The sequence below is a fragment of the Podarcis vaucheri genome (genome assembly GCF_965113315.1).
Source record: "Podarcis vaucheri genome assembly, chromosome: 1".
In the NCBI taxonomy this organism is placed as follows: Eukaryota; Metazoa; Chordata; class Lepidosauria; order Squamata; family Lacertidae; genus Podarcis; species Podarcis vaucheri.
The window spans coordinates 109,463,105-109,992,407 of NC_138759.1; the positions used below are offsets into that span (position 1 = coordinate 109,463,105).

The window sequence follows — 529,303 nt, forward strand, 5'->3', positions numbered from 1 at the left end:
TTGGGATGTCTTGGACCATAGTTTGAAACCATCTGAGTATAGTTCACTAGAGTCAGGAACGCAGCTACCAAATATTATGAGGCCTAAGGTGCACGCCCTATGAAATCAAGCACATTTTCTATGTATACCGTTACATTTATTCATGTGAGCAATTACGTGGCTGCAATGGAGGTGAGGGAGCTGGCCACATCATATCATCTATGAATCAGCTATCAGAATTCATCTTACGTACACAGCAAAAGCTACCCTCACTCCCACAAGGACTATGCGTCTAGTAAAAGATGGAAGCCGTTAGCATGAAGTACATGCTATTAATAAAAAAGAAAGAAGAAGCATTGAAGTTGATTTATTAAAAAGCTAAATATTTCATTCAATTATGGTGTGCAATCTATGCTTTAAAACATTATGCTTAAAAGTGATACCTCAGTGGAAAGCTGTTAAAAGCATAACCTTCGTGCTCAGAAAATTTACTCTGGGTTTAAGAGGTTTATTCTTATCGCAGATACTTGTTGGCACAGAAGAGCTTATGCTATCATTCTCTGAGGGCTATTTATACAGTTTAACATGTCTAAGTACTCCTGCTGCCTTTATGCTGTTACACACCCTGTTTTATGATGTCACCCTAGAGTAGTCAAATGAATGAGAAGCTACTTCATTTAAGCATAATCAAAGAGTACAGGAGGACAGAAAGCTGGTGAATACTTAAAAACAAAATGCACTTTAAATAACCGCATATAACACAACTTTAATAGCTTTGCAGCTAGATTGATCTGTCGTTGATCACTGTGACTTGCCTGCTCTGAAGAATTCTAATTACTCTGCTAGAAATCATCCTGAAAGAAATCCTACTGGAAAGAGTTAGTTCTCATAAATGGTTTTCCATATTTGCGGGGAGACTAAGAGGTTTGTAGGGGTACTGTTGCATGAATTGGATCCACCTCTGATTCACTCCAATGCTAGTTTCTTCCCTGCCCCATCCTCAGTTGTCTACACTGCTCTCATCGTCAGCCAGTGCATTGCAAACTGAGGCAATGCTTGTGCTAATATGGAGAAGGAACCCAGTACACAGTGGAGAAAGTGTGAAGGTAAGGTTTATACATTCTTGCTCCTGCATAAACCAGATTGTATTACTAGTGATGATACAGACACTAACCCATAGGTGCCCTTGATCATCACATAACCGTGTACACACAGCAGTCTCAGTAGAAACAGAGGGGCTCGCTTGGGGTGTGAGAGCATCACTGAAATGTGGTTTAAATACTGAGTTTGTTACAACAGAGATTTAACTTGGTAAGAAGACTGTTGTATTGATATACAACATTTCAAGTGTACCATCATATCTCCCAAAAAGTAGCATATGTACAAGCTCCTGTTGTAATTTTGGTCAAATTACCCGCATTTTGCCAAGAGGATACTGTTGAATCCTTACCAGATTCAAATTCCAAACAGCCACCAAGAATGGTCAACATATCACAGTTTCCAGCCATGAAGGTACACAAACATGTGCAATTATTGCAGGGGCACATAAGACAGGAAGGGCTGCAGCCTTCTTAATCACTGGAATTGGTGGAAACATTTCCAGGTCACTCCAGTTACTTGGCGATCCAAGTACAGTTGAGCTTCCTGAGATACAAACACAGGTGAGCAGGACAATCTAACTTAAACCCCCAAGTCATACGTTTAAAACAACAACAACACATGTACGAGTAGTCCAGTTGATACAGTTGTTTGGGAGAAGTAATGGGTGTTCTGATCTCAGAGATTGTGTGCCTGTGATTTCTCCCCCCACTTTTTGAGGATCAGGATGGACACCCATCTTATATATGATACTTCTCTCATCTCTATCAGACACACCACAGTGACGTTTTTAACATAAGAGCAGAGCCTGGTGGAGGCAATGGATTATGAGAAACCCTATGTCTTTTCCCATACTGCCCAGCTCAGTCAGATTCAATTTCAATCAATTCGTCCTCATCCAATCTCGGTAATCGTAATACTTGGAGTAAGAACTGAGATTAGAGGAGCCAATGGGAAACAAAAGAGGGTAAATAGGGAGGTGAAGGTTGAAATGGTGCGTTAATATCCAGAGGTCTGGCAACATCATATAGCTGTGTTGTCAAAGATGGGGATGAGACAGAATCATATGGGACCTACATGGAAATATTGCGAAGACTACAAGGAATCGCACATCAGAAGCTCCTTGGACCACATGGCTGTTACACCACCAATACCTTTCAATCAACAGCCTTAGAAGGCACTGAAAACTCAAATGGTATCAAGGGAGTGAACTTTTCTCTATCTGTATTATTGTTAGTGCACACAGTCGTTTAGGATTGGAAGTGAAAACAATACTGTATACAGTTAAAACTACTGGGGGATTAGATTAGACAAATACAATTAAGCTAGCAGAAGTTTAGCTGGGTCACTGGGATTAATAACTGTGTTCTTGGAGGAAATCCCACAGACTTTTTTTAATTACTACATAGTAGGGCTAAAAGCATAAATTAATTAACTGATGTGATTGACCAATTAATGGTTTGATTTCAGATTTAAAATGGAGCTTTTACTAATCAGGGCAAGCAATCTGTTCTCTCCCATTCATCCTGCCTGAACCCATGACTCCTCTGTTGTCGGCTTCCTACTGCTGCAGCATAACTCCTCACTGATAAGAAGCCCCTATAGACTTATTTTGCCAATACTGTATGGTAGACACGCAAGTCAGCAAAGAGGGATATGAGGAGGCGAATAGGAGCAGTATCCCCCCCCCCCTCAGTTGAATTGATCAGATTGGTGGAAGAGTAAATAATGGAAGATTTTGAGCCCATCTAGGGATTGTACGCTTTCTGTTCCCCTGTGGTGGCTAACCATAGTTTGTAATTTCATCTAACTATGGCAAGCTTTCATCTAACTTTCTGCAAACCATAGTTCACCACATTTGGATAAAACAGCAAAATGACAGCTTGCCACAAACTAGATCTCTAATCTCCTTTTCTCATATACAAGGGAAGAGTAGAAGGGAGCGTGTGAGCCTACAGTTCACTATGTCTGCTCATCCTTAGAATTACGTCCAAGCTGAGTGTTTTAGTTTTTGGTTACATTGTGAAAGATTCTATATAACATATGCAAAATTGTACCTTTTATTTGTATAATTATCTTCTCTATAGCAATTGCAGCAAGCTTTTGAAGACGCTCAGCAAGAAAACACCTCTCCCCACAAGTGAGAATGTATTACTTAGTTGGTATTAGGCTCCACTGAACTCAATGCAACTGAGTACAGTGGTACCTCGGGTTACACAAGCTTCAGGTTACATACGCTTCAGGTTACACACTCCATTAACCCAGAAATAGTGCTTCAGGTTAAGAACTTTGCTTCAGGATGAGAACAGAAATCTTGCTCTGGCGGCGCGGCAGCAGCAGGAGGCCCCATTAGCTAAAGTGGTGCTTCAGGTTAAGAACAGTTTCAGGTTAAGAACGGCCCTCCAGAACGAATTAAGTACTTAACCCGAGGTACCACTGTAGACATGTAGGACTGTGCGCTTGTTCACATTCATATTTCTTAAGCATGCAGTCCATTGAACATTTATTTGCAGATAATTTTAATTAAACACAGTTGGAATTACTTCTTAATAAACCTGTGTAGGTTTGCACTATTATCTTGATACAATGGCCTCCAAAGTGTCCAGGGTACAATGGCTTAGGGAGAGTATTGGAAAAGAAGTGATGCAAGCAGCATTCCTTCCCTGGGAAATGGGCATACTCTCTGATGTTCTTTTTACCTGCAACATTATCTTAAATATGCAATGTAGAAAATGTGTCTGTGCTCAAAGCTGTGAAGAATGGGACTTCAAGGTGTGGAAAGAGAGAGGTAGTATACAGTTGCCGACACCTTTATCTTATCAGTCAAAATCCTCCACGACCTATCTTAATTCAAACCATAATATGAAAGGGGGGAAGAAACTTCCCACATTTAAAAAATCCATTTAATGAATATGAAAATTAGGTGGATAGGAATTTTAAAAATAAAAAAAGAAAATAGTAAGCGGGGTCTACACAAAAACTATTAAAATTCACCCCTCAATATCTATGTAGAAAGAAATCACTTAAAATTAAATTTAAAAGTTCCATTTAATTTAAAAGAAAATATATTTAGATAGGAGGCAGGATCTGGTCCATATCTCATGTCTTACACTCTTGAGTACAGCATAGAATTGCTTTTTGTGTGTAATAATTACATTCTGAGGGACATTTTTGAATAAAGAGATAAAATTATAGAGCAGCACTTGTTATTTATAACTGCATAATTGTTTTACACACAGTAAGACTTTTATAATCAATTTATCCACCTCTCTGTGCAATAGGTAATTATTATTAGTTCACCTTTGTAGAAGTAGGCAAACTAATTAAGCTCCGGTTTGCTCCAAACTCAGTATCATTTCTAAAGTGAGGGTGATGAAAAGTCCAATTTTTGGAGAAAATGGATAGGGCGGCAAGATCAAGAAGAGGAAAGTAGATCATGGGGGAAAATTAGGACAAAAATGACAAAGGTTGCATTAAGGGTGCATTTGCTAAGTTTTATGTATAGATGCACCTCTATAAATAATTACTATAACTTAAATAGAAAAATACAATAATGCATCTCACTGTCACCAGGTGACCTGTGTCCCTGCACATTCTGCCTCACCTGTTCTCTCTCCATGTGTTCTTTATTCTTAAACCAGACATGAACACTCTGACATAGGCCAGGCATAGGCAAACTCCTGCCCTCCAGATGTTTGGAACTACAATTCCCATCATCCCTAGCTAACAGGACCAGTGGTCAGGGATGATGGGAGTTGTAGTCCCAAACATTTGGAGGGCCGGAGTTTGCCTATGCTTGCTCTGGGCAGTGGGATGCATGGCCACCCTGCACAAGGGAGACATGAGTGATGGTGAAATGAATGGTTGGCTCCTTCTAGATCTTCACCTCAGGCACTTTTCCCTCAGTATCTTTCCAGTATCAAAAGGTAGTATTGGGAGAGAGGCTATGTAAAGATGAAGGCATGGACTTGCTCTGCTTGCTCTAAAAATCAGAACTTGCCTGAAAATGTTGTATATAAATGGCGTTTTGGGGGGGGAAATGAGCCTGCTATCAGCATATGTGTATTTTGAGACTGAGAGTAAGGCCAAATCTTCTCAAAATAACAGATTAGAAACCCAAAGAGGATAATATTGGAAGCAAGTCCTAGACTCTAATCATAGCACTAAAACTCCCTCTCTACAGGGAAGAAGGAATTAAGCTCAACTTTCCACAACCACTGAAAAATGTTTACTATCCATTGCAAAAGTTGGTTTTCCCAGGGATTGAATGTACTTCAATACAATAAGTGTAAGAAGTTCAAAAGTTTTTTTTTTTTTAATCTACCAAGCACATTCACTGCACATTGCAAAGTGTTTTTAACAAAAATGGTTTGTCCTATATCCACGCCTTCAGGAACTGCTGCCAATCGGCTGTTTCTTAATCTGAGCACATTTTCCACTCCATCAGTTTGATTTCTCAGCTTTTGATACTTGTTCGGCATCCTGGGTTAGGATGGCGTCATACAAAATGAGTGGTCTTCACCTCCTTCTCATGTCTCTCTCCCCCCTCCCCCGCCATACTCAGGACTCTTTAAATCTTATACTAAAGCCTGGGGGAGGGGAGGAACTTAACCTGTTGCAATGTTTATTTCAATACTTTTCAATTGGACGCTGCTAATATGTTCATTCCAATAAAAACTTCAAAGTATTAAATTTGTTTCTATTGCTGATATGAAAGCACATGCTTGGCAGGCTATGTTCCCTGCTCGCGGGAGTGTAGATGTTTTGGAAGCTTGCAACATACTCAGTTTAGTTTTGAGTATTATGTAACCTCACCAAAAGCTAGTTTTTGTAGAAGCCCCTTCAAATAACAAGGAAAACAGACATTCTGTGTTGTCTGCAGACATCTATTTTCTTCCCCCTCCCTATAACTTCTTTTAATTAACTCCCTTTGTTTCAAGTTGTATTTGAGCCACAGAAATTCATTGCAATCCCCTACAGAGAATTTTTGGCAAGACATGGTGAGAGGGGAAAACTTGTCCAAAGCACTTTCTGGCACGGAGTGACATGGAGCAATTTGTGGTTCAGTGAAGTGATAGAAATTCTCACAAGTGGGAGAATTTATGTCATGCTTGGGCATTCTTGTAACTATAATGTTTGTTGTCTTCTTGACAGTGAACTGTTCCAACCCAAATCTTGGCTGCTAAAAATAAAATAAAAATTAACCTTTCATATCACCCTCAGACTGAAATGGAAAAATAAAGGCCAGCCGGTTGGATTTGTGGGATTTCTATGATGTAATTATTTGATGAAATGAATTGGGGAATTTATCAAAGAGGAAGTAAAAGGGCAAGCAACAAGTCCAAACATGAGCACAGCTATTAAATATTTAAATTTCATATACACTCCCCACGCCTTCTATTCCCATAATCCTAGTAGAGGTGGGTTCTCTACCATGTCAGCCATGTTCTTATTGTCTACATCAGGTTTCCCACCAACTCTTGCATGTTCCTGAGTGACTGGAACCCCACTTCAGACAATGGGAAGGGAAAAAAAGGTGACAGTACTCTGTACTGATGAGTACCATCACAAAAAAAGCACTGGGGATATTAATGATAAAATTAGAAGACAGTCCCCATGTTTCAAGCAGAGGTTAAAGGTGGGTCCCAGGTCTTAAAAAAAAAAGTTGAAGATGGCTGTCCTACATAATTACACATAATTATATAGCCATATTTGTTTATGTGGACAAAAGTTCTGTGTTTTTGTCTCAGGGATCTATGATAGCATGAGACAGGAGAGAGGAGTAAGAAAAACCAGCTCTGCAAGGTGCAGCTGCAACAATACGAACTGTGGGAATGGTGAGCAGACAAGCAGAACTGTACTAGAAAAGCAACCTCATTGTGTCACAATTGTTAAACAATTTGGTGAGGAGCAGTCCCACTGTACACAACATGGAAATTCAAGTGCAAGTAGTTTGGGAGCTGAAAGCCCAGCTTAAGCATTAATTGTACGCAATTATATCCAAGTGGGGAAGAACAATCTTACTGAAGTATCTGGTTGTAATAGGATTTGCACCATGTAAGAAACTCGTAAGAGAAGAGCAAGTACACTGCTGCAGATGATCAACTTGGGGTGGATAACAGGGACAGAGACCCAGAGTGGGGGGAAGTTAGAGTACCTGTCCTTCCACTCGCATGTTGATTTAACCCAGAAGATGAATAGCTGAATAGGGCTATAGACTCTTCTATACTCATTTGAGAATAACAGCAAAACCGCAACCAAGATACACACCATGAGAAAATTAAGTAGTATGAAATAAGTATTTGGAATGAGGGCTAAAACCTTTTAAAAGTGTGCTGCATCGAGACATAATCCAGTGGCACAGTTTTCACTTGATGGATCCCATGAACTGAACTCGGTAATGTATGGATTGTTCCTCGGATAGGAGGGCATGGTTCTCCTCACTTTGGTATTTTGACACTTAGATGATATAGAGTAGTTCAGTGCAATTACATTAACGTTCAATTAATTTATGTAAGAGCAGAACCATGCCAACTGAGTGGGAAATTTACACAATTGCCATTTCATTATATTATATTACCAGTTAGGTAATAGGCAAGGTAACATTTGAGTATGAGCATATGTCAGTTGCCAGAACTACCAGGCATGTGTCCAACCGAGTGACTGGGTAATATGTATCACCTTCATAGATGGTTTAGGGAGTGTCCCTGATAGACAACTTTATCAAGACTATAAAGGTGTTTAGGACTATGTGATTAGGTGACTTCTGCTGAGATGGCATCAGATCACCTTTGCATCTGATTCTTCACTCCTTCCAAGACCCTTCCAAATTCTGTAGCTGTGATTGAACCTGCCAGGTGATATCAACTTCAGTGCTCCCAGTGCAGGGGATTGCTTTTAACCATCTGTGAACCCTTTGGCTGTAGTTTCTGGAAATCAGATACTCCTAATCTCAGCTATCAGTATTTTTGGCACTTTTTCCAAGGTAGGAGGTGGGAGTATGTTGAACCCTCCTGCTTCTATCCCTCAATCCTAAGAAGCAGGGGAGTTTCAATAGATCAGGGTTGTCTTTTCCTGGGTCCCCCTAATGCTGTCATTGGAGGCAGGGGGCTTCTACAACACAAAGCTCATGCTCAAGGCAGCATGTTCCTTCTTCCAACAGGATGTTTTGTGATGAGGCATCTGTTGGTTTCTATGACAGCTGGAACTGGAAATTTTAAGTAGATGTCCTGGAGGCAAGAGCTGGGCCAGAGCTGGAAATATAGAACCAGGGATGACAAGGATTTTGTTTTTATTTTAATTAAAAGGGGAATCAAAATAGCCACCAGTGCAGAGTACCTCAAATTTCCCAAATATGGCTGATTTCGTTTTGACTGTTGACGATATATTTTTGCAGTGTCCATTAATCACAGAAAGATATGTCCTAAATTACTCAACCATCTGACATAATATAGTCTCTTCTTGCACCTTGGGTAAGGAATCAATGAGAGATTGACTTTCTTAATTTAGTCAAATAGATTTTTAAAATCAATTTATAATTGGATATAACTTTGCAGAAACAAAAGAAATAATAAACATTGGGAATAGCAAGTTGTTAAGCATCCCTTCCACAGTGGAGGAACCTCTCTCTTCTTTGGTCTTCCAGCTTCCGTTTCCTCCTTTTGACTAGGGCTGGGTATTCCTTGACTCTGTAACAGGATATGAGCTCTCCTTGCTTCATCTTTCCCTTGGCTCTGGCCAGCTGCTAGGTCAGCCTGTGAATGTCTATGAACATACTTATTTACTTATTCTTAGTATGCCACCTTTTAGGGCAAAGCCCTCCTACGGCGGTTTACAAAAGATGGTTAGTTTCAAACAAATGCAGCATAATTTAGTTTCATAAGCATAACTAATGAACTAATCCAGATCAGTGCCTGGATGAGAAATATTGTTAGTGGGGAGGCGGCTACGAAAAGCACTCTGAGCTTTCTGGAGAAATTAACAACAGTAGGACAATGCCTTCTTTACTAGACCCGGTTAAAATGTCACACAGAATAGCAAACAAGCCTTCAAGTGCCCTAGAACTCTTCTTGCTGGACATTAAAAGGTGGGTGAGAGTGAATCAAAAAGTAGGAGGCAGGGGAAAAGCACGACAATATACAGGTGGCCCAATCTTAAGATGGAAAGCAGGAGGCACAGGACAAAAGTGACCAAGTGTTGACCAAGTGGACAAGGCTCCTGTACCTTGAATAGTTTGGTAGAATAGGGCATTTCAGTAACTGTAGTTTGTCACTGACAATTCCCTGAAACGCCTTCTCCCACAGAACCACTAAATATGCAGAAGCCCTGTCCTCTCCCACACCTAACTAGTCTAGGTCTAAGGCGGCAAGTGTACAGGAGAGGATCTATCCACAAGAAAAATTGACCATTACCCTTTGGGGAATTTCCATCCACATTTGGGAATGGACTGTTGGAGTGCTCTTCCATATTTGGAAGGAGTCTTCCATTCATGAGTGGGCCGCTTTGCACGTCACACTAGAATGTGGTGCAAAAAAAGTGAAACTAAAGCCAAGAATATTATTTTGTTTGCACAAGGGTTTGCTTACACAAGCTCTTGCATGAGTGGGAGCATGAGAATTGCTATAAAATCTATCTGTAATAGCACTGCATGAATTCGCCATGAATTGTGTGCGAGTCTTTTCCGAAAGAGTGGTATGAGTTATTTTCTTTCCCAGGGTCTTTAGATCCAGCCCATGGGATGCTGACAGAACAATATTCTGCACTCTTTCAAATTCAGAAGGAAATCCAGTGGTGGAACCTTTAATAGCACTCATTAGCACAAGAGGACACGGGTTGTGTGTTACCAACCACACGATGTCTTCTAACACACTTAATCCAAATGTAGCTTTGGCATCTTTTGTAGTAATGCCTAATATAAGCAGAACATGGAGACCATGTGGTGGTTACACTGTACATTGAAGGAGTATTGGTAGAGCAGTTTTTGTTACAAGTGGGTTTGAACAGATCAGAAGCTCGCTGGAAGTGATGAGTCCTAATTAGTGGAGGTTGGTCCATTAGGGCAAAGTGCACTGCCAACCTCAGCCTGCTCCCACCCACCTGCCTTCCTCCTTACATTCAGTCCAGGAAGTGTCACTGCCTATCAACTTCCTCTTTCTCCTAATGGGGTGTCACCCTAATAGAACACAGTAGAGAGGAAGATGGGGACCAAGCTAGAATTCGTTTCAATTTGCTGGAGGTGGCCCAGCAACCCAGTCAGATGGGTGGCATAATGATATTGATATTGATATTGATGTTGTTATTGATATTGATATTGTTAATAGCCTCTGGCTCCACCTACTGTTTTGGTTCCTTGCTTTCTGCCTTCCCAGTCACCAGCCACAACTGGCCCAAATTTAACAGCACAGTATAAACTAATTTGAACTTTCCAATTTCTGTTTCACAACTTGCTTCCTCTCTTCCCCCATCCATGTAAACTTTCTGTGGCTTACATAGGCAACCTAACATAAATCCTCTTTTCCCAAGCTTCATGTGGCCTTTCAGATACAGTGGTACCTCGGGTTACATACGCTTCAGATTACATACGCTTCAGGTTACACACTCCACTAACCCAGAAATAGTGCTTCAGGTTAAGAACTTTGCTTCAGGATGAGAACAGAAATTGTGCTCTGGCGGCGCAGTGGCAGCAGGAGGCCCCATTAGCTGAAGTGGTGCTTCAGGTTAAGAACAGTTTCAGGTTAAGTACGGACCTCCGGAACAAATTAAGTACTTAACCCGAGGTACCACTGTATACTATATATCTAATGAAAAACGGCGGTTCCCAATGCAAAACCATTAAATAGGGATTCAAATGTATGGAAAAACTAAATGAAATATTTTCCATTTGTTTTGTCCAATATTTTTTGTTCCATTTGCTTTCAATATAAAACACATTAAAATGAACGTGGCACCTTCAGTTGTTTTTCTTCATTTTAAAAACAAATCCCCGTCCCTGTTTTAGATGCCCCTGGACACAGGTTCTGCTAAAATAAAAAATAAAGAGCTTCAAGTCCCAGTTTCCCTAGACGGGCCACTGGTCTGCTCTAGCAGAGCTCTTTTTATGTTCTTAAGTTCTTGTGTTCACAGCATAGTATAAACGACGCTTTTTCTATGAATTACTTCAGATTCAAAAGACAGTTCCTTCCTTCCTTATAGCAGAAAACTTTGACTTGTTCTTCTGCATGTCGAACACTTCTGACGTTTGTTTATGCTTTTCATTAATTTGCCCAGAGAAGAAGTTAAGCGAATGGGCCTCTAATGTTCTAAATTCTCCTGAATCCTTTTGCACATATTTATCTTATCTTGGCTACTTTTCAGCTCTCCAGTGAGAAGGCTGATTTTAGTGTCAAGTTGCATATTTGTGTTTGGTTCCATAAGTTCCCTTAGTCACCACAAGTGACTTTTTAATTTGCCAGTTTGCCCTGGAATGTAATTTCTTGTTAATTGCTTTTCAACTTTGTTTTGCAGAAGCCCTCCTGGTTCAGATATGGGTATCTGTCCAATGTCTTCCACAGAAAGGACCAACACAAATAATTAATTCAGCCTCTCTGAAATCTCCATCCCCCTTCAGTAATCCTTTAACACCTTTGTCATCTAACAGTTCAACCTTCGTGTACTGTGGCAATGTCTAAACTCAGACATTTATCTGCTGTCAGCAAAAGATGTCAGCAACAGCAGAAACAATGCTGAATTCTGTTGAAATGAAAGCACAGACAAGGGCAAACTGTCAGCAATTAGTAGATTTCACACCATTTTAGAACCATGTTCAAAGGACTAGATTCAGCAGATGTGTCTCTTGCTCAGCAGGGAAGACATTAGTAATCTGGAGCCAGGTACTGGAAGATCAAGAGAAGCCAGAGACAGGAGGAAAGAGGCTAACAGTTGCTAACCACCTGTAGGGTTGCTCTTGGAAAGCTGGAATTAGCAGCAGGGAAAGCTACTAGCATGGAGTTCCTGTTGTTAGAGTTGTACAAGTTGTACAACCTTGTCAGTCAACAAGACCTTTGTGTCAATCTCCTCAGTCTCTTTCTTTCCATAACACTTTTCGGAAATGTGTTGATTGAGAAAAACAGCACTTTCTTCTTCATTGTTGACAATAAGCTTTCCACCCACTTGTCTAAGACGAGGGTTTATTTTCAAATCTAAGACCTTGAATTTTTCCTTCATTTTCCAAATATTTTGGTCAGATACAAAGTGTATCTTGCCTCTGAAGTTCTGATTATTATAGTGCCATTGTTAAGAATTTGCAGTTGGAAGGCGACATAGTCTTTTATCAAGTGTATATTAGTTTTATATTGTCTTGTGTTGCTGCTGTTCTAGCTATAATAAATAATTTGATGTTACATTGTTTTAATAATTGATTATGATGTTTTGTATGTAACTGACATGGTTTTTGCTTTGTTTTTAATATATATATATATATATATATATATATATATATATATATATATATATATATAACTTGCCTGAATATAATTGAAGGGTTAGCATATATATTCATTCAATCAATCAATGAATCCATTGAGCCTGGGATAGCTCAGTTGGTAGAGCATGAGACTCCTAATTTAGAGACACGGGTTCAAGCCCCATGTTGGGCAAAAGATTTCTGCATTGCAGCAGTTGAACTAGAAAACCCTCATGATCCCTTCCAATTCTACTATTCTATGATTACGCGTTAAAGTAAATGCCACTGAATTCCATGGCACTTAGTCTGGCTAAGACATGCATAGGATTTCACAATAAGAGACACAGATAATGGGACTAAATAGCTAAACAAAATAGAAAACAGAGAATGGAGAAGCAAGAGAAACTTAAGCTTTTTAGAGCTTCTGAATAATTAAGGTTGCCAACTTATGAGATATATATTTAAATCTCTGCATTGGGCTGCCATACGTCCAGATTTTCCCAGACATTACTGGGATTTCAAAGGCGGAATTGATGTCCGAGGGCAATTTCCAAAAGGCAGTCCTTTGTCCTGGATCTTAGGCAAGTCAATAGAAAAAGTGTGGGGTGTTTTTGTGCTGTTGTTTTTTGGTGTTTTTGTAAAAAAACAACAACTTTGGGGTTTGTCTTTAAAAAACTCAACCATTTGGGGTTTTTCCTAAAAGAAAGCTCAACCAGGAATGTCCTGGTTTTTACTTTTTGGAAAATGACAACCCTATCTCTGCAGCATCTCTGGGATCCAGCATAAACATGTGCCAAAGCTTTGCACACCGTTAATGTGTGTGTATAACTCCTTTGCTCCACCTCTGTAAAGTGAGCCTCATATTTTGGCATTCATTCAATGAAGAGAAAAATCTGGCGATGAAGAGGGAGATCTGTGAGGGGAGGAGGAACAGCTTGTTGAGAACCATATGAATAATGTTGAATATACAATGTAATATTATTTCTAAGTTGGATATAATTATATTTAATAATAGCTTACTTGACCTCTATCTGCTGTTTAAGAACACTGCTGAGCACTTAAAGTATTTCCTAGAAAACTTAAAACGTTTACTTGTGAAAATTATAACACTGCAGTCACAAATTAAGACTTTCACACACATTTGCACATCTGAATTATGGAAAGCAAAACATAGGAATATGGTCAGGTGGAACAACAGAAACAATCTCCCTTCAACTGGTATATTGCTTCTTGCTCCTAAGTTCATGTTTAAGGGCTTTTCTACACTTACCACTTATAGTGGAATAGTTTCTGGGCTTTTTTGGATTTTTTTTGGCACATTGCCACAAAATGTCGACATTATTCATTTTGCAATCTGGAAAAGTGTCCTAAAAAACCCGCTTCTTCTTATCCTGCAAAAAATAAATTGAAAAAATCCAACTTTTGTTAGAGATCTTGAAAATGGATCCTCCTGGTTTTCAGTTGTACGGCATATGCACAAGCATCATCCCAGACTCTGTGTGGAGGGATGTGGATTAGTGGGCATGGTGTGGGAGACGTCGGTTTCACGCTACCTCCACCTGAGAAGTCCAAGCTGTCAGTTTACGAGCTCCGTCCAGAGGAGAAGAAGAAGACGAGTTTGGATTTGATACCCCGCCTTTCACTCCCCTTCAGGTGTCTCTAAGCGGCTAACATTCTCCTTTCCCTTCCTCCCCCACAACAAACACTCTGTGAGGTGAGTGGGGCTGAGAGACTTCAGAGAAGTGTGACTGGCCCAAGGTCACCCAGCAGCTGTATGTGGAGGAGCGGAGACGCGAACCCTGTTCCCCAGATTACGAGACTACTGCTCTTAACCACTACACCACACTGGCTCTCTTGTGAGAACATAAGAAGAGCCTGTTGGATCAGACCAATGGCCCATCGCAGCACCTTGTTCTCACAGGCTAACCAGATGCCTGTGGGACAGTTCAATATGCTGGTGCTTTCCTTTAAAGCCCTAAATACCACGGGTCCTGTATATCTCCTATATGTGCCTCCTTGTTTGCTGCAACAGACTGGAGGGGCCTCCATGTTCTCTTATTCACCACGTTGTATTATTCAAGCGTGTGGGGCAGAGCCTTATCAGTTGTAGCACTCACACTTTAAATTGCCCTTCCAAGAGACAAAGGCCTATCCTGCTACGTTTCATCACCAAATCACAGATTTATTAGGAAGGGAGGCATCTCTCATTCATTAGAATATTGACGCCAATGTAGAAGTCTTCCTCATTTGCTAGATTTTGGCTTGTCATCTAATTACTATGTGTACAATTCTTATATTTCATGTGACTGTTGGTTTGCTTTTTGTTGTTTGACTTGGGGATGATGCCATGATTTTTAGCCTTGGCTGTATGTTGCTTCAGGTACTTTCAAAGCTGAAAATGTGACTGATTAGCTTTCTGAATTAACTGAAACAGTGCATGTATGCGTGCATGAATAAATACTATTACCACCTTGAGCTTACTATTACCACAAACATACAAAGAATTTTCTTCTTCTTCGCTGTGTATAACACATTATTTAAATTCAGTCCAAATATTCCTTGTTCAGCAATATGCTAAGTTCTTTTATTACAACCTGAGCTGAGGAAGAGTGATGATCTTGAGGAGGAATCAGTGGACAACTGAAAAGCCTATGACGGATTTCAAAGCTAGCTAGGGCCTAATTGGTTGAGACCCAGAAGGTTGGGGGGGGGGATGTCAAACGTTATGATTCTTGCTCGATAGAAAGTCTTTTCTGAGTTACAACAGACAATCTTTAACATTGATAATGACATACAAACAATGAAACTGGTGTTTCTGCCAGCAGCGACAGAGCTACATGTTTTATATGTGCAAGGCAGTGGAAAGAAGTGTTATGTGAGGGGGGGGGGAGAGAGGACAATCTAGATTTATTAAAAGACAGAAGCCTGGACATTCAAGAAAGAAAGAGAGTATCTTAACCTCAGAATATACACTCAATCATTCAAGTGATGTAAAAAGTGACCTTGTCCTCCTCGCATTACACTGGGAGAGAATGCATAAATTACACTACACAGCAGTATGATTTTATTTTGTTTTTTTTGCAACAAAGCAATTTTCTGGAAGGTATTTAAAGTCAGATTCAAATTACTGGGGAATATCTCAGTGCGCTTTGTTTGTCCGTGGCATTGTCAGCTCTTTATGTCAATGCTACATAAAATTAAAATATACACTGTTGTGTGTCTAGGTGTGTGTGGCTTAGGATCCTTCAGAGGAATGCTTTCTCCCAGACTGAATAAAATGTAACAGAAGGAGGCTCCAAATGAAATTTTATAGCTGCCTGAAGTTCCTGATTTCCCTATTCTTTACTATGTCAACTTGGAGCTGATATGTCTGTATAACGAAGAGGGAAACAGGCAACAACAATGAGAAAAACAGACATGGGGGAGACGAAAAAGAGAAAGCCCTAAATGGTATTGTATGGCTCATAATGGGTTCACTGAGCAGAGGTTACTTTCTTTCAAACTATGAATAATTTTATTATCTCAATTTGTTTTAAAAGAATTTTGTAGCAAGGAGATGTTTTTGTGGTTGCCACAAAAAAACATATTTCTGTATTATGGATTTACCATTGTTTGCCTTACAATTTTTGCAAGATGTAGCTTCAGCAAAGCATAAAATTGCAATAAAAATTTTCTATATTGTTTACAACCCCACCTAGTGGTCTTCTGTTTCAAATTTTAACAGTAATTATGCATTGTGTATTATAGGCATTCCTCAGGACTCTAAAGCTTTCTAGATTTTTTTATTTTTAACATTCTGTAAACATTTTAGAACTAAAAAAAAAGGATTTTAGCAAAAATGTTCTGGTAAAAATACCTTGATCACACACTATATCTGTTTAATACTGTCGTATTTTCCTTTTCATCAGGGCTATTTTCGCAACAGTACAAGTTCATTGAGATTCAAACATCATAAAGAAATAAAAGAAATATATATAACTTAGGTGAGATAACAACCACCTATTGCAACTTTTAAAACTGTCATTTGTCTGTCTCAACCTGTTGCTTTCATGCTGAGAGCTCACAAGGGACTTTTCTTGGCTAAAGCGAAAGGTGATGGGCTCAAGATAGGAGGAGAAGGAAGTCAAAGCATCAAAAGTGTATTGTAGTATAGTAACTACCAGGTTGCAACTGACAGGTCAGCTGGAAGTCGATACCAGGAAAGCTCCTAGAACAGACTATTAAATAGTTGGTCTTTGAGCACTTAGAAAAGGATGCTGCGATTGCTAAGACCCAGCATGGGTTTCTCAAAAACAGGTCATGCCAAATAAATATCACTTCCTTTTCTCTTTTCTTTTTCTTTTCATTTTTTGCTAGAGTTACAAGCTTGGTGGATCAGAGGAATGCTCTAGACGTAGTGTTTCTTCATTTCAGTAAGGCTTTGGACATCATCCCCCATGGTATTATTGTGGATAAGCTGGTAAAATGTGAGCTGAAGTTAGGTGGACTTGTGGCTGGTTGACTTACCCAACCCAAAGAGTGCTAACTAATGATGGTTCATCATCCTGGGAAAAAGGACTAAATGGGGTGCCGCAGAGTACTGCCCTGGGCCCGTTGTTGTTTAACGTCTTTATAAATGATTTCAATTAAGGAACTGAGGGGATGCTCATAAAATTTGCAGATGACACCAAACTGGGAGGTGTAGCTAATGCCGCAGAAGACAGAATTGGAATTCAGATCACCTGAACAGATTGGAGAACTGGGCCAAAACTGAAAAAAATAAATTTAAATAGGGACAAATGTAAGAATCTACACTTAAGCAGGAATAATCAACTGCACAAAGGTAAGTGTCATGAACTGGCAGGACAGCGGGGAGGAGGAAGAGGATCCCAGTGAGGGGTGTAGCTGGGACTGGGACACACCAGGACAAGCTGGTAATGGGGAAGGAAGTACTCACAGGGTGACAAAGGTTAATCCACAGGAACCAGGGCAGCAGGACCCATTGCCAGAGCCAGAGCGGCCCCTGTCCACATGAACATAGCAGCTAAGGCGTAGGGAGCAGCGAGAGTGGTGCTCTAGGAGCCTGAGGCAGGCAAGGACCCCCAGGCCAGCTCCCTAGTTGGCCAGGTGGGGCTCACTAGCTCTGGGAGGAGGGGTGTGATTCCTCAGCTTGAGTAGGCTTGGAACAGGTGAAGGTCACCTGCCTCTTCAAGTCCAGATGCTGCAATCAGCAAGCAAAGTACAAAAGGGAAGCAGAACTGAGGTGCTGTGTTTGCTCAACTGCTCATGTTGATAGGCCTTGGCCTGGATGCTCCTAGATCTCTATGGGGCTGTACTTTGGGTTTGACTCTGAACTGTATCCTGACTGCAGGACTTCAGACTTAACTACTTGGATTGACCCTGGACTATATGGCTTGACCGTTGGACTTGGCTTGTGTCGCTTGACACACACACCCCAGACTTTGGACTTGACATGTTGAATTGCTGCCAGGTAGGCCAGGCGTTCAGGACAATAAGATAGGAGACGTGGCTTCCCAGTAGTGCATGTGAAAAGGATCTAGGAGTCTTAGTAGACCACAAGTTTAACATGAGTCAACAATGTGGTACAGCAGCAAAAAAGACAGCTATTTCTATTCTAGGCTGCATCAACAGAAGTATTGTATCCAGTTTAAGGGAACTAATAGTACCACTCTATTCTGCTTTGGCCAGACCACACCTGGAGTACTATTTCCTTTTCTTTTTTAAATAATTTTTATTAACCGGCCAATCAAATCAAATTAAATCACATCACATAAATTCCGAATTACAAAGCCGAATTTTAAATTTTGTTGGGGGGACCCATATTTCAAGATCCAAAGGGGGATTCTGATCATCTTCTTGCTACTGCGTTAATGTCCAAATCAGACCAAATCAGTCCAAACAGAGTTCATAATTCTATCCAGTCTTATCTTGCTGTTTCCACATCATCTTGTTCATATATTTTCTCTTTTTTCTTTATGATCTCTTCTGATAGTCTCCTTAAGCCGATAAACACCAATATTAATCCTGTGTGAATTTTTCCGTTCTTCCAATCCTCAAATCGAGATGGTTTCCATATGTCATCACCTTCATAGATAACATCGCTCTTTCCATCATTAATCTTGCAAAACTGTCGCTCTTAAGTCCCTCTGAAGAGTTTCACCCACAATATAAAAGCAGCTCTATTTCTCTATTTCTCCTCCCAGACTCAAGACCTCTGACAGAACTTCCCAATATGGCGACGGCATTTTTAACTGCGTCATTCCAGAGCTCTTATACATTCCACGCTCTTCTTAAAACATGCTTTGGTTCGAAAGTTTATCTCCACACAGTCTTAAATCCACAGCTTAAGTCCTTAAAACGACATTTCTGATTCGGGGGGGAGGGGATTCTTGTTTAATCACATAAGGAAAGAAAGGAAAGTTTTTTCCCCTCCCCCATCAGTCATTTGCCATACCGTATCTTGGCGTATCTTCTCATGATTTATTATTGTCTTGTTTTATCAGAGATCTCTTCTGTTAGCAGTCTTTACTCCCCCTCCTTCCTTGAAATATGTGCATTCCTTCATCCAAATTGTTTCTTTTGAAGTTCTTGCAGCTAGTGGCGTGGATCAGGGACGGCGTCCAGGAGTGCCGGAATCCCACAGGAGGGCCTTGTGCCTAGTGCCCCCATCCCCACAAATTTGGGGGTGGTATAGGGCATAGCAGGCAAGGGCAGTCCCCCCCCCACCATCCGGGGTGGGTGGGTAGGGAGGCTAATTACTCCCATCATAGCCTCCAAATTACCTCGTGTGGGTCAGAGAGATGTTATTGTCAGCCATCTTCCGATGCGCCGCCTAGTGGCCCCCCATCCTGGAGTACTATTTCCAGTCCTGGGTGCCACGATTTAAGAAGGATATTGATAAGCTGGAATGTGTGCAAAGGCGAGGAACCAAGATAAAGTTTCTGATATGTTTAGCTTGGAAAAGAGGAGTCTGAGAGGAGATATGATGGCCATCTTCAAATAGCTCAAGGGCTGTAACATGGAGCAAGCTTGTTTTCTTCTGCTCTGGAGGACCCAAACCAATGGCTTCAGGATACAAAAAAGGAGATACAATTCCAGTACAGACGCAGAATGGGGAAGATATCCACTTAAAAGGCTTGCAGAAAGAGGAAAGTATTCAGTAGGTGTTGAAAAGTCAACAGGGACAGTGTCTAATTTTAAAATGCAGGGAACTCCAAAAGGCAGGCAATACCCAGAGATGTCCGGGTCCGTTTCATCACCTGAGGTGGTTTCCAGCATGGTATTGAGATCTCTTGGAGATCTTGCTGGGAGCCACCGGCACCACTTCTCCTCGCTTCTCTGGCCATGGGCAGGGGCACTGCCCCTAGAGATTTTGCTGTCTGAGGCGGCTGCCTCAGTCTGCCTTATGGGTGGGCTGCCCCTGGTGCTACCACACTGGAGACCAAATTCCTATTGTACAGAATGGACCTCCTGATATATAAGGAATGATATGATCTTTCCGGTATCCTGGTCCCGAGGGCTATATAAATGATACTGAACAGGAGTAGGGGTTGTCAACCCAGTTGCACCACGTCCCCTTCAAACTACTATCACTTTGCAACGGTTTTCAAAGGCAGTAGGGAAAATATCTTAAAGAGCCCATTTTACAGGGAGCAAATACATTTGCAAAACACACCCCAAGAAAAATTGCCCAAAGGGTATGTTTGACATTTGCAAATGTATCTACACCCCTTCAACACATTTCCCAATTGGAAATCAATATCTAATGGGGCAAAAGTGGGAACATGAATGGAAGTGTAAGCAATCTAATGGAATTTACATTCTTATATCATCCCGTTCCATGAAAACAGAGCTTGGACTTTCTGCCAAGATAACACTATTTTTACACCCAAGAGCAGCTTGATTTTATAACCTGGATGAATTACTTCTTTTGCATGTTTGATTCTGTTTCTGTCAGTCAGAGAGAACAACAAGGAACACTGAAGCTTTACCTCTTGATCACTAAGTGGCCACTTAATACATTGCCCCCCCCCCGGAAATTGTTCAGCAAAACCAGACAGTAAGAGGAGACACAAGTTTGCATAATGTTGGCATTTGCTAATTCAATGTATAGATATAATTTTTAAATTGACTGATTTAAAGGGAAATATGTCTTACCATAATGAGCAAGGCTATGTGGCCAAGTGACCTGTGGGCTTGCTTAATCTGCAGGCCAGGGTTTGTTAACGGGAAGCTTCAAGACCTTCTCTTCTTCATACCTGCCTTGGGAGAGATGCCTAGCCTCTCCTGACATGACCTTAAGTTAAAAAAATAAAAATAAACATAATTCAGGCAAGCCATGTCTTGTAGAGTTGGCTCGCTGTTTCTTACTGTTTGATTTAACTGGGTGTGGTGAAAGTTTGATTTTATTTTTTTTAATTAGTAGGCTGCTTTTAATCTGCTTTGTTTGAGTGGCTAGTTTTGTAATTTATGGGGTTTGCTTCTTATTGATTTTAATGATTAATGTAAGCCACATTTAATATTATGGTAGAAAGGTGGGGTTACAAGTAGATTAAATCAATCATGTAAGCTTATCTTTGGCTGCTGTTTCTTGCTAAATGCGTTGCATTAGAACCTTCTTGTTCATTACTTGAATATCTCTGCTTTCTTAAGAACTCTGGCTTCTCTACAAATAAGACTTTTCAACCTTCCATTAATTCTTTTCTACATTCAAATTTAATTGCTTTTTTAAATACATTCTTCCACTGCCTATCAATTGATCAATGTATGGTGTTATTCTCTACCTCCTCAACTTTCTTTACTATTCCAAACTTCTTTGTTAGCTTTATCTAGTCCACTTATACTCTTCATTGCATTACTTTTAGTCCCATATTCAAAGCTTTGCCTCCACTTCCACACTTTTCTCCACGCTTTCCAGGCATGATCCCTGCTTGCAAGCTCCTTATCCGAACCTTTCTTTTTCTTGCTCCAGAGCTTTCCTCGCAAAACCTGCTCTTTACCACTGAATGGGGAAATGCCAAATTGCTGTTTGATTTAAAGAGAAGGCTTCTGCAGGGAAAACTCTGGGGTGAAAAAAGGAGCGCTTGGACACAGCTTTAAAGCTCAGGTCTGTACATGGAAAGTGTGCAGCAAAAAGTGTGGCTAAGCCCCAAGTCTCCCCTGAAATTATGCTGTTATTAAATATGAAGCACAACAAATACAAAGCCCAAAGTATAAAGCCACTGTCAGAAGGCCTACTGCATCTCTCCATTCGTTGGTGGGCTTTCCAAGTCTTTACTAGACAGTCCTGTTGTATTTTCCCACATGGATCTGAACACCCCCACCCACGCACCCCCTGGTATCCAGACACAAACCTTTACTTGAAGTTTGACTCGCTTTTTTCAAAGAAGGATAATAAAACTAGGACTATAGTCACCAAGATGATGTACTTTATCTTAAGAGCTCACAGCATTCCTTGTGGAATAACTCTTCAAATAGCCACTCAGTATTTGCGTTCTCAAACACAGCTATCTGCCAATTGGCAAAAAGACCTTGATGATCCCCCACTGATCCCTGGATCCCAAGCACGTTTTGCTTAGAAAGGAGTCCGGTAGGGTTGCTACACCAGTGCACACAACTTCCAAGAGAAAATAAAAAAGGCTGCCTAGAAAATGGAAATATGAGTAGGGAATGTGGGTAGGGCGCATTGCTATCCCTTTCTCCATTGACCATACATGCACCAGCCTCCATCTGCTAGTGCTATTCCAGCCCTAGATGAATTGCTAAACAATTCTGTATCCAGCAACCCGCACAGGACTCCATGCCCCCCCCCCATTTTCAACCCACATACAGCAAGCCCTCCTTGGGAGCTATGAGACTTGATATTCCACAGCTCCCGGGGGGCGGGGGGCAGGGCAGCCTATAGGATGGATTCTTCCTCCATCCCTATTTTTCATTCAGCATTGACACAAACGTAATCCAAAATATGAAAACAGACCCCGAAATATAAAGCAGAAAGCATTTCCCACCATCCTCACGAATGAATGAAGCAAATAGTTCTTCTGGTACAGTGCTATGTAGTTCTGTGATGCAAGACCAGCTCCATTAGGCCTTCTCTCGATCATATGGGTACTTGCCACTGCTAGTAGCTGCCCTAGCAGGTTGCTGCAATGGGAAAGATGGGAAGCAGGATCATTTCACCAGCTCTGCTGAAAGTTCAGTTCCATTGGGCACCTCCTGTCCTTGAACTGTTGTAATTCCAGTTGGTCATTCATTAAAAGTCTTTGTGGGATGGTCTAAAGCAGGCATAGGCAACCTCAGTCCTCCATATGTTTTGGAACTACAATTCCCATCTTCCCTGACCTCTGGTCCTGTTAGCTAGGGATCATGGGAGTTGTAGTCCCAAAACATCTGGAGGGCCGAGGTTGCCTATGCCTGGTCTAAGGCTAAGCAGTTTCTCCAAGCCAACTTCTCCATCACTTTCTTCCATCACACAAATATACTTAATTCTGTTCTTTACAGACTACATTTTGCTAATAAATAATTGCTGTTCAGTCACCTTGAAATCCTGTTATTCTGTGAGGCTCTACTTGGAAACATTTTAATCTATTGATTATGATGATATATTTACTATATGTATATCCCACCCTTATTCTAAGAAGCTTCCCTCCACCCCCATATATTTTATTACATAATGAATGGATTTAACAAACTTTGCAAATAATAAGTCCATGACCTATAGAATATACAATAATAACAATGTATCTAATGTGATTATGATGGCTTGGTTATTATCGCATATTCTATACCCCATCCTTTCATAATATGTTATAAAAATGCATAATGTTCATTTAGTAGCTTGAGTTTATTCTTTTGCATCTATTGCTTGGTCTGGAAATATAGGTTTGTTTCCCCCTCGCCCCGCCATTCTCCATTCTATCCCCCACAAGCCTGTGAGGGAGGCAAGGCTTGATATCTTGATATCTTGATTGGCTAAAGGTCATTGAGTGATCTTCATGGCTGAGTGGGAATTTGAACCTGGGCCTGACCAGTCCAACATCCTGACTACTACACTGCATTGGCAATAAGTATACTTACATGGAAAGACAAAACACTTTGTACTGTCCCTGCTCCTTTCCATGTGCAGTTGATAAAATAAATTGCAAACAGGTTACCCGCTCCCATTCCCCCTTGGTTTGACTTTGCCCAATTATCTGTTTTAACTGATGCAAAGTTCAATTTCTTATATACTCAGTTTTGGAAATAGGATTGAAAGAAAGCCCTGGTAAAGAAAGATTTTTATTTTATTTTTTGCAATTTGTTAGAATTAGTGTGAGATGGATGTATCGCTTATGAAACTTACCAAACTGAAATAGTACAAAAATGCTAGATAAAAAAAAACTTCAGCACTTTATATTAAGGTTACAAAGAGAGCTTCAGTTTCACATCAGAGTTGAAGTAGACAGTTTCTTATTCTTGTGTCTGTAAGGTAAAGGTTGAGGAAATTATAGTGGAACTCCCAATGTGTTAAGCTCAAATCTCTGCAGACACTCATCTCAGTGGGAATGACTACTGCCATAAATCCATTATTTTAAGTGACCTCCATTTTTGTAAGGGAATGTGCCTTATTTTACAAGATCAGCTCTATATGACATAACGAAAGTTCCTTATTCCAGAAAACCCCTGTTTCCCAGCACTTGGTAGAATTTAACTTTATTAGAGAGTCCCTTACTAATTTTTCAAAGAAAGTTTAATCTCTCACAACTGTATTGCATTGGGATCCGGTGTAACAAATCGGAATTCTAGTGCTAAATCGAAATGGTTTAGTAATCACAAGCACATTAGTACTAGGTAAAAGGATCAGTATTGCATACGTGTGAGTTCTCCAGCTTATCTTTATATTGCACTAGAATCCAAAATTAACACATTCTAATCTTCTAAACAGAAATGGCTTAGCAAACTACACACACAGTTGTGATTGAGCAGAAGGATAAATGTAGCATATTTGTGTGTATGTGTGTCTGTGCAGAGTGTCTGAATTCTTTTTATGTATCTTTATCTTTAAAATAATTGATTCAAATTACCATCACAATTGCACGTTAATCCTATGCAGTATGCCTTTCTGTGAGTAAAATGCTAGCGTAAAAAGCCTTGCAAGAGAGTGCAGTATCATTAGCTACATTTTCCTTCCTTTGTATCATGCATATGTTAAAATGTATGCTAATAAGATCTAAGAAGCTTTGGAAGTTTTATGCATGAACTTTGAAAAGGCTGTTTTCCCAGTTCACCACAGACAAAAGAACAACACACAAGCTATTTAGTATTTAATATTTTCCAAGTAGAAAAACACTCCAGTTAATTATTAAAAGTAATAATTCCACTGTCACTTTGTGTTTTAATTCATGCATTTAAAAACTGTTGAGCACCCTAAAGCACTCTAGTAGTTAATGTGAGAAGAAAGCGGCTATAAAAGATCTTAGCATTTCGCAATCCCCAATCTGTTTCAAGTATCTAGAAATATATTTACAATGAGACACACAACCAAATACCATATCGAATCTGATAAATAATTGGAATTTGCTTCTCTGGTTTTAAAGGTTTCTAAATCTACGGTACCCAATGAAATGTATTAAACTGTGCAATTGTCATGGGTGTATTAATACTTGGAGAACAATCCAGTTCCCTGCCACATCCTTCCCACACACTCATGTGTGTTCTCACTGCCCTCTCTGTTGCCTCTCTTTTATGCATGGAGCTGTACAATTCTGTGAGTGCTATATGCTCTCAGTGGTGTATGTAAGGAACTGACTGGATCATCCCCAAAGTATTTTTTAAGCACTGCACTTTGCTTTTCATTAACATTCCTTACAACCCTGTAAAGCTGGCCGACAAGGAAGGGGAAACTGAAGTTCCATCGGTGTTTATAGATGAACTGAGATTTGAACTACAGTGGTACCTCGGGTTACATACGCTTCAGGTTACATATGCTTCAGGTTACAGACTCCGCTAACCCAGAAATAGTGCTTCAGGTTAAGAACTTTGCTTCTGGATGAGAACAGAAATCGTGCTCCGGCGGCGCAGCAGCAGCAGGAAGCCCCATTAGCTAAAGTGGTGCTTCAGGTTAAGAACAGTTTCAGGTTAAGTACGGACCTCCGGAATGAATTAAGTACTTAACCCGAGGTACCACTGTACCAATGTTCAGCTCTTTGAGCTCTGTCATGCTTATACCAACCATCTGGCATTGGTTTCCCCAGTGCTAGTCTTGTGTTCAGTGGATTTAGATGATTCTGAATTCTTTTTAGGCAGGTTCCTAGAGACAAAACACTTGCTAGGTTGTGTAGATCAAACATGTTGGCCACAATTCAAGCCCTATTGATTTCAGCGGTTCTTGTGGCTACAACTGCACTGGATTGTGACCACTAGCGGTAAATTCACATAATGTTATACACCATCTCTGATATCAAAGGTGAGGTTGGTAAAGTACGATGTATACATATTTTATTGGCCATATCAACATCCATCACATGGAGCTGGTATTGAATTACTAAGCAAAATAGGATATAGTTTTGGCTGAAAGTAATCATAGCTTTGCAACCACTTTCCACCTCTTCCACTTCTACTTCTACTTTTGAAAGGCAAGATTAATACTGAAGGAATGGCCCACTTGTAAATTTATATAGATTCAGGAATGGACAGAAAAATGCTAAATACAGGTTGAAATCTGACTTCAGAAATCCAATAAGCTAATCCATTAGGTATGGTTTACTAACCTGAGAAAACCTTTCAAGAACAGTTCCACTATCTTGGCAACCAGCAATATATCAAGAGTAGATTTTGCCACTAAGGGTTAGTGGCTAGGATATTAGTAGCTGTACTTGGGGGGGGGGGGGAAAGCAAGACGGTGGGGGAGAGGAATCTGTAATTCCTGCTAAGCTTTCCCTAGGTCTGAATAAAATTATTGGAAAATATTTATATTTCAATATAAATGTAATCAAATAGGTTCACTTTTCATATAATTTCATAAATATGAATGTTGAGGTAACTGTAAGCAATGAAGGAGAACTAAGCATACTTCATTTGTGCAAAGATTTAACAATGAAATGTATTAATTGATTTTGAGACCTGAAACTTGTTCGGTTAACATGCACAAGGCATAGCAGAGTTTATACTAATATTAGTAACTTCCAAATGGTATTAAGTTAACAGAGAAAGAAAGAAAATAAAAACCTGTCCATTGATACAGTGTCAGCAACCAAGTACATTTCTAAATAAAAGTGTGATATCATTCTATCCAAGAGCAAGTGGACAAAAAGTGAATACGTCCTGGAACTCTTTCCCAACAGTTGTCTGTGTCTGAGATTCAAATGCATTTACATGCTGGTCTTTGTTAACAGCAGTAAATACCTCATGGTTGCCAGGAATACCTTATTTTGCAATAGCCTTGCCTAGCTTTGGCACTGTGGATCCCTTCGGTGCATAAAAGAAGTTTTAAAAATATTGCAAATGATGGTTTGTGGAGATCCTGCTCTCTGACCTTTATCTGCATTTAACAACAGCTTAAATTCCACATTTTCTCAGCATAGCAATCACACAAAAGTCTACTAAATAGGCCCCCAGAAGCTGCTATTCAGACTCTGAGCGTTGCTCCCATTGTAAGCTTTTTCTCCCACATTTGGTTGTTTTAGGAGTAAAGTGTTACAGCATCTCTCGCTTTATTCCATTGAAGCCCTTTTTCTCTTTCAACTCTTTTAATGGGGGAGTACAAATGCTAGTAGTCTTTGTATATTTTCCTTCTGTTGTCTTTCTTCCTAGTAAAAGTAAGTCAGCAGTTAGAATACCAGCAATATTTATGTTTTGTTTGGAGCAACTGGGATAATTTCAAAGTACTTTAAAAAAACCAACAACAACATATATACACTGTTTATCTATAGTTGGAATAAAAATCTTTTCCCATCCGCCCAGATATTTAAAGAATGACTGGCTTTTTTATTTTTTTATTTTAAAAACCGCACAGCTTGTGTCCAAGCCTATACCTTATTATGCCTGAGGATAATATTGAATTTTTAAAATAATGCTAAGCAACAACATGTATTTTAATGACAAGAGGAAAAAATTGGCTATGGACCGAGTTAGTGTTGTTGTTTTAAAAAAGATATAAACTGGAAGCATGTGTAGCTTATATTTTCTTTATGTTGCAGAGAAAGCTATGCAAATACTGTGTTCAGTACATGCTTTTCTAGTCTAGAAATGTTTTCCCCAAAACAGGGAAAGAGCAAAAAAGTAGCAAAACAGGAATATGTTACCTTTTGCCACTAAGCGAGTTTCAGAAATTTGGTGAATGTTGATTTTTGCTGGTAATTCATAAGATTTAAAGACAGCAAGAGGAATAATTCATTTATATGTAAATAAAAAAGACAATGGGGCCTTCAAAGAGTTAGCCTTGTTTCCACCAGTTCTCTGGAGAGCTGTGCACCATATATCTATAGACCTTCTCCTACTTACTTGGCACAGTAATTTAATGATGGAAATGTCTGTGTTAGAGAAGATCTGACAACTCCTCTGTTTATTAAAATAAAGTGCTACCTTATTCCCACCACAGATAAATCCTTGGTGAGTCTTGTTCTACATGGAGCAGCAGCACACAAGGCTAAGGATTCTCTGGTACCTGTTGTGGGAAAACATAGATTCACGGGGCCATTCCTGAATGTAACCAAGAGCAAAGAAGCTTGGGTTCAGAAGGGTCTTGTTGGGATGGTAGGGGAAGAGCCGCTTTGTGGCAGGTAGGTCACTGTTGCTTTCCTAGAGGAGTCCTGTGGTGCATAGGTGCAGCCAATGTGCCTGCACTGTGCTGACCTCCTCATCGCCTTGTCCTTTCCTGTAAGCAACAGTGACTCACCTGCTGGGAGGCCAGCATAGCGGCACTGCCCTACCTGGTGAGCTACTTCTGAGTGTACTTTCATAGCATTTCCTCTACAGCCAAAATGTGGAGACGAATCCTTGCCCCACTGCCAGTGATTGACCATTTTCTTGCTCTCACGGGAGGTTATCGCCACAAAAGAGATGGGGAAGAAACAGGAAGCAATCACTGGCTGGGGTGGAAGTAGGTTGTGTATTGGTTGTAGGGAAGTCAGACCAAAGACAGTTACTTCAGAGTTCAGCTAGGTGTTTGGAAGCAGGTAGGGGAAAGCTGGGTGCTGTTCAACTCCTGTTTTGTGCATGTAGTACTCCTTTGTAGACTTTGGTAGATCCAGTGGGAGTGATTGAGGCCCAAGTAGCAACCTTGGGTAAAGAATCCTCTATTCCCTCTTGAATCCTGAGTGTTCATTCTCCACCACCCCAGTATTTTATGAAAATTTGTTCATACCTGATAAGTCTATAACACAATTAGCAAAGCAGGTCAGCCATCCTTTTTAAGCAAATGGACCAGGTAGAGGCTCATTTAATTGGTTATAATAATAGTTGCTGTGTGCAGAACCAGAGAGTTTGCCAGGAATACCAGATGCTCCTGAGGAGGAATCGCATATGATCTGAAGCTCAGGAGAGAGCAACAGTCCCCTTTGCTGATCCTAAACATCAGTGTTATATGCTACCACTTGTGAATTGTGCCAGATACCTCATTAAAACTTTTAGTAATATCTACTATCATACAGTATTATGGATATGCAATGCTGTCAGGACGTCCTTGGCAGCGTGTGTGGATATGCGTTTCAGAGATCATCGATGTGCTGGCTTTAGGGGGGCAAACAGGGCAGACTTGGGGCCCCTGCAAGTCTTGTACAAAACCCTGCCTGCCTTCTTTATAGTGTCAGGCTGCCTTGTCTTTTAACTCAGCAGCATTGAAGGCAATGCTTTGAAAACACAGGCAGCAGGCCTTTCCCAGCCAAATTCAGGCCCATCCACATCAATAGTTCTTTAGCAGGGAGCTGGCTTATGCCCCTTTTTCTGCACATGCCCAATTGCCGAGTTCCCTGATGACATCAGGAGGGAGTAGCCATTTTGTTTTAGTAAGAGGAAAAAGGAAATACTGCAAGTGTCCTCTCCACTTAGGCACCTCCTTGTGCATGCTTTGAACATAAAGAATTAAAGGAGTGCCAAGTAGAATTTCCATGGGTAATGCATGTAGACACGTATGAGCCATCAAGCCACTCAAGCTAGCCACTATGTATTTCAGCTTCATGCAGGTCTTACTAAGCTCCTTGTTGGCTGCCATAAATGGGTGGTTGCCTACATTCAGCTGGTTGAGTCACAAGTTGTGCAAGACTAGGCTAATGGCTGAAAGACTTCTTTGCTGGTACTGAGCCAATCTGTAGGACTCAGGGTGGTTCACAGGATAAACTAAAATATATATAACCACAAAATACACAATCAAAATAAAAACAACAACTCAGCAACCCCTCCACATTTTAAAAGAGCATAGGATGTCAATCAAATAAACCAAAGGCCTGGTTAAAAAGGAACATTTTTGCCTGGCGCCTAAAGGTGTATAATGAAGGCGCCAGGCGAACTTTCCTGGAGAGAGCATTCCACAGACAGGGAGCCGCTGCAGAGAAGGCCCGTTCTCGCGTTGCCACCCTGTCATGTTGCATAATGATTATTTCATATTTTTCATGTGTAATTAGTCCATTTTTAACAACAAACATCAATTTATTTATTCATTTAACAGAATTCGTAGACTGTCTTTCCTCACATCGTGATGACTCCAGGGTGGTTAACATCTTGCAAAATAGACCACCACATAAAATATAACTTGATTAAAATAAATTACGGCATTGTAAAAAGAAACAAAAAACAAAACAAAATACAGTAGCAGATGAAATACCAAGCAGTGGATTGTTTGCACATGGAAGTCAACCTATCCAACCCATCTGCACCAAATTACATGATAGGAATGCTTATGTAACACCATTCCTCTTTACAGAGAGAGGTATATTTATTTAAACTGACAGCCTCTCCTGCCCACATACAGTGGAGAAGCAGCACTGGGAGATGCAGGCGAGCCCTTAGGAATCTAAGGAGACTCGCTGTAAATCACAACATTTGACACATAGCAGGGTTTAGTTTCTTGTAAGGAGGAATACAGCAACACATGACCAATAGTTTCCTCCAGAACTAGGCATGGGTAATATTTGAAATATTGGAGCTTTTGAGTACTGGCAGGAAGAGGCCTGTTTTCATTAGTCAGGGAGCATTCAGGCCAAAGGGTTAGGAGCACAAAGATCAAACAGAACCAGGCACCGTCAAACAGACAGAAAAGAAAGGCTTGGTGCAAGTCAAATAGTCGGCTGGGAATTCTAGAATGATTCAGGAAGGCAGCACAAGAGACAATTCCCATAAAGTTGATGGAGGAATGAAGAAGAGCATATCAAGGGGTACACTCCAAATCTAAAAGGAGGTTGTGTAGGGCTTCACCTAAGGAAAAGGAAACTAAAAAATGTACAGATATAATATCCCTTGCAAAGTTTCTGTTTTGTTGCTGCCTGGACCATGGGGATCTGTAGTGCAGCACAGTGGCTGCTGTGTGTCCGGGGATGGGATTCTGGGCGGCAGGGGGGCTTGAGGGTGGCATGGCGTTTTGGGCGCTGCGGGGGGTGGGCAGCTGTCCTAAAAAAACACTCCACAACTTTGGTCCACCCCATGCTCCTCAGATGAGTTCAGAACCCTTTTGAGATCTGTTTAAGCAACCTTGCTTCCCCATTAATCCCTCTGTCATCAGGTGTGTAAGGAGCCTCTTCCTCCTTCAGTGAATCCTTTTTCTCTTTGACTTGCCACATGGGTAAACCCCAGAAATGCTGCCTTTTCCTTTGTTCTACGCTGTGTCCTAAGTCACTGTGGCAAGACTCTTTGCTCTTTCCTATTTGTGTCAAGCTCTTCCGTGTCCTTGCTCCATCTGTGCTTGGAGCCCCTTCTAAATGTGCTGCCCACCACACCTTTATCCACCAGGTGGTCTAACACCTTTCCTTCTCTAGTGGGGCCACCTGCCCAGCCTCTTCTTGTCTCTTTGACTCACCTCTGCAGCTGACAGCATGGAGCAGCTGTGCCAGTCGCTGCTGACACTCTTATACCACTTTAGCAGTCATAAAAAAGGTAAAGGTAAAGGACTCCTGACAGTTAAGTCCAGTTGCAAATGACTCTGGGGTTGCGGTGCTCATCTCGCCGAGGGAGCCAACATTTGTCGGCAGACAGTTTTTCCGGGTCATGTGGCCAGCATGACTAAGCCGCGTCTGGCGAAACCAGAGCAGCACACGGAAGCACTGTTTACCTTCCTGCCGGAGTGGTACCTATTTATTTACTTGCACTTTGATGTGCTTTCAAACTGCTAGGTTGGCAGGAGCAGGGACCGAGCAATGGTAGCTCACACCGTCGCGGGGATTTAAACCGCCAACCTTCCGAACGGCAAGCCCTAGGCTCAGTGGTTTAGACCACAGCACCACCCGCGTCCCTTTTTAGGAGTCATGGTCTTCCCCAAAGAATCCACTAAGTTCCCAGAATTCTCCATGACTGTAGAAGTGGTATGAAAGTATTTTAAATGTGTTGTGTAGATGTGATCTAAGAAGCAATAACCATCACTGTGTCGAGACTGGGCTGTAGGCAACACACAGCAGGGAGCTTAGGAGCTAAGCCAAAGAGTCAGAGACAAGGAAGACCGTTGCTGCTCAGGCAACATTCAGTCCAAGTAGGAAAACTCTTGTAGGCCTTTCTATCTAAGTCCAGTGGCCAGTATGGGAATTCTTTTATTGGTAAGAGAGAGGATCTAACCCTCGGTTCAATGGCTCAACACACATGAATCATAAAACTGTAGAGCTGGAAGGGTAATCTAGTCCAGCTCCCTGCAACTCAGAAATCTTTTGCCCAACTTGGGCATCGAACCCATGACTGTGAGATTAAGAGTCTCATGCTGTGCTGACTGAGCTACAGAACAGAGGGTTTCCAGTTCTAGCTCAAGTGGTTCCTCCCCCCCCCCCACAAAAATTAGCTGATAGTGTACACTATCTTTTCGACCAGGACAGAAGTCAAATTGTTGCTTTACTATTAAATTGTAACTGAAGAATAAAAGACCCTGAGTAAAAGGCAAGGTAATAATCACTAACCATGCAAAAGTGTCTGGAGAACCGAAGACGTAACGAACCAAATCTACATATAACTTGGAAAGAAAGGAGGTGGAAAATACATGTTATGACAAAAGGTTTTATCTATAGGATAATGGAGTCACACATATGAGCAGAATATTAATGAGGACAAAAATAGAATTGATGCTTTTCATTTTCTGAAGATGTAAAATGCTTGACTAGTTCATGCTTTTCTGCCAAAGTCCTCCTTTCTGGAATTTGCAAATATGTATAAACTGATATACATTAAGATTGTATATTTTCCATCAAACTGAAATAGGGGAAAAAATGGTTTCAGTTCACTGCTCAACCAAAGGTTAATGGGCTATTCTACATTTCAAGCTGAATACAGTACAGTGGTACTTCGGTTTAAGAACAGCCCTGTTTAAGAACAATTCGGTTTATGAACTCTGCAAAACTGGAAGTAGTGTTCCGGTTAGCAAACTTTGCCTTGGTCTACGAACAGAAGCCGAACGGTGGAAGGGCACCGGCGGCGGGAGGGCTCATTAGGGAAAGCGTGCCTCGGTTTAAGAACGGTTTCGGTTTAAGAACGGACTTCCGGAACGGATTAAGTTCGTAAACCAAGGTACCACTGTATATGGATATGAGCTTGTGAAGGTGCTACCAGATATCAAGAAATGGATTTGGTGGTTAGGAGTTCAGATTCCTCTGTGCTGAACTTCACATTATGTTAAAGACATCATAAGAAGCAACTGGTTTATGATAAGACCAATATAAAAATAACAGCGTATATCCAGATTGTGAACAGAACACATGGTAAAGAATTTAAGATATATTGTGTAAATATATGTTCCAAGAGAAAACATTGAATTGAACATATTGACACTCCCAGGGTGTAATATTCTGACAGCCATATCTTTGTATCATTGTAAAGAAGAAAAACATACATATATTTGGTAAGAAGTTTGTATAAAGTTTTTGTTTGACTTGTGCGCTAAAATGCTAAAGGCAGTTGTAAAAGGTTCCTTTCTAGGCCCACAATTTTGTTTTTTCAGATGTTAACAAAGAGAAAGAGGTGTCAGGTTTAAGATAATAATTTGAGAAACTGATACAAAAAATACAGTATTTCATCCCACTGGAGTATTGAAAACGCATCTTTTTGAAACTTTTAAGCAAGGTTAAACTAAGTACGTTGCTGGTAAATTTGTAAGATAACAAAAGGGTTTAAAGCTTTCATAATAAAACTTGGTTTAGAACTAACAGAGCAATACTGTACATCAAATCCTTCAGCTGAGGGATATGGTAGAAACCCCGTCTCACTGACAGAATTTGAGATAACACTGCTGCCATGATAAACAGCATGGCAGAACATCTGTAGAATGCTCCGCTGGTACACTCTACCAAAGATATGCCAGGACAGTTACAACAGGGGAGTAATAGGGAACGAAGCATTACTGGAGATAACAACCAATGCTACATGCTATACTCTCCCAGATCATGACTATGTCCCCATTGGGTAGTTGACGTCAATTGGGACTGGTAGGGCCAGGGAGCCCAACAGTAAGTGAAGAAAACTAACAAGAGCCAGACTTGTATGGATAGAGATGATTCTTAAGATTCTGTAGTCCTGGGCCATTTAGGACTTTAGAGGTCAGAATCAGTACTTTGAATTGAGACCATAAACAAACTAGTGGCTAGTGTAGATCACTGAGCATTAGCAGGGCCTTAAAAAAAAAAAAAAGACAGTACAGGTACTCACTGGAACCTGCCAGTTGGCACTCTGAATGTCCATCTGCTTGTGTATGTCATCCCACCAGGGTGTGCAAGGCAGTTTAGGTCCCAAAACTAGATTTGAATCAGAACAACCAGTTTCATCAAAGAAAACCTGGAGATTGTTTGCCACCATGTGCTTGAACATCTTGCCTAAGGAATTTAACACAGGGGTGCCTTTTACTAAGCGTATCGAGTTTCAGCTTTCGATTTCTTACGGAAGCACTTGTAACCCTTTTTGCTCTGCTATTTTGCACCGTATTTTTTAATGCTTGTGTACCTTGAACAACAATCTGACGCGCAGAAATCTACCACGTCAAGCTGCTCCTTGGTTGGAGATGTGTCTGCTAAATTTCTGTGTGCAAATTGGATGTTAGCAAAACAGGACTGGGGCCAGTAATTAATGAGTCAGACATTTGAAGTCATCTTTATAAATATGATAAAAAACCCCAAGGACTATGAGTCAAGGGAGTGACCTTGAGCTAGCAACTAGCTACTTATAAACATCATATCATTTCCCTCTCCTCTGATTGTATTTAGGACAAACATAGTATTTATTGAATGGAATTTAGAGATTGTTTGCAAATTTGAATTTTAAATCCTAACCAATGAAATAAATAGCATGCTGAAATGTTAATGCATGGAGCTTTACAGTTTTTATGCTTGTTTATAATCTTGGTGCTTAATATTAGGCTACATTGTTGTTGTGCGAAAAAGTAGGTGGTTGATGATCTAATGGGGTGGATTTTGAATCATGGGACAAACTTACCCAACCAGTTTCCTAAAGAGATGAAGGCTGAGCTTCAAACAAAAACTGGTATCTAGCTTGTGATAGAATTCTTTTCATCCTGCATGTAATGTTGTCCTTATTATGAACTTTGACCTTAATTTGCATTGATTCAGAATTGTCAGAATGTCTCTTCCTTCAGGACTTTGGTTCTGGAAAAACAGGTTCAGTGGGACTATAGTTAAGGAAGGAGAGTGTCAGATTAGCTGGGAAATATTCTGTGTTCATTTTCTTGTTATTTGTGAAACAGCTTTTCAAAAGTGAGAAAGGCATTGACTTTAGCTTCCCTAATTCTGATGACTGTAATATATTCATTATAACTGTGATTAATGAACAAGTCCAGGTCATAATCCATGGCTTGATCCTGGCTTGTTTAAACTAACCACCGTTCCCCTGAGTTTGGATATAATGGGAAGCTGTGGTTAATTTAAAAGCAGAAGTAAAAGCTTCTGATTTTCTATTTGTGGCTGCACCAGAGCTGGTAAAGGGAAATGTGTGACTCTGAGGCTTATTCAGGTTTACTCAAAGAGGTCTAACTCTAAACTATAGCTTAGAAGTGCATCTGAAAAAATCCTACATGTGCAGTACTTGAGCAGTATATTTAGGATATAGCAGCAATGCTTCTCCTTCCAGCTCTGATGTGTTTCTGTCTGACCACATAAGGTAAACTATTCCTACTTATCAGAAAGGAAATTTGGGATCCTAGAGCAGTGCCTTTCAGTCTTTTTACGCTGAGGAATCTTTTCTATTTTGACTTATTTGTTGAAAAATGTATGGACATCTGCTGTAAACCTCTAAGCATAGTAGAAGATTCTGAGCTTGTTCTAAAGTAAACAGCCAGATGAATTGAAACTGCATCCTAAAATTGCCAATATAATGATGCTGTTAGCAAAATCTATAGTTAATACAGACTACAGATCTATCTCATTTTTTAAATAGACTTCTGTGGTACATAAACTGGAAGCAGGCGCAAAAGAGTATTTTAGAGAGGCAGGCATACACTTATTAGGAATAAGTGCTTCTGAGCCCCCAGGAATGTTCTTACTACTGGAACTGAGCTTAACAGTCATTTCCTATGAGAATCCATGCCTAGCTTTTATCCAAGCTTTCTTCATTTCAGCTGACTAATTAAGGAGGGAGAAAGGTGTAGATTAGAAGTTTGGCCAGGTGTGGAAGATCGGGGAAGAGAAGTGAATTTGGTGTTGCGCAATCTTCCCTAGTGCCAATCTTCTCTGCATAACACTGTGCTTTGCTTATAACCTGCCAAAAAACAACAACCTCACACTGTTGGCCTTTCTCCACACGTAAGAACTTCTCTAGTTCAGTAGGGCTGCAGTCCTGTAAAGTCAGCTGTATTGAACTCCACGCAGCTTGCTTCTGAGATGTGCACAGGACTGCACTGTTGGGTTGCAATCCTACAAGATAGAGGATCCAACAAACTTTAACATCATCTACATGAGATTTAGGGACGTGGGTGGCACTGTGGGTTAAACCACAGAGCCCAGGACTTGCCAATCAGAAGGTTGGTGGTTCAAATCCCCACGACGGGGTGAGCTCCTGTTGCTCGGTCCCTGCTCCTGCCAACCTAGCAGTTCAAAAGCACGTCAAAGTGCAAGTAGATAAATAGGTACCACTCCGGCGGGAAGGTAAACGGCGTTTCAACCCGGAAGCTGTATGCCGGCTCCCTTGGCCAATAAAGTGAGATGAGCGCCGCAACCCCAGAGTCGGCCACGACTGGACCTAACGGTCCGGGGTCCCTTTCCCTTTTACATGAGATTTAATTCCAGGCGGGGACTTAATTTGCGAACGGGTCACCGAGGTATTTAAACTGGGATAAATACAAATTAAAACTCGTGTGTGTGTGTGTGTTTGTGTTTTGTAGGGTGGGGTGGGAGATGCAGTGTAGTAGTATTCTGACACCTCTAAAACCGCCGCGTGGACCTTGCACCATTTAATTCAACGAGTCTCAGCGACCTGTACAGATAGAACCGCGCGCACCCCGGGCGTCATTCCAGCAAGTGACGTGCGTAATACGTCACACGCCCCAAGGGTAAGTGTGGCCCCACCCACAAAACCACAAAAGCACCAGCTCTTCCGCTTTCCCGGCAGCCTCCGGGCGCCTCCTCGGCACACATCGACCTCACCGGAGATAGTCACGAGATAAGGGTGGGGGGAGGGTGTTGTATGTGCGTCGACGCCGGTTGCGGCTCCTGCTCTCGCGAGAGTAGTTTGGGGAGAAGCTCGCGGTGAGTCGGGGCCGTTGGCTCGGTGGTGATTGGCAGGCGGCGCTGGGTGGCTCCCTCCCCTCGCTCGACTCGGCGTTGAAGCGGCCGCCATTGTCGGATCAGCCAGCAGCTGGAGGAGGAGGAAGCAGAGTCGGAGAGCGGCAAGCGGCGGTGAGCAGCTTGTGTCTCGTGTTCCGTATCTCATCTGGTGGGGTGGGGGGCACATGGGGCGAAGTGGGGTCGGTGCTCCGTGTCGGGGCTGGAGGCGAGGGCCACCGTTTTGAAGCTGGAGGCTCCATCTTGTGTGAGAGTGAGTCGGCAGGAGCCCTTGGCCCAGTTCTCGTTTTCCCTTGTAAGGCTCTGAGGGACTGGCCTGACCCCCCTTATCCAGCAGTCTTGATGGCTACGTGAGCAGAAAATAAAAATAATTCCTCTCAGGCAGGCGTACCTTTTTTCCTTTTCAAATGCTTCCCAGCCATGCAGTCGAGGAGGTGGAACTGGAAATTCTCACTGGCTTTCGCCCCATAAGCGTGCCAAGAAAAGAAAAAAAAGGGAAGGGACTCGTATTACTGGTTTTCAACTGTAGCACTGTAAACATAACATAACAACAACACACGGAGTACATATTAATTTGCATTGCCTGTTTCAAAAAGTAACAGTAGGGACAGATATGCAACTAGGTTCGTTGATTTAATTAGTCCTCTCCATAGAGATACATGTGTTATGGGGTTGGCAATAACTATGCAGCCTCTAATACCTCCCCCCCCCCAACCCTTACCCTGTTGTTACGACATGCTGTACTCTTTCCATTTGTCGTCTTCATCAGGTTTATGTCTTGCCCTTCCTCCCAAGGTGTGTACCTGGTGTTATTCCCTATGTTATCTACATGTCAACTCTGTGACATAGGTAAGGCTGAGAGCAATGGGCGTTGGAATTGAGGCCAAAGTCTCCCTAGCCCATTTCCAGTTCTGCATCCAGAGCATCCCTTAGTTTCTCAGCAGCATTTACATGTCTTTGATTATTTATGTCGAATAAATGCTCTGGAACAAGCTTTGACTCATCTAGCCTTTACGGCATTGCCTTTCTCTTCCTCAGCTACGTCCCATGGGGCAGCTTGACACAGATTCTGGGGCCGCTCTGATTATCTCCCCCCCCCCAAGAAGCTAATGGAAAGATCCTTGTTCTAGTTTTTCCATTTCCCTTTTCTCATGTCCCATTGTGTGACACTTTGCTCCTTACAGACTTGTTTCCTCTTCTGCAAGGGGGTTACAGAGACCATTGGCATAAAATTGTCAGCAGCCTCACAGGGCTGCAATTTTTGCATGCCTCTGCATCACTTGGTGAAGTTGCCCACAGATGAGTACTGTGTCACCATTGAAAAAGTATTGTGTTTAAGGTGGCATAAGCTGATAAACCTTGGGTTGTGGTCTTTACTCAGAAGTGGCTTTTAATACAGTGGTACCTTTGGTTAAGAACTTAATTTGTTCCAGAGGTCCATTCTTAACCTGAAACTGTTCTTAACCAGAGGTACCACTTTAGCTAATGGGGCCGTCGCGCCACCATTGTGCAATTTCTGTTCTCATCCTGTTCTTAACCCGAGGTACTATTTCTGGTTTAGCGGAGTCTGTAACCTGAAACGTCTGTAACCCGAGGTACCGCTGTATATGAAAATCTTGATGTTACAGTGATGAACATGAATGTATAATTTGTTCTGCATTTACTACAGTTATGTAATGTAACACTACTCCCTTGTTTAGGACATCCAGCTCACACTTTAAAAGTGGCCTGAGAGAACAGTAAGTTTTGTTTCCTGCAGCCCATCCTGAATTAGTGCTAAAATTTGGAGTAGTGCTATCTTACCGGTAAACAGCTAGTTTAATCTGCAGGGAACTAGATCTGTTTTCAGTAACTGCTTTGACTAAGTTTGCTCAAGTAATGATGTTTATCCTATGTGGGTATGTTAGAATTTGCCATGAGGATGAGAAGAATCCTTACATTGCCCCAAGATGGCTGCAGTGACTTAATGGAAGTATTGTTATATTAGTTTAGCTAAATTAGTGCCCTAGCTTTATGTTCAGACTCCTGTTGGAGAAACATTGAACATGAAGTAGTTCATGATATTTGCTCCCTAATAATTTATACTCTGTGATGTTTTCCCCAAGATGGCCTTCTTTGTCTCAGGATGAGATAATTGCGAAACTGCATTAGAAGGGAGAATGCAGATGTAAAAATTTGCCCCTCAAGAGAAACGTTGCTTAATTAGATGTGTTCTGTATGGAACAATGTGTGTTGCAAGTAGGTCTAAATCATCACTGTCAGTGTTGCAAGAGGTTTTTTTGGAAGCAATATTGCAGGGAGGAAGTTAGGGAAGTTCTTAGAGCCAGCATCAATAGCAGAGTTTTGTTGGTAAGCTGCAACTTTCTTTGCTGCAACTTCACTTTACCATCTTCAGAATCTGTTTGCCATGTTCTTTTCCTGCCATTGTAAACAGGGAAGGAGGATGGCTTCTTTAGCTGGATATAGTCTTGCTTAGTTAGAGACAGTTTTGTTTCCTTCTTCCTCCAGTTTTTACTTGTCTGGGGCCAAGTTAAACATTATGGCAGCATGAGTGTGGGTGGGGTGGGAAAGAAAAGCAATACAGTAGTCTTCTTCAGAACTCTTTTTACCTAGATATTTTTATCTCAGTTGGGGTTACATTCTGTTTTGGAGACAACTGGGATGAAAATATAAGGACGAAGCAGTTTGGTGAAGCGCAGTGGTGTGTCCACTATGTGTCCACTGTCAGCAAGGGTAATTTTCAGCTGACATTTGATAACTTTTACTATATATTGCACTGAGCATCTCTGTTTTCTCCTAAGAACTTCAGCCAAACCCATTACCTAAAACAATCTCTTTCTTGGATACAGAAAAAAGACAAGTGATAAACAGTTTGTATTGTTTTCAACATTGTGTACTCATGACTTTTACATTGCTACTTCATTAAAACCTACTTTTAGCTTCAGGCACCATTCAAAAGACTTTTTTGTACAGTTATTCAGTCAAATTTATAAGCTGTTCCTTGAACTATTTGAATGGCATTAGCAAAGTATCTGTACTTAATCAAACAAATGTGTAATTGGATCGATCTGGTAGATTTGAACTCTCAAATGCCTCCTTTTAAGGCCTCTCATCAAAAGTGCCTTCGAAAACTTTAGCAGCTGATGGGTAATGTGAGAGATAAGATAATGGTTAAAGAAGAGGCAGTGATAAAAATACAGCAACAGACTTAATCAGGGAGAGAAAGAAATAGTGGAGTCTCTTAGGGAACTATGTTGGGAATCACGGCTGCTTAGCTGATTTCTAACAGTAATTGGTCAAACTTCATTGAAGGTAGATACCAGTGAGCCATGCTGAGATGCAGTGCATTTCAAAGTACAGTGGTACCTCGGGTTAAGAACTTAATTCGTTCTGGAGGTCCATTCTTAACCTGAAACTGTTCTTAACCTGAAGCACCACTTTAGCTAATGGGGCCTTCTGCTGCTGCCGATGCGCGATTTCTGTTCTCATCCTGAAGCAAAGTTCTTAACCCGAGGTACTGTTTCTCGGTTAGCGGTGTCTGTAACCTGAAGCATCTGTAACCCAAGGTACCACTGTACAGATGCAGGGAAAAGGAGATTCACTGCTGTGACTGCCCTGCTGGTGATGGGGAAAAGGGGTAATTCTAGAAGCATATAGTGACACTTTAGATCCATTGAATCCAAATCCTCTTGTACTCCAGAACTGGGAGAAAGCTATGTCAATTTTAGAGAATGTGTAATTCCCCTCTCCATTGGAACCAGTGGGTAGGGGTGGTACCTTTTTCAAGGACCCTCCCCCTTCATAAGATTGCTCTGCCCATAAACTTGGAAAAAGTAATGCAGTCCCAAAACTACATGACTATTAACTTCAGTCAAATGGGTAGATGATGCAGTAAATATTCTTTAAGTGACTCAGTTCTGAAGTGTACAGGATATTATTGGCAGGACATGAGCAAAACTTCCAAAGACATCATAACTTTTAAATGGCAGCAATAAAATAGCAGTTCAGGAGAGGAAAAATATTTAAATGTAGTCATTGCAGAAGCAAACATAAGGTAAAATACAATATGCAGAAAAAAATCATAAACGTATAGACTGAACTCCAGTTTTGAGCACACTGCATCTTTTTGAATTTCTGCCCATCTAGTCCTCATCTAGTCTGGATGGGCGTATGGAAGCAGTCTTGGGATAACTGAGTACCTGATCTGGCTTGAGTCCTAAACAAAACATTATTCACAAAACTTTATCGTGTGAATACAGCATGAGGCTTCATTACTTCAGACAAACATGCATGTTATGCCTTAAACTTTAGAGTGGAAGGTTATATGTGTATTCTTAACATAACCAAAAAAGAAGAATGAGGAAGGTACTGAGGCCAGAAAAAGGAAGGAACTGGTTAGATGCAACTGAATGTGCTCAAACCAGAAGGTACTGCTTGATGAAACTTACACTTTTTGCGTCTGCACACAAAACCATCAGTTGTGACTTCTCAGAAGTTGAGGGAAGAGTAATAGGAAGGGAGGAAGGGGCAGTCATCTTTTTTAAAAAAATACAAAATACATCGCTATTTTTTGTCAACTGTTACCTGTTGTAAATTCTTTTTGCTCATTCAACATATTTACGTTTACAGTATAGCACACACTTGGCTTCTGATTGACTTTGGTATGTACAAATGTTATCATACTGTGTGTCTATGGCCTGAGCAGGTGCTGTGTTGGCGTACTAATGTTCCATTAAACAATACTTTATGCTCTACTCCAATTTTTTGCGGCTGACGGAGCCTCCCACATCCCCTCTGCATTGAAGGTATACCACGCAAAAGTGGTTTCCACCCTCTGCTATGCTGCCCCGCTCTGGGCCCCTGGGTCCAATTTAACATCGCTGGAGACATTGCAGAATCAGTTTCTCCGTCGCCTCCTGAAACTCCCCATGTGTGTGAGCAACGCAGCCATACGTCTGGAGTTAAGGATTGCAACATTGGAGACTGTCATCTGGAAGCGAGTCTTTGGCTATTGGCTGTCCAGCTGGCATAGGCTTCCCGACCATTACCTTTTTCAGTGCCTCTGGCGGGACGAATTTGTTAATCCTTGGGTAGGAAAAATCCATGCCAAACTTCTGAGCATCGGAATTTCCCCAGCGGACTCCCTAAAGATGAACTTACGCTCAGCTAAAAGCCTCATTGAGCAAAGATTAGCAGACATTGAAAATCAACACAACCTTGCCAGAGGTGGGGGTGTCTGCTCCCCCAGGTATCACGGAATAACCCCACCACTTGACCTTCCATCATACATGTCATCTCTTTCATCAGTACCACACCGACTTGCATTTATTCGTGCAAGGTTCAATGTCCTTCCATCGAACCTGCTGAGCCACAGATTTTCCAAGGGTTTGGTGTCTCCGCTATGCGTGTGTGATGGGAAAACTGTTGAATCTCTTCCACATATAATGTTCAACTGTCCCCTACATAGCATAGCCAGGACTAAATTCCTGGGCCCTGCTTTACTGCGTTTGGTTAGCAGGCCTGTTGAGTCACACGCCGCACTGCTTTTGCAGGATACAGATCCTTCTGTTACTCTGCAGGTGGCGAGATTCCTGAATGCGGTTATCTCACACGCAAAAACCACCAAAAAATAACAACAACATCAAAATCTAATCGGACAGTTATGATGAGAGTGCATGTCGGATCTCGTCTTCAGTTTTCCTTTTTCTGTGTACCGTCCCTTGGAGCTCTCCGGGCCACATCCTGTTATTTGGCTTTGCCCAATGTCCCACCCTTGCATCGCAGTGTTCACCTTCTGTTGTCAGATATTTCGGTTTTTAAGCCTTTGTGCTTTTTTATGTTTGTACATATTTCATGGGCTAATAGCCGTAAATGAATGAATGAATGAATGAATGAATGAATGTTCCATGTATAGTGGCCATGGGTTGCATTTAAGCAAGACACTAAGCATGTGCAATGATACCCAGGAAGTTCTTACAGTCTGAATGTACAGTAATAACTGTACGTGACTTAGAAAATCACAAAAAGCTCATTCCCCCAAAGCCAGGTGAACTTGTCTGTGCACATTTGTGAGTTGATGGAGTGCTGAAACAGCTCTGTGTGCTTGCTTTTTCTTGTTTTTTTATTATGAAGTAAGTTACATTTCCACTAGGTTACACACAGGGTATTTACTTTCAGGGCTGTATATCTTGTGAACAGCTTTTGAAATAGTTTATTTATTACCAAGGTTATATGAGCTTCTTCTAGATAACCAGGTTAATAACTTTATTAGAAGGTAGCAGGTGCTCAGTGTTGACCTTCCTGAAACTTTATTATGATACCTCAAGTATGACTTTTCTACTCTTGCATATCACACATTTCAGAAATGCCAGCTTCTTTAGGTTTAGTTCTAGTAAGTGCTTCCTTGTAGTTTTTAGCTGTGACTTGTCAAGCTTTGACTAGGTATGTATTTGTTACTCCAGTTCTATGAATAATGTCATCAGAGGGGAATGGTTGTCATTTTTCTGATCAGCAGGTAAAACTCTATAATAAACTGGAACCTCTTTGCCCCAAACTGAAACCACTGTTGTGACATTAATTGGATAGCCACTTGTGCAATTTGGGGTGTTGTTCTTAAAGCCCCCAAAACTTCTACTTGTGTTGTGTCTCTTCAAAAAAGTTCAGCAAGTGTTATAGCATTGTCCAGACTTTGATTTTGTTGCTGTTTAGTGACTGTAAGAAGGCATTATCCATTACAGTAGACCAAATGATTAAAAGGCTGCAGTTTATTTCCAAGTTTCTGAAATGTATATATTTGCTTTGTACTTAGATTTAACCTTAATTTGTTGATCCTCAGGTTAGTGTATAAACATTTGTGCAAAGCTTAATGTTACAAGCCATATGAATGCTAAATTTATAACTTGTATTGTTGTATTACTACAAAGAATATGCTTCATTATCTAATTGGAAATATAAATATTTTTTTCATATTGCATAGAATATGGAATCAAAGCCACCAAGAATTCCAAGGAGGGTATCCACTCAGCCATCCAGTTCTCAAAGTGCTAGGACAGGAGCAGGAAATGGAGGAACCAGTTTAACTGACTCATATCTTACAAGAGAATCTTCACTTAGATTGGAACCTGGATGCCAAGTAAGTAGTATTTGATGGTGATACATCCTTCATTCAGCTTCCGCTTCTGAGTTTCTGCTCAGGAACAAATGAGTGGACTTAAGTTGCATGGAAAAAGAACTTTAATTAATCTGTTTAACATGTTAAGATATGATCATGATAAGATGTCCAAAACATCTTCTGAAGCCTTGATAGATTTATTTAATACCAGAAATTCTGTCACTTGGCAGTTTGTGAATGACACAGATCTCTTCATACTGATTAAACCTTAGGTGTATGTATTAGTTTTTATACAGATATTAATGGTAACTTTTATATATTAGAACAGTGTTTCTCAAATGTGGATTCCCTAGCTACTGTTGGACTACAAATCCTATCATCCCATACCACTGGCCCTGCTTAGCTAGGGATGATGGGAGTTGTAGTCCAACAACAGCTGGGAACCCAACTAAAAGTGCAGTTCTCAAATGCACAAATCCTTTGTCTTGGACTAAGGAGCCTGAGTGACATAAAGTGTAAAAGAAGAAAAGAAAAAGGGGAATGAAGTTTACACCTATTAAGCCTATAAAAAGTATGCTTATTGGTTTTGGGTATTACGCATATCTCAAGGAAATAAATAAAAAGTGGAATCTGTTTTGGTACTGACAATTTGTTAGCTTGATTGTCACATCAGAGTTCTGAATTTAAGGTTTTGTGGAAAACAAGCACAAATCCTGCACACATTCTTTAGAACGGTAAATTTGGTTAAACTAGTCTAATCTCCCTGAGTATGGTAACTGCAGTGGAAGGACTGGCTATGCATTTTCTGAATATATATTTTTAAAATCTGAACAAAGCATAAGGGCTACATTCTACTCTTTAGTGGCTACTTTATAGGGATAAGCTTAATTTTTGTATAGCATTAACTGTGGTAGGCATGCAAACCATGTATATCTTCTCCCTCACAGGATGGGTGCATTAATACCAAGGGGTATTAGGGCAGAGATAAAACTTCTTTGCCAACTCAAAAACTGAGATGACCTGTGCTTTGTGGCAGACTTAACCTAGCACCATCATAATGATGTACAAATAACACCTTTTATTTTTTTCCATATTAGTGCATGCCATTTAGTCTTAAACAATATAATGCTGTCCCTGTCCCTGTTATTGGGTGGTCCATTGACAGACCACATGACCATCTCTGAGTGCAAAGCTCACTGAATTCATTCTATGACCTGCACTTTCCAGTTCAACATATAAACATTCTTTCTGCCACTTATATTCCTTCCCCACCTGATGGATGGACTTCCTACAGGGCAAATGCAACACTAGTAGTGCATGCTAGGTATTTGGTGATAAGTTCTTAGTAAAGAAGATTGGCTTGTTTCCATAACTTCACAGTACAAGCAAGCAACTGCTGTACTGCTTTAAAAAAAACTTCTTTTTTCCTCAACTGCCAACATACTGTCTATATTGTCAATATACTGTCCATAATTAGAATATATATATGTGGCCTTGGAATTTCTCTTCCAAGTTTACTTTTTTGTATTCTGCATGTGTAGAACGCTAGACTACATAGTGCAGTATTGCTATTTTAAAGCATTATCCTAAAACAGGGTTTGGCTTCAACTGAAAAGTGGTTTGGGGAAATAGTATATTTTGTAGGTGCTTTTAGCTATCTTTTTTTGAATAATTAGCAGAATTAAGCCTCTAAATATGGAAATGCTTGTGGCTATTTTAAGCTTTAGCATTTCTCTGTTAAGAGTAACTTACAAAACAAGGACTTGGGCAGGGATTATAGCTCTTTCTCAGTTTGTTTCCAGTAGATTATATAAGCAGGAATTCTCCTGTGGGAATGTTCTTAAGACTGTCTTACAGGTATGACTACTTGTAAAAAAATGAGTTGCATTCCTGCGACACTTTAGAAACTTAGTTGATGCTTCCTGTAAGTAGGCGATTTAACTACCATCCTTCAGTTAAAAGGAGGCTTTATTGAATTCAGTGTTATTTGATTTTAAGTAAACATGGGTAGGAAGGGGCTCATAGTCATATTTTCTTAGCCCCAAATAGAACATTTAAAATGCTTTAAGGCCATTTTCTCAAAGCATTTTAAGCTGCTTATGTAAAATAAAAAATAATCAGAGAAATCAGCCAATAGAAAACATATGCAGTCCTCACAGAGGGTGGGCAAAAAAAACAAAACACAATTTCCTCACTGTGGTAGGCAGAGCATTCCAGAGCTACAAAGGTAATATCTAGATAGCTGTGTGCCTTGAGTCACATTCAAACAGTACAAGCCTGTGGGTCGTACTGGTATATGCACTGATATTGAAAGAAATGGCCATTTGGGTATATTGGTCCCAGACACTAAAGTCAAAAGCAGCATTTTGAATTTGGTCTGATAGTCTATAGGCAGTTACTGCTGCTGCAACAGCGCAGGGTTTAAATAAGTGTTCCTTGTAATACCTGTCAAAAGATGGTTCTGGTTATTGTAGCAGATGAAGTTTTGAAGTCATTTTCATGGACAGCCTATTTAAAGTTCATTGCAGAAGTAAAGCCTAGAAATGATAAAAGCCTGTATCAGGGTAGCAAGTTCAGCTGCATGTCTTGTAATATTCTACAAGACATTCTACAAGTAATATTCTATTGGAATTTTTTGAGAGAGTTGATCCATCAACGATAGTGATTATTAGGCCTTCAATGAAACACCTAATGGGTGTTTGGATAATTTCAATGGGATAATTGAAAATGAATATTCAGAGTATCAGAAATGTCAAAATGTGGCCCAAATGAAATGTAAGATGAGCAAACTTTGCCTGGCTTAAACCATCTTCCACTTAAGGGCTTCTGGAAAGGCAAACGTGAGGAAGGAAGTGAATAAATGCTGTCATTCTAGATAGCTCTTCCTCACAAGGGAATTTTCCTGGACTGTTCCTTACCCAATGTACTGTAACACATTTCAAATATTGTGTTGGGAATGTTGACCTTATATGTACAGGTACCATGTTCCTGGTGTGGCATATAAATTTTATTTATTTATGTTACTATTTATTCTTTTATCCCACCCATCCTTCTGAAGGAGCTTGCTATACAAATACAATCAACACAGAACAATAATAAAACCAGTGTGAAATAAATATTTTTAAAAATGCAGTACAGCAGGATGCCATTGACTGTACTGTAAAACTCTGCTCCAAATAAGGTCTTGGTTGCCAGTATATCAGTGTTAAGCACACCAGCACTGCTGTACTCCCAGCCACAGGTCCCTGGCAGGCTAATCTTGCAGTTAATTGCAATTCCATTTATTTGTGATGATAGATATGCTTTGCATATTTTCTTTTATCCTGCCTGGTGCAATGTTCAAACCAGCCTCAGGCAGTAGTCACCATGGTGATACACTGTTAGCAAGATATTCATTTCTCTTAGTCTAACAGAATCTAGTAGAGTAACAGTACTTAACTGTCTGGTAAGTAAGTACGCCGAAGTGACACCCAACATTTGCAGCTTTTAAATTGATAGCTTGAGTTCATTTTTAAAGATTTCCATTCATGGACTAAAGTACAAATCCTACTGGGACACATTCATTTGTGTGGTATATCACAAATCTATAAAAGTAATCGTCCTTCCTCCAAAAAAGTACAGGAGTTGCTTCACATTATCCAAAGTGTAATACTCTGGATACAAACATAGCTTTTATGTACTTATTAAAATCATAAGGATGGTAGCCATAGATGGAACTCAACTTGATGTCTTGAGCAGAAATGTGACCATATTACTTTGTAGGATTCTAGTCGGTTGCATAGTTCCAGTAGAGACTGGGCAATTGGAGAAAGAGAAGCATATGAAAGCCCGTGGAAGCTTCCAGCTTCATCTCCAACTCGCTACTCAGGAACACTTGATCGTCCATGGTCTGGAAGATTGTTGGGAAGCAGAAACAGACTGGTAAGAGCTGTTTGTATCCTAAATATTTATTTTAAATGTTTTCCAAGTTTACAGTCACATTAATCTAATTTATTGTAAGTAAGTTTCAAAGAAACATGCAAATGTTATCAGTTGTCTAGTTTTGTGTTAGACTGCAGTTGGATTGCAGAAATGTAGCTTTGTCTTAGGAAACTGAGATGCCTAGAATTGCATTAGAAAAATCCAAGCATCTGTAAGTATCTGTGCTTAGCCATTATGGACTTTGTACAATCCTGTTTTGCAACCATTCCCCACAAATTATTTAGTTTTTGCCTAACAACTCTTTCCCTGTAATATTTTGCCCATACCCATTGGGTACGGAAGCTCCGCTTGTGTTCTTATCTGAAGAAGCAGTTAGATTGGCAGACATGAGAGAAGGCATTCTTGGGGTGGCCTCCAAATATGGAGATTAACTACAGCATTTTATATGTTATTTCCTGCAGTGGAAAGGTGATTTGTTTAAAAAAAACAAACCACCAACAACACTTTTTACATTGTAACAAACAGTGCAAACTTTACTTTTTCAGTATCTGCATTCAGTCTAGAAGTTTCTAGCTTTTCTCTGTGAGTTACATTTCTGTGTAAGTGCTAGAGAACATGTTGTAAGCAGAAAGCAGGGAATGGGGTGGAAGAGATGAAGGGGATGGAGACATGTGTCTGCAGCCGCCTTGAGTCCTTGTCAGGGAAAAAGGTGGGATATAACAACAACAACAACAACAACAATTCTAACATAGAGAAATGTAATAAAAAATAAGGACACAAGTATAAATTCACCAGCAACAACAACAATTCTAACATAGAGAAATGTAATAAAAAATAAGCACACAAGTATAAATTCACCAGCATATTTATATATGATATAAATAGTGCTAAATTTATTTTAAAGAGTTGGCATTATTTCCCACACTAAGACTCCAAATTAACTATTAATTTAGATTTAGATGTATATCCTGCTTTAACCATCACAAAGTGGCTTCCAAAAGATAAAATATGAAACCACATAGCTATTACAACAAAATAGAATACATGGAAAAATGCTTAACCACCAGCACAGAGGCATCCTAAAAGCTCTGCACAGCTTTGACAAAACAATGCTACTGCTGCAAATGCTTTGTTGCTAGTAGATGAAAACCTTTCCCTTGGTGATGGTAGCTTATAATTCTTCAGATCATTTTAAAATGGGAAGTGGATGAAGGTGGTAACCTGGGGAAAGGCACTCCTACTATATTCAGGGTCTAGGTTGCAGTCATTGAGGTTGCAGTCCTGTACACCAAGGGTGGGGATCATATGGCCCTTCTGATCTTGCACTATTAACTTCCATCATTCCTAACCATTGGGGTTGAAGAAAGCTGGAGTCTAACAACATTTGAATTTCCAGTTTCTTCACCCCCTGCTGCTGTACATACTTGCCAGGAGAAGCCTCACTGAACTCTGTGAGACTTTTACATGAGTAGACATGCTTAGGATAGTACTATTAAAACTTGAAAATTTGACGCAGATTCAGCCTAGAATCAAACCAGCAGCTAATGCCGATAAAAAGAGCAGGTGTTAACAAATGTCACATCTGGTTCCAACCAGGAGCTGCACTATGGCTTTCTGTGTCTGATGACATTTTAAGGGGCAGCCACATGAATGCATAAATTAAAATCCGAGAAGATTTCAGAGCATGTAAGACATTAGCTTCTGAATGTGAAAATGAATGATAGGTTAAAAACAGTTTTAAGAGAAACTGTGCTAATTGAACTGTTTTCTTTAAAACCTGTTGAACTGTGCTAAAGGGATTGTGTATATCCTTGAGAATGGATCTAACCATGTTGTATAAATAGTAAGAAAAAACCTTTTAACTAGTATTACTTAACAGTGAATACAGTCATACCTCGGGTTGAATGCGCTTTGGGTTGAGCGTGTTCGAGTTGTGCTCCTCGGCAACCCGGAAGTAATGGAGCGTGTTACTTCCGGGTTTCTCCACATGTGCAGACGCTCAAAATGACATCACGTGCATGCGCAGAAGCGGCGAAAAGCGACGCATGTGTGCGCAGACATGCCACCGCTACTTACGTTTACTTCTAGATGCGAACGGGGCTCCGGAACGGATCCCGTTCGTATCTAGAGGTACCACTGTAGAAATATCAAATCCTGTGTTTCTGGTTGTTGGACTTGGAGCCCTTTGCACCATCTCTGATTCTGAAGCTTGCTCCCAAGTCTTTAAAAAGAGGGAGGGAAGATCACCAATAGATATTAGACTTATTTTTAATACTTTTAAGGGTAAGCCTGCTCTTTTTCAATCTCATTCATACAAGCCCTTTTCATTATATAACCCAAGCATTTTCACTTTGATTTGATTTAATATTCTGCTAGCTTATTTTTTTAAGGCCCAGTATTTTGCAGAAAAGTAGTAACCTTTCAAAACATTGTTTGTAGTCTACATCTTCATCTTCACCTCTTACATCTTCTTGGTTTGGCGAATCTGAAAGAACTCAGGGATCATATTCTTCAAGACTGCATAGCCAGCAACAGGATACTGATTCTAAGAGACCTAAACTTTCTTATACATCTACCTCTAGTGTGAGAAATAATGGTTTAAACACAGTTTCAGGTAAGTGATGTGCTAAAAGGTATAAAATGATGTGTATTTATTTTGTTTTATACTGAAGCTAGCTTCTTGCTATCCATGCTCTTACACAAGCACAGTTGTCTTGTGGAAACTTAAAAATTAACAAATGTTATGGCTTTTTGTGGGGTTGAGTCTATTTCATCAGATGCATATAGCATCAGATATTATTATTATGCTCCTAAAATATCTATTTGGGGCAATGAAATACATATAAAGCATTCCACAACCAGTTTCTAGTATAGAGTGGCTTTGACCGATCGACAGGTAATGGCAATATTGCCATTACAATAACTATATTGTTGTTCATAATTTTCAGAAGAGAGAAGTGTATTTCAATCAGGCCTAAAAACACAGCAGTAAATATTGTGTGTTTAAGACTTTTATCAAGGAAGCAAGAATACATATGTTTTTCACTTTTTGATTTTAGATTCCCCATGGAGATACAGCGATGTACCCAGATCTTCATCCATGGTACTTGGATCATTAGGAACTGAACTTGCAAGAGAGAGGAGAGAGCTGGAAAGAACAGAACCATCTATTAGCGGTCTTGTGGACTGTAGTCACAGAAATGGTGACTTTTCATCTTCATGTATGTATTGTTTCATTCTATTTATGAGGTTCAGTCTATTATCAGTTTTTGTTTAGATGAAGACACTGTTCTTGGCTCACATAGCAGGATAGAAATTTCAGGGGGTTTAGAATGTTGCTAATTGTGAACGGCAAAGTTTTACTTAAAGAATCCTTACGGGTTGAATGTATTGGGCCAGTTTTTTTAAAAAAAACTTAACTTCTGGTCCCATAACTAGTTTAAGCTAATAAAATAGCATTATTGAACAGTACTAAGGATATGGCTTCCTAATTGTGCACTGTATCCAGGGATGCATTTGTGGGAGGAAGGTATGCTCATCCTAGGTTTGGGGGCACATTTGGAATTTTGAGAAAGTGCTGAGGGTGCCAGTCCTAAAATGGCTGCTGCTAAGGGTGTGGCCTATTTAACACAAAATAGCTGTCACATCCAAAAAAGTAGAATAAGAAAAGAGATGGGGGGGTGGGAATGGTTCAAATTTGGTCAAAACAATTTCAAAAACTTAGAAATGTTAATTCTTGTTGCTTCTCTTGTCTTCTGCTGGTGTGTCGCTATAGAGAAAATAAAATATAACTGAACCCAGGAGAAATTTTGAATTGCTACAGCCAGCCATACATGTGTATAGTCACAAATAAAAAAGACGTAGTTAATGCTGGCTGGCTGGCTGGCAGTTGTTGTTGTTGTTGTTGTTGTTGTTGTTGTTGTTGTTGTTGTTGTAGTAATAATAATAATATTATCTTCATGGAATAGAAAAGAATAGAAATACACAGAAAATAAATAAACTTACCAGAGTAGTAGGGCCAGTTGCTACTGCACACTGTCTCATTTCTCAAATGTTGGTTGTGAGAATAAAATGGGGAGGGGGAAGGCTGAACCAAGTATGCTGTCGTGAATTTCTTGGAAGAAGGGCATGCTAAAAATGCAATATATCAATATAATCAATCATGTTCTAAGCAAGACCAAGGGTTGTAGCTCTAGCATACTTACATGCCAATAAGCCCCACTGAATTCAGTGGACTTATTTCTGAGCAAAGATGCATATAATTGGGGCCTAGTTAAAAATGCACTTCTTGGGCTCCAGTTAATCATATTTGGTTAGTCTTATCTGCACAGCAGTATTTTACAGTTGACTTTTTGTGATTCTTATTATTGTAGATCTTCAGGAAAGATCTTCTGCTTCGTATGCACAGGGAGCAAGACCAAAAGAGAACTCACTGAGCTCTTTGAGGCTGAACACATCCATGAACCGCCAGTTGCCTTCTGAACATCAGTCATCATTACTCTCTCGAGAGCATAGCTGGAATTCAAGATCTAACTATGTCCCAAGAGAAGTAGAATCTTCTGAAAGGAATATACAACCAGAGTTTACCCTTGGTGCCATGAGAAGTGAAAGCGGTTCCTCAAACAGTTCCGAAAGAGTTATGCCATCCCAAAGGTCACTGAGTGAGCCTCCTGCAGATACTGAAGGAAGGCGTACAACAAGACAACTGTTGTCTCGTTTAGCTTCTAGTATGTCATCAACATTTTTCTCAAGAAGGTCTAGCCAGGACTCATTGACTTCAAGACCATTAGGTTCTGAAGATTCAACTGTTCCAAGAGCTCATTCTTCTACCCAAGCTAGTGCTACTAACACAGCTACAACTTCTGAAGGCACAGAAGGGCAGACTCCTGATGTTTCTCAGGGATTTAGCTTTCTTAGAAGACGATGGGGCCTGTCGGGTGTTTCATCAAATCCTAGTTCTGATTCGGAAGCTGAAAGTTACAGACCCGATTCTGAAAGTAGAAATTCAGGTTCTTGGCTATCATCTTCCCTGAGGAACAGGTGCACACCTTTGTTTTCCAGAAGACGAAGAGAAGGAAGAGATGAAACTGCAAGAACCTCTACCTCTGAAACACCAGCTAGATCACTGCATCTTTTCAGAAGAAGAGAACCTGGTGGGGAGGTATCTCTTGAAGCACAAAGTGAATCCCTCAGGCCTGCTGCCAGGCCACTAACACCTGCAGTACCTAATGGTGTTACATCTGTTGCCTCTGGGCCAGATTCAGCACATGGTAGAAGAAATTCAGGAATATCAGGAATGTTTCCTGGTTCTCTCTTCCGGTTTGCAGTGCCCCCAACCCTGGGGAGTAATTTGTCTGACAATGTTATGATAACTGTCGATATTATTCCTTCAAGCTGGAATCAGCCTGATGGACAAGATAATGACAAGTCAAAAATACCATCCTCAAGAGACCCTGAAAGGCTTCAAAAAATTAAAGAGAGGTAAAAGCACTATATCTGAAGCTTTTAAAACGGAGTTTTAAATTAATTATAAAACTGATACCATGTACCAAGAGATCTTCAACTTTTTTTTTTAAAAAAATGTTGGTTTTGATCCTAAATTGCTTCTCCGTTTTAACTGAGCTGGGGGTGGGGTTTTCTGCCAACTTGCCTTCATCTGCAGCCCTGCACACCATTCTTAATGCTCCCCAACCCGGAGGAGCAGACTTAGGGGATGTGCATGGGGCTGTAGATAGAAGAGAGGGCAGCAAGTTTCATTTGGTGAATATCACCTCTTTTGTTCATGCAAGGAATGTTAGGATCCAAGGCAATGTTCCTGGAGATGGTATACGCCCCCTAGTTAATGGTCTCTCTTCAGTGCCATTAATAACTTGGGTTGGGGAAAACTTCGTGATTGTCTTGCATGTGAATGTGATTCAGATTAATGTGTTAACATGTGAAACGTGTATTCCAAGTTTTTTCTGCATAATAACTGTTTCCTCTTACTTAGCCTCCTTTCCGAGGACTCTGAAGAGGAGGAGGGAGACTTATGTAGAATTTGTCAGATGTCGTCTACATCTGCTACTAACCTCTTAATAGAGCCATGTAAATGCACTGGAAGTCTGCGCTATGTTCACCAGGAGTGTATGAAAAAGTGGCTACAATCCAAGATTAACTCAGGTAAGGCAGCTCCTTTTTAGGACAAGATTTTTTCTTAGCTCCTGAGTTGCTCTTCCATGGACTGAAGGCTTGATGCAAAGGGGGCTTCAAATACCTACTTATGTTCCTGTTTCTGTTTCTGTGTGTATATATGACGATAGAGAGACATACCACACTCTTTATGCTAGGGCATTGGCAACCTTTTTGGATAAAAGGGCATATTTCAAATTTTGAGAGTTGTGGGTACCAGTAACAAAATGGCCTCCATGGGGGCGGGGCATAACACAAGATGGCTGCCATTGGGACATGGCTTAGCATAATATTAGTTAATAGTCATATTGAAGCTTTTCACATAGTTGTATTTTCAGACTATAAAATGCTTAACCTGTTTAATTTGTTACTGCTATACAACTTTTAAAGGCACAAGAACCCTGCCCCCCCTTGCTGACCTATCAAAGTCTAGGCTGCCATCCTGTACCCACTTACCTGGAAGTAAGCCCCATTAAAGAGAAATGCTTGCTTCGGAGTAGATGATTTATACAGTTGTCCTGCATTGAACTATACAATGAATTCTTCATGAATGCCTATTCCTTAGTTCCTCCACAGCAGGAGACATGCCTAAATCTCTTTGAAGAGTTTTCACATTTGTCTTTAGCGGGGAGAGGAATTTTGTAGAAAATAATTTACAGGGTTAAATTATTTAATCTCAGATTAACCCCTCACAGGAAAGATGGATCCTAGTTGCTAGAGGAAAAAGAAAGGGCAATTTATGGCGATTCGAAGGACTAGAAATTAATACAGAAGCGGGGAAATTGCATTAAAGGGGAGGGGAAGATTTGCAATTATTTAGGATCTGAAGGATTTCTATTCATTTACCAATCACAACTCTGACTTCATTCATTGGCTAAAACTACTGTCAGGTGGGAGCAGTCAGGCTGAATCATTTCACAGAAATTGGCTTGGAAGAGTGCCTGTGCACTGTTTTGTAACATTTTCCTGGAAGGGCTAGAGATGCACTTTTTAAAAAAGAGAAAGCTCAAAGAGTCTGGGGCTCTTTGACCAGTGAAGGACTTTGCTAGCACTGCGTTAGCAACCTGCCCCCTCCCCCTTATATGAATCTATACATAAATTTATACGCTTCAATGAAGGAGAAATACAATGATGCTAGTAAGTGAACTGCAAAACATAAGTAATGCAGCTGAAACTTATGGCTGTTTGATCACTGGCACCAGTGTATTCTGCCTTGCATGTTTATTTTGTATTAATGGCTCAGTTATATAAACAAAGATAAACCTATCTTTCTGTTTGTTAGTGTGCTTTCATATGCCTTCACTCTGAAACAAAAAGTGTAACTCCCTTGTTCCCTCAGGTTCTTCACTGGTAGCAGTAACTACTTGTGAGCTGTGCAAAGAGAAGCTGCATCTCAATCTTGACAATTTTGATATCCATGAGCTTCATAGAGCACATGCAAATGAACAAGTTAGTATATTTTGGCTAATTTGGTAAGTGTCAGTTTTGTGCTGTGATTCGGGACACTTTTTTCCCCTAGAAGAAAATATCAGTTCAGGTCAAATTTGATACTGAATTTTTAATTTTCCTAAATAAATCATAAACTACATTTGATATCTACAATGCCCATTTAGAAGAACATTCTGACATATGTGTGTATATCTTGGGCTTTGTGTCTGTGTGTTTCTGTTCTAGTTTTTTAATTTTGGGGGGCGGTAACTCAGTGAGCATCTGCCTTGCATGCAGGCAGTTCTGACTTCAATCCCCAGCATCTCTAGGTAGGAATGGAAGGGACCCCTGCCTGAAACCCTGGGAGTGTTGTTGCCCGGCCCATGTAGACAGTGCTGAGCTAGATGGATCCTGTGGTCTGATACAGTATGAGGCAGCATCCTATGTTCCTAAGACACAATGCAAAACAAAATAAATGGGAAGCCAGAATGAACATCATTGATAAAGTGACCTCACTTGCTGAGTGGTTCAAGATAAAAGTTGGGATTATGGAATAGCAGAAACAAACTGTCTTCTGACAGTGACAGTGCAATTTTGTCTCAAAAGATGTCTGTAGGATGAACTCCTAATAATACATCTGTGGAAGCGTCCTCCTTCCTCTACACTGACCTTCCCTCATGGAGTCTGAAGGGAGAGTGTAGTTCCCCTGAATGCTGTCACAATCCTCCCTGCTCAGTGAGAGATTGTGTAGCTTTCTAATAACGGGGAGGATTTTCAGTCTGAAGCAAAAAGTGTTACGTACTTGCAGTTCCATTTCCCATGCACTATGCGGAAGGTCAAGGGAGGAGGTGATAGGACCAGGCACCATTAATGAATATCTGAGTAGGCTTTAGACGCACTTGGAGGGCAGTGCTAGGTTTCCATTGATAAGTAAGGAGACATCAATGGGGCATTAGTCATAAGCAGTGTGTGTGCTGATGCTAAATATATTTCCCTTCCACAGTTTTACAAAATAGGCTTAGCAAGAGGTGCTAGGAGAATTTTTTAAGACAAGGGGTAGATCTGAGAACTTTGGGGGGGTGTTGAAAGGCATACATGTGCAAACCTACCTGCCAACAAATGAAATTACTAGTGTCTTTGACAGAATCCTCCCTGTTAAACAGGTATAATATACTTGTGCATCCTTCTAAACAATATGCGGATGAAACCTTTTTGTGTCTCATACACCAAGTTGTATTAAGCTTCAATATAAGTTTTATAAATGTATATTGTATTTTCCTTCTGTTTTTTAATACTTTATGCTTATTTGAATCATTACATTTAATTTAGATTATAGTTTGAGTTTTGGATATTTATCAAGGGCACCCTTTGTTTTGCAGAAAGGAGCCCAAAAGACTTCCCATTGTTTAGTGTGGCTCTCAGTTTTCAATTTTCTCAAGATGTCTACTTAAATATATAATTAGTCATTTTAGTGAAGTGTTGATTTACTTGGAAGAACGGTCTTTACAAAGCAGTTTCTTTAAAAGTGCAATCATGTTAAGATAGGAATCTTTGATGGATATTAAGCAATAATGCTCCTGCATGTGCTGGGATAATATAATCAGTGTAAAACAGCACTCATTGTGCATTTAAGACAACTTAAATGTTTGACTTGATGATACCCTCTCTCTCCAGGCAGACTATGAATTTATCAGTTCTGGGCTTTACCTTGTAGTATTGTTGCACTTGTGTGAACAGCGCTTTTCAGATATGCTGGGAACTACAAGTGAGGCCAACACACGTGTCCGGGTAAGTAAGTGGTGCAAACAGCTTCTGTGGCAGAAGCAGATTGTGACACCTGTTAAAGCATGTTTTGATATTTTCTCAAATTTCGTACTGGTCAGAATCAAAAGCCACACTCCCAGCTGGGGCTTTCTGCTCATTCCTGCTGCAGTCTCTCATACCCCAAAGCTGCTCACTAAGGTCTGAAGACCCTCTGGAGATGTTATATAGGAAATGCAGCCATGTACACATGTTCTATTGGCACAAGTCCTTCCTGCTTGCATATGGGGTTCTAGTTATTTCCTAAAGTACTGCTTAACAAACAAAGCCATGATTCAAATTGGGGAGATTAAATAGGCATTGGGTGCTATCTGAATGTAATTTTAAAGTTTATTAAGAGTACATTAAGGCAGCATTTCCCAGCTTTGGATCCTCAACTGGACTCCGTTCTTCTCCAGCCAGCACTACCACTTGTTCGGGATGATGCAAGTTGCTCCATGCAGCCTCTGCTTGTAGATAAATTGACCCACTGCCCACGAAGCTCCATGCAGCCTCTGCTTGTAAATAAATTGACCCACTGCCTTTTCTATCTACTTTCCAGTCCTTGATACCTTTTTTGAGCAGACTTTGTTAAATTTTTTCTTGATTGACCAATAAAAATCCCTAGAACTGTGCCTGTTTGGGAAAGGATTTTATTTTACCTTCTAGCAAAGTCCCTTGGGTGGCTGGTGCCATCAGGATTGACTAAATATGCAGGAGTTGATGACAACTATGCAAGTTTTTCTCAACACCCACACCTTCCTGAACAAGGAGTTTCATCTAATGATAGATTTCATCCTGTTACAATTATAGTACTTAAGCAAGATTTTCTTACACTCTTGCTCACTCAAAGGGTGTCCTTGACAAATATGCAAAAAACCCCAAATCCAGTCATTCTAAATAACTGTTTTAGTTTTGGATCTGAAGATCTGCATGTATTTCCATGAACTAAAGGTGTTGCTCATCTTGTCTATATAGTAAACTAGACTGAAACTTGTAAGTAGGTTCACAGTCAACATATGTCCGTTTCTAAGGCCTAGCTCATACAGTACTCTTCTACATGCAGTTAATAACTTCTGCATTAAGAAACTTAACATGTGAATGTTAGTTGTTGGGTCAGTTTCAGCCATGCACATTCCCACATTTTTGTGGAGAAACTTACATGTGTGAATTTCTGGCTCACAGATACAGATGGTGTTTCCTAGGCCTTTTAAAGCTTCTGCGATTATCAATATAAGTTAACAGTGTCTGATCTCCCTTCACCCCCTTGGCCCAGCTCACGTGTTTTTCTATAGGTGTGCATTCATGGGGATAATTGGGACTCTTCATTAGCAGGATAGACAAAAAAAGTATTATACACAACACATAGTCGTTCTGTGGAATCTGCTTCCACAACAGGTAGGGATGGCCAACAACTTGGATGGACAAGGCTGTGTTCTACCTCCACTATTGGAGGCTGCATGCCTCCTACTACCAGTTGCTGGAAATCCCATGGGTATCTGGTTGGCTACTGTGAGAACAGAGTGCTGAACTACATAAGCTAGTGGCCTGATGTAGCAGACTGTTCTTATTGGGAAAACTTAAATTCTTCAATGGCATATATATGCTTTGGGGTTTATGAATTGTTTTACAGGCCTGCGGTGATTTACAACTTTTAAAACTACCTTATTTCTGTATTATTTCTAGTTTATTAATCTTGCAAGGACTCTTCAGGCACACATGGATGATATTGAAAGTAGGTGGCTTCTGCTTGTTTTAGTTTGATTTAAAAGTAAAAGATGAAGTTTATTCTTGTTTTGTATCTTGAGATGTATAATGCTGAGTACTTGGCTGATGTGCAATTTTCACGCAGCTGTGACTGGTATACGTAATAAAACTGAAAGGGAAAAGAGTCCATTAAAAGCACTCATTCTTGACTGGATTGTTCCTTTTAGCAAGACCATTCTGAAGATAAACCTCTCACAGTCTCAATCTGACTTTCAGATGGACATTAGGAATTTGTCTAGATCAGGGGTCTGCAACCCGCGGCTCCGGAGCCGCATGTGGCTCTTTTACACCTTTGCCGCGGCTCCGGGACGGATACTAGCGAGGGGAGGAGGCGCATTGTGCGCCCCGACACTCCCCACTGTGGCGGGCGCTGTACTGGCTGTGACGTCGCATGGGGGCGGTGCGTGCATTAGTCATGCACCGTCCCGACGTCACCTTCCCACCCGCCTGCTACATTGTAAGGGGTATGTACGCTGGTCACTGTTTTGAAGGGGAGTGAAGAACACACACACAAAAAAAGGTAGCTTGTTAATTTAACGTTTATTTCTATGAGGAGGAGTAATTCTGAGGGGTCAAACAAAGAAATAATAATAAAAGTGACAAAAAAGTTATTTTTATAATGACGAGTTTTGTGGCTCCCAGTTTTTTTTTCTTCGGAAATGGGTCCAAGTGGCTCTTTTTGTCTTAAAGGTTGCAGACCCCTGGTCTAGATGACTGTCTCCTAAGAACAATGTCTGCCTCTGAATAATGTAATCAGGTTCTCAGGAGTGTGTACTTCTATAATGAAATCTTAAGTAACTTGTAGAGAGGTGTCCTTTAGAGGTAATTATGTTTTTGGGAAGGGCTGCTGCTTTGTAGGTGATGACTAACTTGGTCATGTCTAGTATAAACCACCTGACTTTCTGCTTGCATTTTGGACAGAATATGCATTAGCCAATTATAGCACCAGTAGAATAGCTGTAACTTACATTGCATGTTCCTAGTAATCAGTCTCTAATATGTATCTATGCTGAAGTGTTAGTGAGGAGGGCCTGAGATCTATAGTTGCTTTGCCATACAGTCTGTGGTGAACCCGTTAGTGGATCAGCAAGAGGAAAAAGAGGTGAGCATTTACAGTTGTTAAACTTGAAGTTATATGTAGTTTCTTGTTCCCTGTAAACCCTACAGCTGTACATTCCCATGCTCCCTTTTCTCTTCCCAACGAGTAGGAATCTCAATAGTCTTTGATACCAACTGAAGTTGAATTAGTCCAAGCTGTGTGCTTCTTTTGGTTCTGCTTGAGGTGATGAAACCCTGATTACAGCAGAAGCCAGGAATTTGTGAGCTGGCTCGTAGAGCAGAATGTCTTCTTCAGTGTTTGTGCAGAAACACTTGTATTTGTAGAGAGGAGAAATATAGTATTGCCAGGAACCAGCTGCCTTTATTTTTCTCTTCCTTGAAGCTCTCTCATATGTTCTTATTTCAGCCGTGCTGCTCTTATGGAGCAACACTATCTACCCTCCTTTAATCAGTTTCCAATAGTTGCAAATAATTTTGCTGCCCTCTTTAAATACCATTTTCTAGTTTGCTGCTCCTACAACTATAGCTGTTTAGTATAATTTATTCTACTTAATGGATTTTTTGCTTTCTTTTCAATGAATTTTGGGAATCTGTGGGCCACTGACACACTTTGGGTGGGAGCAACTGGTTTGGTAGCTATTTAGAAAATGTATTATACTTTAAACACAAGTGATTCAGTCAGACTCTTCCCATATGAACTGCCCTGGACCCTGCAATCGTAATCAGAGGCCCTTCTGCTGCGTGTGCCACCTCCACGAGAGGTCTGGAGGGTGAAACACGAGAACAGGCCTTTTCTGCAGTGGCTCCACACTTGTGGAATGCTCTCCCCAGGGAAGCTCACCTGGCTCCTTCGTTACATATCTGTAGGCGCCAGGTAAAAACATTCTTCTTCTCCCAGGCCTTTGGCTAATTAAACGATCTATGGCCTTTTAAACTGGGGGGGGGGTATTGTTTTTGTGTGTTACTATGGTATGTATTTTTGTGGTTTTTTATATTTTAAACTACCCTGTAATCTTTGAAGGACAGTATAGAAATTTAATGAAGAATAATAATTGTTTAGCAACTTTTCCTTTCTGAGGGACGTGGAGTTAACCTTTGCTTGTGCTAAAGGTGTTTCAAAATGTCATTTATTGTTAATATAGTGCCTTCCATGTACATGTATTTGTACATCAAATGAAAGCAAAATCACAAAGTGCATCGTACAAAGAGTTATATCCAGCATAAGCATACTTTGAATAAATCCACAGTAATAATTGAATTAAATTAGGGTGTATTGATCTTAGTGAGTCTGCTCTGAGTATGACTTAGTTGGATAGAACTCATAGACTTCCCAGAAAACTTTGGACTGAAATGGTTAAAATAGAAACTAGGCTATTGTGGTGATTTGGAATTTCCTCTTAAATGTTGTTTAAAGGATACAATTAATGGGTACAATAAAGTACGATGGTCTTATTTTAACAATTAAAAAAATAGGTTACCTTAGGACATTTCAGAAATATCTGACTTCTCTTATCATTTTCAATTTTTTCATCAATAAAATGGAATGCTTTACCCACACATTGGGTTTAAAACACATTTGCTTCCATTTACTTCATGGTGCTCATTAAATATTTATTTCATTTTAGCATAAGCATGTGTAGGTGTTTTTCCATTTTCAGTTCAAGAGAAAAGATTTGTGTGTGTGTTATGAAGCATGACTGTGGTTTTCAATTTAGGAAGCATTCTATTTGGAAACACTTAATTAAAATTACATATATGCTATGTTAAACATGTTCGTGTTCAAATTAAAAATTGCTTCCTGTACCTTAGAGTTGTAGAAAGGTTTTTGATTGGGTTGTGTACCTTCAGCAGCTTCTGATGATGATGATTCTGAAGATGGTGAACTCGACAGAACACTTGATGCTGCATAAATGTGAATGGAAGGACCGGGTGGATACTCAACTGGCACAAGTACCATAAGTATGCATATGTTTTGTAAAACACACTGAATGCTATTAGATTTCTGATGCATTGCTGAATTCAAAAAATTGCTGTTGCACATTGGTATCGAGAGACCTGCAAGTGTGTTGTTTCTCCTTTGAGATTATGACATGTATGCCTTCTTCTAAAATAACAGATTTTTACATGTAAGGCAAATGATCTCCTTTTGTATAAACTTCTTACAAGTAATCAGTTAAACTTCTGGAAAATGTTTCTCAACTTTTGCTCTTCTACTGGCTCTAAGTGGTAACATTAAAGTGTGTTTTGCAAGTCACGGGGAGGAGATAGTTCTGTGTTCGCTTTCCATTTTAAAACACCTTTGGGAAGTCTCTTTTATTTTGCTTCCAGTGTTAACCAAGGTTGAGTGAGGGAATGAATGGGTTCTGTGAAGTTAGTGTTAAATTTCTAAGTTTTTCTTGAGGAATGTTTAACTCAAAGCAATAAATTTGCAAGGGGCTACTAATAAGCATTAATTATGGCTTTTATAAGTATTGATTTTGAAACTGCTGATTATATTTGATAATATTGTGTAGAAGTTCCGGTAAGGAATTGCAGCTGTAAACACTTGCATTTCAGCATTCCTGGAAGGAATAAAACTTATGGTTTAGAATCTTAACCAAGCTATTTATCTTAATGAGCCTTTTTTAGAACCCACATTCACTGCTGAAGCACTGGTTATCAATGTGTTTTCTAGTGTTGTCACTTGTTTGTTAAATAAAAATTACAATGCATACGAATTGCCTGCCTTCTTAAAATACGGTAGATAATAGTGTACAACTTGTCTTCTAAATTGCAGTCTGCATTTAAGTTCTTTAAAATTCTGGGGAGAATTCAGCCTTGTGTTCTTCTGATAGTTGATAGTTCTGTCTACACAGGTCTTTCAGCTTGTCAAGACAGAACATCTTCCGCGCCTTCAGGGAAAAAGGATTGGGAGTAGTGACATTGTAGGATGCTGCTCATTATGTCACACACCATGGCCACTGGTGTGAATGAAATTTAGCATAATATGCAGGCCAAAAAGCCACAGTTCCATAATGCAGCAGGTATTGCAGTATGAAAGGAACATTTAGAAGACAAGATTGAAGTGCCAGAATTAAAATCAAGAAAACTAATGTATTCCCCATATCTGAATACAGACCTAAGATCACCTTCTGAAACCTTTCAGCAAGGAAGGAGAGGCTGCTATTTCTAATCCTTTGCAGATGTTCTATAATGATAGTATAGTTGAAGTTTTGAAAGCTATTGAATGATCTAAGAACTGTAACCATAATCTCCCCCTCCCCCAACCTTGGCAATTGCTGTAGCTGTTCTGCCTCCAGATAGAATCTCTGTAGTAGCATAGAGAGCAGTTGGCAGCGAAGAGAAATCTAGATGGCCCTACTGTGAACACAGAAGGTTAGTAAACCCAGTTTGAAAAACTTAAGTCACCAGGATAAAACTTGAAATGATTTTACACTGATGTTGATGAGCTATATAAAACTTCCCTTATGACATGTTCATAATTAAATTCATTTTTAAGTAATATGTATTTAGTGCCACCTTTCTAACCAAAATTGCATTGCTTTTTCTGGTGACTGGCATGCAGTTATTTGAAGACTTACTAGTGTTAGATCAGTTAGGATGTGATGTCTGTGGTAAAGTATTTAAATGATTAATAGCTTAAGTGTAATTGTGCACTTAAACCCACAGAGACGTACAATCTGTTTAAGTGCTAGTTCAGTTGAGCTACTAGTTGCAATTTAACATATTGTAAACTTCCTGCATAATATTGTCCCCTGCTCAATCATTTCAGGAATTGATGGTGCTTACTCTCTCAAACACACATCTTTCAGTACTTTGTTATTGTTTTACAATAAACTGCTTTATTGAACTACTTAATGTGTATAATGCTAGGAAGGCCTAATCACCTTTAGTGCTCCCCCCCCCCCCCCGTTTGATTGCTGTGGACCCCAGCAGGTATTTGAAAACTGGTTTTTGCAGATTAGGAATATTTCATGAGCCATATACTTCTGAATGATAATGGGTTCAGTTGTCCTGCAGTATGTTATTCCTCTCCCTCCATTTCCTTTTTTTAAGTTACATTTACTAGCCACAGATGATACCATATGCCTCTATTCAAATGAATGAGAAATGGTGTCTCAGACTCCTAAGCCACTTAGGGTTATCCTCACCAACATCTCAAAATAGGGTCGAGAGGAATAACAGCATTTTGCCTGTATAATTTTGTTTATATGGGTATACACTTTAACACTAGAATGCATTGTTTGATTTTTGCAAAAGAAAGCATGGCCATATTTCTCTAGGTACCCTCTCTCCAAAAATAACCGTTACAGAATGCAGTGGAGCATGTTGGACCCCATAGATTTCCCCTTCTAGGGATTAATGCTTCTCCATGGTGGTTTTACTTTAGCACCTGAATTAAGATGCTTATAGTGCTCAAACCTGCAATACTGATTTATTATTTGCAATGCTCTTTTGAAAAAACAAATTCTCTTTTATTTACTATAAGCACCATATTCCTCCTAGGCATCTTTGTTTTGTTTTTCCAGGGCTTCCTGATAGCACAGTGAAGTTTTTCTAATTGTCAGGTTTTGTTTAACACTTTAAGAAAAACAACAACAACCCCAATAACACTTTTTGGAATATGGCACCAAGAAAATACATGTTTATTTCATACTGGAGTAATTTAAAATCAATTTTTTGTTTGGGTTTATTCCTTTGGGACCAATGGCAAATTGATAGTGTTAAAACAAATGGTGTAAGAGGGCTCTGCCTTCCATCTGTCATTCTCAAAAAGAATTCATATAACAAGGTATTTTTATTTATTTATATCAGAATTATACACATAAAAATATAGAGACATGTACACATGCATGATTTTCCCCACCACTGTGTTAATATAGGAGGAGTTGGCATTCGGGTATGGAGTTTTATCAGATAGCTATAGTATGCAACATTTCAGCTTGGAAGACCAATTTTTTTAAAAAAACATTTGGCATGGCCTCATGATTAAAGGTATGAAGGATGGAGTTACTACATGCTCCAAGAAACATTTGTGGAGGCTTTGTGAAATAACATCTTAGACTTGACAACAGGACCACCCCTAGCGATATGGTGAAACTTATAATAACGAAACCTACCTTTTTTTGCAGATGGTTCCACTCTACAACTGGAATTCTGATTTCAGAAACAATTGAAAAGTGTATATTTGTAGTTTGTCATTTGTTTCTCGATGCCATTTGTTAATGTAAATAAGGCTTCAGGTGTGGGCTTTTAAAAGTTCTTCAGGCACAACATAATCTTCAAAGTTTAGCACAATAGCTTAAGGTGAGAGTGATATAAGGTGAGAGTGATAGAGGTGAATCTTTGGATATAGGAGACCACTTACTTCTGGACGAACAGCAGGTTTCTATGTACAGCTGCCCTTTCCTCCAATATATTACCTAGCCAAAGCTAAACACTGTGAAGGCCGACAGTTGCAGTTGCAGATATTAAGCAATTGTGGAAGTGCTTAACTTTGGCTGGACTGTATCTGCTGCTGTTTCTCTAGCCAGCCTTAACCTCTCCCGAAACCAAACTGGTAGTTCAATTTGTGCCAAGGCCTTTTTGCATAGTGAAAAACACAATAGAATGAAAGTTCAGTTTGTGAAAATGGTACAACAGTTGCATGGATGGAAATTTACTTCCTGTGCGTAAGAGCAATTTAATTTACCATTGACGGTCGTTCATCTTCATGTGGAATAATGTCAGACTGTCTTTTCCTTGAGGTATATTTCTTGGGAGCCACTGTTCTTTCTGTAATTATGTTATAAATAAATACCGTTTAGGCAGTATATTCATTTTCTTCTTCTACAAGAACCACTTCATCACTGCTTGGCACTTGAGTGGTGGAACTGTATGCTGTACATCCTGTTCCAGAAGAAACCCTCCTTTGATATAGGTACCAGAGAAATGCTGCAGACACTGCCACAATTACTGTTGAAGTTATGACTAAGGTAGTTGTCCAGGCGGTTTCATCTGAAACAATACAGGGATTCCGTCAATGGGATGTAGTCAAATTATGTACATTCTTTCTACACTACAGCTAATGTTTATCTGCTATCACACTTGGCACATTAATAGTAGTGATTGCCTCTTTGCTTGGATCTAATTACCAGTTTGCAACTATTTAGAAAATAGTTCCTTTTCTACAAGTTACCATGGAACACAAAGGTAGCTCGGTGGACAACATTCTCACATTTTTCATTATACACAACATCAGATAGTATATGAATGTTAATTTATCATAGCATACCAACGAGACAAACTTCGTCACCTCTTTACTTTCATGTTATCTTGTTCTATATGGCACTTTATTCCCAAAGCTGCTGGTGTTCTACAGAGTAGTATCCACTAGTGACAAGCATGTCTATACACAATCTCCTTTCTAAAAAAGCTTATGTGACACCAAATCAGGGTAAAACTACTGGGTAACAACACAGAACTCTGGGTGTCTCTGCTACTTGCTTGTAACCAAATTAAATGGGACTGAAATACTGATGATATAATAATAACAAATAACAACCATGACATTAACTTTAACAACTTGAATATGTACACAGATCACAGGGTAAGTGTGAATGCTGCAGTTTCCTTATTCAATTACAAAGCGCAATAGTTCTGAATAAACAAGAGAAAATGCTCTCTTTTCAAAGCTCAACTGATTTTTTTGGGGGGAGGGGGGAAGGAACCAAAAGATAACTCACCCGGTAAATACTTCTTTTCATAAGGAACTGCAAGCATACATGCAAAAGAAAATGAAAGGCGTTAATATGTGTTTTATCTTAAAAGCATTTGCTTTCACTGTAATAACTGACAATCCTAACATCCTGAATCTTGAACACAGCATTCTATGCTCTTCAGGCCCCAATCCCAGTAACCTTTCCTATTCACTTGCATTGAAGAATGTTGTGCACTGTATGCATATGAGAAGTTCATTTCTGAAACACCTGATCTTCATGTTCATGTGGAAGGGACAGAAAATGAGCAGAATCCTTTATTGTGCAGAAATGACTGCTCCAGTTAATTAAGACCTCTGCGATGTTAAGAAATGAAGTCTTGTCCTTCGGTTCCAATGTGATAAAAGCAGGAAGCAGGAACCAAACCAACACCATTGCCTTTCCAAGAATCTTTCATAACTAGTCAAAAGCAATGCTAGTACTGGTATGCTTTTTATAGGGGTATTCACAAAAACAGTTTCCCAAAAGTTAACCCTCCTTGAGTAATCTTGCAAAATTTTGTGTAGCTGATCTCTTAAGACTAAGGGGAAGATGTTTAGAAGATGCTCTTAAAGTAAAATTCTTACCCGTAGCAGTGCTAATTGCTCCCAAGACAATTCCCTGCAAACCTCTGAACTCTGAAATCTAGCACTAAGAAGAAACCATTTATAGTATAACAGTGTGGGTATTACATACTGGAGGTTTCACAAAGGACTTCAGTCAGTGGGAGGTGCTCACAGGCTGCTTTTTTCCATCGGCCTGATGATGTCTGCATAACAGCACAGGTGTTTATTAGCTCCTCATTGCTTTCCTCCTCTATCCAGTTTGTAAAATTCACTTTGGATTGATCATACCATTTGAAAACGTTCTCTGCAACAAAATGAAATGGCAAAACCATGGATACTACTGTAGTAGTTGTTCACAAGGGATGATATTTAAATATGCTTTAAATCCCAGCATTCAAGTTTTAAAGTCCTATAACATTAAGGCTGGTTTGTGTGTGTGTAGGAAGAAGTCTCTGCCTTGTGTGGGTGGGAGTTTAATTTCACTTTCCAGAAGCAAAGATCCTGGTTTAAAACAAACTCCAGTCAGCTTCTAAAGTTAGCTTCAAAAGCAGGAGTTATGAAGATAACTTTTATAATTAACCAGAGTTTGTTTTATGCCATGATCTTAATTTCATGGGTAACAAACAAGCCAGGCCTTCTGGAAAGTGAAATGAAAATCTGCTACAGTCCTTGTCCTGCAGGAGGAGGGGGAAGAGCAAGCCTCACATCGACTTTGTACTGCTAAAGGTAATACGTGGTTGACTGGTAACATCAGAACATAGTAACAACATCTTGCAATAAAACAAACACAAGCACAAACCCTCCACCACCACAAAGTGTCCTCTGCCACCTCAAAGGGAAGCTCTATTGAGATCACTGGAACTTACTTAGGATTGTTCTTTAGCTGCTTGATTAGGGGTCAGCAAGCTAAGGCCCACGGAGGTTGTTTGACCGGCCCATGAGCTGCCCCCGAACTGAGCCGCCTGCGTGCTGCGCTAAACCGATGCAGCGCGGCACAGGGACTCACTTCCGCAGCGGCAGAAATTGTGTCTGTGCAGACGCTGGAAATCACAGGCACGTACACCAATCCGGCCCAGGCAAGATAAACCTTGCCGACCCCTGTGCTTGATTATACCATCAAAATTAAACCAAGGTCAGACTCTATGTTTCTTTTGAGATTTCTGTTCACTTACCATCTGTATCAAAAAACATGCCCAATGATATGTATTCCGGACCATGCCAGTGGGTGCAGAATGTACTCCGAATAAAGCTATTCTCCTCTTTGTTATTTATGCTTATAATGTCGGCTCCAGATGCTGCATTTGAAGGGGGTGGGTGGGAAACAAACAAACACCAAAAATCAAATCCCAGCGCTTTGTCAGATCTTCTTTAAAAAGACTGGGCTAACAATGAAATAGCAAACTACTCCCCTCCTTTCCCCCCGGATATGGTCAAGAGCACAATTAAAAGCCTGTTGAAGTAAATTTGCGGGAATCTGGACCTGGTAGATTAGTAGAAACTCCGGAATGGGCAAATTAAATCAGAGCAGCCACTGAAGCATCAAACAGGATGAAATACTGATAACACTGTACTGCAAGAAAAGCTGCTGCTCTGATCAGAATAACATTCTATCTCCGATGGCCGACTAACTATGGGCCTCTAGAGGTTGCTGCACTATAACCCCAAGCATCCCTGACTACTGGTTATACTGCTGGGCCACAGGTTTCCCATCCCTGCCTTATTTATTGAATTTGTGTGCCGCCCTATACCTTCAGACCTCAGGGTGGTTCACAGAATAAAATCAAAATATAAAACCACAAAATACATAATCAAAACTAAAGCAACAGCCCAATAACCCTTTGCACAGCTGTTGGGAGGATAAATTTGTGAAATGCTTTGAACACTCCCAATAGCATCTGAAGGGCCTTAGGCTAGTCTCCCTTGATCTATAATTACCCTTATTGTCACAGCTATAATAATTACAAAAAATAATGTACCCAAAACAACGCAGCCCTCAAGCATAGCCACAGCCTACATATCTCATTAGCAACTCAAAAAGGGAATAGAGAGGGATTAGTTGTATTACCATTTCCCTTGCAGACTTCCCTGGTATCATCAAGAGTTTCCAACGTTCCTTCAAGTAAAGCATAGCAGCTCCTTCCAAAAGAGAGCCAAGCAGCAGAGGGACATGCAACTAGGGAAGACAATGGTCACAATTAGTTTCCTGTATATTTGCGTCCTGCCTTTTGATAAAAAAATTCACAAGGCACCTGATAAATATACTTAAAACTGTAACAAAATTGTTTAGACAAACTCGGTCATCAAAAGACGCTTCAGAGCAGGAAAACGATCCATGGCAGTAAAAAGACAAGACGCCAGAAGATCCCAGAGGCCCTCTCAGAAAATACCACCTTTGCAAAACACCTGATAGTTAACCAGGAAGGGACAAGGGGAATCTCCCCAGAGAGGAAGTTCAAGGGTTTGGGTGCTAGTGTGGATCTCTAGTGACCACCCACCATTCAGATGATGAGAGCACATGGAACAGGAGTTCCAAGGAAGATCTTAATGTGTACCATGATTCATAATTGGAGAAGGCTTCTCGGGGACAACTCAAGCAGTTTAGAAAACTACTGAGTGCAACAATGCAGGAAGGATGACACCTGGGCTATAGATGGCAGAAAACTCATCTTAGAGCCTTATCTTCCAGCCTACACTTCGAGCCTACACCCCATTTCAGCTGTGCTGTGCCATACAGTAGAACTGCTACTACACACTGCCATTTCTGCTATAACAGTTCTATTTCTGAAGCTACTCCAAACCACATGGTGTCCTGGGCACTTCACTAAACTTTTTTTTTAAAAAAAATAATACAAGTAGTGCTCCAGATGTTTATAGAAAAATAACACCATGCAATGGTTGTAACCCAGCATATGTGAGCCACAACTAAATCCAGTGCAAAGTCAGTGGGATTTGGGATCAGACCTGTGCACTTTTTATGATTGAGGGCCAAACTAGATCACTTGTTAACTTTAAAAGTTAGCGAACAACAACTGGAAGGGGCCCTGAGTTGGATCTGGACATTTCCATCATTTTTCCCAGCACCTTTTTCTAAGGAAAAATCAACCCTCGCTGGCTATTTGCTCCTTTAGAGGAAACTTGCAATGGGGGGAATTGCAGCTCATGGAAGCAAAGAGTTTTTCATAGGCAAAATGGTACTGGGGAAATTTTAACCTACCCTCTCTTAGCACCATAGTTCCTATCCAAATCCCCCACTTCTGGTTCTTATTTAGTCGTGTCCGACTCTTCATGACCTCATGGACCAGAGCACGCCAGGCACTCCCGTCTTCCACTGCCTCCTGCAGTTTGGTCAAACTCATGCTGGTAGCTTCGAGAACACTGTCCAACCATCTCGTCCTCTGTCGCCCCTCCTCCTTGTGCCCTCAATCTTTCCCAACATCAGGGTCTTTTCCAGGGAGTCTTCTCTTCTCATGAGGTGGCCAAAGTATTGGAGCCTCAGCTTCACGATCTGTCCTTCCAGTGAGCACTCAGGGCTGATTTCCTTCAGAATAGATAGGTTTGATCTTCTTGCAATCCATGGGACTCTCAAGAGTCTCCTTCAGCACCATAATTCAAAAGCATCAATTCTTCGGCGATCAGCCTTCTTGATGGTCCAGCTCTCACTTCCATACATCACTACTGGGAAAGCCATAGCTTTAACTATATGGACCTTTCTTGGCAAGGTGATGTCTCTGCTTTTTAAGATGCTGTCTAGGTTTGTCATTGCTTTTCTCTCAAGAAGCAGGCGTCTTTTAATTTCATGACTGCTGCTGTCACCATCTGCAGTGATCATGCAGTGATCACTTCTGGTAGAAGCGTCTATTTGCTAAGAAGCAAGATATCCAGCTGTGGATCTCCACCATCATCTTTAGTTAGGCTCTAGATTACTTGGAACAGCCTTCTTATAAATTCAAGGCTCTCTCCTCTAAGTCTTGTCTCATCCAAAGTGTTTTCCTGGACAGCTATAGCACTACCTGCATTGCAAAGGCCACTGCTAATTAACCGGCATTAAAAAATCGCAATAAGTTGTTCAGAGCTAAACTCCTCCTTGTACTAGAAGTATAAGGAAAGACAGGAAAAGTCAAGCAGCATTTGATGAATTTCCTCTATATCTCATGCTATGACTGTGAAAGCCTTTGCATATGCAGCTACAACAGGGACATCTTTGAACAAGGCAGAAGTATCAGCAGGGTTGGGGAAAACTTCAGGTTTGCCCAAGTACGAAAACATTTAGGTGAAAACACCAAAGAAGAAGAAGAAGAAGAAGAAGAAGAAGAAGAAGAGTTTGGATTTGATATCCCGCCTTTCACTCCCCTTCAGGAGTCTCAAAGCGGCTAACATTCTCCTTTCCCTTCCTCCCCCACAACAAAAGTGGGTGAGAACCCTAAAAACAGCTCAATAAGGACTGAGGTCCCATAGTGGCAGTGGCATCTTCCCCAACTGTTTTTTTTTTTTTGGGGGGGGCGGAGAGATGGAAAGTATATGCTGATTTAATCAACCCACTAAAATCCATGATAAAACAACTTTTTATATATATATATATATATATATATATATATATATATATATATATGAAAATAGCAACAGCTCTAATTATTTTACTACCGCGCTGAGTGTTTGTGAAATAGGGTGGAATATTTTAAAGCCAGGTATGAAAAACCCATGGCTTTCCAGATGTTGTTGGCTCAGAGTCCCCTCTGGCCAATGGTCAGGGATAATGAAATAAAAATGACTCAATATATGTGCTTTTCTTAAGAAAGAAAGAAAAGAAAAGAAAAAGAAAAAAGAAAAGAAAGCCAATCAGCAGTAAAGGTTTTTCTTCTTTGCTTTAGTTATTATAACTACTTGCTTGGTGTGAAGTCAGATATGCCTGCTGGAAACAGAACTTGTGATTTTTACATCATGGCACAATGAATATATCAGATTTTATCTGTCTGACATTAACCTGGAAGTAACTGCAAGGGTGGCTGAGTTTTTGTTTCTCTTAAGAGTGGTGAATGGCACTATTTAGCGGGAAGAAACTCCAATGAAAATCCTTATTATTACATGTTTTACATGGCTGTATATTTGTATATCTATGGGACGCGGGTGGCGCTGTGGGTAAAAAGCCTCAGTGCCTAGGGCTTGCCACTCAAAAGGTCAGCGTTTCGAATCCCCGCGGCGGGGTGCGCTCCCGCTGCTCGGTCCCAGCGCCTGCCAACCTAGCAGTTCGAAAGCAGCCCCGGGTGCAAGTAGATAAATAGGGACCGCTTACTAGCAGGAAGGTAAACGGCGTTTCCGTGTGCTGCGCTGGCTCGCCAGAGTAGCTTTGTCACGCTGGCCACATGTCCCAGAAGTGTCTTCGGACAGCGCTGACCCCCGGCCTCTTAAGTGAGATGGGCGCACAACCCTAGAGTCTGTCAAGACTGGCCCGTACGGGCAGGGGTACCTTTACCTTTATATTTGTATATATTTTAAAATTTTATATATGGATGCTTTGTGATGGCGTATATTTCTAATGCCTAAAAAGGTTTGGCGCAGAAGAAGATTTACAGAAACTGTTGCCTTGCAAAAAACATTAGTGGGTTTGTACTGCAGAGGCACTTTCAGCTCTGTTTAAGATGAAAAATTGCTTGTCCGTGTTCAAAACCACAAAGAACAGTTTAAAAGGAACTACGTAAGTACATTTTGTGTTTGTGTGTTTTTCTTTCTCTTCCAAGGGCACAAATAAAATTTGCTTTTGGAACATTTTGCAAGGGGAAAGAAGTACAAAAAAGGAGGGGATCCTAAAATCAGTTCAGCTCTGCAAGAGAACAATTAGTGTCAATTAGTATTGATCTGAACAACTTTTTCTATACAACAGACTAGCATCGAATAGACCCATAACTATATGCATTGTTCACCTTATTTCTGTTTTATAGATGGCAAAGCAAGTAAGAATGCAACAGATCCACTGTAACATTTATAACTATCATTCCTAACTACTGGCAGCCTGCACATCTCATATATGTGGGTTACCACTGGCTTGCTGAAACCCAAACACCGTGTGTGGAAGAAATCTTTCACAACTTTATGGATATAAGCTGTGGTCGCTGTGTCACCTTAGGCTGGATTTTCCAGTGATTTCCATAGGTTGAGAAGAGTACAAAACCCATGGTTGAATCAAGTTTCCATTAATCTCCACTAAAAACCTCTGTCTATAACTTTTATATGTGGGTGATATACAACTAAGTCATATTTAGACTAGACTCATAGAAATCAATAGACTTAAACCTATTGATTATAATGGGCCTACCTGTATGGAGAAATTGGATAAAACGGCCAAAAAAAAAGAGTTAATACTGTAAGCACTACAGAGCTCTCTCTCTATCAAAATAATTGAAGACAGAAGCAGCAGTTTAAAATCTTTGTGTTTTGCCTACAATCAAGAAAACAGACAGCCATCTAGCAGAAGTTATAACAGATATTCATTTAAAGTGTAGGCTAACACCAAAGCCCTGTTTTCAACTATAAAACATTGTTTATTTATAGTTACAGAAATACTCACTGACCAAAGAATCTACTTCACCCCTTCCGGGGGGAAAAACAAATATGGGTACCATATGTCTAGGGCAACAAACAGATGGCATACTTTATATACTTTCATTTTGAAAAGAAAGAACTGGAAATACCACAATGATTTTAAAAATAACATGTCCAGTTACATATGGCAAGATGCAGCCAAACCGCCAACACTCCTTTGATTTCATGTAACCATGTTAAAATGTTAAAAATGCAGTATGTATTCTGGAAATAAAACTTTGTAGCTTTTGTCTTGGGCTTGTTTTTTCTTAAACGTTCCTTGCCACGACAAGAAATGCTTCCTTTATGTCAGCGCTCATCCTGCTTCCTAAAGACTGCGGAGGCTGGCTTTCTGCAATGTGCTAAAATATAAGTGATAAACTTTCCCTTCCATTGGATGCGTAGTAATGTGTGAAGTTAGGTGGGCTGAGACTGGGTTATTTGGTCCCTGTACAAGACCCTAGGAGGATGGATGGAGTAACAAACATTAGATAAGGGAAACTACCCAAGGGTCAGAAAAACAATAGCTGTTGTTTGAACGTTTTGATGGTACAAAAGTCTCTGGTTCATAATGTTTCAGAGAAACACAGGAAGACTACTGGCAGCAGCTCTCCAAGGCTTTAGACAAGACTCTTGACCAGCTGCTTCTCAAGATGCCAAGACCTGAATCTGGGACTTTTCAGCTCTTCCCTATACATTTAAGCTCAATTTCATAAAGGTCTTCCAAGCAGAGAAAGTCCAGAATGTGCATGGAATATGTAAGCCTGCTGCTTCTCCTGCAAAACTTGAGGGAGTCAGCATAATGCAAGAGATCTACGTTCTCCAGCCCTATGCTCCAGCTGTTTTTTGTTAATCCCTAAAGGATGCCGAAAAAGACAAAACAAATGAAAGGTATACATTACAGTGCTGGGGAGTGAGAAATCAATTAAGTTTGAAAAAATTAACTATTATTTCAAATAGCTGTCCACATATAATAGTACGCACTTGTATTCGACACACTTTTTTATCAAATTAGAGTGACTTTCCACTGCTTAGCAAGGCTACATATATATTAGATGGGTGCAGCTGCCAGTGGATGCATTGTTCTCCTTTTAGCCATGGTCTTCTCACTTCAAAAAGCTAAACAAAAAATAAAATAAAAATGCCCTAATTCAGGGATGAAGATCTTGCACAATCAGCTAGCTTTATTCCCCTTTTTACTGGAACATTTATTTATTTTTGCTGGAATAGAGTGGTGCAGAGCCAGGAACAAAGTGTTGTCTTCTCAGAAGGTGGAGTCAATTACCCTTTGCAGTATTTGAGCAACAGACTTCAGAGTTTAATCCCAACCATGTGTACTCAGAAGCCAAGTCCTATCAAATCGCTTCCTGGGTAAGTACGGCTAGCAGCCTTAGCTGACCAATCTGCATCCCAGTTGCTACAAGCCAAGGAGTCTTAACACCTCACTTCAGAAAATAACAGTTGAAAACACTGACAGATCTACTGCATCTCATCCTGTGGCCTACCTTTTTTTTTCTTTTTTGGCCCACCCTTGTGGTCAATGAATTCTCCCTTGTTGCTAAGCATTTCAACAATTAAGCTCTGATCCTGAAAAGAGTCACAGTATATCTACGCATATAGATGGCCTCACAACGTAACCAGGATCACACACACCCTCGCACCTATACATACAAATTATTTTAGCAGTGGATATAGGAATTAACGTGTATATGATTCATGAAATAGATCTCAATAACCAAAATAGGGAGAAACAGAAAAAAGAAAGTGTTTCATTTCAGGCCATGAGACTGGAGGTTTTGTTTACTTTGACTCATGTTTTCTCAACATCTGTGCACTAGCCAAATGGACTTCAAACAAACAACTACCCAGAGTAATGCAAGTCTGTTTAATCTCCTTATGGAGAAAACAGGAAATTAATTTGCCCATTGTCCGATTTGTTTCCTGTGATGATGAAGCCTTAAAAGCTTGTGGGTCACATGATATATCTTGGTATGTATTATCTCATCCTAGCAAAACCGCTTCCCTCTTCCACCACCCCCTTCATTCAGCTCTGGACAGATGAACCAAATACAATCCCTCCCGCATCCTGACCAACGAACAATACAGAGTTGTTGGGGGATCTGTCCTAAAGATAACAGATCTCTAAAATAGGTTTTGAAACAGTTTTCTGAATTAAAACGTATTATATTAAATTACAGGTTCTCCAGTTCATGCTCAAACTAAAATGTAAAGCAAAACTTAAAACTAGAACACACTTATAAACCAGGGGTTGGCAACCTAAGGCCCATAGGCCACAAGCGGAAACTCCTGCAGCCAATGGGAAGCTGCGCACGCCTCTGTGCTGGAAGGAGCGCTGGAAACAGCGTTTGTGCATGCGTGCGCACTCCAGCCCACCGTGGCGTCTGCGGGACCGTGAGCTGGCCCAAGCCACAAAACTTTGCCGACCCCTGGCCTAAACTGTGGGACCTTTGGTCCAGTTTACATCCTTCAGGGTCCAGTAGAAATCATGCTGCCAAGGGCAGAGATTGCGTCGTGTATGTGAGATTTTGATCCAACAACTTCATCTCTTGTATTATAACTTGATATTTTATATGCTATACATACTTTATACGTTTTTTTTTTTTTTTTAATGAGAGAGAAACACTAGTTCCCAAGCCTTCAGGAAAGTAATGGTTCTCCATTGGGAAATCCCTTTATACCTAAATAAAATATGAGCCAAATTCTGGCTGCAGCTCCTGGTAAGTGAGATGAGCTAGGAGCCCAGGTTTGGAAGACATGCTAAGTCCAACCTAGACATAGCTCAGTGCTGTGCAGGTGGAAAAAAAGAAGGGGGGGGGCAGAGAGGAGTTCCTCTCTAGAAGCTTTCAATTTTGCACAGTCACAATAAGCCATAGTTTAAGCCAGTAAACTGCCAGGTCATTGGTCCCTCTAGCTCAGTATTATACCATAGGTCTAATCCAGTGTTTCCCAACCTTTTTTGGGCAAAGGCACACTTGTTTGATGAAAAAAATCTCGAGGCACACCACCATTACAGCCCCGTGACGTCAGCGCGCAGCGTCACGCCGGGAGGGATGCACGAAAGTGTAAGTTTCAATTTTTTTCCCCTCCCCCTTGCTGGGGAACCTCCAAGCTTTGGGGGTGGGGGGGGGAGGAGGCAGCAAAGCGAGGGACTGAGGGACTCCTCCAACGACAAGGGTTGGGGAAGAAGAGAAAGGGCTATTCCGCTCCAGTCCTTTCTGAAGGAGCTGAGGGTGGGGGTCCTCCGGCGCCTTCGGCGAAACGGCGCCGGCCCAGAGCGCTTCTAGGAGGCTGCCTTTGTGCACTACGTAAAGCCCTCTTTCCCTCCCTCCAGCCCCGTGTCACCTGTGGAAAAGGGGGCTGGATCCAGTGACGCAACTCGGAAAACTGTTAGGGAAGCCAGAGCAGGAAAGTGAGTGGGGGGCGGTGGCGCCGCTTTAACCCACGTTTCCTTTTTGAAAGAGAAACTTAAGACTAGATGACCCTTGGGACCCCTGCCAACTCTACAGTTCTATGGCCCTTTGTAGAGGGGGGGCAGCACCTGGAAAGACGGGCTAGGGGATAATTGGGGCGGCCGCCTTAGGCACACCAGAAGCGAAGCACGTCCTGAGCTACAAAAACAAACCCAATTCCTGCCTCGTTTTTTGCAGTTTCTGCAAAGCGAGGGAGTCTCCCCTGCCTCCATTCCTCGGTGCCTCCTCCTCCCCCTGCTCCCCACTACGGGTCTCCCCTGCACTTGGCCAGGCCGCCTCGCCCTCCTTCCTTTCCCAGAGCAGTGGCTCAGAGCGCCTCCTTGCACCGCAGGTACACTCCGTGGGGAGGGGAGGGAGCGGAAGCCCAGACCAGCCCCCAACCCGCTTAGTCCGACCCCTCAAACCTTCCCAAAATAAGAACTCTGCGTTCTACAACGTCACCCCCCAGCGGGGCCCCCTTTATTCCCGGTGAGAGGGGGGCGGCGGAGGGAAAAAGCTGCTTCCCACACTTACCCGCCGCCATCTTGACTTCCCGCAATGAGCCGAATGCGGCACCTAAGCTCCCTGCCGTCGCTTCTCCGCCTCATCTACTTTGCACAAGGCTTCAGGGTCGCCGGCCGATTCATCCATCGGCCGCTCTTTCAAGCCCACTCGGAGGAGGAATGAGTCGAAAGAGCGAGAGACGCAGCCGCAGTGGAAGGCCCGCCCCTCCCTTCCAGTCTCGGGGCGGGGCAGAGGCCACCAGGCTGGCAAGCAGAGCGCCGAGAGCGAGGAAGCTGATGCAACGCAGAGGCAGACCCCGGCTGGCGTGTGTTATGCAGTGTTTCCCAACCTTTTTTGGACTCGCCCGCCTCCCTCCAGGCAACATCTCGCGGCACACCAGGCAACATCTCGCGGCACACTAGTGTGCCGCGGAACACCGGTTGGGAAACACTGGTCTAATCCCATGGGTCGGGACCCACACCAGGTGGGCTGCAGCAAAGCAGTTGCTACTATGTTGGACTCCAGCTGAGACTGGTAGGAAGGCTAACTAAGGTAACCCTAGGCAAATTGCTCTGTAAATTGCCATTTGTAATATGCAGTACCAGCACGAAGTAAAAACCAAATGTGAGTGAGTCACGTTGCACTGCCTCAGATTCAGGCGACAGCCCTACAAATGTTCACTTGAGAGAGCAAAGCCGCATTTGAATGCACAATTGGGAATAAGCATTGTATTTATTCAAATTCCTCGAACTAAACAGCGTTTGTTGACCTTATTTATTTGTAGCCCCGATGAACTTAGGGGCACCATACTGGTCTCCCAATAACTCCCCCCCCCCCACCGAAGCTAAATGATATGGAAAAAGTGCTTCAGGGAAACCTAAGAAAGTCTATGGGCGAGTTCCGAATCTGAAGCCAGGTTTCCCCACCAAGTCCTTGCCGCTTTACCCACTGCGCAACACTCTCCCAGCGAGGTCGCGCTGCAAGCCCTGCGCGAGAGGGACATCCACGTTTCTCGCCACGAGCCCGTGCGGGGAGAGCTTCCCTGGGCGACGGCGCTACAGGCAGGAGAGGAGGGCGCGCGGGCGAGCCGGGGAAGCGCAACCCGGAGGCCGCGAAGAGGAGGAACCCCCTCGCCCTGCTGCCAGCCCCGCATTCATTTGGCGCGCCCGGCCGGGACTAGCGGGAAGAAAAGAGGGAGGAGGAGCCCGCTGCCTTACCGTCTGCTGCTGCTCCTTGGAAAGGCAGCGCGGCGGCCAGGAGGAGGCCGCTCAGGAGGCAGGAGCGCGCGCTCGAGGGGGCGCCCATGGCGCAGCGAAGCAAGCTCCGTCCGAGCCCGGCCCACTCGGGGCTCGACGGCGACGACGCCACCCACTCCCTGCCGCTCGCGGGGTAGCCGGGGGTGGGGTGGGCGTGGGCGAGCTCTGGCTCGTGCTCCGGCTTCGGAAGCGAGAGGGAGGAGAGCAGCAGGTCCAGCAAACTTCTGCAAGGGGAACTGGGTGGCGGGACTTCTCTCTCACCCCCTCCTCAGTTGGCGGAAGGGGCTGGTCACGAAGAAAAGCTACAAAGCACTCCCATGCACAGCTGAATTTATCCAATGCTGCCTCTGGGGGCTTGTGATCCCGACAGAGCTTTTGCGTCTTTAAGTGTAGGCAGAAATTCAACTGGCACAGGTTTCCGTCATCAAAGGGACGCTCCTGTCGAACGCCTCGCGCCCCACCCAGCTGGGAAAAGGCGGTCGGAAGCAATTGGAACCTCCCTGCTTAGGTTTCCGTGTGTAAAGTTAAAACGGCGCTTAATGGAAATACTTAAACTACTTGGCTCTTTTCCTCTCGAGGAATCTTTTAGCTATCACCTGGCTCTTTTCCTCTCGAGGAATCTTTTAGCTATTGGTGCTTCTGTCAGATGCAAAATCTCCTTTTTGTTCGCTGTGCTAATTATTTCAGCATAACTTCTTTTTTCCCGTGCTTGCAATCAGTACTAATCCACTACTGACTGATCAATTGAATTTTGCACAGGGATGCAAAATATAGGAACATTAAATGTTGCAGTACTAGTTATAATGAGGTCTTGTTTGTGTGTGATAATATTGGTAATGCCAATCACCTTTCTACGCAAGACATAATAACAATTGCAAGTTAGGTTAGTTATCTGTTCTTTTTAACCTAAAATTTAAATTACCTTAAAAGTATTTTCCCTGGATGGTAGAGACTTGGCTTGAGTTAGTGTTTGGAAAAGTGGGAACTACAAAATGCTTCTTCAGTTAAGTTATGTGCAAACTGACCAGTAGAGGGTATCAGTGTTGTTTCCTTAGCACACCAGCAATATGGGAATGCTATGCATTTTTAATAACAATATACAGAAAACTATCAAAGTAAACTGCTTTGCATTATCATTAATTTCAGTGATAGTAACTATACCTTTGAAATTGATGGAACTTGTTTAATATTGACAGGATTAGGATTTCCCATTGGCCCTGTTCCAGTTCTAATAAATGTTTCAACAACACGTTTTTCTTACTGGTTCCGCATCTAACCCAGTGTCAAATTTCATTTTGTGCAAAACTCTCTGTAAAGCTGCAAAGACCTCACCACCGTCACCTGTTGAAATTTGGCATGGTGGTACTTTTTAACAGCTGCAATCCCTTAGGAACCTTAGAGCAGAACTATGCGATGGCAGCACACCCAGGTCTTAAAATGTGGGTTCCTGCCAAACACCCTGTATAGCAAAGTATGGAATGAGTTCAAGTGGGAAAGTCCTTGTGAGTGGTGCAGAACCCTTCAATTCCCTCCCTCCAGTCAGTTTTTTTTCTCAGCTGTTGTTCGAGACAAGGAAAAAGTTCAGCTGGATGAAAAAAATATTAAATGGTGTGTGTGTGCATGAGAGAATGAGAGAGAAAGGACAGAATAAATAAAATAGGAAGCTGCCTTACACTGATTCAGGCCACTAGTTCAGCTTTTACACTGCCTGGCAGCAGTTCTCCAGGGTTTCAGACTGGAGACTTTTCTAGCCCTATCTTGGAGATGGCAGGAATTAGCAAAGCGGACGCTCTACTTATGTGCTGCCGCCAGTATCAAGTGTCATTGTGCCCTTTTGAGGAAGCTGCAGCGAACACAGTTATTTACAAGTAAGCATGCTTATGGTTAGGTTGACAACATGGAAGTTACCGTTTTGCAGCGACGTAGTCTGTTTCGTTTACAATAAATGTGTGTGTGTGTGTGTGTGTGGGAAACAACAGATCTCCAAAATTTTAACCTCAGCTTCTACAGTGTTGCCCTTGACACCTCAAAGAGCGTTAACTTTTCAGGGTATGAGTTCTTTGCACAGCAGTTTTTAAAACCAGCTATGGAGAAACAGAATAGGAAATTCAAAAATTCAGATTGATTATTATTTTCAGATAAAATCTTAAACTCAATGCCTTGCCAACTCCTATGTTGTTGTTATTAGAATTTGTATACCACCCTTCATCCACAGATCTCATCCTACCCACATTTATCAGGAACTCCCATTGGTTTTCAGTTTTTAAAGTGTGTGTTACATTGTAGCCTAACTGCATATCAGAGAGGCAACATGTCTCTGATCTGTTGTGTTTTTTGCAATTAGTTTGAATATGCAACTAAAACTGGATTAAGTGCAATGTACTGTAATGTAATGTGGTATGTGCATTGCACATGTTGTTCCTTCAAGGGCATAATCCAGATCATAGAATCATAGAATCATAGAGTTGGAAGAGACCACAAGGGCCATCGAGTCCAACCCCCTGCCAAGCAGGAAACACCATCAGAGCACTCCTGACATATGGTTGTCAAGCCTCTGCTTAAAGACCTCCAAAGTAGGAGACTCCACCACACTCCTTGGCAGCAAATTCCACTGTCGAACAGCTCTTACTGTCAGGAAGTTCTTCCTAATGTTTAGGTGGAATCTTCTTTCTTGTAGTTTGGATCCATTGCTCCGTGTCCGCTTCTCTGGAGCAGTAGAAAACAACCTTTCTCCCTCCTCTATGTGACATCCTTTTATATATTTGAACATGGCTATCATATCACCCCTTAACCTCCTCTTCTCCAGGCTAAACATGCCCAGCTCCCTTAGCCGTTCCTCATAAGGCATTGTTTCCAGGCCTTTGACCATTTTGGTTGCCCTCTTCTGGACACGTTCCAGTTTGTCAGTGTCCTTCTTGAATTGTGGTGCCCAGAACTGGACACAGTACTCCAGGTGTGGTCTGACCAGAGCAGAATACAGTGGCACTATTACTTCCCTTGATCTAGATGCTATACTCCTATTGATGCAGCCCAGAATTGCATTGGCTTTTTTAGCTGCCGCGTCACACTGTTGGCTCATGTCAAGTTTGTGGTCAACCAAGACTCCTAGATCCTTTTCACATGTACTGCTCTCAAGCCAGGTGTCACCCATCTTGTATTTGTGCCTCTCATTTTTTTTGCCCAAGTGCAATACTTTACATTTCTCCCTGTTAAAATTCATCTTGTTTGTTTTTGCCCAGTTCTCTAATCTGTCAAGGTCGTTTTGAAGTGTGATCCTGTCCTCTGGGGTGTTAGCCACCCCTCCCAGTTTGGTGTCATCTGCAAATTTGATCAGGATGCCCTTGAGTCCATCATCCAAGTCGTTGATAAAGATGTTGAATAAGACCGGGCCCAAGACAGAACCCTGTGGCACCCCACTAGTCACTCTTCTCCAGGATGAAGAGGAACCATTGATGAGCACCCTTTGGGTTCGGTCAGTCAGCCAGTTACAAATCCACTGAGTGGTAGCATAGTCAAGACCGCATTTTACCAGCTTCTTTACAAGAATATCATGGGGCACCTTGTCAAATGCTTTGCTGAAATCAAGGTAGGCTACATCCACTGCGTTCCCTTCATCTACCAGGCTTGTAATTCTGTCAAAAAACGAGATCAGGTTAGTCTGACATGACTTTGCAAAAAAAAAAAAAAAGTCCAGGAAGCAAAGCAGGTCTAGATCCAGTTTAATGCCTAGATGGTAGGCTACTAAGTTCTGTGATGGAAGAAAGCCAGGATATAAATGAAACTAGTGGTTTTTTTAAGTCTCCCAGTGGCAAATATTCCCCTTTGGGGCAAGGTGCTCATGAGGAATGGCAGTGGTCAAGCTTCAGATTTAAGTCTGGCTTCAACTAAAACTGCCTTGGTTGCCCTGGTAAATGACATTGGCCTGGAGAGCAGTAGTGTAATCTTGCTTGTCCTTGATCTCTCATGACTTTTGGTACCATTGACCACAGTATCCTGGAGGACAGCTTTAATACTCACAAACTTCTAACTTGCATCCATTCACAGACAGGGTATCATCCTCCTGTTGTTTTCTATGTCTGCAAAGGAATCAATTTCCTCAACATAGTAAGCTAAACATAGAATCTCTCTCTCTCTCTTGAGCTCCCCAATGCATGCGCTGATGACATGCTGGAAGGCTAGCATCATGAACCAGGGGAGGCAGTGTGCAGGATGGTCTAGCTGATGACTGAAGATACGAGAACGACACAGCTTTAGACCAAGTCAGTCCATTGTGGTCCATTTAGCTCAGTGTTGACTACAGTATAAGCTGGTAGCTGCTCCTTGGAGTTTCAGGCAGCAGACATTCCTAGCCCTACCTGGAAGAGTTCAAAGCAGGTGCTCTACCCCTGAGTGAAAGCATTTCCCATAGCACCATTAGCTCTGACTGCATCATAGAACTGGAAGGGACTGCAAGGGTCACCTAGTCCAATCTCCTTGTGCTCCCTTCCAATTCTACAGTTCTATGAAACAGTTTATTTATTAAGCAGAAGAGGAGGGAGCAAGTCCTGGGCTCTGTCCAGGTGTCTCATCTCACTTGGCAATTATTATTAAGTACAGTTGTACCTTGGGTTTTTGAACAGCTTAGTCCTCAAACATTTTGGCTCCCAAACGCTGCAAACCTGGAAGTGACTCTTCCGGTCTGCGAACTATTTTTGGAAGCTGAATGTCTGGACAGGGCTTCCGATTGGCTGCAGGAGCTTACTGCAGCCAATGAGAAGCCGCACTTTGGTTTTCCAACGTTTTGGAAGTCAAATGGATTCCGTTCGACTTCCAAGGTACGACTGTATGGGAGAAGTGGAAGACTAAAAGGCACACAACTTCCTTGCAAGTCAAGTAATTGTTGTGACTGTATTCACCTGCTAATGCCATTTTACCTTCTTGGGAAAAAAAGGACAGAGGATACCTCAGAACAAGATTACTTTTTAAAGCTTTATTAACTTTGATGTTTGTGGGTGTTTTTTTTAAATACTGAAGAGTACAAAAACATTTTTAATCAGGTGAAAAGCACTGAAATCAGCTTAAATTATCTCACAAGTACAAATCTAATCACCATTGAAGCTTTCTGCTAAATCTACTACAGTATTTCTAAGGCCATGACCCACAGGAAGGTTTTGTTGTGAACTCTCAATACAGATATATTAAGGCATTTGCATTAATTCACATCATGACATTTCCCACAATATCGCAGAATAGATATTCCAGAAAAAAACCCCAGCACACAAAATTAAAAACATAATTTAAAAAATTTCTATCAGAATATTATACAAATAAACACTTTGTAGAAACACTGGAATCTTTTGTGCATATTTATCTACATCTTGCATCACTGAATAGCCCTGATAATATATTTAAAATAAACTTTCCATTTTTAGATTCACATCAATAAAGAAGCCCACAAGTGCAAATAGTCATAAATTCAGTAATGCTGAGCACACTTATTTAGTGGAAATTGCCCCAAACCCTGGTTACTACTGCACATGCAAAAGAGTACTTAATGGAGTATGCCCTGCGCTGGGAGATACATACGTCTCAATCTTTGCAATATAAAATCTTTTAACACACGGTCGTCCGTTTGCCTTTCCAGTTTCAGTTCCCTGGTGAGTGGTGTGTATGTTGAATGTAGCCCCCAGTTCTTTTCTCTGCCACCTAGCAGGTGACTGGCACTGTCAAAGATAACCACACCAGTCATCTGTTTGGCACAAGTACCTGTGTGTCAGGGTGTACATTAGAAACAGGTTGTGATGCAAATTTTATTAAATAGTGAACAAGCTTCTTCACCATTACTAATTTAGGACTTGGTTATGGGCATTTTATTTATCTAAATATTCTAAATCATGCTTAAAAAAGAAAAGAGACGACAAAGTGCATTTTTTCTCGTGTGCGTGTGTACATGCACACACACACACACACGCATCACTATCATTCACCAGTCCCTCATGGGCTGTTATAGGCACTATATTAAAGACCTTTCTGCACAAACGTTTTGTGTGCAACAAATGTCCAATTTTTTGCCCGTTCGTTGTACAACAGCAGCAGTTGTGTTATCACAATTTCCAGATATTAAAAGAGGAGCATTTTGTATCTTGGAGATCATAGTCTACCCAAGCTAGCACATTCATTGCTATTGGGACTAGCACATTCATTGCTATTGGGACCTCTGTATTGTTGAGGGCACTTGTTGGGAGATTGTCTGAGACAGTGTGTGTCCAGTTAAATATCTCCTCTCCAAAATGCTTATTTTTTTTAAAAAAAGGTGTGCAGAGCCGCATATGTGGCCCTCATACATCACACTATCACCCTCCCCTGTTATGTACGGATAAGATTATTATACTGCTGTCACCGAAAAGACACTTGTGGGCAGAAATGCATGAGTAGCACAGTTTAAATGATGCTGCAGAAATACCCCAGCTGAAGAGATCTATAGCAGGAAGAGACTAGTAGCAGTTCACAAGAGCTAACTGTGAAGTTGGACAAAGGCCTACTCATATCTATCTGCCATCTATCTATCTATCTATCTATCTATCTATCTATCTATCTATCTATCACCATAGGTGATGTTACACAATCTTGAAAAAAGGGACTCACATGCACACACACACGCTTCCAAAGGAAAGCTAATAGGGTGGCTTTCATTTTGCTAATTAGAACAAGATTGAGTAGCTACATGCTCCTATCTCTATGCATAGTATGTAGACCAATGGATGTTGGGCCAAGGAAAAACAGCCCAGAGCCCTAGGCATCCAATGATTTCCTGCTCTCGTACATGAAGATTTTCTTCATGTATCTGTTAAGGCACCTCTTTTCTATTTGCATATGGAGTGCTTTTGTCTCGTTTATTAAATGGGAATCCTCTACCTATGTGGGATTCTTGGGGGGCTTTTTTGGCCAAAAAAACCCCTAGCATAAAAATAAATTGAGTAGTAAGCCAATTATTTTTTAGTATTATCTTTGACAGCATTCCTTAAGTCAGTAGTATTATCAGAACAATTAGTTAAATATTTCCATGGTACATTTTTATTAAATTAATGGAGTTACACTAATAGAAGCTGTCCCTTTATTTTGGCCAAGAGACAAATATTATGCTACATTTTAAATGATATTTCTTCTAAAGCTCAGTTAGCGGTTGGCCGCTGTGTTGAGGCCACTTTGATTTGCTCTATGCGACAACTGTCACCACATGGTGAGCCAGTTGTGTGCAGAAGCTTATCACATGAAGCCAGGTGTTCCTACCGTGTCATAACATAGAACCAAGAAAAAGACTCTTTGGTGACATGAGGGGAGGAAACACTACCTAGAAGTAGGAGCTATACAGTAGGAGCTATAGTCAGAAGAAGAAAATGTGGACGACCCCATTTAACCATGGTAGTGCTTTGACTCCTCATGCCTGCCTGTCTTTTAGATGCTAATCAATGGGTTGCATTCAACGAAGACCAACTTAGAGGACACCCACAGAAATTAACGGACCTAAGTAGGGCTAACAATACATACAGCTCAATGTGTTTTCTGTATTAGTACAGAACAAAATGAGTACCCCTTTAGAAGTACCAAAATATGGCAGAGGTAATAAAGACAAATGTCACAACATTATCAACAGGAACCAATCTTTCTCCAGGTTCCATTCTTTATAGGCTAGTTAGTACATACTAGGGGTCTGAATCTTTCATTTAGCCCTTGGTTTCCATTTGGCCTCTTGCATTTGTATGTGTGGGGACGGTATGGCTTATTAAAGTTAAAAATGTTTTCAAAATGCAGGCTGACAAATTGTTGTTACTCTTTTAACTGTTGTAACTAAAAAGCTAACTAAAGAACTGAACCAAAGATGGGAGGGATCTTTGGAACTTTTATTGAAAAAGGTCAACATTTCAAGTTTGTATTAAAAACATTTCAAGTTTCTTTCTTTCTTTAAAACAACCCTTCTGTACCCCAATAGGTTTTAAGTACAGTGGTACCTCGGGTTAAGTACTTAATTCGCTCCGGAGGTCCGTTCTTAACCTGAAACTGTTCTTAACCTGAAGCACCACTTTAGCTAATGGGGCCTCCTGCTGCTGCCGTGCCACCAGAGCACGATTTCTGTTCTTATCCTGAAGCAAAGTTCTTAACCTGGAGCACTATTTCTGCGTTAGCGGAGTCTGTAACCTGAAGAGTATGTAACTTGAGGTACCACTGTAAAAGAGTATGGTTGATACAAGTTATTACATTATGTATTTTGCATCGAGTTGATTCCAAAAGATTCTCTAGGCATCAGTCATACTTCATATAGGAGAGCATGTCCAAAAATCAAAGCATGTCCAAAAATCAGTTTCAGGGTCGTATCTCAATGCATGTGCAAATCTTAAAGACGATGGAAAGTGCAAAGTCTGATTGGAGTTTAAATCAGTTGGTGAAACACAGTTGACTTTCCCTCCTTTCAAATGTGGGGGGAAAGGTTGCTGTCACACCCTGAACAAAAAATAGGTACTGAACCCAGAGGTCAGCATTTACCTGCTACTGAATACATTTGGTATAGGTTTGCCAAACCAAAACCTATAAAATTATGCCTAAACAGCCCAATCCAGCACGAACTGTTCCTCAGTCACCATCTCTGGAAAACATAGTGTCCGTTTCATCTTCGTACAACCCCCGTTCATAGCGTACCGAAGAGAATCCGCCCCAATTCAGTCGTTTCTTCTTATACAGGAAGCATATCAATCCAGCAACAAGTGCGACAATAATTAGAATAGCAACAGCTATTGCCCCTCCTACATGATTAGAGACTGTAAGGGGAAAAAAAAAAACCAACGTCATCCATCTGTAACTATTAATTAAGAAGCAACTTATATATATTATACAGGAGTTGCGCGAGGCTACTTCATGCCAGCAAGAAGATCAAACTGATCCATTCTTTAGGAAATCAGCCCTGAGTGCTCACTGGTAGGACAGATCCTGAAGCTGAGGCTCCAATACTTTGGCCACCTCACGAGAAGAGAAGACTCCCTGGAAAAGACTCTGAAGTTGGGAAAGATTGAGGCCACAAGGAGAAGGGGACGACAGAGGACGAGATGGTTGGACAGTGTTCTTGAAACTACCAGCATGAGTTTGACCAAACTGTGGGAGGCAGTAGAAGACAGAAGTGCCTGGCGTGCTTTGGTCCATGGGGTCACGAAGAGTTGGACACGACTAAATGACTAAACAACAACAACTTCATGCCAGCTAGCATGCAAAACATTTCCCTGCCCTTGCTCCTCTCATTTTCAGCAAGAAAAGCCCTTTATTGATTTGACGTGCTCTTTGCATTGAGCAAATATGGGCATTCTTTATTACCTCTGTCCATGTTCGCAGAAGCACAGGGAGCCCCTACACATTTGCAGGAAAGGAAGGTTTTTGTAGGGAGATCTCTGTATTTATTATGTGTAGTATTACCTATAGTATTATTATTAGTGTCATGATGATGATGATCTGCATCTTACTGATATAGCAACATCCTGATGAGAGATGGACCCCCCTTACTGACACAATCACAGGTCAGTTTAAAAAGCTACATTATTTTTAAATCAAAATCATACATACCTTGAGGAGCTTTGCAAACGACTCTGCTTTGGAGATTTTTGCAGTCAGTTTTGGACCATGTACCATTTGTTGAAAACACAACGCTACATTTACCATTGGCTTTTTCTTTTCCTTTTTCCCAGTTGACATATTTAATTTCTGAGCCATCAAGCCACTTCATGGATTCAGCTGTATATTAGGGGAAACCCCCCCCCCCAAAAAAGTTATTCCTTAACAGCAAAAATGTGCTGCAATTATTACAGTGTGTGCAAGCAGCAATTTAATTATATAATGTTCAGAGCCAGAAAAGTCTACTAAACACCAATAGTCAAGAGTCTATTCAGCTTCTAAAAGCTTTAGTGCTGGCAGAAGGATGCAGAGAACTGAGAAGCAAGGAAGCCTAGGAAAGAAGGTCTATGGTAGGTATAGAGGAATAGATAGAAAACCATTAGGCCAGAAGAAAAACCGGTAAAACGAACAATCTCTCTATGCCTGCGAGCTGCAGAGCTAGGCATGGATGAAATGATTTGAAATAACCAGGTACATACATCCTTGGCTAATGCCCTCTAGCCTGGCTAATTCTCTTTCTCTGTGCTTTTATTTACAGCATGGAAAATATGCCAAGTTGCAATGCATGTTCTTTATTTAATTTCTATCCATTAAAATTTTAATAATGCACTTGTAGTGCACAGTAAATTTCAGGAGCATAATCCAAATAAAACTTCAGTTTCGCTAAAATCAATGGAAATACGAAATGCAGCTAACTCTCCTTGAAGGACTAACAGATGCCTGACTTCACCTGCCTTGCTTATTATGCCTTGTACAGTACAGTGGTACCTCGGGTTACAGGCACTTCAGGTTACAGACGCTTCAGTTTACAGACTCCGCTAACCCAGAAATAGTACCTCGGATTAAAAACTTTGCTTCAGAATGAGAACAGAAATTGCGCGGCAGCAGCAGGAGGCCCCATTAGCTAAAGTGGTACCTCAGGTTAAGAACAGTTTCAGGTCAAGAACAGACCTCCAGAACGAATGAAGTTCTTTACCTGAAGTACCACTGTATTAGGTTGCAATCCTAATCCCACTCCCTAGGAGCAAGTCCCACTGAATTCAATGGAGCTTACTTCTGAACAGGCACGGTTAGGATTCCAGCCTTAACAATTATAAGTCACAATGGCTTCATAGTTATTCACTGCTTACCATTTTCTTGCATTCCAAGCCATACTCTTCCAGTGATGAAATAATGTTCTCGTAAGTGTGTGCTCACAAACTTATTTTCTTCCTCATTTTCTATAGTCAAAAGTGTTGCAGAAGGATCTAAGCAGATAATGTTAGTGGTCAAAAGTGAAAATAGCTTCTTGAAAGTTCTCTTTATTAACATTTAGTGAAATAATTTATGGCAACATTTGTAGTAATAACAAAAAAAATCAACTCTCTATCCAAAATATTCTTAATTATATTATTGTCTCTTTTTAATAATAATAATAATAATAATAATAATAATAATAATAATAATAAATTTATTTATATCCCGCCCTCCCCAGCCGAAGCCAGGCTCAGGGCGGCCAACAACAATCAAAATAGTTCAACATTCCAATACATTCATTATAAAATTAATTAAATCAAATTAAAATCAAAATAATGGCAACTATCAAGCAAAATTTTGTGCAGATTTTAGACATAACATGATACATAATATGGACATACCAAGCTTCTTGCAGACTTCTTTAGCCTCTTTCCAATTGTATATAGAGAAATTGTAAAATGCCAAATCAAATGCATAGCAATGCTGTTTATACTGTATCCACTGTGAAGCACTATCAGTAGTTTGGGGGCAGTATGTGGGATTTTCTGCTTGCTTGGACTGTACTTCTGTGAAAATATAAACATCATCATCATCATCATCCAAACATCTTGGTGCACTCCTATCATCCATTCAGGTGGTTCAATGGAGCCTCGATAAGCCATTGCCACATAAACACAAACTGACTGTTGGCACACACGCATATATATCTGCCGCTGTGTTGAAGCAATTTAATTTACTGTAAAGGTACAGGACTATGATCCATCGGAGGGCATCCCAGGGAATACAGACCTTTGCCTCTGATGCCTGAGAAGGAATTCCAGTTTCTGGGAGAATACTGTCGCACTCAGATCCTGCTTCGATGTTTCCCATAGGTATCTGGTTGGCCACTGTGAGCATGGGATGGTGGACCAGATGAGCCACTGGCCTAATTCAGCACGACTATTCTTATATTCTTAAGGTTTTGGTGGCCAACAATCCTCAGCATGGTACTTAGAAGGTCTCAAAACCAGTAGGAGTTGCTTTTAGGGACATGCTTTTAAGTATAGGGCCAGGGGTTGGGGTGGGATCTGCCCTCATCATTCTCTTTGGTCTTAGCACCACACTGGACACATGAATGCAGACTTACTGTTTGAAGGGTAGTAGCAAATAGCACCATCAGCGCCACGCGAGCAATCCAAGCGGTTCCAAAATCCTTTAGTGTCCAGTAAGAAACAATTTCCAGGAGAATGTGAATGCTCATATTCCCAGGGCTTGTAATCAAATGTGCTTCCATCAGACCACTCAAAATCAGAATCACTTTCCTAGAAAGAGAGCAATTCGATTCCAGTTGAACAAGTGCAGATGTCACTTTTTGTTTTAGCAAACACCGGGAAAAACAGGCACCACGGCTAATTATTGGACCACAGCACCACCCACATCCCTACAATGTGTTTAATGTATGAGACAAGTTAAAATATTGTTAACAGAAACGAAAAGCTGGCTCAAAACCTTTAAAGATAACAGCATGGGGATATGGTTGCAAAAGCACATGAAACAGTTCAAACTCACGTTATGATTGGATAAACCAATCCAAAGTGGATATCCATCTCCTTTTACAATATTTTCCAGAAACACTTGCTGCGATTCGCTGTGTACGCTGGCTAAATCACTGCCATTTCGCTTGCATTCTCTCCATGCATCATACCAACTGAGCTGTTTTTGAAGGATCCAGTATGTATTATTTCCATGGGGCAGTTTCTCGGGCAGTGGTGGTTTGTATTCTTTGGGTCCTATTTCAATATTACAACAAGGACAGAAGTTTAGTTTTTTTTAGTTTTAGGCATATGTAAAAGAAATTAATAATAATACCATAGGTATTTGGAAATTCAATCCAAATTGCAGACATTGCTTACCCATTTCTATTTTACAGACAAGGATGCTGTGTAGGCTAAATTGCAGAGGTAACCAGTTGCCACTGTAATTGTACATATCCCAGACACCATCAAGACCAATACCAGCAACAAAATTGTTATTCTTTACATAAGGTCTCCCCAGTCTCCAGTTATTGTATGAGAGGTATGTGTTGTCATCCCACTTCAGATTACCATCTGCAGAAAACAAACGAAAGAAGTTTCCATAATGAGTGCTACAGATTTTATTCAGGAGTGTGCTGAAATTATCCCACAATGGCTAACGTTAACCTTACTGGAAGGTCAGTAATAACCAACACTTGGCTTAGAAATAAAAGGAGGCACCTTTTGCATATGGTCAGGGGTCCCTTTACCTTTTGCATATGCTATTTGGATGTGGCCTGGTTTGTTGACGGTATCAACAATTTTTTTAAAAAAATGTTTTCCCACTTTAGAATTGTTTCATATAATCAAAATTAAATCCAGAAAAACTATATTAATACACCCACACACCCCAATGCATCTAAATACTCACATAAGTATTCATAACAAACATGAGTTATCCCTTTAAATGGTGCACTGTGAATGCACCAACTGTTGGGATATAGTAGTTCATCTTCCTATAACACCTTTGCTGGCAGAGATATCCAGTATGGAAGACTTTTTTTTTATTAAAGAAAAATGTTCTCGCTGGAATTGGGCAACAGTATTAATGCTAACATCCGGATTTTCTCTCTGCATATGGTGAAATGCCCAATTCTACACTTTTATCCCTATACCTAACCTGAGGTATCTAGTTTCTGTTACTATTCCATGTTAACTCTTACATGTTTTATGTTAGCATTGTACTAGTTTTATTAGAACTGTTAACTATGCCAAGAGGTAAAAATAAAATAAATCAGTATTTTAAAATCTACCTTCAGCTGAAAAAAATACATTTGGGGGTGAATTTTCTTAAAGGTATTTCCTCACAAAATCTGCTGTTTAGTGTTGAATCAAAGCAAATGTCAATCCATGGAAAATCCAGTTGACGTTTGCTCCGATTCAGCGCTAAAGATCAGATTTTCTTGGGGGAAAGCAGTGGGGACAAGTGGAAGTCTAGAAGAGCCCAAAGTTTGTTCCATCTAAATTATTCCTTCTTATCAGGGGAATCTTTGAAGATACTGTGAAACATGGCAAAATAAAATCTATAAAACAGGTGAATATCACTTTGCCCCAACAGCTACAGTATTCCCACTGCATTAATTCATTAGAAACATTTTTTGTTTACATGAAAGCAGTACAGAAACTCCCTTCTGCAGAACCAGAGTTGCAAGTGAAATGAGTGGGCTGAAGTTGTGCAATGAAGGGCCCGAGGAAGGAAACTACCTGTAGGGTTGCCATATTTTGAAGAGTGAAAAAGAGGACACACTCTCTGGCTGGCGCTTGGGGTGTGGGAGCGGGCACATTCTACAATGTCCTTTCAAAATATACAAAAACAAGGGCCTGGTCCTTTCCTGCACCATGCAAAACTCACACAGTATGTATATGTTTTGCACTTGGTTGTCTAGTACTGCATATACAATGTAAAAAGTAGCCCATGCACCCCCATACAGAAATGTTACCCCTGAAAAAGATTGTCCTGGAAAATGAGGACGTATGGCAACCCTAACTGCCATATTTCAGCAATAATCAAATAACGCTCAAAAGCAGACGCACCAGGAACATTAGGCATTTAGTATTTCTTATCAGATTAAAAATTACAGGCATGATTAATGACTTCTGAGCCCCCAAATCTGCATCCAGCACGCATCTTCTTTAGGTTGTCATTAAATACTACAATAAAAATAAGCTTGAATAAGGAACAAATTATCCAAAGTGCTCTTGAGTAAGCTTAAAGACTCTCACTCATCAACCTGCATTTGACAATTTGAACTCTAATCAAATATAACTTTTTTGTTTTGTTTTTTAAATCCTCATCAATGGCTGTAGACAATGTTATAAGCTTTGGTCTCTTTGTGTGTTTAAAAAAGGCATTCATCCTAGTAAGAGGGGCTTTACAGAACTTACAACTTACCATCAGCGTCATAAATCAGACCCAACCACAGCCAGCGAGCAAGGCCACTGAAAGAATGGAGCTGCTCAACAACAAAACTATTTTCATCTTCATCCCTGATAGTCAAGAGGGAGGCATTCGTATCTGTTGAAGCAATTTTAAAAAGTCAATTCACTTAATGGATTTGGCAGGATTTTATAGACAGTTTATGAAATGAATTCAAGGAAGGGGCTCACCAAGGTTTAGCTGTTTACCTTAGTTTTTAAACCAAAACAAAAAAATAATAATCTTGAATGATTAGTGACAGAAGTCAGCTGCTCTTTTTTAGGTCTGGATGTACAGAGGTCATGGTACATAAATTATGGAAAAGCATAGAGAGGGGTGAGGAACCTTTGGCCTACTAGGTGCTGTTGGGCTCAAGGGAGACAAGCCTGGTGGCTATAGTAGAGCAGCAGCAATAGCCTCTCTGCAGTAGGGTTGTCACTGCTTCCTGGGAAGGGTGAAGTGGTAGTGAAGCAGGGTTGTGTGGATGCATGGCAGAACCAACTCAGTGCTCTCTTCAGTACACCCAGAAAGTAGTCAATGTCTCACTCTTCCTGGTAAGCAGCAATGACCCTGTTTGCAGGTGGTTGCTGCTATGGTTCCACCCCACTGATGAACTGCTCCTGGTTGGACCACAGCTCCCATCATCTCCATCCATTGGCCATGGCTGGTTAGGTCTAATAGGAATTGTAGTCCAACATCTGGAGGGCACCACAATGGCTATCTCTCGTGAAGGCTCTGCAGAGTGTGAAATGGGAACTCCATAATGGGCATCATTAATACTGTAATACTCTTTCCTGTAAATGAGAGATTGTCTAGTGACCTGGTTGACACATTACACACACACCACACAGAGCAGAACACTTTCCATATACAGTGAAGGTAAAGCATTTGGAACTTTTCAGTAAAGGGGGGAAAAGATGAGTGAGGGGAAATGTGACAGAGGTTTATAAAATTATACATGATGTGCAGTGGAGATAATTTTTCTTCCTCTCCCATACTTTTAGGGTCATCCAATGAAACTAAACTGGTAGTAGATTCAGGACAAACTAAGAGAAAGCAAATCTTCACACAATTAACATATGGCATCGACGGCCATAAGATGTAGTATAATGGCTGCTTGATTATATGGCTTTAAAACAGCATTAGACAAATTAATGTAAGATGGCAGTAGCAGCTGAGAGATACTTATCTACAGCAGGTAAACAAAACATCTAAGCTCAGAAGGTGGTATAGCTTTCAATACCAATTGCTAATGGCAACAGCAGGGAATGTTCATGGTCCAGCAGAACTCAAAATGATTTTTTTTTTTAACTATACAAAACTGCATTCACTTTTTAAATGCTTTTTTTGTAAGAAGCCTACACACTGGAATCTTTTTTTCCTGGATGCCATTCTAGCAGGTCAAGAGACGCTTCTTTTAAAAGGCATCATTTCTCTTAAACTTAATCTAGATACGAAAGAGGTCCAACACAGTTCACATTAACACATTGTAAATCTAGATAGCCAACAGATGTTTTTATTGCAATGTTTTTCTAAGTCTGTGGTGAGCAGAGTGCAAGCAAGGCCAGAGAGAACCACATATATAATACAAGTCTCCAGTGACATACAATCCTTACCTTGGAGTAAGCCCAATGAACTCAATGAGGCTTCTTTCTGAGCAAACATACACGACTGCATTGTAAAATCTGCACACCTATGTAGATAATTCTGTGCCTGTTCACAGATATGATCCCTGCTTATTTCCTTTGACTAATAAAGTACAGTGGTACCTCGGGTTACATACGCTTCAGGTTACAGACTCCGTTAACCCAGAAATAGTACCTCGGGTTAAGAACTTTGCTTCAGGATGAGAACAGAAATTGTGCTCCGGTGGCACAGCAGCAGCAGGAGGCCCCATTAGCTAAAGTGGTGCTTCAGGTTAAGAACAGTTTCAGGTTAAGAACAGACCTCCGGAATGAATTAAGTACTTAACCCGAGGTACCACTGTACAACTATGTGAAGAAACAGTGGTAACATGGAAGCAACTGCAGCGTTCCCAAGACTGCAGTTCTAAGGGGGTGAGGGGAGAAGAGGCTGTTTTAGTGGAAATTATTACTCATGTACTCTTATGGAGGAAACAAGCAGAGTCCTCTCAGATCTGAAAAAAATGATTCAAAAGTTATGAACACAGAAATACAAAACAAACTTTAAACAGAAACTTCTTACTCATCATCCTGCATAAATGGTGGGCCTCATCTGACTTCAATCCTTTCCATCTGTCTTTTGCTATCATGAATGAATAACAACTGTTTCGAAATGGCATCCATGGTGTATTCTTAATCTTGTGTGGACATTTAATAAAGTCAAATACCTCAGGTTTTTCAGTTTCATCTAAAAAAGAAAGAAAAAGATGGTACATTTTTAAAAGGCACTTCATATTTACTCAAAATTAGTTGGCCTAGAAAGCAACTTCAAGGAGGAAAATATAGACAATCCATTTACTAGATCAGTACTGATAGTGTGGAGAACATGGAGCAAAACTCTGGCCCCTCACCATTCACCACTGGTCCTGTTCTTGGATCACGACAGCTTTCAGACGCAAATATAAATAGCAACAGTTCAAGGATTGGGGGAACGTAGGCATTTACACAACCCGTGACCTGCTTCCCAGAGGGAAAGCAATTTCCAAAGAGGACCTGCAAGGTAAATTAAAAAGCACTAATACCTGGTTTCAGGTAGCTCGGGCTCATTCTTTTGCACTTCCATTTGGTGCACAGGGGAGACAGCCTACATACACTTACCTTGTTTGAATCATTATGCGGCAGCCCAAGCATATGACTTGAAGGATGCTGCTTCCCAAATATACAGCAATCTATTAGATCATGAGGCAGGGGTTGCCATAGGCCTTCAGAATGTATGGGAATCAGATTTAGGCCACCCAACTGAAGATCACAAATGGGAGGGTATGTGGGCCACACCCTGCTCAAAACAATTTCTGCTTGCTTACAGGAGGCCTCGTTCAAGACCATCTTCCGATGGCACTGGACGCCAGTCAGGCTGGCAAGGGCTGTGAAAAACCCGGTTCATGTTTGGTGGGAATGTCCCAACGTAAAAACTTTTGGAGTAGAGTGTTCTCCATTATACCCTCAATTACAGGCCAATCCCTTTCTCCAAATCCTGCCTTCTTTGGACATAGACTTAGACTCCACCCTGTGCCACAGAGAACTAGTAGGCTTCTTACTGACCGCAGCACGATTAGTGATGGCTCAGCAATGGAAGAACCAGACTGAAATACCCCATAACATATGGGAAAATAATATCTGGGATGTAGCAATGTTTGAGCGTCTCACCAGACAAAGGAGGGCAAGTAAAGGCATAATGAATAGAGACACTTTCCAAGGCACATGGAGCCCCTTTCTTTAATAATAATAATAATAATAAATTTTATTTATATCCCGCCCTCCCCAGCCGAAGCCGGGCTCAGGGCGGCTAACAACAATAAAACAGTACAAAAGTACAACATAAACAACATTCTAAAATCATTCATTATAAAAATTAATTAATTCAAGCCACTAGCAACCATTGGGCCAGAGCTCTGCGAAGATTGCCGAGGGAGGGAGTTAGGCTGTGCCCTGGCCAAAGGCCTGGTGGAACAGCTCTGTCTTGCAGGCCCTGCGGAAGGATGTCAAGTCCCGCAGGGCCCTGGTCTCTTGTGACAGAGTGTTCCACCAGATCGGAGCCACAGCCGAAAAAGCCCTGGCTCTAGTTGAGGCCAGCCTAACTTCTCTGTGGCCTGGGACCTTCAAGATGTTTTTATTTGAAGACCGTAGGTTTCTCTGTGGGGCATACCAGGAGAGGCGGTCCCGTAGGTACGAGGGTCCTAGGCCATATAGGGCTTTAAAGGTTAAAACCAGCACCTTAAACCTGATCCTGTACTCCACCGGGAGCCAGTGCAGCTGGTATAGCACCGGGTGAATGTGATCTCGCAGCGAAGACCTCGTAAGGAGTCTCGCTGCAGCATTCTGCACCCGCTGGAGTTTCTGGGTCAGTCTCAAGGGCAGCCCCACGTAGAGCGAGTTACAATAATCCAGTCTGGAGGTGACCGTCGCGTGGATCACAGTGGCTAGGTCAGGGCGAGAGAGGTAAGGAGCCAACTGCTTAGCTTGGCGGAGATGGAAAAATGCCGCCTTTGTTATAGCTGCAATCTGCGCCTCCATGGAAAGGGAGGTGTCGAAGATTACACCCAAACTCTTAACGGACGGTGCTGGCACTAATTGCGCCCCCGCAAGAGATGGGAGTTGCCCCCCCAATCCCATATCGCCCCGTCCCAGCCACAGGACCTCTGTCTTCGAAGGATTTAGCTTCAACCGGCTCCCACGTAACCATCCAGCCACAGCTTCCAAACATCTGGTCAGTGTGTCTGGGGCCGAGTCAGGATGGCCATCCATCAACAGATAGAGTTGGGTGTCATCGGCATACTGATGACAACCCAGCCCAAAACTCCGAACAAGCTGGGCGAGGGGGCGCATAAAGATGTTGAAAAGCATCGGGGAGAGTATCGCGCCCTGAGGTACTCCACACACCAAGGAGTGGCGCGATGACAATTCCCCCCCAAGCGCCACCCTCTGTCCCCGACCAGAGAGAAACGAGCGCAGCCATTGAAGGACTGTGCCCTGGATCCCCACGTCGGTAAGGCGGTGGTCCAAAAGTTCGTGATCGACCATGTCGAAAGCTGCTGATAGATCTAGAAGAATCAGCAGCCCCGACCCGCCTCGATCCAGCTGTCTACGAAGGTCATCTGTTAGGGCGACCAGAGCCGTCTCGGTCCCATGACCAGCGCGGAAGCCGGACTGGAATGGATCCAGAGCCAATGTTTCATCCAGAAACCCACCAAGCTGTTCAGCAACCGCTCTCTCAATCACCTTACCCAGGAACGGAAGATTCGAAACCGGGCGGTAATTGGATAGATCTAAAGGATCTAATGATGTTTTCTTTAAGAGCGGGCGCACCACTGCCTCCTTCAGTTCCCCTGGGAATGTCCCCGTGCCAAGGGACAAATTGATGATATCCCCCAGGAGGGCCCGCACCTCGTCTGGACACGCTCTAATCAGCCAAGACGGGCACGGGTCGAGAGGACAAGTGGTGGGCTTTCCAGCTCGGAGGAGTCTGTCCACATCGGCTGGGGATATCTGGTCGAAGTGGTCCAATACTGGACCCGAGGACAGTCGAGGGGCCTCCAGTTCCTTTATTGTATCCAAATTGGCAGGGAGGTCATGGCGGAGCGACAAGACCTTCTCCGCAAAAAAGCTCGCAAATGCCTCACAGCCGTGTGTCAATTTGTTATTTAAATTTGGCTGTCCCTCAAGGGACGTTAAAGACCTGATTATGCTAAATAATTGCGCTGGGCGAGAGCTAGCGGATGCAATGGAGGCCGAGAAGTATGACTTCTTAGCAGCCTTCACCGCCATCTCGTAGGTTTTCATAAAAGCCCTATAAGATGTTCTTGAGGCTCCGTCACGGGCACCCCGCCATACTCGCTCTAGCCGTCTGAGGTCCCGCTTCATTTTCCGAAGCTCCTCGGTAAACCAGGGAGCCCGGTTTCTGCGGGGTCGCAGAGGGCGCTTAGGTGCGATCTCATCGATGGCTGCCAGGAGCTGGGCATTCCAGCCCTCAACAAGCTCAGTCAATGAGTCGCCAGGGGGAGCAAGGTCCCGCAAGGCTTGGCGGAATCTCTCGGGGTCCATCAGCCTCTGCGGGCGAGCCCAAATTGGCTCGCCACCTAAGCAGGGTGGGGGTGGAAAGTCAATCCTGGCTTTCAGAGCGTAGTGATCAGACCATGGCACCTTCGTCGAAGGAGACATGATCACATCTATACCGACGCCAAAGATCAAATCCAGCGTGTGGCCTGCTTGATGTGTGGGGCCCGAAACAAACTGGGAGAGCCCTAGTGTCGCCATGGAAGACACCAGGTCCAGAGCCTGTGAGGAGGGAGTGGCATCGGCATGGATGTTGAAGTCCCCCAATACCAATAGGTTAGGGAACTCCAAGGCCCAGCCGGCCACCGCCTCCAGCAGGCCTGACAGGGTGGCTGCTGGTGCGCTAGGTGGCCGGTACACCAGCCAGACAGCCAAGCTCTCCTCGGAGCCCCACACTAGGCCAACACATTCGATGCCGGAGATCGATGGCGATGGTAGAGCCCTGAAAGGACAATCTTCCCGGATTAATAATGCCACCCCTCCCCCCCGGCCCACAGTCCGCGACTGGTGGAGGACAGAGAAACCCGGGGGCGCCATCTCTCGTAAGGTAACTGTTGCCCCTTCGCGCACCCAGGTCTCCGTCACACAAGCCAGGTCGACCCCCTGCGAGATAAAGAAATCTCGCAGGGTGGCGGTTTTATTGCCTATAGACCTGGCATTGCACAGCACCAGTGACGGAGGTGAGTAATCCTTGCTCACCCTACCCTCGTCCCTCGGGATGGGGCGCAGATTGGAAAGGGTACGAGCGTATCCATATCTCGATCCCCTTCGCCTGTAACATCTGCCCCCACCGCCATACCTCCCTCGCCCCTCCACGGTAGCAATCCCAGGCCTCATAGTGGCCTCCATTGATGGCAATTAATATTATTCTTTCGCAGCCTAGAACAATAAAACCTTAAAACAGTAAAAACAAAAAACAAAAACAACCCAGAAAACAATAAAACAATACAAACAAAAACTGCAAAAATTACAAATTCATCAAAATCTAACAAATTCCCCAGCCCACCCAAACATCCATCCCACCCCATATATAGAGTCGAAAGGGAAAGGAAATATTAAAAAACAAAAACAAAACAAAACATGTTAAAAAGGGCTCTGCACTCCTCCGGGTCCTCCTGGGCAGTAGCAGCATCAATGGCAACAACCATCCTTGTGAGGCCCCACCCTGGGCCAGATAGTAAGTGGCAGGAGCAGTCCTTGTGAGGCCTGTCAGGCCCTCCCTAGGCCAGGTGGTAAGTGGCAAGAAGGAGCAGGGCCCTCAGGCACTCACGCAGGAGAGTCTTCCTGGGCAGCAGAGCAGTCCTTGTGAGGCCCCAGGCCCCGCCCCAAGCCAGATGGAAGCGGCAGATTTCTCCAAGGGTACTGGGAGGGAATGCTCAGAGGTTAATGACCAAAATCAAGATCTTCTTATACCAACCACTCAATATTGTCAGTGGAGGAGTTGAAAGTAAAAGTCAAGGGACCCCTGACCATTCGGTCCAGTTGTGACCAACTCTGGGGTTGCGGCGCTCATCTCGCTTTATTGGCCGAGGGAGCCGGCGTTTGTCCGCAGACAGCTTCCGGGTCATGTGGCCAGCATGACTAAGCCGCTTCTGGCAAACCAGAGAAGCACACGGAAACGCTGTTTACCTTCCCGATGGAGAGGTACCTATTTATCTACTTGCACTTTGACGTGCTTTTGAACTGCCCACCTTCTGATCGGCAAGTCCTAGGCTCTGTGGTTATTCTGCATGTTGAACATAGAATCATAGAATCATAGAATCATGTAATTATATGTCTAGAGACAATGGATATAACAAACACCATTAGATGTACTGCTGGATTTTAATGGTTATTAAAAAACTTTTTTTAAAAAAAAGAATATAAAAAAATGTTTTCATTGGTTTATTTCAATGTATCTAAAAGCATTCTCAAAGCAGTAGCATATATTTTACATAGTAACTGTAAAAGCAGGTGACAGCAAAGGTTGTAGGGTTTTTAGCTGGGGCAATCAAAGTAAGATCCACTATTTGACTATTGATTCAAAACCCTAAAATGTATTTTATATAACTGACTTTTTATTTCTATTCTTTGTATATAGTATTCTTGTTTTATTGCTGACACAAATAAAAGATTTATTCATTCAAACCTACTTGCTGGAAGGTAGCAAATTGCTCCTGGCTTTTGCGTATAGCAGTCAGATGTTTTCCAAAGTCCATCTCTGTCCAAATATACGCATTCGTCAAGTAAATCTTCGTCTTCTTTGGACCACTGACTAAAGCTAATGTGCTTTCTGTCAGCCCAGTGATAATGAATTCCATCCTGGTGGCATAACCGTAAGGAAAAAAGGCTTGCATTATGAAGATCAAAGACAAGTAAAAGCAATTCCTTGATGGCAAAACATCTGCTTGGCATTCAGAAGGTCTAAGGTCCAAACCCCAGCATCCTCCTGTAAGGGTGGGAGAGACCCCTGCCTAAAGCCCTGGAGTGCCACTGCCCGTCAGTGTGAACAGTACAGTGTGAGATGGGCCAGTGGTCTGACTCAATATAATGTAGCTTCTTGTATTCAATATGATTCAATGGGTACTGCTAATCTTCAATACAAGAACTCCAAGTTCAAATCCTAAATGCATTTCATGTACAGTGGTACCTTGGGTTACATACGCTTCAGGTTACAGACTCCGCTAACCCAGAAATAGTGCTTCAGGTTAAGAACTTTGCTTCAGGATGAGAACAGAAATTGTGCTCTGGCGGCATGGCAGCAGCAGGAGGCCCTATTAGCTAAAGTGGTGCTTCAGGTTAAGAACAGTTTCAGGTTAAGTACGGACCTCCGGAACAAATAAAGAACTTAACCCGAGGTACCACTGTACCAGTTTTGTTTAAGGTCTGCTTAAAGCAGAACAAAGCAATACCAGAATCTGAGTATATTTGTTGACCCACCCAGGGAGATATATCTGCTTGTAATTTGTGTGTGTTGTTACTTTTGCAGGTTAACTCTAGCGATTCTCAAGAAAGTTGGGCATGCTTTGCCAACCCTCCCCCCCACCACAATAATTTCAGTGGGACTGAATGGATTTTACTTTCTCATTAATGTGCTGTGCTCATTCTATATAACACAGCTATTTATTTGTATATTAGGCTTTTTAAACATATATTCACAAGACACGTTGCTGCCACAGACAAAAGCGGCAGCAAAGGTCTGTCACTTTACCCCATCGTTTAATATAGCTCAGTAGGTTTTCCCCAAACCCTCTTATTCGAATGACATATTTTGAATTGGTTCAGAAACAAGCCTTACATCTTCGCTGGAGAGTCCAATCCACAGTGGGTAATTATAACGGGCAGCCTGCATAGCAAGAAAAGCCTGATGGTATTGTCCTGTGATGCTAACCAGCTGCATATTATTCTGCAGGCACTCCTGTTGTGCATCATACCATGTCAAGTTCTTCAGAATTATGGTGTATGTGACATTTAGATAGTTCACGGTGACATTAAGCACTTGCTGTGTCTGGTTTTCTGCCTCATCTAATGAAAGAACAAAATAGTTGAGCAAGAGAAATGGTATCATTCGTCTAACTGTCTGATTTTTAGAAGAAGAAAAAACACATCACCTAGGTCTTGGGCAGATTTTGTTTTAAACTGTTAAAAGGTATTATACCCATGGTCTAAACCACTGAGCCTTGGGCTTGGCCATCAAAAGGTCGGTGGTTCGAATCCACAAGATGGGGTGAGCTCCTACTGCTCACTCCCAGCTCCTGCCAACCTCGCAGTTTGAAAGCACGCCAAAAAGTGCAAGTAGATAAATAGGTACCACTCCAGCGGGAAGGTAAATGGCGTTTCTGTGCGCTACTCTGGTTTCGCCGGAAGCGGCTTAGTCATGCTGGCCCCATGACCCAGAAAAACTGTCTGTGGACAAAAGCCGGCTCCCTCGACCTGTAAAGCGAGATGAGTGCCGCAACCCCAGAGTCGTCTGCAACTGGACTTAACTGTCAGGGGTACTTTACCGTTTTTTTAACCCATGTTGTTCATAATATTCTCAAGTGAGGTGGTAAGATTAGAACTGCAACAATTAGTTGAGCAATCACTTAAGAGGTCAAACAATCAATGCCTTTGATTGATCAATATTTTGTTTTATTAAAAAAAGTGAATATTATAAAAACTGCAGCTGACACAGACACCATTTTAAGTAGCATTCCTTACTGTGTGTGAGAGAAAGTAAAATGACCTCTCCTAAAATGAAACCTCCTGTGACACATTTCATGCATCATTTAATAATGAAACTACTGTGCATTACGTTTTAATAATATTTTGTCTCATATGCAAATTTACTATTCTCAGACTTACCTGACTTCATCTGACATATGGCCAGAGTTTGAATACTGGCACAGGAAGTGAAATTCCAAGTTCCAGCATACGGTGATTTTGGATTGTTGAGCAAAACACCACACTGGTTATTCACCTCATCATCAAAAAACTGAAAAGCAAACAAACCAAGAAGGCTGAGTAATAGTAGATTAGCATACAGTGGTACCTCGGGTTACAGACACTTCAGGTTACAGATTCCGCTAACCTGGAAGTAGTACCTCAGATTGAGAACTTTACGTCAGGATGAGAATGGAAATTGCGGGGCGGCGGCAGCAGCGGGATGCCCTATTAGTTAAAGTGGTACCTCAGGTTAAGAACGGACCTCCGGAACGAATTAAGTTCTTAACCTGAGGTACCACTGTATTTCATTAAACAGGGGTGGGGAACCTCTGATCCATGGGCCAAATTTAGCCCAACAGGGGTTCCAATTTGACCCACCTGGGTTGGATGTGAGGTCAGATGTGGGGAAGGAAACAACATGGTTACAAAGGAACAACTGGGAGCTTACCAGCTAGAGCTAATTGGCAGTGGCAGAATGCCTACAGTAGCATGAAACAGTTTATATTGAAACTGCTGTTGAAAATGGGAGTCTTCCCCATTTTAGCAGTGCTTAATTCACTTATAATGAAAAGCCTACAATGGAGAAAAACCCCTCCAATGACTCACATCATGCTCAATTTTCCTTAGTCTTCCATGCAGCAATGGATGGAAGTTGGAATATGCCAACTCACTGCCATCTGTCCACCTGTTTTCACGTGTACGGATCTCAAAGTGCAAACCAATCCAAATATTTGGGGGCTTACCAGGAAGCAAGGACGTTATGAAATCTGTTGGCATAAAAAAATAAGTATTTGCACATTGGATTGGGTAGACAGGGTAAATATCCCAAACTTGACTGCATAAGGTAATGCAACTTCTACTTCTGTTAAATTTGCAGCATTTTGTGGGCTGTAAATAATATTTAGACAATATACCCCAAAGGCTAATTGGCGCAATATCGGCAATTTGGCAGCTATAAATGGAAGCAATCTTTAGTTTGCTTTGATGGCTTTCCTCCTCCACTTCCATCCCTTAAGATAATTTTGGGCAATACATGATCTGCATTTATATGAGACTCAAGTTCCTTCTGAAGTTCAGAAGTTGCATCCAAAGAACATCTCCAACATTTTGGGGTCTGATTTTGCAAATTTGTTGTAATAGGTAAGGGCAAACTAGATCACTCTCATTTTCTTCTTCCTCGGATAACATTCACCTCTTCTCTTCGCCATGCTTCTAAGTCATGGAGAGCTGCCGTATCATGCCACTGATACATAATTCCCAAGGGTGGTGTGGTCTTCCTTTGCCAATTTTATGAAAAATGGATGCTGAGTGAACGTGATTGGCTCAAGAACACACAGTAAAGTAACATAGCTGAGTAGATACACAGCTAAATCCACATTGTCCAGAATTCCTCTCTCTCTCTCTCTCTCTCTCTCTCACACACACACACACACACACACACACAGAGAGAGAATGGACAAATCTGTCAATTTTAACTTCCCTCAGTTTTTTATTTTCTAGTATTCTGTTCAACTTGCCACATTTCTGCATTAGTTAGCTTTAAAAAGAAATATGCATCCACACACAACCCCCCCCAGCATTTTAATGTGCACTTCTCCTAATATACAGATTTTTACAAGCAGTTCTCCCTATCGCAACCTATTTTTGCATGTTACACAAAAGTTGTGCGTAATTTCCCCTAATATATGCATTTAGTTTAGTTTGAGAAATAAATTGTAACATTCAGCTAAGTGCTAAGCGTATCTGCGTTTTGGTTTTAGGAAGTGTGAATTAGGCACGATCACATTAAAATGCGAGCTGAATGGATTTCTGCCCACCTCCCTAATATATTATGCAGATAGGTAGCAGATTCAAGGAGTGGGAAGTATTCACTTGCATTTCCACAACAGTTTTTAGCAAATCTGTAAGAAAACTGGTGCCTACCATATCCGCAGAAAGAAAAAAATTATCAATGTTATCAATGCACAGTGTTTTATAGAAGAGAACCACACATTATAAGAAGTATCAAATGTTATCACTTTACCTTGTTCAGTTTGGCTTGTGATTGATGGAAGAGAACCTCCCAAACTTTGACAATGTTCGTCTGCCTCCTGAAACTTAAAATCCTTAGGGGGTACCATGCGGTAACACTGTAAGAAGATTTTATTATAAACACTCTGTCTAAAGTACCTGGATTTCACATTAGCTTTTATGATTAAGGGGAAATTTGCCGAGCAGAACAAAATCAAAGGGGGAAAACACCTTACAAAAATATTTTAATTGAAGGTGAAGGTCACTATTATTTATTTATTTACTTTTTATTTATTAGTTTTATATACCACCCTTCATCAAAAGATCTCCGGGTGGTTCACAAGAAAACTACAGTTTTGCAAATACTCATCACGTTTTGGAGATTCTTACAAGGCACTTTCTAATAAATATTACCTTATCCATAAAAACAAGCCAATTTTCGCGACACTTCCTGCGAGCTGGTTTATAACCAGGGTCGTGCTTCTCCAATAGCGATGCATTGTATTTCTCACAGATGAAGGGGAGTTTCGTACTGCAGCTTATCGTGCTGTCTGCAGGAATCACAAACACATATATGTATGTATTAATATTTATCTATGCTTATATTCTTACTGCATTTACTGTGTATTATTTCCACAAATTCTGAAAGGCAAAGGACTGGACATCAAAGTAGGGTCCGGATACAACTATAAACTCTGAATGCCATACTGTAGGGTGGTCATCAAGAGGAAAGGATTTCTTCAGTTTTAATAGCTGTGCAGATGGGAGACTGTCGTGCAAGCTGAACTGCTGAAATTCCCTCTTCTACACAGCTATTAGGAGCCGTGCTCTCTTTTGCAGCTGGCCACCCCCAAGACATCCACAAACAGGCACCGCCAGCTGAATATTTTGTTGCCTTTAACATCCAGAACAGCTCTCCAACTCCATAAAACTACTTTATTAGAAGTAGTGCAGCTTCTAATAAAAAGTCTAAAGGAGAACTTTTTCTCTTAGACTGAAAGTATGGGGGGAGAAGAGTATCTTAGCATTGCTTAAATTAAAAAATTAAGCAGCTTACCTCTGTACCAACTTTGATAAGAAATATGCCAACAATTCCTGTAGTATCGTTCATGATAGTGTGAAAATACTGAAAACCTAGGCACAATGAAGAACTGAATTATTTCAGATTTGCCCTCTTGGTGCATGTAAATATTTATCATCATTGATTAGCTTGCTCGTTTCTTTTTCATGTGTCCTACTGCACAAGAGATTTGTTGACTCACAGGAGAAAGGACCAAAATGGAGTGGGCATCTTAATTTTTGCAGCTACAGAGCACAGCTGCCAAATTCTGAGGTTTCTTACGTGTTTATCATATGTAAGAAATCCTGAGCCTCAAAGCTCAAGTATCTTGACCTATGACCATAATACGTTCATCATTACTAGATCATATTCATTAAGTGAATGGCGAAAGTATTTCAGACATATATAGACTCTGATAGTTCTACGTACAGTGAATGGTAGCGACTTGCAGGAGCTGTGTATTTCAGCCACCAACTTTGTCTTTCGTCCGATAACTGCAAAAACAAAAAGGAGATGCATTAGCATCAAATGCCATGCTACATCTCAACCGAAGTATCAGAAAAGTGTAGAATCTGGCATAAATTCTATATAAAGTCTATGTACCCTAAATACACTAAAAAGTGTTACCATGCAAACTAATGGCAGATAATTTTTAAGCCTTCTCCGTCAGGTATTTAGTAAATCCTAGTTTTTAATAAAACAGTCCCAAGAGCATTTCCAATGCCATAGTAATAAAAGCAAGTGTGAGACTTACAAGCAGGTTTCTTAGTGCAGTTTTTTTTTAAATAGAGCTTCCTCCTGCATTTCAGAAACTAATGTTTTCAAGTCAAGCTCTGTTTTGCCTGCAGTATGGGGAGAAGGATTGCTCCCACTTTTTACTCTGAAATTTCATATCATCAATGAGAATTAGGCATGCTCTGGATTACCCTTTACTCTGTACCCTCCCTAGTACTAGAGGAAAAGCTGGGGAAGAAGGATTAGAGAAGAACATTTTTTCATTGGATGCAGGAAAAACACTTTTGCTTTATATGCTGTCAGACAAAGGTATCCTACTTCTCACAGACTTTTCCTGAACAGCTTATAGCAACAAGAGAAGGTGGGTTTTTTTCTTCAAAAAAACCCTATTTTGGCACGGACATTTTCACAACAAAATATATCCAAGAGACAAAGAAATAAATTACATTTGCAATCCTGTTTAGAATTCCCGTTAGTGCAGTGAAAGAGGCCACAGACGCTAAATCACTTCCATTATTAGAACAGTACAGAGCAGCTTCTTGAAAGCTCAAGTGCTTATTTGGCACAAACCAAAATTCAGACCCATCAATATTCAGTACTGGTCCCTGAAGTCCATCTCCATCTACAAAAGAAAGAAAGAAAAAGAATGCCATACACCTAAGTTTAAACTAAATGAAACATTGCATGCACACACAACCCCACCTCCAATTTCACCATGTTATCTAGTAGTGGTAGATGAACTATTGTAACAAGGAAGTGAATTAACAGTTATCTAAAAAATACTGTGCATTAATGCAGGAAACTCTGCAACATCATTATTATTATTATATTTCCAGATCACTCTTCATCTGGCAATTATAGGGCAGCAAGCAACCATAGATAAAAGCCAACATAAAACCCCCAACCCATAAGAAATATGAGCATATGCTTCCCCATGGGCAATGCTCCAAGACATTCACTGCAGCAAAGCTGAGTCATTGCTGACCCAACACAAAACTAAGCAAAGTAACAAATGAGTCCCTCTAAAAGTTTCTCCAGTTTCTGATGTTGTGCTATGAGACACATTGTCCCCAAAAGTAAGTATGATATGAGGACAGCATTGTCTGTGGAGGCCTCAATAGCTGCAAGGGAAACAGAAGGAGCACATTCATCTTGTGGGGAGGAATAGACCAAAGGAATATGTATGATCTCCACGAAAGTCAATTGAAGATACCTTTAAATCAGGGATGGGGAACCTTTCAAGATGATGTTGGGAGTCACAATTCTCTTCTTTCCTGACCATGCTGATGGAAGCAGGAATCCTATAACATGTGGAAGGCTGTAGGTTCCCTATCCCTGCCTTAAGTTGATGAGCAAATGATCAAGGACAGCAATTTTATGAGCGATACATTTTGGAGATTGTATGTCAATGGCTAATAAGATAGTTGTGGCCTACAGAACAGCCTCAGTTCAACGTATTTGAGACAGCACTATGCTTTTATGTTCCATTATGGTGTTTAAGGGCTCTCTTAAATTAACCATCCATGGATTAATGAAGACAGAGAGACACCCTCTCACTTATTTTTCTTCAACGCCACTTGCTATTTTCCCTGAAGATTTGCCAAATTTAAGTTTCTATATAAAGTATTGTAAGATTATTTCAGGTTTCAGTCAGCTTTTGGATTCAACAGGGAACAAGCAAGGTATCAGTCTAAGAGCTGCTCTGCTTGTGTTTGAGTAAGTTGTTCAGAGTGCGAAGCCAAGCCAGAATCAGCAGTTATGTAAGATGAGATGAAATTCATTGGATTCTTTCCGTCATCTGACCACTGCTGGGGCTGGGGGCCACAGTACACCCTCAGGCCAACTGAAGCAGTGGTACTGCAGAATAGCAGAGAGCAGGCTAACAACACCCTCTGCTTGCAGGCTGCATTAAAGGTAATGAAAATAAGATAGCTGGGGGTCCAAGTTGCTACAGGCTGTGTTTGAGATCACTGGCACTTTGGGAGACCTATATGTGGCTAGCACCTTTATCAATGATGTGTAGGAAGCCTAAGTTGTTCGCTTACCTGGTTTGTACCACTCTGGTGTCTTTGGAGTACGACCTGTTGATGAGATTAAGGAAAATTAGGGCATGCCAATTTCCCTTTTATCAGAAGAAAAGGAGAGCTGGAATCTTCAGGAGAACCATTAAACAAAGAGTGAAATTGTGTTGTTTTTCCTTTTTACCCGAAAGGTGCAAGCAGTAAAGTTTTATTACAGCTTACAAACTTGAACACAACTGCAATTTGGAAAAACCAACCAACCAACCAACCAACCAACCAACCATGTAGCTTGCTGATTATGTTTGTTTGGGAGGGGCTCAGGTGAGTTGTGAGGGAAGGGGAGGTTTGGAAAAGCTGTGGGGCGTGACAGGCAAAGGTGGGTGAAGTATAGAAGGTGGGGCAGGGCAGGATGGGGGGGATGAGGGTTTGTGGTGAGGCAAGCAGAATGAGCAGGGGAAGTAGTCCTTTGTATATAATGCATACTGATTTTACTTTTGAGTAAAGAAGCATTGTTCTCTAAAGTACGAATAGAAGAGGCATGGGGATTTTTGTGTGGCAGCAGTGGGAGACCCCATTAGCTAAAGTGGTGTCTCAGGTTAAGAACAGTTTCAGGTTAAGAACGGACCTCTGGAACGAATTAAGTACGTAACCAGAGGTACCACTGTAACAAGAACCTGTGAAAGACAGACATTCCTTCTATGCTTGGGCATCATCAGAAAATTTTAAAATGGCATTCAATTATTGGAAGCAGAACAAGTCATGCTCAATAATTGTGGAGTGCAAGGCCTGCTTGATTATGTGGAATAAAAGCATGAGAGTAATTTTAAATGTAGATTCTTTATAGTCAATGTATACTAGACACAGAAAATCAAATGTTGATTCAAGGATCACCTTTCTTTTTTAAAGCCTCACATGCAGCTTGAGGGTTCCCAAGGACATATTGATGACCACTGAGAACAGGATGCTTAATTTGTTAGGCCTGCGGCCTAATCCAACAAGCTCTTATTGTTCTTGTAAAAAACACACACCATATGAAATAAAACTTTTTTCAGTGCTCTTTGCCTCAAATTCACAGGAATTTGGGCAAACATGCTGACAAATGTGAATAAAATGAAAGTAAAGACATTTCTAAGCCTAATGCTGCCTTCCTATGCACACTGACCTGGGAGGCAGCCATATTGAATATGGTGGCACTCACTTCTAAGTAAACATGCATACGACTGAGCTGTGAATGAAGTTTACCTTTAGCGATCTGGCACACCCATTCAAGTTGTGAGCCACAGTAGAAAGGCTTTAAGTAGAAATCTTCTTGTCTGTCTTCAGAATAGTAAAGAGTCCACATTGTTCGCCGTGTTAGTCTTAGAAACTGCACACATTATTAAGATAAAAAAAACCAATGAAACTGATTCCTGCATGTGCAGTGTAATATTTACATGCAACTAAGTTCCACTGTTTTAAGTGGGACTTACTATCAGGTAAGTGTAATGCAGCCTAAGTGAACTGTTAATAGACATAAATTATATTTCATTCTTTTAAAAAAATCAGGCTTTTTTATGGATAAAAAAGCACAGATACTTGCTTTTGTGCAGCCATATCTAAGGCAATCTCACACAGAAGTATGTCTGTCTAATCAAATTTCCTTCCAAGTATGCTTACAGAGGATTGTAGCTCAAAAACTAAACCACAAGGACACATGCACTTAAGCCAAGGTTGGCCAGGTGAAATAGTTATGGATCCTACTGCACTTGTAATTATTGCATAGATATGAAAGCCTGCTCAGGGTTAACTCTGTTACAGTGCAAGCCTACTGTATTCAATGTTATCTACTCCTAGGAAAAAGGTGAATGCAGCCTTATTTAATTTGCTGTAACAGATACACACACACACACACACACACACACACAGTTTATCACCAGTACTGGTTATCAAAAAGTGCATTATTTTATTATATATTTTTGAAACTAATTAAAGAGGAACTGTTTTTCAACTACAAAAAGAAGAATTTAGACAACATTTGTTACCACATTTCTCAGAGAAGACAGCAAGGGACACAAAATTATAAACTAATTTTTGTTATCGGTTCAATGCAATATTTCTATTTCATTCTTAAGTTATGTCACAGTAAGCGTGCTGTAGCATTTTCGTTGTATTAACTCAATGACAACTTCACATTGGCAAAGTTGCAGCAATTCATTCTAAATTTAATCTATCAATTGAACTAATTTATAAAAAAACCCCAAAGTATTCCCATTTAGTTATCAAGTGTATTACACCGCACCTTCACAGCTGCGCAGTCTCTAGTATCGTATTCATCTTTAAACTCAGGGTGCATAACAACAGTAGATACCTACAGAAAGAGAAGATACAGAATTGAATTGAATTGGCAATGACCACATTGTAGTTTTTCACCACAGGCACTCCTCCATTTGTGTCATTGGAGGAAACAGGGCTACACACACATTCCGTTCTGCTGAGTGAAGTAAACAGAGAGCCCAGACTTAGGGCTCATGGTTGGTGAATGTATGTAAGAATGTGGTCTTTTGCACAGAATTACAGCTGTATTGCAGCATTCATTTCCCTCATGTGCGAAATTAGCGTTCCAAAATCCTAGAGAGTGTCTCCACAAGCAGAGGTGGCTCCCTGCTTAAGAAGAATGCCTTTCAACCCGTGCAGGGCTGTAAATAAACAGATGGGACTCTGATGCACTGGAAGAAGCAGAGCACTCCCTCATGCGAAGGCTTTAATCACGTAAGATAAAGGAATGCCTGAATAGGGGCTGAAGTGCAAGATCACAATCCGATGCATAGTTCAAAAACGTCACCAAACATGACTTAGAGTTTCATGTGCGCTTCTATGATCACACAAGGCTCCTACATATGGGCTGTCAATTTATTTCAGTGAGCCCAAAAGAATCTGCATGAAAACCTGATTCTTCCAATGAAATGGATGGAACACAGTGCCTGTGATGGGAAACATCCCTATGCTTCTCAGAGCCCCTGCACATGTTAAGAAATAGCTAGTTCTTTTTTGTTGTATATGTGCATACTTCTAATACAAAGCAACAGTAAAAATGGCTAGAACTTTAAAAGTCTTTAAAAAATTCTTAAAAAGTCTTCCACTGACAAAATATGTCTGAAATAGTTGGTTTTTTTTAAAAAAGATGCCTAATTTCTTTCAGACCCACCTACATTCTCCCAACTAAGGTACAATGATATGCTATTGCCATCAGTTTAACTTACAGGCTTATTGTCACTCCACTGCCAGGATCCTAGAGAGTCAGGATTCCTCTTATTTAGCCCAATCCAGACCCAACGGCTATCGCTGTAAATGAAATACCATTTCAGTCCAAGTGCAGCTTTAAGCACAAATTATTCATCACTATAATCACGCAAAACAAGAGCCCTGTACAGACTTCCAAACTGAAAGCACAGTGTGTGTGTGTGTGTGTGTGTGTGTGTGTGTGAGAGAGAGAGAGAGAGAGAGAGAGAGAGAATGAATCATTTTACCAGTTTGCCAAAATTCCGATTATGCCTGCCATTTGTACATTCCGATTTACATGTAGATTTCACAATGCATGTATGTTAATTAAGAAATACGGTACTTAGCTACAGTGGTACCTTGGAAGTCAAACAGAATCCGTTCCGAAAGTCCATTCGACTTCCAAAACGTTTGAAAACCAAGGCACGGCTTCCGATTGGCTGCAGGAAGCCTTCCTGCAGAATCCTAAAAACACACACCACAATCTGTACTAGAGATCTTGAAATGTATGTATGTATGTATGTATGTATGTATGTATGTATGTATGTATGCAACAGTATACTGCTTAATCATTTAACTAATGTGTCCATTAGGAAACAATACTCAAAGCAAGGAGGAAGAGGAGGAAACAGACTTGTCACCACATGCTACTGAAAATAATGTTTAAAACAAAATAATTGAAAGAACAAATTTGCCGATTGTTCTTTGCATGTCAACAATAGCGGTTTCAGTTCATGTTCCAGAAGAGCTTCTTTTTAAAGGACATGACTATCAAATGCCACATTACCAACTGAGTTTGACCAGAAAACTAGCTTTCCAAGAAAGTTACCTTATGGTCTCTCTCAGGATGTCATGGAGCTCCTTGATTTCTGTTAAGTGGCTAAAACTAGGGAGGTGTCCTCCAAGAGCCTCACAGAATCTCTCCGCTTCTTCCCAGGTCCTGGTTCTCAGCACTCTTTCCTTATGAAATAACTTTGCAAAGAAAAAAAGAAAATCTGATTCAACCCTTTATCAATAAAAAGAAAGGGGCCAAAGATATAGCTAATACTTCAAAGCTACCTGGCTGCCGTATAAACCTACCCAATCTGGTTTCATACACACACACATTGCATTCTATTCTCCCTGTCTTGTTAACAAAAACTGCCCTAAGAAAGGATCACAAATTTATCTTTTTTGTCCTGTCCATATTCTGGAATTCTGGAAATTGTGGTTTTACCCCCAGCACAAAGCTACAACTCCCAGCACCTTTAAAGGGCAACTCAGGATCCAAGTGGTGCTCTTGTTCTGATGCATAGAGGCTGATCAGCCAGGGAAACAAAACCAAACGAAGATAATCTAATCAGCTAATACAAAGAAATGTAATGCAAAGAAATAGTTGACCGTGGGAAAGGAAGGATTATGCAAGGGTGTTCTGTGAGTTTTAGATACAAGTCCAAAGTAATTCAAGAATATGAATAGTGTGTATGTGTGTGTCTATGTGTGCACACACTCAAGTCACTGAACTAGATTAGCCTTAGCCAACCTGCTACCCTCAAGATGCTTTGGACTACAATTTCCATCAGTTCCAGCTGGTTGGAGCTGATGGGAGCTGTAGTCGACTATTCAATTATTTCATTTCTATACCACTTAGTATATTAAATATCATTTAACATATTACAGATATCTTAAGCAGTGTACAAAAAACTGAATAATCAACAGACACTTAAAATATTACAAAGATAGAGTTACATATAAAATGTTACATTAATACAAAGTTACACACACACACAGAGAGAGAGAGAGAATCTTCCTTCTGACACACCCTCCCTCTCAGCTTCTGGGTTCTCATCCCGTGTCCAAACAAAATTTCACAGGCTATAGACTAGATTAAAATCAACAACGCGCTAAAAACTAGATTAAAACGTATGGCAACATTCTACGTATCTGGCTAGGCTTTCCGAAACAAGCATGCCTACAATGGCATTTGTGCGCTTGTTTTTGTAAGGTGTGTTCGGAATGAACATCAGAAAAGATCTCTTTCCATATGGTGGAAATATCTAGTTCAACATTTTGTAGTGCTTTTGTTTTTTCTTCATTAAGATACTTTTTTTTTTCTTAAGTGTTAGCTCGGTTCCTTCAAGTTCTTAATATCTAGAGGGCATCAGGATAGTGAAGGCAATTCTACATTGCAGAGTTCATTCTCCTTTAGGTGATTTAATTGGAAGGATATACACTACCTTATAACAAGCAAGACCTGATCCGCTGTGCCAGCCTGGAGGGCAAGGGTCAGTAACTTTAGGAAGTACTTCCGGTTCTACTTTTGGTCCAATGTACTTCTTGCAAATAGAGTAAGCTTTCGTTGTTTTGCAATTCTTGACCTCCCACTTTCCAAGGTATTTTCCTGCTGACATAGCCACACATCCTCCACGCAATGCTAGAATGTAGATTAAAATCAAATCAAAATTGTAACCAAGAAATTTAGTATTGTTCAAGATTTAACACAGAACAAATAGTAGCACTTCACTGATCTCGAGAAGGTACTGCACCTGGTTGGAAATGACCCCAGTTTGTGTATGTGAGCATTTCATTCTTCCCATCTACGGTTCCCCAGCTATACTCTCCTGAAGAGCTGATATCGTGCAAGCCAGTCCAGAAGTACTTTTCTTCAACTCTGCTATGCTTTCTAATCAAATTGTTTATGAATTCTTGTTCGAATCTGTAAGAGTCAAGTTTCAAAAACTAAGGATGTAACTATCATGATCAAATACATGAATAAATCTACTAATCATAAATGTAAACACTTTACTAGCATATTGCAGAGTTCATTCTACATTCATGTTTCAACAGTACTGCATACTCATCTCTTGTTGCACAACACACATTTGTTTTATCTAGACAAAGACAAACACTAAAGAATACCTGTTTGTTATAGTGAGGTTGCACAGTTTCCCAAACAATTCTTCACTTTTCTGAACCTTGTAACAGAAGTCTCCATGCCTCCATTCCTATTTTAGAGAATAATACTCTTTTACTCAAAAGTATGCATTAATTATGTTCCAGGTTACATTTTTGCAAAGGCAGAATGGTGAAACTTAAGAATTGCTACTACTTTGAAATTGGGGATACACTAGAACACTAGATAAATGACAGATGCTTAATATTTATTTAATATGTAAGAATTCTAAATATTCCACTCCATTCTATTATTAATAATGAATCTGAAATTCAAAATGTCAGGCAAACAGTAAGCAAAATACTTTTAATACAGCCTCCAAGATTGGTTTAAAATGTAATTACTGATATAGCCTTACCTCACCAGTACAATTTTTATCAGCTTTTGAGTCATTCAAAATCTTTCCGTTTTTCATGCAGACGTATTTAAGTTTATTGTCACAAGGCAGGACATTCCATCGACCCAGCTATCAGCAAGAAGAGGGGGGAGATTTTTTTAGAACATTCCCAATATTATTCTCTCCATTGTTTATTGATTTTCAATGAAAGCAAACAGCCAGAGTAAACATACAAGTGAAAAAATGGGGAGGCACAAGCAAAGCAAAATGTCCACTGTATCTATGCATAAACTCCTAAGAAAGTAGTTGGATAAATATAATAACAAATGCATGAGTGCTAATTAGTCTTTCCAAAAGGGTCCCTAATAACATTTTTTTTAAAGTACAGTGGTACCTCTAATTATGAACATAATTTGTTCCGGAGTTCCGTTCTTAACCTGAAACTGTTCTTAACTAGAGGCGTGCTTTCGCTAATGGGGCCTCTTGCTGCTGCTGTGCCGCTGGCACACGATTTCCGTTCTCATCCTGGTACAAAGTTCTCAAATCAAGGTACAGTGGTGCCTCGCAAGACGAAAATAATTTGTTCCGCGAGTCTTTTCGTCTTGCGAAGCACGGTCCGTCGCAACTGCGCCTCTTCAAGCGGCTTTAAGAAAAAAGCGCAAGAGGTTTTCGTCTTGCGAAGCAAGCCCATAGGGAAATTCGTCTAGCGAAGCAACGCAAAACCAAAAAACCCTTTCATCTAGCGAGTTTTTCGTCTTGCGAGGCATTCGTCTTGTGGGGCACCACTGTAACTACTTAGCGGAGTTTGTAACTACTTAGCGGAGCTTAGCGGAGTTTGTAACCTGAAGTGTTTGTAACTCGAGGTACCACTGTCATTGAAGTCTCATTTAAAACCACGTTGTCTATATTACAATGCAGACAGGAACAGATTTCGAGAGTGCTTAGCTTCCCTGCTACTCTCTCCCTCTCTCTCCCTATTTTTTCCTGGATGGGAGTCTAAAAATGTAACAAGCCTGCCCTGTATCCCAACCTGAATGAGGATTTTAAGAACTTAAAAAGCACCCTGCTAAATCATTCCAACATTCTGTTCTCACGGTGGCCAACTCTTGGGAAACAAAAGAGAACACAGGCAGCAGCAAAAGAGAGACTGGAGGAGCAGAGGAGCCCGATTCTTTGCTCTGGCGCATTCACATAGTGCTACACTATTGCTTAAGAGTCACTGGCGGAGGAAGAGGAGTGTGGGGAGAGCGCCCTGCCTCCAGCCGCGTGCCATCGCGGCTGCCCCCCCCCGCCCATGCTGGGCTGCCCATGCCCCCAGGACGCGTGCCAGACCCGCCCTCACCTGCTCTCTGCCACCGTTAAAGAGTTATGTGTTAACGGGGCAATGGTTGCTCATGCACCTCTGCTGTATATCATAGGCTACAAATATCATATACCGAAAAACTATTAACCCACCAACACTGACAAGCAGCTGCTTTGAGATTTTTCTCATAGAATGAAACAGGGAGAGCTCACAATAGGCTCTGTGTTCCTGTTCTAAGGCTTAAGGTTTTCTCTGTTAGCACAGTGAATTGCCTTCTATTCCTCTGTTGTGACTGGACCCAGGAATAGAGAGGAGAGGCACAAGTGATGGGTTGAACTAGGGCCACATTTTATCATCAACAACTGCAAGGGGAAATGAGAATTGCAGCAAGCTAACGTTCACTTCAACTCTGCATGAACCAAACCCTACCCTTTCCAAAGGGCATGACAAAGCACAGTCCCAAGGTTGGGGCTCCACATTATGATGAGTAGGACAGCCTTCTTGCCTCCATTCCCTCCCAGGGCCCCACAGGTGTGGCAGGTGAGCCTCAAGAACATTCCCCATCCAGGCTAAGAGCCCCATAGCCTGAAGAAGCTGGCATCCAGAAATGCCCTTCACCTTCAAAGGTACATAAGGGTGCTTAACAGAGCAGGTAGAAAAAACCCTGCCTAGCTTGGCCAGTTTGCAGGCAGACAAAATATTCCGACTGTGCCCCCAAATGACTGGAAATCCCATTCTGGAACTGAGTGTGGGCTTGGTGGGTATGGGGTGAAATGACCAGAGGCCACATAGAGGCACAGCCAAGGACCATATAGTCTATAGATACATCACCAGACACAGACTCTTCCAAGGCAAATCTAAACATCGACAACTGGGAAACACTGGCCTGCGAGTGCTCCAATTACAGAAAAGCCTTTACCAAAGGTGTCATGGGTTTCGAATACGCTCGAACTCAGGACAAAAGGGAGAAATGTGCTAAGAGGAAGGCACGCTTGGCAAACCTTCACCATGATCAACTCCTGCCCAGAAACCTATGTCTCCACTGTGGAAAGATGTGTGGACCCAAAACTGGCCTCCACAGTCACTTGCGGACTTTTAAAACTGTGTTTAGGGAAGACAATCTTACTCGACTACGAGTGATCGCTAACATTTTTAGCGACTTCGAGGAGCTGAAGGCCGCTTACCCGAATGTCACAATTATTTGGGCCTCGCTGATGGAGAGGCGGGTTTGGAGAGATTGCAGGTGCCCGACAGCTATGAATAGGGCTAGGAAAGCCTTGGATCGGGCGGTGGTGCGTAGAGTGGCAGCCCTGGGTGGGTGGGTCATTGGCCACTCGGGCATTCGTTTCAACCTTGAGGCCCTCTATCGGTATGATGGCGTGCATCTTTCGGATGCTGGTAACGATGTTTGGCTGATGGATATTGCAAAGGGGATAAGGGAGTGGATTCAGGCATGAGAGTATTGGCGGCGAGCGACTGCTCGGTGGCGGTAGGCATTGGTAAGAAGGGGTTAAGAGGATGTGTGTGGGGGGAGGAACGCCATCACCTCCCCCCAGTGAACGAAGGGTGGTCCGTTAAAGGACTCCGGGGGGGCGTGGCCCTGTCCGAAGCCTATGGAGGTGTGGGCGAAAGGCAAGCCCCAGAGCGGTGACCCGGGGGAGCTCCTAGTCGACGTGCCTCGGCGGGAGACTCCCCCGATTAATGTTAACCCTTCCCCGTGTCTCCAGCAAATGGGCTGGAGCCGGATAGTCGATAGGACCAATGCCTAAGCCAATGCCTCTCATTCCTGAATTCAATAAAGTTGTGGCCTAATTCACCCAATTAACCTTAATTATGGTGTCTCGTGTGTTTATTTATCTTGGTGGGGGGCGGGAACTCGCCACGCAAACCTTCACCATGATCAACTCCTGCCCAGAAACCTATGTCTCCACTGTGGAAGGATGTGTGGACCCAAAATTGGCCTCCACAGTCACTTGTGGACTTTTAAAACTGTGTTTAGGGAAGACAATCTTACTCGACTACGAGTGATCGCTAAAGAAGAAGAAGAAGAGTCTATAGATACATCGCCAGACACATGTGCTGGTGTCTGTAGGCACACAAAGCAGCATTGCCTCACCTGCCTCCCTAGCCAGCTGCAACAATGCTCCCAGATGCAGCTGGCAGGAGCGGACTTCTGGGCTGGAAGTTTGCTAGAATTCAAGGGTATAATCCTAAGCATGTGAGTTCCACTGAAATACCAGGACATTAATTCTGTGGAAGTCTGTTAAAGGTTGCACTGCTAAGGTATCATCTTTTCCACTTCCATAGGAGGGAACTGGCTATGTACATAAATCCACATGCTTTTTTCCTTTATTTCCCAGAAACTTAAGAGGCACTTGGATCAGAGTAAGACATAAGCGACTTACCTTTCCTGAGTAAGCTACACAGTTGGGAGTGTTGTTGGAGAGAAGTTTCGGCTCATCCTGATCCCAGTAAGTAAACACTACTTTGGAACCGTCAGACCATTTAAACAAGGCTGGAACATCCTTGTTTATGAAGCCAATCCACACTCTGTCTGCGGTGTCTATATTCAATAGCAAAAAATAAGCAATTCAAAAAGCAATATAGCTAATCAAACAAGACACCAGGAGAACAGCCATATAACTCAAACAAGCTCACTTTTTTCAGAATGCATGGAATTATACAACAGATGCCCTATGACTAAGGCAAGACATATAGAGATAGGGCCAGCAAAGTGCATTTTATCCAAGTTGAAAAAAATATGTATTTATTTTTATTGAGTCTGTGATCTAGAATGACAAAAATTCTGGCCACAGATGAAGCAGTACCAGTAGTAGTAGTAGTAGTAGTAGTAGCAGCAGCTGTTGTTGTTGTTGATTAAATTTCTATACCATCCTTCATTTGAAGATCACAGGGAGGCTTACAATATAAGAACCCATATAAGACCATAAGAGCAAACACACCCACACTCACATAGTTTAAAAGGTCATAGATTGTTTAAATAGTCAAAGGCCTGGAAGAAGAGGAATGTTTTTGCCTGGCACCTAAAGATATATAAGGCTGATGCCAGGCAAGCAACCTTCTAAACCAAATTTCTAGTCATTTCAGCCTTAAGTTGAGATGGGGTGATTAGCATGAAAAAAGGCAGAAAAAAATCATGCCTATGCTTAGCCAAACTTACCATTATGAAGTTTTGTAACCACTATCTCAACATCTGCTATGGAGTGTATGCTGATAAGGTTGCTACTGCTTGCATTGCAAAGTTGATGTGCGTCATCCCAGGAAGCAGTGCCGCTCATTAGCATATAGCAAAATCCATTGTGGGAATGCCAATTAGGTTCACACTGGGTCTCCACATACTGCTCAACTGCTGAGAATAAATAAAACATGTGAACCATTCAGCAGGAAATATACACCGGGTGATGCGCAGAAAAAAACACACAATTTTTTTTTAAAAAAAGGAAAGGCAACTATAGCATGACACTATAGCATTTTTACAATTGTAAAAACTCCCAAACGTTTCCCCTGATTTTGTAACTATTAACTATTTCTGAAAAACAAAACAGCCACACTTGGCTGAAACTCTCCTCTCCCCTTTGCACCTCTTTATTGTCTACTCTGAAGGTTTGAGACCAATAGGCATTGCAAAGAATATACTTTTTGGTATGCTGTTTTTCTTGCAAGCAGGCTTCCATAACTAAGTTCTTCTTGAAGAAAAAAGTAGTTACGGAGCAGTGTGCGACAGATGCTGCAGCAGCTGTAAATATGAGTCAATTTAACTACGTAACTGCCTAACAAAAACCGAATCTACAATTTAATTCAAATTTACCTGCAAACTCTGACTGGGTATTGTTGAATGGCTTCTTGCAAACATAAGGAAGTTTATTCTCACAAGGATAACTCATCCAGGTACCTTCGTTGGCTTCCATAGCTACACAGCCAGATCCATCTAGTGGAGATGAATTCTGAATCTCTACAGGAAAAACAACAAGTATTTAGAAATTTAAAGTTATAGTATCACATAATTATAGGGCTGGAAAGGAAGAGTTCCAAACATTTAGCACCAGAAATCATTTTTTAAAAAATAAGGCTGCAATCCTGTTCACACCTTCCTGAGAGTAATCCACTGAACACCATGAGACTTTTTCTGAGTAGACATGCACAGAATTTGACTGGGCAACTGATCAGTGAAATGTGCTCACCTTGACTCCAGCTGACGAAATTCAACGGTGTATGATCTGACCACTGCCAGCCTCCAGAAATATCCAGCTGGTTTAATCCAATCCAGAATCTCTCTGCAATGCCTTCTTTTGCTAAAGAGTTAAAAATATTATGAGAGGAATAATACTGATTGGTTTCCACGCTGTAAATTCATAGTTACCATTTAGCTGTACTGAACCTAAGTATCGTCTTTCCAGGTAGCTTTCGGTTGCTAAAATAATATACATATTTAAGGTCAAACAGAAATATTTGGGCACCAGCTTATGGAGCACAGTATGTGATGTGGTTGCACAAGCATTATATGAATTTATTAGACAGTGGCTTAGTTTGTACGTCATGCTCAGCAAATCAATGGCTTAAGAAGGAGCCCAAGTATCAGAGGGAGTGGAAGGAAGATGAAAAAGGAGGAGAAAGCAAAAGGAAGGGGGAGAAAAAACCAAGGGCACATTTTGGGTCCAAAATTTCTTGTGGTAGTAGGAAGTAAGTTTGTGTAGAATGGAATTTTGATAATTCTAGAGAATTGTGCAGAGGCAACTCCTTCAAGAGACAGGAGGTGGTAGCTAAGAATCTACCTTGACACTAATCCTCTTGCTAAGGTTCCATCCCCACTCCTCAATTTGGTAGTGCCAGGTTTCCCCAGAAATTCACTATATACAATTGTACGTACCTTGAATACGGCTTAACTCGGATGCACTGGCGATGCTCAGCAAATCTCCACCTTGACTCTGGCATGAGACATATGCTTCTTTCCAAGTAAGGGCAGCCTGTGTGTTTAACTGGTAGCAATTTCCAGAATCTGCATCATGTTCCCATGCATTCTGACAACCATCCTCTGATGCAAGAGAAATAAATAATTAAAAAGCAACCACCTGGGTCCCATACAGGCACAGTAACCATGTGCTGAGAATTCCAGAAGGGGGCAATATAGATGTTTTCCCCACCCTTCACACGAAGAGCATGGTCACGCATAGTTAGAATGAGGCATTGCGATGAACACGAAGTCTGCCTGCACCTCCCATATCTATGTGAAAAATGTCATTATACATTTCAGTCCGGTGGTTCTCAAAGGGTGTGCTGCACTACATTGGTGTTGCAGGAGGGGATAGCAACTGCAGCAGAAAGATTCAAGGACAATCAAAGAAACATTTAAACATTTCAGTGTAGTATAGTATATAGTATTTTAGCAATGCTACTTGCCTGGCTTTAAGCAGACACCCCATTCTTTATCTTGATCAAAACTGTAGGTTGTAGAACACCATTCACCATCTGTAAACATTGCATTGTGGGTACAATCATGATGCCATGTTCCGTTAAATAGGAAAGGGAATTCACAAGGCTTTCCATAGGAATTTCCGTCCTTCGTATAAACCTCTGTAGGGGAGAAAATGGTTTTGACATTTGAGGGGGGGGGGGAATGGATATGAACGCATGGTAAGGTAAAGGTAAAGGGACCCCTGACCATTAGGTCCAGTCGTGGCCGACTCTGGGGTTGCGGCGCTCATCTCGCTTTATTGGCCGAGGGAGCCGGTGTACAGCTTCCGGGTCATGTGGCCAGCATGATGAAGCCGCTTCTGGCGAACCAGAGCAGCGCACAGAAACACCGTTTACCTTCCCACCGGAGCAGTACCTATTTATCTACTTGCACTTTGACGTGCTTTCGAACTGCTAGGTTGGCAGGAGCAGGGACAGAGCAACGGGAGCTCACCCCGTTGCGGGGATTCGAACCACCAACCTTCTGATCGGCAAGTCCTAGTCTGTGGTTTAACCCACAGTGCCACCTGCGTCCCTTGAACGCATGGTAAACTGAACCAATATTAAGACACTGTTGGAGTCATTCAGAAGTAAAGATTATTGGCACATGCAAGCTATTATTTACAGGTATATATGTGACACAGTTGCAGCATATCTTAATATAATGGTGTAGGAAAATGCTTAGCATTTCAGCCATATGCACTTCATGCAATAATAATTCATTATTACAGTGGTGCCTCGCAAGACGAAATTAATTCGTTCCGCAAGTTTTTTCTTCTTGCGAGTTTTTCGTCTTGCGATGCACGGTTTCCCATAGGAATGCATTGAAAATCAATTAATGCGTTCCTAGGGAAACCGCCTTCAGACCAGGTCTGGGGACAGTCTGTCCCCCAACCTCTTCTGAAGGCTGGGGGGGGGGGGACAAGGGCTTTTCTTCCCACCCTCAGCATTTTAAAAAACCCCGGGACAGCGGAGGACTTCTCCGCTGTCCGGGGCGATCTTAAAATGCTGGTGGGCGGCATTTTAAAATCGCCGGGGACAGCGGAGAACTTCTCCGCTGTCCGGGGCGATGTAAAAGCCCCTGGGAAGGCAGGCAGGGGGGCCAAAGACTTTTGCCCCCCGCCCGCCTTCAGAAGAGGTCCTGGACCTCTTCTGAAGGCGGGTGGGAGGCGAACGTCTTTGCCCCCCCCCCCGCCTGCCTTCAAAAGCCGTCCGGGAAGGCAGGCGGGGGGCGAAAGTCTTTGCCCCCCCGCCTGCCTTCAAAAGCCGTCCGGGAAGGCAGGCAGGGGTGAGCAAAGACTTTCGCCCCCCGCCCGCCTTCAGAAGAGGTCCTGGACCTCTTCTGAAGGCGGGCGGGGGGCGAAAGTCTTTTGCCCCCCCGCCTGCCTTCAAAAGCTCTCCCAGGAAGGCAGGCAGGGGGGAGCAAAGACTTTCGCCCCCCCGCCCGCCTTCAGAAGAGGTCCAGGACCTCTTCTGAAGGCGGGCGGGGGGCGAAAGTCTTTGCCCCCCCGCCTGCCTTCAAAAGCCGTCCGGGACAGCAGAGAAAGGCGCTGCCTTTCTCCGCTCTCCCGGGAAGGCAGGCAGGGGGGGGAGCAAAGACTTTCGCCCCCCGCCCGCCTGCCTTCAAAAGCCGTCCGCGATAGCGGGAAGCTCTTCCCTGCTATCCCGGACTGCTTTTAAAATGCTGGCGGTGGGGAGCAAAGCCTTTCGGCCCCCGCCGGCCTTCTGAAGGCCGGAGGGGGGGGAAGGCTTTGCTCCCCACCACCAGCATTTAAAAGAGGTCCCCGGAGATTTCCCTATGGGCTTTCGTCTTGCGAAACGCCTCCAAAACAGAAAACCCTTTCGTCTTGCGGGTTTTCCGTCTTGCGAGGCATTCGTCTTGCGGGGTACCACTGTATTATTATTTTCTCAATTAAACAAAATGGTTTTTTGTGTTGTTTTCACCGTACTTTATGTGAGGGCATAAATATGGATATATAGGACAAATTAATATGATAAGATCCGTAGAAGCCAAAAATCACTCAACAGTGAACTCTTGAAATTAAAAATGTCTCATGGCCCAAACCTATGGTCCCATACTGAGCAGCTTTCGGGGCATGGGTGTAGTCCAGGAGGTGGTGGTGGGGCAATTGCCCCCTCTAAATCAAGTAAATAAAAATATTTAACTAACTGACCAATTGCATTGGAGATAACTCGGTTCTCCCCCACCTCAACATAAAGCCTGCCTCCCGTAAAATAAATCCTGGGTATGCCCATGTTCTGGGTTCAGTGCTTTGGGAAAGGCATAACTAGTGCATCTCAAACAGCAAAGTTATTCCTGGGATATGTCAGTTCAGCACCAGCTACACTGATACACCTCGCTCCTGATGGTGTGGCTGCACTATGCAGCCTCCCAACCAACATTTGGGGTTGCTAGCATTAATGGAATGTTGCCACAATCCCACAGAAGACACTTATAACAGCAAATACTCATGAGCGCCTCCTTAGTAAGGATCTGCCCTGCTTGCTGGGAAAAAGGAGTAGATTTAACTGTGTTGGTAGTGCAAGTCACTCTCAAAACACTTTTTTTTAAAAAAGTGAGAATAAGCCTCAAGGCAGAGACCAATACTGTTTCTAGGGCTTCACAATTCACACAACCTTCTTCCCTGTAGCAGTTTCATCTACTTATTGACATATCAAGCTTTCAACCTCATCAAGGTAATAACTAATGCATTCTTTCGCAACTACTGGAAATTCTGAGAGATGGCTGGCAACAGAGCTGCAGTTCTTGCATGCCATTCATGCATGTCTCAATTTTTAAAATTTGCCTTAGGGCAGAACAATCCTGTCCCTGCCCAGGGAGTCATTAAAGAACTATTGCATCTCTGCCAGCTTCTGCAGATCAGGGAAGAAGGAGGGGGCGGTGTTAGGAGTTATTTTGTGCTCCCCTCACCACTGTACCAGAGTCCAGGCCCCTCTCTGGGAGCTGGCCTGACATAGGATCCAATGGATCCTGTAGCCCCTGCCCCCAAATGGTCCATTTTCATGCCTCCACTGGCTACCACCTGCTCAGGTGAGGGCTGGGCCTACATCACAGCAAAACCCTCAACAGCAGGACTCCACTGGCAGAAAGGGGTTCATCCTCTATCCTAACCCACCTATTGAGCTATCAATATTGAGGAGGATAGGGAAGGATTTCAATCTTAGTTTCTTCTCAGGTTTTTTTTGGTAAAATACTCACGGCAATATTGGTGGTAGGAAGCATTCAAACAAACAAACAAACAAACAAACAAACAAACAAACAATGTATGAATTTGAAAAGTGAAACAGAAAATATGTCTTGCCAGGAGTAGGAAAGTAATAACTGAAAAAGCATGGACACCTGCAGGAATCCCCCCCACCCTAGATTCTGGCAAAGTATACATACAAAATACATAAACATAAATCTAAAGACAGAAAACAAGCATTTTGTATTCAGGAGAAAGACATTTTCTTGACTTTTGAACTGCTTTGCTGCTCTGGAAGGGAGCAACTGAAATAGTCTTTAGCTTTGTTGTGATCCAAGAGGGAGGGAGTATGTACATGTTTGACTGAAAACCCAAACCAGTCAATGACAAAATAATCAGATGAGTAAGAGGTGCTAGTAACTTCTCAGGTTTGTTTGAGGATTATTATTTTTTGAAATGTGTACAGGGGGCTGTGGAGTTGACCACAGCAGTGGCACGTAGGAATGTATGGGTGATTAACCTTCCCTTCAAGTTGCTTTTTGCAGCAAAATCCACCAGTCTCAAGGGTCCTTTTTTCTCCCATGGGTGAGAAAAATAATAATACAGTGGTACCTCAGGTTACATACGCTTCAGGTTACAGACTCCACTAACCCAGAAATATTACCTCGGGTTAAGAACTTTGCTTCAGGATGATAACAGAAATCGTGCTCCGGTTGCGCAGTGGCAGCAGGAGGCCCCATTAGCTAAAGTGGTGCTTCAGGGTAAGAACAGTTTCAGGTTAAGAATGGACCTCCGGAACGAATTAAGTACTTAACCCGAGGTACCACTGTAATCACACCCTCTCCTCATAATGGCTGCTAGTATGAACTTCAGTCCCAGTTTCCCTTTCAAAAAACCAACACCTCAGGAGACTAGACTGCAGGGTTGTTGCCTCCCTATCCCACTCAAACACTTCTGGGATACTTTATGGGTCCGTCATAAATTCTTTCAACAGGTCAACACTCTCTCAGCAAAATAGCCCCACACCTAGCAATGTGAATACAATAACGATGGGGCTTTATCTGCGCTTGCATCATGGAGCAACTTTTAAATGTTTACAAAGCGGGTGTGCTTACGTCACATTTTTCAATAATAAAGTAAGACCTGAACTATCAACTCTTGCCTTTACTGCTACCTGTTGTGTTTTGATAGGCACACTACTGCCTAACCAGGGCCTAAGCACTAAACTCCTGGATTTCTGAACTGTTTTCCATGGGCAGCAACCTCAACTCAACCAGGAGAACTAAAAACTAGCTTTAAAAATGAAACTGAAAACTCTGTCTCCAGGCAGTGACCATGTCACTCTATATGGCTAGCTCTGCTTTCCTAAATGTCAACTGCACCTATGACTTCATTTATTGGCTAAAGACCCTGAAAGGCAGTATAAGGGTCATTTCTCACAAAACCAGCAGGCAGAATAATGCCTGCACATTTTGCCTCATATCTTGAGATCTACAAGACCTAGAGACTTGCTTTTATTTTTTATTAATGACCGTAGGGGTTCTACAGCTCAAATAGGGGACTTTGCCCCCACTTCAGAAACCAATGCCTCAAAGTCAGTGGAGCCGATAAGGAAAAACAGTCAAGTGGACTGGAAGTGATAGGCAACTCAGAAGGAGTGCAAAACTAGCCAGCCTACCTATGTTACCCGCTTCAACTGGCAAAGCTGGTCTTGACTGCTTTGTAGAAAAAAAAGGCTACTATTGTACGACAACTATGCATTTCTACTCCGGTTTAACCTAACAAATTTGCAGATTCTTACTCACTGCAATCAAAGTGGATCTTTAAGGTCTGCCTGAAATTGGCACCTGTTTCGCTGCAATTAGTGTGGCTCAAACTATGGTAGATGCAAACACCCCAAAATTGTTTGGTGGCTGCAGCCTCTGCCAACTCTATAGATGCGGTAGCCCTTTCAAACTCAGTAGGAATTATTATATACAGTAATATATAAAGCACCTATGGTTTTTTCCTATGCACTGTACTGAGGGATTGAACACCACAGTATGCATCGATGGCCTTATAAGCTATTTGACAAAACCAAAAATGAAAAAAGAATGGGAAGGGGAGGGGGAGGGGGGAGAAAGCAGATCCAAGCATTAATGCTTCATAGTTACATAAACACAGAAAGAAAATTATGCCTAGAAATTGCAGTGCGGCACACTGTAAAGCACATTTGAAGCAGATTTCACATTCCCACCACCCCTCAAAGTATTCTGGGCACTGTCGTTTACCCCTCACAACATTATAATTCCCAACACCTTTAATAAACTACAGTACCCAGAAATCTTTGAGTGGGAAAATGTGATTTGAATGTGCTTTAAAGGTATAGTGTGTATCCAAACCATGTTTCTCCCCAGCAACAGGGAAAGACAAAATTACCTGCCTTGAGGTAAATTTTCACTTGCTTGGGCACGTCAGAAGATTTTCCTCAGCGAGAACCACAAATTCACAAAGAGTTTGGGTTTGTAAACTAGGGGTGCGTACTATGCAGCCAATTAGAAAACACAGGTTGAAATATACTGACAATCCTCACAACACACACACAAACACAGACACACACAGTTTCCTGGGCACTTAAGTGGGGGGTGAGGCAGCAACCGTGTGTCCAGGGCATAAAGCCTAATCATTATGGCACCATTTGCAAGTTCTCCCACTTCTCACTGTTACACTTTATACTGCATACATTGTTCATGTTTCTCTAGTGTTTGAGCTGTATTCAGCACACACTGGTCTTCTCATCATGTTAGTGTGTGACCGCCCCTGCTTAAATTCTCTTCATAATAATAATGTTACTGTTAGCGGTAAATCCAGCCATGGACTTATGTCACTCAGAGTCTTGAGGGCCAAACTGCTCAGCGCAGCACTTAAATTTCATTTAAATCATGCATATTGTTATGATTTTAACTGTAGGCCATATTGAGGATTTTTATAGTGGAAACACATAGGAATTTGTTTTAAAGCAAACAGAATAAAATTAAATATGGGCTATCTTTATAGCTTACAACTTGAAAATATGTTTTTTTATTCCTTATGAGTAAAACTTGATATATTTTTTAAACAACAACTCGATTAAACTTGGGAGGACTACAAGGGTCTAGGTAAAACGGTCCTGGGAGCCAGATCGGGCCTACCGGCAAAGCAGCTGGCTGCAAAACGAGATTATTCACATTATTATTTGTAGATCATCTTCATTAACTAGGCTAAACCACATGTGTTCTCACTACTCGTCATTCTAGTTTTACAGCATAGTGTTTCACATTTTGTTTGAACTAAACATGGTCCATAATAATAATAATAATAATAATAATAATAATAAACAGCTAGTAGTTGAAAAATGAAGGTATGCCTGTTGTTTTAGTTTTCTTTCTCCCATGCCATTTCTGGCATGCTTGAGGATCTGTTAACTTTGGGCAGGATTTACCTAACCACCCCTGTCTGCACAAACCTTGCACAAGGATTTCTGCTTGCTCAACAGGACTCTTCACTCACACACACCCACTCCTAGAAATTGGCCTTGGGGGTGCAGGAACCATCAGAAAAGCACGAGGGCGGAGGAAAGGAGGTATAGCTGGCAAGCTGCAATGCTTGCACATAAGAATAGATTGTAATAGCATGATTAAATATTTTCAGTCTGCATTTTTTACAGCATCTGTAGGTGTCTACACAGAAGTAAAGCCTGCCGAGTTCAGTGAGACTTTCTCCCAGGTAAAGGAATATATGGTTACAGCCTTCATTAGATTCTTATTTAAAAGGGCTATTATCCCTGGGACCTTCTACCAAAAGCAAGTCCCATAATAGTAGTGCAGAGCAGTGTGTTACATTTAGACCTGGGAAACTTGAGTTGAAAACCCAGCTCAGCCATGCACAATGTTGTGTAAGTCATTATTACTAAATCTGCTATTTCCTAATCTGTAAAACTGATACTACCTACGATTAGGGTTCAGAGTTTGATAGGTACAACAAGATTTGGCCAATTGGTTAAATAATCTATTATTTTTAAAGCATTCATGTTCTGATATCATAATAACTATAAACATCCACAAATACAACACTCAGGCCAGCTTTTTTTTTTAAAAAAATGTTAGATAACCCTTACTGTAAAACAAAGGGACAAGGGTGACGCTGTAGGTTAAACGACAGAGCCTAGGACTTGCCGATCAGAAGGTTGGCAGTTTGAATCCCCGCGACTGGGTGAGCTCCCGTTGCTCGGTCCCTGCTACTGCCAACCTAGCAGTTCGACAGCACGTCAAAGTGCAAGTAGATAAACGGCGTTTCCGTGCGCTGCTCTGGTTTGCCAGAAGCAGCTTGGTCATGCTGGCCACATGACCCAGAAGCTGTACGCTGGCTCCCTCAGCCAATAAAGCGAGATACCGTATTTTTCGCCCTATAGGACGCACCGTACCATAAGGGACACCTAGTTTTTTGGGGGGAAATAAAGGGGGAAAATTATTTCTCCCGCATGCGCGGGGATGGGGAAGCCCGAGCTTCCCCCGACCCCAGCCCCCAAACAGGCAGCTCTCCGCAAGCCGTCGGAGCCCAGCGCTGGCTCCCGCTGCTTGCTGAGAGGTCGGTGAAGCCTGAACGCGCTGAGCTCAGCGCGGGCAGGCTTCAGCATGCAGGCAACTCTCCGCAAGCAGCGGGAGCCCAGCGCAGGGCTCCCGCTGCTTGCGGAGAGGTGTGCGAAGCCTGGAGAGCGAGAGGGGCCGGTATGCACCGACCCCTCTCGCTCTCCAGGCTTCAGCGAAAGCCTGCATTCGCCCCATAGGATGCACACACATTTCCCCTTCATTTTTGGAGGGGAAAAAGTGCGTCCTATATGGCGGAAAATACGGTAAGCGCCGCAACCCCAGAGTCGGCCACGACTGGACCTAATGGTCAGGGCTCCCTTTACCTTTACTGTAAAACAATACTGAGTTTGAGCCGGATTAAGTTTTCTTTAATCTCATTAAAATCAATGAAATTTACATTAGTCATGCCTATCCTAAACTCACTTAACGGGGAGTAAGTCCCAACTGAACTCAAAGGGGCTTACTTCTCAATATACAAGTACAGGATTGCACTGCCAGTCAGAACTTAAACTGGACCTGATCCATTAACTTTAGAAAAGACTGCAATTAATCACTTTATCACACTTTTATTCTGCCATTCCAAGGAGCTCAGGGAGGTGTACTAGTCATTAGTACCTAATGAGCTTCCATGGGTTTGTGAAGATTTGGATCCGAGATTTCCTAAGTCTGTAAACATTATAGACAGAACCACTGTTGACTGTCTACTCTTTAACTCTTTTCAAAATCAGCATTTACCTACGTATTTACTTAACTGAAACTCGTGTGCAAACCTCTCCTTTCTGCAGATAAAAACAAATGAGAAGGAAAATACATACTGCGATAAGGGAGTTTGCAAATAGTATCACTGGAATTGCTTCTTCTCCAGGTATCAGAAGAGTTTATGCTTGCTGTCACAATTCCATTCTGTAAAGTCAGCTTGTTCTCAGATGCAGATGATATTGAGGCATCGTCACAGCGCCACCACAGTGAAAGATCTGAGTCACAATCCACCACTTTCAAGGGATTCTGGGATTTGGCAGTTTCTAATCCAAGGCACTTTTGGGACCCCAAGTTAAAAAGGCGATGCTGGGAGACCCATGTCCATAAGGTCTCTTCTGCTCCTTGGCAGTCTCCTGTTGTTATCTGCTGGTTTTTAACTTGGATGCACTTGTTGGTTTTTTCATGGCGGATGGTGAAGACATTGTTATCTGCGTTAGAAAAGAGGCATATGCTTTGGTGAGTTTTTTTCCTGTGATTTGCAGTGGGGAAACAATACTATACTGGAGGTACATTAAGAAAATGCTTCCTAGAAAGTACTACCACCAACTAAATGTGTGATTCTAAACATGTACAGTAATTCCCAATACAGAAAGTTGCTGCTCTGTAAATTTACTGCTATGTAAAATGTACTCCAACTATAAATTTGTTAAGCCTGATCAAGGCTGAGCTGATCAGGGTAACTCATCAAATAAATGGGCAAAGGGAATTGATAAGGTTTGTTTGTTGGCTGGTTTGGTGTGTGTGTAATTCTAGGTTTATTAGAATCAAATGTATTGTTTAGAAACAATAGGAATGTGTTCATTAGAACTTTTTTTTTAAAAAAAGTCTTATCTATAACTTATAAAAGTGGAAAACTTTTTAATTTAGCATGAAGTGGTAAGTTACCCAAGTTGTGTAAACCAGGGGTCCTAGAGCTTAAATCATTTATCACACCTTAGGGACAATAGAACACAGCTCACTTTTACCTGGAACAAGGAACCCGTGGCATCCAGATATTGCTGGAATACAGCTCCCATTAGGCCCAAGTGGCATAAGCAATGGACTAGGATGGTGGAAGTTGGAGTCCAATATCATCTTGATGGCCACAGGTTCCTCTTTTCTGACCTTGACTTTTATTAGTCTCTAGATACGACGTTTCCCAAACCTGGGTCTCCAGCTGTTTTTGGACTACAATTCCCATTATCCCTGACCACTGGCCCTGCTAGCTAGGGATGATGGGAAACCCTGCTTTAACTTTTTTGAATTCCAAAGTAGTTGCAACTCATTGTGAAATTTATCCCAGATAGCCCTAGGCACCTTGACTGAAATGGAAGTAAATTCTGTGATGAGCAAATCTTATATAAAAGCACAAGCTAAATTGTGTGGTTTTTGTCTAATTTACACTAGAGCAAACAATCCCAGGGGACAGCCATGTATGGAGATGGTTAAACCTCCTTTGTCCTGTAGGAAAATGTGTGTTTGTTACATCCTGTATGTGTGTGTGTGTCTATTAAATTACTGGTACTTTTTTTTAATAAAAAAAAAAGATCATAGTGTCGAAGTAGTAATTGCTCTGTTAAATAAAGCTATGGAAAACAGCAAGTTAACTGGGACATAAAATATTTATTCAGAATTCATTAACATGAATGCTGGAATTTTATATACAAAAGCTTCTAGCTGGAGAGAAGTATGTTTGTGCACTCACAGCCCACTCAGGGCCTATTCCTTGGAGTCATGCCTCCAGCAATTTGCTGGAAGAAAACAATTGTGCTGTGTTTTATGCCTTCAGCTGAAATGCGCTATGCAAGTTCTATTTCATTTCTAAAATGTCACCCAGTGCTGGAGCAGGCTGCTGAATACTCAAGAAAATAAACAAACAATACCCCACCCAACCCCTCATGGATAATTCTGTGGAGAGGGGGGGGGGGCAGCATAAGAACAGTCAGTATTCAATCTCTTAACTTGGCATTAAGACATGAGCACAGGAATAATAAATCGGCCTGGTGTTCAGTCTTATTGGGAGTGCAATATTCTCTTTATTTGATTTGATTTATAGTTTGCAGCCTTTGGAGTGTGTGTGTTTTCTGTAGTTAGACAATATAACAATAAAGTCTTAGTACTGTAGTTCCTAATTTGCAACTGATTATGGCATTGATTTTTAATAAACTTTCCATAACTTTTGTTTTTTAAACAGCCAGAAATTAACTAAAACCTTATCGCTGACATGGTGTATAGTATAATAGCTTGCTTCATTAAATGAAGGGGTAGGCAGACTTAAGAGCTCCATCTTATGGCTGGCAACACATTCTAAAATGTCACTTATGAAAAACAAAATAATAGCACCAGAAAATATATTTTATGTAGTACACTATTTCCTCTGGCACACAATAATCTCTTTACTCTTCATGTTTCCTGAAACTGCTGAGACTCAAGCTTACTTGATCATCAGAAATCTGAGTCATGTGATTTGAATCTCAAGAGGAATCCACTCCTAGCTATAATCACCCCTCATCCAGCATTAGAAGTGAGCACATCGATCCCATGAGGTTCAATCCTGTCACATAAGTATTTATTGTTTATCATCTCCGCAAGCTCAGCAAGCTAATCCACACCTCAACACCATTTTAAACCACACACCACTCACAAAATGTAAATGCTAAACAACCAAGTTTCTAAATAGATAAAGAAGAGGATCAAGAAAGCAGTATTTCTCCTGCAGCTGAAGAAAACCCAGTAACCAGAGAGGAACTAATTCAGAGTGTGATGCTGATGACGCCAAGGTTGCAGGTTCGATTCCTGTGTATTTTCTGGCATTGCAGTGGGTTGGACTGGATCAGGCTTCCTCAAACTCGGCCCTCCAGATGTTTTGAGACTACAATTCCCATCATCCCTGACCACTGCTCCTGCTAGCTAGGGATCATCGGGCCGAGTTTGAGGAAGCCTGGACTAGATGATCCTCAGGGTCTCTTCCAACGCTACAATTCTATGATTCTCCTACACGTCCAACCACAAGGGGTTTCCTATGATTAACAATGTCAGCTAAGGTAGCTGGAAAGTGCCTCCATCTTAAAATGTTTTGAAGTTCTCAAGATTTTCTGCAGACAGATATAGGACAGCCTGAGTTGTTTATGTGACAGCAGTTAAAACTAACCCCACTTAACAGAGTTGCAAGGAAAATGTTAAGACACACAAAGGATTTTTTTTAAAGAGTAAACTACATATGGTAGCAAACATCACATCTTGGAATATAAATGATGGAGCATTATGAGAGTCCTTCCAATGGTGCAAGCAATGATAAGAAAATAATTATTGTAAAAGGTAAGGAGAATTGTAGGCATGGGATACTGAATCGGACCATTGGTCCATTGAGCTCTGTACTCTCTGCACTGACTGGCAGTGGATCTCCAGTGTTTCAGACAAGGGGGCATTACCATTGCTACCTGGAGATGCAGACTGATGCATTTAACGAAGCTAAAGCAAATGTTACAGATACAATGCCTAAATTCACAGAAAAGTTAAACCCAGAAAGGCAACAAGTCACTTGGAAATGGGACTGCAACACCTTGAGAGGCAGAAGCAGAATAAACTATTCAACATAAGATAAATTATTATGCATGTATAATTTGTACAAGTTGATGTATAAACATGGACTCCTCTTTTGTGTGCAGAATTTATGTTACCTTGGAAAAGCTAGCGAACACACAAGCACAAGGACAGCAACAGCAGTTAAGTCATGCCAACAAAGAATAGACTGCCTATAATCAGAGACAGCATGTTTCTGATCACTGGCTGTGCGGAGAAAACATCATGGGGTGTCTCTTTCTGTCACGTCCCACTTGCAAGCTTTTCTAGTTACTGAAGAACTGTGAGGTTTCAGCCTGAAGTTTCAGCCACGAACATTAGGTTATGTCATCCTCACTCAGCCTTCTGCAATATGGATATAATAGAAGACGGGTCTATTCTACAGGGCTGTTGCAGCTGTGCTAATGAATCAGAGGAGATACTATGTAATTCTAATGTATCAGCATCACCTGGCTGGCCACTGAGTAGAACTCTGGGGTGCTGCAAATGCTATATACAGTGGTACCTTGGGTTACAGACGCTTCAGGTTACAAATGCTTCAGGTTACAAAAGCTTCAGGTTACAGACTCCGCTAACCCAGAAATAGTACCTCTGGTTAAGAACTTTGCTTCAGGATGAGAACAGAAATTGTGCGGCGCCTGTGCACCAGCAGCGGGAGGCCCCCATTAGCTAAAGTGGTACCTCACGTTAAGAACACTTTTTGGTTAAGAACGGACCTCCAGAACAAATTAAGTTCTTAACCCGAGGTACCACTGTATATGCGCCAGTCTCTCACACTTGTTTCCCTCCTTTTCAAGGTCAGAGAAGAGTCTCACCCACAGCTGCCCCGCACTGTGCTGTGTAATGCACCTGGCTGCTATAGCAGCCTTGTTGCCAGCCTTGAGCCAGGAAAGTCACCTGAGGACTGTATTTCCAGCAGCAGTGGGACTGGTCGGTGCTCTGACAGCACCATCAGCACAGGGTAGATGAGAACGAGAACAAAGCAAGCATGTTATTATCCACACACACACACCCTGCCCTTCATCTGCACCTGAGTGCCACTTCCCTTAATTCCATGGGGAAATGCCTGTCATAGATACAGGTTCTTCAAACATGAGAATTGTAAGATATGTATCTTAAGATGGGCAAACTCCTCTGCAAAAGCGGAAATCAGCTCCAGCAATCACAAATATTGTCTATAGGCAATATTTATTTAGTTATAACTTAGAGCCTTACGTTCCTAAGACCTAAGTATACAGAGACATCACATCACCTCTTTGTAGTGCAATAGCTGTCAACATTGCAGCTTTACTCCCTTTGTTCTCTTCTTTCTCTTACATCTCTTCCTTTACTACTAGTTCCTTTACTTCCTTCCTGTTCTATCAGACAAAACCAGTAACTTCTGTCTAGAAGAAAAAACAGCCAAAAGTCTTGTCATATCAGGATGCAAGCTAAAAGGAGTTATAGAAAGGAAGCACACTGAAAAAAACTGAGGCAGTAAGTTCTTATTTACCCAGAGCGGTCATTGAAAAACAGCCTCAACAAGTATTTATCACCCCTTAAGGGGTGAGGTGCCTGAAAATTGCTAAAGATCCCCAGACCTCAATGTGTTGGAACCTATGGTAAATTGAAGAAACAATCCCTGCTATTATGCTATATTAAGGCCTCTCGCATTGTAGCGTGAGCCAATTTAATGACTAGCTTGGCAAGTTTCTCCAAGTACTTTTGTACTTTACTTTTGCAGGCTTTTATTTAGTTATTTCATTAATTAGGGAAATGTATATTCTTCCCTTTTCACAGTGTGGTCTCAAGTTGGGTTCTAACCATCATGCCTTGAATTATTTGCAAGTATTCCATTAAAAAAATAAGTTTGACTGAAAGCTTTTGAGTGTATTGGAATATAACATTCAAACGCCATTAAGGCTGCAATCCTATACACACAGACCAGGAAGTCAATGGGGCTTACTTCTGAGTAGACATGCATAGGATTGCACTATAAGGAAGCTTTCCGTCTTCTTCAAACATTTACTTTAGCCATTGGGAGAAAAACTGGGATGTTTATGCCGTATTGGCCTGAATACAAGCCTCACTTTCCCCCCAAATTCCAACTGTGAAAATCAAGATGCCTAAACAACTACCACTGCATAACAGGTAAAGATTAAACAGGTGCAGGTGCTATTTTTGCACCATGGAAATGCAGTGAAATGAAAAATTGTGCCCGCTAAACTTTTGCAACCTTCTTTTAAAGCAGACATTGCCAGAGGTGGAGGAAGTGCCTCATCTCCCTTAGGAGAATTTGCTCTGTTGCCTGGAGGGGAAAGAAACAATCAACCTTCCTCCTGACTGTAGCCACTGAGCTCCTCAAGGTAGTTCCAACCGGTTTGTGGAATTCCCCTTCACCCACCCACGAACTGTCCTTTCTTTACTGTGAACTGGGTGGCAATTGGAGTCAGGCCAACCTTTGAGCCCCTGAGTCATGCTGCGGAAGGATTCTATTACAGAGGCTCCCCGGAGCATATAAACAACTCCTGGAGAAAGAGCAAAAAGGGTGTGTGGGAAAGCCGTTGGAAAACGGAGGTGAAAAATGCACTTGGCAATCGGGACAACAGAAGAGGAAAAACGAAAGTCTTTCTTGCCCCGCCCACTCCAGCTTGCAGGATTAAAGCACCTTCTACCGCAGTAGCTGCTAGAGGAAATCGCCTCCACCCTATTGGTGGAAAGTAGGGCTCGAACTCCTACTGACTCGGATCTCGAGAAGCTACGCTTCTTAGTTGACAGGATAAAGGTGCTCTGCAAACGCGCTCGCGTTTTATATCCGTACTTCCCGGGGTTCCAGGCCGGAGCCCTTGGACGAAATGTGCAGGTTGCCCAGCTAAAAATAAAACACGGATTTCTGTCTAGTCACGGTTCCTTTCAAACGTAGCTCCTTCTGTCCAACGCAGGAGAAAAGAAGACATCCGTCCTACGCATCTGGGAAGACAAATGTGCTTTCCCACCCCCACCCCCGGGTACTTCAGCAGGGGAAACCCACCCACCCACCACAGGGGAAAACCCCACTCGGGGCATTTCGGTTACTTCAGAAAATGCGGAACAAGCGAGGCACACTTTCAGTTTCGCAAGGCTTCGCTTCGGCGGTGCTGTCAGGGCTGACGTCCAGGGCCCCCGCTCGGCGCAAGGAGCGGGAAGGGGGCGTCCCAATGCGGTGCAGAGCTGGCGGCCCCCCCCCCCATTTTGAAGTAACCGAAATAACACGCGCGCGCACATTAGCAGCTAAGGGGCCGCCCGCCCCCCTTTAGCAAAAAGCATCTGTTAAGTCTATGGAATCTAACTGCGCCAAGGTGTGTCTCTTCCAAAAAAAACCCCCACCCCTCTAAGAAACTTGCACCGCGCCACAAGGAGGGGCTTCTCCCCAACAACCCTCGAGAACTTTGCGCGGGTTTTTTTTATTTTTTCCCGCCTTGCGGGGTTGCGCCAACGTTGGCTGGCACCAGGTTCCTCGGTCCCCAGACCGGGCGTAAAAGTGCGCGGCCAAGTTACCCGCCAGGCTGCGGTTCTTTACCTGGGGAGCAGCGCGCGCCGCAGCACAGCAAGGTGGCGAGCAGCAGGGGCGGCAGCAGCAACAGCTGCAGCCCAGCTTCCCGGCAGGTGGTCGGCAGGAAATGCCGGCGCGCCCCCCTCCTCATCCTCCCCGCAGCGGACGGCAAAGTTGCAGCGGCAAGTGCGTAGACGGGCGGGCGCGACCGCCGCTTTCCCAGAGAAATGCTGCTCCTCTTCTCCTCCTCCTCCTCTGGGCGCTTCCCAGGCGCTCGGTCCCCGTCGCCGCCGCCGCGCCAATGACAACGGAGTGCAACCTATTGGCGGACGTCCAGGCCAATCAGGGTTTTTTTTCGCCTTGCCCTGGTGTTAAGGCGCAAGTTGTTGCCAGGAGAAGACAGGCCGAGCAGTGCGCGCCGACGGCGAGGAGTTGCTATATAAGCGCTTGTATCTCTCTCTCACACCCACGCCTTCGCCTTAAAGGGGCCTACGGCTGTAGATAAGGCGACGTCCCGCGAGGAGAAGTTAAGATATCGAAAGTAAACAAGCTGCAACAGAAGAGTATTGCTCTGCAAGAGAGATGAACCCCAATACGTAGGAGTTTTAACGGTTTAGCAGCGAGGTAATAGGGCTGACAGAATATAGGTGCTGGGGTGCTTGATGAAGGTGGTATATACTGTATAGAATCATAGAGTTGGAAGAGACCACAAGGGCCATCGAGTCCAACCCTCTGCCAAGCAGGAAACACCATCAGAGCACTCCTGACATATGGTTGTCAAGCCTCTGCTTAAAGACCTCCAAAGTAGGAGACTCCACCACACTCCTTGGCAGCAAATTCCACTGTCGAACAGCTCTTACTGTCAGGAAGTTCTTCCTAATGTTTAGGTGGAATCTTCTTTCTTGTAGTTTGGATCCATTGCTCCGTGTCCGTATATAAACAGTGGTTTTTTTTCTGGAGGGACGCAGGGATATGCACCCTAAACATTTTGTGAATCTTTGTACTTTTGTCCATTTACTGTATTTATTTCCCCCGATTTCAACTATAAAATGGTGATTTTCTTGAGTCAAAATGAGAGTACCCCTAAACATTTTTAAAGAAAAAAAGCACCGTGTGTGTATTTGCAAGGTTGAGGCTCCTAGGCTATCCTCCCGCAGAGCTGCAGTAACAGACCTGTTTCTTTATAATGGCAGTCACAGTCCCATTTTAAATAGTTATAGGGAGGAGAACCCCCCCCCCATCCCATTCCTTTATTCTGTAGGGTCACTTTTGTATTCTGGTTTAATTGCTCAAGCCTAACTGTATAATCAGAGGTAAGTGCTACTGCATTCAGTGGGGCTTGCTTCCAAGGAAGTGGAACCTAACTAGGATAATTTCCAAAATTAATTACAGAATTGCAGCGTGCACAGTTCAAGCTTGCCACCCTTTCCCCTATTTCAAGGGCAAGTTCAGTATTCAGCAGATAACTAAACTTAAAAACCTAACAGCAGGGAGGAAACCTAGTGCAGCTTTTGTCTAATTTTCAGGACAAGGTATGGGTTTCTTATGAAAGTACCATTACAGAGGGAGAATTCCTTCTTTGATTATTCCTCCACATCAGATTCTTCCCATGCATAGCCAGGTAGCATGGTCAAGAGTGAAGCATAAGGGTTGTCACTTGTTGTTTGGATAGTCAGAAGCCACAGGCCACATGGGAGGGACCCAACCAATAGTTCATCCTCACATTTGTAACACACCTTCCGGAAACTGAAATTCCTCACACACCCTCAGTGGTAATGTCAAAGTGGGCTATTATGGCTGACCTACCAATAGCGGTGACAGCATTCTGGTCTTTTTACTGTTTTAATGACCCCTAGCATACGGTTTGCCTTTTCCATAGCTGCCACAAACTGACTCCACACTGGGTCAATATATTCAGTGAGCTATCCACTACAACCACAAAGCCTCGTTCCTGGTCAGTCACCACCAGTTTATATCCCATGAATCACTTTACACTTGCTTACACTGAGTTTCATTTGCCATTTTATGGCACATTCACTCAGTTTGGAGAGTAAAGGCATTACCTGGGGGTACACCTCCTTGAGCACACCACTGTGGGACCTTCTGAGTAAACATGCATAGGATTGCATTAAAATAGTATGGCTGCAACTGATTAACTTGTTCGATCAAAGATTAACCTTTCGAGCAATTTATAAAGATGCTCCTGATTATTTGGGTAACTTGCATATGTGTGTGGGTGTGTACTTTTTTTGGGGGGGGGGAATAATATAAGTATATACAGTACTTAGATAAATGCCAGGTGACATGTGTTATTTTGGGGGGAAAGACTCTTTTACAGAGAAGGGTTTTGCTCTTCCAAGATGTAGCACATTCATTAATCATCTAAAAACAAAAAAGTGCAATATTTTACATGTCCACTCAGAAGTAAGGCTATATAACATTTACCAGCTTAAAATACAGCTAGGCCGTTCAATTTGGATCAAAGCTGGTTTTGGGGGAGTGCATCAAAACACAGTATTTCATAAGAAATTACAGGGTAGATACAGTCTATATATGGATTGTGGCTAATGCCATGTGTACAACTGCTACCCAAAACAGTGGTGGGAGTACACTGGATGTATAGTAAACAGGACTGTGTACGCAGCTGCTATGTGTACACACTACTGCTTCTCAAACTCATGGATGGAGCGCACTGGATGCAAAGCCAAAAAGGGTGTGTACAAAGCCCTTGAACAGTGGAGCTTACTCCCAGGTAAATGGACATTGTACTGTACAGTGGTACCTCGAGTTACATACGCTTCAGGTTACAGCTCCACTAACCCAGAAATATTACCTCGGGTTAAGAACTTTGCTTCAGGATGAGAACAGATATTGTGCAGCGGTGGCGCAGCGGCAGCAGGAGGCCCCATTAGCTAAAGTGGTGCTTCAGGTTAAGAACAGACCTCCAGAACGAATTAAGTTCTTAACCTGAGGTACCACTGCATTGCCATTTTAAGTTTCTTTACCCACTTATCCGAGAGTAAACCTCATTGAACTCAGTGGGACTTCTGAATAGACATGTATATCATAGCACTTTAAAGCTATTGGTTTTTTCATGTTCATATTTGTATAGTACAGTGGTACTTCTGGATGCGAATGGGATCCATTCTGGAGCCCCGTTTGCATCCAGAAGCGAATGCAACATGCATCTGCGGGTCATGATTCGCCACTTCTGCGCATGACGTCATTTTGACTGTCTGTGCATGTGTGAGTGGCGAAACCTGGAAGTAAAGCGCTCCGTTACTTCCGGGTTGCCACGGAGCGCAACTTGAAAATACTTATCCTGAAGCATATTTATCCCGAGGTATGACTGTATTAGTTGATTAATTTATTAAATGGATTGATTAATCATTTAATTGTTTTATCGATCAAACAATTAAATCAACCAAGATTTCTGTAACGGGTTGAAGCCCTAACTGGAAGCCGTGCACCTTAAGAGGCAAATCTAAACGTGCCAGGACTTTAGAATATGTTGGGTAATAATATTTTGGATAAAATGTCCCTTTTATGTCTCATGATTAGGGGTTGATAGCGAGACGGAAAAGAAGAACCCAGTCATTATATCTTTGTATCTAATAGGGCAAACATTCTCCTCTGTGTGGAGCTCATAATAAGATAAAGCCCTGGAAACAGCTAGTTGCAGTGCTGTAAAATTGAATTAGGAGGGACTGTGGAGCAGGCTTGTTTACAGCATGCAAGGGATAATATTAAATATCTCTGCGAGGAACTAGATGACCATTTCCTAGGAAAACAGAGCTGTAATGAACAACTGTTGTTGAACAGCAGGGCAAACAATCAAACTGAATGTAATTAGCAACTCACATATGTGATATATAGAGCGATACGCAACATCATTCCAGCAGATGCAACAGGGCTTTCTATTACTTACCTCCTGCAGCCCCCTAGAACTTTTCCTGTGGATTCTTGGAATATACAGCTGACTGCAACATACTAGATCTTCTGGTTTGACTGTGGCTTCTTAAATGCACTTTGGAGTAAAACATACCATTCTGAACAGGTTCAATTTCCCTATATATACTATTGCAAAAGCCTGTCATTAGGGCTTAATTAGCAAACTTGGAAGTACTGGTGCTAAAGCTGGTCATTTTCTCTTAAACGGAAGCCCTGCTGCATAATCCAATATATGCAAAACCTGGTTGTGGTTACGCAGTGGGGGGACTGGGTCCCCTTTACATGCTCAGGGTAACTCTTTTTGTTTTTACTTTTCAAGCTCTAAAGTTGATGCTTGGCACCGAAAATTAGGTTGCTTGGGTGAGCCCTGGCTCACATTAAGCCTTGTCTTTTACCTCTGTGTTCTGCTTGGCCTCATTTAACCTCAGTTCATCAGTGCCAGAGGTATTATTAAAGCTCACTGTGGTATTGGTATGGTTTACAGTATGTCTCATCAAATCAAAGAAGGAAAGAGAACCATTTTTGTATTACTGAGATGACTTAGATGTAATTGCTCTAGTCCATCATCCCTAATTGCTGTTGTCAGACGCTACAGAGGAGCACAACAGGGGTAAGGAGGGAGAACTTATGCCTGAAGAAAGGAAAGGATGAAAATGAGATGACATTCAAAATATCAAGCATGAGCGTGCAAGGAACTCAGGAATAAAGGAGACACTCTCTCTTTGGGAGTGATTGTGGGGAGTTTCTGCAACATTTTCCAGCAAGTCTTAACCTTACTAAGATATATACACACACAGAGGGAGACTTTTTTTCTTATGACATTCAGTTCAGTTTTATTTATTTGCGCTATTGGACGTGAGCAAAAATAAAATAAGATATGGAATTTAATCTACTAAATTCATAAAAACAAACTGGGCAAAATGCCATTATTCATTTTACAAGCAATCAACTCCTATTTGGATACTGTGCAAAAAAATAAATTATGTGATTTCCTAGAGACCATTAAATTACAGATCACAAAAACCAATCTCAAATTTATTCATTTGCTTAAAACATTGTGTTTATTTAAATTACTGCTGCTATGTGGTTCGCATGAACAGATATCTCTCTTTTGCAGCTAATGACACAGTTGGTAGAAAATAAATAAATAAATAAGCAAATTCCAGTAATAATTTAATTTAAAATGCATTCTTGATTTTCCATGGAATTCTATTTTGATTTTTTAATAATAATAATAATTTATTTATTTATACCCCACCCATCTGACTGGGGTATAAAACCTACAGATAAGAAAATACATGTCCACCAATACAACAAGATACATAGTCATCTCTCTTTTCTTGTTTTAACGTTCATTTTAATCCCTGGGAAACATATCAAGAAAATTAGGCTTTCCAGATTATCTGTAATTTGCATATAATTTTGAACATAAGTGATATGTGAAGTTTTGAAAGGGCAATTCAAAATTTTATTTCCGCAAAAGTAAAACAATAAAACTTCACAGCTGAAGGACAGGACTACGTTTTTCCTATTCCCTCTGTTTTAAACGAGGCAGACAGTGCTGAAAAGAACTCAACCATTTATTGTAGCTTATTATTATACCTGTTTCACAATTACATTCTCCCACACCCACACCCACACCCACACCCACCCCATAGACTCACAGACACACAGAGCTAAACAAATCAGAGCCTGCATCTTTAGAGACTAAATGTCCTCACCCTCTTGAATTTCATCAAGGCTTTCTGAAACAAAGGCTTTAAACAAATGATTTCATCTGCAGGGAGGCTCTTGAGAAGAGGCACCCTTGTGTATGCAATGCTACAACCAGGCTTTGCTATTTGCCCTTGGAGATGCATTTTGTTGCTGCTGCAGTGAAGAGTTTTTATGGGAATGGTCAGGACCTTTGCACAAACACACAGAAAACCTTTTAATAAGAATTAATAGAAGCTAATTGTATAATCCTGATTTGCTTGCACAAAGTTTACAGTGATGTTAGATTATATCCGGTCTTTATTGAGCATACATGTTCTTCTTAATCATTCATTCCAACCCATACTTTTCAATTAATTTCCATGGCATCTTCCAAAATGCAAAAGATCTGGCCTATTAAAGGTGCCTGGTTTATGTGTTTTACTGGTTTTTATGTTATGCCCAGTGTGGCAGAAATAGTCACACTGTCCTAAATCCATCACTGTTGCCGAGTGGAGCAAGCAGGGGAAGGAACCCCTGTCCCCAGTGTAAATATATCTATATTCATATCTATACTTTTAGTACCAAGTACTCCCATTCTCCCATTTGAGGTTTCTGGCAATGGCATCTTAACATTTCATTTATCTGCCTTGGTCGTGCTGGTTGATGATATCTCAGCGGCCTTTGATACAATCGACCATAACATCCTTCTGGACGGTCTAGGGGAGCTGGGGGCACTGTCATACAGTGGTTCTGCTTCTTCCTCCTGGGCTGTGTCCAGAAAGTGGTGGTGGGGGATGAGTGTTCAGACCCCTGGGCCCTCACTTGTGGGGTGCCTCAGGGTTCCGTCCTCGCCCCATGCTTTTTAACATCTATATGAAGCCCTGGGAGAGATCATCATGGGGTTTGGACTGGGTGTCCATCAATATGCAGATGATACCCAGCTCTACCTCTTTTAAATCAGAACCAATGAAGGCGGTGAAGGTCCTGTGCGAGTGCCTGGAGGCAGTTGGAGGATAGATGGTGGCTAATGGATTGTGGTTGAATCCTGACAAGACAGAAGTACTGTTTTTGGGGGACAGGAGGCGGGCAGGTGTGGAGGACTCCCTGGTCCTGAATGGGGTAATTGTGCTCCTGAAGGACGAGGTGTGCAGCCTGGGAGTCATTTTGGACTCACAGCTGTCCATGGAGGCACAGATCAATTCTGTATCCAGGACAGCTGTCTACCAGCTCCATCGGGTATGCAGGCTGAGACCCTACCTGCCCGCAGACTGTCTTGCCAGAGTAGTGCATGCTCTAGTTATCTCCCACTTGGACTACTGCAATGTGCTCTACGTGGGCTACCTTTGAAGGTGACCTTGAAACTACAACAAATCCAGATTACGACAGCTAGACTGGTGACTGGGGGCAGCCACCGAGAACAAATAACACCAATCTCGAAAGACCTACATTGGCTCCCAGTACGTTTCTGAGCACAATTCAAAGTTTTGGTGTTGACCTTTAAAGCCCTAAACGGCCTCAGCCCAGTATACCTGAAGGAACGTCTCCACCCCCATCATTCTGCCCGGACGCTGAGGTCCAGCGCAGAGGGCCTTCTGGCGGTTCCCTCACTGCGAGAAGCAAAGCTACAGGGATCCAGGCAGAGGGCTTTCTTGGTAGTGGCGCCCGCCCTGTGGAACACCCTCTCATCAGATGTCAAAGAGATAAACAACTACCTGACATTTCGAAGACATCTGAAGGCAGCCTGTTCAGGGAAGTTTTTAATGTGTGATATTTTAGAGTATTTTTAATCTTTGTTGGAAGCTACCCAGAGTGGCTGGGGAACAAAATAATAATAATAATAATAAATAATAATAATAAATTATTATCTTTAATTGTTCTTTTAGTATGCAGTTTTTCCTATGAACATTTGTTTCTATATACTCAGTCGCATGTTTAACTCAACCATGATTATGAAGACCTGAAGCTTTGCCATCAACGCTGCACAAGGGTGGGATGCAATGCCTTCCGTGTATTGAAACTGCTATGGAAATTATGACTAATTATTACTATTGAACAAACCTGTGATGTGACTGTGGAAATAGGCAGGCATTTCTAACCTATGTGTTTAAGAAATTCATGTTCCATCACATGTCAGTGTTGTGGAGGCTTCAGCTTGGTAGTGTGTTTGATGCTCAGTCAAGCATGACAGCATCAAGCCATTCGAAATGAAGAGCAGAAAAAAACATTGAAATCTATATGTGAAGCGACGCTGATTACAGAATGCATCTTTTCTTTAGTTCATGAAGTCAGCATTTGTGGGGGACTCTCATCGCATCTGAAGCTCAGCGAAGTACCATAACATTCTAGTTTTCTGAATCTCAGTTCTGTTAGAATCTCCCAGCTTTAACCTATGAAGAATTATCAGGTTCCCAGCTAGGAGAATAAAAGGAAGAAAACGTGTTGACTTTTGCCTTGGGGTACTGGTTGTGTGTGTACCAATTGACAACTGCTGGGCACTTAAACTTCTGTTCTACAAATCAAAGCATCCCGTAACTAGAATTTTAATAACCATAGTCTTCTGGACTAAATATGAAGAAAAATAAAATTACACTTAGCCTTTCATCATCATCATCAAAACCAGTTCTATATTATGAAAATCATGGGTCCCGTACAAGACAGCAGAGAGGGCCCTCATTAACTGGTAAATTTTCAGGGGGCCAATAGTACACTGCTCCAGTGCTATATTATAAAAACCAAGGGCTCCAGGAGAGTGGTTTATTTTTTTTAGTCTATTTGGTCTGCAAACAATAAGTAGACAACTATTTCATTTTCGGCCAACTGTTAAGCACATATTTAGACCAGTCAAAGTAGCCTCCGATGTAGTCTGTTGTCATTACCCAATAAAACATTTGCATTTCTATTCTGTCTTTAATAGAAATTAAGCTTTACTGAAAGCCTGAGACTCCACTTTTAATAAAAGTACATGAAGTTTTGAAGGTTTCATTCCCTAATAAGTCTTCTGCCTCTGTTCAACCACCCAGTTGAACACAGTGCCAGTAACTGCACTTTTTGCAACACAACATGTGAGCAAAATATCAACAGGTTAGTACACTGAAGGGCTGAATATAATCCAAGCAGTTTGCCCCACCACTTTGGGGTGGAAAATACTCCAAACCTGCCCACCAAAAGTCAATGCAAAAAGGAGATAACATGGGCTGAAAATGCGTAACACATAACTCCTTATACCTTGCAGCATAAAGTGCCCCAAACTGGCAAAACATATAATAAAAGTAAAATATTCAAAGAAGCCTGAAAGAGAGATGATGAAATCTTGTAAAGTGTAGTATAGTGTAGCAGCCGTTATTTTTCAAATTAAACAACTTGCATACAAATACATCATTGGTACAAGTTTGACATAAAAATGGTTTTGGCAGGCATCTCAGTAAAAAGAGAAGATGCTACTGTGCAATTCGGGTGAGAGCAAGGGGAAGAGAAGATTTGTTGTCGTTCAAGAGGAAATGCTTAGCTTTACAATGCTTTCTAAAACCCTCAGTTTTGCACGTAGACAAAAAGCATTAAAAGAGCTCTGCTAGATCAGGCTAAAGTCCCATCTAGTCCAGCATCCTGTTCTCACAGTCGCCAGAAGCCCATAAATTGGATGAGTGACATAAAAGGTAAAGGTAAAGGGACCCCTGACCATTAGGTCCAGTCATGACTAACTGTGGGGCTGCGGCGCTCATCTCGCTTTACTGGCCGAGGGAGCCGGCGTACAGCTTCATGTGGCCAGCATGACTAAGATGCTTCTGGCGAACCAGAGCAGCACACGGAAACGTCGTTTACCTTCCCGCCGGAGTGGTACCTATTTATCTACTTGCACTTTGACGTGCTTTCGAACTGCTAGGTTGGCAGGAGCAGGGACCGAGCAACAGGAGCTCACCCCGTTGCGGGGATTCGAACTGCCGACCTTCCGATCGGCAAGCCCTAGGCTCTGTGGTTTAGACCACAGCGCCACCCATGTCCCATGTGTGACATAATTAATACTTATTATACAGAGGCATACTGCCTCTAGCAGTGGAAGCAGCATCCTCCTTGAATTTGTCTAATCTGCATTTGAAGCCATCTACATGGATAGCCTTCAGTACATCTTGGAGAGAATTCCATAGTTAAAGTACTTCTTCACATAACTCATAGTTATCTTCTCTGCCCTTAAACTTCCAACGGCCTTTGCGATTTGAGTACAATACAAACATGTATAAACAACTAAGCAGGTGAGATCACCAACCTCAATTAAAATTTAAGAACTATACAATTTAAAACTCAATGCATTGTTGTGGCCCTTATTTTAGTTGGGGTTTCTAAAGAATTTTGCAGTTTTTGCTGTCGGGCTTGTTTTGATTTCCAGTGAGAAAAGTCACATAATAATCAGCTGGACACTCTGACTGGGACAATAATAATGGAATGACGAGCAAGACAAAAGCACATCAACCAGTTTCAGCTCTGCTGCCTCCGCATGAAGACTTCTTTAGCTTCATTAGATGGTCCCAAGTTCTAGTATTATGAGAAAGGCTTGTCCACTTTTCCCATACCACTCAAAGTTATATATGTCTATCATGAGCCCCGCCTTACTCACTTTCTTCCTCCAAAGAGCCCCAAAAGACCACTTAGTACATGCTAAAGAAATCTTTGCCAACGTGGTGCTCTACAGATATTTTAGACTTCAACTCCCATCAGCCCTAGCCAAGGTTTGTAGTCTCAACCATCTGTATTTATAGTCCAAAACATATGGAAGGCTGTGCGAACAGAGATTGAAGATCTGGGCATGCATGTAACACTCTTGTGAGCTTTAATTAATACTTTTTAAATGAAGTCATCCAGCTGTGAATACACACTTTATAACAACATCTGCTTCCTTGTGAAAAGACTGAATGACACGTATCTGTGGGTCCTATTTGATGTCACTGTGTCCTGAGATTTTAGCATTTGTGAAACTGACTTATGTGTAATCAATGTGGTCTTGAAATGATTCCTTCTCCTGCCAAACACATTAGTCAGTCTCTCCACAAAGGAAGTGGTAGTCAAGCAACATGCTTTAGAAGCAGCTTATCCAATATTTACCATACTTCTTATCTGATGAAATAGCCACACTTAAGTTGACCAGAAGAACAGCTTGGTCTGTAGTGGTTTATTTCTTTTTCTTTTCCCCTCTTCCCTCTTGATGCAAACTTTTCTGCCTGGAGGACCACTTCATTAGTACTTTACCACTAAAGCACAGGACATTAATTTCATGCGACATGCTGCTTAAGTGTTCTCATTTCCCATCTGGCTAGAACAATTATTATTCTGACATGGACGGCTATGCCTGTGACACATCTTCCTTAACTTGGGAATGTATAGTTCTCTGAGGAGAGTAAATAAGAATGGAGGCCTTTAACCCCAGCGGTGTTATTTTTCGGGGTGGGAATCAGGAACTGTATTATATGAGCACAAGCTTTAGCAAGCCAACTCTCTTGTTACAGTAGTCGCTTTGCAGTTTCAGAACTAATCAGTTTTTACAATTTCTGTTGAAATGGGCTAACCTCCTCCTCTTTCTTTCCTTGGAAGAAAGTGCCTCACTTCCCTAAAACCAAAAAGATAACTTGCTTTTGTATTGGTTTCTTTAGCTCAGACATGTTTTCACACACATTATTATTATTAGAAGCTTTATGAAAGAAGGCACATGAAGGGTATGTAGAAACCATAGCTGATGAGCACTGAGGAGAAACAAACTCAGCCCACACCAAACCACAACAGTGGAGAGTTGTTATGATGTACCTTTCACAGACCCTTTCACACAATGAAATAAGAGAATTCTAGTCCATGGAAGAGGAGAATAATAAGGCATGGGGTGCTGGTATTTTGAATGCTTCTAAGGATTTTGATTCCAGCAGCATCACAGAAGGTCATGTTCTTCTAGATATCATCTTTAGACATCCCTCAATGGCTGCTTACTAAAGAGTCTTGCGCTGGAGAACCTTGTGCTTGATCTCGACTCTTCCAGTGGGTTTACTGGATGATAAATATCAATAGCATCGTATCTCCTTCAAGTCTGTGCACTACTTCCAGAGTTTTCAGCCCATATATAGCAATGAACATATAACATGGTGTAGGCTGAAGCAGGTCTCTTCCATTCTTGATCAGTCAAAAGCTGATTACAAAAGGGTATAGGCACACAATGTTCTGATCTTACACTGCGATAAGAACACGAAATTGATTTTAATTGTACAGGCTGAATATATTTATTTTTGTATTAATAATTTTGTATTAAATGAATGTGTTCTTGGTCCTTATTGCTGTATCATTGAATTTCATCGTTCTTCTCAAGATTGCAAATGAGGATGCTTTCTTCAATGGCTGGAGTATCAGAGTTCGCTTCTTCTGGACAAGCACTTCTCAGCTGCAGCATCCTTCTAAAGAGATGGGTGGGTTTGTTCAAGCACCACCAACATGCAAATATAGCACTGGCAGCTATCACAAATGTCAATAATACCACCAAGACCACAATTCTACGGTACGGTACTGGGAAAGGTGAAGAAGGAAAGAGGAGAAAACATCAAGTGAAATAACACTACGTTTTGTTTTAGCTTCAATTTCTCTGACTCAGATATAGCAAAGTTATTACAAAACATACCTTTAACGGGCTGTACTGAAATTTCATGATAAGCTGAAAAATAATAACCCAGAATTGAACAATGTACAAGAGTGGGCTTGCACAATTAACTGCTTAAATATACACAAAAGATATTAGTCTGTAGTCATCAAGTCAAGTCTCACATTTAATAAATTCATCTACATGAAAAAAGAATTTGAGAACCAAGGAACAAATCTGGCCAGGCAATAACATCAATACCTTAACTAAAAATGGTCCAGCTAAAGAACATTTTATCAACAATTAACCATTCATTCTTCTAGCAACAAAAATGCTTTTGATTTTTATTCACCTGTACATATAGGGTTTAACCAACTAGCAGTGCAGTCCTAATAGAAGTAATCACAACTGATTCAGTGGAAGTAATTGAAAGGGAATCCCACAGGAAAGTGATGAAGTAGTACAGTGGTGCCCTGCAAGACGAATGCCTCGCAAGACGGAAAACTCGCTAGACGAAAGCGTTTTCTGTTTTGGAGGTGCTTCGCAAAACGAATCTCCTATGGGCTTGCTTTGCAAGACGAAAATGTATTGCGAGTTCCTGCAGGTTTTTTTCCCCTCCCCCCCTTTTTCTAAGCCGCTAAGCCGCTTATCAGCTGATCCGATAAGCTGATAAGCCGCTAAAAGCCGCTAATAGCGCTAATCCTCTAATCTGTCAATGGGCTTGCTTCGCAAGACAAAAAAACCGCTAGACAAAGAGAATCACAGAACGGATTCTTTTCGTCTTGCGAGGCACCACTGTACATTTCTTGCTCACTAACGGGAATCAATTTTCAGTATCCAACCAAGTGACAGAAAACGCCCCCTACTCAAGGTATGTGATGGGAGCAACAAAAGTGATGCTGTGGGAAGCTGGGCTGCTGATGTGGCAGCGGCTCTGCCACTCCATAGAGCCCTGCTGACAGGAGGTGGGATTTTTACTGACGCCAATAATCTGATTACTGACAAAGCGTAAATTGGAAGGCTAGAATTTGAAGAGGAAACGACAGTGCCCTCAAACATCTCCTTTGGCAACCCCGCCTCCAGCTCTCTCAATTTTGTATTTTGAATTTTTTGTTCAGATCAGGGGTTGTCAACCTGGTTCCCTACCGCCCACTAGTGGGCGTTTCAGGATTCTAGGTGGGCAGCAGGGGGTTCTACGGCACAACCTGAATCCTCTTTCCATCAATCACTGGTGGGTGGTAAGGAAATTTTACCATCAAGTAAGATGCATTAGTGGGTGGTAGGTATATAAAGGTTGACTACCCCAGGTTTAGATAGATGTGTTACTTGATTTGTTTGCTTTTTTTTGTATGTGTGTACAGTTGGCTTGGCTTGCGGGGATGGGGGGGGAATGGTCTGAGCATCAGCTGTTTTTCTTCTGCAAAATGGGCCTTGACAGCTTTGCAGATTTCAGGTGTGTTCCCCCAGGCCCAAAAAGATTGGGGACCCGCATATGTTGTTTTCAATGTGGATTCATACCTGTGCTTCTTTTGCATACAAATCCTTTTTTATCCTGGCAGGTTGATGATTGCCAGACTCCATCTGTGGTCCTTAAGGCAACACAAACTTTTCCTGTCAGCTGACCTAGATCAGGTTCTTGGATGCCCCAGTTTGAATATTGAATGGGGGAACCATTAAACCACGTTATTGTATTGTCTATGGGCAAAAAAATGTGGAAATCATTATACAGCTGTGCAGAGCAGAATGGAGTTCTGGTTGTCACCTTCCTTCCCAAATATTTGCTTACATCAGAACTGAAATTTTTCTTGGGTTTTCTAAGAGCATTTATGAGCAGAATACCATATTTCTATTGCTTCCTGTATAAAAACTAAGCAGTTTTTTGGGGTCTGCAGAGGTGAGGGTAAGTTCCATCTAGCTTAAGCCGCCTCCAAGCAAGAATAAGAAGGTGCCCTCCTTGCCATAGAAGTTAAGCTATTTTGGAGGTGTTCATGGAATATTTATGAAAATTCAATTTCTTTGGGGATCTACCCTCATTTTAAAAAAATGCAATGTTGTTTATTTTTTTAAAATATATATATATATATTGGTTTTTAAGTGTCTGCTGCTCACAGCCTTTGGGATGGAGTGGCTTACAACCCAAAAAATTAAAGTTATTTATTTATTTCATAAACTTCATACATCACTTGAAAAAAACAAAAAAACTCAAAGCACTTTACAAACAATCAAACAGTAAAACCCAAAAAAGTTCACAACTGTCCTTGAAATAATAAACAAAATGAAGTGTTTCCTCTAAGTCCAAATGCATGTTTAATTCAGCTGCAGTGCCATTACTGTGTGTTCTTCCAAAACTATTTTGGAATCATCCCACAAACCTGTAACAAGCCTATAAGAGAAGTTCAGCAGAAAGAAATCTCTAAATAAGATTTGTCAGTGTGCAAAACAGAAATGTTTCTGGGCTCTCTGGTAATGGTACCTATAAGAATTCCAATTTATGTTAGGAACATTTAAGAACTTCGGCATAGGAACACTGACCCCGCAAGACCCTTAAAATTGTATGTACTGATTATTACTCTTTCAAATTTGTAAATTTTATGACATGGCAACTTGCTCCCAGATTGGTCACGATGGAGTGTCGATTTTAAATAAATAAATATATACACAATATGCCTTGACTTGTATTTCCTTCCCTTTTTGGTATTAAGAAGAAGGGTTGATCAAAATAGCTTATAGCAGGATGTGCTTCCTAGTCACTTCTGGATAAGATGTAGTAATAATAACAACTCTGGGCGGCTTCCAACACATATAAAAACATAATAAAACATCAAAGACCTCCCGATACAGAGCTACCTTCTGATGTCTTCTAAAAGACATCTCCTTGACATCTGATGGGAGGGCGTTCCACAGGGAGAGCGCTACTGCCGAGAAGGCCCTTGGGGCTAGACCTCAGTGCCCGGGCTCAACAATGTGGGTGGAGATGCTCCTTCAGATATGGCAAGAAAAAGCCCAAGATGGAAGGAACAGTATTGACTAAGAGGTGTGGCAGGGTGTGTGTGGGGAAAACCCCTGGAGGAAACAACAACTGGCTTTCCTGCCAGACCATCCGTATTTCAAACACAGACATATTTATTAGTAGGTATTCAGACTGAGGAATTAGCTCATTACATAAGAAGAAATGCAACAGAAGCAAAGTGATCATGTATCCAGAATGTGGCAGAGTGTTTTACCGACTACATCGTATATGTTAACTAATGAACCAAACAACTTGCCCTGTAAAGACAGTTATACAGAAACGGATGGATGTATCTGATCGATTCCCTTTACTTACTCTCAGTAGCAAACTGGATATTCAGCCAAATCGTTTCAACCGAAGGCCCAGAAGAATGCAATTCTTCCAGAAGAAAAGCATTTTCATGTTCATTTTTAATAGTTAGAAGATTAGAACCTGAGGATGAAAGCCGAGAGAAAGAGAGAGATTCAGATTTACGCATGATTTGCTTAAAAACCAACACTCTCTCACAATGCTATCTGAACTCTATGCATTGCTATCAAATGCAATGAGCAGACCATACCAGTACATTGCCAATTGCAATAGTTTCTAGTTTGTTTCCAGGCTCAGTTCTTTGAAGTGCTAGTTTTTACTTTTAAAGTTAAGGTCTGAGTGCCTAAAGGAATGCTTGCCCTCACATGTGCCTCCTTGGAACCTAAGATCTTAACCAGAGACCTTCTCCGATTGTCCCCACCAAGTGAAGTACAATGGGAGGTTACTAGTAAGCAGCCCTTCGTCCACTGATGACACACTCCCTGTATGATGCTCACCTTATGGCCTATCTTAATGTCAGTCCAGCAGCAGGCAAAAACTTACTTTTAAAACTTTCCACGTTTTAACTTCAAATCTATGTTTTGTTTCTGTACGCGCGCAAGCAAGTTAACACATATTTCTGTTTTATTGTTTTGTTTTTGTATTTCTTGACTACGTAAACTGCCCTGATAAGTCACTGAATGGTAGGGCATTAATACTCAAATATGAACGGCAGTACAAAAATACCCGCCCCCCAATAAATCAGCTATCTTCCATGATACTCGGAATCATTACTCAACATCATGGGTGCATCCTTAGATGAAGAAACAATGTCATATTAATTCAAGATATATATTTGCAGAGTTGAGATGAGCAAGGCTGCACAATAATCCAACGAGAAAGTTGCATGGGTCTGTTTCATTGCAATTTTCTCTTGCAGGTATGTGAAATTGTCAGGAATTTCCCCCTCCTTAGTAGCTTTGGGACCAGCGCACCAACAAAAAACCCTAGCAAAAAAAATTCCAGGCTAGGCCTTCTGATGATGTACTCTGGTACGAAGAAAAACAAAATTACATGCACAGCAAGATTACATACTTCCTCATTCCAAAGCAGCACCAATAACCTTTCCATAGCTGTTTCCACAAATACAATGGTTCAGGTGTGCCCAGCTAGGCCAAACTGGAACTGGGGAGGTATAGCAGTAGACTATCCCCCCAAATCTCAGAAACAAACCACCTCCAGAAACGGAATAGTTCTGCTTTTGGAGTTTTTGTGTCTATACTAGTCATAACAATACTAACCAGATTTTCCCCCCAGTAAGGGGAAATCTGCAGTAACAAGCAGGGGGTCGGGTGCAGAATTTTGGATGCATTCAACTCAAACATGATGCTGTGGATGGCTCCCCCCCACCTCAAAAAAAGAGTAATGAGACACTGCAAAACCCCATAAATTTGCTGGTACGGTATGGAAGTGCCCAATGTGCTGTTGCATGTAAATTGCCTAGTTAATTTTTATTTTAAAAATATTCATGAGTACAATGAATTAATAACATACAGTAATATGTGAAGTGGCCATGGACTCACTGCTTTGGTAGTACCAGAGATTTATCTAGCTTTCTCCTGATTGCATCCGCTACGCTGAACAACATCAAAACAGATCAATAGTCTTTGAAATAACTTCTCTGAAACTTTGAGAAGAACACTGACGATTAGGTGATGCAAGGCCATAAATCCTCTGCCAATTTTTCCACCAAGAGATTACCTTGCTTTTTGCAGAATTCAAATGCTTCATCAAAGTCTGAGTTCTCTAGAACTGTGGAAAAGCTGTAGCAGCTCCTTTCAAATTTTATCCAAGGGACAGGTTTTTCATCACACAGTCCCTTAGATTCAGTTGGCTTCTCCTCTGTGACAGAAGGAATAGTTTAGCCACAACAGAAAGACAGAATTTGCTCTCCAGAGGTCTAACAAATTCTGCATTAGCCTATTGAGACAAGTATATTACATTAGCACCAGTCCTATGTCTGTAGAAGAGTACTTGTGTACCTTATGCCTAGGGGTATGTACATTACCAAAAACTGGAAGGAAACGGGGCAACTCTCTGCTTTTAAGTAATCTTTTGCTTTTTTTAAAGAAACTTCCCTCAAGAACCATGAAGCATGCTGTGGGCTCATGACATAATATTTTCTACTCCTTCACTGTACTCTCTTATTTTTTTTATCAGCTTAGCCCCAGGCAGCTGAATCATCCCCATCACAAAGAACCAGCTCAACTGAGCAAACTGGTTGCACTTCTCGTCGTATTTGGGGAAAGCTGTCTTCTTTCCTTCGGCAGGCATGTTATTACAAAGTCTGACTATTTACAACACAGGAGAAATACATCTCAACATGGAACATTTTTAAAAAAGGCCCTTTCCTCATTTTAACTTCCTTAAGACACTGCCCAGAGGCCAGAATGGGCTCTTTGCTAAGAGGGTTTCAGTGTTTAACGTGAGAGAGAACCAGCTTACGGGGTGGAATATGGCAAACTGCCCCATTCAGAAGTCTCTCACAGCCAGTGCTCCTCCAGCGTCCGTCAATATCAATGTAGACACAGCTTCCAGAGGTCTGTGATTCCTCATCTCTCCAGAAAGTATGCGGAGGCTTGGTACCATCCGACCATTCAAAATTAAGGCCATTCTGTCAAAAGAAATGTTTGATTACCTCTGGCAGTTCACAAACTGATTTTTATTTTTTTAACTCTTTCTCACAAAATTGCAGCCCATCCTCTCTCAGACAGATGTCTCTCCCAGTCCCAACTAGAGATGCCAGGGATGGAAGAAGAAGAAGAGTTTGGATTTGATATCCCGCTTTATCCAAAGGAGTCTCAAAGCGGCTAACATTCTCCTTCCCTTCCTCCCCCACAACAAACACTCTGTGAGGCGAGTGGGGCTGAGAGACTTCAGAGAAGTGTGACTAGCCCAAGGTCACCCAGCAGCTGCATGTGGAGGAGCGGAGACACGAACCCGGTTCCCCAGATTACGCGTCTATCACTCTTAACCACTACACCACACTGACTCTCAGTCCGAGAATGGACTCTTGGACCCTCATGCAATGCAGGTATTCTACCACTGAACTGCAGCCTCTCCTAGTATTTTAAAAAAAGGTACTTATAGAGGCAAATGGTAATAAAGACACACAGAGTTTTATTTACAAACTCACTTAACATGTTCAGCCACTGAAAGGGTAAATTTGAACGTACTTGCTAAATCACAGCAAATGGGCAAATATTTTAAATACCTACATCTGAAGTGAATAATCCAATCCAATGGGCAAAGCCCAGTCGATTTACAATTACAGTGAGGAAGGCTTGGTGATAGTGGTCTGAAATGCTGACCAATTCAGCCCCATTTTCCTTGCAGGTTTTTAAAGCCATGTACCAAGTCATATTCCCACGGATTAATGTATATGTCTTGTTTGCATACTCTAAAGTATCTGGTACTGGGTACATCACGGAAGAGTGTATGACATTTCTAGACGTATCTGTGACAAGAATAAAATGAAAGATCAAGAGTCACCCGCAAAGCTGTAGAAAACCTTTTCAGTTTAATGTATGCTATTAATAAATTTACATTTTCAAACAGGATATAGCTATGTCTGAAAGTAATATAAGTAACAACTAAATTATTCTATTAAAAGCAGCAAGTTAAACCCCCAAACAAAATAGATATTAGAGGATATTATGGTACATAATACTATTACCAGAACTTGTTTAAAATTCAGCCAAAGGAGGAGTAAATAATAAAATCACATTTTTCGTTGGCTCAGCATTTGAAAACTTTGAAAGCACCAATCACTGCACAGACTTGGACCAGAACTAAATAGAAGAATAAAGGAACCAGTTGTGCCTTTTCACTGACACTAGCACTGAGTGCTCACTGGAAGGACAGATCCTGAAGCTTAGGCTCCAATACTTTGGCCACCTCATGAGAAGAGAAGACTCCCTGGAAAAGACCCTGGTGTTGGGAAAGACTGAGGGCACAAGGAGAAGGGGACAACAGAGGACGAGATGGTCAGACAGTGTTCTTGAAGCTACCGACATGAATTTGACCAAACTGTGGGAGGAAGTGGAAGACAGGAGTGCCTGGTGTGCTCTGGTCCATGGGGGTCACGAAGAGTCGGACACGACTAAACTACTAAACAACAACAACAACAAGCACTTTTAAGCATAGTTAAAAGGCATAAGCCCTATAATAGTACATCACAGCTCAAGCTGTAAGTAATTTGAGAATTTAAGTTTATGCTGAATTTTAAAGTACATTACCATAACAAAGAGAGTGAATATGACAATTCTCCAAGCAGTTTCAACTAAGTTGTTGCATGCACAGATTGGGGTCTGCACACACAATGGGACTTCCCCTCTCTTCCCTCTTTGCCCCCTAAATTTGCTCTGGAAGGTTGGGGAGAACAGGTGTGGGGGGAGCGTAGTAGGAAGGAGAGGGGGGTAAGGTCCCATTGCATGAGTGGACCGCATTCCCATGTGCATAAGCCCCACCATGTTGAATCCTATCCAATGGAAATAGATTCTGAGCAGGACTTAGTTGAATGGAACATTATGAATCACTCTTGCTTATGGGGTGCTGCTACTAGTAACCAAATACAGTGGTACCTTGGTTTTCAAATGTCTCCGTTGACGAATGTTTCGGTTTTTGAAAGCCGCAAACTTGGAAGTAAATGCTTTGGTTTTCGAACACGCCTTGGAAGTCGAACATGCCACGCAGCTTCCGTATTGAGTTTTCGGTTTTCAAACGTTTTGGAACTCGAACAGTCTTCCGGAATGGATTATGTTCGAAAACCAAGGTACCACTGTAAGGACAAGAGTTTTCCTTTGGTCTAGGGTGACATCTGCTACTAGTAAAAAATAAAACAAAATCATATGATGAAGCTTGAAGCAGTCTTGGGAAATGGGAAGAGTGAAAAGCTCAACCACTAATCTTAGCCAGTAGGACTGTAACATGCCCAAACATTCACTAGAGAGAAAACATTTCATGTTTCATTTCCAAAGAAGAGATCAGAGATACAAATGTACCATTGCAGCTGGATGATCATAGGCCATTTTTGTCTCATAATACTGTTGTGTCTACTATTTCTTAAATTGCTTACTAAAATTAACTCAGAGCAATTTATGACTCATATGGTATCTTAAAATATCATTTCCTTGTATTTTCTTTAAGATAACTCACTAGGGATTGACAGAACTAGGAGAAAAAAGGCACAGAAAGGAAAAAGAAGAGGTTCTATTTTTTGGCAGACCTTTAAAACCCCACTATGCCATTTGTTTAAAACCAAACCCTGTACATTATCTCTTGATTGTAAGATAAAGCACTGGCGGAGGAAGAGGCATGGGGGGGGGAGTGCACCGCCCCCAGCAGCGCGATCCCAGCGGGGTGCCATCGTGGCTGCCCCCCCCACACGCTGGGTACCACGCCCCTATGGGCAGCACACCATGTCCCAGCATGAAACTCCGCCACTGAGATAAAGATAAGTCCCATGCCAAAAACTGCACCCCCTGAAAAGTAGCTCTACTCCAGGAGCCAACAGAGCCAAGAGAGTTATGTGGAAAGAGCAGCACCAACTACCAGTTTATACTTTGCAGAATGGGGAGGGTGCTGGCCCATTCTCTTCCCGCTTCTCATCCTTCTAAAATCCAATTACTAACTGTAGCAGTAAGCACTGATGGGAGGGGAAATGCTTTCTGTGTTCTGCACAATGCCAGGAACACTGTTGGAGCAAAATAATGTTTAATGTTAAATAGTAAGCTAAATCCCATACTATGACTATTATACCTCCTGAAGCGCTAATATGTCTTGGAAATTTTCTTACACAGAAAACGAACAGAACATACATGCTTACAAAAACAAATGTTACTCGATTTATGGTACTTTTTTTTTTGCCTCTGAGGGCCACATGTGAAGCAATGGGTGTGTGCTCAGGACCAGCCCACCTCCACAAACACACCCTCACTGAACAGATGTGCATAATACTCATTCAACACACACAATAGTTTTTCAATCCTTTATCTACTTATCTGGGAGTAACCCCTGTAAATTCAGTAAGACTTAATTCGGAGTAGACATATATAAGTGCCTTTTTAGGGGTGGGTAAATAGGAAAAAAATATTTTTTTACCTTGAGCCTTTTGGCAGATAAACCCATTACTTTTTCCACAGTTTTCTAGGTGCCATTTCCCCATTAAACTGAAGCTAGGTTTATTTAATATGGAAGCACATAGCGGAGATTTTTCTTGGATTTTAGTACTGTGATCATGGTGATTCTGTAATCAATATGTTATAATGGAAATCACTGTGAGAACAATACACACACTACATATACATATACATATGCATATGCATATACATATATATATACACATACACACACATATATACGTATACACACACATATATGTGCCATATTAACAAAATGATCATCAGAAAAAATAGAGAAGATTACTCAGTATACAGTAATTAAAGACCCTGAACCTTTTATGAAAGAGCAATAGATTTCCCAGTACTTAAAAAATAAAAAGTTTGACCAACAAACTTTTGCAAAGTTGGTTGCATCATAGGCAGCTAAAAGATAACTTCAAAGAGGACAATAAGAAAGGCTTTCTAGACACGGTTTTTAAATTCCAAAAGGAAGTAATTGATGAGAACTCAAAATTACTAAAAAAGATGTACAATATCCTCTTGGAATGGGAAACAAAAGATGAGGAAGTAAAGTCAGTTATGATCAAATGGGCGCAAGATATAGGCCACAATATACAATTCGAAGATTGGATAAAACTTTGGAAAGTAAAATTGAAGTTTACAGACTGTATATTGTTAAAAGAAAATTATATGAAGATGATGTATAGATGGTATATCTCACTGGTGAAATTTTCAAAATATATAAAAATGAACAGAGGGAGTATTGGAGGTATAAAGAGGTTGAAGGGACCTTTTACCATATGTGGTGGGATTATAAAAGTGTTAAGGTATATTGGGAAATGATATATAATGAATTTTTAAAAATGTTTAAAATAACATTTGTTAAGCAGCCAGAAGCCTTCCTGTTGGGTATTTTAGGACAAGTTCTGCCGAAAGAGAAAAGGACTCTATTTATGTATGCTACGACAGCGGCAAGAATATAGCTAGCACAGAACTGGAAGACTGGAGAAATTCCCACAAAAGAACAATAGCAAGAAAAACTGATGAATTATGTGGAGTTTGGACAAGTGGCAGGTTTTAAACTAAGTAAGAGGAAAACTAAAATAATTGTGAAAAATATGGATCAAGAAATAACTGAAAGAATACAGCAACAGATACAGATAGAAGTGGTTAAGAAAGTGAGATATTTAGGGATTACGTTAACTCCCAGAGGTATTGACTTATTTCAGGATAATTATGTACCAGTTTGGAATAAGATTAAAAAAGATCTGGATGTGTGGGGAAGAATGAAATTATCATTTTGGGGAAGGATTGCAACGATAAAAATGAATGTGCTACCAAAAATGTTGTTCTTATTTCAATCAATCCCAATAATTAAAGGAGTGGCAATATTTAAAGAATGGCAAAGAACAATATCAAGATATATCTGGCAGGGCAAGAAGCCGAGGATTAAATTTAAAATCTTAACGGATGCAAGAGAAAGAGGAGGCTTCGCCCTGCCAGATTTGAGATTATATTATGAAGCGTCATGTCTTTGCTAGATGAAAGATGTGAAATTAGTTTTGTATGCAGTTACAGCAGCTAGAATTTTGCTGGCGTAGAAGTGGAAACAGGAAGAAATGCCCACAAGAGAAGAATGGAGAATGAAATTGATGGAATACACAGAAATGGACAGACTAACGGGGAGAATCAGAAATCAAAGAGACCAGAGATTCACCGAGGACTGGAAGAAATTTACAGAGTATATCAAAAATGTTTGTGATGAACAATTGCTAATTGTTGGTTTTCAAGAAGCTCTGTGAAAAACATTGATAGAAATATTGTTTAAAAAATATGATATGATTAAGATTGGTAAAGTGCAATATAAAATTGAGAAATGTGAGATAAAGAGATAATATGGAGAATTGTCAGACATGCTGATGGAAGTCTAAAAGAATAATTAAGTGAGAATTGGATGGTTAATTTGGTATAAATTTATGTTGGAAAATTAATAAAAATATTAACAAAACAAAAAAAAGAATTATGCGGAGTTGACAAAGCTGACAGACAGACTTCGGGAAAAGGACAATAGGGATTTTGAAAAAGAGTGGGAACCTTTTATATTATATTTGCAGAAACAAACTTGATGGTAGGATTTAAATAAACATTCACAACTTTATGGATAGGAAACAAATAATGTAATAAAAGGAAAAATATCATATTTGTAGAAAATAGCAGAATATAATAATGAGGATAAATAAGTCAGAAATGGAAGTTGAGGGAAGTCCAAAGGGAGGGAGGGAGAGATGCTACCTAAATTGTATGTTATAAGCATATTTGTAAAGAGAAAAAAGAAAATCAATTTAATTTTTTTTTAAAAAAAAGTTTAATGAAAATGCAGACTAAAGGTGAATATATGAAAGCCATGAAAGGCAACTTATTCTATCATTAGCCCATGGGAAGCCAGCAAGCAGTATCCAAGGGCAACAGCACTCTTCTCACTTGTGATTCCCAGCAATGGGCATTCAGAGGCAGGCTGACTTTGATAGTGTAGGTAGAGCATAACCACCATGGCTAGTAGCCATTAATAGCCTTAATCCCCCTGTGCAATCCTGTCTACCAGCTGTCTACCAGCTCCATCTGGTACGCAGGCTGAGAGCCTACCTGCCCGCAGACTGTCTCGCCAGAGTGGTGCATGCTCTAGTTATCTCCCGCTTGGACTACTACAATGCACTTTACATGGGGCTACCTCTGAAGGTAACCTGGAAACTTCAACTAATCTAGAATGCAGCAGTCAGACTGGTGAGTGGGAGTGGCCCCCGAGACCATATAACACGGGTCCTGAAAGACCAACATTGGCTCCCAGTACATTTCCAAGCACAATTCAAAGTGTTGGTGCTGCCCTTTAAACAGCCTCGGCCCAGTATACCTGAAGGAGCGTTTCCATCCTCACCATTCAGCCCAGACACTGAGGTCCAGCTCCAAGGGCCTTCTGGCAGTTCGCTCACTATGAGAAGTGAGGTTACAGGGAACCAGGCAGAGGGCCTTCTCGGTAGTGGTGCCCGCCTTGTGGAACGCCCTCCCATCAGATGTCAAGGAAATAAACAACGATCTGACTTTTAGAAGACATCTGAAAGCAGCCCAGCCCTGTTTAGGGAAGTTTCATGGTTTATTGTGCTTTTAATATTCTGTTGGGAGCCTCCCAGAGTGACTGGGGAAACCCAGCCAGATGGGCAAGGTATAAGTAATAAATTATTATTATCATTATGACAATGTTAATTAGAAAGGACTGAAAAGGAGGATACAAGAAAAAGCCAATGTCAAAAAATGCACAAACAAAAACTCCACACAAAGCTACTTTTAACACTTGCCTGCACTGCTTCTACTGGATACCAGTTGGAATATTCCACCTCTTTCCCATTGGCCCATCTTTCGTAATCAGTACTCTGCAGACCAATCCAGACATTTGATTTATGCCCAAACAGATTCATTGTTATGAAAGCTAGACAAGGAAATCACAGTTAGAAATGAATCACCTGTAGGTATAAATCAAGCAATTGAAGATGACAGACTTTTTTAAACTCATTAAGAACAGAAGCAAAACAACTACGTTAGTCTCTACTCAGTGGCACTTTACAGAGGCTGAAGTCATATGGAAGTGAGAAACGAAAAAACTACTGATTAAGCCAGTGGGAAATGACCTGATGTAATGCTGTTTTCTTTCCCCACCTACTCTGTGGTGTATTTTGCCTCTTGTGCGTGCTACAACAGAGGCTAACACAGACTGATCTATGCCTATTTACTCGAAAATAAGTCCTGGTGAATTAATTGAGCCTTAATTCTAGGTAACTGTTCCCACAAGTGTGACCACCCACTTGAAGCTTTCTTTGGAAGGGAAATGAAGAAGTAGCTGCAGCATTCTTTACCGCAGTCTAGTGCTAAGTTGTTCCACTATCTTTGCAAAAAGGTCATTTGCTCTGGCGGAAGCCAGAACAATAAATGCAGTCAAAACAATAGAACAAGAAATGAGGGCCCAATACGCGACAGACACAGACAACAGCAGCTTCTTTTCCTTTTTCCTCCCAGAGAAAGTCTGAAATGGCAAAAAGGTTGCCATGCCAGGTACAGTTACATGGGAGTAACTCAGGCTTACTTTCAAGTAACCTCCCTATATAGCTCTCTGTACCTCTGTCTCCTTCGTACTGTCAATTTCCAAGTTTATTTGCAAAGGCTGAATGCAGTGGAATACTTTAGCAATGCAAACACAATACAAGACTGGGTGATGGTGATAGTGTTTAGATCTGGCACCTTACCCTAGCAAGCACTGGCACTGGTTAGTTATCACTATTTTGAAATGGGAATTTTTTACCCGGTGCTATTTTTGCTCTTTTCAATATCAGGTTAGAACCCACCTCCTGTGAACAGAAGGCAGGTCTAAGGCCATTTCCTGCGTGAGGCAGGAATCCTTGATCCTCAAGTAATCAACCTTTAATTCTGGAGGAGGTTATGAGGGCAGCAACAAGTGACATCCTCTTAAGGCCATGTTTTAGGCATCTGAAGATGTCTGAGATGGAGGACAGCCCATTTGCCCACATGGATGAAGTGCACAAGGCCATACAAAATCTAGGCAGTGGCCTGTTTCACCTCTTTTAGTGTGAGATGTGGCAGCAAGTCATCAGAACCCATGGAAAGGATAACTTTAGCTACAGGACATGTTTTTAGGGAAGTCATCCGGTCTTTGGAAAATATACTGTATAGGACAGATTTCAATCAGATCAGAAGAAGCTGGCATGCTTTCCTCCAAAACACTTATGAGAGCTACGTATATCTATTTCTTAATGACGCATTTATTCTCTTGGCCCCTGGCTGATCCCAGGTGGAGAGAGTGAAGCGTCTGCCAGTCTGTGCAGTGTTAGGTAAGTACATTTTCAGGTACTACCCTAAGCCACATACTGCCAAACCTTCCCTTCCTATCTGGCTTAAAGGGAGGAAGTGCTGAAGCCGTTGGGTGTCTGCAGATCGTCTTTAACATTGTCTTTTGATTTTTGCAGTTCTTAAAGAGCTCAGCAGAAATCTTGTTTTGCTGTCTGAGGCAGGAAGACAAATAGACATCGTGTGTGTGTGTGTGTGTGTGTGTGTGTGTGTCCGTCCCAAATGCCAGAAAACAGTTTTAGCCCTGCTTTATTTTCCCAAGAGATGGGACCTTTCCCAGAATAGAATGACTTCCAATGTATGAAATGAGAATATACATCTCTTTTGACATCATTACTCGCCCCCCCCAAATACATTTCTCCTCTTTTAACTACAGACTTCAAAGTACAGCTGGAAGAGAAGATCTGCAGTGGTAACTAAATGATGTGCAGTAGTATTTTACAGCCATAGTAGAAAACAACAAATATTTGAATCTAGCACAGAAAACTCACTCAGGTCATATTATTTTTAGTGTTGAAGGAATCGTATTTGGATCCTCTCAGTACTAATACTTAAGAATAGCTACTGAAGCTGTTACAACTCACTTGTGGTTTTATTTAAGGTGCACAGGTTATCTGTTGGTTAGGCCAACATAAAACAAACATAAAACATAAAACAAACAAACAAAATCTTTATAGTGCCGTTATGAAATGGTTCACTATTATACCTTGTTCAACTTCATTTTCAATTGAAGCAAGTGATCCATCATAGTGACTGCAGAATGCTTGTGCAGAATTCCAGCTCTTCAGGAGGCCTGGGTCCTTTGGAATCTGCACCAGAAAGCACTGCTCAAAAAAGGAAATAGTTATTTAAATGGAGCAGTAACTCTTAATGGAGGGGAAGGGTATATTTTGACCTACTTTCTCACCTAGACCTTACTCTCTAGGGCAACCCATACATAATAATAGCCAACAACTCAGTGCTGTGGAAATAGAGGGTAGAAAGAGGGATCACACAGCTCCCAATACAGAACAGCACATTTTAAACCTTGGCTACATTCCAGAAGGCGTTTAAGGTCCCCCCTGCCCTTGGTAGGAACTTGGCAATTTCCGCAACACAGTAGAAAGGGGAAATTTGGATCAGATGCACTAAGTGCAGGGATACACCAGACCTATTACTCATGGCACGTTCCTTGGCACTCGGCAGAAAACTTAACAAATGCTTCTGTTCCTTAGTATGTAATGCACTAAGCCCAGTCGTGAACTCAACCAGACAAAACTGGAACACATAACTGGAGACTTGCCTAGCAACAGCACAATGGACAAAAAGCTTTGTGCAGCGTTAAGGCAGCCACCTGCAATGTTAGACTGAGACTAATTCAACAACAACCACAACAAAAACACTGCATCGAGCCTACTGGACACCAGCACGCTTTCAACGCCTGGGCATTTTGCCCACAGACAAATGCTTCTCTGGCAGCCAAACGAAAAATTCATCATCACTGGAAATCCTGAGTCACACCAGTTAGGGATGGTTGGATGCAGGATATTTTTTTTTACAATTAGCGGCTCATGAGAAAATCTTGTTTTGCAAACAACATAAAAACCCATTCTTTCAAGAGATTTGGAGTGACTTTCTGCAGCTCTTCACCAAGTAGCTCACATCTTGCCACGAAAAGCGGGAGGCTTAGCGTAGAAACGGCAGCCTTACCAATCTGCCATCTGCTTCACTGATGACGCAACAAAAGGTTGTTGTGTATTGATTTTGATCTTTATTTAATTCACTGCCCAGAACACATTTAACCACAACATGATTGAAGAGATTAGGGAGTCAAATGGAGGGTGGGGAGGGAAAGACCAAACTACGCTATTGGAAAAGCGGGGGAACCCTAATAAACTGTCCATTAACCCCCATCCCCAAAAGAAAACTTGCACCATTAAAGACAAAGACAGATCACATGTGTTTTGGCTCTGAATAACCCATATAGGATTTGAGTTGCATGGCCTAGACAAGAGGAAGTTTGGAAAGAATGAAAAAGTAAGTTGAAGAAAGGAAAATGAACAGGAGTGGCTGGTGTGTGTGTGTGTGTGTGTGTGTGTGTGCGTGTGTGTGTGTGCGCGCAGAGACCACCCTTCCAAATGTGGTGCTGTTCCACTTACCAGGATGGGGCAAGATTTAGGGCTAAGCAGGCACACTGGCAGGAGCCCCACAATGCTGGCCACTTCTGAAAACAAGTACATACTCTTGAGCATGTTAAAGGTGGGGGACGAAATACAAAAGAAACCCCAGATTAGGAAAATAGATGAATAAGGAAGAATTAAGTGTACTTGGAAACAGAAAGCCACAAGGGAGAGAAATTTGACAGGGGGAAAAAAGTGAAGTGATGAGCAACATTGGCTAGCGAGGCAGCTTGCCAAGGGAAACTGCTGACGGTGACTGTGTGAAGATTAGGTCAAGACAAAGGAGAATTAAAGTGTGTGTCTGTGTGGAAATTCCCACTACTACTTTTGGGTGCTGGGAGGAAGTGTTAGAGGCAGGAGAAATCTCAGCCAAAAAAACCCCAGCCAAGTGCATAGTTGCAGGCTGAATGGTTGCTCCAGGTATGAGCTGCTGGTTTTCCATAGTTCTACCTGAGGTAATGCACCAAGGGCACATAAGAACAGCCTTTCTGGATCAGACCAAAGGCCAATCTAGTCTAGCATTCTGTTCTCACAATGGCCAGTCAGATGTTCTATGGGCAGCCCATATGCAGAACCTGAGTTTAACAGTGATTCTATAGTTGGGTTTACAGCACCCTTCCATTTTGGAAATGCATGTCTTTTTGCTATGGAGGCTGCCCAGATTCACAAGCACAGTGTAAATCCAATTTCCAGGTTCTGCTGAATTAACTAGTTAGTTTCGCACTACTATGTTGACAGGGGTGCCTGCCACCTTCAGGAAGGTGGTCATTATTAGCTATAGCTGTAACGTATGATATCAAGGCCTCCCAGTTGTTTCATGTGCTCTCAACATTTGTCTTCCTTCTGACGGAATCGTCAGATTTTCCAATAAATCAGTAGTCACCAATCTTTAGGGACAAACTGTAGAAACTGTACTTCTATTGGCTGCAAAAGAATGCTTATTTCAAGCCTAATTTCAATGGGAAAGGGGAGGGAGAACCGGTGGGTATCAGGCAAAGCACGTATGCTTCTGTGGCTGACAAGTTGGTGAATTCTGCTATAAATCAGCGGGAACAAATTATATATGAAAAACTTTCCTCTTAAACACTAGCAGCATCCAAATGTGCATTTATTTTTAAAAGTGTATGTTAATATGCTCTGGTGTTTGTTTGTTCAAACAAGCAAGAAAGTACCTTGAATGCAAAATAAAGCCATCCTTTGGGGCAGACTCCTTGATTAGGCTGCTCTTTTGGTATTTCTCTCTCAATAGTCCATATCTTTTTACGTTTGCAGATACAAGGTAGAGAATTGGTACAGCTTGCAAATCCCCACAACCCTAAGATAAAAAAAAAATCAGAATACTTATTAATACTAAACTTACTATGTAAATACTATGTAAATATTTACTATGTAAATACACTGGCTATAAATTTGTTTTTCATGCATACTTATATTCATTATGATTTATGGGCAATGGTTATTGAGACTTATGCCCCTTCCAGAAGAACACTTATTTAATCCCAATTTATTTAATCAAACTATATTGCCATAAACAGCTGCTGATGCAACACTATAAACACATGAATAGTATTTATGTACTTCTGTTTTTTGTTGAAAACTCAGTGTAAGAAACACAACAGGCTTGACTTTGTTCCAGAATCCTCTTTCTTGCATCTAGTAATTACAAGGACAAAAAATGTAACATCTCCATGTGTGAAGCCTCGATTTTCACAAATGAAGCAACTTTGCTCTAAGCTCAATAATGTGGGAGCAAAAACTGAAAAAGGCCGTTTCACAGTGCTCAAAACTTTCTCCAATATTAGGGCTTGTGGTTCTTTTTCAAGGTATAGTGTGGACCTACAACAATCATTGCTGGGGTGAAAGAAGCTGCCATATGGTTTGTGGGGATGTTTCCTGAGCTCCCCAAGATTAGACTGTAAACTTTCTATTGTAGAAATAGTGTGATGCCATAGGTAAAACTGTAGAAGGGCAATTTGGTGGCCATGGCAGAAGGAAGCACTTGGATCACATCATTTGGGTTGTACTTTTAAGGTTGTGATCCTATGTGCATTTTCTTGAGCCTTAGGGCTCATCCACACTTCTGCTTGTACTGTGCCTAGACAGCATGAGTCCGAGTGGTTTTCTCCTTGCCCTACTCCTTTCCAAGGGAAAGGAACAAATAGATAGGAACAAATGGCAATCCAGGGAAAACCCAAATTGCTGTTTGTTCTGACTAAGCAGTAAAGAGCAGCTTCCACCAGGGAAACGAAGTGATACAAGAGCAAGTGTGGATAAGTCTTATTGAGCACAGAAAGAGGCACTGTGGCAGCACTTACTATTTTTCACATAAGTACCATGCTAAGTAACTTTTGCTAACAGGGTGTTTCATCTGTTAGCAAAATGCCAATGTTTTGCTTGCTTGCTCACTTAAATTGGGCTGCAGAGCAACTGATTCCATACAGGAAAAGATTAAAAGAACAGGTATACAAAGAGAAAAGGGAGAAACAAAACAAAAGCATATGGCTCCTCAAGGATTTGCAGTCTGGATGACAAACACAGCACCTGTGGCCAGAAACATATCCTCAACACAGCTCTGGCCAGAAAAACAGATTTTTATATATTTTTTGTTATGAAATGCATATGCATAATTTATCACAGAGGAAAAACCTGGCAGAAATGATATAAATATCTACTGTGTTATCTGAGAATATATCCAACCTAAATTAGACTGCATTCCTATTCCCCTGCAATAAGTTATGTAACAGAAATAGCTTCCTAAATATTTCATTTGCAGGAAACAGGAGGCAAGTCTTAGTGTTTTCAACGAGACTTGCTTCAAAATAATGTGTTTTAGGATTTGTTTTGGGATACCAGTGATAAAAAGATAATACACACCCCATTTTTCTTTGCAAGTTACTTGGAAATGTGTATTGTATAAAAGAGGAAGAACACCTTAGTTCTTTTTTCTCTAACCACATATGACTCAGTTTGGTTTTGTATGCTATTCAGTAGCTTAGCCTTGAACTTCCAACCCAGCTTAAGTCATGTGCAGTTGCACATGACTGGTTGCACTAAAAAGTAGATGAGAATTCACAACTAGTATAAAGTAATACACAACATCAGAATTTGCATATGCACCGAATTTATGCATTATTGAACAAACAGTTGATATGCATACAGAAGCCTGCTTCCATGAGCAAATCTCCTTCAGTGCAATCCCATTTCAATGACTCACTAATGACTAGAAGCCCAAAACTTAAGTCATGCTGTCATCATTTAAAGGCCAAGCATGGGGCATACCAATCCCTATGCCTGGGACATGAGAAACAGCAATACGTTGTTCAAATTATCATCACCAGCTTTAACAGGAACAGATATTTTGGAACAGAATAAAAGCTACTTCAAAGAAAAGTTTCATTAAATATTTGAAATACACGAAATACAATCAGTCCATCTCCTTTATTGACATAGGGTAAAGTGCATCGTATACGTGGATCAGAACACAACACAGTGAACGAAACATAGTAGGAGATACTTTAGGATAAAACTGTCCAGACATTGTGATGTATGAAAATGGCTCCTAGGACTTATGGTGATGTAATTTCATAGCGTCACTCGAAAATCTTGCCACATTCTCCACAATGTCATTACTACAATTGTTAAGCAGATAAGACACCCTGGGAGAGTCTGTGCAATAAATCGCCTCCTTCAATAAGGAGGTCAAATACTTGTCATATATTTTTGTATAAAATGGGCAATAAAATAAAATGTGTGTGATGGATTCAACCTGTTTTGTGCCACAAGCGCAGTATCTTTCAGAGTATGGGATTTTTGAGAATCTACCTTGCAAAACTGCAGATGGTAAGACGTTAAAATTTGCGAGGGAAAGAGCTCTGCATAGTTGGGGATTGTAAAGCTGGTATAAATATAGAGTGTCCTGGCCAAATGAGGATGGAATTCCCAACCTCAATGGGGAACAGATTTTGTTGGCTGCACTGCAAAGGGTTTGGAATTCAATCTCTAGGATTCTGCACTTGATTGTCTGGAGTGCTATCAACTGTGGGAGCATAAGCAGTAACTCAAGTGATAGGCCACAGGTTCTGATTTTGCTCTAAATGCAAGCTAGCCATTTGGAGTGGTGGGATTCTGCCAGCATGAGGAAAGTTAAAGAAGACAGATTGGACATGAAATGTAGGCGAAGCCAGAATTTTATAGTAGTGAGCCACTATATAGATATACTGTACCCGTTTGGGAAGAAATAAAACCACATTTCTCTCCTTCTGCATTCATAGGTCTTTCTTCACCTCCTTCCCAGTTTTGGTATAATAATGGTGAGCCGTCTGCCCATCTGTGTAGACATTTTAAGTATTTAGTTCTTTCACTGCAAATGACTGTCAAAAAACCCTTTATTCTAAACCTAGGGCATGGGCAGTCTGAAGGCAAGTTGAATCAATCTTGAGAAGCTAAGCATATCTGCATCTTGCCAGTACTGGTTGGGAAACCACCCTGGAATTCCATTGAAGAAAGGGGAGAAACGACTGGAAAATATAATGCATTTTCTAGAAGAATGACTTTGAATTCATTGATTTGCTTATCATTTAGTGGATTACGATGAAATTAAATATATCATTTTTTAAAAATAATAATAATCCATGACTGATTATTCAATACAAGTGTAAAAATGAGGGACAGGACCAGAGGAATCCAACTCTGTAACAGTCAAAGAAGCTGCAACGCTTGAAGATAATAGTTTACCAGCATATTCTACAGTACCAATATTCCCCCCCCCCGAATCTGTAACAAAGATCTAATCTAAAACAGGAGTTCTGTAAATTCAAAATAGAACAGATGACAGAAAAAGATGGCGGCAGCTGGAGGCCCCATTAGCTAAAGTGGTGCTTCAGGTTAAGAACAGTTTCAGGTTAAGAACGGACCTCCGGAACGAATTAAGTACTTAACCTGAGGTACCACTGTATAAGAAGACAGAAATAATTTGTTTAAGGTTTTTTGCGGCAGGGGGGAGTCCTCCCACCTCCCTCAAGAAGTCATACGAAAAAACCGTATTACACTTATATTTATAATCCAGAAGATATTATTGTAAGGGAAATGTCTTGAAGTCCAAATCTCTCTCCCTTGGTGTCAAATCTAAACGTATTTTGCAGGATTGGACATAATAATTCAGTCTTACCGAAATCCTTCAGTAGCTATTTCTGAATGCAATGCAATCCACCAATCATTATTCATTTTTGATACCTGTAAAAATAATTTTTTTTTACAATTTTTAAAAAAACAAATGTTAGAGGAATTTATTGCATTCTGGTATACAGATTTATTCAACTCTACCTTGCGTTATTTATGTTATACCAGTCCATTAAAATGAAAATATGGGAAACATTAAAATGAACAGGAGAAATCATGTATCAGCTCCAACTACCACACAATTGCACTCATTTCACACGCTAGCAAGGTTATGCTTAAAATTCTACAAGGCAGGCTTAAGCAGTATGTGGACCGAGAACTCCCAGAAGTGCAAGCTGGATTTCGACGGGGCAGAGGAACCAGAGACCAAATTGCAAACATGCGCTGGATTCATTATGCAAAAGGCTGGGTTGAATGAATCCCAAGCTGGAATTAAGATTGCCGGAAGAAATATCAACAACCTCAGATATGCAGATGACACAACCTTGATGGAAGAAAGTGAGGAGGAATTAAAGAACCTTTTAATGAGGGTGAAAGAGGATAGTGCAAAATATGGTCTGAAGCTCAACATCAAAAAAACGAAGATCATGGCCACTGGGCCCATTACCTCCTGGCAAATAGAAGGGAAGGAAATGGAGGCAGTGAGAGATTTTACTTTCTTGGGCTCCATGATCACTGCAGATGGTGACAGCAGTCACGAAATTAAAAGACGCCTGCTTCTTGGGAGAAAAGCAATGACAAACCTAGACAGCATCTTAAAAAGCAGAGACATCACCTTGCAAACAAAGGTCCGTATAGTTAAAGCTATGGTTTTCCCAGTAGTGATGTATGGAAGTGAAAGCTGGACCATCAAGAAGTCTGGTTGCTGAAGAATTGATGCTTTTGAATTATGGTGCTGGAGGAGACTCTTGAGAGTCCCATGGACTGCAAGAAGATCAAACCTATCCATTCTAAAGGAAATCAGCCCTGAGTGCTCACTGGAAGGACAGATCCTGATGTTGAGGCTCCAATACTTTGGCCACCTCATGAGAAGAGAAGACTCCCTGGAAAAGACCCTGATGTTGGGAAAGATTGAGGGCACAAGGAGAAGGGGACGACAGGGGACAAGATGGTTGGACAGTGTTCTTCAAGCTACGAACATGAGTTTGACCAAACTGCGGGAGGCAGTAGAAGACAGGAGTGCCTGGTGTGCTCTGGTCCATGGGGTCATGAAGAGTCGGACGCGACTAAACAACAACAGCAGCACCTCACAGTCGCCTCTGGCTGGACTGAACCGTCCAGGACCCTTTACCTTTTCATAGCTGTAGTTAGACCCTTTGGCCTGTGGGCCAAGTTAGGCTTGTCAGTCTTCCCATTTGATGCAGCCCAGCCACACCACCTACCCAGCCATTTGTCAAGAGAAGATACACAACAACAGCATTACAGCTGACTTTTTCAGAGAGCACCTACACCATGAACTTGCCTCAGTCTCTGAAGAAAAAAGAAACTGCATTTCACTAATTTGGAGTTAGTATATATTTACATTTGTCACAATTATGTAGAGATGGCTACTATAAGAGTTGAACTATAAATGTCTTTCAAATATTTTAAAGTGTCTAATCCCCAGGTTGTTTTTTCTTGGTAAGACGGAGGAGGCCGGGATAAATGCTGTTCCCTGAAAATGTAGAAAAATAACTGGTTATGTTACCTTTTTTATTCTGTTGTGGATAAATTCCTGTTCGTTGGAAGAATGTATTGTTGCTATATTACCACGGAGCCAGCCACAAACAAACTGGAAAGTGGACCAGTCTGAGGCGCTGTCATAAAAAAGGTACTCTGCTCCTTGATAATAAAACCATGATGGCTCTAAAAAATTAAGTTAAATATTATCTATTTGAATATGTTCGTGAGGTAATTTTATAGTTAATTCAGTTTTATTTCTGTGGAGCTGACGTTCCACAAAAGGAGCAAAATCCTTCTAGATCAGAACTTGCAGCATGTTTGGATAAAGATGCACCCCTAGTGGTAAGATGTTGCTAAAACTGTTTAATTTGGGAGATGCTGCTGCAAGTACATTTTCAGATACATACAATACTTGTTTTTGTTTTGTTTTTTGAAGACATTTTAGTAATCCAAGTAAAATTTAAGTTATTACAACTGACTGATTTTATTCATGTATTTAAGGAAACACAGAGAAACCTTTTTAAAATTATGTTCATTAATATGTATACAGTATTTCATAAAATGATACTGTTACAGCATGTGTGAAATAAAACAAATAAACAAACCCTGCCCTGCCCACCTCATACCATGTATATACCACTGCGGAATCCTTGGTTTCACACCTGTAACAGAAACAATGAACAATTTGTGCCACTCATGCAATGGGCTTTCACAGAAATTATTTAACTATAACCCTCCCTTTCTTAAGTATCTTTTGCTAGGATTTCATTACCAAATTCTCATCAACAAAGAAAACTTGCTTCAGGCCAAGGGAGCCGGCGTTTGTCCACAGACAGCTTTCCGGGTCATGTCACCAGGAGGACTAAACCGCTTTTGGCGCAACGGAACACCGTGAACCAGAGTGCACAGAAACACCATTTACTTTCCCGCTGCAGTGGTACCTATTTATCTACTCAAACTGGTATGCTTTCAAACTGCTAGGTTGGCAGAAGCTGGGACACAGCAATGGGAGCTCACCCCATCACGTGGATTCGAACTGCTGACCTTCTGATTGGCAAGCCCAAGAGGCTCAGCGCCACCCGCATCCCTTAGCTCATCTAGCCCAGTATTCTATACTCTGACAAGCAGTGTCTTTCCAGGATCTCAGGCATGTCTTTTCTTATACCTTGCTATCTCACCCTTTTGTATCTAGAGATTCTGGGGACTGAACCCAGGTCCTTCTGCCGGTAGGAACTGGCAAGGCAGGTCTGTTCACCTGCGTTCCTGGTGTCACACTCTGGACTGGATCCCCACTGACTTGCCGCCCATAGTGAATGACACTGGGAAGCCAGGGGAGCAGCTCAAATGTATTCTGCATGCAAGGTATGTATACTGAGCCATCACCCCTCTTCTTTATAAAATAGTCATAGCCACATATAGTGAAACCTCTTAAGCTAGGTTTTTTACCTTTCGGTATTTTGCATATCCATTCACGCTCAGAATTGCAGTGTAGCGGCAAGACTGTTCCATTAACTGTATACGCAGCACAGCTCCTCACATTATCTTCAATGTCATTGTTTTCTAAAAAAGCAGATGCAACCTGCCACAGAACAGTGCATTAAACTGAGTTATGGTACACAGACAAAGATGAATACAATTAGTAAGGGAAAGACTTTTGGACAGGTTATGCTCCTTCTTTTTTAATGTATGGACCATATTTGTTTATGGTCACCCTAAAGGACACTTCTCAAAGTGCACTGTACACTTGGCCACAGACACATGGATTGTGTCAGATAAGATGAGCATGTGTGTATAATAGCACTATCTTTAAACTACATGGAAGCAGCAAGCAGGTAGAGATGTGTTTCCCACCTGTGTGATCCCTGAATATGAACAGCAACAAAAGCTTGGTTGTTTGTAATTCATCATTGGTATATAGAGCAAGGGGTCCACAACTTTTTTGGGCCCAGGGAAACATTTGGACAAGGTATGTACCCAAGATGGTGAAGCATTTATGTCCCCAGTGATACACCATGACCCTTATGTTTATTATTTTATAGTAGTCCAGTCATCTTAGTGGCCCTACGATAGTTTCCCGCTATCACTTTCATTCTGACTCTGCCGTTTTAATTTCCCTTTGATTACATTATTTAAAATCTCTTTCCTTAAGATATGATGTATCAAGGCAAGGGCTTGTCAATGTTTAAAGTGTACTAAAAGATATAGGCTGCATTTGCGTGCAACACTAAGTTCAAATGCATGAACATGCTGGCTCTCCTGGAAGAGAACAGTTGCTTTGCTTTCTGCCAATCCTTTAAGCTCAGCAGGGCATGGCAGTTAGCCAAGGTTTGCCCTACCATTACTGTTTGTGGTGAGGAGGCAGCTTAACCACACTCTCATATTCGGATGACACAATAAGCTAAACCTTGGCTTAGCTGCCATTCTGAGCTAAAAGGACCAGGGAGGGGCAAAGTGAGTGTGAGCTCCTCTCTGGGAATCAGCAAATTTGTATGGACCATGTAAACTATGGCTTGACTTACTGTGATGTGTGACCCAGACCACAGACTGAATCTTGCTTTGAATGGTCAGGAAGTTTATCAATTGGTGAAGCAGGCAGGTGTGCAGGAAACACAAGTTGTATCTAATGGTAATTTTGACTTAGTGGAAAACTTTTCCTCTCATGCAACTCAGGCCATCCAATTTTCACTGACCCCACCTACCTTCTATAGCTTTTCTCCGATTCTGTTCCATTGGATACTAGAACCTTTAGAACAGGGTTTTTTAGAGGTTGAATTGGTAGGATGGGTTAATGAAAATTGGTTTCCTTGCCTTGCATGAGCAGGAATGCTTCTTCATACAACAAAGCCATCACTGGAAACAATCTAATTTGTTTTCTACTATTTAAAGCCCATTTCAATGTAATGAGGGGGAAAAATATTTACAGGCGTTCCATCAGACCATTCCCAGGATCCTCCAGCTAATGGGTTCCTTTTGTTGAGTCCAATCCAGAACTGTCTTTCTTCATCACTATGATTAAAAAACAAACAAACCCCAGAAGACAGATTGTTAGCCACTATTGTACCTTTGCACACATCAGAATAGGATGTGTGCATGGAGCTGAGGAAAATTGACTGAATTGTTTGATTCACTCCTGAGTTTTCTGAAAGGGTGACCCAATTCCTGACCTTTTGAAAACAGGAAGCAAACAGCATGCTACAAGTACATAGAGAAGCCTTAATTGGTTTTAAGGAAAAGAAGTTGCAATTTTTAATAGAGGAGCTGTGAGTAGAGAAAGGCGGTGCTTAACACATTCGCTTCCTGATATTTTTACTATAAATCAGGAGTGGGAAATTTTGGCCCTCCAAATGTTGTTGGACTACAGTTTCCATCAGCCTTAGGCCATGCTAGCTGAGGCTGATAGGGGTTGTAGTTCAGTAACATCTATCTGGAGGGCCAAAGGTTTTCCCATCTTTGCTCTACATATTACACCCAATCAGCCTTTCATGGCATTATTTGTGGGCTGAGGTCCATTTTCTCAGATGCATGTGGTGTCATCCTCACTCAGTGTGGCCAAAAGACCACAAAATGCAGAAGGTAAAGTCTTCCAGGTGAACATTATTTTCTACAACTTACACGCACTGTATGATTACAGCAGAAATATTCTAGTCTATTCTTAGATTAAATTCCAAGTTCAAAAGATCAGTATCTGAAAAGAAATCGAGGGAACAAACACTCATCTGATTTCCCCTCTCTTCTGCAGAAGTCTCTTTGATAGTAAACGGAAGACTTACACATGAAACATGGTGTTCAAAAGTTTGCTCAAGAAATCCTCTTCAAAGGCATGTGTAAAACTAGCAAGATGTGCTCCAAAATCTTGACACAACGCTTCGGCTTCATCCCAAGCCCTTTTCATCAGTACTTTTTCACTGTGAAATACCTGTGCAATAAAACAAATACCCCCACCCCCCCAAATAGTTTAATTTGCACATTGTCAAAATACTATGGAGGGAAGAGAATATACAACATATACTAAAAAAAAACTACAAACCTGTTCTAGAATAAATAAATTTCTCTCCTTTTGTTATCTACAAACATATCACTCCATGCCTTCCAACATTCCACAACTGAAAAAAGAGACGTGTGTATAAAATCTCCTGTCACTGCCTGAGCTTGCCCTAACTATTATATGTGGCTAAAGGGTCTACTTTGCTTGCTGCATGTTGTATTCATTTACCCACTCTGCAATAGTTTTGTTTAAAAGCTTAGGTGTTATTTGTTCTTTTTGGTAAAAGATACAATATTAAAAAACCCAAACTGCCTGGCAATATTCTATCCAACTTCAAATATATATCTCAGCTTCTGCAGCATATGTAACAGCAGGATCTCCACTGCCTGGTGCTTTAGCATTTATACCTATGTATTTAAATGCACATGAGACAAGCTGCATGCTTCCCAACTGAAGCCCTGGAGGGGTAGTTTGTTCCTGGAAAATGGCAACTTGTCCATTTCAAACTTACAGCAGTTTAATAAGGCATCTCAGAAGTAAAAAATAGGAACAATGTGGGGATATTGGTTTCCCAGGAAAACCAGAACTGTCCATACTAAATAGGGCCACTTGAACTTTGTGTCTGGCATATGTTATACTATTTATTACCCCATCGTGGATTCCTAAGTCCATTTCATTTGAGTTTTCAGTGAGAAATTTGCCCCCCTTTTCACCTTATAACAGCTGAGCAGATTGTGGTCCGATTCCCATCCAAACATGCAAGAATTAAAAGTCTTCTCAGAATGTGATTCTTCATTAGGGTCATTTTCTCTTTGGTATTTAGCTTTTTGCTTACACAGTGACATAGCCTTGAAGCTTGTACAGTTTTTCACTTCCCAAACACCAAGAGGTCCCTTCTGTCGCTGCATAACAACACACCCTCCAGAATGCCCTATAGTGGGGAGGGAAAGACATTTTAGTGTTGAGTATCATTTTTTCTTTCCAAATGTGGAATTTTTTTTGTTGGATGGTAGGTTTTTCCCTTCCAAAAGACAGAGGCAGAAGGAAGCCATTTTCTAATGCCATACTTTTACTGTTACCAAATGTGATGTTTACATAGTATGACCACTTTTAATTTTAATAGCCATAAAATAAATAAATAAACTTTGCTTTTTGTTACACCGGTTCTGAGTGATACCTAAGGCTTATTTCATTACATCAAACATGCAGTGCTACCTAAATAAATTATTACATTTACTAAAACAAAAATACTGTTCAAAACATTGCAGGCATTCTTCATGCTGTTATTGCTCTACGTTTATAATGTCCAATTTTGGAATTTTGAGTTTTGTTACCTATTAAGTAAAAACAAAAACTGTGGTGGGCAGGGAAAGAAAATTATTACTAATCCCTAATTGTAGCCATTAACTTATGATTCCCAAAATAATATCTAAATACCATAGTTTTACAAAAGGGAATAAAAATTATTTTAGGAGTCCTAGAGGATAAGGATCAATACTTTCCTTCCTTATGCTTGGGGAAGTATTTAACCTTGTTATGCTTTGAGGGTGTGTCTGCATAACTACTATAATTTAAGGCTGCAGTCCTGTGCATGCGTAATATGAGAGACAGACAGAGAATTACTTTATCCAATGGAACTCTTTTTAGATAAACTTACAGAATTACATTGAATGTTGGCAGTAAACTAATTTACAACACAATCTTCACAATGCCTATGCAGAAGTAAGTCCTGTTGCATTAAATGTGGCTTCCTCCCAGAGTAATAGTCACAATTGCAACCTTATTCAACAGTTTCATCTATAGTACATACACCGAAAACATCTGGGAACTGAAGTAGGCACCACTAGAACCAGATGGTTTAAGTTCTTATGCTACAAAAATATGCCAACTCATCCAAATAACTCAGTACCTGGCCGTGTGCCTTTCTGTCCTCCCCTGCCTTTCCCTCTGCTATCTCCATCTGTCTGCTACAGACCTAATCCTGTTTTCCACTGGATTCAAGACTGATGTCTGAAACAGTGTTTTAGATATATTGTTTGGAGGTTCTCTGCAAGGTGCACATGAAACTCAGACATAACAACTTGCCCCCAAAGCAATTCCCTCTTGAGAAACCATAATACAGACAGCAGCTTTAGTTATCTGGGGAAAGGATATAAAGGTACCCCTGCCCGTACGGGCCAGTCGTGTCCGACTCTAGGGTTGTGCGCTCATCTCACTTAAGAGGCCGGGAGCCAGCGCTGTCCGCAGACACTTCCGGGTCACGTGGCCAGTGTGATGAAGCTGTTCTGGCGAACCGGCACTAGCGCAGCACACAGAAACGCCGTTTACCTTCCCGCTATAAAGCAGTACCTATTTATCTACTTGCACTTAGGGGTGCTTTCGAACTGCTAGGTGGACAGGAGCTGGGATCGAGCAACAGGAGCTCACACCGCCGCGGGAATTCGAAAGGAAAGGATATAAGAAATACCAAATAACTAGGCTTTTTAAGTCTGTGAATATATTTCCCTATAGTCAACCAGTAGAGGTCACTGTTGAAGGACAAGAAGAATCCTCCTCCATAAAAAACCAGGCAATGCTTGTCCTTCCGGCTATAAGAAATGAGTAAGTAAATGAAACTACAGAATGATGCAACTTTAAATCACTGTGCATTACTAAATGGGGACAGAATAAAGAGAGAGAGATGTTTGAAGGGCTGTCTCAAGTGGATAAATAGCAGCTTGGCAGATAACTTCAAAAGCCTACCAGCACAAAATATAGTTTTCAAGCCTTTTAGTTCTGCAAGTACTTACAAGGCAATTTTAATGGTGAAGCTGCTAGCAGACTATTTGCCCACAAGAGATTGCTAATCAGGTTAAGTGTAAGAGCAGCTAACTGTAAGAATGGAATCTGGAAATTAAGGCTGCAATTCTAAACACACTTTCGAGCCATGTGTTTTAAACGTTGGCTAGGACATTGTCTTCCAGACGCCGTCCTCCATTATGGGGACTGTAGTACAGCAGCTGGAAGATACCATGAAGGCCATCCTTGGTATCTAGCAGGCTATCAAATACTTAATTTGTTGTACTTGCAGGTTCCATTATCCTGAGGTAAATTTTAATGTTATAGGTAAAGGTAAAGGGACCCCAGTCGTGGCCGACTCTGGGGTTGTGGCGCTCATCTTGCTTTATTGGCCGAGGGATCTGGCGTACATGACTAAGCCGTTTCTGGTGAACCAGAGCAGCGCACGGAAACGCCGTTTACCTTCCCGCCAGAAGGTATCTACTTGCACTCTGATGTGCTTTCAAACTGCTAGGTTGGCAGGAGCAGGGACCAAGCAACAGGAGCTCACTCTGTCGTGGGGATTCGAACTGCCAACCTTCTGATTGGAAAGTCCTAGGCTCTGTGATTTAACCCACAGCGCCACCCATGTCCCATTTTAATGTTATACTTTGGCCCAAATTAAGACAGCCTGGTAATAAGCGGAAAGCAGAAAGTGAGGAAAAGTGGCACGTTTGCTTCAATAATCAAATATTAACAAGAGCTATAAAGGTTATAACTCACTAGGTTGATATTTTCCCCAGTTTGTATAGGTTAGACGATGAAGCTTCCCATCTGTATTTAGCCAAGTGTATTCTCCTGTATTGTTGAGGTCTTGCAGCGCTATCCAAAAATAAAGGTTATCTGTTTTCTCCATGTTGTGAATCATACTGTTGAGAAAGCCCTGTTCAAACCTTGAAAAAATATGAAATAAAAACAAGGTATTAGATTCCTTACATCGCAGTTCAAGAGGCAGCCCCTATTCATCCTTTTGAGCAATATAGAAAGAAGTATAGAATCCTGTTGAAATTGAACAAATTACAGTGGTACCTCGGGTTAAGAACTTAATTCGTTCTGGAGGTCCGTTCTTAACCTGAAACTGTTCTTAACCTGAAGCACCACTTTAGCTAATGGGGGGTCTCCCGCTGCTGCCACTCCGCTGGCGTGCGATTTCTGTTCTCATCCTGAGGTAAAGTTCTTAACCCGAGGTACTAATTCTGAGTTAGCGGAGTCTGTAACCTGAAGCGTCTGTAACCTGAGGTACCACTGTACATAAGAACAGCAGATGAAGCGCATTAAGTGTCTGGTTTTTAATACTTCACTAGGGGCAAATGGTGGGCTGTGATGCAGAGGCAAGCCCCGCTAGAGGAAACTTGTAAGTTACTTCAAGGAAAACAATATGCCAGATCTCACTGGCTTAGATCTCTTGGAATGCAAGTTTAAATGGCCGCTTGCTCAGGACATGCCTCTTCTAACTGGCATCCTGCTCATGCCATGAGCATGCCGGCTTTCAGCTCTACAGTTCCACATGGAATCACAGAATCACAGAATTGTGGAGTTGGAAGGGATCCCAAGGATCATCTAGTCCAACCCCCTGCAGTGCAGGAATAGGCAGCAGTCCCATATGGGGAAAGAATCTGCAGCCTTGGTGTCATCAGCATCATGCTGTAACCAACTGAGCTATCCATGACTTGGGCAACACACTTTAAGAGGGCATCTCTTTCCCCAACTACAGTGGTACCTCTGGTTAAGAACTTAATTCGTTCTGGAGGTCTGTTCTTAATCTGAAACTGTTCTTAACCTGAGGTACCACTTTAGCTAATGGGGTCTCCTGCTGCTGCTGCTGCGCCACTGCACAATTTCTGTTCTCATCCTGAAGCCAAGTTCTTAACCTGAGTTACTATTTCTGGGTTAGCAGAGTCTGTAACCTGAAGCGTATGTAACCCGAGGTACCACTGTACAGTTATTCTTTTAAAGGTACAGAAGAGGCTGCTTTCAGTTGGCATGATTGGTGCATCATTCAAATAAGACTATGCAGAAAGCCATCCCTGGTGGTTGTTCTACATCTCTGTAACATGCTTCCTACATAGGTCTGTAAACCCCCATGTGTGGAACATCTACCAGAAACAGTGCGAGACTATTTTTAAAAAAGTGATCTTGTCCTGCAACCTTGTGAGGTATGGAAAACAGAAATGTAAGATCGGCCCTTCTCCATAGTACTGCCTAAATTACTACCATGGAATTCACCACCCGGGGAGGTCAGGAAAGCCTCTGTACTTTGTGTACTTAGGTAGCAAGTTGAGGCCTGAACTAGACACAATGTTAAATGCATCCTTACATTTGCACCTGTTGTGGGAGCTGATAATTATTGGGATCTCAGCAGACAGGGGCAGGGAGGGGGAAAGGATGGAACTCTTTCTTCCCCTGGCTGCATTCCTGATGAAAAGCATTCCTGCAAAGCTGGTATTTGTGCTGGGAAGAAATTCTCAGTTGAGACCAATAGGGGAAGGAGGTTTCTTCCAGTGCAAATAATAGCTTCAAAGTAGAGTTGTTGTTTTTTTATTAAAAAAAAAAAATCAGGACGGCAGCGGGGAAGGGAGGGTTAAACTCTCCCTCCCCACCTGCTATGAATTACAGTGGTACCTTGGGTTACATACGCTTCAGGTTACATACGCTTCAGGTTACAGACTCCGCTAACCCAGAAATAGTACTTTGCTTCAGGATGAGAACAGAAATCATGTGGTGGCAGCGCGGCAGCAGTGGGAGACCCCATTAGCTAAAGTGATGTCTCATGTTAAGAACAGTTTCCGGTTAAGAACGGACCTCCGGAACGAATTCAGTATGTAAGCAGAGGTACCACTGTAAACCTATGCACATTAAAAGCACAGAGTTTATAATGAATAAAAATGAGTTTTCATAATCAACATAATGTTGATTCAGATGGACAAACAATGACCAGCCAGATGCCTCCAGAAAAGTTGCAACTGTTGGAGAAATTTTAAAGACTGGAGGCACTGGTGGAGGAAGAGGGGGGCAGGGGGAGTGCACTGCCCCTGACACCACGATCCTGGTGGGGGGGGCATCGTGGCTGCTCCCCCATGCTGGGTGCCATGCCCCCAGGATGCGTGCCAGCCACGCCCCCATCTGCTCTCCACCCCCGGTGCCAGAGCATGAAGCTCTGCCACTGACTGGAGGTATCCCTCCCAGAGACCCAAAAGGAAAAGCTGCAGACTGCAAGTGAAAATATAGGGTTTTAATTGAATACAAACGTACGTACGGTCAGCCTCCTGGAAAATCTGAGAGAAGCTGCAAAGAACCACACCCAAAGCAATGTTTCTTATATTGTTTCCATTCCTTTCCCATAGAGATTCCAACCCATAATCTTCATTCTAAACCAAACAGAGATCCTTATGCTCTTTTGACTAGCCCACTCCAACCTTGTCATTATAATAATATGTAATCACACACGACCATCCTTCAATGTTTGATTTAATTAATTACTGATTAATTATGCTATTCTTTACCTGTCTACAAAAGCCTATTCTTAATAACCCATGATTAATACGTCCATTCTCTACATTAACCTAAATTCAATTAGACAGTCCCGCCTAGCCGATCACCTTTCACGTATTCTCAACTTTTCATTCTTTTATGTTGGAATACAATATGTTTTCACATCAGAATGCATGATATGCTTGAAATATACTGGGGTGCGTGCGTTTCTACTAGGAGAGGTTGTTGAGAATTCATACATGGATTGCTAAGCAGCACTGCTAATGTCAAATACGGAGTTTTAACAAGCAAGATGGAATCCTAACAGAGAGATAAAGGGAGTTGGGGCATTATCCTTCACAAGGAGGGCATGAAGCCAGACTCCCTCCCCTGATGTTTTGCACTCCAGCCCTCCCCCAACTGGTATTCAAATGAACACCTCTGTTCCTAGAGGCTCAATTTAGCTACAATGGAGAACATTCACTGAAAATATACTTCATAAATTTGTCAAAGCCACAAATATAACTAAGGCTGCAATCCTATACACACTTTACAGGGAGTAAGCCCAAATGAACTTCATAGGACTCACTTCTGAGAAGACAGATTAAATTGAGTTGCCTTCAATGTGGTACTAAGGCAAACACTAAGTCTGTGCAAGGATTTCTCGTTGCACACCAGTACATTTCCCCCCCTCTGTTCCACCCATGTACCCTCTAGATCTGTTCTGGAGCAGATTTCAGGACAGTACAGGGCATGTGTGGGAGGAGAAAGGGGGGAAATCCCACTGCGCCACTGCTAAACCCTGCAATAGTGTAAGTATTTAATTGAATACCTCTCATTGTCTGGGGTTTACTTCAATTTGAGAATAAAGAGTAATGAAGAAGAGTAAATCACATCATCTAAGTAACCAGAGAAAACCTGTTACTGGTGTTATACATTTAATTTTTTTCTTATTGTTTCCATATGGCGAAACTGGGTTATTAAAATGAAATCGAACAATGTGAATAGCTTGCATCAAATAGCTGCATGTGAGCAAATGAGTATATATTTGTCAGGATTGTTAGGAAACACTCCCCGGCTTCCTGTAATGAAGACAATGTAAATCAACCCTGAAGGAATTAAAATGTCAGAATTCTTGCATGCATGAATGATTGCATGTCACTGAACATTTCAATCTAGCAAGTAACTGATTAATTCTATCCGGTTTTCATTTTGACTCGAGCAATAACAATCAGAACATTTTATTTCCGTCAGTTTTAGCTATTGATCCAGTATGGTTCTTCCATTTTCTTCTCCAGTGTCATAAGAGAGTTAAAATACTGTTGTTGTTTTAAATTGTATGGTAGAATTAGGTACCTGTTCATTATTGTTGCAAGTGAAGGACAGTAATAGCCACTGGAGGAGTATTCAAAGCTTCGAGGGGTTTTGTCCACATGGTAGCAATATCCACCGTGCCTTTCCCATCCCTTCAAAAACAAACGTTGGTTATTATAACATATGGTATATTATATACATGAACTTATCTATACATAATTCTTGGATGCCACCCAAGTAGGTACCAGAGAGACTACGGAGGAAGGGAAGGAATACTGGAGAACCAATGACAGTCAGAGTAGGCAAGAATAGTCAACACCATGCCCTCCTGATGTCATCGGAAAATACCTCAGCTGGTACAGCATGAGACTCTTAATCTCAAGGTCATGGGTTCGAGCCTCATGTTCGAGAAAAGATTCCTTCATTGCAGAGGTTGGACTAGATGACACTCATGGTCCCTTCCAAATCTACAATTCTATGATTCTGTGACTACAACTCTAACTATCCTTGACTATTAGACATGCTGTAGTAGGACTGATAAGGGACGCGGCTGGCGCTGTGGGTTAAACCACAGAGACTAGGACTTGCCGATCAGAAGGTCGGCGGTTTGAATCCCCGCTACGGGGTGAGCTCCCGTTGCTTGGTCCCTGCTCCTGCCAACCTAGCAGTTCAAAAGCACGTCAAAGTGCAAGTAGATAAATAGGTACTGCTCCAGCGGGAAGGTAAACGGCGTTTCCGTGTGCTGCTCTGGTTCACCAGAAGTAGCTTAGTCATGCTGGCCACATGACCCTGTACGCCGGCTCCCTTGGCCAATAAAGCGAGATGAGCGCCGCAACCCCAGAGTCGGTCATGACTGGATCTAACGGTCAGGGTTCCCTTTACCTTAACCTTACTAGGACCGATAGGGAGTTGGAGTTTACAACATCTGAAGTGCACCATATTGGCGATCCCTAGAGTAGGTGATGCTGGCCTAGATGGGTAAAAAGTTTGAGCTGGCAAAATCTGCTTCTTTTGTTCCCTTTCTATACCTGCAATTTACCCACTCATCATGCAAATATAATTCACACACACACACACACACACAGAGAGAGAGAGAGAGAGAGAGAGAACAGAATCCATGAATAGTGAAATCTATTCAGGACACAGTAATTTCAAGGGGAGAGTTAAGCCTAGTGGAGAAATGAGACTGACAGTTCAATGCGGAATGCTCTCGGGAAAATGTACATAGGATTGCACTGAAATGTTTAACATTGACTGGATGGTGACCACACTGCACCTTGAGAAGAAAGTGTCAAGATTCAATGCAAATATAAGGATGATAAAGATGGGTATAAAGAGTGTGTAAGAAAGGTAGAAAACTGAGAGTTATTTTGTTAAATATTTAAAGAAGTTTGACTGCTTAAACCATCGAGAGCTGCTGATGAATGTCAGGTCAGGGGGTAAGTGTTTCATTATTTTATTTAATCATTCATTTAAACAATTTATATACCACTTAACTACAATAGTTTCTAAATGGTGAATAACAACAACAGCAGCAGCAGCAGCTGCAACAACAAAATATGCTGCAACAACAAAATATGCTACCCACCTGACTATGTTGCCCCAGTCACTCTGGGCAGCTTCTAACAAATTAAAACATTAAGCGCAGTAAAACATCAAACATTAAAATCTTCTCTATACAGAAATATATTGAACCAGCTTACTGAACATCATGCTGGCTCAGTCTGTTATTACCGAAACCTATCCCAATCAAAGGTTGGTGTGAACCTATCCCAAATGAGCACTCCAGGTTTTCAGGTTCAGCATCAGGCTCAACTAAAGGAGCAAAGAGGGTGGAGTCAGTGGACCACCTCTCTGATTAGCAACACAGCCAATGGCTGTGCTTCCAAGACAGAATAAGGATTTAGTTTGGTGAAGAGCTGTGGCTCAATGTTGCAGCATCTGCTTTGCACACAGAAAGTCTGAGTCCACAGCATCTCCTAAATCCCCGGACAGCCTCTGACAGTTAGTGTAAATAATACTGAGATAATAGACCGGTGGACCAGCAGATTCCTATATTCCTATGATGTAAGTGTACTGACTAACTCATTGCCTAATAGTCTCCCTACCTGAGCTGATGGGAGTGGTTTTCAGTGTGGTGTTGAAGGCCCCAAGTCCTGCGTTTTAGTTCTCAGCTGGACATGGAATTATTGCTGGATTTATTAATGCTGTGGATATATGGAATGTTTTGTATTTTTAAAAATATTATCGCTGTTTAAAGTTTTTATTTGTGTGTAGGCCAGCTGGAGAGCGTTCTTGCTCATAAAGATAAGCCTCTAAATTAGTTTTAAAAAATAAATAAGCATCCCGGGAAGAGTGCCATCCCAGCCTACCCTGTCAATGTCATGACCTCATTCACTAACAAGCCCTATAATTTGAAACAGCCTACAGCCAAACACTTAAGCATTATTAATTGTATCAAATGCATACTGAAATGCTATAGAAACTCGGTGAATTAGGGTAGACTTTACATGGGAACTCTGTTCAGTGCAGTAGGCTGTCAACCTCACACTGAAATAACAAGAAAACTATTATTGAATTAAATACTAGCCTTTGTATATTTTGAGAGAGAAAGATGGAGAGGCCATTTTAAATTAAGGAAGGTAGAATTTACATCTGGCTGAACTATTTCTCTGAGTATTTTAAACTGAAACAGCTAGAATTGCCAATGTAATATTATACCGTAATTTCCCAATAATTCTGGTACCTCTGTCTAATTAGAGATAAACTTGCAGATAAAGGTCATTTTTTATGTGAATTGTAATACCCTCAAACTCTTGTTATTCATTGCACAAATTTACCTTAACTCATCAAAGAGTAGTTCCATATTAACTTAATTTAATGTTACTAAACCTCCTTCTCCAATCCTTAAATTAAATCATGTTTTGAATACTTACCTGCCTTTGATTATTTGTATGGTTGAGGTCCTAGAAGGCTTTTATCCATGCTATTCTTTTACATTTCTTACCAAACTTCAAACTAGGTATCCCATTTCTTCAATGACTCTGGCTGGAAATTGTTAGTTTATGTGTTGCCTAGAAGGCTCTTCAATACTAAGAATCAGGACCCCAGTCTCTTATAGAAGTTGAAAGGACTAAATCATTGCTTCCCAGTGAGTGCAGTGAATGCTTCCCTGTTATGAAAGAGAATGATAAAGCAATGCCCAAGTGGTAGTCCACATGTCTGGAGCCACTGAACTGTTCTGTTAAGTCACTGGAGCTTACTTCCAGTAATATGTTCGGTATAGTAATATTAAAGCAGTTTAACTAAACTTGGCTGAGGAATCACATAAGAAGGGACTGCTATTTTATTTAAGTTCTGTTAAGCCAAAGCTGTCTATCAATTATTTATTTCAGCTTACTTCTTTTAGATGAACTTCAAGGGTCATTCCAATTTTTGTTTGCAAATAATATCAATATTTTCTGACTTAAGGAAAGAATCTTTCTTTAACTAAGTATGGGGCTATATCTACTGTTGTCTTTGCGCTGGTAACCTCTAGGTTAGATTACTGCACTGTGTTATATGTAGGGCTGCCTCTGAAGAAGTTTCAGAAACTTCAGCTGGTGCAGAATTTGGCGGCCAGGTTGCTCACCGGGGCAAGATAGTTTGAGCATACTACACCAATCCTGGCCCAACTACACTGGCTGCCAATTAGTTTCCAGGCCCAATTCAAAGTGCTGGTTTTGACCTACAGCCTTAAATGGCTCAGGACTGCAATATCTCAAGGACCACCTCTCTCCATAGGAACCTATCCGGACCCTGCCCTGAGTTAATCATCTGAGGCCCTTCTTTGTGTACTTCCTTTATGAGAGCTCCGGACGATGGCAACATGAGAATGGGCCTTTTCTTCAGTGGCTCCCCTCTTTGTGGAATGGTCTCCCCAGGAGGTCCATCTGGAGCCTTCATTATACACCTTTAGGTGCCAGGCGAAAATGTTCCTCGTCAACCAGGGCTTGGGCTGATTAACATCCTATACCCCTTTTAAATGTGTTTGTGGGAGAAGGTGTGGGGAGGGGATTTATTGGTTTGTGGTTTTCTTGTTCTTGTTTTTATTATATATTTTGTGTTTTTTATATTGTGATTTTATGTTGTGAACTGCCCTGAGATCTATGGATGAAGGGTGGTATATAAATTTTAACAACAACAACATATGTATTGGGGATTATGTAGAACCTTTATCTCAGTCATATTATTATCATGAAACCACATCTAAAAGCTTTGTGCCTGTGAGTCCTACATTTTTCACAAAATATTTGATCCACAAAAGATAAAAGCATATACCGGTATCTGTTATTACATGAATTTATGATTCTTTATTTGCAGGTGCAGGTTACTTTCCAGCCACACCTGCAAATGAATATTTTTCTCTTCCAGCCTAGCTTGACTTCCAGCCAGGAATGCAAAGGAAAAATTTGGAGTGCAAATTTGAGTGTGCTCTCAATTCTTCTTATATTTAGCAGCAGCATGAAGTTCCAAGCCACAGCTTGATCTTTCCTGCGCCTGACATTATATATGTCAGACCAGGGAAAGTTGGGTGTGGTTTGCCCCAAACAGACCAGTAAACCAACCTCCAAGGTCTGGTGGGCCTAATTACACCTGCTAGCTGACGATTACCCACCAGTGAAGTACTGGTGGACCTTATAAGAAACTGCTCTGTTTAAGAGCCATTTACGATTCTGAATATTCCAAGTCACAGAACAGAGACACATGATGGTTGTACAACAACTAATTGTGTGAATCATCACCAAGTTATAAGTTTATCAGCTCAGTTCAATCAACTAATTCCTTTCCCTGGAATTCAATGGACCAAACTGGATTAATTGGTTACAGCATTGGCTACTTAAAATGTCATAAAATTCTGACATTTCAAATTGTAAGTATTGTGACCCTAGTTTAACCCAAATGTTGTCAGCTTCAAAAAGCAACATTTCTTCCTTTCTTCCTTGTCAAGCATCTGACAGCTCCATGATGCCATTCCAAAAGCTGGCTTAGGGAAAGTGCCTAGATAATCACTGCTTTAGTGTTTAGACAGCTAGCTTAAGGAATTTGACCTCAGTAACAAAACATTTGCCCTCTGTTAGCAGTTTATAGATTAGGAGAAGGGGGGAACAGTTTGTTGAATTAGTAATAAAATCACATGGCATATGGCCAACTGAGCAATGAGCACTTTGCTGCTGTGTCTAAGAAAGATATAGAATCATCAATTTGTCAGAAATATCAAAATGATTTTTAAAAAACCCAATCAAATCAAAGCAAATAAGCAGGATAGTCTTCCAAGCACATATGCCTGAAGCCAAGAACAAATGACGGCACCGATGGGTTACGAACTTAGAGATACTGACATGTATCTCATAGTCACAAATGAAAACAAAATGGATCTGCATCTGGATCCTCTGTCAACTAAATTCCTGGCTAGCTGTGCATTGACATTAGAATTGAAGAAGTAGTTTCAGATTGGAGTGGCGACATTCAGTATTATGAATGACAAATGGAGGCAGAGTTTTCAATAAGACATTCAGCCCAAAGGCTGCTTGTGAATGCAAGAGTTCTGGTGCTCAAATAGGAGTTCATGCCAATGGGCTTCTCCCATTCAATGAAGTGTCAGGGAAAGGCCCACATCCTCATTATGCACACAGAGCTGTCCAAATATTGCAGCAAATTAGAAAGCACGTGCATGCTGGCAGACATGTGTGCATGGCAGACCACCCACAAGCAGGAAAATGAATGGGGTGCTGCTCCAAACGGTCTCACAAAGTTAGCAGCTGACTTCCAGAATGTTAAACTTTATCACCCCATTCAAAAATATACGTGACCCTTTACATTAACTTTATATTCAAAGACTAGGCAGAGGGCATATCAGCATATATATAAACACGAAGGTGAGAAATCAACTATTTATACCACTATGAAGGCTACCTGTGTTTCACTGGGTACTTCTAAGAGCCTCAGTTGTCTTTAATTTCAATATTTCAATATATTAAATGGTCACTGAATAACAACACTGATATATTTATAGACAACTTTCACATACACACCCCAAAGTAGAGAAAGCAAATGATATAAATTAATAATTTTCGAAAGAGGAAATTTAATCCTAGTGCCCATGTATGGATAGAAGGTTAACACAACCTATGTTAAAGAAACAGTTGTTTTCAATCCTGTCATTCCTCTAGAAACAGTATAAAAGCCACAGGCAAGATGAAACATCATAGAGCAGTTGTTGTTTGTACAGATGGTCGACCAAAGTGCTGTGCCTTTTGATGTAGAAAGTTAGAAGAACTGCATTCAAAATCGCTGACAGAGCAAGTGACCCACAAAAGGAAAACTTCATGACCTCAATCCATAAGCGCTCCAACATGCTTACAGAGATTCTGCTTCAAAGTGCATGGCAAAGCCTGCCAATCAGGTGATCAGTGGTGCCTGCAAACCTGTTTTTGACTCAGACATGAGTTTACCTGCCCTACCACCTGACGTCATATAGGATGATGTCATATATGACAATTTAGGGCAGGTGGCTATGGCTTGGCCAAATGGGGAGGCAAACCAGAGGCTGCCCACCCATGATCTATAGCAACACAACTTATTTTGGAAACTGGAATTTTGTTAATGAAGCAGTGCTATGCATATTTACCTGAAAGTAAATCCCATTGGTCTCAGTAGGATTTATTTCTGAACAAACATACATAAGATTAGACTGCAAATTGGGAAAAGGTGTGAAATTCTAAATATGCTTGAATTCCTATCCAGATATATTCAAACACTTCCAATGTTTACTATTTTAAATGAGGCATAATTGTTTGGTTTAGACTTACTTCTGGGCAGCCTGATTCTTCCTCTGAAATGAGATTTCCAACAGTTCCTGCTCTTTTACAAATATAAAAATATATGTCTTTACAACTTTTAACTTTCCAGCGTCCCTCCTAGTTAAAAACAAACAGGAAGAATTAATGAAACTTAATATGTCATTATTTCAGGGGGAGTATTAGCTCAATGGGCTTATTCATAACATGGGAAGGAAAACTGGTGGTGGTGGGTTTTGTTTTTTTAGAATATTAAAATACTTTGATTACAAGTAGAAGTTGTGTATTCTGCTAGCATTTTTAGATCCCCCATAGTTCCATACTGTTAAGTGCATGAGTAGTCTCTACTTGACTAAGCAAATGTTTGTTAGATGTGACCTTAATCTGTGTGTGTGTGTGTGTGTGTGTACGCACACACATATTAATAATAAATTTATTAAATAAAATACGATAAATTCATGTCAACGCATTCGTATTTTAGCTTCCACTGCTTGTTTATTCTACCTATTTGCCTCTGGAATTGTCTCAAGAGCTTGATGAGCTATTCTGAAGTGTCAGAGTATTTCCCGATATTGTAACGGGTCAAAGCCAAACAGTGAAGAATTGTGTTTTTGCAAAAAGTTTATCTCAGAGGACATCTCATCTATAGCCTGAGGATAGGGAAAAACTGAGTGGCCAAGTGGAAAGTTATGAGACTAGGAGAGGAAAGTAGAAACCTAAAGGACAGGAAACGTGAAATAGGAATAATGATTCTGAAAAAAAGGAAGCCCTGAGATAGTGCAGGAGGGGGAAAGAATGGAACTGAAAAACCAGTGGGCCTACAGGGGAAGGTTTATCAAACAGCCTAAGGAGAGGAGAGCTGTGCCTTAGTAACACACATTTGGACTGGATAGACAAGGTAATTGTGGACGAATATTGTTCCATTATGATTTGCTGTGTGCATGAGAGCAATCATTATATTACTTGAGAATCATCAAGCAAATAGAGCTCTCAGAATATTCTACTTCTGAGGCATTGCACACATAATGCAGCAAAACAAAACACACACAAACAAAAACCACTACTTCTAGGACAGAAACATTTACAAAATATTATTATTTTTATATAAAAAGAGAAAATAAATAAAACATACATGTTGCTCAGCTGAAACACAAAGTTGATTTCCCCCCTGGTGGACATTTGGCTCTTGTTTGTGCCAGTAAGTGAAGGTTACCGGAGATCCATCAGACCATTCAAACTCAACTGGGGTCTTATGACTGCTCAGTCCAAGCCAAGTTTCTGTCACATTTTCTGTAGTATACAATTAAGTGCATTTTAAGATGATTTGGACATACCAGGTCATTTTCGACAGCACAATAAAAACACACACACAAAGTTGTCTCCATATTTTAGTCAGACTACTCTTTTGCAACCTAGACAGGCCCCTAATTTGATGGCCTGTCCTAACATGCAGGTGAACTACTGTTTCGAGGGATGCTGTACGTCCAGAATTTCCCAGACATAGCTGGAATATGGCAGCTGGAAACAGTGTCTAGGCAGAAATCGCTGATCAGGCCAATCTAGCGTAGCATCCTGTTTGCCACAGAGGTCAATGGGGATGGCCTTTGGGAATATGAGGGAAATGCCATTCTGCCATTATTGCTCCCCAACAACTGGTGTTCAAAGGCACTGGAAACTGCATTAAGGGCAGGATGCAAATGCGATACTTAAATAAGGAAACAAACATCAGGGGCTGTAATCATTTCTGCATACAGAAGCTTTAAATAGATGAGGAGCACTTTTGACATGGGCAGCCATGTGGGTCTTGTACATTTTCAGTGACAACTCCTCCTGCTGCTTTGAACTAAGCACATCAGCCTGGAACAAGGGCAGGAAAACTTCCCAGCCTGAGGGCCACATTCACACCTGAGTAACCTTCCAAGGCTCACCTGCTAGCAGTGGGTGTGGGCAGAGGCAAAAGGAGGCGGGACCAAATCACATACATATGCCAATCACACACCTCCCTCTGCGCATATATACCAGGATTTCCCTGAGGGGTATTTCAGTTTTGTTGATGTATTGATCTGTGATTTATTTTGTGCTTGTTTTGTGAATGTACCGTAATTTAAATGGATTATATTATGCAATTTATTGATATAATATTTTTAAATATATCTAGAGAGAGCACAAATAAAAATAAATGTCCCTTCCCTTTCTCTTTGTCTCTCTGCTTCTTCTTTTCAATTTTTATTTGCATTTTCAAAAACATGCAAACAGAGAGCATATTTAACCCTCCTCCCCTTCCCCTGTGCCACTAACAACTTCATACCAAATACAGCATGCATACATATGCTGTATATCCATATGATTTCCCTCTCACACTTTTCCTGGTTCCTTTGCTTTTCTACTACTCCACGTAATCCACATCATTTTAACCATCCAATTTGTTATCTATTAAATACCCTATCTATTTCAACTCTGTTGGAAGACCTGCTAAGCTATGTATTCGTCTATACTGGTCATTAAAATATTCAATAAACATTGTCCATTCTTCCTTATATTCCTTATCTCCGTTTTCTCTTATCCTGTTCGTCAGACCAGCCAGTTTATCATATTTGAACATTTTACGCTGCTATTCTTCCTTACACTGCTATTGCTCCTGAGCTGCAGGTTAGGGGTAAGTGTAGGTACGCCCTCTTGGGGCCCCAAGCCTTTAGCAACTTCCTGATGATGCCAACTTCTGACACTGGCCTCCAATGGGTTTTTTCTATCGACTTTGGGTTGGATTGTCACACTTGACAGAAAGGAATTCAGTGTGGCTGCCTTTAAAAGGAAAATTGTCTGTACCTTAAACCAATGTTTAGTGCACATTAACTATGAGAACTCACCATATTCAAGAAGATTAATGAGCATCTCTGTATCAGCCAAAGAGGTTATGCTAATGAGTGTGCTATTATCATCCTGGCAGGAAAGCAAAGCTTCATTCCAGTTTTTTCCTTCTTTATAAAGTTTATAGCAGTAACGATTATATGGATACCAATTATAGTCACAGTCGGTAGGATAAAATTTCCACGAATCTTTTCAATTAAAATGTACAGAAACAAAGCTATGTTAACCAAATGAATTCTTTCCTAGTCCTCATAAATCTATTTATGCAATATACATGCACATATATAATAGCTCTTTTCAGTATTTTTTTTAAGAAAAGAGAACACATTTGCCTACCAAGAACTAGCTACAGTGCAAAAATGTGTTATATGAATATGTTTATGCATGCATAAGCACCCCCCCCACAAAGTAAGAAAATAAAATTGCCCTAAGAATGTTCGAGAAGTTCAGTCTTTGTGAATTCTGACATAATCTGACCTAAACCACACCTTCCAGCCAAATACGCAGATTGGAACATACGCTACAATCCTAACTCCATTTATTTCCAAGTAGACATAGTAAAGACTTTTTTTGCAAACCACTTTGAGGTTCTTTTAGTCAAGTGGCATCTAAATTTTATGAATACATAAATAGATAAAGACTGCCACCACAGTTACCCATCAACCTTTGAGCTTCCTGAACATTCCAATGCAGTTCTCACTCAGTAAAAGTATCAAACTGATTTAAAAATTCATGAGTTAAAAAATAAATAAATTGGATTTTCATACAGATTTTTTAAAAACTTCAGGTTAATGTAGACTTAGGGGTCAAACAGAACAGAAGCAGACTGATTTACCTATACTGATACCTTTCACTGAATGTACAGTGGTACCTCGGGTTACATACACTTCAGGTTACATACGCTTCAGGTTACAGACTCCACTAACCCAGAAATAGTGCTTCAGGTTAAGAACTTTGCTTCAGGATGAGAACAGAAATTGTGCTCCGGTGGCGTGGCAGCAGCAGGAGGCCCCATTAGCTAAAGTGGTGCTTCAGGTTAAGAACAGTTTCAGGTTAAGAACGGACCTCCGGAACAAATTAAGTACTTAACCCGAGGTACCACTGTAATAGGGCATACTTCTGAGTACTTTGTGTAACTAGTGTTCATTAACTAACAACATTCAAGTCTCAGCTGTATTTGTCTATATTCTGGAGCAAGACCCTAACAGAAGGGTGGGGGACGTTTGGACCTCCAAATGCTGCTGACTCCAACTCCCGCCAGCCCCAGCCAAAATGTCAAAATGTCCAGTGGTCAGGGGTGATGTGAGTTCTAATTCAGCCACATTTGGAGGGCCACAGGTTGCCCACCTCTGCCCTAACAGAATAAAGAAAATGTTACGGCTGAAATTAACATCTATTCTAAAACTATGCATGCTTCCATGTTTTGGGCTCCATTAAAACTCCAGGGAAAGCTTTGTTAGTTTTAGAAAGCTTAAACCATTGTAAAGGCTCACAAATTCTTTCAGAAAGGGAGAAAAAAAATCTGATTGCTTGTTTGCATACAAAAGCAATTTTCTCTGGAATCTGCACCAATAAGACATAGAGTGGTACCTCGGGTTAAGAACTTAATTCGTTCTGGAGGTCTGTTCTTAACCTGAAACTGTTCTTAACCTGAGGTAAGGTAAAGGTAAAGGGACCCCTGACCATTAGGTCCAGTTGCGACCGACTCTGGGGTTGCGGCGCTCATCTCGCTTTAGTGGCTGAGGGAGCCGGCGTACAGCTTCCGGGTCATGTGGCCAGCATGACTAAGTCACTTCTGGCGAACCAGAGCAGCGCACGGAAACGCCGTTTACCTTCCCACTGGAGCGGTACCTATTTATCTACCTCCACTTTGACGTGCTTTCGAAGTGCTAGGTTGGCAGGAGCAGGGACCAGACAAAGGGAGCCCACCCCGTCGCGGGAATTCGAACCGCCGACCTTCCGATTGACAAGTCCTAGGCTCTGTGGTTTAACCCACAGTGCCACCCGCACTTTAGCTAATGGAGCCTCCAGCTGCCGCCGCACAATTTCTGTTCTCATCCTGAGGTAAAGTTCTTAACCTGAGGTGGTACTACTTCCAGGTTAGAGGAGTCTGTAACCTGAAGCGTCTGTAACCCGAGGTACCACTGTAGTTGGCTTCTATTAGGGCTGGGCAGGAAAGAGAAACTGCAATGAGTATATCCCCTCTAATTTTGTGTTCTGCCATGTTCCCCACTGCAGCCATTTGGTGACTGGTGGTGGCTGCAGTACTCTCTCAAAAGTCTAACTGTACCTACGAGTCCAAAAAGCCTGGCGATCCTTGGACTATAATTTATATCACCACCTTGACAGGGCTGGGGAACTGCATCTGGCCAAGTGGCCGCATCCTTATTGCCAAATCTTCCCCTGCAGACCAAATCTGACAGGTAGGCAAAACTGCCCCCCTGTCAATCATGTGACATCACAATGCTGTTGCAATGTGACCCGATTCAGCCTGTACAGTTCGAAGTCAAACTGTGAGCAAAACAGTCTTCAAAGCACAGAAGAGCAATTGGTTCATCAACACTTGTGAAGCCCAACATTGGCACAATGTGCTTCCCAAGTGCCACTCAGCTGATTGTCGGTGCTTGAGAAGCCCAGTGCAGGGACCTTTGCCGACATTGCTGATCAGTTGTATTATGTATTATTTTATCAGGTGTAGGTGAAAGGAGAAGGCCGGGGGACGTCGACTAACTTAGGCCTGCAGACTGGAGGTTTCCCACTCCTGCACAATGAAATGATAAAAAATGAATAAATGGGATTCTATTCTCCACTACATGCAGAAAATGTTCTTCTGAAGAGCTAATTTCTCCTCTTTAAAATCTAATGAAATAGGTACGCTTTTTGCCCTCAGAATGGTAAAAGTGGGATTGTTAAGTGTTCGATTGCCTTCAAAGCTTATATGCCAATTTACAAACAAAGGGACCCTGAACAATGATTTATACTTGAAACTACCTTTCTCCTGAATTCAATTGGCATACTTAGCACATCTTGTAATTCCCAAACACTCAAACTGCCTGAAGCCCAAGATGTGGAATGTACATATGTCCCCCTTATTAAAAGTAGAAAGAGATATAAAAAGCCTCACAGATCAAATTACATTGCTGGTTAGAGACTCACCAAATGCTTCGTGTTCAGTAGCATTTAAATATTTTTTGCATACATATGGTAATCCAGATTCACATGGGTAACTCTGCCAGTCCTGCTGTATTTTTGAGTTAAACACTTTGCAGTGATGTTGCCCAAGAGAGCTGTCAGAAGGATCTGCAAACAGAATATTATTTTAGCACCATGTGTACAGTACAATACAATATGCAGGGGGTATTTTATATATATATCTCTGTATCTAAAAGCCTGACATTCTGCCCCAATCAGCAAGATTCTCCAAGTCCAGAATGGTGACCAAGGAACAGAACCACATCTGGGCAGGCATGATTCTCAATGGCTTTCGTTTAGAAGCTATCAGGCAAGTTTAGCCTTCCATCCAAATGCTGTCCTGAAGTGCGCCACTTGCTTTATCCCATATTTTATTTTTAATTGTATTGTTTTATTTTTTTTAAAATAGGAATTTACATCCAACTGTTTTCCTCCAAGAAGCTCAAGGTGGTTCTTCTCCATCTTATTTAATCCCCACAACAACCCTGCGAGGCTTCATGGCCAAGTGTAGATTTGAACCCTGGTCTCTCCCAGGTCCTAGTCTGACACTGGCTCTTTTTAGTTTGGTGGCTGAAAAATTCTATTCTTGGCAACTCTGAGGTCAGTGGATTAAATAACATTTTTAACTGTAACTGTTTTAAAAAGCTTTTTTAAAAAAATGTGGATGTGTTTGCCACTCTGGGCTCCTTCGAGAGAAAGGACAGGATATAAATTCAATCCATCGATTCATCCATCTATCCTGTAGTTTGTCCATTGCCAAACTACTGGATAGATGGGTGAATAGATGGATAGAATTTAAGCATTCTCAAACAGTTACAGTTAAAAATGTTATGTGCTTGCCATTCTGTTATGGTATATAAAATGACAAATATTTCAGCATGAAATTTGTCTGTGCACTTCAAGGAAATCTAGCAAACACATTAAGCTTTGAGTTGTTGGATAGTAATTTATTGCATCTGTATTAACTTCTCGCATCTACCAGTAATCAGAAGAAGAAGAAGAAGAAGAAGAAGAAGAAGAAGAAGAGGAGGAGGAGGAGTTTGGATTTGATATCCCACCTTTCACTCCCCTTCAGGAGTCTCAAAGCGGCTAACAATCTCCTTTCCCTTCCTCCCCCACAACAAACACTCTGTGAGGTGAGTGGGGCTGAGAGACTTCACAGAAGTGTGACTGGCCCAAGGTCACCCAGCAGCTGCATGTGGAGGAGCGGAGACGTGAACCCGGTTACCCAGATTACGTGACTACCACTCTTAACCACTACACCACACTGGCTCCATTAAACTCAGAACCTGGTCTTTCTAATGTTTATATTGGAACATACTATTGCCAGCTCGTATTTTGATTTCAATAGCAATAGCCATAGAATCCTGGTGTTATAATAGAGCCAAGGATGAGGATCTGCGTACCTGATCGCCAGTTCACAAATGCCAAGGGTGCTCCATCTGACCATTGCCAGCCAGCGGCTCCATCCAGTTGATTTAAACCTGTCCACAGTAGAACTTCCTTTGTGCCCACCTGTTCTGCAGTGTAACAAGAGATCTAGCTTGACATTCAGGTAAGGTAAAGGTAAAGGTACCCCTGCCCGAACGGGCCAGTCTTGACAGACTGTGGGGTTTGTGCGCCCATCTCACATTTATTGGCCGGGGGCCAGCGCTGTCCGGGGACACTTCCGGGTCACGTGGCCAGCGTGACATCGCTGCTCTGGCGAGCCAGAGCCGCACACGGAACACCGTTTACCTTCCCGCTGGTAAGCGGTACCTATTTATCTACTTGCACCCGGAGGTGCTTTCGAACTGCTAGGTGGGCAGGCGCTGGGACCGAACAGCGGGAGCGCACCCCGCCGCGGGGATTCGAACCGCCGACCTTTCGATTGGCAAGCCCTAGGCGTTGAGGCTTTAGCCCACAGCGCCACCCGCGTCCCGATGACATTCAGGTACCAGTTCAGTATTGCCCAATTTATACAGGAATTGCATCTCCAAGCTGGTCGGTTACTTTCTCCACCTTCCACTAGGGGGAATGAGACATCAGCAGGAGGTACAAGTAACAGCATTCTGCATTCATTACTGCCAGAGGAAACAAGAATCACTTTCAACTCCACTGGACATGCCCAGGTACCCCCCAAGATGCCAAGCAGTGTAACAGGGATGAGCCCCCTGATTTCAAACACTTGGGTGGAAAGCCTCCTTGCAGTGCCTGCTTGAAGTTGAAATCTCTAGCCCCCCCCCCCCCCGCAAATTATCTCCTATTATGTTTTTGCCATTTTCTTTAAGATCAAATCAATATTATTTCGATTCATTGTCCTGGGGCTCCTAAATAGGCCCATGCCTGCTCTGCCTTTTTGATAATATGGCACTGCCTCCTTGCCTACGTGGGACAAGTGTAGTCCCTTCTTCCTCTCACCACTCCAGCTGAACAGGTACTGCTAACCTCTCTCTTGGTATTAGCAAGTTTAGCTGCTGTCAGCCTTTCCCCCTTAGCCTCTCCCAACCAAGGAAAGGAAAAGAGTGTGCAGGGTGAGGGTGGAGAGATTAACAGTGGAAGGGGAAGTAGGAGCAGTCATATTGAAACTTTTAATATTATTTCATCACAAACTATAGATCCTCTTGCACACTAATGAATGTCTTCCGCCAAGTGCACGGGCTCATTCCTATTACCATGCCCCCAACATATAGGAAGACCAGGACACATCCAACGCAGTAGACAAGGAGCAAGATGATCCCTATGTCCTATGATAGCCACCCACATGGATGAGGACAAAGTTCCCCGTGAGTTTACCTGCTGAACAAGGTTGTAGGAAAGGGGAATCTGGAAGGTAGGTGCAGTTTAGGGTGTTTGGGGAGGCGGTAGGAGGGTTGAAAAAGTTTGAGAAGCACAGCTATGCCTCTTTGTGAATCACCTGTCATTCAGGATCACAATGACACGTTGCACACATAATGCTAAACCATAGTTTAGTGCTATGTAAATGAACAACAGTGATCTTCAAGCTTGTGTACTCCTTCATCCCCTAACAGGAGATTGAAAGCATCTGTTTTCTGTCACAAGCTAATTGTGGTTTTTCTTTATGGCTGAAAAGGATAAACTGTGGCTACTTTAAACTATGCACTGTTGAAACAAAACAGGATCAAGTTGTGATTTATGACGCTGGCTTGATTCAATAAACCATGTTAAATTAATCAGAATTCTCCGTTAAGACATAACAGAAACTCCAGTTACATGAAAACAGGAAGAGGAAGGGTTGTGCAATGGCTGAACATGGAAGAGACGGGAAGGAGTATGTGAGCCCAAGGTTTGTTGCTGCTCTTTCACATAGTGTTAAACTATGGCTTCACATTACACGTGAACTGGACCAATGAATTTTGCACAAATGGGGCTAGAGCATCTAGGATGAAATCTGAAATGGACAGCTCTCCTATTCTAGCCGCTGACAGATTCAAATGAAAGGTTTCACTCACAAACAAGGTTGCAAACCTACCACGTGGACCACTAATATACTTCTGTTCAGCCATATCTGTGATGCTTAGCAAATCCGCTCCTTGTCCCTGACATGCAACACGTGCCTCATTCCAAGAGAGAACAGAAAGAAGATTGAATTGGTAACAGATCTGAGTGTCTGCGTTCATCTCCCAAAAAATGTCACAGCCAGTCTCTGTGTGAAAAAAGAGAAAGAAATCAAGTTAAAAACAGCATGATATTACAAAGCAATTAAGAAAGATAACACTCTGAGATAACAATCTAGCTTAATTAACACCAAATGAACAAATGGAACTGCTAGGATGTTATTATTACAAATTCGCTTTCAACGTTCTGGTGTCAAAACTATATCAGGAAGTAGGATGCACTCTGAAATTTAAAAGGAGAAGGAAAATCAACTTCACACATAGGACTGAATTCCTCCTGTCTTGATAATGTCAGTGAGTAATACAAGTTTAAACAATTAAGGAAACAGCGACTTGAATTGGTGAGCAGCATCTAATGAAACATTTACTTCCCCATCTTTACTTTCTCACTGTCCATTTATTGGTCTGATCTCCACTGACCAATAGACACATAAATAGAGTTAGTAGACAGAGGTGCATATTAAGTAACATTTCTTTTGTTTAGAAGTGAATTGCTACATCATGTGGCAACTGCAGCTCTGGACAATTAAACCCGCAGATTAGTAAGAACTGCAACAATAAATACATTGATAAAAATTGCAAGTACTGTAGCAGGGGACACTGTTGAAAGGCAACATTTGTTTTCCTAGGGCATTTATATCCGAAGTGCACTTCAAAGCTTCTTCACTTCTTAAAAATCCTCCCCTTTCTTCTATCTTCTAGATTAAGACAGGAAAGAGACAGAATTCCTGCTGTGTTTGCACATAAGGAAAACATGCTTGGTTCTTTAAAAACAACAAGTGGGAATTCCTTTTCAAAAGTTGTATCTTTCTTGCTAGGTGGTTATGGGGCTGCTAAATACTTGAACCTAAGATGTAAGGAATCGCTCTTATGATTGCATATTGATGGAACTGGCTGAGGAAATAACAAATCTCATACAAAGATAACAACAACTTCTCTCCATGATGTCAGGAAGACTTTAATGAATTATTGGGGGGAGGAAGAGGAATAGAATCTGATCTGATGGAGTCAAAAGTTTATATTTTCATGTAGAATTATGGAAAACGTTTAATGAAATGAGCATGTAGTGTTGCATCGGAAGTCCATCTCCCTTGCTATGATAACAACTGAAATTATTGTATCAGCAAAAGGAAAAAGTACACATTGACACTTGAAAATCTTACTGATTTCAGTGGGGGAAGTGTGCACTTTTATTTTCTTCCAGTGAAATCAATGGGATGTGCAAGTGTTTAACTTTGGCTGGATCATGTGTGAATGTTGTTCTTGCAAGCATAGTGTACTCCAATACTTTCTTTGAAAGTGGCCAACTAGAGAGGGGGAGAGAAAGAAAGAAAGCAGATGAATGCTGGCGAAATTTCTCACTTGGTTTTATGATAGTACAAGGCAGCTTTTACTAACCTGGTGCCCTTCAGTTGTTCATCCTAGCCAACAAAGCCATTGGTCATGAATAATAGGAACTGGAGTCCAAAAAGATCTGGGAGGCACCAAGTTGGCAATCCCTGCTATAAGGTATGGGACATACTGAATGTAGCATGTAAGATGTGACTATCTTGTTATTCATTAACTGTTGAAGAACACAAGCACATACCAGAATTTGGGCAAAGTCCCCATTTTTCATCTTGCTCATACTGACTTGTTGTGGCACACCAGGGATAGTCATCTTCTCTGGAATCTCTGATGCACTCATAGTGCCATTGATTGTTGTATTTAAATGGAAAAACACAAGGCGAGCCATGGGAATTTCCCAACAGGGTATATGTCTCTGCATGAAATAAAATACTGAGGATAAATCACTTAGAAAAAAAATATATAGAAAGCAATAGGAAACCCTCTAATTTGTACTCCCCCAAATCTGGTATCACAACGGTCCTTTGATTTGGAATAGTAATCACACTTACATGAAAGGAAGTTCCTTTGAAATCAGTAGTACTTCAGAATAAATGCATTTGGGATTAGGATCGAATGTCAATAATGCAAGATTTTCAACACCAAGGTTGTGAGTTACTGTAACTATATTTGTTTTTCCATTCTTCTTGATATTATAATTTAGTAGAATAGCAGAAGTGACAATGAACTGCTTCAAAAATGCATCCATTTACAATCAACAAAGATTTTCAACTGCTGTCATTATTTTAGTTTCATGGTTTTTAATTTTTAACAGTAGCAAGACAAAATTGCAGAACAATTATTATGTACATGTCATGGACAAAGAATTCCGGAGTTAGCTTACTAAACCAGGACATCCACTCATATTTTTATTTGGTAGCAGTAGACTTGGCCTTTTAAAACGCATTACTACAACCATCATAGGATAATTAAGGATTAGAAATTACTCCACAAGCCATCAAATCCAAATGATGCCCTTGTGTCAGGATGTCAAATACAGTACTTATACCAGTGTAAATTCATACAGCCTCCAAATTTAATGTATTTTAACATTAAAAAATAAGGGCCATATATTTGCATTGTTTCCCTATCAAATTTATACTTCTCCCCTCCGCCCTCAAACTTTTGGTATGGATTATGTCTTGATAGTAACAACTTGATTTGCAACAGAACATAGTAGGCAGCCTTACACAGACTCAGACCATAAGTACTGTCTACACTGATCAGCAGTACCTCTCTAAGGTTTCAGACAGCGGTCTAACCCAAGCCCTACCTGGAGAACTGAAGAACTTATGGACACAAACCAAATGCTCCACCACCAAGCCATGATATTACAGTATTTTTATGTGGCCATTCATCTAGTTATAATGCATTGCAAATAGCTAATGGCTGCACCCCAAGACAAACAGTATATATTTATTGTATATATTCACAGGTGGTCTTTCTGCAACATCAGAACACGTGGTGTATATCGAGCACAAATCTGTGCAGATCATTGATTCATAAATAGGTTTGTAATTGTGAATGCAGAATTGCAGGCTTCACACAGGAGCACGACTGGAACAAGTATCACGTAAGCCCAGTAATTGTTGGGCTTAGCCATGTGAAATAGATTGAGAATTAGGAGCATAAGCACATAGAAACTGGTGACTGTGGGAGTGCTTTGAAATTAGCAAGCTAAACAATATTTTTTAGAGCACAGCCACTTTTTTGAACTGAATTAATATTTGAGAAAGGTATCACACTGATAGCCTAGAGAGAGATCGAAGCCCTTTGTGGCAAATCAAACTCATGGCATGCATAACACACAAGGAACAGTCTTTGGAGTGCCACTCCACATAATGTGAGAATAGTTGGCTCAAGGTGTGTTTGCTTGCCAGCCACACACAACAAATGGCTTTCCTTAACCCATGTGATTGGATCCTGTTTCTGTTTGTTTTAGTCACTTGTAAAATGCTGTTTTTTTTGGGGGGGGGGAAACCTATTACCAGTAATATTAATGGAAGCATGGAAAGAAAGCAAATATTTATTTTACCTTTGAATGCATGTTCACAAAGATCCCCATCAAGAGACAGGAATTGTTTCCATCCATATGCTGAATTTCTTTTTGCCACAACAAATTTGCCACTCTCAAGTGCTAATTTGTACTGTGATGCACCAATCAACCCTTTTCCAAGGCAGCTCCACCACAGTGAGTGCTGAGCTGAATTGCATTCAGCCATGAGCAATGGCTGCTCTTGGTTGCTGATATTGAGTCCTAGACAAGTGCTTCGGCCGATGTTGAAAAGATGCTGTTTAGAACCCCATTTCCATAACATGTATTTCGAAAGCTGAGTGCAGTCTTCAAGGATGAGCTTCGATGTCTCAGCTTTAACACATGTGTTGAGGGAATCACTTTGGATAATAAATATCCCTTTTTCTAGAACAAAAAAACCCCTCCATTTCAGTTCATTACAATGACTGGATTATTATCAGTAACAGTGATAAGACATTCACAATGCAATCCAATGAATCTTTACTCAGTAGTAAGCAGCACAGGAGTGCAATGGGTCTTACTCCCAGTTAATTATATATAGATTGAATGAATGCATGAAAATCCTTTACTCATTCAAACTTACAACCAAACTTGCACAGGAATGGCTTTTCCAAGCCTACTGAGTTTTCAGATACCCTTGGGTTTGAATGTGGTTACCTATTCATTTGAAAATAAAATTAATTAATTTTCCTACAAATTGATAGTCATGGTTATTAATGAATTTATTATTAAGTACTGCAAAGTAAACTATGTCATACATTTATTACCTCAATATTCCAGGAGGAATGTCCCAACCTCCGAGACTATGTTTTCCCCTGGTTCCCAAGTAATAATCAGGCTTGTCAATATTTGTACGTTTTGTAGCATTTAAAAACATCTAGGCAAGTGCTCCTGCCAGAGAAGTGCCCTCAGAACTATAACTTTAAAATTTAAAACTTTAAAAAAGGTGTTCCAGTTGTTAAAGATGTGTTGGGGAAGTACGCAAGTCCTTACCACTACAATGACACAGGTGCTAGCCAATAGGCACCTATGATTCTTGTGCAACGAGAGCGCACGTATTTGTCAGAACTTGGATGCCCACTAAAGTGAAAGTGTGGCATGTCTCGGCTACGCTGTCCTCCTCTGTCTCAGAACAAGACAAGGAAAATGCTATTTCCTCACAACAGACATTTACCTGAGGGGGAAATATTAGGATTACTAGCTCTCCGTAAGCTAAAAACAGTGCATAAACCACATAATGAAAAGACTGATTAGTGAGGCCCTCTAGTGAATGGCTAAGGGTGCTTCCAGTTGACCTGTTTATTGAACATTCATCCTGTTTTGTTTGCAGGGAGGTTAGGTGACAGAGCATCAAAGCAAGTGCTATCCCACACGTTCCACTGCACTTTTCCTGTCACTTTCCTTATTGCAAAAAGTCTCACCTTTTAAGGAAGCAGGTTTGAAGCACAAGGCCTCCCAATCAATTTTATCAGCACAACCTAACTTTGATAGTATACAACTGGATCCCACCTGAAAACAACATCCGTCTGGAATCACCCATACTATGCATTCCTAAGCTTGCTTATTCTGAAATCAGTTCTATAGAGGATTTCTTATTATTATTATCCTAACACTTAATGCAAAAATAATATTCTAAGCAATTTACAAAGGCTAAGAACCTTTTACACAAGTGTAAAAATCTAAAAGGTAAAGGTAAAGGACCCCTGACAGTTAAGTTGCGAACGACTCTGGGGTTGCGGTGCTCATCTCGCTTTACAGGCTGAGGGAGCTGGCGTTTGTTTGCAGACAGTTTTTCCGGGTCATGTGGCCAGCATGACTAAGCTGCTTCTAGCAAAACCAGAGCAGTGCACAGAAAGTAAAAATCTAAACAGCCATAATTAAAATACACAACGTAACAAAACAATTACAACTATACAGCTAATTAAATAGGAGATTCAATGGGCCTTCCTGTCTAGTTAGTAATGCCTCCAGGCTATCACTATTTTGCAGGAGGAATTCAAACACATATCAGAACTTTGGATTTTTGCGATTAAAGTCAATTAAACACAGCTAATGTGGTGCTGTGGTCTAAACCACTGAGCCTAGGGCTTGCTAATTGGAAGGTTGGTGGTTGGTGGTTCAAATCCCTGCGATGGGGTGAGCTCCCGTTGCTCGGTCCCAGCTCCTGCCAACCTAGCAGTTCGAAGGCACTTCAAAAATGGCGTTTCCACATGCTGCTCTGGTTTCGCCAGAAGCGGCTTAGTCATGCTGGCCACATGACACGTAAAAACTGTCTGCAGACAAACGTCGTTTCCCTCGGCCGGTAAAGCGAGATGAGCACCACTGTCAGGGGTCCTTTACCTTTTTTAAACACAGCAAACCCACTTAAAAAGACAGAGAACTTTTTGCGTTTAGGGAAGTGATGTGGGGAAATGCATTGAGAAGTGTGGGTTTAACGAATGATTAGCGGGGCAGGTGCTTCAGTCACCCCACAAACAAATCGGACTTAATGCTCACTGGAAACTAGATATACTCTAATCATCAGTGCACAAACAAGTCAGGATGAATGAATGTTGCTTGGAGGAGCCCTAAGCCTGTTTAGGACTGCAGGCCAACAGCGCAACCCTAGCCGTCCCTACTCAGAAGTAAGCCCTGTCGAATTCAGTGGGTTTACTCCTAGACGGGGCTGCAGTGCAACCCAAGTTATTTGGAGTGACAGTGCCACTTAAGCACGATGCCAAGCGTGCAGCGCCCCCCCCCCCCGGACTGGAAGATTAACGCCGGGGGAACTTGACGGCTGACTCACTGTGATAATAGCTGGAAGGGAATCAAAGGGGAGAGAGAGAGAGAGAGAAAGAGAGAGAGAGAGGAGACGCGCAGAAAAGAGCCGCCGCTTTCCATTCAGCGCCGTCCAAGGCAACTGCACTTTCCCAACAAAACCCCGGCCGCTCGGTCCAGCTGACTTACTCCAAAAGTAGGGCACTTGGTCGCGCGTCAAAGCGCCGAGCTCCTCTTCAGCCAAGCTGGAGCGAACTATCAGCATGGAGCAAGCCCAGACGAGCTGCAGCAGCAGGGACTTGGCACGGGACATTTCCGCCGCGTTTTAAGAGAGGGGAAAACGTTCCCGCGGAGTTGGCAGGAGGAGGACCGCCCCCGTCCGGGAGAGCATGAATGGGGAGCGAGGGGAGGGAGAGCAGCTGCTTCTGTGGGGCTGAGCTGAGCAAGGCGGGAGGCGCTTCCCGCCCTTTCCGCCGGAGGGAGAAGAAACGCCGCAATTTCTTCTCTCTCGTTGCTGCAAGTTGCTCCCTCCCCTCCTGAGGGGAGGCGGATGTCAAGGAACCAGGCCGTGACCACGGCAGAAAGAAACAGGCAGGCCCTGCGGGGCGCTAAATAAATAAGCCACCTTTATGTTGGCAGCAGTAGCTAGTAAACTGGGGGGCAGGCCACTTTGGTTGGCGGTGTTTTCCAGACGACGTGCTCCTCCTGGTTGGGTTGTGCGGAGGTTGCGCTCGGACGCTTCCGCGCCGCAGTTCATTGCGGCTTTGGCGCCGCTGGCGCGCGCAAGAGTTTGGCATGCGAGTAGCAACGGGAGTTTGCTGAACCCACCACGGGCTGGTGACGTGATGGAACGTAGGCTCCGCAGCTTGCCATTTGCAAAGCTAGCCCAGGGAGCAAGAGACAAGCATCTGAGCAAGAATCCTGCCCCACAACCATCTCCGGCGAAATTCCAGCTCCATAGACGGAGATTGCTGCGTAAACAAAGGGCAATTTGCTTTGGCCCTTCTTATACAGCTTTAGTCACTGGCGCCAACTAGTGGCATTAACTAGGAACCCGCTCCTACTTTAAAAGCTACCAGATCACATGTATTCCTGGTGCCACATTCAGGGGCCGTTTTATTTATTTATTTGGCAGATTTATAGATTCCTCATTTCAAGGCGGATAATTATGTTTCCTAGAAACGTGGGAAGCTGCCGTATAACTGGCCCATGCCATGGCTCTTCCTATCCAAGTCTCTGGCTAGTAGCATTTTGTATAGTTTGTAGCAGAATCGTAACAAAATTAAATCCTATTGAATTGTATGGGGCTTACTGTCAAGACAAGCCTCTAGGATTGCAGCCAGGTAAATTGCTAGGTGACACTGGACTTAGTAACTAGGTGGAATCAGGAGTTTCCATCTACTCTTCTTGAATACTGATGTGCATTCTATGGGCACTTCCAGATTTGTATTTTTGGCTGGGATTCAACCACATCCGTGAACATTGGTCATTTTTAAAATAAAATAAAAAATTATTAAAGATTTTCATTAAATACAAAAGAACGTGCAATCTCACTTTTTCTGTTCAGATTGTATAGTCTTTTGGTTACATTCAGTGTAGGCCATGTTGACTGATGGGAGTTGGAGTCCTATAAACCTGGAGGTCTCTTGTCATGGGTGGCTTTTACTTATTATTATTTATAAATTTATATACTAATGGCATTATAAGCAAGTTTCTGCAAATAACTTTTCCAAATATATTAATGTTTATATATACACCTCAGTATTAATAAATTAAAACTGCAGCACTAATAAACATGTATAGGTTTGGGCTATAAAGTGGTAAAGGTAAAGGGACCCCTGACCATTAGGTCCAGTCACGGATGACTCTGGGGTTGCAGCGCTCATCTTGCTTTACTGGCTGAGCGGTGTTTGTCCGCAGACAGCTTCCGGGTCATGTGACTAAGCCGCTTCTGGCAAACCAGAGCAGTGTGGTAGCCTTGTGCAAATACATATAGATGAAGCTCTTGGTTTTTTATGGGTCTTTCAGGCAAGAAGGACTGCAATTAACCCCTTGCTCCTGTCATATGCTCCTTCCATTCTCTCTCTCACCTACTCACACAGACAGATAACTGAGACTGACCTTAACTGTTGACTTATGGTTGACTGATGGTTGGAAGGTGGGGCACGCATAAGGTTATAGAACTTGTAGCAAGTGGACTGCCATGCTAGTCTGGTTCCCCTACAGATGCCAGATTTACAGAACAACCCAGACCATGTCATTGAATTCAGTGAAGCTTTCTCACAGATAAGTGGGGTTAGACTTGCAGCGTGGAACAACCACTGACAATGGGGTTTGAGACACATTTACACTGACTTTAACAGGGCTTACTGTACATGGATGAATGGGCAGCAAGGTGTAAGTGTATTATTCAACTGTTAGGGAAATTACAGGGGAAAACTGCTTCTATGTTTACTCCAAATGATATTTGAGAGCTACCCAAAATTGATTCTTGGAAAGCAAAAATTATAAAAGATGTGTATTAGCATTTCTCACAGGTATGCCAGGAAGCCCCCAATGTTTTGTACCGCAACAGTTAAAGCACATTCATTACTTGGCAAGTTGTGTAGGGATAGATTTCATTTGATTCACATACCAGACCCATCTGCTTCCACTGATCATTGCACCTAAGAAAAGAAGGGTATTTCACCCTCACCCCAGCAAAATGGACCACATTGTTGGAAAAGAAACTGCATATATTTGCTGACCACAAGCCACCATGAAGAACTAGTTCTAGTCCACATATATCATTAAAAAAAATATGGCAAAATTCTGAAAAGTAGTGTTCTAAATAATAGAACAAATAATAATAATAATAATAATAATAATAATAATAATAATAATAATAATTTTATTTATATCCCTCCCTCCCCAGCCAATTGCTGGGCTCAGAGCTCCAGATACAGCTTGCATAGCATAGCAGGAGCTTTCTGTGTTCATAATAATTGATTACTATCAATTTCATTTGACCAGTGGGGTCTCATAAAAAGAAAGATATAATAAACACAATACACAGAAGTGCTTGGAATTCTAACAAGGAAAACCACAAAACTAAAAATATGTCAGGAGTGCTCTGATGGTGTTTCCTGCTTGGCAGGGGGTTGGACTCGATGGCCCTTGTGGTCTCTTCCAACTCTATGATTCTATGATTCTATGACTTTTGCCTAAGGGAGCTTGCTACAATTTAGTGGAGACAGAAGCAACCAAATCCCCACTTTGTGACATCTAAAATGCCAGGTTTTAGAGGCCCATCCAGAACCTTCTGAACTTTCCATAAAGCTTTGTGAGAGATGCATCCAGCAACCAGAGGTGAATTTAAGACAATGTGAGTGTTGCACTGGGCATGCAATGCCTAATAAGCACTTGCCCAGCTTCTGGAAGGTGGTGTGGGGGTTCGGATAGAGTCCTCCTGCCTCCTTTTCAAAGCTGGCCAAGTGCTTACCTGTGTAACTCTTGCAGTAAAATATTTTAAAGTGATTTTTTTTAAAAAAAAAGAGGGGGGGGGAGAGAAGATTGTTGTGGGGGGAAATAAGAGAGCCAGCCAAAGTTGGAACTTTTAAAACCAGCAACTTTGAGCCTCTGAAAAACTTTCTTGACAATCTTCTCTAATGGGAAAAGCCTTTGATTTGCTTGTCAACCTTAAGGGTTCAGCTCTTACAAAAAAAGCTCTTACATTCTTCAGTGCTAAAGGATTGCCATAGTTAACCCTTGCTGCTAGGCTTGCAGCTCAATGGAACGTGCTAAAAGAAGGACCAGGGATTCCCACGACAAGTGGTTGAACAGAACATGTAAGCCAGTAGTGAGGCTGTGTGGTCACTGTGTGGGCTTGGGCAATGGAACTTCCCCTCCCCCTCTTTCCTCCCCAATGCACCTCCCCCAAATCTGCAGCAGAGATTGGGGGGGACTCCCAGAGCAGGGTTTTTTTGTGGGGGAGGGGGGAGAGGTTGAGGAAAGAGAGAGAGAGGAAAGAGTTGTTCCACTTGTGCATTGACTCCGTGGAAAACAACCCAGTGACGATATCCAATGTTAGGCATTCTCAAAGTAGAGCTTTTGAATGTGGATTTAATTCTATCAGTTTCAATTGGTTTACTCTAAGTATGATAAACATTGGCTACCACCCTATGTGAGTGACCCAAAATGATGCACATTTTTTCTGACTATCCTTGATCCATGTGGGTTATGTTCCATCCTTGCAGATAAAAAAATTGTATCTGAGTATGCTTCATAGCTTAGAAGCACACTCCGATACAATTTTTTAAAAAATCTGTAAGGGTGAAACAAACCCACACAGATCAAGGATTCTTCCCTTACCGTTCAGTATAGTCATAGTTAGAAAAAAAACCCAAATTTGTGAAAGTCTTTGGCAAGCTTTTGCTTTTTTATTATGCCTGGCGTGTATAATCATGGTTCTTTTAAAGATATCTATCCATCTTTGCCAATTGGTGACAAAATGTTAAGACAGTGGAAAGATTTCAAAGTATGGACCATTTTCTGGAAATATAGAAAATGAAGATTTAGAGAGAGGTTGATTGTAGGTAGGTTCTGCTATAAATTACAGACCACGGATAGCCACTATAGAGCTAAATCAATTCCAGCTTTCATACCCCACTGTGAAATATAAGCAGACATTCCCATGGTGTGCTTGAGAAGTATGATAGAGTGGCAATATAGCTCCTGTCAAAGACAGAGAAGGAATGTGCTCTTCATCACAGCAGGATATTAGCAAGAAGGATAAATATATATATGAATTTATATTAGGGAAGAAAAATGAGAACCAACAGAGAAAAACCCTGCAATTTCTCCAATATTTTACAACAGTGTAGATGAAAAATAATTATAATGCATATGTCTTCTCTATCCAACAATTACACATAACAGTGTAATAACCTGGAAAAGCAAGTTGACTACAAAAGACTACATTTGTATGAAAGTTCTTCATAAAGCAGATGAAAAAATGAGCAGCAATGCTTGAGTTAGAGCAATGTTTTAGGAAGTTGCAACAGCAAGATCTATGTCCAGAATTTGACCTAGGGTTATATAGGTATCACTACTGATATTGCCCAAAGTAATCAATAATGTAAGCTCTTGGACAAAATAGGTTGGGGGAAGAAAAGAAAAGCAAAAACACTATAGGAAAGCAAATGGAGGTCTACGGGGATTGCTGGGGATAATTGAACTCTTTAAAGCAATTTGAGAACTTCCACAGTTGGCAGTATTTGTAGAAAATCTAAGCATTGTAAAACAATGCAATCTTCCCTCTTCACAAAATGTTTAAGAAACTTGCATCTGCAAATAAGATGGAGTGACTTTACTTGAAAGGGAGTAGAGGGGTAATTAGTATCTCATATAAACTTTTTAATATTATGCTTATGTGGCAAAAATATCTGGTCTGAACCAGATAGCCTGAGCTGTGATATTCTCTGTGTGATGGGATACCAGAATGTGCATCCAGAATGGTCATGTGATATGACTGTCCCTTGTAGAGAACTATATGCCTGAAATCCGGATTTGCGCAATCTTTTTATCCACGTTTGAGGGAAAAGAATAATGCAGACCTGTTTGCCCCATGTACAAGGCTCAGCATTGGGCACCTTCAGCATTTGCATTGAAGAGTGTATGGGTACATGCCCACTCTTCTGTAGAGGTGATACAAGTCATTTTGATTTATATCTGATTAAGTCAGAGGTTCCAAAACTGTGGTCCATGGACTAGCTTAATTCAGGTGTTCTGTGTTGTGGGAATTATGATATGCTTTTCCACGCTTCAGGAAAATCCAGGTGGGCATGTGAATTCAAGTGACGGTGGCAATACACACATGTAATTAAATATATATGTTAGATACTGAATAGGGATCCAAAGCTCTTTCTTGAAAGTCAGTGTGATGTGTGGTGGCCCTGAGATAAACATTGTGAAATTGTGACACCCACCCACCTGAGTTACTTACAAAACAGCAGGAATCAGTACCAAATGTTGTGACACATGATGCCCACAAATTATAAGCTTTATGGTTCAAAACCATGCCCAGGATATTTGATTTGATATAGAATCTGGAAATCTGTGCAAAAGTGCTTGATTAGAACAATTCTGCTTACATATCAACATTTTAAAAAGAAAAGAAAAACTACTTAAAATGTCAGGTTTTAATTTTTAATTTTATTTAATGCATGCCATTCACACAATATTTACATATAAAAAAACTCGTAACAAAATGCCCAAGGGAATCCAATTAGTAAAATGTAGTTTTGGCCTCCTTTAAGGTCCAGCCTTGGGTCAAAACTATTTCAGGAAACATAACTGTTTAGACATTTCCAGTGTCTTCACCAAGTACATTCATACTATGAATAACATAGTGAAAGTTTGCTCTAGGAGGAAAAAAAAATCAAATACCACTTCATGGTAGAAAAAAAAGCCAGCTAAACCCTCCATCTTTTCTCTCACCTTCTTAAATGCAAGAGGCACTCTGCAAAAAGACTTCTTTTTTGTATAACTACATATACAAAACAACATTTTAAAGCAAATGTAAGTTCTATTTTGTGCAATAGGATTTACATCCAAGTGGCAGGGCAATCCTATACATATTTATATGCAGTAAGTGAGGCTTCCTTCTGAGTAGAGATATATAGGATTGCACTGTAAGTCTATTTAAAATTGCAGCCTTAGTTGTGGGGAATTTTATTAGCCAAACACAGAAACCTTTCCTAAGTCTGATTACTTTTAGTACTGGAATCTTTCACCATGTCAGGGCTTTAACTTCCACATCAGAGAAAGAAATTCAACAGGTTTTGAAAGCAGTAGTGTTAAAATATTGAGTTTATGCCATGTGGCTATTAACAGCATAGGAATCATGCCTCAAAAAAGTGGCAACTAACATCTTCCATCACTTACTGCTTATGAGTAAAGCTACATTCTCTTTTGTCATTTGGACACAAATGCAATGATTAATGAACATGCAGCATTTTATTGAGATGGCTCACGTGTATTTTTTATAATGATCTGCTTTCTGAGGTGATTTGCAAAGGAATGCACATAGCTGCCACCTTTGTTGAGGTGAGTAGGGAAGTTTCTATATGCACAATCTCTGTGTGTACACCTCAGAACATAGAGCATCCTAAGAGAGGTTTGGCTTCAGGCAGTGACACCCGTTTACTCTTGACAGGTCTCTCCAGCGTCTGGCTATGATGTTTCTGGCTGCTGAGAGTAGATGGGTTTATAGTGTGCATGGGCATTATTAACTTGGAAGATGTTTAGTAGGGCCAGTTCTGGGATGACCTCTAATAGCTGTTTAGTTACTTTGCTTATTTCTTGTAGGACTGTTGTCCAGAAGGGTTGGATTTTGGGACATTCCCACCACATGTGGAAGTATGTGCCTGTGGAACTGCAGCCTCTCCAGCATTTTGGTTACTTCACATCCAGTTCTGAATTCTGACACAGAAAATGAGTTCTCATAGATCAAATTAAGCTATGACTACGGGTCTTCCAACCATGAAAAGCACATATTCTGTCATCCTAAACTATTGTACCACTATAGCATATTAATAATAAATTTTGAACAAATTTAGTAAATGTAACATTTTTTCAAACTATTCCCTTCCCACCCCCAAAATCATTCAGGGTGCTAAAATATATCCGCAGCAGATCCGGGTTGTCTTTCCTTTTGCCTGTATGTTACATTTTTAAATGTTGTTGTTGAGCCTCTGTACAATGGGTTGATTCCCTAGAAAAGAGCGGGAAAATTGTATTCAATAAACTACTACATATTTGATTCTGTGGCATTTTGGTTTTTTAATAAAAACAGTTAATAAACAGATCTGTACTTAAATCTGATGTTAAATGAAAAATGCAAACAACTGAAGTAAAATATTTTGTATATTTCCCAAGAAATAACTTAGGCCATCGAAGGGTCATGATGATCCTATTTATTTTCTATTTCTGCAGAAGTATAACAGAAACAAGTTAGTCTATTTCACATAGAATTAGTAGTATACCATATTAGTTGTCCTGTGTTAAAAAATGCAATCTCTAACTAAATTTGTGCTTGTATATAACAAAGTAACTCCACTGAATGGGATTGTGGTGTCAAGCAATTCATTCCTCCTGCTCTTAATTGCTTGTTCATGGAGCATCAATGATAAAACAAATTACAAGCTCTTCCTATTAATGGCAATTTAATTTGGTATTGCTACAAGCATTGTTCTTCCTGGTGGAAAAGGCTTTTCACATGTCATACTTCACTATGTTCTATACGTCCATTGTTCCTTTTAACTCAGAAAGCCTATCTAGCTTCTAGCATCACAAGACATAGCCTCTCTTATAGATTGTAGGGCTTAGGTAGAGAAAAGCACAGCATAGGTTGTTGGCTATCCAGTGTGATACTGGGCTTTAAAATTTAATTGTTACCTCAAAGCCAATTAGTAAGATGCACACACTGGAATTCCTTGCATGAGGAGGAGGCCACTAAGCCGGGATTGGGAACCTCCACCAACCCCTGTCAGCATGGCCAATGGTCAGGGATGGTGAGAGTGCAACAACATCTGGAGAAGTGGAGAAGTGGAGGCAGAGGGGTGGAACACAGATTCTCCATATGAAGCTGCTGGGGTTTGGGGAGAGGGCTGAATCTCCTCAGCCATAATGCCATTGCCACTTGCCCTTAGCAGTTTGGCCAGGGAGAGCCTGCCTCTACACACTCAAGAAATGGGCAGGGAAGTTTGCCAGTAAGCTGAAACACAGAGCTAGAGAAACTGTACGTGCTTCTCTCCCTCTCAGATATGGTGGTACACTTCCACTGGGAAGTAAACCCAGGGGGTGACATTTCATGAAGAGTCAGACATCTACTGGGTTGAAAGCCGCACATGCCTTTGTTGCATGCTGCCTTCTATATAGATGTTAATAAGTTCTGCCTGGGCCAAATTGATCTTCAGATGTGAATATATTTACTCCTTACTTTAGACACTTTCAGGAAAGAACTATGATGTTTCCTTGCGTATTCTAAAATATCCTTATTTTACACATTTCAACAATTTTAATGCCACTATGTTCAGGTATGTCTTAGTGAGTCAGTGGAGTACACTGCAGAACATTCAGTTTTTCTTGAAACACAAAATCTACCGAAAATATGTAGCAGCTGCCATTTCGCAACTGAATAAAATAAAGAACTATGAAATTTTACGTACTGTTTGCCATTTGGCCTTCGATCTCTCTGCTTCAAAATTAGCGACTTCTTTGCGGTCATGAAATGAAACAAACAGTTTCCATATGCAAAGCAAGACAACCCCAGTGAGGGAGATAGCAATCGAAAGACCCAACACAATCATTGTAATATTTGGAGGTTGTGGACAGGCTGTAAAAAGAAAGGAAAACCCACATATATGGTTACAAATTAGGCTACACATTTGAAAGATGCTCTGAGTGGTTTAGTTCTGTATGCTTTTCATGTAAAGATTGGCATCCTAACCCAGATCCCAGAGAAACAACAAGGGATGTTATGTATGCTGGCTGCCTCATTCACTTCATTTCATGAGGAAATTCTGCATGCATGAAGGAATGCACATGTGGAGCTCCACCCATCATTCAAATGAATAGGACAAACTTTGGGAGCATCCACAGTAAATCAGATGATACATAGCTGAAAATAAACTTAGCATTGCCAGCCAGGCTGATTTCTTTTCCATATTGCTTCTTATCAATGGTTGTGTAAGAAACAAATATCTTAGGTGCACTTTCTTAGCTCATTGAAGAACAGTCTCTCTATAACTTATTGGCTTCGAGACTGAAAACTGAACCTCCTCTTCAGCTCCCTGTACCCCTGAAAAGCTTCTCTGGTTCGGGGTCAGTGGATTCTCAGTGGATTCTCTGCGGAAATTTCAGAGGCGGTTTTAGGGCACTGCGACTGGTGTGGTAACACTACTACAACAGAACATGAGAGGTGGGGTGCACCGATTTTTTTGCGTTGCACAAGGTGCCACTGAAATTTGAGAGCCCAAAGTCTTCCACTGGTGGAATGGAGCATTTCCAGGGAGTGTTACCCAAAATATGGTTGAGCTCCACTTGCACATGATCCAACTTGGCCAGTTTGCTCTCCACTGCCCCCAACCTCAGCATAGGAAAGTGTGTGTGTGTGTGTGTGTGTGTGTGTGTGTGTGTGCTATTCAAGAGTGCCCCTAGATGCTCTGGAGAGGATTTTCAGGCAGATAGTAGAAAGGATAGGAATGGAAAATGGTAAAAACCCCTTCTGAGAGCGTCCTCCTCCTTGCAGTTCTCAGGATCCAATTCAAATTTCCAGACCAACTTTTAAAAATATATATACTTGTTAGTAGTGTATGTAAGAAATTATTTACCAAACCCAAGTTGCCTACCTTTTTGATTTATGCTACGAATGGTTGTTTTTCCCTGTTCATCAGCTGCCATTTGAAATGTGATAGCACATTCATTTTCTCCAAGTAACAAACAAGGAACAAATTTATCTTCCATGATATCTGTGGGGGGGAACACTTTTTTCAGGTCAAAAACCATTCATCATGCAGTAACCATGCAGATTAAAGGATTTATATCACAAGGCTATTTTCAACAGGCACTAAGGAAGGAAGCTAAAATACTTAAAAGAATTTCACACAATACTTCTACCACTAAAAGCGTTCGCCCCCCCTTGTTTTTGTTACACTTTGCACTTAGGTTTCAGTTGAGAAGGTCCAGGTGTTGTCAATCTGCATTGACCATCAAGAGCACCCACCAAGTCTGCTGTAATTTGAAATTCAATGAATTGGAAATACTTCCAAGAAAGATGTCACAGCTATTTAGGGAATATAATAGCCCTGATTATAGTACAAAGTAAATAATATGTTCTCTTTGTTTTTTTTTTTTGCTACTGGTAGTATGTCTAGACTGTGTTTCAATGCATAGCATGTTCACTTCTCAGAAAAAGAAAGGAAGGATACTGATCCTTTTCAAAGGAGCTGCCACATATTGCTTCCAGAATGTTGTTATAAAGATTAAGGTAAAGTGCATTTCAATAGTAATTAAATTAAAGTCTTATGAAAAGAACTGAAGCTTTTGGAGAATTCTAATGTTGCTCACTGAAAAATAGATAAAAATGAATCTAATATTAACCTAAGATTTTACTATTTTTATTTGCCTCTGTGCATTTAATATGATTCTGCAAAAAAATGTTTTCACCTAGAGCCTAGAAGGGATGGGTTTTGTGTGAAGAACTGTGGCTGGCTACAAAAAGGAAGAACAATGGAATCTGAATCAGTTCACTTTAATGTACCTACAGATGCTAAACGTCAAGTCTACAATCCACAAACTATTTTCAAAAAAACCAGCAATAATGGTCCTCATGGAAGTTCCTCTGAAATCTATAGCCACACCATGTAAAGTACCGTATTGGTGTAATTGGCAGAAACAAACAGTTTGCTGAAAGATTCCGCTTGCCCTCCAAACAACCTTATTTATATGTACTTATTTGGTAGTAACTTCCATTGAACTTCAATGGGTTTCCTTCCAAGCAAAATGCATATAATTGATGTGCATATCTTGACAGTGGGGCAGAGGACAGAAGGAGGGAAGGACAAGGCAAAGATAACAAGGTGGGGAATAATTGTAACTGAAAACACTACAACTTTGAAAAAGTTGAATGCCCATGTATGACCATTCTCTGGGCCTAAATGAGGCCTAGGTGAAGACAGGCTCTTCCCATACCAATGCAGAAAAATGGCAGGAGAATGCTTCTCCCCACAAGCGTCATGAGTTAGGATGCGCATATGCACTTCCTTCATCATATCACTGGAATAGCATGTTAGCTATTGGTCTTGCTGAAATTGTGGTGGATTCATGGAAAGTAAGCAGAGTTTGTGTTCCACTAAGGTTGCATACTCAGCACACACTGAAAGCACATGGCTTCCCCTAAAGAATCTTTGAACTGTAGTGTAAGGGTGTACACTTAAGCTACAGTTTTCAGGATTCTTTAGAGGAAGCCATGTGCCTTCCATGTATGTAAAAGAAATCCTTTGCACAAATTCTCACATGCATAGGGGGTCCTTTTACAGTGCTTTGCTTCCCTTCACCCAATTCTCTGCTACCAAGAAATATACTGTTGCATATATATATATATATATATATATATATATATATATATATATATATATGATGTTGGTACAGAATGTAAACATCAGTTTATTGTCTCTATCTGAAAAGCCTTTCATTTGTTCCTAGCAATTTGGGGCAACCATCCTCAAGATGCTGATCTACTAAAAACACCTCATTTAGGTATTTGACCTAATTATTATATCTGTGAGGTCATGTCTGTGAAGTGTTTACAGCACCCCAGATGATCTTACTTGATCTCAAGAACTACAGTTTTGTCTGTTATTCATATTTGTTGTGGATGGGAATAGAGTTGACAAATGACTTCATGTAATAGATAAAAAGAATGAGTCTCATCCCCCCCCCCTTTTAGAGAAGCTCTACTTCTTGATCAGCTATTTGACATCAGTAGTAGGCAGATGAGGTCACCACCTTCTGCTGCTAAACAGTTCTGGATAAGGGGCAGTGCCTGCCTCAGAGCAAAATAGATTTTAAAAGCTTCATATGGTTCATTTCCCTGCATCAAGTTGCAGTTAAAAGAAAGGCACAGGAGTACCTGCTAAAACATTGCCAGCCCTGAACCTGAAATTGTTGTAGCACTTTTCTGATTGACTAGTGCTAGTGTCAGGGAGCTCATCTATTCTCAGCATTTCTTTATTTTGCAAACAAAGCCCATAAACATCTACTCTTTTCATCTTCCTTCACATTGGATCACATTGCTGTAAACTGAGATAATCAGTTCTGTTGTCAGCATAATGAATCTGTTGCATACATTTAGTTACGTAAACATTTGACCTTGAACACCAGGATTTACTCTCTGCACACTAAATCAGGTAGACATATAAGTCATATGCCTGATGTATTTATCCTATGTATAAATCTAAAATATTATATATTTAATGCTAAGATTTCTGACATGAATTCTTAGAGCAAGATGCAGTAGAATAAAATAACCAATTACACATTAACAGTTAAAAACATACAGTCCAATCTACACTTTATATTGAATAAGCTACCCCCACTTCCTGAAGGAAGACCTTAGATCAGGGATGAGCAACCGGAGGCCCTCCAGATGTTGTTGGACTATAACTCCCATCACCCCTGCCCACTGGCCTTGCTGGCTAAGGCTGATGGAAGCTGAAGTCCCACAACATGTGGAGGGTCACAGAGATTCTTCATTTCAATAATGAAATAACAGAATGACTTGAAAAATACAAGCAGCAGCATGTAATAAATACTACTGGGGAGAAATAGGCCTACAACCAACGGTGCCTAAGCAATACATTTAAATAAATAAATGCACTACATACCTTCTCCACTACTGACAGTCGCATCAACCAATTTACATTTCTCAGCGCACTCTTCCTGAGACTGATCATTAGAAGCTAAATAGCATTCTACGCAGCTCCTGAGAAAAAATGATTCAACAGCTCATCAATCTCTGTCAGTTACAAGGCACCAGGAACAAAAGGGAATACATATGTAGTGTTCATTTTCAAAAGTAACTTACAAAAGATCTACATGGGTCAATAAGTAGTACTTAGCAGTGTTATGTGTACTGCATTTAAAAACTCTGAAGAAATATCCTGCAGTTAAGTCTTTTCCTGCACTTCCCCCTTCCTTCTTCAAGCTCTCATTGGATATAAAACACAAGAGGGCAACATTATCCATGTACAGCAGCTTTCAAACTGTGTGTTGCGACACATTAGTGTGTTGGCTGCAGTGTGTAGATGTGTCACGCAAACCCTCCCCACACTCCTCCCAGGGCTGGAAAAGGGTTAGCGTAACCTCCGATTTGCTAGTAAAACTGAATTACTGTGTTGCAAAATGATGCAAAACTGAATTACTGTGTCATGAAATGATGCACCTCTAAAAAAGTGTGTCACCAACATGAAGAGTCTGGAAAGCTCTGATGTACAGCATCAATGAAACCCTGAGTAAACCTGAGGCTTGATTAGCATTATGTGCTCTCTACAGGGCTTTCCTTAGGCTTATTCCAGAGGCTGCAGCTGAATGTGGTGGCAAGATGGCTAACTGGAGTAATTGATTGCCAGCACGTAACAGTTGTGTTACAGGATCTGCACTGGCCGCTATGAGGCCAGTTGTAGCTATTGGTCTATAAAGCCCAGGGCATACCCAGGCTGTCATGGGCACAGACTCAGGGGTTGCAAAGATCACGCCTCTCTACTCCGACCTGGAGTGACTAGGAGCCCACCTGCCCATCCACATGCTTCCTCGCTGCTCTTCTGCTGCTCTGGGTGGAAGGGTGAGGCATGTAGTCTCTTCTGGGCACTTCCACAGCAGGGCTCCAAGGGTACAAGTGGTGGGTGCAAGGGAGCTTAGGTATGCCTCTGATAAAGCCCTTAACAACTTGAGACCAGGGCACCCAAGAAATAAATAGTTACTAAAAAATGCCTTGGTTTTTATTATGGTTTTTTTTTATTTGCTTGTTTACACAGACTATTGTTGTAGAACAGAACTTTGCTCTAGAATGGGATATATAATTTCCAAAGTCGACTTGACATATAGATAAAGGCTGCAGGTGCAATGTATAATTTTAACTACTTAAACCTCATTAAAATCCAAGGGACTAAAGTGTGCCTGACTTTGGGTCGGGTATGGCCTATGACTTTAGCCTTTAGTCATAATCAAAACTGGGTTCCTAATAGACCTTCCCCAAGTCTAGCATCATGATAAAAGGGAAGAAAGAAAAAGAAACCCTGTTTCTTCTCTTAACGGAAGTCGCTAGCATATTAGTCACATTTCTTAAAAGGTACAAATGAAAATATTAGTTAAAATTAAATGTGTTTGTTGATTTAACTGATGGCTAGAAATGACATAATTAAATTCATTGAAGAATTATGCAGAAAGAAAAAACGTATCTGAATTGATCTAACACCCACACAAGTTAGTGGAAAGGTTGTTAATTATTCATCTGCAACTGAAGCCAGGTCTGAGCTTCCTAGTTAAAGAACGTAATGAATGACATTCATGAAAGAAATTTACATGTATTTTCATACAACCTACCAGAAAAATGACTAATTTAACGATAACTTGAACTGGAGTTCAAGGAGTGCAACTTGATCCTATGAGTAATTCTGCCAGCAAATACGTGTTTCATACAGGTCACAATGACCACTCTGCTTGCAAAAGCCATGATATGGGGCATTGCCTTGATGTTGCAATCCAAACCATGGCACAGCAACAGTAGTGACTAATTTTTATTTTAATAGTTGTTTTCCCCACTTTGGTGTTTGCCACCCTGGGCTCCTTTGGGAGGACTGGTGGGATAGAAATTGAATAATAATAACCAGTGCTTTTTTTTGGGGGGGGGGGAGAGTAAAAAGAGAGAAGTGCTGGTACTCTTTACCAATGAATACCAGCATAAAAAGCAGCGGCGGCAGCAGCAGCAGCAGCAGCAGCAACAACAACAACAGGACATTGAAAGTAAGAAAAATATATCAGGAAATAAAAGATAACAGATAAAGGTAAAGGACCCCAAACAGTTAAGTCCAGTCAAAGACGACTATGGGGTGAGGTGCGGCTCTCATCTCGCTTCAGGCCGAGGGAGCCGTCATTTGTCCACAGACAGGTTTCCGGGTCATGTGGCCAGCATAACTAAACCACTTCTGGCATGATGGAACACTGTGGCAGAAGCCAGAGTGCAGGAAAATGCTGTTTTCCTTCCCGCCACAGTGGTACCTATTTATCTACTTGCACAGGTGTGCTTTCGAACTGCTAGGTTGGCAGGAGCTGGGACAAAGCAACGGGAGCTCACCCCATCGTGCTGATTCGAACTGCCAACCCTCCGATCAGCAAGCCCAAGAGGCTTAGTGGTTTAGACCACAGCGCCACCTGCACCCTTTGTATCAGGAAATACAGTAAATACACAAGACACAGCTGGAATGGTGAACAAAACTCAACACCCTTGAAATATTGCTATACTTTTGGACATGCGACAGAAACAGACATTTCCAGACATTTAAAGGTGTATAATTTACCGTTTAGAAGTGCAAGGGTCGGCATAGGGTGAGTATTTTTCACACGTGCTTCCTGAAACCCCAGGATTTGTGCACACACATTTTCCACACATGCATTCACCTCTCCCACTGCAGATTGTGCCGTCAGCAGAAGCACAGCTATTGGTGTCAGTGGTGCAGTTACAGTATTCACCTGTCCATCCACTGTGGCATCTACACTGACCACAGTCACAGTAGCCGTTACCTAAGGAAAGTCATGGAGGTTAGTTCTTGTTTTGATTTCTGTTCTCCCCCAAGCCAAAGTCTCAAAGCCCAGAATAATTCGATCAATCATTATGCCCCTCAAATAACTCTGTCATTTGCATCCTTTCCCTCTTAATCCCCACAAAGCTGCCTCAGATGTTGACCATGGAGTTTGGGGATAATAAATCCAAGAATTAATATAATTTGAAGAAATTCAGATAGCTGCTACAGTATTGTAGCACTTTCATTGAAACCAGCTAAAATGGCAAAGTACTGAGCTAGATTTTTAGGTTCGAAGGGTTGATGTTTCACAGACAAACTACCTGACAATGCCAATCCTATGCATGTTTATTCAGAAGTATGTCACATGGGGCTTACATCTTAGTAAATGTGTTTAGGTCATAGGGTTGCGATATTTTGAAGAGAAAAAGGGGGTGCTATGATGACTCTCATTTTAAATACCCCTACTATAGGGAGGCTATAGAAGCTGTGATATATTGCTGAGGGGGGCAGGAGAAGAGAAGAGGAAAGCAAGTCTTCAACCAGCAGTTATGTCTATGTCTCAACCAGAAAGTATAGTCAGAGACATTTTGGCAATTTTAAAAAAAACCCGACCCAGACAGAAATGTTACCCCTGAAAAAGAGGGCGTGTCCTGGAAAAAGAGGACACATGACAACCCTAGTTTAGGACTGCAGCAGTAGTCTGCAAGAGCTCCTTGAAACACCATGTTAAGAACAATCAATATGAATTTTTAAATGGATACTGTTTTAAACTTGAATACTGCTTATACTTGAATACTGTTTTTGAAATAGAGCATATATTCAATTGCCAACTTCTATTCTATTTTATTATTTATAATTTTTAAAAATGCCAGTTTGCAGTGGACTTACCTGCACATAGCAGTCCTCTAAATCTCCCACAAGAGAAATTGTCACATTCACAAAATGACCCATAAATATGTCCATATGCCGATGGGTGGCAAATGCACTGTCCACAAAAGCAGTCACCTCTTCCACTACAAGAGGTCTCCTCTGGAGAACTTTTGCAGGAACCTGTACTCAGTGAGTCTTTTTCACCACATTCACAGTGAGGACCCATGTAGCCTGGGTTGCAGGTGCACACCCCACATTCAAAATAACCATGTCCGCCATTGCACTTGAAGCTGTTCATTTCAGCTTCCTTCTGACAATTGCAGCTGCATTCTGACTGGATCTCAATTTCCAGAGCTTCATTCAAGCCCACCGGCTTTATTATGACGTTCTTTGGACTTTCCCCACAAGCAGATAGGCTTAAAGTCACATTGAAACTGACCTAGGAAAGGAGGAGGGGCATCTGCATTTAACCATTCATTGCTGCAGTGTACAAAAACGCAAAAGAACAAATATTAAAAATATAAGCTAACAAAATCAGCAAAGTATTCAAGAGAGTAGTTCCATTAGTGCAAGGATTTCTGTTCATGTAACAGAACTTCCCTTCCCTCTCCTTTCCCTATGTGTTCCCACGCCCTACCTAAATCTGCTTTGGAGGGTTTTGGGGAATTCCAGAATGGATTTAGGGGATGGGGGCAGTATGTGGAGAGAGGAGAGGGGAAGTTGTATTGTGCAGTCAAACATCTTTGAACTAACGGAACTATTTTATTGGATATCACCCTAACATTTTATTAGAGCATGAGTTAACACACATTAGAATCCATCCCCCACCCCAACGCAGCTGATGGGAAGCAGAAGGAGAAAGAAATCCCTGACTAAAGATGTTTTGCCATGTGATGCTGTCTTTGGCTTGAGGAAGATTCATTGTTTGATTGCATTGTAACGTAGTTTCTTTGGTTTTATTGTTTGTTATTATATACATGTTGTATTTGTTATTTTGTAAATTGCTTAGAGACTGGCTTAAGTATTAAGCAGTATATAAATTTTAATAATAACAACAGCAGTACAAACTTTGGCATGCCTACTTTGAAGTAAGCCCCATACAACACAATCACAAGAACATTTTTTTGCAGGGTATAAGCAATTGCTTGGGGACTTACATCTGAGCAAACATGCATAAACATTGCACGGCACACAATGGAAAACACAAGAAGGAAGCATTCGCTTTTATGCAATTTTAAAATCAATTTAACATAGTATCCAGTAGGAGAATTCTTTTTTCTTTTTCTTTTTTAAAAAGAAGAAAACTATAATTGGAGGCAAAGAAAAGAAAATTCTGTTACAGCATTAAGTCAATTCCAGCTCAGTCCAATGTCGGAATTCTCTGACACTGAGCTCCGAGGACTGTGCAAAACATTCTGCATGCAGGAACTTCGCAGGGAACTCTGTGAATTGCAGCCCTGTGAGGGGAATAGGGGCTTCATAACAACTCTCAGCTGATATGAGTTGTAGCCCACAACATCTGGAAGGCACCAGCTTGGGGAAGGCTGCTACACACCTTGACTGTTCCTTAGAATCAGGTTATAATCAGATTTACAATGAGAAACATGATTTATGAAATCAGAACCTACTTACCACCTCTCCCACTTGAATGTGAGAGCATTTCTTTTGGTGTGGAAAAGCAGTGTTGTTGTTACAAATGGCAGTGAAAGCAAGGTTTACCCCATCTGTGTCTCCCAACACCTCCAGCTCGATTTCTGACCGGAGTGCCTTAAGGACATAATGATTGGAACAATGTCATTTCATTTGGGAAACTAACATCTTGGGAGGCCCTTTTCCAAGTTGCCCTGCCAGGTGACGTTCAGCAGGTGGTTGTGGAAGAGAGGGTCTTCTCAGTATGCGGAATGCCTTCCACAGAGAGGGGCTCACATGGAACTTCATTTGACATCATTTCAGTACCCACTGAATACCTTTTTTTTATTTTCCCAGGACTTTAAAAACCCATTTAAGTTTTTCGTAAGCAGGATTTGAAGGGGGTGAAGATTACTACTATAGTAGTTACTACTATAGTAGTTTTGTTAAGGTTTAAGAGATAGAAGATAGTGTGCAGCAGAGGGAGAGAAACAGAAACACAATGAAAAAAGGGGTGGGAAGTAAAAAAAAAAGTTTTTGTTATTTATTGAAATTTATGTGTGAAATTTTGGAAAACTTAATTAAAAAACCTTCAGAAACGAATTAAAACCCATTTAAGTTTTAAGATCGTTTTAATCTCTCTCACTCACGTTTTTATGCTGTTTTTAATTATTTATGTACCATTTTTTTCCTAGACTGCCTTTTGTCCCAAAGGATCTCAGGGCAGTGTACAACAAGTCTAAAAAACATCAAAATTCAAAATGCCAATAAAAACAACTTTGCCACTAAGATATTTCAGCTGCAATTTAAAATAAACTCAAGCAGCCTGCGGTGCTCACCTAAATGCCTGTAAAAAGATGTTTTCAGTTGCCTTGTAAAAATCATTAGTGAATGGGGTAGGCATGAAGTTTTATTTTTCTAAATGGGGTTCAAATTTGGGCCTGTACCAAATTGGGCAGCCTCAAAGTGCTTGGGACTGGGCTATTTTCAGAAGTACAAAATCAAAGTCTGAACCAAATTTTCTGATTGGTACCCTCATCCCCTTACAGACATTTGCAGGAAAATGGGTAGGTTGCGGGTGATGAATTGCTTCTGTTGCTTCTATTGCTTCTGTATGAATGAATGACTGAAAAGAGCTTAGGGTCCCTTCCAACTCAGCAATTCTATGAAATAAAGATTGATAATACTTTTTTTTTCAGTGTCTGAAATCTGGGTGATTCTAATCGCAGGCTGATCTGTTATGCCTTTATCTTTATAAAGAATTTTCTTCTAGCCCTGGTCACATTGCAAACATTCAGAGTGGGCAAAGTTAACTTCCAAATGTAATTTATTTGGTGAGAAAAGACAATGGATGAACACTAGGTTGAATTTAAATGAATTATGCCTGAATGATCTTAGTGATCCTCAGGTGAAAGCCTTGAAGGTTTCTAAGATACATGAGCAAGCATGCAGTAGGAAAATGTTGCTCAGCGAGTCTTGCAACATTTCATTTTATAGCTGAAATATGCAAAACCTGTGTTTGCAGTTTAACTTACTTCTCTTCAGTCTTATATACATTAACTGCTAAAGAGAGTCAACTGCTGGTAAAGGGGTCTCCGTGTGGTCTTATTTAATAACTTTGTGTTCCCGCGCCAGTCTGTGCTTCACATAGACTTTGACTGAAATGTCTGCTTTGAAGAAACAAAACATCACTTCAGATTTTTTTTGCAGTTTTTAACCTCTCAAGGCACGTACTGACATGCTCGCTGGAGGCTGTGACTTACGTTGGAAGGGAATAGGAGAACGTCTTACAACAAATATTTTGACAGCTCTCTCATATGCTCACTTCCTCTGAAGAATTTAAAAGCCAACACATCTGTGAATAATAATAACTTAGAGCTTTCCACTTTAAAATTGTGGCAGAAATCCAAGGACTCAAGAAACTTCAGCATGATTATCCTTCTGAGGGCAAATGACAATTATGATTCCTCCCCCTCCCCCTTACGAACGCACTGAGGCGGAATGGTGAAGTTATTTTTCTTGGGACAAATACATTACTGAATTACATAGTACTGCTGGTGACATGGGGTGGCAGAATGGAGGCATGGGGGAAAGCGCCAATATTTTTGTAGTAGGAATTACATTTGGAAGTGAAGTGAAATTAAATATATTATCCTGTTGTGATGGAAGCACCGCATCATCTGTTTACCACAGTCAGGCAATCAAGAGCAAGCACCCCATGGGTTCACACAGTATCATCCTCCTTCCTAGGGACCAAGTTCCCTCTGGCCACCCCAAACTGTGTGCATGTGATCAGTTATGTGGGTGGGGCTTACCTGCCCCTCAACATTTAATTCAGGTTGGCATCCCTGATGTTTGGTATTACATCAGCATCAGCATTTTCACTAACCATAGTTAAACCAAACTACAGTTGGCAAACTCACTTCTAACCACAGTTGCAAATTTTCTACTTTATTTTAGTTTTATAAAACAGATCTGGTATAGAAATCATTGTTTATATACCTTTGTGAAAAGAATCCTATGTAAGTATTTTCTCACAGCAGAGTTGGTGTGACCTGGTCATTCAAAGTAGTGATTCCTAAAGTCACATTTACATACTCTAGGCTTCTAAAAATTGTTACACTCTTCTGTCAGGGATGGAGAAAAGATAAAAATACTTGTTTCTTATTTTAATGGTTTTTTGGTTGGAGGTACATGGGTTTATTACTTGGTAGGAATTGAGTTTTAAGGCTGTATTTTAGGGGAAGGAATGAAGCTCATAATTTGCATTAGGTCCATTTCCTGGCATCTGCAGGTAGGTCAGGGCTAGGAGAGACTCTTGCCTGAACCCTTCAAGGGCCACTGACAGTAAGTGTCAACAATACTGAGCTAGATGAAACAATGGTTTGACTTGGTATAAGGCGGATTCCTACATTCCTGTCACGCATATCGGTTGCCATGCGCACCTCTACTTGTTTTGGTATACATCTGTACATAATGGGTATTACGAAAAACACCACAAGTACTTTCTGCTCCAAAGGAAAGTGATCTCATAAGTTGCCTGGAACTTTCCATTTCCCAGGAAAGTATGGAATATGAAATGAAATAAGATTATTCAAAGTTGCAAGCAGCCGAATAAATAATAGTAAGCGAAAGCACATGCTTATAGATGGAGCTGTGAACTGTGCCTATAATCTAAGCAAATGACTCTGACTGTTTGCAATATATGTTTTTCCAGTTTTATCTTTCTCACCGGCTAAATGTGGGCAGAAACACAGGGAAAGCTACACAATTAAAACACACACCCTAAAAACACTATTACTGTGTTTTAATTGCTTTATTGTACACTGCTTTGAGAACATTGGGGGCATCAGTCAAATAGGAGCTTATATATTTGACAAATATTGTCAAAACCATAATTTACTGACTGCATTCTACTTCTTAAGAAGTCTTGGGTGGCAGTGGGGGGGGGGCATAATAATCACATAGCTATAGCAAGGCAAACTGTTCATCAATAATATAATTCTTGCATTTTTCTATTACATCTTTTTTGATTCTGGAACTTTTCTCTGTGTGGTTTCTTTGTTTGACATCTGTGCATAACAAATGTTTCACACACCAAAAAAAGAGTGTGACCAAATTTTTATTTGCACCAAATCACTAAGTTTCCACAGGCATTCAGAACTACGACTACTACTACTACCATTATTATTATTCAGATATGCATTCATACCTTATATGCATCAATGATCAACTGGAGAACATTTCCAGAATCCATCTGGAGTTTTCCAACAGTAGCTCCAGGAATAAGATTAGCATAGTTCTGCAAAACACAATTATGGTCACAAAAATTATAATAAGGTAATCTATAATTGGTGAAAACAAACATGTTTCTTGAATGCTTTTCTTGAAACCCCTTTTGACTTCCCCTTTCCTCCCTCCAGCTTCCTGTAAAACCCCAGAATCTGCTCCAAACCTTCTGGAGCAGATTGGTGTGAGTGTGTGTGTGTGCGCGTGCGTGTGTGTGTGCAGAAAACTGGATAGGGAGGAGCGGAAGCTGTGTTGTGTGAGCATAAGTGGGATATTGTCTTATATGTTTCAATAGGATTATCAATTTACAGGTTAAAGCAAAAGGCAAGTATAATGTAGGATTCTCCATCCATGGATTACCACCCTGCAGTATTTTCTCTCCACCCCACCGCCACCATCCTTTTCTCCTTAGTTGGGTGCTGATGCTGGAGAAAGTGCTTGGCATTACAAGGAAGTGAGACAAAATAAGGAGAAGAGTGTTTTCTTTTTAAAGTCCAGAGTGTATGTTGGTCATTATAGGATTTACCATATATCTGCACATTACAGATACAGTGGTACCTCGGGTTAAGTACTTAATTCGTTACGGAGGTCCGTTCTTAACCTGAAACTGTTCTTAACCTGAAGCACCACTTTGGTTAATGGGGCCTCCCACTGCTGCCACTGCGCTCCCAAAGCACGATTTCTATTCTCATCCTGAAGCAAAGTTCTTAACCCAAGGTACTATTTCTGGGTTAGCGGAGTCTGTAACCTGAAGTGTATGTAACCTGAAGCGTATGTAACTTGTGGTACCACTGGACAGGAAATGCAGAAAGCATCTGTGTAGTGTCATGTGTAAAGCTGCGCTAAATGTATCTATAAACTCTGACCATTTGATTTCTTCATACTTTTCTTGTGCTCTGTACTGCTGACAGCATTATGATCCTGCTGACATACCATAACATTTTAGCAATGTAACAAAAATATTTCATGCCTTACGTTTACAGTGCAAAGTCAGCAGGATTAAATATATTTCACATTCTAGCATGCAGTTGCACTTGACAAATACTTGTGCCCAGGTACTCTGGAAGATGATTATTAGAGTATATTGGCATTACATTTCAGGAAAAAAAATACAGTTCATAGATTGTAAGTGAGAAATTGTGAAGTCTGACTCTGAAATAGTGCAGTCTTTTCCTGGCACATTGCCAAACTACAGCATGACATAACTCATTAGGGATCACTTTATTTCCATCAGTGCAATCTCACTGAACAGAAATCCATTACTGGAAGAAATAATATTGGAATATAGTCAAAGCTATTTAAGAAAATGGGACAAGTGGAAAAAGAATCATTTTGTAATAGGCCTGTTTTTAATATTTTGTGTTGCTACATCCTGGTTCACCCATAAGACAAAACCATGATTTGTTTAGCCAAAGTGTGGCTTGTTTGCATGTCCAAACTGAACCCAGCTGATTAAATGTGGTTTGCTTTATGGCAACTAATCACCATATGAATCATGTCTCTTAAAGACAATCTTTTGCTATTGTATCCAAACTCAATAAACTTGTTTAACCATGGTTTGGCCACCCCACCCTGGACACTTGCCAAACTACAGAGGCATGAATAAGGCAGCAGCACTAAGAGCACAAACCAAGCTTTGGAGAAACAAATACAGTCGTACCACGGAAGTCGAATGCCTTGCAAGTCAAACATTTTGGCTCCGAATGCCGCAAACCTGGAAGTGAGTGTTCCAGTTTGCGAACATTCTTTAGAACCCGAAAGTCTGACACAGCTTCCCTGGCTTCCAATTGGATGCAGGAGCTTCCTGCAGCCAATTGGAAGCCGTGCCTTGGTTTCCAAATGTTTTGAAAGTTGAACGGACTTCTGGAATAGATTCTGTTTGACTTCTGAGGTATGACTGTAATGGCTTATTTGCTTTTCTGTGAGACCACCTGTGATTAATAGAACAAACCAAGTTTTAAAGAAGCCATGGCTTGGCCTTATGTTCAAACACAGCTATTATGTGTGACTCTAGTGTCCAGGATCCAAAGAAATGCACAACTAATTTCACCTGCCTAGGAGATGGTAAATTTGTTTATTTGAACAGGTGTCCCACTGGTTGCATCTGGAAATTCACTTTTGAAATTGAGGGGAACTTCAAAAGCAGAGCATGATATATTAGACAGACCCAGGGTTTAAGGAGTAAAACACAAAGTGTCTTTTGGAACATGCATCCCCTTGGACATATCTAAAACTGCAATCTCAGCTCTAAATGAAATTATTTCTGAATAAGCATACATAGGATCAGGCTGTATCTCTTTACATCTTGGGCAATAAAGGTATATGTCACTCCAGATAATTACCAGTCTCAGAATATACCGCTGGTATTTGTTATTTCTCTTTAAAACAGAGTACACATTGTTGCTGAATGACATTTTCAACTAAAACCCAACAAAGAACATAATGTCTAAAAGCAACTAAGTAACAGTAAGAGGATACAGTACAACTTGAATAACCAACCTACATAGAGCAGAAAGAAAGGGGGGGGGGAGGAATCATGCCACTCACACAACTGAAGCAATGAGCAGGTAAATAATTAGAGTGTGAGCAAGCCCAGTGAATTCAGGAAGCTGTAATTACCAGTAGATTTTTAAACTAGCACACCCCAATACACAATTGGAGAACAGTGAAACAGGATAACTGAATCTAAGTGTATAAATAAATAGAGCTGATTTGAACAAGTTTGTAACATGCCTGGAATGCAATGCTTTTGATTTAAATGACAGAACAGAACTTCCAGGATGAATTAATGATAGATTCAAGCCCTGCTTTGTTGGATAAGTGGAAGTTGTAATAATTATATGTGGACTACTGCAATATGGGTTAGATGGGACTGCTTTTGAGGGTGGTCCAGAAACTTAATTTCATTCAGAACATAGCTACAAGATTGCTAATTGGGCTTGGGGAGGGAAGGGGGATATGAGCATATTAATCGCTGTTTGCCAGCTCACTGGCTCACTGTGTTTCCAAATCAATTCAGGCTCAGGGTTTTGACCTTTAAGGCTACGGTGGTACCTCTGGATATGAACGGGATCCGTTCCGGAGCCCTGTTCACATCCAGAAGCAAATGTAACTAGCGATGGCACGTCTGTGTGCGTCGCTTTTCGCTGCTTCTGCACATGCGCATGACATCATTTTGAGCGTCTGCTCATGCGCAAGCAGTGAAACCGGGAAGTAGTGCGCTCCGTTATTTATGGGTTGCCGCAGAGCGCAACTCGAATGTGCTCAACCCAAAGCGCATTCAACCCGAGGTATGGCTGTATGACTTGGGAACAGGGTACTTCTAGGATCACTTGTTTCCATATGCACATATGAGGCTGCTTCTTCAGGTGAGGTGCTATTGGACAAAGGATCTTTTTAGTGGTGGCACCTTGGTTATGTAACATTCTCTCCAGAAAGGCTTGTCTGGTGCCTACCTTGATGCAGTTTGGCACTATAAAAATACTTCATTCTTTTTCTTTTTAAAAACTGTCCTAGACCTTTAAATCTGTTCCTACTTTAAATTAATTTTTCCTGGACTGTGCATTTTAAAAATGATGTTCTTGGTGGTTTTATGGATTTATATTTGCATTTCTGATTTGTTTTTACTGTATAGCTATAAACCCCTCTGAGAACATGTTTATAGATTGCATATACATATTTTAAAAATACTAATTTTATAATATCTATCTACCTATCTAAACAGTATATATTTTAATGCAAACAAATGAAAAGGATTTCTGTTAACTGTAGCATAACACCACTCTCAGTCATTCCACAGAAAACATAACCCTCTATTTGTGATGCCAGTTATTTCGAGCTGTTAGATCTAATCTTGGGGGCTTTTACTTGTATTCCAGTCTATTTCTACAGGAGATTTGTATGAGAAGAGGGCTGCAGCTTACACCAGCATTCTCTCTAAAGATACCCTTCTTTATATGTATGGAAATCTTGTCTGTGTGCAATACTAATTGACTGACACTTGCTGGAAACTGAGCTTTTGGAGGTAGACATTCCTTGTTTGTATTCATACATGGTGGTCCAAATCTGTTCACATAGATACAGTGAGGGCTTCCATTGTGTATCTCCACATATGGAGTGACATCTAGGGTCAAACTGCACCTGCGATTGTGTCTAACTAAATAATAAGTCCCTTGTTCAGCAAGAAATCTTAATTCTAATGATACACGAATTGCAGAGATCAGTTTCTTACAGGGCAACCCTACTATTCATATATGGGTTGCTGGGACAGAGAATAGGCATGGGCATAGGGGCACTAGCAGTGGGCATGGGGTGCCAGGTGAGATTTGATGGTGGAACAACCACCAAAACTATCACTATGCCATTTCACTGTGGGCAGGGGAGGTTTTGGGGGCTGCTTTAATTACCCACTGGGATAGCTCAGTCAGTAGAGTATAGGACTCTTAATCTCAGGGTCATGGGTTTGAGCCCCATACTGGGCAAAAAGATGCCTATATTGCAGGGCGTTGGCCCAGATGACTCTTATGGTCCCTTCCAGCTCTACAGTTCTATGATTCTATACCAGCCCTTGGATTGACATAAGAATCCTACCATTAATGGAGGTGTGCTGGGGAAATTACGGTGCTTTGGATGCGGCATCTTTATGCCTGCCCACAGCACATCCCATTTTCACCCACTCCACTAGTGGAGCTTTCCTTTGTGTGTCTGGGGGCTTCTAGCTAAGAAAGTGTTGGCTCTCCACAGTGCACCTCTGTCTCTGTTGGTGGAGCAGCACTTAGCCTTACTTCCTGAAGCCTCTCAGCTGCACAAGTTCATTCAGGCTCAATAACCTGCAGCTTTGAGGCGACTGGAGTCATTTGTCTCTTGAACAGGTTTGTCATTATGCTTATGGTTTATTGAAACAAGCCAGGATCAGAAACCATGGTTTGATCTTGTTGCTCCAGTAATCCATAGTTTAACTACAGTTTGTGATTTGGAAACAACATCTGATAGTTTAAGTCGAGAAGCAGATACATACGATCTCCTTCTCCAGGTTGCACAGAAGCGAGGAGCATTCAAGCTCAAAGTTTCAGCAGCCTATTTCCTCTAAGGCAGGAGAGACTTGCACCCGGTTTGAGGGACAGACCTGGCCTCTGCTCTTCTTCCCTCCCCTCCTCAGTCATCAGATCATTCACAATGCCTCTCCTCAGGTGATCTGCACAGGTTAACTGAGAAGGGAGCTGTGTGTACACAAGTGTGTGCACACCTACCACTGGCACGCACACACATACTCTCCCCTCTCAAATACACATTAAAATGTCATAATATAAATAATATAAATATATCTTCTTGTGCCTCCTCCACGTGAGGTCCAGAGGGTGGAAACATGAGAATGGGCCTTTTCTGTAGTGGCTCCCCATTTGTGGAATGCTCTCCCCCCAGGGAGGTTCGCCTGGTGCTTTCATTATATATTTTTAGGCGACAGGTGACAACATTCCTCTTCAACCAGCCCTTTGGCTGATTAATATTTTACAGTCTTTTAAATGTGTTTGTGGGAGGGAGGGATAAAATAAAATATGGTACATAATCTGCAACAGGAGCTATAATGTCTTTGGTACAGGGATATTAGTGCTGTGAGACAAGGGAGAGCCTTCTAAGCCACACATGACATTATTATGGAGCAGAAATGTGGTCTGGACTGTGTTGTTCAGAAAGCATTCATTGCATGGGCTGAGCATTATATCCAGGGGAACACAGGACTTTCAGAACTGAAGGGAAAATATTGAGTGGATATGTTTTTAGATAAGGAGTCCCTGGCTTCCGTTCAGTCTCTGCAGTATTATTTCATCCTGAAACACTAAACACCTCTCAATGACTGCAAAATTCCATTTTCCTTTGGAATGCTACATCCCTCACTATCTGAGTGGGCTACCACTCTTGTTATAAAAAGCATCACATTTCAGAATCTCTTCATCAGTTTTATCCTTGTATCAGAGTTCTCAAGTGACTTCCTCTGTTCATTGGGAACATTATACCAAGTTTTATAATGTATGAACCCCTATTCTATTGTTATACTTTCTATGGCATTTTTGTTCCCCTCTTCTTAAAAACAGTACCTCTATTTTTTGTGTCTTGTAGAGCATGCAGTTCTTCTGCTAAATAAGGCTTGGTTCCATATTTTTAGTGTCGAATTAGACTAAGTGCCTATGTGTGCTGAATCTATGCTACTATAAAAGAGATTAGGATCCTTAATTAGAGGATGTTGGAAGCTTTACAGTGCTTTTTGTACTGATGTGCCATCTTAACAAACATGAAAAGGAGGATCAAGTAAGAAATATGTCTCTTACCTTATACAAAGGAACCTGTTCCTTTGTCACTGCAAAAATTAATAAAATGTTGTTTTGCACAATCTTGTCTATTAATTGTCCCAAACTTGGATATTCCTGAAGACAAAGATAAAGAAAAATAAATCAAGCAAAAGTTAAACTTTAAATCAAAAACGTGGCTTTGCTGTCTCTTGGCTTATCAAAAGAAGATGGTAACACAGAAGAGTCTAGAAACTGAGGCCTCTGTGTGCTCATCTCTGGATTAGTTGGAACTATGTATAGCCTTCATATATGCCTCTGGTGAAAAGTCACATTTGTTATATTTTACAGTCCTGCACATGGCTCTTCAACACCAGGCCAACGCATGCTAATTTATCCAGTGATGTGTTGCCGAACACTTATCTCCAGGGATTTTTTTTTAAAAAAACTTCACCTGTTAAAATGTCTTTGTGTTGAAGTCCTAATAAAAAGAAACTACAGAAACCATGCCTGTAACAAAACAGGTGACAACTCAAAACTCAAGTAGCATATCTTATTATATGAGTTGCTACAGAGCTGCCCTACTGGCATTCATGCAGTGCCATTTACGAAAGAAATCCAGGGCTCTATGTATTTAAAAAAAGGACTGATACACTGATGTGAAGAGAGGTGGTTGCTTTCTACACTCCTGAAAAGGAATGTGGGTTCCATGGTATAGTCTGAAGTCAGGTGAGACCACCACCTTCCTGAAGTAGGACTGGGTCTGGTCAGTGTCTGGATGGATGATCACATGCATGCTGCCTTAGATTCCACAACAGTAGAGAGGTGGGATAGCAATATAATTAGGTAGACAGACAGGCAGGCAGGCAAGTAAAATAAAATAATAAATGTTTTAGTTCTCAGATGGATTCCTGCCCCTCCCCCCAGCATTCTACGATTTAAGTATGTCCGATAGCATTATTCAAATTCAGTTGGGAATGGCCCCAGTAGTCCTTTCATTTGTTTTCTGTGAATGTGCACATTGCACATACAATTAATTTCTAGAAGAGTAAAGTGTAAAACTTGAAGCATATTACCAAAACAGTTGACATGGAATACTCATTATTATGATCCAAGTGGCATTCTCCATCATTTGGAATTACAATTCCTGCCAGTTTGCTATCCATCCCAAAATGGGAATCGGCATCACTCACAAAGACCAGCAGATGCAATGAGTCGTTCCTCCACCCAATTTTTTCCTGCAACAAAAATGTAAACAGATTATGGTAGCAGATACATTGCTAATATATGAGTACAGTACTTCTATATCATTGTCTTGCTTCATAACAGTCCATGCTCTAGTGACCTTCCATCTGGACTATGCAAATGCACTATGTGGGGCTGCCCTTAAGCTGCAGCTAGTGCAGAATGCAGCTGCCAAATGAGTGATGTGGGGCAGCCCAAGGGGATCATGTATGACCAGTCCTGAATGTACTGTGCTGGCTGCTGGCAAGCTATCAGGCCCATTTCAGAGTGTTAGTACTAGCTGGGATGGGCAAATCTGTCAATTTTGTTTCTTTTTTTCCTAGTAAGCTTTCTACATCAACCTGTGGTGTTGTTGTTTTAATGTCCTCATGAAAATTCATTGGAATTGTAGTGCGAATTTCTTCCAATACACACATTTTTGCAAATCAACCTTGCCTAATATAATGCATTTTGAATGCTATCTGCATTAATATATGCACTTATATGCACACTTTACCCTAGTATTGGCATTTTTGTACACATTACTTGGTTGGAGAACTGCAAAATTCAGAGAAGTGGAAATTTTGAAGGATGGCTGTGTTTCAGTTCACATATTGCTTCGGAAAGTACAACATTTGCAGTTTCTCCTTTAAATGCAAACTGAATCAAATTTCTTCTCCATCCCTAGTACTAGGCATGTGGAATCCTAAACAGCTTGGGACCCAAATACCCAAAAGGTCTTCTCCCCAATACCAACCATCTCAGGCCTTACAGTCAGCATCAGAGGCCCTCTTGATTGTACCACCGGCTACCAGATGCTGCTGAGAGGACTTTCTTGGCACCAGCGTTTATAAAGTGGAAGTTAAGATTTCAGTCCAGCTCATGTTAGATAAACCTGGACTCTGTGAGAAGTGGTTTACTATGGTGAACACTGCAACAGAACTTACCTAAAGAGTTTTGAGTTAGATTTCCTTACCTTACACACAGCTGCCTGCATAATTGCATCAAATCCTCCCTCTGGAGTATCTATATTAGCACTGATTTTCTGTTCTTTCACAATTTCGTTGAACCTTTCAGCATCATTTGTCAATGACAGAATGTGCTTGTATCCAAATGTTGGAGAGCAGTCATGTGGGACACTTCTGCAGACACAGACACACAATTAACACAGCAGATCACATGAAAATTCTTATTAATGAAACATACAGCACGGCACTTTGCTATTTACAATGTTCTACTGTGTAACTTTATTTACCCACAAATGCTTGTAGGTTAGCATACACTCAGTAATAGCTTAAAGAAGGCTTGTAGTCTTTGTAAAGATACTTTCAGCTTCTACACCCTAGCTATATGACAAAAACGGATCTTTTAAATGTTCTTACGGTGTTTATTTGATCAGAAGTTAAATCTATAATGATCCCATAAAGCAGGGTGCTACAGAGACTTCACAAGACTTGACTGTTACAGAGTCTCAGTATTCTACAACTGCAGTGGGATTTAAATTCATCTGTTCCAGACCAACACATCAATTATCCATCAGCCCAAAACATTCCCCCTAGCCTTATAATTTGTAAAAGCTCTCATCATTCACAACTAATGCTATAAAAATGATCACTACCTCCAACTGAGGCAAAATATGCTCAAAAATGTTCAAGAATTAGCATCCCAACCAGATTGTACCAAATCCAGGTAAGGACAGATTCCAAACAGCAGGGAGAAAGGGGTCAAAACTATTAAAGCAGTGAAAAATATCTACTCAGGCTATGTTAAAAGCAGAAAATGTAGTTGGTATCAGTGGAATTGCTTCTGGAGAGACAAGGGGTAAAAGTCTAACTCAAGAAGAAGGAGGCAACACATAAGATGATGTGAGGCAACCAACACATTGCATCAAATCACTCAGATTCCCAACAAAAATGGAAATGGCTGCAGAAATTGCAGGCTTTCATTTATTCATCCCATGTCTGGAACGGAGATTAATCCAGTGAATATGATCAGTATTCATTGTTGTTACTTTCAGACTGTGAATAATACATATAAGATTATGGTTTTTTTATTGCTTTTGCTCTGCACTAAAATGAATGGGGTGGAATAACATAATAGTTGCATTTGGCCATATTCATTTAAGGCACTGCACAAGCAGAAGCCAGTATAAAGATGATGATGATGATGATTTATTAGATTTATATACCTCCCTTCATCATAAGATTTCAGGGTGGTTCACAGAATAAAATACAAGATAAAAACAAGCAAATAATTAAAAACAAAACAGCGAAACAATACCCACCCTTCCCACAGACACATTTAAAAGGCTCTAGAATATTAATTAGCCCAAGGCCTAGTTGAAGAAGGATGTTTCCACCTGGTACCTAAAAATAGACATTAAAGGCACCAGGCGAACCTCTCTGGGGAGAGCATTCCACAATTCTTTTAAGTGTCATATTTAACAAATAAAAAGATAGATTAGAAAATGGCTGAAAAAATATGCACACTGTCACCTCACATTGAGAACAAAATAGCCACTAGTTCTTCCTTCTAAAATTAAACAAACAGTATGATAAAAGTCCTCCAGATGCCCAAATAGGTATCCACATGAAACTGGCATTCATAAAAATATGTTCAAATGTAACAAAGGTGGTAAGGTCCTCAAAACACTGTGCAATGGATAGTGGGTATTTATCCTTCCAGGATTGAAGTATAAGTCTATTGGCAAACATAAGGACTCATACCATCTACTTTTGTTCTGTGTGTCTGTCTGTCTCTCTACACACAAATACACATTCATGTATAATTGTTTGATTAAAATTAAAAAATAAAAAGTAATCTGAAAGATAATTTTTTCAGGTGCCAATCCAACGGTTCTTGGGAAGGCCTCCAAGAAACTACAGGATGTTTCAGAGACTGTCTCTCCAAGGTTAGAGACAGAGACTTATCTGTGGAGACATTGCTCACCACCATGGAAACCTTGGCAGCCTTTGCTTTACTGAGCTAAGGGTATAGGAAAAGATGGTTCATCTGCCTTTGGTTCTCCTTCTTCCCACACTTTTAGATAGCTCTGCCCACATTTCTATTGTTTTCAATTAATGTAACACAAGTAAAAGGTGAAATACTGATACCCCAAGAAAATAGCAACTAAAGAGACTGGAGCACCATTGAAAATGAAGGTAACTGGCTACCCTGCCCCCTAGACCCAAACTAAATTCTACCCCTGAAAAGGACAGAAATCTGATCCAAAATGTATTTGAACTAGATGTTTTTGCTACTCACTGGCAAGGATTCTTGATTTCTTCTGGCACGGTGTTAATGAATGGTGAAACTGGTTTTTCTACAAAAGACCCAAAACCCAGCTGAAAGTTACTTGTCAGTTTAGACATTTCTTTTGACAAGGTAGAACCCAGTTCCTTAATGGTTTCCAGATCATCATGCATGGAAGCTGAAAGATCCATGAGGTAGTAGAGGTCAACTGGATAATCTTCAGTCTGACGAACATTGATTTGTATTGTTTCTTCATTTCCTTGTGAAACCACAGGGGAAACAGAAAAGAAATTAACACAGCTGTCGTTAGAGAGTGAAAAGGGAAATGCAATATTGACTGGAACTGTTTATTCTTGTTGCCTCACAGTATTCTTTTTCTGGTCCTTTGTAACAAAGAAGTGTTCCCAGCAGTATTACTAGCCATCACAATGTGCTAAAAGACATACTTACAGTGTGATTCTAATGGTGTCTACACAAGAATAAGCCCAAAGAATTCAACAGGTCTACCTCCAGGTAAGTGGAGATTGCAGCCTAAGTCCTGCTTCACACATTATGCTTGTTGTATAGGATGTTCCTGGGCATGGATAAAATCATCTCAACCAACATGGGTGCTGCTTTATACAAGCCACAAACACAGAAGAAGTCAATGTACTTTGGGTTCACTGTGGTAACCATGTCATAAGAAAAACATTTTATGTTGGAAGTGTAGAAAGCCGATTGTTAATTATCAGCATTCATGTAAACTTCTTAATAAAACATGGAGGAATAGTCTTGGGAAATTTGGAAAAATCATTTGATGGGATGCATTCCTGACATCGCCCTCATGTAGAACCTCCTACTCATCAGTTTCTCTACCCTTTCTATCTCTAGACACTATCTGGGATGAGCGGAGTTTTACATTCTGAAATTCAGAAGCTCATAATGAGCCTCTATAGCCACACTTCCAAGCAGAGTTCTTACCAACCCCCCTAAGACGACTCCAAAAATGCAAGCAGATGTGTTGATTCATCATATGTGCATTACATTTACACCACACATTTCAGTTTCTGATTACTTTGTAAATGGGAAGCTGTGTCAGAAAGGCGGTTGTCACAGCCACATCAAGATTTTAACTGAATTAGCATCCAGTTTTTCTTCTTTCCGATGTAAAACTTTAAATCCCATTTCAGAATATTATCCTCTAATAGCAGGACCACTCGCCTTTCATGGTGGGTGGTGTTGCGGCCGGGCATCCAGGGCCTTGCAGCGCCCCGGCTTGCGCCAACCCCGGCCGCGTCACCCCCATCTGATAGTAGCTCTCACAAAGAATAAAAAATGTGTTGGCTCCTCTTGTGTTAGCTGCAGGGCTGGTCTGTCAATTAGGCAGACTGGGGGAGCGCCTCAGGTAGCAGAATCCAAGGAGCACCTCTATGGGCACCTCGACAGGCATGCCCCCCTAGTGCCAGACAAGTGAGAAGAAGTGGTTGTGGTGGCTTCTGGGTTGCGGCAAGATCTTGCAAGAGGCCTTTGTGTGATTTTGCTAGGCTCTCTTGCGATCTTGTCAGAAGCCACAGCCACACGACCTCAGTAAGTGAAGTTTCGGCAGGGATGGTGTGTGGTGCCATGCACACTGATAGTGCTACATGAATTATAAAAGATAATATTGAGATCTGGCCCTGATTCCATATTTATGGTAATTTAAGAAAGTTGACAAAGCAGTATAAGAGCCACGTGTGAAAAGCATAGATAGGAAAACTGTCTGAGTAGGCAAAAGCCAACAAAAAGTAGCATGTTGGTTATGCTAATTTCTCAATGGGAAGAATTCAAGCAAATTTCAGGGGGCTCATGGGAGGAAAGCTCCACTGAGCAAGCCAAAATCTATGTGTGTTTTCTGCTGATGGGACTCATTAGTTGAATCCCACCGATCATTATCCTGGAGATTCATCTGAAGCCTGTGAATAGTGTGAGGCAGTTACATATGAAGGTTGGTTTATGTGATCTCAGCTACAGCTTTCACCAACTGCCACTGCTGCTGTGGAGTACAATTACCAAATTTATTTATAAAATGTGCTGTGATCATTTCCAAGCCTTTAGGAAACAAACAAACAATTGACCTCTATCTGTAACACTCTTACAAATGTTGGGGAGATATGATTTTAGATGATTTCGGTGGAAATTCTTAATTCTTTATATTTCTTACCTATCCTTCACCGTTAGTTCCCAGGGCTGATTACAGCAATTTAAAAGCACAATTTTAAAATTAGTTAAAATAATTTACAATCAGAAAAACAGGGTGAGTCCTTTAAAAAAATGCTGCTTTTGTGCCATGTGAATGTTGCAATAGAAGAAATACAAGGAAATAAATCTTCCCCTGCACAGATACTTGGGGGGGTGGGGTGGGGCAGGGGCGGGACTTCCCAGAAGCTCATCAACCTTACACATCTTTACTAAGTGTTCTTTCATAACTTTCATTTTTAAGAAGCCTAAATATGTTTCCTCAGAGGTGAATTCCTCTAAGTTCAGCACAACTCTGGTAAGCAAGTTTAGGATTGCAACCTAAATATGTCACATCTCACATCCTGATATTTAATATGAACAAATGGAAGCTATGTACAAAGCTACAAAATGATTTTTAAAAAATAGCATTTGTGAACAATACAACTTACCTGGCCGCAGTAGGATAGTTAGCTTTTGAGGAGAAATCTGTGTAACATCTGAGTTGTTTTCCTGTGGCCCTTCACTAAGAGGCTTGTTTTTGTGAATTACCACTTCAGAAGTAGGAAATTCAATGAAATTCAATTGGCATCCTTTTGAAATAAGCTCTTCAGGAGTGCCACACCTTCTAAGAATTTCAGATGGATCAGTAAAATTCTATAAGAAACAAAGAGTGCAAGAACAGAGTGTAATGCAACACAATATGATGCCAATTCTGCAAATGACTGAAGGCATAGCATAATATTTTCTATATAAGTTATGTCACAAATCCCTATTTGTGAGTAGGGATATGCAGGAGAACAGTGCAACTATGATCTACTTTGAAACTGTTGTGTGCAAAAGGAGTGTACTTATAATTGACTTTTTCAATAGATTAGTCTCTTTCTCCTGCACCTTACCCTTCCAGCAACAAGGATGCACACTCATTAAGCAGGAAAAAAATCAATGCAGTAGAGTCATTGCTTATAATGTCATAGTCATACATTCCATTACACCCATCACCAATATTTTCAGCACTATATAATTTAATACACATTACAGAGAATAGAATTTGTGGTCACCGAGTCTCTGCCCAAAATGATGATGTGCATCTAGTTCTCAAGATATGCAAAAATTCTGATTGCCAGAAACTGCAAGTCAAGACTAAGGCTGGGTCATTGAACAAACATTGTGTGCTGAGTGCATTTTGAGGCATCATAACTAAAGAAGGCATATTGGAATAGATGAAAATATGAGCCAGTATAGCATTCCAAATGCCTTTCCTGTACAGTACTTGCATTCAAAAACTGCTGTTTACCCAAGGGGGAAGTTTTGAAATCATTTAAAAATGTATTTCTTTGCTGTCTTATAAAGCCTTGACACACAATGGTGTCTTTTGCAAATAAACTGAAGCTGGCAGGAGAAGCCATTTCCACCTTGCAAGTCCCTTTCAAATGCTACCCATAGTATGATGGGGTTATCCTAGCACAAAAATATTTTTAACAACTACTTTGTTACATGCAAAATGTCAAAGGGACCAGTTACAATTAGACTCAATAATAATTCTATTGGGTGATCTAAGGGAAACAAATGAAATCAATTGGATAACATTATTGACTATTTGTTGTTTCTTATTAACAGCGAGACTTTGGGTAATTGGGAAGTGTCTTATATGCCCTCTATCTCAAAATGGATAAATAGCTTGTGGCTAAATTAGGAGGAAAAAAAGATGTGATAATTAGAAAAAGATAATTTGACAAAATTAATAACTTTCATATATTATGGTTTCCTTTTTTGTGAAATATCGCATGACATATAATAATTTAAGGAAGCTGGAAATAGATCTGAAATGATAAGCATGCAATCATTTGAAAAATAATAGTTTGTCCAATTATGTCATCAGTTTAGGATTTTTTGAAGGATCTGATAGCAAGCATAAGTGTGACCCAGCAGTCCACTTACAGGCCTTTTCTAGAAAAGTCACTGGGGAAAAACCAATTCTGATATAACCTCTTCCGTGTTGAGAAGGGTGAGTTGGGGTATATTCTCAGGAATCATTCTAAAGAAGGAGGAATATGTTTTTTGTAATATATTTTTATCCTTGTAATTTTTAAAGTAAATTGTGTAAGTGTTTCAAAGTTCAGAAATAACAATAATATCAAAAAAAGAAAGAAAAAAGAGTGTGCTAAGTGAAAATAGAGCCATTCCTGTGTTAATGTTAGATGAGGTGATGGTGGTTCTAGAGACTACCATCTCTAAACTTCCATTAGCTTTTACTCTTCTAGTTGCTGATGTGAAAATGAAAAGCATGTAGAGTGGGATTGTGGGGCTGCACATCTGACCCAGTTCCCTGATGTAAGGCTCCCCCCCCAAGTCTCACCCATGCCATCCATGTGTTAGCATGGTCATCTATGGCAGGGATGCCTTTGCACTTTTACCCCTTTGTACAAAGGTTTCCATGGATCTTGAGCAACTGCCTGAAGGTTTGCCTGCCTCAGACAGCTATACTAACACTTGTATAGTGGTGGCTGGGCTGGGGAATCATGTGCCATAGCGGGTGGGTCAAAAGTGCAGCCCACAGTCCCTCTATATTCACTTTTCCTCTTTATTCAAGCAACTTACAAAGAGAGCTTCTGAGTGGGCCATTTTTGTTCTACTGCCCAAATGAATCACGTGAAAGTTCTGAATTGGACAAGTCTCTGTGATTGCCATATATTTGCCAACCATTAAAAAAAACCAAAACTGTCTTAAGCACATTTACCCCCTCCAGTCATGTAATTTCAGGTAGGGCAACTGAATAAATAATAGATCATGGCTATTTTAAATCTACAAATATAAGATCTGCCTTTGCAGTCCTCCCCAAGAATATACCAGAACAGTATGAATACAGACTTTTCAGCGCTTCCGTCTTCAACATCATTTCTCGAAAGACTGCTATTCCTCATATTTCCATGAAAACCAAACTTAGTTTATTAATATATTCAAAGGGGATGTTGGCTTATTTTTAATTTGGCAACCAAGCTTTCACAGCCAAATCAGTATATATAAAAATCACCTACTGCTATGAAATGCTTAGAGACAAAAGCAAATGATCATCTCCAGAAAAACACTCTGAATCTGCTGACTTTTCAAAAAAAGAAAGATGCATTACCACGTCAGCCCATATTTTAAGGATGCTTAGACTCAGTATTTTTAGCCAACGGTCTGTGCTGGTGATTGTAGACACAAAAAAAGAGGTAGGGGGAAAGAAGAAAAAGGAAAAGGAAAGGCAATACGATAGAAGAAAACGATAAGAAAAAACGATAAGGAAAAAAAATGCAAACAAAAACAATAGTTTAGTGTCTTTTTGGGGATTAACTAAAAGTCACCAGCTATTCACACAACTATTCCTCAGGCTTGATATTCAACACAAAGCAAATGTTTCAGATGAGACTTCCATTGCCTACACTTGTGTTGTGCCTGGGAAAGCTTTGTTGAATCCAGGGAGGCTCCTTTACAAACATCACTGAATCTGCACTTGACTGGACTGATTCCAATGTTTTTCCAAAGCAAGCAGGCTTTTTATTTATTTTTTAAAACATTTTTATTGCTTTTTATATTTCATGACAATTCAAGTTCTATGAAATGCAAAATATAATCCAATAAATTCCAGTGCAATAAATAAAAGAAGCCATTGAGGTACACTTAAAAATCAAATAGCATCTAACACAGTGAACTACAACAGGTGGAAAAATAATTAAGTGGTCTGCCAAGACCATTAACAATTTACATGCATTTTTTGAGGGGGAAAAGCATTGGTCTAGTTGGATTAGAGATGGATGAACCTGTTAATTCTGGTTTCCCTCCGTTTTCATTTTCCCAATCTTATATTCAGTTCTGTACCCCGCCACAATAATTCGCAATTATCTGCTTTTAAAAAGCATTTTCATGAAAATTCAGCATTTGTGTATGCTTAAATGCTAATTTTATGCACATGTACCTGTAGCATTTGCTTACGCATAGTTGTACAGATTTTTTTTTAAAAACCACTGGCAGTTTTAAAAGTTTGAAATGCTGTATAGAAGAAACCGAGGAACTGATATGCTGCTTCTCCCCTCTCTTTGCTTAATCAATGAGGTTTCTAGTTCTTTCTCAGAATGCCATCCCATACAAAATGAGGAGTATTCTGAAAGTGAATATTTTAGTTCACTTTCAGGAACAAACAAAAATATAAAGGTTTGGGATATTCCAAGAAAATCCAGACAATGGAACATTGATGCACAGTAGAACATAATTTCTTCATTGGAAACTTCTGAATACAAGAAATAGTTTCACAGACTGTTTTCTCTAAGTACTGTATATGTTGTGAAAATAATGTCTGATGCAGTTACTTAGAAACTGCCATTCAAGGCCAAAGGTACTAATTTTCTGCAATTCTGAGCATGTACAATTCTGCATAGAACTCGATACGTGGCACAATATTTGCGTTCCTCACAAACTCAGCTTTTGCTTCCAAAGAAAAGGAGGAGTGCAATTCAGTCTACGTTAAGCACATTCAATTCCTTTTGATTTTGATGCCTGAATGTTAACCACATGGCCAAATCTCCCCATCAAAGTAGACAGCACTTTAAGGTTATAATCCTATACCCATTTGCCAAGCAGTAAGCTCCACTGAACTCAACGAGATATACTTTTGAGCTGCTACATATTGGATTACACTGTAAAATTCTTAGCTGTGGCTGGTCCATGACTGAGGTTCAAGTTCTCTTAACTGTGGACAGGCATTTGAAAACATGCAGACTGTACATTAAGAGTCTAGAGGGGCCACTCAGTAGATCTTTTCATGTAGTTGTTGCAGTGTGTGAAATTTTTTGCTCCAAGAACAAATTCAAAGCATATTTTCTGCCTTGGCCGGCCCTATCATTAGGCATAGTGAGGAAGGTCATGAAAGGTCAACCATTTTCTTTCAATTTAATAATAATAATAATAATAATAATTGCACTCCTCTTTTTCTTTGGAAGCAAAAGCTGAGTTTGTGAAGAATGCAAATATTGTGCCGCATATCGAGTTCTATGCGGAATTGTACATGCTCAGAATTGCAGAAAATTAGTACCTTTGGCCTTGAATGACAGTTTCTAAGTAAGTGCATTATTATTATTATTATTATTATTATTATTATTATTATTAACTGCCAGGAGCAGGGTGGAGTGGACTTTTTGGGTTTTTTTCTTTAAGCACCAATATGACTTGGCTAGCCATGAGTACTAAGCACCTTGCCTTAAGGGGGCATTTGCCCCCTGTCTGTCAATGAAGAGTTTCGGGTCAATCCTGTTTCTGCCCATGGATTGCTCTTACTAGATCTACACATTTTTTCTTTAGGTGGGTTCTGAAACATAGTTCCCTTTCCCTTCCAGATAGATTTGTGTTATATCTTCTTACCAATGGGCCTTTGCTTCATGTCATTTATCCATCTCTCTGTTTCTGTCACCACATTTCTTTTTTGCCAAAAATTCTGCAAAATCTCAGAAAATGTATACACTGAGCAATCCTTAGGAAAATACTTTTCTATGCTATTAATACACAAGGCCTCTTTTTGCTAGAAATCTAATAAATGCTTTGGATTTGTGTTTCTCAAGCGGCAGCTCTCTATGCCACACATCAGACTATTTTTTGAAATGAAGGGGAATTTAAACAACCTAGTTTGTGTGGTAGATTAGGGTTTAGGGCTGGGGACCACCTACTTAAAAAGAAGTCAAATATTTTACTGGGTGTGCTCAAGCCCTTAGGTTCTGAAATAAATCTTTTGATTCAGCTTCTGAATTTCTTCCCTCAGGGCAGGATTAGAATCAGAGCAGAGAGTTGGACAGACTCTTTTCATACCAACTTCAAGTACTGGTGTTTCTTTAAAATATTTCAGATAATTCACTTTACCTCTTGAAAGCACCATCCACAATGCGGTCCAGAAAGCAAACACTCTTTACAATTCACTGCACTCCCTGGATTACAATTCCCTGCATATAAAAATCAAGGAAATATAATAGATCAGAACACAGCATAATTATGGCAGATAACAAAATGTTCTGGGTATTGTTCCAACCTCACCAAACACAGCCTGCCAGTGTACCCTTTCCACCCTTTGAACTGAATGTCTTTCGATATTCAAAACGGTGACCAAAAAGTGCCGTGAAATTGAAGTCATTATAAAACAAAATTACATTGAAGCACAGTCTTGACTGAAATGAATATCCAGCTTTTCCCAAGGTGACAACTGGCAAAAAGAAAGATTTGTAAAAATTTTTTTTTGTATGAATCAGTCATTGTGTTTCATGTACTTGATCTCTATCATTCCTGATTCAGCTGGATCATCGGCTCTTTGTGCACCAGACATTTTCTACTGCTGCTACTTTTCTGGATATTTATTTGTGCTGTAAGTTAAAAATGTATTAGGTTCTATAAAACATAACAGAATCACAGATGCAGTGTAAATTCTCACACTATTCATTTGTAAAATTAAGCAGTCCTTAGGATTACATTCCATACATAGCCTCGGTAACAGGAACGAAACTCAGTACAAAACAGCTACACGATAGTCAAGTAGAAAGCTGCATGCATAACAGGACTCGTATACTCGTTTAAAAAAAGTTTCTAAAAGAGCAGGATAGGACATTTTTCCAAAAGTTAATACATCACCTGTGAGCCTTACCTTGTACATAGTTAATTCTTTGCAGGAATAGGAAAAAAAGGCAAAGCAATTCAATCCCCATTCGCTTTCAGATCTGGCTGCACATACAAAACATATCAAAATTAATTAATTATGTCCAGCGTAATGAGCCCAGTGCAGAAACTTTATGAGAACTTGAAGATTGAGAACTCCAGTCCAGGCAGGTTTTAGAAGAAATATTCTCAGTTACCAGAATACTACATTAACATAAACAAGGCAACAATACAGTGTGCCACCTGGATAGGTGAACTGCAAGCTGTGCCTAAGGGCTATCAGCATGGTTATGGAATTCTTTATCTTACTTCCTTGTTTCCCTTATAAGGAAGACAGGTATATAGTCAGAAGAAGGTGGGGGAATTCATACAGGTACAGTCCTGAGTTCCTGGTTGCTGTTTTTAATCCACACACTTAGCCTTACAGAGCTCATTAGGAACCCATGAATGTTGGAATATAGTGCCTTTAGAGTTGATATAAAGGCCCAATATCGTTTTTCAAACATGTTCCCTACGTTAATTGAATGGTAGAATAATTTGGGTAAAATACCTGGAGTGGAGGTGTATAAATCCCATTTTTTCCTCAACTTCCTTGTTGGATATGAACCTTGTAAAACCAGTTCTAAAAAGGGAAAAAAGTATATGTCACCACTGTGTAATCCTAACCAGCAATGTTGGAAGTTGTGATTAAATTTGCAGAGAATGTTGAACTTTGCATTAAAGGGATAAAAAGAGCAAAAGCAAATGTGTGTGGCTAAAAAGTAAAAACTATTATGAGACACATCTGAATGTCAGCTTGCTGGAATACATTTTGAAATATAATCACTAAGCTTACTAAAAATGTTGGTTGGCTAAGGCCCTTGATGTCAGGGACATCAAGCAGAATAGAAGCTATTTTACATCAGTGGGGTTTTGTGTGTGTGTGGAGGTTTCTCTCTGCATGGCTGAGACAGACCTTTTTTGGCTGGGAAAGACTCCTCTCACATATTTATGAGATTTACATACTCACACAAGCAGCATGGGAAATCAACTCTTGTGCCATTTTGTGTGCACGCTCACCAGTATCAACTATCTCACACCCTTTGATCGGCAGGTGACGCCTTGGTGGTGGTGAAGCCACTCTGGGCTGCATGGTAGGTATTAGCTCATGACAGGGCCTTTTCAGTGCCTGTTCCCTGTTTGTGGAATGCCTTCCCTAGTGAGGTGCAGCTGCCTCTCATTGACTTTCATGCATAATTTAAAAATCTTTCTATTTACCCAGGCATTTGATGGCTGAAATACACTGTTCCTGAGTCTCTGAGATTACTGTTCATAGAATGTATTAGCTGTTCACAAATTGCTTTTAAAAATGTTTTACTATTGATGTCTCAGACCTTTGGAATCGCAGACAGAGGAGGGGTGCTGTATTAAAGCCCTTTGCAAATCACTCTTTGAAACAGCTTCCCCTTTAAAGGTTTTTCAAGTATTGAGAAGGCCCAGATGGGAACATGGGAGCTGTCTTAAAGCTCTTTGCAAAAGTGCTCTTTGAAGCAGCAACCGCTCCTTTTAACATTACTCAAGCAATGTTTAAAGGATAGGGCATGCTGCTTCAAAGAATGTTTTGCATGGATTCTGACAGGTAGTTGGGGCAGCCCACCTAGCCAACATGTGTCATAATGACATGTGCCCTACCCACCTGTCAAATTTGTGTTTTATTCTGTAAAGAAAGCATACTTTGGGAATGAATGAAACAATGTGGACATGAAAGAAAGTACTTAAACTAACATAATCCAGTCTGTCCAGTGTCAGGCTAACAGCAACAACAAGCTTCTCCTTTTCCCATCCCCATGCTGAACTGGAAGCCCTCCCCAGGAGAGATAGTCAGCATTTCTTCCTCTGATTGCTTAAAAACAGTGATTAAGTGTCCTTAGCTATGGTGCTGCCTGTCACATGCTGAAGCTTTAGAATTGCCTCCACAATTTGCTTTCTAACTTTTGTTAGCAATGTTCAATTGACTTTTTTATTTATTTAAATAAAAGCTAAGTGTCTGGGGCCTGGTATAAGTGTATCCCTCTGTCAGTGTCCCTGAGAAAGAGAGGAATCATACCTTCTGCTTGGCCTGTGAAAGGACCTTCCATGTGAACCATTTACAGACCTTTGGTCAAATGTAAGAGTGAATAAATAGATTCCATTTTAGTCATCTCTCAAATTATGCAGATTAAGACATGAAAGGGCTGGGTTATGCAATACTGGAAAGGCCTAATTTGGCCCTGTGCATGGAGCAGGTGCACTAGACTTATCTCTGCTGACCATAGATCTTTGAAGAGACCTATATGCATAGCATCCTATGTGCATAGGCCAAGATCACGTGGTTGATTGATGGATTTTTATCTGGAAATTGACTGCACAATTTTGGCCTAGACAAAAAAACATATTTTGTGCATATAAGGGTGAATTTGAAATGAACTTTTGAGTTCAGTTTTGCTGTCTTGCTTATACAATAAGCTCACTGATGTCCCCTGCCCCACTCTCACATACTGCTTCTCCTAGTACCATGCCCTTCTGACTTAGGGAAGCAGCAAGAAATGTCAAGTTTCATGTTGTTAGGAAAACTATTATTTATCAGGAAATCTCCATTTAATTTTCCACAACTGATAAAACTTTATCCCTCCTGACATTCTATGTAACGTATTAATTGAAAGTATCACTTGGGGGCAACATTTGCATCATTGCTGAATATATGTGGCATACTGTTTGCAAAATAGTTTCAATCAATCTTGTAATCCAACCCACAGAGAGGAGTGGCAGTTCCTAGCAAAGGAGCATCTTACCGTCTCCAATTTTTCACGCTTTAAAAAAAGCTTTCCAATAAACCACACAGCATGTGTTGTGTGTTTGTTGCTAGAGCTGTGCCAGAGCATCTACTCTTTTCTGCTTTGGATAAAGCTATAACCAACCAAATGGAGGGTTCTCTGCATTTATAGTTTAGACCTTCTGTTCATCTGACCGCAGCAGTCACTATGCATTTAGAATCTCTGAATTTTCCATGTCATTCATAGGGTTATCACAGGGTTGCCCCTGTTTGAGAGGCTCATTTGACAACAAGAAACCAAGCCTTTAGTGTCATTGGCCCAGTATTGTGGAATACTCTGCTAAGAGAGATTCAGCAAGCACCTTCTATTTCAACCTCTAAACACCTGCATTAATGTTTGGTGTTTTATTGTGTTTTTAATATTCTGTTGGGATCCAACCAGAGTGGCTGGAGAAACCCAGCCAGATGGGTGGTGTATAAATAATAAATTGTTATTATTAATATTATTATGAAAACATTTTTATTCTGCCAAGTCTATGCAGGAATTAAGAACACATCTTTCCACAATACTTAACTGATGTTTGATTTCAATTCTGATTTCATTTTTTCATGTGGTTTTTACGGTATAATTTTATGTAATATTGTAAACCACTTTTATATTTTTCTGTGAAATAGTGGTATACAATTTTTTTTTATAAATAAATAAAATATCCCCACTTTTCTGATAACCGAGGGGCACTGTTTTCTGAAACAGAAAATAGAAATGGGAAACCTAGGGCACATTTTATTCTTACAGCTGAAAACATTCACATTTAGAGTGCCTCCTTGTAATAATTATCTGGCCCAGGACATTTTGCTGCCTGAGGCAAAGGACAGGATGACACCCCTACATACTGTGTTCAGAAGCTGACTGAACTGGCATTTTAATCTTACTTTAATACACGGCCAGTGTCTTCTGCTGCAACTGAGGACAGCAGGCTAGTTTAGGGGTATGCAAGGCAAGTTGTGGGGCACACACAGCTGTGTCCTCCAACACCTTGCCACTGCCCCTCCCCACAGCATCTGCTGCCTGAGGCAAGCACAACATTGCGTCTAATGGTTGAGCCAGCCCTGCCTCAAAGGAGACTACCCTTTTCTGTTTCTGCATGCCGGTATTCTGGTTGTCCCTGTTAATTAGAAGATGCACAGCAGACGGTCTCTTCTGAGGTGAGGTAATGCCTCAGAAGAGCTACCCATCATACTTGGCAGAGAGATGGAATTACCCTCAAACAGATGAGAAAAGCCTGAGCAGTACATCGTGCAGATACACTGGTGAGGAGAGGGCAAGGCGCCCTCTGTGGGAGCAGTACTATTGGGCCACACAATATATTTTTGTGTGTGGCAGACTAGCATATTCCTCACCTTATGGGGATTTTGGGGCCTGTTTGGTGTGCTAAGCACATCAAAGGCACAAGTCTCTTTGCTTAACATCTCACGATAACTATATGCAGTGCTTTTCCCCTGGGGGTACGCATACCTCTAAACATTTTGTGAATTTAAGTTTGGCCTCATCGTGGGGCAGTATTTCAATATGAGTAAGAAAATGAGGGTACCTCTAAACATTTTTTAAGGAAAAAAGCACTGACTATATGAAACAAAAATGTGCTCTCTTTCACTCTCACACACTTTAAATATATCCCTGAACGAATCAAAGAGCAGGATTTTAGATTTTGCTGAAGCACAACTTCCTGAAAACCTTTGTCTCATCCCCAACTGACATCTGAAACAATATCCCTGCTATTTTAGCTCACCCCCCCAACATTAAGCTCCAGTCAGCTGCTATATTACAATGCTATTTATGTCCCTTTCCCAGGCTAGAGGCCTTGACTCACCTGTTACCTGAATGGTGAGAGCTATGCCCTTCAGATGATAACTACTCTTCCCTGCATTAAGAGCCTGAATTTATCTGATTAGGCATGAGTAGGAGTCATGGTGAAGTCAGGACACTCAGTGGATCATTTGGGAGGAAAACCCCTTTCACTGCAAGCCATTTCCTTTCTATGGTACTCCTGCTAAGCATTCATTCACTCATGCTTTCGTCATTGGCTATATTTATACCCAACTAATGACTCGCAATGCACTTTACTATAAAAAACAAACAAACCAATTTGCAATTAAAATTATTCATGGCATGGAGAACGTGGATAGAGAAACCCCCTGCCTCCCAACACTAGAACTCATGGGCATCCAATGAAGCGGAATATCAGAAGATTCCAGACAGATAAAGGAAAGTTCTCCATCGGGAAGCACATTGTTTAACAATGGAATTTGTACTCACAGGAAACAGTGGTGGCCATATACCTAGATGGAGTTAAAGGAGGATTAGACAAATTCATGGAGGAGAGTACTTTTGAAGGCTACTAGTCATGATGGCTATGCTCTGCCTCCACAGTTGGAGGCAGTAATGTTTCTGAATACCATTTGCTGGAAACCACAGGAGGGGAGAGTGCTCTTGTCCTCAGGTCATGCTTGTGGTTTTTCCTCAGGCATCTGCTTGGCCACCGTGTTTTTAATTATGCCATTTGTGTAATTTATGAGAATTGATTCAATGTTTTTCTTAAATGTGGGCTATATCTTTACAATTACTTTCTTGCTTTTTTAAAAAAATTAAGTGCCCTGTGAACGTTTTTGGTGAAGGGACAGTTCAAAAATGGCTAAATAATCAAACAAAGAAATAAATAAATACGTTCCACTGCTGCAAATACTGTGGGTTCTTTTGATTCCCTGAGAGGAAGTGGCAGGGAGTATAGAAGAGAAGAAATGGAGCAGAAAAGGGGACAAATTTCACATTGCTCTTCACTGGCAAAAGAAAATAGCCAGACATGCAAATAAGATTGACATCTGACCAGGAAAGAAAGAAAGAAAGAAAGAAAGAAAGAAAGAAAGGAAGGAAGGAAGGAAGGAAGAAATGGTCTGTTTAAAAAACAACAGCAAAGCTTTCAGGCCAGGAAGGTAAATAAGTGGCTAATTTTTGAATAGCTGAATATATTATGTGTAGAGGTAACTTTTCTATTGTGGCACAGAGCTAAGCCTACCTAAGGCAGCCCTGAGCTGGATGTCATGAAAGGGCAGAAGATAGTTAGTTATTTAATATATTATTGTTGTCTTTGTGCTGCCAGGGTGATGGAGCGATGCATGTGGAATTTACTGGTTCAGACTTGGCTAGGCTTGGGTGCTCTGTGCTTTGACTGGAGGGGATGGAGTGCTATTTGCTCCTCCTCAGGCAGCAAAGAGTCTTAGGCTGGCTATAATACAGACCCACCACAGACAACTGGGTGCTGACTTGGGAGAAGAGAGAAATCTGATTCATTTACAAGTGAAAGGCAAACTTAACTAATTTGCACATTCCAAAACAATAAGAGAACTGAAATACATACATCCTTCAAAATTGGCATCTCTCTGAATTTTGAAGTGCAGGTTCCCAGCCAACTAATGGGTACCAAAAGAGGATAAAATGTAACTATATGTGGAAATGGTGAACAGAAATGTTGCTGAATTTCCATAAGGACTAAAAATAAAATCACAAACTGACGTGGAAATGTGGAAGACTGGAAAAACGAGAAACTCACATTGACGGATTCACCCACCCTTAAGGTTGACCCCAGTTGCAGCTCCCTCTGAACTCTGCCCCCGTCCAGTTACCAACATATGATTTCAAGAGTTAATAGCTTTATATGCAAGGGAGTTTACTCCACAAATCCTAAAGATGACTGTTGGAGGAAATATGACTCACAACGTCTCTCAAATGGTTCCCTAGGCTGCTTGTAGCAAGGTGCAGTGACATGCCATATTCAGATTGAAAAATCACATCCTCACCCTTGGTAAACACAAGCCGAGTAATCATAAGGGGAAAGAAGCAGGGGGCGTAGGGGGGGGGGAACACAAGAAAGTAAGCAAGCAAACTGAAGAGCGTTTTTAGTTTACATATATGAGTCACAGTACAATGGCTTCAAAATCATGGAATCATAGAGTTGGACCCAGAGGTTTCTGTAGCTGAAGATGAACCCTCTGCAATGCAGGAATATGCAGGTGGCCTGCATGGCGATCAAACCCACGACCTTGGCAGGAAGTGGCAGCTTGTCTTCTACTAATTTAAAAGTCAGAAGGGCATTTGCTATTTTGCTTAGAGAAATAATATATTAGGGTGCTGTGTGTGTGTGTGTGTGTGTATTCCTCAGAAGCTACGGTGTGTGGAATGACGGGCTGTGCACTACTTACATTTAATGTTATATGCATGCTTAATCTGTCCGCATCAGTTCTGAAGAAAAGGAAGTCATAGTGCCCCAATCCAAATCAGAAGCCTGTACCAATTTACTTCCCTTTACCCCGTACACGCTACTATGCGGCCTCAACAATAAAGAGGAGCAACCATAGGAGAGCAAAGAACTGTAGGTGGGTGTTTGTGAGTCAGCATGGAAGTGTTGTTGATGTTTGTTAATGAACTACCAGTATGTTGTATTATCATCTTGAGCTCCTTTGGGGGGAAGGGAGCTAGATAGATATAATAAATAAATACATTAAGAGAGGTGAGAGGCATCCATTACCTGCCAGTTATTCTCTTCCCAGATCCCAGTTGGGTTCTCTAGATGGGAGGGAGCTTATACCTAGCATAATGTCAACTCCTGACAACTTGCCCTAAAATGTGAATATGACATTCTTCAATTGCACAAATAAGGAGAAACAGGGCAGTGGGTGATCAGGGTCAGGGATGAGAAAATAATGACTGCTTGAACGTATGTATCATATGATGTGCATTGTAATAAGATACATGCTTACTCAGAAATAAGTCCTATTGAGTAAGCCTCCCTAAAGTGGCAATGTAATTCACAGGATTTCAGGACTAGAAAGTGGATCCTTAAAATTCATCATTCAGCAACACTCCTTAAGCATGACAAGAGCTGAAAGCCACAAGCACTTTTGGTTGGATTCTGATTTAATGAAGTAGCACATATTAGTGCATGAGCTGTGGGTAGCTAGATCACTGGACAGGAGATTACAAGGCTTGGTAAAGACAAAGAGGGAAGGAATTATTGAATGTTATCAGCATATAGCAAACCTGCCAGCACAAAGTGTAGACTCACTAAACCACAGGCAGACATATGCTTGTCATGTGCAGTCCCAAGGACTACTTCACTGACCTGTGGGTGCTGTTAGTTCCACCTAATCCTTCTGGGGCCATTTGTGCCCACATATGAAAGGCATGGGACGCGGGTGGTGCTGTGGGTTAAACCACTGAGCCCAGGGCTTGCCGATCAGAAGGTCGGCGGTTCGAATCCCCACGACAGGGTGAGCTCCCGTTGCTCGGTCCCTGCTCCTGCCAACCTAGCAGTTCGAAAGCATGTCAAAGGGCAAGGAGATGAATAGGTACTGCTCCGGCAGGAAGGTAAACGGCGTTTCCATGCGCTGCTCTGGTTTGCCAGAAGCGGCTTCGTCATGCTGGCCACATGACCCGGAAGCTGTACGCCGGCTCCCTCGGCCAATAAAGCGAGATGAGCGCCGCAACCCCAGAGTCGGTCACGACTGGACCTAATGGTCAGGGGTCCCTTTACCTTTACCTTTATGAAAGGCATGGGGCTCACTCATAAAGGGTAGAGAGGAAAATGACCCTCCTGCCTGTGAGAATACTGTGTTCCAGTGTTTCTTTCTATTGTATTATTATTATTTTCTTAATGTGTACATACACCTGATAATGACAATATATGAATTTCAAGCTAGTAAAGAACTTAAGCAATTATATCCTGCCTTTCAACTCTAAAAATAAAAATTATATTTCACATATATTTGCATGTGTGAAACAGTCATCATACAGAAATCTCAGTAACTACCACATAAACGATAGATTGTTAAAGGATTTGCTCTATTGTGGTAAATGGCAGGTTTTCGTACAAGAACTGTTTCATGGGAAAATGAGATTAAATCACCATGCATGGGCTTACAGTAAAAGAGAAGGATTTGCCGACAGTATAACTTCTCCAAGTGGCAGAAAGACTCATATTTAGCAGCAGTTTAGAGTACGGGTGGTGAATCTCAGGCTTTCAGGCCAAATTTGGCCCACAAGGCTATTTCTGTCAAGCCATGTATACCTGCCCCACACCTGATGGTCATACGTGGTTATACGTGTGGAGCAGGGAGAGATGCACAATCAGGAGTCTTAAAGTGCTAGTGGAGAGTAGAACAAAAGTCTACTAGATCAGCTGTGCTAGTGAGTTTTCCATGGTTAAATTGCTCATGCAACTGATGCCTGCAAAAACCAGGCTTTGGCTCCACAGCACATCAGTTAATTTTGGAACATCAAAGTGCCCTATCTGCTGATGACACCCCCCCTTTCTGCTGATGTTATTGTGACGCCAGGTGATTGACAGGCGGCCAGCAAGGCTAGATTAAATAAAAAGTTCCTCACTCCTAGTGTAGAGCGTGGGGACTTTGCCCTTATAATTATAGTTGCTCCAGTCTTTTCCAGTGATCTGATGCACTGTTTCTTTTAGCCACCCAACACACTGCTCCATCCTGGACACCTGGGACACTGAAGCACTGCTGGATGAACGGCAGAGAAGAGTCCTTCTTATGCTGTTTTAGAAAACAGCTTGATATACAGGTTGTGTTTATATAAAGTGCTGCCATCTCCTGGTAACATAACTATTTGGCAGGCAAAAATATTACACTGTGGCCTTTGAAGTTTTAGAAATTCAAACTTTGGATTTTAGAAATTCTAACTTTGGATTTTACAGACATGACTTACACAATCTTGTGATGTTCAAGCACCTATTATACATTACGCTTGACTAAGACTTCACGGCCTTGGAATGGCTTTTCAAACATTGCTAAAGGAAGTAATGGAGACAAGAATGGTGAATCCAATTCTAAAAGAAAGAAGAGTACAAATATACACTCCTCTGCGGGCTTTCATTTTTAATTTTTTGTTAGTGAAAGAATCCTAAAAATTGGAAAGGGTTTAAGAAATAATACATTATCTTCATTATACAATGTGTAAATATCAGAGTAGACTCTTCAGGGTTGCATAGTGAATAAAGTAATGGGGTCAAGGGAGAAATTAGTTCCTGAGCCTTGATTATTTGGTTAGATAGATAGCATGAGTGCTGAATTTCTGTACAGACACAAATTAACATATCACATCATGAGTACTTCCTACACCAACCTCTCCTTCCCCACCCCCACCTTGCCTCAGTGTGTCCCTGTCCCAGCTACACCCCTCAATGGGATCCTCTTTCTTCTCCCCGTTGTGCTGTCAATTCATGACAATCAGTAACTGTATATTACAGCCCCCCTCAACCCCCATGCATTGTCCTGGGGTTTCCCCTGACCCACTCAGGGCCAAATTTTGGGTGTGTGTGTGAAGAGGGCATATGTGGGGAGGAGAGGGAGGAAGCCCCAGTGCACAAGCCAAAGTCCTTGCACAGGCTTCTGCTGACTCTTGGATCACAATATGTGAAGGGAGGTAGGAAGAGGACCAATTCCCTTTGGGTCTTGTTGTCCCCACAGTGCCAAACAATGGCTATTGTGTCCTGTAGCACATTCCTACAGCATCTGAAAAGAACTATTTTCTTCAAGGGTGATGTCCAAACTGGTATCAATGATCAGGAATCAGCACTGGTAACCACATTCATGTAGGGTGACAATAATACTATAACTCACCAAGACTGATCCCCTGCTTTTGCAAGTCCCAGTTTTAAAAAGAAAGTCCTTGATGTGCTGTCAGTGAAGCTATTTATTCTCTCTCTCTCATATATGGATCACAGCAAAGCATTACATGCTGGGGTTGTCTATCATGAAGAAACTATGACGGATCTTTTCTTTTCAACCTCTTATTTCATTTTCAGTACTCCACCGCTGCAGGTGCTGGTTTCTTTGCTTTGTAAAGCCTCCAGTTATAAACAACAGCATATTAACTCAATCTTTTCCTCTTGTATGAAGCGAAATGTTGCTGTTTTTAAAGTTCTTTGGTTTGCTCTTTGGACAAATATGCTCAAGCACATGGCTAGGTAGGTCACCTGGGTGTTTATGACACATCTCTTAATGCAGTGGAAAGCACAGACAATGTTATCTTTGTCTGGCATGTTCTTCGTGCTACTTTGTGTGCTCCAGGCAATGTGACGAACATTCCTAAAGCTGGTAGGTCTAGCCAGGGGATTTCCTAGGTTTCGTTTATTGTTGTCTTTTAAAAAATTCCTCAAGTAGCTGAAATCATTCTTGCCTTAATAGCTGCCTTACCTTGCTTGCCCAAAGATCAAGTACAAATTAATAGCTTGACAAAAAGGGCCTTTGCCATACCAGAATGTAACAACATTGTGTTTTGCATTGTTTGGTACTTAAAATAATGCTATTTGGCTGCTCCCTTTTTGGCTGCTGTCTTTTCTCAATTGTTGGGAATTAGCTGCACTAAAAAAAAGTTGAAAGCTGCTTGTTATAAGAAAAAGTGCATGGCTGATTATTTCTCTCTGAGGCCGAAGGAAGTGAGATAAGACTCGTAGGGAAATACTGCTCAGCTACTGGAAAGTAGCTGACAGCGTAGTAGTTCACTGCTCCCAAAAATGAGAGCTGCAGCAAGCGCACAAACACAGAGCAGAGCAAAATAATAAAAAAATGCTGCAGTAGCACCTTAGAGACCAACTAAGTTTGTTATTGGTATGAGCTTTCGTGTACATGCACACTTCTTCAGATACATGCACATGAAAGCTCATACCAATAACAAACTTAGTTGGTCTCTACGGTGCTACTGTAAGGAATTTGTTTATTTTGTTTCGACTACGGCAGACCAACACAGCTACCTACCTGTAAACAGAGCATAAGTATCCAGTGTGGTAGCAGGAAAGTGGCTATAATAAGTGTATTGTTTGCATGTTCAGGGTGCCCAATGGAAGCCTCTGGAAAAGCTTCCATGTGGCTTTCAAAAGAGAATTGGATAAATTCAGGGAGTTTAAGACCTTCAGTGACCACTGTATTCTATCTCCACTGTTGACGGCAGTATGCATCGGTATACAAGTTGGGGATTTCCATAAATATCTGTGTCACCTTGCTGGCTGATTTTTTTCCCCTGCTGCTGCTCTCTTTGGCAACTCTGCTCCTCCCTGCGCGCCTTCCTGTCCTAGCTAGCTGTTCCTTTCCTCCCCAACCCCTGAGCAGAGTACGAACCCTCTAAAGAAGCCCATTTCAAAAGGACTCACTTCTGCATTGCTACAGGTATGAAAAAGGGAGGAGGTAGTTTGCTGTTTGCTGCCACTCCTCACCTGCTGCCACTATACCCTCCAGTATTTCTCCAATGAAAATAGGGACCTCCTAAGGAAAACACTCCGGGATCAAATCAGAAACTGGGACAGCTTCTGTAAATCCATGACTGTCCCTGGAAAATAGGGAGACTTGGAGGATCTGCTGCCTGCAGCATGTGCCCCTCTTTTACCACCCCCACTCTCCTGATCTGGCCTGGGTAGATGCCATATGGAATGCTGCCTATTGTCCCTGGCACAGAGAAGCTTTTTAAGTGAATTCCTCTGTGACACCAACATTGTACAAATTGACTTTGTGGAATTCATAAGGGATAAAGTGGAGACATGCAAAGTATGGCATGGGGTAGAGGCTGGTGGGTGGGACTGGAAGGAGAGAGGAGCTCAAAAGATGGGTCAGTGCCATAAGTATGAAATGCTTTAGTTTGATCATTTCTGGCACCTGATCTTCTGGTCTAGTGCACTTCCAGTTCAGTCAATGGAAAGCAATTCAGCCCAAACCACTATGTGGGTGAACAGTTACACCCGACAACAGCTGCAGTTTCTTCAAGAACAAAAACCTTTGACCGATTAATTCTTTCCCAGGTTTCTGACTCAGCAAGGCACAAAAAGCTAAAGATTTATCCACCTGTTTCCTATGTAAAAGAGATCAGGAATTTTACCATTGGAACTTTCTGCAAGTCTGAAGATAATTCTGTTTTTGGTGTTCATTTGTTTTTAAAGCAATAATAGGATTAATCACCAAAATGATAACAATCTAAATAAAGAACTTGAAGTCTTGACTGACTTACAGTACATGGTTGCATTTTTGTGGCCAGGCTTCTGTCTCAAGATATATGCCTTTATAATGATCACTAAGACTGCTAATTTAAACACACAAATAAGGATAATGACTTTGGATTTTATAATAACCTCGGTCCAGTATATCTGAAGGAGCGTCTCCACCCCCATCATTCTACCCAGACACTGAGGTCCAGTGCCGAGGGCCTTCTGGCGGTTCCCTCACTGCGAGAAGCCAAGTTACAAGGAACCAGGCAGAGGGCCTACTCGGTAGTGGCGCCCTCCCTGGGGAACACCCTCCCACCAGATGTCAAAAAGAACAACAACTACCAGACTTTTAGAAGACATCTGAAGGCAGCCCTGTTTAGGGGATCCTTTAATGTTTGATGTATTGCAGTATTTTAATATTTTGTTGGAAGCCGCCCAGAGTGGCTGGGGAAGCCCAGCCAGATGGGTGGGGTATGAATAATAAATTATTAATTATTATTATTATTATTATTATTATTATTATTATTATTATTATTACATGGAACAAGTTTTAAACAGAAGAGGTATCAATAGAAAAAAATAACAAGTGAAAAGCTATGGTAAAAATATGGTCCTTTTTCAACTTGATTGTTTTCAACAAATATTGAAATTGTTTTCAACAATTATTGTTCAATTGTTGAAAGTATTTAAGGCACTTCTGGTTAATGATTAGCTGATATGATACAAAATCAATACAAAACCAGCACACTGTTGCTTTTAAGATAAGACATAGAATAAAGGCAGCCAGTTGAGTCAATCATAACTTTTGGTTTAACATTTCACAAATATGATGCAATGGTTTGGGATGTTGTTGCTGCCCTGGACTCATACAGTGGTACCTCGGGTTACATATGCTTCAGGTTACATACGCTTCAGGTTACACACTCCGCTAACCCAGAAATAGTGCTTCAGGTTTGCTTCAGGATAAGAACAGAAATCGGGCTCCAGCGGTGCGGCAGCAGCAGCGGGAGGCCCCATTAGCTTAAGTGGTGCTTCAGGTTAAGAACAGTTTCAGGTTAAGAACGGACCTCCGGAACAAATTAAGTACTTAACCTGAGGTACCACTGTACAATTTAATTGCATGCAACTCATTTGTTTGCATTTATAATCTAAAATATATAGAATCTGATAAAACCCCAGGTGCTTTCTGGCTTCCACTGCTCCCTTTTCTACCTCACAGCATTCTCATTGTGGCCTATGCCACTTCACTGCCACAACCATACTCCCCACTGGACTCAGCCAACTCTGTCACTTCCACCTGGATAATCCAGTTTCTCATTTCCTACCAACTTGACCATGATTCTCTAGGAGATGACAGGGAGAAAAGGCTGCAAAGCTGCACTGGAACTGCTCAGGTCCCAACTGCAGTTTGGTCACTCCTGGGAATGTTGAAGATATTTTAAAAAACCTTAAGTTGCATTAACATTGTTCAGTGCATATGTGAAGACCACTTGAGTACCCGCCCTCTGTCAGTTTATATTCTTTCTTTGGGAAGCAGCATACTTCCAGGATTCAAGATATTTCATAGTTTTTAACGTTTGTTTCTTTTTAACTCTCAAAGAAAGAAATCAATCTTTTCTGTGTCGTTTACAGAGGGGTGGGACAACAGGCACTATTGCACATGCCGTTGTCTGTTCATTTGGCTGATTTTCCAGGATCCTGAACTTTTACTCCAGATTACACCTGGAATTCTTGAGTGGTGCTGCAGTGGTAGAGGACGTACCTGGATGTCTCGGGGTGGCTGGCTGTGGTTGCTAGTAGCCATAAAGCAGGGGTGGAGAGCTCCCCCTGCTAATGAGTCCCACCAGGCCTTTCCATTTGGACCATGAGGCCATTTTGGCCAAGCCATGCCCACCAAAATATACACCTGATGTCATATATTACATACCAGTAATTCTGCTGGATTCCCATGGTGCGACTGGCATGACCTGACAGAGCAGCTCACACTGCCCCCAAATTTTTAAGATGTTGATGCCAAGATACTCATTACTTTTGCAAAGTAAAAATGGAAATACCTCTTGGGGAAGGTTCCCCCCCCCTTTCTGCACACACATCAGCAAAATTTCATTACTTAGGCACTTCAGTGATCTGGCACCATGTGCCAAATTCATGGACTGCCAGGTTGCAGGCATTTTGAATGCCGTCAGCACTAGAAGGCAGTCTGGGTTATGCTGTCTTGCTTCTTACACTGATTTCCTACGTCAACATAGCTGCTGAATCATTCCTACTTAACAACATTCTGTCTGTTATAAAAAGAGTCAGTCAACTAGAGTTAATGTTCAGCCTGATTAATAGGAAATAAATGTCTGAATAGCCAACATAGATAAAATATAATGAGTTCTCCTTTTATTTATGTTCAAGAAAGAATATTAGACATCTGAGTCAGTTTCTATGGAAGACAAATGTGATTTTTGTACTTTTGTTTGCATAGAAAAGGTTCAGACATGAGATCATTTTATAAATACATAAATGACTGTCATGATGTTTTCAGTACCCTCTGCAATTGCTATTTTTCAGAATATTCTTTTGTGGACTAATGATTTACTATAATAATATCTGTGCTGCAGAGAGGGGCATCTTTTAGGTCCCTGAGTTTAAGCAGCGAAAAGTGCTAATTTCATGGTCTAATGTTAACATACATATTGTATTGAAATACATTGATATAAGTTTGCTTGACTCTGGGTGAAACCCACCACTGCTGTTCTGCTTGTGGAATGGCTTTTGATCCAGCAGATGTGTCTGTTAACATAAGAGAAGGGGGTGAGTTTTTTAAAGTGTGTTTTAAGCACCAATATAATTTATACATAGCATAAAAACAACAGCCATTTAAAAACTGCTCCAGCTTAAAAACTGCTCCAGAGGGCTAGAGGACCATCCAGAACTGTGTGGAAAGGGTTGCAGGGAAAATCAGGGAAAACCACTTCCCCTTCTCTAATGTCTGCAGATGTTTCCACTTGATCAAAAGCTGTTCTGAGAATGGATTTCACTGGATTTCACCCTCTGCGTTGGATTGTGACTAGTACATACCACTTACAATGCAATACTTTTTCTAAGGCTTTATCCACACAATTCCACAGAGTATACATGAGCTGCATTTTTGCTCCTTTGTGTTCCTGTCTTCATCTCATAAAATACCATATCAAATCTCCATGGAGTAAGAAACAGGCCAGAGGAAAGATACCTTGCTGTAATGCTTTATCAGTTCACATCTTCTGTCTAAGGTGAAACTGATAAGCCTTGTTCTATATGCCTGGAAGACTGTTGTATCAAGAAGGGGGGGGGGGAGATAATCCAAATATCAAAAGTGGAAAGGAAAAGATCTAGGAAGAGATTGGGTATGGGGAGAGGCGATGTTGTTACTATTTGCTGCTTCTAAAGAGTTAGGGGAAGGACGATAGGATATGCTCAATGCATCCTTGAATAACAGTTAACAGCTAAGGCACAGAGGATTGCTTGACTATACAGAAGAAGCTATGTAACTCATCACTACCAATATCATGGGCCTAAATACCTCCCACTCATACTTGGGCAAGCCAACCGGCACAGCGGCAGTGGTTGGATGGAATTCTGTGTATCTAATATGTGTTCTAATACTGCTTGGGATATGCTTCCACTTCCTGCCCAGCGTCTGCTGGAGGAACAGCTTCCAATATATTGCTCCATCTATATGAAACGATATGAAATCATGGAAAATTCTAATATCCTTTTTCATGCATGCATAGCTCATTTAAATGGAACGGGGATGAAGTTGAAGTATAGCTGCCATTCGTAGGTTGGCCAAAATATAGTTTGACAGACTGGAAATAATTCAAGTACCAATGGAATCTGATAGGTATCCTGGATAAATAACCTGCCATATGTTTTCTAGTTAACAGGTAATTTCCACTGGACATGCTTGGTGCTGCCTTTAATTATTTTCTAAGGCGGGTTGGGGAACCTCAAGCTCACCAGGTGTTGGTGGACTATATCCCTCCTACTGCCACCTGTGGCTGATGGGAGCTGGAGTCCAACAATATCTGGGAGGCAGCAGGTTCACCACCTCTGGCTATAATGCTTGCCAAGCTATAATACAACTGACAGTCTGTTAAACATTACTAACTCTTGTCTATATCAACATACATTCATTTTATATAATGGGTTTCCCAAAGAGATAACAAAAGGTGACACAACTGCTAGGAGATCTACATGCAAATGAATAAATATATATTAGTGTGTTTGGAGGAGTGCCCTCTAGTGTATCATAGGGCAATAAATTCAACTTTAACTCCATTTTTTTGTAGCAGTAAAATGTTCTGACTTTACATGGTTGGCATTCCACAGCCCAAACTTATCATGCTGTCTAGAAATTTGGGGATATTTTTTCCTGATATATTAGACATAAGAAGGGAGTGCCATAATGGCTCCTTCCTCTTGTATTAAAGACAAATGATCTCTTCTGCACCCTGTTCCCTATTCTCCAACATAGGAAACAGTGGGAGGAAAGTTAGTGCATAGAAAAAAACAAATACATCATTGAGGTGGGAAAATGCTTGAGCATCTGTTAAGTTTTCTAAAGTTATGAACCTTTGAATATTGGATGTTTCGCTTGGGCAGTTTATGCAGATGTGCATTCTATGACTATCCCCAGGCTACTCCATCAACATCTCTGAGTGCAGTGCAATGCTAGGGGTTCCTTCATCTCTGTTTTCACAGATGTTCTCACACACATTAATATTCACTCTCAGGTCCCTGTGTCTATTGGACCTTCCCTTACGCCATCTGTAGGGGCATAGTTATTGTTCAGAACAGCATGGAGGCCAGATCTGACAATGTTATTTATGTGTTCAAAAGGCTGCCATGTGCTCTTTGTACCTCTTAGTTCAGGGCCCAGGGAGGCTGGGGAAAGGGGTGAACATATTTGTAATAGCCCTGGCAGCTGATCGAGGTAGCAAAGAGGAATTCTTTTTGGGAGGTGGGGAGCTTTAGGAATATAGGAAGCTGTCTTATACACAGTCAGATAATTTGTTCATCTATCCCAGTATTTTCCACATTGTCTGGCAGTGACTCTCCTGAGTTTCGTATAGGGGACATCCCATTCATATCTGGAGATGTCGGAGATTGAACCTGGGATTTTCTGCAAGCAAAGCAGATGCTCTACCTCTGAGCCTTTCCTGTGGCAAGTGTTAAGAACCCTGTTTTGGACATGCTTCATATTAAATGGCACTCACCGCCCCGCCCCCCAAGTTACTGAGGAGTGGGAAAACAAAGCAAAAAAATGAATGACCAGGGAAATGCAACAAAGAAGCAAAGGGAAACAAAGAAATGCAAAGCAGTTTAAAAACAGAAAAAGAAGAAGAGAAACAAAAGAAGTTTAAAAGGTCTGATTGTGCTTGCCCAGCAACTTGAGTACTTTGATGGTAATGCAAAAATAGAGGCCAACATGCATAACCTATGTCATGGTGGTGAATGCTGGGCTGGAATGCACTTGTTGTCAAAAGTCATGGTGTGCAGGCCCATGAGGCAGCAGGGTACACTTGCTCCGGGCCTCAGAGGCTAAGCTGGGCAGGGGGCCTTGCCAGGGGCCTCTGCCAGGGGCCTGCTGGACTTACGCTGTTGAGTTTATAACTTTATTCTAACAATATTTATGCCACAGGCCTCAGACAATCTCTGCACCATCTTGATGGGGTAGGTGGGTGACAGTGGGTACATCAGCCTGAACCCTATTTATTCTCTCTCTTTTTAGTAATCAGAAGCCATTGCTAATTGCAGTTGCTTCAGCCTAGATCACGCTGACCTAAGGTGAAGCCTGTAACATGATGAAGCATTAAAGAGATGCTTCTTCATAGATGTTAAGCTATGGGTGTGACCACACACAGCTTATTATAGGGAAGGCCAGGCGAACAGCGGAATGCCAGGCAAAGCAAAGTTTTTGAGCTGTTCTGAAACAGTGGGGCTAGGCATGGCAGTAAACATTCTACTTGTGTGATTCTAGTGGTGTTTCTGAGACAAAATGGTTGCTCAACTTGCTTTTATGCTTTGTTTCAGCCATTGATTTATTTTCATAAAATTTATATACCGCTTGATTGTTAAACCTCAAAAAGCAAAGCGGTTTGCAAAAAGAATAAAACAATAAAGTTATTAAAAAAACAAAGCTTTTTTAAAAATGAAACCAGCGGTAAACTAAAGGCACACCTGCATCCTGTATATCTGGGAAGGCTTTTTAATGCTATAACTTAGCTCTGGAACATGGGAAGAAATAAAATTGAAGAGTGTGACGCTGATCCCATTTCTCATGTATGACTAACCACAGCCAACACCCACATATATATATCTAGGACTCAGAACTTTCCAGGTTCAGGGATGGTTTCCTGGCATTAGAGATCCTCCTGGCACCTCTTATTTTAGAAATGAAACACTGCTTGGCATGTGATGCCATTAATTGAAATTGAAATCTGACAAGGGCTCAAGCGTCTCCAGGAAAAAGCTTTTGGCAGTTTCACTTCATGACTCATGCTGTGTGTATGAGATTATATTCATGTCATGATAGCATGCCATGATATTTAGGTTGTAGAAATGTCAGTGGGGTTGTAGGTATAGTATAATTAAACAGAAAGGACTGGCTGGTACATATACGATCAATCACAAGGCAAAATCCAGGCAGGATGGAACAGTTAAACACATACTTATATCTCCCCCTTATCAAGCAACTCACTATTGGCTGGAATATACCCTCAGAAGAAAATCAAAGTTAAGCCCACTGAAGCCCATTTATTTTAATGGAAGAAGTAAGAGGGTGCTTAAATCTCTCCTGTGAAAATGGCTTAAAAGCCTTTGGCCTTCATGTTTGTTCATCAGCGATTTGGGCTGGTCCTCTGGAGCTACTGGGGCACAGCCCTCCAACTGAAAATACCAAGCATTTAAAAAAAAATACCCTCAAAATCTAAACACAACTGTTTTCCTGTCCCATACACATATTATATGATGAAACCAGTGCTTCTATATCCGTCTGCTAGGATGATTGTAGGACAAAAGAGTTAATATGTAATCAGTTTATTTGGCCTGCCCAGATAGTTTAGCTTGCAGTTATCTTCTATAATCCTCAGATTAAATGGTTTGAAAAACTGGAGCAGCAAAAATAATAAATACAGCAGCATTGAAGTTAGGCACATTTCTACTTCCAAGACACATTTCTACTTCCAAGCCAAATAGTTTCAAAGGAGCCTCCTTTCCCATTATCTGTGGAATGAGACTCACAATCTCATTGCTATCTCAAATACAAGGTAGTTTGCAAAGTGCAGGATTCCCTCATATCTTTAAGTTCTCTCTTGAGACACAGTGAAGCAGGAGCACATACTGAACACAACAAAATTGTGTTTGTGGGCTTTTACCTAAGGCAAATTCTAATCTGTGGAAGCTGAAATTGTAGTGGAAGCATCTTCAAGAAAGTAGTATATGCCACTGTGTCTCAGTTTAAGCATTTCTTGTCAGTGCAGCCCACTCCTAAAAATCTTTGCTTGGAAGTACATACATCCAGTGGGACTTTCCCTTTATAGAAAATTATGTACAACACATTAACCAAGAGAGAAGGAAGAGGACAACATAATATGCACAAGAGTTTCCCCCAGTTATAACAAACCAGAATTATGGGACTATATTATCAAATCCGTATGGGGCATGGCATTGCAAATCATGTCCATCCCATCCATTTGCCATGCCATCCCACAGTGTTTTTCCATAAAAGTCCATTTGTTAATGGTGATTGCCAATAGAGTACATAAGAAAATATTGCCAAGTTTTATGCACTTAAGCACTTTATCATGAGAAAATGTGTAACATGCTATGTAGATAACCACATGTAGCGAGTGGACATGTGTATGCATAAAAAAGGAAATGTGATCTCATTACACATTATGATGTACATGTTAAAATTGTAAGCATTTTAACCTAAGGTTACCAGATTTTTTTCAATGAAGCCAGGGACACTTTTCAACTTCCTACTAAGTAGGTGGATTTTGTCAGGGGACTGATTTGTAAATCCAGGGACTGTCTCTGGGAAACAGGGACGTCTGGTAACTTTATCTTAATCATGCATGAAGGCTTCCTTGCTGCCTGCATTTGTGCGGCACACTTGAATTTATTTCAAGGGACAGAGCAAGCCAGAACCAGCAACTTAGCAGGCAAGGCTAGGGAGACATCCCTGCTCTCACATTGATTTAATGTGTGACTGCTGCTTCTGAGTTATTCAAGCCCCTTCGCCATGGCAAGGCAGTGATCCATGAAGGGGTCGGAGAAGCTATGAGCTATGCTGTGCAGGGCCACCCAAGATGGACAGGTCATAGTGGAGAGTTTTGACCAAACGTGATCCACCTGGAGCAGGAACCGGCAAGCCACTCCAGTATCCCTGCCAAGAAAACTCCATGGACAAAGACAAAAGGCATATAAAAGTTATGACACTGGAAGATGAGCCCCTCAGGTCGGAAGGCGTCCAACATGCTACTGAGGAAGAGGGGAGGACAAGTACAAGTAGATTCAGAGCTGATGAAGCGGTTGGGCCAAAGCCGAAAGGACGCTCAGTTGCGGATATGCCTGGAAGCGAAAGGAAAGTCCAATGCTGTAAAGAAAAATATTGCATAGGAACCTGGAATGTAAGAACCATGAACCTTGGTAAGTTGGATGTGGTCAAAAATGAGATGGCAAGAATAAATATTGACATCCTGGGCATCAGTGAACTAAAATGGATGGGAATGGGCAAATTCGGTTCGGATGACCATCATATCTACTACTGTGGGCAAGAATCCCGTAAAAGAAATGGAGTGGCCCTCATAGTCAACAAAAGAGTGGCAAAAGCTGTATTAGGATGCAATCTCAAAAAATGATAGAATGATCTCGATACGAATCTAAGGCAGACCTTTTAACATCACAGTAATCCAAGTTTATGCACCAACCACTGGTGCTGAAGAAACTGAAATTGACCAGTTCTATGAAGACTTACAACACCTTATAGAATTGACACCAAAGAAGGATGTTCTTCTCATTATAGGGGATTGGAATGCTAAAGTAGGGAGTCAAGAGATAAAAGGAACAACTGGCAAGTTTGGCCTTGGAGTTCAAAACGAAGCAGGGCAAAGGCTAATAGAGTTCTGCCAAGAGAACAAGCTGGTCATCACAAACACTCTTTTCCAACAACACAAGAGATGACTCTACACATGGACATCACCAGATGGGCAGCATCGAAATCAGATTGATTATATTCTCTGCAGACAAAGATGGAGAAGCTCTATATAGTCAGCAAAAACAAGACCTGGAGCGGACTGTGGCTCAGATCATCAGCTTCTTATAGCAAAATTCAAGCTTAAACTGAAGAAAGTAGGAAAAACCACTCGGCCGGTAAGATACAATCTAAGTCAAATCCCTTATGAATACACAGTGGAAGTGAGGAACAGGTTTAAGGATTTAGAGTTGGTGGACAGAGTGCCTGAAGAACTATGGATGGAGGCTCACAACATTATACAGGAGGCAGCAACGAAAACCATCCCAATGAAAAGGAAATGCAAGAAAGCAAAGTGGCTGTCCAACGAGGCCTAACAAATAGCGGAGGAGAGAAGGCAAGCAAAATGCAAGGGAGATAGTGAAAGATACAGGAAATTGAATGTAGATTTCCAAAAAATAGCAAGGAGAGACAAGAAGGCCTTCTTAAATGAGCAATGCAAAGAAATAGAGGAAAACAACAGAATGGGAAGAACCAGAGATCTGTTCAAGAAAATTGGAGATATGAAAGGGACATTTCGTACAAAGACTACCATAATAAAGGACAAAAGCAGTAAGGACCTAACAGAAGCAGAAGACATCAAGAATAGTTGGCAAGAATACACAGAGGAATTATACCAGAAAGATATGGATGGCTCGTACACCCCAGGTAGTGTGGTTGCTGACCTTGAGCCAGACATCCTGGAGAGTGAAGTCAAATGGGCCTTAGAAAGCACTGCAAATAACAAGGCCAGTGTAAGTGATGGTATTCCAGCTGAACTACTTAAAATTTTAAAAGATGATGCTGTTAAGGTGCTACACTCAATATGCCAACAAGTTTGGAAAACTCAGCAGTGGCCAGAGGATTGGAGAAGATCAGTCTACATCCCAGTCCCAAAGAAGGGCAGTGCCAAAGAATGCTCCAACTACTGCACAATTGCACTCATTTCACACGCTAGCAAGGTTATGCTTAAAAATCTACAAGGAAGGCTCAAGCAGTATATGGACCGAGAACTCCCAGAAGTGCAAGCTGGATTTAGAAGAGCCAGAGGAACCAGAGACCAAATTGCAAACATGCACTGGATTATGGAGAAAGCTAGAGAGTTCCAGAAAGACATCTACGTTTGCTTCATTGACTATGCAAAAGCCTTTCACTGTGTCGACCACAGCAAACTATGGCAAGTTCTTAAAGAAATGGGAGTGCCTGGTCACCTCATCTGTCTCCTGAGAAATCTCTATGTGGGACAAGAAGCTACAGTTAGAACTGGATATGGAACAACTGATTGGTTCAAAATTGGGAAAGGAGTACGGCAAGGCTGTATATTGTCTCCCTGCTTATTTAACTTATACGCAGAATTCATCATGCAAAAGGCTGGGCTGGATGAATCCCAAGCCGGAATTAAGATTGCCGGAAGAAATATCAACAACCTCAGATATGCAGATGACAGAACCTTGATGGCAGAAAGTGAGGAAGAATTAAAGAACCTTTTAATGAGGGTGAAAGAGGAGAGCGCTAAATATGGTCTGAAGCTCAACATCAAAAAAACGAAGATCATGGCCACTGGGCCCATCACCTCCTGGCAAATAGAAGGGGAAGAAATGGAGGCAGTGAGAGATTTTACTTTCTTGGGCGCCATGATCACTGCAGATGGTGACAGCAGTCATGAAATTAAAAGACGCCTGCTCCTTGGGAGAAAGGTGATGGCAAACCTAGACAGCATCTTAAAATGCAGACACATCACCTTGCCAACAAAGGTCCGCATAGTTAAAGCCATGGTTTTCCCAGTAGTGATGTATGGAAATGAGAGCTGGACCATAAAGAAGGCTGATCGCCGAAGAATTGATGCTTTTGAATTATGGTGCTGGAGGAGACTCTTGAGAGTCCCATGGACTGCAAGAAGATCAAATGCATCCATTCTTAAGGAAATTAGCCCTGAGTGCTCACTGGAAGGACAGATTGTGAAGCTGAGGCTCCAATACTTTGGCCACCTCATGAGAAGAGAAGACCCCCTGGAAAAGACCCTGATGTTGGGAAAGATTGAGGGCACAAGGAGAAGGGGACGACAGAGGACGAGATGGTTGGGCAGAGTTCTCGAAGCTACAAACATGAGTCTGACCAAACTGTGAGAGACAGTGGAAGACAGAAGTGCCTGGCGTGCTCTGGTCCATGGGGTCACGAGGAGTCGGACACGACTAAACGACTAAACAACAACAAGCTGCTTCTGAAGGGTTTGCGTGTGTGTGTATGGTGTAGGTACATATGTATGGAGTTTAGAATGTTTATTGGTATGGTTAGATTGTGTCAGTGATGCAGAAGATGAACTAGGTTGGTTGAGGAAACTTCCCAACCTCATTTGCTGGGAACAGTGATTTTAAACAAGACCATATTCTAGGAAGAGTACTTCTTGAGCTCTTTGTTATGTAAGGCTAACTAAAATGTTTACTAAAGGTTTGTCAGGCACCGTAATTTTCAACTTGTTTATTGGATCTGAATACGTCAGTGTAAGCATTTTGTTTTGATGAATTGTAAGTTAGTGCTGAGTGCTCCAAAGGTGCAGGTTAAAAGGAAAAGGAAAATATTGAGTGGGACTGAATCTGTTGAGAATTTGAGTGTTGTTTTAAGATACTTTTCAAGCAATAAATTATTGGTTTGAATGTAGTTGGTTTGAATGTAGCTTTATAATGGTGAAATCTAGAGAAAGTTAGGTACACTGAAATCTGAGAATGAAGTGTTTTAACTATGTGCATAATTTGCACTGAATTTTATAGGACTTAGGTGCATTTAAGATGTTTTAGGATTGTACCCAAATTTCCCTTGACATTTCATTAATCAAAACAAAATAATTTGATTACATCAATCTTGGAGAAACAAATCAAATGATTTATCAGAGTCAAAGTTCTGTTTTCTTGATAGAGGAAAAACAAGAAAATATCGAGTTACATTAATGACTAACACCTTTTAAAGGTATAAGCTTTTTTTTTTTGACCAGAGTATGCTTCACCAGGTACACAGAATCTGATGAAGCAGATTCTAGCTCACAAAATGTATGCCATAATAAATTTGTTAGTCTTTAAGGTGCCACAAAACAGAATGGAATTATGGACTCAAGACACCACCACTTTGGTATTTTAAACTTTCAAACACCCTGCTCTCTGATTTAAAAAGCATACCACTATCCAAGACCAGGAGCAGCTGAAGAAAACCATTCACAGAAGCCAAATGCAGTTCTACATATACCAGACTGTAACATTCTTGGGAAACTGGCATTAAAAGCACACATGAAGAAAACCATATTAACAGTGACTTTTGTTTCACCAAAATATATGAGCCAAGTTCCCTTTCATTTCAGTTATGCCAAGAATGTGCTCTGGACTAAAATAAACCAAAAAACGGATTATTTATAAATACATTGATGGATTCAGCCGCAGTGACCCCGGAGGGGAGGGGGATCAACAGGACAATAATGGATCTAGGCATCTGTACTGTGAGTTTATTAGCCATGCATTTATCAAAGGACTTACCTTTCAAGGTGGGCAGGTCTTTCATTTTGGAAAGTGCCGAATTACATTAGCTGGGTCCATTATCAATCGTTTTCAGCAGACATATCATTTATCCTTGGCCTAGGAATGAACAGGTTCCCAGCATTCTCATATCAGCATTCTAGAAGTAAAGAGAAAGGCCCCATTTAATTTTCTTCCTGCCGGCTAGAAGGAAAATGTTTTATAAAGCACATTAAATGAAAAATAAAAATAAATAAAGGAGACTACCACAAAGAGCAGGGAGTAGGGAACGACAGAATGCCTGGTTGATTTACAAATGCTTGTGTGAGAAAAGGTTAAAATTAGATTGACGAGCAAATGTGTTCGCAGACTGCTGGCTGACAAATGGCAGAGCTATGCCAATGTATTACTTATGCAAGAGATGTAGCGGAAGTATGCAGGAGGATCATATCGGTGCATTAGTCAAATGCATACAAACCCACTGTAAACATAGAATGTTTGGGCGGGCACAACAGACGTCTATTGGAGATGTATACTGTTGGGTTTTATTTAACAGCAATGAGTAACTAGATGAGTTGAACTGGACAGAAAGATTACTCATGTTTTGTGGACAAGTGAAGAAGGATGGCTTTGTTATCCTATCAATGGCAAAATTCTCCTTGGATGAATTTCCCAGCAGCTTGCAGATAAACCACTTCCACTGAACCGCTGATTAATAGTCCTTAGAGAATCCCAGGTTAAAGGGACACAGAACACATATAGACTGATCAGGGTCTGGCATATTCCATGTGTTTGTGCTTTCAGCAAGCGCGCGCATGTGCACACACACACACTCACACACACACACACACTACAACAACACAAGGACAAACACAGAATACAGTGGTGCCTCGCAAGACGAAATTAATTCGTTCTGCGAGTTTTTTCATCTTGCGAATTTTTCGTCTTGCAAAGCATGGTTTCCCATTGGAATGCGGTTTTAAGAAAAAGGAAACAAACTTGCAAGACGTTTTCGTCTTGCGAAGCAAGCCCATAGGGAAATTCGTCTTGCGAAGCAACTCAAAAAACGAAAAACTCTTTCGTCTTGCGAGGCATTCGTCTTGCGAGGCATTCGTCTTGCGAGGTACCACTGTATTCTGTGTGCTATTTTACTAAATAGAATCTGTAGGTCTACTTGCAGTTCAATCTGTTTGCATGATCAAGGCTACCTGCTATCACTATTTCACACCAGGAAAGTGTCCAGAATATAGAAATGGCACAATCTTTGCCCTGAAGGAGTAAGAATGTAAGAGCCCACTTCTTAGTTATGTGCCAAAGAAAATCAGAAGAGCCTTGCTTGTTCAGGCTGAAGGCCCATCTAGTCCATCATCAGTTTCTCATGGTGGCTAACCAGATGGCTATGGGAAGCCCATAAACTGGACATGAACACAATAGGGCAACAGCACTCCTACCGTTTCTCTTCAGCAACTAGTATTTAGAGGCATATTGCTTCTGACAGTAGAGATATAGTAAGGTCATTGATAGCCTTATCTTCTATAAATTTTTTAAGTCACCCAAGGTGGTGGCCATCACTACAGCTTGCAGGAACAAATTCCATTGTTTAAAAATGTGCTACTTAATGCATAAGTTATGGTGTGCTTATAAAGCAGAAGGACTGATCAAACAATCATGTTAATCATCTCCTTGAAGAGAAGGAGAGTTGGACCCCCCCTCCAAAGAACATTAAACTGCCTTAGTTACTCAACCACTGCAGAATCAATGCCATTATTTCTGGTAATGTCCTGAACACCAAGCAATTCTCCTGTCCCACATTCTGCACTCTGCCGGTATAAATGGCTGACATTATCCTTCTATGTAGGTGAAAGTACTATTGCTTTCCATGACACTGTGCTTTGGCACCATTCACAAACACTCTTGACACAGCAGATATAAATCAAGGAGCTGGCTTATGCAATAAGACCCATTGATTTACAGCGCTTCGTTTTTGAAGTGTTGTGACTCACAACTGCCAAACTAAGTCATATTTCAACAGTGAATGTATAATACTTCTCTCTCTCTCTCTCTCTCTCTCTCTCTCTCTCTCTCTCTCTCACACACACACACACACACACACATATACACACACACACCAGCCACCATGCCTCCTCTTGATCAGGAGTGTGATGTTGTGATGTGTTGGGTTTAATCTTTCCTCAGGTGCCACAATCCTGCCAAAAAGGACAGTGAATTCTCCTTTGTTCAATGCATTAAAATATAGCTGTCCTGGAATGCAAAATCCAAGCCAGAAGATATGAATTATTATATTTTTTGGCTAGGGCTGATGGCAGTGGCAGCCCAAAACATCTGGATAGGGAAGGTTGGCATAAGCACCAGTGACCAGATAATCACCAGATACATCACATACAGTACCCCCTTTTTGGGGAGGATGCTGGAGGGCGATGTGGTGGGGCAGCTGCAAGCATTCTTACACAGATCATGTTGGAATTAAACTTTAGTTCCCAATTTCAGAGCTATATGGAAGAGAGCCTGGGTCGTTCGACCCTTGAATTATTTCCCTTTCCCCTCCTGTAAGAACTACGCAAGATACTCTCTTTTAAAGTTTAAATAACATAACTTTTGCTTAGTGTACATGCACTTGCAGATTAAAATATATACAATGCAGATAGGTGTTACTTATGTTGGTAATATATTTTACATAAATTGTATCTAAGATAAATACGGACTAACTCTGAGGCAGACAGCAGCATAACATAGGGCTGCAATATTTTAAGAAGTGAAAATCCAGATACAAAAGTTGTTGAGCTTTTAATCTTTTTTTTAAAAAACAAGTTTTTAAACTATTCCCCCCCAACACTTGCAAAATGGGCTGCCATACGCCCAGGTTTTCCCAGATGTCTTTAGTCAGTTTTTGAAAATTCCTCTCGGACGCCATTTTTGGTGGACGAATCCTGGCTATGTCCGGGAAATTCTGAACGTATGGCAACCCTAGCACAGCAGAACATACTGGCTGTTCTGTTAATAACTGCCATAACTGTACCAACTGAAATAACTGCCTCAGTTGTATGACATCCCAGAGTTCTATAGCCTTTGTGAACATTAACTTAGCACTTTGGATACTTTCATACCACAGATTATATAGATCCATACCAATCAGGGTGCAATCCTGGTCATGGGGCTGAGTTGGTCTTGGTCACCTTGATGGATGACCTTTGCAGAGAGCAGGACAAGTGGAGCATGGCCTTCTTCCTGCTTCTTGATCTCTCCTGCTTTTGTTCCCACTGACCATCGCCTTTTCCTGGACCTGCTCTGGGCAATAGGAATTGTGTTCCAGTAGTTCCAGTTCTACCTCTGGGACCGAATTCAGAGAGCTGCATTAGGAGGGTGCTTTTGGCCTCACTGCCACGAGGCACTATCTTATCTTTAGCGCTATTTACTATCTACATGAAGCTGTTGGAGGCAGTCATTAGGAATGCTGGGGCAAGGTGCCATCAGTATGCTGAATCAGAGGCTGCAGATAAAAAATTGTCTGAGAACTTGGTCCGTTGTCCACCCTGAGTTGGGCTGCACTCACCTTGAAGGAGAAAGTTTACAGTCTGGGTGCACTTCTGGGTCCACCTTTCATCACTGGAGGCCCAGATAGCCTCAGTGGCTAGCAGTGCATTTAGCAGCTTTAATTTATATGACAGCGATGGCTATTCCTGGCCTGGGAAAGATTGGCCACAATAGCTAATTCATTGGTTAATTCAAGACTGCATTCCTGGTGGGGCTTCCCTTGTGCTTGATCCAGAAGCTGCAGTTGGTGCAGCATGATTGCAGATAGGTGTGTGACCTTATATAACACCTGTGCTTAGACCTGATTGCTTATTTGCTACCGGACCAAGTTAAAGGTGTTACGATTAGCATATGAAACCCTTAAGAACTTAGGACCAGTTTACCTGCAAGATCACCTTACCTCACATGTGCTCTTTCAACCACTTCAGTCGGTGGAATTTGCATATTTGTATATAATACTCAATCCACATTTATAAGAAGTCAATCTTTTAGTATGGCGACACACACTTTGGCACTCCCTGCCTATTGACACCAGGCAGTTGCCTTCACTGCACTCTTTTCTCTGCCTGCTAAAAACATTTTTGTTTAGACAACAAGAAGCTACAGTTAGAACTGGATATGGAACAACTGATTGGTTCCAAATTGGGAAAGGAGTACGGCAAGGCTGTATATTGTCTCCCTGCTTATTTAACTTATATGCAGAATTCATCATGCGAAAGGCTGGGCTGGATGAATCCCAAGCCGGAATTAAGATTGCCGGAAGAAATATCAACAACCTCAGATATGCAGATGACAGAACCTTGATGGCAGAAAGTGAGGAAGAATTAAAGAACCTTTTAATGAGGGTGAAAGAGGAGAGCGCTAAATATGGTCTGAAGCTCAACATCAAGAAAACGAAGATCATGGCCACTGGGCCCATCACCTCCTGGCAAATAGATGGGGAAGAAATGGAGGCAGTGAGAGATTTTACTTTCTTGGGCTCCATGATCAGTGCAGATGGTGACAGCAGTCACGAAATTAAAAGACGCCTGCTCCTTGGGAGAAAGGCGATGGCAAACCTAGACAACATCTTAAAAAGCAGAGACATCACCTTGCCAACAAAGGTCCGTATAGTAAAAGCCATGGTTTTCCCAGTAGTGATGTATGGAAGTGAGAGCTGGACCATAAAGAAGGCTGATCGCCGAAGAATTGATGCTTTTGAATTATGGTGCTGGAGGAGACTCTTGAGAGTCCCATGGACTGCAAGAAGATCAAACCTCTCCATTCTGAAGGAAATCAGCCCTGAGTGCTCACTGGAAGGACAGATCCTGAAGCTGAGGCTCCAATACTTTGGCCACCTCATGAGAAGAGAAGACTCCCTGGAAAAGACCCTGATGTTGGGAAAGATGGAGGGCACAAGGAGAAGGGGACGACAGAGAATGAGATGGTTGGATGGTGTTCTTGAAGCTACCAGCATGAGTTTGATCAAACTGCGGGAGGCAGTGGAGGACAGAGGTGCCTGGCGTGCTCTGGTCCATGGGGTCACGAAGAGTCGGACACGACTAAACGACTAAACAACAACAACAACAACAACAACTGTTCCAGCTGATGATTTTATTGTTTCACTCTATTTGTAACTTGGAGGGTGGTTGTTGGGTTTTTTAAATACAATCAAGAAGTAAACAAATGTTATTATATGAATATGTAACTACAATTCTAAAATCATTTAACATTTGTATGCGGCCCCATAGGAGAAAGTTATCTGAGAATCATATAATAAATATTAAAAAATATTGATGATGTCTCCTACCTCCCCTACTTTTCTCTCACAAATACACACCAATATAGTGGTTATTGCCTATTAAACTGCCCATCCTGTTTGGAAACTAAACAACTCACAATGGTGTGGACATCCTAAAAGGTATTTCCTCTAAGGAGACCTAGGCATAAAGTTGATCAAGCCTTGGGATGAGTCTAGGGACATGGCCAACTCGCCTGGGACATTGAGAGAGGCATCCATGAAATTGGTAGAGAATTTGGGGCTTAAGGAGGTGGCAGAGGGTGATATCCCTTGTGCAAAACTCAAAAGAAGAGGCCACACTTTCAAGAGAAGGGCCCTCTCTGGGATCTACAGAAATGGTGGTTTATTAGGTGCTTACTGCAGCTACTGCCAAGCATCGCCCCAAGTTCAAATTGTGGGTTTTTTCTTCTTCCAAGAAGTAACCCTGACTTGTAGGGCTTTGTCTGTCTTCCCCATAGTGGGGCAGTCAGAATCCCTCACTTCACAGTGCAGAGCAGAGGTGAGAAAAGAACAGGAATAAAAAAGGCGGGAAAGTGTGAGGAAAGCTGAGGGCGTGTTTTTTTAAAAAAACACAGTAAGAGAAAACAGATAAACAGCTACTGGAGACTACAAATACAGTGGCACCTCAGGTTACATATGCTTCAGGTTACATACGCTTCAGGTTACACACTCTGCTAACCCAGAAATAGTGCTTCAGGATAAGAAAAGAAATCGTGCTCCGGTGGCACGGCAGCAGCAGGAGGCCCCATTAGCTAAAGTGGTACCTCAGGTTAAGAACAGTTTCAGGTTAAGAACGGAACTCCGGAACGAATTAAGTACTTAACCCAAGGTACCACTGTAAGGACAAAAGACTTGAAATAAAAAAGGAGAAAAACAACAACTGGTAGGGCAGTGCTATTTTTCTAGAAAAAGAGGTGCCGGATCGCACTACGAGTGACAATGACAATGACAATTTTTATGAAATTTATTCTCATAGGTAATTCCCAATCATGACTATTGCATTGTTACGCAAGGTTTTAACTATTTATATAATGGAACAATATGTTGTTTAATGTTCTTCAAAAATATGAGGCCGATGAAACCCCAAAACATGACTCTTGTTAGTTTATTCACTTCACATTATTGAGTCCAGTGGATATAGTGTTACCGAGAAAGGAAAGTTCCCAGTGGTTTTGTTTTACAGAACATCTAAATAGGGTCACGCTTAAAACCATCCCACATTTTATTTTTGTTGCTTTCTTCGGACGCAGCTGACTCTACTTTTTTAAAAAAAAATTGATGGAAAATTAAAGCATTGAAATGCTGGGAAATTATTTACAATTTCTTTTTCTTTTTTTTAAAAAAATATATTTATTGAAAATTTTTAGGATATAAACATACAACATACAAAACATACAAAACATGCAAACAATTAAAAAACACACATCAATTTTCAGTAATATAACTTCCATATCCTTATTTCCTCCGACCTCCTCGTACTTCCCTTCTTTGTATTCCAATTCAGTTTGTTGGTTCAGCAAATCCTTACCATAGAACTTTTACCCATTTATAATCCTTTTTTTTTCCATATCTCCTAAAACATTACAGCCGGAAACCACTTAATTTCTATCCAACATCTTTCTAACATTCATTGATTTTACAATATTTCTTTAAGTAGTCTTTAAATTTCTTCTAGTCTTCTTCCACCAACTCTTCTCCCTGGTCTCGGATTCTGCCAGTCATCTCAGCTAGTTCCATGCAGTCGATCACCTTCATCTGCCATTCTTCCAGAGTGGGTAGATCTTGTGTCTTCCAATACTTAGTGATTAGTATTCTTGCTGCTGTTGTAGCATACATAAAAAAAGTTCTGTCCTTCTTTTGCACCAATTGGCCGACAATGCCCAGGAGAAAGGCCTCTGGTTTCTTCAGGAAGGTATATTTAAATACCTTTTTCAATTCATTATATATCATTTCCCAGAAAGCCGTAATCCTGGGGCACGTCCACCAAAGGTGAAAGAATGTACCTTCAGTTTCCTTACATTTCCAGCATTTATTATCGGGCAAGTGATACAGGCAAGTGCTTCCATTGGTGACAGCCACTTTGGAGTGATAGATTTTTGCAAGCTTGACTGGGGTCATGTACCACCTGTATATCATTTTCATAATATTCTCTTTTAAGGCATTACATGCCGTGAACTTCATACCTGTGGTCCATAACTGTTCCCAGTCAGCAAACATAATATTATGTCCAACATCTTGTGCCCATTTAATCATAGCAGATTTCACCGTTTCATCCTGAATATTCCATTTCAACAGTAAGTTATACATTCTTGACAAATTCTTAATTTTGGGTTATAACAGTTCTGTTTCTAGTTTTGACTTTTCCACCTGGAAGCCAATTTTCTTATTCAATTTGTATACCTTCATTATCTGATAGTAATGGAGCCAGTCTCTCACTTTATCCTTTATTTTTTCAAAACTCTGTAGTTTCATTTTATCTCCTTCTTGCTCCAAAATCTCACAATATGTCGGCCATTTGGCCTCCATATTGAGCTTTTTCAGAGCTTTTGCTTCCATTGGTGACAGCCACTTTGGAGTTTTATTTTCCAACAAATCTTTATATCTTATCCAAACATTAAACAAAGCTTTCCTGACAATATGATTTTTAAATGCTTTATGAGCTTTAATCTTATCATACCACAAGTATGCATGCCATCCAAATACGTTGTTAAAACCTTCTAAATCCAAAATGTCTGTGTTTTCAAGAAGTAGCCATTCAGCCAGCAAAAAGCTGCTGATTCATAATAAAGTTTAAAGTCTGGCAGGGCAAATCCACCCCTTTCCTTTACATCTGTCAGTATCTTAAATTTTATTCTGGGCTTCTTGCCCTGCCAGACAAATTTAGAAATATCTCTCTGCCACTTCTTGAAACAGTCCATCTTGTCCACAATTTGTAATATCTGAAATAGAAACAACATTCTCGGCAATACATTCATTTTTATCACAGCAATTCGACCCAACAGTGAAAGCTTCAAATTTGACCAAATTTCTAAATCTTTTTTCACTTCCGTCCAACATTTTTCATAGTTATCTTTAAACAGATTCTCGTTTTTGGCTGTCATATTAATTCCCAGATATTTCACTTTCTTTACCACAGTTAATCCTGTCTCATTCTGAAACCTATCTCTTTCAATCGGTGTTAAGTTTTTCTCTAAAACCTTGGTTTTTGACTTGTTTAGTTTAAAGCCTGCCACTTGACCAAATTCCTGAATTAATTCTAGAACCCTCTTCGTACTAGATTCTGGCTCCTGTAACGTCAGTACTAAGTCATCTGCAAATGCTCTCAATTTATATTGTTTGGCTCCGACGAAATTATTTACAATTTCATCTGGAATTATATATTGCATTTCACAGGAATTATATATTGCATTTCATAGGAATTATATATTGATCAGTTTCAAGAATCATATAACTAATATACTGTGCAGATCTTGATGTGTGCAAGGGATTGTACAAGACAAGAGGACAGTTCCAAAAGTATGCCTTTTAATGAAGGTTTGGATTTGTTTGCAGGCCAATACTAAGGGTCATATTAGGCAGTATGTTAAAAGATAAATGATGAAGCACTGTGGGAGAGTATCATAACTAAGGTCAGAATAATAACCCCCAAAGCTAAATTGGTAAGTGTACCTCAGCATAAATACCATAATAAGAAAATCCAGTTTTGCTGGCTCACAATGAAGGTTTGTGTTTTTAAACTTTGTAGGTTGGGGTTGTTGTCTTTTGGGAAGGGCCTGGCAGGGCCATCATTGCAGGAGGCTAGGAGATGGGTAACTCACCAGGGATTCTTCTCAGCTATCTCTCCCAAATTTTAGCTGATCCTAACTTTGGTTTGTTTTTTTGTGTGTGCCAGCTAAAGACTCTTCTCTGCATGGGTGTCCTCTCCAATTCTCTGCATGTGCATTCAGAAGTAAGCCCTGCTGAGTTCAATAGGAATTACTGCCAGGGATATGTGTATAGAGTGGCAGTCAAAAATGTTAATTCATGCGTGGCCATTATTGCATCTCTCAGCATTGTGTTACATATGCATACACAATACCATTTTTGTCAGTCCATCCATGTAATCAATGTTTAAGAACAGATAAATCACCCAAGCTCCAGGAAAAATGTTAATTTCCACTCCACTTTTAGCATCTCCTTGAAAGGAATTGATACTTTGGTGTCATATGGAGTTGACATATTTTGGTGGTGGCGGGGGTGGGAGCGTGGGATATTTGTAACTTTTGGGCATCAGTTAATTCAGCTCTCCAACCTATTTGCATTTGACAGCCTAGCATTAAATGGTAAGAGAAGAATGTGAAAGCTTATTTATCATAACCACTAGAGGGCCATTCTTGGCTTTTATTTTTATCAGTTTGAGAAGTGTGGGATTTAAGTTACACAAGGACAAAAAAACCTTGCCAACTTGCCTGGTTTTAATTTTTCACTCACAATGCACTAGAGCTGAAATGATTTGGGGAGCGGGGGCTGCTCACATTATCCAAATTTGCATTTCCTTACTACAGTTCTAATTCCTCTTCCTCAATTAATTAATCACCCTTTACATATGTGTCAAAGCAATTTACAAGCATAATACAAAACCAGCTAAGTTTTAGATACAGTAAAAAAATTTCTGATGTTTTAAAAAACCATTCAAAGAGAACATCTAATTAGAAGTGACCCTCTCCTCCATATTCAGAGTTATAAAAGAAATAGAATTATTAACTTTGAGAAGTTGATAATTATCACTATTGCCTGAAAATTCATCAAGAGCTTTCATCAGCTTTTTAAAAGATACCACTGAAAGCTAGACTTTCAAAATTCAGAACTGTTAAAGGTTGCTGAATTCCAAAATCAGTACAAAATATCTAGTATGAGTGCTCCAAAAGTATCCTGAATTAGAGAACGCAATAGGATCTGTTGCTTTTGTTTCCGCTAAGAGAAAGCCTGGGATACTGATGAATATGATCTCCTTGAGTCAGTTCAGAATTGGCTTGATATTTACTAGCTTGTGAAGTACGGGCTGTAGCTCAGTGGTTAAAGCACATGCCAAAGGTCCTAAGTTGAGTCGCTAGCGTCTCCAGGAAGTGTTGGGAAAGTATTCTGGAGAGGCTCTGCCAGTCAGTGTAGGCCAGGGGTCGACAAAGTTTTTGTGGCTTGGGCTGGTTCATGGTCCTGCAGACGCCGCGGTGGGCAGGAGTGAGCACGCGCACACGCATGCACAAACACTATTTCTGGCACTCCTTCCAGTGCAGAGGAGGTGTGTGCAGCTTCCCATTGGCTGCAGGAGCTTCCTGCAGCCAATGGAAAGCTGCGAGCGTCACGGAAGGCAGCCCCCGCTCTGCTCCGCGCTGGTTTAGCACGGCGCATGGGAGCCGACCAAGCAGGTGACGGCGGTCCCCAAGCAGGCGGTGGGGGTCCATGGGCTGGTTAGACGACCCCCACCGCCTGCTCGGGGACTGCCGTTGCCTGCATGTGGCCCATGGGCCTTAGGTTGCTGACCTACTGTAGCCAATACCGAGTTAGATTGATTTGGTATACAGGTAGCTTTCTATGTTTCTTCCCATGGCTTGCAACTAGGCTTTTACTGGTGGGGCCATCCCCTGAATGAGGTTTGACACCAATGGCTACAGACCATTATGGCTACTTTCTGCCTCCACTGTTAGTGGCAGCATGCCTCTGAATGCCAATTGCTGGGAATAGCAAGTGGGTAGAGTGCTATTTTGCTCAGGTCCTGCTTTGGGTCTTACAGTAGGCATCTGGTTGGCCACTGTGAGAACAGGATGCTAGAATCAGTATTGGCCTGATTGAGCAGGCTCTTCTTAAATTCACTGTTGGTACATTCCTATCAGGAGAAAGGGAGGAGGCAATGTTTATGCATTCTCCCCTCCTCTTACAACCCGTCCCTCCCAAATCTGCTCCAGAGGTTTGGGGAACCCTTCTGAGCAGCATGAGAGACAGTATGGGGAGAATTGGCAAAAAATGCCTCCCCTTTCTTCTGCCAGCAAGTTCCTCCACCAGATCTTAGTCCCATCCATGAATGGAAGAAACCCTGGTTAGGATCAGAGCCTATGTTCTTCTGAGCATCCCATCTATTTCTAAGAGTTCTCTCCTGGTTTGGTGCATGCAGATTGCTGGTGCTATGCATGTGTGCCTTATTACATTGTTTCTGGGAGTTGTTGTTCCCAGCAACAGCCGGAGTTGAGAACTGCTTAGGAATTCACCAGTACCCCTTGCCAAAACAAATATCCTGAGAGCAATACAGTTTGTGTGTGTGTGTAAAGATCTAGAGTGGGGGCATAGCAACCATATACATTTCTTTAAAAGAAGTAATTGGAGGAGTTGCTCAAAATAGAGATACTCGCCGTGCAAAGACTATTTGAGTGGATGGTTGATCACTGTGAAAGTAAGGGCTAAACAGCTAAGAACTTCATAGCCAACTTGCTGTTGGCTTTGTAGTTTACAGAGCATCACAGCAATCAGCGAGAGCTTCTTTGTGAGGAGGGAGCTAATATTCAGAGCAGTCTGGCCTTAAATGCTATTGCTTATGTGAGGAATCTTGCTTTATGCATTCTGACCAGAAAACAACTTAAAATGATGCTTGATTCATATTATATCTGAGCAGTCTGGGTAGATATGGGTGCAATTCTGGAATTTTATATATTGCTCTGGATGTAGCCACAATGATAGCCATATGTACAAAGGGATGTGATGATAGCAGAAACATAAGACAAGCAAACTTTTAGAGATTTGATATATTTCCATTGTTTTATAAGATGATTTTTATTTTCTAGTATTATTCCTGGGTAGCAGTGGGGTATGTTGTTCCTTTATTGCATAGAAGTGTTGTAATAGTTTTCATATTGTGAGTGCTATTGTGAGTCTAGTGAATTAAATAATTGATTTTAACAGCCTGTATATCATCATCTGAACATATGACCTTAATAGGTGTCAAATACAATTCCTCCATACCAACATGAAAATCTTATAAATCAAAACATTGTGAAGATTTCAGGTAATCTCTTCACAGGTTCAGCGAGGGAAGGGCAAGGATTAACAGTTTTATTAATATCATGTTTAATGGTAAATTAATAGAGCATTTGTGTGCGTTGACAATGGGCTGAAGCCCAAGATACAGAGGCAGTGTAGGAGAAAGAGAAGGGCCTTCTCAATGGCAGCCCCCTGGTTGAAGAATGCCTTTCCCAGGAAGCTTTTCCTGGCATATACTTCTTACTTTTTATTTTCTTGGGCCTTTTAAAGATTTAAATCTTTATTTTTATTTTAAAATAATGTTTATTAAAGTTTCACAGACAATAAAAAATTCCAAAATTTAAACATAAGAAAAACTACAAAAATATAAAAATACAAAAGCAAAACACATAAAAAATACACAATAGAAAGCAGTTAACAAAAGAAGGGAAGAAAAGAGAAAGAATAAGAGCAAAAAGAAAAACCAAAAGACAAAACAGAAAATAGATTAGTATTTTCAAATCTTATACTTCATTCACTAGTTTCTTGACCTCCTCACACCTCCCATTTTGTATTCTAGTTCAGATATTAAATTCAGCAAGTCCTTACCCTCTAACATTTATCCTCACTCAAGATATTAACCTATTATAAATATCAATTTTCCAATTATCAATCCCTATTTACATTTTCTTAGAAATCTTTTTACCAATACCACTTATTTTCCATCAGACATCATTTTAACATTCCTTAATTTTACAGTGCTTCTGCAAATAGTCCTTAAATTTCTTCCAATCTTCCTCCACCGACTCTTCTCCCTGGTCACGAATTCTGCCAGTCATTTCTGCCAATTCCATGTAGTCCATCACTTTCATCTGCCATTCTTCCAGTGTGGGTAACTCCTGTGTCTTCCAATACTTCGCGATGAGTTGTCTTGCTGCTGTGGTTGCATATATAAAGAAAGTTCTAGCCTTCTTTAGCACCAATTGGCCGACTATGCCCAGGAGAAAGGCCCCTGGTTTCTTCAGGAAGGTATATTTAAATACCTTTTTCATTTCTTTGTAGCTCATCTCCCAGAACGCCTTAATCCTTGGGCACGTCCACCAAAGGTGAAAGAATGTACCTTCAATTTCTCTACATTTCCAACATTTATTATCGGGCAAATGATAGATTTTTGCAAGCTTGACTGGTGTCATGTACCACCTGTATATCATTTTCATAATATTCTCTCTTAAGGCATTACATGCCGTAAATTTCATATCTGTGGTCCACAACTGTTCCCAGTCAGCAAACATAATGTTATGTCCAACATCCTGTGCCCATTTGATCATAGCAGATTTTACCGTTTCATCCTGAGTATTCCATTTTAACAGCAAGTTATACATTCTTGAAAGTATCTTAGTATTGGGATCCAACAATTCTGTTTCCAACTTTGATTTTTCCACCTGGAAGCCAATTTTTTTATCTAAGTTGTATACCTCTCTTATAAAGATTTAAATCTTTAAACCAGCTTTATTGCTAACATCCTAACATCTCCATTTTGTGATGGTGCTTTTTGCCTTTAGGAGGATTTTATGGTCTGCTGTAATGTGATTTCTGCTGAAGTTTCTTGTGGTGTTAAGCTAGTTTTACGGGAACCATTATTTTGTTCTGCTTTGGTGCCCAGAGACCCTCAGCTATTTGGCATTTGAGCTATAATGTAATGTAATAATCTAATTACTATTTTTATTGAAGCAATCCACTTTGCAGTATATGATAAAATTTGATGACAATCATGTGTTATTTATTATTTCAGGATCAAGTCAGAAAAAATATGTCCTTTAAATTAGTTAAGCTATTTCAAAAATTGTTCTAAATATATGTCACCAAGGCAACCTTTTCCCTCCAATTAAGGATGGATGCCTCAAGCTTCTGAAGGCAGTGGAAGGTAACAATGTTCTGTATAAAAACTACATTTTAGTCTCCTCCCTGGCAGGTCTTGAAATATATATTCCAGACATATAAACGGACAAGTAACATATTGTTTGCATATTAACGAAATGAAGTTGCCCTCTAGTGGCTAATGAGAGTAAAGCCATTGAAATCCCATTCCCTTCTGGGAAAGATAATGGATTTGTTCCATGTCTGTTCCCCCTTCCCCCTCCCCAACCCTGGTCCCAAAATAGCTCAGAGGAAAATTCTGTGGCTGCTACTAAAATGAAGACACTTCTGGGATAAGCAGCCCTAAAGGCAAAGAGGACCTTTAGAGCAGAGCATTTGTACATTTGCCCTCAGGGACGCGGACTTATAAAAAATATTGGGGGGGCCGGGAAAGCTCGCGAAATGCAAATAAGCTCATGAATATGCAAATAAGCTCATGAATATGCAAATAAAGTGGCGCCGCCCCCTCATGAGCGAATAGGAGAGAGCGTGCTGCTGCCTATTTATCAGCTCCGGAACAGCTGATATGCGGGAAACCTGGGGCTAGAGGCAGGAGCCCCCGCCCCCGGGGATTCCCTAATCTCGCGGGGGACGGCCGGGGCTCTCCGGCTAGGGCGCGCGGCTGGCTGGCTGGCGAGGGAGCAGGTGGGGAGGAGGCGGGGGACGGCGGCGGCGCCCGAGATTATTGGGGGGGCTGAGCCCCCCCAAAAAATTTTTTGAGGGGGCTCAAGCCCCCTCAAGCCCCATGGAGTCGGCGCCTATGTTTGCCCTCAACTCCCCTATTTTTATGTTCAGGAATTCAGAGCAGCTTTCATAAAGGATCTTTCTCTTTGTGCATAACTAGTGCTGGTCATGTGACTGCCATCTGGAATCAATGAGGATCCCATTCACTGGCTGAAATATAGGCGGTGGTGTGTTCTTTTTGTCCTGAACTGTTTTCCCAGAGATAACTGGTGGATTATTTCATCAGCAAAATATTTTCAGGAAGGGAATTGACTGGAACTGATCAGAAGCTCCTTCCCCCACACCCTTTCAGACTGAAGCAATATCCTCCCACCAGCAAATCCCTCACTTCTAACGTTGCCCTTAAGAATGCAATGTGAATAATCAGTGTTGGAGTTGAAGATTTCAACAAAGAACAAATATGAACACTTAAATGTTGGCAGAGCCACTGAGAATATACAAAATAAATTCCCTTCCCCTCTAATGGACAACTCACACTTCACGCGGCAGCTGAGTTTTGTATTATATTAGATATCCTGATGTTGTGAACCGAGGGGATACAGGGGGCCACTGCATACAGTATGTGGGCAAGGATCCATTCTTGGCCAATGATCTCAGAAACGTGTCTGCTATACATTTACAGACAAACGCTTTCCTGTAACATACTATGGGCATCTACTAGGAGATGTACAATGGACAAGTATCTAACTCTAAGGCTCCAACATGGCACCTATGAACACACTGACATCCTAAACATCCTCTTGTTTAGGTGAAAGTGTGAAAAAAGTGTGTGATATACTCCTTTGGTCCATTCAACCAAGTCTTCCTACCCTTCCATTTTTTTTAAAAAAAGCATGGAGGGTTTTTCCCTCCTATTGTTTTTTTTTTTTTAAAGCTGGAAAGTCCCCCAAACATGTTTTATTTATCCTGGAGAGAAATAGACATTTTGCCTCTTGGTGAAAGAAGGGAACTGAGAAAAGGTTCGGGGCATTTCCAGTTCTTCTTCTTTGAAATGGGTGCCCACAAGAGTTTCGAAATGTGCCCTCCCTTTAGATACCCTAAAGTTGGCTATCCCTAATCTGTCTGTTGAAGAAAGTGTGAAAAAGTGTGTGATCGCTACCCTAAGGAGTCTCAAAGCAGCTCACAATCTCCTTTCACTTTCTCCCCCACAACAGACACCCTGTGAGGTGAGTGGAGCTGAGAGACTTCAGAGAAGTGTGACTGGCCCAAGGTCACCCAGCAGCTGCATGTGGAGGAGTGGAGATGCGAACCTGGTTCACCAGATTACGAGTCTACTGCTCCTAACCACTACACTACACTGGCTCTTAAGACATTGTGGAATGTCACAAATGAGTCCTTGGGGAGAATCTTGATTCTCATGGAATGAAAAGCTTTTAACTCACCCTGTGGCTGATAGAATGAAAAAAGGACAAGAAGCTGAGTTCCACAGAAGCAGTACGTTATCTTTCCTGCCCTGAGCCACTGATGAATTTAACAGGCTTAAAAAGCAAATAAAAGAATATACAGAGATCTAAATGCATCCAAAACCCATGCCCATGAATTTCCTACTCCCCATCATCCAATTCTCTTAGTCAGATCTCTTATAGGCCAAGCAGGGAGATAAAATCTTTTAATGGCAAGATGCTTCTGTGGAAGGGCTATCTACTGGCACGGAGCAACTGTCCTATCAAGCCAGTTCTTATACGTGGCACAGGCAATTCGCCAGGGCTTGCTTCAGGTCACTAGATAACTTCCCTCACACACTTCCCCAAAGCAAGCCTGACTGAATTTGTGCTCTTATCTGATCTGACAGCTAAGGGACTGCCACAGAGAGTGCCCTTTCTTGGGCCTTCCTATATACAAGGGATCACATGTCCTGGTGCAAGGAACAAGTTCTCTGAAGGTACCACCCAGAGTAGAGGCAGCCTACCACCCAGAGTAGAGGCTTGCCAAGTGAGCTAAAGTTGAAAGAACTCCTCCTACATATTTGGCCAACATCCTTTGATGTGCTTTTTACTATTGTAAGATAAAGAGGAAACACTGCCACTATTTTAGATGGGGTTAGAATTATGTGAGAGGCTTATTGATACCATATCTTCCAAAAAATTGCTGGATCTGGAATGGAAGGACACTGAAGAGACAAATGCTCCTTGTTTCATTTATGGTAGCTGGTCATTTATGTTAGGTACATTTTCTAGCATTTCTTCCTTGAGAATAATATTACAGTTTGAGAAAGTTACTATTCATTTCAATAAAGCCTAAGTAAATTCACCTGAGATAGAAGTAATATTTTTTTCTAAGCCCCCCACAACCCCCTTTTTTCAATTATAAAGTTCAGCAGCTTGTTTCCACCCACTGTTAAAAAACACACATAAAAAGTTTATATTTTGATCTTTTTTATTCAAAAGTTTTCAAAAGAAACAAAACAGAAAAAAACTAATGATCTAATCAAATTTACAGTTCAAAAATGTCTTTTGGCATTTAACAACAAGTCCTAGGAAACAAAATGACAGAGTATCTTGAACCGGACAAATAAGTTACCACTGGCAAGTTTGTGGCACTAGTAAAACAAAAATAAAAAATTAACTCTCTTGATCATATAGATATCTCTATGAAAATCTTTTTTTTTCAATCTGTACAAAAGGTCTTTCTTCATAAATTATTTTTTTATAATTTAATGGCTGTCTACTATGTGATGTTTAAGTAACTGATTATTTCTTTATGTACAGAGGTTACATTTTGCAAATCTTACCCAGATAATGAGTATGGCACTTAGTTCAGACTTTTCTAGCAGCATCTATTCCCTCCCTCTAACCCTAATGCTTAGCTAATTGAAATAAAACATCAAGTAGCAAATATCTGCCTGCCCCCACATCTTTCCCCCCACATCTGGAAATATACCAGCTATAGGGAATGAGTTGCAAGAAGTCTGAACTTTGACAAAGCAGTCAATTCCAGGGAGCATAGAACCAATAATACCACAACTTTTTAAACTTTTTTTTTAAAAAAACAAAAGAACAAAAACAAAAAGAAACAAACACATTTCTTATGACTATGTAATTTACTAGAATCTACACTTCTCAGAGCAGCATTGACTTTTGAAACTATGAAATGTCACTGACATCTGTACTTGAATACTCACATAAAATTTAAAAACTTTAAAAAAAATAAGTGAAAAGAAAGAATTGCTTAGGCCTAGCTCCTGAGCTAGGATGATTTGGTCTGTGGTAACAGGGAGGGCCAGCAACCTGTCCCATTACAAAAGGAAATAAGCCTTGAGGTAGATAACTGATCATACACAGCTGACCAGACAAGTACACAGTTTTGGAAGACAACTTAATTTACCGTTTGATTTAATACACATGCGATCATAATAAAATGAGCTTTAATAGCAGTGAGTTTTATCATCTAATATGTAAAAAGTACAAATAACAGTGTATTTGTTAAATCAGGAATTTCATAGTTTCAAAATTGTATTTTCTTCTTCTTCTTCTTTACACTTAACACTTGTAGTGATGATGTAAAGTGTGGCACTGCTTGGATCCAAATCTTCCTTCATGCTTTTTGTTTGTGTCCATACATCAATTAAAAATTATAAAACCTAAATGCAAATGTACAAAAAAAGGCACATTCTTCTAACCGCAAACTGGTCCGGCAACAAAATTAAAAGAGTACAGAAGACATAACTGCTGAGACAAAATCAGAATTATTGGTTACTGGCTCTTTGTTCTTTGGTAAAGTTACCTTTAAAAAGTGCCAAGTCTTTATTTACCTAATATAGAGAGCTAGTACCCAATCTAGTATGTTTTCTACTTACATCTCAGCTTATGTTTTGAAAAAGGTCTTTTAGCTTTTGCCTTTGCTGTAAAAGCAAACGCTTCTATTTGCTATTTTCTCTGCACAGCATCATTCTAAAGCACTATTCATTACTAGAAAGGAAGGACAGAAACATTCTGTGGATTCCCCATCCCCAAAACTCCCCCACCCTAAAACTAGAACATCAATTATCTTCTGGAAAAAGGCAAAAAGATTTTTTTTTTTTACATTGCATCATACAGCAGAGTTCCTAACTAGCAGAGGAAAACTAATTGGCATAAGGCCTTACAAACAATTTATCCTATTAAAATTTCCCCAGTCAGAAAATGTGTTTCACACAAAACATTTCCCTACCCCCCAATCTTGCATTTCACAACCTTACATTATTATGTGAGGGGAAACAAAATCATTAAAAACACCTACTACACATTTTTAAAAAGCCAAATTTTTCAGCAATTTTAATCGACTACCTGTTAAAAGCCCTATCCTGCTGTTTTACAAGGCATAATAGACCAGCTCATTTGGTCAAAAGCATTCTACACCATTAGTTTGGACTACGTACTGAAACAGCTACAGCATTAAAAGAGTTAAGGCAAATTGGAATTGATAGAAAAAGGATAAGACACTTCACACTACCTTAAAAGAAAAAGAGAGAGAGAGAGAGAAAGCTATGAAAATAGACCCTACAACTGCAACACTGCACTATAGCGACACTCACACGGCAAGCACAGAACATCGGCATGGATGTTTTTACTAGTTTAAACTTCAAAAAACAAAAACAAAATCTTAATACGGTAAAACAAAAACAAAAACAAACCAAGAGACTGATTCTGTCATGCACGTGAACATGTCTCCATTGCAATCTGTGCATGGACAGATTTCCCCCCCATTTATTTAATTATTTACCTTTATTTTATTTTTTTGCGTCGTTAATACTTGATAAAAAATTTCTTACTAAAATAAACCTGTTCAAGGGGGGGGAGGGGGAGGGAAACAGCTACTAGGATGAATTTAAGGATTTTTTTTTCTTTTTCTTTATGCACCTTATAGAACTTATAGCAAAAATAGTTTCAGTTGATTTCATTATAAATAACGTTTTCAAGAACCTGTGCAAAACTGTCAATAATTTCTAAAGCACAATTGATCAGTAAAATCCATGATTGTTTCAGCCTTTGCATCCTTCTCCAGGCGAGGTCAACAAGACATTTCTGAAAGAGAGAGAAAAAGTAAAAGTAGAATTCAGTTGTACTCTTCTGATTCATAGCATTTATAGCCTGTGTGACCTGACTCTGTGAGTCTAGAAATAGAAAAAAGCAGATAACTACATATTCTTTGTGCCTGTGTATGTACAGGCAGATTTCTGCATGTGGTTACTTTGTACTTCTGGTTCCTGGGACTGCATTAAGCATATAGAATGGAGAAGCTATACTGATCTGAGCATAGAGGAAGTAGACATACTTTTCCACATCAATATCATCCACTTAATTTATTACCTCCACTTCACCCTAAGATTCCAGGGTGCATTACAACAATTTAAAACACATTGCAAGCTTTTAAAAACAACTTACAATCACAAATGCAGGCTGGATCCTTCAAATAGGCCTCATGTGCAGGGCAGAGGATGTTGTTGTGGGGCAGATTCATGACCAAGTTACAGTAAGATAAGGTTTTCAAAAAGACTCAAGTTCCTCAGTGTCAACACTCAAATGTGCTGAAGATACATTGAATGTTGATGTTAGTTCTCTCACAACTGCAATCTGAACTAAGTGACAGTGGGCATTAGGATCATGTTACACTGACACCACGCCAGTTGCAGTGGTTCCCATCCACTTCCAGGTCCAATTCAAAGAACTGATTTTGACCTTTAAAAGTCCTTTGTGACTTAGGATGAGGATACTTCAAGGGCCACTTGTTTCCATATGTGCGTGCCTGTAGCTACAGCTGAGATGCTCTGCAGGTTCTCTTGCCTTGTGAGGCAAAGTCAGCAGCCTTCTCTGTGGTGGTGCTCTCTGGCCTCCCTAGAGAGATCTGCCTGGCACCTACTTTGTTGTCCTCCTGTTCACAGACACAGACTTTCCTATAGGATTGTGCTTCTCTTTGCCACTAACTCATTGAAGTATTGCTGCCATCTTCAATTAGCAATGAAGTATCTCATGTATGAAGCAATGAATCCGCCCAGAGTGGCTGGGGCAATCCAGTCGGATGGGTAGGGTACAAGTAATAAAAATATTATTTGAATAACAAATGTATGATATTTAGGTAGTGCCTTTATCTAAAAGCTTATTTTAAAAATGATTTAATGATTCCAGGTAAAGCTGTTAAATCAAATATAGTAATATGGCACTATTTGGAACAGCTGCCACACATGTATATGGGGATGGGTCAATGGGCCAATGAAAATTATAGATCCAGTAGCTCAGTGCCCGAAACAATTTGCTGCAACAACCATAAACAGAGAACTTGGTAAATCGCTTTATCTGGAGTTGTTAAGTCACTTTTATAATACGTTTGACAAACTGATAGTTCATACAAGCCAACTTTGGTAAGTCACAGATATTCTGAAGATGTTCAATGTACCAAGTGTATGGCATCTATGGAACATGCATGCAGCTTCTCAGTTTGTTGCATCACTAAGTGAACATCAAAAAGGCTCCAGAAAATGATTGGAAGTGTCTGAATATACTACATGAAGAGTGTTTTCCTCCAATTATTTTTTTCAAAGAAACATGAAAGCAACTTTACCTCACAATTACTTGTTTTGCTGATAAGTATATGGCGAATGATCACTGGACGTCTCTACTGTAACTTGCTGTTGACCACTGGCTTCCTGTGAGAGAAGAGATTGCAAGCAGGAGACACACAGCATCTAATTATTAGCTGTGGTATTACAAAGGGTAAACTTGTCTTGAGTTTTATCATTAACTCCCTGTGCATCTTCCATAGTTTATATCCCTTCCTGAAGAGCACTCGGGGAGGGGGGGGCAGATGCAGGATTCGTACCAATGACATCTTTTGCTTATTGCAGCACTGATGTCATTTCAGCAAGTTACATTTATTGAAACATTATGTATGATGTAAATAATGGATTTTAACTAAAAGGCTCTCCCATTAATTAAAAAGAAAAACTACCTCAACTGGAACAGCTGCTGTCTGAACGTGTGTGTACTGGGGTATGTAGGCTCCTTGCATAGCTGTTGTGGCAGGCATGTACTGCAAAGGAAAAAGAGATTAATGTATTCAGCTAAATGAAACTAATACACACAACAGATGGTTCGACCCAAAACAAATGTGAAAGGGAGATAAGCCACTAGTAAAGGTAAAGGTAAAGGTACCCCTGACCATTAGGTCCAGTCGTGACCAACTCTGGGGTTGCGGTGCTCATCCTGCTTTATTGGCCGAGGGAATCATAGAATCATAGAATCATAGAGTTGGAAGAGACCACAAGGGCCATCGAGTCCAACCCCCTGCCAAGCAGGAAACACCATCAGAGCACTCCTGACATATGGTTGTCAAGCCTCTGCTTAAAGACCTCCAAAGTAGGAGACTCCACCACACTCCTTGGCAGCAAATTCCAGTGTCGAACAGCTCTTACTGTCAGGAAGTTCTTCCTAATGTATAGGTGGAATCTTCTTTCTTGTAGTTTGGATCCATTGCTCCGTGTCCGCTTCTCTGGAGCAGCAGAAAACAACCTTTCTCCCTCCTCTATGTGACATCCTTTTATATATTTGAACATGGCTATCATATCACCCTTTAACCTCCTCTTCTCCAGGCTAAACATGCCCAGCTCCCTTAGCCGTTCCTCATAAGGCATCGTTTCCAGGCCTTGGACCATTTTGGTTGCCCTCCTCTGGACACGTTCCAGTTTGTCAGTGTCCTTCTTGAATTGTGGTGCCCAGAACTGGACACAGTACTCCAGGTGTGGTCTGACCAGAGCAGAATACAGTGGCACTATTACTTCCCTTGATCTAGATGCTATACTCCTATTGATGCAGCCCAGAATTGCATTGGCTTTTTTAGCTGCCGCGTCACACACTGCGTATGTCCGCAGACAGCTTCGGGGTACGGCCAGCATGACTAAGCCGCTTCTGGTGAACCAGAGCAGTGCATGGTAACGCCGTTTACCTTCCTACCAGAGCGGTACCTATTTATCTACTTGCACTTTGACGTGCTTTCGAACTGCTAGGTTGGCAGGAGCAGGGACCGAGCAAAGGAGCTCACCCTGTCACGGGGATTCGAACCGCTGACCTTCTGATCGGCAAGTCCTAGGTTCTGTGGTTTAATGCACAGCGCCACCCACGTCCCTAAGCCACTGGTAGTGTTCCACAAATGCTTTCAAAAGTGTGATCTAATAAACAGGTTGCACAACACTTCCTTTACATGAGGTTGCACAGAAAAGACCATCTTTGAATTTCACCTTTCTTATGCAGCATTCCAGCATAAAACATAATGCAGCGCAGCCCTTCAATGATGCATGCCCTCCACATGCATTAGCGTGTCTTTGGATACCACCCAAAGAATTCAAAACACATAGAAAGCCCAACAGCACTGCGTTTTGTTTTTGCTTTAGGATAAGAAGAAAAGGAATTGGGTATTCTCAAAATTGCTGCTAAGAGTGATATTTCTAAAGACACTGGCAATACATCTTCCCTTTAGGACAGAGGGTCCATTTGGCAATGCCAATTCTTATCCCCAGCCTAGGGACAAGGAGATGACAGGATGATTTATGCTGCGATCCAAAAACATACATCCATAGTAGTGTTATCAGCATTGACAGTTCAGATAACACATTTTGGTGGAGAACCCCGTCCAAGCCCCCCCCCATCCCCTCTATTCTGATAGATAAAGGAAGATTGGCAAGATTCAGCCTTACACTGCTCAAAGCTGTCAATGGTAGCCAAGTTTTACCTCTTTAATATTAAAAGTAAAATTTCCCCAAGTGACTAAGATGCATTGCAATAGAAAATGGATTTATAATGCACATGCAATTACTGGTCAGTGAAAACAAAATGTGACAGATGGAATACTCTAAATGTCTTTCCTACGGGCAGAATATATAGTAAACATGTCAGGTTTTTTCTGGGTGTTATTATTATTATTATTATTATTATTATTATTATTATTATTATTATTATAATTGCCACGTACTGTTCCAGTGCTGCCCAATGAAAGGTGACTCATCTGCTGTGTCAGTGGACTTATCATTGATGCAGGCTGCAGTGACATGGTGTGGTCCATGGAAGGAGTTAATACAGTACCCTGTAAGAGTGGGGGGGAAATTGTTTCAGATTAAAGCAGTAAAGTTGTACACAGCTTCTGTTGGTTTACATTTTACTGACACATGTTCAATTTTTCTTTTGTAAAGGTGCATGCAATTGAAACACTTCATTGATAGCAAAACATGGTGATGTGACAAATACAGTAATAGTAAGATCCATCTATGGGTCAGAAAAGACTTGAGGGTATACATGAAATCCTGCACCTATGAGTCACTCTAGTTTGTGTTTTTCGCCAAGAACCCATGTGATTTGTAGCAGAAAAAATTCTACTCTGAACTGCAGCTCCCTTATGAAACTACAGTTCATTCATGGGATAACGTCTTACAGTGATGTCAGTCTAACCCTCAATGCCCAGAGATTCTAGTTATCAGGGGTTCCCCTACTGAAATGAATGGGGGAAAACGAAACTAGCAAAGCTAATTGGGATCCAATCTATCACCAGGAACTTCATTATCCTGTATAAAAGTCCATGTTTTGCAGTTGCATCTCATTGGGATTCTTCCCCCTCCCCGCAGTCCTTGAAATATTCTCACTTCCCTGCTTGTTTACATCTCAAGACAAACACTTGTTACAAAGCATTGCATGGGTCTGTTGGGCCAGAGAACAAAATTTTATCCTAGGGGATTAATTCTGCTCCAAGCTGGCTTTATCTTAACACGCTCATGATGCAAACAAACAACACTAATTTTTATTTATTTATAACATTCTTCCAGGGGAAAAGAACACTATTAGGGTATTGAAATACATCTGACCCTTCCATTATCTTATTAGGCTCCTAATATTTCCCTTTGGCATTTTTGTTGTTTCTTCCCACCCACCACCCCACTACCCCCAATTATGAACCTAGTATTTCACCAACCCTCACCTCCATTTTCCTTCCTCCAGGATTTCCCATTAAGGAATTTAACTTTGTGGGGTTCAACATACTCCAAAAGGTTTTGCGTTTGTGTTTGGAATGCAATGCTAACAAAGTCAGTCTTTTATATTAAACTGGATGAATTTTGGAATCAGCTATCAAAGTTATTCCCAGCTAGGACTTTAAAGGAGATTAATGTTATACTGGGCACTATACAGAAGAATATGGGCTCTGCCCAGTTTCACCGAAGCAGATATCTGACTGCACAAGCTGCTTTGCCTAATTACCAGCAATTTCTCCTGGCACATTCCAAGTATTCAGTGTGGCTCCTCTGACACTCAGGAGAGGTTTGCAGGTGGTTGATGTGTTGCGTGTGTTCTGCAGTGGGTAAGGAGCAGGAAAGCCCGTCCCCTACTTTTGTAATGCTGGATTCAGCCTACTACGTTCCAAATATGGGCATGGATTTTAACTGGTATTGAGAAAATCAGTTGCAATCACACCTCTATTGGCATTTTACCTGTGAAAAATTCAGCAGCCAGTGATAGACTGCAGGCAACCCAAAACATGCATGGTGATTGTTATCCATGGCTTAAACTTGCTTTTCTTTAAGTACCCAACTTAAAGTACCCCCAACCACCTTAATCTGGAGCAGCTCTCAACAGTGGCGTAGCGTGGGGGGTGCAGGGGGGGGCCCGGCCGCACCGGGCGCAACATCTGGGGGTTAGGGGTAGGGGGCGCAAATCCACGGGTTAGGGGGCGCAAATCCACAGGTTTGGGGGCGCAAATTACTTGCCTTGCCCCGGGTGCTGACAATCCACGTTACGCCACTGGCTCTCAAAGAGTAAGGGAATGAAGAACTATGACCTCCATGTCCTTCCTGCCTACGTGCTTCCCTGAAGCACCTGGCTGGCCAGTGTGAGAAACAAGATGCTGAACTAGAGGGACCTTTGGTCTAATCTGGCAGGACTCTTTATGTTCTGCCAATAGGATTTTTTTCTGACCAAGTCATTTGAGAACTGCGGACTGTACTGGGATAAGGAATTAAAACACAAGCACTGTGTTCCACAAATATGGGGGGGTATCGCTGCCCCATAGGTTGCAAGGTTCTTTAAATTAAATTCAGTGTCAAAAATGTGCACACAGAAAAAGTCAAACCCTAACCTTTAGAGACCACAGACAGGGAGCTTTTGTGTGTCAGAACTATACATCTGTGGGAGGCTTACATGATGCAGCGTAATAGCCCAGCAATCTCAGTGCCTTGTCTTTAACTGCTTTGCTTTCGATTTGCATATTGTTTATTATTATGGAACATTTGTTAAGTGCTATCATTGCACTTGTGAGAGACGAATCCAGCTATTCTAATTATTCTAATAAGAAGTATCAAGAGAATCTAAGTGTCCAAGAAAATTGCATTTGCTTTCATATGTAGAAAAGGCATAATCAAAGATGATTTGGATTTTGATAGCTGTACGGAGATCAACACCAATAATTTGTCTATGCTAGATTCTAAAGTGCTATTGTTTGCAAGCCGTGACACTGCGTACATTAACACAAGAAACCTTTATGTGTAATGTCATTGCTGTATGAATACAGTTCTCTTTTGCATCTGCCATGCAGCAGTACAATGTAGGAGATTAAGAGGCATGTATAGTCTGTGCAGTATTTATATGTTAATGGAGCTTTGTTCCTCCCCTGCTCTGTACAGGTGCGTGCATATGCTTCTTCAACAACAAACTCTTAATTACCTTGGCTCTTTTACCTGGGGAAGGGCTGTAGCTTACTAGTAGAGCAATGCCAGAAGTCCAAGGTTGGATCTCCAGGTAGGACTGGGAGAGACCCTGACCTGGAGAGCCATTGCTAGTCAGTGTAGACAATACTAGAAGGACCAAGCAGCTTTTTGTTTACATTAACCTCTTCCTTACCTCTGTCTTTTAATCAAAATTTGACTTCTAACTTCCATGAGCCCCAACCAACACAGCCAATGGTCAGAAATGATGGAAGATGTCATCCACAATATCTGCAGAGCCACAGGTTCCTGGCCCCCATTGCACAGCTTTCCCTCTCCCCCTCTACTACTCCCAGTCATTACTTCATTCCATTGGATGTTGCCAGAATCAATTCAATAGCCACCCATCAAGCTTCTACTGTTCACGCTAGGAAGACTTGGTATAAGGCTAGGCTATCTATTATTGGGCTGCAGAAAACCATACCAGTTGGATATTATTTAGTGTGGGCATTAAGAAATAGCGCCCACCAGAGAAAGAAATAACTAATGAAAATGAGGAACAAATAAGAATATTGATCCTAAGCTGACATAGGTGAAAGTATGCAAACTTACAGGATGCTGCATTATATATGGTTGAGGCTGCATCCATGAAGGGCTCTGTAGATAATGAAAAGGTTTTGTTTTGTTAAGAAAACAATATTCACAACTTTAATGTATATATTACACACATTTCAAAGCATCATGCTTTCATCTTAACTCATTGTTCTGGCCTTCATGGCTGCCTACAAGCGCTAAGAATTGCAATAACCCTTTTTGAAGCACAAGAATGGGAAAAGCCTGAATTAAATCACAGCCTTCTCCTTTCTCTTATTAAGTGCACCCCCCCCAAAAAAAAAAATTATGCACAGACAATTTCAACAGAAGCTCTGAGGATCTGAGATGAGGGTAGTATGGCACAGAGAGTAAAGAGAGAAATCTCCAGTTCCTCAAGTTCACACTTAGGAAGAACTGGAATGAAAAGTATGATCAGTTCAATATTCACTTTTACTCAGCATGCAGCAAGCCGAACACTGACAATCCTATTCCGACATCACAAAGACAGCCAGAGTACAGGATGTGATCTTCTTTGTGTGCTTTTCTCAGAGAGCATGGAGAGGGAGTGGTTCTGCTAAGTGGTAACATCTGTTTCCTCTCTCTCCAACTGACTGAGATTTGCATTATCAGAGATGGCTTGAGCCCTGGTAGAATGCCCAACTGTGATGGCAGGTTAACTGCAGAAGATTCTCATAAATATGCTCAGCAGCTATTCTGCTTTTATTTTTGAAGGAAGGGGAAAATCTTCCGTAAAAGTAACAGCTAGTTGGGAAAAGCAGAGATTCAAGAAACTAGGGGAAATTGTTCCTTAGGTCTGATAAGGAACAGCTGGAAATTGGGAGGCGGGGTAATGGAGAAGAAGCTATTTCACAACATACAACTGCAGCCCTAGATCCTTCTTTGTTTGGATAACTAAACAAGAGTGTTTAAATGCTGCTTTCCTTTTCCAATAAGTACTGATTAGAACTAGAACAACATACTGAGTTGGCAGTTTGGTAGGTTTAGAGACTGACTGGAAAACCAAGTGTAAGTAAAATTTGCCTTTTAAAAAAAAATCAAAATGAGGACCTGAAGTAAGAGGAGAGTTGTGATGCATCCTTCTACCACTCCCTCCTGTACCTAGCTCTGGGGAGGTTAGTGGAGAAGTGGAGAGGCAGAGGGATGGAGGCTCTGTTCTTTGATCTCACCCATCACTTTTCACTGCATGTTCTCTTGAGCCCTCCTTTTCGGTTGCTTTTGGGAACTTGCAGGCAGGAGAATTCTGGGGAAGTGGCTAACATACCCAAATGAGATGTGGTGCAGATGTCCCCAGAGTCCCTTCTCTGTATGGAAGCTCCAGTGAGGGCAGGGGGGCTTACTGTTCTCCTTGTGACCAGCCCAGCATTCAGCCTATCCTAACCCTGAGGAGAGCTGCAGGATCTTGTGTTGGCTGAACAAAGCTCTCTTCCCTGAAACCAGAACAGTTTCCTCTTCTAATGGGCCAAGTGTTAACACACACAACTTTGACCTTTGCTACCAGAGATATTTCCTGGAAGCATGAGGGGAAGTGTGCATGTACAACCTTCACCCACAGCAGTTCAACCCCACTTCCCAAACCATGCCTCTTTCCCATGCTCAGTGTCTTTAGAAAGAGAAAGAAAGAGACTCACAAAGGGACTCAAGAGAGGTTGAGAGTAAATGGAGTAGCAGGATTCCCCTTACCACTTCCCACCCATTTCTCCTAATCTGGTGGCCTATAAATCCTGGAGAGGCTGGTAAAGTGTCCTGAGAACACATGGGATGTAGGGTCAGACCTCCCACAGAAACCGCCTGTGAAGAGTTTGGGGCTAGAAGGGGAGCTTGCTCACCACCCTCATGGACTCTGAGCCACTGTAGCAACTTGTCTTGGCATCAGGGAATGAACACAAGCTCTCTCTCCCCCTTCATTGCCAAATCCTCTATGTGTGGGGTACTGAGCTGAGACAAAAGAAAGCAAACAGCAGGACATTTGCTTCCTTGCAACCATCCATCTCTCCCCATTGAGACTGGCTGAGGTCTTTCGCTTTAGCTCTTCAGTGTCCCTGCACCTCCAGGCAGTGTGTATTTAAAACTGCTGACCTGAACCAGGTTTCGGGGGGAGTTCACTGTGCACTTGCAGGATATGTTTGAAAGTGGTAAGCAAGCTCTCTTTCACAGAAGCTTGTCTTGCCATTACTCATCTCCTCACTGAAAAAACACCACAATGACATCTGCCTTAGCAGTAAAATTAAGCAGACAAGCTTCTATTTCATCATACTCCACACAGTGATTTCTGTTCTACAGGAAACCAAGAATACTTCAAAAGCAAGTTTCTTGTGTTTCCCTTTCTGTCTCCGGCTGTTTTATACATAGAATGACAAAAATGGTAAGATATTGCATTCCACAAAGCCTTCATGTGAGCTCTACACAAATTCCTACCAAGTATTTTAATAGCTTGTCCTTCCATCTTGAAATACCGACCTGGTACGCAGAAACTGGAGAAGCAATATATGGCGTGATAGACGTCTGAGTGATCATTCTGTTTGTTGCAATACTGTATGGCGAATGATAAAATCTAAAAGCACAAACACCTTTATTAATACCTTTAAAAGGGTACCATGGAATAACTTATATTCATTGTCTGATTGTACATACCCATTTTGTAAAGCAGCTGTAGTTGGATCATACGTAAGTGTCATTCCAGCCTTTAGGGAAAGGATAAAACATATACTCAATGAAAAGATTGGCTACCACTCCAAACCAAAACATTAGCACTAGCCCATCTGTCTGAAATAGTCAAAGTTGCCAGTACTGCCTTATGTTTTGTGAAATTTTGTTGGCACAAGTGATATGCAGTAAGTAACCTGTTTTGGATCTCCCTTATGCATTAAAAGATCATGGACCCAATCCAGAAGCTTCTTGCAAGGACATGGAGCTTCTGAATACACAAGGGCTTCCTCATTCCCTACAACACCAGGACAGTTTTGCTTCTATTACATTGCAATGGCTGCTCTGCAATTATACACCAAAGTACCATTGGACCCATGTGTGTATCCACTGTATAATTTTTTATTATTTTTATGTGCACCACTAAGAAACTTTTGTAATTAAGCGGCTTATAAATACCTTAAATAAAGAAAGTACCATCTGCCTTGATGAAAACTCAAAAAGGCCCAGCTTACATGCATGTGAAACAGTGTGCAGGAACACAGCTGAGATGTTAAATTATGTGCAGTAAGTTCTAGAGCAGTGGTTGTCAACCTGTGGGTCCCCAGATGTTGATGGACTACAACTCCCATCATCCCTGAGCTCTAGCCTTGCTAGGTAGGGGTGATGGGAGTTGTAGTTCAACAACATCTGGGGACCCACAGGTTGAGAAAGGCTGTTCTAGAGTGATGTACTAGCAGTGGGACAGTATTTGCAGCCATTTTATTGGGACGCCCAACTGGCTCCAGTGTTATTTGCCTTCAGACACCAGGCTAAAAGCTGGCTTTAAAAATAAAGACTATTGGGTCAGTGAATCTTGCTTTTCTAAAGCAGACGATTTTCTGCTTCTCTGGATTTCCCCTGATTAATTATATCATGCTGATTTGGTTATAGATAGTTGACTATTTATCTACTGACTTTGCTAGTGTTTTTATTGAGTTTGTTTGTGAGCTAATATGTATTATTTAAGAAAAGTCAGCCTTAAACACACACACACACACACACACACAGCAAAAGAAAATACATTCATATAAAATATTTACAATGGGTTGCATTCATATAATTACAATGGGTTGTACTCAACATAGGACTAAGGAGATAGAAATGTGTGTGTTCATGGAATTATCTCCCCTCCCTTCTTATAGTGCACTGTTCTGGTAGTTTTCCAGTCCCTCAAGAACAGATTCAGGGAGGGTGTGTGGGGGAGAAGTACTGCTGGCGGGAATTCCCATTGCACTCATGGGAACCCTAGCACTGGTTCCGCTAACACAATAAGTTGGTTGAATATGGCCCAATATTTTAAACAGTGCATTTAAATATGTCAAGTAACGAAGCGGAATGAAGGATTGTAATATTCCATTGAACAATGCAGGAGGACACAAAGGCAGCACATCTCTTTGTGACTATTATTTTTTTAATGCACATCCATAGACACACACACACACACACACACACACACACACTAACTAAAGGTTGAGAGGAGGACTTACAAGTCTCACCTCGCCTTCTCGGTGCCACGCTCTTCCATTCTGTATATATTTGTTCTGATTCTGTCTCTTTTTTTGTCCCCCATCTGCAAACTTGCACAACAAAGGTTCTGCAGGAGCTAAAACAACAACAAAACAAACCATTTAGGAATAGTCTACATAATAACCTTTGTGATATCAAAATAAAGTGCATTTCAAAAGTTGTCACTTGTGAAAAGATGTTACATAGTAGGTTTTCCCCAAATTATTTTGCTTGGAAGCCATAACATTCAGATACATGCTTAGTGCCCAGTGTTTCCATGCATTCCCAAACATCCTGATTGCAAAGATTTGCTATGTTTTAGTAGATACAAGCACTCCAACACACCTACATGTGACATTTCTTCATTATTTCAACAAAGGGCGATAGCTGAAAAAGGATGGATACATAGAGCTGCTGCATTAATTGATGTAATTTGGAAAGCCTGATTTCATTAGGAGCTCCACAGATGTATCAGAGCACAATGAGCTCTAGACTGAAGGAAGGGTCTGCAGTGTGGAATCTGTTTTGATGTTATGATCAAAAAAATAATCTGACAAATGGTTTACACTAGGGGTCAGCAAACTTTTTCAGCAGGGGGCTGGTCTACTGTCCCTTGGACCTTGTGGGGGGCTGGACTATATTTTATAAAAAAATAATAATGAATGAATTCCTATGCACACTGGGAAGAATGGGGTGGGGGAAGGGCAGGTGTAATAAAATAAAATAGTGTGCATTAAAGCAGGGTGGGGCAGGCTCCTCAACAGACAAGCTCACCCACTACCATGCTGCTCATCCTCCTGCCACCCCCCAAAACATACACACACACAGACTCACAATCGCCCCACAGAGAAAAGGAAAGCAAGTTCAATATGCAGAGAACAGCCGAGGTGAAGGAGAGATGGCGGCTCTGGGGAAGCAGCACCAGGGGGTGGAGCTGGAAGAAGAGGCAAGGGGGGCAAGTAGTCCTCCCCCAGCCCTAGCCACCTTCCCGGTTTGCCTCATTTGCCGAAGGGTTGGCAGCGGTGGCATGAAACAGGCTTCCTCCCCGCCTAGAGAAAGAGCTGCCGCCGCCACCGCTTTTCGTGAGGTGGGTAGGCAGAGTGAGCTCATCCACTCTGGTCTCTGGCCCACAGGAGCACTAGGGCGGTGGCGGTGATGGGAGGAAGATTATTATTATTATTATTACTACTACTATTTCCCCAATGGCCTGACTTAGAGGGAGAACAAGAGGGGAAAGGCTGGTGGGAAAGCAGAGAGAAAGAGAGGAAAGAGGATTTTTGTCCTTCCACCATCTAACTCCCCACGCGCATTCAGCTTCTGGGGGCACAAAACAATACTAATACTAATAACAATATTAATGATATCGGGGTAAGTAAGCAAGCAAAAGCCACTGAGGTAAACCAGGCACAGCGTTTGAGTGCCAGAGCCACCACTGCTTGGCCTCTTCCTCCTGCTGCGATCGCCGAGAGTCTCGGCTTTGTGGCGGGTGGTGGGTTCTTAAATGGCCGGGTGGGCCTGATCTGGCCCAGAGACGTAGTTTGCCAACCCCTGGTTTACAGAGAATTCTCCCCTCATTATAAGTTTCTGGTTACAGATGTGCTATATACGAAGTCACACCCTACGTGCTCTGTCACTTCATTGCTAGCAGCTAGTCCAACTCAACTTCATCCAAAAATACTGTATCTGAGACAAAAGTAGTTTTCTTTGCCTCTGGTATTAAGTCTACTTTGGCTTATTCACTCATGCACTTAAGTGATTGAGGTGCATGTGTGCAATGGCCCTAATGAAACCAATGGGGTTTACTTGCAAACAAACAGCTTTAGGGCTGAGGTCAGTCACTTAAATGACTTAAACGACATTTAAACCTGTGTGGGAAGACCTAGGATTGGCACAAAATGGCCATCAAAAAAAGCTACATGTTTATTGTGCTACTTTATGCAACACATGAAAGAAACTAGTTAGATACAGGTATTCACTGAACATTATTTACGTAGGTGCTCTGGTTGGATTACTTATATAAATTTTTAAATGAGGACACTATAAATTGCTCTCAGGACACACAATATATGTTCTGGCATGCTTCCGAAGCCAGCAGAATCTTGGAAGGCTAACTCTGAGCTCTGCATTCAAAAGAAAAAGTGGCAAGTTATGAGCAGAAGCCACTTGAATTCATTTCTATGGTTTCCGTGTCTGGTCCTTTCGTTAAATGAAAACACCCTTTGAGTGTTTCAACAGCATCCCTTTACTTACGTATTGTTCCAGTACCACAGATTTCTACAGAAAAGGGTTCTCTGAGAGAGTAAATTACTTTTGACAACCATGCAACTACTGGTTAAGGGCATAGATACAAAGATGCTGCAAAAGGGTTGAGTGCTTTTTTAACTCTTTCCAGTTTGAGTGCTTTTTAAACTCTTTCCACTGCGCAAGCCAGAAAGGTGACTTTCAGCGTTTTCTGTCTTGTTCTATACAAGTATCATATTGCATGATGAGCTAGCAGGTGGCTTTTACTTAATCTGATAACATATGCAGGTAACCCATGCAAGTATTATTCCTATTTTACAGACATGAAACCCAGGCTGAAGAACTGAGTTTACTAAGCAAGCTGGTTAAATGCAATAACCCAGTTTCCAAGCTCCAAGTCAAGCGCTCATGTCCTTCATTATAGTTCTTGTTCTGTTTTTGAAGTTTAACACAGCACAATTTCAGGAATGGCAATGCTTGTCTCAGTCATACCCCATTACCTAAATGCACCACCTGCATCTGGCTGAAATAGAGTCCTTCTCTCTTTTTCCTTGTTATCCCTAATCACTGAGTGGAAATGCTGTTGTAGTCTTGGCTTGTCACGCTTTTTGCTAATAATTTCCTTCCTCACAAATCTACAGTTAGGTAACATCCTAGACAGACAAAGATGCCTACAGAAATGTGCTGTTTCACAAAATATACAACCCATGTTAGAATTGTGTATGTCAGAGTGATTAAAAACAAAACTGAGATCATGGATGAGTGGCACAGAATCAAACAATCAGCTTGAATGTTCCAAGGTGTGGCAAATCCCCTCCTGCTGTGGTTTTGACAGCATTGTGGGTTGCACTTAAAATGGTAACTCACATTCTTATGTGCTGTTTTGGACTGAATCAGCAATGTACACTTGGGCTTTCAAACAAATATTTGATGACATTCACCACTAAAGGTGCCTGAGTAAAATTAGCAGTCACAGGCTAAGAGGACAAGCCCTTTATGGATTGTCTTTTCTCATAGTGGAAGGAATTTCCCCACAAGGACCTGTATTAGGACCAGTGACTTTACACTTGTTCATAAATGATCCACATAAGCAGTGAGGCAGACAAGTCTGCATATGACACAGAATTATTCAGGGTGCTTAAAACCAGAAAGAGATTGCAAAAAAGGGATTGCAAGCGGTTCCAAAAGTGAATGTCTAAACTGAGTGAATGGGCATTAAAATGGCAAATGCGATTCAAGATAGGTAAGTGCAAGATGGTGAGCACTGAAGCAAAAAATTTACTAGCCCCACATTGATGGGGGTCTGGGATGGTGGTGAATGATCAGGACAGGGATGAGGTTGTTATTATTTATTATATTTGTTAGTCACATTTCTAACATTGACTGTGATGAATTAATTGTTCAATGAAAATGTCAAACCAGTGTGGCAGTTATGAAAAATGCTAATTCTATGTTAGGGATCATTTGAAAGGCATCGAAAAATAAAATTTGCCACTATCGTAATGTCTTTATTCAAATCTATGGTATAACTTCACTTGGAATACGGTGTACAATTTGGATCAGAAAGGATATTGTAGAGCTGGGAAAAGTACAGAAAACGGAAAACCAAAATGGCTGCAACTGGGCTAGTCCCACTATGAGGAAAAGTTACAATATCTTTTTTGGGAGAGGCAGGGGAGTGAGTAAAGTGGGAAATGATACAGACATTTAAAAAATCATGTACACTATGGAGAAAGCAGGTATGAGCTACATTTTTCTCCCACTCATATAGTATTAGGCCCCAGAGTCATCTAATGAAGATGACAGTTGGGGTATTCAAGATGGAAAAAATGAAGTGCTTCTTCACACAGCACACAGTTAAAACTTATGGAATTTGCTACCATGAGTTAATAGAGGATAATGCAATGGCTGATAGTCAAGTTGGGGGGGAAAGATTGAGGCAAAAATATCCTAGCTCCACATATACATGGATGATGTCTGATCTGGTGGTGAGTGATGACTGATGGGGGAAGAATAGCAGGAGAGAGCTGTTGGGCTCCAATGCTTGCAGACTTCCCTTAGGCATCTGGTTGGCCTCTGAAGGAAACAGGATGTAATCCAAAACATCCGGAGAGCACCAGGTAGTGGAAGGCTGCTTTAATGTTACCTTGTAGCTACCACAGGCTGTGCCTGAGACTATGGCAGGAAGTGTAATCTTCAGAGTCGATCTGTTTGTGCGCTCTGAAGTTTTAACGTAGTGTTTCCACATACAAATTTACAAAAAAACCTACTAAAACTAAGTATGCATGTATTTTTTTTACCAGCTGGTCTAGTCTACTTGAGTCTGTTTGCACAAGAATTTCCTGATCTGCTTCACACTATCCGGGAGGCCCGACCTCCTTTCTTATAAAACTATTTAGCTATTCCATTTTCAGTTCCAAACTCTTGTTATTTTAGCTAAGCTGCACTATGACAGCATGCTTTTCTTAAACAGATGTTCCTCCTCCTCCCACACCTATTCCATTGCCATCTTCTGGATTCTCCGTCCATTACGCCATTTCCCCCATCCAACTGAAATTTGCCAATTTACCCTAGTTTCTGTGAAACTTGGCGTTACAAGCATTCTTATGCTGCAGATTATTACTCGCCCTTTACCTGGGAAGAGCTTTGCTAATGGTGCGTCTCCTGAACTTGGGAGTGAAGCAATGCCTGCCCTCTCTCACAAAGCCAAGAAACAAAGTGAAGGTCAAATGAGACAGATGACTGAAGACACACATAGGACTCCAGTAACATAACAAGGTCAGCTGAAGGCATATGTGTGCACATGCACATGTAATTATGAGGAAAGGAATGTGGTGTAGTGGAAAATGGCTTTGACGACCTGCTCTGAGAAGGGAGATCCCGTAGGCCTCCATATGGGATCACCTGCAAGAGCTAAGTCAACCACAAATAACCAACCATTCAAAATTATGCTGCAAATTCTATAACATCTGGGCAGGTGCTATAGTTCAGTGGTAGAGCATTTGCTTTGCCTGCACGGAAGTCCCAGGTTCAATCCTCGGCACCTTCAGTGCTTTGAAGAATTAGCCATGTCCCTCCTAATAGTGATACTAACCTCAACCCAGATTTGTCACTAAGTCTGCTGCTATTTGTATAGCTCCACCCAAATGGCCTCTAAAGGCAGTAGCTGCTATGGAGTCTGTTAAAGGTTAGTTCCTGTAACATGAGAACTGAGAGTTTCTTAGTAATGACAGGAGTATGGCACAGCAAAGGTTAATTTACCTTGTCCCATCAAACTGTGTATTCTGCTGGTCAGAGTCAGGCTGCTCAAAAGTGGCTGGTTGCTAAGTCAGCCCAGTTACCTAAACAACAGGTGTTTGCAGTAACATGGGGAAAGGAAGTATATTATCTTTCTCTTTGTTTGCACTGGGGGCATCCTGGGAAATTCTACATTGAAATCCCATTTTGAAGAATGTGTGGCTACCACCCACACCAGAGAGAGGGAGAGGGAGAGGGAGAGGGAGAGAACCAAAACATGGGATATAGTCTGAAGGTACATGAGGTCACAACCTTGCTGAAGTTCAGCCGGTCTGAGGATGACCATTGCCTGGATGAACAATCACCAGGGAATCACATGTATGCAGCCTTGGGCTCCATGATGAAACAAAGACAGGATATAAATGTAAGAAAAATAAATAAATATGAATACCCTTCCTTTGATTTCTTTCTTCACCTGAATTCTGCCATGCATGCTACTATGTCTCTTCTTTCTTATAGGATACAATTTTACTACCCCCGGAAAGTCAAAGAAAAGCACTATTTATTGTATAGTAAATTTCCTATCTCACTCTGTTATTGTCTTCTGTCTTTCTGGTCATATTAATTTAGTCCTATCCAGCAATAATCTGCTACTCCCTGGCAGAGGCTGATAGTAAAAGGGTGTCAACTCTTGGCTTCAAAAGAGCCCATAGTAAGAAGTGCAATCAATTATCATGAGCTGACAGCTTTCCATCATAAGATGGGTTGGGAGTCTCACAGCAGCAAGTGAATAAATTAAGCTGCATTAGGAGAATGCCTCATGGACCTTTTTTTTTTGTTTCCTTGCAATTTTTTTTGCACTAGAAAGATGCAAGTTAATTTAGACAGGAAGAGGGGGGGGGTCTAAAATTATCATCTTAATCTGGTATTTGGGTATCAGGTTTTCTCATCAAGATTCATTCACCTTCAGCGCTATTGAACAAACTCGCAAAGCCACAGGAAAAAGGGGACTAATTAAATAAGCCTTATTTGTTCCCCTCCCTGCACACCTTATCTAGAACTATTTACAGCTGTTGGGGGGACCTGTGCCCAAAGCTTCAGAGCAATCCTTGTAAAGCAGCAGAATGTTACAATGATCAGAGTAGCAATGGCCTATATTCAGGGTCTTCAGTGTCCAGACTCACATGGTTTTCCAGAAAATGGCATAATGCTTGACTACAAGCACAGTAGTTGGATCACTGGAGTCAACAGCACCCTTAATCTCTCTGCCCATACTCAGCAGCAGACTGGAGCTGTGTAATACAAATTCAGAGAGCTACCTTCCCTTGTCAGAGTTACAGTATTCTCAGAGCTTCTCCTATTATATGCAAACCTCTATAATGTAAAGAAAATGCTGCTGTGATCACAGAAATACTACCAACTATGCTCACTTGCTCAGTTCACAAGTTGCATGTGCCCTCATGAATACATTCTGGGAATGATGATTTGGATGTTCAAGTAAAGGTGTGTGAATTCGTATTGGGTCTACAAGCCTACTAGCCCACAGGGAAGGACTCAAGGGAAAGGTAAGAAAGAAGAGATGTTTCGGCATTCCTGAAATTTCTTCCTCAACCCCCCAAGGGCCTGAACAGCACAGAGTGTCCTTCCTCAGGGCTCCAGACAGTATGTAACAGGGTTACTGCAGTGCTGTTCACCATCCTTTTAGAGGTGGTGTTATGCAGGTGCAGCTTGCATAATCTAGTTACAGGAATCATTAGATTGTAACATTTTCAGAAGAATACTTAGACCTACCTGAAACTCCTGGGGGTGTTTTAATAAATTTCCCGTTAAAATGAGCAATTACTGCTTCACATTTTTCTGTCGATTCCATCCTGTGTAAAAGACAAAAATAGGAGATAACTGTGTAATATTGACTTGCACATGTTTTGCTTTCTTATTAGGTCACAATGACAAAGCCTCCAGCCCAGTCCAGTCGTAATGACAAAACAAGGCTTGGGCAGTATGTGGATAAACATATGACTTGTGCACTCCCTTCATCCCTTTGTGCACTGTGATGTCTTTCCTCATGGCTTGCTGGCCATTGTTTGCCAGAACATGCAAAATGGGCCAGCTGCAGTTTTCTGGCAAAAAGGGAGGCAGTGAATCTTAGTAGATGAACCAAAGATGAATCCTGTAGTGCCAAACCAGGGAGAGAGGCCATAGCTCAGTGGTAGAACACATGCTTTGAATGTAGTGTGTTCCTGGTTCACTTCCCAGAATTTATGGCTGGAAAATCTCCTTGAGAGATGCTATTGGTCAATATTGAGATGGATGGACCAGTGATCTGACTCATTATAAAGAAGCTTCCTATGGTTTGGAATTATGTCTGTGTCCATATCTGTCTATCTCACTGTCTCTCCCCGGCTCCCCCTACAAGCTCCATGCAGTGCTTGCACATTTTTGTATGTGTGTGAGAAGGATGCTTTAATTGTGTGTTTTGAAAAAATAAATTTGGGGCAAGATTTATGCTCCCCCCCCCCAATCATCGTTCCACTATTAAAGACTGAAAGTAAACATTCAAATGGCAGTGTTTTTCTCATTGCACATTGGAACTATCTAAAAAGGAAATTCAACTTGTCTTGGGTATGAATACAGTTTTCCTTATTTAGTTTAACAGGTTTCTTGTGTGTAATTACTAATCAAATTCAACTTAGTATATTACCTTTGTATGGATATGGCAATACTGGGTAATTATTTCTGAGTACTCATTGTGTAAGAACCCTTAAAATAACTGAGCCAATTAAAAACATGCAAAGAATAAGGCAGCAATATTAGGATTGGAATAGAAGGCAACTAACAACTTGTTTGATTGCAGTTTAATATTGTCTAATAAGTCAATATTGCATTGTGTCAGTCGTGTCCCATCTTTTAGCTGCAAGAGAGCAATAAAATTCAAATTGCACCTTAAAGCAAAGGTGGTGCGAAAGCCCTTTTTTCTTCAAAGGTCGAAGCCCCACACCCATTCCTCTAAGACCAGCCTTTCCAAACCTGGTGCCCTTCAGCAGTTTTGGACTATAATTCCCATCAGCCCCAGCTGCCATGCTGATTTAGACTACAACATCTTATGTTCTTTAACCACACCCACCTTTAAACATACACTTTTGTCTTTTGTGGCTGGTACATTAATAAAAAGCTGTTAATGCCAATATTTGACATTTGCACTATTCTCTATTACAGTACTAATAGGTGCATGCCATGCACCCTTGAATATTATTTGACCCATTAATATTTTGGTTAAATGATCAGTCCTACCATCTTTGTTTTGAGTTTCTTGTCATGGTAAGATACTGTTTTCCATTGCTAAGCACCTCCATTTTACTTTAACTATAATTGTTCTGAAGATACTATTCATGAAGTGATATAAAATACAGCTACCATCGTACCTTGCAAAGCCAACCCCACGACTTGTGCCATTGGAATCACGAAGTATTCTTGTCGAGATAACTTGCCCAAAAGGTTTCAGCATATTCTCCAGCTCTTGTTCATCCATTGAAAGTGGCAAATTGGAAATATATAGATTAGTTGGATCCTGCTCTTGTTGCTGAAAAAAAGCAATAAAAATAATAATATTACTTTTCAGAAGAATATTGGAAATTTTGTACATAAAATTGTACCCATGAGACTTACTTTGCTGTGAAAGTCTCCACAATAAAGTGGTACCAACAGCAGTCGTAGCTAAATGTGTAATTTTGAAGTCACTGAATAGCAGTCTCTCAAGACTTCCCTAGGAGATCAATGAAACTAGAGAAACGGCTGTGGCCAAAATGTATGATTACATCTATTCATCGTTACTACCATTCACAGAATAAGCTCTTCCTTCTTCTGACAACATAAGCCATTATCGTCTCTAGAATTACATTCATGGGAAAATAAATAGATAAAAAGGAATGTATTTGCTGCACAATGGAAGGGCTTTTGCCATGCTGGATCCTGCATCCCTGAAAAAAATGTCCCCATTTTAATCAGTTAGCTAAGACGATTCACATGAAAGTCCACAACAGATCACAAGGCCTATTTCAAAAGTTCTGCAGAATAAAGTGGCTTTGCTCAGAGTTGGTCAAAAAACCATGGCTCAGGTTCAAAGATTCTGATGTGCAAGTAGGAGACCCTTCTGCCCATAGGTTTTCTGTTGCCAATTTCCCCTCTAAAAATCCACCTCAGGGCTCCTAGTCAACCCCCTGAAGTTAGTGAGGACAGTTGTAGACAGAAAGGGAATCTGTATGTTTGCACTGGAGTATTTGGCTCTAACTATCTTGTTTGAGTGAGCTTGAGATAAATTAGAGCATGTGTGATCAGGAGCTCTTTTTCTGCCTCCTGAAGCTGCCTTCCATATTTATATACACTATCTCATCCTCTCTTTGACAGGGAAGACTAAGAAGTCGTTGGCTCTATCTTAACATTATATAAAGATGCAGATTATGAATAAACAGATGACATGAGAATAGTACAAACACCCCAAGGCGCTCATACAAAGCAGTAACAAATTTAAAGTGAGGGCAACTTCCATGCACGATCAGGCTCTGAGAATCCATATAGCAAAGACTCACGAGAAGCACATGCTTCTCAAAGGCGAGACAATGAAACTGAATATACAATACAAAATTATTCAGAAAGCATATGTGTCACCTCAGCAATTTGTAGCAGGTCCTATCTAGTAAAAAGAAAGGAAGAATAACACAGCAACGCTTTTAGGTAGAGGATGCTTTTCGGCCTGTCCAAAAAATACATCAGGCAGCAACACAGCAGTGGGCTTCTCAATGATGGCACCCACTTTATGCAATACAAAAGGCACCAACAGTGGTTTGTCTCAGTTACCTTTTAAATACCTATTTTTTATTTTTTATTTGATAAGCATTCCCAGATAATTGATACCAGCTTTTATTTCACCTTCCACACTGCATGGTGGATGTTTTATGATATTTTATAATACTGCTGTCCTGTTGCTGTTTCTGTAAAGATTTTTGAGATTGTGTATCAAAATGTGCTGCTATGTTTCTGTTTTGAAGGGATTGCATTGTTTTATTGCATTTATTATTATGTTTTATACTGCACCACGTTGAATAATAAATACAAGAAGTAAACTGGTCCTTGCAAACGAAGAACTCCTGTGTTGGGCGTCAGCTAACAAAAAGGGAGGGAAAGGTAACTTCGAACTAAAAGCTTTCGAGTCTGCTGAATTCACTTATTTGCTTTTCCTCAAGCATATCAAAACAAGGCTGATTTTAAGTTAGCGTTCTTCTGTATGTATGCATGTGATTCTTCCTTAGGCACTCAAGGGATTAAGTATCTAATAAGCATAAAGCTATGTTCAGCATTTATTAAGAAATGGGGACAGCCAGCCGTGAGCATCAACTTGAGCAGGGCAGGGGTGGCAGATGGGGGTGGGCTGTTGGATAGAAGAGCAGTAACTGGAGGTCCTGCATGGTGTAAAACTCCCACTCATCATCTGAAACTAATTAACAAAAACTCCCTGTGTGTAGAACTGTTCCTAACATGCAAGGGGAGGGGAGCCCCAACAACTTGGCAGCATGATAAAACATCTGTTTTCTCTTCCATTGCAAAGGGTCACGGCTAACAGACAGCCATTCAGAAAACATGTGACTGTATGGAAGACCCTTTTGCCAATTCGCTCCTAGCTGGCCTGCCTTCCCATGGAAGCAGTGCTCATGTGTATCACTGAAGATGCACCCACAGTTAAATGTAAAACTATTCAGCTTCAGCTACAGTGCTGTCAGTTACTGCTCTGACCCATTCAGCAAATGGGTTGAACTAGGCTTCCATATATGGCTTTATTTCTGGTCTGGAACAGCCACAAAAATGCATCAGTAAAAAAAAACTCCCAAGTCTACATTAGTAAGCTAATTATCAGGGTCCTCTCTCTAAAAATAAAATAAAATAAAATAAATTAGCATGGTTATTGTTTTTGTTCATTGATCTCAAGGAACTATTTAAAGGTACTTTGTTACAATGAATGCTGTTGTAATGCTAACAGCACGGTTAATTGTTTAATCATATGGTTTTCGTCTTCACGCACATCCTGTTTTTCCTTTTAAAAAGTACATGAAGCATGAAGTTGAAATAATTGTGCTCCAAGACCGCTTAGAACACAGAGCTCACCCTTGAAATCACAATCTCTATAATTAGAAGTCCCCCCCCCAAACAAGTTGAAATACTAAGCCTCTTAAAAAAAAAGTGGTTGTATTTATTTAGTTTGGAATGGTGCCTTGAATTGCCTATATTGTGCAATAGGTGCACAAAATAGGGGAAAAGATCAGCAGAGGCAGAAAACATCATAATTGCAACAAAATTCATATGTTATAGACATTTTTATGGATGAATTGCAGCCACCGTGGATATACCTCCATGGCCTTTGAGGTCTGTGGCTGAATCCTTCATTCATGTTCCCAAATTTGTAGGGCCAAGTTGTAATATAAAGCTGGGCCTTTTTTCTAGTTATCATGGAGTCTACATTATGTAATTCTCTGTCTGGGAACATTGGCTATGTAGCCTCCTCTCATAGCTTCTGCTGATAAATTGTCATGCTTAGAATAAAGCAACTGAAATTGATGGGTCTTATATTAGCCACAACTAACTTACTGATTTCAGTAGGTCTGCTGTAAGCAAGGCTGGATCCAATCCAATCTGGCTGCTGTCATATAGCTGTCCCCCTCCTCCCGCTTAATATTTTAAAAATTAACCATTGCTTTTGTTATGTTTTAATATACTTGCAAGCAGCTTTGCATTCTCTTTGCTCTGCAGAAAGGCTGTGACCCTCAGGAAGTTCCAAAAGATTAGTGGGGCTTATTGCAGATTTCCTTAAAAGACCATGTTAGTAGAATCTCTCAGTATGCTGGGAGCACCAAAACAATATCCCAACACATGGGTACCACCATATGTATTTATCTAGCTCTCTTTGAAAGCTGGAGAGAGAGACAGGGAACACAGAGTCATTATTTTCCATGGGGATCACTTCCCAGTAAGTGGGTATAGAACTGCAGCTTTAAACCAGTTAAGAGAAAGGGGAAAATAAAAACCAAAAACCAAAAACAAGAAACACACCAAAAACAAGAAACACACATTATCTAGTCAAATATAAAAAATGCCAACGGAAGCAAAGGTAACATTGTATGGCAACATTTTCAGTAGGCATGATTGATAATCCTTTCTGGTTCATAGAACTTGATTCTATTGCAATGGCAGGGGAGAAAGTGCCATGTATATCATGGTTCAGTATGTTACTTGCTTCCCAACAAGGGATATACATCGGTAGTGAAGTGAAATGATGCTCATGTAACTCTTTCAACAACTTGCCACCTGAGGAAAGATTGCGCCCCTATTCCCCAAATGATCTAAGTATTGTTGGAGGAAACGTGTGTAGCAACCCACAATAATATAGGAGTCTTTCGCACATTAGTGCAATTATGACCAAATTATTCCTCAGCTTGCAACTCAGTGCTGACAATCACAATCTAGTACCTCATTCATTCATTCATTCATTCACTCACTGCATTCATATATGCCTTTCTGTGTAGGCACCCAAGGCAGCTTATGATTCTAAAGGACTAAAACAAAGTTAGCCCGATGGGAGGGGACAGTCCCACTGGAGCAGGCCCTAATGTTGTCTGTGCCTGCCTCCCTAGCCTCTTCTTCCTCCTCATAGGGCAGATAGTGCCGGAAGAGAAGTCTTAACCTCATAGAGGTTAGCACAAGATTCCTCGATTCAATTCCATCACGGAACTTTCAGCACTGCTACTAGAAAGCTTCACTGAAACAGAAAAATGGTGTGCCATTCATACTGGTCTTAAATCTATGTATGAACACAAAAGACAGTATCTGCTTCCTGATTATAGTGGCATTCAAACAAGACAAGCAGCATGGCTGAAAGGGGCCTTTATTTTTTGCCAGACTATGGTACAAGAACATAGCTGAGCAAATCTGAAACAGCGTTTCTTTTCAATTCATGAGAATGGAGACATTCCTAAGTGCCTTTTGGATAAGAGGACAACCCTTTGTAAGAAGATGTTCAGGGCTTTGTTAAGAAAACAATGCAATGAGACCTTTTAGAAGCTCCACGTGTATTCCACTAACCTTATTTGAGAGGACCACAAAAGCCAAAAGCATTCATGGGGAAAAATAAAAATAAATAGTTTTCATTTTGTAAGAGGAACTCTCAATTAATTAAATCAATGGGCATATACTGTAGGCATGTATAGGTGTTCAGACCTTATTTTAACATTGCATTGAGCTCATGGAAATTAGGTGGAGTAGGCAAATTAACACAATAAACTTAAGAAGTACACTTGAGTTCATGTAACTGGAATCCAAGAGACCAAGCAGTGGTCCAGAGTAAGTATGTTGTAAAAGACATCTCACTCTACTGTCTACGGTGATGTTCTGGTGTTTAAGTAAATATAATTGTGTGTGTATGTCATGATATTAGAGTAATTAAGGTAAATGTGTAGGTAATTATGGTATTTAAATTAAGGTATGTGTTAGGCTGGGAGAAGGAGAGAGTTCTTGGAATGCTGGAAGTGAGTGGTGACTGAATAAGAGTTTGAGAGGGAGCCTCAACACTAGTGTGAGACTGTTCAGAGATTAAGTTGAGTTTCAGACTGGGTGGTAGTTGGAGTGAGAACTGGAGGTGTTTAGAGTGTGTTTGGGTGGTGGTAGCAGGGTTGGCATAATAGAATAGTATTAGTACTACATAACCATTGCTTTATATGCAACAAAGGGGGGGGGGATAAAACATAACAGAAACCATACCCTTCTGTGCAATAAGTGATCACATAACTTCTGTTTTAATAAAATTACTGTATTGCACAGCATCAATAGCCCTTATTCAAAATAGGAAACCTTTTGTTGAAGAGCAAACACATTAAGATGTCATTTCCTGAACCCTGTCATTTATATAACAATATTGTCAGCTGCCTAACTTTATAGCCCTAACCCCTTTAACCAGCCAACATAACGGTAAATAATGGTCCCTTGCATTACACAAAAAATTAAGCTTACATATGGGCTAAAACTACATGTCCTTCTTGATGCAGGTTAGTAAACATAGTGCTCAGTCTACAGCAAACTAGATGTACAGGTTCTAGGCTTGTGTTCTCTGTGACATGCTAGCTTTCTGTGTGAGATTTTCAAAATAAACAAGCAAAGGAACATTGAACCTTGTAAGCTTCTGTCTGCAATGGTTCAAACCACACACAGGTTAATCCTCTCCATCAGACTAGGTCCAGGGCACCATATGATCTAGAAAATGTGGTCTCTGCATGCCTGAACCAGGATGACATCTCTAGTTAGCCAACTCTGCTATTCACATGTGAAATATATTTCCCTTTCTCTCCCCTTTGCTGACTGAAACTCTGCTCATTCCAAATACTATGGAATTAGATGCTTATCACTCATCATATGTAATAAGGGTGATGAAATGATAGTCACATTGCCTTTTGAGTTTTATAAGTGGACCCCATCAGCACATACACATAGTTCAGAGCACTGTTGCCTTTTCAGATTTCTATCCTCTTGTATTTCCAACTTTCGTTTGAAATTTAAGAGCATAACCATAAACACATTGCTGCATTTAAAAGCATCACCACCCAAATTCACACAAAGAGGGCTCATTAACATTGGAGACAAATGTGCACTATTTCCAGTTTTTGTTTTGTGTGTTCCTCTCACCCGTCACGTGCCTAGATATTAAATATTATGACACCACCATTAACACAGAGACCCACAGAACAGCCATAATGCAAGAAAGTCATCTAGTAAGAGCAAGTGTGCATGCATGTGATAAAATGTGCATTAAGTAATAGACATATGGTTTTCATTTTGCTGTCCTGGAACTAATCCAAGGACATTTCAGGTTATTAGCTCCACTGTTCCTCAGTGGAGAATTTGGAAAAATATTGCCTAAGCTGAAAAAAGCCACCCTGGTTTATACATTACTCAAGAAGCAGCAGAACGGACAAGAAAGGTGTGCCAGATTTGTTTCATATTTAATCATTCTGAGGGGCTCTCACATTAATTAGTCACTTGAATATTTTAGAAAGTACTATGTTTTCAAACTTGGAAGGATAGACTTTAAAGAATGATTGCAATATACGTATGTGCAGAAGACCTGCATCACTCATAGTTTACAATAGTTCCCGTTATTGACAGCTGCCTGTATTATAATCTGTCACAAGTGGACAAAGATAAGGATCCAGACAGCAAAAGATTGGAGGATCAAAACATGGGAAATAGTAAATACAATAAAGTTAACTAACCTTGTGGAAAAGTGGGGTATGTCTAGAATATATTAGTGCACCAGAGTACAGGAGTACATACTTTTCAGGATGTTGCAAGTCACTTAAGAAATTATATATATTCTGTTTAGGTAAACAGTATTGTTGGAATAGATTTGCTATTAAAATGTGTTGGCAGCTGATGACCACGCATCCCAGAGAGTTCTGTTACCTTTATATCTCTATCATTATATCTCTATCATTAATGTATCTCTTTTGTTGTAATTATATTTTGACTGACTTGTAGTTGGATAACAACAAGAGCAACCACCACACCAATGGCTCCCACTTGCTGGTCTTATGAAAGTTTGACATACAAATAAAGACTATTCGAACTGCTCTATTCTAACTCTGCAAAGATTCACACTCTTCAATCATTTTCTACTTCTTTCATTTCATATGCCGTTACTGCAGAGAGGTAAGCACTGAATTACCATTGGAAGTAGGGGAATATGCTTTAGAAAAATTAAGCGTTTTGCTGCTATAACCAATACAAAATTTTCCAGGAAATGGCAGGGATTTTCTATTTAATGAAGTTCAGATTCTGAATAAAGTTTATTCCCGCCCCCCGCTGTTCAGTTCTTTCCACAAGAGTGCTCTTTCTCCTAATTTATATGCATTCTGTTGGCAACCTTTGGCCTTTGTAAAATGGGAACATTTGTAGCATTACTCAGGCTGACTTGAGTTTTATCAGATTACGTTTCTTTTGGTGGCTGAAATGGCTGATTCTAGATCAGCAGAACCTGACAAAAATACCGCAATTTATTTTTTAGTGAGTGAACCATGCCTGACATTTGGCTTCCTCCACCTCCAAAGTAAGCCATTTTTCTAGTCCAAGTTCCATGTGCTTCTTCCCTTACTTTTCTTCCTAAAGGTTTGTTGTTGCAAACCTTGGGGTTTCCCCTCCTCTACTGATAACCTCCTTTCTCTGCTTTGTTGTGCTGTTTTGGCTACATTAATCAACAACACTCATGCCTGGAGACTGGAATTAGAGGGAAAGATTCCAGGCATGCTCTGTAAGGTAGCCAAAAGTGGTGACTACTTCCTGAGTAAAGTATTTAGTTTCTCTTCAAGTGACAAATTGTCGTCACTATAGATTTATGGTAACAAAATCTATCTACCCCAGGAGTAGTACTGTCAAAAGTCATCCTAGGTGATGGTTTAAGACCTTGCCCCACGAGCATGTTTTGTTTTTTAAAATGATGGAGGACTTCAAGTACACATGAGAAGGTCCATTATGAGAAGGCATTGATGAGAAAGCATTGATTTCATGCCAGGGAGGATTCACTATCACCAGAGTGTAGAGCAGGGGTGAAGAATATGTGGCTCCCCAGGTGTTGCTGGACTATAACTCTTTTGTTATCCCCAGCCAATATGGTCAGCAGTGAGGGATGATGGGAGTTAAAATATCCGACAATAACTGGAGGACACAGGTTTCTGAGGTTACTCTCCGAGTGGTCCAGATGCATTTATCTTACCTTTGCCATCTGTGCTTGGACTCCAGTGGCCTTCAGAGCAGATACTGCTTTCTGAGCTGCGGCTGGACTGTCAAAGTCTACAAAACCATAACCTGGAATTTAAAACATTTATTTATTTATGGGTAAGAAAAGCTGAAGTGTTCACTTTTTATTTCATCTGAAAGCTTAAGGGCAATGGCTTATAACATGCATGTTTTATTTCATCCACATAACCATCCCCTGAAAAACGAGGATGAGGAAATAGTGTCTATGAAAGCACACTCTGCATTGTTTTCCGGAGCTTCCAAAAGGCTTTTTTTCTTTAACCGTTACTACTGCACAATTCACTAGAAAAGAGTTGTTGTCTTAGTTTGAAACATTTCATATCGCAAAAACAAATATCTGAGACGTTTGTTTGGATTTGGTTTTTTATTGGCACATGCTCCATTTAATGCCTATAATGATTCCTTGTTCAGTGCCATATATAAGGCTATCACTTGTAGCCTTTTACAAAAATTGTATATGTGCATTATTTGTACATCTACTGAATATACAATATACAATGGGCATTCATCCATGAATGGTGATATCTCATCGTGAAGAGAATGGCTAAATGTATTTAGCCCATATTTGTTGCTAACCCTTATCTGCACTGAAATATGACTGCAATATCACTAAATACAACAACCTGCTTATCCAGATTTTTTTTAAAAACAAACAACAACATGTTATTCTTGGGCTGGTTCATACTTGCACCATGCCATGGTTCAGTGCTTATTATGTTGGCAAGCTTCTGAGAGATTCAGCAAAGAGTAGGGCCTGCATTCTCCCCATCACCCCATGGCCAAGACTAGTTTGAAAGAACCATGGGTGAGCAACATGCATGAACCAAGAATCCTGGTTTAAAAGAAGCAACAGGCTGTTACAACAAGCCAGCTTTATAAACCATGGCTTGAAGTTGGCTTATTTAGCAACTAATCATTGGTTGTTGTAAACCGGGGTGTAATACGAAGCGGATATTCTTTGAAACTAAAAGTAAATTAGGAAGATGCAGCCATGCAAGAAGATGTGAAGAAGAGGATGTGTCTGAGCTCAATTAAAGCTTGTTCATGGTTTTTAGTGCTTTGTGCAGACCAGCAGATTTTCACTACATGTAGTTAAATTAAAAGGAGGACTGCATGCTGTCTCCTTGGGTGGACACTCTCATCGCAGTCATCCTAGATAGCAATCTGGAAATCTTTATTAAACCCAGTCAAGGATTAGATGGCAACTGGGAGTGCACCCATATACTAAATTAAAGAGACTGTTTTGCAACTTCTTATATATTCTTTATTGATGGTGGTCATGGTGGTAAAACAGAGGAGATTAAGCAGTCTTTTTGGTGGCAGCACCCATAACCTTCCCTGAGCAATAAGGCATATGCCAATGCTAGTTCAGTTGCTGAATACGTTTTTATTTACTTTCGCCTTTGTTGGCCCTTGATGCCCATTTTTACAAGTTTTAATTTATTTGGAATATAGATTGTGTTTGGATTTTAATTTTATTGTGCATTGTATTGTTTTTTACTGTAGTGCATTTCCCCAACTATCAGAAATGTTTGAAATTAAGTATTTGATTAAAAGGGAGAAAGTCAACAAAGCCCTTTTTATATGCCTTGAATATGACATTTAAGGAAATGCAAAGCTTTACTTTGATTTTTTTTTAAAAAATCACAGTAGATAGTATCCAACAAAGTAGTTCTATTAGTGCAAAGATTTCCATTTGTTCAATGGAACTTTCCCTCCATATCTTCACCTAGGGTGACATTCCCAACTTTGTTCTGGAGCATTGCGGGAAGTCCCAGAACAGATTTAGGGAGTGCACAGGGATAAGAGTGGGAGGTGAATTTTCACTGTGCAGTCAAAAGTCCTTGTGCTTACAGAGCTACTTCATTGGATACCCCCAATATTTAGAATATATATATATATATATATATATATATATATATATATATATATATATATATGGTTTTCGAACAGCTTAGTTCTTGAACATTTTGGCTGCCAAATGCCACAAACCAGGAAGTGACTGTTCCTGTTTGCGAACTATTTTCAGAAGCTGAACGTCCAACGGGGCTGTGCTTTGGTTTCCAAACATTTTGGAAGTCGAACGGACTTCCAGAACGGATTCCGTCCGACTTCCTAGGTACGACTGTAGTGGCCTTCTGCAAATGGAGTCTTTCCATTTGCAGAAGAGTCTTCGTTCTAGCACATGCCTTTGTTAATGGAAGAGCAAGAGAGACGGCTTGTGCAGATTCTACCTTCCTTCTGCACTCATCTTCTACACTGTTCTGGATGGTCCCCACAACCTCCTGGGAAGAGACCCCTCACATGAAATGAGGGATGGCTGCCCGACTCATTTGACTAGTATCATAGGCCTGCAGAAGCTTGAGTAAGTAGAAGCTCACTACAGTTGCCTGCTGTATGTAGGTGGGAAGGTCATTCCACAGGCTGGGGGCCACCACAGAAAAAGTACTTTGTCATCCTAACACTGCAATCCTATACATGTTTATTCAGGTGAAGTCCCAAGTGGGACACTCCCACAAATGGGTATAGGACTGCAACCTAATTTAGTTTAAGTAATTCCTGTTTTCAAACACTGGCTACATCTGAGCATTAAGTTTAGCATCAGCATGAAAATAATGTGGACAAATCCAATTAATAGGATCTCTTTTGAGATTAAAATTCTCTGTATGTGTTCTGAAATAACTGGCTTTTTACCACCAGCCTTTGAGTAAAATGTTTGGGTTCGGTTAATGATGAGCTTTCACTTTCTTTGTTCTTGCTTGTCAACTTTGTCCCTAATGTGGAGGGAGTCAATATTAGCCTTGCTAAGTTGGCAGATGCTTTCCTGTGCTTAAGAGTGGTGTTCCTCCCCTTTTGGTAAGAGGGGCTGCAACCTGATATGGCAGTGTTTGCCATTATGTTCCACCCACCACTCATTCTGTTAGGAAATGATCTAATCATAATTACACTGAAGGTCACCAAACTAAATTAATGCACCCGGTGTCTCAGAAAGAAGTTTATTGTTTCCCCCCAGCTATAATTATGTCAGTGAAAATGAAACCCTCCCCCCCTGCTCCATTATATTCAAAAAGAAACAGAACACAAATACAATTAGAGGATTGGAACATGCAATTAAGAACTGCTTAACACTACTTCGTTCTAATTAATAAAGCCAGTTTACACAATATGTAATCTTTTCAGATACTTTCTGCCGTCAAATGGTCCTTTGTAAAGAGTTCTCATCTCGGCAGGCTAAGGGGGGGTGGAAGCATTTCAAACCTCCCTTTCTTCTTTGAAGCTGAGGCTAAATGGCAAACAGTGCCATGCATGTTAAATTTGACTGAAGTCATCTGAAGTTTTGGCACCCTGTTTGTAGGGCTGGGTACATTCCAGACCTACTAGGGAACAAATGCTCCAGAGCAATGCATGGCAAGACCGTGTGTGTGTGTGTGTGTGTGTGTGTGTGTGTGTGTGTTTAAAGCAAATTTTAAAGGATATTAAAGCAAAAATTGAAAAAGAATTAACAGGGAACATACCTTTGCATTTGTTTGTCGTTTTATCCAAAATAGCTTTCGTGGACACAATTTTCCCATATCTAAAATGTTTTTTCATAAAAGGAAGAAAGCAGAAGTTACACTTACAAAATTCCAGTACTAAGAATGAAACTGCAGTACTACTGTGCAACCCTGCACTTGTGAAAATACATTTACTCAATTGCTTTAACCTCCAAAAAGGAAAAATGTACTGCCCAACAACCCAATCCTACCCATGGCTGCAGTGACCTGAGTACACACAACAGGGCTTTGCATCAGACCAGCAATAGTGGCACCCACTGTGCCTACTTTCTATTAAACAGAAGGTGGGGGAACTGCATGCTTCAACTCCTTTATATTATGTAATACTGAATTGTGGGCCAGAACAGCTGGATTCCATCCTTTGTCCTTAAATTTAATCTGTAGCACTCCAAAGCATTTTATTTTGGATTTTTTGTTCCCATTTTTCAGAATTGATACTTGAGAGTAGTAGCGAGATGGTATGGTCCACAACATTTGGAGGGAATGTCTACCCCTGGTATAGACATTATGTAGCTAGATGGAAAAATGGTCCAACTTGATAGAAGGAAAAGTCCTTCTTATGTTCCATCAATTAGATCTGGGCTCTGATCAGAGTGAAGCCTGCTGAGTTTTATGCGCTTTAAGACATGTGTTTCATGTGGCTGTTGCATGAAAGCTGCACTTTAGGGTTATAGTACACTGCAATAAGGTACAGTTATACAACACAGCATAAAATTGTCCTTTATTTCCTGATAAATTTATTTATCAAGGAATATGCAGACTAAAAATATGAACTCACAGGAAGAACTCCTCCATTGCATTCCTGCAACACAAACCTGTGTTTTCAGGGCTACAAGCTAATAAACTTTTTTAAAAAATATTTTATCTAGTGGCATAATAATACCCACTTTCAAGTTTTACAAGGGTGATAAAGGCCAGTGATACAGGGGTGGTAGTTTCCTTTCAGATGCTAGGTGCAGATGTATAAAATTTATAGAAAATTTGAAACCAGGGGGGGCATTTTTTTCCTGGTTTGTGGGGGGAAGGAATGGAAATCTTAGAGGAAATAGGAAAATATGCATTTTTAACACCATTTACAGATCAAAAGCCACTTGGTTTGTCATAACATTATCATGTTTGGAAAGTAAAAGTACAGTTCATTTATACAATACAGTACTTACAATTTAAAATTCCTTAATTAAAGGAATTTAATTTCATTAAAACAAATTATTATGTATTTTGGAATACATAATAATTGGAATACACAGTCTCCACAGTGCCAAGCAGACATAAAGCATTCATTGCCATAAAAAAGAGGGTTTTATTCTGGATTGTTCTATTTCATGTTTTAATGTGTTGTAAACTGCTTTGAGATTTGTTCTTTAAAATATAAAGCAGTGCAGAAATGAATAATAATAATAATAATAATAATAATAAAGTCCACTGCAAAATCAAAACAAACAAAAACGGCGCCTAGACATTCCATTATGGCAACTGTAACCCATTTTTATGGCGCCATTTTGCGCATATATATCTGGAGATGACGAATGAACTAGGGAGGAGATGAATTATTCTGAAACACTTTTTGGACTTACACATAAAGGTAAAGGGACCCCTGACCATTAGATCCAGTCGTGATCGACTCTTGGGTTTGCAGCGCTCATCTCGCTTTATAGGCCAAGGGAGGCGGCGTACAGTTTCTGGGTCATGTGGCCAGCATGAATAAGCCGCTTCTGGCGAACCAGAGCAGTGCATGGAAACGCTGTTTACCTTCCCGCCCAAGCAGGAAGTATTTATCTACTTGCACTTTGACGTGCTTTTGAACTACTAGGTTGGCAAGAGCAGGGACCGAGCAACGGGAGCTCACCCCATTGTGGGGATTCGAACCGCCGACCTCCTAAGGCTCTGTGGTTTAACCCACAGCGCCACCCGTGTCCCTGGACTTACACATACTTCTTACTTTAAAAAAAATTCTTCAAAGGAGCAGCACACATTCCTAAGAGGACATTGTGCCCTTTTTGATGGGTGGGGGACTGGAGGCAAGAGGTGCCAGGTCAACAGCAGCTGCTGACTAGCTCAATATACCCCACATGGACCTGGACATCATGTCATAGTTCCATGCCCACATGGGATGTTGCTGGCCAATAAGCAGCTGTGTGCCTGCACCATGGTGACCTATCTGCCCTCCACCACTGCTCAAGTCACCAACTGGTAATGTCATGTCCACATCATCAGCTACCACCTCTCATTTCTGCTAACCTTATCTCACCTAAGAAAAGCCCTGCTGGATCAAGCCCATCTAGTCCTGCATGCTGTTTGTACAGCAACCAAATAGATGCATGTTGGAAACTTGCAAGCAGGATTCGAGGAGGAGAGAACTCTCTCCCCTCCCTTTGGTTTCCAGCAACCCATTTTCAGAAGCATTTCTGCCTCCAACCATGGCTGGTGCCTAGAGGCTGACCTAGAACTGGTGCAGACCAGAGGAATCTGACTGTTCAATGTCGCTCAGAAGTAATGTTTTAAGTATATTTAAAAATGGCTTTGTTGAAACTCCACAAACCTATACAATAAATCAAATCAAATATATGGCCAGCATCTTTTTTTCACAGATGGTTTTACATATGTTCTCAAAAAAATTAATAGTCAATTTCTTTGGAAGATTCTATCACTATCTATCTTCTCTGCACAGAATGTGCTGGTTTTGAGAAGAGCAGAAGATCCATGAATTTTGTTCTCCCGCTCCTAGACACTTGGAATTTCCTCCAACCTCTAGTATTTTTCATAAGCTCCCTGCTACCATAAACAAGCATGATTACATCCCACCTCTCTCTTCAGTGGTTTTTTAAAAAATAAGTTGGAAGGAAAACAACATGATCTACGTCTATTAAAGATTATTATACAAACCACATTCCCAATCATCACAGCAATAGTTTTATTTAACTGGGCACATTCAGTCTTGAAGCAGCTTTATACAAATACAAAAAATAAAATAAAATCATCATCATGAAATATTTTACGGTGATGTGGATCCTTAACAGTCAACGATGATTACAATCTTACCTTGGAAGTCGAATGGAATCCGTTCCGGAAGTCTATTCAACTTCCAAAATGTTCGAAAACCAAATTGCGGCTTCTGCAGCCAATCAGAAGCTGCGGAAGCCCCACTTCCAGTTAGGAAGGGAGGAGGGAGAGAGCAAACAAAGCAGGAGACATGGTGCCTGAATATTATCTGCAAATTATCTGTAAAGGATCTGTTCAGCTGAGCTACCCCTTGGGAAGCTGACAGGTCTCCACCTTTTGTTCATAGGTATATTGCCTTGTCAAAACACTTATCACAATGTTATTTCAATACCGGTATTCAACAATATGGTGATTTATCGCACAGCCCTAGTGTGTGTGCATATATAATGTAAATAAGGATTTATTACGTATGCATTCTCTATCTGTTCTTTCATTTATTCCCCTATAGCTAACATTTTCACACCTCTTCTTGAGCTTCATAATTCTATATTTTTTCCTCTATAAATCTTTATGGATTGTTTCACATTCTACAACCCTTTCAATAAAAAAGGGGAAGGGAAGGCTGTATATGTAAGTAAACGTTCTACTGCATGTAACACAATAGAAGAGCAGCATATGCAACTCTTTCTGCTCTGTTCAAGTCCAGATCACTTTTAAGTAACATCACTCAAGGTACTTTACTTTAAATTAAATACTTTAATAAGCATAGTGTCTTGGAATGTGTTCATCACACAAGAAATACAAGTCAAACCAGTTTCTCTTCACTTGAAAAAAAAAAGTGAATGGGAAGCCACATCCCTGCACTATTCCTTTTACAATGGAAATATCTAGACAAGTCAAGAACAACAAATGCAGACTTCAATAACTCATGCCCAAATCCTCCAAGGGAAACATTTTGTCAAGTCAGGTGTATGTAGCATGTGGCTGGAATACTATGGCACATTATCACCCAACCTTTCTTCTAAGAAGTTCCATGTGATGTAGTTGGGGTTCTCTCTTGTTAACCACAGCAACTACTCTATGAGGCAAGTAGGTTGAGTCACTGCAATTTATCCAAAGCCACCCAGTGAACTTGATAGCTCAAGCAAGAATTTCATCTGAGCTACAAAACAACAAGCTCTAACCACTGCAGCACATGCAGAAGCTGGTCTGTTGCACAAAGTATTTCAAGGAACACATAAGAAATGTAGACAACTCTAAAGACTCAACTCTCACTCTTCACTTTTTTGCTATCAGCCGCATGTGCTAAAATGGACAGAACTCACCCTATTTTGTTTATGCAGTGTTCAATTTATTCTATTCACTTTCAAACTACATTTTCTAAGTCTGTCATTCTCAATTACCTTCACCAATGTCAATGACCTTTCATAAGTATGTCCTCCCCCTTCAGGAAAAGGCAGAGGAGAGTCACACTGAATATAATAGGACTTACTTCACTGTTAATTTGTATTCTTAATCAAAATCAGCATTAATTAAAAGAGAATGGGATCTTGGAATTCCCATTACGGAACAAACATGGCTCCCGTTATTTCATTCTATTAAGACAATGCCATTAAGTCTGCAAAAACAGTATAAACTGTTGCTTCGGTGGTTCGTAGAACACCAGTGCAACTTAATAGGATATCCTCAATCATTCAATTCAAATGCTAGAATGTAAGACATCTGGAGCAGATCATCTTCATATCTGATGGGGATGCCAACAGGCTCAGGTGTATGAGCAACAAATATTGCGCCATATCTCAAGATAGCATCTCTCACATTTGGTTCATATCCTACTGATATCATTTAATGTGACAAAGACAGATTTCCCAAGCCCTATGAAACTGTTCACGAAACTCACTGATTTCTGTTAAGACAATTATGGGCAAGACATTGGAAACATTCCCAATCAACCACAATTCGGGAATGGTTATTAAAACATGTTAAAACTGGGCTGCAATGGATTAATTAACCAAAGAGGTGCACAGGAAAGAATCAGGAGAAGATAAGGATAGAATTTTACGAGTTAATTATAAGATTATGGATAGCACTGAGCAAATGGCATTCCAATGAGAGTGCCAATTCATTATTATGAAATATGTGCATATATTTGTATAAATGACAAAGATGCCATTTCCCCAAAGATGGATAATTTAGGACAGAGAAATGGACTAGGCCTATAACTATGGATAATGGGGATGCTATTCCTTTAGGGAAAGTTAACAAAGCATTCTGGAAGCATGAGAGGAGGAGCAGAAGGCAGAAGTTCAGTCTCGTTCGAAGTACTAACATCAGTGTCAAAGCATGGCCCTGCATGTGTTTTCCCAAGAGGCTCTGTAGTGCTAGAGGGAAGGGATACAGCGAGGTGTGCATCCCACTGTGATAGGAATGTCCACATCACCTGGTGGCCAGCAGCATTAGTAGAACTTCAAAAGCAAAGTAGAATTTTATTCTGGAGTGTTTTGAAGTATTACAGTATTTTAATATTTTTTTGGAAGCCGCCCAGAGTGGCTGGGGAAGCCCAGCCAGATGGGCGGGGTATAAATAAATTATTATTATTATTATTATTATTATTATTATTATTATTATTATTATTATTATTTGCTTGCATGTACCTGAGATGATGACTTTGTTCAAAGACTTAAAGGGGGGCCCAATTATTTTCACAACATAAAATTAATTATATCCTTTAAAAAAATGTTTTAAACTGTGCTTCCCTGTTGGTATGAAGATTGACCCTTCAGGGACCAGGTAAATCTAACTTTATGCTTCATGGTTTCAAAGAAAATTAAAGTTCATGGTTGTTTTCTATCAAGTACTTATGCATAATAATAATAATTTAATTCAGTTATTAAATGTGTATACAGCCCTTCATCCGAAGACCACAGAGCGGTTCACAACACAAAAACACAAAATACTCAACAAAAAACCAAAATCAGCCATATTAAGATTTCTAATTTAGAAGAGTGAATTCTCTTGAACTGCGTCACCCAATGGCCATGTTTGCACATCATGGGAAGCCATACACCATGAAGTAGTGCATACAAGTGAATTGTATCCACTTTGGTCCTCCCTATTAGCTTGCAAAGGAAGCAAAGTCTGGCTTAGCAGTATGTCTAAATTTAAACAAACCTTGATCAAAGAACAAAATTTGGCTTACCAATCATGGTTTAAAGCTTACCGTGATGTGTGAATGCAGCCAATGCCTTTTGCTGGTTGTTTCATAACAATTTGTGTCAGTGCCAGATTTCTTTTGCTAACCCATCTTTGGATCCAACCCATGACATTTAAATTGTCTTGTGTATGCAAAGCTTGCTATGGAAAAGTTCAGCTGTGCAATAATTTTGGCATAGGAAATGAAATGAAGGCTATGCAAACAAGAGGAAAGGAGGGAAATGCTTTAGAAGTCAGGAAATGTTTCTTTCCTCCTGTTTGTAGAGACTGGGTACCAGCCTGTGTAGTCCAAAATCCAACTGGAAGTGCAGTAACCCACACATTATTTTCGCCTTGAACAGGGATTTTTTTGGTCAAAATTAAACTTAGTTGTTTCAATATGGGGAGTGCATTTTGGTATACTAATAGAAGAACAGGGAATTAAGTGTATTATGGCTGTGTCATCTCTAGGACATTTTGAATAAACACATCAAAGTGCATTTCCTAATCATGACTATAAGATCTGTTACTGGTTTACAGAGAGGAAAGCAACAGTTTTAGTTACAGAAGTTTCAATGTGAAAGTTTCCACCAGACAGAAGACAGAGCCTGGCAAGACAGATCAAAGCATCTTTTAATTATTTTAAGAATGTTGTCTTCCATGAAAACATGTGATACGACACCATGCTCTAGTCATTGGACTGGATCCAAAGGACTATGAGTAGAAGGAAAATAGTAACTGGCTCTGTTCTGCAACACTCAAACAGATCACAAAGTGGGAGCAACTATGGCTCGGTGCATGCTCTACAAGAAGAACATCCCAAGTTGAATCCCCAGCATTTAGAGTTATAAACAGGGAACTCGCCAGAACTGAGTTCTGGCACCTCTCAGGTGGGCATCATTGCCATTATAAGAGAACAAGAGAGACGTTCATGGTGAGTTCTGACACCTCTTTTTCTAGAAAAATAGCACTGGTTGTCAGGCTCAGGTAACAGGTGATAGGAAAGACCTCTGTCCAACTGTGGGATGCCACAAGCCATGGGAATATTGCCATGTATACACCAAGAACAAGCACACAAACTTCCTGTGGGAACAGAAATAATTTTGTTTTCTTTGTAAAGCAAGGCCAAAAGGTTAAGCTAATCAAGAATTTACTGTGTTTCACAGTAATGTGCAGAACACAAACGAATGAAAAATCCAACAAAATTAATATGATCCAAGCTTGCAGACGACCCTTTACTGACCAATGATCTCTAGTAATGAATAGGCAAAGCAAGATCAATAGTGTATAGACAGACATCTAAAGAGGGCCAATTACACTGAACAGTGAATTGTGAAAAATTAATGTGGCATTCATACAAGCAAAATTCATAGTTTGCTTTTTGTGATTTAGCAAGAGGAGAGTGTAGGAATCACTAATCTCAAAATTTGATTACTTTGGCCTGGTGATGGTGCAATGTTCTTGTTGTCTAACCATGTTTAGGAGACTGGGATCATCTCATCTGAGAGCAACACACGTGCTATTCTTCTACCTCTCATTACTATTGGTCTTGAAACATACAAGAAAGAACATGAATAGGCTTAATTGGGACAGAAGAGTAATTGATGCCCTTATATTCCTATGCTCTTCTACTTAACTATTGTAAATTAAGTCAATTACCCTCCAAAACAATGGTCTGAAATCCATTATATGGGGTGGAAACTTTTCCATTACTGTAGTTTTCCATAGGAAAATATTCCACCTTTAAAATTGATCACACTAACATTACACACACAATACAAACTGAGCAAATAGAAAAGATACAGTGTCTAAAAACCAAAGTTGTAATTCCTTTTTCATAGCTTCATTTTTCTCTTAAAATCTAACTGCACACTAATGAGTTGTCTTTAACATTATTTACACATATTCCAATCAAGTAACAGTAACTACTAAGCCAAGCTCTGCCTTTCTTTCTAGTAGCAACCCCCACCCAATACTGTGCAGCAGACTGGTTGGAGGAACATAGGAAGCTGCCTTATACCCAGTCAAACCATTGAGTCCATCTAGGTCAGCACAGTCTATACTGGTTGAGACTGGCTCTCCAGGGGACATTCCCAGCCATACCTCAGAGATGCCAGGGATTGATCATGGAGCCTTCTGCAAGTGGTTGTTGTACCACAGACTTATGGTCCTTCTTCAAACTTGGAGAGTACCTCTGATTCAACAGGAGAAACTAAGGCTAGCATAAAACATGAGGGAAACCACGAGGGAGAACACAGAAGTGCCTGAACACACCTAGGTGACTAACCTTTTAAAGTACAGTGGTACCTCGGGTTAAGAACTTAATATGTTCTGGAGGTCCGTTCTTAACCTGAAACTGTTCTTAACCTGAAGCACCACTTTAGCTAATGGGGCCTCCTGCTGCCGCCATGCAATTTCTGTTCTCTTCCTGAAGCAAAGTTCTTAACCCGAGGTACTATTTCTGGGTTAGTGGAGTCTGTAATCTGAAGCATCTGTAACCTGAAGCATTTGTAACCCAAGGTACACCTGTATGTCATTCCCCTCTTAAAAGGCTAAGTTATTAGAATCCCAGTATTCTGCCTGCCCCACCAGAAGGTACTAAAAAGTAAAGAACAGTAGATCACCAGGACAAGATAACCAAAGGTTACATATATCTATTAATATGTATATAGCAGGTGTGGGGAGCCTATGGCCCTCCAGAAATTGTTGGACCCCCAACTCCCATCAATCCTAGTCCGCAAAAGTAATGGTCAAGGATGATGGGAATTGCAATCCAATAAATATATGGAGGGTCACAGTTCCCCACCCTGATGTGTGGAGTGTGCTTCCTTTCTGCAAGGGGAATTCCCAAGCCTGCACCAATACTGAACTGAACAGTAAGCTTGGCCTCAGAAAATAGCCAGGTTTAATGTACCTGCCAACCCCAACTCCCTGATGAAAGAGGGAAGGAATATGTTTATCTTCAGAGCAAAAAGCTATTGTGCTCCCATCTGGCTTTATACTTATCTTGGCTTCCTCATCTCAGAGGTGAGTCTTCCCAGGTTGGTCACCCCAAGTCTAACACCATATCCATTTAAGACTATCTGGTGCTAGCCTCCCCTTCTCCCACCAGGCCTAATAGGAAGCATTATTTTTCTGAGAATTGGAGTGATCCCTGAAGTTGTTTTACCCAGGGACTTCTGGGGTTGATGCTTAACCATAACATATCAAATGAAGCAACAAACAAACAAGCTTAATGGATAAGCCCAGTTAGGAGCACCCTACTGGGAAAAGGCTGAAGTAATTTCAGAGGAAAGAACAACAAGAGGTTGCTTCTCTCTTGAATCTTACTGCCCAGTATAATCACTCAGCCAAGACTTCAAAGCAAGCACTTCAATATTAGCTGCAACACTGAATAAGACTATATTTAAATACATTAATCAAGATCAAAACAGGATCTTTGCCAAGTGGTAACAATTTACACCACAAAGGAATTCATTCCTTGGGTTATTTGAATTAAAAAAGATCAGCATTTCCTCCTCTGATTCCAAAATTAGAAAGAGCTGTCATTAAATTGGGGGGGGGGAGAGAAATTATTGTTATTATTAAACTGAAGGCATTAAAGATGCTTAATAAGAATGATAAAATTAAAAGTACTGGAATAATTTAAATAAAGACTTAATCAATGGTTAGGTTTCTGAAATAGTTAATGTTGAAAGGCCATGAAACAGTGGAGTCTTATTCCTACAACATTGCTTAGCATCTTTGTTCAGCAAGCATAGCCATTATGCTCTTGGGTCCCATTATCCCCGACCACCTGATGAGAGCTGCAGTCCAACAAGATCTGGAAAGTGCCATGTGAGCGACTCCTGCTGTGTAGGATATTTTTTAAAAAATAAAATGATGCAAACATGCATTCTTTAAAGAGTGTGGCTTAGCAGCAAAGCACAGATTCAAAGTCCCAGATTCAATCCTTGGCATCTCTGGGACTGTGGAAATCTCTTGTTTCAAATGCTGCAGAGCAGCTGCCTGTTGCTGTAGACAACACTGAGCTAGATGGCTCTAGTAGTATAAGGTAGTTGGATGCATTCTCTGTAAGGCAGCTTCTTCCTATGTTCCTACAACATAGCAGTTTGCACTTTTCCCTTTTGATGCACAAGGCATGTTAATGAATGGCAAAGAGTATGCCCGGTAACATGTTCTGATATTAATGCAGAAAGATTTTATTATTTCTTGTGCTGGAAGAGACTCTTGAGAGTCCCATGGACTGCAAGAAGATCAAACGTATCCATTCTGAAGGAAATCAGCCCTGAGTGCTCACTGGAAGGACAGATCGTGAAGCTGAGGCTCCAATACTTTGGCCACCTCATGAGAAGAGAAGACTCCCTGGAAAAGACCCTGATGTTGGGAAAGATGGGGGGCACAAGGAGAAGGGGACGACAGAGGATGAGATGGTTGGACAGTGTTCTTGAAGCTACCAGCATGAATTTGACTAAACTGCGGGAGGCAGTGGAAGACAGAAGTGCCTGGCGTGCTCTGGTCCATGGGGTCACGAAGAGTTGGACACGACTAAACAACTAAACAACAACTACAACAATGCATTAAGAAAATTAACTTAAGCACAAAGGGAAGGATCTTTCTATATCTCCATTTCCCAGACCAGAGAATAGGATAAGTGCACACAGATCTGCTAATCAGCTGAGGTACCTCACTTTCTAACTAGTATCTTTTTTTTGCCACCCGGAAAGTAAGAAAGTGTGACTGATTCACTGCTGCACACCCATCTCTTTGTGGCCCTTCAGTAATCCAAGATCCAGCAAGGAGAAGAGTCATAGATCCGCAGCCTTGCCCATCAGTGGCTGTTGTTTGGAGGGAGGAGACAAAAGAGATTAATTCCCAACTGCATCCATGTCCTCCTTTTTTTAAGGACAGCCAATGGGAGACATGGTGCAGTGAGAAGATGATGTTGAAGCAAATATCTGTGCTAGTGGGGACAAACAATGCATTTGTGCATAAAACGCAACACTGAAAACTTTCTTCCCTGTGTTCTTCTGATAGAATGAGGATCTTGCCAGTTCAGAGACATGTGCATACTTCGTGAGTAAGAAGAGGTGGGTGCCATGCCACTAAAGGTGCAGCATTAACTGTAAGATTACTACACCAATCCATTAAGAACAGTAGCAAGATTTGCAATGGTGATCATTATGATTAGGGTTACTTAGTTGAAACTAGCAACATGTTAGCCCAAATGGAATACACATTCTCTGCACCATGATCTCCTCTACACAAAATACTCAGTCATGACTTGAAGGAACAAGATCTTATTGATGGGGCTCACAAGAATGGAAATAGCACAGAAAGCGGAGGAAACTGTCAGTCAGGTCTTCTGTGCTCTTCTTGCCAATAAAGCATTTAAATCTTGCTACATGCGTCTTTCCTCATATCAACTGAAAAAATCAGTGGTACCAAGCCAAGCTGCCATTGTTTTTGGCATACATTTTAAAACCTGTTTTGCTGGTTCCCCATACTTATGGCTAAGTTTGTAACAAACATTCAAGTGTTTATCTTAATTTTGTTTACTTTAACTTTTTACATGCCACTTTTTTAGCTGTTATGAGTGGCCAAAATCAGCTTAGAGCTAAACTACTTGAATGTAATAATGATAAGCAGGTAAGAAGCAATGCAGCATGTATAATATTCCAAAGAAGAAATGGGAAAGCAAACTACATTGACAAATACCAGCTGGGCATATAAGCCTGCTGATACAAATCAGTTTTCACTGCCATAGTAGGAGCCAAACCATAATCAAGGGCAATGTGTTTCATAATCTGGAAATTACTATGGATAAGGCCCTCTTTGGCATCACCACCAACTAAGCCTCTTACTTGTATTATAGACGGCAAGAGAGACCTGTAACAGTGGCAATGTGAAGTGCTCTTCATAAGGGTTCTAGGTAGTCAAGCAACAATACCTTCTTTCAGGATACACCATTTCATAGTAATTACTATCTCAGAACTATGCATTCATGAAATTGGGAGGCAAATGAGGAAAACCTAAGGTTATTAATTTAGTTACCCAAGCAGAAATGAAGACAATTCATCTAATTAAACAATGATGTGGAAATACCTGCAAACTTATTGCTGCTACTCAAATGTACAAAAAATAGGCTACATGTGTAGCAGGAAAGCTTATTGCTGGACTGTTACATCTAAATGTTTTGCACATAAAGCCATCAACTCAGCTGCTGGAACTACAAAAAAAAAGAGTTTTGCTTCCTTGGTGCTAAAGTGTTCAACTTTCTAAGGCTAAATGTGCATCTTTCTGAAGTTCAAGTAGGGTTATAAAGGCATAATTCCAAAAGATTTACAGTCTCTTTGGTTCATGTATCACAAAGCTAGTCTTTAAGAGACCGTGGTCCATTATTACATCAATCCTGGAAGAGGACTGTGATCTGCAGCCGTAATTATATCACTAATTTTATTATCATAAGAACAGCTGCTTTTCTAATTGCAGTTCAGTTTAATGTCTATGTGTGGCAGCCATAACAGCAACATTATATGGGAGCAGGAGGAACTTGAGCAAGAACTTTGTTTCTGATATTTTATTATATATGCTTGCCAGGATTTTAAAAAAGAAACAAATCAAATAGATTTTGAATAGAATATTCAAAGCTAGATATGTCAACCATGTTTCAGCAGCAGGAGGGCCACTTAAGAACAGAACACCACTTAATACTAAAAAAAGAGAAATGTGCCAAAAAAAGAAGAAGTTTTCTTTTGGAGTATCTCCAACCAATGGACTCCTAACACAGGCATTGGTAAGTTACACTGCTTCTTACATTGTGGGGTTGTAAAGATAAAGAGGACATCAGGTTTTAGCAGCAGTCTAGTGTTCTTACCACAAACGGTTTTGCTCTATGGTGGTGAACCTGTGGCCCTCCAGATATTGTTGGACTCCAACTCCCATCAGCCCCAGCAAGGATTGTCAAGGATGATGGGAGCTGAAGTTCAACATCAACATCTCTATTCTATGACACCCAACTATAGAATGAATGGGGGACAGCCAAGAAAAGGCCATCATCACAAAGAAGTGCTATGCATAAGAATTCCTATCCTTGGGTCAAAGCAGTGGCGTAGCGTGGGGGGTGCCAGGGGTGCCGGCCGCAACATTTGGGGGGGTGCACTCGCTGCCTCTGGAGTCGCCGAAGAGCCTCGGGCGCAGGCTGTAGCGGAGCCGCATGTCTCGCGGAACCGACGAGCTGTGCGTGCGTCCGGGCTGAAGGCGCCCGGCAGGCAGCGGCTCTCAGCGCTCGCCGCGGAGGACGCGCCAGGCAGCCCCTCTTCACAGCCCCGCCTCCGCCGGTGCTGCTGCAGCTGCTGGGCAGTTGCATTTTCCTCGCCTCTCTGCCCCCCTCCTCCTCCGGGCAAGCGGCGTAGTTTGGGCAGCAGCGCCAGCGGCAACTCGCAGGTTAGGGGTTAGGGGGGGCGCAAATTACTTGCCTTGCCCCGGGTTAGGGGGCGCAAATTACTTGCGTTGCCCCGGGTGCTGACATCTCACGCTACGCCGCTGGGTCAAAGTACAACATGTTCTTAAGTTCTGAACCATGGGACTTATATAGGTATTCACCTCATCCATCTTTTGCTTCAGTGAGATGCTCATAGTTCGGTAATATCCGCCCCCTCCCCCCGGGAAGCATTTGTATGATAATTTGAAAATGCAAAGCACTAGCTGCAAATCACCTCAACAAAAAGTCCAATTGAGCACAATCCTCAAATCATTCCGTAGTCTCTCAAAGAGCAGGGAGAGGACTTGGCTGTCCTAAAGCAAAACAACACTGGTACATTTGTGTTTCAAAATAGGGCAACCTATTGAAAACAGAGTCCTGTCTCCCCACTTTCAGCGAGAGCTCCACTAATGCCATCTGAAAACACCTGCTCTCCCAAGCGAGTGTTTGACATACACTATACAGAAGTCTGTTCCAATCTGGCAGGAAAAGCACAAGCTGTACACCCGTTAGAAAGAACAGATGAATAGAGGTGAGGAATAGAAGATACCCAAAGAGGAAACAGACTGGCAACAAGAAATGGTCTCCCCAGCAAAAGTACTTTCCCCACATTAATCTGTTAAAAAAGCACCCAAAGCAGCACAGAAAAGAATGCAAACATTATAACTGTACTGCTACAAATAAGGAGGTAAAAAACACAACATGCCTGTAATTAGATAAGAGCTCTCTCAAGCAACTTCCCAAAAGAAGAAAATAATCATCAGAATACAAACATGTTCAAGTTTATCACTGCCAGTAGCACTATGCCAAAACCGAGCTGAATGCAGTGGACAAAGCAATAAGGGGCAGAAACAAATGGACACAGAAGTAAGAGCGACACAAATATAGCAAAAGCTCCTTCTGAAACCGGAAGAAGAATCCAGAACAGAAATACAAATGAACAGTTTAGGTGTAATTTTAAAGTCAAACTGGAAAGATTTGTATCACTTTGCCCCTCTTGCCAAGTACAGGGTGCTGTGGTATCAAACCACTTTGTATGTTATTGCTGCTAAAAGCACATTAATAAGGCAGTGTTGTCTGAGAGAGAAATTTAGCAGGGAACAACATTGTCCAAAGAGAAATTTAGCGGGAAGAACTTGGCTTACGCTTAACTTTCCACAATCCATAAAATTAATACAGTGACAACTTGGCAAAGGCCAGCTAGTTTTTATCTTCTTGAACCATTTGCTTCTAGTTGTTCAGGACCATGTTGAAAGAAGTTAGCTTTCATAGACCCACATATGTTGCCTGCAGTGACCCAAGCCTCATGTACCTATCTGGATATCTTTTGTTAGACAAATCTGGGCCTGTTCTATCTACATAGTTGCCACTTGATTCAGTGATAAACTTAAAGGGTTGGATCCAAATAACTGTGAGTGGAAGGAAACAGCCACCACTGCTCCACAAATGCCCGTCCAAGAACTTGAACATATAGTGCTATAATATGTAGGTTCTCTTATAGTTGTTATGCTTCCAAGTTCACAAGCTTTTGTGCTTATACGAAAGAACGTAATTGGATTTAGTCAAACTTTTTCTCGTACAGCTCTTTTGTATGAGGTGTAAAAGACATCCCTTCAATAAGGAGAATACACATTCTTGCATGTGAGGCACAATATCCTAAAAAAGACCCCAACACAATATCCTAAAAAAGAACAGCACAAATGTTTTACTAGTTTTTATTCAAATGATTTCTGCAGAGCTAACAGCATCCCTTTTAAAGTTTGCAAACAACAGCCTTATATTTATATACGAGGAAGAAGTTTTTGCAAGTGAATAGCTCCATAACACAAGTTGCTTCACAGCATACAGGTGATGCATATGGGCAACCTCAACCATTTTGACTTACTAGGCTTCAGTATTTATTCATTCATTTATTTATTTAGGGGTTGTTTGAATGCCCTGCACAAAATCACTTAAAGCACCTTCTCACTTTAGCAACATATCCCTCAATTTTCGAAATGTATACTTACGGTTGGCATAGTTTTACTAAGTCCTGGTCAGTGGTGTTTGGTGGCAGACCTCGGATATAAAGATTTGTTTTACTTAATTGATCCCATCCTGAGTTGCTGCTGCTGCTGTTGTTGCTATTGCTGCTGGTGATGATGGGGCTAGGAGGAGCCATTGGATGGGCAGGCACGATGGGCTGCTGAAAAATAAAGCAAGAAAAGAGGAGCTCATTTAGGACATACAATATGAACTGCACAGCACCTTGATTCATCCTGAGAAAAGTTCTGATGCTATTCCTCCGTGCTACAAATATCCCTGCTTCCACAGCACCTTGGAAGCCTACAGAACAAGTCACTCAAAGCATGCAAGGAGACGACACACGTATTATGGTGCAAATACATCATATTGCCCTTTCACATGATGGCATATAGTACAAAGTAGAATGTTTCTCTTTAAACAGACAAGCACAACTGAAGATGTAGAGAACATAGACCTATTATCATCAGCATGTCTCTCTTTAACCAGGCTAAAGCCTCCAACTTAAAATAAGGCTGTCAAAACAGCATGAGCTGACTATATCTACAGCTTGTGTCTACCCTAAACATACTGCACTATGTCATATCATGGAAAGTTATCCACTCCTTTGTGCAGGGGGAAGGGAGAAGAAACTTTTCAGGTAGAGGCAATGTACATGCTTGGTGATGCATTATTTAAGTTCAAACACACTGAATAGCTTAGTCCTCATTGGAAATACGTACATAACTGAATTTACAACAATTATTCTTTATTAATTTACTTCTCCTTTTTGTTACTGCTCTACTGCTTCCTCACTCACCCATCAAGTTCTAGCTGTAAGCTCCTTGAAGCAAGAGTTGACATTTTTAGTTCTGTTGCATTGAACTATGCACATTTATGGCATCCATTATCATAAGTGTACTGGATTACCAACCATATAGAACAGGGGTCAGCAAACTTTTTCAGCAGGGGGCCGGTCCACTGTCCCTCAAATCTTGGGGGGGGGGCAGACTATATTTTTTTGGGGGTGAGGAGAACGAATTCCTATGCCCCACAAATAACCCAGAGATGCATTTTAAATAAAAGGACACATTCTACTCATGTAAAAACACGCCGATTCCCGGACTGTCCGCAGGCCAGATTGAGAAGGCGACTGGGCCACATCCGGCCCCTGGGTCTTGGTTTGCTTACCCCTGATATAGAATAATAAGTCTTGCTGAAGCAAAACCAGCATGGCTTTTGAAAGGGTAATCTGCCCTGCCTCCTGGATATGGATCAGCAACAGCTAGCCAAAGTTATGGGGTAAGCTAGTTAGCATATGTTTTCTTCTGTTGGATTCTGGACCTCATAATCTGTTTACTCCAAATAGGTTTAAGATTCAAAATTAGTAATATGCTTCTTCTATGTTTTCTCTTGTCAGAATAATCATCCCAGCAGCAAAGCCAGAAAGAACAATCTCTCTGTTAAACAAATATATTAGCTGGTAGCAGTGAAAACCCCAATATAAGAACTGATTCCCTTGTTTCTGACTGTTACCACACATGTCCTCAAGGTCTGGGTTTGAGTAATACTAGAGTGACTTTCCTCCCCCATATGCAAATACTATGTTAAATGCATAAAATAAAATATACAATGCAATATGAATGCAAATGATCTTCACACCCACAGACAAGAAGAGCAGGCATCAAATTAGGTCATATTTTCTGCATGTGTTCCTAGTTATAAAATTAACTTGGATTTTTAATGTTGAAACAAAGAATGTATATATAAACCACTCAGCATATTAAAGGCAACCACTATTTCTACAGCAAATATTTATATTACCAAATGAGGGAAAACGTTTAGAGGACGAGCCAAATGTTCCAACCAAAATTAAGCAGTTTTAAGCTCAAAGGAAAGAGTAAAGAAGATGAATAAATCACTCCAACTTAAATGAATGAAACCAAGAGTTGGACTTGAGTTGGACTGTGCCCTAGACTTGAGATCTTCAAAAACACTGGTGCTTGGAAGTCTAAGCCAGCTGCACAGACAAAGCATGAAAGTTTGGCAATGGAAAAACTGAAAGTCTTAATTCCAAGAGTACCAAACACATTGTTCATAAGTACTGTTTTAAACAATGTTTAAACAATGTTTAAACAATGTTTAGGTACTGTGTGAACCCTGAAAAGACCTAGTGGCTTAGTGCTTTGCCCTAAGAGAGGAGACTATAAATTGTGTTAAAAATGACATATTTCAACTCAATTAAATGCTTATGGACACTATGGGCAGAATAGTTCCACTGGTGAAAGCCTGCACAATGGCTTCCATTAGTGCAATGGGGCTTCCCCTGGTTTCCTCAACTTGTACCCAAGATGCCTCCCTCCCAAAAAAAATTGGCTTGGGAGAACTCTCAGAGTAGTGTATGTTGGAATGGGGGCTCATTCCATCTGGCAAGCTGAAAAGTGTGTGCTGACAGAATGATTGTTGTAACTGCTATGCTGAATTTCTCCCATGACTACTTAAAATTTGAGAAATACTGATATATGTACTTAAAGCTAAAGAGCCCTATGGACATTTCTATGGCATATACTGTACAAATAGCAGCTGAAAGCCAATTACGTTGATAATTGAACCCAAGTAAGTGGGATGAAGAATAAGAAATTAGAGCCAGTTTCTACTGTAAAAAGGTAAAGGGACCCCTGACCGTTAGGTCCAGTCGCGGACGACCCTGGGGTTGCGGCACTCATCTCGCTTTATTGGCCAAGGGAGCTGGCATACAGCCCTACACAATTGTTAAAGTGGGCATGGAAATTTCTAATACTGCAGACACATCTCCCTGCCTATACACACACACACACACACACACACACACACACACACACTTCCACAGCACAGCAGCCAGTCATACATTTCATTTTTAAATATCTCAAATATTTGTAGCCATGGGCTAGTGGTTAGAATATCATAACACGGTTTCATTAAGATGAAAGAATTTTGTTCCAAAAAATCATCTACAAAGAAATATACAAAGTAAATCTGAGTCCTGTTTCAACACTAGTGAGGCCGATTTGCAGAAGAGCCTTATCCAAAATAACATGTGCAATAAATTGGAGGATGGGAGCATTAGGACACACAATAGGGCAGGAGTGGGAAGACTCTGTCAATATTATCCTATATCATCCCAAGTCCCACTTTGTGGAAAGCGCCTAGGTAATACTGGTGAACTGCATAATCAAGGAAAAGGAGTCATCTGCATGGGGCAGCAGTCCCTTGGTACTGCAGCAAGAGTCCGCTAACCACCGCCGGGCACTGCTGGTAGAGGGACTCGCTCCACCACCAGTGTCCAGCACATAGAAGAACAAGCTGCATGACACTGGGGCAAATGCAGCTCATTTTTCCCTCTGTGCACTGCTCCATCCTCTGCCTAACAGTTATCTTGTCCGGTACACATTTTACTGCAGCATAAGGCTTCCCTGCAACATGAGGGATTTTGTCAAAAGCCTTACTGAAATCAAGATACAACCCTCTAGCTTCTGATGAGAAAAAGAAAACTTCTCCTTTTTACATAGGGGCATTGCTACAATTAGGGGCCAAAGCAGATAGTGAGGCAGCGGTATAGATCCAGTGCCGAGGGCTTCCTGGCAGTTCCCTCATTGCGAGTAGTGAGGTTACAGGGAACCAAACAGAGGGCCTTCTCGGTAGTGGCGCCCGCCCTGTGGAACGCTTCACCCTTCACTCCCTTCGGATGTGAAGGAAATAAGCAGCTATCCTATCTTTAAGAGACATCTGAAGGCAGCCCTGTTTAGGGAAGTTTTTAATATTTAATGCTGTATTGTTTTTAACACTCAATTGGGAGCCGCCCAGAGTGGCTGGGGAGACTCAGACAAATGGGTGGGGTATAAATTAATAATAATAATAATAATAATAATAATAATAATAATAATAATAATTAATAATAATAATTACACAGACCTGCCCTCCCGCAAAGTGTAGGTAACCCATTGCCCTCAAACCTTATTTTATGCAGGTCATTGAGGAAAAAGGGGGAAGGGGGGGTGACAGAAGAGAGAAACAGCTTTTGACTGCCCACCACCACGGTGCAGCCTCCAACAGATTCTATCAGAAGTAGCATGACCCACAGCAAAGATTGCCTGATCCTGTTGTGGAATAGGTGCTGGATTTTAGAGCCATGTACCCATGGAGGACACACCCTTCTTCAACTATGCAGTGGCTCAGCTCCCTTCATTTTTCTCCTAGCAGGGAATCAGATGCCAAAAGTGATCCTGGTTGAGAGGAAAATGATCAAGACAGCCGAGCTGCAGTGACATAAACCTCAGGAGGGGGATGGTTCAGCTCTCCTAATTTCGACAACCCTTTTGCTTAAGACACATGCCCCCTTTTAAACTATTGAGGAGGACCATGTTATGTTTAAACACACAGGACTGCCCTAGTTTGGCCTTTGAACAGAAGCAGACTGTCTTAAGGATGCATCTTCCTGTACAAGACATGCAATGCAATCCTATGCTTATTTGCTTAGAGGTTTTACAGTGCTATCCTATGCATAACTTGCTTGGAAGTAAGACTCACTGGTCTAAATGAAGTCAACTTCCTACCAGTGCTAGAATATAATAATAATAATAATAATAATAATAATAATAATAATAATAATAATAATAATTTATTATTTATTATTTATACCCCGCCCATCTGGCTGGGCCTCCCCAGCCACTCTGGGCGGCTTCCATAAAAACCAAAAATACAATAAAATATCACACGTTAAAAACTTCCCTGAACAGGGCTGCCTTAAGATGTCTCCTGAATGTCAGGTAGTTGTTTATCGCTTTGACATCTGCTGGAAGGGCGTTCCACAGGGCGGGCGCCACTACCGAGAAGGCCCTCTGCCTGGTTCCCTGTAGCTTTGCTTCTCGCAATGAGGGAACTGCCAGAAGGCCCTCGGCGCTGGACCTCAGCGTCCGGGCAGAATGATGGGGGTGGAGACGCTCCTTCAGGTATACTGGACCGAGGCTCAGATAAATAATTTAATCGCCAAATGGCACCTTAAACCTAGGGTTACGGTCACCACAATGAAATGTCTAGGCGCAGGTTGTTGGGGGGTTTTGCGATTGAAACTACTATTACTATTATTATTATTTTCATTTCTATACTGCTTTATACTTTAAAGAACAAATCTTTAGAACACATTAAAACAGAAAATAAAACAATCCAGAACAAAAGAAATTCAAGCTTCAAGGTAAATATTTCAGATCCTTCTCTAAGTGAATTTTTGCTTTCCCCAGTCACCAACTTGGCATCCAGGGATTGCCACATGATTGCAATTGGACCTATGCCAGTCACAAAATGTGCCTGGTGCCTGGCTAGTTTCTAGCACTGCTTCCTACATAGGGTGTACAAGATTGCCACTCTGCACCCTGAACTGTGGTCTAGAGGTCTAACAATATTCTCAGCATGCTTCACAGTAGGCCATTCATTTCCAGGGTTTTAAAGCCACAGCAGTTAAAAATGTAAGAAAACCATCACACATTTGTAGTAAAGCTAAGACCTCAGACACAATTATGCTCTGTATACCTAACCTGCAATAGATTTTAGGAGGATGCACCAGACTTAACTTGTCACTAGAGTGAGGCCACCTTGTTCCAAAAAGAAAGAAGGCAATGTTAGATGTCCAGATGTAATAGATTCACTAAGTTAGCCAAGTTAATTAGCCAATGATTTATGACTCCTGCCTCTTACTAGGGAATTAAATCTGAAATGTTGCATACTAGCATGGACAGATAGTAATCTACCATTCTCCAAAGCAAATGCTAGTTTATTACATTTAATAAGCTGGATATAAAGGCTAATTGTATTTTCTTAACTTTGGTAAGGAGATTGTTTTCAGTATCCAAGTAATCTAATATATGATTTGGTTGAAGGAGAGTCTGCACTATGAGGAAATCGTCTCAGAATGAAGTACTAGCTGAATATTTGGATGATCTGAACAATCTTGCCATTGGCATTCAGCTTGCGACCAGGAATTAAACGTGAAGTATCAGCTTTAATCCACTTAACTGCCGTGCCTTTCATTAAGCCAGTGTCTTGACGTACAAAGACCAGCAGGTGTAGTTTTAAAATATAAGATGAGATGAAGCGTTTTGCCCAAGATACCTAAATTAGTGTGAGTGTCTGCACGTCCAAAATGCCCCTGAATTTGAGAACAAAGGTCTGAAGTAAAGTAGTAATTGCCCTTCACTTAAATGCTGCCAGATCACTTCCATCAGTTTACGCTGTTTGGTATGAAACTAAGGGTTTTCATATATAGCTTGAGTTAACACGTGGGCAGCAGAGGTGTGGTCTTTCAAAAGCTTCATGGCAAAGTGAGATCTTAAGCTTGGGTTGCCCCACACTTCATCCTGCAGTCTAACCACTACAATTCTCGGTAACTACTTCCTGCTAGAAAGCATTTTTAAGAACTGAAAGAAGTAGTAACAACTTTACTCTAGTAGCTTTTTATCCAGTTGTTTTGATGCAGATTTCAAGTGTTGCTTTTTTAAAAATGTTTTGGGGTCGTTGGTTTGTTTTAAAAATAGAGGAGGAGGAGGAGGAGCAGTACCCCCCTTTAGCTTCTACTTATAAGGCAGTGTTTATATTAGGGCTGAAAGGTTTAACACGTTTAAAGATAAACCAACTAAATTCTTAACCACAGATATGCCAAGCACCCTCATTGTCCAAGGACAGACTGCCACATTAGCTACTCACTAGTATGGAGCTAAGAGTTACCTGTGTGAGCAGAAAGCACACCTGTGTTTTATTTATTTGTTCAAGTTTTTTCATGTTCTTTTCCTGATTTCCATAGGCTCACGTCTCCTCTCCCTGAAGCAGCAGCCTCATATGTCAGTGCAGAGTGGAGAAAATCCCTGTGTTGTGAGTTGAAAGCCGCTTGTGATTTATAGGATTCCAATTGAGTTACCCCCTGTACCTCACAGTCCATGCTTTATTAAGCTGCCACCTTGCACAGCTTCAAATTATTAGAATTTATTTTATTTGTATTTGGCTCATTTAGAAAAAAAGGTGTAAACCATTTAATTAAAAACAACTAAGCTGTGTACATAAAATAAAATAAAACACCACCACCAGATAAAATTAGCAAAGTTTTTTTAAAAAATAAAACAAAACAAAACAGGTACACACCACCAAATATTCTTATTGGCCAGCTTCTAGACAGCATAGTAGTCACATTAGTTTGCTTCAGCCTTGTTATATCTTAAAGACTAATGGATTTATTATGGCAGAAGCTTTTGTGGACTACAGTCTACTTGTAGAATTCCCACTGCTACTGGGAGCAATTTGAAGCATTCTCCACTTGGCAGGTGTTGCAAATTCATTGGTCACCAAGAAAGGGAAGGTTTGCGTGCCATGCTGGTAACTATGGCTCATAATTATGAAGGGAAAACCAGGAAAAAATGAATATAGTACCTAATAGAAAAACAGAATTTTCAAAATTTCAAAGGAATTGTATGACTTGGATACAGAGTTCCTGATGAGTAGAACTCTGCTTGTGGAATGCTGCTGGAGGAGGATGGGGCAGAAGATTTTCAGTGATTCCTCTTGCAGTACCCTGTAAAACCTTATTATCCAGAGGGTTGAGCAACTCTTAGGAAGATAATGAGAGATGGTGTACAGGACTGCAGGGGGGTATGGTGTGTGTGTGTGTGTGGGGGGGGTGAATGGCCTCTCTTGTCTTCCCTTGGGAACTGCTGCTGGATCTCAACCTCTTCTGTTCACAGAAGGGGCATTTGCCAGCCTTGAGGGTTTATTTAAAGAGATTGAGTTCTATCTCCAATTACCTGGGAGTACGTCCCACTGAATTAAGTAGATACATTTCTGAAAAGATATGGTTAGGATTTCCCTGTAAGATGGCTAGCAAAACACAAATAAAATCACTCTTAAAATGCTAACATCAAATACCATTTAAAAACTAACGCCAACAATAAAAACAGCAGATTAAAAACCAGAAGGAAAGCAGCCACAACACAAGACAAACAGCAGAAATAAAAGTATTCATTAAAGGAGAAAATAAATATGCCTTAAATAGTGCTTACCGCACCACCAAATTTGGTGCCACCTGAGGGTCCCTGGGGATGGCACAACCAGGGTGGTTGCCATTTTTGCAGGTGGCAACACTTCCAGGAGGGCCTTGGATGCAGATCTTAATAATCAAGCAAGCTCTATAGAGCTAGGTGGTCCTTCAGATACTGCATATTAACAACAGTATTGTCGAGATGGAAGAGATCACAAGAGTCATCTTGTCCACCCCCCTGCAATTCAGGAATCTTTTTGTCCATGACCCTGGGATTGAATATTGCATGCCCTACCAACTGAGCTATGTTGAGCTCAAAGCGGCTCACAATAGCATTAAAAAACAAACATTGCAATCACTGTCATATCAACAACAGCATAAAGCAAACAACAACAACAACAAAAAATTCATCAAAACAATTAATACAATTTAACCAAGTTATAGTAATGCGTCACTGAGGAACTTATGGGAATAAATAGGCTGGCAAAGGTTTTGTGCATAGGTGCAATTTCATCCCTGTATATTCAGAAAATTATTTTTCCACCTCCAAGCATGAACAAAATAGAAACAAGCCAGATCCTGTGTTAGCCAGAAAATCCATCTGTGGTCTAATCCTGTGACAAAACAACCTAGCAACAATCCCAGCGCCACCAATACTATAGGCTGGGTTTGCCAAAGAAGCAGATGTATCTTATAATAGATATCCTTGGCACACAGTTTTTGCTTCATAATGGCCGTTTTAAGAGGAAAGAGAAGAATAACAGGATGTACATGTAGTTTGAGGTGGCCAGTCATTCACAGAAAATGTACTAAAAAAAAAGTACACTAATGCAGGACTATTTGTAGTTGTCATATAGCTTTCCCACTAATGACTTGTACAGTGTGTGGCTCATGCTATCTGAATTCTTTCAGAGACAATTCCAACACAAACTTCACAGATAAGATACTCTGAATCAATCATGTTTGTTTGTACTGAACATGGAACCTTTGCCTCTTCCTGATGGGCACAGAAAAGGCTATTACGCTTTTGCCATTTTTCTGAAAGAAAATCTGTTCCAGTTACTCAGAACTATCAGGGAATGGTAAATATTTGTGCTGAATTTCACATTAGGCAGCTGTAACAAGATTTTAACTTTAGCAAAACTGTCATTGGTTCTACAGCAGAGTGCCTGAACCAAATTTTTGTCAATTTCAACATGTCTTCCTGATGCACACTAAATGCTAAAATACTTTTTTCCAACTTCCATTCTCTTAAGAGATGGTGGAGCATTATATTTTGTTCCATTTACATTTAAATCTTGGACCCAGAGTCAAACACAAAGAACATGAAATATTGTAGACAACATGTCATAGAGATGTCTCCAAGATTTTCTGGCAGATTTATCTTAAATAAAGGCTTTAATAGTTATGTTAGTCATGTATTACAAAACATTATCCATCATTTCACTGCAGTGTACTGTTTTTCTGAGAAAGCTGATTGCTCAAAAGGGTTTGCAAAGCTTGGAATTTTTGCTCTACTTACAAATACTGTACTATAAATTTCTTAAATAAAATCATGTAGCTTCTAAAATGTGATATGACTGGATGTGGTACTATTATTTTTAGGTCTGACTTTTATTTTGTTTTTTGGTGCTAACTAAAAATTCCAAATTTTTTGAACTCTCCTCCCTTGGAGATGTCTTTATTCCCCAAAAGGCATTGCAACAATTCCTCTTTCCTCTGAAATTATGAACCACAAACGGCAAAACAGCTACAGATTCTGCACAAAGATACCATTCCAAACAGCATCAGCCATGCACCAGCTCCTTTTTTAATGAATGGGTTTTGTGAGAGAACAAGTCATAAAATTGGAAGAACCTTGCCAAATATTAGTGACAACCTGAGCCACGTTAGTTAAAAATTTACCCCAAATTTTGTTATGTCAGCCACTATTTGGTAATTGTTCCAGTTATTATCCAGTTTTCAGAAATGCTTTTTAACTGTTCTGAAGACATTGTTTAGGTGACTATACCTCAGCATGTCCTGCATATGAGCACAGATTGCTTGAAATTTATCATTCACTTGAATAAATTATTTAGTATTCAAATTTCAAGAAACACACTTGGGAAGTTACAGAATAGTTACTTTGGTTCAGAGACCTTGTGCATGTGATTTGAAAATGCACTACCTGAAGCAAAAACACACTAAGCAATCAGCTGAGTAGAAGCAGATGGGGATGTTGTGATCTTATTAGCACCAAACAAGTCTTGTATACATCTGTGAACTGCACACGGATGCAAATGTGATTCCCAGATGTATTAGGGGGGGGAAATGATGTAGCAACCAGAGTGTCCCTGTAATCACAGAAGTCTTTGCATCTGCCATCTCCAAAGCACTGAATACTGCTTCAGCTTGCTGTATCACTGTGCCTATACTTATCCTTTTTTTGTAGTAGGTATTTATCACAAATTAATAAAACTGTATTTTATTTTACTTTTTATTAAATTTCTATACTGCCCATCACCCAAAGATCACAGAGTGGTTTACAATATAGAAGCACAAAAATATATATAGCATAATAACAAACAGAAACAATACCCCCCCAACATAGTTTAAAGGCCATAGATTGTTAAATTAGCCTAAAGCCTGGGAGAAGAGGAATGTTTTAGCCTGGCACCTAAAGATATGTAATGAAAGCACCAGCAAGCATCCCTGGGGAGAGCATTCCACAAGTGGAAATCTACTGCAAGAAAGGCCCGCTCTCATGTTGGTGGTGCTTTCTGGACCTCTTGTGGAGGAGGTACACAAAGAAGGGTCTCAGATGATGATCACAGGGACTAGAAAGCATATGAGAAGAGGTGGTCCTTGAAGTATTGTGGTCCTGAGTTGTTCATGGCTTTGTAGGTCAAAATCAGCACTTTGAATTGGGCCTGAAAAATAACTGGCAGCCAGTGCAGTCGGCCCATAGTTGGCATTCTATGCTTAAACCATCTTGCCCCAGTGAGCAACCCGGCTGGTGAATTCTGCACCAGATAAAGTTTCTGAACCATCTTCAGAGGCAGCCCCATGTATAACACATTGCAGTAATCTAACCTAGTGATTACTAGAGCATAGACAACATAGGTTAGGCTCTCCCTGTCTAGATATGGACACAGCTGGGCCACCAGCCAAAACTGATATAGGGCCCCCTGCACAATTGACGCTACTTGAGCCTCAAGTGACAGCAAGAGATCCAGTAGTACCCCCCAAGCTGTGCACCTGGTCCTTCAAAGGGACTGCAACCCCATCAGTAACAGGCATCCTCCCATCCATGCAGTCTAGGGAACTACTGACTAACAGTGCCTCAGTCTTATCTGGATTTATCTTCAGTTCACCAGCTCTCATCTAGTTCATTACTGAAGCAAGACAACCCCACTCAGTGGTTTCATGTAGATGTTAAACAGTATAGGGGATAAAATCGATCCCTCAAGGACCCCACACTGAAGGCCCCACGAAACCGAAAAGCACCACCCAAGCATCACCCTCTGGAAACACCCATCCAAGTAAGGCCAGAACCACTGCAATTTGGTGCCACCCACCCCTAACTCATCAACAACCGCTCCAGAAGGAAACCATGGATGATGGCATCAAAGCCACTGAGAGGTTGAGGAGAATTAACAAGGACATATTTTCCCTGTCTCTCTCCTGACAGTGCAGTACTACCTGAGAGAACATTGGGATAAAGCCAAATATCATTAAACTGTAGGCACCATCTACAGGCTTTGGCACCATCTACAGCTTCACCAATATATGTTAAGGAATTTATGAAAGAAACAATGGGTAGGAGGGAAAGTAACTTATTTAGATATTGCAACTTGTTTAGAAGTAAGCATCTCCTTATCATGAAACATTAGAAATAAGCTTCAAGAAATGGGTTGTGGTTTCTTTGTCCTCTGGCCCCTCAGCAGGTTACCTCCAGAGGCTTTGGAATAGATTCTTTCCCCCTGGAGGACCAGAACCTGTGGATTCGATCCAATATACACATCCAGTTAAAAATACATGTGCCAAAACTCTTAGGCAATATGACCTTCATTAATGGCCAACAGATTTTTCAATCAATATTTAGTAAAAGGAGGCAGTTTCAGCAAAAATGTATTCAGTGTTAATTAACTTGGAACTTCTTTACCAAAAAGCTTCAGAATACCCGTGAAAAGGATTAGAGGACAATGATTACTAATGAAGATGGGTGGTGTACATTGGTTCTTTTACACTGGCAGTTTATCATTCTTATTTCACACTGCTCTTTAGCAAGGCAGACTAAAAACAAAATTTAAACGATTTTGATTAATTGATCAATCAAACAAACAGAAGCACTTGCTACAATGAACAAGAAATTCTAATATAATGTATATGTAATACAAACAGATCAGAAGCAATTCTCAGTGAGATCAACTTGTCCCTCAATTAACTAGGTACAAGGAAGCAATTACTCTGAAGTGGCTGGGTTCATACTTTGGCCAAGCCACACAGGGGACCTAGTTGCTCAGGGATAAGCAGCCAGAAGCACAAAACAAGCTCTAGATACAAATATTCAGTAAGAAGCTGGTGTGTCAGACAATCCACATGATCCCAACACTTGCCTCAAAACTGTGGTCAGTTGTGGTTTGAAGCTTTACATCATCTGATGCAAATAAAGAAAACCAGAAATTCTAGAATACCACATTGAAACCAAGTCAGCCTCATAAATCCTTTCAATAAGTGCAGTTTCTAGGCTACCTCAACCTTCATTAGAATATTTAGCTACTCCAACATTGATTAGCCAACATATTATAAATGTACAAGGACAGCTTTGTCACATAATCAAAAGGTACACTTGTAGTCTTCCAAAGAATGAATTAGTGTCCTATTACTATTGCAGAAGTTACCATACCTGCTGCTCCTACCCATCTTCCAGTAACAACACAACTACGTACGTCCATCAAGAGTTGCAAATCTAATTATGTAATTGCACCATGTTTTCCATTAAAGCACCTCAACAACTATATGTGGACTCCCAGAAGTTGTCAGACTCCAACTCTAATCAGCACCACTCAGCGTGGTCAATGGTGAGGGATAATGGGAGTTGTTGCCCACCAACAGAAGGCAAAGGTTCACCATCCCTGCTACAGGTCTTTTTTGACAGGCTAAAAGATAGTAATATAAGCAAGGCTTCTATAACAGGTCACTGAAAGAATCAGGGGCCATGGAAATCAGTTATGTATGCCATATATCACCTGCTAAGCATAAAGGATGTGCTTTGGGGAGAGTTGAACTGGTCTTGGAAAACACATACTTCATGCTGCAAATTTCCTGAGCAAAAACACGCCACTTTCAGACCTCAGTCTGAAGAGAAGTTTTCGCTGGCAGGAGGCCGAAGGTTTCCTCACATGTGTAGTGAATACATCATAGTCCAGGACTGTCCTGTATTCTGTTTTGCAACCCAACAGACCTCTTAACATACCATTAAAGGAAATAGTCCAAAAAATGACAGTGTTGTAAAGGGGGAGAATGAAGGACGTCAATTGTCAGGCATAATACATTGTGAGTGAAATTGTAACTGTACAAGAGAAGCTTCTATGTTACCAAGTAGACTAGCTTTGCAACTAGTACCAAGAAAGGATTTCCATCAGGTAGCATTGAAGGAGCTTTTGTAATCTGGAAGGAGACACATTCCCTGCCACCCTGCCCAAACAAAACAGGCCTTCAAATCCACCACAAAATTGTTAACAGAATTTTGTGTTTGCAGACAGGTTAGTAATTATTATTTATGGCATGGCAACATTTGCTGGCATATTGGCAATGATTCAATTAAGTCATAATGAACGAGTGTACCAATGACTGCTCTGCACATGTGAACACTATCTCCTTCTGGCTTTCCAAATACCGCAAATGTTAAGGGCATTATGTATTTTAGCTGAATCTTCGTCTTGTTGGGATATTGACGTTCCATGTTAAACTGGTTTTTTTTTTTTACAGTTTTATGTGAAGCAGGATAAAGTCAAAATTGGCTAACACCTAGCTCAGTCTCAACGAACAGTCTGCACTGTCTAAAATTGCCAAATTGTTCAGATGCTCTTAAAGCAATTTAAGCATATATTTTAATTTGGCTCCTTGCTATCTTTTCTTACATCTCACCAGAACAAGACTGAGTAGGTCTTTTAGGAGGAGAGGATAGCGTAAGCATAAATGCAGCTGTAGAACAACACTAATTAAACCTGTACTAGGCTTGCAGCATTCTAGTTAATAGACAGTGCCGGTCTTACACTCCCTGCTGAATTAACAAATGGTTCTCCACCCACTTCTCTCATCTGTCTGCAGCACATCCCTTCCCTTTCCTGTTGCATCAGGAAACTGCAAATTGAGACGGTTCTGCACGGTGCAGCTAAATTTACCACACTGCAATGCAAGCATCTAACTTATCCTTCCCCTATGGCAATGGCTTCAACCTCTTCTTTGAATTTAGTCAAGCACAAAACCCCAGGCAAATTTCCTTAAGGAGAAAACATTCGTTATTTGGGAGAGACAAAAATTCATTTGGAAATACATTCTTTTGTTTTGAGATTTTTTCTCTGGAGAATCTACATAAAGTGAAAACAGCTGCTTGAGAGAGCAAGACAGAGGCCTCCTATACATGAAAACTTTATTGACTGTTGTTAGCTATGGCTGTATTTCACACTGTGCTACACATCCTTGCTTCTTAGATATATTGGGATTTGCTTCATACAAGAGCAGTCTATTTATCCACGTAGCTCAGTATTATTGTGATTGAAAATAGTTTGCCAGGGTCTTAGGCAGGGATTTTGCCCATCATCTGCTACCTAGAAATACCAGGTATTGAGCCTGGGACTTTCCACATAGCAGAGGCTTGACAACCATATGTCAGGAGTGCTCTGGTGGTGTTTCCTGCTTGGCAGGGGGCTGGACTCGATGGCCCTTGTGGTCTCTTCCAACTCTATGATTCTATTCTATGTTCTACATGCAGTGCATGAGATCTCCTACCAAGCTAGGACCATGCACAACTAATTACCGTATTTTTCACTCCATAAGACAAACTTTTTTCCTCCTAAAAAGTAAGGGGAAATGTCTGTGCGTCTTATGAAGTGAATGCCGCGGAGGAAGCATGGACGGGAAGCCATGGCAAGTTGACTTGTATGAAGTTCTACACATTTCTAGCAGCCTCAGTTACTGCTCTGTTGTCACCAGTTACAATCTTCTTTGCCATGGAACTGCATATACCATCCATAAAGATATACCACCAGCACAGATGTAGGATTCCTTGGTAACTGGGGAAAGGAGAGGGGAGGAAGAACAAGAAGGCATGCTGTATTTTCTAAGAAGTATATAGCTCTTAATCTCCATATTTTTAAAATCTTGGGAGTTTCAAATAATGGCATGCCAAACAAACAGAAAAATGGCCAGCTTTTGTCATCCAACTCCAGCTAGAACAGTAATACTAAGCAGCAGGTTTTGCTAACATGCTTCTAAGACAGGTACAAGGGTGATTTAGGCTGCAATCCTAAACTTCCTTGTCTAGAAGTAAGTGCTACAGAACTCAGCAGGATTCAGTTCCGTCCATTAGTAGTCACAGTGTTGCAATGTACATTAGGTCACCTTGCCTGGATTTAAGATATCGACTTCAAACCACTAAAAATGAATGCCAACATTATTCCATTTTCTCCTCCCAGTGCACTTTCAAACGCCTGTCCTAAAAAATGCAAGGAGAGGGCACTTTGTGATATATGTATTTCACTGCTATGTTTGGCAAGCCTATGGAAGCTGGTCAGCCAAATTTATGGTTTGCTAGTAAAACAATCTTTCTAAGTACATTTGCACACATGTTAAGATTCATGCCTTATAAAGTGTGAATAAAGTAGTGTCAGAAATAGTCTACAGTAAAGATGTTTTGACAGACGCTCATAGAGGAAAACAAATGTGAGCATCTCCTGAACAGAGTGACAATTTACAATATACCTGAAGAACTGGAAGAATTTCAAGCAAGGGAGCTACTAACTCAATGTATTAAAAATGGGTAGAAAAGCAAACAGTGACTGAAAAAAGGACCAAGACAGGACCACCACCATAACTTACTGCAAGTGTGCACACTTTAGACCAATGGTAGTTGTCCTATCAAGGACAGAGAGCTCTTTTGTCACATCCAGCTGTTCAAAAGAAAGAGGAATTTATTGAATCTTTTAACGTATTTTATGTTGTTGCCAGAAATGTATGTCATGGGCATGAAGACCAACTGTGATCCACATGCACCATGCTTAAATGTTACAGGTGGGGTGGGGTCACTTGTTGTGTGTTTGGTGGGATTTCATGCCAAGTTTAATATGTTCATCAACCATGACAACGTGTGTGACTAATTGGTCAAGACTCCTTGTTATGCTTTATCAATATACATCAGTATACTAAAAACGTGCAACACATTTTTCCACTAATCAGAAATAAGTGAAGAATAAGTGGAGCGAAATCAGTACACCCAGATAAAAGTATTTTCAAAATGTAACGTTTTGCTGCAATTATACTAGAGATATGATATGAGAGGCTGGTGAAATTATATTATCAACCATAAGACAAACCAGTACATGGCGGAAAATAAAGCAATTCAAGTATGTCTACAGCTTAGTAGCAGAGTGCAGCAATATTCCCCTACCCACTGTGGCTAGCAACTGATATTCAGATGCATACTACCCCCAAAACTGGAGATAATTTAGCCATCCTGAGTAGGGCCACTGAAAGCCTCGTCCTCCATTAATTTGTTTAATTTCCTTTTAAAAGCATCTCAGAAAGCGGTCATCCCCCCATCTCATGGAAGTGCATTCCATAGCTATAAACTTTGCACTGTGTGAGAAACTACTTTCCTTTTGTTTCTCTGGAATTCATTGACTGATCCCTAAATTCTAGTGAAATGAGAGGAAGAGAAACACATCTCTCTATCCACTTTCCCCCACATCATGATTTTATACTTCTGCCTAATACGTCACTGAATATAAAAGGAAAAAGAAAGTAGGGTATAGATCCTTCTACCACATAAAAAAGAAATGTCTGATATATCAGATACATTTCCATCTTGACATTTTCCTTTGGCACAGTTCTGTTTCTGACTTTTGACTGAAGTCTTTTGCCAGTAACCCACTGCCAGTTAGACTAGACAATAATGGGATAGATGGACAAAACAGCCTGACTTGATTTAAGGCAACTTCATTCAGTTAAGATTTAGAACAATAATATGTTTAGATCTGTTCCTTAGAATGCAGAGGAGTGCCACATTCTAAATTACCTACATCGGAATTCAGGATAGAGCATTAGAACTGCAAGAAGTACAATATCTGTGAGTTACTTCATGTACATATGCAGAAACACATGCGTATGCAACTATTGCAAGCCATAAGAAACATTATTCTGTACCTAGAACTACTCTGTGTGCAGAAAATTGATATCTGAAGTATCTTTTACTCCACAAATCCCATTTTTAATAGGATTATTCCTGAGTAAATTAATTGTGGACTGATGCCCAAATGTTAATCCAGAAGGCATTTGTATACACATGCTTTTCCAAATGCAACTATAAAAATCTAAATATATTAAGAGTTTTTAGGATCAAAGTGTGCTGGTGGGGGTGCTTTTTAGTTTCCTGCAAATTACTAAGCTAAAATGCATCACCAAGCTTTTTCCTCTCCCTTGTATAAGGCTTTGCCTTTCAAATCTCTATACCATCACTATCTACCCGCATTAGAAAAAAATACAAAAATTGAAGAAGGAATTTTACAACGGCAAACAGATATGATGCTTTGATGCTATACTTTAAAATCAAAATGTTGAGAATCAAACACTGTACATTTTAAACTTGGATCACCATATAGCTTTTTTCTTTTTACTACTTCTAAGCAAAAGAAAAAAGACAAAAAAAGACAGGTTTTAGCCAAATTTAAAATTCATAATACAAATCCTATTGCGAACAGACCTGGGATCAAGAGTTTTGTGTGTCAGCCACTAAACAAGGCCAAGCACTGAATCAGTGTTAAATTCCTCACATGCAGCTACGCCCAGTTAATCTGCTTGAAAGCAGCAAACTATGTAAATCTACTTATGCTAGTGAGATAAACATTACAGTCATCAAAAATGTAACAACATGCAACAAGAATGACTGTTACTTGGCAAAAGTGGATGTTGGGGAGGGGAGCTAAACACCTCACAAAACAGGTTGTCTTACAACCAACTCATTTTCAAGCAGTACTCACTGGCAACACACACACACACACACACACACACACACACACCAACTTGCTCCCCTAGTCAAGCTTCTCCACCAGCACTGCAGAGGCACAAACTGCATACAGAACTTCAACAGCAAACCATGCTTTCCTAAGGAAAGCTTAAATCAGTTTTTGCTTTCACATCTGCAATTGAAATGCATTTGAGAAGCCGCTCTCTTGTCTCACACTAAGATTCACAAGAAACAAAATTCCAGGCTAAATTTGCATCACCTGTGAAAACACCCCAATTCTCTATTCATATAGCAATACCCAGGAGTCTCAAAGAAATGTCTCTGATTTATACAAAGCAAAGAGGAAAAACCAGACTGCATAAACAGGTTTCTGAAACGGTTAAGACAAAAAACGTATTTGGTAAAAGAGTTAAAATTTGATAGTGCTCCAAGGTAGCCTCTTTGTTGGTAAAATGCCCTTTCAATTTTAAATATTGTCTAAAGTAAAGCATCAATAACTTTTAAAGACATCACTGCTCTTGCTTGGAAGATTATGATTTGTATCTGGATATTCTAGAAAAAGAACATGTGCACATTTCAACTGTGTTCCATTAGTCTGTATTACCTAGCCACAGTTTCCAAAGTAATTCTGACCTGAGCAAAAGAGGACTTCAGCATGCTCCATTCTGACCATGATGCAGGAAAATCCTGTTTAAACAGATGACTTCAGAGATCAGTTTTCACTGTTCACCATAACAGTAGAATACAGGAAAAGATTAGGCACCACCTATCTCTTTCTGACCTGAAAAAAGAGCGAGCTAGCTGACTGGCTCCTATGACTAATGTAGACGAGAAGCAGAAAGCAGTATAGCAGGTCTTTACTCAAAGTACTGTAATTATATATTCTTCTGTAACGTGAACAGGTTATTTGAGCAGCAATACACTCATGCGCATATGGAAGACACATGAACATTTTTTCAACATTTTGAAATTAATGCACAATTTCTTTCTACAAAAGTTGTCAAGAAAGTGTCTTCCCTTTGCCTTATGCATTGTCCCAAGGTTATCCAGGCTCTAGGACCTAGGACAGTCCATCCTTCTCTACCTCTTCAGTGGGAGTAAGCCCTGAAAGGGACTTCATTTTGAGTAACAGATAGGTAGCCGTGTTGGTCTGCCATAGTCAAAATAAAAAATTCCTTCCAGTAGCACCTTAAAGACCAACTAAGTTAGTTCTTGGTATGAGCTTTTGTGTGCATGCACACTTCTTCAGATACCCATTTCGAGTAGACATGTATGGGACTATCCTGTGACATATACTAAGAGTGCCTCAATGATAGTTCAGAAGATTTTGGAACCCAGACTTTATTATCTTGCAGAACGATATCATAATAACATAAGCACTTTTTTTTAAACTCTATTATTTTGTCTGATCAACAACAAAAACATATGTGTTCTTATGATATATCCTTCATGAAAAGGCACATTTATGCTCTATTATGACTTATAGTTATTTAAAAAGGGATATAATGTGACAATAATGTACTGAATTTTATTGGATTTTTCTAACTGAATGAAAAAACTGGGAAACATACTGGAGCGGTGTGTGTGTGTGTGTGTGTGTGTGTGTGGAACCTGTGCTGAAAAGCTTAACATGGGTCATTAAATTTTCTATTTTAAAATATTAGGATAATTTTAGGGTGAAATAAGAATATCTGCACATTAAAAACCAGACAACCACTTTTTTATCACCTAGATTCATAAAGACATCTGCAAAAATGACATCATGAAAAGCACTTTTGAGTGACGAGGAGCCACAGTTGTCCCCAATTAAAATCAATAGGAGCTTATGCAGGCAAGAATGCAGGCACACTCAGCCTTCCCTGTGTGGGAAGTGTTTCACCAAAGAATGGCTTGACACCAATAAAAGGAATCTTTGGTACCCAGGGTCTTAGGACCACATAATGACCACACATTCGTTTTTTCCGCTCCCCATTGAAAAAGAAGTCTGTTTGTTTTTCTGATTCAGTCAGCCCTTTTAGCTCTTTGAATTCAAGGAGTGCACTGTGAAAAGAAGAGCATCTTATCAGTGTGTTCCAGACCAGCAGGCCGACTCACATCCGCATGCAAAACATACACCCCTTCCAAGTGAAAGGCTTGCCCTCTGCACTCCCCACTCCACCCCGCCTTTCATCACCAACAGCCCATGTGCCACTGACAAATCAATGAACACACAAGACTCCAAAAAGTGCCTGGCTTAATTAACTAGGTTTTCAGACTCCAACACTCCCTAAGTATTTGTTTACATAGTATTTGCAGACTGAATAATGCTATCCTTTACTGTACCATCCACACGGTAATAGTTCTCTATTAAAAAGTGAGAGGATACCAGCTAACCAAAAGTATCCACTAACTATGCTAACTAATGAAATTTACCGGCACTTACAAATTAAGGCTTTAAAACTTGGTAAAACATGAAACAAAATAAGATAGAGTTTTCATCGTTCAAAGTACTTTATGAAATTCACAACATCCTCAAAAACTATTGCTGAGGTGGCTTTAAAAATTAAATCAGTACTCCATGAAATCCTTGGCAGAAGTATATATTGTACAGTAACTATTCTCTGCCTACAATAAAGCCAAAGACAGGCCAATTCTATTTTATTTATTTATTTTATTCATTAAATTTATGTGTCACTCTTCATTGTAAGTTATCAGGGCGGTTCGCAGAATAAAATACAGGACAAAAACCTGTAAATAAGTAAAATGAAACAGCAAAACAATACCCCCCCTGCCTGTAAAGTTACAATAATTAACTTATTTAACCACTTACATTGGTGTAATCTCACTGAAGTCATCACAGACACTGATTCACTTCCTTTAAGCTACTGAGAACAGGCCCAACTCCCCACTTCAAGAAAACCATGAGTTCTTATTTTCTAACCCAATTTCTTCCTGATCACCTCTAAAAGAGGATTCACAAACACGCACACACACAATACATGCATACCCAAACAAAGAAACACCCAACAGCAAAAGAACTTTGTGGAAGGCAGCAAAGTAAAAAATGAATGAACCACAACTGCTTCATAATGAACAACGTAGCGCTCAGAAGATTGTTGAAGGAGGCATTTCCAACTGCCATCTTATTTTTAAAAGCAGGTTATTGGTGCAACAACCATTGTACAAACTCTGCCTACTACGATGTCCTTTTTCGGCATAATTAAATCAGCATGTCAGACTGAGGCAGATTCATCCTATTTATTAGAATCCAATTTTCCTACAGTCTGAGACAGGATGGAGAAGGAAGTGGGCGGGAAACAAATCCATAAGAATTTTGCATCTAGTTACCCCTTAACACGTTTTAAACATTATTTCTTAAGATTAAATAATGGCAATGGGAGTAATTACACATGTTTTCTACCTTACATATCATCATCATTATTATTATACTAAAAGGGTGTCTCATCCCAAATGTATTTTGTTGTGTTTTTTTTTTACCTGGTGGGATATTTCCCACAAGTACGGGCCATCAAGACCCGCGACCGCACTATTTTGGGGGGTGGCTTTTTATTTTAATTTAAGGATATAAGTGGAGTCGCTTCGCGTTAAGGGTTTCCCACTCCTACTTGGCTGTTTCAGTAAAAACGGAAACGGTCGGTATCAAAGTTTCGATTTCCAAATCATGTTGTCGCAGGCTCTAGAAAGCCAAAAGGAAAAAAAGAAAGAGGGGTGGGGGAGCCAAAGAGGGGGAAAACCCCCCTCACTTGTTGCTCGGAGCCTGATAGGGAGTTCCCCCTGGGCTGCAGTGGTTGTACCACCTAGGAAAGTTGCCCAATCTGGCACCTCCTGCTCAACCCAATTACGACGAGGCAAAAGATGTCCTTTCTTAAATCTCCAGGGGTGGGGTGGGAAGGAGAGAGAAGGTTAAAGAGGATCGCACGTGACATAAACTTAAAAGAGACACAGACTTCTTGTCTATAGCCCCCCCTCCCCCCGGGCAGTGGGGGTGGGGTGGCCCGAAGACGCTTCCTCCGCAGACTGCTCAAGAGCAAGCCCCGACGCCTCCAAGTCCCCACCCCTCTTCCCTTCCCCGAGACCTCCTCCGCCTCTCCCCCTGCCATACCCACCCACAAATATTATAACGCGATTCCCCACCCCCCCACCCCCGTTTACCTGCTTTCTATAAGGAGCCCTGCCGCCGCCCGCAGAGTTACTGCTGCTGCTGCTGTTGGGGAAAATCATCGCCCAGCCAAACAGCGAGCCTCCCCTCCGCCCGGGAAGCAACTTTGGAGGCAACTTGGCGGGCGCGCGATTCAGGGAGGCGGCCGCGGGGAAGTGCCTCTCCCTCGCCGGCTGCTGGGACTGGGCTCCTCTTCTCCCGCCGCTGGCTGGCTCGACGCCTCTGCCGCCGCCTCCACCCTCTTCTCCCTTGGCTGAGTCTCTCATGCAACGCTGCTGCTGCTGCTGCGCGTCCTCCTTCTCCTCTCCCGGGATCCCAGGCGGCTGCAAAGCCAGGCTGAACGCAGACAATCAGCCCAGCCTGCCAGCCATAAAAGTCACTTCATTGATCGATCTACTACGATCCGCGGCGGCGACTTCTGCACCTACTATCGGCCTCAACCACCGCCCAGAGAGGGAGAGAGAAACACACACACACAGAGGCTGAGAGCGCGCAACCGAAGAGGAGGGAGGAGGTGGGGGGGAAGGAACAGCCCAGTGCAGGCACCGCGCCGCCTCCACGCCTCCAAGCTGCAGCGGCGACAGTGAAGTCTTGGGCACTCGGCGCCGCTTGCCTTTGTCCCCCGAGGGGCGGGCTGCTCCCCCGAGCGCGCGGGGTTCTACGCCGGCAGGAGGCGTCGGCCGCTCCCTTCCCCCCTGCCCGTCCCGCCGAATGGTTGGTTCTGCCTCCTGCATACCGCGCATTCCTCGGGGCAGCCAGTCAGTCGGCGCGCTCCGCCGCCCCTCGCCTCTTTGCGCGCACCAGCGGCAGCGGCGCTGCTCTCTACGCGCCGGCCCAAGAGCTCTCCGGTGGCGGGCGGGGGAGAAGGGATCGAGCGAGTGTGTGGGAAGGGGAACCCAGAGACCCCCCTGCCGACACCTTCGTCTACCTTGGAGAACAAAGAACCCCAAATTTGGCCAAAGGACTCGCGCTCTTCCACGCTGTAAATCTCATGGGGAAAGCGCGAAATGTCTGCGGGTCTGTTTGAGAGGGAAACGAGAGAAACTGCCAAGGGAGTGCACCCTCCCAGGCCTCTGGCGTTGCGTTTGCGCCGACGAGCCCCGTAGTGGGCGCGGAAAACCGCGCACCATTTTAGTTTCTGTGTTCAAGGAGAGGCCCAGTTGTCTCTCATACGGTGGCCGACTCCAGCTTCTTGCAGATGGCTTGGAAAGGGCCCAGCCTTCACGAAGGCGCAGCCAGGAGGCTTCACGTCTTCCCAAACACTTTAGGTCACAGGGAGAAAGCTACTTTTACCAACAGGCTCAGAAGCCAGAGAATTAATTCGCGCTCCACTCACTGCAGAGTTTGGCACGAACTTTTCGATTCGTGCCACATCAAGGGACGAAACTAAAACGCGCCTCTCTCCACCCCACCTCCCTACCCCGCTGTCCCCGGGGAGACTGCAAGCTACCCTAGTGGCAGAGGAAAGAATGTGCGTGCGTAAAAACTTGACAGAGGACTCCAAAGCTTGTGCCAAAGCCTTGTGATCTCCAGTAATATGATCCCCGACACAGGCGCGTACAGAGATTGTGAAACTGCTATTAAAGCGCCAAACCCCGCTCTTCAAGTAAATGCGTTCTTATTAACTAAGAGATCAACTTTTTAAAATGACCTAATTTTCGTATACGGAGCGGCCCGCCCAATAGCAGTCAGGCGGCCAACAACAGTCAGCCCAATAAAACGACGAATATCTGTAAAGTAGACGCACTGGTTTTTATGTCCCCTTAAGTTGCTTTGCTGTGGATTTGATTTGTTGAATGAACAACGAAAATGAGAGATATTCTGGAATCTTAATTTGGGAGCAGGAAGCTTAAAAATCTACTTGTATCTTCCCTCTAAAAGTAACTCCCAACAAAAAACAACAACAGTAGTATGGGGTTGTACGTTCGTAATGGCTACAAAATTGGCTGATTAGACTACAGACAACCACAAACGTGAATAAGATTCTGCAGAGTAAGAGGACCACAGGTTGCAACCTTGTTTCTTTTCTTTTCTCTGGGGCACTGATTGACTATGGCTGCAAAGTCTAGACTTAAATGTTACACAGGAACATTACTTTGTTTCAACATGGTAACCCTGCGGCCAAAAAGTCTTTCTAGCATGGGAATGTAGGAGGAAACAAGCCAGTTTTTAAAAGCATGTTGGCTTTACAAGAATAAAAACTGCATTTTTACCACCTGGCCCTATACGTGTTTACTTGGATGTAAGACACTGTGTTAAATGGTACTCGCTCCACATTTTAAGTGTGCACAAGCGTACCACGCTGGTACTTAGATGAGCTGCCCAATTTATGCCCATCTTGGGTAGGGGGGAACCTAGGTTTTCTTCATTCACCACTACCCCATATATTGCACAACTGAGCAATTATGGAAACTCCAGGTTTTGACAACTTGGGAACTGTCCACTCATTTGCCAGTTACCGTGAACAATGAAGAGTCACAAGCACTGGCTCCCGTTTAACTTGCTATCTGTGCAACTGAAAACATACCACAACTAAACAGCAAATAAATGAAGAACTCCTAAATATGGAATTTACACTTCTGTTCTAAAATTAAACTTGACCTTTGAATGATAATGTAGCGCATCATCTGCTTGCTTCTAAACAATGACTATATGCCCCTATGGGAAAGGTCTCCACACCTTAATTTTATTATAGTATCACATACAGATGACCTGAGCCGATAGATGCATTTCCAGTGAGACAGAAAAGGGAACAGAGTTTTGCTGCACAGCCCCACGCAGTGTTGCATCATGACATGGTTTCTTCTACTATACAGTGGACGCTCGGGTTGCGAACGTGATCCGTGCAGGATGCACGTTCGCAACCTGCAGTGTTCACAACCTGCAGTGGCGCATCTGCGCACAAATGGGTTGCGATTCGGTGCGCATGCGCAAAGTGCGATTTAGCGCTTCTTTGCATGTGCGGCTGCCAAAACCCGGAAGTAACCCGTTTCGGTACTTCCGGGTTTTGGCGGGTGTGTAACCCAAAGAAACGCAACCTGAAGCGGCTGTAACCCGAGGTATGACTGTACTGGCAAGTCAAGCAATGCTGACACATTAGCACGGCACTTAGCCTTAGTTTTATACACCTTTTTTCTCATCACTGAAATAAGGGAAAGAGAAAGATGGGATGAGGCCACAGTGAGGAATTCCTCATAAAGAGTGAACCTGCATAATATCTAAAAGTAATTTGGAACATTAGGGTAACCTTTACTAATCTAATATTTGGTAGGATGATGTTACAAGAAGATTTAAATTGAAAGTGGTGTTTGGTTCCTAATCCCACATGCTGCCAGCACTCTTACCTCATTTTGTAAATTGCATAGCTCTAGGCTTGAAGTGTGTGATTTTTATTATTATTAAAAAAAAGCTTTCTAAGATTATTAATTGTGGCTTATTTACAGTATTTACAATTTGTGACCTGACACTAGTTCAATGATTCTTGGTTACTGTGAATTGTGATACATTGTTTTTCATGAATTGTTTGTATTCTGTGTTGAATCACTTACAGTGGTACCTCGGGTTAAGTACTTAATTCATTCCGGAGGTCTGTTCTTAACCTGAAACTGTTCTTAACCTGAAGCGCCACATTAGTTAATGGGGCCTCCTGCTGCTGCCGCACCGCTAAAGCACGATTTTTGCTCTCATCCTGAAGCAAAGTTCTTAACCAGAGGTACTATTTCTGGGTTAGCGGAGTCTGTAACCTGAAGCGTATGTAAGCCGAGGTACCACTGTATAATTGTTATTTAGCACTGAATTATTTTGTTGTATGTTACCTTAGTATGATGTGAATCAGAGGCAGTATATACATAGTAGAAATGAATACAAAAAAGTAAAGAAACACATTTTGCTGCTTTTTGCTATTCCTATGAGTACAGCTTAGAATTTGGAAAAATGCAGCTACAGCTCATGGTTTGTTGCAAGCAAGACAAATCATTTTATCTCCACACCATTAAAAATGATGCCTGCAGATCAAGTTCTGTTAAAAGTCTAGGACACTTCTTCAGACTATTTGGCAACTAATCTTTCACTGAAAGCCAACACTCCACTAGCCAACCATTGGCCTAGACATGCTGCAGAGCCTTATACCTACTGAACAAGTTGGTTCAACAACTTGGAATAATTTCTTTCTTTCATTTATTTGGGTTATACACTGCCCTTCTTCCATAGAGGAAAGAGAAATATGGGTTCCAAGATATTAAATATCAATATGTGATACTGAAGAAGGCAATCTTTTAGGTCCTTGGGTTCTAAGTCTTTTAGGGCTTTGTATGCTAGTATTGGGCCCAGTAACTCATTGGCAGCTTTCATGGTCGGTGGTACATGGCCTTATCAGACTGCCCCTCTTACCAACCTAGCAGTCACATTCTGCATGAGCTGCAGCCTCCAGACCACCTTCAAGGGGAGTCCCACACAGAGTGCACTGCAGTAGTCCAAGTGGGAGATCATGAGAACATGGGCAGCTAAGGCCAAGCAGTCTTGATCCAGGAACAGCTGTAGCTGCCAAACCAGTCTAAGCTGGGCATAAACATTCCTAGCTACAGAAGCCATTATAACTCTAGTGAGAAAACTGGAACCCAGGAATAGTCCTGTATTATGTAATAAATAGAACAACTGCTCCATTGCTTGACATGCTACCAATTCTGCAGGCATATCTGTGGTGCAAATTAAGCTACACATCTGCACTGCAGACTCAGCCATCATGGTTTATTTAAAATTGCAGCTCTTTGAATTGCTATTGACCTCGAAAGTGCCACTCCCAGGCTTCTTTGGGGTTCACATGCTAGTGAAAATATATGCTCACATTATTTCCAAACTGATTGAAATTTGTAGTGCAGCAGGTGTGTGTCACTTATGCTTCATACTCAGACATTCTGTTCCATGTTCTACATACATCTTCATTCGTATTTGTAATACAAAGGTTTTGCCTTTTTTTTAAGCTGCAAAATTTTTTTCTATGCTTCCTCATCAGCAAGAATTGTTCTTATTTTAATTCACAAAGAAATTCTTCCTTGATATCAACAATATTGCACTTGTTTGGCAGATGTTAGTAATCAGGTAAAGAGTTGACAACTGTGACCAGTTTCCTCTGTTCTTATTTACACCTGTCAAATGCCTTTCTCTTTCTCCCCCGCCAGCCTGACAATATTTCTGTGTTCAAGGTCTCTCAAGTAGACCAATCACCCCGGAATAGTTCCATAATATGGGTGTGATGTGTGGCAGTTTTAAAGGTGAGTAGAAGTGTTGTTTCCATTTGTAATGAAAAGTCTCACATTCCATTCCACTCACAAACCGTGCTACTTCCTCTTTGATAGTGTAACTAGTCCGGAACTACCCCCTACTAGCAGTGCCAGATTTATGTATTGGCTAAGTAGGCTGAAGCCTAGGGCTTCTAAATCTAGGGGGCCTCGCCAGCCCTCCCGCTCCCAAGCAGGCAGTCTCCCCTCTCCCAAAATTGCAAACCCAAGACTTCATGCGAGGGTAGGGCAACTCAGGCCTCTAAATCTAGGGGGGCTCACCAGCCTGCCCGCTCCCCAGTGCCGCAGTCTCCCCCTCCCAAAATCGTAAACCCAAGACTTCATGCAAGGGCAGGGCAACTCAGGCCCAGCAACTATGGGCTAGACTCAGGGCTAGCCAGTGGGGCCCAATTTGAAGCAGTGGGGTGCAACTTTATTTTTTTTGTAGGGCCCCAGTTGACAGCCAAAGTCTGCAAAATCTTATAGATATAAATAAAATCCATGTAGATTGCCTTGGTGCAGGAGTGGCCCATGGGGCCCAATTGCTCTAATTGCCTTAAGGTCAGCCCTGATGAGACTGTGCAGGGATTGGACTGACACGCCCTGCACCTTCCAGGTCCCTGGTGTCACCATTCAGAGTACAGACTCAATGATTTGTTATGGAAATAAAGGGGGGCACTTATTGGAGATCAGTTTTCTCACCTCTCCCCCCCCAAACCCTGAGACAATGAGCCCAACCAACCTTTTATTCATAGTCACATAAGCACTACACTACAGCATGGCCATAAACATGTACGTTCAACCGCTGAAATATACAACCAATATGTAGCAATGGAGATTTATGTTACTGCTTTATGAATGAACACTGTGTTTTATGAATGGACTCTGTATTTTGTGAATTACCTAAGAGCCACCAATAGGGAGCTCTAGAATCTGACAGCTAACCAATTGGGTACTACCAAACAGTGATCCCTATTGCTGAAAGCTGAAAGCAGGTAACCAGCAGGGAATGCTTCAGCTCAGACTTTGCACTGTTGACTGAACACCCCCTGCTGTGCAGATAATCGAGAAAGTTTGTAAATTGTATCCCTTCTGGAATCCTGGCCAAGTCTATTACGCTGGTGTAAACCCTGGTGCACCAGAAGCACAGAATAGCAGCAAATAAAATCTGCTCATATGTCAGCAACTGATAAGACTTGTCAACCAGTTCTTCCAAAGTCTTCCTAAATTATAAAGCTCCAAAATACAGGCCAAAAGAGAGCAGGTCTAGGAAGAGTGAGGCATACCTTGGGCACCACCAGTGAAAAGGCCCTGCTCTGTGTAACTCCTGCCTTGTCATTTGATAGAGTGCCCACTTGCCCTCCTTCTTTACATGGAATGCCTCTATTGGAGTCTCCAGGTCCAGTACAAAGACCATAAGAAGGGAGAGCAGGGACCTTGAAGTTCCCAACAGCTGTTAATCAAGCAAGCAAGCAAGCACACAGGTCACCTTTGTCACAGTCAGGATGCCTATGTTCTGGCCAGGCCAGCACCCAGTCTTGTTTTTATACAACCTTGTTTGTCCGCAGTAAACAAAATTATATTATCAACATATACAAGCAGAAAAGTTGTTTTCCTTCATTTGCAAGGAATCATATAAAACAAAGTGGCACTAATAAAGAAAAGTTCCAGGGTGGCAACAGAAAGCAAACTAAAAATGCTTTTGCAGTTCATCAAAACTATCCAGCAATATCAAATTATAGGAAAACTGGCTCTATTAACAGTAGGTTAATTGGTTTGGCAATTAACAGCTGGTTAATTGGTTTGGCAATTTCCATGCACGTGATGTGTGATGCTACTTATTTCCTCCAAGAGTTAATAATAATTCATCACAGGCAGCTACAGGAGAGCTATGAGATTCAGGTGAGGGTCAGATGCCTTGTCAATCCCAGCAGGTATATAAGAGGATGACCCGCCTGCGGCTTGCCTACCATTCTCCTAAAGAGGAGAAGCCTAGCATGGAAGACTTGTGTATAGTACGCAGATCTGAAAGGGCCACAAAAGGTATGCTGAAGAGTTTGCTAAAACAGTCATAGGAGATACAGCTGTTGTTAGTAACTCAGAGAAGGTTTGGGAACCTTCAAGCTTCCGAGAGGTCCAGAGTTTAGCCTCAGAGGATGCTGAGTCATGGTTAAATGCCATGAAAGCTGAACTTGATTCCTTCTGTTAAAGGGCCAGCCTGTAAACAATACGACTAATCACCTTTAAAGACAGCTGACAACAAGATTTCACAAATGTGTGCTCAAATGAATTCTACCAAAGTTGCTTCTCTAAACATAAGAATACATGGCTTAGAGATCAGCCTGTCATATACAGCTACTGCAGCAAAGCAATCCCATTATGTGGATTTTGCCTGTATTTATTATTCATTTGGCAACACTATGGTACATGATGACATTTTGCTCTATTGTAAAGTGAAAGCGTAGTTGAGCTGTTCTTACTACAGAAAGTTTATCATCATCATCAAACCTTTTATTGGCATCACATAGAGGCAAAAAAGTCTAACGTTACATCTCTAGGTCTCCAGGAAGATCAGACATCTGCAATGTGTTTCTGCGACAAAAAACCAAATAAAGATATTTAGCCACTAACTTGGTGAGCTCCTGATCATTCCCCAGTAATAGAAAATGTATGACCTCCAACTCTGGTTTCCATTTGGGGATGCAGAGTGGATCTATAAACTGCTGGCGGAGATCAGCATATAGTTTACATTTAAGAACCATATGAGTAAGAGTTTCCAGCAGGTGGTCTTCACATGGGCAAATTCTTTCTCCTTCCACCATTCCCAAGAACCTACCCCAAAGGAGGTTTGATGGGTTTGAATTAAACCTGGCCAGCAAAAATGCCCTTCTTTCTTGGGGGAAAGCAGAAATTCAAGATAATTATAATTAGTTTCATATGTCCAAGAAAGTTGAAAGTAAAGAGGGCAGAAAGTTTATAAACCTTAATGTCCTAACCTGATCTGATCTCAGCAAATGCCTGTTTCCAGTGTCACATTTGCTGAAATAGTGGAACTAAGATTGTCCTTAGTGGAGCACTTGCGAAGACAATCAATTGGCAACCACTAGCTTTCAGTTTTGGATCCCATCTTGGGTAGGGAGAGCACTGCAGGGAAAGGTTTACAGTAAGTGTTTTACTCTCAGTTCTCTGTAAACGTTTTACACACTCAGAATTACAAGAGAAACATGGGATTGGGATCCCAGTGCTTACCTTGTATAATGCCTAATGTAGACTAAGCTTTCAGACAGCCCCCCCCAAAAAAAAAAATTGTGAAGAAAGGGATGCGTGATATGAACATTGATGCTTGATAATAGCTGGCAAGAAGTATGAGTAAAAACTAATTTTGAGATTCTTTGTGTAAAGACCATCACTGAAGGGATAAAACTTGAAATGAAAAAAACAAACAAACCTAACTTATTGATACAGATCTGTTACTCTCTGTGATTGTAATTTGTATCACCATTATGCAAATTTAAAAATTGCATGATTGTGCACAAAAACTACAAGTTGTGTTAAAAACAGTGGTTCTATCAATATTAATTAATGGTACTTTTTATAGTAGCAATAATGTTTCCAGATGGCTCCTAAAACCAATAAAACGTTCACTATCTGAAAGCAAAGACACTCCAGAGGGCAGCTGCATAATGCTATTGGAACAAAAACATAGGGGCATTTTTCTGCAACTGTATTTGGCTCTCCAACTTTGGATTTTAGCATTGTTCCAGTCCATGAAATGTTTTTCAACTACTGTATTCAGTGTTCAGTTTTATTAGAATGAGTTTATTTAGTTTTTGTGTTTTATTTATACATGTAAACAATCCTTGCTCTGAACAAGACAGTGCAACAATGTTTAAAATAAAGAAACAAATAACAAAAGGCAACAAAGGAAATACTTCAATAGGCTTGCACCCATTCGGTTTTGTTATAATTTGACGCATCATCATGGATACACATCTATCATTAACATTGCATTAATTATAGACTAATCATAATAATCTTCTATTAATATCCAGAGAGGTGACAAAAATTTACCTGACAGACTCTCAGGGTAGGTATTTAACAAAATAAATATGTATTGAGTGTTTTATTTCAATAGAGGTGTAAGTACTTTTAACAAACAATTATTCTTGCTGAGTATTCTCTTTTCAAGGTTTTTAAATGTACTCTCATACTGCTTTGAGATAGAGTGGCACCTCTGGTTATGAACTTAATTCATTCCGGAGATCTGTTCTTAACCTGAGGTACCACTTTAGCTAATGGGGCCTCCCGCTGCCACTGTGCCGCCGGCACGTGATTTCTGTTCTCATCCTGACGTAAAGTTCTTAACCCGAGGTACTACTTCTGGGTTAGCAGAGTATGTAACCTGAAATGTTTGTAATCTGAGGTGTTTGTAACCCAGGGTACCACTGTACTCTGGTTGCATCCAGATGTAACATCAAATCATGGTTTGGCATTATGTCTAAACTTTGCCAACTTACAAGCCATGTATTGCAAGGTGCTGTTTAGGCCCGGTCCTTCTATTAGGCAGAATGAGTCAAGCTGCCTTAGGCAACAGATTTTGGGTATCATGAAACAGCAACAAAATGCTATTTAATTTTATTTCTTATTGCATTTTTATTACTAGGGAAGAGTGCATGGGTTTTTTTTTCTGGTCCCAAAATAATTTGGTGAGCCTTGAGTTTTCTACAGCTTGCTTTGATAGAAGGGTTGGGAACCATTTGCTGCTCTGTGTCACGGAAGGCAGGGAGGGAAGGGGGAAAGTATAGTGTCATACCTGGGGCTATTGTACTGAGATATGAAACCATGGTTTCAAGCTAGTTTGCACACCATTGGGTCTAAGTCCAATGGTTAGAAAGATCTAGCCCTTTAAGCCACATCTGTGAGGCTGCCAACTATAGTTGCTGCCCTGACATCAGACAGGTGAAGAAGACCCATGATTACAGTGTGCCAAGATAGGCTGTGAATCTGCAGGATGCAAAACTCTCCCATTCCTCTGGCATGCCTACAGAATGGGTGACAAATTACATTTGCCTTGGTATAGTCTTCTCCCTTCCATGGAGTCTATGAAGACACATTATTATTAAGGGCGGTGAGGGAATCAGTTCACGCAAATCCTTTCTACCCTGCTGGGAGAAGCCTTGAAGGGCTTGGCTATGGTGGACTCTCTACCTTCGGTTCTCCCTTTATCACTCCCTTTCGGTTGCTAACTGTAGTTGCTGTTATGCCTGAATTCACAAGCTAGTTAGTGTGACTGCTCCACCACAATAGGCTGCTGCACCATAGTTATAGAAAACTGAGTTATGAGCAGTTGGAAGACTTATGCAGTCAAGTAGCTTTAAACCATGGTTTGCCTGCTGTGAGTTGTATCCGATGAAGTTGTCCCATTTGGGCAAGGAGTTCAATTTGTGCAGCAGATCTTCCACTCTTCCTCTCATTTCCCACCCAAAATCTGTGCCCCTCCAGCCCCCCAGAACAGATTTGCAGGATGTGGGGGGGGGGAAGAGAATGGAGGTTCCACTGCACAAGTTGAAGTGCTTGTACGAATAGGACCATTTCATTGGATACAATATTGTATGCCTAGAACAGGCATAGGCAAACTCGGCCCTCTGGATGTTTTGGGACTACAATTCCCATCATCCCTAGCTAAGAGGACCAGGGACCAGGGATGATGGGAGTTGTAGTCCCAAAACATCTGGAGGGCAGAGTTCGCCTATGCCTGGCCTTGAAACTCAAACCGTAGAGTGGTTTGGGTTGCCAAACCATAGGTTTGGCATTTCCCCCCTGCACTGAGCCACTGTTGCTTTTAAGGTAGAGAGATTAACAAAATTGGAACATCTATTCCTATTATTATCCAGGTAAAGCTTGGGTTAAGATAAGTTGAATGAGTAAGGATTGAATCAGAATTCTCGTTTTACTTTCTATAAGTAGATGACGATAATATCTACTTCTTATACAGTTTATTCCAAGCAGCTACATCTCGCTGCTGTAGATTGTACTACAGAGGGAACAGAATGCATAAGAATCATGTTGTATCATGTTTTATAAAGTTAAAGTGAAAAATAATTTTGAATCCAAGAAATGCCAGCTTGTTCAATGAATAGAGAATAATCTACTTGTGGTTTTCAAGACCCTTAAGAAACAATTCCAATGAGCAGATAGGAAAAAGAAGCTTCCTTAAGTCTCACAACTATTTTTTTGGTCCTGCTGTTGTGCCTTTAATAATAAAAAGCAGTCATATACATAGAGTGGAATTCAATATTGTGCTATGTTGAATGCGCTGTCTACACAAGCATATCAGTTGGCCAGACAGAACAAGCAGGGGGAGGAGAGGGGGAAAGGCTTGTTGTGCAGGTGGAAGCCCTTCCGCTGATGGAGTTCGTTAGGTGAATCCTGCCCAAAGAAACTGAAGTGAAATTTCTATGAACTGTGGATACTTTATGTGGGTCAGGCTGGTGTTATAAGGTGCAAGAGTGGGGCCAGTGAGCAAGGATCAGGATGAGTCTTTTTCGATTTTATGGTGAGGCAGAGGTTTACACTGGCTGTCACTAGAGGTGATATTATGAGTGGCACCATCAACACCCTGCTTTCAGAAGGGAGTCTTCAGAGCATCCTAATCCCTCCATTGCAATGGATTAAGAAGGCTCTGCTGGCCCTAATCTTTCTGAGTTTATTGTTTAAGAGAAAAGCAAAACTTGAAGAATTGTTACTTGAGGAACACAAAACTGCTTTCTCATGTTCTGTAAACCTCAGTTCCAGAATCATAAAGGTAAAGGTAAAGGTACCCCTGCCTGAGCGGGCCAGTCTTGACAGACTCTGGGGTTTGTGCGCCCATCTCACATCTATTGGCCGGGGGCCAGCGCTGTCCGAAGACACTTCCGGGTCACGTGGCCAGCGTGACAAAGCTGCATCTGGCGAGCCAGCGCAGCACACGGAACGCCGTTTACCTTCCCGCTGGTAAGCGGTACCTATTTATCTACTTGCACCCGGGGGTGCTTTCGAACTGCTAGGTTGGCAGGCGCTGGGACCGAACGGCGGGAGCGCACCCCGCCGCAGGGATTCGAACTGCCGACCTTTCGATCGGCAAGCCCTAGGCGCTGAGGCTTTAACCCACAGCGCCACCCGCGTCCCTGCAGAATCATATATGGGCTTAATTCAATTGCATTTAATGCCTCTTAGATAGATAGATAGATAGATAGATAAATTTATTGTCATTGTCCGTATATACACAGTATACACAACAACGAAAATCAAACACCCACCCAAAGACCGGGTTCACACATACATCTGCACGCATCTCCGACACTCCCATCCCATTCAGACACAATCCATAAAACACAACACAATCCAGAACATAGCATGACCCACTAAAGGCACAACATAACCTAAAACCTATCTCATTCCTTCCTACTCCCTGCTTGCTAAACCTTGCAACTGGCCCTGAGATCATTATTTAGTGCAATCAGAGCTCTTGGATAGAAACTATTCAGAAGGCGTGTGGTTCGTGTTTTCATCGTCCTATATCTTCTGCCCGAGGGCAATAGTTCAAAGAAGTTGTGAGCAGGGTGGGTGGGATCTCTCAGAATATTATGTGACTTCTTCAAGATGCGAGATGTGAAGATCTCATCCAGGGTTGGTAGTCGGAGCCCAATAACATTCTGGGCAATTTTAATTGTTCTCTGTAAAGCTTTTTTATCCGTTTCAGAGCTGCTCCCATACCACGATAATATACTATAGGTCAAGACACTCTCGATGGTACTATGATAATAGGACAGAAGTAGGTGCTGGGATAGATTCAGTCCCCTGAGCATTCTCAGGAAATACAACCTCCCCTGCACCTTCCTCACAACCATATTAACATTTGCAGTCCATGAGAGGTCCTCCGAGATATAAATGCCCAGGTATTTAAAACTACCAACCCTCTCCACTTCCTCGCCATTTATGTGCAATGGTAAAAATACACTTTTCTTTCTCCTAAAGTCAATTATGAGTTCTTTGGTTTTTTTGGTGTTAAGCATAAGATTATTTTCTTTACACCATTGAATTAACCCCTGTACTTCTTTCCTATAGGCAGTCTCATCGTTCTCACTGATGAGCCCCACCACTGTTGTATCATCCGCAAATTTGATGATTGTGTTGGACTTATACAGTGGGGTGCAATCAAATGTGTACAGGGAGTAGAGAAAGGGACTTAGCACACATCCCTGAGGGGCTCCTGTGCTTAATACTAGAGTAGAAGAATAGTAAGGTCCCATTCTCACTGTCTGCGGCCTATCAGTCAGGAAATTCCTTACCCACAGACAGATCTTCTGATGTATACCCAAGTTGGTCATTTTAAGAAATAACCTGTCTGGCAGAATTGTATTAAAGGCAGAACTGTAGTCCACAAACAACAGCCTTGCGTAGGTTCCCTGTCGTTCTAGATGACTCAATACAGTATGGACGGCGATGGAAATGGCATCATCAGTAGATCTGTTTTTTCTGTATGCAAACTGGAACGGGTCTAAAGTGGATGGAAGACCAGCCTTAATATAATCTAGCACCAATCTCTCAAAACATTTCATAACGACAGATGTTAAGGCTATTGGTCTATAGTCATTGAGAGATACCACCACTGACTGCTTGGGGACTGGCACTATAATCAATGTCTTCAGGCAGGTAGGGACAAAACCCTGCAACAGGGATAGGTTAAAAATGTCCGTAAATACGCCGGCTAATTCTGCAGCGCAGTCCCTAATAACCCGTCCCATGATTCCATCCGGTCCAGCTGCCTTCCTAATGTTAATGCTCCGAAAGGCACGTTGTACGTCACAGGTCTGTAATAAAAGTGGTTGTCTATCAGTAGTAGTTTCTGATGATGTGCTGGTGTGTGGTAAGTGTGTTTATTATTTTCAGCTTCTGGTATATTTCATAAATTTACAATATAAATAATATGGACTAGTTTTGAGCAAATTCAGTAGTTTTTATCCCCCCCCCCACAACACGGTGGATCTTAAAGGGCACTGAGTACTGATGCAACTTTCCAGACATCAATAACTGTTGCTTTACAACCCTGTTTGTTGCAGTTCTATTCAAACCTCAGCAAAATAAATGGAGGCTGCATTGCAGCAGTGGAATATGAATTGCCCCCTATATCTGTCAAGGATTAAAGCACATTCTAAAGAGCATATTAATAAAACAATGGTGATAGAGGAGCCATTAAGCAACAGGCTAGATTATAAATTATTTTTCTGTGTAGATGTTCCTTTTCTATGAGTCCTGGGGAGTAAGCAGTATTTTTACACCTGTTTCACTTTTCAGCAAGACCAGTTCCATAGTCATTTTTTAATTCTTTTAATTTATTTACTTATCAAAAGGTATATATCACTTGTATGCAACAAAAACTCAAAGCAGTGTACCATGAAAACTATCAATACCAAATACCGGTAAATGTTAATCCTTAGTTATTTCTTTTATATTTCTTGCAAAAAAGCACTAAATCCTTTTATGTTACAGCTAGTAAATGTATTAGTTTTACAATGCAATCCTAATACTGATAATTAAGTCTCATTGGGACCAGTGGGGCTTACTCCCTTGAGTTTAGTCCCACCCACAACTGAACCATTTCAGGCAATCCACCAGCATGTCTTTACTGGTTCATCATATCTGTCCCCACATTTCCTGCAAGCATATTTTTAATGGCGCATCCATTCTTCCGCTAGCATAGTGGAGCTTCCAGCAAATGCTATAGGTTCTCCACCAGCAGATATTCATTATAGGATTATGCCTTAAATCTGTAAACTATTATTGCAAACTACTTACTTATGACAGATGGACTACTTAAAAAAAACCAACCCACCATGCACACCACAAAAATCAAGCTGAAATCTGTAGCTGGCTGGAGATGCAGCATGGTTTTTTAATACAGTGCCAGAGCAATCCTATGCATGTTTACCCCACTGGATTCAGTTAGGCTTACTCCTTAGTGAACATGCTTAGGATTGGAGCTTGAGTTTGGAATGTTGGTGTTTCAATGCCTTCATTGAATACACCAAAAAACAACTTGTTTTTAAAAGGGTTTTTTATTTAAAAAAGTGCATGTCTAGGTGTAGATTGAAGGAAAATGGGAAGCATATTTAAAACGTATGAATCCTTAGCTCTAAAAATGGTGACATTAAGTATTTCCACAGTGAACTGTTTATAAGAAATTACCTCAGCAGGGTGCACGTGTTCATTTTCATAATCAGGCTCCCCTACTCTACAGTATTATACTGTATTCCAAAGAAGTTTGCATACTAAGTTGAATTTCACTCTTTCCAGGAAATGATTTTAGTCCAGATTGAATACAGCTGTAAAAGGGTTTGTCATTGTCAATAAATATAGGCCGAAAATGTTTCACAAGCAGCCGATGCTTGCTTCTGTGAAACATACACACACCAGCACGTGTACTAACAGAGAAAAGAAGAATATATTTCTAAAAGAACCGTAGAACCCCATTCTTCTGAGGGCTGCAGAAAATTCATTACATTTCCAAACAAATAATAGAAATACCATAAAAGGTTTTTTAAAAATGTTTTGCACCTTCTTCTCTCATGTTGTTTTCTAACTCCAAAGAGATCCAAAATAATAGGAAGATATATGCTGTTGTTGGCATCCATCTGTCTTGAGAGACAATGGAGTGCACCTCTGGGGGTGAAGTCAAGCTGCTGCATCACCAGCACTGCAGTGGAGCAAGCCTGGGCAGTGTGTATGGCGGTCCTGAGCTGCCTAGATGACAAGACCCCCCCTCTTGACCTCACTCAGAGAGCAGAGCAATGTTTGGCAGCAGCTTGGCTGCAGGAGTTGCCGGAAAGAAGCGTACAAGGTGCCATCCAACTGTCTTATGGACTCCACTCTGGATTTGTGTAGGGTTTACTCCTTAGCCTTTTCTTCTCCCAATGATATCCCACAAGGCAGTGGAGGTTTAGAACCACAGTTTTCCTTCTCCTAGATGGGCAAGCTTCCCAAGTTGAGCCCCATCTGCCCCACACTTCCCACTACGGTATGTGCAGAAACCACCTTCTTGACCGTTGGACCCACTATTGGTCTTGTTTGCTCAACCAGCCAGAGACCCATCAGCTACCCCCACCTGGTTTAGCCGGCCAGATATAGATATTGATATAGTTTATATAGATATATTTATTGCTTTGCCTCATATTCTAGTACGGAATATTACACTTCTACCCTTAAAAGCACACACCATTCTGTGTTCTCTTAATGTGTGTACAAATGCACCCTGGCAAAGACTGGGGCCTTCAGAGAGGAAATGCTGCCAATTACTAACACAGGATGTAATTGAGACCACAAGAGACACACATTCTGTTTTAACTGTTGAGTATGTGGGGGGACGGGACGCGGGTGGCGCTGTGGGCTAAAGCCTCAACGCCTAGGGCTTGCCGATCGAAAGGTTGGCGGTTCGAATCCCCGCGGCGGGGTGCGCTCCCGCTGCTCGGTCCCAGCGCCTGCCCACCTAGCAGTTCGAAAGCACCCCCGGGGGCAAGTAGATAAATAGGTACCGCTTACCAGCGGGAAGGTAAACGGCGTTCCGTGTGCAGCTCTGGCTCGCCAGATGCAGCTTTGTCACGCTGGCCACGTGACCCGGAAGTGTCCCCGGACAGCGCTGGCCCCCGGCCAATAGATGTGAGATGGGCGCACAAACCCCAGAGTCTGTCAAGACTGGCCCGTTCGGGCAGGGGTACCTTTACCTTTACCTATGTGGGGGGACAGGAGCTAACACTCTGGTTGTTTCATTGAAACAATTAAAATAATCTCATACTCTTGTCCTAATGATACACAAATACATATTTTAAGTCTGTGTGACATCTAGTCATTTCTGCTGGCCTAGATTTTTGTAATATTTCTCTGCACCACCCTGTTTGGACCAGGGCTGGTTTTTATTTTTATTTTAAAGGTATACTGACTGGATACAAGGAAGCAGTATCCTCTTTAGAATCCAATGCCCAAAGTGAACAGTTCACCTTACTGCACAGTAAGGCCAGAAACCTTTTTGTGCTGGGAATTTAAGACTGGAAAAAGGAGAATCTGAAAATCTGGGTTTCCACAACTACCCTTAATTCGCTTGCCTCAGAGAAGCAGAGTTGGGTGTCAGTAGCTTACTGACAACACTTTGTCCAGGTCTCCCAATTACCACACCCAACAACAAATTACTGGTTAAACAGCAGTACCATGGTACCCCATGGAATCCCACAGCATAGTTGCCAGGGGGCAACAGGAAAGCCCCAGTACTGTTCGCAAAAACCAACCCTGCATATAGGAATGGGTCCACTGAAGATCAGTGTTCTCCTAATTAAGCTCCCACATACAGGCATTGTGCCAGACCATGGGTAGGCAAACTAAGGCCTGAGGGTCGGATCCGGCCCAATCAACTTCTCAATCCAGCCCGCAGACGGTCCAGGAATCAGCATGTTTTTACATGCGTAGAATGTGTCCTTTTATTTAAAATGCCCCTCTGGGTTATTTGTGGGGCCTGCCTGGTGTTTTTACATGAGTAGGATGTGTGCTTTTATTTAAAATGCATCTCTGGGTTATTTGTGGGGCATAGGAGTTCGTTCTCCCCCCCCCTTCCAAAATATAACCCCACAAGGTCTGAGGGACAGTGGACAAGCCCCCTACTGAAAAAGTTTGCTGACCCCTGTGCCAGACTCACCCAGCTGTCAAATACATTGCAATTCACAGGCCGTCAACGATTCTACTGGACATTAAAAACTATATTTAATTCACTTATTTATATATTGCCATGTCGTCATAAAAAATATCAGAGTGGTTTACAGCAACAATATATATGCAATAAAAACCACGTAAAAATGTTAACATCGCAGACCAACTAAGGAAATGCGCTTTCTTTATTGCCTGCATGAGCATGGCAGGATAGAAAGGTTTTGATTGGGTGTTTAAGTGGCAAAACACAAGGCTTTTGTGGAAACCTTGCTTTCCACCTCAAGAAAGGGGGAGGAGAAGGTCCATGCATTAGTTAATGCAGCATCATATATACCTCCATGATATAAAAAGCCTGATGTGCCTTATCACCCTGTTTTCAATGCATGCATTTTGAGCTGCAGGAAAGAAAATTGCTACACCGCTGCAATCCCAGTGGTTGTTTTGTTTTGCTTTTTTTAGAGTGGAGGAAGTTAAACATAAACTTTGTTAGCCAAAGATTTGCTTCAAACCTGGCACACAGCTATCTTAGTAATTAAAATATTGACTTTGGGCAAAAGGCCATAAAGTGTATGATTAAAATGTTTATGAGCACCTCTTATCAAATGACACACCAACACAGCATACATTGTACATTTCTGTGCCTCACTTGTTGTGATCTGTTTCTATTTGATCATGCTTCCTTAAACCCAAAAAACATTTATTTATTTATTTAAAATATGTATATAATCCTATTCATAAAAAACATCAGAGAGGTTTACTAAAGCAATACATAAAACCTTATAGTAAAAACCACATAAGAAAAGTAAAATAAGAAATCAGCTAACTATTGCAGAAATATGGATTCTTAATGGTCTGCATAGGTCTGGCAGAATAGAAAAACTTTCAGCTAGCATTTGAAAGTTGAAACAGGAGGCACTTGCTGAATTTCCATTGGCAAAGTATTCCACAATACTAGGTCCATGCCACTAAAGGCTCCATTTACTGTATTGTCATCGTCAAAAGAGGAATGACGTTGCTGCAGATGATCTCAGTGATCAAGCTGGGTTATAAGGGTTCAGGCACTCCCTGGGGTACCCTGGACCCAAGTTGTTCAGGGCTTTGTCCATTAATACAGGGACCTTGAACCTGGCTCGTTATGTTCTGTTTGTTTGCACTATGAAAGCTTCCAAGACCCCTGCAAGAGTCAGTGTTGCTGCTGAACAAGGGGAACCCATGCATACTGTACACAGCTCTTGGTTTATATACAATGAAAGGCATGGCCAGACACAGCCAAGGAAAATGCCAGCAAGTCGGCAGGCAATTCAGTTATTCTAGCTGCTGGATAGTTCTGAGGAGGAGGAGGAGGAGGAGGAGGAGGGGGGGGTGCTGGTGGTGCTGGTTTGGGATTCCTTGTCTGGGGGTGGGCGTGGGAAATAGCCCCTTCAACCTCCATCTTGGTCAATAGCAAAGTGTGGAGGACTCACAGATTGCAACCTTAGAAAAATACCACCTGACCCCTTCAACAAATTCATATGGTGACAGACAGCCACTGGTGAAGAAAATTTCCCCATACTTGTCTCTTTTAAAGAGTACATGAGCATGTGTACTACATATAAATAGTATAAAAAACAAAGATTTAGATAAATGCATTTATTCATCAGTTTTGTGTCTTGCTCTTTCTATCAAGGAATACATATCATTCTCTCTTTCTCCAGACAAGCAGGCTAGGCTGAGAGATTATCTCCCTACAACTGCCCACTGAGCTTCATGGCAGAGTAGGGATTTCAATCAGTCGAAGCCCAAAAATCCATCCACTGTGACTATGCTATGTTGGTTCTCAGTGTGAATAAATAATCTCATGGTACCACCAGTCCTCTAAGTCAGCTTGCTTGCACAACAGATTTCCACTTGCACAATGGGACTTCCCTTTCCTCTTTCCTCTTTCCTTCCACAACCCCCGCAATATATTAAGGAGAGGTCAACAGAAGGTAGACCAGGATTTACAGGTAGGTCGGTTGGTGATTGGAAGTCGATTAGCAAGGATTTGTAGCTCCCAGTTGTTGAACAATGACAACAAAGTGTTCCCCCACCAAATTATGCCACTGAAAGGAAGAAGGGTGGGGACCAGAAGTGGGGTTTTTTTTGTTTGAAAGGAATGTGAACTACAAACAAATCCCTGGGCTCAGAATTTTTTTTAAATCAAATGTATATCATTTGCACCTGGCTCCTGTGTTTAGTGGATTTCAGGGTTCTAACAGAAACTAAGTAGATGCCAGAAGCCTGAAGTATGCCTGCCCTTGGTTAGGATATGCAGAGTTTTCTCCCCCCTATGCGATTTCTCAACATGAGAAATGAGCTTAAAGCATTTGTTCTCTAAGGAAGGGCAATGTGGGATCAGCCCTTACAAGCCATTTCGGATGTGACCATTTTGTTTGTGGAAGGCCTCTGCCAATAACTCATATGATGAAAACAGTAACATCAGAAAACGCCATACCACTTTTAACAAGCAAGCTGATCTGTGTGCATTACCAACCAAAATACAGCAATGTTGGGTACTATGGAAAGGGTCACGAGAGGGCTGTGGTGTGCTAATTTTTGACTGTATTTGTATTTTGTCATTTTAGAATTGTGTACCATTCAGGTGACATGGTTTATTAATGCAATGATTTAAATAATTATTGAATTTTCATTTTTAAAGCCACCAGAATGGTCATATTGGGGTTTCTCTCCTATAAACAGATGGCGATTTCTCCTCTGGTACTGGAGGAGAGGGAGGTATTTAGTCACTTATCTTGTTGTACTATTCTTATTGCACTATAATGGGTTGTTCTTAACATTTTATTATAAGTCACCTAAAGTCTGTGACAGTTGGCATCCAATGGGTTCAAGTTACAAGAAATGAGATTTCCAACTAAACATCAGGAAGAACTTTCTGAAAGTAAGAGCTGTTTGATAGCAAAACAAACTCCCACAAGAGGTGGTGGAGTCTCCTTCCTTGGAGATTTTTAAGCAGAGTTTGGATGGGGGTTGGACTAGATGACCCTTGGTACCTTTAAACTTGACAATTCTATGATTCTATTATTCTAAATCCCCAACCATTTCAGCCCCTTAAACTAGGTGGAGTTACCACAAGAGTGCTGTGCTCCAAAGAGAGGAAATCACTCTTCCCTTTAGAGTAGGCAGAGGCAACATAGGAAAAGTTGGAACATAACCCCGCTCTTGTAACGATTTCAAGAACCAAGAAGTCAGGAGCAATTTCTGCTTACTAAATATTGTTAGGCAGGTAAGTTAAACGGTGTTAAGGGTTTAATAAACTGATGGTAATGCTTATAGTTTCAGGGAATGCCAACCCTTTCCATGGTTTTTAAAGGGTCAAGTGTAAGCTCAGTGTTACTATTTTGATCACAGTGGTCACTTGCAAGAGCACTTCTGTGGACAAAAATAGTAACATTAGAAGCAGCCAGCACCACCACCATGCGTGCCATCCAAGGCACATAGAGAAACATTTTCCTTCTCTTTATTCTCTTGCGAAACCAGTGCCAGCACTCAATTTACGTGCTGCAGAAATACAATACATTGTATTCAATACAATATACATTTTGGAAAACACAATATACATTTTGGAAAACAGGGTAATACATTGTACTTTTGGAAAACAGGGTAACTCCCATGGTAGAAAATATTAAGGGGCACGTACGTTATCCCATGATTCCAAAGGTCAATCTAGTTAAGCATCTTGTTCTTACAGAAGCCATCCAGATACCTATGGGAAGTCTCAAGCATGGCCTGAGTGCAGCAGCACTCTTCCCACTTACGATTCCAGCAGCAGGTATACAGAGACTAGAGGCAGAACAAAGCCATCACAGCTAGTAGCCATTGATACCCCTATCCTCCACAAATCTGCTAATTGTCACTTAGAGCCATCCAAGATGGTGGCCGTTACTACAACCTGCTTAGCTGTGCGAAGTACTTCCTTTTGTCTGTCCCAAATCTTCCAACAATGGGTGGTCCTGAATACTAGCATTATAAAAAAGGGAGAAAATTTCTGCCAATTTTTTCCACATCATGCACAAACTCATTCAATTATACCATGCCCCCCATTTTGTGCCTCCCCCACCCCCCTAAAAATCCCCAATGGTTGTTACCTTTCCTCATAGTGGACTTGCTTCACTCTCTTAAACAAATTGGTTATCCTTTTATAAAACTTTTCCAGCTCTACAATAATCATTTTGAGATGTGGTGATCCAAATTGTACACAGTATTTCAAGTGTTGATGCACCATATATTTGTATAATGGCATCGTGCTTTTGGCAGTGTTATTTCCAATCCCTTTCCTGATGATCCATAGCACTGAATTTGGCTTTTTACAGCTGCAACTCATGGGGTTTACATCTTCATGGAGCTATCTACTACAGTCCCAAGGTTCAGACCCCATTAATGTACAGTGGTACCTCGTGTTAAGAACTTAATTTGTACTGGAGGTCTGTTCTTAACCTGAAACTGTTCTTAACCTGAGGTACCACTTTAGCTAATGGGGCCTCCCACTGCTGCAACGCCGCCACTTTATGATTTCTGTTCTCATCCTGAAGCAAAGTTCTTAACCCGAGGTACTATTTCTGAGTTAGCAGAGTCTGTAACCAGAAGCATCTGTAACCCGAAGTACCAATGTATATGTTAATGGGGAGGGCTGCCCCAGTGTGCATACTTTTACATTTGCTTACATTGAAGTATATTTGCCATTTTCCTGCTTATTTATCCTGGTTTCAGGGAATTTTTTGGGAGAGCCTCACACTCCTTTTTCTTCTTCTTCTTAACAGTCCTGGGGAATTTGGCATCCTCAATAAACTTGGCTACCTCACTGCTCTCCTCTTAGATCATTTATGAACAAGTTTAAAAGCTCATGTTTGTCCCAGTGCTAATCTTTCAGAGAATCTTCTTTCTACTTCCCTCCATTGGGAAAACTGTCCAGTTATGTTTCCTGTTCTTCAGCCAGGATGACATCTGAGCTTGGCCAAAGAGTGCTCTTATTTAGCAGAGTAAGAGTGGAGGATGCATGTTTTTATTAAGTTCTTATTAAGTAAATAAAAAGGTTAGGTTTACCCCTCAAGGCATTACTTTGGCTATTATGGGTACTACACTTTTTGTGTTATTCATAGTAACATAAAGGAGTGGGTGGGAATGCGGGTGTACACTAAACTGGAAGACAATGGGGTTGACTTGGTGATAACGTCTGAAAAGTTCCATTAACAATATGGTCTGTTGGTTGATTAGTACTGCTGATCTGAGGTTTTTTAAAATAATAATAATAATTTTGTGGTTGCTTTAAGAATGGGTTTAATAGCATTGTGCATGTTTTATGGTGTTAGTCACCTTGTGCTCCTGTTAAAATGAACAGTTGGATCTAAAAATAATATAATAAATACATAAACTGTACAACTTCTACTGCTATTTTTCTTTATTGTTAAAAATGTCTGTCTTTTCAATTGCTAGCAAATGTATTAAAAGTTAAATTCAGTCAACTCTAATCTTGCTGCTAAGATCTATTTTGCAGTGTTTTTTTAAATTTTAATTTTAATTTTAATTTTTGTGTGTGTGTGCAAAGCTTCTGAAGAATGCACTGTTGCAGGAAAGGTTGGCAAGTAGTACCTTGAGTGTAGGAGGAAAGGAACCCTTCCTTTGGCAGTGTGCCCCAATGTGTACCCAAAGCAGACCAATACCTCACACAGCTACAGAGTCTGCCATAGCCTTTCTAAATAGTTACTGCAGATATGAAGCTCAGCATTCTAGGCTGCATTTCCATTAAACCAAAAAAGAAATTTACAAATGCTTCTGGTGTGGATTTTCAATTATGTCTTGTTTCTGTGTAGAGCAGATCCATGTCAGACTAAATATCACTTACTTGCTTCTCCTGCCAAAAAGCAAGTGACCCTCCTTTGCCCACAGGCCATAATGGCAGAGAAACACAATCTGTATGCACAACGTCCTGGGTTTAATCTGTAGCATCTCCTCTTTATGGGTTCTGAGATTTACCAGTCTAGGAGAGACCTTGGAGAAATGCTGCTTTTCTTTGGGCCCTGTGGTCTGATTCAGTACTAGAAAGATAAACAACAGCAGGCAAATGATCTATTCCAGAATTGGGAAGCCTGTCCCTCTTGTTGGACATTCATTTAAATTGATACATCACTTGATTATTTTTAAAACCATCAAAGCAGTTTATAAGACTACTACTACTACCATCATCTCTGACCACTGGGCATGCTGGTAGGGGGCAGATGGGAGTCAATATGTCCATTATCTGGAGAGCTACAGGTTCTGTACTCCTTATAATATTTGAATGAAAGGTGATTAGATAGATAGATAGATAGATAGATGATAGATATGCATTATATCTTGACACTCTTTGTGTCAAAACACATTCTTTGTGTTTTTAACCTAGAACAGTGGTGGATCTTGGCATCTCAAATTTCTGTGGCACCCTGTGTGATGCCAGAATCTGGCAGCCCCTGCTTCTCACCTTCCATAGGGTGTCACTGCTACAGCACCTGCTGTAGTGTCCCAGAAGCTTAGCACCCGGTGCAACCAAACTGATTGCACTCCCCTAGATCTGCCTTTGCTGAGAAGGATAAAGGATGATGGAGAAGAAGAGTTGCTATCTGTTTCTTTGCATTTTCAAAATCTTCTGACAATTTCCCCACTATATTAGAAACATTTACTAAGAACAAGAAACTGAGTCCCCATCCACATTTACAATAGCTGATTTAAGTGCACAGTTGCGGTTATCATCTTCACCAGCTTAAGAAGTACATAAATAATACTCAGGTTGTTCACAAGATTTTGCCTCTTATTTAAAATATGGGAAACTGCTCTCGGTTTCATTCACTGGAAATAAATTACTCTGAATCTGGTTAGACTTACTTTCATGTTAACAGACACATACAAAGAAAAACATTTTTGTGTGATAGAACTGAGGTTTTCATTCATTTTACTGTAGGCTAAGAACAATATAAGTCTCTCTCTCTCTCTCTCTCTCTCTCTCTCTCTCTCTCTCTCTCTGTATCTTACTTTGTTGTGAATCCTTAAGAATCCATATTATTTTTGTGCAACCCAACTCTTCTATCCTTGCTTTAATGATTTTCTTCCTTGGTGTAGTATGTTGGACATGGATACACACTCTCTCTCACACAAACATATATATCTTATTACATCCCACTTTCATGTTAAAAATTTGCAACCAAGAGCTTGCAACACAGCAATAAGAACATTTTTTAAAAAAACCACAACCTACAAAACATCAGTAAAATAGAAGAATAAAAGACAACATACCTAAAGCTGAGAGCAAGTAAGAAATGAATTACAATTAAAAGTCCGAGCATTTTAAAAATCTTCCCACCTGATTCTTAATATTGGGTGCTCAAAGACTAGATAGTGATCATTAGACTAGGATTAGACTAGTGTTCATTATACATTTTCAGCTGCAGCAACATTATGTAGTTTCTGACTTCTTTGCTTGATGGAGTAAATTCAGAGAGGAGGGGAATAGGCAGATAACAAGTAAAAAGAGTTCCCTGCAACCTGAGAAAGATGTTCTTTCCCACTGTATTGCACTCTGATACGCACTACACAGCATCTCTCAGATAAACTTAGTCTTCCACTAAGAAAAGTTTGGGCACATTAATTAAAACAAGCATTGTTTAAAGTTATTATGGTTCTGCCCCCTCAAATGAATCATTCCGTCTAGTCATGTCCAATCTATTAACTAAGACACAACAAAACATTTCCCTAACTTTTGTAACTCGTTCTTCAGCCTGGTTTCTGTTTTCCTGAGTTGCAGCCCTCAACAGGTTCCACTCCTATGTTTGCTAATAGGGATTAATTACAGAAACAAGGCAGCTTCTTATCTACACAGGATGAAGGATAATAATGTAAAGGAGTGCTGCTGTGCAGATACCAGTGAGTGTCATTTAGGATGCAATCCTAAACACACTTATCCGGAAGTCAGTATCTTTGAACTCAGTGGGAATTAGTTCTGAGCGGGCCTGAATAGGAATGTTGCGCTGTAAGTCTCTTAAATAAAAGACTTCTGGTGAGACACTTCATTAAGAAAGATGAAAGGTGGAAATAGTTACACTTTCTTGGAGTATTATCATTTTAGAATATTAAGCATGTAAAGGCATTGCCAGTAGTAAGTAGTTTTATTTTCCAAATTCATGCCATTGTTCATCTGTATGTTGCTTTCTCTTGGTACTTCAAGTTCTATCCAACAAGACTTTTAAGTAGAGATATTTCTCAGTCTGCATCTGTACAGGAATTGAGTTTGAGATGTTATTGTTTGTTTGCTGCCTTGGGCTCCTTTGGGATATAAATTTAATAATAAATGAATAGATAGATAGATAGATGATAGATAGATAGATAGATAGATATAGATAAATAAGTAAATAAGTAAATATGTAATGTGGCTCTAGCACATCCTAGCGCATTAACTGGGAAAATAGGTAATTGTTTGAAATTAATTAATTAATAATTCTCATTTTGATCTCTAGGGCCAAACAGGCCATAATATTAATTAATGAATTTTGTTTATATTTGATTCTTCTCTGGTTCACAGGCTATATATTTGTTCTTTGGGGAACATATTGAATCTCAGTTCAGCCCTTTAGAAAAGCTCGCAAACCATGAGAATTTAATTCTCAATAGTCTGAATTGCTTATATAATTCAATTCAAAAGTCATAGTTCTGTCACCAGCACATGCATTCTCCATTAAAATCAATTCAATCTCACAGAAATGAGGAAGAAGAATTATAGGCTATAACCTCACCATTCATTTTTGTGCAGAATCTGCCATTTACTCTTTATAAACAGCCAGTGGCTAACATGCCTAAGACTTAATGTTCTCATATCCTGGTTTGATTTACAACTCTACTTCTGGGGGTTTGTATAGGAAATCTGACACTTCACAAAATAGATATCAATAGGACTGTCAGCTGTCAACACTGCTGGAAAAGAACTTAATTAAAACATCTTGAATAGAACATTAATACTTTGCCCCAATAGTCCTGTATTTTATATAACTAAAGGAACTCTTGGGAATAAAGGAAAAATATGCTGAACATTTAAGTATACTTGATAAGGTCTAGTGGGGTGGAGCAAAAGAATAAAGCATTAATTTTGCAATATATGTAGTAGATGAGCATTGCCTGCAGACCTACAGACCAGTTAACAAATGCAACCATACATCCACAAGCCTGGCATATAAATCCATTAGTATTTCATAGTATTGTGCATAGTGTTGCATTATTTTGCATTACTTGATTTCTAGCTTCTCTTCCATCATATCTAAAACTTTATTCTCTGTGTACTCAGGAAGCATAGGAAACAGTTACAGATTACTGCTTTCTGCTCCTGTTTATGTGAAAAGTTCCAAGAACGGCTATCATATGAGTACAATGGAGGTCTTTTAGCAGTGTGCTGACACGAGAGAGTCATGGAACTATGTTGTTTAATTGTGTATTCTCCAGTGCTAGGCAACTCTCCAAAACCTTATTGTAAACATTGTATAAGATTTGCCAGGATCAGCACAATAATGGAACTCATGCCTTTATATGCCTAACCAAAAGTGACAGTTACTTCTTCTTTAGCATTTACATTTCTCTTACTCTGGATTGCAGATTGTGACTTTATGCCTTTGACTGACCTTTCCAGGGACATGATTAAAACCTGCCATTTACAGCTCCAGCCTCATACCAAGCTCACGTACTGGCATATTTTTAAAAATAATAATAATATAGAAGCACTCATCAGTTAACTTGGGATTGCCTGCCTTTTTACTCCCCCAAAATATTCATTTGTATGGTAATATATGACAACAAGCAATAGATTAAAGGTGAACATGCATATTTTGCAATCATTTTGTGCACATTTCTACTGCAGTCAAAAATGTCCAGTTCTTTCTCAATGTATTTGTTTGAAGTGTTTTTGACTAGTGTTCACCCACATTTGAATATTATCACTATTAACTACAGTGGTTTATAGTTATGGTGTTATGGGACAAAGAGTATAGTGCAGAAATAACAGAGACAATTTACTGTTCAAAGAATGTGATTTATATAGTTCAAATTTCCATTGTATAGTTGCTCTATTAACTACAGAAAATCATCATCATCATCATCATCATCATCATCATCATCATCTAGTGCAGCTAGAACCCCAAAATATCTACTATCTATAGCCAGAATAAACCAGACTTTACTTTCTCCTGCATCTAACGATTGCATGTTACAAATGCCAATCACAGTGCATGAACGCTCTGCCTCATGAGACCAGGGCCCTGCAGGATCTGATTTCTTTCCGCAGGGCCTGTAAGACAGAGTTGTTCCGCCTGGCCTTTGGCTTGGAGCCAATTTGATTCCCTCCCTCCCTTTCTTTTTTCTTTTCCTTCTCCTCCTGCAATGAGGCTACTTTTTAATATTTTAATGTTTCAATATTTTAATGTTTCAATATTTTAATGTTGTATTTTAATTTTGTTTTTAAGTTGTAAGCATTCATCTTGTTTTTATTATTGCTTGTAAGCCGCTCTGAGCCCGGCCTTGGCTGGGGAGGGCGGGGTATAAATAAAAATTATTATTATTACTATTATTTTAATATAAATAAGAAACCAATCTCTCATCTTTCAACTTTTTACATGATGTCTTGATTGAAATAATCCAATTTATATGGAGGTTTTCAGTTACAAAGATAGACCATCTCATGCTCTGAAAGGTACAAGGAAAAACAAAAAGGAACTGCATGGTATGATCTGCAGCTATTCTCACAATTAAATGTTTTAGAGTTGTGTGGTTGACTGGCAATTTATAAAGAAACAACAAGAAAAAGCACCCAACTGGTAAAAAGCTGTTCCCAAGCAGGTCAAAAAATGTTAGCCTATCTTAGATTTTGCAGTGCAGTATCTTCTTTTAAAACCAAAACTGCGAAAGTTTCATTGCCACCCAGTCTCTGGTTTTGACATATTATTCTTTCCCCCCTCTTTCAGTGAACAACTCATGCATTATTTCTGTCTGATTCAAGAAGTCCATTGCCAAAGAGCCAGAACCATTCACCAAAGAGCAGTTATGTCCATTTTGACTACCTCAAAAAAGATAACTGATTATATATATATATTAATGATTAAATGAAAGCAAGACTTGTTTATAACAAATGGTATTTGCAGTGAAATATTGCAATAATGTACCATCACCTCTAAACAGGAGTGTTTCTGTTCCGGGTTCCAGCCCTGTAGTCTTCACCAGGGATACAGAGACTCAGGCAAGCCAATTCACTTGTCTTCCTCACCCCAGTTTTTTTGTTTTTATTTTTCCAGCTGACTTTCAACATTCCATGTTGTGCTTTGAGACCAGTCCTGTTGGCGTTCATCCACCATTCCTTTAAGTGGGCCATTAGTTGAATGATTTATGCAACACTGGTAAAAACTATCAGTTTGACAAAAAGCACAATGTTCATAACCCCCTGTTATCATATGCTTAATATATCAGTATCTAAAACATTTACGTACATTTGATAATTCTCTGTCCCATGTTATAATTTATCTGGGAATATCTCTAAACCTTTTGAACTGCAGGACATATACATGTGCTTTTAGGTTCACAGAGTCGTCCTTTGGTAATTTTGTTCTGCCTTGTGTGCCACTGCAAGCCTTTAAGACATGGGTAGAGTTGCACTGGGCAAAACTGTAGCTTTATAGCAAACTTTTCACATGACCAGTTTTCCATCTGTAGAAAGCCACCATGAGAGTGGGAGAAAAATAAGCTATTATGGGCATCCAACACTGATGGTCTGGTTTGGCTCTCAGGAAATCCTATCAGCTGGAGAAGCATCGTCATTGGCCAATATGTAACCCATGTATCCCAAATGTTAAGGGTCTGTGTCATACCTGGACAGGTGCTAGAGAGTCTGTGGACCTAGGAACAGCAACAAACAAACCCAGGCCTGCACTCCTGCCTGAATCCTTTGTGCTGTTCTACCCATTGGCTCAATAGGCAAAATCACTCCAAAGCATGGGAAGGAAGGGGCTAAATAGTATGCTTGGCAGTGGCACTCTGTCATATTTTGAGATTTGACTTGTAGCCCACTTGATAAAAACAATAGCAGGTTAAGTTATCTGTCAAAAAACTTTCTGTGCATGAATCTGGTCTACCAAGACAACAAACAAGATGGACTAGTAATAGGATTCTTCTTGTCAGTAACCCCCTGTTATCGGTTAAATTGATATATTAGATTTGCTGATCTCATAGCAAATAAATGATACAATGTCTTTCGAAGTTGATGGGTGAATGCTAATGGCAATTAAAAATGAGAAGGATTCATTTTCTTCCTGAAAGAAGTTTACTTTAAAGGCATCCTTTTTACTGGCAGTACAACTAAAATTGTAACACTACGTATTAATCATGCCATGTACTTTTCACTTATCCTTGCAACCTAAGCTTCCCATTAAGTATATGACTTTCAGAAGAAAGAACTAAAGAGCATTCATTATTCACATAGTGCAATATGTTTCCTTGAAAAGGACTGTTTAAATCATTCCCACTGCATCGTTTGATTTGAATTCCCTGTAACATGTTCGTCATGAGACACATTCCATTCTTATGACGTGCTTTGTTGATGAAATATGTGTGCTTAGCATCCTGATGAATTCTGTCCTTTCAAAGAAATTATACTCAATATTGTTCATATGTGGCTAATATTGTACCTTTGATTATTCACATACATTGGTGGTGCTGCCCCACTGATATGCTCCTTGCCATTTCCGTTTGCTCAACATACTTTACAGAGGACAACCCTCTATCTGAAGGGCTATCAGAGGCAGTCCTTCTGGAATAGGTTATGAAGATCACTGGCTGGTCTTTTAAGGGAAGTTTAGAGCTCCAGGCAGGTGTGATCCACAGGGAGAAATAGCTAAGAAGTTGAAGAAGCCATATGTAGTGGAACAATGGGATTGACCCAGCACACTCAGTTCAAAAACTCTTTCAAAGTTCAGAATGCTATCTGAGGGAGCTCTGATTCACTGAAGTAAAAAAGACCCAAATAACACAAGTGGCATTCCAATACAGGACTACTAATGAGAAAAGAGGGGTCCGTAATGGAAGTAATACAGGGTATAAATGAAAGAAAATGAATCAATATATTTTTGCAACGGGAGCGTACTTTTCCTGTCATGCACCGGCAGCATGAAACACCTTCTGAAAACTAAGATGTCTCTTTCTTAGAGAAAAACGTAAGAATGGTAATCAAATAAAACATGTTTTTACAAGCTTCACTGAATCACAACATGAGATGCTGAAGCCCCCAAGACATTCCATGAACTTCCACAAAACGTGGACCCAGATTTATCCTCGCAAGTCACTTATTGGATCAGGAACTGCAGGCCTACAGTTCTGCACCCCAATGCACCTCAGAATGCATACCTTACTGTAGATACAAACTATCAGTAGCTGCACTGCTTTCAACGGGATGCACCGAGACCATGAGAATCAGTAACAGAATATATTTCTTGGATGTTTTCTTACTCAGAAAGGAACCACCATCTAACAACAACAACAACAACTTATTATTTATACCCCATCCATCTGGCTGGATTTCCCCAGCCACTCTGGGTGGCTCCCAACAGAATTAAAAGCACAATAAACCATCAAACATTAAAAACTTCCCTAAACAGGGCTGCCTTCAGGTGTCTTTTAAAAGTCAGATAGTTGTTTATTTCCCTGACATATGATGGGAGGGTGTTCCACAGGGTGGGCTCCACCACTGAGAAAGCCCTCTGCCTGGTTCCCTGTAACCTCACTTCTCGCAGGGAGGGAACTGCCAGAAGGCCCTCGGCGCTGGACCTCAGTGTCCGGACTGAATGTTGGGGGTGGAGACACTCCTTAAACATCTCAGTGCAAACTGAAGTGCTGCAAAGGTATAACTTTTACATAGCCCTGTCCACTTAAAATCATAGGATGCTGCCTTATGCTGTGTCAGACCATCTGGTCTAGTATTGTCAGAAACGCCTAGCAGTGGATCTCCAGGGTCTATCCCAGCTAGAGACGCTAGAGACTGAACCTGAGAACTTCTTCATGAAAGCAGCTGATCTACCCACTGACCTACCGCCATTCCCTTGTGGCAGCAAGTGTGAATATTGTGCATATTACGGATATTGTACATATTGTGAATTGCGCAAATGGAGCCAAAAATGCAAGTTACTATTATGACACCTTAGCTGAGATATTTGTTCCCTCTTGCCTGTTTGCAAATGTATTGTGTCAAGTTGGAAACTGAATACAGTGGTACCTCGGGTTAAGAAACTATTCTTAACCTGAAGCACCACTTTAACTAATGGGGCCTCCTGCTGCTGCTGGGCCGCTGCTGAATGATTTCTGTTCTCATCCTGAAGCAAAGTTCTTAACCCGAGGTACTATTTCTGGGTTAGCAGAATCTGTAACCTGAAGCGTCTGTAACCTGAAGCGTATGTAACCTGAGGTACCACTGTATACGGAGGGTGGATGACCAGTGCTGCACTTTCAAAATTGTATGAAAAGTATTTAATGGAGTTAATTTAACTTCCAGAAACATACTGTTGCTCTGCTAGGTAACTGTTTACTGATCATCTGTTTAATCAAACTAGAAAGGTATGATCCCTAGCTCCTTGGGATTGCATTCCCACCCAATATATAGTTATAGAGAAGCAATATTTGTATACTTTTAGAACCCTTCTGTTTTTGTTTTCATTTACATATTCACTAAACTGTGTTTTCCATTATTTAAGTTTAAAATATCCCTAAATACAGGTTTTTCATTCTGTGCCACTCTTCCAAAGTTCCGAAACCCTGCTTCAGCTTCCTTGTTTTTAAACAGAAGACATGACAGACACAGATGGAGTGTTGCCTTTGTGTGCACTAGCTATGATGCTTCTTTCTTTCTTTCTTTCTTTCTTTCTTTCTTTCTTTCTTTCTCTCTCTCTCTCTCTCTCTCTCTCTCTCGGGCAAGGAGACACTTCACCTTGGCAGAATCAGGTGACAAACTCCAGCACTAGATAGTGACAGACCTATTTGGCAAGTATAAACCAAATTTGTTCTCACTAAACAATAAAAACAGCAGCAGCAGCATACTTTAAGGCAGTATGCTTCAAAGACTGTGTGGAAGGTCGCTGGCAGATGAGCTATTCCATTGTGCATTAGAACCACACAAAGGAGAATCATAGTCCCACTCCTACCCATAAAGATTAGGTATACAGTACTGTAGGGGCATGAAAATAACATTTTTTTAAAAAACTGTGGCAAGCTTGGGACCCTCTTTGATCTGCACTGCTACAAGAAATTAGGAGGAATATTGGAACAGTCAGTCCTGTAGATACAGTAATGATTATCCTTATTTTGTTGTTATCCTTGATAGTCATAGATCTTTTAAAAACAGCATTGGTTTTAAAACAGAAAAGGTCCCTGTTTTACAGGTGCTAAACTAGTACTTAGAGGCAGGGATGGGCTGAATGAAGGCTAGTAAACTAAATATGAATCTCTAGAGGGAAGACATGTAGGTGAGTGATTGTCAGGTAGGGAGCCTGTTCTGGATGGTGACACACTCCCCCTGAAAGAACACGTACATATTCTGATGGTACTCCTTGATTCAACTCTGTCACTGGAGGCTCAAGTGGCTTCAGTGGCACAGGTTACCTTTGTCCAGGTCTGGCTGAGTCACCAGCTATGGCCTTCCTAAACAGAGATTACCAGAGCAGTAGGTCTTGGTTTACTAGGTTATCTGCTCTCTGTATTACTGTAATACACTTTAGGCTGCTTTTGAAAATGGTCTGGATGCTAAAATTAATGTGAGGATGTTGCCTGGGGCAGTAGCTGGGATCGTATAACACCGTTGAGTGCCTATAAATGTCTTGACTGCATTGAAGGTACTGCTATTGACTTAGAAAGCCCAAAACAACATGGGACCTAGGTAGCTGAAGGAGCATGTCTCCCTCTACCCTTATATTTAGGCATGAAGTACTTCTCAAGACACTATGCAGCAGACAGAGCAAGTATATTCCGTGGTGAGATGAAATAGGCCCTAGACTCTAGATTAGAGTCCAGAGCCTACAGAGTGATCTAATTTCAGCAAGTTTATTTTACTTGTATTTAGAAAACAAAGCTGAAAACTTTGAAACTGCCAAATTTGTGTATTACTGTACTTGCGGTTGGCATTGATTCATAGCTACTAATGAATTTATGAAGCAAAAAAAAAAGATGTTCTGCACAAAAACGAAGCTCTGGAAAATTTCCCATAAAATTTCCTGCCTCAAATCATTGTGACTAGAGGGCCAGAAATCTCTTGGATAGAGAGATAGAGAGATAGAGATAGAGATAGAGATAGAGATAGAGATAGAGATAGAGATAGAGATAGAGATAGAGATAGAGATAGATAGATAGATAAATAAAACAGAAAAATAAAAATATAATTCAGTTCTTCCATAAGAGGCACATCTTATAGCTGGCAAACTGTAGTACATTGTAGCACGACAATGACATATTGTCATAGATAGATTTGTTAAAACAGACAAAGTGAGTTACTTCCAAAGCTTTCCCCACCTTTTAAAAAAGACCTACATTTTAAGAATATTTCTGTAGCATTTTGACTCTTGTGCCTTCATGTCCTGAGGTAGCAGAAACAAACAAGGAAATCCTAAATATAAACTACAGGAAATAAATAGAAATGAAACCATCAATTCTGAGCAAAGAATTTGATAGAGACTGCTCTCCACATATGGACAAATTCTCATAGCACATCTGGAATGGTTCACTCTATCTATGAAACCTCTGAAAGGTCCCTGTGTCTGTGCACATTTCACCCACTTTTAGAAGAATAAGAGGTTTCAAAACACAGAAATTCAGCTGGTCTTCTAGCTAACCAAAACATATTTTTGAAAGGTAAAACTGAGATTCTCTTCCACTGTCACAAAGATTTGTGTCCAGCTATACTTGTATACTGGTATTTGTTCATTTCAATGTCCCTCCATGCAGTCATTCCTGATTCCCATATCAAGTATGCATTGCAGTCATTGTCTTCCAACTACCTTCGCTAGATTCGGAAAACCTAACTAACTACCAGCCAGTTGCTAATCCCCCTTTCCTGAGCAAAGTTCTGAAGCGAGTGGCTGCAGACTGGATCCAGTTACTCTTTGAAGAAACTGATTTTCTGGATCCATTCCAATCAGGGTTTTGGCCCAGTTTTGTCACAGAAACTGCTTTGGTTGCCCTGTATAATGACCTCTGTTGAGAGAGAGACAAGGGAAACATGCCCCTGTTAATTCTCCTTGACCTCTCAGTGGCTTTCGATACCATTGACCATGCTATTCTTCTGGAGCAACCATCTGGACTTGGGGTAGGTGGCACTGCTTTGCAGTGGTTCCAGTCCTACTTGGATGGTCATTCCCAGAGGGTGTTGCTTGGGGAATGCTTTTCAGCCCCATGGAACCTTCAATGTGAAGTTCTGCAGGGCTCAATCCTATCCCCTATGTTGTTTAACATCTACATGAAACCGCTGGGTGGGGTTATCCAGAGGACTGGATTACGTTGTCAGCAGCATGCTGATGACACTCAGCTCTATTTCTCCTTTACATTTGCAGGTGAGGCAGTGGAAGTGCTGGACCAGTGTCTTCCCTCTGTGATGGATTGGATGAGAGCCAACAAACTGAAACTCAATCCAGATAAGACTGAGACACTATTAGTGGATGGTTCCCTAGACTGGATGGGTGGGAGTTCACTTGCTCTTGATACAGTTACACTTCCTCTGAAGGAGCAGGTTCATAGCTTGGGAGTACTACTGGATCCTTTGCTGTCACTCAAAGTTCACGTGGCCTCAGTGGCCTGGAGTGCCTTCCATCAGCTTCAGCTGGTGGCCCACCTATGCACCCTATCTGGACAGGAATAGCCTGACTACTGTTGTCTATGCTCTGGTAACCTCAAGGTTAGATTACTGCAATAAGTTATACATAGGGCTGCCTCTGAAGATGGTTCGGTAACTTCACCTAGTGCAGAATTCAATGGCCAGGTTGTTTACTGGAGCAAGATGCTTTGAACATATTTCACTGATCCTGGTCTGACTGCACTGGCTACCATTTAGTTTCTGGGTCCAATTCAAAGTGCTGGTTTTGACCTTAAATGGCTCAGGACTGCAATATCTCAAGGACCACCTCCTTCCAGATGAACCTACTCAGACCCTCAGATCATCTTCTGAGGCTCTTCTTCATGTGCCACCACCTTCATTTCACTGAGAGAAATGAAGTTACAGGGAACCAGGCAGAGGGCCTTCTTGGTAGTGGGGCCCTCCCTGTGGAACGCCCTCCCAATAATAATAATAATTATTGACAGAATTATAGAAACTGTGTGAGAAGATGAATGGAACTGGTGTGCTGGCTAGTTGTACTCAAGCCTGATCTCTGTGTGGTTGCTTTGAAATGATCACTAGCTGGGACTGATGGGAATTGTAGTCCAAAACGTATTGAGGGGAACAAGTTTGGGGTAGGCTGCAGTAAGGTCCCCAGTGTGTAGTCATCATACCATGGAGAGGAAACTCTTCCAGAAAGAGCAAAAAGCTGTACATGCAGGTTCAGATCATGGATACAACACTCTTCACAGCTCCATAAGACGTATGATAGAGGATAGAGCAGCTCCACAACAACATGAAATCAAGAGAGCTCACATAGAACTGAATGTCTGATTTAAAATAAAAGAATAACCCAAGAACAATCAATGCCTGTTTTCTGAAACGTATCACAGGAATAACAAAAAATATATTAGGGGACCAAACTAGAAAAGACATACAAGATCCATGGTCAGCTCTCCTGACATTTCTATCAGGATTTGTTCTGTGGTACTGAAGGGGTCAGTAATCTATTCCTCATGGCATTCTTCAAATTCAAATGCCTACACATTACAAATGCTATGTGTGAGGAAAATGTGTAAGTTTCCCTGCACTGCAACCGAGTAGTATTACCAATGGGGTTGGCCTTTTACAACATTTTAATTTTTTTCAATGAGGAGACAATATTTCTATCCATGAGGAAGAATATTTACTTTGGGGGACAGAATTAAGTCTATGAAGGACAATGGTTAAAACAGTCATTACTAAAGTTCTTTAGGGGAAACATTCACTGTTTAAAGCAGTATCAGCTGTATGGTGTGAATATGGCTTATGTCAAGTTAAAAATGTGACCGTTTTAAGAGTTTGCAATAGTGTAGGTGGCCGTCGGCTCCTATAGTTGCATCATTTCAATTGTTCCAAGTTTCTGGAGAAACAGCGGTGAAGTGCTGTTTTCAACCATTCAGTCCTGGATGATAAATTTCTTGAATCTCTTACAATGCATATGTTTTCTGTATTGACATTTTTGGTTTATATATCATTAGATAAAATATGTCCTAGCAGTTCTTAATTTCCCCCCAAAATGACTTAAGAAAAAATGATGCGTGGATTTTGCATACTAATATCATATAACAATCAACATTTGTTTGGAATCACCAAATAACATTCACATATGACCAGCTAGCCAACAACAAACCATGACTTAAGGTCAGCTATATTCATTTTACAGTATGCAACAGCCAGCTTTAAAAAAGCTGCATTCGCTAAGTTTAATTATGAAAAAAATGTGTATTGGCAATAAGTTATATGAATTTGAAGTATGGAATAGACGGGAGGGTGGGTCTTTAGTGTTAAGACCAATAGATGTTTTATTGTTTGCTAAGAATATTATGTGTCTATGGTTATTTTTGTAATTTGTGTATAATTTGGTATTTGTGTTTTTTGTTTGCTTTTCTTGTTGTATAAATAAAAAACTTTTTAAAAAGCTGCATTCACACAGCACCTTTGTTTCACAATTTTGTTTTGTTCTTAAGCTAAGGGTGGGTGGGGAGGACCACTATAACTACATTTCCAGAATGTATTTATGGTGTTGTAAATCACCCTGAGTGTCGTGGCTGCAATTGGAGTCCAGAGTATAAATTCTCTTTAACAGAATTAATAAATAAATTTAGAGACGGAAAATAACAAAAAGGAACCCCCTTTTCTTTTTTTTTAAAGGGCATTTATCCTAAGCCAATTTACTTCCCTTTTAAAGAGTAAGGTAGAAGTGGGATTCTACACATAAATTGAAATATATACACCTTTTTGCATACACCAGCTCCCTAAACATTGTTAACTCACAGGAAGCACCTTGTTCAAAATGTTGCTTAACCTTAGAAATTGCTCTCTTTACTTTTTTTTTTGTCCTGCATCATTTATCGTTGTATCTCTAAACTTGCCTTGAAACCAATATTGAAGCATAGCATAGAAAGATATGCAGGTACGCAAATGAAAAGTGGGGCAATTCCTCCCTTCCACCTGCTGCTTTCTAACTCTATGCTTTACACATTGAGCCATTGGAGAACACTGCCATCAATGTGTGTCTGTGAATTCCCTTGTTGCATGACACTAATTAGGTTTTTGCAGTTCTTATCATGGAAAAGTGGATATTACGCTACTATGGGAACTGTGGATAAGCAAAGCCAACTTGCTATGGAAATGATAGATGATAACCTAGTAGATATTTCGTTGCATATGCTGACACTTTGAAAATGTCTCAGATTTTAGGAAGTATTTTGGAGAACATTTTAAGAAAGCAGACTTCCGTTTTCAGGCCTATTAGTTTCATCAATGTTAAACAACTAAATATACACGCGTTAAATGGAGGTAGAGCATATCATTTATTCACTTACTCAATGGGATTTGAAAGTCCCTGAAAACTCTGAACCTGGTGTTTTAGGAAGACAGCAATCCTTTCCAGAACAGGTTGAATACCATTCTCTTGGTGGACGGACCATCAACCAAGACTGCATGGTCTAACTACCCACAAGAGGATCTGGTTTATTTATTTGTTTGTTTCATTCACTTATTTTTTCAGGCCACTGTATAGAGTACAGCTTAGAGTGTCAATATACAAAGGTTGGTCAACCCTGGGCTAGGTCAACCACTGTTGTTCATTCTGGTATACAGTGGTACCTCAGGTTAAGTACTTAATTTGTTCCGGAGGTCCGTTCTTAACTTGAAGCTGTTCTTAACCTGAAGCACCACTTTAGCTAATGGGGCCTCCTGCTGCCGCTGCGCCGCCGGAGCACAATTTCTGTTCTCATCCTGAAGCAGAGTTCTTAACCTGAAGCACTATTTTGGGGTTAGCGGAGTCTGTAACCTGAAGCGAATGTAACCTGAGATACCACTGTATATGATATCTTGACATAGCTATTTCACTACCTATACCCACAATAATGACCATGAGAGAAAAGTACATTGTGTTATCTTTACAATCTGTTATCACAGGGCCATATCCATTTTTGTAATACTTAAATACTATGCACATGGCTGCAGTTGGAACATATTCAAATAATATTTATGGTATACAGTCGGGCTTCCAGCCATGAAATTACAGCTAAAATGAATTGTGGATTTTCCTTGGAAAATCTCAATATAGGTCTAGCATCAAACTCACAAATTTTCCACATATCATACAAATGCTACAAGAGCATTCTTATAGGAATTCCAGAACAAAATTCAGTCCTGCTGTTCCAAAGTTTATTATACCACCAAGCAAGCACACTAAAGAAGAGTGCTGGTATTTGAAGTTACTGTGTTTGAATGTGCCTCCTTATTCCAAGTATCAGGTAAGTCACAGTATTAACAGGAATAAACAACTATATTTAAAGTGTTCTCAAAGCAAAATGTTATAGCATAACCAGTAGAGTTTGTTTATGTACCATTCATGATCTGGAGATTAGGGCAAAATTAAAGTTTCATAAACCACACGGCAACATTTTGCAATACTTTCAACCAGGAGAGGCTATGTTAAGAAACATGGTCAATACTTTATTATGACTAGGTAAAAAGCTATTGTATTTGCCTGCATTCCAGATGGTTTAGCCACTGTCATGAAGTTCTGAATTCAACAAAATGCAAGGAGAACCTCTAGTATTCATCATTAATATTTCTGCACTTGCATTGTATTAAAACTTTTGCTTAGTAGAACAGGTCAGCTGTGCAAATATGCATGTTAAAATGGCCTCTGTTTTATATGAATGTGGACACAGCCTTAACGTTGCAGTTATCACCTGCTAATCATGTCTCCATTGTAAAACCAGATCACTTATTCTGCAGGAATATAAATAGTATGGGCAGGGTCCAGCCAAAGCTAAGTGATACAGTGATACAGATATAAGTGTTTTCCCATGGAAATATGTAGTACTTAAAAGTGTTTAACTTCAGCTGAATGATCACCTATGAAATCTACCCAAAAACCTATTACAAAATAAATTGTCTCTATTTATAGCAATAGACAGAGGAGAGTTCTTATTCAAAATCTAGTCTATACATGATAGCTCTTTCTATTTTGGGAAGAGTCATTGTGTCCTTGATGCACAAAATTTACCATCTAAACGTGGAGAAGGGAAAAGAGATGGAATCACAGCTACTTACACTACTCTGTGCTTTCATCGTATGACTATATTGCAGAAATAATGAGAATGTTTCATGACTAACTGCAATGAACACATTAAAAATGAAGATTGGGTCATTTAAATTGCTTCATACATTTTGAATCTGATGAATTCATTTACAGTCATTAAAATATCATATAGGGATATTTGACCTTACAACCCCATTTGGGTTGGGTGGGTTTTTTTGGTTTATAATGAATATTTTTGCTAGCTTAAAGATGGGGATCTTTAAACTAATTCCAGTAGCTTGTCAATTCACTTCTTTTGATGGCTGTGTAATTTTTATTTAAATCTGCTTTAAAGAAAAATCCTATTATATCGCATTATTTCTAAATGTGCTATATAAAACCTGTGGAGCACTTCTATTGCTGCCGTGCAACAAAAGCTGAAGCCACTTGAACTACTGGAGTATTTAAACCTATTTGGGTGAGTGTGCGCTTTTAAGCTAAATTACAGGGCAAATGAGCTTTTGTGTATGGAAACAATTTGCCCACATGTCCAGGCCAGATTTATGTACAGACAAGAAATTGCTTACTTATTCCACTGAATTATACAAAGTAGCTGTCTGCCCTTTTTCAATTGGAACCATCTATATTTTGTTTTTATTTTCTTCCTCTCCCCTCAAAAAAGAAAAAAGAAAACAAAGAGCAGGATGTCACTAAATTAGGAAATTTGGATATACGGTAATCATCAAATCTAGCAGTTCATATATGTAGGTCAAATTGACGTGTGAGCTTCCCTTATGAAACAAAGACTAATGTGATTTCAGACCATAATTTCATAGGAGTAACTGCAATACATGTTTTGAAGAAGTCATTGACTATAGAATAAATCAATATTAAATACTTTATACAGGAAGCATACTTTCAGAAGATGGTCCTTGAGGCTTTTCTCTAGATGATATCCTAATTACAAGTGCAAGCTTATTACAGTTTATCTCTCCCTTCAATTATTTACAGGGCAAAAAAGGCAAGAGGTACTGCATTAGCTATATTAAAATATTGTGTGCTTTGTTTCTCTATTATTAATAACATACAAAAATAGCTCAGGCAAATATTCCCGTGCAAAAGTGTGCTTTCCCCACCTGAGCTCATTCATTTATTATTCATATTGTTATGTGCAGAAAAGTAAAACAGAAAAGAAAAACACACCAAACCCTTTAGGCTTCTACTCTGCATTACTGAAATAATGAAGGTTGTACTTCAGTCATAAACCATAACACTTGGTAATAAATGATTCTGTTGTCTCATATGCATGCGTTGGCTTAAACCTGAGTCAACACAGAGCTTCTAAGCACCAACCATATTCCAATGCCTACTATGGCTTCAATTCAAAATATCCAAAAGTGCTGATACATTTAGTAAGACAACAACAACTACTTGAGGTTACTTTTTATGAAATGCAGCTAATCTGTAGCAACTTGATGTGAAATAATGTGATTGCTAACAGATAAGAATTTGCCAAGCTCAAACTGCTGCTGCCAAAGACACCAAGGCAGAGAGAGTTCAGAGATCTATGTTTCTCAAAGCAGGAGGCCAAGGGTTCCCAATATAGCTGCTAGGAGAAGTGTGAGTTCCTTCCCATTCCCTCTTATCATAGGCTCAGCACTCCTGCCTACTAGCCACAGCCTGGTCACTGCTCCATTTTATAATTTACAAGCTTAGGTGGCTTCCCTCTAAGAGAAGCAAGACACTATTTAGGTAACTAGCATGTGAACTCTTCTAGTTTGTATAAAACAAATGCTAAGATTTGTGGACTTTGGGGAGACCCATGTGAACACTAGCAGTCTCAGATTAATTTAATGAATGTCTGAGAACATATGTAAATAGACACACACACACAATTAGTAGGTGCTAACAGTCCTATTTCAGTGATTGTCAACATTCACCTGCCTATATGTAAGTTTTAAGACAATTTGTCCGAGACTGTCAATGTTCAATACTGAATTTTCACATTTGTCACATTTTGGACGGTTGCATTTTGGATGGTGTGTTAGCTAGAAATCCGTTACTGTATAATGATTGTCAAAGTTCACATATGATACAATTTGTGTATTGTGTGCAATGCTGGTAGCTGGAGAACATTTGGGATGCCAAATATTCCAGACAGTTGATGCAACCAGCCCTGAATTTGCCAGTTTGCAGCATGATGTACCGACTGGCCTTAGGGATTCCACAGGCATCCATAGCCACAGACATGAGCATAACAAGAGATGTCAAATGCACTTGAACAGAAAAACAAAACAAAACAGCAAACAACAAATCCGTCTGCAATCAAACTAGCTTCGAGTACTGTACTTTCACTGAAAGAGATTCCTCTGACTCTCATCATCCAGTGATGAGAGATAAATGAGAGTTAAATCTGAGCTTCATTAAAATGTAAACCACAGCTACTGACAACCGATTTCATTTTAAACAGTCTGGCTAACATTTTAAATTTCTGAAAGCAAACTTTCAAATGCACACCATCACCGTCATTTTAAAAAGGGTTTTCCGTTGCAATCCAGCTGTTTCCAGACTTGAAAGTATCTTTAAGGTCAGTTGCAAGTTACAATGCACTTATAACAAGGGGGAAAGGCAACAGAATGTGGATGAGGGCTGGCTAAACTTGATCCCATTTTGTTACTGCACAGAACAGAGATGGAAGGAGCGGAAATGGGGAAGGCTTGACTTAAATCCCCAAGGGAAGCCCCAAAGCCCAGGGGCAGCGAAATGCCCATCTCCGCACTGATCTCTATTTAGCATTGTGGAAGGGGAGAAAAGAGCGTTGTCAGCTGAGGATACATCTCAGAAGGAGGCAGAAAAGAAAAGAAAAAGCAAAGAAGGAGGAATGTTCTCTGGATGAAGGAAGGCAGCGTGAGGAAAAGGGGAGGGGTGAAGAGGAGGGGAGAGGGAAGACAGCTGAAGACAAGGAGAAAACAGAGGAGGAGAAGGGTCAAGAGTGACTGATAGACATGAGAAAGGAGGGAAGCCTGGGAGATGGCAGCAAGGCAAGAGATGGGCACAGAGAGGCAGCTCTTGCAGTCCAGTGACCCAGCCAGCTTCAGAGGGGAAAGCCTGACACTCATTTCTTTCTTTCTCTCCCAAACACACGCAAATATATATATATATATCCTGAGAGGGAGCAGAGGAGAGGCAGAGCCAGGAAAGGGACTGCAGGCTCTTTCCTGTATGTGTGTGTATGTGTGTGTGACTGTAACCTGATGCCATCCCCAAGAGCCTTCCCCCTCCCCCCTCCCCCAGAGCGCCCCCTCCCTCCCTCCCTCCCTCCCTCCCTCCTCCTTCCCGGCTATAGTTAGCAAGCCTGCAAAACTGCAGCCCAGCCCTGCCCTGCCGCCCCCCTGTGCCCTTCCCTGGCAAGGGAAAAAGAAGAAGAAGAAGAAGGCGGCGGCGGAGGGAGAGAGAGAGAGGGAGAGCAGCCCGGCGGCAGTACCGTACCTTAGCCTGCAGATACTGGGGGTAGTAGTAGGTGGTGTACTGGGGGTACATCTGCTGTTTCCACACTTTGCCCATGAAGCTGGAATAAGGGAGCCCGCAGCGCAGGGATGAGGGAGGGCACTTGACAAGGGGAGGGGAAGTGGGGGGGGGGGAGAGAGAGAGGAAAGAGAAGGAGACGGAGAAAGGAAGGCGCGGGAGGGGGGGGGGAGCGGATCGCTCTCTCGCTCTCCCTTGCGCGCGCGCGCTCTCCCGCTCTCCCTCCAAATGTCCCTGGCTCGGCTTCTTTCTTCCTGGCGGCGGTAGCTGCGGGGCTCCTCCTTCCTCGCCTGAGCCCAGACCTTCCTCCTCCTGCTGCCCTGAAAGGCGTCAGCGGCGGCGGCGGCAAGAAAGAGGCTGCAGAGGGCACCGAGGACGACACCAGAGCGCTCTCTTCTTCTCCCTCACACTCGCGCGCGCGCGCGTGTGTATGCGCGAGGGGGAGGGAGGGCGCGCGCGCGCGCGAGGGCCGGGAGTCGCCTCTCTCTCTCGCTCGCTCGCTCACTCGCCTCAGCAGCCCAGGCGCGACCAGGGAACAGACGGCGCTACCACCACCACCAGCGCCCGGCCGGTTGGGAAGAGTCCTGCGCGCGGGCGCGCGAAGTGGGGTGTGTGTGTGTGTGTGTGTCGCTGACTGGAAAGCCGAGGGTGTCGTGCCCGCTGTGTGGCAATGCCAAGGGGTGGAAAGGAAAGGGCCGGGGTGAAAGAGAGAGAGAGGGTGGGGGTGGAAGAGGAGAGGCGCGCGGGGAGGGCAAGGTGGGCGGCGCTTAATCCCGCCGAGGGTGGGACGGGCTTCTTCCAGACAGTACTACTGACTTGGGGGAAGCGCGCGCGGCGAGCGCTCCGGAGTAGCGTCCAGCCGGTGGTCGTGAGGGGAGCTCCGAGAGCAAGCGGCGGGAGCCGACCCACTCAGGGTTGCTTCGAAGGGGCACGGCAGCGTTGGCGCCCGGTGCTCTCCGGCTGCTGGACACTGGAAAGCGAGAGCTCAAAGAAAGGAGAGGAACGGAGCACCTGCCTCCTGGGATTCCTGGCTGCTCGCTATAGATGCTCAGCTGCCTCCCCGGGCCATTTTGGGAGAATTGAACGAGCCTCGCATTGTTCCTTGCAGAGCACGTTCCCTGCGCTGCTAGGGGACACTTGACTGTTTTTTTTGGAAAGTTTATTTTGTTCGGTTTTGTTTGAGTTTGGTTTTTCAGGAACACACAGCTCAGCCTTGAACAGGGGTGCCTCGACTGTACATTATCAACAAAGGCATCACAGAGTAGGAAGGAACCCCCCCCCAAAAAAAACACACGTTTCGGTGGGTTATATAATGCTCATTCCCCAAGCGAAATTCTGGAGGAATTGAAGGGTGTCATAGTCTCCATTCTGTAACATAGTTGACTTTCTACCCTGAGTTAAGTTGCTCCTGGATACATTTGTGTCTATCTAGACTACATCTGACATTGTACCATTAAGTATATATATAAAATGCAGTAAAAGAAGTACAAGCATGATAGGAGCAGAGGTTGTTCATAATTCTGTTTTTGACTCTTGGCAGCTTGTTTCTCCCATTCAGTTTTCCAGTTCTTCCCATTTCTGGCTTCCAGAACTCATGCTGAGTTAGCTTCTCTGTGCAATTCCTTGTTTCAGGGTTGATCCTCTTCACCTAATAATCACCTGTTATAGTAGCAATAGTTGTCACTTGGAAAGAGCAATTCATAATGAAGTATGTCACGCAGCATTGAAACAAATGTTTCTGGGTCATCTTGAAAATTAACGTAGGATTTAATAGCATTCTTCTTCTCAACAACAGAGAAGCCTGGACTGACACATCATCAACATTTTTGGTACCACAACTAAAGAGGCAGGGAAATGCAGGCACATTTAGGCTGCAGTCCTATGCACACTTATATGAGAACAAGCTCCCATTACATCTGAACTAGATGTACAGAATCTGACTTCTGGAGTCTTTGGAGAAAAATTACAAATATGATGATTTAGAATGCGCTTCATATTTATTACTGCTATTAACAACATTTCTATGTTGTGATCAACTTCAACCCTTGAGGTGGTGTTCAAATATATATATGGAAACATAGTTAGAACATGGTCCTGATAAAGCCAAGGTTGCAGGTTTGATCCCTGTAAGGGACAGCTGCATGTTCCTGCATTGCAAGGAGTTGGACTAAATGATCCTCAGGCTGCCTTCCAACTCTGTGATTCTATGAAATACATCGTATTCATAACAAAGCATTAAAATGCAGGAAGGAAATCTTCAGATGGAGGGCAGTATATAAACACAATAAATAATAATAGCAATAGTAATAAATGCAAACTGAAAAATGAGGGCTTCTGTTTCCAGTGTTCAGAGGTGAGTGCAAATGCTTATGCGAACAAAACATGACTTGACACTAGGCAAAACTCCCCGAGAAGAAAATTTCACAGTGAGGTGCCACCACGGGAAAGGCCCTCTCTGATCACTACCTGCCTGGTCTCAGAGAATAGTGGAACTCAGAAAGAGACATTTGAGGAAAATCTTATGTGGGGTGCTCATATTGAATAAAGGCTTCCATAAGAAATTTAGGTCCCACTCCCAAGTCTTATAAATTTTGAGGCTGCAGTCCTATATCCCTTTTCATGGAAGAAAGACATACTGAACTCAATGAGATTGCTGCTGAGTAAGGATGTTATAGGACTGTAATGTGAATGTCAAAATCAGCTGTTTTAAGACTGATGAGATACATTCTCAATATGTTCTCCGATGCCTTTTGTACTATATATAATGTCCACTCACTCAAGGCAGCCCCATGTACGTACAACACTTTTCAGTAGCTCAAATGCAATGCTATCAGAGCTTGGATAACTGACCAGGTTTATGTCTTCAGCAGTTGCCCTCTGCAGTTTTGGCAGGACACTTAAATATTGTATTTAATTTGAAGTTTTGTGGTTGTATTATATGGGGGTGGAATACCTGATTTAGCTCATTGCTTGTTGATTTTTCATATTTATGAGGAAAATAAGTCACAATATCTGGTGCCTAGTTTATGATATTGATTACTAATTAGACAAACAGCAACTTTGTTTTTGTTGATAAGCAGAAGCAAGCATATACCAGTAATTGAAAAGATGGGTTTCTTTGTTTGTGCAGCAATGTATGTATGTATGTATGTATGTACAGTTTTAATGGTTGATTTCCAGGTCTTTTACTTCTATGGGCCATCTGTAAATTTTGTTTGATTTTTGCTATAATCAATGTATAATACCAACCAGTTTTCTCCTGGTGAAATGTAGTATAGTAGTGTATGCAGAATGCTTTCACTCATGTATTCAGATGTGCTTTATTAAGGATTCTTGTTAAGTGGCAACAATGATCCATCCCCCACATCCTCACCATGATCTTCACACTCACAGCATTAGAACAGCATGTCTCTATGGCTGGCATTTACAAAGGTCAGCAGATGTACAGTGCTATGTCTGAACGGGTTCCATGGAACTTCATGGAGAAATATGTGGAGGGCATGAAGCATGTTTAGAATTAGAAAGGGTTAGACTTTGCAAGGTCAGAATATCTTTCTCTCTTTCTGAAGAAGAAGATTTTATAGTATTTAATATAACAAAGCAGATATGCTTCCTGTAAAACCTGCCAAAATTCAATGTTAGGTAGTCAAAACCAAACACAATCCCTTTTACCACTTAATATAATTTCAGCTGAATTGTAGGCTATCTACACATCACTGGCTTAAAACATAGTAAGGTGCTTTGTACGTGTGTATGTATATGAGTGAGAGAGTGAGAGAGGGGGGAGTGTCTTATTGCATTTCAAGACACATTTTTATGCTGCTGTATGCACCAGGGAGAGTCAGGGATGTTTTCACCTGATGCACATCACCTGTTTCTCTATGCTTGCAATAGAGCAGGCATAGGGAAACTCCAGCCCTCCAGATGTTTGGGACTACAGTTCCTATCATCCCTGAGCACTGGTCCTGTTAGCTAGGGATAATGGGAATTGTAGTCCCAAACATCTGGAGGGCCAGAGTTTGCCTATGCCTGCAATATGGGTTGCATCCCAAAACCCTTATTCAGTGAAAGCGTCATTTATACAGCTGCTTTAAATGTACACACCCCACCTTAACTGCATCTTATGTTTTCAAATTGGATGGAAGCTGGTTTGTGGGGAAACATATCAATCAGCAGTATTTCTTAGGAATCTACAAGATACAAATGGATTGTGGCTAACATCATGCGTACTCAGCTTTAAACACCAGCAGTGGGAGCCGGTCTTAACAGTAATGTGTGCACTGTCTATATCTGCAATGTTTCAGTTGTAGTCATTGTAAACTTGAAGCCAGACAAGGATGTCCTTATCAATCCATTTTATAGTGTCACCGGAACACCGTCTTCCCTTCCCTTAACAGTGATGTTTTCCTCTTCTTGACAAGGCCTTATAAAGTAATCCATGTTTAATGATGGGATCTCTACTGCTTCCTCAAGAAACAGTTAAGCAAGAAACAAAGAGTTATGCTTTCCCCCCATTTCATTGCCACCAAACACTACCTTTTACAATTATTTTTCCTCTGCAGTGGAGTCTACACCAATGAATACATATACCGGTACCTGCCATTTCATTTGAAGGAAACTCAAATCCACAGAACCCTGTGCCGTAATAAATTTGTTAGTCTTCAAGGTGCTACAAGAGTCTTCATATTTTCTTTTCCGGGCTGCAACAGCTAACACACCTACCCCCAGAAAGGAATGATTGTTATGCTCTGCAATTCAGGCATTTGAAAATTCAGGCTTCTTTTCCTTATTTAGCAAAGCCACAGCCAGTTGTCTGTTCTTCTGTTGTGCTAGTACTTGTCTTTCTTTCCCATGCATCTTTGACTCTCCCCACTCCTTCCTTGGTTTTTCAACCTACCAAGCAGGACAGCTGGGGGGGGGGATGAGGGTGACCGTCTATCCCCTGCCTACATAAATATTTGACTGATAGCACGGCATTGTTCCTTGCCATTTCCCCTTCCACTGGAAGTAGCCCCCTGTGTAAAAGAGAAGGCTAGGGTTTTTTCTTTGTTTGTTTGTTTCAAACTTATTTCTCCTATCACTTCTGGCCTTAAAAACAAAACTGAAGGCAGTAGACTGGCAGAACATGGGTCTGATTTTGGTCCCAAGAGAATTTGTGGATTCTGGGAATTGTTTCTGTGTATGAAAACATCCTTTGCTGCAATACTAATCTTACATCTAAATAGCAAACTCATCATCCAAGTGTGGATCCTCATGTAGCCATAACAGCACCATCCACACACCAGAGGGTGGTATCAGCAGGCTCTGTGGGAAGCCACAGTTTTGCAAAGGCAGAAAAAGTCATTAGGAGATAAAACACTAAGAAGGGAGAATATATGTTTATTAAAAAGTAGCTCAATGAGGACTGAGTGTTGAGGAGGGGGGAACTGGGAAAAGGGGGGGGGGAGGAGAAAGAATGAACGATTGGCTGGGGGGGGGACCCTGAACAGGATAATTTTGCAATATAACATTTTGTTGCAGGTCACAGTTGATTAAAATCATGTTTAGAGAACTGCAATGGATACCAGTTTTGTTACCTTCCAAGATTATATGAGTGTAGGGCATTTCTATCAGATCGAAACTATGGGCACCTGCCCATAGTGCCTCCTTCCTTGAACTGCTTGATATTCAGATCTCTACAGACCTCTTGGATAGCTAGAACATCAAATCTAATGTTAGAATCATTTGCAGCTCAAATGGTCCATGCTGTCAAATTGGATGGAAGTTTTGTCTCCTAAAGAGATTGCATGCTGTCAAGGTTACTTGTATAATTTCATGAAACATGGGTCTGTTTTGTATAAGAAAGGGTACAATCCATCCAAAGTTAAACACTTTTAAATCCTACAGATTTCAATGGGATAGTTTATCATCCAAGTAAATCTCTTGAATTTAAGTGAACAGGACATAAAAGCACAACTTTAGATGGATCGTGCCTTTAATCTTTATTTTAAAAAATTAAAATCCAACCCAATATGACGTGGCAAGCATTCAGTTTACACAGGGGTCATGAAAATAGAGAACATTTTCTTGCGGGACATACAATTGCACTAAGAAACAGATCTTACAATTCATATAAGTATAATCAACACCTGTCTATTACACAATCAAAACACCTGCCAAGTGAAAAGATGGTTAATTATTTTCCCCAGTGAATGTGCAGATTAAAATAAATCTTGGTAACTTCAACAGCCATTTACAAATGTTAATCAAGGAATCAGACTATGGTTAAAAATGACAAGTTGGTTTAAAGGAGACTGTTGTAACCCTTTTTGGCACATAGCAAACCTTGTTTTCCTCCAGGATTGCAGGTCTTTCCATTGTCCAAGGAGGAGTGAGGAGGTACAGGTGCTGGGCAAATGAGGGCAAACTTAGTTTACCATTACTGTACTTACCATTACTTGTGAACCAGTGCTTATGGTTTGTTTGCCTTTGACAAACCTTAGTTTACCAGGTTGGGCAGAAGGTAAGCAAGCAATGGTAAGACAGCCTCTGGTTACCCCCGACACCTCAGTGTGCTGAAGAACAGAGTAGGGGAGGAGTGAAGTTCAGTCTTTTGAGCAGTGCAGATCAGCCTACTGCTCATTCACATGAAACCATAATTTAAACTATGTGTCAGGGAACTGACATCAGAGGGAAAGGAGGTGATAGGGCTCCCAGAGACTGGGAGAGACTCAACAGCCAAAGCAGGGACCAGCAGGGGGAGCGCGGGGTCTCGGGAGGAGGGTCTCAGGGATACTGAGAGAGATGCAGCAACGCAGGCAGGAAGCAGGGGGGAGAAAGGGGTGAGAGACACGTCCAGTGAAAATAGTGGGGAGGTGTCAGAAGCAATTGCAGGGAGACCCATGCTTCGTCGGAAGCTGTCACGTCGTGAGTCCAGGAGACGTGTTTCCGTTAAGGAACTTCTTTGTTGGAGGCGTTTCCGCAAACAGCCACTGTCGGACTCTAACAGTGACTAGAGCAGACATGTCTGAGGAGCTCTGTCACACACAGAGGTTTGTGGGGCCGCACAAACTCTGAAGGGGCACCCTTTTAAGCACAAGCAGCTAATCATCCCCTGATAGCAGTCCGACAGTCTTTGTACGCTGCCTGTGCAGGAGAAAGCATCATGAGCGACCCAGCCGGAGCAGGGGGAGGAGCTGATCCAAGCTTGGAAGAAAGATGCCGAGCATTGGAGGTCCAACTGGCGCTGCAGACGGCGAGGCTCGAGGAGAGGAGGGCTCAAGATGCAGACAAGAAGGGGAGAACCACTCAGTTCCCCAGAAAGGTACCAGGATTGGTGCAGAAGTTTGGGGGGGACCCCAAGGATTACCATGCCTTTAGGACTGAAATGCAATATGCCCTGAATGTCCAGTTTGATGAGTTCCCTGATGAGGAATCTCGAGTTGCTTTTGTAATTGGGCATCTTGAGAAGGGCGCGCGGGACTGGGTTCGACCCCTGATGGCAACGCACAACGATATCCTAAAGGACACTATGAAATTTTTTCGTGCAATGGATATCATGTTTTCCAGCGACGTTGAGGAAGGGTTGGTGCGCAGACAGTTAATGGCTTGCAAGCAGGGAAGCAGATCTGTCCGTGAGTACTGGACTGAATTTACCATGCTGATTCACAGATTGGGGTGGGATTTATCGGCAGCACCCATTCAGATGCTATTTGAAGAAGGTCTTTCTTCAGCTGTGAAAGACGAGCTAGCCAGGAGCCCCAGGGCGGTGTCTATGGATCAGCTGACCAAATCTGCGCTGACCATTGGAGCGCGCCAGGAGGCAAGAGCCTTAGAGAGGCGGGAAGGAAGAGGGGAACGTTGGAAGGAGTTACGCATTCCAGACATTCCTGAGCCAGCTTTCCCGCCGGCAGAGCCGATGGAAATCGGAACAGCCCGCGCGCGCGCAGTTTCAAAGCCCAGTGAGGGGGCGAAGAAGGAGGGAAAGGGAGCCCGGAAATGCTATCTCTGCCAACAGCCAGGCCACTTTGCCAGAGTCTGCCCCCAGAGGAAGGAATGGCAAGGAATGGTGGGGGCTGTTGAGGGGAAAGAGCAGGGAGAAACGGAGCAGGTAAAAGTCAACGCCTGGTTGCCATCAGGGCACTGCAGCCAGGCCAAAGAGCAGTGAAAGTGCCCCTTCCCCAAGTGCCAGTGCCAGAAGCTCCTCGACCGGCCCTAGTGATTGAAGTGTCGCTAGAGCTGCAAAATGGACACCCCCTAAAAATAAAGGCACTGTTGGACTCAGGCAGCTCCTGCAATTTTATGAGCAAGGAGTTTGCTGCTGAACACCAGATACAGACTATCACTTTAAGCAACCCCCTGCAGGTGACCACGATTGATGGCAGGGAACTGTTGGGAGGAGGAGTCAGCTTGCAGACCATCCCAATGATAATGAGGGTGGCAAGGCACACAGAACTGATAGCTTTCAATGTGGCCACCTTGGGAGGTGCTCCCATTATTTTGGGAATGAGCTGGCTAGCCCTACATGATCCGCTGGTGGGCTGGCATCAAAGAGTGGTTTCCTTCGGTTCCGCACATTGCTTAGAACACTGCAGGGGGGAAAAGGGGTCAGCAGGGGCCCAAGCCACCCTGGCAGGGACTGAAGTAGTGGAGAAGGGAAAGGTGCCACCACAGTATGCTGATCTCAGCGACGTGTTCAGCGAGAAGGAAGCTGACCAACTACCTCCGCATAGACCCTTTGATTGCCAGATCAATTTACTCCCTGGAGCACAGCTTCCTGTAGGCAAGTTGTATGCCATGTCAGACAGGGAAATGCAGGAGTTGCGAGCGTTCATTGACAAGAACCTGAAGAGGGGCTTCATCAGAGAGTCCAAAGCAGCGGGGGGTAGCCCAGTGTTTTTTGTGGATAAAAAAAACACGGACAAGCCGAGACTGGTATGTGACTTTCGGGCCCTAAATGCAGTGACAGAGCCGGCGGCTTTTCCTATGCCCAGGATTGATGATATTTTGACCAGGGTGCGGAAGGGAAAGATTTTTACAAAGCTGGACCTAAGGGGGGCGTACAACCTGATACGTATAAGGAAAGGGGATGAATGGAAGACCACCATGTTCACCCCTTTGGGGGCATTTGAATACTTAGTTATGCCTTTTGGATTACAAACAGGCTCCGCGTGTTTTCAAGCTTTCATGAACCATGTACTGGGGCCTTTGCTCTACAAGAATTGCGTGGCCTTCTTAGATGACGTGTTGGTGTATTCGGAGAATGAGGAGCAACATGTGAGAGACGTTAGAGAAGTGTTGAGCAGGCTGCAAGCCAACAGACTGTGGGTGAAACTGGAGAAGTGTCAGTTTCATACCAAGGAGGTGGAATTCCTGGGGTACCGCTTGTCAGATAAGGGGTTGGCCATGGATCCCGGCAAGGTTCAAGCGGTGCTGGAATGGAAAACACCCAAGACCAAGAAGGATGTGCAGAGGTTCCTAGGGTTTGGAAACTTTTATCGTAAGTTCATCCGCAACTTCGCCCACCTGACGGCGCCCATCACGGACTGTCTCAGCAGCAAAAAGAAGTTTGTTTGGACGGGGGAGGCGGAGCGAGCGTTTGAGGAACTGAAAAGGGCCTTCGCCTCTGGCGAACAACTTCTACATGTGGATTTACAAAAAAAGCTGAGGGTCGAAACAGACGCGTCGGACAGAGCTATAGGGGCGGTGCTTCTTCTGCAGCCGGGGAAGGAGGGGTCTGAGTGGCGACCGTGTGCCTTCTTTTCGCGGAAGCTGAACAAGTCTGAGAGGAACTACACGGTGTACGACCGGGAACTTCTTGCAATTTATGAGGCCTTCCGGAGATGGAGGCACCTACTAATTGGTGCACAACAGAAGGTGCAAGTGTGCACGGACCATAAGAATCTAGAGTATTGGAGAACTGCGCGAGTGCTCAACCAACGGCAGTTGAGATGGGCCCAGGAGTTCTCCAAATTTAACTTTGAGATTTGTTACGTACCAGGCCCGGAGAACGTTAGGGCGGACGCTCTCTCACGCAAACCTGAATATTTGGAGGGAGAGGGTGTACCCGAAGAGACCCATGTCATTCCCGAGGACCGCTGGGTGTGTGGGGCGGCATTGGTGGGGCAAAGGGAACTGGTAGAGGGAACGGGGCAGGATGAATACGCCCAGGACAAACTCATGAGTCTTAGGAGGGAGGGAGACAAACCCGGGGGTTTTGAGGAGAGAAATGGGGCGTTGTACTACAAGGGAGCGTTATACATACCTGAAGGGGAATTGAGGGAAAAGGTACTCAAGCAACTGCACGATAACCCCACAGCAGGGCATTTTGGGCAACACAAAACCATGTGGCTGGTTACCAGGGAATTCTGGTGGCCCAAGGTCAGGGAAGATGTGCGTGAATATGTGAGAGGGTGTGACCGATGCCAACGAGCCAAGGGGGAGAGGCGGGCACCGGCAGGTTTATTAGAACCACTACCCACGCCGGAAAGACCGTGGGAGGCAGTGGCAATAGATTTTATGACTGATCTGCCCAGGTCCAAAGGGAAAACAGCCATTATGGTGGTGGTAGATCTGTTAACCAAGATGGCCCACTTTATAGCCTGCTCACATGCGGTCACAGCAGAAGAAACCGCCAAATTGTTTGTGGAAAATGTGTTTAGGTTGCATGGCGCCCCCTTGAGGGTGGTTTCGGACCGAGGGAAACAATTTACTTCCAGGTTCTGGAGGAAGCTCATGAGCTTACTGCAGGTAGAGGTTAATTTCTCTACTGCCCGTCATCCAGAAACCAACGGGCAGGCGGAAAGAGCTAATGGTGTCCTCCAGCAATATTTGAGGTGTTATGTTAATGACAGAGAGAATGATTGGGTGGAGAAGCTGGCGTTGGCAGAATTTGCTTACAACAATGCAGAGAACGTGTCCACGGGGATGAGCCCTTTTTTGGCCAATCACGGGTGTCATCCCCGAGCCTTCCCAGGGGGGGAGGGGGAGAACTGGAGCGTTCCAGCAGCAGAACAGTTCGTTGAAGAAATGGAAGCGATCCATCGCCAACTCCAACTTAATTTAAACCGGGCGAAGGAGGAATATAAGAGGCAGGCAGACAAGACCAGAAGGGAAGGGGAAAGCATTAGGGTGGGAGACCAGGTGTGGCTGTCCACCCAAGGGTTACCATTTAAAGGAGGTTGTAAGAAGTTAAGACCCAAAAGACTGGGCCCATTTGAAGTCACGCAACAGGTCAACCCAGTGGCTTTCAGACTCCGGTTACCGAACCACATGAAGTTGCACCCAGTGTTCCACAGATCGTTGCTGTCACCGTATATAGGGGACAGAGAGGGGAGGGTCAATAGGGGACCAGCGATGGAGGAAAAAGAACACAGTTACCATGCAGCGGAGATCCTAGATTCCAGGTGGAGGGGAGAGCAAGTAGAGTATTTGGTAATGTGGGAAGGGGAACCGGAGTCGGAAAACACCTGGGTCAGGGCAGAGGATGTAGATGACGAGGTTCTAATTGAAACTTTTCATCAGAGATTCCCTCGAAAACCCCAGCCAGTGGCGAGGTTCCGGAGGGAATACTTCGCCACCACAGACGAAGAAGAGGAGTTGGAGGGGTTCTCTGATTCCGAGGTGGAGGAGGATTCAGCGAGTCGGAACAAAGACCGATGGAGGGAGATGTTCGAGACGTCGGAAGATGAAGAGGATTCGTTTCGGGGTTTCAGATCCTCACCGCCCAGAGGAGAGGGAGGGGGCGGGGGGGAAGGGGGCCCTGGAGGGGAGGTGGATGTCAGGGAACTGACATCAGAGGGAAAGGAGGTGATAGGGCTCCCAGAGACTGGGAGAGACTCAACAGCCAAAGCAGGGACCAGCAGGGGGAGCGCGGGGTCTCGGGAGGAGGGTCTCAGGGATACTGAGAGAGATGCAGCAACGCAGGCAGGAAGCAGGGGGGAGAAAGGGGTGAGAGACACGTCCAGTGAAAATAGTGGGGAGGTGTCAGAAGCAATTGCAGGGAGACCCATGCTTCGTCGGAAGCTGTCACGTCGTGAGTCCAGGAGACGTGTTTCCGTTAAGGAACTTCTTTGTTGGAGGCGTTTCCGCAAACAGCCACTGTCGGACTCTAACAGTGACTAGAGCAGACATGTCTGAGGAGCTCTGTCACACACAGAGGTTTGTGGGGCCGCACAAACTCTGAAGGGGCACCCTTTTAAGCACAAGCAGCTAATCATCCCCTGATACTATGGTCTGATGTGACACGTGAACCAAGTCAGTGGCAGAATGTAGATAAGATACACAAAATATTTCTCCAGCCCTTATCTTAGATTCTATTTTTGATCATTAGGAAATATGTGGATGAGGATCCAAAGAACTAAATATATTGTTCCTTGACCCAAAGGGAACTTTGTGACTGTGTTCCTCAAACAGCAGTTAGCCCATACCATGCAGCAATTTGCTTTTGAACTGAAGAGAGCTTGAAAAAGGAGTTTATGATATACTATGAGTGTCTAATGTGCAAACAAAAAAGGTTGTAAAATAATCCCAATGTGCATACCTAAACTCTTGGGTGTGACTAAAGTAGTTCTTTGGATCCTGGCCATAAATATTTGGGCCACAATCCAAATGCAGAGTTAAGTGCACTTGGGCCAACTCATTTCAATGGGCGTAAGTGCAGAAGATCTTAACCTGGTGTCCTTTGAAAGCAATGGAATAACTTAAGCTACATGGCGTTGAGTTGAAGTGTATGTGGCTCCAGTCCATGTGTCCTTGGCTTCAGAAAGATCTCTTCAACCTGGGTGAATAGGTATTAAAATGGCAGAAGTGGTTCAATGTTAGTAAATGCTAAGTTGAGAACATGGGTTTCAAAATAAAAAACCAAACTTTACATATATATTGATTGGGTCTGAGTTGGGGGTGAGTGACCAGGAAAGGGATCTTGATAGGCATCGACAACACAGAAGGCTCAAGACCAATCTCTTCAAGTTAATACCAGGAGTGTGAACATGCATTAGCCTTTAATGTGTGCACCTGTGAGCAAAATGCATTGTTTTGGATATGCCATTAACAGTTGTACACATAAATAAAAGTACAGTGGTACCTCAGGTTAAGTACTTAATTCGTTCCGGAGGTCTGTTCTTAACCTGAAACTGTTCTTAACCTGAAGCACCACTTTAGCTAATGGGGCCTCCTGCTGCTGCCGGGCTGTCAGAGCACGATTTCTGTTCTCAACCTGAAGCAAAGTTCTTAACCCGAGGTACTATTTCTAGGTTAGCGGAGTCTGTAACCTGAAGCGTATGTAACGTGAAGCATATGTAACCAGAGGTACTACTGTAACAGTTTTGGAGGAGCATGTATTCCATCCCTGGTATCTGAAGTACTTAGAACACAAAGCTCAGTTTGTACTTAGAACACAAAGCTAGATTGTAGCCAGTTTCTACATATATGGAAAGCCTCTCTTATGCTTTACAATTATACTAATTAAAAGGAAAGCAGATTAGAATCACACCAATACCCATGTGCTAATTAAATGTGGCAAAGGCTGATCTGTTTCCTTTTTCATCTCTCTGCGATAACAAAATAGTAACAATGTCTCGCCGCTGTAATGTACAATGAATTTCCTCCCACATTCACCCATACAACATATCTTCGGTTATTGTTTGGTCTTGTGTCTTTTGTTACTTTTTCTATTTGCTCCTAAGATAATTCCATTTCACACACACACGGACCAAAATAAATCTTCTTGAATGAGTTGGTCTTACATTTGTCTCCCTAAATCAATGAGATAATACATGAGATTTTTATTAAACAGTAACAGGAAGGGGGGAAAGGAAGATACTATAAGAGAAGCCAGAGCTTGCAATGTTAGCACATATTTAAATTCCACAGATGTCCATTGGATTTCAGCTGCCTGTGTACAGCATTGCAGCCAAAATGAGATGCGTGACAGCTGGAGTATTCCAGAACATCTGGATGGCAGGAGGTTGGACCTAGATCTTCCTCTTGCAGGTCCACAAATATGTAAACATTGTACACATTATTCCAAACCTACAAGCACACACATTGTGTTGCAAGGACCACACCCTTAACAGATTAGAAGCATTTCAGATACTATTTCAGAAATATAAGACTGCATTTTTTATTCTTAAAAAGCCAACCAGGCTGCGAAATAGTTTTCCTAGCATGTCATAAGGAGCCCTAGCTAACAGATTTTTGACTGAATCCTCTTTAAAATTTGATCAGACAGCCAGCATATTAAATGCTGAATAGTCTCACCCATCCTTGCGACCAAATCAAAAATAACAAACACTGTATTTGTTCAAATCCCAAATCAGTAAAGTGGAGTCAGTGCAGGGGGAGGGGAAACCCACCAATGCTCACTTCAGATCCAAGTGGGAAAGTGTGAGTAGAGTTTTCTCCTCCCAGCTGAGTGCCCAGGGGAGAGCCAGACTACACAGCTGCTCTAATGAGTACAGACCAGAGCCAGAAAGTCTTTCCCATAGCAGAACTTGCAAGAGAGCAAAAATCCACTCTAAGAACACCACACTGTTCTGCACTTAGAGTGCCTCGTGCTTTTCTCAAATGCAGGAGTTCTGACGGCTTTTGCTCCATTGTAAGAATCTCAGCTTTCCTTTAGAAGACCACTCAGGCCTATTCACAATAACGAATGTTTACCCTCATGGTTCTTATTACCAGGCTAGGCCCTACCATTAGGCAGGGCGAGGCGGCTGTTTTTGTCTGGCTTGAATGAGCCCTTCAGCTGTGATAAGGCCACCTGCTTGCCTGGAAGGAGTAGGGAGAGAGGTGTGATGTGTGTGCCTGCACAGAAGTCAACTCCTAGGGGCTGAGAGGGCTTCGGCCCTTCCAATAAAATATTTGAGGGGGACAAGGGCCCCCAAGTTGATGCGCATTGCCATTCAAATTGTGTGCATGCACCGAGTCATGTGATGGATTGTGCGGGGCAAAGCTTACCTGCCCCCCATATTTTATTCAAGTTGGCACCCCTGTGTGCGTGTGCGCGCGCAAAGAAGCTTCTGCATGGCTGGAATGTGCCTGATTGTACAAAGGTAAGATTCACAACCATTGCTCTGCCCACTTTTGCATCTGGCTCAGCTCATCTGGTTTGCAGCCCCTTGGAAGGCTGCACATGAGGGAATGTGGCCCTTGGATGCAAAATGTGACAAAAGGATAGAGACTGATTTGATGATTTGGGGGGCAGGAGACAGACCATGGGGGAAATTATGTTTATCTTCATGTTGTGAATGACTATATCTGCATGTGTGTGTGTGTGTGTGAGAGAGAGAGAGAGAGAGAGAGGGAGAGAGAGGGAGAGACTCTTACATACACACAATAGGCAGTCTCACACACAGAACAGAGAGACCACATACCACATCCTGAAAGAATCGTGGTGACTGAACTTGTTAAGGGTGCTGGGAACTGTAGCTCTGTGGGGCATAAAAACAAATACAAAATACAAACAAAATATCTCCTTTGACTCCCCCCACCCTTGTGGATCCTTATGTTATGATTTTATATGCCTGTTGCCTTTGTCCATGGAGTTTTCTTGGCAGGGATACTGGAGTGGCTTGCCGGTTCCTGCTCAAGAGTCTCTCAAGAGACTCTTGAGAGTCCCATGGGCTGCAAGAAGATCAAACCTATCCATTCTTAAGGAAATCAGCCCTGAGTGCTCACTGGAAGGACAGATCCTGAAGCTGAGGCTCCAATACTTTGGCCACCTGATGAGAAGAGAAGACTCCCTGGAAAAGCCCCTGATGTTGGGAAAGATGGAGGGCACAAGGAGAAGGGGACGACAGAGGACGAGATGGTTGGACAGTGTTCTCGAAGCTACAAACATGAGTCTGACCAAACTGCGGGAGGCAGTGGAAGATAGGAGTGCCTGGCGTGCTCTGGTCCATGGAGTCACGAAGAGTCGGACACGACTAAAATGTTGTTATTGCAGAGTCCTTTGCACAACGGAATGATGAACAGTACGTGCCACATGCTTAAGGTTGCTTTATTTTCAGTTCAGAGTTGAGAAATTACAAACATGCATCTTGCCTCTGCTGGAGCAGAGAAGCAACCATCCTTCTCCTCGGAATAACGAACACCGAGAGATCAGTGAAAAACAGGAAGCCAGTGTACGTCACATCCAGCTTCCCATTCCTGTGGGAAAACCCAACAGTACTCTGACTGTGGAATGTAAACATTGTCTTGTGACAAGCACTTTGCTGCACAGTGAAGAGAGCAGAAACCAACATCCTCCCCCTTTCCGTGAACATCACTGGGCAGCGTGTTCGTACAATATCAGTACAAACCCAACTTCTGTACATAGGTACAGTGTTGATCCCTTGATACAATCTTGGACAATACATCAGCAGGAATTTCATTACCTGGCATATAGGACACCGTTACGAGTCCCTTCTGAATATGTTCCCTAGCATGTTGCAACTTCAACTGCAAGTGCTTTGTGCTTTGCTTACAACCTTCCGAATTCAGCAAAGCCAAACATGCTTTGTTGTCCTGATAAACCTGGATTGGACATTTGACAGGAATTTTCATGTCTTTGCACAATTGTAACAACCATTCACAATCCTTAAGTGAATAAGACAGTGCATTCAGTTCAGCTTCACAAGTACTTAAGCTAATTGTTGTTTGCTTCTTGCATGACCAATCAAATAGACCCTGATTGTACATATAGCAAACTCCAGACGTACTTTTCCTGTCTGTTGTGTCACTTCCAAAACTTGCATCTGCAAAAATCTCAAGACCACCAGACTTCTGATTGTTAAATCTCAGTCTGTAATGCATAGTGCCTTTCAAATAGCGTGCTATGCGTTTCAGAGCTTTCCAATCCTTAACAGTAGGATTGTTGACTTGTCTGCTTGGCAAATTACAGCTAACAGCAATGTCAGGTCTTGAACATCTGGCAATGAAGTTTAGCTTGCCTAGCACACTTCTGTACAGTGTAGTGTCAGAAAATGCTTCTTCAGTGTCTTCTACCTGATAACCTGTTGTCATCGGTGTGTCTACAGGGTTAGCATCCATCAGGTTCAGTTTGCTTAACACATCAGCAATTTTCTGTGACTGGTGTACTAGAATGTTACCACTTTGGTCTTTCTCTATTTCCAGAGATAGGTAGTTGTTTACCTCACCAAGATCTTTCATGTCAAAGTGCTCTTTCAGTTGAGCTAGGGCATTATTGTACATTGTGACATCTTTCCAAAAGAATAAAATATCATCAACATAAAACAAACAATACAGCTTCTTTTGCCCTTGCTCTTTGACAAACACACATGGATCAGCTTTCCCTTGTTTAAAACCTAGAGAAAACAATGCTTCAGTGAGTTTTGTGTGCCAACACCGTGCACTTTGTTTGAGACCATAAATGGACTTCTTTAGAGCACAAACAAATCCCTGTTTTACCTGTACGCCATCAGGTGGAAGCATATAAAGTGATTCACCTAGAGATCCGTACAAAAATGCTGTATTTACATCGTGGTGACTAATGTGAAGATTCTCCTCTGCAGCTAGCTTGAGCATAAGTCTAATGCTCTCATATCTCACAGTGGGTGAGTAGGTCTCGTGATAGTCTTCACCTGGTACCTGTGCAAAACCTCTGGCTACCAATCTGGCTTTGTGTCTGACTATCTTGCCATTCTGATCAGTCTTCGCTTTGAAGACCCATTTGCTTCCAAGCAGTTTCATTCCTGGAACTACTGGAACTAGCTCCCAAGTTTTGTTCCTTTCTAAGGAATCAAGCTCAGCCTTCATTGCATTTAACCATGGCTCAGCTTCCTTAGAATCCAAATCCTGGATTTCTTGGAAACTTGAAGGTTCAAATACCTTCTTGGAGCTTTTAACAGCTGCTACTGCTGTCTTAGCAAATTCATCAGCAAATCTCTTTGGAGGTCTGCCTTTTGTGGCTCTTTGTGACCTGCGAATCAGCCTTTGGTCTTCAACACTCTCCTCTTCCTTCTTAGGAGAAAAGTGACCTATTGTGAACAATGGTTCTTCCAATTCCTGATCAGAGCTTTCAGAGGGTTGCATAGAGGCTTTCGCACTCTTGAAATCCTCTGAATCACCCGATTCAGTTTCAGACTCAGAATCAGAACCTTCATCAGTGGGTGTGGGTTGTTGATATTTATCCTCAGTCTCATCACTGTCATCAGGATAACATTGAAAAATTCCCACATTCTCCCCCCACTTGCCATTGTACTCAACACTTCTTGTGAGCTTTATTGTCTTAGAGTCAGTCATCATTATTCTGTAAGAACCTTTCTGATAACCTAGAAAGATACCATGCAATCCACGTTTGCCTAACTTGGAGCTTTGTGGTGCGTGAATCCACATATCAGAACCAAAAATTTTCATGTGTTTGATGTATGGTTTCTTGCCAAACATCTTCTCATACGGGGTACAACCAATCGCTGAAGATAACCTGCGATTGTAACTGTAAACAAAACACGAGAGAGCTTCGGCCCAATAACTCTCTGGAAGATTGGCATCATGCAGCAAGGTTTTTAACCCTTGAAGCAATGTTTGATTTGCCCTTTCGCAAAGCCCATTCTGCCATGGCGAGCGAGGACTGGACAAATCGTGTTGAATTCCTTTCTCAGTCAGAAAAGCTTCAAACTGCTGAGAAGTGAATTCTCCCCCGCGATCTGTGAAAAGAATTTTTATCTTTTTACCATGCACATTTTCCAACCAAGCACAGAATTCCTTGAACCTTGGAAAAGCCTCTGATTTCTGCTTGAGATTGTACACATAAATATACCTGGAAAATGCATCAATGAGAACCATGAAGAACCTATTGTCACCCAAAGAGGGCGATAGTGGACCAACTAAATCAGCATGAACAACCTGGTATGGTTCTGTAGCTTGCCTACTAGACACCTTACCTTTCGCAGCCATTTTCACCTTGTTTGCTGCGCATGCTTTGCACTTCATGTGGTACCTGCAGGGTTTTATAGTCATACCTTCAACCAAGGCAGGCATTTTAGATACTGCCTCAAAATGCAAATGACCAAATTTCCTGTGAAAATCATGAATACATCCTGCATGCAAACTTTTGTTGGAACCTGCAATGCAACAAGTATCATTCTGCACAACATCATCATAATACAAAACAAACAAACGATCAACACATTCAGCATGCAATACATAATCGTCTTTCTTTGTGATGGTGCATTTCTTGTTCTTGAAGGAAACGTCAATGTTCCGTTCATTCAGCTGCATCACACTTAGAAGATTGTGTGTGGCATCTGGAACATAAAGTACATCCTGTATCGATAAGTCCAAACTGTGAAGAACAACAGTTCCGTAGCCTTGACTGGGAATCGTGTGGTCATCCGCCTGGTGAATCGCACCTTCCTGCGGTGTAAAAGACACGAACAGTCTCTTATCGTTGCACATGTGGTGGGTAGCTGCTGAATCAACAACGAAGAAAGATCTAGACGTCTTCTGGACCTTTGCGACGTTTGGAGTGAAGCGTGAGACCATTGCCTTGTGCTGCGTTGTCCTGGACACCGGACCTTTGCCTTTGCTTTGACCTTTTCCACGCGATGAACTTTCGCTGCGCTGCTCTGTCTTGGCCCTGGGATATTTGCATTCCCTCTTCATATGGCCTAGACGTCCACACGAGTAGCATTTCACTGCCTTCAAAGCTTTGGCGCCCTCTGGTGGTTCCACTGCACTCTGGGATGACGTCTGTGAAGACTCCCCCTTACCCATGCAGCTAGCACCCCGGCGATCTGCTTCATTCTGGATCACGGCAGTAACATAGGCTACTGTGAGCTGAGCAGTTGGTTGAACAGCAATCTGAGTGGCAACGGACTCCCAACTTGGACCCAAAGAATGTAGTATCATAAAGGAATACACAGCCTCTGGAAAGGTGAGTCCTCTCTGTTGCAGCTCATGTCTCAGATTCTGCATCTCCATCAGGTGTTTACGCACATCTCCACCTTCAGCAAGAGCCATACCATGCAGCTTGGCATAGTAGTACATTGAGGAACCAGCTTCTGTCCTCAAGTGAGCCTCTCTTAAAGAGTCCCAAATTTCTCTGGCTGTGGTCTTTCCACGCAACAGACAGAGCTCTTCTGGGGATACTATCAACGTAAGCGTTCCCCTTGCTTTGGAATCCTTAGCAGCCCATTCAGCTGTAATTGGAGCTGGAGGGTTGTCTGTAATAACATTAAACAGACCTTCTTTCCGCAGAATTGCCTCTGCATACTGCACCCACTCCGTGTAATTTTTCTTATTAGGAATCCCAAAAGCTTCAACCAGCTTTGCATTTTCCATCATTGCTGCTTTAAACAAGCTGCGTCACAGTACAGCTTCCAAAAGCACTTGTAAAAAGTACTTTCGTTTTCCCCAGCCATCAAGCCTGTGAGCTTGTGCCTGTATCGCGGCAAAACGGCTTTAAAAGTACAAAGTCCAGCCATTAAAGCCATAAACTAGAAACTGGCAGGCTGCCAGGCTGCTCCGGGCAGCATGAGCACATACCTTCATCAATCAAACTTGACGCGCAGAGCAGATAACGCGATCCGTTCCTCTGTACCTCTGCCGGCATTCCTCAGTTTGAATTACGTCTTTCTGGGCCCGATAACCAAAATGTTGTTATTGCAGAGTCCTTTGCACAACGGAATGATGAACAGTACGTGCCACATGCTTAAGGTTGCTTTATTTTCAGTTCAGAGTTGAGAAATTACAAACATGCATCTTGCCTCTGCTGGAGCAGAGAAGCAACCATCCTTCTCCTCGGAATAACGAACACCGAGAGATCAGTGAAAAACAGGAAGCCAGTGTACGTCACATCCAGCTTCCCATTCCCGTGGGAAAACCCAACAGTACTCTGACTGTGGAATGTAAACATTGTCTTGTGACAAGCACTCTGCTGCACAGTGAAGAGAGCAGAAACCAACATAAATGACTAAACAACAACAAGAACAATGTTATGATTTCCCCCCTGCATCTCCATAGTTTAGATTTTAACTACAAGTTTTCTGTCATTCCTAGTAATGAATGCAATTTTGTCTGTTGTGGCTTTCAGTCTGGCTATGCCCACTGCTGGAACGCAGCCTTCAGAGGCTTGCCAATAGTAAACATGGCCCTTGGGCCCTCAAAGGTTCACCATCGCTGTTAAATGATTCAATGAATGCATTTTTCACAGAACACAGTATGCCACAAAATCTGCCCTATATTGTTAATATTTTGAATATAAAATTAGAAAGACCAGAAGTTTCAAGTTCTCAATAATCATTTTTTCACAAATATACCTTACTGGAAACAACATTTGTTGTCGTCATCAATGCTGTTTTTAATTTAACTTTTAGGGTTGCTCCATTGGTTGGCTTTGACGCTGGGAACATTGCAAACCTGTCAGAAAATATTTTTAGCACTTCCTGATTTTGACATAGGGCTCAAAAATGTTTTGTTTTTCATCTTTTTAAGTGTGCTTCTAATTCCTAGGAAATGTCGTGTACAAAAAGTCAAGTAAGCAAATGAAATTCAGTGGCCTCCAAGAAGATTCAAATATAAGTGAATGTTTTGCAGTGCGTGTGTGTGTTTTAGATTATTATTTTGTGCAAACTGTCTCTCAGTCTCTAGCTTGTCAGCAAAGGGTTTCTCAAGCTTATTTCCATAACAGGCCTATCTTGAAGGCAAACCAGCAATGTGGAATACCTAACCCAGCTTGTATTCTGTTGCAACTAAAAACAGTAAGTACATTTAAAACAAAGTGGAGCTGATAACACAACTAAGACAACAAACAATGCACTATTTTATAGTCTCACCTACATATTTCATATGCACAATAATGCAATTGTTATCCTCTAGGCTATTGAATGAGTTATTTCTACAAGGAAATGATGAAAACCTGTTCCCCAGGGACAAGAATCTTTCTCTACCTGTAAGATTGCTGCTGATTGACTTCCAGGCTTCTAGGGAAAACAAAACAAAAATGCATGGTGAAATTATCACATACTGCTTAAGGGAAGCTATCAAGAGAGTTTAAACAATGGTTGACAAAAAACAGCAACTGAGAATCAAATATTAAATTCCTAACAAGTTTTTTGGTTTGGTTTTTTGTTTTGTTTTGTTACTTTGACTATCCAGAGTTAGATGTTATTTATTTATTTAACATATTTAAGAGCTGCTTTTCTGAACAATTGCTACCTATATTCAACATCAGCATAGTTTTAAGATACAGTATCACATAATATGTTACTGTATTCAAAGCTGGCATCAACAGTTGGGAAATGATGGTACAAAAAGATACGTTACTGAAGCACATGGGTGCCAGCCATATTGTAGAAGTGAGATCATTCCAGAGTAGGCACCACCACAGAGAAGGCCACTTTCTGTGTTGCTGCATGATGGAGTTCTGAAGGTCATGGTACCTCTAACAGGACCTTCTCTGGAGATCTTTGTGATCAGGTAGCTCTATATGGGGGAAGGTGCCTGTCTATGTGAGAGCCAGGAAGAGGAGGATCATCTTATAGGAATATAGCCTCTCAGTCTAAGCCAAGTGGTTATTGATGCAGCAGCTCCTTTGGGGCTCTACAACCAGCCTCTCCTTTGTCACATTTGCACCATCTACCCCTTTGGAACCAGGGGAAAAACCGACATTCAAGTGATTATATTCTTAAATGTCTGCCCCATATTATCTGTATTATAAAAGATCAGGATGGAGTGTTTGCCCAGAGTTAGGAACATATGAAGCTGCCTTATACTGAGTAAAACCATTGGTCCATCTAGCTCAGGATTGTCTAGCTGGTAGCTGCTCTCCAGGGTTTCAGACAGCATACCTACCTTGAGATGCCAGAGTTTGGACCTGGGACCTTCTGTGTGCGAAAAAGGAGTCCTACTGCTGAGTAGAAAGCCACTGTTCTCTCTCAGCCTCAGATCCTCATCTGCAATGTGATAATAACACTGATTCACTTTTCTTTACTGTTGTGAGGATCGCTGAGATAATATCTGTGAAGTGCTTTGAACAGTTGAAAGTGATAGGTGAATTATGTCAGTTATATGAGTTAAGTATTTATTAACCAACTCTAAAGAAAAACCCTCCCCAATGCTTAACATTACATGACAGGCATAGTTGCCACTGCGATTATCCAGTTGTTGGCTTATATGTTGTTGTACCAGTGTGCACCAGTCTTTCAAGCTTTTCTTAAATGGCTTTTGAGGTGCCACATTTTGTAATGGAGCACAAATCTTTGGGTCCACAAATAGTAAATAACAGACATGTGAGTCTGCATCCTCAGATGTGTGTCTTAAAGTACTGCTCTAGCCTGACCACAGACATTCCAGCATCACGCTGCACATCCCCATGGACAACATAGCTCTATTTTCACCACTAGAGCAACTAATTCCATGAGCACTCAGTTGAAATGGTGTGAAAGCATTATTAGAACCAACATAGTACTTTGCATGGCTCCTGTATGAATGCAATTAACTGTTGTTATCATCTTTGTTACTATCATAATTACCACCGCTGTTATTACTTGTTTCGTTCATGAATCACTTTAAACCCTACAGTGTCTGTACTAAACATGGTTGTCCTCCTCCATCACATTCTAAATTATGGCATGTATACCGTAATTTATATTCAGTACATAGTGTAGTCTTCAACAGAGGTTTAAGTGCCATCAAACAGAAGAGTATGGGATTTCGCTGCCAGATATTTAAAGTTCTAAGTATGATCCTCCTCCTATCTTACAGAGTGTAACAGAGTTAATGTACTGTATACACAACTATTTTATCATTGCATATGTTCTTTTTAAGTGAATCTATGTATCATTGCTGTAATGTGAATGGTCATAGGCAGACCTTCGGATATTTTCCAACTGAATCCACCCTTTTATTATTCTTACACATGCATATGTTCAGATTTAGCTGAATACATACAATGCAAAATGGAAAAATGGACAATCTTTCAGTGGTGCCATGTTTATTTGGCAACCGGCAACAACTGATGAAAACATTTCCACATTTGATAGGTGCTTCTGCCAATATGTGATTTTTTTCCTTGTTTCTATAACCCAAGCTACTGAGCATCCCAAGGGAAGTTATTAATATTATCTTGAGAAACTATTAACAGGCCTCCTCATTAGCACATTCCACCACCCCCTGCCCGTATCCCGTGTACACTACTAGTGCTTGGAATCAGCACTGATGGATGCTCAGTAAATAGTGAGTCACAGTATGTTAATATTGCTCCACTATGCTAATGTCTTTATCTATTAAGCATGCCAGAGAATTGTGGGCTAAAGCCTCAGCGCCTAGGGCTTGCTGATCGAAAGGTCGGCGGTTCGAATCCCCGCGGCGGGGTGCGCTCCCGCTGCTCGGTCCCAGCGCCTGCCCACCTAGCAGTTCGAAAGCACCCCTGGGGGCAAGTAGATAAATAGGTACCGCTTACCAGCGGGAAGGTAAACGGCGTTCCGTGTGCGGCTCTGGCTCGCCAGAGCAGCGTTGTCACGCTGGCCACGTGACCCGGAAGTGTCTTCGGACAGCGCTGGCCCCCGGCCAATAGATGTGAGATGGGCGCACAAACCCCAGAGTCTGTCAAGACTGGCCCGCTCGGGCAGGGGTACCTTTACCTTTACCTTTATGCTAATGTCTTTATCTATTAAGCATGCCAGAGAATTGTGTTTGCTGTTTCCTTCCTGTTCACCTGCATGCATCTGCAGGGCTCTGCCCACAACCAATCTGCATGACAATATGTGCTTTCTGAATACCTTGATCCCACCCAACCTGTGTGCATCTGAAACAATTAATCACCATGGCAGTGAAATATATACAGGGTACATGGTTATATAAAATACACAAGCTCTCTTCAGGCACTACAACCATGAATGGACAAAACAAGTAGAAAGGACTTTGGGGCCACACTCCTCTCATTGGGCTGCTCTTGTTGGCTTCCCCATGTCTGCAGTGGGGACCCTTTTAATCCACAAGATTAAGGGCTATGATCTAAAAGGCATGGATGGCCCCATGGCCCTTTTCTTCTCATGCTGTCCCTTCGTGACCAGAACACCTGAAGAGGACCACCAAGAGTGGCAACATATTGCTGTAGGAAAAGCCCTTTCATTGTCCATAAATAGCTGTACAGCTTAAACACTTTGGACACAAGCCAATCAAAGGCCCATTGATTTCAGTGGGAAAGGTTTAAACATGTGCTTAACTTTCATGGTGAAACCAATGGAATATGAAAGTTAGGATCAATGTTAGACAAATTAATCTGAATGGATCAGGTGCTACCAAATTAAGCAGGATGATCTCTATCTATCATCTCTCTATCTCTCTATCTCTCTATCTCTCTATCTCTCTATCTATCTATCATCTATCATCTATCATCTATATCTTATCTATCTATATCTATCTATCTATCATCTATCTATCTATCTATCTATCATCTATCTATCTATCTATCTATCTATCTATCATCTATCTATCTATCTATCATCTATCTATCTATCATCTATCTATCTATCTATCTATCTATCTATCTATCTATCTATCTATCTATCATCTATCTATCTATCTATCATCTATCTATCTATCATCTATCATATCTATCTATCTACTGTATCTATCTATTTATCTATCTACTGTATCTATCTATCTATCTATCTATCTATCTATCTATCTATCTATCTATCATCTATATAATCTATCATCTATCCTCTATCTATGTATCTAATCTAATCTATCTATCTGCCATCATCTATCTAGCATCTATCTGGGTTGCTGTTGAACTGACCTGTTACTTGCAGCAATAGTGTGTTTCATTTTTCACCTTGCTTAAAAGTTATTCTGAATACAGTATTTACCCTTCTCTGAATGCGATCTGCATGCTTTATATACCGCAAACTGAAGCATACAAAAGATCAGTGAAGGATGCTAAGAAGGTAGGTGGAAGAGAAACACACTAAGCCATTGTCATGTGCCATTATCACAATTTTTTATATATATTTTGCCAAAAAGCATGCAGTGTCATTTTGTTGTTTTACTATTTAGCTTGCACACTCGACAATAAAATGTAAATGCATTCATCATGCAGTAATGGGCTGTACAAGAAAGCAGCAACAGGAGGCGTGGTGGTACATTGGAGAGATTATTCTCAGGTATGCCATGATGCATGGTAGAATTAATTCCAAGGTGCCCACTATGACAGGTGTGAAGAGCAGGCTTAGTTAAAGAGACTATTTGGAATACAATTTTAAATTGTATAAAAGTCCTAGGGCATCCATGGCAATCTGCTCCAGAAGGAAGGGGAGTTGTGCCAGTTCTACAATACTTTCATAACCAGTTCATCACACATCAGCAGCTGAGGTGGCAATGATCACAGACCATTTTACTTCCATAGCAACTACTCAGCTCACATTATAATAAAGCTCTGTCCATGGTAGCTGTTTAGGGACAGCTGATTTCACAACTCCAGTGTATAAATAACAGCATAGCTGCAGCTGGCACATGATAACAATGGTTTTGTTAAATGGACTCAACATACTTGAAAACCATTGTTAGCTGCCAGAAAGAATTCTGGTTACTGGAGTGTTCTGCTCACAGTCTTTGGTTCTCACCATAGCTAATGCTATTTCTACCACTGATCAGCTTTACATTCACCTCCTAGCACTCTTTCCAGTCTGCCTAAAAGTGAACCATGTTAAACTGAGTGAGAGGCTTATTCTCCTTAGTGCAGACTGAAGGATGAGGGGTGTGGTCATATCCCCTCATCCTCCACACTAATTCTGCCTGGGTTGGTGAAACAAACATTTATGAACACTCTCTGAGTGCTTCATTCATCACTTGCATCAAGAAATGCATCACATCCAAACTACAAGAAAGAAGATTCATACATCACATCCAAACTACAAGAAAGAAGATTCCACCTAAACATTAGGAAGAACTTCCTGACAGTAAGAGCTGTTTGACAGTGGAATTTGCTGCCAAGGAGTGTGGTGGAGTCTCCTTTTTTGGAGGTCTTCAAGCAGAGGCTTGACAACCATATGTCAGGAGTGCTCTGATGGTGTTTCCTGCTTGGCAGAGGGTTGGACTCGATGGCCCTTGTGGTCTATCCCAACTCTATGATTCTATGATTCTACACGAAATCTTCTGAGATGGTGGGTTGACAGCAAAAGGGAAGTTGAGTTATTTCCTTAAGTTTCTGCTGTCGATTAACCTTGTTTGACTATGAAGTTGTAACTGTGTGTCAGGCAGCAGAGGAACCAACCCCTATGGCAGGTTGCCAGGAACAGATAAGACAAGGAAAAGTCCGTACCACCTGCTTTTTATTCAATATTCACAGAGAGAGTCTTGGGAATGCAGCCTCTTGGAATAATGGTGTTGCCCCGAGAGACTCTCCACTCCCTTTTCTCTCACTTCCTCATTCGTCACCTTCTCCCCTACGGGTGGCACTGAGGGCCCTTTGCCTCTGAGACCTTTGCTCTACTACTTTCAAGGCTCACCACATTCTGGGAGAGGGGGTGGGTCTGGAATGCTTTCTAAAGACACTGTGTCCATCAGCTGTTGCCCTCCTGGTGCCCTCCTCTCTCATTATTTCCCAGCTTTCCCCCTCATCTGCCTCTAAGCTGTGACCACCCTCAAACGCCTGTTGTAATTCTGAACTGTCTTCTTCTCTGGAAGGGTCAGGCTGGGGAGGCGGCCTCCACCATTCCTCCTCTGCCCAGTCCCTGACACTGTGTGATGAAGGTTATTTGATCTAAATAGTGCCCTAAAAGAGCTCATCAAAATTAAGAAGCATCATAAGTCGTTGAGAATACTATTACCCACCCTGGCGGAAGAATAACCCAAGAAGATCCATGCTGGGTCAGGCCCAAGGCCCATCTAGTCCAGTATCCTGTTCTCACAGATGCCAAGCAGGTGCCTAAGGGAAGTCCAAAAACAGGACATGAGTGCAACAGCACTCTCTCCACTCGTGGTTCCCAGCCACTGGTGTCCAGAGTCATACTGCTTCAGTCACTGGAGGAAGTACATAGCCACCAGGCAACTACCCATTGATAGCTCTTTTCTCTATGAATTTGTCCAATCTCCTTTTAAAGCCATTCAAGAAAGGCGTGTTATCATATGGCCATTTACACACAGTGATTCCAGTAGGAATGTATTGAGTGTAAGCTATCAATTAGGGTACCCTGGATTGCAATGATGCCTGCCAAAGGGTGGGGAGGCAGGATGCACTGGGCAACTAGGCCTTGAAGCTACCCACAATCCTGGCTACAGGATGAAGCCCACCAAAGGGCATGCTTCTGTGGGCTCCATTCAAACCTGGTGCCATCTTTGCCATCTGTGTAAACTGGTAGGTAACCTTGGACCAATCACCATCTCCTAGCTTTAGCTCAATTGTTCACGTTATTTTGTTTCACATTTTTCTGGCTTTAAATTGCTTTTATGTGTTGTATTTCATATTGTCAAGTTGCTTTAATACATTTTATTGAAGTGACTGATTGACATAATAAATAACAGCAACAATATGATGATAAAAACACAAGAATACGTTGCCCAGCCATGTGTACATTGGCTCATTTTCTGATCCTAATTGGAAATTTGTTTGAAAAACAAGAACCCAGTCAGCATCTGCAAATAAGTGTTTCTCTTCCTGTTTCTGCTTTAGCTGTTGGGCTCTGATCGTCCTCCAAGTGGCTTTATTCGATAGATAATAAACATTTGTTTGTTCGGCTAGTAAAATAGTCACTGTCAATTCTGACCATGGAGATTTGAGTCAAAAATAGATCTTTAAGCTTGAAGCAGAAAGTCGACCGTGCAGGTTTCTCCTCAAGAGGTGTAACACATCTCATTACCACATTTTGGAAGAAATCTGCTGTTAACAGAGGATTTTCTTCTTGTTTCAAGGGCATGAATATAATTATCACTTTATAATTTATGGAGTGCCAACTGCTCTACCACACATCTCCGAAACAGTAATGTGCTTTAGGGAATGCAAACGTGTGTGGCACCTGCAACTCATTAGGAGGGCAGATTTTTAAAAATCTATATCTACCGTATTTTTCGCCCTATAGGATGCACCGGCCCATAGGACGCACCTATTTTTTGAGGGGGGAAATCAAAGGAAAAAATTTGATTTCCCCCCAGGTTTGCGCAGCCATCCCCAAGCTAGAAGAGGGAGACAGAGCAATTCGTCTCCCTCTTCTGCCTTCAGGGACAGCCTCCCAAGCCTCTGTGGGGCAGCGCACTGCGCTGCCCAGCAGAGGCTTTGCGCAACCATCCCAAGCTAGAAGATGGAGATGGAGTGCTCCGTCTCCCTCTTCTGCCTTCAGGGACAGCTTGGCCAGCTATCCCCCGAGCTTGTGGGGCTGGCGGGGGGAGAAGCAGGCTTGCTTCTCCCCCCGCCAGCCTCCAGATCAGGTCAGGGAATAGCGGGATGGCGGTGCTCCGCCATCCCCCTATCCCCCGAGCTTGTGGGGCTGGCGGGGGGAGAAGCAGGCTTGCTTCTCCGCCCGCCAGCCTCCAGATCAGGTCAGGGAATAGCGGGATGGCGGCGCTTCGCCATCCCCCTATCCCCCGAGCTTGTGGGGCTGGGGGGGGGGAAGCAGGCTTGCTTCTCCCCCCGCCAGCCTCCAGATCAGGTCGGGAAATAGCGGGATGGCAGCGCTTCGCCATCCCCCTATCCCGCGAGCTTGTGGGGCTGGTGGGGGGGGAGAAGCAGGCTTGCTTCTCCCCCCGCCAGCCTCCAGTTCAGGTCGGGGAATAGCGGGGTGGCGGCTCTGCGCCTCCCCGCTGTCCCCAGCTTTTGGGTGCAGGCTGCTGCCCCCAAGCCTTGCGAGCCCACGGGACATCCCGCTGGGCTTGCAAGACTTGGGATAGCTTCCTGAAGCCTGGAGAGCGAGAGGGGTCGGTGCGCACGGACCCCTCTTGCTCTCCAGGCTTCAGCGAAAGCCTGCATTCGCCCCATAGGACGCACCCAGATTTCCCCTTCATTTTTGGAGGGGAAAAAGTGCGTCTTATAGGGCGAAAAATACGGTATATAGATAAAGGTATTAAGGAAAGACTTGAGCAACCTACAGTTTTTCATTTATTTATGTGGACAATTTATATGCTACTTATATTTAGCAAATCTCTGGTTTACAACAGAATTTAAAACAACAGAATATTTAATAAAGGACATACTAATACCAGACACCATAAGACACAACAGCTAAACAGAATATCCCCTTTAGCTTCAAACTAAACATTATCTGCCCTGAATTCACACAGGGAGGGCAGTCCAGGATCAAGCTGCTGAATGCTAGAAAGGAATGGGGACATCTATTCTTTAGAAGGCTAATTAACAACTTTGGATGAGTTGCAACATAAATATTGCCAACAGACTATGCACTTTGAATGACACCTTATGAATGTAAATCGGTGGTGTAATTCTGGAACCTTGCAGAGCACAGCCAAGAATGACAGACAGACGGCACTTGCTGCTGGTAAGACAGATCATGTCACACTGAATATGAGAAGAATATCAAGATAGCATTTGTAGAATTCTATCAAATGTCTAGCAAAAACCCAAGCTAGACTGCTATGATCACCCTCCCTTTCCTCTATGCTCTCTTATTTCCTAGCTGAAATGTCAGGTGGTCCCTATGTTCTTGGCTTGTTTCTCTTGTCACAGAGCACATAGCTAGATAGAAGTCATCCATATTCTGCAGGGATCCTAATCCAAACTCCCAGGGATGTCCTCACATTCGTTTCCCAACACAAGGTGATGAAACCCAAGTCATATCGGAGCAGGGCAACATTTCTCCCTTATTTTTTATTAAGATTGGGATGCACGTATCATCTGTCTGTTAAAGATGGAAGTGTGGATGATAAATATGCTAGAGTGAGGGGGCAGGGAGAGAGAAAGAAGCTCTGAGTCACTTCATGAAACAGATGCAATTGTCCCAAATGTTTTCCTTCCTGCATTTCCATGCAACAAATAAACCACGCATAGTTCCAGAACATGCAGGCTGCTAAATACATCAGTGCAGTGCTCAGCCATTTCAAGGTGGTGATGGGGTTTGGTCCATACTATAACACTAGATCATGTTTCATGCTCAGAGCAAAATAAAAAACCTAAATAGAGATCTTAATCAACTTTAAATAAGTGACAGTTTCTTTGCAATGTTCAGCTTGTTTCCAGATATCACTAGGGACTGGACAGTGGTTGTCAAAAATATGTTTATTTGCAACTGTGGAAATGCCACACCTGGATCAGAAAACAGACACTCTAATTTTGGGGGGGCCCCCTTCCAAATTTACATATTAGAAGAATACTGTTAATTTTTCATGAATGATATTTATGATCACACATTGTATTTTTAAGGGCATGTTTTCTCCGAGACATACAGTACACTTTTCCTTGGGAAAAATAAATATTAATCACTATTCCCAGGGAAAAAGAAATGATATTCAATTTTCTCAGGAAAAGTGTCAAGATACTTTTTTATATGCAGTTTTTAGCCTCCTAGCAAGCTTCCCTACCAGGTCACACCACCAGTCCACCTAATTCAGTACTGTTGACACTGAGTTGCAATAGCTCTGTAGAGTTTCAGAAAGGATCTTTCCCAGATTTACCAAGAGACACCAGGGATTGAACCTGGAGTCATTTATATGCAAAGCAAGCACTCTACCTACTGAGCTACGGCCCTTCAAAGACCCCCCCCCATTCTATCATTTTCTGACATCTTTGCAGCTTTCCTGTTGTTATGTATATTCTAGATTGCATTATTATTCACTCAACTTGGCATACCAGCCTTGGGTGCAGAAAACATGAAAACATGATGAGAACATAGAGGTTTCACAGTTCCATGAAACAGGAATTCCATGGCAGAGAGTTCTATCCCCATTGGAATGTATCCTGGTGCAGTGCCGTCTTTCTAGAAAGAGAGGTGCCAAAACTCACCATTAACACCTCCCTCCTTCTCTTAGAGTGGCAATGGTGCCCACCTGAAAGGTGCCGGAACTGAGTTCTGAAAAAGGCCCTGCTGGTGGGCATGTAAATCTGGGTACACAGGAGCAAAGGAAGCCCAGAAGTTGAGGCAGAGCCAGAGCCAGCTAGGAAACAATAAAGAGGGTTTATAAAGACTTGTGGGATATAATATCACAAAAGCAGTCAAATACAACATTTCCTGTTTGCCCAGAGTGGACACACGGGGGGATGTTGCTCCAGCCGGGAGGACTTCCTGTCACACCTGGTCTGGAGCATCCTTCCCCTGCGTGTGACCAGGTAGATGGGTGTGACCCTGACAGACCCTATGAAAGGGCTGGTCATGCAGCCATATTCCCCCTTTCCCTTTCCCTTTTTCGCCTTGTTCCATCTTGATGCCTTTTGCTGTGTGCTGGCCCTCAGCCAGCAGCAATTGGGCTCATCCCTCACAAGAGGATGAACTCACACCTTTCTCTATAACTGTAACTAAAAGCTAAAGCCTGCCTTCAGGATCATACTGTGAACTGAATGTAAGTAAACTTTATCATTGCTTTTAAAAGAAGACTGTTGTGTCTTCAGTGGTGTAGTGGTTAAGAACGGTAGTCTCGTAATCTGGGGAACCGGGTTTGAGTCTCCGCTCCTCCACATGCAGCTGCTGGGTGACCTTGGGCCAGTCACACTTCGGTGAAGTCTCTCAGCCCCACTCACCTCACAGAGTGTTTGTTGTGGGGGAGGAAGGGAAAGGAGAATGTTAGCCGCTTTGAGACTCCTTAAAGGGAGTGAAAGGCGGGATATAAAATCCAAACTCTTATATATACTCTCCTACTATCCTCAGTATTCCCATAAGACTGAATGTCTACACAAGCCTTCACAAGCCTTCCCCACCCCTGAAGTCTTGGTCATGGGGAGAGTGGGAATGCCTGCCCCAACCACTGTAAGGAATGTGCAGCATGCAAACTGCAGTATGGAAACGTTTCATGCAACCAGCTGGTGAGTGGCTACTTCAAACATAGTTTTCAGTTCAGTGGGTCCCCACTCATCCAACACAATTCAATGAACCGAAAAGCTGTCTTCTGACTGATCATGTGAACAAACTTATATGCATGTCAGCTGAAGGACTAGAGCAACTAGCTACCTGAGAAGCAAGCAGAAATGTGTTCTAGTTGCTCATGGATAGAGTTGTGCAAAAATGGAACAAGGAAACAAGGAGGCTATCAGCTCTCACAGAGAAAAACAGATCCTCTGTGTTCCCAGGCAGGTTGACAGGTGCGGGAGACAAACAACAGAGGAAAGCTATTACAATCATTACCTTGCTTTTGATCTTCCAGGGCATCTGATTGGCCACCTTAGGAGTGCTGAAGCTGAATGGCAACTCTAATGCTCCGTCATTCTTTGACTATAATGAAACAATTGTCTGTCTGTTTTTTTAAAAGGAAGAATGGTGGCAAGCAACTCACCCTGTTCAACTTCTGAACTCATTGGTGGGCTAAACAGTTACCAGGGCTGGAAACTATCCCAGTTGCAGTTAATATCTATGGATACCTTCCACTGTTAAAGTGAATATGTCCCTGAAAACAAATGTTACCAAAGGCCACTTGACCATCAAGCGACAGTGATGGACCCAGAAGTACCCCCGGGCTATATACCTGCCCCTTCTTGGTAGGGTGCTTTAAAGGTATGGTAGGACAGCTACGCTAGCAGAATGCCCCATCTGAAGGCATTTTAAATTAGCTATGCCCAAGTCCTTCCTGTGGGTAACTCAAGTTGCTGAATGCCATGATACAGTAACCAGTTTAGAAGCTTAACCCATAGTGCCTGTGTTGAGTGAAAGACAGCCCTAGGTTATTCTAGTGCTATATGTTGGCTGGTTCATAGTGCAAATAGGCTACTTTCAGATATTTTAAACAAAATAAAAAAATTCCTTACAGTAGCACCTTAGAGATCAACTAAGTTTGTTATTGGTATGAGCTTTCGTGTGCATGCATACTTCTGCAGATACACACAAAAGCTCTTACCAGTAATAAACTTAGTTGGTCTCTAAGGTGCTACTGGAAGGAATTTTTTAATTTTGTTTCAACTACGGCAGGCCAGCACGGCTACCTACCTGTATTCAGATATTTTGTGATTCTGCTGGCTGAGATTGTTACAATGATAGATTTATTGTATTTTTATTGTATCTTTTGTTGTATTAATACGTTGTTCACAATTCTGGGGCACGTGACATTAAACACAGTGTATAAAGTACATGGGGGAACAATCATATAGCCTCCTGCCGTGTACACAACTAATCCCAGCGCTACCATTCCTCTGTTTTATTAGATTTCTCACTGGTCAAGGCAGGACAGTAGTACAATGCTGAACCACATAGCCAGAGACAAGGACAACTTCTTCCTGACTTTGCAGGAGTTTCATGGTAAGCCATCATGGAAAACCTCCAATAAGGGTGTGAAACAACCACAATAATCCTGATTCTGGAAAACGGAAGCTTCACATTGCCTCTGCACTCACTGTGATGGGGGAAGTGATCTATTTACCACCTATCTATATATTATTATTTTTTGACAGGATTTGATGAAATGTGTAGGCACAGTAGACTACTCCTGAGTGAATTAATGCTTGCCTGAGAATACTTCAGATGGCTGTAGATTTGTCCACAAGGATGTGGGAGTATATCATATCCTAGAAGTATATCCTTTGACAGTTGATTAACTGATATCTATAAAGTCCTGTAATAGTTTTGTATATGTGTGTATATTTGTTGTTGTTGCAATGAACTGCATTATAAATTCCCACAGTGTACAATTTCAGAGAATAAAATATGCACCCATACCTATTAAATGCTGGCAGTTCCACATTTATAGCAATGTCGTGGAATTTATTTACAATAATTGTTCTCATTAGTAGGCTGGGAGCAAAAAATTCTCAGTCTTTTGGGTCCCGAGGGAAATTCAGGTGTCTTAGCTCATCAGACTTGTGTCAGGAGGTGAGACTGATCCTGCGCTGCCAATTTGGAGCAAAGTCTCTCCCTTGTTCAGTAGTGAGCAGTGCAGAGGGTGTGTTGGCCTTCTTGGATTGGGAGCAGAGGTCATTTTCAGAAATGTCCTCCTCCTTGACACATCCCTCAGCTACAGGCATGGAGGACAAGACTGTCAGGGGCTAGTAGCCATGATGGCTAGGCTCTAACTCCACTGCCAGAGGCCAGAGGCCTCTGAATACCAGTCGCTGGGAATCGCAGGTGGACAGGGTGCTGTTGCATTCATGTCCTGCTTGCGTGCTTCCCACAAGTATCTGCTTGGCTATTGTGAGAACAGGATACCGCACTACATAGACCACTGGCCTGATCCACCAGGGCTCTTCTTATGTGGGTGTATAAGGAAGGTGGAAGTGGGCAACATCAGGCCTCTCTGTCTCTTGGAAGTCTCTCCAGAACACACCTCTCACCACGTCTGCTCTGCACTCTCCTGGAATGCATCTGCTTGACTGTAATGTGTGCTTGAGCTGTAATAATGGCTCTTGCTTGCTTGGACAGAGGATGGAGTGTTAAGTGTGGGGCTGTCTGTACAGAAACCTATTAGTATGTGTGGCTAGAATGTAGTCTACTGTACAAAAGTTAGTGTCGCATCCGTTGCTCTGCCCATGTATGACTCTGGCCCTGCCCACCACTGACATGTGGTCCCCAATAAGTTGCCAGCTGCTGAATGCAGCCCTTGGGTTCCCAGATTTGTTAACAAATCACACACACGTGGGTCTCTGCCCCGGTATAAGACATTCAGCCAATATGTGAAACTAATCTTCAGATGAGACACATTTGCACTCCTAGGGACGCGGGTGGCGCTGTGGGTTAAACCACAGAGCCTAGGACTTGCCGATCAGAAAGTTGGCGGTTCAAATCCCTGCGACGGGGTGAGCTCTCGTTGCTCGGTCCCTGCTCCTGCCAACCCAGCAGTTCAAAAGCACGTCAAACTGCAAGTAGATAAATAGGTACCGCTCCAGCGGGAAGGTAAACGGCATTTCCGTGCGCTGCTCTGGTTTGCCAGAAGTTGCTTAGTCATGCTGGCCACATGACCCTGAAGCTGTACGCTGCCTCCCTTGGCCAATAAAGCGAGATGAGCGCTGCATCCCCAGAGTCGGTCACGACTGGACCTAATGGTCAGGGGTCCCTTTACCTTTTATAATCTTCTCCAGCCCGAAACCCTCCAGACATTACGGACTACATCCATACCCCAGCTGGCACAGCTGCAGTGCAAAATCATCTGGAGTCTAAAACATCTGGAGGACACAGTGGCGTAGCGTGGGTTGTCAGCACCCGGGGCAAGGCAAGTAATTTGTGCCCCCTAACCCATGGATTTGCACCCCTAACCCATGGATTTGCGCCCCCTAACCCTACCCCCAGATGTTGCGCCCGGTGCGGCCGCCCCCCCTGCACCCCCCATGCTATGCCACTGGGAGGACAGTAAGTTGGAGAAAGATATCCTAATACATCATCCAATGTGGTATGAAGTATGGTGGAGAAATAGCTAGCAACACCCCTCTTTTAAGTATGGACAGCAGGATTTTTCCTGTTATCATTTATGGCAATATAAGTGTCCAAGGATGAAGTGCTCTTGACACAGAAGGCTGCAGTCCTACCCACATTTATCTGGGGGAGTCGAAAGATGTTGGGACATACTGCTGAGTAGACACATACAGGATCGTGCTGTAAATTTCTGCCCATCATAATTTACAGTCAGCATCTCCACTTAGAGGTACAGTGGTACTTCGGTTTATAAACTTAATTTGTTCCAGAAGTCCGGTCTTAAACCAAAACCATTCTTAAACTGAGGCGTGCTTTCCCTAATGAGGCCTCCCACTGCTAGTGCCCTTCCACCATTCGGATTCCATTCTTAGACCAAGGTTAAGTTCTCAAACCAAGACACTATTTCTGGTTTTGCAGAGTTTGTAAACCAAATTGTTCTTAAACCAAGGTACCACTGTATTAAAATTGCCTTGCATGGCATTGCACTCCTACAACAGTAACCCTGTGAGAGTATAAAGGGAAGACACTCTCTTTTTTCTAGCCTAAAGAAAGACAATTCCTTCACCTGCCTGCTGAACCAGTTTCCCAGCTGAAGGAAACATCTGGCAATCAAAGAATTCATACTTCTGATTTAGTACAATGCAGAAAACTTTCTTGCTCCAGAACTTTTAATGGAGCTGTGCCTTCAACTCTAAATCAGGTTCTATCAAATGAGTAGGAGAGACAAAGAGACACACACACAGAGAGAACAAGACTGGAAGGAAATCCAGTCTTTCGCTTCATTATGTATAAACAGAGTCTCTGCTGTCTTGAGCTGATGGGAATAATAGAATCATAGAATTATAGAGCTGGAAGGGACCCCGGGGGTCATCCAGTCCAACCCCCTGCAATGCAGGAATCTCAGCTGAGGCATCTGTGACAGACGGCCATCTGACCTCTGCTTAACAACCTCCAAGAAAGGAAAGTCCACAACCTCCCAAGGGAGACCATTCCACTGTCTAACACAGGGGTCAGCAAACATTTTCAGCAGGGGGCCGGTCCACTGTCCCTCAGACCTTGTGGGGGGCTGGACTATATGGGGTGGTGGTGAACGAATTCCTATGCCCCACAAATAACCCAGAGATGCATTGTAAATAAAAGCACACATTCTTCTCATGTAAAACCACCAGGCAGGCCCCACAAATAACCCAGAGATGCATTTTAAATAAAAGGACACATTCTACTCATGTAAAAACACGCTGATTCCCGGACCATCCGTGGGCCGGATTTAGAAGGCGATTGGGCCAGATCCGGCCCCTGGGCCTTAGCTTGCCTACCGATGATCTAACAACTCTTACTGTCATAAAGTTCTTCCTGATACTTTCCCCCTCTTCCATATGACAGTCCTTTAGATATTGGAAGATCACTATCGTATCTCCTCTGTCCCAATGTTGTAGTCCAAAACATCTGGTGGGGGGCACCAGGTTGGCAAATGCTGCACTAAACGATTATCTGTACAGTCAGTTAAGCTGACTTTCAGCCTGGAAGATGGTCTCCGCAAACAAATTCACCTCCCTGCTTTTTGAGTGTTGTTCTTTAAACAACCATAAAAACCTCTCAGCTATTAGGCTGTCCTGTGCCCTGCCCAACAAGAAGAGAGGCCCTGATTCAGCTAACTTGAAGCAGTGTGAGGTTAGGTATTTCTGATCAAGTCCCTCTGTGTTCCATGTGGAAGTCTCAGGGAATTATGCATAGAATTCCAACCTTGGTCACGACTAATTTGAGTTGGATGGGGGCCAGGGGCGTTACAATAAATCTGTTTGACCCACGGGAACAGGACCCTATTAGTTTAATTAATATGCCCTTGATTTCATTTAATCCAAGTTATCATTAATTATCGCTGAAGGCTTATATAAGCCTACAGGTCATAAATATACCCTGCAGCTCCCAAACCTCATGTTTAGAAGCAGGCAACTTCTGATTAATAGATGCTGGGGCACACGGCAGGCAAGGCTTGTTGATTTCATGCCTTGTTTACATGCCTCCTGCACAGAGCCGGTCCTGCCATTAGGTAGAGTGAAGCAGCCACTTCAGCTGATTTTGGGTGTCATGAAAGGGCAGCAAATTGCTCAGTTATTTATTCTGACTGTATATTTACTACAAGGGAGGAGGAGGAGGAGCGGCTGTGGGATTTCTTGCCTCAAGTACCAAATAAGTTGGAACACAGAACAGAGACATAAAAATATGTTGCATCCACACCTCTATTTGGCCCACTGCTTTCCCCCTGGGCAGGGGTGCCAACACGAATAAAATGTGGGGACCCAGGTAAGCCCCACCCCGCAGAATTGATCACATGATGCAGCGCATGCAGTGCCTATCGAGGGTTTCAGACAGCGGCAGTTCCATCCCTACCTGTTGAGTCTGGGGAATAGACTCAATACTTTCTGCATGCAAGGCTGCTGCTTTGTCAGTGAGCTATCACCATTGGCCAATCTTGGTCTCTGTGCATCTTGATGTCATTCAGCACCATTTGCTGCTCTGCTTCAAGTGACAGGATGTCTTGTGCTGGCTCTGCTACTGTGGCCTCTGCACTAGAGGAGTATTGTACAATTGAGGCACCCTCCTTATGAAACTCTCTGCCCCTTGAAGACCAATAGCTCCATCCTTATACACACCAACCAACATTTCTCTGATGAAAATAGGGATGTCCATTATTATTATTATTATTATTATTATTATTATTATTATTATTGCCCCACCCATCTCACCGGGTTGCCCCAGCCACTCCAGGCAGCTTCCAGCAAAAATGAAAACATAATAAAACATTAAATGTTTAAAAACATCTCTATACAGGACTGCCTTCAGATGTCTTCTAAAGGTTGTATAGTACCTATGGGACCGCCTCTCCTGGTATGCCCCACAGAGGACCTTAAGGTCCATATACAGCAACACCCTAGAGGTCCCGGGCCCTAAGGAAGTTGATTAGCCTCAACCAGAGCCAGGGCCTTCTCAACACTGGCTCCGGCCTGGTGGAATGCTCTACCTCATGAGACCAGGGCCCTTCGGGATCTGATTTCTTTCCGCAGGGCCTGTAAGACAGAGTTGTTCCACCTGGCCTTTGGCTTAGAATCAGTTTGATTCCCTCCCCCTCTTTCTTTTTCCTTCTGTGAAGAGGCTGCATCCTGATGTTTTAATGTTGTATCTTAATCTTTTAAATTGTATTTTAATCAACTTGTTTTTATTATTGGTTGTTAGCCGCCCTGAGCCCGGTCTTGGCTGGGGAGGGCGGGGTTTAAATAAAAAATTATTATTATTATTATTATTATTATTATTATTATTATTATTATTATTAATCTCCTTAGTTCAGGGGTTGCTCGATACTTTCCAACTCCATACCTTCCAACATTTCTCTGATGAAAATAGGGATGTCCTAAGGAAACATGGGACATTCCAGAATCAAATCAGAAATTGGGAAGACTTCTGTAAATCTGGGACTCTCCCTGGGAAATAGGGACACTTGAGGGATCTGCTTATACTCTATACACAAGTAAGTAAAAAGGTTTTTTCTTCTGTGAAGCTTTTAAAAATTGCACTTCTGTAGGGATGAGTTGAGCTTGATTTTAAATGGGTTCTTTGTTTCTATTGCTTTTAAATATTGGTATAAATAATAAACTATTATTATTATTATTATTTAAAAATAAAAATAATCTGTGTTCTATTTCCCTATCATCTGGCATTTCATAGAGAAGAAACAAATAAGCAAACTGTTCTTATTATCATGCCAGCATACAGATAATTTATCTTAAGAGTACAGTTTTTATCTGGTAAGCTGTCTTTGCTGTAGAAAGTAACTGGGATTTTGTATTGAAGGCTATTGATAGCTCTGTGCGCTACTGATTGAATAGTACCATGTTATTTTGAATAGTAGAATGTTACTTTTAATAGATCTTTATTTGATTGTTAATATTTCTCATTGTATTTTATTTCTATTTTGCACATCGCTTTGAGGTTCTTTTGAATACAAAGTGAGGAAAAACTGTCTAAATTAAACTAATCAGATAAAAAAAATGAAAAGTGGTGATGGGCCACAGTTTTTTCGTTCACAAATGTACCAGGGAAGGGAATATTAAAAAATGCTTTTATAACAAGTGAAATAGTGAAATAATAACAAGTGAAAGCCAATGGTACCTCTCAGATTACTTTAGTAGATATTTGCTAGGGAATATAATCTTACTTTCATGACAGAGATGATACAAAAATCAGACAAGAACATATTTAACTTACCGTAATTTAAGGAGGATAGAAACCAGAAATAAAGATCGCATACTAAAATTCATAAATATGAGAATCATTTAAGTGCTTTTAAGTGAATGCAAGAATTAAGCATAAGCTTAAATCTTTTCCCCATTCCTTGAAAATGGTGCCATTTGAAAGTGCTTAACTTTGGCAGAATCATGCCTCATCATTATAAAACATTCTCGCAATTAAAGTAAGTGTATACTAAGAGACATTTAAGGGTGCTTAAAAAAAATTACTCGTGCTTTTATTTGGTTCTTCTTTGTTATTACTATGCAAACCTTCTGCTGAGCATTTAATTAAACAAGTTGTCTTAGTCAGGAGACTGAAAAGCTGGGGCTCTTTCAGAATATATTAGGCAGCTCAAATATGAAATGAAAAGAAAACAGAGTTTTGGCCAACAGAAACAAGTGATTCATTTCCTTGTGAAAACACACAAGGTTTCTGTTACTCTGGCAACAATGTTCACCATTCCAGAATAAAGTCTCCTTCTGCTGCCTTTGGAGCTGTTATGTATTCCACTTACAGTCTGTGTTCCACAATGACCTCACATTGAACCACGTTCTTTTTAGCTATTCACAAGGGAGGGTAAGTTATGCTTTAAATCCGATAACATTTTGGCATGTATTTTGTTCTCATTTCTTCTGTTGTATATCACAGACATCAAAGATACCATGGATTTTCTGATTGTCGGCTTGATTAAAAAAACACAAAAAACCCACCCCAAACCTGCACCGAATAACCCTGTTAAATGTACATGTCACATTTCAAGCAGGTCAGGTTGGCAACCAGCAGTCCTCCATATGCTTACCTCCCTCATTTTAACAAGAGATGTTTACTCGCTTGCGTAGAATACAATTACTTCATAACGATGGATTGCTGCATAGCATCCAGATGTTTTTTGAGATTATCAGTTTACATACCCTCCAACATTTCTCTGACGAAAATAGGGAAGTCCCATTCCATAATGATAATGTTACTATTCATACCCCAACCCATCTGACTGGGTTGCCCCCCCCCCCGCCATTCTGGGCAGCTTCCAACACATATAAAAACATAAAACATTAAGATGGGGCTTTTGGCTTTTTACTTGTGACCCCAGTTTGAGTATCAATTATTCAGTTTGCGGGGGGGGGGCACACGGACAAAATGTGGGGTTTGCAGCACGAAACAGCACAAATGTAGCATAAAACTTTTGCATCATTTTTTTTTTTGGGGGGGGAATCTGGAATTTTGGGATCACACACTGATGAAGCTTATTTTGGGTTCCTATAGCTGCACCAAGAAATCTGCAAAAGCAAACCACATTAAAAATTGTGTGCTGAGAATTTCCAGTTGCCAGACCATACGCTTTTGTTTTCTAGAGTGGGATTTATTTATTTTTAACCAAGGGGCATATGCAGCTATCTCTGTACTCTGGTCTCATCTGAATGGGGAAAAGGTGGGTGGACAACTAAATCATGCCCAAATATGGAAGATTCTGGTAGCACTCGTTTTAATTACCTGTTAGTGATAAAAATATTTGATCATAAAACCATATTGTGCTTCTCTGTGTTTTCTATTGCTCCCTAAAGAGCAACATTGTACTTGGACTAAGGCTTCCTGGGCTCTGCAGGAAATATGTCTCCTGGACCATCTCAGTTGTCTCCATCTGGCCCAGGAGTGCCTTCCTTCCTCACCATTCCCAAGCTCCAGAAGCATATGGATCTAGGGGTCAGGCAAATCTCTTGGACCTGCTGGCACAGCAGCAAAAGTATCACCCTACAATTGTCAAGGGTCTTCAGGCATTTGCTCAAGCGAGCAAGAGATCATCAGAACTAATTGAGACAGAGCCAGCACAAAGTAGCTGGGGAATGTGCTTGTTGGGGGAGAGGCAGAATTGATGACATATTTTGCTAACGAGAGGAGCGGCTGCACTTTGTACTAGCTGGAAGCTTTTCATGGCATGTGGCTTTTTGTCAGATAAAATGAGTTGTAATAATCGAGCCAGAAGGTCAAGAATGCATGGATTGTGAATGTCTTGCTTCTGTGACTTTTCTTTATTTTCTAACCATTTGTTTTTTGTATAAGCCAACAAGATGGGGAAAAACCAACGTCATACATAACTGCAGATTTGCTTCCATTTTTAAAACAACAACAACAACAACAACCATTTCCTAGTCATTAAAGCCATTTTTATTTACTTTTAAGTTTGTTAAACAGCAGAACCTTGTTTTATCTTGAGGCCCAGGAAAGCATAGTATTCTTTTCTGTCTTGCAAAGCTCAGTTGTCAAAAGATTTTATTTTTTTTAAAGAAACAATAACCCCCACACAAGGAAAATGTGACCTGCTCTGGGCTGTGTCATAGGTTGAAAATTTCCCCTCCCTTTCGAGAGAGAGAACATGTCTCCAAGGCCCTGGGTAAATATGAAGCACCAAGAGAGATTGTATTCCAAGATGAAAACCAGAGTTGTTAGTGAAGCCTATATTTCAGCACTTGCCCCTTATACTCCTTTCAGGCCCAACCCAAAAGTTTTTGCAGCCTAAAGCAAAGGACAAGATTGCAACCCCCTCTGTTTCATGTAAAAAAGCCAACAAGACCAGGGCTTTTTTTCAGCTGGAACTTGCCGGAACTCAGTTCCAGCACCTCTCAGGTGGGCGCCATTGTAAGAGAACAAGGGAGGAATTCATGGTGAGTTCCGGCACCTTTTTTCCAGAAAAATAGCAGTGAAGTAGACTGGTACTTCCATCTTACTTTCACGTCCTCCACTTTGCTCAAGGCTAGGCTCACACCCACCCCATCCATTTAAAGCACATGAGGGCTGTAGTTTGTTAGGGGTACTGGGCACTGTAGTTCTCTGAGGGTCAAACTAGTTCCCAGGATACTTTGGGGAAAGACATTTGCTTTAAACCATGAAGAAGAAGAAGAAGAAGAAGAGGAGGAGGAGGAGGAGGAGGAGTTTGGATTTGATATCCCGCCTATCACTCCCCTTCAGGAGTCTCAAAGCGGCTAACAATCTCCTTTCCCTTCCTCCCCCACAACAAACACTCTGTGAGGTGAGTGGGGCTGAGAGACTTCACAGAAGTGTGACTGGCCCAAGGTCACCCAGCAGCTGCAGGTGGAGGAGCGGAGACGCGAATCCGGTTCCCCAGATTATGTGACTACCACTCTTAACCACTACACCACACTGGCTCTCTGTGAGGTGGATTAGGCTGAAATACACCGACTGATTCACTGGATTCATGGCTGATTGGGGTTTGAACCTGGCCTCCAAGGTCATAGTCTTTAACTACTAAACCATAATAGTGGGAGAGTTCCAAAGCAATATATTTGTAGTGCATTTTCATAGCATTTCCTATCCATTTTCTGGGGTTCAGATCACATACCTCCACATTTGGGTGTATACATGTAGATGTAAAACTAGGGTTGACATAAATCCAGAATTTCCTGGACTTAGCCAGAATACTGCAGTTGGAAGTGTCTGGGCAAGATATTACTAAAAATGTCTGGGGAAACCCAGACGTATGGTAACCCATGTTGGCAGTGTCTTTTCTGGCGATTTACCTTAAAAATAGCTCAAACACCCCCTTTTTTGCCAAAAAAATCTCAAGAATGTGCTCCATTGGTAGGCAGACCAGTGGGCATGACCCTAATCACCCCCTCCTTGTGTTCATTTGTATCCAAACCACTAAGTGAATAGGGCTGTTGCTATAGGTAGGTCTTCAACGTGCGTTGTGCACATTTCCTTGTGACAGTGTGAATGGGGCTGACCTCTGAAGCTGGTGTCTTGGGAAACTGACCATAACAATTCACTATGAATGTTTAATCTTGAGTGTTTGATCTTGAAGTGGATCTGGAATAGCTGCAATGAGCACATTCAGCCACATTTATCTGGATAAGATGTTTTGGAAGGAAGCTCAGGCTAGCCTTACTCTAGTTTACATCCGCACCCATTTCTAAAAGGGAACCCAAACAACAACAACAACACCCCTCTACCAAATGCAAAATAGGGACAGTAGTTTACCCGGGAGAGACCACCAATAGGGACTATTGTAAATAGAAAGCATTAGAGTGTGTATGCTTACTACATCATTTTAAAAAACTTCCACGGAAAGAAATTGAAAATAAATAGTGGGGGAGGGCATGGACTTCAACCTGCATGGATGGTGCTAATTCCAAGGCAGAATCAACAGACTTTGAGCTTTGGCTTCTCTAGCACTAACAGAGTCCATAAAGAATCATTTTCTTCACCCAGGCTGCAGAAATTCTAGGAGGATGGATAGCTGAACATGAAGAAACTGGCTGTGCAGTTGTCATTTATGCAACAGAAATTGCTCCCCTTATCAGCAATTGACATTCTGAATGCCTAGAGTTTCATAGGGTGGAAATGGGAGCACATGTGCTGGTTATGCACTCCTAGCTTAAGCACTGAGCTCTTTATTCTTCTGTCATTTGCTAAGACTAAGTTTCTGGGGATTCCAGAAGCTTTTGGGGATTCCACATCTTGCTTCCACTCCTTGCCCCCTTCTCTCTCCCTAGTATTTTGGACACCCCATGCTGACTTTATAATAGTAAATTTGTTACAGGCCAATAACAACCTAATTCTGATGCCCCATCCCTTTCTCATGCCATTGGGCCTTCTCATCAGCTTCTGACCTCCAACTTGTGTCACACATACAGCTTGTGACCTTGTGTCACACAGCTATAGTTAACCACAGGGCTGGTGTCAGGAATTGGCATTGGCGGGAACCTGCCAAGGCCTCACGTCACTAAGCATGCACTGCCAATCCCTGGATCCTTCTGACCCCACTGCTTATCCTTCTTTCTGTTGCACTTGTGAAGCAAACAAGAAAGTCACCTGCCCTATCAGAGGGAACCAATAGTAGATGGAGGAGGAGTAACCTCCATATGTTGTGTCCTGTTTCCATGGAAGGTGGACCTAGTGGATGGGGCAAAAACATGAACAATGGCAAGAAGGATGAGGATGGTGCCTATTAGTCCTACCTGCACTGTCGGGGCACAATGTCTCTGTGTGCCAGTTATTGGGGAACACGAGGAGGGAGAGTGCTGTTGTGATCAGGTCCTGCTTTCATAGGCATCTGGTTGGTCATTGTGAGAACAGGATTCTGGACAAAATAGATTTACAGAGGACTTTATATGTAATATTGTTATTGTGTTTGATTTCTTATCTGCATTCCACCATTGCATTCAGTGAGCCATACAATACTTCCCTATTTCTTAGGTTATTTTTTTAAAAAAATACAAAATAAAAAAATACATAGTTGACTTTTGTAGACAGGAGTAAGATTCTTTGCACTATATTGCATTTTACCTAAGTACAAATGCATACTTTGTCAACAGTTCATATATGGGGCCATTTTATATTCCACACTTTTGAGTACACACCTAAAATGTTCTATGTGCACATTTCTAATGAGAAATATGAATGTTTCCACACAGGTGTATCCTACAGGTAAAGACCAAAAAGCTGTAACTGACATCATGTACCTGCTTAGATAACATATTCTGGCAAACCTAAGTTTACTACTTCATGCACAATTTTCCTGCATGGAGACCGGTTCTGTATGCACCATTGTATTTGGTGAGTTCATGCATGTCTCCATGTAGAGCCACTTAGGGCTGTCATATGTCCGAGTTTTCCGTTCAGGAATCGGACTGTCAAAATGGTGTTGGGGCAGATTTTCACCAAATCAGCGAAACCCAAAGACTTTGCCCTTCCCTCAACAACTTCACCTTCCGCCCTCCTCTGAACTGAAAAGGTCAACAACTTTGTCCAGATTTTCACTTTTGGGAATATGGCAACATTTCTACCCCACCTTTCACCCAAAATTATCCACAAGGCATTTCTCCACCTCCTTTTACTCTGACAACAGCACTCTGAGGTAGGTTAGACTGAGAGAAAGTGACTAGCCCAGGGTCCTTAGGGATATGAAAACCAGACAAAGAACTAAGGTAGCACCAGCACAAAATCCTGTTGTGGTTGTTACAGCAGTATCCCTGGTGTGTCAGAACTGTTGCTGAGAAATTTTTCCAGAACATGTTGGGCTCACAATGTTTAGCAGCACCTCTAGTTTCTTTCCTTCTCTCTTTCCTTCCTTCCCCGTTTTTTCCTGGGTGGGGATTTGAACCCTGGTCCAAGACTCTTGTCATTTCACCACCCACACCACGCTACCCATCCATTATGTAACTGAAGACCAATTAGCACTTCATGCAGCAAATTAGTTTGCTGCCTGCTCCTGCTGTGACGTCAGTTACTCAGGACATATCATCATGTGTCCTGTTTATGTCCTGGAAGTTTGCCACATGGTATTGCAGGGTTTTTGGGGGGTGGGGACATGTAGTGCTCCAAGTGGCAAACCTATCTGCCACATAAAGTGTGGGACTGGACCTGAATACACAGATGGGGAGAGAGAGAGAGCTCTTATGCATCAGCCTATGCATCATCTCTGTACCTGCTATATAACTCAGCTTAGAGAAACAGACAGGAGCCCTCCATGAATACTCGCCTCTGTGTTCTATGCAGAAGCCTGCCTGCATAAATATTTTATTTAGTTTAAATAGAAAATCCTTAAAATAACCTTTTCCCCTACTGTTCTTTTCAAATGATATTTAATCCATAAAAATGCTGACTGTAAATTCACCTTCAGCTAAAGTAAACATTTCTCTCTGGATACTTAAAATGTGTGCGCACAGACACACACACATATGCCCTGGGTACTGCCACACTGATATTTCGAGACATATTTGGCCTTTTAAATCTCTTTCTTAATATCAGCATAGAATTAAACTTTAAACATTGGCTCTCTTTCCTACCTTATATATTCTGGGTTTGTGATAGAAAGTCCAGCATGCCATTTAACTAGAGATATTGCAAGGTTGTTGTTTCTACCTTGATGACAAGCATTCATTCATTCAAAAACAAATGAATAAATGTTGGGATCAGAAGGCGGTAGTTTGAAGGAAAGAAAACAATGGCAGGAAAGAAAATAGGAAAGGATTAAAGATGCCCCCCAAAGCAGTATTTTGGCCTGATGAGTTTTGAATTCAAGACTGTTCCTGGTGGGTGGTGGGTGGAGTGGGTGTAACTCAAATCACTTCCAAGAAGGGTATTGTAGAGCTGGAAAAGGTGCTAAAAAGGACAACCAAAGAAAGTGATACTTCTCTCATAATACTAGGGCTTGGGGTCATCCAACGAAGCTGAATATTGGAAGATTCAGGAATGACTGAAGTGCTTCTCCGTGTAGTGCATAGTTAAATTATTGAATTCACAACGGTAAGATGTAGTGATAGTGATCAATTTGGGGCAACTTAAAAAAGAGACTAGACAAATTCATGAAGGATAAGGCTATCAATGGCTGCTAGTCATGACTGGCTCTATCACCTCTAGTATCAGACACACCTTGTCTCTGAATTCCAGTGACTGGGGAACCAGAGTGGGAAAGGGTTATTGCCCTTATATTTTTAGAATCATAGAATTGCAGAGCTGGAAGGGACCACGAGGGTCATATGGTCCAACCCCCTGCAATGCAGGAGTCTTTTTGCCCAACATGGGGCTTGAACCCACAACCTTGAAATTGAGAGTCACATGCTCTGTGGACTGAATTATTCCATAGGCTCCCTTGTGGACTTCCAAAAGATATCTGGATAGCCACTGTAAGAACAGAATGCTGGACTAGATAGGTTTTTAGTCTGATCTAGCAGAGCTCTTCTGATATTTCCATAACCCCTTGAAATGGTCATAGAACATATTCATTGCCCTCAGTGAAAACAAGCTTCTTTAGGTTTCTCTTCTCCTTTGAGAGTTCTTCTGGACTTGTGTTCCTCTGCTCCATGTTGGGTTTTAGTCTAGAAAAATGTCCACAAACGTTACATTGCTTGCCTGAACAAGTTAATGATGGTTTAAGGATCCATTTAGGGAATCAATATACTTGAAAAGAACAGCACGGGGAAAGATTATCTGAAGGATTTGCTATGCCTACGCAACAGTAACTTTCTGATCCAATAAAACCAAAATATGGAACACTCATTAGAATGCTAAAATATTGTATTGATTTAAGATTAGCTTATACATGCCGAGCAACCTTACCATGAAAAGCAATCTCAAAGAATAAAGCCTTAAGGTGCTGTTCAAAAATGTCCAGGCAGGCTTAGACTTTTGGTGAGGTCTTGAGGGAAGGGCATTCCATGATTACTAAGAACATTTATTTGCCTACAGACCCTTTAGGCATGGAATTGGTGTATAGATGGCATATTTAAGGAAGGGCAAGTGGCTGGTCATAAAGACTGTGACGTACCATAAAACAGGAAGACATTTCCAAGGGTCCATCTACACTGTGCTATTTTTCTGGAAAAAGAGGTGCCAGAACTCACCACAAACATCTCCATTGTTCTCTTACAATGGGAATGGTGCCCACCTGAAAGGTGCCAGAACTGAGTTCCGACGAGTTCTGGCTGAAATAAAGCTCTGCATCTACACATCATGAGGGGCACGAGACAGTCTCCAACCCTCTAGTGGAGCAGAACTTTTCTCTCCTCTGCATGCCCTCAAAATCAGCTCTGGAAGTTTGGGAGACCCTACAGAGAAGAGGAGGAGGAAGAGGAGAGAAAAAGCAGCAGTGCACTGTTCTCTGTTGACTTTATTTCTTGACTAGGGAAATAAGCCCCCAAATACTATTCACAAAGGCTTGTTCACATGTCACACTGAACAAAGGTACAAGCTGTCTCTACACATGTGCATGCACTTGTCTGAAAGCAGGTATGCTTGTTTATTTGTGCAGCTCAGTTACTGTGTACACCCACTGAATGTTACATGTGAAGATCAATCACTAAAGGGTGACAGATTTCTGAGGGTAGGAGATTTTTTTTCTCTTTAAACTATTCTGGGCCAAGATTATTTTAAAATATGCCTTCAAAAAGTCTACCTGCTAGTTTGTTTTCTTCACATTCTGGATTATCTCTGTGATAACTTGAAGTTTTGCTTTAATTATAGGAAGCTGTGTTGAATTCAAAAGGCTGTCATCTTCTGAGTCTTTCCAGAAGGTTGGAGTTTCAGTTCAGCGGAGGGAGGTGGAAACTCTTCTTTCCTTCCCCCCACCCCGGTAATAATATGGTCCAGTGATTATTTAAAGCATTTTCTAATTTGACTCCATGCAGCAAGAATAAAGTTAAAGGAGAGACTAGTAATTACCTACAGCTGAGTATGAGCTATTGGACAGTCATTTTGGCCAATGGTCATTTTGTATCTCAGGCTACTATGGCTGAAATAGTTTTGATGTGGGAAAGCTTCAGTTAAAAAACAAACAAAGAACTAAGGAATAAAACACAACAGTTTGAAAGAAAATATTGGGTGTTGTTTCAAGAATCTGTCACTTTTGTCCTGCATGGCATGTCCTTCTGACTGAACTGTGGTCCACAATAGTTTCTCATTTTTTTGTTTTCAGATGGAAATAAGAAAGAAAAACCAGGAAGTAAATACTGTATTTTTTGCACCATAACACTCACTTTTTTCCTCCTAGAAAGTAATGGGAAATGTCTGTGCGTGTTATGGAGCGAATGCCTACGGGTGGCGGGGGGGGGGATCTGCTGCAGTCGTGAGCAGAGGTCCATGGTTCCCCTTCCTTCCCTCCTTCATGGCTCTCTTTGAAGCAGCAAAGCGGGAGAAGAGCCACTGAGTGGGGAGGAGAGTGGGACAGAGACCCTGCTTGCTTTAAAGGAGCAAAGCGGGAGAGGAGAGGAGCCACTTACACTCGTGTGTACACTCCTGTTGGCTCCTTTAAAGCAAGCAGGGTCTCTGTCCCTCTCTCCTCCCCACTCAGCGGCTCTCCTCCCCACTCAGCTGGCTAAATAGCAGCAAAGTTTTTCAGCAAGCTGGGGAGGAGGGAGAGAAGCAGAACCTGCTTGCTTTAAAGGAGCAAAGCAGGAGAGGAGAGGAGTCTTCTCCTCTCTGCATTATTAGCAGCATCCTTCTCCACCCACCCCACGCGTGTTCCTTGTCCCTTGAGTGCTTTTCCTTCCCTCCCCACTTAAAACGTGGTTACAAAGCACGGATCCACATGGATCCTCAGGATTTTTGCATTGGGCTACCCCAAACTCACCGTCAGATCACATGTCTCTGGCCACAGCATGAACCACAAAAATCATACATCCACTGTTTCGTTTAGAATATTTTTTTTCTTGTTTTCCTCCTCTAAAAACTATGTGCGTGTTATGGTCGGGTGCGTGTTATAGAGCGAAAAATACAGTACTTAAAAAGAAACTATGAGGAAGATAAGAGAGTACTCCAGAGCCCAGAGCCACAGCAAAGTATGTATACTTAAAGTTGCCTTTCTGAAATGTACTAATTGTATGCACACTCACCAAATTTCACATTGTTCCAGACAACTCATTACTGAGAAAAGTTGGAAATTATTCTTCCTGGGACCTTTTAATTGATGGTGTTTTACCTTAGAGGACATTGGTGAAGAGTCCTCTTCCATCTTCCCACCCCAACACTGAATTTTTAAAAGACAAGCATGGAGCAATCTGACCAAATGTCCTGGGACAGAAATAACTGCTTTCGGTGAAGTGCTGCAAAAGCTTAATTAGACTGGTAATTGGGCTCCACAGCATTGACTTTTTGCTCCATGTCTCTGGGAAAGCAGACACAGGCAGGCTGGTGTAACAGCTACTAGCAGAAGAAAGAAAGGGACTGATGGAAGAGACATGATTAATCTGCTGTGAGGAACATGAACGGGACTCCTTGTCAACACAATAGGTTTGCAAACCTTTAGAAAATATTGCCTAATTAAAAAAAAGAAAAAAAATGGAAGCAAGTTCGATTTTCTTGAAGACCAAGTGATTGACATACCATCAGTGATCTGACACATCAGCAGGCTGGAGCTCATGTAATGCTAAACTGTGGTTTTCCATACAGTTTTGAAGAGCCTCAGTTTAGCATTATGTGCAAATCTCAACTCAGCATCAGGTATAAACTAGAAATTCTGCTTTAAAACAAGCAGTAGTTAAACAAACCAGTCTCATCATAACCTAAGGTTTAAAATGCACTTGTTTAGCAGTTAACCATTGATTGGTTCATACCAGGATTCGTGGCTGCATATGATTCTTTGAAACCAAACATATAGTTGACTGAAACTCCCTCCCAGCCACATTGGAACTGGTTGAGAGAGTGCATGTGGCCAGGGCCAGATTTAGATGAAGAGAGGTCCTAGGCTACTCCACTTGTGAGGCCCCTCCCCATCCCCCACCCTCATGACTAGAAGAAAATGGAATATGTTATATTTAAAATTCTGCAATTCACAATTTCTCCTCTAAAGGACATAATATGTTATTAAATACCATGGTGATTTTAAAAAAATGCATAAAATTAACACTGAAAAACTTTTGCAATAGCTGAACTTTGTAAACATTTTGTGGAATAAGCATTATTTCTTAGGAAAATGAAGTTGTAATGTTATTCTTAAAATAACATTATTTTAAGGCCTGGGCAGGCCAGGTCTTCCTGTTATATACCTGCTGGGATTGACAAGGCATCTGACCCTACCTGAATCTCATAGCTCTCCTGACAGGTGATTTGGTCTGGAGCCACAGTGTAGAAATAAAGGAGGAGATTGCCCACCAGATACCAGGCACTCTATTATTCAAAATAGGACCCAGTGTTTTTCTTACAATCCCCTTCTCAATGAATCAATCAGTTTTAATCTAGCATGCAAATTCTCAAAACTTTCTTATTTGTTAATTCAAGCAACTATTGCTCTCACTTCATTACAAACAGTATTTCTACCTGCAACATGCTTGAGCAAACCTCCTCTTCTTCCTTTCACAGATATTTTGTTTCCATTTGCAACTCTAGCTGCCTCTGATGAGTTATCATTTAACTCTTTGGGGGGGGGGATTAGCATCAGAGCTCATGTGCATGGAAGTTGCCAAAACAATTAACGAACTAGAAGGGTTAATGTTAATAGCACAAGTTTTCCTATAACTTGATATTACTGGATAGTTCTGATGAACGGCAAAAGCATTTTTAGTTTGTTTTCTGTTGGCACTTTTCTTTATTAGTGCCACTTTATTTTGTACGATTCCTTGCAAATGAAGGAAAACAACTTTTCTGCTTGTATATGTTGATAATATAATTTTGGTTGCTGATTGTACAAACAAGATTGTACAAAAACAAGATTGGGTGCAGGACTGGCCAGGTGACCTGTGTGCTTGCTTCCTTGATTAAAAGCTGTTGGGAACTTCAAGGTCCCTGCTCTCCCTTCTTATTGTCTTTATATTAGACCTGGAGACTCCAACAGAGAGCATTCCATGTCAAGAAGGAGGGCAATGGGCACCCTATCAAATGACAGGGCAGGAGCTACATGGAGCAGGGCCTTTTCACTGGTGGTGCCCATTGTATTCCTCACTCTTCCCAGACCTGCTCTCTTTTGGCCTGCATTTTGGAACTTTATAATTTAGGAAGATTTTGGAAGAACTGGTTGACAAGTCTTATCAGTCGCTGATGTATGACCAGATTTTATTTGCAGCTATTCTGGGCTCCTGGTGCACCAGGGTTTACACCAGCATAATAGAGTTGGCCAGGATGCCAGAAGGGATACAATTTACAAGCTTTCTCCATTATCTGCACTGCAGGGAGTGTTCTGTCAACAGTGCAAAGGCTGAGCTAAAGCGTTTCCTGCTGGTTACCTATTTTCAGCAATAGGGGTCACTGTTTGGTAGTACCCAATTGGTTAGCTGTCAGATTCTAGAGCTCCCTATTGGTGGCTCTTAGGTAATTCAAAAAATACAGAGTACGTTAATAAAATACAGTGTTCATTCATAAAGCAGTAACATAAATCTCCATTGCTACATATTGGGTGTGTATGTCAGTGGTTAAATGTACAGGTGTATGGCCATGCTGTAGTGTAGTGCTTATGCAACTGTGAATAAAAGGTGGTTGGGCTCATCGTCCCAGGGTTGGGAGGTGGGGAGGTGACAAAATTAATTTCCAATAAGTGGCCCCCCCTTATTTCCATAACAAGTCCTTGAGTCTGTACTCTGAATAGTGACACCAGGGACCTAGAAGGTGCAGGGCTCGTCACTCCAACCCCTGCACAGTCTCATCAGGGCTGACCTTAAGGCAATTGGAGCAATTGGGCCCCGTGGGCCACTCCTAAGGGGGCCCCTGCACCTGGGCAATCTAGATGGATTTTATGTATAAGATTTTGCAGACTTTGGCTGTGAACTGGGACCCTACAAAAACCCCAAAACTAAAGTTGTGCCCTACTTCTTCAAATTGGGCCCCACTGGCTAGCCCTGAGTCTCATAGTTGCTGGGCCTGAGTTGCCCTGCCCTTGCGTGAAGTCTTGGGTTTGCAATTTTGGGAGAGGGGAGACTGCGGAACTGGGGAGTGGGCAAGCTGGCGAGGCCCCCTAGATTTTAGAAGTTGCCCTGCCCTAGCATGAAGTCTTGGTTTGCAATTTTGGGAGAGGGGAGGTTGCCTGCTGGGGAACGGGCAGGCTAGCAAGGCCCCCTAGATTTAGAGGCCCTAGGCTTCAGCCTACTTAGCGTATACATAAATTTGGCACTGCATGAGGCTCATCCTTCATGCTAAGCACCTCACTGTTGTGAAGCACACCCAGAACATCTGTTGCAGCCAACTACTTTGCCACACATTTTGCCAACCATCTGTATCAGATATTTTGGTAAGATTCTCAGTGCAACTTGGCATCACAAGGATGACCAAGCTACCTCAGGGCAAGAGAACTCATTTTATGGAAGCTGAGTCATCTGCATGTGTCACTGTTATTCAGATCAGAGCACTAGATATTTTTTCCTCTGTTCTTTTTATTCCCTCATGTGGCAGTTCAGAGTTAAGCAAGATTTTCTTGATTTCATAGTCCCCCTCCATGTGGTATTTAAAACCTAATAATCTTATGCCTTTGCTTTCAACACAATGGAGGGCTTTTTGGTTTTGTTCCAGAATAATTTGCAATGCTTCCCTCACACTTCTTCAAAAGACTAAAGGCTTTATTGTGGCATAAGTTGTTTGTGGACTTCACTGAATTTCATCGGATGCATGAAGCCTTATCCATTAAGTCTCTATAATGTATAATATGAAGGGTAGGGTATAAATTCTACATATAAGATTGAAGGAACAAATGTCATAAGCAAAGTGACCTGACCATTCGCCACCGCCATAACTGATAACCCTCATTAGTGAGACAGGAAATCATTGTCCCTATTCAAATGAAAGTGGACAAACTGAGGTGAAATTCAGCCAAGATGGAGGTACCATGCATTGGGAGATTCCTGGCTATGGTATGAGGTTTACAGCTGGTAAACCTGATGAGGTAACATTTCTCCTGAAAGACCACAGTCTGGCAATGCTCCTGAATTTTCCACTGACGGGGAAGACTGGTAGCCTGGCAGGCAGGAGTGCAGCCCTATCTGGAGAAGTCAATTCAGCCTGCACCTTTAGGCACCTGCAATCTCCTGGATTCTGTGACTACTCAGCCTCCAGTGTCTTGGGGAGGAGGTTGGGGCACTCTGGTGGCCATATTCCAAACCAGCTGAAGTTTCCAAGCTGTATTTAAAGGCAGTGGGGGCTGCAAGGAAGAGGATAAGACGGGAGTTTAGTTCTGCTAGCGTATATCCCTTGCACTAGTAGAATGGTCTTCCTCTTTCATGTGCTATCCCAATAATAATAATAATAATAATAATAATAATTTATTACTTATACCCCGTCCATCTGGCTGGGCTCCCCCAGCCACTCTGGTTCCCTGTAGCTTGGCTTATCGCAGTGAGGGAACTGCCAGAAGGCCCTCGGTGCTGGACCTCAGTGTCCGGGTAGAACGATGGGGGTGGAGATGTTCCTTCAGGTATACTGGACCGAGGCCGTTTAGGGCTTTAAAGGTCAGCACCAACACTTTGAATTGTGCTCGGAAACATACTGGGAGCCAATGTAGGTCTTTCAAGACCGGTGTTATATGGTCTCGGCGGCCGCTCCCAGTCACCTGTCTAGCTGCTGCGTTCTAAGGTCAGCAACACCTGGAGGGCCACCCCTGCTCTCAGTCGTTTGGACCCAAGCTATTTATTGAATTACCTGCACCTATATCATCTCCCCTGCACGCTGAGATCTGCAGCAGAGGTTTTCGTGGTGCGTCCACCCACTAGATCAAAGAGGTTGGTGGCCACAAGGGAGAGGGCCTTTTCCATGGTGGCTCCACAGCTTTGGAACCTACTCCCAGTGAACCTTTGATGTGCCACCCTGCTGAGGAGGCCTTAATGTCTTATCTTTTCCAATTGATCTTCTGGGACTAATGTTTGTGGATGGAATGAGGCTAATTTTTATTATCTTTTACTGGTGTGTGTTCTGCCCCCCCCCAAGTCAGGTTTTTAGTTGGCTTTATGCTGTGTTTTATGTAGTTGTAAAATGCCTTGGATGAGTATTGCCTGGAAAAGTGGCCTAGGAATACTTAAAATAAATAAAAATAATTATTTCTTAGTTTAACAGTTTCATGCTGGAGCATCTCTTTGAAATTGCTTTGTTGGAGAATAGCAGGTCATTACAGGAGTACTTTCCAGAGAAACTGGGTTACAGTCTATGATGTGCTGTATTTCTATTTGAATTACAGTAAATATTTCTAAATTGGCATATATACATGCAAATCAGAATATGCAAATGATTTGAAATTCTGCACCCTCCTTTTTGTGATGATGTGTTTCATCTCTCTCTCTCTCTCTCTCTCTCTCTCTCTCTCTCTCTCTCTCTGCATGATGAATAAATGAGCATCTTAGTGACATGTTGCTGCTGCCTGCTGAACCTCTCAATGAGAATACAGTGTATTGCTAAGGCATTACTACAGAGCACTGCAGGGTTTTCATTTTTCTTTCTTTCAGTTAATAAATTTTAGGCAAAACGTTTGACCTTGGAAGTTTATAGATGAAACATTAAAACAAAACAAAACAAAACAAAACAAAAAAAACCAGATATGCACACACAAGGCACAAGCTTCTGTATGTATGACACTATGTCTTGGATGTCAGCGTTGTCTCCTGAACAGTATTTGGAGTGAAAGTAACAGTGTTGCTAAACTTCTCTATTTTCCATTACCGCAAGCCCACGTGGTTTTCTTCAATACAATTTAGTTAGCTTCCCGCACTCAGCATACACACTCCAGAAGTTATTGAAGATGCATTTCCATTTGTCTTAAAATCCCTTTCTTGGCTAGTCTTTAAAATATAATGTCAAGCTTTCCTTAAAGTAAGGAAACATATTTAGTAGAAGAGTCCAGATTATTACTAGAGTAGTGAAAAGAAAGAAAGGACCGCATAACATTTTGCCTGCAGCTGAAGATAGGCTAAATTTACTACTTGTTTATTTAGCCAGTTCATTCCTGTTTCTCGGGTCACAGTAAAATGATACGGAGAGCTTTAGAAGCGCTTTCCAAGGGGGTTCCCATTCAGCATTCAGGAGAGTGTCATCTGACTGCTCCTTCATCAGAAAAGACCTACAGCAGTCTGTTTACGTTACCAACACCCAGAGCCTAACAAAGGCTCATGAGAAAGCCAAGGGTTCGCTGGCATGTGCAACCAGGCTTTGTACTTCCTCCAACACAATCAGAATTAAAAATCATTTTGTTTAAATCACTGAAAGAGGAAAAAAAGAACCGACAGCCACCAACCCACCATTGTTTTTAAATTCCAAATAATTGTTCCTGCAGATGCAAATGCCGTATGCAAAACCAACTCTTTGAAATAAGAGCCCAATGTTAAACCAAACAGCTTTGTTCTGAAGCTTGCCTTTCTTAAAATGGTGTTGATTTGGCAGGAAATTCCACAGCCGCAGCCACTAGAAGCCTGCAGCACTCTTTAGCCATTTTTTTTTTAAGAGAGAAGCTAAGCTGGGATAACTTTAGTGTATGTACATGCAGGCATACCTTTAACATCTGCAGCCCCAGACAAAAATGACATCAGTGCGAGATAACCTCTACTTATCGGAAAGCTTACTTGGGGCCAGGAGGAAGGTTTACTGGGCCACCAATTTAAAAAAGAGTTAAAGTTACCTTATTCCGATAAAAAGAAAGAAAGAAAGAAAGAAAGAAAGAAAGAAAGAAAGAAAGAAAGAAGAAAAATATGGTACAGAGTATTCTAGTGACTCCACACATGTATTGGATGATTTTGGGTGACAGAGAACAGATAGGAAGAAATGGATGATCTCCAAGATTGAAATTCCGTGTACAGTAGTACCTCTGGATACGAACGGGATCTGTTCCGGAGCCCTGTTCGCATTCTGAAGTAAACACAACCCGCGTCTGCGCATGCGTGGGTCATGATTTGCCGCTTCCACGTATGCGCATGACGTCATTTTGAGCGTCTGCACATGCACAAGCGGCGAAACCCGGAAGTAATGCATTCCGTTCCTTCCAGGTCGCCGCGGAGCACAACCCGAAAGCGCTCAACCTGAAGCCACTTCAACCCAAGGTATGGCTGTACTAGGGCTAGCCAAATACATTTTGCTGCCTGGGAGGAAAGCTAAGATGCTGCCCCTGCCATTCCATTCCAGGATGGGCTAGCCACTGAATTCTAATCTAATACTCACAATGGGAAATGGTCACCTACTGAGGGGAGCAGGCCAGTTGTGGGGAAGCAGGACTGGCCACATAGCACACACCGTGTCCTCCAATAGAAGAGTCAGCCCTTGGGCTGCTGCCTCGCAGCTTCTACCACCTGAGGCAGTCATCTCACTCTGCCTAACGATAGGGCCAGCCCTACTGTGCACATGACAGTTCTGATCCTGATAAAGAGGTAGGTTTGCAGAAGCAGGAATGAGGGGCATTCGAGTGTAGGACGAGCTACTGACAATGCTCATACAAGGGAGTGTGCATCCCACTTGTAACAGAAGGCAAGCTCACACTATTCCAGCCATTGCAGGTCTCACAGTTGTGCTGATGGTGTGGCCCCACAACCTTTGTGTTCCTTGCACTGGTATATCTCGGTGTAATGGCTGCTACTGCCACATGACAGTTGATGGAGGGAGGAGCCTGGCTTCTCAGCCAGGTGTGACCCTGCATATAAAAGCATCTGTGTCAATTCTCCCCTTTAGTTCAGGACCTCTGGGCTTCTGAATATTGTTGGACTCCAACGCCCATCATCCCTGTCTGGGATTGATGGGAATCCCAACAACATCTGGAAGGTCATAAGCTCCCATCTTTGTTTTAGTTGAAGCATCAATGGCATCCCTGCAGCTGATCCAGCCTTGCAGGTGCTGTCAAAAAGATCTACAAAACCTTCTTCCTCCTCTCTCTCTCTCTCTCTCTCTCTCTCTCTCTCTCTCTCTGTCATATTACAAAGAGGCAGCAGTCAAAACAGAAGCCATGCAAAAAGTAGGTTATGAGCCCCCCATTTAACTTCAAATCAACATTTTCAGAAAATGAGTACAGGTGTGTAGGAAATGTACACAAAAAAGTTCCAGCTACAGTGCCTTTAATTGAAAAAGGAAGACAAACGTAATTTATTGTTTTCACCAGAAAATTTGGAAGGTGTCGAAAGACGTCTGGGAAAATTCTCAGAAAGAAACAAAAAGACCTGCATTGTTGCTTCCTAAAATGCAGCTACTGTACTGTAAGGATAAGACACGTTCAAGGAAGCAGCCACTGGGAAGATACTCAAGGGATGCCAAGTACTCCTTGACTTTAATAAGCTTTGTGCATGCTAATAGGTAAAACGTTTTGGCATAAGGCTAGACTCTTGACAGTCACACAGTGTCTCTTCTATCTGGGACTGGTTGCCATTACAGATCTGTGGTGGAAGAACCACAATATATTAAGGGGTCTAAAAGAAATCACATGTTTCATACAGAAAACATAATTGTGGAAAAATTGGCTATGGGCAATGTTTCCTTTATTCAAAATTTTATCAAAACGAGGCATTGACTTGATAGTGTTTTTTTGTTTTTTTGTTAAGGAAAAGGACAGATTTGATTCAAAAGATTTTGGTGTTTGGCAGAGAGGGGGAAGAGATTTAGGTGTTGGGCTTCAAGAGAAGCTTTGCAGCCTGTTCTTGGCTCTATTCAAGAATAAATTGTATTGATATGCGCACCCCAACCTCAGAGTAGCAAGATATTTTAAGAGTCCCAGCACATACCTTGGATTTAGTTTCCTTGGAATGAAGGTCACCAGAGAGTGGTGCAGTTCCTGTGCTATATAGTTTTGTTTACAGTTGTAGACATGCTGAGCATACGATGGACGGTTCACAGCATCAACATTCCAACAGACTCTGTTCCCCCATTAGTTTCCTATAAGGCTGCGGACACCATGGTTTGGGTTTCTTCCAGAGAGTGCTTGGGTACTCTTCTGCCAGTCCATTCACCTTCCTCAGGCAAAAAACAGGGAGATGTAAGGGATAAGTCTCTCTCGTGTAGTTCTCCTTACTGTTATCCCTGTTATCCTTTCCCCAAGCTAAGACTTTTGGTTGTTTGAGGAAAGTGGAGAATGGGTAGATGATGGGTAAGAGGGGAGACACCCTTCTTCCATTTGGACTTTCCCAGACATTCCTATAAAACACTCCTTCCTTGAAGTTATTTGAGCATTTGACAGAAACCCCTGAAAACTCCATGCAAGGTGAGCACCAATTATGAGGCAATCCTGTGACTTATTTTAGTGAAACCCCGCGAACGAGGTTTATGTTTAGAAGTGGTTACAAGATCCCATATTTTCCTCTTGAGGGGAATTCACAAAGCTACAGATCACCTCAGCATTAAAATTCAAAAGCAAGTTCTGTCACAGAGATGGCAATTTCCTTTCTGCTGACACATAATTATGACATGAAATCCTCTCAAAGAACTAAAATACAAAGACATAATACACCAGCGGTTTTCTCATTAGCCTCTACTTAGCATTAACTGCCTTTTCCAAACGCTGAATTCTTGTCTCCCAAAATTAAGTAACGTGACCTTGTCGCCAGACAATATTTCACCAATTTCAGACCATTATGAGGAGACATGCTTTTTGATTTAATGACTGGCTGGATAGAGTTCATCACAGCTTGGATACGACAACAAAATAAATAGCAGGAGGGCCATAATTACTGACATTAATATGAGTGCAGATTTCCAGAAGATAAAGAACTTTGAACAAATGAAAAACAGAATCCAGTTCCTGAATGGGGTTGGGCCAGGACCTAATTTCAATGGCATTTCACGCCAAACTCTCTCAGTGTGACTGTGCTTGTCTAAATCTCTACACGCAAACAATGGCATAGAAGTAGATTCTGAACCACAGGCACTCTTCATGACAGCCCCAAATCCATACTCCTTCTAAGAGTGTATAGTAAAATGAAACTTATCAATTCAAAGCAAAGCCAGCTATTTTCATGCACTCCACCCCTCAACATTTTATTTATTTATTTATTTATTTATTTCTTAGACCCCCACCCCACCCCTTGACTTCACGCTTTGTTTAATATCTGATCTTGTGACCTTGTGGACCCCAAAGCTTGCTCACTGTTTTATGGCATTTTGGTTGGTTATACTAAAAGGTTTTAGAGTTTATTTCCCCCAAATTGAAGTGGCAGTTTAATCCTTGGCCATGCATCTTTGTGTAACCTACGCCTTCCTCTGCTTAGCATATTTGGTGCAGTTTCTGATAAAATCTTATTTATGGGGTGTGACAAGGACTGGCAAACGTGGCCCCAGGAGATGACGATGACATCACCATCGCCATCACTATCACCACCACCATCATCAATGCTGTGAAATAAGTAGTAGTACTTTGCCTCACTGATTGCTGCACTACCACACTCTTTCACACAACCCTCCACTCACCACTATTGCTTTGTCAGCTAAACATTTTTATTTGTGTTAATTCCCATGCTACTTCCATTTTATTTATATACTTATTTTAGAAACATCTGGTGACCAAGAATGAGAATCTGAGTGATTTTTTTAAAGGCAGAATATCAGGCAGAATTCAGCTTTGAACAGTGGTAGCCAGAAACTCCTGAATTCACATTGTTCTTCAGGGTTTTCCTCACATATGCAAGAAACATTTCGATTCTATTCTAAAGGAGCTTCCAGACAACCTCTTTATTGAACATTCGTCCCAATGTGTTTGCATGGAGATTAGATGACATTGGCTGTTTAATAACCATTCATTCTGATTTGTTTCTGGAAAGGCTACATGACATTGCATCAAACCAGGAGTTATCCCATACTTTCCAGTGCATTTCCTCATAATCTTACTTACCACAAATAATCCAGACTTTTGGAAAAGCAGGCTTGTCGCACAATATTTCCCAATCAAACATAATTGTGCAACCTGAAACAGGCGTACATGATTGAATCCTACCCCAAAATAGCAACTACCTGGAACTGCTCTAACTCACCCCCTGATATATTAGTGATTTTCTTCCTGTTTGAAAGATTGTATATTAGTATACTAGAACTGAAATACTGATGCAAGATTGACACAATGAGAGGGATTTTATATACGTTACAAGATGTATGGAAGGTGATGTCTGACCACTTTCCCAACATTTCTTCAGTGTGATATAAAAAGCTGAGTAAGTTAAATTGCATGTTCTATGCAACCCTTCCAGGAGCCAACTCAGAATCATGGTCTGAGGGTGCATGATGCAGCCACCTTGTGGAAGCTAAGCAGGTCTGAGATTGGTTATTGCCTGGATGGGAAACTGCCCAGGAGCTTCATCTACAGTCTCTTGAGTTCTGTGATGGAAAACAGATGGAAATAGAAATATATTTAACATTCATGATAAATACACAAGTAATTCTGACTTGCCCAGTAAGTAGGTTTCCTGATATTAGCTGATGCTTTACCCAACACCTTTTTTTTCTATTCCAGGACTGACAAAGTATTTTCCAGGCATGAAGTTAAAAGCATCAAGTTGCAACGTTAGAAGAGGAGGGCCAGCAAGATGATCAACTAAGCCTTATGAGGAACGGTTGAGGGAATTGGATATGTTCAACCTGGGAAAGATGAGACTGAGAGGAGATGTGATAACCATCTTCAGATATCTAAAGGGCTGTCACATGGAGGATCGAGCACGTTTGTCTCTCCTGCTCAGGAGGATAGGATCTGAACCAAGGGATTCAATTACAAGAAAGGAGACTCTGACTTAACAACAGGAAGAACTTTCTGACAGTAAGAGCTGTTCAACAATGGAATGGACTCCCTAGGGAGGTTGGGGACTCTCCTTCCTTGGAGGTTTTCAAACAGAGGTTGGATGGTCATCTGTCATGTATGATCTAGTTGAGATTGCTGCATTGCAGAGCTTGGACTAGTTGATTCTCTATGATTTTACGGCTCTGGCACCAGGCAACCATAACGTATCTTGATTTCTTATTAGGGATCCAAGCCTCTGCAGCCATGATATTCCTTCTTAGGCACTTCCAGACTGCCACTTTTTTTGGATGGGATTCAATCACATTCTGGCAAATTCAAGTTGTGCAATTAAACTGATCCCACCCCCCTGCAAACAGGACATTTTTGTGATAAGGAAAGTGGCAGGGAAAGGCACTCAAAAGTTTGAAATAACAATTGCTTGATGCAATAACATATAATGTCCTTGCAAACAATTGGGAATAAATGTTCAGTAAATAGCCCATGTTGAATGGAATGAATTTGGATGGATTGACTGTTGAATGTAATAATCAGTAAGGCTTGTATTGCTTCCACTGTTTTTTTTAAAGCAATCTTTTCTAAGCTAATGGGTTTCTCCAAAGAAAGTGGCTATAAACAATAGGGGTAACAGAGTTAGAGTCATGTTGTGATCATGTTTCATGAATGTCACTAGGCCAAGTGATTTGATGTATATAAATTACTAAAAAAGGGGGGGAGAGTATGTTCCTGGGTATCACATTACTTTTAAAGATTGCATGGGTTGTCAGGAATCTTGGAGAACAATTGCAACTAGCAAGACTTAAGCAGAGGAAGATGAATGTCCTATAAGTGCAGTGCTGTAGACTAACCGTCTCCATCCTAGTCCCCTTTAGATGTTTTGAGTACCAATTCTATCACCCCATGCTGGTTTGGCCTGATGGGAGTTGGAATCCAACAATGATACCCTATTACAGGAGTAGCCACTGTGGCACCCTTCAGATGTTGGACTACAACTCCCAACTGCCCCTGCCAGCATGGCCAATGGGCAAGTGTGATGGGAGTCCAACACATCTGAAGGGTGACACACTGCCTACTCCTATTACACAGAAAGAGAGTCACCCAAATAGTCTTAAACATCTGCTCCCCCATTGCCAAAGAATTAGCTTCCAGTCTACTGCTAGATCTCCTCCGATTCCCTTGAGCAACTGAGTTATAGTAAACCTTAAGCTATTTACCAATGTGCTGATCTGTACCTTGTTTCAGTACATTATGATGGGAGCTTAAGGGCTTTGGTTATTTATTTGTTAATGGAAGATTATGGTCCTTAGTTATTTGTTGCTTATTCATCTCTGTGCTTACAATTGTCCTTGTAGGCACAGTAATAGGATAATCTTCCAAATACATCCAGACATTTCTTAGTTCAGCTTCAGTGAAGAAACAACTTGCAACACCATCGGCTGAAGCATAGTGTGTCAGCAAGATGGGATATGACTTTCTCTTGCATGCTGGAGTATGCATTATTACTGGAATCACTGTTTGATGACTACACAGAGGCAGTGTTTAGTGCTCAGGCATGAAACAAGTGTCTTGAGTGTCTTCTGTGGCTGAAAATACCTAGCCACTTGGACCTTCTCATATAGCTATTTTACAGGCAGTATTTCAGCTGTTCACTGGAAATACGTGAGAAACCTGCTTTGTTAACCAAGATGTGCCTGAAGAACATTGGGAGGGGGGGGGCTGACATTTTCCTCTACATGCTTTTGTATTTAAGAAGCTCCAGAACGTAGCACTTTGGCTGTGGTCCACAGTTCCTCTAAGCTGCAGAGTTCCATCAGCCTCAAGGGCAGTAAGCTGTCAGATGCAATTAGAGAAGCTGATGCAGTTTGTGGGTTTCCCTAGCCATTGTTCTTTATAGTAAGCATTGCTTTGGATTGGCCTGAGAAATTCTCCATTAAGACTAAAGGTAAAGGTAAAGGTACCCCTGCCTATACGGGCCAGTCTTGTCAGACTCTAGGGTTGTGCGCTCATCTCACTCTAGAGGCCGGGAGCCGGCGCCGTCCGCAGACACTTCCGGGTCACGTGGCCAGCGTGACATCGCTGCTCTGGCGAGCCTGCACCAGCGCAGCACACAGAACGCCATTTACCTTCCCGCTATAAAGCGGTACCTATTTATCTGCTTGCACTTTAAGGGTGCTTTCGAAGTGCTAGGTGGGGAGGAGCTGGGACCGAAAGACGGGAGCTCACCCCGCCGCAGGGATTCGAACCGCCGACCATACGATCGGCAAGTCCTAGGCACTGTGGTTTTACCCAGAGCGCCACCCCACCATAGTCTTCCATTAAGACTAAGACCCCCCAAAATTCAATGTAGTGAAGAGCTAAGGTGGAGCTGGCAGTGTAATAACTGCATGGGGTGAGGGAGAGACTGGAGAGATCTGAAATGTTCCTAGGATTTTACAACACCTAATATTTCATTGTAGCTTTATATGGGAAGTGTGTCTTATTAATAATGATGATGGTGGTGGTGATGATGATTACAGCTATTACTACTTTTACTATTAGTGTGTCATCACTTACACAGCACATTTGAAGTGTTGACACCATAGGAATAGCAATAGCAATAGCAATACCAATAGCAAAGAGACCATGTTTTACAAAACAAGTAAAAGATGGCAGTCCATCTCACAGTGCAGAAAGGCATTTGGCAAAATGATTTTTTTCCCATTTAGGATTCAGAACCATCAAAAACAGATGAATGCATATTTAAAATATTACTCCCAAAACTCCCAATCATTTGGCAGGCAATAGCGCTGTGGGTTAAACCACAGAGCCTAGGACTTGCCGATCAGAAGGTCGGCGGTTTGAATCCCCACAACGGGGTGAGCTCCCATTCCTCAGTCCCTGCTCCTGCTCCTGCCAACCTAGCAGTTCAAAAGCACGTCAAAGTGCAAGTAGAAGGCAAGTGCAAGTGCAAGTAGACGGCTCTGTTGGGAAGGTAAACGGTGTTTCCGTGCGCTGCTCTGGTTCGCCAGAAACGGCTTAGTGATGCTGGCCACATGACCCGGAAGCTGTACGCCGGCTCCCTTGGCCAATAAAGCGAGATGAGCGCCGCAACCCCAGAGTCAGTCATGACTGGACCTAATGGTCAGGCGTCCCTTTACCTTATTTTACCTTTTAAGTCCTATATAACTCAAGAGGACTTACTTCTGGGTAAACAAAGATAGGAATGCACAGTTACTTGTACAAGAAAAAAGATAAAAGATTTAAAAAGAAGAGTGGTATGAAAAGAAACTCTAAGACTGAGAAATACAAAAGATAGGTGAATGAGACATCATCAACAGAGAGAAACAGGCAGTTGGGACAATGACAGATAGAATTACCAGAATTCTGTCTTGGCCATATTGAGATTCATATGGTGAAAAATAAATATCAGATAATCAGGAAGAAACATTAGTGAGAACAGAAGAATATCTGCAGATCTACAGCCTTTCCTTCCCTATGGTAGAAGAACAAGACAGATCCTCCAACAGAAACATGAAAGAAATGGTGGGACCATATTTCAAAACTGAATAATGATATTGATTGTTGGCAAGGTGAAGTACACTGGGAAGTTTGAGGAGGATAGCAACATTAGTCTGTTGCAATGAAAATAATAAAGGGTCTTGTGGCTCCTTGAAGAGAGGCATCCAGTTTTGCCCATCCAATAGCAGTTGCTCTTGTAAGGGCTTGCACCCAATGTGGCACTAAGGATGTTAATGTTGCATTAACACAAATTCTTATGCTTGCACAACAAAACTATCGTCCTTTCTCTCCTTTTGCACCTTTTAACTTCCACTGTGCAAGAACTAAGGGAACAAGTGGATTTGATACCACCCGCTGTTTTTAAAACTAAAAACTGAATTACCTTGAGACACATGTGAAAGGTTGTTGATAGAGAAATAAATCAAGAACACCACTTCATCCTACCCAAAGATCTGGGCAGAGTTGCAACTTCACCTGATGTTTGAAGGACAATAGTTGATAGCAACTGTAGCAAGTGAAGTAGTCAAGCGTCCCACCCACCCCCAACGATAGTGGGATAGCAGCACTCTTAAATGAGGAAGCCAATGCGCCAGATGACACAGAGGTTGATGATAACTAAAAGAGATGGAAGAATTTAAGAAAAAAGAGCATTAACAACAACATCAAAAACGAGGAGCAAAGGGATCAAAGGGGTTTTTTATGGGAAAGAATGGTATAATCTTCGTCAAGACAAAACAAAAACATGGAAAGGAGCAGAAACAAGGCGGGGAGACTAGAAGAAGAGACAGGATAGTGCTAACTGTTCAAACAGGGAAACAGGAAGATTTTGCAAGAGGAGAGCATACATGAATATATTGCGGTGGGGAAAATCAAAATAAGGCCATGATCATTCAGGGCTGAAATCACAAGAAGCCTTTTAGACCTCCTGCAGGCTTCCATTCTACATGTATTGTCTGCATCCTGTTCAAAAGGTCATGAATGGAAGCATGAAAGTTTTTTCAACCCAGAAAACTTGCTATTGAAACACATTGGTTCAAGTCCCCTTCTTATAAGTACAGCTCATTTTCCAGTTGTTCCAGTGGGTAACTCCTTTTAGGGGAACAAGAAAAAGTCTGCATTCCTTGTTCAATGAACCTACAAAGAATCTTATCAAGCAATAGAATTAAAAGATTAAGCCACAAGTCACTTGACCTAAGTCTTTAAATGGTTTCTAAAAGACAGAAACTTTACATAGGCTTTAGTCCACAAACCACTCACTCAGGAATAATCCCAACGAGAAAGTGATTTGTGGACTGCAACCATAGTAACTGGAGCTGAAGTTTCTGCTGCTTGTGGGGGATTCTGAAGACCAATCACCTTGTGCTTTGCTTGCTTTTTGTTGTCGCATGACTTGTATAGCCAATGGGGGTCTTCATTTCAGATGACTTTCCCCCCAACATCCTTTCTGTAATTAGGGCAGTGAACCTCTTTCATCTCAAATCCATGAAATGAAATCATTAGCTGCAAATTATAATCACGTGAAGGCTTGGGTAGAGGACCAATTTCCCTTTTGAATGCTAATATGAACAAAGGAAGAATTGGGCCACATTAGATTGACAGACCTATCTAGTCCAGAATGCTGTTTCCAGTGAAGACAACAGGCCCTGCTGTTAAAAGGCATTTGAACATAGAGGTTCCATCTTGCCATGGCCAATGGCCACTGGTAGATCCATCATCCAGGATTTTTTTTTTGATAGACCTCTAGTCTTTCATGAACCTAAAAGAAAGAAAGAAAGTAGATGATGGTTAATTCTAAATGGAAACAAAATGACCACCCCATTCCTGAGTTCAAGCATTTATATTAAGGCTTGCATGTCTTATCAGAATTTGAGAGGACAAACAGGGATATAAAAGCTTTATTATTATTATTATTATTTTTAAAAGTCTATTTGTGCTATGTTTTCGAACTCATAAGGTCAAGGATGAGGCCTAACCTTAAAAGCTACTCAGAACTTTGTGAAATAACTTAGAAGCACAGCATTGTGAAATACATCAAGACTGTATACTGAAATAAGTGCAATGTTAGGCTTATAATTTGAAGAAACAGAATAATTATAATTTAAAGCAACACAGTTTAAGTTAGTAGCCAGTCACTACATATCGTGGTAGTGGACCCCATAAGTTAACCTGGCACTGTTTAAAAAAGATTGTGATATTTTATGTAGAAATGCAGTCTATAAATATTTAAGTAAAACAAATAAATTTGCTTCCAATTCTACTGCCAGTCAGTTTCACTCGCTAACCCCCTGCAAGCTCTGATATTATAATAAAGGGAGAATATTATACATCTTCCAAACCTTTCATAACTTATAAATACCTGTCATTTCCACCTCCTCAAACATGCTCAGTGGCAGATTACATGCTACGAATGCAGAAGTTCCAGTTTTAGAGGATAATTTTTACTCTGTCCAGCAGTTTCATTTTTACACTTAGATGAAATGACTTGGATTTAGATATTTCAAAAGCTGGTATCTTTAGACCAGTGGAAGTTCCAAAATGCCTAGATTTGTCTTTATGATATTTTCTGACTGATGTCCGCCTGAAAAGCTCCCTTGAAAAGGCTTTTGTTGTTGTGGGTTTCAAAACAGAACTAGACAATAGAAGATCCTTTTGAAGGTGAAAGAAAACTTTTCATGCTGGGGGAAACTATTTCAAGAACTGGTTTTTATGAGATGATATCATACTATACATTTGTGGATTCTAAACATAAGAAATGTAGTTTATATATTGCTATTTATATGGGAGTGGGTGGGTCTGAATGCTCATCAGCCTCCAGGACATGTCTTAGTCTTCTTCATGATCCTGGGCAATTTGGTTGCTTAGAAACCAGAGCAGTGCCATTATTTCATCTTTCTGCAATTCTTAGTGGAAATGTACTTGGAGGAGGATGAGGAAATATATTGATAATGTTAAGATATGATATGGGAAACCGTGTGTGTGTGTGTACTGAAAAAGGTATTGGTAACTTGAGAATAAGATATGTCTTTTTTTAAAAGAAAGGATTCTAATTGGTGCAACTCACACACACAAAAAAATATCCTTTGGATCCTCTGTTCCTAAAATCAAATGTCACTGCATTGCCTCAAGCACTCCTAGAAGTATAGCTGCGGATCACAGGAGTGTGTCCTTACAATAGGCTTTATTGATAGAAGATTGGTGGATTTACACAGCACAGGTAAATCCTATTAGCACTAATTGGACTGGAGGTAGTGACTTACCTAAATCCTGGCATTCCATTGTGGAAAAATAAGATGACAAAAGGAGATGGGATCCAGGTTCATCACAGTAAGGCTGAGAAATATGTGCTCAGCTAAGCCTTTAATAGTGTCCCCTATTTCAGGTTTAAAAACATCTATATTCGTTTGTATTTTTGTGGATGTTATTACCCTTCACAGGTGTGCTTCAAAAAGAATTATCCTTGGGTACGTAAGTAAGGGCAATACCTTTATTAGAACCAGCCAAAATGGCAAAAAGGTATTTTGGTTGGTCATAATAAAGGTATTAGCCAGGCTGTGATTTTTGATATCTTCAAATGTGTAACTTTTCCTCAGCCTGGTGCATTCCATGAGTTTTGGGCTACAACTTCCATCACTGATTGATGCAAATTAGGGGAACGCTGGCTAGGCTGATGGGAAATAAGCTTCCAGGGCCCAGCTTTCAAAGGAGTAGAAAGCTCCTAGCTGAGCATGTTGCACAATATTATAGTCTTCAAACCTAAAAAAAGAGAGAACCACTAACAAAACTACTGTAGTGATTCAAATATGTGCAGATTATATAATTTATCCAGAATAAGAATAAAGACCATGTAACCATCTAAACCTAACAAGATGGAAGTCTTTTCTGCCATTTTCCAGGCATGTTTTATATTTGTCCCTGGCATTAAAAATATATAAAAAATTCAGAAGTGGAAATGAAGGATGCCCTCTAAAGTGGAAGACTGAAATGGAGGGGAGTGGCTTTTGAAGCCTTTCCCCAGTGGTGGATTTTCTGCTCCCTATGCCCATATTGGAGAAAAGATGTAAATAGTACTAATTTATCCTCTGGGAAGAATAGCAGCTCCATGAGGCAATTTGCTGCCTGAAAACTGTGGAATGGGAAAGGGTCACAAAACATTTACCCTATAGAAGAAGATTATGAGGGTCGTCATCAGAGGGAGATTGTGAGGGTAGAAAGGGATAATTTTTATTATTATGATTATTGTTAAAAGCTTTATCGAAGAGAGAGTTGGAGACCCTACCAAAAAAATTCAAGTTGGGCCTCACTTCTTCAAATTGGGCTCCCCTGGCTAGCCTTGAGTCTCTCTTTTATATATATATATATAATTTTTATTAATTTTTTAACATATCATTTTCAACAAGAATTAAACATCCTTTTATGTCATCCAATTTTTTGACTTCCATCAATCACATCTGAAAATTTTTCAGTCTGTTCACTTAATTTACATTTCTTACTTTCACTATTACATTTAAACTCATAACTAGTATCTCTATTCTTTCTCTACTTTGCAATATTTCATATATTTCTCCTTACAAAACTTCTTGTAGTCCTACTAGCGTAATTTGTTGATTACAATTGCTCTTCAAATAGTTTGTATATTTCTTCCAATCTTCTATAAATCTCTGGTTCCGCAGGTTTCGAATCCTTCCTGTCATTTTGTCCGTAGTCCATTAATTTTATCTGCCATTCTTCTTTCGTTGGAATTCCTTCTTGCTTCCATTTCTGGGCTAACAATACTCTTGCCACTGTTGTTGCATATAAAAACAATTTAACATTTTGTCTATTGATGTCCTCACCTATAATACCAAGTAAAAATGCTTCTGGTTTTTTAAAAAATGTATATTTCAAAATCTTTTTCATCTCATTATATATCATTTCCCAGAAGTTTTTTACTTTCTTACATTCCCATCACATATGATAAAATGTTCCTTCTTTTTCTTTACATTTCCAACATTTATTATTTGTCTTATACATTTTAGCTAATTTCACAGGTGTAATGTACCATGTATACATCATTTTCAGGCTAGCCCTGAGTCTCATAGTTGCTGGGCCTGCGTTGCCTTGCCCTTGCATGAAGTCTTGGGCTTGCAATTTTGGGAGAGGGGAGACTGCAGCACTAGGGAGAGGGCAGGCTAGCGAGGCCCCCTAGAGGCCCAAGGCTACAGCCTACTTAGCCTATACATAAATCCAGCACTGCATACAGGCCAGCATTTCCAGCTTTGAACAGTTTTGTATGATGTATTTTAGCTGTTGAGTGGATTGTTGAATCACCCATGCTCAGTCTCCTGCCAAGCCCAGCACCTCAAGCAGTCAGCTGTGTCACCTGTCTCCAGCCAGAGCCCCATGCATTGAAACCCAGGATGCATTGGCCATAAATGTATGGTCTGTGTCCTGGAGGGGAAGAAAAATCTAGATTGCAGCATTCAGAGCATGCATGCATTGGGGCACACAGGTAGGTTGATCAATACTGGAGGCCAGGGGTAGGCCTATCAAGTGCAGTTTCCTTTCCTCTCTCCAGATGTTCATTTCTACAAGACTCGCGGGCAGTCAGGGAGTGGCCATCTGGTTCCTGAACTTGTGGTTAATGAATGCACCAGACTGCAGGCTGTTGGAAGACTTCCTGAATATTCAATACATGCCAGTGTGGAATGCAAAGTACACAAAATCTGGCACCAACCATTTGAAACCAAGGCCCTGAGTCATCTAGAGAGTGAAATATAATTCAAAAGAGATTTCTGCAACCACATCTTAGGGGAAAGAAACAGCATAGGAAATGATGGGCTGGTTTTCCATCCACCCACTTGCCATTCATTGATTGGAAGTTCTTTCGATTTAAAAACACACAGATAAAGCCAGCCTGGTTGTCTGTTCACATCCAAATAAAAGAGGAGTCATAGGGCATCCAAGAAATAAATGTTTCATTACTCTAGTCACAAATACATCCCTTTTTCCTCCTCGAAAAAATTGTATCACTGTGCTGCGTGTTTTGATCTTTATTAGCTAATGGCGCTCAGTCACCATAGAGTGATTTTTCTACACAGTATGATAATTCAGATTTGGAGGATTTAAAGACTTTTCATTTACGTTGAATTATTGGCTTTTGCAGCAAATATGCTGTGATTACTGTACCCACCTGCCACCACATTTCTCATGCTTATTTTCATGACTATTAATGGCTATTCACTGCTTTCCTTAAGCTGATAACACAGAGCAAATTGGACTGCAGTTTGCATCATCCCTGGCCACTGGGCCTGTGGGAATTGGAGCTTCCTGTGACCAACAGTGACCAACCCAGAGGCAATAGTGCAGCTATTGCAATATGCAGCAGCTAAAGTGCTGAGTGAAGAATCCTGCCATGCTCATTATACACATCCCAAAATGAGTAGCACTAACTGCCACTATACTATTGAGCTAGGTTTAAGGTTTGGGATTTGGCACATACAATTCTAAACAGCATGAAATTGGCTTACAGAGAGGATAGTCTTTCTGCATACAAACCTGATCAGTCATAAGTTAAGGTAATTGGATGAGACCTTACTGATCATGTCTCAACCTACAGAGGTTTGGTTAGGGCCTTTTCAGTAGTGGCACCCTTTCTGTATTACCACTTCCCCACTGAACTAAGCCAAGCATCTATGCTAGTGCAATGTTGGTGCTAATGCAATTTTGTTGTTTGCTGAAAGCACATTTTGTTTTTTCGAGGACTTCGTTTGCCATTAATGCCATCTGGTTTCTACTACAGTGGTACCTTGGTTTTCAAACATAATCTGTTCCAGAAGTCCATTGGAGTTCCAAAATGTTCCAAAACCGAAAATTGAAAGCGGAAGCCTTAAAACGGAAGCCTCAATGTGGAAAACTCAAAACGGAAGCTGCGTTTCCTGTTCGACTCCTGAGGCACGTTTGAAAACCGAGGCATTTACTTCTGGGTTTTCAGCATTCGAGTTCTGAAAAGTTTGACTATGGAGGTGTTTGAAAACCGAGGTACCACTGTATCCATCTGAAGTCAACCTAGCATCGACCGAGGTATATGGTTTATGGACATGAAGGTTTCATTCAGTTATCAGTCATGAATCCTGTTTTAAAGCCATCTAAGTTAGTTGTCAAAATAATGTATGTCATTAGATTATGGCCCCACCTCAGGCCGACAAAACAATTTATGACCCATCAAGGTCAATGAAGCCCAGCAGGTATGAACCGTGGTTTGTCAGATGTATAATACACATCCACCCAGGGTTGTATCCAACTAAGTCACCAAGCAAGTGGGACAACTTCTGTCTGCACCTTGAACCTAGCTTTCAAATCTGCTCTGGGTTTTCCCCAACCTCCGTGAGCAAATTTTGAGGTAGCATAGGGGGGGTGGTGGTGCAGGGAGTGGAGGAGAGGGAGGGAAGTTCTGACTTAGTGGGATACAGCTCACATGCATTGTGTTCCAGAGCAAGACCAGGAAATGTCCCACCTGGTGAGCAAGCCTAGCAAGCTGCATTCAGCTTGGCAGACCACAAATTATGCAGGCTTGCCTTAGTTTATGAATCATTTTTCTATCATAATAGTGATGAGTTTTTATGTGCCTCACCCCACTCATCTTCTTACTGTTCCCTGCTCTTTTGTAAGCACCTGTATTGAACATTATGATGGGCTCTTTAGACGGAGAAAGGAGGCGTTGATGAAATGCATGTTAATATATTTTACATGCACCCACATTTGAAATTGCTGCTATACATTGAGCTTTATTTTGTTTGCTTTGTTTATTTGGAACATTTGTAATCAGCCCTTCATACAGCCTTCCTTTCACAACATCTCTTGATTTGGTTGATTGCATAGGACTTAATACAATTCTCTGTGTGTGCACATCTAAACCACTAAACGTGCATTCCATAAATGTCTCCCTTTGCCTTGCAAAAGGTAACTCCTTATTTTCATTTTGATTGATTGTTTACAGTGCGCACACACCTAGTGTTGAGACCAAGAGCTTATCCACATATCCTCTTGTCCTGCTGCTTCCCCCCAGGGAAAACTGCTCTTTAGTGCTCAATCTGAACAAAGGGCAATTCAGGTATTCTCCTGATTGACATTTGCCCTGATTGAGCACTAAAGAGCACGTTTTCCCTGGGAAAGGAGCAGGGCAAGGGGGAAACCGCTCGGATCGATGCCCAGAGGGTCAAGCAGAAAACCACTTTGACCCATGCTTTCTAGGTGAAAGACAAGTGAAAGTGTGGATTAGCCCTAAAGGTTTGTGAGGTATCTCTTTATTTAAGAAGAATGGCTTCACATGATATTTGGCTTCTTGTACAGACTTGCCCCAATCATCTCACTGTGAAGATTCATGTGAAACTTGGTCCTGTGAATGAGGTTGAAATACACATGCCCAGTTGCTCAGTGTCTTGAGTTTTGCAGAGCACATGATAGGCCAATATTACAATCACACCGATTTTATCATGAATTCTAACTGGAAAATCAGTTCTCCAAATACCAGTCCTAATGTAGCTGAAATGTTTCCACTCATGCACAAGAGGGAAGCATCAGCAAGGTTGAGGGAGCCCCAAGCACTGTAGAAGCACCTCCCCCAAAAAGGAAAAGATGGAAGACAGAGTTGGAGGGGGGACCCCAAAACAATCAAATGAAAGACCAAGTATGCCCATTGGGCTGGAAAGATGGGCAGCTTCCTGACATGGGGAACAGAACAAAGAGGAGAACTGAGTAGTTGGAACCCCCAGCAGTAGCACCCCACGTGGCAATATTCTGTTGCAAGTCCTGTTTGTTGTTATCTTTAACATCACCATTATGTGTGGGGCACTTGCAGAGTAAAAGAAAACAGGCCTCTGCCCTGAGGGATTACAGTGTAAAATATATTTAGATTATTGCATTTCCAGTGGATCTCCAATTAGGACACTGCCAAAAGTCACCTTGCAGGAAGTCATATACATACAAACTATAACCATTGTTTTGTATCTGAAGGAGCGTCTCCACCCCCATCATTCTACCTGGACACTGAAGTTCAGCGCCGAGGGCCTTCTGGCAGTTCCCATACTGCGAGAAGCCAAGTTACAGGGAACCAGGCAGAGGGCCTTCTCAGTAGTGGCACCTGCCCTGTGGAATGCCCTCCCACCAGATGTCAAAGAGAAAAACAACTACCAGACTTTTAGAAGACATCTGAAGGCAGTCCTGTTTAGGGAAGCTTTTAATGTTTGATGCATTACTGTATTTTAATATTTTGTTGGAAGCCGCCCAGAGTGGCTGGGGAACCCTAGCCAGATGGGCGGGGTATAAATAATAAATAATTATTATTATTTGTATACAGAGATATGTTGAACATGAATTCATTGTACAAGTGGAATTGTCACTGTGTTCTGTGTAAGTGACTAGGAAGATGGATTATGAAGAGTAAATTAAAGGATTAATTCCACTCAGAGATTTTTTTTAAAAAAAAATGTTCTCACAAACAAGAAATTAAGAAGCATTATGCAGCTAAAAAAATGTGGAACGCTCTATCATGTTTTCCCACAACCATTTGTAAACCAGACTGGAATCATGACTGCAGAGGTGTATATGATATTTCTGAATTCTGAGAGAAAACCAAAGCATCAATATTATCTTTTCTTGCGACATCTGATTTCCCACCCTCCTCCTCCTCCAAATCAATCACCACCCTCAACTTTCCTCAGGCTTTCCTCATATCAAAAATATGTATGGTTGCCCTTGACAACCCTGGGAGGCCCAGCATTCTGGTTCTCCACATTAAACTTTAGCCGAATTAGCTACTAAATGCTTCAGTCTGTAAATTACTTTTTATGGAAACCCCCATTTATTCCACATGCACTTTGAAGAGCTGGGTGTTAAAACCATGAGCGTAAACCTGTGCCCTTTAATGGAAAATATGCTTTTCACACACACCAAAAAAAATAATAATTCCACAATACGCTGAGTCCCCTCACATCACAAATCCTGCTTCTTGAACAGGCATGTGCTGTCCTGGGAGATTACATCCAACGTTTCCCTAAAGTTTTCTTCTCAGTTATTTGTGTGACAGTCTTGAGACGCTGGCAAGTTCCAGAGTAGCCAAGAGCGGCAAGAAATAGACTTGCTAGTACAGAAGGTCACTCAGCAGTACAAGCTCTTGAGGCAATCGAATGAGATCCTGCCAAGATGACAAGTGATGACAGAATCTGGGGTCGCTGGGGTCACTGAGACTATTTGGGAAACAGGCTAAAAGAAAGATGGGCACAGACTTAACATTTTAATGGGGCATGCACACAAACTATAACTCCATCATATCCTATGCAGAACTGCCCAGTAGGGCAGACTTCACAAACTGGGTGCCTTCTGGATGTCTTGGACTACAACTCCCATCAGCCAGCACAACAGGAGGTATAGTCTGAAACATCTGGTGGTGAAGGCTGTGGTAGAGTATGGATCTGCTTTTCTTAGCTGGGCAAATCTCCTACCATTAAACTATTATGTTCTATATAGAATTTGGCACTAAGGCACTGGCTGATCACTTCAGAGAGCTGTATCTAATGTTAGATGCACTGAAAATTTTGGAGCTGACTAACTTAGGTTCATTAATTTCAACTGTTGTCACCTTGGGCCAGTCAAGGTTGTTATGTGGATAAACGAGGAGAAGGAGAACTACACACATCACCTTGAGCTCCTTGGAGGGAAAAGTAGAAGAGAAATGTAGCAGAATGAATGAATGAATGAATGAATGAATGAATGAATGAATGAATGTTGCTCCCCAAAGTTTTCAGAAAAGAAGCATGTGTGGGTGGGTGAGTGGAATTCTAGAGCACTAGACTTCATGGTCTTATGGGGGTGTTTTGTGGATGGCAATATGCATGGCCTCACTTACTTCCAAGATACAAAGCGAGCCCTGATGTGTTTTGGGAGCTCTCCTGCTCATTCTGCTAAGTGGGGTCCTGGACTTCTTCCCCAAAGCCCTGTCCTGATGTCGCCACTCAAGATCACCAATGGTCAATGGTGGTCCTGCTGAGTAAAAAGCATAGAGAGGTAGAGGCAAGGGTTGCACTCCAGTCTTCAGTTCCTTTAAAGGAAAGTCAAACTGCCCATCAGGCAACTGGGACCCTCTTTCTCTGCTAACATATATAAAGACTGTCCAGCCTATCCTGTTGGCTTCAACATGATACTAGGGAGAGACTCACTTGGAAATCTAAGAAGGTGCTCACCCTTGTGTTCCAAAGGTGATCTCCAAATTCCTTGTTATAGAAGAGTATAGGACATCCAAAGTGTTGCTAGTGGGAACCACTACAGCCTGCTGATTATGGCACCCCCCCCCACTTCCTCTAAACCTCTCCCTCATACAAGACACGCTACAAACTTTTGCATGCTTCAACTCCTTAGATGCTATTCTGAGCCAGAATTTTTGGCTCAATGAGTGTCCCACTAACCTCATTTGCTGTTATTCACTCTACTGCATACAGCAGGTGGCTTCTTATTAACCTGCACATAGAAATTCATTAGACTCATGTGGTTAGAAGTGTGTGCATATCCTGAAGTGAGCAATTTCTACATATAATAAATACAATTGCTCCTTTCAAACGGCATATTCGTGAGCCTCTGTGCACAATTGTCAGTCCCTCTCCCTTGCAAATTTCGAGCATTAAAGTGTAATGATTAAATGATTCCACCTTGCTTTGTATCATTGGACCATTCCTTTTCTTGAATTGTAACTCATTCTTTCCAAATTGCACTGACTGTCTTCTTCCTCCCCAAATTGTTACAGTGGCTTGCTCATTTATTTATTTATTTAGATTAGATTAATATACCACACTTCATCATAAGCACTCAGGGCGGTTCACAGAATAAAATACAGGATAAAAACAAGTAAATAAGTAAAATAAAACAACAAAACAATAACCTCCCCCCTTAGGGGACAAAGCATGAATGAAAGGTGTTTATATTCTTTGAATACTGCCATAGGCAAACATTTTTTTAAAGCTTTAGTGTGGGAAATGTCTTCGCCCAACAATATCCTTGCTCACACACTAATATTTTTTGTCATTCTCCTTCTGATTCAGAATACAGGATTTAACGAAAGCCTCTTAATTTAGAATGCTGACATCCATCATAGCTATCTGAATAATTCACCTGGATCACGTCCCACTGGACCATCATTTGAGAACTTTGGCAAGTTCCATTTATCATACTAAAAATACAGTTCATCTGTTTAAGATTAACTGTGAACATCCGTGTTTTGACCTGAAGGAAAGGAAGGAGATGGATCGATGTAGCAATGAGAAATCAGTGGCACTCCAGATGTTGCTGGACTGCAGCTCCCTTCATCCCTGGTCATTGACCATGTGGGCTAGAACTGATGGGAATTGGAATTTAACACCAATTTCAATTCAATTTACTGTATATAGCCAAAGGACTTAACAATGAACAGCAGAGGGGAAAACCAAGGCATTCCTCTAAAATCACACAGCATTAGTCTATAAAGTTCTACAACATAAAAGTCTACAACATAAAAATTTACAGCATAACAATTTAAAGTTGCAATGCATTAGCCTAACTGCAGCAAACTTTCTTAGCTGCCAGATCAAATTTGGCTACCAGATGTTTAATTTTATTGGGTATGAGTTCAACTATCACTTCCTGGGGGGAATTGATCTGAGAAGGCCAATAAAAGATAAGAGGTATATTTTTTTTCTGGACATGGTATATAAAGGGCAAATCAACAAATACTGCATGATGTTCTCAACCTGAGGACATCCATAAATGCATTTTTGTGCCATATGAACTGTTCCAAGGCATCTCTCCTATAAGTATGCTGAGGGCATCTATGTAATTGTGGAAAACTCAGTGTCTCAAGGTAGTGAGGCCTTAAATGGTGTCCTTAATTTGAGGGTACCAAATAGAATAATTGGCAGTGATAATGGATGCTCTGTCTTGGTTGACATCATGGTTGAAGATCCAGTTTCTAAATTCATGTGAACTAAGGGATAAATATTTCTCCGTTTGGAGACTATAAAATCTAAATTTGACACTTTTGTGCTCAACTTCCTGTCCTTAGTTTCTCTAACCAGCATTGCTTGGAGCGAATATGGTCCTCAAAGACATTTAGTCTACATCAATATCTCAGATATCAATTCTGGCTGCAATCAATGGGAAATCTAACACCATCTGGAGGACCACAGCTGTTAATCCCTGTTCCTGGATTAATGGGAAAGAGCACTGACCAGAATTCAAGGAACACTTAGCATTTGACTAAGATTTTTCAAGCTGTTTTGCTTTCAGTTCACCTCCAAACTAAACTATGTGACTGCCGAGTCATCAGTAAGCACTGAGTAATCAATCCTAAGTACATTTATTTGGAAGATAGCTCCAATGATTTAAATGGAAGCTCTGTCACAATAAACCTGCCTAGTTTTGCATGTTATCTAATGGCTGATTTTTAGAAATTCTGGCTCTAACTGTGGTAGCTAAGTAATCTGTAAACATTAATTTGTACTGGTAAACATTTGTACTTCCAGCATTCAGAACTACAATTCAAGGAGTATGCTGATACTGTTGGTTTTTTCAGGAAGAACACTATTGCTGCTTTGCTTTAGGTTTGCACTTGTTGTTGTTGTTGTTTAGTCGTTTAGTCATGTCCGACTCTTCGTGACCCCATGGACCAGAGCACGCCAGGCACTTCTGTCTTCCACTGCCTCCTGCAGTTTGGTCAGACTCATGTTTGTAGCTTCGAGAACACTAGAATATAGCAAAAATTCTCTCTCTCCCAATCTACATCATAATAATTTTGATATCTGCATTTTTGCACACATTGCTTAGTTGGATGACGGTCTTTCAAAATTCAGAAAAGTGCAAATTTTGAAGGATGGTTATGTTTTGATTTGTATATTGTTTTGGAAAGTACAAATTTGGCAAGCTCAGCTGTAAATGCAAATTGAATCACATTTCGCTCCCATCCCTATCCCTGACCATTACTGTAGTCATGCTGGTTGGGGCTGATGGGAGTTGTGGATGAAGGAAATGGATGAAGGAATTGAGGGGATGCTCGGCAAATTTGCAGGGGACAGCAAACTGGGAGGGGTAGCTAATGCTGCAGAAGACAGAATCGGGATTCAAAATGACCTTAACAGCTTGGAGAACTGGGCCCAAACTAATAAAATGAATTTCAATAGGGACAAATGTAAGGTTCTGCACTTAGGCAGGAAGAACCAGCTGTGCAAATATAAATTGGGGGACACCTGACTTGCCAATAGTACATGTGAAAAGTTCTTGGGGCTTAGTAGAACAGAAGCTTAACCTGAGTCAACATGTGATGCAGCAGCATACAGATGCTGCATCAACAGAAGTATAGTGTCACGGTCAAGGGAAGTAATAATACCACACTCTTTTGCCTTGGTCAGATCGCACCTGGAATACTGCATCCAGTTCAGAGCACCATAATTTAAGAAGGATGTTGACAAGCTGGAATGTGTGCAAAGGAGGGCAACTAAGATGATCAAGTGTCTGGAAACTAAGCTTTATGAGGAACGGTTGAAGGAGCTGGGTATGTTGAGCCTGGAAAAGAGGAGACAGAGAGGATATGATAGCCATCTTCAAATATCTTAAAGGCTGTCATGTGGCAGAGGGAACAAGTTGGTTTTTTCCTGCTCTGGACGGTAGGACTCAAAATGATGTTTTCAAGTTACAAGAAAGGAAATTCTGACTAAACATCAGGAAGAACTTTCTGACAGTAAGAGCTGTTTGACTGTGGAATGGTCTCCCTTGGGAAGTTGTGGATTCTCATTCACTGGAAGTTTTTAAGCAGAGGTTGGATGGCCATCTGTCATGGATGCTTTAGTTGAGATTCCTGTCTTGCAGAGGGTTGGACTAGATGACACTTGGTGTCCCTTTCAACTATATGATTCTATGAGCCCAACAGCATCTGGGGGCAGCACACTGGGTACCCCTGGCCTAGCATATGATAAGAATTTTCTGACTGTAAAAGTGAATAGTGCCGTTAAAAAAGTAAAAACAAAATAAAACCTTTTCTCAAATATAACAAACATTTATTTCCCTACAAATATAAAAGTTGAGAGACCAAGGTTCATTTGTTTGTTTTGCTTTGTTTTTGTATTGATGGGTTTAATATTGCTTCTTGTTAGACACTACTCCCCCCCTTTAGTGTGCATTTTTTAAAGAAAGGAAAAAGTAAACAACTTTACCTCACGGCTTTGTTTCCAGCCTTCCCCCCGCACCTCCCTTTCAATCAGAATTTTGTTTCTGCTACCCAAAAGCCTTTTTAATTATCTGCATTTTGCAGTGTGGTTATATTTCCCTCCCTGTCTCTGCAGGTTTGAAGCGTAACATTCTGGGTGGATTCAATGAACTAAAGAATGCAGTCGGAGGGGAGGTAAGAAGAGCTGTAAAACTAATTGGTGTCCAACATGTCTTGGGCTGTGTTTAATTTTCTTGAGGGGAAAAGAGGTCAAGAATGGAATGAAGTCAATGAAAACGAGTATAAGACTCACAGGAAAAGTGGAAAGTGGAAATGGCCAGCATTAGAGGGTCAATAAATATCCTAGGGACAGGAAATGAACTTTAAACAAAGTATAAAAAGTAGTATTTCTACCCACATTTGGGAGCTGTTAAAATTAGTATTAGAGGGGGGTAACTTAAATCACCAGATGTTCTTTGTATGAAAGCTTTTAGCATGCTTTCCATTTATTGGAAAACATGAGTAGCCCTCAGATTTCATGCGCTACGCAATTAGGAAATGAATATTTCAATGCAGTGGTCAAATTGATTTAAATATTCGAGATGGCCTAAATGTTCTAGACAAGAGTAACTTGCTTCCTGTTGTACACTAATAATCTTGTTCTTAGAAGAAACCACTGTGCTGCAAAGGAAATGTTAATTTCCCATAAGCTTTCTTTAGTGGGGGAAATTTGTCCCTATCACCCAACAATCCAATTTATAATTGCAGGCAGACAACACACACTGCACTGGTATTTGTGCTTCCTAAGTTCAAATTCATAGTAAAGGTCTATAAAATATGACTCAGAATGGCCTAGTTTTGAGGCTCTCTTGCTCCCAAAGGCCATTTATCATTAGGAATTTCAATGCAGGGATTTTTTTGGCCAAAGCAGAACAGTAAATTGTGCGGGTGCCATCTGGTGTATGTATCTTCTTAAACAGAAAGGACCAATTTTGTGATATGTTTCAGATTCTATTGACCTCTAAAGACTGTGGAGCCCATTTTTAAAACAAAAGAAAAATAGAGTTGATTTCCACGATCCTTGGTGCATTGCAGGAAACTTTGTTCCTAGCTGACAGCTTATAAGATTCAAGAGAGGGAGGAAATTCTTCCAAACCCAGTTACAGTGATACCTCGGGTTACATACGCTTCCGGTTACATACGCTTCAGGTTACAGACTCCGCTAATCCAGAAATAGTGCTTCAGGTTAAGAACTTTGCTTCAGGATGAGAACAGAAATTGTGCTCCGGCGGCGTGGCGGCAGCGGGAGGCCCCATTAGCTAAAGTGGTGCTTCAGGTTAAGAACAGTTTCAGGTTAAGAACGGACCTCCAGAATGAATTAAGTACTTAACCCGAGGTACCACTATAGCAGTCTGACCACATGGGTGAGCAAAACCAATGTATTGAGGACTTTCCCCAAATGAGAGGCTCTGCCTCCTAAAACATTTGAGCAAAACACTTTTCTTCCTGCCTTATTTGCACTGTGTGTGCCATTGCTGTCATCCTCCTGTTACTGGAAATAAAAGATTTCTCTCCACAACAAGGCAAGTGGACAGTATCTTTCCAAAATATGCTCCAGAGACCCTTTTCAGTTCAGCAAGACCTGGTGCAATGCACTTGTAAGCCTGTTGGAAGTAAAAAGCTCTGAACTCCATTGCAAGTGTGTGTAGAATTGCAGAAATAGACTCACTGGTCAAAGTTGATGTAGTTATGTAGGTCCAGGCCCCCTCCACACTGCATACTCTTCTACATTATGTAATAGGTTTTGTTTTTGGTGACTCATTCTCTTTCACAGGCTCAATAAATGTTGCTGACTGAGGCCAGTGATAAGATGGTGGCCCTCTTCAGTCCATGTATAAAAGCTGATTGAACTGGCTGCTGAATCATATTTCAACTGGCAATGGGTCAATACTGTATCCCCCATCACACCTGAGGGAAGCAGGTGAGCTGTGGGTGTTTAGGGTGTTGTCACACAGCATCTCCCTGCCACTCGCTCGCCCCCCCCCCCATATGATGCCTCACTCTGCCTAATAGTAGGGCCAGCCAGCTCTTCCAACATGTTATTAGAAGAACCCAGATGAATGCATATTAGACATGGCTTTGAATATATAAAGCTAAGCATTCCAAGAACAAAGGGCAGTAAACTTCCTGGAAGGCTAAGCATTTGACTTGGTCAGGCTTTTAATGTAGAATGGCTATTCTCACAGTTTAAAGAACAGAAATATTTCAACATGTTCCAGAAAACAGTTATGGGCAGGGCTTTTTGTGTGTGATAGTAATTTACTGGTATGGAGTACCATACCCACCAAGTGTCCTGGTTTTCCAGGGACAGTCCCAAAATTACAAAGTATGTCCCTGCTTCTGGTTTCATCCCAAAATGTGCTGTTCTGGTATTATTGGGTTATGGGTCTGAAAAACTGTGTTAATGGGATTTTCTCCAGAGCTTGTGCCTCTGGACACCCCTTCTCTCCCATGTGTCTCTGTAGGTCTAGGAATTTCTCTTGTGCTTCCCAGTCTGGGTTTTTCGTTTTTTTGTTTACAGCTGATGGCATGTCTGACAAGTCTGATGCATCATTAGATATCCCAGGCAACAACATCATAGCGCATTCCTCTCTCATGCTGGCAAAGTCAGCAGCGTGACACACTTTTTATAAAGATTAACCAGTCTGCTGGCAGTAAAAACCCAGGAAACTGTTAAAAAGCACCGAGCACCCACAGAACCTAGTGACTCAAATTTCTAACAGAACTTGAAACTGAAACCCACATTTCTGGCTTTGTCTATGGGAAAGAACATTGTGGAGCGTTGTTGATTTGCCATTGGTTTATGAGTGCTCCCACAGCTGTAGGTCTGAATTAGGATACTTTATCAGAGGTGGTGAAGCTGTGACACTCCACTTGTTAATGGACTATAAAAACCTCTCACATTCCACAAGACTGCAAGATACTGATTCCTAGAGGTGACAGCGAGCCACTTTTTGTCTTCAAAAGCTCTGTGATGTTTCCCTTATACAGAACTCTTTCATTCCCCCACCCCCAGCATCAAACATCCAAATGTCATGCAAAGCTACAGATGTCATTCACACAACCCAGTCCTTAAATGGCTAGGTGGGACAGGAGTCTACTTTCATTCTGACATTTCTTTTACTTGTAATTTGAAATTTTGCACGCATTTGATCCTTTTTAAAGCAATACATCATAAAATGGACTTTAAAAATAGCTGAGGGGGTGGGTTGCATTGAAGTACCTGGTCTTCTAAACGTATCCATAAAGGAACAGTCAGAAACCTCAAGAAAATCTCATTAAAACTGGAGTATTCATATAACACCTGCCAAAGCTAAAAATCAGAAACTAGAAACTTGGCAAAGTGTTCCCAGCTTGTCCCTAGGAAAAAAACAAAGGAGAAAATACAGAACCATTGGAGAAGTGTGTGTCTGTGTGTGTGTGTTTAAAAACCAGGTTCTCCCATGAAAACATGAAAACTTGAGCTGTAAAAATAAAAAAGCATGCATGTTCTTCTAAACTGTACTTTTCACACATTTTTCTTAAACACATGGAATGTTGATTGAAAGGGCTTATCTCAAAAGTCAGCAGGGTAGCTGGAATGCAGATTTACAAAACCTGGCCATCTTTCAGCAAGAGTGGGTGGATTTTCAGCCCGGCACATGTTTATGTATTATAAAGTATTTGCCATGGTGACAAAGCCCTGGTGAAACATCCCATTAGCCACAGACCGGAAGCCCTTGCAGATTGTTCAGATTATTCATGGCCACAGCTTTGACTGGTTGTGTGTGTGTGTTTCTGTATATTATTTCCAGAATAATTTTGTTCTCACAAATTCCAGTTAAACAGGTTGTGACTATGGATGCAATGCCTTTCAGTGGACTGAGCCCTGGCCCAGTGCAACACGTGTTTTACATCTGAAGATGTGCTGAGAGCATGCGGTTTTTGAGAGCAAGGGCTTGTTCCTTCATTTCTTCCCTAACACACCTTCCAAGAGACACAAAAAGATGGTTTGCATAAGCAAATAGTGTGGTCTTAATCGATACAGATTATTACTGCAGATGACACTTTTAAAAATCACAATGGACTCTAAAATTCAGAACACATACAACTGCATTTGTTTGTAGTAAAAAAAAAAGTTTGTAGTAAAAAAAAGTGGTCCCAAATGACTACCTATAGACCAAATTCAGTATAGTCGTACCTTTTTCTGAACAGTTTAGTTCTCGAAAGTTTTGGCTCTCGAACGCTGCAAACTCAGAAGTGACTGTTCCGGTTTGCGAACTATTTTTGGAAGCTGAACATCCTGTGGGTCTTCCGCAGCTTTCGATTGGCTACAGGAGCTTCCTGCAGCCAATCAGAAGCTGCGATTTGGTTTCTGAACATTTTTGAAGTTGAACAGACTTCTGAAACTGATTCCATTTGACTTCCAAGGTACAACTGTATTACGCAATATTATGTTGTTGTTTTCATGGTTGTTGCTTTTTTAAAAAACCCACTCATGACATATGACTTCAGGTTGAACAGAGGATCAGCAGGAGGAAAGGGATGGGTTTTCCCCCTTGCCACCCATGTGTACACTTGCCCCTGCCCCCTGTTGTGTTTCCACCTCTGGCAGAAAAGGCAGAGGATCCCTACACTCTTTACTCTCTCAAAGAGAAAAGCAGCTTCAGGTAATTTTGAATGAACAAACAGCACCAAAGAAAGGACTGTGGTTGCTGCTGCTGTTGCTGTTGCTGTTGCTGTTGTTATTATTATTATTATTATTATTAATTAATTAAATATATCAGAGTGACTTACAATATTTAAAGCAAGCAAACAAATGCATACATATATTAAAACCAGCATTAAAAAACCAATCTAAAAGACAAAAAAATCTAGATCAAAACGTCCCACCTATGCAAAAAGGGTAGACAATGAAAAGCCAAAGGCCAGATTAAAAAAGAATGTCTCTCTCCCCCCCCTCCCGTATTTAAAGATGAGGCCAGGCAAGCCTCCCTGGGGAGAGCATTTCCCAAGTAGGGAAGCCACAACTGCAAAGGACTGTTCTCATTTTGCCATCCTCTGGACTGCCCAGGTAAAACATTTGTTCTCTCTCACCAGCTTTTTGTTCAACATTAAGCCACCTGTGGCTGCTTTGTATTTTAAAAAAACCGAAACACTGTGTGAAAAAACCACACATCTTCACCCATAGCATATCTGAAAGTATGAGTAGGATGTTATAATTATAATTAAAGCCCACTTAATTTTAACAACATGCAGTAATCCGTTTTATAAAAGAGCATCTAAAAACATGCTAGCACTTCTGGCATCTCTCTTGCCCAGGAAAAAAGAAAGTTATTATTATTTTTAAAATAAAACATCTTCATAGGGCTTCATGGCCTTCTGGCTTTATTCCCAGATGCTCAGTTGCAGCTCTGCCCAGGAATGCTTTCAATGCTTTTAATCAGTCACACCTGAGAAACTGAATACACTCTTCTGTCTCTAAGAGGAATCTGGTCATAGTTATTCATGTAACCCCTTGCATAGACCAGTGTAATATATGCAATGCAAGACTGCCCTTGAAAACAGGAAGTTTCAGCTAGCTTTTGATGGGAGTCTGACACAAACAGAATATTGAGCCAACTCTTGCTCACCTGCACGATTTTGCAGTTTCTTTTGGTTCAGTACAATCACCTGGCGATCACACAGGGTCCCTGGACGTTTCACCGCCTATTGATCCCTGTGCCACCACTTTATTTCCCACTGCCACCACCCAGGCCCTACCTGATACAATACGGAGTCCAGTCAGGGTTAAATTGGAACATAATTGGGTAACTTGTTTAACTATTTCACCTTCAGTACTCTCATATGTTAACATCACAGTTATTCATGTAACCCCTTGCATAGACCAGTGTAATATATGCAATGCAAGACTGCCCTTGAAAACAGGAAGCTTCAGCTAGCTTTTGATGGGAGTCTGACACAAACAGAATATTGAGCCAACTCTTGCTCACCTGCTCGATTTTGCAGTTTGCTTTTGGTTCAGTACAAGTTGCTAATTGTTACTTTTCAAGCTTTTAGATGCTTGGGCTCGATGTAGATGAGCCTGTTTTCTCCCATGCAAAGCTGCCCAGTACCTAAGATCTGCAGGAGGGAGTCACCTTCAAGAAGAAATAATCTGCACCTTTAAGAAGAAATAATCTGACTTTTCAGGGGTAGCACTGCAATTAAGGCAGATTCTCCTTGGCTCTTCAGCACATCTGCCCTACAGCACTAAGACAATCTATCTATCTGTGTAATTTTTAATATTTTACAACTTTTAGCTTGCAAATATCACATGATACCTCCTCGGCTAGTGCTTTATTATATCATTCTTACTGTGATTTATATAATTATTTTTAAACCCGTGCCTATTTTTCCGGCTCATTTGTAATATTGTTTAGTGCCTTGGCAGGGCAGTTTGGAGTTTTATTTATTAAAAAGAGACAAACGAGCATTCATTAGCACTTGGTAATTAAACTATTGACATGCAGAGGCTGCAATCAAAACTGACCCGTGAAGAGATCCAGTTGAGCACAGCGAACTGGATCTTCTAAGTAAACTGTTTAGGGTAAGGCAATTCCTTTAGCCACTCTTTTGAACTTCTAATTGGGGTGATTAAACAATGTCACAAGTAGATTACAGACATCCACACCCCAAGCCTGAGGGTAAAGTTTGATTCTAAATGGCACTAGAGTGTAACCAGAAGTGCTAATTTGTTACCTCAGGGAGAATCGTCCTAGATTAATTACTTGAGCTTTAAAGAATGCAAGCCTGAGGTGGGCCTCAGATCACTTTCTCAGACCTTATTTAAAAGCAAAGCCTTGTCCCTAGCAGTGGAAGAAGATGAAGCTTTCAGCCTTTCCTGCTCAGGACTGCATGTTAGATACTGCTTTAGTTTTAAGCAGTAGATAAGTATATGAAACAACGAGAAGAAATTGTATCTAATACTGCATGAGCAGTGTTCTGCTTGCACAATCTAACCTCCCTCTCTGCTCTTCTCCTCATGCACCCCTCAAATCTACTCCAGAGGGTCCTCTAATCCTCTGGAGCAGATTTTGTGGGTACACAGGAGACTGTAGCAGAGAGAAGGCGAGGGAGAATTTTCATTGCATGGGCAGACATCTGTTGCATGAGCGAAACAGAAGTGTTGGATACAAATTATTTATTTATCTATTTATTATGAAAGCACATCAAAGTGCAAGTAGATAAATAGGTACCGCTCCGGCGGGAAGGTAAACAGCGTTTCTGTGCACTGCTCTGGTTTGCTAGAAGTGGCTTAGTCATGCTGGCCACATGACCCAGAAGCTGTATGCCGGCTCCCTTGGCAGTAAAGTGAGATGAGCGCCGCAACCCCAGAGTCGTCCACGACTGGACCTAATGGCCAGGGGTCCCTTTACCTTTTACCATTGATAAACTGGGTTTAGGGTTTTCATATGTTCATTAGCCTCTTGTAAGCAAGTGGCTGAGTCTACTGTCCTACTGCCAGAATGCATTATTACTGTACACATCTCTCTATGTTTGTTACTTTCCTGTTGCATAGTTGGGCTCCTTGAGGAGTGGCACTGAAGAAGGAAGTCAAATTTGGTGGGAATGAAAAGGAATGAAGGGTGACTAAGTGGGTGCGAATTAGGTGATGCCAAACTAATAAGACAGACCCATTTTAAGAGGGGTCAAAAGGGAATCAAAACAGGGCTCTCTTTCGCAGACAGAATATCCTTTTCAGCAAAGGTGTGTTAATAGGAAAGTTCTTTCACAGAGAAGTTTTACAGTGTGGAACAAATTCTTATCAGGTGCTCTGCTATTTGGGCACCACTGCATCTGTTTGCTTAGATAAGATGGAATAATGAACATGGGGCAGGTGAGGTGGCCAAAGGAACATGGAAAATACATTTCCCCTCATGAAAAGTAGGTACTGTGAGAATGAGAGAGATCTATGTATATGTACATGTGAACATATCAAAGACTTGATTAACCGAAAGCAAAACTTAACATACCTTACATCCAGACTTATCTTCTTGGGTTTTGTGACCTGGAGACTAGGGTTGTGCACCAGAATCGGTCGAAGCCCAGATCCCAGGCCAACATGAGCCTATTAGGAGGGATCTGGGTTTCTTCCAGTCTGGTGGAGACAGCCTCAGATTACTACAGGTCAGGTTGAACAGCCCAGAGCCATCCTGGGCTGTCAGAAGGTGAAGCATCAGGCAGGAAGGAGAGGCAAGAAGGCTGTGAAAATGAGACACCTGGCAGGCAGCAGCATATTTGCATGAGAAGGTAGGGGACACCTTTCTTGCCAGGGCTCTTTCTTCCCACCAGTGCCAGGCCTCTCCTTCTTCCTTGTCCTACCCCCTGAATTTGCTTCACACAGGCTCAGATCCTGTGTGTGAGAGTTGCTGCTCCTTTGCTTCAAAGGAGCAGCATTGTGCAGGGACCTCTGGTTTTATTATTATTGATATGCTGTATATGTAATAACAGCATGAGCCCTGGAGAATCCTAGGATCCTGGCCAGAATAGCCAAATGTATTGCACATACCTTATGCAATATGTTTTGCACATTCTTTGAAGCATAATATTGGCCCTCTTTTGAGGGGCAAAGCTTCGTAGGAACCAAAGGCTTGTGTCATAAAATTAAGTATAAGGGAGAGCTTTGCTTTGAAATTATTCTTGGCCTCACTGCATGGATGACCAAGAGTGTAAGAGAAGGGGATGGAGAAGCTTAGAGGTCAGATGAAGGTTAAAAACAAATAGGTCCCAGCAAATTAATCCTTATCATCTGACCAGTGTGGTCAAAACATAGGCATGGCTAAAGCTGAAGGGAAATAAAAGTCTGTAACAATGTAGTGGAAGGTATAAAACAATTCATTAGTTCTTTTATGCCTGTCTTGTCTTCCCTTTCATCTTGTGTGTGCCCTTTGTAACTGAGGGAAATGGGGTGTCTCCTCCTACATACATACACTAAAAGGCAAACCTTGATTATGAAGCTTTCTTACTTGGTGGGGTTTTCAGCACCTGATCTTTCACAAAATTTGTTCCCTTATTTATTGATTTATTTCTATGCTGCCCTTCAGCAGATTTTCCAGGGCAGTTTACCAAAAGAAAGAAAGAAAGAAAGAGAAAGAAAGAAAGAAAGAAAGAAAGAAAGAAAGAGAACACCTGTGTATTTATCTGTATGAGGCTAGCTATCATACTACTCAAGCTACCATGCTGGTTACTGAGGCCAGGATGCAAACAAATTTTGTGACTTTTGTTGCGGTGTGTACATTTTCCGAACCTTAATGCATCAACGCAAGCAAACTTTTGTTTTGTCATCAGATTTTTTTCCTGAACTAAAGGGTAGCCCTTTGAAAGGAAGTGTAAAATCATTCACAGGAAAAGGTAGTTGTTACTGTTATAACAAAGTTTATAAAAGATACTCATGCCTATGAGTGTCTCTATGACTGAAATCCTAAACATGCATACTAGGAAGCAAGTCCCAAAGGAACTTACCCATTATCTCCTCCCCCTTGCAATCTCCCCCAAAATATGTTTTCGTTGTATGCCCTAACCCTCTGGAGCATACCTGGGGTACACATAATAGCTGCAAGCAGAACGGGGAAATCCATTTCACCAATTACGTCTGTTCTGCTAGTAGACTGGTATCATCGGATTTCCCCCGGTGGAACTTGCCACTGAGTAAATATGTATAAGAATTGCACTGGAAAACTTAAAACTAGAGGCTGAGAATGGGTGACTGGAAATTGTCTAAAGTTTTGTCTTGATACAATCTTCACACAAACAATGCCCATTCAGCACTGTACATTTGAAGCAGTATTTGAAGCACTTCAAACAGCCTCGGCTTCCCTCAAAGTATCCTGGTAACTGCAGTCTGTTAAGTGTGCTGAGGGTTGTTAGGAAACCGCCTATTCCCCTCACAGAGAAAATTCCTTTTACCAGAGAATTATGGGAATTGTCATTTTGTGAAGGGAATGAGGCATCCAAACAAATCTCAGTGCCCTTAACAAACTGCAGTTGCCAGGATTCTTTGAGGGAAGCCATGGGTGTTTGAAGTGGTATGATACTGCATTAAATGTATAGTGCAGATGGACCACAAATGTAGAGATACCTGTCAGAAAAGAGGGTTGTATCAACCCTCAGTTTAGCTCAGTAAGAATTATTCTATTTTTCCTCAATGAATATGGCAGCAAAGTTCTGCCTTTAAACTCTAACAGTGGCGTAGCGTGGGGGGGGGGGTGCAGAGGGGCCGGCTGCACCAGGCGCAACATCTGGGGGTTAGGGGGCGCAAATTACTTGCCTTGCCCCGGGTGCTGACAACCCACGCTACGCCACTGAACTCTAAACAAATTTATGCAAGCTTTATCATAAGAGGGGTTCACAAGAGCTTAGTTACAGTGCCAGGGCTCAGCTTCATGTATGATTGAATAATGAACACTTTACCTAATAATTCTGCTAACCTATATCTGCTATTGTCATTGAAGACCCTGTTTTATTCCTTTTTCTCTGAAAAAGAACGATAATTCATGCATGTTACAGCATTAATTAACATGACCCCCCTTGCGCAAACAACAAATGCTTTTCATTTTAATGTTTTAATTAGTATAAATAATGTGTGTGGTGATATGGAGAAAGATTCTGTTGGAATACATTTGGCTTTTTAAAAGAAAAGGAAACGAATTATGCTTGAATCTGATCATACAGGGCTGATTGTATATCTGCTCAGGTATCTCTGAGGTGTTTATTTAATGTTCCTTCACTTTTTTACATGCAAATGAATAAAGAAAATTCAGCATCTGAGAGTGTTGAGTTGCATTTCAGTGCATTCCTGGACCTTGAATCTGATCGTACATGGCTGCAATTGAACCATGCAAATATTTAATCAGTCCCAGAACTGTCAGAGAAAAGAATTTACAGGCGAGGTTCTTATTTTATTGCCTACATTGATTTAATAGCAGTCAGGAAACCAAGAGGAATACAATAATCCAGTGTCCTTTATACTGGTGCAATTTTGAATTCTCGTTGCATCAATAAAATACTGGTCTGCAGGTGAGGAAATCATCTCTGAGTAGCATGTGTTTTGTTTTGTTTTATTTTGTAACTGGTCGTCTAGTGTGTAATGAAGCATCTATACTAAAGGACAGTGTTTTTCAATCTCCTTTACCAAGCCAAACACAGTCTCAAGTAGGTGAAATACGAGCTATAGCAACAAGTCAGGGCCCATATCCATGACCACATTTCCCAAGCCAATCTCTCTTTTTGCCAAAATTATATCGTGATGTGGGATGTAAAAAGAGAAAAGAAAAGAAAAAGGCTGGCTCTAAACTCTGACAAACCTTTCATAAACCTTTGACTTGAGCATCCATTCTGCATCGCTCCGGGGCATATGTATAATACAGGGAAAGGATGTACCCTGCCCCAATGAAGGCCAAGAGTTCTGGAGCAAGGGCAAGCTGCACTTCCAAGCTGCCATGGCTGAATGATGAACAGTGGGATCCAGGAAGGAGCCAAGTGGCTGGGAAGCGAGAAACAGGATGAGCAGGTCAGGTGATGCAGTGGTCACCAGGAAGAAATGATGCTTGATGCTCTCATCAGTTTATAGGTAATAGGTATAGGTAAAGGACCCCTGGATGGTTAAGTCCAGTAAAAGGTGACTATGGGGTTGCGGTGCTCATCTCGCTTCAGACCGAGGGAGCCGGCGTTTGTTCACAGACAGCTTTCCGGGTCATGTGGCCAGCATTACTAAACTGCTTCTGGTGCAATAGAACACCGTGGTGAAACCAGAGCACATGGAGAAGCTGTTTACCTTCCTGCCACAGAGGTACCTATTTATCTACTCACATTGGTATGCTTTCGAACTGCTTGGTTGGCAGGAGCTGGGACAGAGTGGGAGCTCACCCTGTTGTGTGGATTCAAACTGCCAACCTTCCAATCGGCAAGCCCAAGAGGCTCAGTGGTTTAGACCACAGTACCACCCACGTCCCTTTTATCAGTTTATGGATACACATTTGCCTCAACCTAATTTTCTTAATCCACTGCCTTTTGGGACATCTTTGGGAGAAGAAAAGGCTAACGAGTGAACCCTATGGCCTACACAAATCCAGAGTGGAGTCCTAAGACATTTAAATGACTAATAACTGAGGACTAGAGATGTATTCATGCTGCGCAAGAGATGTGAGGGAACAAAGCAATTTTAAGTGGGGTGTTGGATTCCTCTTAATGGAATCTTATCCTGCAAAAGTCTGGACAACAACAACAACAACAGGCCTTGCCACTCTGGTCAGTAGTAACAAGGAAAACAGAAAACAAAGAAAAAACTAGTGGTATAAAACACATGCAAATATGGGTTCCATTAGGGCAGGCATGGCCGAGCTTGGCCCTCTAGATGTTTTGGGACTACAATTCCCATCATCCCTGACCACTGGTCCTGTTAGCTAGGGATGATGGGAGTTGTAGTCCCAAAACATCTGGAGGGCCAAGTTTAGCCATGCCTGAATTAGGGGAAGGTTATGACAGTGACATTGGCAGGAGTGACATTAGGTGCAGCAAAATGGGTGGAGAATAAGGAACCACAACTATGAGAGATACCTCTGAAGGGTGAGCCCAGTATTGGCAGAGTAGTTTCATAATATATTATGACTGCGACCATTGTTACATCCATAGGTAACAACATTTTTTTTTTCATGTTGGAGGAAATGACACAAGAAAAAGGGAGCGCAGAACAAGGAAGGAGTTTAAATAAACACAGAAGAATGGTCTCAGGAACATTCTTTCAGTCCCCAATAAGAATCATATAAGCTTCATTTGCGAGAGGCAGAAAACAGCAAGGCATGACCTACACCATTAGATAACCAATACTGAGGGGTGGGGACAGCGTCAGGGAAAGAAAGAAAATTCCCAGGAGACTCTCGGGTGGCAAGTCTTTACTATAAAAGATAAACTTCAATTAGCCTTTAATTGTTTCCAGAAATAAATGTCTCTCAATCTTTCTTGAAACTAACCACAACTATTTTTTACATAAGATTATAACAGTTCTTTATTACCTTCTAGTTGGAAACATATTGTCTCGTCAAAGTTAAAGGTTGCCACAATATGGTCCCACTCAGGAATTTTTTTTCTGGTTAAAAGATTCTTTCTGTGGGAAGACCCATTGCTATCAAAAGGAGCATTAGGTGTGTTTGTAAGCTAGATGGCAATAGATGGCAAAATCACATTATATCCCCTGCCTGAGCAAAGACTGCCATCCCTTTTGTCCACTTCTCATGTTTTGGGGTCTCAAGTCTGTTCACTTAGCTGGCAGATCCCTTTCTAAGCATAGGTGAAACAATGACTCAGCTGCTAAACAGGATCCACGAAGAACTGGATACTGAAGACAGGAATATTAATGGACATCTAACCTCTCACCGAGAATGTTATCTAAATACTGAGAAGAATTGAAAATGGCCAGTATGTAAGATACCAGCTGCTGCTACACCAGATCTGTGCTATTCAGCCTGACCTTATAAGGTTGTTGTTTCATTTTTCAACTGCTGTCTTCTGGCTAATGCTCCAGAGGAGCAATTTTGAAGTCAATGGAATGATGGTACTGCCCATAAACTGTTGAGGATTACAGTTTAACAACTGTTAGTATCATAGAACCAGCTATAGAGAAAATATTTTGTTTAAAAAAAGCCCACACATAGTTTTTATTTATGCATTTTTATGGTGTTTTGAGGTATCCTGTTCATTTCATGCAGTTGTAGAGAGTGTTCACCCATTACTTTGGTCATACTTTATTTGAAGACATCAAGGAATGAGTGAATTTCCATTTATTCTAGTTTCTCATTTTTCTACTTCCACATTTTCTACATCAGTTTGAAATGTGTGTTTTTTAAATGTCTTCATAAAAAATAATCAGCATTTTAGTGTAAATTTCTGCTAATATCCACATTTTTATATGCATTTTTTTTTGGCCTAAGCAATTTTCCCATTAAAATATGCAGTTTTATGCTACTTTTGCAAATATATATAATTTTGTACACTTTCACCTAGCATAGGCAATTTTGTACACATTACTTGGCTTGGCACTGTATTTCAGCATTAAAAGAAGTGTAAATTTTGAAGGTTGTTTTAGCAAGTGCAAATTAGGTATTTTCACTTTTAAATGTGAACAGAATTGAATTTCTTCCCTGCCCCTGAAGAGAATATATCAACAGGTAGATCTGTTAGAATAATAGGGCCTACAAAGCCATCTTTTCCACCCACCGATAACAAAGCAAGAGTTTCCACTCCGAGCAGCGAGTTCAGATAACAAAATCATGCCAGAATATAGTTTTAAAAGGACAGGAGTGAACAAGGTTTGTCACACCTTATCACCTGCTAGATAAGGGATATGTTTTGTACATAACTACCAGGCAGCTCAAGCAAATGAGCCAGTCCTCCAGAGAATCACAGGGAAGTGAACAGATTTGCCAGAATTATGTGGCTTGCTTCACTCTCTTCCATATGATCCCACAGGAATCTGGCTTGCACTGAAGGAATTTCTGTGTGGGTGTAACATCCTTTGTGGTGAACCACTATAGCATAATATCACCAACAGATTAAAAGAACATTTAAAGACATACCATGAATAAACGCAAGGCGTCAATGGATCGAAATGCAAATTTTTTCACAGATGAGTTAATGCACAAGAAATGTGGCATCTGAACATACCTTTCAGTTAAACCAGCCAGGAGATGGGCTTCTGATTTGTCAAAGGAACTCTATTTAGGTAATAGGATTACATTTTATATATTTTCCCAATCATGCGAGCTGCAGCCTCACTTGTCTTTGGAACTGTCACAAGCTGTGCAACAAGAAGAAACTTGATTTCATTGCACGTAGCCCGTCATGGCTAGTTAAACGGTCAGTGAAAAGCCAACATTTCTAGTAGAACATCGCAAGTTACAGATTTAAGGAATGTCCAGGAACTTTAATTATGTATATACATGAAAAAAGGAGGTGATTTGTCTTGCCAAGACCCATGATGTATTGCAAAACCCATTTAAAGCAGTCTTGCCAAGATCCACCTGCGGGAAATGGCTGGGCAGGTTAGGCTCCTCACTGGGCATGGCCAACTTGGAGCTGCTGCCATATGAAGGGTTAAAAAACCCATAATGTGATGGTGTGCACAGTTTGCTCTTGATCCTGGAGGTGGCTGGCTGCCAGAGGCGCCAACTTACAGAGAAGACTGAAGGAGCCAAAAGAGCTGGGCCCCTAGGAGTTGGTGCCTATGCTGGCTGCACACAAATGGCTGCCCATTGACAGGGATCACACATGGCTACCCCAAGGCCAATGGTTTTCTGAATTATATGGAATTCAAGACAGCCCCAGAAGTTTACACCAACTAAGCATTGGTTTCCTCCCCACCTTTGTCCCTAATGCTGAGAAGCTGCTTTTGTTTTTATATGAAGAGCATAAATTAGCATGCACAGTAGGAGCCGAGATGCAAGCTTCAGAGAACATTGACAGCGGCAGCCTATTAAACTTTATGTCCTGAAAGGTCCCATTTCTCTTCTGGCTCCAAAAATCCCAAACTCTTTCTTCCCCAGACAAAATAACATGGGGCTTCTTGTCTGCAATCTCAGTTCGGGCTGAGTGCACTTCAAAGCTGCATTGGGGCCCAAGTCTGGGTGGGATGCTTATTAGTCACAGTCAGTCATGTGAGCTGTCCTGCTAGTTGAACAAGTAGCCTTCGGGTGCAAGAAGACTGGGAAACTTCTCAATGTTATAAGACGCATTTGAAGCAATCTGGACCACAAATCTGTATGCAGTAAATCCGTCAATCTAGATGCTTTCGCACATGTATCTCTCTTTAAAAAAAACACAAAGACAAAACCACATTCTACAATGGGGGTTACCCACACAGTTCAAACTATTCCATTTTTTGTTACCTCTCCAACAGAGTTCACTCGTTTTGGGAGAGGAGAGGAATTGTGGTAAAGGTCATTGGCACAAAAAGAAACTCCTAGATCTTAAAGCAAAAATACTCTTTTCAACAGTACTAGTAAAAAAATAATAATAGACGGCTAAAGCACAACTACATGTTTAACATCAACCACACAGGTTTCCTCTGAATCCCCTCCTGAGACACCTTAAATCGTTCACTTTTAGATTAATAGCCCAACCAACCTGCAATGCAATAGCCTCTTCTTCCTATGCCACCTTACTTATGCCAATTAAAACAACCAATCAATCCAACCAACCAGTCAAAGCCAACCAATCACATCTATAGCCTTTCAACAAGTCATAATTTCCAGGAAAGGAGGTCTTTTTCTCCTTCCTTCTAAGCCAAGAATGATATAGAGACCATGAGCAAACTGCTGCTTTTGTTTATGAATCAAGACATAGACTTCTAGCTCCACGAGACAGAGTATAAGAAAACACAAAAGACATCCCCATGGTTTAGGGAAAGACTGGCAACACCCAGAATTACACTGAGATCTAAGTATTATTCATTCAGATACCACTTAATGCCAAAGCAGGCTTCTAAGCAGTATAAAACCAGTTAAACACCAGCATCAAAATATAAGCATCCATAATTAAAGTACACAATATAAAATATTCCCATTAAAACAGCACAACAATTAAAACAGGAGACTCGGGTTCTCCTTTTCATTTTTCTCTGCAATGTTAGCCAGCAAGTGCAGGCAATCGAGGACAGGGTCTGTTGGCAAGACTAGTCACCACCTTCTGTTGACATGGAGAAGAGAGGGTCCTTACTTACCTAGGGCTAAGGAGCTCTTGGCCATGCAAAAGCCTGAAGTCCCTCCAGATCTGAATACAAACAAGACAGCAACCTACCACCGAGAGACCCACCCACCTGGAGCCAAGAACTCCTCTGTTTAGAAAAGTTCAGTTCCTTTGGAAATATTCCTCTAAATTGTCACCCTAGTGGTTGTTTTTGTTTTGGTTTTTTTTGGTCATTATTACCGTTTCTAACATTGTTTATTTATTTATTATATTAATTTACGAATCTCCTTTCATGAAAGTCTCGATGCGATTTACAATCGTAGGTTGAAAAACAATGCAAAAAACCCCCAATAAATTTTAAGATAGATTTTAAAACAATACAAATGAAATGCTCAAGGAAGAGGCACACAAACACACACATATCTAAAGTTGGTCTTGGAGCCCCATACTTATTTGTCTTTTTTTAAAAAAATAAATTTTTATTAGTTTTCAATTACAGTCTAATAATAGCTTCATTATAACAATACCAATTTATAATACAATTATTAATAGCATTCATTCAAATACCGAATTATATAATTTAGATAAAGTGGCCCCCATGTGCTAGATTTGATGGTTTTCTTTATTTCCGCACTCCAAAATCTTATTAGTTTCAATTATGTTTCGGTCATAATAAAGCAGGTGTGTCTTGGCATGGCAAGTTGCACCTTCTGAAATTCACTTGTCTCTACAACTCTTAAAGGCAGTGGTGAAGGAAGGGGGTGCAGAGGGTGCGGGTGTCATCACTGAGGGGGGGACAAAATGAGGTTTTTTTGGGGGGGAAATGGGAGTGACGGCAGCATGGGACTTGCGTCTGCCTACTGCCTCTCTCTCGGCCTCCCTACAGCTGAGGGAGAGGTGGTGAAGAGGCTCTGAGCCTCGAAGCTTCTGCATCTGCTGACCTTAGCCAAAGAGTAAAGCTCTTATTGGCAGATTCAAAGAATTAGTTCTAGAAGTAAAATGCCAGTAGAGATTTTGTTGTTGTTGTTGTTTAGTCATTTAGTCGTGTCTGACTCTTCATGACCCCATGGACCAGAGGACACCAGGCAGTCCTGTCTTCCACTGCTCAAACTCATGCTGGTAGCTTTGAGAACACTGTCCTGCCATCTCATTTTTGACCACATCCAACTTACCAAGGTTCATGGTTCTTACATTCCAGGATTCTATGCACTATTTTTCTTTATAGCATTGGACTTTCCTTTCGCTTCCAGGCATATCCGCAACTGAGCGACCTTTCGGCCTTTGCCCAGCTGCTTCATCAGCTCTGAATCTACTTGTACTTGTCCTCCACTCTTCCTCAGTAGCATGTTGGATGCCTTCCGACCTGAGGGGCTCATCTTCCAGCGTTATAACTTTTATATGCCTGTTGTCTTTGTCCATGGAGTTTTCTTGGCAGGGATACTGGAGTGGCTTGCCGGTTCCTGCTCCAGGTGGATCACGTTTGATGAAAACTCTCCACTATGACCTGTCCAATACTTTGGCCACCTCATGAGAAGAGCAGACTCCCTGGAAAAGACCCTGATGTTGGGAAAGATTGAGGGCACAAGAAGAAGGGGACGACAGAGGACGAGATGGTTGGACAGTGTTCTCGAAGCTACAAACATGAATCTGACCAAACTGCGGGAGGCAGTGGAAGACAGGAGTGCCTGGTGTGCTCTGGTCCATGGGGTCACGAAGAGTCGGACACGACTAAACAACTAAACAACATGACCTGTCCATCTTGGGTGGCCCTGCACGGCATAGCTCATAGCTTCTCTGAGTTATTCAAGCCCCTTCGCCACGGAAGGCAGTGATCCATGAAGGGGCCAGTAGAAATAGTTGTGTATTATTATTTGATTCTGCTCTTACAGAACAATTAAAGGTGTGTCTACTTAGTATTTCCTGTTTTCAGTGGAGCTTGCAGCCTTTCACAGGTCAATAGGAATAATAATAATAATAATAATAATACCCTGCCCGTCTGGCTGGGTTCCCCCAATCACTCTGGGCAGCTTACAGCATATTTAAATATCATAGTAAAACATCAAGCATTAAAAACTTCCTGATACAGGGCTGCCTTCAGATGTCTTCTAAAAATTGTGTAGTTCTTTATCTCCTTGACATCTGAAGGAAGGGTGTTCCACAGAGCGGGTGCCGCTAATGAGAAGGCCCTCTCTGCCTGGTTCCCTGTAACTTTGCTTCTCACATTGAGAAGCACAGAAGAAGACCCTCAGAGGAGGATCTCAGTGTCCAGGCTGAGCGATGAGGGTGGAGGTGCTCCTTCAGGTATACTGGGCTGAGGCCGTTTGGGGTTTTAAAAGTCAGCCACAACTACACCAGTGTGGTGTAGTGGTTAAGAGTGGTAGTCACGTAATCTGGGAAACCGGGTTCGTGTCTCCGCTCCTCCACATGCAGCTGCTGGGTGACCTTGGGCCAGTCACACTTCTCTGAAGTCTCTCAGCCCCACTCACCTCACAGAGTGTTTGTTGTGGGGGAGGAAGGGAAAGGAGAATGTTAGCCGCTTTGAGACTCCTGAAGGGGAGTGAAAGGCGGGATATCAAATCCAAACTCTTCTTCTTCTTCTTCTTCTCAGAAACATACTGGGAGCTAGTGAAAATTCTCTAGGACTTTTAGGTATAAGGATTTCAGCTAGATTTGGAAGGCTTCAGGACTGAGCATTTGCGAGCAGGATGCATGCTGAATGGCTTATATTCTTTTTAAGGTTTTAAAACAAAGTATTTTAACTATCTCTATTTCTACTGGACCTCCCACACACATTACGGGGTGGTGCCCTCCTCTCCTTCCCCAAGATGGAAACAAGCCATTTGCTAAATGCTGGTAGAAAAATCTAGCAAATAAACAAACAGGATTTCAAGTTTCGGCACGGGAGAAGCAGAAATCACAGCAAGGTTCAAACGAAATGCAAAACTGTATTCGGTGGGGAAGGGTGCGTGAGTAGGAAGCCGAGTATTTAAAGAGCATTTTTACAGTTGCTTTTTCATCAAGGTCCAAAGAAAATAAATAAGAGGCACAAACTGTATAGTTTATTGGCCGGTGTGTGGCAAGCTAAAATACACTCCCCATCTGGGGCCAGTTAGTTTCCCGGTGTGAAAGGGCTGGCCTGCATGTACCCCTTGCCATCAGCACATTCTAGCTTAAAATATGCTGATTTTGTCAATCAGCTCTTTTAATAAATAATAATAATAAATTTTATTTATATCCCGCCCTCCCCAGCCGAAGCCGGGCTCAGGGTGGCTAACAACAATAAAACAGTACAAAAGTACAGCATAAACAACACTCTAAAATCATTCATTATAAAATTAATTAATTCAAGCCACTGGCCACCGTTGGGCCATAGCTCCGCGAAGATTGCCGAGGGAGGGAGTCAGGCTGTGCCCTGGCCAAAGGCCTGGTGGAACAGCTCTGTCTTGCAGGCCCTGCGGAAAGATGTCAAGTCCCACAGGGCCCTGGTCTCTTGTGACAGAGTGTTCCACCAGATCGGAGCCACAGCCGAAAAAGCCCTGGCTCTTCTATGTGGCCTGGGACCTTCAAGATGTTTTTATTTGAAGACCGTAAGTTTCTCTGTGGGGCATACCAGGAGAGGCGGCCCGTAGGTACGAGGGTCCTAGGCCGTATAGGGCTTTAAAGGTTAAAACCAGCACCTTAAACCTGATCTTGTACTCCACCGGGAGCCAGTGCAGCTGGTATAGCACCGGGTGAATGTGATCTCGCAGCGAAGACCTCGTAAGGAGTCTCGCTGCAGCATTCTGCACCCGCTGGAGTTTCTGGGTCAGTCTCAAGGGCAGCCCCACGTAGAGAGAGTTACAATAATCCAGTCTGGAGGTGACCGTCGCGTGGATCACAGTGGCTAGGTCAGGGCAAGAGAGGTAGGGAGCCAACTGCTTAGCTTGGTGGAGATGGAAAAATGCCACCTTTGTTATAGCTGCAATCTGCGCCTCCATGGAAAGGGAGGTGTCGAAGATTACACCCAAACTCTTAACGGACAGGGCTGGCACTAATTGCACCCCCGCAAGAGATGGGAGTTACCCCCCAATCCCATATCGCCCCATCCCAGCCACAGGACCTCTATCTTCGAAGGATTTGGCTTCAACCGGCTCCCACATAACCATCCAGCCACAGCTTCCAAACATCTGGTCAGTGTGTCTGGGGCCGAGTCAGGATGGCCATCCATCAACAGATAGAGTTGGGTGTCATCGGCATACTGATGGCAACCCAGCCCAAAACTCCGAACAAGCTGGGCGAGGGGGTGCATAAAGATGTTGAAAAGCATCGGGGAGAGTATCGCACCCTGAGGTACTCCACACACCAAGGAGTGGCGCGATGACAATTCCCCCCCAAGCGCCACCCTCTGTCCCCGACCAGAGAGAAACGAGTGCAGCCATTGAAGGACTGTGCCCTGGATCCCCACGTCGGCAAAGCGGTGGTCCAGAGGTTCATGATCGACCATGTCGAAAGCTGCTGACAGATCTGGAAGAATCAGCAGCCCCGACCCGCCTCAATCCAGCTGTCTACGAAGATCATCTGTTAGGGCAACCAGAGCCGTCTCAGTCCCATGACCAGCGTGGAAGCCGGACTGGAATGGATCCAGAGCCGATGTTTCATCCAGAAACCCACCAAGCTGTTCAACAACCGCTCTCTCAGTCACCTTACCCAGGAACGGAAGATTCGAAACCGGGCGGTAATTGGATAGATCTAAAGGATCTAATGATGTTTTCTTTAAGAGCGGGCACACCACTGCCTCCTTCAGTTCCTCTGGAAATGTCCCCGTGCCAAGGGACAAATTGATGATATCCCCCAGGAGGGCACGCACCTCATCTGGAATTGACGGGCAGAAACGGCAGAAATAAAGGGCAGAAAGATGGAACACCCGAAATGTAAAAAAAAGTAACCTGCAGCTGGTATGGAAAATGGCAGGAAACCAAAGCAAAGAGTAGGAGAGTCAATTCCAGGAAAGCATGAAAAGGGATTTGAACTGATGATTCAGGAAGGAGAGTATATGCTATACCAGACCCAATTATATTGAAAATTCAGCGGCTTGCACACATGAGGAGTGGATCAGGGACAGAAGAGAAGAGTTATGGATGGGGGTGTGAGGAGACATGAAAGGCAAGTAGTGAAGGCTCCAACCCAGGCATGTCCAAAGTCTGTTTCAGGGGCCTAATCTGGCCTGCTGGTCGATTTAAACTGGCCCCTGTGGCAGTCCATCTCCTGGGGTAAAATCCTAAAAAAAGGTAAACAACCTTGGTTAGCCCTCACGCATGTTCATGTCATTAAATCTGGCCCTCTTTGGAAAAAGTTTGGACACCCCTGATTCAACCTATACAGTCACTTATGCTGTGGTGAAGCTAAGATGCACACATTTGAGACACCCATTGCACATGTGCAGAAGACAGTGGGTGTAGATGATGGCTTTATTGACTAGGTGTTGCTGGGTTGCAGGCATGGGAAAACAAATAAAATAATGCACGGGGAAATAAATTGCATCCCTTCCAACATTCTGCGTGAAAATAGGGACATTCTATCGCTTTAGAATAGGGCAGTCAGGTAAAGGTGTGCATAGCAATGTAAAATGTGACTTGAAATACAGGGGGCGGGAAACATTTTTGCTGTGTTTGAAGCCACTAATGTGTACTGCATTGAATGTCAGGGGACACAAGTGATATTCTTTTCTTAGTCAAGACTAGGTTACAAAAGACTGGAGAGCCTGAAGGAGGAGTCAAGAGGCCCTGACTTATCCCTTTTAATGATTCTAACCTACATTATGTTTATCCACTTCAGCTCACCCGGTCATTCCTCTGGAAGGCAGGAGTGGTTGGCTTTCCTTTGCTCAGATGGAGTCAGAGCACTTCTGCCTATCCCTAATTACAACCACATTTCTTTTCTCCGTGAAATATCCCTAAGTATGCAGAGGCTGTCTCTTTGCCAAAGCTTTCTGGCGTTTATGTGAAGATTGGAATCCAAATCTAATTCCCCCCCTCTCTGTGAGAAAAGATGCAAAGGGCATTGTAAACAGGATAATTATGTAGCAATACAATTTTAAATATAAGGTTTGCTGGGCATTGGACTGAATGTGTAATTTCTCCCCACCCACCCCCTCCGCCCCCCCGCCCCCGTGAGTCAAGAGGATGAAATGTTACTGTGGGGCATAAATGTGGTTTCACTCAAAACAAAACACACACACACACAAAGAAAAACCTGAGTTCTTTCTCCTTCAGACATTTTATGAGTGCAAGGAGAACAGAGGGCAGGCAAAGAAGAGTAAAAGCAAAACAAAACTCCCCAAGGTAATAAATTTACAATTTCGGTGCATACATCATAGATTTAAAGCACAATTTCTCCCTCCAAAGAATCCTGGGAATTGTAGTTCACCCCTCTCAGAGCTATAGCTCTTAGCACTCTTAATACTCTTAATACACTGCAATTCCCAAGATTATTTGGTTATGTGCTTTAAATGTTGTTGGGGCAACTGAAATTGATGTCTTTCCTCTGTTTCCGGAAGGTGAGAGAAATGTTCTCCAATCTTTTAGAGAAATTCTGCTGTGCCTCATCTCAGTGCTTTCCAGCATTTTTTAAGGGCCCTTCCAGATGTTCTTTTAAATGTGTATTCATGAGGATTTGTGCTTATGATTCTATGGGATGGCCACACACGTTCCTGATTTCAACAAGCTTTGTGCCCGCAAATGTTTTGGGAGTCATCACACTGCTTCGTTTCCAATCCATGCATAACATGTAACTTCCTGCTGAGATCACCTAACGTTTTATACCACAAATGCCCTGGTTTGTTTTTGGTCCACTTGTGTTGCTCTATATAGCTGCTCCAAACAACAAAAATGTGGCAGCATTGTGAAAGCATCATAATACAAAACAAAGCAGAATAAACCCACCGGCAATGCGCTATTATTGGGTCATGGCATGTTGTGGAATAGACCTGCTTCAAAACATCCTTCAGGAGGGGACCCATGCCATGCCCCCTATTCAATTCGAAATTTCTCATTTTGTGTTGTACTAGCATCTATTTCTAGGGAGAGATTTTGTTCCACATAAGGAAGTTATTCAGGAGAAAATCAAGCACTCCCTGCACCCCAAAGGGGTGATTAGAAAAAAATATATAATTGGCTTGTTACTGCCAGAAGACTTGAGCATGAACAAGGACTGATCCATCTCACCACTCGATAATATGCAGACGCCAGAAAACACTTCCCCTCTCTCCCAAACAATCCATTTCCTCTGCATTATGATATGATAGAACTGAAGTGCACATGTACACTTAGGAAGTCAACTTTAATTATGCTCTGCAAGAGAAAATACCACTTAATTTAACAGGGTTATCAGGCTATTTCCTGGTATGGAAATGTTGTCAGGGAGAGAGGGGAGACACATAACAGAAAGCACTTCAAAGTGTTGGGATTTTATTATTATAATTGATAATAGCATAATATTATCATCACAGATATCTGTCTCTTGGCTTGATCTTACCCAAACAATGAAAATTAGGGGGCAATTTTCAGAACTCCAAAGCCGTTATCTTCTGTTCTATAGAATGGGCTGTTTCTGTGAGAGGTTTTTTGGGGGTGGGGGGGTTTTTTTGTACAACTCAATATTCAATGGTGAACCACAGGTGTATGCTTAATGTACTGGGCAGTTGGCCATTCCAGCTATCAGGAATGTGGGTCACATTGACTTGCTTGAAAAGTGTCTAAAACCAGTTTTGTCTGAGTCTAAGCAGGACGGCGGGAGGCTGTGGAACAGAAATAGTTTGGAGTTGGCTTTCGGAGTTCTTAAGAAGGTTCCTAGAGAAAGCCAGTTCATACATTTCCAAAAGATATTTATTAAAAGTTTAATAGTTACAGAAAAAAGAAGAAAGAAGCAATAAAAAGTTCACAATACATCAAAAATAAAGAGAAAAAACAAAAAAACCAATACAACAAAACAACAACAAAAGCAAAAGCATTAAAAAAAACACATCCAATATCTCTATATCTCTACCTTTCATTTACTTATATCATCGACCTCCTCACACCTCCCTTTTTTGTATTCTTGTTCAATTAGCTATTTCAGCAAATCCTTTCCATCTTTCTTAATTTTTGTTCTATAATTTATCGTAACACAATCTAACCTTAAATTTCCACTTTAACCCATTAACAATCTATTTTTACTTAATTCTTTATAACATTTCTGCTAAGGCCATATAACTTCATTCCAGCATCCTTCTATCAGTCATTAATTTTACAATATTTCGGTAAATAAACTTTAATTTTTTTTCCAATCTTCTTCCACCGACTCTTATCCCTGGTCTCGGATTCTGCCAGTCATTTCCACCAACTCCATGTAATCCATCAGCTTCATCTGCCATTCTTCCCGGGTGGGTAAATCTTGTGTCTTCCAGTACTTTGCAATGAGTATTCTTGCTGCTGTTGTAGCATACATAAAGAAAGTTCTATCCTTCTTTGGCAGCCAGTTCATACATTTCCAAGGCTGTGCAGTTACAATTTTCATATTGCCTGCATTGCTTCGGTATGCATGCCTATAATACCTGCTCAACAATCTGTTCACTTGCAAATGAACTAATGATTATAAAAACATCTGTAACTCCCCAGTGGTCTTTCTGTAAAACAAAATGATCTGTAAAGTCTGCTTGGAACTTCCTGTGCTCAGGGAGAAGCACAAAAACAGTATTTTCCATTTTCAGCGTCACTGACCAGTACCTGTGCCTGGCTTTTGCTTGCTAACAGCGTCTATGTCTTGAGCTTCCAAAGGCAAGGGCTGGGGCCCATTAATGCTGTTTTCTCTGAAGGCCAGATGGGGTAAGTGGGGATTGTGATGGTGTGGTTTTTGCTGAGATCTGAGGCTACAAAAATCCTATGTGCTCTGGGAGCCAAGTCCCACTGAGCACAATAGAATGCACTTCTGAGTAGACATGAATCATATGATTGCCATGTTTCGTTCTCTCCTAGTTTTGGTGAATTGAGTAGGAACATATAAAGGTCATTATTGTGCAATCTTAAGAGGATTGCATCAAACAGATCTGCCACAAAGAGATCTCCCAGTTCCTCTTTCCACAGGTCAATGAAGATGAATTGCACAACTTTTTCCAGGGCAAATGTCTCCGGCAGCCTAACAAAGCATGCCATACTATCCAAATTTATCATCAACATCTAATGAGTTTCAGGTTTTCACTTCTAAAAACAACAACAAGTTATACAGGAGAGATGCAATGATGTGACCAGATAATGGCATGTCTTAAATTTTCCAAAAGAAACTGTTGGTGACTCTGCTTCTAAATCAGGGATAAGGTACCTATGGCCCTCCATTTGTTGTTGGATTCTTTAATCTCCAACAGTTGCCAATGCTGGCCAGGACTGAAGGGAATTAGAATCCAATAACATCTGGGAGGGACAGAGGTTTCGCATCCCTCTACTAAATATTTGTGCTGAAATCTAGAACTGGATGAACCTATTAATTTCAGGCTTTCTCCATTTCTCATTTTCCCAAGTTTAATTCAGTTCACCCCATTTCCACAGTAGTTTGCAAAAACAACAACAACAACAAAACAAAATGTGCAGTTTTGGGTGCACATTTCTCTAAATAGTTTTGTATGCAACTTTGCCTAATATATAGTTTTTAAAAAGCGATTCTTCATATAATGCATTTTATTACATTTTTTCAACGAATATAGGCATTTCTCATTCCCTTCAATGATGCATTTTTTTGTTTTTTGGTCTGGAAAGGTGCATCAGAAAAGTTGGAGAAGTTCATGGTGTTTTTTTAAAAAAATAGTTTGGTTCTGCTTTGTGTCCTTCTGCAGCAAGTGCAAATAGGTAGATCTGCATGAAAACATGAACCAAGTAAATTTGCCCTGCATTCCTGTTGATATACCTGTCCGAATTATGGCGCAAGATGTTTCCCTGGCACAGTGGGCAAATAGTATATCCCATCATAAGCACTTATTTGCTGGTGCATTCTTTGGACTGAGAAGGAGGTGCAAATGAAATCAGTTCTTTCGTCTTGGATCAGATGTAGGTTATAGTCATGGCAAGTGAGTGGAGTGAGCCATAGCTTCATCCTTGCTTCCCAGCTGGCCTGCAATCAAGTCTAGTTGTCAGATTCTGCTCATACACACTCTTTTCTCTTTGGGATTGGAAAATTACAGGGCTGGGTAGGTCACATGGCATCCCTGACAAAGACTGATTTGGGCCAGAGCTTGTGAATTGCTGACCTATACCGTAGAAGGGTATGGTTATGAAACCACAGTCCAGGCTTGCTTCGCATATTGCAAAAGAAAAGGCAAATTTCACCATCATCAGTTACCAGGAGAGCCACAGCTAATCCCACCCCACAGGTGCAGCAGCCTAGCTTGCATCTTACAAGTGCATCCAAAAGGAAGTAGCATGAAAAGTGGCCCACAGTTTGTGCAAAAATAATAGTCTAGCCAGAACATTTTGCTTATGGAGCAGAGCAGCTGGATAACAGCTGGATGCCTGCAAAGGGTGAGCAAATCATTCACAATAGTAACCAGAAGGAATCCAACTGAAACAATCCCTGAATTCCTTTCATTTGGGGCTGAAACCTCTGGAAGTTTAACCAAAAAATAAAAACAACCACAAACCCCACCATCTATCAGTGCTAGGGAAAATTAATGGGCTTATCATGGGTCTTAAATATGCTCATTACTACAGCAGAAGATTAAGAAGGAAAGGGAGGAAACATAAATGATGTTGTTTGAAGCCACTAATATTCTGCAGCAACCGTGATGTGCAGAGTGCTAATAAAAAAACATGGACCTTTGTGCTTCAAAAAACTATGCAGATCATTATTCTCAAGCCGCCTTTGAGAGACTCCTGCTATTGATGTTAACACCTGATGTCCATGGAAGGAGAAGAGAGGCATGTGTCATGCAAATGGGCATTGCTGCCAAACCAGCTTAAGGAAGAACCACTTTCAGCCTTATGTGTGAAAGAGCTCATATAAACTCTACAGCCAGAAACACATGTCGTCCCATTGAGCCCTCTGGAGAGCCTTATTATTGTGCATTCATTCTGTGAAAACAGAGTAAAGCACAGAAGCACAAACCCTAAGAACGATAAAGCCAATGCAATGAATCTTAAAACAATAAAATCACCCATACAAACTCTAAAAACAATGAAACCATTTTATCAGATACAGAATTGGACTTCAGGGAAAGCCTTCTTAAACACACATGTCTTCAGCAGGCACCTGAACTTGCTGGTGGTGGCAATCAGGCTTCCCACTGCTGATGAACACCATGTTTCTTCAAGGGACTGCCTGAAGCCTTACATTTGAGATCATATGTAGGAACATCATTAGTCATTCTCTGAGTTGGTGAGACTCAATCGACAAAAGAAGAAACGGAGCCTTTAGTGCCATTGACCCAGTCCCAGGGTATGCTCTGCCAACCGAGATTCAGCAAGCACCTTCTGTGCCAACTTTCAAACACCTGATGAAAACATTTCTATTCCATCAGGCTATTGCATCTTTTCCCAATGGTTAATTGGTGTCTGGTTTTAACTTTTTAATGTGATTTTTATTGTTGGGTTTTTATGTGCACTTGTTGTAAATTGCTCTGTGTTTTTTTTTTAAAAAAAATAGCGACATCTAAATATTTTTTTATATAAATAATATACCGTATTTTTCGCTCTATTGGACGCACTTTTTCCTCTCCAAAAATTGAGGGGAAATGTGTGTGCATCCTATAGAGCGAATGCAGGCTTGTGCCATAGCCGCGCGCAACTCCTCCAGCAGGGAGAGGCTGCACGGGGCTAAAGGGGAAGCCAAAACAGTGAGCGGGATCCATCCTGCTCGCTGCCTTGCCTTCTTCCATAGCTGTGCACAACCCCTCTGGCAGGGAGAGGTTGTGTGAAGCCTGTACGCTGCTCTTTGGGGCTGGGGGGGGAAACATATTTTTTTCCTTGATTTCCCTCCCTAAAAACTGGGTGCGCCCTATGGTCTGGTGCGCCCTATGGTGCGAAAAATACGGTAAACTTCCTACCCAGAAGACAACCCAGTGAGAGCAGGGAGCATTGTCTCCTGCTCCTGCCTTTGCTTTGCTTTGGCTTTAGGACAGTGTTATCTTGGGAAGTCATGAAGACAAAGCAGAGTAAGAACCAGGACTTTCTTTTCTGTTCTGGCACCTCTAAGGTGAGTGCCATTGCCATTCTAAGAGAACCAGGGAGGCGTTCATGGTGAGTTCCAGCACCTCTTTTTCTAGAAAAATAGTACTGGCAAGAACACAACCAAGTACTGATGTCACTCTGGCATCTTCTAGTGGGGTGGGGGGACATAACTCAGCGGGAACAGGGAGCTTGAACAACCCAGCAGTTGCCAGGACCCAGCAGTCTGACTTATGGTGGGAAGCAGGGGCGTAGCTTGGGGTGTGTGGAGCTGCCAGGGTGATGGTCCCAGGCACATTTTCCCCGGGGGGGGGTACTGCTCTTGCCACCCTGCCAGCCCATGCCTCTTTTCATGGGTGTAGCCAGGGGGTGGGGGTGGTAAATAAATAAAAATACTTAACTTACTGACCAATTGCATTGCAGATAACTTGATTCTGTTCCTCCCCCACAACATAAAGCCTGTACCAACACAAAATAAAACCTGGCTATGCCCATGCCTCTTTGTGAGGCTGGCAACAGTTATGCGCCCTTTGATCCCAGCCTCACCCTCACTTTGCAAGGCTGGGATTAAAGGGAGCATAACGGTTGTGTCCTTCTCATGCCCTCCTCCCTGAGCTGATTCGCAAGGCTGGGATCATCCAGTGTGGGCTTGCCGTTGCTCTGGCGGCAGCAGTGGCAAGGGCTGGGCTGGAGTGGTGGGTGAGCGCCAGCAAAATATGCTCTGCTGCTGGTGGGATCATGTGTACAGGTTGCAGCGACAAAGATCAGGCTACCCATATATCTCTTTTTACCAGCTTTCCTCGTGTAGTTTAGAGTTTACAGTGGTACCTCAGGTTACAGACGCCTTAGGTTACAGACATTTCAGGTTACAGGCTCCACTAACCCAGAAATAGTACCTTGGGTTAAGAACTTTGCTTCAGGATGAGAACAGTAATCGTGTGGCGGTGGCAGCGGGAGGTCCCATTAGCTAAAGTGGTTCCTCAGGTTAAGAACAGTTTCAGGTTAAGAATGGACCTCCAGAACGAATTAAGTTCTTAACCTGATGTACCACTGTACTATGTCTTGAAAACAAAAAGTGTGATCCAGTCATAGTAGCCTTGGTTTCAAAGGGAGATACTTAAGCATATTTTTAACTTTTCTGATTTAAACCCATAGCCTTAGGTCTAGCTTCCTGGCCCTGCTTTGAACTCTCCTTGGTTGCTTTTTGCCTGACCGTCATGTGCCCTTGAACCCTGGCACTGCCTCCTGCTTGCCTGGATGAAGGATAGAGAGTGGTGTGGGAGCATGCCTAGAAACTCGCCTACTGTACCAAGGTCAAATTGGCATTGGTTGCTCCGCCCACTTCTGCCTTTAGCCCCGCCCACCATGGACAGGTGGACTCTGGAAGGTTGCCAAAAAGGGAATGTGGCCCGCACACTAGGGGAGGAAAAGTTACACACCCCTGCAATAAGATGTAAAGGTGTTTTGTGTTGGTTCATGCACAAAGTTTACACAATGTTTACTTTTTAAAACAAGAGCAAAAAGCTACATAACTCTGTTGTGTGGGCTTGGCATACAACAGTATGAAAGCGCTTGGACGGGTGTCATTAATCTTTCCTCCACAAAACATCTCCATTAGAGCTATAACAAGTACATTTCTCAACTGATGTTCTAAGCTTAGACACATTTCCACATAGTCCAAGAAGGGAAAATGTGGGAAAGAGGAAGGAAAGACAGTTTCAGAGTAAACTGACTGCATACAGCCGTGAGAACAGAGCAGAAAGTCTGTCCTGATTCTGTCTTGCTTGATAAACTCTTTCGCCAACCCTCCATAAACCCAAGAGCTCACTTATCAGTGAAAATTGGCAGGAAATAGGAAAGAAAAAATAGTAGAAAATAACACACCAAACAGAAATCCAACTCTTGAAGTCATATTACACAGTGATTGTGTAAATATTCTCTTCTTTTGAATCAAATACAATACCGTATCATGACTTTTATGAAGCGTTTTCAGGGTAAATGTAAAATGTGCTTTAAAATATTCATGCCTAATAGGATTCCCAAGTCATGTGATTAACAATCATGTGATAGGATGCTTAGAACATCCTGGTGGTTATTTTCAGACATATAATTTGGATTCTCAGGCAGACTGAAGCCCTATTTGATTGATTGCCCTCACACAGTTAACCATCATTATAAAAGGAGAGGAAAGCCATCCCCACTGGCTCCATCCCATCACCACATCTTCATATGTAATTGGATACTGGTGTGTAATCAAATTAAATCAGGAGCCCCACCCCAAACAGTCCCGTATAAGGAGCTCATCCAGGCTGGGCAAAAAATTCATGTATTGCAGGACATTGGACTAGATGACCCTCATGGTCCCTTCCAGCTCTTCAGTTCTATTATTCTATGAACAATGTCTGACTACCAGTATCACAATAACTATTCCTTTACTGTTGAAGGCTGAGAACTAGACTTAGGCTGTGCACACACTAGCCCATTGGTAGTACGAAAATGTAGTTTTTCTCAATTCAGAATTATTCACGCTCAACCTGAACATGCTACTTTCGATTCTAGATCCTGTTGTCCATAATGTGGTTGCTTGATGCCCATTTGAAATGCCTCCCCGTGATTATGTCACTCACCCTTTGTCCTCCCTGAACATGCCCCAGGGAAAGGAAGAAGGAAGTAGTGATTCAGAGCTTGGTATCTGCCCACCCGCAACAACTTTGAGCTGGTGTGGATATCTAATACACACCCACACACCGTTTCCAGGATCACTAACTTTTGTTTTCAAATGGACACACTATGGGGTCATGTAGGATGAAACTACAATGAGCTTTTATTTTCAGGATGAAACGTATTTCCCAGGAAGTGCTTCTCAGGAGCAAAAAATATGCAATAGGTCTAGGTTCTCTTTGGACTACATAGAAGAAACGACCCATTGATTCCACAATAAAATGTGCATACACAGCCTTAGCTAGATCCCAAATTTCCAGCTTGAGCTCAGTATTCTTGTATCCAGACACAGACTGAAACTGATCCAAAGCTTCTGCACCTGATATGAACACACATGATTAAAAAAAAACCCCAAACCCAGTGCCTTTATTACATGTCTTATCATCATCATCATCATTATTGTTATTAACAGAGCAGCCACAGCTGTTGGAAGCATACCGTGTTTCTAAAATAGGCAACAAGGTTAAGTCATGTAGAACATGTGAAAGAGAGATTAATTGTACTCTGTCCAAAGAAACTTCAGCAGAAGAAAGGAAGGCAATTTTGGGTGTTGTTGTTGTTGTTGTTTTTAAAAGTAGAATACATCAGGAACTGATAAAATGACATTGTTGATTTATTTTGATTCTTGCTTGTGAAAATAATTAAAGTAGCTTAATATGCTGGGAGTCCTTTCCTCTGTTACTTCAAAAGTACTGTTCATACTAAGCTGAAGTTATATTTATTCACTTGGAGTTTTCCATCAAGTGACTTCATACTTGCAGACATTTGGACTTGTCCCACTAGCGTTCAATTATTCTAGGTTTGTCATTCAGGTGTGGGCTGATTCTGGGGTGTGGATGCTTCAGGTACAGCCAAGTATCTTTGCAGGAATGGTGACTTTCATGTTGGGTCTGATTCTTCCATCGCTCCTCCAAGTGCCTTGTGATTGACAGTGGCGAGTGCGTGCACTCTTAAGTTCTTATCCTGCCAAGATGCTTAGTTCTGTTTAATGGCATTAATGGGGAGGGGGTGAGTGTGTGTATGCTTTTCACATCAGTCACAGAAAAATGGGAAAGTCATGTTGCGCTGTCATACCTGAAGGGCTTGGTGGTATACGACACACCTTAAAGAATGCCATGAGCATTGGGGAAGTGGACCAGCTGTCTATGTCACACCCCAGGTTGAGTGACACAAGGGCAGGTACAGGTGAAATATAAAATGTAGCAAAGAGGACTGCCTACCTATTTTTACTCAGAGAACCACACTTTTCAGATTGTGATCCCTCCACCTACTCTCAAGCATCCTGGATAGCTAATGTGATGGACCTCAAACACAAATTTAAGTTCAAATCAACCCCTCCCTACCATGGCTTCTCCTTGTCCTTCATGCTTGTAGATCTTTTCCACTCATCCACCTCATGGGACTTCCTAGTCCCCTTTGTAAACCACTTCAGGGTTTTCTACAATCAAGCGGTAGATAAGTTTTATGGAATAAATAAATAATACCCCTTTCAGTAGGTGGGAGGCCTACTGTTAGTGGTCTCCCATGACTTGGATGCCCAGTTTGTATCCACCAGGATCCATGTGTTCAGTATTGTGGAGATCCATGTCGATGTCCATTATGAGTAGCCAATGTTGTGGGACTCCAACTCCCATCAGACCCAGCCAGTTGGTCAATTAGTCAGGAATGATGGGAGCTGTAGTCCAGCAAGTTCTGGAGGACACCAGATTGGCTGTCCTTGATGTACATGGGTGCCACTGGTTTCCCAGATGCCTGTCAATCTGGCTTTTTCCTGGACTCTGCTTGGCTCTTGATCTTCATCCTTGGATCTGTAAGAATATGTATTCTCTGTTGATTCTCTCATGTGTTCTTTTGGTGTCTTTTGTCAGAGGTATTCGTGAGAAATTAATACAGCTGTGGGACATGACAGATATTCTTGGTGGTTCTGCTTGGTACCAAAGCATCAGGTGTGGATGCTGGCTAGGGCTTATGGGAGTTGAAGCCCATGTGGAGAGCCACTGGCTCCCCATTGCTGCTTAGAGAAGTCTCACAGTGAGGGGGCATAAAAATGCTAATCCTACCCAGTTGTTTCTTCCTTTTTGTCCAGCACAGCACAGGAAAATACACACTAGTGCACCATTTGCACACATGCTTATTGACATTTTTTTCATACATCCATGCAGGGCAAATGTCATGGATGAAGCAGTCCTTGGCTACGCTGAGAAGGAGGCTGGATGAGAGAAAGGTGGGTGAAATGGAATCAAGAAAGAATGGAATAATTGCATGATAAAATTAATTTTATTAAAGCATAAATGGTAGGCATGGTGTCCTCCAATCTGGAACAGGACACTCAGGCTAGTTGACAATAGGGCAGGTGTCAGCAGGAATGTCCCTTTCAGGAAGGTAACAGCTGGAAGGTGGGTCTCCCAGGGTGGGAGGCCGGGTGAAGAAACAGGCTTCCAGGTGGGAGCTGGGAGGGTCTACTTTTCTGTGTATGGATAAAAGATATCCATACTCCGAGGACCTTCTGGAGGTTCCCTCACCTCGAGAAGTGAAGCTATGGGGAACTAGGCAGAGGGCCTTCTCGGTAGCGGCGCCCACCCTGTGGAACGCCCTCCCATCAGATGACAAGGAAATAAACAACTATCTGACTTTTAGAAGACATCTGAAGACAGCCCTGTTTAGGGAAGTTCTTAATGTTTGATGTTTTATCACATCATCATCATCATCATCATCATCATCATCATCATTAGATATAAATGTGATGAACGGCCTTAGTATACATTCTTTTTCTTTATCATTTCTGTCTCTCTGTTTCTTGAATTTCCTTTCTTCTTATTTTGGTTTTCCGTTATTGCATTTTTTTTGTGGAAAGCTTTCAGTAAAAAAATGAAAAAAGGACTGTCCCTTTCAGTGCAAGTCGCAGTTATGTGCAGGGAGGGTTAGCTAGATCAGAACCATGGTGGGTGATGGGCCCTGCCTCCATTCCACAGTCCTATGCTGGACTGGAAGGGACATGCCTCCTATTCACTTAAAAGGAACATTCTACAAGGACCATACAAACCCTTCTAGGTGTCTTCCTTTGAATAAAGATACCATTCTGATATATGATCACTGGAAGCAACCAACAACCTGAGATAACTGTGCGGTGAGCATGCTAAGCTAGGGAGCAGACCCAGCCTGTGGCTTGTGCAGGACCACCCAGGGAGTTTATCAGTAGTCAGAAATTGGAGCCTGAGTAAAGATTCTCTCAGACCTCGGTTCTCACACACCCCACCCCTCACAGGACATCCAGCCCACATTCTTCTCTTCCTTCAGGGTTTTTTTTTTTTTGTAATGGGTCAAAGTATGTTTTGGGTCCAAAAAAACTTCTGTAGAATCCGAGGCTATTTATCCAAGCTTATCTAAGTGTACAGCCAACAATAATCCACTTGGATTCTTGGGCGCTTCAAACATGCCTGGGTTTTGGCAGGGCTCCTCGCCTGTTGTGAAGCAACCTCTCTTGCGGTATTTGTGTTGCTGGTTTCAGCTGAAGCAAGGGAGGACCGAGGAATGCAAAGAATAAACACAACAAACAGTATAACCTTTTGGACTCGCAAGAGTGCTTGGCTTGCATTCCAGGATAAGATTTAAAGGCAATTTGTATTAAACGTCAACCTGTTCCAAAAAAAGGGGGGTGGAAAAGGGAGAAGAGAGGGAGTTTTCTGTTTTCGTTTATTTCCTTGCAAGTGCACCAAAAGAGCTGGAACTGCAACAGTGTAAATGGAAACAGAATTAGGACTTTACGGCGTAGCTGCTTGCAATTAGTATCCAAACCACCGATAATGCTCCCCTGTCCCGCCCCTCCCTCCCGCCCAGGCGGCAGATCTGTCTCCTGCGTTGAGCACCACTGCCATCTTCTGTGCGAGACGCAAATCCTTTTGCAGAGGGTCATTTAGAGGAAACATATTGAAAACAACTCATTTCGGCATAATCAGATGGTTGAAATTTGACAGCAGAAAGGAACAGATTTTCCCCACTGTTTGCAGTGCTAGAGAAATCAATAGACACAGCTTTTCCATGGTGTACACATATTTTTAAAAAAATATTTGGAGATTGAAAAATAGGAGAATTAAAATATCTCATATTACACTGCCAAATGATGGGGGTAATAGACACAAACATATTGTTCAGAAAAAGCTGCTTAGAAAGGGGGGGGGGAAGTATGAAGTGATTCGTTTAGCGGAGACTCACTAGAGCAGATGGTGTGGTTAACAACTAGCATGTTAGCCATCTCAGGAGCTTACAGAAAAGTAAACAAATGCAAGAAAAACATATCACTTTATTCCCCAAAAGGTATGATTTATAATTTGGTAGGAAAATATAAAAATGTATATGCGTTCACTAAAGCTTGTCTGATCTTAGCTGAGTTTTTGAGGCCTAGCACAAGAAAGTCTTCCATGGTTGATTTCTCTTCCTGGTTATTTCTTTCTTCTGCGGCCTGCCCCACCTCAGCAGTGCCTGCCTTCACTTCTTCACCC

The 529,303-nt window shown here is 41.5% G+C and overlaps 5 protein-coding genes and 1 long non-coding RNA gene across 17 annotated transcripts; 2 read left to right on the forward strand and 4 right to left on the reverse strand.

The window, feature by feature from the left end:
• Positions 1-37,292: 37,292 nt before the first annotated feature.
• MARCHF7 (membrane associated ring-CH-type finger 7) lies at positions 37,293-63,372 on the forward strand. The gene is made up of 12 exons (XM_082199904.1): positions 37,293-37,515; positions 44,378-44,533; positions 48,275-48,433; positions 50,873-51,047; positions 51,493-51,654; positions 52,807-53,914; positions 54,423-54,592; positions 55,941-56,050; positions 57,704-57,817; positions 59,516-59,564; positions 61,382-61,529; positions 62,507-63,372. Exons 2-12 carry the CDS (start codon positions 44,381-44,383, stop codon positions 62,511-62,513), a joined length of 2,355 nt encoding a protein of 784 aa, XP_082056030.1. The 5' UTR covers positions 37,293-37,515; positions 44,378-44,380; the 3' UTR covers positions 62,514-63,372.
• A 2,062-nt stretch (positions 63,373-65,434) lies between these two features.
• Positions 65,435-139,800, reverse strand: LOC309517794 (lymphocyte antigen 75-like). 3 transcript variants are annotated; one of them, XM_082197327.1, is made up of 39 exons: positions 139,541-139,800; positions 132,498-132,869; positions 123,816-123,989; positions 123,286-123,450; positions 122,600-122,710; positions 122,227-122,370; positions 121,579-121,767; positions 120,803-120,960; positions 117,116-117,223; positions 116,724-116,809; positions 116,351-116,520; positions 116,042-116,238; positions 114,655-114,797; positions 113,807-113,888; positions 112,846-112,914; positions 111,810-111,933; positions 110,592-110,627; positions 108,993-109,168; positions 108,241-108,305; positions 107,809-107,885; positions 107,166-107,302; positions 106,765-106,870; positions 105,348-105,508; positions 104,661-104,790; positions 103,615-103,841; positions 102,470-102,638; positions 96,808-96,972; positions 94,579-94,701; positions 92,526-92,720; positions 92,182-92,402; positions 91,760-91,934; positions 91,035-91,199; positions 90,528-90,644; positions 89,350-89,517; positions 70,024-70,131; positions 69,131-69,253; positions 68,089-68,262; positions 67,381-67,407; positions 65,435-66,652 (listed from the first exon to the last, which is right to left on the reverse strand). In XM_082197327.1, the coding sequence occupies exons 1-39, from the start codon at positions 139,662-139,664 to the stop codon at positions 66,459-66,461; spliced, it is 5,655 nt and encodes a 1,884-aa protein (XP_082053453.1). In that variant the 5' UTR covers positions 139,665-139,800; the 3' UTR covers positions 65,435-66,458. The 3 variants fall into 3 exon arrangements, 1 of the variants encoding a protein (XP_082053453.1); XR_014213259.1 differs by lacking the exons at positions 65,435-66,652; positions 67,381-67,407; positions 68,089-68,262; positions 69,131-69,253; positions 70,024-70,131 and adding exons at positions 84,719-86,302; positions 86,350-88,556 and having other exon boundaries at positions 121,579-121,764; XR_014213260.1 differs by lacking the exons at positions 65,435-66,652; positions 67,381-67,407; positions 68,089-68,262; positions 69,131-69,253; positions 70,024-70,131 and adding exons at positions 84,719-86,302; positions 86,350-88,556.
• An 8,669-nt stretch (positions 139,801-148,469) lies between these two features.
• Positions 148,470-210,466, reverse strand: PLA2R1 (phospholipase A2 receptor 1). 5 transcript variants are annotated; one of them, XM_082197397.1, is made up of 30 exons: positions 209,624-210,463; positions 206,678-207,061; positions 204,845-205,018; positions 203,112-203,285; positions 201,046-201,159; positions 199,604-199,747; positions 196,447-196,635; positions 194,712-194,869; positions 193,592-193,699; positions 186,783-186,892; positions 182,679-182,848; positions 179,852-180,069; positions 178,924-179,069; positions 178,075-178,159; positions 176,600-176,732; positions 175,780-175,815; positions 175,179-175,336; positions 173,481-173,545; positions 172,537-172,640; positions 169,486-169,628; positions 166,861-166,978; positions 164,594-164,724; positions 161,224-161,368; positions 158,340-158,578; positions 157,567-157,735; positions 156,823-156,963; positions 155,089-155,205; positions 153,282-153,458; positions 151,806-151,838; positions 148,470-151,693 (listed from the first exon to the last, which is right to left on the reverse strand). In XM_082197397.1, exons 1-30 carry the CDS (start codon positions 209,745-209,747, stop codon positions 151,473-151,475), a joined length of 4,428 nt encoding a protein of 1,475 aa, XP_082053523.1. In that variant the 5' UTR covers positions 209,748-210,463; the 3' UTR covers positions 148,470-151,472. The 5 variants fall into 5 exon arrangements, with proteins under 5 accessions (XP_082053523.1, XP_082053524.1, XP_082053525.1 ...); XM_082197398.1 differs by lacking the exon at positions 196,447-196,635; XM_082197399.1 differs by lacking the exons at positions 204,845-205,018; positions 206,678-207,061; positions 209,624-210,463 and adding exons at positions 204,420-204,563; positions 204,655-204,813.
• Positions 210,467-215,606: 5,140 nt separating this feature from the next.
• ITGB6 (integrin subunit beta 6) lies at positions 215,607-279,869 on the reverse strand. 2 transcript variants are annotated; one of them, XM_082198158.1, is made up of 18 exons: positions 279,681-279,869; positions 277,314-277,452; positions 252,241-252,312; positions 251,680-251,756; positions 250,908-250,987; positions 245,471-245,675; positions 242,838-243,084; positions 240,550-240,715; positions 239,426-239,587; positions 238,392-238,487; positions 231,989-232,078; positions 228,280-228,414; positions 226,666-227,086; positions 225,553-225,775; positions 222,862-222,959; positions 219,826-219,945; positions 218,644-218,810; positions 215,607-217,187 (listed from the first exon to the last, which is right to left on the reverse strand). In XM_082198158.1, the coding sequence occupies exons 4-18, from the start codon at positions 251,738-251,740 to the stop codon at positions 217,089-217,091; spliced, it is 2,370 nt and encodes a 789-aa protein (XP_082054284.1). In that variant the 5' UTR covers positions 251,741-251,756; positions 252,241-252,312; positions 277,314-277,452; positions 279,681-279,869; the 3' UTR covers positions 215,607-217,088. The 2 variants fall into 2 exon arrangements, with proteins under 2 accessions (XP_082054284.1, XP_082054285.1); XM_082198159.1 differs by lacking the exons at positions 252,241-252,312; positions 279,681-279,869.
• Positions 279,870-294,630: 14,761 nt separating this feature from the next.
• Positions 294,631-411,978, reverse strand: RBMS1 (RNA binding motif single stranded interacting protein 1). Of its 5 annotated transcripts, none has more exons than XM_082199042.1 (14): positions 411,627-411,978; positions 345,235-345,410; positions 329,572-329,630; positions 326,013-326,104; positions 317,632-317,789; positions 316,001-316,080; positions 308,722-308,828; positions 307,172-307,221; positions 306,998-307,091; positions 304,538-304,582; positions 301,213-301,323; positions 299,197-299,277; positions 298,810-298,894; positions 294,631-297,275 (listed from the first exon to the last, which is right to left on the reverse strand). In XM_082199042.1, exons 1-13 carry the CDS (start codon positions 411,699-411,701, stop codon positions 298,817-298,819), a joined length of 1,206 nt encoding a protein of 401 aa, XP_082055168.1. In that variant the 5' UTR covers positions 411,702-411,978; the 3' UTR covers positions 294,631-297,275; positions 298,810-298,816. The 5 variants fall into 5 exon arrangements, with proteins under 5 accessions (XP_082055168.1, XP_082055166.1, XP_082055165.1 ...); XM_082199040.1 differs by having other exon boundaries at positions 308,713-308,828; positions 411,627-411,789; XM_082199039.1 differs by lacking the exon at positions 411,627-411,978 and adding an exon at positions 367,663-368,313.
• Positions 411,979-452,852: 40,874 nt separating this feature from the next.
• On the forward strand, positions 452,853-454,363 carry LOC309519299. Its single transcript, XR_014213785.1, has 2 exons — positions 452,853-452,935; positions 453,922-454,363. It is a non-coding gene; the product is annotated as an uncharacterized lncRNA (long non-coding RNA).
• The last annotated feature ends 74,940 nt before the right edge of the window (positions 454,364-529,303 follow it).

Excerpts from the sequence above, each read along its gene's own strand:
- RBMS1 (XM_082199038.1), bottom strand. The coding sequence starts at position 367,935 with ATGAGAGACTCAGCCAAGGGAGAAGAGGGTGGAGGCGGCGGCAGAGGC. Across the intron at positions 326,105-329,571 it reads AACGACAAACAAATGCAAAG|GTTATGGTTTTGTAGACTTT; the intron begins GTATGTTCCCTG and ends TTTAAATTCCAG. Across the intron at positions 308,829-316,000 it reads AACACCCCCAGGAGTTTCAG|CTCCTGCAGAACCTTTGTTG; the intron begins GTAGGTCTAAGT and ends TTGTTGTTTTAG.
- ITGB6 (XM_082198158.1), bottom strand. The coding sequence starts at position 251,740 with ATGGGGATTGAATTGCTTTGCCTTTTTTTCCTATTCCTGCAAAGAATT. Across the intron at positions 250,988-251,679 it reads AAGAATTAACTATGTACAAG|GGAATTGTAATCCAGGGAGT; the intron begins GTAAGGCTCACA and ends TTTTATATGCAG. Across the intron at positions 240,716-242,837 it reads GAAATCAAGAATCCTTGCCA|AAGTGTCCCACATGACTGCT; the intron begins GTGAGTAGCAAA and ends CTGTGTCTGCAG.
- LOC309517794 (XM_082197327.1), bottom strand. The coding sequence starts at position 139,664 with ATGAGGAGGGGGGCGCGCCGGCATTTCCTGCCGACCACCTGCCGGGAA. Across the intron at positions 120,961-121,578 it reads GGTTACAAAACTTCATAATG|ACACCGCAGACAGAGTGTGG; the intron begins GTAAGTTTGGCT and ends TATTGAATATAG. Across the intron at positions 67,408-68,088 it reads AGTCCTTTGTGAAACCTCCA|TTCCTTATGAAAAGAAGTAT; the intron begins GTATGTAATACC and ends GTATGCTTGCAG.
- PLA2R1 (XM_082197397.1), bottom strand. The coding sequence starts at position 209,747 with ATGTCCCGTGCCAAGTCCCTGCTGCTGCAGCTCGTCTGGGCTTGCTCC. Across the intron at positions 175,337-175,779 it reads TCCGCAGTGGTATATACATG|AGCCATCATGGTTTTATTAT; the intron begins GTATGAGGTGGG and ends TTAATTTTTTAG. Across the intron at positions 153,459-155,088 it reads TATCCAGTTTGCTACTGAGA|ACAATACAATAACGTGGTTT; the intron begins GTAAGTAAAGGG and ends TTTTGCCCATAG.
- MARCHF7 (XM_082199904.1), top strand. The coding sequence starts at position 44,381 with ATGGAATCAAAGCCACCAAGAATTCCAAGGAGGGTATCCACTCAGCCA. Across the intron at positions 44,534-48,274 it reads GATTGGAACCTGGATGCCAA|GATTCTAGTCGGTTGCATAG; the intron begins GTAAGTAGTATT and ends ATTACTTTGTAG. Across the intron at positions 59,565-61,381 it reads ACACATGGATGATATTGAAA|AGGCCCTTCTGCTGCGTGTG; the intron begins GTAGGTGGCTTC and ends AATCGTAATCAG.